The sequence below is a fragment of the Rhinatrema bivittatum genome, chromosome 9 (genome assembly GCF_901001135.1).
Source record: "Rhinatrema bivittatum chromosome 9, aRhiBiv1.1, whole genome shotgun sequence".
Classification (NCBI taxonomy): Eukaryota; Metazoa; Chordata; class Amphibia; order Gymnophiona; family Rhinatrematidae; genus Rhinatrema; species Rhinatrema bivittatum.
In genome coordinates, this window is record NC_042623.1 from 40213279 (window position 1) to 40697826 (window position 484548).

The 484548-nt window shown below is 43.3% G+C and overlaps 2 protein-coding genes across 5 annotated transcripts; both read right to left on the reverse strand.

The window, feature by feature from the left end:
• Positions 1-1346: 1346 nt before the first annotated feature.
• RSBN1L (round spermatid basic protein 1 like) lies at positions 1347-125415 on the reverse strand. Of its 3 annotated transcripts, none has more exons than XM_029615043.1 (8): positions 124538-125415; positions 68787-68903; positions 46393-47042; positions 39805-39942; positions 38454-38596; positions 26557-26724; positions 24882-24990; positions 1347-9364 (listed from the first exon to the last, which is right to left on the reverse strand). In XM_029615043.1, exons 1-8 carry the CDS (start codon positions 125211-125213, stop codon positions 8804-8806), a joined length of 2562 nt encoding a protein of 853 aa, XP_029470903.1. In that variant the 5' UTR covers positions 125214-125415; the 3' UTR covers positions 1347-8803. The 3 variants fall into 3 exon arrangements, with proteins under 3 accessions (XP_029470903.1, XP_029470905.1, XP_029470904.1); XM_029615045.1 differs by lacking the exon at positions 124538-125415 and adding an exon at positions 124232-124345; XM_029615044.1 differs by lacking the exon at positions 39805-39942.
• Positions 125416-159252: 33837 nt separating this feature from the next.
• Positions 159253-421989, reverse strand: PTPN12 (protein tyrosine phosphatase non-receptor type 12). Of its 2 annotated transcripts, XM_029615046.1 has the most exons (19): positions 421560-421989; positions 364510-364618; positions 349446-349522; positions 348328-348423; positions 345916-345954; positions 337685-337756; positions 321849-321908; positions 319493-319635; positions 319028-319094; positions 313188-313265; positions 312984-313082; positions 301962-302047; positions 263718-263750; positions 247419-248401; positions 193097-193174; positions 191842-191933; positions 177070-177100; positions 172797-172910; positions 159253-161798 (listed from the first exon to the last, which is right to left on the reverse strand). In XM_029615046.1, exons 1-19 carry the CDS (start codon positions 421656-421658, stop codon positions 161737-161739), a joined length of 2418 nt encoding a protein of 805 aa, XP_029470906.1. In that variant the 5' UTR covers positions 421659-421989; the 3' UTR covers positions 159253-161736. The 2 variants fall into 2 exon arrangements, with proteins under 2 accessions (XP_029470906.1, XP_029470907.1); XM_029615047.1 differs by lacking the exon at positions 263718-263750 and having other exon boundaries at positions 421560-421987.
• Between the last annotated feature and the right edge of the window lie 62559 nt (positions 421990-484548).

Genomic DNA, 484548 nt, shown 5'->3' on the forward strand with positions numbered 1-484548 from the left:
GGGCCCAAATGAAAATGTTGCCATTGGCCCTGGCCCAGGGGGATGTTTGAATAAGATCAGTTAAGATCATTTGTTGGAACATGTTTAAAGGGAAGTATCAGATGCAGGAGGGGTTTAAGGGTTGGATAAGCATGAAAGGTTTTGGAGGGAGGATGTAAAAGAGTAACTGGTGGGTGAGAGGTGGTAAAGCTGGAAGGTAATAAAGATGAGAGTGAGGAGGAAATGGAGGATAGGGTGAGAGGGAAAAGATGCCAGAGAATCACTTGGGGTCTATAAAGGAGCAGCTGGGGGATTCAAAAAGGGATGATGGAATGGAGGAATAGTGGGAGGGGTGGAGATTGAGGGGGAGCATCTGGATGGGGTAGATATTGAAAGGATAGACTAGAGAGGGTAGAGTGCAGTGATGAGGAGAGTGGAGTGATTGGTTGTGCACATATTAATTAATGAAGAAGGGCAAAGAGGTTCCCCTATTAGTATATAATAGCTTTTATTATTTTGCTGTTTTTAGCATTCTTTTAATATCACTTTTTTGATCTTGTGATTTAATGTTTTGTAGTTTGACTTTCATTATTTGCATTTTATGGATCTTTGTATTATGATTATGTACATTTTTTGTAAAATGCTTAGGATTGCAGATTGGCAGTATATAAATTTAATAAATACACTTATCACATAATATGAATTTCTATTTTGGAAGACTAGCAAGGGGATCAGCGGAATGTGCTAAAGTTTTTTGTTGTTGTTTGTTTTTGAGTGCTGTGCTGACTCCATATGGCTTTCAGCATAAGTTGAGATTTGCTTTAAGCATGGCTACCAACCTTCTTGATTTTCCTAATTTACATGCATACTTTTCCCACCAAAAATAGCAGTTCTCACATGAAACAAACAGGGATCTAAATTCCCAACTTAGGACCTGAACCAGGGGATGAATCACTGACTAACGGCCTGGTAAATGGCTTAATCAGTTCATCAAATTTAGTGATCATTTAACCATTAAAAAAAAAAAAAAAGAACCACCAACCTCCCCTGCTCCCATTTGGCTACCAAATTTTATCTACAGATGATCACATAAGCATCAAACTTCACAGGCAGTGTAGTGGATATTCAACATCATTTGAACACTATTTAAAAATTATGACGCTCACCTGTACTCACAGCTAGTGAAATGAGTCACCAAGCTTCCAAGGGCTTTTGCCACTCTGCTGTGAACCCTTGTGCCATCTAAATGTTTTCACGTAACATCTGAAGGAAGCACTTCAGTTTTTACCAACTTTGCATTTTTTATTACCAAAATGTAACATAATATTGAACAAAGGCAGGAAAAAAAATTCTCAAAAAAACCCAAGCAAGGTAATGCTATTTATTTTTAAAAAATTGTCAACATTGAATACAATACATATTCCAGTAATATTCATTATTAAATAGACGTGTAAAGTTTTGGACTAATCATGTTAGCATCTAGTGTAGATCCTGTCTGATTACGTTCCCATGACTTACATTCAATTTAAATTAGAGAAACATGCTCCTTTGCTATTATTTTCACTTATGTTGTAGATAATCTATTAGGAGTATTTTAGGTAATTTTTCTAACTCGCTATAACAATTTTGGTGGCCGAAATATTTTTTACACGGACAGATTTTGAACATGTAACTATCTTTGCAGATTATGGTGGAGGCGCTGACTGAAACTAGATTAATGCATTATTTGATTAAAATATGGAAGCAGGTCATGCATGAAGGATAATTACCTCTACACAAGAAATAAATCCTGAAAGTAGGTTTTATAAAAGACATTTTTGATGCATTCTGACAAGTAAATCCCCACCAGTGGGTTATGCACCTCTGCCAGCAGATGGAGATGGAGCAAAAGCTGATGTCACGGATATATATAGTCCCGCCCAGACAACAGCCAGTCAGTATTCTTCATCTTCATTCGAGGGATTGCCTGAGTAAAAAAAAAAAAAAGAAAGAAAAAGGAGACATAAGTAGATTATAGGGCACCTCTTGCCTCCTGAGGTGATACTGAGCAGTTCCTCCCTTAGTAAAGAGCCTTCAGTCCGGTAGCCTTGGGTAGCATGGACTTGGAAAATTAGCGGTTGCAGGCCAAGAGAGGCTCAGCGATGAAGGCTTTAGCCCTCTCCCCCTGTAGCCAGGACCTATTCCTGCATTCAGCCAAGGAGGGCCGAGCTCAGGTTAAAAGTTTTTACTTTATATGAAAAAAATAAAATAAAATAAAAAAACAGCAGGAGAGAGAAAAGAAGGAAATTGCTAGTGAGAAGTTTCCTACCGGGTCTGTTTCCCTCAGCATTTGGCCTTCCTGCTCACATCTCTGGGGAGTTTTGTGAGGTGTGGAGTTAGCTCAGGCACAGCAGGTTGAGCAGCCTTTTGGCTAGGCCCCATTCTCAGGCCTCTCCTTTTTGGTGCATGGTAGGCCGCAGCGGTTAGTTTGTGCGTTTTCATTGAGTGTCGGCACACACCTGCGTGTCTTATTGTGTCCACTGCCTTGGCTCCCTTTTGGGAGCGTGTGTGACTGGATGGTTCCTTGGATGCATATCCTGTGTCCAGGTTGGGCGTCCTTTCTGGACGTGCACCTTGGACATTCCTGGAAGCACGGTTTGTGCATCTAGTTTGGGATGGCCATGGTAGACATGTATATTATGACGCAAATTTTTTGGGCGCCCACTTTGGATGCGGTTGTTACATACAGGTTTCTGGCTGCACATTTTGTGGGTCCAGCTAGGTACATGCCTATAACCTGTCTGAGCGCATTATAACCATAGTGCCTGTGGCAAAGTTGTCTAAGTGTTTATCTATTTGTGCTGCATACCACATCAGGGCAATGCAGCCAAAGCCTTCTACAAGCCTGTGTCAGCACTGCCTAGATGATCGTGGGGATTTGACTCCTGATTTTGGCTGACTATGGCCCATCTCCTCTGTCTGAATTGAGTGGGACTGAGAATGATACGACACGGGTGTCCCCCTCCTTCGATTGATCCACTGGCCAAGTCCTCAGGGGAGACTCACTCTCAGGATGTCAGGTTCGGGCTTCTGAGGCCTACTGGACCTAGTCCTGTTGGCAACCTTCAATGCGAATGTTCCATGCTTTTTCAGTCGCAGGCAGGATCCTAAAGGGCTGGGTATCAATGCTCTTGTTCAGAAGTGGCCACGTGGCACTCTTGTAGAGTTTCCCCCCTGGTCTCTGGTAGGCAGAATTGTCCGGAAAATTCCAAGTCTAACCAACACCATCCTTTCACTTTGGGTTGAGTATGCCGATCTCCAGAGACAGCTGGGGGGGGGGGGGGGCAGTCCCCTCCAGCTACCATCTTGGAAGAATCTGTTACAGGAAGGATCCATTCTTCATGAGGATCCAGGTCCATCTTGTCTTATGGTTTGACTATTGAAAGGGCTTGGTTGTTGAGGCACGGTTATTCGCTTGCTGTGATTTACACCTTTGAGCCAGGAAATGTTTTCTACTCCTATGTTATTTTGGAGAGTTTTGAGGCCTGGTGTTTTGAGCAAGGCTTTCAACCTCTCAATATGGATATTCCTTTAATTTTGGAATTCTTACAGGATGGCTTGCATAAGGGGCAGGGGAAGAGATGGAAATGAGTATAGTCTTTTCCGTTTCTTGGACGTCAAACGACATTTCCTGTGTTTCTTGGAGGTGACTAAAATGTCCAGGAGTCGGATTGCCTGTTTATGCTCCATGGTGGCTGTGAAAAGGAAGCACCGGTGACCTGGGCAACGATAGCCCATTGGATTAAAGAAGTCATTACAGCCACCTAACCTATGTGGTGGAAGATGTTGCTCTGCAGAAACAGATTGGATCACATTCCATGGTGCCTCAAGCAGTATCGTGGGCGGAACTTAATTTGCCAAGCGGCAACGTGGTCATCTTTGCACACCTTTTCCAAGCATTACCACTTGAATGTTTGGGCTAGAGAGGATGCTGCATTCGCACGGGTGGTATTGACTGGACGGCTAGTAGCCTCCCTTCCTTTTTGGGATTAGCTTTGGTATATCCCACTGGTGGGGATTGACCTTCCAGAATGCAGAGGAAAGAGAAATTACTATTTACTTGATAATTTCCTTTCCTCTAATGAGGGCAGGTCAATCCCATGCCCGCGCTAGGCTGCCGAGGTTTACTGTTGGGTTAGCCTTTTTTCAAGGCAATATTGCAGAATATGATTCCTGCTCTTCGTTGATGACTGGCAAGTGGCTTCTTTAGCCCCTTAGTTTACTGCATGTGTTAATTCTTTTGTCTGAGCTCGGGGTTCCCATTGGTTTGGAACTATGAGTGGTTGATTTTTAATGATAATGTTAAAGTATAATCAGTTTGTCCACAGTTTGGCTTTTCCAGAGAATACTGGCTGGCTGATGTCTGGGCGGGACTGTATATCCGGGACGTCAGCTTTTACGCCGTTTCCATCTGCTGGCAGAGGTGCATAATCCACTGGTGGGGATTGACCTGCCCTCTTTAGAGGAAAGGAAATTATCAGGTAAGTAGTAATTTCTTCTTTTTGAAGTGAAAACCAGTGGCATGTCAGTGAGACTGGTCTTCATTGATGACACAGAGTTCCAATTTACCAAAAGCTTTTTCTGAGAAGATAAATTAAGGGCAAGATGTCATACAACTCTTCTAGCAAGCCACAAAGAATAAACCACCAGGTGTTTCAACATAATTTGGGGGGTTTTATTGTATGGCTAGTGCACAAAGGGTTTAATCATCATGAACCATTATTAAAAAGACATTCATAGTTGTAGACAAACTGCTAACTTTTGCTATTAACTTGTACTGTCCACTTTAGCATATACAGAAAGGTGAACATGTAATGCAGCTGAAGAATTGGGTCATATTCTCTTATATGACACTTCTCAAACAAAAATGTGAATTTACAATTGTATTGTACAGACTGATTCTATGCAGTACATTCTCTATTTAATGTCTGAATAGCAACTTCACTGTGAAAGACTCCTGATCAGGAATCAGTTGCAATGATCTTTCCTCCTAGCTGGGAGAGCATAGCACCAGCTACTCTTTCACCACGGTTAATAGCCACTGATGCTGAGAAGATCAGAAAAATTAAATCCTATTCAAATCAGTTATATGAATAAAGTTGTGTGATTGCTGTTTTAGTCCACTTAAGTGCAAAGAAATAAAGGTCAACAATTAAATATGGGAGGTGATTGGACTAACTTAATACACTTGTGTCCAGCACTATGCTTCCTTTACTATTTTGTTTTTTTGCACTGACAGGTATGACCCATAGCTTATGTTTGTTGATCTTTATTTCAATTACAATTGTGTGCAAAAGTTTAGGCACCCCTTTTCAATCTGTTAAAATCTGCATTAAAAATTGCTGAAAGATCTTATATTTAACTTTGTACCATGTAAAGGTTGTATCAGCTTCTGTTCATTTAGAAATTCATTGAAACACAGTTTGACCAGGGGTGCTTGAATTTTTTTGCACACAAAACCATATATGATATTAAATCAAGGTTCTACTAAAAAATATTTTACCAGAAACATCAGCGTAAAGAAGCTTTCTGCACAGAGGCATGCCTAATGCAGAAAAGTGTATTCAAGACAATACGCTCAAACCTCTACCATGCAATTTCAATGCGTCCACACCACCACCAATGCTAAGACACAGTACATGACTTGCATTATCCATTTAAAATCTCTTATTTTTGTAATTTGTCAGAATTAGCTTAATACAGAGTATGGGCATACCCTCATCGGTAACTTTAGAAGCAATTTCTTATTGATTGCAATCTTCATTTCTATTTCTTTTGATAAGAATCTACAACAGTAAGGAGTAGACAATTGTTTATCCAGGTTATTCTCAAAATGGCACAAACTTATTTTTGTTTCTTTATAATGGGATGGCTGGACATTTTAATTTAGAGACGTTAAGAAAGGATAATATAAAAGTCTTCAATGTATCCTCATTTGAGCCAGTGCTCATTAAAACACACATTATTAACAGCAATGCCCTCTGTACAATGCGCTGTGGAACGATCAGGCCATTGAAGGTGTAGGTCAGGACAATGGTTAGCACTCTGCACTGCAGGGCCCAGTCCTCAGTTCATTCCCTATTGCATAGGCTGGAAGTAGAGTTCAAAGTTTCTGGGGAAAGGAACAAGTATTGCACCCACAGAGACAATTTACTGAGCCATTACAGGACAGTACTGGAAGGATTGATCTCTGAAGAGCTGAATCCTGCTCAGTCACATGAAGCCTCTGTAGGACTCAGCAGAATACACATAGTACAGCATAGATATTAAACGGGGGGAAATCTTTGAGGACGGTTATAAGTCACCCCATAGAAAAGCTAAATTAAGACATGAAAAGAATTAAATTTATTGTTCCAATACTTTGCATTAAGACACCCAAGGAGAAAGCTGAGCACACCATATAGAAGATTTTTCTGACATTACCATCTCAGATGTACACATTGAATCCCTTTCTCCTGATCAGTAAAATGCAAAACCAATGACCAACCAGGGAAATGCACAGATCTCCAAACCTCTCTTGATATACAGCACTGAAACAATCTACTACTATTACACAAATTAAATGTATTTCTATTATAAACCATTGCTTTCAGCTGCTGAGGCACAATGCCTCTTTCCTTATGCAATGATAAAGCCCTTAGTAATGAAGTGCTGCCAGCTTGCAGATGGTAGAGTGTATGGGAGGTTACAACATACTGCGAGTAGGGGGAAAATGGAAATTTGATTAGAAAAAAAAAAAAATTAAAATCCTCAGGCTTTCAACTTTAGCATCCACAGACCTCATGTTCAATATCTCATTTGAAGGGATATTGACCTGAATGAGGACATGGAATTTCAGGCCCAGATGGTAACATGCTCCCAGCAGATGGCATTAAAAAAAACCCAAAACATGCATACTTAGCTAAGCAAGGGAAAACAGATCAGGTTAAAACACTATAGCCAGGAATTAATCTGAAACTCAAATGCAGCTGCATACCTCCCCATGTCCTGGATTTTTTTTTTTGCCTGTCCAACATACAAGGACTCAATTAAGTTTATGCCAAGACTGTTTTTAAAAATACATGTAAGCCGCACATAACAAGAGAAGACTTAGCAAATCATGTACCAACTTCTATAAGCCACCTGAGTTTGATGGCAGTTTGAGGAGCAGAAGAGTGAAGGGAATGATAGAGTGCCTAGGATTCCATGAAATGGAGTTTGCCGAAACATTGGTTGAGTGCTGGAGTTTTCTTCAGAACAAGATCCCTCTGAACGTGTAGCATCGGGAAGTTACTCACAATACATCTGCGCCTCAGACTTCAAACCTTAAATATAAACTTAAAGCACAAACCTTCGCAATATCAACTCGGTCTCACTCTTTTACTTAACTCAATATATTACTATTTCCTATCCTTTTACATTGTTCTAAAGTCCAGTTTGTGCACATATGCATTCATGCTTTGCAAGCACAGGATACCAATAATGCTTAACCCAGCAATCCCCCACCCCTTCACCTAATTTACTTAAGATTCATAAAAGCAGGAGTGAGCACTAGATAAGGACGAGCATTACAGCTTTCATACATCTTTCACAGGAATGAATTTAAACTAAACTGAATTTGGTGACACCTTAATTATTTGTGGCAATGGAAATTAGAGATGTGCGTTCATTTTTCACGAATTAGACAATTTCAACGAAACTGTCTAATTCGTCATGGTTCATGGGCACCGAAAAACGAACTGAATTTTTCAGAAATTTCGGAAAAATTCATAGTTCGTGTTAGTGCGCGCTAACTTTAAAACGTTAGTGCGCGCTATGGTTAGCACGCACTAACACTAAAATCGGGACCCATGAAAAAAAAAATGAACCGCAGGAAAAACGAATTTCCCGCAGGGCCCGAAAACGAAGCCCGAACTGATAGGGGTTAACAATGCACATCTCTAATGGAAATCTCATTTGAAACAAATAAAAGCCCTTGCTAGAACAGAAACTTGATGGCGAAATCTGTGAAAATGCTGCAACGCACCTCTTCAGTGCAAACTTGGCAAGAAAGCGTGGTCACCATATCCCAAATTCAAACATTTTCTCCTGCTTTATGCCTGTGTCAAAAATGGTCAGTGAATAAGGTTCACCTTGGGGGAGGGGAGGGAAACCAGACTTTTAGTTAATGCCCTGCTCTCCAAATCCCTTTTTCTAAAGCGAGGTACACCAGCACATGGTAACGGTCGAAGTTCAAAAGGTGAAACCACTACACTTGTTTTATTACTTTTTTTTTTTTTTTTTTTACACACACACCCAAAAAATAAAACAAATCTGTCGTTATGAACCTTTATTAAGCGGCTCATGTTTCAGTATAAATCACACTAAAAAGATTTAAAAAAGCTATTTACACTACAGCGCTGACACATTTAAAATGAAAAAATTGGTATAAATAAGCTCTATGGAAAAGCCTGGAATTGTCAAAAAAGAATTCTGGCTCATCTTACAAAAAATATATATATGTTAATGTCAGCTCTACTCTAAAACCTACAACTTAAAACTTCTTTCCAAGACTTCTTTCCGTTAAACCTGCACTGTTTACAGTGCAGCTGGCCCTAAGTGCTTTGATTCTTCACAGTTATGGACAGGCACTGAGGAATGTTACAAAGCTACATACACTCTTTTTTCTGTAACAGACGCAAAGACAAGACCTGCGCTTGTCCGGCAGAAATTTTTTATATGAATCTTTACATTAAATGTCCTTGCTCTGGGGAATTAAAAAAAAAAAAAAAAATCAAACAGGAATTTAAAACCATATGTACAAATTTTAGCACAAGAAGTCATCTCCATGTGCGTGCAGACTAGGTTGCCTTGTGTCCTCTTGATTTGTGAAACTTCTGGAGTAGGAGTTTGAGTTGTCACTTGAGCCTTCTTTGCTGCCAAGTTCAAATTCTGAGTCCGTCTCGGTCTTCAACATCGTCTCCTCCAAGTGTTCGGGCTTTCCTCTAATGTTCCGACACTCCGTTTTAAGCAATGTTGTCACATCAGGTAGAAAAAAATTCCTGGGCTCCTCCCCAGTTCTGAAAGGTGAAAGCGGTTCGTGTTTTATGGATGGCTGATTATCTGAAAATGTGGAGTCACTGGAGGTATTGTCGCTCATAGCGCCAATCATGTTGTCCCTTTCGGCGGATGTGCTTGCCGCCTCCGGGTGGTACATCTTGAGCCGGATATGCCAAGCTAGACTGCACACAGCTGAAACTGTCTTGAACTGGTGGACAACATTTCTTGGAATAAAATAAATATCATCATCATAGAGCTGAATTCTGGCATATCGAATGCCTTCTCTCCGCAGCTGGTTAAGTTTGGCATCGTCAACCCACTGGACGCACTATAAAAAACATAAGAAGAAACAGGTAATCAACAGAAAAAAAAAATCATTAAAAATCAAAATAAGTGAACTTTAATGTTACATTACACATGGAACAAAACAAGTAACAGTAAAGGTGTACCTTCCATTGACTGTACAATATTTCCAAAGTGCATAAAAGCAGCAGCAAAACACACTCCACCTACTTAATTCAAGTAAGATGTTATTTTGTTTTAATCTTGAAAACTGCTCCTATGTAATCCTCAGCTTCCCTAAGAGAAGCCTTTTTTCGGCTTCTGATATTTAATTGTTCGTTATTTTTTTTCTTTTTGTATCATGGTTTTTAAAATATTTGAATTGTAATCCACTTTGGGATGTTTTATGAGAATCAGAGTATCAAATTTGATATTAAAGTATAATGTTAAGTAAAATGTTTCTTCGTGGACAACCGTACCAAATTAGCTACTTAAGATGGGTGACATCATCCGACGGTGCCAAGTCCACCTCTATTCTCTCCTAGCCCAGAAACTTGCATGAGTCCATTCTGGGCATGAGTGGGTGTTTCCAAACTAGCATCACCACATGCCCTCCTTCAGTTTTATTTGGTCTGCTGCGCAAACGGTCATATTTTCTCTCCTCAAAACGTTAGCCACATTAAAAAAAAAATTTTATTTATTTATTTTTTTAAAGACAACAGAAAAGAAAAAACTCAAATGTTTCTATGTTCTGACAATATTGTCAGCAAGATATTCCTTGGAGGAGAAGAAAGGCAAAAGTCTATTGTGGGGAAAATGCCACCATAAGATGGCTTCAGTAGACCAGCACAACTGATGCTTTTGGTGTTTAGGCTTGGACCATGACGGCTCTTCTTGCGGCCCCTGTTGCAGAATGCCTTCAATGGCACGGATATATTACGATCTAAGCTCAAATATGAGCTTAAGGGCCTTTCAAAGAACATAAGGTCCAAACAGCATAGAAAAAGAGAATGGCCCCTTATCACTCTTCACTTCGAGTTCAAAAAAGTCTCAGCTCGTCTGCAGTGAGAAATCAAAGGGCTACATCACCTGTCCTGAGGAGCCTTGAAAAGCTTTTGGGCACTTCTGATAATGGCGCAGAATCATTGGCGCCAAAGAGTGTAGGCACAGAGGTGAAAAAGAATGGCAGAGAGTTAGTAGCGCATACAATCTTTAGTGCTGAGTACATCGGTGCAGTCAGCGCACAGCACTAAAAAAGAATGACACAGAAACATAGCCTCTGAAAAAATCTAAAACTCAGACATACTACAGAATCATCAGCATCTTTAAGCACTGTATCTTCACACCTCTGTGGGGCTCTCTTCATCGGGTCAAAGGAACCAAAGCTTCCTTTTCAATAGTTTTCAGTCTGTCATATATTTGTGCTTTGGACCGATTTCATTAAAACTCATATGAAGGAATTATCGAACAGTGAACCTTCATTCCGAAGACGTATTTTAGAATGTTTAAGAGAAGAATTACAATCAAAACTTCCTCCTCCTTTTGTAAAACTAGAAGATATATCAACAAAAGAAACCACTGAGATATCTTCAGAAGGGCTACAATCATGTTCACCATCATACTTTATATCAGATTCAGAATTTTCTCAAGATTCAGATGACTCCTTATAAAATATACCTAGAGGTCATTTGCCAGATCCTCCATCAGACCCATGACCAAAGAATTCCAACCCATCCATAATTTATATAGAAAATATCTGAAGCTATACCCTTCAATCTTCAAGGAGAAGGAAGAAGCTGTCACTGACTTGCAAGTTCTACAAACTTTACAACCGCCAAAGCAATTTAAGGCTATTCCTATGCATCAAGTGCTATAAGATATGCAATCAAAGATATGGAACATGCCTTATTCCATTACACCCGTGGCAAAGAAAATGGATATCAAGTTTAAAATTCAGAAATGCCTGGGATATAATAAGGTCTAACTACCACATGACTTGTTAATCATCTACTCAAAGATGAGAAAAGCAAAGCCATATTCCAAGTACCCTCTGGGAAAGGACAAACACGATCCTGGACACAACTGGCAAGAGAATCTTCCAGGAAGCAACAGTACAATCTAGAATTAAAGCTCACCAATTGCAGATGACCTTTTCAACAATCTTCAAAGGCTGAAAAGCAATGCAAATACACTACCTGAACAAGAACTTAAAAGATTTCACAGATGTCATGAAGGACACAGTAGACTATTCAAGACATATCAAATGTTCAATCTATGATTCTTTTGATCCATCCTCCAGAGTTTCAGCATTAGGAATAGTGGTGAGAAAATTAGTATGGCTGCATGTTTCTTGTCTCAGGTAAGACGTCCCCAAGAAATTGGCAAGCACCCAGAGGCCAATATATAAAGCTAGCTATCTGTGTAATTTAGCTAGATAAGACTTACCTGGCTAATTTCAACAGCATGAGTATATCCCACTGAATATACCCGGATAGGTTTTAAAGTTAGCCGGATAAGCTTAAACGGCTTGCTATGGCGCATGTCTTAATTTATCCAGTTATCACTACTTATGCAGCTAAGTTAACCTGATATGCAGCACCGCCTAGTTATGGTTAATGCCTGCCCACTTAATAGTCTGCTGTTTAACCAGATAAGTGACTTATCTGGCTAAGTGGAATAGCCAGATATTCAGTGGCAGCCATTTAGCTGGATAAGTCCGGCTAAATAGCATTTGAATATGGACCCTCCCCTCCATGTGCAGGAGTCAAGTTATTCGGGGATAGAATCAATCAAAAACCAGAGCACTGTTCTGCAGTCATTGTCTGTGTTGCAGATACATACTTTCTCACAGAGGAGATATCGTCCGGACCACTTTGAAAACACCCATTTATCAGCTTCATTCGAACATACAACTAAAATATTAACCCAAGAAATTTAGAAATCCAGCAGTTCCACCAAAAAGGAAAAGGATTTAAATATTTTTCTAAAGAAAGAAAAGTTCAAGATGAACTTCTCATTCCTTCGACAGCAACAAGACTGGTTGATTTTGCTAGACCTCAAGGATGTTTATACCAACATTCCCATCAACACAGAAAATGCCTAAGATTTGCCCTACAAGATCACCTTTACTAAAACAGAGAACTGCCCTCTGCCCTAGTGGCAGCAGTAGTCTAGTGTCTAGCAGTAGTACTTGCTCACATCAGGAAGCAGAATTTGTTTGTATTCCCTTATTTAACTGTTTAATTAATATAGAGCACATCTTATAAAACTCTATAAAAGATGTGAACCAACTAATAAACAATCTCGGGTTTGTAGTGAATTGCAAAAACATCCAGCTTGATACCAAGTCGGCAGAGAGAATTTATAGGGTCTTAGCTATAGATAGTCAGGATGAAATCTTAAGCAAAAGCAAAAGACAGGTGGAGCATTCAGAACAATACAATACCTAGAGTCAAACTGAAGAGAGAGATAACTGATATGTCCTTATAAAACATTCTATAAAGCATGTTAATCAAATCTAAAAATCGATATACATAGCAGGTAAGTCCCCGACACAGTGTTTTGTTGTGTAACTGCATCAGGAGCGACACTTCAAAATTACAATAAAAAAATTGGAGTATACATAAGTGACAGAACATATCAAAAGGCTATACAGCATAAATTACTCCTGTGCTACTGTGGCGCGCAGAATTTCACTTTTTGGCACAGAATTTGAAGAGAAGCACAGTGGATCGTGAGCGGAGCCTATCTCGCTCGCGACAAAGATTTCACAGGCCTGGTGGCTGCGAGCAGAGCGCATTGCACTCTGGGTAAAGATTTCACAGGCCCGGTAGCCACGAGTGGAGCCAGTCACGCTCACAGCGAAGATGAACGAGGCCCGGCGGTGGCGAAGATGAATGAAGTCCGGTGGCCGCGAGTAGACCCCATCCCACTCACGGCAAAGGTAACTGAGGCCCATTGGCTGCGAGCGGAGCCTATCGCGCTCGTGGCCAAGATGAGTGAGGCCCAGTGGCTGCGAGCGGAGCCTATCGCGCTCGTGGCGAAAATGAGTGAATTCTGGCGGCTGCGAGCGGAGTCCATCCCTGAAGAGCTGGTTTTGCCAAAAGAGTAGAAACAGCATAGGTATATGTGCAGAGAGGAGGCAAAGAAAGCATTTGGGGGAGGGGGTTTGGGGAAATGAGTGCAGAAAGATCTGATGAGAGAGAGAAAGAGCCCCTGTGAAGGTGCATGGGTGTGCATGCGAGAGAGAGGGAGCCTATATGGGTGTGTGTGAATGTGGAAAGACTGTGGGAACTGTGTATATGAATTACAGATTGGGTACTGGTGTGTGTGTATGAGGGAGTGAAGGTACATGTTTGTGACAGAAGAAGCCTATATCAGGGTGTGTGGGTGTATGTGCAAGAAGGAGAGGGAGCCTTTGTGCAGGGGTACATAAGAGAGAGAAAGGTAGTCTGACTGAAGGTGTGTGCGTGAAAGAGAGGAAGCCTGTGTGGGTGAGTGTGCAAGATAGAGAGGAAGCCTGTATGAAGGAGTGTGTGCAAATGAGAGGGAGCCTGTGTGTGGGTACGTGGGGGTGTGTGCAAGAGAGAGAGGGAGCCTCTATGGGGAGGTATATGAGAGAGGAAGGGATGGAGCCTGTGTGAGGAGCAGTATGAGAGAGGGGTCAAACTGTGGGAATGAAAGGCTGGGGAGTAAAGATAGAGTGAAAGGAGTTAAACCTAAAGGGGAAGGGGAGAGATAGTGGAAAGCGGTAGAGTTTGGGCTTGAGAGGGCAGAGTGAAAGAGGTCTGGCCAGGAGAGTAAAGAGAGAGGCGGAAGGGACACTTTTACAGTGTACGTCTAGGGAAATTCTTCTCAAAATATTTAAAACTCTACATCTTTGAGTAATAATTTAAAATGTAATACAAAAAAGTTAGTCAAACACTGTAATGTAAATTATGTTATTTTGACTAACAAAGTATGCAGAATTTTAAATTTGTGTGTGCAGAATTCGCCCTGGAGTAATAAATGCAGAGATCAAAAAACACAAAACAGCAAAAGACAAGATTCATACTTCAATGCCCTCATTCGATCGTGTACAAGACAATTCCCAAATAGCTTTGCATCACAGATATAGAAAAAGGGTAAAAATTTCAAAACTGTGCCAAAAAGGCCACATGGTATAAATTGTCCAATCACAAAATGACATCATAAAAGATCTTGTGATGGAGAAGAACCACTAGATGTACAGAAAATACTGAAGTATTCACCTGAAGCAGATTTCCACAATTTTTTATTTTTTATTTTTTAAATCATTGGCCGAGTTAGTTTTTCTCCACCGTCACTCAAGGTGACGTAAACCTCTTTTTAATTCTAATGATTGGTTTGTATACCAAAGAGCTGAGAACAGAAACCGGAGGAAGTCCTTAAACCCCTCCTGTCTTTGATTCAGGTAAAACCTTTTTTTTTTAAACCTTACTTGAGCTTAGCGCTTACCAGCTGAGTACAGAGATGGTCTCTGGCTGCGAGGGGAGAGGGCATCTGCCATCACTGCCGTGCTCGGCCTCCTGCACCTACTGCCTTTTCAGATGAACTAGTAACTAAGTCGACGCCAGGAAACCCAGCTACCAGATCAAGGCACACCTCTGAGGGACCACGGAAATCGCGGGAAGGACCTTTAGGTACCACTGCAGGAGAGCGGGGCTTTCTTTTCCTGAATTTAGAATTTCTCCTTTCAAGAAGCTCCATGCAGTCCCCATAGGGAGATGCACGTCCACCATCTGCTGGAGACGGAGAATACTGGCAGGCTGGGGTCACTGTAGGGTTATATATACTATGATGTCAGCTTGCTCAGTCTCCATCTGCTGGCAGGGGAGATAGAGCAAGGAAATTCCCATTTTACTTCTATCCTGAGGCCCTAAGACGGTCAATTTCATACCTTCTGTGGGAATGAATGGTGATTCCCACAGGCCTGGAGACTCCAGTCTTCTTAGAAACAGTAACCTTTATTATAACTTCACACACGCACATCCATAGACTGTCTTCTCCTTAGACAGTGAATATTCTTTACTTACAGTGGTTTGCTTTGTCTCAGCTCAAAGTTTGGACAGTGTTGCATGCAGGAGCTGCCTTCCTCCCGGAGACCTCAGGTCTGGTTATCCCCACCTGGATCTCAGCTCTTAGTCCCCAGTCTATGGTTACTCCCTCTGAGCCCCACCTGCTTCTCAGGATCCTGCCCATAGAGCATACTCTCCTTAAGGCATTTACAGTGGACCAAGCATCTAGCCTGATCATACACAGGTAAACAGGGGGAACACTAGGGGCAATGCCTCACAACTTCCCTCAGTATTGAATTCCATTTTCTAACCCAGTTTCCAGGTGTGTCTAGAGGATCTTTCCAGTTATGCTGAACTAAGCTGGTAACAATATCTACAAAGCTGGATGAGTCTATTTTTTTTAAATCTAGGTTTGAGCTTTTTATTGGTTTTCTTCCTCTGCTGCATGTAGTTACCATAATTAAATTGAAAATTACCTGGGAAATGATCTGACCATGGTAATTTTTCTGATCCATCAATCTTGGTTTCTAGCCTGTTCAGAACCAAATAGTAAATCCAGGGTGTGTCCTTTATCACAGATAGCACTAAAAACAATTTGATAAGAGTCCACTAGAGGCTAAAGGAGAGAGAAAGCTTGTAACTTGAGAGGAAACCACACTATCGGCGTGTAGATTAAAGTCCCCCATAACCAATTAAAAAAAAAATGTATTTCAATGATTGGCCTAGTATGGATTCTATGAATAAATCAGCTAAAACTTGAGAAACGCCAGGTGGAAAGAACCATAAGAAGATAGTGGTAAGTTCTTTAAAATTGAATAAAACCAAAAGGCTCTCACATCCTGCCACCTATCCAAACCTTTTTTTAAACTTAGCTAAATTACGAATCTTAACCACATTTTCTGGCAGAGAATTTCATAGTTTATGCATTGACTGAAAAAGAAAAAAAAACAAAAAACAAACACTTTCTAGAATTAGTTTTAAATCTGCTACTAGTTAGTGCCCAAGGAGAATGGTCTTAATTATTTAAAAAGACATGAAAAAAATTAGAATGGTTTTGGACCCAAAAGAAGAGAGAACAAGTGGAGCAAACAAAAATAGCCAAGTTTACATTCAGAGGAGACTAGGTAGGCCCTGTTATAAATTAAAAGGAAACAACCTATTTTTAATTGCAAAAGAACCTGATTGCAAGTACAGTTAGTCAGAAGACCTAGTGGAGCCGAATCTGCGGGCAGATTATTGCTCAGCGTATTGATCTGATTGCAACTATCTGGAAAGGCCATGGGGACCTAGGAGGCCATATGGCCAAGTAACAGTTGCTCTGATGCTGGTTGCTGTAGGATTACTGGGGGACCTTGTGCTTGAACATGGGAGGGGAGAAATGCTGGGTGTGAATTCAAAAGGGGATCTTGCAATCCCTGCTACAATGGAGGGCGATGACAAAACTGTCTGGTATAAGGAGTGATATCCTACAGGCAATCACGGTTTCTGGCAGGCAGCTAGGCTGTATTCTTGGCAGTGTAGACAGGAATAATTAGGCAGACCAAATAGAAATGTATGTTTTTCTGCCTTCATCTACTATGTTACTAAGCAACTGATAAATTTTATCCAACTACTTAATCAATAAAGCATGCAAATAAAAAAAAAAAAAAAAAGCTCAATCCTTCTGTTAAAATAGAAGAATTGCGTATTTAACCACAACAGTTCTGTCGAATGCATCATCTCGTACATCATGCTCCTTAAAGGAAAAATTGGTTCTTACATGCTAATTTTCATTCCTGTAGTACTATGGGGATCAGTCCAGACAGTGGGTTGAGTCTCTTGTCCAGCAGATGGAGACAGAGAAAAACTGAAAGAGTATCCTATATCAGGAGAGAGCACCCTAGCGTCCCTTCAGTATAAATGATATCAAAGCAGAGAAATTTAACAATAACCCATAAAAGATCAAGCAAGAAAACCGCAAACTATGAACTGGTAATTGGAAAAAAATTCAAAACATTGTGAGAAATAAATTGCTCTTATATAGATATCTAGCAGGGAGATACTTCCGGTGCCTGAAAATTCTGATAGAAAACCACGCGTTCAGTAGCTCTGTAGAGAACAAAAGGAAAAAACACTTCGAGCGGACATAGAAAACAGTAATGCAGCCAGGGTGGGAGTCTGGACTGATCCGTGGTTCTACAGGAACGAAAATTAGCAGGTAAGAACCAATTTTCCTTTCCCTGTACGTATCCGGATCAGTCCAGACAGTGGGATGTACCAAAGCTTCCCCCTAAATAGAGTGGGACCGAGACTGTCCCGCTCGAAGCACCTGCCTGCCGAAGGAGCCAAATACTGGTGCCTGGACATCGAGACGATAGTGGCGAGCAAAAGTGTGCAGCAACTTCCAGGTAGCAGCCCTGCAGATCTGCTGTGGAGACACCAACTGACTCTCCGCCCAAGAAGTAGCCTGCGAACGCAAAGAATGGGCCTTCAAGCCCTCCGGAACCAGTCGGCCCCGACAAATATAAGCCGAAGCAATCGCCTCCTTAAGCCAACAAGCAATAGTAGCCTTAGAAGCCTTATTGCCTTTATTAGGTCCGCTCCACAAGACAAAAAGATGATCCGAGACGCAGAACTCGTTCGTAACCAGGAGATACTGTAGTAGAACCCTCTTGACATCCAGCTTTCGAAGCTTGCCACCCAGAATGCTGGCAACATCTTCGGAAGAGAAAACTGGGAGCTCCACAGACTGATTCACGTGGAAAGAGGAAGCAACCTTCGGTAAGGAGGGGACCGTTTTAAGAGTAACCCCTGAATCATAAAAACACAGGAAAGGTTCCCTACAGGGTAAGGGCTTTATCTCGGACACTCTCCTGGCCGAGCAGATAGAGACAAGAAACACCACCTTGAGGGTCAGGTCCTTAAGGGTAGCCCGCCGGAGCGGCTCAAAGGGCGGCTCACAAAGTACACGAAGCACCAAATTAAAGCTCCACGATGGACAAGTAGCCCAGACGGGCGGGTTCAAATGCTTAGCACCCTTGAGAAAGCGAATAATGTCCGGATGGGCCGCCAAATAGCCATCGATCCGCCCGAGGAGGGAAGCAAGGGCCGAGACCTGCACCTGTAAGGAGCTAAGGGACAACCCCTTTGAAAGACCATTCTGAAGAAGAGAGAGATCATGAGACACCGGATGCAGAACACAAATTCTCAAAGACTCGCCAGAACCGGACATAAGAAAGGGAGGTAGAAGTCTTACGAGCCCGTAACAAGGTGAAAATCACCTCCTCCCTATAACCCTTCTTCCTCAGTTGCTGCTGCTCAAAAGTCAGGCCGCTAGACAGAAGTGATCCGCCTGATCTAAAAATACGGGTCCTTGGCACAGAAGGTTGGGAAGGTGACAGAGGTGCAGCAGACCCTGTGTGACAAGGTTCACGAGGTCCGTGAACCATGGTCTCCGCGGCCACTCCGGAGCCACCAGAATGACTGGGCCTTTGTGAAGTTCTATCCTTCAGAGAACCTTTCCCACCAGAGGCCAGGGTGGGAACACGTAGAGAAGAATGTTGCACGGCCAGGGCATCCACGCCTTCTGAGCGGTGCTCCCTTCTGTGACTGAAGAATCTGGGAGCCTTGGCATTTTCCATCGTGGCCATGAGATCCAAGTGGGGGGGCCCCCCCCCCACTGGCGCACGATCAGGCGCAGCGCGTCGTCAGACAGCTCCCACTCTCCGGGGTCTAGATGCTGGCGACTGAGAAAGTCTGCTTGAACATTGTCCTTCCCCGCAATGTGGGAAGCCACCAGTCAATCCAGATGATGCTCCGCCCAGAAAAGGAGCTTGCTGGCTTCCAAGGCCACCAGACGACTCCTGGTGCCTCCCTGGTGATTGATGTACGCTACTGTGGTGGCATTGTAGGAGAGAACTCGTACCACTTTGCAATAGATCAACAGAATAAAAGCCTTGAGCGTGAGACGGACCGCTCGGGTCTCCAGACGATTGATGTGCCACTGGGACTGCACTGGGGACCAGAGTCCCTGGGTAGACTGAGTCTGACACACCGCTCCCCAGCCCGAGAGGCTGGCATCCGTCATAACAATGATCCATTGAGGAGTCTTCAGGGGCATCCCCCTTCAGGAGGTGGGCGAGCGAGAGCCACCACTGCATGCTGGTTACGGCAGAGGTGGAGAGTGGTAGTGGAGCCCGAAACTCCACCGAGACCGGCTTCCAATGGGACAGCAAGCTTTCTGCAACGGACGCATATGTGCAAAAGCCCAAGGCACGAAATCGATAGTTGAAGCCATAGAGCCCAGTACCTGAAGGTAGTCCCAGGCCGAGGGGACGGAGAGGGACAGGAGATGACTTATCTGGATCCATGAGCTTGAGCACCCGGGTCTCTGGCAACAACACCTTGCCCACGCGGGTGTCGAAGCGAGCTCCCAGTAATTCCACGACCTGGGAGGTTTGAAGGCTGCTCTTGGAAAAGTTGAATATCCACCAGAGGGAGGTGAGGAATATCACGACTGTTGACCGCAATCGTGCAGAGTTTCTCCGATTTGGCACGAATGAGCCAGTTGTCCAGGTAAGGGTGGACTAGGACTCTGTCCCGGCGGAGGGAAGCCGCCACTACCACCAGGATCTTGGTAAATGCGCATGGTGCGGTGGCGAGACCGAACAGAAGCGCCCGAAACTGGAAGTGCTGACCCAGGATGTTGAAGCGGAGATACTTCTGATGGTCGTAGCGGATTGGAATGTGCAAGTACGGTCGAGAGATGAGAGATATTCGCCGGAGTGAACCGCCGCTATGACCGCCCTCAGGGCCTCCATCCGGAAATGGGGAACCTTGAGGGCCTGGTTGACTCTCTTGAGATCCAGGATGGGCCGGAAGGAGCCGTCCTTTTTCGGAATGATGAAGTAGATGGAGTACAGAAAATGTCATAATGCCTCTATATCGCTCCATGGTGAGACCGCACCTTGAATACTGTGTACAATTCTGGTCGCCGCAGCTCAAAAAAGATATAGTAGCAATGGAGAAGGTACAGAGAAGGGCAACCAAAATGATAAAGGGGATGGAACAGCTCCCCTATGAGGAAAGGCTGAAGAGGTTAGGGCTGTTCAGCCTGGAGAAGAGACGGCTGAGGGGGAATATGATAGAGGGCTTTAAGATCATGAGATGTCTTGAACGATTAGATGTGACTCGACTATTTACACTTTCGAATAATAGAAGGACTAGGGGGCATTCCATGAAGTTAGCAAGTAGCACATTTAAGACTAATTGGAGAAAATTATTTTTCACTCAATGCACAATAAAGCTCTGGAATTTGTTGCCAGAGGATGTGGTTAGTGCAGTTAGTGTAGCTGAGTTCAAAAAAGGTTTGGATAAGTTCTTGGAGGAGAAGTCCATTAACGGCTATTAATCAAGTTTACTTAAGGAATAGCCACTGCTATTAATTGCATCAGTAGCATGGGATCTTTTTAGTGTTTGGGTAATTGCCAGGTTCTTGTGGCCTGGTTTGGCCTCTGTTGGAAGCAGGATGCTGGGCTTAATGGACCCTTGGTCTGACCCAGCATGGCAATTTCTTATGTTCTTACTGGCTGGATCCCTGTTCCTACAGTGGCACAGGGACTATGGCTCCCAGCTCCTGCAACCTGGCCAGAGTCTGACACACCGCTGGATGCTTTCAGTTCTCGCAGGGAGAGACAAAGTAGCAGCCAGGAGTTCCCGAGCAAATTCTAATGCGTAGCCGTTTTCGATCACTTCGAGGACCCACTGATCCATTGTAATCTTGACCCATTCCCCGAGAAAGAGGGACAGATGACCACCTAAATTTGGAACGGAGGAATGGGCCGGCCTCATCTCACTGTGAGGACTTCGCAGAGGAACCTTGCAGGTTACCATCTCGGAAGGGCTGACAGCCACGAAAGGACTGAAACCACGGCTGGGATCTAGCGGGAGCACCTCTGTGGAAGGAGCCCCACGCTCTGTTATTATACCTGTGTTGACAGCGGAAGCGAAAGCGCGAAGGAAAGAAGGACTTAGTCTGTTTAGGACGGTCCTCAGGCAGCTTATGGATCTTGTTATCTCCCAAAGATTTAATAAGCTGTTCAAGCTCCTCACTAAAAAGCAACTTACCCTTGAAAGGAAGCGTGCCGAGCTGCAACTTGGAGGAGGGGTCTGCAGACCAATTGCGCAGCCAAAGAAGCCGTCTCGCCAAAACTGCTGACACCATGGCCCCATATGCCACCGCGGCTTCCAGCCGATCCGCCTGTTCTGCCTCTGCAGACAGGAGGTCCTGGGTGCTGAGTAATTGCTGAATCCATCTAAGACTTGCCCGCTGCATGAGACTGCTACAGACTGTCACCCGAACTCCCAGAGCAAGGACTTCAAAAATCCCCTTGAGATGCAGTTCCAGTTTGCGATTCTGAACATACTTGAGCGCCGTGGCATAGACTAGGGGGATGGTGGTCCGTTTGGTGACTGCGGAAATAGAAGCATCCACCTTGGGAACCTTAAGCATCTCCAGGCATTGGTCAGGGAGGGGATAGAGCTTGTCCACTGCCCTGCCCACCTGAAGACCGGCTTCGGGAGACTCCCATTCTTGTAGGAGGAGTTGCATGAGCATGGGGTGGAAAGGAAAAGTACATGGAGGAGCCCTGAGTCCCGCCAGGACCGGGTCCACATTCTCTGAGGCAGCTGCACTGGAGGAATCCTCAGGGGGTGTTTCGATCCCCAGCTCATCCAGAACAAAAGGAATGAGCAGATCCAGCTCTTCCCTCTGGAACAATCTCAAAACCCGCAAGTCGTCACCATCTATTGGGGATTGGTGATCAGATCTAGGTCTGTATCTGGATCGTTTGGGGGGGGGGGGGCTGGGGAGGGTCCGGGAAGGTCGGTGAGCCCGACACTGTCCTCACCCGGGCGGAACCCTGGGAATCTGGGACCCTAGGAGGCTGGGCAACGGAGACCCAAGGGATCTTTGCTGGAGGGGGTCCTGGGAGGGGTCCTCCTGTTCCTGGAGGCTGGCTAAATAAGATTTGTGCAGCAAAGAGGACAAAATCCGGAGAAAAAGGATGATGCTTGGCTTTCCCGGGTAGTTGGGGAGGAGGCACAGGGTCAGAGGAGTCAGGTACCCCCCCTCCCCCCCCCGGGCTGAGATCGGGTGGAGAAATTGTAAACCCCTCCCCCCTGAGGCACAGAGCCTGCAGCGATGTCTGAAACCAAAATGTCCGCCGTTCCCACGGCTTTTAGCGAAGCAGCCGGCCAGGGAACATGCCGGGGAGCCCGTCCTGGACCTCGCTGGAGCCCCGGAGAGTCCTTCACCCCCCCCCCCCCCCCCCCCCCCCCAGCAAGCAAGCAGAACATAGGCCATTGTGGGAGAGCCGCAAAGCAGGCTCCCCGCAGGCAAGACAGGCAGCCGATCGTGGCATGAGAAGAAAAAAGGTGCCGCGGAGAAATGAAAGCAAAAGAAAACAGCTGAGCCAGGCTGCCACGTGCAGCAAGAGCAGGAGAATGAACTATGCATTGTTCTGTCCTCTTTGTCCTGAGAGCAACTAAACGCGGGTGAGGCAGAAGTGCTCTGTCTGGCTTCCATGACACTTTTTTTTTTTTTTGTATCAGCAGCAAATTGGCAGTGCAATAGGACCCGAGGCAAAGCCTCCTGGGTCCGGGTGAAGAGGGGGAGTGACTGGACCACTAGTATCGCCCCAAGCCACTAAAGGTCACCTGGCAAGGAGTCCTAGGCTGAACCTTTAAGGGGCAAGCCCCCCTAGGATCCTATAAGAGCCAGGGGACAGAATTGTCCCCTGAGAAACAAAAGTTTTGAACTCAAACAAATATAACTTGTCTTTTTTTTTTTTTTTTTTTTTTGTATATAGGAATAAGGTTGTCAATACTTGTTTGATCCTGAAGAAAAACTGAGGAGAAAGAACCCCACAGAAAGAAGAAAACGCTAAAGAAGGGAGCCGTAGGTTCAACTGTCTGGATCTGCTGGAGACAAAGAAAATACTGGAGGGACGCTAGGGGGCTCTCTCCTGATATAGGATACTCTTTCAGTTTTTCTCTGTCTCCATCTGCTGGACAGGAGGCTCAACCCACTCTCTGGACTGATTCGGGTACGTACAGGGAATGACCTTTTGTAACCAGAACAAATTTTAAAAACAATTTGCGTTACAGCTGGGAACACTCGCGCCAAACAGAATTTGCTCTGAATATTTCACAACACCACGTTCCCAGCCGGCCTTCCTACCAAAGCCTATGAGCTTTGGAAAGACAATGGCGTTACTTGCTTACACCAGGTCATGCAGCGGGATCTTCCAATACCGTTTCCGGTACTTCAGGAGACTTACCATTTACCTTCCACGGAGTTTCTTCCTTATATGCAGCTCAGACACTTCCTGCTCTGCGCCCGGGCTAAAGGCCTCATATCACCATCTCGTTCCCTGTTTGAGGGATATTGTACCGCAAATCCAGTCGTGGGGGGCCTTATTTCCAAAATCTACAAACAGTTGTCTACTCGACCATTTGACAAATATCCTCACATGTTGGCGTGGGAGGCCGACCTTGGAAGGGCCTATTCTGAAGAGGAATGGTCTAATATATTCTCTAAGGTCTCCCGGGGAAATATTTCTACGCGGATCATAGAAGCCAACTATAAGACGCTTTTTCGGTTGCACCTCACACCTGTTAGACTACACCATTGCTATCCCCGCTTGGATCCACTTTGCTGGCGGAATTGCCATCACAAGGGCACTTTTTTACATATGTGGTGGGACTGCGTCTTTATACAATCGTTGTGGACCTATGTTTCCACTTTACTATCACAACTTTTGAAGACCCCCTGTACTCTTACGATGGACCAGGCGCTACTGTTTGCATCAAAGGACTCTTTAGATCCGCCAGGCCAAATATTGGTGCAACAGGTGTGCACGGCGACCAAAATGGAAATTGCATTCCGCTGGAAGAGACCCTTACCACCTACTCCGGAGGAACTACTACGACGTCTGGATAGAACTTGCACCCTGTATCGTCTTACGGCCCTGAAATATCAACGCTTGGCCAAGTTTCACGCAATTTGGCAGCCCTATATCACATGGAGACCTTTGACATTCACAAATCCCTGATTGGATGATCTAGTTTCTTACATACTGCCCAGAACCGTTCTAGAGTGTTGGAGGCGAGACCGGCGATTTGCCAACCAGTTTCATTTAGATTTTACATGACATGCGGGGGGGAGGGGGGGATGGGGATAAATGTTAAACACCTTGTTGCTTGTATGCTTTTATCCTGTTGAAATTCTCATACTGATATATGCTTCAGGTGGCTGTATTGGTTTATGCTGGTATTGTTTATGTACTTATGTTCATTACAGCGTTAATAAACCTTAAATTTAAAAAAAGAATTTGCTCTGAATACTGCTAGTTTGCACTGCTTCTTCACAGTGACTTTTTCATTCCTGTTCAGAGGACGGCGGGCAGCAAGTTATCAACCGAGGATGACTGGAGAGCCACCTTCTCCTGAAATAAAGGCAAATTATCCTTTCCTCCTGGTGCACTTTACCTGTGAAAGTGGCGGCTCGTGCAAGTCTAACTGCAGGCGCTGAACTACCTCCAAGAAATCTTCAGCATGAAAACAAATGACGTCTTTGGTTATACGCGGCTGTTCTGACCTAGAAGAAAGGAAGACAGAATTACATAATACACTCCAATCCTTCACTGTTTGCAAGCCCATTCTCAGCTAAAAGCAAAACTATAACATGCACTTTTAAGGCAGCATAGCTTTTGCAACTGTAAGACACAAAAGCCAGGTGTTTTAAGATGTTCAATATGAGCTTCCTATAATTTCTTTTTACAGCAAAACGTGCAACAGTTTCTTGCTAGTTTTGTACGCAGTCCTGTATTGTGCCCTACGTCAGCAAGGCTCTGCCGCTTTACTGAAATTATCCAGTCACGGATGCCGTTAAACTCCCAGCTCCCAGCCAGCGCTACCCAGCTTTCTCCCATGCTTCAGCGGGGCAAAGACGAGAAGAGCACTGAAAACCCGTGAGCAGAAGGGGAGGCCCAGAGAGCAACAACAAACCAGGCCGGCCACATCTCATGCTTTTTTCAATTTTATTTAAAAGCCCTTAAAATTTACGAAGAAAGGGGCACTGAACCCACAGGATAGCAGTAATTGTTGTACCAGCTGCTGGAGCTTTGCCAAGCACTGAAAAATAGCCTGGGACACTTCTTCTAGAGTATGTCCTTGAGAAAACAGCATTCTCCCCCCCAAACTAATAATTTAACCACAAAACCGTAGAAATAAAACAAGCTGTGCCACCTTTACGTTAGGCTGCCAGACATTTGTGACCAGGTTTCGAGAACCATGTGCTCAAAACTATGCGGAGAAACACGGCAGCCACGCTACGTTATTCAGTCACAAAACTGAATACGAAAAAGAACGTGCATGTTCAAAGGCCCAAAACGCGATCCTCTGTGTCTGACAGCAGGAATGTCTCTCTGAAATGATGCCTGGTAGCTTTCCAACACTAGAGGGTGACAGCAGACTTTATCATAATAAGCATTTGTGCAGTCCGGATTCTTCGCTGGAGGAAATGAACCTGCCACAATGTGTAACGAAGATCAGGGTGGAAAATCACAGGCATCAGGGTCACCACCAGGCACCCATCCACAAGCTCAGGTCCCAAGAGGAGCCTTTATGGGCCGTCCAGGATTGCACCCTGCCACTGGACTGCACACAAAGGAGGAGGGGGGGGGGGGGGGGAGAGAGAGCGAGCAAAGAACGGCCAAAAGAGCACAAATAAAGCAGAATAAGCATAAACCAGACAAAATGGAGCAAAACCACAAACTTTTTTTTAATTTTTTTTTTTTTTTAATATACCCAGATTCCTAAAAGTTTTGACTGGCACCTTAGATTCCAAAGTAGTTTTCCACCCCCTGAAGAAGATAATACAATACAAACATACAGGCAATAAAAGGTGGGCTCCCCAACTCTCCACGTGACCCATGGGGCTATGCAGGAAAAGCAGGGAGAATCCTCAAGGGCAGGCAGCCGCCCTCCGGAGAGGACCACAACCCTTCTCCCTGCTTCTGAATCCAAGCACGTCTCCCAGCTTAACCTGCTTCTGGCCACAAACCTGAATGCACCATGCCACCGATGGCAAAAAAAAAAAAAAAAAGGGTGTGAGCTGAATCTAACTAAATAACTACTGGATGCTAAAAACAAAGTCACTTACCACTGTCCACAGTGCACAGCCTTCAACACACCCACAGCAGCTGTGGTCTGTCGTTCAAAGCCTTGCCCTATGTGATCTGCATGAGCTCGTGTCCTGTCTTCAAACAACATTTCACGGGGCTCACTGGCTCGAGGTAGGTACTGCAGGTTTTTTATTTCATTGGTAGTTCTGTTTTAAAATCACAAGTGGCAAAAAAAAAAAAAAAAAGAAGAAAAGAAAAAACCACAATCATCTAAAGCTTCTTTAAAAAAAAAAAAAAATTAACTTTTTTTTTGTTACAATAACCAATGAAATGTGCTTTCACCCACTTCCTCCCCTCTCTCCCCCCCCCCCCCCCCGCCCCTGTGCAGAACAAAAACAAGCATGCATCACCAGTTTCTTTCACAGACAACCCGGGTTTTTGCTGAAATACCTGATGGAGCTTCCTTATGAGAGAATCTAAAGGGAGGGGGGTTTAACCTTGGCACTGCTAATCAGGACCATTACTGCGCCACAGGCAGCTGGGCAGTAGTTTATCTCCGATGATGCAGCTGGCCCAGGAGTGGGGAGGCAGTGGGAGAGAGGTGGGCAGCGGGTTGGGGTGGTCTGGGGGTCCATTGTGATGATGTGGCTGGCATGCTGCATGGAAGGGCTCCATGGGACTTACATCCACAACACTGGTCCGATACTGGGAGGGGAGGGTGGGGGCGGCATGATGCTCCCCCACTCTCCCCAGCATCTGTCTTACCTATCCCTTGCAATGCCTCTGCCAATTCAGACCTTCCTATTATAAGTCCCTTGTGCTATAATACCATAGCCTTTGTATCCCCTAAAATCCAACTTATCCCTTGGATTTCTTTTCATTAATAAAGGAATGCAAGGGTCCCAAAAGCCCAGTCCTATTGCTATGGAAGAGTAATGGGGGGCATAAGCTGTATTGTTCGTGATCCAACACGTCCACTACCAATCCCCTACGTAAACTAAAATTTAAACTCAGGTGGCACAGAGGAGCAGATCGTGGTCATAAGCATACAAAAATTCTTTACATGCATCCCATCATAAGCGGCAGCAAGGCAACACTTCGGTAATAAAAACACTGGCTTGGATTCACCAGCCTTAGCAGTCAGAGCCAAAAAAAAATAAAGGAAACCCAGCAGAGCCCACACACTAAAAGTGCGTGGGACCTCAGATGTTCACACCCCTTTGGCTTCTTGCACTGGTCTCTGCTTCTGCCGCTGTGTCTGGTGCTTCCTGTTGATTGTCAGGTGCACTATCAATTTATAAATCTAGCCCTAGTATTGTTGGGGGTTTTTTTTTGTTTGTTTGTCTATTAATAACCCAATGAATAAAACAGCATTTCCCAACTCGGTACTGGAGGCACACTTAACCAGTCAGGTTTTCAGGATATCCATAAAATTAAAAAAAAAAAAAGGTGCATAAGATAGATTTGCATACCCTTGGACTCCGATCTATGCAAATCTATCTCATGCATATTCATTGGGGCAATCCTGAAAACCCAACAGGATAGGTGTGCCCTCCGGGAGAGGGTGGGGGAAACACTGGAGGAAAGAAACATGCAAGGGAGGGTTCTGAAAGGGGATGGGCACAAAACGATCACCTCCAAACAGGATGCTAATAACTGACTCTGTGCAGGGGAAGTCGACGTCTGCCGTTCTGCTGATCTACTAGCACTAATTTTAGACTTCACCGGCAGAATGTTTAGACAGAAGGCTCCTCCCGACACTCTCTGGGTCCTACGCCCGCAGCGAAAGACAAAATTATGGCAACAAGCTCCTGCATGCTGAGCTGGACAGGGATAATTTCACTACACCATTAAATAATAATTTAGGAACTGGAAGAACTGAAACGACCACATACGGACAAGATATGAGCTCAGTCTGCTTAGGTTTATGGTCAGGTACTATATAATGTAACAAGCCGTTACGGCCCTTTCAAACGGTCGAGATTCCGTCGGTCAGAGCCGCTCTCTTCTCCACAACATCTTACCCTTCCCACTATCCTCTTTCCCTTTTCCTTCCATCCCCTCTCATCTTCCCTTTCCTTCGCCTCTCACCTCATCCACAACCCCTTCCCTCTCCCTCAGCCCTCCTCCACTCCCTGTTTTTCCTGCAAGCCCGTTCAAACGGGCGAGATTCCGTCGGTCCCTCCGGGCCGGCTCTACCCTGCCGAACCTGTGAGATGCAGAGGGCGAGGGGCGCCGCTACGGGGACCTGCCTCTCTCCCTGTGTACCGTGGCTTCTCACTGCTGTCCCTTTGCGTGACGGTCCGGCCGTCCCTCCCCCCCCCCCCCCTTCTCCGGCGGCGGAGGGATGGGCTCAGGCTGTGGGAAATACGCGACTATGTCGGAGGATCCGTTTCTCGGAGCGGCGGCTCTTGTGCCCTGTCCTGTAGTTGCCGTTAACGTGGGCTTCTCAGGGGGAGGGTCGGGGGGGTTGCGAGTTTGCTAACAACGGTGTCTATTGCTCGGGGCTTTCCTGGGACGGGGCAGGATAAAGGGCCCTTTCGTCGTGACGTGAGTCGGGAAGTGGGAGTGCCTGTGCTGCAGTGTGCGCGAGAGCTGCGCCATCTTTCTCAGCTGCTCTGAATCCGTTGTTGTTGGTCCGATCTCTGTGCCTTGGGGCGTAAAAGCAGCAAGTCGGTCAGAGCTCTCTCTTCCGCGCATGCGCGGGCCTCTCGGTCAGAGCTGCAGAGCCGCTCTCTACTGCGCGTTCGCGGCACGTCGGTCGGAGCTCCCTTCCAGGTATGATGGTGGAGCAAGAATGCTCTACTTCCATTTCAAGAGATTTATTAACTAGAGACAAACACAAGATGTATTCCAAAAAGACGTCTGGGTTTCATAACATTGTATTGCATTTATATGTTTACCTTAAGGCATTTATTTAGTTACTTGACAGCTTTATGTAGCGAAATCTGTGTCTTCCTGCCAGCAGCTTGTAAGCTCCCCATCACCATCCATCCCCCCCCCCCCCAGCTCAGACACTCCCTGCCTGGAACCGCCGGGCAGGGGAGCAGGCGGCCAGAGGAGAAGCTTGGAGCCCTGCTGGCAGCTGAGAAGCCATCAAAGCAGAAAAGACGCAAAAGATGCAACGGGGAGTCTAAGGCAGGAGGCGGACAGTGTTTGTCCAGTGTTTATCCGATAAACACTGATCTCAATTTTTCCCACTGGGGGTGTTTTATCCGTGTTTATCGATTAAAACCTAAAAGCAAAGCCCTAACCGTCTTACTTCTGGCTTCCCTTGTTTGGAGTGAAACTTTGGTTCCAATGACTGTATGACTTATTCCTGGAGGAGCTTCTACCTGAGTGCTTCCTATATTGTAATACGCCACTGAACTCGTTCACATCAGGCCTGGCCCATTCCTGCCCAGTGCTACCGTGGGTCATTCAGCAGTTTTTAAATTAGAACAGTTCTGATATATATTTTTCAGTAAGAGTTTTTTTTTGCATTTGGAATAGGCCCCCTTTCTTCTAAAGCTTCAAAAATGAATATTCCTCTGCCTACTGGAAAATGTTTTACATATCTGAAATGCGTGACAAGAAAATTGAGTTTTAGCTCGAAGCACCAAAATCTACAGTGTCTACAATGTCATATAATCATAATTTTAGGAATTTGAAAGGAAAACTAGAGATCCCCCCACAGAACATACGGAGCCTACTTTCTGGTACACGCCTACAATGGATTCAGGTAAAAACAGCCAAGTCCAGCCCCCCTTCCGAAATCTTCTGCAAATTTAGTGTGGATCAGATGCAAAACCAAAAACATTATTAGGCAACATAACTGCATGTTCACATTTGTGAAATACACCGATTCCCCCTAAAACAGAGCCCTCTTGTGTAGAATGGATGCAAAGCAAAAGTAATAAAGGGGCGACAATGGTGCCTGCGTCTTCAATGGAACACATGGATCTGGGTCCAATTCCTTTTGGATCCCTGACGTGGGCTGAAAATTTGGTGCTGATATGACATCAAATAGGAAAGTTAGTAGTGGAAGTTTGCTAAAACACAGACCAAAACTCAATGTTTCTGCACAGAATCGCAGCATTGATTTGGTCTGTATTTTTAATTTCATTCATTTCTTTGATCAGAAAGCTGAATTACGTTTGAGGGTGCTGTGCGACAACTCTTTGGTTTAGACACTTATTGCAGAAAAAACAAAAATAGAGGGAGGGAGAAAGCGAAGCTGCTTACCTGTAACAAGTGTTCTCCTAGGACAGCAGGATGTTAGTCTTCACATATGGATGACATCATCAGCACGGAAAACTTCTGCCCAGCATGCCACTATCCACGCATCCATGCGGGGTCTCTCTTCAGTCTCATAAGTAGATTACGAAAAAATAAAACCAACTAGGAGAACCCAACTCCGTGGGGTGGCGGGTGGGTTTCCTGAGGACTAACATCCTGCTGTCCTAGGAGAACATCTATTACAGGTAAGCAACTTCACTTTCTCCTAGGGCAAGCAGGATGGTAGTCCTCACATATGGGTGAATCTCTAGCTACAGACTGGACCCAAAAACCAATGAGACCAACAGACACCAAACTAGATGCCAACGGGCACAACGGAGGTGCTGGTGGTCACAGCAGGGACCATCTGAACCTAAAACATGGGCCTTAAGCAGGAAGAGTTGGGTTCACAGCTGAAAGAGATTCCTGAGGACAGACTGGCTGAACCTGCTATCCCAGCAACTGTCCCTGTCTAGACAATAATGAGCTGCGAAGGTGTGGAGAGAACCCCATGTTGCAACCTTGGAACTGCACACAGGTGAGCCACCGAAGTCAACATGGCTCTAACCGAAATGAGTTGTGACATGGCCCCCCAGCTGCAGTCCCACCTGGTCATAGCAGAAGGAGATGCAGTCCGCTAGCCAGGTGGAAAGAGTCTGCTTAGTCACAGCCACCCCCAGCCTGTTGTAGTCAAAAGAGACAAAGAGCGCCCTTTACCCTTGGTTGGAATGAGGCCTAGGAAAGAAAGTAGGCAGAACGATAGATTGCTTAAGATGGAAATATGTCACCACCTTTGGCAGGAACCTAGGGTGGGTACACAGAACCATCCTGTCATGGAAAAATCTCATGTAGGGTGGATAAGTCACCAAAGCGTGCAGCTCACTGACTCTGCGCGCTGATGTGATTGCCACCAAGAATATGACATTCAAGGTCAACTACTTTAGTGTCGAGGAGCGCAGCAGCTCAAACAGTGGTTTCATCAGGGGAGCCAGCACTACGTTAAGGTCCCAGGACACCGCTGGGATTCGTAGGGGAGGCCGCAGCTGAAGTAACCCACACATAAACTGCCCCACAATCAGCTGCACCGAAATGGGCGAACCATCCACTCCCTGGTGGTAAGCCTCTACGGCACTGAGATTCATCCAAACGGAGTTGGTTTTAAGCCCAGCTTCCGAGAGATGCAGCAGCTAAACCAGGAAGTCCCAGACTGGGCAGGAGAAGAGGGGTCGAGATTCTCCTGATCGCACCAGTCAGTAAACCTCCTCCATTTCAGTGTATAAGACTTCCTCATGGAAGGCTTTCTTGAAGCCACAAGGACTTGAGACAGCTCCTCTGACATGTCAAGAGGCTACAAGATCAATCGCTCAACATCCAGGTCATGAGGGACAGGGTCCAGAGGTTGGAGTGGCATAGCCTGCCCTGATCCTGTGTGAGGAGGTCCGGGGCAGTCCCAAGACAGATTGGACCTCGCTAGGAGAGCTCCTGCAGGAGTGGGAACCAAACCTGTCTCGGCCAATAGGGGGCTATGAGGATCATGGTTCCCTGGTCCTGGTGAAGCTTCAAGACCATTCTTCGCTACCAATGGAAGTGGAGGAAACACATATAGGAGGCCCATTCCCCATTGGAGGGCAAAGGGGTCCACAGCTGGCTGTCTGTCTGCCCTGGACAGGAAGCAGTACTGAGGAACCTTCCTGTTGCAGGGGGCAGCAAATAGATCCATGTCTGGGGTCCCCCAGAGACGAAGATTCGATCTGCCATCTCCTGCTTCAGGGACCACTCATGGAGGTTGGAAGGTGCAACTCAGCCTGTCTGCCAGGGTGTTCTTCGCCCCAGCCAAGTACACTGCTTAGAGCAACATCCCCTGAGCCAGAAACCAGGACCAGATCTGTACCGCCTCCTGACAGAGGAGGAAAGATCTGGTGCCACCTTACTTGACGATATACCACATGACAACCTGGTTGTCTGTCCAAATGAGGACCATGTGGTTGGCCAGAAGTTTTCCATGCCAGCTCCAAGAGGTTTATTTGAAACCAAGCCTCTTGGGCAGTCCAGAGACCCTGGGTGTGGAGGCTGTCTATTTGGATTCCCCAACCTAGGTGAGATGTATCCGTGGTAAGTATAATCTGGGTTGGGAGAACCTGAAATGGCATACCCCGTTCCAGACTTGATGGGGATCTCCACCAAGCCAGGGAATCCCTGAGAGTGGAGAAAATCTGGATACAGACCCAGAGATCTTGGGTGGCCTGCAGACAAGCGAACGGAGTGACATGGACAGTTGCGGCCATGTGCTCCAGAAGCTGCAACACGCGTCATACGACACTAGTTGGCTCTCCTGGATCACCCCCCGCCAGGGACTGCAACACACAGTCCCTGTCGTGTTGCAAAAAAGGCCTTCACCTGGGTCGCGTCCAACATGGCTCTTTTGAAATCCAGCTGTGACGATGGATGGAGATGGGATTTCAAGAAATTAATTAAAACCCCAGGTTTTGCGGATGATACAAAATTATTCAGAGTAGTTAAATCACAAGCAGATTGTGATACATTACAGGAGGACCTTGCAAGATTGGAAGATTGGGCATCCAAATGGCAGATGAAATTTAATGTGGACAAGTGAAAGGTGTTGCATATAGGGAAAAATAACCCTTGCTGTAGTTACACGATGTTAGGTTCCATTTTAGAGCTACCACCCAGGAAAAAAGATCTAGGCATCATAGTGGATAATACTTTAAAATAGTCAACTCAGTGTACTGCAGCAGTCAAAAAAGCAAACAGAATGTTAGGAATTATTAGGAAGGGAATGGTTAATAAAACGGAAAATGTCATAATGCCTATATAATCGCTCCATGGTGAGACCGCACCTTGAATACTATGTACAATTCTGGTCGCCGCATCTCAAAAAACATATAGTTGCGATGGAGAAGGTTCAGGGAAGGGCAACCAAAATGATAAAGAAACAGAGAAATGACGCAGAAGACGACCAAATGGCCCATCCAGTCTGCCCAGCAAGCTTTCATACTTATTTTTCTCATACTTATCTGTTACTCTGACCACTGAGGTCAGGGCCCTTATTGGTAACTTTTTGGTTCTAATTTCCTTCCACCCCCGCCAATTGATGTAGAGAGCACTGCTGAAGCTGCATCAATGTGAAGTATCAAGCCTAATTGGGTAGGGGTAGTAACCACCATAAGCAAGCTACTCCCACGCTTATTTGTTTGCCCAGCATGTGCAATTTAGTCCTTGTTGGTTGTTGTCTGAATTTAAATCCTCTTTTCTTCATTACCCCCCTGCCGTTGAAGCAGTGAGCTGCACTGTATATGTATTCAAAGTGAAGTATCAGGCTTGATTGGTTCGGGGTAGTAACCGCCGTAACAAGCAAGCTACACCCACGCTTATTTGTTTTTCGAGCTTGTGCAATTTAGTCCTTGTTGATTGTCGTCTGAATATAAATCCTCTTTTCTTCACCCCCTGCCATTGAAGCAGAGAGCTGCTTGGATATGCATTGAAAGTGAAGTATCAGGCTAATTTGGTTTGGGGTAGTAACCGCCATAACAAGCAAGCTACTCCCATGCTTATTTGTGAATGCAGATCCTTTTTCCCACATTTCCTCTTGCCGTTGAAGCATAGAGCAATGTTGGAGTCGCATTAACCGTGTGTATGTTTATTGAATACGGGTAGTAGCCGTCATTCCTGTAAGCCACTCCCCATGCCTCTTCTCCATTTCATTCACATCCTCAAGACTTTATGGATCCAGTGTTTATCCCACGCCCTTTTGAAATCCTTCACAGTTTTGGTCCTCACCACTTCTTCTGAAAGGGCGTTCCAGGCATCCACAACCCTCTCCGGGAAGAAATACTTCCTGATATTGGTTCTGAGTCTTCCTCCCTAGAGGGGATGGAATAGCTCCCCTATGAGGAAAAGCTGAAGAGGTTAGGGCTGCTCAGCTTGGAGAAGAGACGGCTGAGGGGGGATATGATAGAGATCTTTAAGATCATGAGAGGTCTTGAATAAGTAGATGTGAATAGTTCTTTTTACACTTTCGAATAATAGAAGGACTAGGGGGCATTCCATGAAGTTAGCAAGTAGCACATTCAAAACTAATCGGAGAAAATTATTTTTCACTCAACGCCCAATAAAGCTCTGGAATTTGTTGCCAAAGGATGTGGTTAGTGCAGTTAGTGTAGCTGGGTTCAAAAAAGGTTTGGATAAGTTCTTGGAGGAGAAGTCCATTAACTGCTATTAATGAAGTTTACTTAGGGAATAGCCACTGCTATTAATTGCATCAGTAACATGGGATCTTCTTAGTGTTTGGGTAATTGCCAGGTTCTTGTGGCCTGGTTTGGCCTCTGTTGGAAACAGGATGCTGGGCTTGATGGACCCTTGGTCTGACCCAGCATGGCAGTTTCTTATGTTCTTATGTTCCAATATCCAAATGGTCCAGCGTAGTGACTGCAATGCTCCTGGCTTGAGTGTCATTCTTGACCAGCCAGTTGTCCAGGTATGGAAAGACCTGGATCCCCAGCTGACGTAAATAGGCGCCCACCACGGCCAAGCACTTTGTGAAGACCCTTGGCACGGAGGCCAGACCAAACTGGAGTACGCGGTATTGAAAATGCTGGCGGCCCACCACAAAGCAGAGATACTTCCAGTGACTGGGAGATATCTTGATGTGGGTGTAAGCATCTTTGAGGTCGAGGGAGCAAGAGGGGGATCAGGGTGCCCAAGGATATTATCTTGAACTTTTCTCTTTTGAGAAACCTGTTCAAGGCTTGCAGATCGAGAATGGGACGAGGCCTCCTGTTTTCTTTGGAATCAAAAAATAACGGGAGTAAAACCCCCGCCCCTGTTGCTCCCTGGCCATTAGAAGGGCAGAGAGCTCCACTACGAGCAAGTCTGGATGCGAGGATGGGACCCTAAATTGGGCACGGGGAGAATCCGGTGGAACAGCCACAAGATTCAGCCTGTAGCCATGCCGGATGACGGACAGGATCCTCTGATCCGAAGCCATGGACGACCGCCGGTCCGCATAGAAGCGGAGCCGGCCCCTAAACGGTGGTTCTTCTGGCATTGGTCGATACCACTGGCTTATGCTCCCTCATAGCCAGTCAAAACCCGTAGCAGGGCTAGCCTGGAGCACTGGCTGGGGCCTGGGATCCCGTGGCTGACGAGATCTGCCCCTATCGCTTGTCTGCTGTGGTTGAGAGCAAGGGGCAGGAGGGTAGTACTTCCATTGCTGTAGAAAGGCCTCCTCTGCCCAGGCCAGGAAGACCTCTTGGAAGCCAGCAGAGTGGCCGAGACTATAGGAGGGTCTCATGGTGATCCTTCAGCTGTGCAACTGCATCCTCCATCTTGTCATTGAAAAGGTTATCCCTGGTGCAAGGCAAGTCAGCCAGCTGGTCCTGAACCTCAGAGCAAAGGTTCGAGGCACAGAGCCAAATGAGACGCCTCACTGAGATGCCAGCGGCAGCTATGCAGCCCGCCATCTCGAAGACATCGTAGACAGCATGCATTTCGTGCTTTCCTGGAGGACAACAGTCATAAGGGCTTCCTGAGGCTGCTAGGCAAGGCCATCTGCAACCTCCTAGACTTGCTCCAGAGGTTACAGGTATATTGGGTCATGTATAGCAGGTAGGTAGGTAGCAATATGGGCCACCAACATGGAGCCCTGGAACACTTTCCTACCCATGGCATCCCATGCCCTATTCTCCTTGCCAAGCAGGGCTGAGGCAGGAATCTTCAACCTCTGCTTTCTTCAGCGCAGACTCTTACCACTACAGATTGGTGGGGAAGCTGGCGCTTAAAGCCCACAGCCTACTGCACAAGATGCACGCTATCAGCCTTCCGGTTCACCAGGGCCAGGGAGAGGGGGTGTTTCCAAAGTCAAAGGAGCAGCTCCCGGAGAATCTCGTGGATGGGGACCACCACCACTTCCTTTGGGGCATCCACGAACTGGAGAATCTCCAACATTTTGTGGCAGGCATCCTCTTCCATCATACGTTGGAAGGGTATGACTTCAGCCATAGCCCATACAAACCCTGCGAAGGTCAGGTCCTCCGGTGGGGACAGACGCCACTCCTCCGAGGGAAAGGGGTCTGACTGAAGACCACTGGAATCCACCGATGAGGTATCGGAGGTATCCCTTCCCCAAGGCCGCCCGTGAGGGGGGGGGGGTGGTGATGGGGAGCACTGGCTACATCCTGGGGCGGAGGGCATAGAGGGACCCAGGGCAAAAGGGGGACCCAAGGGACCAGGCACCGGCCCTGGCAGCACGGGGCACGGCATGGGGAGTTCCAGTGGTGTAGAAGGCACAGATGGACCCTCGTGCCTGGAGGAATCCCCGACAAGGACTGGCTCAGATGCCTTACGCTTCGGTGTCTGATGGGCCACCGAGGAATCATGGGGCACCAGCAACAATTGTGTCAGGAGGATACCGAGGAGGACGTTGAAGCGGTCCTACAATTGCTCCAAGCCAGACACCACAGGCATCGGCACCAAAACGGGCAATGGTGTGGGCACCGGCACTGGAGGTGACCCCGGAGTCGGGGAAGGCACCAGCATCGGAAGCACCATCTCCCTGTCACGCAAAGTGTGTTCCACCACCAGGCGCACCTGATGTTTTAGCTCCTCCTCGAAAGCTTCTGTTGAAAGGGCAGGCTGAGAGGGGGAGAGGAGAGGCCAGCTCCTCCTCAGGATCAGTGTGGACTGCCTTGAGCCACGGACTCGATGGAGGATGGGGCCTTTTTCACTGGGGAAAGGCGGCAAACACCGTGGCCAGCCCAAGACTGGCACCATGTGAGAACAGAGACTGGTGGTGGTGTTTCCGAGACATCTCATGGTGCTCGGCCCAGTCTTTCCCTAGCACTGAAGATGAGGACGATGATCCAGAAGTCAGCTACTTCGAGGAGAGCAACACGAGTTGGGCCCCAGAGCCTCTCTCCCCCAAAGGTCTCGGGGAAGGCATTGCCACAGAACGGTTGATGAAGAAGGGTCCTCCCCGGTCCTTGGGCATCAATGCAGGGGGGGGAGGGGGGGGAGGTATTGGACTTACCCAAACCAAAATCTTTCTCCATCTTATGCAGCCTGGCCCGAAGGCCCTTTGTAGTCATTTGCGTGCACAGATCACAGCCCCGAACATCGTGCGATGTCCCCAGGCAAAGGATACACACTTCATGAGGATCCGTTAAGGACATAGTCCGGGGGCACTGATGGAAGCCCGATGCAGCCTTGAGGTGCACGGAAGACCGCAAGAGCATGACGACTGGCGGCCACGAAGGAGAAGAAAAACCGATGGGGAACCGGAGACCCAGCGCAGAGCAAAAGCACTTTATGGAACTTTTTCCACAAAAGAGAGCAGTAGCTCCATGGAAAAGAAGAGACTGAAGAGAGACTTGTGGATAGTGGCATACTGGGCATGCTCAGTGTGCCAATCAAAGTTTCTAGAAACTTTGACAGAAGTTTTCCATGCCAGGCTCCATCTGATGATGTCACCCATATTTGAGGACTACCATCCTGCTCATCCTAGAAGAAAAAAAAAATCTAAACCCATATGTATACCAGGACAAAAAAAAAAAAAAAGGTAAGGGACCCAAGAATAAGAACACAGGCAAGTAAGTAATCTCAGTGCTCTAGTTCTTGCTCCTGCTCTCATTTATCCACTTATTACATGAAAACATTACCCTACCTTTTCCTTTTAAAAGGTGACTTTGGCATGTCAGCCACAGGGATCATCTGTTCTCCAGGGCGTACCCACATGATCGGACCATCATCGCTGTCTTTCCGACTCTTCAGTTTTAGGCTAGACACAGTCCCCCATGGCAATGTACACTAATAATAAATATTTACAGTGAATTCAAATCTTAAAGCAAACAAAAAAAAGATTCAATAGCTTAAATTTTTGGCCATGCAATCAAAATTTAATAACCATTTCTAGCAAAGCGTGATTTAAAAAGATTTTCAACTGTGCAAAATCCCACAGTTGGTCACATAAAGCTCAATATTCAGAATGTCATCGAGCAATAAAGTTATCTGGGTAGTTACCTGATAATTTCAGCGAATATTCAGCTCAACTTATCTTCTGCTGACTGAACTCAGTTAAAGTTACCCAGATAAAATTACCCATTTTGTTTTGCCACTCACCAGCTTACTGAATATTTGAGGAAAAAAAAAATGTTGCAAGCTGAGCAGTTCGAGATGCTACCCTCTGCTCCCCCACCTGCCAAGTTTAAAAATATATATCACAGCCCAGTACCCCTTTCTCCACTTAAAAAAAGTTGGGCACCACCCCCCAACCTCCCCTCAAACCCCAGCAGGAAAAAAAGGCTCCTTCACAGACAGCTGAGTTCTGAACAGGGATTGGTCAGAAGTCAGCAAAGGAACCAATCCTGGCTCAAGTGAAATGAATACATGAATATCTAGGAGCTGGTACAGCTGATAACCACCAGCACTTACATACTCACCTCACAGTCTGAAGGTAAGAGGCTCTTCTCCTCCAGCTGGAGTACAGGGAGACTTAAGAGTTAAGGGAAATGATTCAGGCTATGAGCTGTGCATTTTTTTTTTTTTTTTAACTTGAAAGGCAGGAGGATCAGGCCACTTAGCCTGCAACATTTTCTAAATTATTTGGGAATGGATGGAAATTGGACCACTCAATCCATGTTACTTTTTACATTGTGGAAAAGCAAGGATAAGGCTCACTGCTAGCCTACAAGGGATTTTTCTTTTTTTTTTTTAAACCTTAGCAGGTTAACTTCAGGCCTGCGATTCTTTCAAACCGAGTTAGCTGGATAAATTCTGATCATGTCCTTGGAACACCCCGATTCTGTTTCTCTTTCTCTCTCCCTTTTTTTTTTTCCATCAATCCATTTAAGTTTAGCCTGGTAATAACTTACCCAGCTAAACTGTAGTCATTCAGTGGGGCAGGATATTTAAAAACCCCAGGTTTATCCGGCTAAGTCTCGAACATAAGCTGGAAACTCTCTGAATATCGACCTCATGAGCTTTAGGTAATTTGTTTAAATTGATCCTTCTCTTACTCTTAAAAACGGGGAATCTTCCAACATGTCCAGGAACTCCGAGAAGTAATCCCCTACTTCCTCATCCACTGCACCAACCAAGCTGATCTGCCGCATAGCGCCAGCTCTGTACGTACCATGGGAATAGGTTCTTTTCACCTGTGCACAGAACATATGTAATATGCTTGAGGTTTAAAGCAGATATATAGATGCCTTGAAGGATATGTTTAATGACACTAAAAGCTAAAAATAAATAAATAAATGTGTATGGTGTTAGGCTCTTTATTATATGCTTTGTCTAGATTTCTTGCACAAAGCAAAGAAACGTTACTAACAGACTCATTCCCCGCAATCTTGATTTTCAACTGTTGAGGGGGAATCCAGAGCTTTACTTCTGCAAAACCATAGGCCCGACATAGTGTCTTGTGCTTTCCTTTTTCTTAAGGGAATGGCCTCACTTTATGGATAGAACACTTGTGATAATCCCCTGCCCAACAGCTTTCGCATTTTATTAAAGCAAACAATTTTACAACTTATGCAATGTAGACAAAGCCCTACTGCGAATAATAAACCCAAATATCTACATAAATTGAAATGTTCCAGACCAGCACATACTGAAATGTCCAAAATTCCTTCATGCACCTGTAAACAGTGACTTAGAAAATTCAGCTACTTCTGAATCAAAAATCCCCTCATGGGGGTCACATATTGGCCTTTTAGACCTTTGTGATCTACATCAAAGATTCTCCGATCTCTTCCCCCCAAACTTCGAAATGGGGCTTAGGCTAGGAAGGGTATGAGATACTACAATACTGACACTCAGCCTCTGGCTTTGGCACCACATGGCTGTTTTGGGCCTTCGGTGTAGCTGGTCTGTACCAACCAACTTTTGAAATGGTCAAATACAGATAATTACTTAAATTTTATAAAGGTTTTATGCCTCTTCCTGACAACAAAATTCCATTTTTCTGAGAGACAGAAGAAAGGCCTCAGTATAATAAAATAATGACAGACACGTAACACTTTTTTTTTTTTTTTTTTAAAACCTCAGTTCCTGAAAAGTTAAGAATAAATAAAATGAATGGGTGGACCCACACGTTCCTCCTCCTTTCCTCCCTCCTACTACGTTTGTGAAGCAGGACCACAAACGCCCTTCTCCAGTCCTGTAGGACTACTCCTGTCTCCAAGGATCTATTGAACAGGTTGGAGCACCCTTAGTATCCTGGGCTGTATATCATCTGGACCCATGGCCTTGTCCATTTTTCAGTTTTCCTAGCTGCACCCAAACACTCTCTTCTGTAAATGGAGATGTATCTACCACACTCTCATCCATACTCTTGCCAACCAGCAACGATCCTTCTCCAATACATCACGTTGGGCCTAGTGTATGGGCAATCAAGACATTTGTAATAAACAATGTCTTCCTTAGTGAAAATTAAAATGAAGAATGTAATATTGTTGCTAGATCAGCATCTTTCTCCATACCTTGCTCCTTGTCTCCTTTCAATCTTATAATGCTACCTCGGGCCTCTCATTTCCCTCGCCCAGAGTTGGAAAATCCAATCGAAGGACCACTCATGGGGTCTGAAGGCATGGCTCAGTTTGTCCGCTGCCACGTTCTCCGTCCCGGCCAGGTACATGGCCTTGAGCACCATCCCAATGAACAGGGCCCATGACCAGATCTGGACCACTTCCTGAGACAGGAGGTATGAACCTCCCTGCTTGCTGACATACCACACAATCATGGAGGTTCTGCATGGCCTAGCATCAAGGTCCACTGGGCTCTGTGCATGTGTAATTGTGCCAAGGGAGTGACATGGACGGTTGCAGATATATGGCCTAACAGCCTCAACCTGTGCCAGGCTGACATCTGCTGGCATTGCTGAATCTGTGCCACGATGGTCATCAAACTGACGGTCCTTTGACGCAGCAGGAAGGCCTTGGCCCAAGCCATGTTTAGCAGGGCTCCTATAAAATCAAATTGAGGTGATGGGCAGAGATGGGATTTCAGGTAGTTGATGACGAACCCTAGCGACTAACACCGGACGGTCAAGCATATGGACCTCACGGCCCCTGCATGAGATATGCTCTTGACCAGTCAATCACCCAGATAAGGGAAAATATGCACCCCCACCCTGCGCAGGTGTGCCGCCATCATGGCCAGGCATTTTGTGAAGACTTGTGGAGCTGACACTAGCCCGAATGGCAACACCAGGTACTGGAAGTGCTGTTTTCCCACCAAAATCAGAGAGATTTCCTGTGACTGGGAAATATCTCGATGTGAGTGTAGTGTCCTTTAAATCAAGGGATCATAGCCAGCCCCTTTTTGCAAAAGGGGGAATCAAGGTGCCCAGGGAAACCATCTTGAACATTTTTTTTTTTTTTTAGAAATGTGTTCAAGGTCCTTAGGTTTAGGATGGGACGGAGTCCTCCTATACTCTTTGGAACCTGGAGTAGAATCCCTGCCCTCTTTGCCCTGGTGGGACAGGCTCGACCACTCTACATTTATATTTTACATTTATTAATCGCCTAATACTGGAACAGGTTTAAGCAATGTACAATCAGAACATGCATAAAATAGAGCAACAGAACATACATTAAAATAATAAAACGAGACCATGTATAAAATAAATAAAATACAGTAAAACTAAGTTAAATTACAAATGAGCTAATTTAAATAAGAAAGTTTTTAAAAGGCCTTTGAATGTTTTAATTCTGGCTATTAAAAGGGAAAAGAACTCCCTTAGCAGCAGTTCCTGATGCACTATCGGCCCCAAAACAGGCTCAGAGGGCAATTTGGTGGGACTCCCAATAGATTCAACTGGTACCCTTGATGGACAATGGAAAGAACCCACTGTACCAAAATTATACTGGGCCACTGGTTCCCAAAGAACCATTGCCTGCCCCCAACTGGAGGGTCCAATGTCCTGGGTACAGACGAGTGGCCTATGCTCCCTACGACCCAGTCAAAACCCATTCCTGGAGTTGATTGGGGTTTGGGGGCTCTGCTGCCTGGGATGTTCGTGGAAGCCCTGATGCTGTTGATGGGAGCAAGGGAGCGGAGGATAGTACTTCTTCCTGGCAAAAGAAAGACTTCCTCTATCCTGTTCTCACCGACCCCCTAGAAGAGGAGGGTGGGTCTGGAGAGCTGGTGGAGAGAGTTGGATGATTTAATGGTGGTCCTGGAGCTGGGCCATCGCATCCCTCACCATCTCCAAAGAGATTCTCCCTAGTACATGGCACGTCAGTGAGTCATTCTTGTATCTCTGGCCAGAGATCAGAGGCCCACAGCCATGCCATTCTGTGGGCACAGATTCCCACTGCAGAGACCCTTGATACTATTTCAGAAACATTGTAGGTTGCTCTGACCTCCTGTTTCTGTACTCTTGGCCCTTATACACCAACGACATGAGCGTGTTCTGCTGCTGTTGAGCAGCTGCTCAGCCACCTCCTGCACCTGCTTCTAGAAGTCCCGCGAGTACTGGCTCATGAAGAGCTGATAGGAAGCAATGAGCATGGCCCCCTGAAACACTTTCCTCCCAAGAGCATCCATCACTCTGTGGTCCTTCCCTGGGGGCACTGAGGAATGGGTCCGAGAATGCTTGGCTCTCTTGAGAGCGGATTCAACTACCGACTTAGTGAGGAAACTGACACTAATCAAATCCAGCAGCCTTCTGGACAAGGTAGACCCAGTCAGATTTCTTGTTAATGGGAGTTTCTGTGAAGGGGGTGTCCCCATTTCCTCAGCAGCAGTTCCTTAAGGATATCATGTACTGGGACCACCATGATCTCCTTAGAAGGCTCCCCAGCATTTTGTGCCTGGCATCCTTCTTCATCAGCAACTGAAATAGGATGGCTTCCTCATCACCCTCACAAACCCTGCAAAGGTTAAGTCCTTAGGCGGAGACTTCCTACACTCTTCTAAGAAGGGTCTGATGGGAGACCCTTTGAGCCCTTAGAGGACTCTGAGGTATTATCTCCCCAGGGATCATACAGATCCTCATCTTACTGTAAGCCACAGGGGATGGGGTCCTAGGTGCTCAGCCTTTCTCCAAAAGTGCAGGTACCGGCAAAACTGGATAGGGCGGGGCCTCAGCATCTCTGCTGGCCTCGGTGGAGCTTCCTCCTCGGAGGAACCGGCAACTACCACCGTATTTGGCAGGGGGAGGTCTTACTGCCACAATGGGCACAGATTATATCCCGGTAACTGATGCCAGCTGGGACAGTAACACAACGATGAGCACATTGAGCTTCTCCAGCAGTGGTTCTAGGACGAATGATACCAGCTCCAGTGCCTTCGGTGCCACAGGAGCAATGCCCTGCTGCACCCGTTTCACCATGAGCTGGACACTCTGCTCCAGCTCCTCCTCAATCGTTGCTGATGCCAACATCGACTGGGAGGAAGGAGGGGTGGCCAGATCCTCTTCGTGGACCCCCAGCATCGATGTAGGAAGGGCGCTTCTTGCCATAGGGTCACTTCGGGGGCATTACGATTGGAGCCCTTGCATCCCCATGCCGAGCACCATGCATCAACAGACCAGGGCAGATACTTCTTCGGCCTCCCTCTATGCTCGGCCCAGTCATTCCCCATGCAGAGGCCAATGATGAGGAACCAGATATCATCGGCCTGGAGGACATAGACTGTGGTCAGCTTCCAGTGCCCCTATCTGCCGACAGCAGCGATGGAACAGACTGCCCTGCTGATGTTGATGGCGTGGTGTCCCATCCATGCAGCTCTGAGGTCTATTGATGCTGATGCCTCTGTTTTCTTTAATCCAAAGAGCTGTTCCATCTTGTTGCGCCGAAGACGATGTCCTTCGGGGTCATTTGTGCACATGAGTGGCAACCCCAGACATCTTGTGATGCCCCAGGCAGAGGACACGAGGGTCCATAATGAAAATGGTCCTCGGGAATTGAGAACATCGTCAAAAACTGAAGTGTGACCATGACAGGACGAAATAAAAGGGACACAAAATAAAAAACTGATAGCAGCGGGCAAGGCCAGTGGGCACTGAGACACTGCCATTGTGGGAGAAATCGACCAGAAGCATCAAAAACCGTAACTATGAACACTAAGGGAAAGCACCAAGAGGGACCAGCATTGAACACCACAAAGAAAAAAACCGTGAAAATAGAGTAAAGAAGTTTTCCCAAAAGACCAAAAAGCCAAAGTGAACTCACTCACATTGCAATGCTTAAAGCTCTGTAGAAAGAGAGACTGGAGAGGGACCCCCCTCGTGGACATGTGGTATAGGGCATACTGGGCATGCTTAGTGTGCCAAGTCAAAGTTCTAGAAACTTTGACATAAGTTTTCCACGTCGGGGCTCCATCTGATGATGTCACCCAGGTGTAAGGACTTTGATTCTCCTGCTTGTCCTTGGAGAAATACACATACAAGAAATAGTAAAATATGGTATATCTAACTGTAAAGAATTTGGGATACATGCAGCTGGTGGGAGGGCAATACTACAAGTTGGCCTTCAGAACTGGGTAGATATATTTTTAAACCATCTCATTCCTTCGCCCCCAGATGAAACAAAAAAAAGCAAAACAAAAAACCTCAATTGGCTTCAAGGACAATTCTTTGCCATACAAAGTGGAATCAAGAGCAGAAATCTTTGTGTTTACTTAAAGCTTTACTGTTATCTTATCAAGAGAGTCATTCACATTCTTGCAAACAAATGAATGAGGTTTTGCCTTAGCTTTAATTAAAGCTTCAGCCAAGTACAAAACAGGCATAAAAGTCTTACTGGATAATAAACACCACATAAAATCTTTTTGATTAATTGTAATGAAAGGCAATTCATCAAATCAAATAAAATAAAAGTAAAGGATTCTGACCTATGTCCTGAATTACTTTAAGATAAAGCAAAAGTGCCTTCTGTACTTGGGAAGTGTGCTGACATCCTTTAGACATGTATTACCAGCCTATCAACCCGCTTTTTTCTTTTTTTGACCCAGTAGTTTCCTCCTGCTCATTCATTCATAACTATCCAGAGATTTATTTTATATTCCTTCCTAACTCACTTAGTGTCCAATAATCACAGTGACATACCTCAGCTGGGAACCATATACTAGGACGACTCCTGGAGCCCTGCAATCATGTATCCCATATCTGAGCACTAGGGGTCATCACTGTGGAATGACTCCTCCCTCTGTTACCAAGGACTGTGAAGGTTGTCTCAGCAGTATCCCCAGCCCATACCCTCTTCATGGCATTGCACTGCACTGACACTGGTCCACCACTCTCATCCCGTATTTTACATAGTTGTAAATGTAGATTCCATTGTATTAGTCTGAACTCTATTGTGGTAGGAAGGCACTAGTATTTTTCTGCATTGCTGTGGCCATGTCACCACTGGCTTATGACCCAGGGCCATTGTCAAGTGTTGGAGGATCGTGGCATAGTTACATTATGCTGATATAATAGCTGATTATTAAAATTCCTTACATTTCTTTAATCAAAACATAACTGTGGGACTTGCACCCAACTCTCATCTTCTGTGTTGTACATTTCTACACATGCACCTTCAATACTCTGCTCACAAAACACATTAGCATTTCTTTAGCAAGTAAACAGGAAAGTTGTGCACATGCATATCTCTTACCTGAGCATGAAAGTTTGACATAGTTGTTGTCTCTATATCTTTCTTTCCCAAAATCTCCATTTTCACTGGTGAATTTGGAAAATTAAAGGAAAAGTAGTCTAAGAAGTCAGGTAAGTAAGTAGCTGCCCCATGAACAATACCCATTACATAATAAGCCGCAGAGTTTTCATGTTCACTAAACGCCAGGTCCACAAACTCCTCGGCAAACCTCTCCATCTCCACAGGAGACAAGTGGGAGAGTTCATTGCTGTAGGCGTGGAGAACGGATGCACCTCCATTGGGCTGGTGCTCAATGTGAATGAGCCGTTTGAACTCCAACATCTCCAACCGCTTCAGTTTATTTTGAACCCGTGGCTCCTTTAACGAGACAAATGGAAACTCACTATTCTCTAGTACCTTGGTCTCAACATATTCGCTCTTCTTGGGATCTGCACCCTTTCCAAAGATATCTTTAAGATTATCAGCTGCAATCCCTTTGGCTTCTTGATCCTTTGTGTCAGAAACCAATCCTGAGCAGATAGTCTGAATACATTTGCTGTACATTTTTGGGTGCTTTCTTTTTTCACCTTCTTTGTGTTTCTTTTTCTTCTTTTTCTTCACTTTTTTAATCTGTAATTCTTCAGCATTTGCTTTTGGCTTTTCATTCCCACCTGATAAATAAAGAGAAGATTTTTGAATCCCCTAACTTTAAGTGCAGCTTAAAAAACAAACAAAAACCCTACAAACTTATGGGTATTGTTATGCTTAAACAGCTCGACAAATCTTGTGCACTGTACCACAGTAGAAGTCATTTCCAATGGATAAGTTGGGCCCCAATAGTGAGTTAGGAAAGATCTGGAAGTGGGTTAGGAGACCATAAACCACCATAATGATGCTTAAGAAGAAACATCACACTGCACAGCCACCAGCCCACAGGTAGCTATACCAAAGATCATGGCACACGCAGCATTAAAACTGGAAAATGATGAACTGAATGGATTTTTCTTTTGTGGCAAGGCCCTTGATTTTCTTAGCATGTCCATTCTGAACAGAGAAAACGCAACAGCAGTGATTATAAGGAAATTCTGAACCATGATTTATTTTTTTTTTTTGTCAGGGAGGCGAGGGTGATCAAGCACGAAGTAATCCTGGTATGCAACCTCAGATTCCCTCTACCGATGACAATGTGACTGAGTAAGTTATGCTCTCTTCCTGTGTCTCCATTTACTTATACATAATGGAACAGTTTTTGGTCCCCTCCCCAGCTCCACTCCATGGAGAACTATAAACACAGATTTGACCACTATTTTTCAGTTGTAGGTGGCCAAAACACACTAAAGACTCAAGCGGTTGTCTGCCACATGTCAAGTTAAAATGTGGAGCTATCCAGTTATCCTGCTCAGGTATTTTCAGGTCTAATATATGTTAAAACTTTAGGTTTTTCTTTCAAGTGCACCCGTCCACCTTTTAAGAGTTGCATTAGTGAAATGCAGGACTAAAATCGCTTTTACCATCTATTTTTTCCTGTAAACATACTCCAAATTCTCAAGCCACATACAAAACAACTTGTGAATCAATGCATGAGAAATCTGTTCAGACTATTGGCAAAGGGATGGCTGACCAAATGGATGCTCACATTTGACTAGCTAGGTTTGACAAGTAAATAAAAAAAAAACAATATTCTTAGAAAATAAAATAAATGCCAACTGCGCTTTGCTAAAGGCTGACAGGAGAGTTCACTCAATATTCATTGCAAGAAAGATAACAACCAGATAATTAAAACTCAAGAACAGCCTGCACAAATTGACCAAAATGAAAAGCGATATTCATATAATAGAGAGAGAGAGGGGGAGAGGGAGGGAGAGAGAGAGAGAGGGAGAGAGAATGAATGAATATATACAAAATTGTTTTAGCATTTTAAAAACTGGCATGCCACATTTCTAGATCTATTGCCTCATACTGCCCATCTTCTCTCAAGAGTGCTAAAATAAGACAAAAATACAAGCAGCCCCTCCAGATTCCACTCCAGAACCTGTCAGTGGCTAGAAATGGCTCCAACTTTACTGTTCAGCTTGGAGAAGAGACGGCTGAGGGGGATATGATAGAGGTGTTTAAAATCTAGAACAGGTAAATGTGAATCAGTTATTTACTCTTTCAGATAATAGAAGGACTAGGGGGCATCCATGAAGTTAGCAAGTAGCACATTTAAAACTAATCAGAGAAAATTCTTTTTCATTCAACGTACAATTAAGCTCTGGAACTTGCTGCCAGAGGATGTGGTTAGTACAGGTAGGGCCAGATTTTAAACCTACGCGCGTGAGGTACATTTGTGCGCGCTACCCGGCGGGCACAAATGTATGCACGATTATATAACATGTGCATGCAAGGGGATGCACACTAGTGCACCTTGCGCGCGCCAAGCCCTAGGAGAGCCCTCGGAGGGAACTTTCATTCCGCCCCCCAACCTTTGTTTAATAAGTTGCGCCTGCCTCTGGGCAGGCGTATGTTGCATGCACTGGACGAGTGCCGGCACGCAATCCCCTGTCACGGCCACTGTGCCGGAGGCCTTGATCCCGCCCTGCCCCTTTCACAAAGCCCTGGGACATACGCACGTCCCAGGGCTTGCACACGTTGCCGGGCCTATGCAAAATAGGCTCGGTGAGCGTAACCCTTTGAAAATGTGGCCCTTAGTGTAGCTAGGTTTAAAAAAGTTTGGATAAGTTCTTGGAGGAGAAGTCCATTAACTGCTATTAATCAAGTTGACATAGGGAACAGCCACTGCTATTACTGGCATCAGTAGCATGTATCTACTTAGTGTTTGAATACTTGCCAGGTACTTGTAGCCTGGATTTGCCACTGTTGGAAACAGGACTGATCCAAGGGCACATTCTTTCAGTGGGAGCATTGAGAGAAGAGGATCATCTTGCTGGTGGTTGAAGAGGATCAGTAAGTATTGCTTTGGGAAATTCTAGAACTTAAAAAGTTTTGAGGAGAGATTAACTATTGGGGTGGGTATGTGTGCATGTGATGTTATAAAAAGCAAGCCAAAAGGTAGGAATAAGCTTAGTTTGTGTGTTTGTTTAAAAAAAGATAGCCAAAACACATGTAAAGGCTTAGGGGTAGATTTTATAAATTTACGCAAGCGCGTACTTTTGTTCGCGCACCAGGCGCAAGGGGGTGCACATTTGTGCAACTTGCGTGCGCCGAGCCTGGCGCGCGCTGCCTGTTCCCTCCAAAGCCGCTCCGATTTCGGAGCGGCCTCGGAGGGAACTTTCTTTCCCCCTCCCTCCCCCGCACCTTCCCCTCCCTTCCCCTACCTAACCCACCCCCCCGGCCCTATCTAAAACCCCCCCTACCTTTGTTGGCAGAAAGCAGGCGTAAATCTGCACTGGCGCGCCATCACCCGACCCGGGGGCTGGTCCGGAGGCCTCGACCATGCCCCCGGGCCGGCGCCACGCCCCGGTCCCGCCCCCCTGACACGCCCCTCCCCCGCCCCTTTTACGAAGCCCCGGGACTTGCGCGCGCCGGCGGCCTATGCAAAATAGGCGCGCGAGTGCCCTGCGCACATAAATCCGGCCGGATTTACGCGCACAGGGCTTTTAAAATCCGGCCCTTAGAGTTTGTGTGTGTTTGTCATTACGTTCATCCTATTCCTCTCCCATCCACCCCTAACTCATCCTTGGATTTATAGGCAGGTGACACTTTCACATTAAAAATCAATCAGCCTTTAATCTAAAACATAGGATTGCCCCTGGTCTTATTAAGAGTTTAATTATCCCACCACAGATCAATACCAGATTAATAGTGAATATACCAATAAATTTAAAGGACTCTTATTTACACATTCCTACTCCCTTAGCAACCTAAACTCAACAAATTAAGATGAAGACAGCAATCCAACCGCAAGAGGGAGGCCTTCTAGTCTTCTGCATTGAATATCACATGTATTATTTTTTACCCACCAGTGAGAAGTTGTGTGTATGCATCCGATGCAAAGAGTTCCAGGCACTCAGAGAACGAGTGAACTCTGGAGGCTAGAGAGGCAGACCTGGAGGAGTTGAGGCAGGCAGAGAGGTTTGTAGATGAGACCTTTAGGGACATAGTAGTTAAGTCCTAACTCCAGTCTGGCAGCCCTGGTGGAGGAAGATCTCCTGGTTGGAAAGCATCAACCTGGAGCAGAAGGAAGTGATCCTGTAGCAAGGACCTGCTCTTCAGCTAATGCACTGTCCTATCGCACTGAGATTGTGTCTCCCAGGGCTACTACTCAGGAGGAAAGGGTTAAGCCTACCATCATAGCTGGTGATTCAATTATTAGGAATGAAGGTAGCTGGGTGGCTGGTGGGCATGAGGATCATGTGGTAACATGTCTTCCTGCTACAAAAGGTGATGAACGTCACGCGTCACTTAGATAAGATTTTAGACAGTGCTGGGGAGGAGCTGGCTGTTGTGGGCACCAACGACATAGTAAAAGTGGGAGGGAAGTTAGGTTCTTAGGAAAAAAAGCTGAAATCCAGAACCTCCAGGGTAACATTCACTGAAATGCTTCCTGTTCCACGTGCAGGTTCCCAGAGGCTGGTAGAGATCCAGAGTCTCAATACGTGGATGAGACGATGGTGGAAGGCAGAGGGATTCAGTTTTGTGAGGAACTGGGGAACCTTTTGGGGACGGGGGAGTCTTTATTGAAGGAACAGGCTCCACCTTAACCAGGGGGAACCAAGCTGCTGATGCAATCATTTAAAAAGGAGATAGAGCAGCATTTAAAAGGGGAATGATGACAGTAGCTCAGGAGAACATGGTTCAGAGGGAGATGTCTTTGAAGCATACTAATAAAGCAGGAGAGCTAGGGTATCCTAACAGAAGTTTCAATAAAAGCAAAAATAGTCCATGTGCCTATAGGTAAAGAATCCCCTGAGCTAAAAGATTACAAATTATCCCTCGCAACTAAAAAGCAGGCTGTTAATATAAACAAAACACACACTTTGAAATATCTGCATGCCAATGCCAGAAGTCTAAGAAGTAAAATGGGAGAGTTAAAAGTACATAGCAGTGAATGATGAGATAGACTTAACTGGCATCTCACAGACATGGCGGTAGGAGGATAACCAAAGGGATAGTATCATACTAGGGTTCAAATTATAATCGCAACTTGGTAGGGGCGGGGGGGGTGCTTTATTTCTGGGATGGCATACAGACCAACAGGATATGGATCCTGCAAGAGACTAAATGGATAGTTGAATTTTTATGGGTAAAAATCCCGAAGGAACCGGCAATGACAATCGTTTCGGTAGGGGGAAGCCTCGGTGTTCCACCGGGCACCGATGCCAGCTGGGTCAGTAGCTCACCGATCAGCACATTGAGCTTCTCCAGAAGTAGTACGAGGATGGGTGGCACTGGGTCCAATGCCATGGGACTGAAACCCTGCAGCGTCCAGTCCACTGTTAACTGGACTCGGTGCTCCAGCTCCTCCTCAAATGTTGCCAATGCCAACACCGACTGGGAGGAAGGAGGAGTGGCCAGATCCTCTTCAGACTCTTGAGATGGATTGGTGACTGGCATTAGGACCAGTGGAGACGGGACTCCTGGCATCGATGGAGGACTGGCACTTCTCGCCACAGGTCATGTCGGCAAAAGCTGGTGCATCCCCTTGCCTGGCAACGTGCATCGATGGGGGACTGGTGCCGATGCTTCTTCGGCTTCTCGCTATGCCCAGCCCGCTCTTTCCCCAGTGCTGAAGCAGATGACTAAGAACCAGACATCCTTGGCCTGGAGGAGATCGATGCTGGTTGTTCTCTGGCGCCCCTGACCACAGATGGCATCGACAAACCAACGCTCCCGCCAATGTCGATGGCTCAGTGTCCATTGGTGCCGATGCCGATAGCTCGGACTTCTTTGACCTGAAGAACTATTCCATCTTGTTGAGTTGAAGCTGATGTCCCCTTAGGGGTCATCTGGGCGCATAAGCAGCATCCCCAGACACCATGCGATGCCCCCAGGCAGAGGACACATATCTCATGTGAATCCGTGATGGAAATGGTCCTCGGGCACCGGGGGCATCACCGAAAACCAGACATAGCCATGTCGTACAAAAGAAAAGGGGCATGAACCGAAAACGGTGGCATGGCATTGATGCCCAGTGGGCACCAATGCACCGCTGCCACAGGGAATCAACTGGGAAAGGAAACATACCCGAATCACCAAAAACCCTAAATAGGAGACACTACAAGAGAGCACTGAGAGGGGCCCAGTGATAGGACGAAGAGGAAAACTCGCAAAAACCACAAGAAATTCCAATTTTCCACAAGGCCAAAAAACAGCCAGATGAGCTCACTCACACCGCAAGGCTTACAAAAGCTCCACAAAGGGAGAGACTGGAGAGGGAACCTGCATGGACGTGTGGTATACGGAATGCTGGATATGTTCGGTGTGCCTGGTCAAAGTTCTAGAAACTTTTGATATAAGTTTTCCGCATCGGGGCTCCATCTGATGAGGTTACCCATGCGTGAAGACTACTATACTGCTTGACGTCGGAGAACAAAACAGGGATAAACAGAGAAAACACTATTCCCTGCTCCAGCTCCTCCCTTCTGTCTCTGCAGCAACCAGCAGCACAGTTAGGTCAGGAGAGGGAGCAGATGCTGGGGCAGAATGGCTCTTTTCTGTTCTATTGTGTGTACTTCCTGCTCTGTCCTCTGCACTTCTACTCAGTTGCTATGTGACTAGCAGGACAAGAATCACATTTTTCACATGAAAGAGCCACAGGTTAGCCACCCCTGCCATATGCATTTACAGGTCTGCAATGAGGATCCCGCATGCTAGAAGATCAACAAGAATTCTGATGGGAAGAACAGCTAAAAGGATTCTAGAAGAAAGAAGGGGGGGTCATGGACACTTCCTAAGACGGACGTTGGTCTGCTGAAGTAACAGGTGACAATGTACACTACATGATAAACACTTGCACATAATCTTTTTTTTTTTGGTGACATCATTTTCTCTCTTTATAACTCTCATCCAATCGCAGTTCTCATGCAGCTTCCTTCCCTTTCTTTAACACTGAGAAAGGTTAACAACTTTCTCTGAAGCCAACATGGAACAATTAAAATAGCATACCTGCATTATTCCCCCTCCCCAGCAAGTCGGTGTCTAAAGATTTCTGTTTACACAGTAGAAACAAAGGCTTTTAACAAAATTAGAATCTGACCACATAGTGCTTATGTCAGGGATGGCCATCTGTGGTCCTCAAGAGCCAAACACAGGTCTGGTTTTCAGGATATTTATAATGAATATGCAGAAAATATATCAGCGGGGCTATAAATTTTGTAAATAATCTGCACATAATGGAAGCAGTGTATGCAAATCTATCTTGTGCACACTCATTCTAGATATCCTGAAACCAGACTAGTTTGTGGTTCTTGAGGACCAGAGTTGGCCACACCCTGGCTTATGCAGTCATGAAACAGAATCATTCTAAAATATTTTGGGGGGCGCACACCAGCTTCCTTCTGTTTCCTTGCACTTCCAGCTCAATGGGAACTGGGACTGGGATCTGGTGCCTTGAGCCTTCATTCATAATTAACTGGAGACCTCCTAACTCACTTAGCCCAGCCAGTCATTGCAGAGACAGTCCTTGGCGAGGGGCCATGCATCTTCCAAAGCCTTTATTTATTAATTTATGTGCCACTTAACATTTTTAAGCGATTTACAAAGACACATTCATAGATTAATTAACAAAAAGACTTCATAAATCAAAAATAAACAGTGCAAATAAAACATAAAACCATTGTCCAACTGGCTCCTAGTTATTACTGAGAGATTTGAGACCTACTAAGGACTATCTGTTAAATATATGTACTGAATGCCTTCACCAATTTTTTTTGTAAAGGTTGTTAATGGAGAAATTATTTACCTGATAATTTTGTTTTCCTTACTGTAGACAGATGGATTCAGGACCAGTGAGTTATGCTCCCCTGCCAGCAGATGAAGACTGAGCAAACTGACAAACTTTTTTTAAACCCAGTTACACTAACCTGCTGTAACCACATCCTCTGGCAATGAATTCCAGAGCTTAACTATGCGCGGAGTGAAAAATAATTTTTTTAAAATTTATATTTTACCATTTTTAAACATAATACAAACAAAACACTTTGTTCCAGAAATAGAGATATTACAAGAAATACATAGTAAGCATTCCATAATTCCATGAATATCCTCAGTAAATCTCTAACTTTTTTCACAAGAAATATGGGGGAGGAGTCAATGAAAAAGGAGCTATCATTTTCAAAAGCTTCATCAATATAAGAAGAAATAGATACATAGGAGCAGATCACACCCTTAATTCTGTATAAACCACTTAAAGATGTCCTAATAAAGGCCTACTTACTATACCTTCAGTTCAATCAGCCCGGCTAAACCAGGTGAGAGACAGAGCTCTCACATTGGCAGGACCAAAGTTATGGAACATACTCCCTGCAGATACCAGATTGGAGGCTAATTTCAAACAATTTAAAAAAGTACTGAAAACATGGCTTTTTAAGGAGGCTTATTCTAGCCAGTCTTAACACTGTTTTTAGGCCTTACTTTTACTGTTTTATGTATTTGTGTGTTGATCTTACTGTTTTAGGTATTTTTAGAGTCCTAACAGAAGCAGTGCATATTCTGGTGATAGGAGGAGGAGTGGGTACTAGTTTGACACATTTTATGACTGCTTTATGAAAATGTATTAGTTATTTTAGGCTTTTTTAGAATTGTTGAATTTTACTGAACTGATTTTCATTGTTTTTAATGTATATTATTTATTGTTGTAAACCGTTGTGATGGTTCCTGAATGACTGTATATAAAATCCAATAAATAAAATAAATAAATAAATCCAGTAAAGATCTTAATTGTACAGGTTCAAAGAACATATAATTCTTGTTTTGGTATCTTATTAAACATTCACAAGGGTATTTCAGCAAAACTTTTGCACCACAATTTATAGACTCTGTTCTCACTTCCAGGAACGTTTTCCTACTGTCTTGAGTAGATTTAATAATATCTGGAAATACCCAGACTTTATACCCATGAAATTGGGTTAACCTGTTCCTGAAAAAAAAAATTTCTTGTTCAAAGGTGAATGAGACTAGCAACGTCCCTCTAGCTGCTATTTTAGTTTCAAGAGATAGTTCCAGAATCTCTGATATATTCAGTGTACGCTGATCTTGTAATTCTATTTCACTAGAGTTTACTGGCTTCCTAGGCATAATTTCTTTAGGAATCTTAAGACATTCTGTTAAATAGGATTTAACAAGATCCAGCACAGAAGATTTAGGTACAATAGGAAAATTTAACATTCTCAAGTTCAAAAACCTTAGAAAGTTCTCAATTTTTTCAAACTTCTTCATTGATGTAGCTTCAAATTGAATTAAATTTGTTTGAATCTTCTCCATAGTGGCAGATTTTTTCTCAATACCATCCATTCTTTCTTGTTGCAAATTCGCCCCTTTTTTCAATGTCCAGACTCCGTTTGTTAGAATTCACAACCACTTGAGTAAATGCATTAATTGCCGATTCTATAGAAGCTAGAGCTCCCCACACAGCGTCCAAGGTAACAATAGCAGGTTTCTTCAATGAAAAAAACTTTTGCTGAACTTAATGTGATGGCATCTTCTAGGTTTATAACCTCGATGTTATCTCCTACCGGTACAATAAGTTTCGGGAGCACAGACTTCGATGTTCTGGGCCCTTTCGGGGCCTCCATGGACAATTCCACAGCCGACCCTGATCCCCTTTCTGCTCATGCGTGTAGTGAAGCCAGCTTTTCCACCTCTAAACCAGATGGCTTAGGGCTACCTCCAGGTTATTCGGCAGTTCAACTACACCTTCGGCCCGCAGGCCTTGCGGGGGAGGGGGGGGGTCTCCGGCGCTCCAGGACTAAGCGAGATCTCCTCAGCCAGTGAGAGGGATCTCTGCTCCTGATACTCGCTCACACCGGCCCTCGCTTCCAGCGTCAATGGTGTGGAGATATAAAAACTGCCTATTTTCTGTTGAGTCGTCTGCATGGAATCCGCTGAAAAGGTATTTTCTCTTAATTTTGCCTTTCGTTTCGTATGGGGCATTTTAAAAGCAATTTTACTTAGAAATAGTTATATAAAGGTATTGCAGTCAACAGGGCAGTCTTTCCTTGCTACCTACGTGTCGGCCATCTTGACTCCGCCCCAGACTCCTGAGTAAAAAAGAATTTATTTATTTTATTTATTTATTTTTATATACAGGTGTTCGATTTTACATATCACATCGGTTTACATTCCAACAAAAAAAATGCAGGAAATCAAGCTTTTCCTTTGTCGATACATTGAACAATAGTAAACATGGAAATTGTTAACAAGGGAGATAAAAACAAGGGAATGGTTAACACTAAGGGTTGCACGAAGGAGTGTGCCCTTTTGTCGCGCCCCTTCGGCATGCGACGCATGGCGCCTGCTGGCTTGGCGCCTTTCAACAGTCCGGCTCCAATTGCTATGACATCAGGGGAGGGGGCGGGTCTCACAATCATGGCTTTCCCCACAGTATTCTCTTCTCAGTTTCAAAGGCAGTTTTTTCAATTTTGTTTTTCTTTTCTACCTTGGATGTTAGATGTTACAAGGTGTTCAGCACTGGTGGGTAGCCCTCCCCTTCATGAGCACCTGCTGGCTTGGCACCTTTCAATGGTCCGGCTCCAATTGTTATGACGTCGGGAGAGGGGGCGGGTCTCACAATCGTGGCTTTCCCCACAGTATTCTCTTCTCAGTTTCAAAGGCAGTTTTTTCAATTTTTTTTTTCTTTCCTACCTTGGATGTTAGATGTTACAAGGTGTTCAGCATTGGTGGGTAGCCCTCCCCTTCATGAGCGCCATAATTTGTTTTAAATGAGCTACTTGCTAACTTCGTGGAGTGCCCCCTGGTCCTTTTATTATCTGAGAGAGTAAATAACTGATTTACATTAACTTGTTCAAGTCCTTTCATGTTTTTGTAGGCTTCTATCATATCCCTCCTCAGTCATCTCTTCTCCAAAGTGAACAGCCCTAACTTCTTTAGCCTTTCCTCATAAGGAAGCCATTCCATGCCTCTTATTTTAGTCACCCTTCTCTGCACTTTCTCCAGTGCAATTATATCTTGAGATGCAGTGACCAGAATTGCACACAGTATTCAAGATACGGTCTCACTATGGAGCGATACAGAGGCATTATGACATTTTCCGTTTTATTCACCATTCCCTTCCTAATAATTCCTAGCATTCTGTTTGCTTTTTTGACTGCTGCAGCACACTGAGCTGACTATTTCAATGTACTTTCCACTATGATACCTAGATCTCTTTCCTGGGAGGTAGCTCCTAATATGGAACCTAACATTGTCTATCTACAGCAAGGGTTATTTTTCTCTATACGCATCACTTTGCACTTGTCCATGTTAAATTTCATCTGCCATTTGGAAGCCCAATCTTCCAGTCTCGCAAGGTCCTCCTGCAATTCATCACAATCCGTTTGAGATTTAACTACTCTGCATAATTTTGTGTCATCTGTAAATTTGATCACCTCACTCTTCATACCCCTTTCCAGATCATTTATAAATATATTAAAAAGCACCAGTCCAAGAACAGATCTCTGAGGCACTCCACTATTTACCTTTTTCCGCTGGAAAACCATTTAATCCTACTCTCTGCTTCCTGTCTTTTAATCAGCTTGCAATCCACAAAAGGACATCGCCTCCTATCCCATGACTTTTTAGTTTTCTTAGAAGGCACTCATGTGGGACTTTGTCGAACGCCTTCTGAAAATGCAAATACAACACATCTACCGGTTCACTTTTGTCCACATATTTGCCCTTTCAAAAAAAATGTAAGCGATTTGTGAGGCAAGGCTTCCCGTAGGTAAATCCATGTTGGCTGTGTCCCATCAAACCATGTCTATCTAAATGTTTTGTGATTTTATTCTTTAACAGTTTCCACAATTTTTCCCGTCACTGAAGTCAGGTTCACCAGTCTACAGTTTCCAGGATCACTCCTGGATCCCTTTTTAAATATATGGGTTACTTTGGCCATCTTCCACTCTTCAGGTACATAGATAATTTTAATGACAGGTTACAAATTAATTGAAATAGGTCTGAAATTTCATTTTTTAGTTCTTTCAGAACCCTGGAGTGTATACTATCTGGTCTAGGTGATTTACTACTCTTCAGTTTGTCAATCAGGCCTACCACATCTTCCAGGCTCACCGTGATTTGGTTCAGTTAATCTGAATCATCACCCATAAAAACCTTCTCTGGAACGGTTAGCTCTCCAACATCCTCTTCAGTAAACACAGAAGCAAAGAAATCATTTAATCTTTCCACAATTGCCTTATCTTCTCTAAGTGCCCCTTTAACCCCTCGATCATCCAATGGTCCAACTGACTCCCTCGCAGGCTTTCTGCTTCAGATATATTTTTTAAAGTTTTTATTGTAAGTTTTTGTCTCTATGGCCAACTTCTTTTCAAATTCTCTCTTAGCCTGTCTTATCAATGTCTTAAATTTAACTTGCCAATGCTTATGCTTTATCCTATTTTCTTCTAATGGATCCCTCTTCCAATTTTTGAATGAAGATCTTTTGGCTAAAATAGCCTCTTTCACCTCAACTTTTAACCATGCCGGTAATCGTTTTGCCTTCCTTCCACCTTTCTTAATGCATGGAATACATCTGGACTGTGCTTCTAGGATGTTTTTTTTGGTTAGTTTTTTTTTTAAAACAAGGTCCATGCCTGTTGTACACTTTTTACCTTTTTAGCCGCACCTTTCAGTTTTTTCTATTTTTATTTTATAAAAGTTTCCCTTTTGAAAGTTTAGCGCTAGAGCCAATTTATTTACTGTCCCCCTTCCAGTCATTAATTGAAATTTGATATTATGATCACTATTGCCAAGTGGCCCCACCACCATTACCTCTCTCACCATATCCTGTGCTCCACTGAGAATTAAATCTAAAATTTCTCCGTTTCTTGTTTGTTCCTGAATCAATTGTTCCATAAAACTATCATTTATTCCATCCAGGAACTTTATCTATCTAGCACGTCCTGATGTTTCACTTACCCAGTCAATATTGGGATAATTGAAAATTCCCATTATTACTGTACTATCAGTTTGGTTAGCTTCTCTAATTTTTCTTAGCATTTCACTGTCCTCACTACACTCCTGCAGTGACCCCAGCCTGCCAGTATTCTCTTCAAAAGCAACTGTGGACAGACTAGTAAAAAACTTGATTAAAAACAGTTAACCATAACTGTACTCAACCAACAATAAACCCTGAACTCAAGTAAGAACATAGGTATTCCAAACTAGGGACTGGATAAGCACTTACCAGTAATCCCTTGGAATCCATATCTCCATAGGAGGACTATTGAATCAATCATTTGGCAGCTGAGGGCAAGAAGTTGAGCCCGTCTATCTACACTAAGGAAAACGAAATTATCAGGTAAGTAATTTCTCCATTTCCTAGCATGTAGACAAATGGACCCAGGACCAGTGGGATGTACCAAAGCTACTTCCAAACAGGGCGGGAGGCTGCTTGCGATCCAGTCAACACCATATGTGCAAAGGCTGCGTTCGCCCGCACATCCAGTCAACACCGCACGTGCAAAGGCTGCGTTCTCCCGCACATCGACAATAAAACCTGGAAAATGTGTGTAAGGAGGACCACGTCGTAGCTCGGCAAATGTCGACAGGAGACAACAACTTAACCTCCACCCATGATATTGCCTAAGTTCTAGTGGAATAAGCCCTATCCTGAGTAGGCAATGACTTTTCAGCATCCACATATGTGGCCGTGACCACCTCCTTAATCCAGCAAGCTATTGTAGCCCGCGAAGCTGGTTCACCCTGCTTCCTTCCACCAGGAAGGACAACAGATAATCCGACTTTCAGAAAGGTTCAGAAACCTCCAGATACAGCACGACAAGTCTTTTGACATCCAAGGAACCCAATAGGAGAGACTCCTCCGTGTTTCTGACCTTATCCAGGGACAGCAAAGAAATAGACTGATTCAAATGAAACTCAGAGACCTCCTTAGGCAAGAAGGATGGAACAGTATGCAACTGCAACGCCCCTGCAGTCACCTGAAGAAACTGCTCCTGGCAAAACAAGGCCTGCAACTTGGAAATATGACGCACAGAACATATAGCCACTAGGAACACTTTTCAGGAAAGGCTATGCAATGGTCGAAACATAGAGCCTGCTTACAAGGAAAGGCTTACAAGGAAAGGCTATGCAATGGTCGAAACATAGAGCCTGCTGAAAAATCCAGCACCAGGTTAAGACGCCACAAAGGAACCAGCAACTGTAAGAGAGACCGAAGGAGGCCACATCAGGATGGGATGATAGGGAGACCCCACTTACTGTGCCTCTGAAACATGTAAGAGCCGTAACCTGAACCTTCAAGAAATTAAGGGACAATCCTTTATTCAACCCATCCTGCAAAAATTCCAGAATAAGCAAGAAAGAACACCGCACTCCTTGCACCAGGCCTCGAACACTCTCCAAACCCGCACATATGCTAGAGAAGTGGATAATTTCTGAGCGCGGAGTAAGGTAGCAATCACTGCAGAAGAATCTCCTCGCTTCAACAGGTTAGCCCTCTCAAGGGCCAAACCATAAGACAGAACTGAGCTGGATCCTCGTGAAAAATCAGCCCTTGATCCATTTCTGGTGGAAGATAAAAGGGATCCGCCGCCAGGACTCTTCGCAAATTTGCATACCACGGACACCTGGGCCAATCCAGAGCCAACAGGAATACTAGCCCCCCCTGGATTTCGATTCTGCAAATGATCCTGTCCAGCAAGTGCCATGGAGGAAAGGCATAAAGTAACTTGTCTTCCAGCCAGACCTGAACGAAAACATCGATGGCCAGGGACTACGGATCTCTCCTGTGACTGAAGAATCGAGGAATCTTTGCATTGCGAGAAGTCACCAGCACGTTTAGGGATGGAAGGCCCCAGGAATCCACTATCTTGCTGAAACTCCTTGGCGCACCTTCTGGATCCCGAGAATTCACATTCTCGGGATCCAGACTTTCCCTACTGAGAAAGTCTGCTCGTATGTTGTCTTTTCCTGCAATGTGAGAGGCCGAGATCATCTGAAAATGTTTTTCCACCCATTCCATAAGTTGGTCTATTCCCTGCGACACTTGCAGGCTCTTGGTTCCTCCCTGGCAACTGATGTAGGTCACAGTCATCGCGTTGTCCGTGGCTGAACTGCAAACATGCCAACCTGACCGCCCAGGCTTCCAGGCGAGTGATGTTCCAGAGAGGGTCTTCAACCATCCAACAGCCCTGGGCCATCAGTTCCTGACAGTGAGCTCCCCAACCTGGAGACTCGCACCAACCAGTTCAGGGAGTGCAAGGAAACTTCCTTTCTCAAATGAGCTTCCTGCAACCACCATTGGAGGCAAGAGCAGATTTCCATCAGCAAGTGAAGCCAAACAGAATAGTCCTGAGACTATGAGTGCACAGCACCACTTCCAGGGTTGCTGCCATCAAACCGAGCACCTGTAGATAACTCCACACCGTCGGGCGGATAGTGTTCACCAAAGGCCTGTAAACCTTGAAAAACTCCACCCAAGAAAAAGCAGACACATCCAAACCAAGCCCAGAAGGTACTGGAGCTGGCCCAACTGAACTGCCATCTCCTGCAGAGAAGCCAGTCAAGAGAGTACCAAGATCTGGTGCATTTCCAGCCAAAATCGAACCCAGACCATCATCAGAATGAGAGGATCCAGGCTTAGCAAAATCCGAGGAAGACAACTCTCCCTGAACATTCGAACAGTGCTGACACATTGGAAGACAGGTCAGGCTGAGAAGCCCTAATATGAAGGGCAACACAAAGAGAAAGGCGCTTAAGGCTTCTTATTTACTGGCACTATGAGCTGATAACTGCATTAAAAAATGCACTGCTAGTGCATCCCGCTGAAGCATATCACCACACTCAAAAAAGTATATGTGCAAAAGTAGCACCTAGCATGGCGAGCACAACACATGTGCAGAGCCAACACACTGCGCACACCGACGTCCCATAGAGGGCAGTAAAGCATGCCCAAGAGCACACGAAAACGCCATTGTGGCCTACTACACTGTGCATAGAGAAAAGACTACCAAGGGGCATGCTCAACCCGCCAGGCTGCCCAGTTTCCCTAACCCCAACGGGAGCAGGAATGTCAGGACAGCGCACCGAGCACAGAGACTGAAGGAAGGCCTAAAAAACCCCTAACTGTCTCTGTAGGTAAAAATTCTTCGTTAAGTTTAAAAAAAAAAAAAAAAGTATCAGAGCTCAGTGTTTACCAGCTGAGTACAGAGACAGCCTCCAGCTACAGGGGGAGAGGGCATCTACTGCCACTGCCACTGCCACACTCAGCCTTCTGTACCTGCTGCCTTTCAGCTGTACAAGCAGCTAAGTCCATGCCAGGAACCTGCTACTGGACCAAGACACACCTCTAAGGAACCACGGAAATCACTTCAGGAATTCTCAACTGGGGGAGAGGGGGGAATCTTTAGGTCTCACCATAGGAGAGCGGGGCTTTTGTTTCTCAATTTAAAATTCTCCTTTCAAAATTCACAGCAATCCCTAAAGGGAGATGCATGTCCACAATCTGCTGGAGATGGAGAATACTGGCAGGCTGGGGTCACTGCAGCAGTATATATACTGTGACAGCTTGCTCCATCTCCATCTACTGGCAGGGGAGCATAACCCACTGGTCCTGAGTCCTGTCTACATACTAGGAAATTATGCTTTGCTCTTTATTTGAAGTGAGTGTTCCAGAGGCTTGGTCTCTGAGTGTAAGAATATAAGAAATTGGGTCAGACCAAGGGTCCATCAAGCCCAACATCCTGTTTCAAACAGAGGCCAAACCAGGCCACAAGAACCTGGCAATTATCCAAACACTAAGACGATCCCATGCTATTGATGCAATTAATAGCAGTGGCTATTCCCTAAGTAAACTTGATTAATAGCCGTTAATGGACTTCTCCTCCAAGAACTTATCCAAACCTTTTTTGAACCCAGCTACACTAACTGCACTAACCACATCCTCTGGCAACAAACTCCAGAGCCTCACCGTGCATAGAGTGAAAAAGAACCCCCCCCGACCAGTCCCAAATGTGCTACCTGCTAACTCCATGGAATGCCCCCCAGTCCCTCCACTATTCAAAAGTCAAACAACCGAGTCACATGCACTCGTTCAAGACCTCTCATGATCCTAAAGACCTCCATCACATCCCCCCTCAGCCGTCTCCTCTCCAAGCCGAACAGCCCCAACCCCTTCAGTCCCTCCCCATAGGGGAGCCGCTCCATCCCCCCCACCATTCCGGCCGCCCCTCTCCGCCGCAACTACATCTCTCCTGAGACGCGGCGACCAGAACCGCACACAGTACCCAAGGTGCGGTCCCACCACAGAGCGACACAGAGGCACCATGACATCCTCCATTCCACCAACCATCCCCTTCCCAACAATTCCCAACACTCTGCCTGCCTCCCCGACTGCCGCAGCACACCGAGCCGACGATTCCAAAGCACCATCCACCATGATGCCCAGACCCCCCTCCCGGATGGCAGCTCCCAAAATGGAACCCAACATCGCGCAACTACAGCAAGGGCCATTTCTCCCCACATGCAACACCCTGCACTCGTCCACATCAAACCTCATCCGCCATCCGGATGCCCAATCCTCCAGTCCCACAAGGCCCTCCTGCAATGTACCACAGCCCGCCCACAACTCAACTACTCCGAACAATCCCGTATCATCTGCAAATCTGATAACCCCACCCATCGCACTCCCCTCCAAACCATCCACACATATACCGAAAAGCACCGGTCCAAGTGCAGATCCCTGAGGCACCCCACCGTCCATGCTTCTCTTGACTCATCTAGGTGAGCTAGCTTAAATGAAGGGATATCTAAAAGCATTTGAGAAGCCGTTCGCAATGTTCGCACTGGGCAATATAGTTTTAAAGCTGCATTTATGTTATTCTTGAAGAAATGGATAAGAACATAAGAAATTGCCATGCTGGGTCAGAACAAGGGTCCATCAAGCCCAGCATCCTGTTTCCAACAGAGGCCAAACCAGGCCACAAGAACCGGGCAATTAGTCAAACACCAAGAAGATCTCATGCTACTGATATAATTAATAGCAGTGGCTATTCCCTAAGTAAACTTGATTAATAGCAGTTAACGGATTTCTCCTCCAAGAACTTATCCAAACCTTTTTATTTTTAACCCAGCTACACTAACTGCACTAACCACATCCTCTGGCAACAAATTCCAGAGCTTTATTGTGCGTTAAGTGAAAAAGAATTTTCTCAGAACATCCACTATGGCCAGACACTTGGGGGCAGATTTTAATAAAGTACGCCCGCACGAACAAGAGTACGCCGGATTTTAATAGACACGCGCGTATCCTTTAAAATCCGGGATCGGTGCGTGCAAGGCTGTGCAAAATTGGCAGCCTGCGTGCGCCGAGCCGCGTAGCCTGCCTCCTTTCCCTCCCCCTGCACCTTCCCCTACCTAACCCACCCCCCAGCCCTATCTAACCCCTCCTACCTTTGTTGGAAGTTATGCCTGCCTGAGGCAGACGTAACTGGCGCGCGCCGGCTGCACAATTCCCCCGGCCCGGGAGCAGTTTCGTGGTCTCAATCACACCCCCGAAACGGCCCCAGGCCAGAACCACGCCTGCAGCCCCGCTCCCCGGATGACACGCTTCCCGGGGCAGGCGCGCGCAGGGGGAGGTTGGGGCAGGTTTTCAGGTGGTAAGCGTGTATCTTACGCTCGTACCCCTTTGAAAATCTTCCCCTTGGTGAAGAACTGTGGGTTCGAGGCCAGCAACAGCAACACCCTGTACTGAAAGAGTCACTCGCCCACCACAAACTGGAGACTCTTCCTGTGGCCTTGGAAGATCTCGATGTGGGTGTAGGCATCTTTTAAGTTGAGGGAGCAAAACCAATCTCCTCTTTGTAGGAGGGGAATCAGGGCACCCAGCGAGACCATCTGGAACTTCTCTTTTTAGAAACTTGTTCAAGGCTCTCAAGTTGAGAAGAGAACGGAGTTCCCCTGTTCTCTTTGGAATCAGGAAATATTGGGAGTAGAACCCCTGCCTCTGTTGCTTCAGCAGAATGGGCTTGACAGCCCTGGTAGTTATGAGGATAGCGAACTCCACCAAAAGTATTTCCTGATGCAAGGACTGACCCCAAGAGGGGCACGGGAGAGAGTGTTAAGGAGAACACCCAGGAAGTTCAGTCGGTATCCTCGATGAACGAAACCCACCAGTCTGAAGTAACACTGGACCAACGGTCCAGGAAGAACCGTAACCGGCCTCTGACCAGAGGGCCATGCATCAAGGGTACTGGCAGTTGGCTTACGCTCCCTCGCAGCCAGTCAAAAGCCCATAGCGGGGCTTGTCTGGGGCGTTGGCTGAGGGGCCCGTTTCTGTCTAGGGCAGGCCCTAGAGCTCACCCGCTGGGACTGGGTGCGAGAAGCAAGAGGGTAGTATTTCTTCTGATGGTAGAAGGATCTCCTTGGGCCCTGATGTCTTTCTGGCCGAGGACAGCAGGTCCGACGTACTGGCCTAGAGATGCTGCAGGGTCTCACGATGATCCTTTAACTGAGCCACAGCATCCCTCACCTTGTCAAAGAGGTTCTTGCCAGTACACAGCAGGTCTGCAAGCTTCTCCTGCACCTCCGGGCGAAGATCCAAGGCCCGAAGCCAGGCCATCTAGCAGGCACCAATTCCATGGCCGCCACCAAAAACGGATTGGTGGAGCGCACCTCATGCTTGCCACATTTATGACCCTGCTGGACGACAGCTGAAAAAGCATCCTACTGCTGCTGGGGCACGTGATCGGTCAGGTCCTGGATCTGCTTCCAGAGGTTTTGAGAATATTGTGTCATATAAAGCTGGGAGGAGGCAATACAGGCAATCATCATGGCACCCTTAAACACTTTCCTATCCAGCGCATCCAGTACTGTGTGTTCCTGTCCCAGAGGGGCAGAGATATGGGTGCGAGAGCGCTTGGCCTTAAGGGTCAACTGGTGAGGGAGTGGACGCTTTTCAAACCCCGTGGCATGCTGAACCAAGTACATTACATCAGCCTTCCTGTTCACCGGAGGCATGGAGATTGGGTGTTCCCAAATTCTAAGGAGAAACTCCTTGAAAATCTCATGGATGGGAACAGCTACCACCTCCTTCAGGGCATCCACAAACTGGAGAACTTCCAGAATCTTGTGTCTGGCATCCTTCTCTGTAAGAAGTTGGAATGGGATGGCTCCAACCATTGCCTGCACAAAACCAGCAAAGGTTAAATCCTGAGGATGACTGCAAAAACGACATCCCCGAACGTCATGCGATGCCCCCAGGCAGAGGATACACACCTCATGCAGATCCATGAGGGACACAGTACGAAGGCACTGGGGGCACCGACAAAAACCCAACGATGCCATGACAAAAACAGCCAGCAAACAGTCAATGACTAGCGGACGCCGGAGGACACTGCTACTGGGAATTGACCGTACAGAAGGCAAAAACGTCCCGCACTGCAGACTAAACTAAAGCTGGGAAGAATGGAGAGGGACCCGGCACAGGAAAAACGTTTTCCAAAGGAAAAAAGAGCACAAGCTCCACAACCGCGAAACGATAGCTCCGCGGAAAAGAAGAGACTGAAGAAGGATCCTGCGTGGATAGTGGCATGCTGGGCATGCTCAGTGTGCCAGTCAAAGTTTCTAGAAAGTTTGACATAAAGTTTCTAGAAACTTTGACATAAATTTTCCGTGCCTGCCTCCATCTGATGATGTCATCAATGTGTGAGACTACCATCCTGTTTGTCCTAGGAGAAAAGAAGATTCCAGAAGCCAGGAAATGCAGATCATTATCTGTCTCTCTTTTGCAAGTATTAGCATTACTGAGTTACTAAGCTACCAGCACCAGATTCACTTCTGTACAGCCTTTTCTTCCCCAGTTCTTATGCAAAGCATTGGCACGGAAGGAGACATCTGTAAAGCTTGGTCATGCTTGCCTGGATCAGAATACACTCTTCCTGGACCATGCAATGCCTGTCCAGATATGTTATAATCAATTTCAACCTTCCCCTGGACATACCAGTCCTTATTTCACAGTCCTCCAAAGTCTAGGCAAGGAGTAGAGGACAGTAATTTTCTACGATACATACTTCCAAAATCTAATGGGCATGGAGGGAAAGAATGCCTATCTGATTAGCATAGCAGAGTCTTTTCCTGGAAATGGTTACAAGCAAGTTTCAAAGTACTCCATCACAAAAGAGACTGCTACAGTATTTGGCCAATGTCAGCAGGGGGTGAAAAAAGATGCCATAAGCTTGGAACAGCCTTCCTGAATAGATGCATCATGCCACCCATCTCCAAGCATATTCAAGTCCTATTTAAAAACCCACCTTTTCGAGGCTGCTTTTGCATCTTAAAACCTGGCTCTACATGATAATAGTCTTTGTGATAATACAAAAGCTTCCCAACACTCTGTCTTCTCTGTGCCTTTTGACTACATTGTAAACTCCAAGAAGCAGGGAAGAGATTTTTTTTTGTGGGGGGGGTAGAAAAGGAGGCTGCATTTCTGCATTTCTGTTTTTCTTCGTTTTCCCACTTCCTTCTGTTCTGTGTGGGCTGGCAGTAGGGGCCATAATGGCTTCTCCTGCTCTTTGTGGGCTGGTGGCAGGGACAGGCACCAACAATTAAATTTCGGTTCCCCAAGCAACCAGGATCTTTTTCAGTCCTGGTTATCAGATAAGCAATGCCTTCAAATCACACAGGACTGCATGATTTACAGATGGGAACGTATCATATGCAAAGGTGACTGTTCACATTCCTGAGAGTCAGTCTGGCAAGGTTACAAAAAAAAAAATAAATCATGAAGCCATTTACACTCGGCAACAGCATCATTTCAATTTCAATGATGCAGTTTTACTTCAGTGACTTTTCATTAGACCTTCTAAATTACCTCTGCATTTTACCATTTCCTTCTGGCCCTTCCCGTTTTGATTCTTCACCAATTACTTTATTCTTTGTTCGTCTCAAAATTGTAAGTAAAAAAAGTTTTAAATGACATCTCTTATACCATCAGATCTTTAGTCTTAGTGGCAATAAAACTGCACATCCAGTTTATCAATGCTTTTTAGATTTGGGAAGGGGCTGAACTGATGCCCCAACCATCGGTGCTACAGCTCTCACGGTTTCAGCTGTCGGCTAATCCCCCCCTTTCATACGTACGTCTATCCTGGTGCCATATTTGTAACGCATCCGCACATATCCTTCAGTGCCTTTCAGAAAACTCAAACAATTGGCACAGGTAGTGTAGAAAACAAAGACGTTGCTTTCCTGTATGAGCAGAATTTTTAAAAAATGCATTTGCATAAAACCCCGCTGTCAGTTACCTTTTTGTATCGCCTTCAGTTCTCCATTCTCCTTCTTGATTTCATTCATTGCTTTGTGTTTCCTTTTTTCCTTTTGCTTCTCCTTTCCTCTCTCTCTGACTCGGTCCGTGATAGGATCTGAAAAGAAGATTTAAAAAAAAAAAAAAAAAAGGAGATTTTTGGAATAAATGAAAAATCTTTGGCACAATCCTCATTACATCTGGCCAGTGGAATTAGACAAGGCAATGTTCTAACATTTTCAGTAGCCAATTGAAAACAAGTTGTTTTCTGCAGATTGCTTACATTGCTTGCATATGCATCAACACAGCTACTGGTTTATTCTTCCGAAATTACAGTTTAGAAGAAATGGAATATTAAGTCATCAGCTGCTGTCACTTTAGCATTTTGTTGGTTGGTATATGCTTAATTTTTATGTCTTTTTTTCATTGTTACCCACCTCGAACAGTGGATAAGATGGGATACAATATTTATTTAAACACATTTTAAGTGATGATCCTTGGGGGGGTGTGGGGGGAGGGAAGAGAAGGAGAATGGCAGGAGTCCAGTTTAGCTCTGATCCAACACAAGGCCCATTAGGCAGTTTTCCAGAAGCAAGGGGACTGAAAACATGGAAGATGGAAAGATTTTAGCAAGATCTGTGTACTACAGTGTGGTTTCTCAAGAAATAAAACATTAAATAAATAAAACTGTGACCACAGATCTGCTTAGCTTCAAATTGGAAAAGGCCAGCAGATTGCTAACTCCAGTGGGTATCCATATTCAAGAATCTACTGGAGCTTGGAGCAGATTCAAGAGAAGTGCTTGACCTTTTGCAATAAAAATAGAAGAAAATATACGGACCTTAGTAAAAACAGTGTATTTAAAAAAACAACAACCCCCAACTAATCCCAGCAGAAAGCCAAAAATCATTTGTTGCTCAGCTGTAAAAATGCACATGGGCCACTGGCAACCTAAAAAAAAACCCCCACCATAAAACAGAATGGCACACCACCAATTTTAGGTTCACAATTCAGATCTCAATGACCCGTCATACAAACGCTTCCAAGTCCTAAAGCTCAAGCTCCTACTACCTCGTTAAAATAAGGCAGAACACTGCTACCAGTTAAAAAAAAATGGCATGGATCAATTTAAATTCCCTATAGTAAGTAACATTCCTAGGAAAATCCAGCAATATTAAAGTTACAGGCTAGCAAAGATTATTAAAATGACTGCTAGAAAGCAGCATGAATGCCGCGCCATTCACCAAAAGCATCTTCAGCTGGTTGAAATCCCAACTAAAACCTGCCACCCAATAAATTGTACTAACCCTTAAGGACGCCACCCAAACAAGCTGCTTTTGCTACCATGCAGATAGTTTCTCTTTCCAACCCTCCCCACCACCCCCCCTCAAAAAACATCTGGCAGCTGATACTGAAAGCGCACGGTACATCTCTGGGCACCATCTCCGCTACTGCCTTAAACCCTGTGCAGTAAAAGCACTTTCATGTCTGGATTCTCCCTCCATAAGCTATTGCCTGCAAGCACAGCCATAAAGGCTTGCTCATGGTTTAGCAGGCTTGGCATAGAACTCTTGTAGACTGGACTCTACTGTTCGGTTTTACTACTTGTAATGCCTACCATGTAAAAATATTTCTGAATTTCATGACCTGGGATTTAACTTTTCAAATTTAAGTTATGAAAAATGTGCAAACCTTTGTTTTTGGCATGGTGTGTTAAGACACCAAAACACAGACAATTCCCCAGGGCTATTCTCAAATCAACAAAAAAAAAGGAACACACTGTCATCTCTCTCTTTGATTTCTATTTTTAATACTCGGTTCTCAATACCCTACACAAAAGCACTACTTAACCAAGAAAAAATAAATTAAGAAAATATTTGATTTAAAAAACAAAAAGGGAAAACCTCAAACAAAAGATTAAACTTCTTTTAATGCACGCAGTTGGCCTTTACAGAAAAAAAATTTCCTAGTCCACAATCAACTTTTTTTTTTTTTTTAGTACTCTTTAGTACAAATTTTTCAACAAGTCATTATAACAAGTCCAACTATTAAGTATCCGTTCTGAAACACTTCCCTGCGACTACACATCCTGCTATGAATTTTAGCAGTCACAGTGGATTACAAATGTTATTTTACCCCTAAGGAAGCTAGTTTCAGCGAAACACCGGCCGTGCTGTTGGGTTCGCTATTCACCAACACTTTGGACTGTTGTGGGAAGAGCGGGAGAGAGAGAGATTGACTCTTTATAAGGTTAGGCTAACAACTATGTAGACGTAGAAAGTGCATCAAGCTAGGGCAAGAGTACATTGCACAAATCTCACCTGTGTGTACCTTTCCTTACGCCAAATCACATCAAAGCTTCACTGGTGTGTACTGTGCTGTTGGTACCTCTGACTGTGCATGTGAAACTGCCCCCAAACCCTAGACCACCACCTACACCCCCAGAGGCTCTCGCTCTCCCCCTCCCCTGAAACAGGATTTGCGATAAATATCGCAAATCCCGATTCAAGCATATCGCGCACAGCATAACACCAGGAAAAAAGGTGTAGTTATTTCCAGCATTAAAACATGCGATAACGTGCGTTATGCTATCGCAAGCCATGTTAAACACCCCTCATTTTCATAAACTCTGTCCAAATTCCTTCCCTTGGACTAAATTTTCAAAATTTGCTTACACAACTTGCGATGCGAAAAATAACGTATTTTGATGAATGACTGTTTAGTTGTTACTATATTGGAGTTATTACTGCCAACCAGAACATGCCATACTGGGTCAGACCAAGGGTCAATCAAGCCCAACATCCTGTTTTAACAGAGGCCAAACCTGGCAAGTACCCAAAAACTAAGTCTATCCCATGTTACTGTGCCCGGAGGCAGGCGTAACTTCTGCATCAAAGGTCAGGATGGGGGTTTGGGTAGGGTTGAGAGGTGGGTTAGACAGGGGAAGGGAGGGGAAGGTGGGGGGGTGGCGGAAGGAACTGGGAAAGCCATCAGGGCTCGGCGCACGCAAGGTGCACAAGTGTGCACCCCCTCGCGCGCGCAGACCCCGGATTTTTTTTTTTTTTTTAAATCGGGTTGCGCCAACAAATCTACGCCCACGCGTATCTTTTAAGATCTGGTCCATATTGGAAAGCATGGGTCCCAATACAGATTCCCGAGGCACTCCACTACCCACTCCCCTCCACTGAGAAAATTGTCCATTTGTGGGTCATTCTTTATTTAGTCCCCTCTATACAGTGGTGTGTTTATCAACTCTTATGCGCACATCTTTACGACCAAGCTAAACAGCAAAATGCAGCAGTTCTGAATCAATGCTGACATAGCCACGCTGCACCGACAGGTTTAGCTCAGGGCCAAGGTCTGTGCGTAGGCCATAGCGACTTCCGTCTGCTAAGTGGTGATGGTGTGTTAGGAATCAGACATCAGTGTATGTTATATTTTGTTTAAATATCAATAAAATGTGATAACCTGCCTTTTACTTCGGGAGCATAATATGTCACATGTGACCTCTCTCTCATGCTATTTCAAAAGCACAAAACTGCAAAAACACCAGATGCTGTATTCCTCATACAGTGATATCCCCTTCTCACAAGAACTTGAGGGCACCACACTTAGGGATCAGCAAATTAGGCCCAGGTCCTACAGCAGCAGACTTGTTCTGCCTAGATATCCAGTTGTTCAAAGAGAAACATCATGTGTCTTCATATTTCAAAAAGAAAAAAGGATTTACAACAAGCTGTGTTCTTCCAGTTGGCTCACTGAAACATATGAGGGCAGATAAGAACTGTGAGATCCATCTAATCTGCACAATTTACCTTCCTAATGCAATGCCACAGACCCCAGTTGATCTCTGGCAAAGAAGTGAGGGGAAGGCACTAGGGATACTCAGCACTTATCCCAGTCTTTCCTGAATTTTGGTACTGCTTTTGTCTCCACCACCTGTCCTGGGAGTCCAAGCCACGCATCCAAAGTTTTCATGAAGAAATACTTCCTGAGGTTACTCCTGAGATGGGCCCCTTAGAGCCTCAAACTGTGATCGCCTGTCCTAGAGCATTCCTTCCTCTCAAAGTTTGCTTCTTGTGCATGAAAACCTCCAACCTATCTAAACATCTAGCATATCCTCTCCTCTAGAATAGACATAATTAGGCCTTATTTCATTTTAACGAGAGAGAGAGAGAGTGGATGAGGACTCGCTGCAGAATGCATAAACAAAGGCACTACTTTTACTTAAGTGACTTGTCCTGTAAAATCAAGCTCAGACTTGCAAAGTCCTTCCCTGAAGTTTCAAAGGGAAGACATTCCTTCCTTTAAACAGCAATGCTAGAGTAATCTTTTTTTTAAATATCAAATTGCTTGGGGATTTTTTTTTTTAGTAGCATTGCCAACTCAGAGTTTTGAAAAACCACTCGCCTGGCAAGACAGTTTAGGGCTCAGGAGCGAAAAGCCATCTTCGGCCCTGATCAGAAGCATCAGCTACAGGGAGCCAGGGAGGTGGCAGTGGCAGCATTAGCTCTTCAGCCTTGGAGCCCCCGAGGGGGGAGGCATTATTGTCGGCTCCCAATAGAGCCTTGGCGGCAGCAGCTTCAGAGAGATTGAAGAAAAAAAAAAAGAGGGCTGCACTGGGATGGAGACTGTGCACTTCCTAGGGAAGAAATGCACTCACACCACTTAACTCAGGCCAGGCTCACCTATAAAAAACATTTTTCAAAATGTTATTTTGTGGGTGAGAGAGCGCTTATTGAGTGCAACTAAGTCTGGGAGGAATTTTCAAATGATTTTGGGTCTTACTTTTAGATCTTTTTTTATCCCATTTTATATCTTTTGAAAATAAAATAATTGGTGTGTACATTTATCACTTCTATCTAGTCCCTAAGCGATATACAACACACATACCTAATTAAAAGTAAACAAACTTCCAAATAAGTTTGATTATGGCTCCAAAAATGTCCTATTTGACTCTATTCTTCAGCTGTTCATATTATACTTATACTTCATCTGCAACACTGTGATATCTGCAGAGAGTTCTGATCAGGATCTCCATCAAGTCACTTTACTTAACGGTGGTAATAGGTAAGCAGGACTGATTCTTAAAAAAAAACCAAACACAAACACACCACCACCACCACAAACATAAAATAAATCAGATCAGTAAAGCAGAGTCCTGTGGGCCCAACAGGGCAGCAGCAGTGAAGGTTCATTTCCTGGACCAGCAGGTGCTGGGGAGGCCGTGGAGAACATGCTAGTCGCTCCAGAGAAAATGACTCAGGTATCCCATAAGGGTAGTACCTACAAGCAGGATTTGGAGTAAACAGCCACCAGCTTCCAAAGGAGTTCATAGTCTGGAGCTCTCTACCGGAAGCCTGGTACTGCAATGCCCGGGTTAGAGAGAAGAGCATGGAGCAAAGCTGAGGAAAACATTCAAGAGCTGCAAATGAAGGCCTAGGGTGCCTCAATTCCAACTTCCCTGGCAGAGAGGGAGACAGGGAGGGTGAGTTTAAGCAGAATCCAGAGAATGGAAACTCAGGTGCAAAGGAAGGTGAATTAGGTTAAAGAGAGAAACCTTAACGATTTTCTTTTAAACTCTAACATAATAATTTCAAAGAAATCCCAATACTGCTCCTTTACCAGAGAAAACAATATAACTAAATAAAAGTTTTTTTGTTTTTTCATTTTTATAATTTGTTTGGCTCGAGTTTTATTTCATTTTTTTGTGAGTTTCTCTCTTCCCTCTAGTCTCTTCTACGTGCAGCATCTAAGAAGCATACAACTAATACTGCTCCTTCCGTATCAAATATTTTTACTTTCAAACCATCATATTTTTTTCAATTCTTGGTATTTTTTCCCCATAATTATCCTGCTCCTCTGGGGGTAGCCACATTAACAAAAAAGTGTTAAACTACCCCCCCACCCCATTCTGAAACCAACTGTACCACAAATGACACTGCTTACACTGGATGAGTCACATCCCATTCCTCAGGAACTCATTTCCCATTATGACATCAAAGAAACTGCAGGGGAATGGCAGAAAGACTAAAAAGCGACAAGTCAGCTTCAGCGATGGAAATTCCTGGGTGCCTAGAAACTGGCAGACCCAGGCCCAACAAAAAGCCATCTCCACTGCTGCCTGCAGGGAATCCAAGCAGAGCTGTCACTTACTGTACACACAGAAGAGGCTAGAGGGAGAGAACCCCCCCCCCTCCAAAAAAAAACAAACAAAAAAAAGACTTCAAGCCAAACAAAATTCTAAATATAAAAAAAAAAAAAAAAAGCAAAAATGAAATTAAAAATGTCTGATCTATAGACAAGAAAAAAAAAAACAGCAAAAAGTTCCAAAAACAAAGTATTAAAATAAAAGCAAAAACAGCATAAAAATAAGTTACAAGAAAAATACATTCTTGTCTTGGCACCTAAAATATTTTAGCTGGTACCAAAGTTTTCTAAATATATTCTCTCTCCTGCTTGGCTGTGCTTCAGTTGATACAGGGTTAATTTCCCTACACTGTGATGGTGGGGCTTTTGTTTTAAGTGTTTTTATTTTACTTGTCCTGGGCAATATTTGCTGTGTTATGTTATACGTGTTTTATGAGCATTCTTTCTACGCCACGTTTAACATAATTGGGTATCTGCAGAATATAAGAAATGCTAAAGAAATCAATTAATACTAGTTAGAGGCATTTTTGAAATACTGTACATTGAAATCCAAGCTCCTGTTAATTCAAAACAAGAAACAGCAAGAAAGCCCTAGCTGTTTTATTTTTCATTTATATTCCGCCTTTCGTGACTCGCCAGCCACTTCAAAGCAGATTACATTTGAGTACAGTAGGTATTTCCATAGCCCCAAAGGCCTTACATCTAAGGGCCTCATTTGCTAAGGCTTTTTCTGTGTTTATGTAAAAAAAAAAAAAAAAAATGTAGTGCATCAGGCCCTTAGATTCTGAGCCCCCCAGGGATAGGAAAATACCTACAATACCTGAATGTAATCTACTTTGAAGTGTCCTGAAAGGCAGAATATAAATAAAGTACTACTTTATATACAGAACAGCAATGCTTTCCTCTCATCTAGAGGGCTGACACTTCAGTTAGAGATAAGTGAACAATTTGAGGCCAAATTGAAAGGAGACAGGATGCAGCCTGACTCGAATTTGTTGAATTTTTTTTAAAAACGTCTTCAAGGTTCACTACAGAAACAAACCTGATGCAGCAGATCATTCCGCAGAATTGAGAAATGTTAGATTTCAAAACACAAATTTGGCCAACGTGAATCCACCACAGTCAGCGTTGCCCACTCTGAGAATGCATTAACAGACACAGCTCAACCTGCCTGGTCCCTGGTGCCTGTGTGCTGTGAAGGAAAAGAGGGAAGAGAATCTGCAGTTGGTGACTGAGCAGTGACCACAGGCCTCAGGGTTTAGTTTAGGCCAAATTCTGCTGTGCAGTCTCTGGTAATCTGTGTGTTGCACCATACACACACATGCCGAGTGGATCTGCTGGGGAGTCTTGTGTGCAAGACGCGGATGTTGTACAGTAACCCAGTGTGCATGATACCAATAATGTCTTAAGCTAAAACAATGTAATGCAGCTAATGGTTAAACCTGTGTGGTGTGCACTGACAGCTGCTATCAGATTGCACAAGTCCTCCCCTGCCTGATAACACTAATTGTGTGCTAGCGCCTGCTGCTGCTACTCCTGAGTCAACTAGAAGCTGACATGCTCCGACATGAAGTCAGTGCCACTGTGTTTTTGTGCCCGACCACCTGGCAACAGGAGGACAGGTGAGATCAGGAGGCTCTGCCACAATGTAGGTCTTATTCAATGGCCGGGGCGGAAATGCATCATAGTCCCATAGGCAGCTTATCTCAGCGCCGCACACAAAGTGCAGAATACCCCATTTCCCCTCCAGAGTCACTTCTTTAATACTGGGGTTCTGACTACGTGTGGCTGCGCATCTCCTCCTGGCCACGCTGGCACTTGCTACGGCAGATGACCCCGTACAGGCGACAGCCTGAGAAGGTCTGCTTCCACCGGCACCCGATGAATCTGGCAGTAGCTTAGGGAGCTGCCACCCCATATAGGCAATCCCATGGCTGACATCAAGAGAAGCAGATTGGGGTACAGCCACCTCCAGTTTACCAGTGACCTCTTACTATCTCTAGACTGTGGTCCAAGCCACATACAGGGAACACACAGAAGGTGGAAACAGAAGGTCACTCACACACAGATCCTTTCCCGGGTCATTGTCATTCTCTTTTGGTAGCCACTTCTAAAGGAATAATGGTCTTCTGAGCTATTACAACAGTAGCAGAATCAACTGACCCAAATCTCACCTCATCCTTAGACAGCCTATTAAGCAAAGCCGTCAACTTTATCAGGCCAGACCCAGTACTTTGTAATGAGCACCTCTGAAGCCGGATGTATTGGCAATACCTTGTTGTCCTACACCTCCAAGAAGCAGAGTCTCCCTAAAACTAGCAGTCTCCAGCTCTACAGTCTTCAAACTGAGGACCATGCAAGCTTTCTTTGTATAGCCAGCCTGGACTTCAAGGGAACCCACTATAAGCTAGCGCTGCTCCTTTCCCCAAAGGTATCAGGGCAGGAAGATGACGAAGGCTAGGAAAAGGGAGTGGGGAGAGAGAAAATTATTAAAAACTCTCCCCCCACCACAAAAAAAAAAAAAAAATCATTGGCTGGCACCTGAGCTTTCTAAATAAATACTTTGTCCACTCTGATCGGTCCATATAAATTAAGCTATCCCTGCAGGAAATCCAAGTCTAGATTTCATTAATCTAATGTCTTGAAGTTTGGCTTACAATGGTGGATAAACATAGTGTGGTGACTTCTGCATGTCAACAATGGAGAAAACTCTGAACACTAATAACTTCATCTACTAACACTCTTGGGGGGGGGGGGAAGAGAACAAAAAAACATAAGCTGATCACTCCCTGAAAAGGAGCAAAGTAAAATAAATATCAGCAGGTGATAAAGATGTTATGTTTTATGGTTTTAATGTATTGTTTTATTCTGTAATAGCTGTATGTGTGTCAATTTTGCAATCCATCCTGTACAACTGGGAGACAGTAGAATATAGGAATGTATAAATAGATGCAATAGATGCAAACAGACCAAACAAAAGCAACAAAAAATGAGAGAAATTACAGGGGGAAAAAAAAATACAGCTTTGTTTTCAATGCTGTTTGAAAAATGAAAGAAAAAACACGGTCATACTTATATTACATTTGTTAATGTTGCAAGGGAAGGAGGCCAACATACAGTGTAAATGCAATCCCCCACCTCCCTTAACAGACCACTTTGATCTGTCCATGTTCTTCTCATTTTAAAGTATCCATACACATACCAAATGCATATTAAACTTTAAAGCTTCTGAACGAGAATGCTCTTTCCCTGGAGGAAGCTAGTGAAGGTTGTCAGAGTGGACCTGATCAATTTGGAATTGTTTTTCTATGTTTCAATTCCCTGGATATTCTGTGGAGAAGGAAGTAGCAGGAGAACCCCTGGCCATGGTGATGCTGAGGAACAGGTCCTATCTCCTGCTATTTGAGGAGCAAAACCACTTCCAGGCGAAGTTGCATCAAGTGAGACCGATCTGGATCGAAGGCTGAGCAATGAGGCAGCACTGGAATCCGGGAGAAACACAAGCAGTACCAGGCTCCACAATCTTGAGCACCCAGCAATGCCTAGTAATTTTGAGCCATTCCGCCAGGAAGTGCTAGACTGTTGCTGGGTTTGGCGTGTGGTCAAGAACTTGGTCCAGCTTTGGGCTGGACTTGCTGAGCCGCTTTACGTTGACAGCATTCATGCTGTCTAGGGCATGCCAGAAGCTGCTGCTGTTGCAGAAGTAGATGCTGCATCTGGTATCTTTGAAATTGCTAGTAACTGCAAATAGTCTCTTAAAAGATTAGCAAGAGCACCTAGCAGAAGGTTGCTGTTCCGGTCCCAGTGACAGGGAATAGACCACCATGTTATTCCTTTTTTTGAACAATTGGTTTTACTGAGCTTTTAGCCGAAAAGATGATCACCTTGGCATGGAACATCCACCAGCTGGTCATGATCATCGTCATGGAGGTTGCTGGATCATAGCTAAGCCATGTGGTATGCTCCAATGAACACTTCAAGGTACATGCTGTGGTACAGAATGCCTCGTAAATGAAACGAATAAGATGATGTACACATTCTTCAGCATCTAGGAGTGGCTAAGAGTAGGTGACTTTGCCTTCACTGGGTAGAAGGAAAGGCTTCAGTTTCTGAATACAATCATGAAAGTACTGAATCAGATAGAACTGGTAGGCAGAAACCCATGCATTTAGCATGAAGCATTGGAATTCCTTCATACAAAAATTATCCAATAACTAGGGGTTCTTTCCCAATGGAGTATTTGAACATATTCTTGTTTCTTCACTCTTAATTGCTGATTCCAAAACAACTGATTGATAAGGTAACTGCACTCTCCCGAATCCTGGGGATTTTGGTATTCCATATCGAAGGTATAATTCTCTTGCAACTGTGTCACGGGAAATAAAATTTTCCCACATCCTTGTTTGCATTTCTTGTAGGATGTCATGGTCGGGGATAGCTGCTGTTCACCGAGCATCCAACATTTGGAGAAGACTGAAGACCTTTGTGCGAGGGATCTTAATCCTTGTGTACACCTACCCAGAGTTTTCCCCAACTTATCCAGAAACATAACATAGGAAAGGTCTTCTGGTGGCGATAAGTGCTTCCTCCCAGAGCTTCTGGGATTCCCGTTGACCACTCTTCAGTGTCTTCAGGTGAGGGAATACTAACCCAGGACACCAATGATGAAGTAGGTAATTGATGAGGGGTCCTTAGTAGTCTTGGAGAGTTATACTTCTAGCCTAGGCTCTTATCCGCATCATGAGGACTCTATCCAACTTGATGCCTTCATACCCCCCCCCCCCCTATTTAATTTCCCTGCTTTTCGCCCAAGTTATACAGTCCCAATTCTCTATACTTTCTGCACCCATTTTATGTTTTCCAGGTTATTCTACCCTGTTCATTGTTTTTATCCAGGTTATTCCACCCTGTTCATTGTAAAACAAGATTTTGTCTCTGTTATTTTTTTTTTGATGGTTGTAATGTAAACCGAAGTGATAATTAATCTTGTTAATTGAACCTCGGTATATAAAAGTTATAAATAAATAAATAATAGTGTACATCCTCAGATTGGCTGGACTCTGTTTCAAGTGTCTGCTATGGTCTAGAACAGTGGTTCTCAACCTTTTTCCAGCCGGGACACCAGAGAGATGGTTCTCACGTGCGTGACACACCGAACAAGGGGCTAAATGTAAACATACACTCTGCATCCACAGGAACCCCCTCGACCTCCAACAATGGGTGCGGAGCAGATCTAGGGCATTACCTGTAGAACTCACCATACAAAAAAAGATTTTGGTTCTTGTGACACTTCAGTAAAAGCAAAATTCCCTCTACTACCAAGCGGAATAGCCCTTCTTATGAAAAGACAGTAATTTACCACTAATGTATGTCCTATTGAGAAAACACAACAAATAAGACTGATACAAATGACTACATGTTAGTAAAATACCTCATCTCGTCACACACACAAAACCGATCTTCACCAAGTACAGAAAAACCACAAATTATAAATATAGAGACAAACTGGAATGGAAACTCAAAAGAGACTCTGCATGCAGTGCAAAACTAGTGAAATGGAAAGAGAAATATAGCACCTAGCATAGTATCAGTATCTGCAATAATGCACACAAACTAATCCAAAGTTACACCTGCATTATGGAACACACTCAAACAGTAACAACCCTACCTACAAAAAGGCAACACTACAAATATTAAACTAGGCCCTAAACACTAATACACCTCCTATTAGGAAAACAGATTAAGTCAAGCTGCTATAGATCCCCACACAGAAATTTGTAAAGTTGTACTAATAAATGTTACAAAACAGCTGATGAAAAGAACATCCAACAATGAAAAAGTCATAAAAATTGCAATAAAAAAAATCAACTTAAAGAGTCACCTTTACTTACCCTCTCCAACAATTCTTCTACCCCTTTTCCCTTGCAAGCCAAAAGCACATAGAAGCAGCAGTGGCTGCTGAAGCTCTGTCCTCACAGTCCTCTTCCTTAGGGCCCAAAACCAGTCACTCACATACCCCCCCAATTAGATTGCACAACCAATCACCTTCCCTGACCAGTCTCTCTTCCTCACACACACACACCAGTCACCTCCCTGACCAGTCTCTTCCTCACACACACCAGTCACCTCCCTGACCAGTCTCTTCCTCGCACACATGCTCTGTCACTTACAAACAAGCTCTCAATCACACACAAATGCTCTCTCTCCCTCTGGCTCGCTCTCAATCACAACCCCCCACCCCCCTCCCAGCACAAATGGTAGCTGCAACAGCCTCCTTCTTCAGCCCCTGTGGCCCGAGAACAAAGAATCCCATCAGCGTAGGGGCTAACTCAGTACTTTCTCCCATCGCTGATCACTGGATGAGCTTCATTTTGGTCCGGGCCCGCACTGCTGCCAGTATGTTATGCACATACTTGGGAACTTTTGAATTATAGTCATCCTGAGATATCAACCATTAGTTGGGGTAGAGGACAGGCTCAGAGGCATGCGCACAAGCTTTTTCTCTTATGCACTCTCACTCTTAACACACTCACATGTTGACTTTCTTGCTCATTTTCAGACCTGCTTGCTCACACTCCTCGCATTCTCCCACACGTACACTCCCTCTCCCTACCAGCGGCAGCAATCTCATTTGGGCTGCCCAGCAGCCATGAAAGTCCTCCTCCATTTTCTTCAGGCCATGCCCCCTTCTTCCTGCCCTACCAGCCAATCAGAGGCTTCCTCCCTTTTTTCTACTTCCACTGGCAGGAAGAAGGGAGGAAGCTTCCCATTGGCCCGCAGGGGCAGCAAAAAGGCAAGAGGCTTCCCATTGACCCGCAGGGACAGGAAAAAGGGAAGCATAACCAGGGCAGTGGAACCCTGGGAGCCATGACAAACCTGCTGATAACTTGGCAACACACTGGTGTGTGGCAAAACACCGGTTAAGAATCGTTGGACTAGAACCACTTGGCCGGAGTTCTGATGAAGAATTCACCCAAACCAGAAATACTGGGGCTCTTCTTCTTGGGAGTAGAACCGATACACTGGAAAGGAGAGGTTGGAAAGTACTCTCCTTTTCTTTAGCCGCCATAGAGGTAAAGAAATCGTTCATCCACTATGCTATTTGGTTAATGGGCTGATGAGCCCTTTGTCCTGGCATAGGTGGTAGAACATCCTCTTCTGATACAAGTATGGAATTCTGCACATCTTCTGGGAGTTATAAAATTTGAACAGGGGGCCAATTTGATGCAAAGGGTACCAGACAGCAAATGGGATCTGGAGTCTCCAGGTGTAGTCCTTATTCCATTAATTTTTTTGGCATTAAGAGCATTAGTAATTGATGGGGGATAGAGATATTGTATCCAGCGGGCTCCCTTTAAAATCTTTTGTAAGCTGGCATACAGCTGTATTGGAAGCACTGACATAACTTGATGGTGGAGATGTTGAGGATCAGTGCAATTCATTATCTGGGGTATAAAGCATAGAGTGCATCAAAGATTGTTTTTACATTAGACTTGTGTTTTTCTGGCGCTAAAGACTTATAGATAAATGGTACCAATGATGCCAATGTGTCAAGCCTTGACAATGCCACGCATCGATGGTGCCGATACACCAGAGACTCTGCTTTTTGCGCACCGGCTGCTCCGCAGAGTAGTGCCGCCTTTTTTTGATGCATAATTCTATACTCGACCCTGAGGATTTGGCCTGTTCCACTGATGGGGGACGTACTTTTGAAGAGCTCCTGCTACACTTAATTCCCATAGAGGCAAACAAGGCAGCACTTTGGGAGGAGGACCAACTGCAGCTTCTAAAAGACCTATGCAGTTCCTCCATTTTCTAGGCCCTGGATTTCTGAGCTTGAAGGAACATCCATCTGTAGTTGTAAAAACTGGCCTAGTCATGGCCAGTCCATGTCAGCTGCAGCAGAGATTGTGCCAATCAGTAATGGATATTCTCCTGCCAAACAGTCCTTGAATCTTCCGATTGTGGGTTTCTTCTTTCTGGACAGCATGAGGGGGAAAAAAGGTCTTTAAAAAAAAAAAAAAGGGCTGTTTGGAGACTCCTGAGGCAGAGACGCAACTTTTAAAAGGGAAAGGTTTTGAGTTTTTACGGAAAAATAGGAAGAAACAGAGGTACATATCCATCCTGGTGCTCGGACAAAAAAAAAAGACTGAGGGGGCAGATAAGGCAACACCGGCGTGGGAATTCCTACACATGCTCAGTAGAACAAAAGCTCTATTAGCTGAAAGACAGGCCCGTTCAGTGCCACTCAAATGTACTAATTCATCCTGATCATTATTGGAAAATAAAATTTTAGATTCTCAAGTAGCCTGGCTCTGGGGATTTTTTCAGTCCTGCTTAAAAGATATATGAATAGTTTTCCCCTGCCTGTACAGTATTTAAAATCAGTGCAAAAAATGCAGTTTATTTCTGCAGCTGCAGCATTTTTTTATTTTTTTTTTAAATGGCTCAGCAATTTTCTCTACAATAAAAAAAAATGGTATTTTTCCATAAAAATGCTATAAATGATTATGCTTAAGTAAATCCTGCTGAAATTGCAGAAGCCTGATAGCCTTCAACTCTGTAACAGTTAAGATCCTGTAGTCTCTCATCCCAGACAACCAGACTTCAGCCACTGTAGCTAACCCTCCAAATCACACTGACTTACATGTGCATGTCACACTTTACCTGGACCCTCTTGGCTTCATATGCATAAAGCCCATAATGTATTAATTACAAGAACCTAAACAATGACTTCTGTTCTTGGCTGTCCCTGGACTCCACCTTTTCTTTGGCGCCAGATAGCCGCTCTCCCCTGGACCAGCCTCTGCCCAATTCCAGCACAGAGGTTTTTTTCCAATGCTGCTGTGGAGATGCTGGCAGTATCTGTTCCCATACTGGCTGTGCTGTGGAGATGTCACAGCTAGAAGTTGTTGGAGACTGAGGAGCAGAGAGCGAGACTATAGCGAAGAAAGGTGTAGCCAGCGTGGACCACGGTAAATCTTTGCTGCCTTCACAAATTTCCCCTCAACAACTTGAGAACTTCACTTTGGTAAGACCCCTCTGTCATTACTTTGGATTCAATCAGGGACGATATTGCTGGCTTAATTACCCAATTGGGCCAGCATGCAGTGTCTCAATCTCGTTCTCCGTCACTGCAGACTTCACAAGGAGAGTTGGTGAAGGTCTCTAATCAAGTTTCAGATTTCCAGATTCAGATGTCCCCTTTGAAAGAGAATGTTCAGACCTTTATGAAAGGCCATATTGCAACTGTTTGAAAATGTGACTAGATCAAAAAAATATTAGGTTGGCTAATTTTCCAAGACAAAAATCAGTGCCCCCCAATGCAGATGTTGAGGAGATCTTCTTGGAGTCACTGAAAATTCCTGATAGCATTTTGCCACGGCCTATTTGCCTTTTGTTAAGAAAAATCTTTTGTTACATCCTATTAGTCAGCCTTCTTTGGATGTGTTAAATGTCACTAATTTGTGGAAGATCTCTGATTCTAGAGAGACCTCTGCATCTACTTTATAGGTTACATTTGTGGTGGACTCTGATCAGGACCTTGTGATGAAATTTCTCTTCTTTTGGAATAGAATTATCCCTTTTCTGAATCGACACCTTAACATCGTTAACATCTTTCGCGATGTAGTAAAATCAACCCAGCTTAGAAGGTAGAGATTTTTGTTACTAAGGCCAGCTGTTCTACAACATGGTGCATTATTCTGGCTAAATTTTTCTTGTAAATGTGTGGTTAAATTGCAAGGAGTCAAATATGTTTTTTTGACCCTCAACAATTTACCTTTGAACTCTGAAGTTGGTTAACATCAACCATTTCTCCAATTTCCTCTCCCCCCTTGATGTCTCTCCTCCATAAGTTTGGCTAGTTTGTTTAAATTGCTGAGCCACACTAATTTTGGTCATTATTTCCTAAACAAATTTTCTCCACTGTAATTCTGTATTCCCCTCCCCCCTATTTTGTGGGATAAGATGTTAACATATTTTCCTTAATCGCTGGAAATGTGTAATTTCTGATTTGTTTTCCTATTTCTGTAAAAGATTATTCTTGGAATTGTTACAAAATGCAATAAATTACATAATTAAAAAAAAGAATGACTTTTGTTCTGTCAATGTGTTGTTACAACATTTGAAAACATCCCGAAGAAACTTGTTATCCTGTAATTATTTGTTTGTTGCAATTTCTTTTAGGCTTACTGGGAGTTTATTCCATTTTTGTAATAAAAGGTTACAAAGTTCCTTGTGCCTCACTGCCATAGCGGATGTCGATTTACAATTGTGGTGCAGTGGCAGATATGCAAAATGGTGAACCAGGTCCTAAGTGCGAGGGGGGGGAAAAAAAAAAAAAAAAAAAGATCACACAGTAGCTGCACTTGCACTGATTCTTTAATGCAGGAAAGCAAAGCAAAAACAAAAATCTATATTTCTTGACTTAGGCTGCAGAGGGAATAAACAAACTGGACAAGGTATGGATTTCCTTACCCGGAGGTAGAGAGGGAGAGATCTGAACAGCTAGAAGTCCTTTGGATACTACATTAATTCAAAGTCTACTGCAAATGCTCAGGAAACATTGTGCCAGCAAGGGCACTTCCTTGTTGGCTACTATTTAAGCACAGCTGTGTAAGTGGAGAAGGTTTACTAACAGCTAATGGGAGTGTAGCTGGGCCTAACCCTGCCCACAGTACCTGGGGCAGCTACTGAACCCTTGCTTCTCCGATTTCTCATGAGCCAGCAGGGCCTCAGAACCACATCACACAAAGCCAGGGGTGCAAAGCCCCACCGCTCCTTACACTAATTAGTTGCAGTCCACTACCACTTTAAATTTTCATCCCTTGACTTTTGTACCCTGGGTTGTTTCATTGTCAGCGGTTCCTATTTTTCCAACCCCCCAGAATTGTTTCTTTAATACAGAATATTAACCTACGTTTTGCGACCTGTGAATGATTCAGAACCTGGCACTCCAAAAATGCACCGTTTAGTTTTAACTGGTTATCTACTACTCAAATACACTGTGTTACCCTTACTGACCAGTTACAACGATCCTTCAAGCCTTGGCCAGCGGCAGTCCTGCAATGCAGAGGGACCTGGCTTCACTCCGTGGCTCGGGTCTTCCGCTTCCCCCTAGCCAACCGAGGATGCTGCAAGGCAAGGGTCACCGAACTTTGTCCTCAAAGGCGGCAACCCATCTGGGTTTTCATGATTTCCACCACAAATATGCACGAGATCGATGTGCGTGCACTGCCTCCGTTGTACGCAAAAAAGATCTCATGCATATTCATTGCAGTAACTGTGAAAACCCAACTGGGTTGCAGCCCTCGAGGACCAAGCTTTTGGGGATCCCTACAGCAGAGTCAAGCGTTCGCAGCTTCTGGGCGAGAGTCGCAGTCATCACTGCAGAGACACCCCCCTCCCCCCCCCCCCCCCATGAGGCCTGTTGTTGCAATGACTGGATGAAAGCAAGCTGGGGGGGGGGAGGAAGGGGGAAGAAGATATAAAATAAGGGAGTCGAAATCCCTGGGTAATTAATTGCGAACAAAGATTCACAGCAACCAGATCCCAGCTCTGACCAAGTAAGAAGCCCAAAGGGAACAGGAGGAAACTGCCAGTCAAAAGGATCACTCAAACGCCAGCTGCGTTCTCCCTTCTCACGAGACAATCCCCCCAAGCCCATGGGTTTATTCCATCACCAACAAATGAAGACAGCTTGAACATACCAAGCCCTGAAGAGAGGAGGACAGAGTGAAGCAATGCGACTAACTGCATTAAAGGTAGGTTTCATTACTCTTTTTTTTATATGTATATAATTTACATGCCATTACTGGGGGCGAGAGGGAGGGGGGGTTGTTGTTGTAGAGTGCCCTGGATAAGGGGTGCCATATACAAGCTAAAAGAAATACAATTTATAATTTGGGTAGGCCGTACAGTTGCTGACTGCTGGCTCCTTATCAAGAGTGCAGATATCAGCAGAAAACATGACAAATTTTTGAAAGTAGATGATCATCCCTCCATAGTTTCTGTAATGTCAGGGGAACTCTGTCAATTATTAAAAAAAAAAAAAAAGTCAGTGTCGCATCCAAAATATTCAGTTCACAATTAGCCAGAAGAAACACAAATGTTATCAGACGAATTCTCCCCTGTCCACATTTAATTCATATCCCGTGTCGAATTAGAAAGTAAAAATATTATTATACAAACCTCACTGCCGATGATTCACATTTGAGCAGACAAGTCGGCAGCAGAAACATTTCCCAGCCCTGAGCATTTTGCATGGGTGGAAGCAATTTCTGTTTTAGGCAAATCCATGTGTTGGCATGTCATTTATAATCAGCTCTCGGCCTTCGCCTGCACTTTCAGCAGCATGGATGCCAACGGTTTATTTTATTTTTTTTTTTACAAAGCATTTTCACATCACGCGCGCACACACACGCCTTTCAGTTAAATATCTGTGCTGGAACAATCTGGATCGGGAAGACATGCCAATGTGCAATATCCTGGTAATCTGATCCGTTAATACTGAAACCTCCTCTCAGCAAATCCATCCAGTGCTAAAATATTCCCGCAAGGCGTAAAACCATGTACGCGGCCAGTCCTCTGCCGAGGCACAAATTCCTTTCCTATCAAAGGACATAAAACGAGCAGCAAGCCAGCGCTTTCTGTTTATCACATGGCCAGCAGTACTAAGATCGCCGAAACTCTATAAATATCTCCAGCTCCCAGCCACAAGCGCCATCTGCCTCGCTTTTAAACAAATTAACTCGGCAGAGCGGCTGCCGTCAGGGAGCAGCAGCACCTCTGAAAGCACTAGTCCTCGGGATTAAGCAAACCCTCTTCTCCAATTTCAGACCGTTTCTCCAGCCGTGGCAAACATCGACCCGGTGCACAACTTCTCCCGGTGATCCTTGGAGGAAACGTAACTCTCTCTCTCTCTCTCTGCTTGCAGGACTCTGTGATTTGTGCAGCGCACAACGAATGCCACGCAGCGCAGGGCGGAGATGTCCCCACGGGAAATTTTTCAAACGCCACTCGCACCGCTGCAGAGTCAGCGGGAGTCTTCTATCCACGGTCTTTCCACCAATTCGCAAAGTGAAAGTAGGCGATTCGCTCTCACTTTGAAAACCGGTCAAGAAAAAAAAAAAAAACCGCCCGCGAGGATTTAACCCCCCCCCTCCCCCTGTTCCCGCGGATCTATTTTCTGACTAAAACAAAGTGCGAAGCTTTGAAAATCCAAAAGAGGGGGGTGGAGGGTAAAATTTTCAAAAGTATTTACATGCACAAAAAGTAGCACGCATCGCAGCGATTTAAAAAAAACCCGTTTATGCTCTTAAATGAAGTGCATCATTCATTTAAGAGCATAAAATGTAGTGACAATTCAATAGCGTACATCGTGGCAATTTTCAAAAAAGCACATTTATGTGAAAAATCCCAGTTTGAAGCACGTAAATCCTCATGAAAATTACCCCCGTGCATGTTTTCTCCCCCCCCGAACGCTTCCACTACGATGAGAGTAAAAGTACACGTGTTGTGGAGCTCCAGAATGGGAGAGGGGTGGTCGGGGACAATTTTCAAACGAGCTCCTCTCTCCATGGTTTTACCCCCGGAAATGGCTTTGAAAGCTGCTCACAAGAACATAAATTGTGCCAGGCTGGGAGACACCAAAATGAGCCCGGGATCCCAGCTCCGACGACAGTGGCAACCCGGCAGATCCCAAAGAGTAGATTAGATCCCTTCCTTGTTGCACACTCCCAGGGAGAGGTAGTGGCATTCCCAAGTCTACACAGCTAACGAGTGCTCCTTAAGTCAAGACACGCATCGCAAAACAGTTAAGAGGGTTTGAGTTACAAGGACAAGCCTAGGCCCTGACCGAGAAGCCTGAAGGTAGGTAAGAACATAAGAGAACATAAGAAAATGCCATACTGGGTCAGACCAAGGGTCCATCAAGCCCAGCATCCTGTTTCCAACAGTGGCCAATCCAGGCCACAAGAACCTGGCAAGTACCCAAAAACTAAGTCTATTCCATGTAACCATTGCTAATGGCAGTGGCTATTCTCTAAGTGAACTTAATAGCAGGTAATGGACTTCTCCTCCAAGAACTTATCCAATCCTTTTTTAAACACAGCTATACTAACTGCACTAACCACATCCTCTGGCAAGAAATTCCAGAGTTTAATTGTGCGTTGAGTAAAAAAGAACTTTCTCCGATTAGTTTTAAATGTGCCCCATGCTAACTTCATGGAGTGCCCCCTAGTCTTTCTACTATCCGAAAGAGTAAATAACCGATTCACATCTACCCGTTCTAGACCTCTCATGATTTTAAACACCTCTATCATATCCCCCCTCAGCTGTCTCTTCTCCAAGCTGAAAAGTCCTAACCTCTTTAGTCTTTCCTCATAGGGGAGTTGTTCCATTCCCCTTATCACTTAGGTAGTTATCACTGCAGGTGAATAAAAGATTTAGATAGAGATCATCAAATGCAATGTTGGGGCTGTAATATTTAAGGAGATCTCTGGCCATGGGATATTGTTACTGATCAGTTTTCTAAGCAGGCGCAGAACATTTACCCCCGTCTGCTTATAAAACTGGCAAAATGTGCATGCTTGGCCCCAGCTAAGACAGCTAGGCCAGATTTGGTTACAAAAGGGAATCTAATCGGTTTTTTTTACATTTTACTGGGGCTTCTGCCCTGAAGACCTTTAGCTCCTGTGTGCCTTTACAATGCATCTGCCATTTCCCTTGCTGCATTTTGTTGTCCCCATTCAGTTTGTACGGTGAAAGGAGTCAAGTGGCAGAACTTACAAGTTAATAAATGAAATGTTCACAGCTCTGGTAAAGGCGCCCAAAATAAATAAATAAATAAATAAATAAATAAATAAATAAATAAAAAAGTGGTATGCACTCTGACCTTATTATTAAACCACCTGCCTGCCTCTTGCTAATTTTTCAGCCATGCAATAGTTCCTTGCCAAATAATCTTTATTACATGCCTTTCTACAGAAAAATACTCAAAAAATGTTACAACACAATATTAGTCATAATACCAGCTTGAGGCATACTTGGCCCACACATCCTGTGCCAATATGGCATGAAGCACCTATGTTCCAACCACAATACACAGGATTCTAAAAAAAAAACAAAACCAAAACCTCTTCAGCCCTTCAAAAAACAGCTGCAGAATCTCCAAATATACATGGATTAAACAAGAAGAATCAGCGTACACCCACAGTGTGCACACGGGAGAATGACATTTTTCTACTCCTAACCTTGTCCGTTTCCCACGGACACTCAGTGCTATATGGTTGCCTCGTTCAACTTGCGGCGCGCAATGTTACTGCTCTCTCTTGTGCTGTTCTGTTCGCAGCATGCACTTTGCCCTGTGCCCGCATCCCAGTAGCATTTCCCCCTCCGATGCAGAAGGGTCCTCTGCCGTTTTAATGTCACTGGTCTGGTCAGGGGGGGGGGGGGGACCCAGCACTGAGTGCCTTGGGCTGCCAGTCAGAACGCATAGCTCCAGTTTTCTAACTTTCCCTTCACAGCACTTACCCAACAGACGACTAGCAAAAGTCAGGATGTGGCAGTCCAACACCACTAAGGAGAAGACTCCAGGCGCCACAGTTTTGGCAGGGATGAGAGGTCACAGACGGATGGACAGACTTGGTGTACACACAAGGCGTTCCTTTGTTGCTTTTTAGAAAATAAGCAGTCGAGCTATGCAGGAGTCGTGTAATAGTTCAGATGGAGAATCTGCTTCTTCGCCTCAGGTGGTTGGAGTCTTCGGTTTGGAATAAAAAGGCTGAAAATTGAAACCTCGAGATGAACTGAAACTCAGTCTGCAGTGCTGCAAAGTGAATCATGCACGGCAAGACACGCTTCTATTCTTCAGTTTACTCTTATAAACAATCACCAAAAATAGTTTAGCGGCGTCACAACATGTCGCCAGCACTACTGGCTCCGCTAGCTCCAATTACCTCGTTCCCCAATCCTAGGTTAAGTCACAAACCTTCTTTATGCTCTGGTATAAACTCCCCCTTACGCAGTCCTTATCACTAAGGATGTGAACCATTCCATTAAACTATTACTCAAATGCTGTCAAATTGTTTTAATTAAAAAAAAAAAGCCAACACCACCACAGACGTGGCCATGTTTCAACTCGGCAATCATGATTGCATCAAGGCTGTAATAACTTTAGCCCCAGGATAAGCATCAAATCCTTTCCAGCCAGGTGCCCACGATTCTTAAGCCTCAATATCATAACACAGTTTTCTTCAAACAATTTCCCAACATACAATGGTGCCCATATTTTTTCTCACTGTCATTCCGCAGCAGGGATGGGGGGAAAAAAAAAAATCCCAAAACCAGACCAATGGGGCATCTACAATTTGGCATCAGTGCCTAAAATTCAGAAAAGGAAAAAAAATAAATCAAGGGGGGAAGAAAGCCTATACCAAAAACTAAATAAAATAAAGAATAAAATAAGAAAAAAACAAAAAAAGTTAAACAAAGCAAAAAGTGGGGAAAAAAAAAAAAAAGGAGAAAAAGAGTAAGGAAACTTTTCCCTGGCTTCTAAGAACATTTTGACAGGCATCTAAGTTTTCCATCCTTGTTACATATCAAAACCCCCAACATCAACTATTAAGATTTAGCAGGTACCAAAAAATGTGTTTAATCTCACAACTGGACATGCCAATATCCTAGGAAGATCATCATACATCATTAATGCTTTTAAAATCAGGACTGAAAACGTTATCGCAGCAATTCCACCTGCCCATCTCGTCTGCCCGGGAGGGGGGCGCCGGAATTTCTGCAGAGATTCACAGATCAGGTTCAAACTTGGCAGGAAGATGGTGAGCCAGCATAGCATCTACCTAATTGAAAATGACCTCGATCCGATAAAGGGCGAGGTTATTTCCAACAGGGCCAAAGTTAAAAAGAATCAGAAAGTCAAGCCCATGCAAAAAAGCATGGCTTTCACTTTCTCGCCTGGTTTCCTGTTCATTTCATGAAGTCTACTCACTAAATTACCAGTCCCAAAAATAGAACCAGAATATAAATCATAGCTTTTACCTGCGACATTCAAAACACCACACCCTATTTAAAAAAAAAAAAAAAACCACCTTCAAGTCCACTCTAGTACTGTTTGTTGTATTCATGCAGCATGAAACACACACACACATACATGTATTTATATATTTTAGAGAACCATTTCAAGAGATGCCTATTTCCTTCTCCTAGAAACAGCTAATCAACTTGTTCTCTGTGCATCACAACACTACAGAAAATTCACAGCCAGCCTGAATTCTGAGCAATTAGACAGCTGAGACAGTTTTACAGAGGGAACATGCTAGGAATAATCCCTTCTCTGCCTACCCACAACACCTGATTTTTTTTTCCAGTACTCATTCCAGGTACTTATCACAAGGCTATTGGCCCATCAAATTAATATATTCCAGCCCATTACTTCTGTGCAGGGTCCAACGTCAAAACGACTTATTTAAGATCTCATTTATAATCCATCATCATACAGGTGTCCAGAATGTTTGTGTGCATCGACATTTCTAAAATCAGAAGTCTAGAACTATCTGTGCCCATCTTATTCTTTTTAGCTCTCTTAAATACAGACAATGAATTTTAAATTGAAATTCTATTGATCCAAAAAGGCACTAGAAAAACCACAGTCCCTTGGTTCATATTGACGTTAACCAGACTGACAAGACATTTTGGGACCAAGCTATCAAAAATCTTCCTATGCTAGCATGAACCAGGACTTTCACTTGAATCTACTCAGACTGATAAGCCAGGCAAGACCTAAAAAATCTCAGAACTGTCAAAGTGAATTCTTCAGCCCCTTTGATCAATAAACGTTTTCTATTCTTGAATGCAAGAGCAAGGGAAAAAAAAGTGGGAACCACCGCAATTCCATTCATAGAGATGCATTTTTAAATCACTGTTTAAAGAATACTTCACTACCAATACAGGGACAGAGAGTTTTGGCACCAGATAGTATATTGGGAAATGTTCTACTCTTCTCAAGATCCACAGTTGAAAAAAAAGGTCCTGCTGCTCCTCTGATCCAGACTGAACATTAGGTCCCCGCAGTCATGCACTGGGACAAAGCTTTGAGGTGTACTTTCATAGCACGGCTACTTTTTGTGACAGATCGATGCAGCAGCTTTCCTAGGCCGACCAAACTTTTCCATTAAAAAAAAAAAAAAAAGGAGAAGCAGGGGGCCAGGGGAGTGAGAGCAATTTCCTCCTCCTCTCCTTTGGGTTTCCAGCTCAGTTGGAACCGGGGCTGGGATCCAGCACCATGAGCCTTCTTTTCGCAACTACCCCGGGGGGGGGGAGGGGGATTCTTCCCCTGTTTCAGTGCTTCTCAACCTCAGCAAAGTTTCTCCTGTACCGCAGTGCTCTGCTTCCTGCTCCAGTCCCTCCCCCTCCCATGCAGAGGGCAGGGAGCAGGATAGGAGGGGAGGGGCTGGAGCAGCCTGCCAGATACTGGGGAGATTGCAGCCCATCTGCCTGCCTCAGTGGTCAGAAGTCACCACAACCCTCCTGGAGCCTGAGCTGCTCCCACCCCACACCCCCTGAGCAGATAAGCCAGGTAACTGGGGAGGCTGCAGGCCTCTACTTCCTATGGCTCCATTACATTTTCTCATCTCAATGTAAACTGCAAAATACTAACCAACCCCAAATTAATCTTCCCCATTCCTTACATTTATCAGCTCACCTGCCATTCTGTCATCTGCACTGTCCACTGCTCTTGAACTTCAAAGCTTTCCCTGACAGCATCTCATCCTCCTTGCTGTTGTCACATCTCCATCTCTCTTCTCCACATTCTCCTCCTGCTGCTGCTCCTCCTTCTCTCAGCTGAGGATCTCAAACCCAAAACTGGCCCTCTGAGGCAACTTTCACCCCACTGGTGCATATCAAACTGCTACCCCCTCCAATCTTGTAACTATTTCCAGTCTCCCTCCCTCTTCTCTTCCCTTCTCATGCTCCCTGTGGAATTCACACTCTGTTTCCAAGAAGCTTGCCTATAATTCATTACTTCTTTCTGCATCATGCTCTTCATCTCCTTGCCTTGACTGAGACTTGACTTTCCCCTGAGGACTCTGCTTCAGTTGCTGCTCTCTGTCATGGTGGTTATCTTTTCTATACCAAAAAATGAGGTGTAAAGTACATCAAGTAAAGAAAAGGTCTGTATTAGATATGACCATGTGCTTAAAACCTGTAATCTAGTGCCTCACATCTATAGTGGCTAGATATAAGCACCCAGATGTCATTTACCTGATCCTTCAAATTTCTACAACTTTTATTTCAATTGCACATGAAAATGCTGCAAATTAAAATTGTCCTTAACTTGCGAAATGCCTAAACGACAATATCCAAAAATACTTTCAGAGATGCCCAACAAGGCCAGTGTTTTGACAGAATAAATTGTCTTCTTCAGGGGTCACCCATCAATTGTAAATATAAACGGCATAAAGCCTCTTCCAACTCAATCCCACTCTTTTTCTTCCTTTGAGGCCCACTCCATCTGCCCATTCACCCCTCTTTCCCTGATAAATCTCCCCCTCCTCCTCTCTCACCAACTTTGATTCCTGGCTTTCCTTCTTTTTTGATCCATCTTCCCCTTCCCTTATTCTTGGCAAATTTAACCTCCATGATGATGACCCTCTGTCTCTTATGCCTCAAACTCCTTTCTTTAACCTCATTTGATCTCAACTCTGCTCTACTACCCCTACTCACAAGCATAGCCACTGCCTTGACTTAGTCTTATCCTCCAACTGCTGTCTCTCAAGACTTCACCTCAGTTCTTATCTTAGACCATCATCTGATAACTTTCACACTAAACCATTCTCCTTCACAGCTTCATCTTGTCACCACCTACACCTTCAGGAATCTACAAGCATTAGACCCCTTATATCCTCTCCACTACTGTTTCATCTTTCTTTTCCTCCACTACATTGTCTAAGTCACTTAACGAAGCAGTTTCTTCTTACAACACTATACAACACTCTAATTTAGACACTCTTGTCCCTTCCCTTACCTGTCCTGTAAAGTGCACCAAACTCCAGCCTTAGCTCACCCTTAGAATCTGCTTTCTACGTTCCTGTGCTTGCTCTTAAAGAACGTCTCTGGCTGAAATCCCATGCAGACTTCATACATTTCAAATTCATGCTGACCTCCTACCAGTCTGCTATTGCCCTTGCCAAGAAAGGCTACCAAGTCCCTCCGACAAACTCTCCTGCCTTCTCTTTGCCACACGTGATTCTCTCCTCAAGCTTCCTTTACTTCCCCCTCTCCAGACTATGGCTGACTACTTCTATATCAAGATTCACAAAATTAGTCTTGAGTTTTCAATCGGGTCACCTCCATCTCCCTCTCTCCCACTTCTTTCCTCTATTTCCCCTGGCCTCTGCCATTCTCTCCTTTACTGATGTCACAGGGGAGGAAACTGCCCATTTTCTCTCTTCCTCCAAACTCACTACTTGTTCCTTTGATCCCATTCCTACCCAGCTCCTCAGCTCTGCCTCCAGTGCAATCATCCCTTCCATCTGTCACATCCTCTATCATTTTCCCCTACTACTATTCCTGCTGCCTTCAAACATGTGATCACACCACTCCTCAGAAACCCTCACTATACCCTACATGTCTTTCCAAACATTGTCCCATTTTCCTCCACCCTGGAGCACACAGACCAGAGAAAAGAACTGCCACTCTGCTCCCTAATCCAGTCTCTCCTCTCTCACCTGCTTCCAGAAGGGAGGGAGATAAAAGTGAATACTGAAGGTGGGGGCGGGGGGTGAATGCCTGTGAGAATGGTGCAAGGGGGTTAACATTAGGGAGTCCATACTGTTAATGGTAAGGAAAGGTAAAAGTTGTCTCTTCTCCATCTCTTTGACATCAGCCATGCAAATTTGTGCTGTTTGGCAATCTTTTCGTGCCTAAGGTCCACTTTCACACGTGTTCTGCAGAAGATGTGATAAGATCTGGGGCTATGGTACAGGATGCATGAGAATCACATGGGAGGGAGGGTTCCATGTTAGAATGTGGAGGGGGAGTTCAATAGCACAAGAGCTATGGTAGGATGAAGAAAGCCAGGGAGAGAGAGAGAGAGCTGGAAAGAGGTGATGGAAGAGGAACAGTTAGTGAAGGTGGAGAGAGGGACAGAGAACCAAAGATATGATGGGGAGGGAGTAGAGGGAGATGGTGGATGGTGTGGGGGCGGGGGGGGGGGGGGTAAAGGTTTGAGACAGACCACACACAGAGGGGTGATGGGATTAGGCTGGATATGTGAGAATCAGAAGGGTTGATTGGGAAGGTATAATGAGAGACAGAGAGGGAATTATACTGAGGTGATAATGAATCAGAGAGAAAGAGAGAGACACAGAGTGATTGAAGGAGCATGAGAGAAGGTAATTGAGATGAGGAAGATGGAAGAGTATAGTAGATGGTAAGTGAACTGAAATGGTTGAGAGAGGGTAAGAATCAGTGTAGGTTGATGTGGGGTGGTGAGAAAGGGGGTGGAGAGAGCCAGATAACAGGAGCTTGACAGAGAGCAACCTAATTGGGAGATGGAGAGCTAAGAGGGTCCAAGTGTTTGGACAGAGCGAACTGAAGGTGAAACCCCTCTGGTTACCACACAGGTAACCTCTAGGAACCAGGATCAGTAGCCTTCTCTACTAGAGGAACAATCACAAGAACTGTTGCTGAGCTCTACCAGCCAAAATGAATCCGAAGACTTTTACCCTGGGAGCAAACAAACCGTGAAGTCAGTTCTACCAGGAGAGACCCAGCACCCAAAACCTAGGAGGAAATATTCCTGCCACCATCTGCTGGAAAATATAGTGCTACAGTACTCCTTATAGCAGTAATGATGTCACTGAAAAAAGTTGTGGTTCTATCTCCATTGGCTGACACGATGGCATAAACTCGTGCATCTAGATTGATCTAGCCAGATGACAAGGGAGGGAGAGATTTATAAAAGGAAAATGTGATGCAAAGGAAATGATCAAGATTAGAGAGAAAGGGATAAGTGAGAAAGTGATGAAAGGCAAAAGAAGAAAAGTAAAATGGAAAGGAAAGCTGGAAATGGTCAAGAGAGATCAGAAGGAAAAAAAGAAGAGACCAGGACCAAGATGATTAGGAAAAAACCCACCCAGATAAAAAACAGAAAAAAGCATTTCATTTTCAATTTGGTGATGCAGTAATTAAGCATAGAGAAAAGCACCCGAGACGGGGGGATAGAGAGAGGCAACAGTAGGGGAATGGAAAGAGAGAGAAAAGCACCAATGGGAAGGAGAGGAAGTGTTGAAGGATGGGGGAGGCAGAGAAGCATGTGTGGGAGGGGTCAAGGGGCGGAGATGTGTCACAAGGATCAAACCAACTCCAAAGTACGGTATATCATGAAATTAGAAAGGTTGAGCAGTGCTGTCCTATTTATAACACCTCCAAAAACTCTCCCAGCCCATTCATCGCAGCAACAGTCCTCAGTTTAGGGGCCATGCGTTTGCCCCTTGAGTTAGACTCCTAACACTACAGGCTATCAGAGAATGTGACCCATGGCATTCATTTAAATATATGTGGGGCTGGTGTCTGTCAATACAAGAACAAATGAAACTTCTCTCTAAGAATTCATGAATAAAAGTTGGAAACGCTTGCTTTAAATCTTCACTTCTTTGATCAATTCAACACAAGGATCTGTGAATTCCTAGCGCTATACCATTTCCATTTATGGTTATTCACCACTAGCATATACCGCTTATCGTCTCCACTTCCTATTGCCTGTTTATTTATTTACAAACATCTTATATTCTGCTTTTTTTCCAGGAATGGTTTTCAAAGCGGATTACAATTAGTTTTAGCAGACTAGGAGATACAATATCAGAACAATAGCCATAGCATTATGTACCCTTATAAAGGCCCAGCAATCATAAGAACAAAAGAAATTGCCATGCTGGGTCAGACCAAAGGTCCATCAAGCCCAGCATCCAGTTTCCAACAGAGGCCAAACCAGGCCACAAGAACTTGGTAATTACCCAAACACAAAGAAGATCCCATGCTACTGATGCAATTAATAGCAGTGGCTATTCCCTAAGTAAACTTGATTAATAGCCGTTAATGGACTTTTCCTCCAAGAACTTATCCATACCTTTTTTAAACCCAGCTACACTAACTGCACTAACCACATCCTCTGGCAACAAATTCCAGAGCTTAATTGTGTGTTGAGTGAAAGAATTTTCTCCGATTAGTCTAAAATGTGCTACTTGCTAACTTCATGGAATGCCCCCTAGTCCTTCTATTATCCGAAAGTGTAAATAACCAATTCATATCTACTCGTGCAAGACCTCTCATGATCTTAAAGACCTCTATCATATCCCCACTCAGCCGTCTCTTCTCCAAGCTGAACAGCCCTAACCTCTTCAGCCTTTCCTCATAGGGGAGTTGTTCCATCCCCTTTATCATTTTGGTTGCCCTTCTCTGTATCTTCTCCATCGCAACTGGTTAGTTCATTCTTAACGAACAGACCGAAGCAAGACCTGGTTGAACAGCTATGACTTTGCTTTTTCTGAAAAGTGAGATAGCATGGTTCCAGGCGGATGGGGAGTGGAACCTCGTTCCAAATCTTGGGGACTCAGCAGCTGAAGGCCATCAGTCTTGTGCAGATCAGTTTCACAGAAGTCAGAGGGTGGGGGGGGGGGGGGGGGGGGAGAGTAAAGAATGGAGCTCTCTAGATGGGATGTAGGGGGCAAAGACCCAAGAAATATACTGGAGCTTGTTTGTTCATGCATTGAAGGCGAAGCAGAGGCTTTTGACTTTTACCCTGGTTTCAGCCGGGAGCCAGTGCAGTCTGTATATGATAGGCCAATGCTTTGGCCCCCATCAAGATTCTGGCTGCCGTTCTCTGCCCAAATTGTAGCCATTTCTAGCTGGTCAATGAAATACCATTCAGTAGGAAGAGTCTGGAAATATTCTTTGTCTCCTTTTTGTCCGTTTCCCAGTAAAACTTTCCCTTGAATCTAATCTTATGGAAAGAGATTTAAATGTGTTAAGTTTTCCACATGAGAAGATGGAACCTCCTATTTCAGAAACACTACAACAGATACAGAGTTGTCTGACAACTCAAAACTAGACTGAAGTTATAAATTGATGGATGTCAGGAAGCATTTGCAATTATGTTCAAGATAAAAAGTATAAGCACTTACTAAAAGCAATGAACATTTCCAAAAGAATGGTTTAGCTAACTTGTACTATAATTTTTTGCAAAACTAGCATTTAGTCTAATATTAAATGTTTCATATGTTCTGACTCGAGCACCTGCCAGAACAAATTGTAATTTAGGGCAGGCAGAGTTTCAAGAATTCTCTTCTTCCAAGCAAGCCTCAGACTCAGCAACATCTTATCAGGTGCTTTCCTAAGCTATGTGCCAAAAGAGCAGCTAAAACAGGTGACTATCAGGCTTAGGAATTTCGTCTGGACACCCAGTGTTTTTGACAATGATGTGGGCTCGCTGAAAGCATAAATGCGGCTCTTTGAACATTGACAGGTGTCAGAGGCAGCTGTAGACTCAGAGGGCCAAGTCAAGGGAGGACCTGGCATCATCGTCCCATGCAAGCCAAAAGCAGGAAGAGGCAGCAGCCCACATGGACAAAAGGGAAGAGGTGTCTTCCATCACTGGTCCAGCGGAGAGTTGCTACTGCTGCCGCCACCATCTGGTAAAGTGAAGCACAGCAACAGAGTCGAGGAATATGAAAGAGACAGCAAAACTACTGGGGGCTTGAGAGACTGGGTCATGGCTTTTGGGTTCTACAACTGCTAGACAGATATGAAAATATCAATGTTTTAAAAGACTTGCCACTAAGCCCACTACTTAATAGACATCAATAAGCCCCATGAGAGAAAAAAAGGTATGTTTTATGGTAGAGCTGCTGCTACTACCATTTTCCATCACTCAGAGGTACATGGCAAAGAAGCCCAACATCTACAATATTATTGTGAATTTACCCCAAATTCTGCACTTCAGTAGTACAGCACTGGAAAACTTTACATGCCACTGAGTATTTTGACTTGGACTTACAAATAATAGATGTGAAATCATCCAGGATTAATTCTGCAAACCTAGAGAATGCATCAAACTGATAAATTCTGAGTGCCATTTCTGGATCTCACTGATTTCCATACAGCTTTACAGACATTGCTATTCTCTAGTATAGATTAGGCAAGGCAATGAATAAAGAATTGCAGTAAATATACTCTCCGCCCATTACAGATTATCCAAAATTCTGCAGCTCGCTTACTGACCAGACACACCGGTTCGTGAGCACATTTACCCCAACTCCCCTGGTTACCAACAGCATTCAGAATTCACTATAAACTTGCCACAATCATACATTCTTTTATATATAAATTGTTCAATCACCACGGATAAACGCCATCCTGAAAATACATTCCCCGGCGAGATCCCTCCCATCAGCAAATCAGAATATTCTGGATATCCCCTCCCCTAAAACTGCGCATCTGGACGAAACTAGGGAAAGAGCACTTCAATAGCAGGTCTAACCTTTTGGAATTTGTTACCAAATGAACTGAGAAACATAAAAGATCCTAGGGTTTTTTTTTTTTAAAGACTTTATATTTAAACTCGCTTTTAACGTCTAAATTCAGGTGTATGATTGCTTGACCGCTTGCTGCTATGCAATTTTTATTGTGTGACTCTCTCGTTTTAAAAAAAATCTGTGAATGTGATACTGTAACCCGCCCCGAACGTAGGAAGGAAAGGCTATAAATGTTTTAAATAAATAAATTAAATAAATAAAATAAACAGACTTTGTGTTCTATTTTCCCAAATACATCACATAGCATTGAGAAAAAAATAAGTGAAAATTATGTTATGACCATATCCAAAACCTTCTCTGCTCAACATGTGGAAAAGTTCAAGACCCGAACACTGGCCAGGTCAAGGAGCAGTGTGCACATAAAAACCAGAATCTGACAGCGTGACTTCCATTTGGGGGTTTTCTGTGCACGACACAGCCATGGGAATCCAAAATCAAGACTCCGGGCAAACTGGATCCTCAAGATTCTACTCTTTCCGCAGTACAGAAGTAAAAAATATTACTTTTAACCGGAGACCCTTGGCTTCTGCTTAAAGCCACTGAAAATGCCTCTCCTGCAAAGGGTCTTAATAAAGCAGGTGAATCAGAAACTTGTCCAATTTCTAAGCTGGGGAAGGAAGTGTAATCTAATAGAGCTGGGGATTAGCAAGAAGAAACCCTTCCAAGTTTCAAAGCCAGTTCTGCCTCTCAGTCACCTTCCCAAGATGACATCAGTAACCAAGCTGTGCCTTAGTTTACCCAGCTGTAACTAAGTAAATTATTCCTTCTCCCAAACAAAACCCATTCGTTGTTGTCCCCCGACCTAACCATCAACTGTGCCAGCCATTTCACCCACAGCTTATATGTAATTTCAGCTTTCTATAAAAGCCAACAGTGGGACTGGATTGGACATCCAAATTGGATTTGGATTTAAATTACTCGCCTTTTCAAAGGTCAAGGCGAGTTATTCCCTGCCCTATGGAGCATACAATCCAAGGGCCCGATGTAATACAGTGCCCTCAGCAGAGCATTTTTAATCCATAGCTGTGCACACACTCCCAATGCTGCAAGGAGTTTTAAGAACAAAAAAAAAAAAAAAACTCTGCGTGCTGCGTAGTACCCACACATGAAAATCCCATGCTAATGAAGGCATTAGCTAGTACCTCTCCAATGCAGGCTTAGCTCTCGTTTTCTTAATGCTGGAAATTCTACTCCTGGTCAGAGGTCCCGTAAAGTTTCTGGCACCAGGGTGTTATTCATGGGCAGCAGCAGCAGGCAGGCGTTCTGGAGCAGGGACCTGTAGTCAGGATTTATATGCAGAAAACCTGCTTCACACACACACACAAAGCATGTTTTCTGCACATAAATCTCGTCTGAGAGACTTCCCCCATCACTGGAGTTCAAATGTGGGATCCGCCTGTGCTGAATGCACATTTTAAACGCTGGTTTGGACACCCATTTTTAGCTCCTGATGCATTAGCATATCGTTTGCTTACTGCATTGGAAGTTTTTTGTTTGTTTTTTTTTGTTTTTTTTTTTAATAGCACTTGTGTTAAGAAACTGCAGGCTGAATTTCAGCGTGCAGTCTTAATGCCGGGCTTATTACATCAGCCCCTAGCTCTGTACCCTGAAGGGAGGAGGGTCTGTGGGAAAAGTGAGATCTGAACTCTGGCCTTCCTGGTTTTCAGCCCACTGCTCTAACCACTCTTACTGAATAAAAAAGTTATTCCAGCACTGGGTATTTTAGCTACAACCATCTGCTGAAACGGTTTCTTGCTCTTTTCAACAAATTCAAGGCCTTGTGTGCTAAAGGTTTTCTCCCATGGGAAAAAAAATGCTTAGTAGTAGAACCCTTGGTTTGCTACAGTTCCGGTGAAGTGGATCAGAAAAACTCAAAAGTGCCAAATTAATCTTAGCAAAATGCTCATAATCCATAAAGGGCCCAATTTTAGAAAAGGCCTCCTCCTGTCCCCACAGCCCTTCGTTGGTGCCTGTGGAAGTAAACCTTTACTGAATATCGGTTCCCAGACACCACACACACTGCAGCTGCGTAACTAGGGCAGTGCAGTACTTAAACAGATTCTCCTCAGAAATTATTAGCCCTCAGGAAATCACAAACACCCAAGCTAAAAGGAGCCAGAAAACAGGACTGGCTAAGAGCAGAACTTCCTTCACATGAAATGAAACAGACCTGCTTCAGTTTGCCATCATGCTGCAGAAAATGAAAGTAAACATTAGGAATCCGAAAAAATAAATACCCACAGCACAGCGCTCTGTTTCAAAGCCCCTGCCTGAGCAGAAAAAAAAAAAAATAATGAACAGAAGACAGAGAGAGGGCGGCTAAGGGAAAATTAACTGACGCCCTTAAAAAAAGAAAAAAAAAAAGTAGTATGCTCCAAAGTTCAGTCCTCAAAACATGACTGCCACATAACAAATGAGAACAGTTCTAAAGCTTGAGCATTTCTTTCAATACTACTATAGGTCAAAACTGAACTTAGGGTGTAGGACGTTACTACTCCTCTAACAGCCAGAAAAGCTGGCATGTGCTAACCGATCTGCACGAGCAGTCTCAATGTGTGTGCACATTCAGCTTAAACCTGTGTGCGCCTTCATTTTATGGAATTTCTGCAGCAGAGTGTAATGAAGGTGCACAGCATGCCTGTGTTCAAGTTTCATTTGCATCTGAACTGGGAGAGAAAGGCCCAAGAGAAAGGGGAAAGCATGAAATGAGGAAGACGAAGATCAGAGCGGAGGAGAGATCAAAAGATCCAGCGGCAGGTCTCCAGTTACTCACCTCTGCAGCAAGAAACAAAGCTTCTCCAGGGTGCTCTCCCCCCCTAATACCACTGCCACCTCATTAAACCCCCCCCCCTCCACAGGCCTGCCCCATAGAACCTCTAGCTCTTTCAGATTCAGATACCTTTACTGGCATGACAGTTTTCTCTCGTCCTCTCTGTGGTACTGTAATCTTTACATAAACTCCTTTATTAGTGACAAAAAGGAAAGAAAAGCATTGCTGCTATTCTCTGCAGTTCAACACCACAAAGGTAGTATTACAACTTACAGTTTATTAGTGTGTTCATTCTCTAGGCTTCCTTCTCTCCCCTGGGTCTGGCTTAGTCATACACTCTCTCTGGGATCTCCACCCAGCCCAGGATTCCCTGCTGTCTTGAATTTAAGGTGGATCGGGCCAGATCTCTGGATACGGTCCTTTAAAGACAGTGTTTCACAATCTTTTCAATCCTAAAGGCACACCTACATTTACGAGAATGTTGTGTGGCATACCATCCTCCACGGGGCAGGCAGTGCAGTCATGGAAAGGATTCATACGGCCTAAAGAAAAGTTAGGAAAGCAGTGAAAGCCTCCACCAGTCTCTCTTCCTAATTTTAGAACAGAGGAAGAGGAGGAACCTGTCATGAAGGATCAGCTCCCCTGGCAGAATTTGTAAGATGTGTAGCATTTTAAGAAAACAAATGATCAGACAAAACACATCTTATTTTTACTGTGTTTCAAATTAAACTATTTTATGTATCACAGAAAAGCACACAATCATTAAATCAAAGCAATAAAGGAAATAATAAAATGTCCCTGTTCGAAAGTTTGCATACCCTTGAATGTTTGGGCTGATAAATATACACTCAAGTTGACACACAGGTTGAGATGGCAATGAAGGGTAGATATCCACACATGTGCCTTGCTTAATTGTAATTAGTGTCTGTGTATAAATAATCAATGAGTTTCTTAGCTCTTGAGAAACCCTTGTGCATTTCATTCAGGGCTTCACTAATTTTGGTGATTACTGAATCACTGGGAAAGCAAAAGAACTGTCAAAGGATCTGCAAGCAAAAGTAGTTCAACTTTATAAATCAGGAAAAGGATAAGAAAAGATATCCAGAGATTTGAAAATGCCAAATCAGTACTGTTCAAACTGAGCCAGAAGTGGAAAATTATGGGTTCGGTTAATACCAAGCCAGACCAAGAAAGATTTCAGACACCTGCCAGGAAAATTTGTCAATGCAAAAAAAAAAAAAAAAACCACCACACAAGCAACTTCTACTGAAATACAAGCTTCTCTGAAACAAAGTGCTGCAGGTGTTTCAGCATGCACAATAAGGAAATACTTGAACAAAAATGGGCTGCATGGTAAAGTTGCCAGAAAAAAAGCCATTGCTGCACCAATGCCACAAAACAAGCAAGTTTGCTTACCATAAGTTGTGTTTTCTGTAGACAGCAGGATGAATTAGTCATGCTGTCTGGGACATCCCTCCGAGGCAGCTGAGGCGGAACTTTCCAAAAATAACAGAGCTTTGCTCTGAGTGCTGTTGCAAGTCCTTTCCCGCCCGGCTCTATCTTTCTCCTCAGTCTATTTCAAAGCCTATCAGTGAAGCCTTAACTGGGCAGGTCAGCATGACTAATTCATCCTACCATAAAGAGAAAACACCGTTTACAGTAAGCAAGCGTGCTCCTCCGCCCCACTCTAGGATGCCTCCCGCTTCCCTGCATAACCTCCAGGAACCTGACCCTCCTTTGTTCCTACAGTACACTGCAACCTGAATGTCCATGTGGATCATGACGGATCGGCCCCGCAGGAATCTCTTGAACGTATGTATGGCATTACCAATTGCTCTGATTTCTAGGTTTATCTGCTGACTTCTCTCCCAGCTGGACCAAAGCCCCTGCGTTCGAACATGATCCAGGTAGGCCCCCACCCTTTGTTTGAGGCGTCTGTGTGAGGATTATTTGATAAGCTAGGGGGTGAAACAGCATTCCAACAGTAAGAACTGTGAGGAGCAACCAGTCTAACTCCGCATTCATGGCTTGAGACAGGCGCACTCATCTGTTCAGTGGTTGTGAGAACTGAGTCCATTGCACCTTCAGCCCTCACTATAGGTGTCGAATGTGCAGGCGAGTACACGGAACTTCGTAAATAGCTACTGCCATATGTCCCAGCATGGGCGAGATCCAGCGGGCCTAAGTATGAAGACTGTCCTGCAGTTGAATGGCCAGGGTGCGCAATGTCTGGGCCTTGTCCTCCCTTCCCAGTATGGTATTCACGTGGGCCCCAATGAACTACAGGTTTCATGAAGGTTGGAGGCAGGACATTAGCTGATAACGAATCAGAGGCCTTCCAGGCAGTGAATCGTTGTTTCCAAGCCGCACTGCAGATTATCCAGTTGTGGTGCCACTATCAACCAGTCATCCAGGTAGAGAAACAGTTGGATTCCCCGTCATCTAAGGTGGGCCCTACTACCAAACATTTCTTGAAAACTCTCGGAGCAGACGAGAGGCCAAAGGATAGAGCCTTGTATTGATAATGGCGCTCGTCGACTTGGAAACACAGGTAGCGCCAAGATGAGCGATGCAATGGGATGTTTGAGTATGCGTTTTGAGGTTCAGCGAACACATATCCAATCGCTGGGTTATAGAAAGGGAAGAATGGATTTAAGAGATGTCATCTTGAAATTTTCCTCAATATGCATTTGTTGAGAGCCCATAGGTCCAGGATTGGGCGGAACCCCCCTGATTTCTTGGGGATGAGGAAGTATTGAGAATAGAATCCTTGTTTCAGCTGACGTCCGCCTGTAGCAAGCGTTGGTTCTCCACAGTGAGCTAATGAGGTTGCACCAGGTTGCGAAGAACTGGAATGCTCCTGAAGTTCAGAGTACCCTTTTCTGATGATATTCAACACCCAACGATCAAAAGTGATTGCCGCCCAAGAGATCGCTGGTAGTAGGTCTTCCTAAATCCTGGATAGTATTTCTTGCTCGAGGACTGCTGGTCAGTGGGTGACACAGGTGACAGGACTGCTATATTTTGCTCCTTCAACTGAGCCACCATTTCCCACAACTTGTCGCTGAACAAGTTGTCAGGGAGACAGGGGTGGTCAGCCAATTTTTCAGGAACATCCTCCTGGATGCGCTGGCTCGGAGCCATGCCTTCCTCCGAGCCGCTATGGCTCCAGCAGTGTAGTCTGGGCAGACGTTTCAAAGGCCTCATATATCATCCTCAATAAGTGTCTCAGCCACTCCTCAAGGTCGTGGAACTGCTGCGAAAGGACTTCGTCCGGAGACCTCACTGCCAGGTGTAGTTTCAACAATTGCAGGCACTCGTATAGATATTGTGTTATGTAGAACTGGTGGTGCCGTATTTTTGCGTTTAGCATACCTGCCTGGAATGCTCACTTGCTGAAATAGAGATATTTGCAATCACGGCACAGAGGGGTATTGGAATGGAGTTGGGACTTTTTGGTTCTTTTCATGGCTGACTCAAAAAACATTGAGGCATGTGGAAGTTGGACCATGCTGAAATCAGACTGACAAATTCGAAACTTGAGGTCTGTTTTCCGTGAGGTCACTTGACTCAAAAAGGGGCATTCCCAAGTTTTTGTCATGACAGAGTCCAACAACGCATGTGATGGTAATGCGGTCAGCTCAGCCGGTGCCTCAAAGATCTTCAGGATCCCCATTACTTCAGCCCATAGGTCGGGCACCTTCCTGGTTTCAATATTAAGGTGAGTGCCCACCTTCTCCACAAATTTTGAATAAGAGGTCCTCTGGCGGGGAGGCAGGCTCCGGCTGTTCTTCTGGCAGGTCGGATGGGTATCCTGTCGACGAGCCTGGCAAAGTAGGCAGCGAATACTCCAGGGAAATGTCCGGTTGTGGAGAACGTTGCATGGGTTGGGCTGCTGGGACTACACTATAGACTACTGTCCTTTTGCTGAGATGAAGATGTGCCTCCCTGAGGCAAGACTTCGCGTGTGGTATGCAAGGTCGATTACCCCCTATAATTTATAATTTAAAGCCAGGCGGTCTGGGAGGCATTTCAAATGGTGTCCATCCCATCAAGGCCAATTTCTTGAGGAGAAAAAGCTCCGCATGCAGCCTGCAATGCAGAAAGAAAAGACTGAGGAGAAAGATGGAGCCACACGGGAAAGGACGCACGGCTGCACTCAGAGCAAAGCTCTGTTGTCTTTGGAAAGCTCCGCCTCAGCTGCCCCAGAGGGAAGTCCCAGACAGCATGGCTGATTCAGCCTGCCTGTTTGTGGGAAAAAGCCTGCTTACAATACTCCAAACAGCACCTAGAGAAGCCGCAAAACTTTAGGGACAAAATAATTTGGAGTGATGAGACCAAAATCGAACTTAATGGTCACAACCATAAATAAGTACAATGTTTGAGGAGGAGTCAGCACCATCCCTACCGTGAAGCATGGAGATGGATCTCTGCTATTTTTTTTTGGGGGGGGGGGGGGGGTTGTTTATGAGCTACAGCGGCATAGGATGTTTTATCAAAATTGATGGCAGGATGAATGCAGAATATTAGAAAATATTGGAGGAAAATTTGCATTCAGTCAGGAAGCTGCACTGGGACTTTCCAACATGACAATGATCTGAAACATAAGGCCAAGCTGGCTGCAGCAGAATAAAGTAAAAGCTCTGGAGTGGCCATTACAGTCTCCTGACCTCATCACTGAGTCACTCTGGGGAGAGCTCAAACATGCAGTTCATGCTAGACAACCCAAGAATTTACAGGATCTGGAGGCTTTTTGCCAACAGGAATAGGCAGCTTTACCACATGAGAAAATAAAGGGCCTCATTCACAACTATCACTGTCACTGATGCAAAAAGGAGGCAATACATGATATTAAGAACTAAGGATATGCAAACTTTTGAACAGGACCATTTTATTATTTCCCTTTTTGATATGGTTTGTTTAATGATTGTACTATTCTCTGATGATGCACAGGGGCATAGGGTGACTGTTTAAGTTGGTAATGCACCAGAAACGTTGCTGCTGACAAGCAAATGTAAACTGAAAACAAGAATTTTGAGATGCTCCAACAGAATTATGTAGCCCCTCTCTGGGTATAGCTGGAAGCTGGCAGCACAGTAGATACCAGGGCTTAATGACAACTTAATGCTACACTTCCTCCAGTGGGAAAAAATTCCTGAAGAGCCCAAGGTGTTTTAGTCAGGGGCATTGCTAGATCTGGGGCAAAGGTCCATAGCTGGGTTTAAAAAAAGGTTTGGACAAGTTCCTGGAGGAGAAGTCCATAAACTGCTATTAATCAATTTGACTTGGGGAATAGCCACTGCTTATTACCTGCATTAGTAGGATGGTATTTATTTAATGTTTGGGTACTTGCCAGGTTCTTATGGCCTGGATTGGCCACTGTTGGAAACATGATACTTGGGCTTGATGGACCCTTAGTCTGACCCAGGACAGCAACTTTTTATATTCTTATGTAGATAATGATGAGCCGATGGATAAAGTGTATTTGGATTTTCACTAGGCATTTAACAAAGTCTCCAATGAGATACTCCTGAGAAAAATAAAAGTCATGGGATAGGAAATGTCCTATTGTGGACTTCAAACGGGTTAAAAGACAGGAAACAGAGTAGGATTAAATGGTCAGTTTCTCAGTGGAGAAGGTAAACAATGGAGTGCCTCAAGGATCTGTACTGAGACAGGTGCTTTTTAATATATTTATAAATTATTGGGGAAAGGGTTCAATGAGTGAGGTGATCAAATCTACAGATGATACAAAATTATTCCGAATTGTTAAGTCACAAGTGGATCGTAAGAAATTGCAGAACCACCTTGTGACATTTGGAGACTGGGCATTGAAATAGCAGATACAATTTAATGTGGATAAGTACAAATTGATGCACATGGGGAAACTGTAATTACACAATGCTATATCCCATATTAGTAGTTAAGAACATAAGAAATTGCCATACTGGGACAGACCAAGGCTCCATCAAGCCCAGCATCCTGTTTCCAATAGTGGCCAATCCAGGCTACAAGTACTTGGCAAGTACCCAAAAACTAAGTATATCCCATGCTACTGATGCTAGTAATAGCAGTGGCTATTTTCTAAGTCAACTTGATTAATAGCAGGTAATGGACTTCTCCTCCAAGAACTTATCCAAACCTTTTTCAAACCCAGCTACACTAACTGCACTAACCACAACCTCTGGCAACAAATTCCAGAGTTTAATTGTGCATTGAGTAAAAAAGAACTTTCTCCAATTAGTTTTAAATTGCCACATGCTAACTTCATGGAGTGCACCCTAGTCCTATTATCCGAAAGAGTAAATAACCGATTCACATTTACCTGTTCAGGACCTCTCATATTCCCCCTCAACACCACATTTATTTTTGCTAGAGGAAGAGGTAATTTGCCTTTTAATAATCCCTGGAACCCTGGCTTCCCTGGTTCAGGGCCCATTGCTCTGACCACTAGGCTACTACTCCACTCCATCCAGAAAAAGGATCTGGGCTTCATCGTGGACAATACTTTGAAATCCTTGGCTCAGTGTGCAAAAGTGGTCAAAACAGCAAACAGACTTTTAGGAATTATTAGGAAAGGAATACAGAATAAAACAGAGAAGGTAAAAATACCTCTGTCACTCCATAGCGAGACTGCACCTAAATTGTGTGCAATTCTGGTCACCATGTCTCAAAACAGATATAGTTCAACTGGAAAAGGACAGAGAAGGGTGACCAAAATGACAGAGGGGATGAAATGGCCTCCCTATCAGGCCGGAGCGCACTGTTAACCCTTGATTGGACGCGTGTTACTCCTTATTCAGTAAGGGGGTCGAAAACGCGCATCCAACCCCCACCCCCCGAACCTAACAGTGTCCGCAACATGCAAATGCATGTTGATGGCCGTATTAGGTATTCCCGCGCGATTCAGAAAGGAAAATGTGCAGCCAAGCCGCACATTTTACTTTCAGAAATTAGCGCCTACCCAAAGATAAGCGCTAATTTCTCCGGGCACCGGGAAAGTGCACAGAAAAGCAGTAAAGACTGCTTTTCTGTGCACCCTCCGACTTAATATCATGGCGATATTAAGTTGGAGGTCCCGAAAGTTAAAAAAAGTAAAAAAAAAATAATTTTAAGTCGGCCCGCTGACAGCCGCTGCTCCTGTCCAAAAAGAGGCGCTAGGGACGCGCTAATGTCCCTAGCGCCTTTTTACACCACTGGGCCTAATTTGAATATTGAATCGCGTGCACAGGAGAGTGGCCTGTTCGCCCACTCTCCCGCGGACTTTACTGTATCGGCCCGTATGTGAGAAAAGGCTAAAGAGGTTAGGGACTCATTAACTTGGAGCTGAGGGGGATATGAGAGAGATTTAAAAAAAATCATGACTGGAATAGAAATGGTAAATGTGAATCAGTTATTTACTCTTTTGGATAATATAAGGACTAGAGGGCATTCCTTGAAGTTAGTAAGTAGCACTTCTAAAACAAATAGAAGAAAATTATTTTTCATTCAATGTAAATTAAGTTCTGGAATTCATTGCCCGAGGATGTGCTAAAGGCAATTAGAATAGCTTGGTTAGTTCATGAAGAAGTCCATAAACTATTAACCAACAGCATGGAATCTACCTACTGTTTGGGATCCTGCCAGCTATTTGTGACCTGGACTGGCCACAGTTGGAAACAGGATGCTGGGCTTGATAGACCATCAATCTGAACCAGTATGGCAATTTTTTATGTTCTTATATTCTTAAATTCAATTTCTACAAAAAAATAAAAATTGGAATGGTTTCCGGCAGGAAAAACAAAATTTCAGGAATTGGACCCACTTTCTGTAATAAATTTCCAGAAGCTTTGAGACAAGGATTTTTTTTTTGGTTTGTTTTTTTTTAAGACATTTCCATTTCCCTAGTTGCTGTGTTCTGTTAAAGCGGATCCTGGCTGAGGCTGGAACTCTGGCTTCTGTTTTAAGATTTGGAGATCAGGTTTTTAGTTGTTTGTTTTATTTGTATACCGCCTGCAGTGGATTTTTTTTATGTTGTAGCCTGCCCTGAGCGACTTTTTGAAAACTGGTATATAAAACATGCCAAATAAAAATTTTTTTTTTTTTTTTAAAGAAGAGCCGAGGCTCTGATAGCCCTGATGTGGTTGTTCAGCCACAGAAAATGGGTCTACAGCAGGAAGAAAATCAAGTGAAGAGCTGACACACGGCCTCAATAGATGCTAGAAACATTTCTGTTACCATTCACAAGACATGGCAAGCAGTCTCTGTGAAAAGGAAGGTACAAAAGAGCTGCAAAGAAGCGCGCTCAGAAAAAAAAAAAAAAAAAAAGAGCACACATAACGCAAAGCACCCGTGAGCAACTCTAAGGGAAAAGAGCCAAGGAGGGTGACCTGTTACTCAAATGAGCCCAGAGGTACTGAAGCCCGCCAGTGGAGGGGGGGGGGGGGTAGTTTAGAAATGAATGCTATGCTGCAACATAGCAAGCAGCAAGCACACCAGAGGACCCAGTTAATGGCAGATTTAAGGAATTGGATCAAGGACAGGTGCTGGGGGTGTGATTTATTTAGACTTCAGCAAAAGCTTCTGGTCCTGTCCCACAGAGGAGGAGGCTCAGGAATAAACTGAGCAGCCTTGGGGTTGGTTCCCAAGGTAGCAAACTGGATTAGAAACTGGTGGAGTGCCAGATAATTTAGGGTGTCAGTAAACAGAGAGAGAGCAGTGATTAGTGAAGTACCTCCGGGATTGGTATTGGAGCCAGCTCTACTCAATATTTTTTTGTGAGCAATATCGCGGAAGGGTTAGAAGGAAAAGGCTCGGGTTTTTGGCCGATGACAAAAACCCGAGCCAAAATCAGTGATCTAAGAAATAGTGAGGGATGGTCAAGTGCTTGGCAGTTCAATGCAAAAAAATTGCAAAGTCATGCATTTGAGATGTAAAAATACAAAGGAGTTGCATGTGAAATGGTGGGTGAAGCTGATGTGCACCGACCAGGAGAGAGACATGGGGGTAATAGTGTCTCATGGACTCAACATAGCAAGAGTGTGACAAGGCGGTGGCCAGAGCCAGAAAAATGCTGACATGCGTAGACACACATAATCAGCAAAATAAAGGAGGAAATAAATGCTCCTGTGGTGAGGCCTCACCTGGAATAAGTGGTGTAGTCATGGGGGAGCTTGGGTTGACCGTAGCCCACCCAATCAGGGTCATCTGACACTAGAAGAGGCCTAAGAATGGCCGCAGCAATCTCCTCACCGCGGCGGCTGAAGGAGGAAAAGACCTGGTGCAGATCCTATCAACACTGCAGAGAATGGGAGTCCGGGTGTGCTTGAGAGTGTGTGTGCGAGAGAGAGAGAGAGAGAGAAAATGGAGGCCGGGTGTGCGTGTGTGCGAGAGAGAGAAAATGGAGGCCGGGTGTGCGTGTGTGCGAGAGAGAGAAAATGGGAGGCCAGTTGTGCGTGAGTGTGCGCAAGAGAGAGAAAATGGGAGGCTAGTTGTGCGTGAGTGTGTGCGAGAGAGAGAAAATGGGAGGCCAGTTGTGCATGAGTGTGTGCGAGAGAGAAAATTGGAAGGCCAGTTGTGCATGAGTGTGTGCGAGAGAGAGAATTGGAAGGCCAGTTGTGCATGAGTGTGTGCGAGAGAGAGAATTGGAGGCTGAGGGGGTGCATGTGTATGAGAGAATATACAGCCTGAGAGAGAGAGAAAGAGTGAGAGCAAAATTGTGCATGTAAGAGAGCATGTGAGAATGACAGCTTATATATCTAGGAGAGAATGTAAGAGTGAGAACTTGTGTGTTTGAGGGAGAACATGTGAGACAGATTGAGAGCTTGAGCTTGTGTGTATAGAGAGCATGTGTGTGTGTGTGTGTATAGATATTAGGGATTTTTAATTATTGTTACGTTTAGTTGTTAAGTGATACTGATGTATTATTTTATTATATAAATTAATATATTGTTATACTGTTATATATTTAATGTTTTTAATTGTAAATGACTTTGGCTCTCATACTGGAAAGGAAGGCAATATATAAGCTGACATGGAAACGGAAAGTGCAAATTCATCTGCTACAGACACCATTTGCCCCCCGCCCCCCCCCCCCAAAAGGACAGGACTCAGAGACAGAAGAGAAACTGGAGGGAGAAAGAAGCTAGAGGGGGAAGAAAAGTGAATACAAAATAAAGCAAGCAATATAGTAATAAAAATAAAAAAAAAAACTAAAACAAATAAATAGGCCAAAAAATATTCAAAAATGAAAAAAAAGAGCTAAAATACAAAAAAGAGCAAAAAGAAAAAAAGAAATCTGAGCTATAGACAAAACAAGACTAGCAAAAAAATAAGTTTTTAACCAGGAAAACCATATTTTTGCCTCAGCTTCAAACAAAAAAAAACCAAACAAATATATATATATATATAAACAAAACACTGTGATTGCCTATCACCCACAAATTTTCAAGAATATTTTAGCATCCCGAGGAACACAGTACACCTGGATCAGGTGATGCTCCAAAGCAAAACTGCCAATATCTTTCCTAGTCACCAAGTGACAAAAAACAGGGGTCTAAAATGCATGACTTTGAAAGCCAGTTCTTAGCATGCCTCCACAGCAGCAAGCGAATGGGAAACCATCACCTTCTAGTCTAGTCTTACTGCCTAGTTGGTTCATGACATCCTCTAGACATGACCACTAGGCATGACAACGATGTCACAGAGAGAAGAAAAATGAATGACCCTCTCTATATCAGACACAAACATACATACAGCATGGTTCACCATCTTGAGGCTAGAATTAAAAGGAAGAATACATCTCATAACGCTTTAGAGTTGCAAATAGCAAGGAATTGGTTTTATTTTCCTGCTGGCAGTTTTTGGGTTTTTTTTTAAAGTTACTGCATTCCTAAACCTCAGGACCAGCATACTCGCAGCCATTTTGCCCCGTTTCTCTCCTTCGGTGATCACATACCGGTCAAGCTGCACCTCTCCAAGCAGTGCAACGTTCATCCGTGTTGGAGCACATCTTCATTTCTAATCGGGGCAATTCACAGGGAGTCTGGCAGAAGCAATCATTTCACAGTGCATTTTCCCAGCCACAGGGAAAAAAAAAAGTGTTAGAATCCATAGGCAGAACCGGCAAGGGCACTGAGCACAAACACTGTTATTGCTTTTACCCACAAAAGCTTTGCAACAGAAATCGAACATGAAAATTCACAGGGGGAAACACAGGAAACAGCTCCAGAGGCACTTTTGCTGCAGTAATTAGGAAATCAGAAATATGACAATTAAAAAGAGAAAAAAATCCAAGTCAAATCAACAAGATATAACCTATATTCATTTAAAAAATATTAATAGCATTCCTTTAAATCAGTAACCTTTTCCCAAGGCAATCTCGATTTAACTTTAGAATTAGGCTAGATTTTATTCACTTCAAATAGGCCTACAAAAGGAAAACAATGCCTTCATTACAGCTTTCAAACGATGATCTGTTCAATCCGTGCCACACTTACTCTGACCCTGAGGCCTGGGCATAGTAAGCTGCCTCACGCTTTCCATGCCCACGCTCAGCCACCCAACTCCCATATACAACATGGCTGCAGTGCAAGGCTGTAATTATACCTTATGGACCTAGTCCAAATCACTGGCGATCTAATCTTTGCACCAAACACAGCACTATTAATGGCAAAAAATTCCCCAGCCTTCTCCTTCCTCTCAACCTAATCCCAAATAATACACCTGCAGTCATCAGGGACTTTTACACTTTTTCTCTGTACCTGGAACAAATGTTAAAAGAAAAACAATTTTTTTTTGTTTGCCCAGGCAAGAAGTGACATTAACTAATCGCTAAGCTATAGAACAAAAAGATCTTTCACAACCTTGATAGCTGCTTGCTGGCACAGACACTGCTGATAGCGCTGTTGTAGTAACATACAGGAAGAAAGAAATCATGATTAAAAGAAAAACCTATCAATGGGAAAAACGCAAGCAGAAAAATGAATTTTTTGCCTTGATTTCTTATTTATCAGGAGAAACGGTCAAACTCTAATCAGCTTCACATATCCAAAAAGCGCTTTTTAGGCACCACATAATACCCCTGGATCAAGTCATTTAGCAAAGCTAAGGCCTAAATGTGTCACAGCTAAGAGAAGGTAATGACTAGCCCTTTCATGAATGTTTCTAGAATGAACCCTGCAAAAAAATCCTTGATCTACAATGATAATCAAAAGACGATGTAGTACATGGGCATTTTGAACCATGCTGGTTCCCTTCTTGAAACGTCACAGCTGATGCAAGGTCCTATACGGTTGGAAAAGGTCATGCACATCACTTTTTATTGCACCAAGATAAAAACGAATGTTATCACAACCTACATAGTATCAGTTTGCTCAAAGATCTATACACCTACAAGAAAAATCTGTCTCCTCGTTGTATGGCACTGGCCAACAGAAGTCAGAGCAAACCATTCACTTCAAGAAGACTTAACATTTGCTCCGATTCAAGAACTACTCATTATTGTAAATGAAATCACCCACAAGATACCTACTATTTTATCTCAAGAGTAAGCAGTGCAGTTGCCATGTTAGTCCAACTGAATAAAGTAGAAATAAAAGGCAATACTTTAATGAGGTGACGACCAGAGCAGTAGACACTGCCTATCTGGACTTCGATAAGGTTTCTGACACTGTTCGGCGTGGAAGACCGGTAAACAAACTGGACAGTCTACTCTAGGAGGACAACAAATTGGGAAACAGGATAAGAAGCTGGTTGAGTCCCAGCACTCAAGACAGTGGTCGAGGAAGTCTAATCTGATGAAGGCAGAGTAACCACTGGGGCACCCTGGGGGCTCTGTATTAGAACAGGGTCTTTTCACTATCTTTATTAGCATTTTTGCTGAGGAACCTAAGAGAACAAGATACTTCCTTGCAGATGACAGAAACCTATGCAACAGGGTAGGCATGCCGGAAGGGGTGAAACAAGTTTAAAGGATGTACTCCCACAGGGGGTACATTATGTGGGACTGACTGGCCTTGAGAAACGGACATCAGCTCTGCCGCTTGGCACAGACTCATTCAGCTGCCCCTGCACGAATAGGTTTTAACACGCACAACAGTGTGGTGCATGAAAAACCTGGTAACTGTGAGAAATGGTGGCTAAGCTCAGGCTAACATTCATCGTCGGACCCAAAAGAAAGTAAATCCTCCACAAAAAAAAACCAAAAAACAAACAAACAACAACACACACACACACACACACACACACAGTCTTAACCACCACATTCAACACTCCCAACTGCGAAATCCCGTATGGCACCTCAATCCCTTCAATGGCTTGTCTGCTGAAACAAATTCAAGATCTCCCCCCATATAAGGCCTTCGTTTCTCTACTTTATAAACAAAAGCTTAAAACAATGAAAGGGGATGTGAAAAAATAAAAACCGGTCAAGAGTTTTAGAAAACGAGCTGCAATGCTGAAAACAGGTAAGTTCATGCATTTGGGACACAAAAACCCATTAGCCGCATATCACTTAAAAGAACAAGAATGGGGAAACTTATCAAATAGGAAAAGATCAAGGAGCAAGCATCTTGAGATCCTCAGGCAGTCGGCCGATATGATGCAGCAACTGGGAAAGGTTACAGTATGCTCAGCTGCATAAAAAGAGCCATCATTAACAGGGAAAAGGAAGTAGAAAGGCCCTTTTGATAAATCAACAGCATGACTTAAGCTTGAGTACTGTGCTCAGTTCTGGAGACCCCCCCTTCATACAAAAACAGAGGCTACTAAAATGAGAGGTTGCACTCAGAACACACTCACTGCAGGAAAAAGGGGAAACATCCAAATATTTGACAGGTTTCTATTCAAGGTGGCAGAAGATGAGATTTTCCATAGAGAAGGAAATTCAAGGATAACAGGTCATGGGGTGGGAAGTAGCAGGAAAGAAGATGGAGAGGAAACAGGAGAAAATATGTACTGGGGGCGTTCAGGTGCTCAAAAACTGTTGAAACCTAAACCTTGACAGAATCCAAGCATGCATGGGAAAGCTATGAGAGACAACGACAGGTACAAAGCTAAGAGTTTGAAATATTACAAATAACCCCAATCTTCACTTTCTCTAAAGCTGAGGCAAGGGGATAAGAGGAAACAAAGGAAGGACAAAGGAAGCACAAGTTAGTGAAACCTCAGGCCACGGGTGGGCGCTGCCAAACTACAACCCACGGAAACCAACTGGGTTGATGCTGAAAGATTGGCAAGAGTCCAGTCCCGTGGCAAGGCCAGTAAGACTTGAGGAGTGGGAGGGTCTGCTTATGGGAACTTTTATGCTCATCTATCCAGGACTGTAGAAAACCAAAAAAAAAAGGAGACAAAACCAAATTTCGATCAGAAGTGATATCCTAGAAGCAGTCCAGCTTCTACAACTGGCAACTGGGATATATCCTTAGCAGCATCCATAAATTAAAAAAATAAATTATTTGATTTTATATTCCACTGTTCAGTACTTCAAAGCAGGTTACCTTCAGGTACTGTAGGTATTTCTGTAATCCCAGAGGGCTCCCAATCTTAGGGCTTGATTCACTAAAGCTTTTCTCCCATTCTGTGTCTATGGGAAAAGACTGATGAATGACTTACCCAAGGTCACAAGGAGCAGGAGTGGGATTTGAACCCTGGTTCGTAGCCCACTGCCCTAACCACTAGACTGCAAACCAGGAAAACCAGGGCTTAAATCCCCACTGCCACTCCTTGTGACCGTGGGCAAGTCACTTTACTCTCCATTGCCTCCAGGTACAAACTTAGGCCTGAATTCATCATTTTGCGAGAATAGCACCCGCGATAAAAAGAGAGGCATGATTAGGGTAATTTTCCAGGTACTGCATTGCATAGCTATTTTACCGCAACATGCGTCAAATTTATCGTGCCCGCAATATTTTCACATCAGAAGCTGAGAATTGCCCGGACAGGCTTTTATCGCATTGTGGACGAGAGTCTCTCATAAAATAGTTACCTATTTATACCACTGTTCTCTTACCCTAGCTTGAAGGGTACCATGTTATAAAGTCCATCAAGCTAGATTAAGAGAACATAGAACAAAATTTCATCTTTGTGAGACTTTCCTCACTCCTAATGATGTCAAATCTTCACCAAGGTGTACTGTGCTGTTCGTACGTCTCACTCTACATGCGAAACTGGTCCCTAAACCTTAAACTACCAACACCCCACCTCGACCTATCAGGGGCCCTCCTATAGAGATATAAATACTTCCCTACTATGAGGGCCTTGTAGACATTCATAGTCACTCTCTCTCTCCAGGATGTGAAAAATAGGGATTATCGCAGTGCGCGCTAAGTTTACCGCACTATGTGATAATACCTATGCGAAGCGGTAAATTTCCATACACATGCCCCTTTTTGATAACGCATACGTTGTTAACTTTGTTTTGATGAATGATGGGGTAAGTTAGGAAAGTAAATGTCAGAGAAAAAAAAAGAAAACGGTATGGTTTTTCCCAAAGAGGGGGCTGAAAAAGTATGGACAAAAAGATCAGCATTCAAAAAAGTATAAAGGATCTCAAAAAGAAAAGCTTAGGGGAAAATATCTGGTAACGCTGAAAGAAGCAGGGAAAACGGAACTGTGAAAGCGAAAGAAAGGATGGCTAGGGCAGTAAAACGAGGAAACAACTTTTTTTCAGCTCCGTCAGTAAAAGGAGGATGTGCAAAGGTGGGACTAGAATACGGGAGAAAACGAAAATTATGTGGAGGGCAACAGGAAAATGCAGAACGCTACATACTTTTGTTCAGGTCAGTAAAGTCCAAAACGGTCCATCTAGTCTGCCCAGCAAGTTTTCCAAGTTAGCAGTAGCTGCCGCTCCATGCAGTTTACCAAGCCTTCTGTTAAGGGTAGCAGTAGCTACCGCTCCGTGCAGTCTACCCGCAAGTAAAAATGTAAACACTGGGTATAATAGAAAAAAAAATGTTACCTCATTTTTTCATTTCTATTATCTAGCTAGCAGGGATTCTCTGTGTTTGTCCCATGCCCTTTTGAATTCCATTACTATTCTTCACCACCTCTTCCAGGAGGGAATCCGTGTGTAGCTGTCATTCTTTCCATGAAGCAATATTTCCCCGATATTGTTCCCGAGTCTTTCCCCTTGGAGTTTTATATCGCAATCCCTAATTTTACAGCTTTCTTTCCATCATAAAATGATTGATTTTTGTGCATCCTTTCAGGTATTTGAAAGTCTGTATCGTATCTCTCCTGTTTCTTCTCTCCTCCATGGTATACATATTAAAGTCCTTTAGTCTCATCTCATGTTGCTTTCTGTACAGGCTCCAGACCATCATGGTTGCCTCTCTCTAGACTTCTTCCATCCTGTCTTTATCCTTTCTTGAGATGAGGTCTCGAGAACTGAACGCAGTATTCCAAGTAAGGCCTCACCAAGAACCTGTACAGTGGCATTGCCACCTCCTTTTTCCTGGTTATTTGCCTCTCTATGCAACCCAGCAGCCCTATGGCCTTAGCTACCGCTCTGTCACTGAAGAAGGACTGAAGGAGGACCACCACTTGTTGGCAGGGGTATATACCACACCATTCATGAAAGCAGTTTCAAATACATAAATAATATCCCTAGGATATTATTTATGTATTTGAAATTTCTTCTATCCCGCAACTTCACAATATATGTCCAGTGCAGGTTACAAAAATATTACACCCATAAAGATTCAAAAATATAAACTTACAAGTATAACATGTCCTTAACCTAAAACAATAAAAGCTACAATAAAAACCACAGCCTATAAGTTAAAAGCTTCTTCAAAAAACATCTTTTTAATAAGTTTTCTAAACATTTTTAAATCTGCCTGCTCACGAACCCATGCTGGCAATTTATTCCATTCAATTGCCACTAGAGGAGAAAATTTATAACCTAGTTTGTACCCACTTATACTGGTTGGCCAAGGGGCTGGGCAACTGCAGCGTCACCTCTGATTTCATTGAACATTAAAGAACTCTATCGCCTCTCTCAAAACACAAGGGTAGTCACTCTTTAGCAGCTTGAAGACAATGGTCAACAGTCTAAACCTTGCCCTTCATCTAATCATAAGCCAGTGGAGATCTCTCAACACTGGAGAAACATGTTCTCTTTTTGATAGCCCAGTCAAAACGCAGGCAGTAGCATTTTGCACAAGCTGCAAGATCAAAGATTCTGGCAGGTCCGCTGAAAGATCTCTTCAATAGGTATTTGGAGATCGATTGGGGAAACGCTGCTCTGTTTGCAGTGGCTGCAATCTCATTTCCTGTTTCCCTCCTGGCCTGCAGGATGTTCTCCTGCCAGCAGGGGGTGTTGGAGAACAGCACGTATATCGGCAGCTGCTCTTGCTTTCCCCTCTGCAACTGTAGTCTCACCCCATGCAGTTCACACTGCAGAGGGAAGCTGGTAAAGGAGGAAGAAGCAATACTTGGTAAGCCTGCTCACAGGCTTCTTCTGTACAAGGATTGGGGTGAGGAAAGGGAAGCTGAATATGCCACTGGGTGTGGGGGAGAGTGAAGGGAAGGTGAGGATGCTTCACGGGAATGGGGAGGGAAAGGGAAGAAGATGGTGATGCCAGGGATTAAGATTGTGGGAAGGTGATGCCAGGGGATGAAGGGAAAGAGAAAAAAACGTGATGACAGGGGGTGAGGAAGATGGAAGGCATGATGATGGCAGGAGAGAGAAAGTGATGATGCCAGGGAGTGGGGGTACAGGAGTAGAGGGAAAGGAAAGGTGATGATAATGCTGGGGGAGAGGAAAACAGATGGAGAAAGAAGGTGATGAGGATTCGGGGGGGGGGGGGGGGGGAAGAAAGAGAAGGGAAGAGAAATGTGATGGTACCAAGGGGTGGGAGGAAAGGGAAGGTAATGATGATGCCAATGAAATGCAGAGAGAGAAGAGAAAGTGATGATGGGGAAGTGGTTAGTGGGCCACAATGAAGTGAATGAACCCTGTGCTAGGTTTGGTATGAAACAAAAAAATGTTGGGAGAACTGTGAGAGAACTGTGAGAGACTGAAAAAGGGTGGGGTGTTGTCCCTCTTCATGAAAGTGGTAACACAGAGGAAGCTGGAAACTACAGGCCAGAGTCCAAATCTTGGGGGCAGCAAAATTAGTGACAAGGCAGATGATATATAGTGAAGTACCTAAAATACAGCAAATTGCAGGATCTGAGGCAGCATGGCTTTTATCAAAGGGAGATTGTGTCAAATAAATGTAACCAGTTTTTTTGATTGAGTAAGTAGAGATTTGGATCAAAAGGGTGTGCTGGATGTGGTGTACCTGGATTTTGAAACTGTCCCGCAAAGAAGGCTCATAAATAATGTGAACAGCCTGGGGGTGGGCAACATGTTGGTGAACTGGATAGACAATGAAGGGTGGCAGTAAACAGAATTCACTGAGAAGAGAGGAAGGATTAATGGGAAGCTTAAGAACCCGGGGCCAGTTCTGCTCAATATCTTTACAATGGATATTGTGAAGGGATTAGAAGAAAAGGTTTGCCATTTTCTGAAAGAAACCAACATCAAGAGAGTGGACAGTCTTGATGGAGCAGATATAATCTATCATTTTGTCCAAAATCGATTGCTGTAATGCTCTCCTCCTTGGCCTCCCCTCCAACCACACCAAACCTTTACAGCTCTTACAGAACGCTGCTGCACGTACCCTTACTAACACTAGAAAAAGAGATCACATCACTCCTACACTCATTGAACTCCACTGGCTACCAGTCCAATCACGTATCCTGTTCAAAACTCTATCCCTCATTCACAAAAGTATCACTAATGAAAACTTCAATTGGCTCAGCCCCCCCCCCCCCCCCCCCGCTCCTCCACTAGATCCACACGTCCTGCCCTCCAAGGAACACTCCGCTCCCCCTCTAACAAACCCTACAAGCTAAAATATACAATGAATAGAGCCTTCTCCCTCGCCGCCCCCACTCTCTGGAACTCCCTCCCTCCAGATCTCTGCACAGAAACATCCACCCCAAAATTCAAAAAGAAACTAAAAACTTTGCTTTTTCAACAAGCCTACTTTCCCAATACTCCCTCCACTTGATATATGAAAGCCACTTGTCCATATCACTCTCGTCTCCATTGTAAATATATTGTACATTATTTCTCTATTATTAATTTGATTACTTTATCTGTTGTAATACCTGTTTAGCTTTTTAATTTTAGTTTCTGTTCCATGTAAAGGCTCCACCTGTTAGTTCTGAGTTAAATGTACACCGATACGATGTGCAAACGGCTGTCAGTATATAAAAAATGTTAAATAAATAAAATAAATAAATATAATGAAAGGTGATCATCGAAATCTCAAGGAGGGGCTGAATACTTGACATTTAATAATCCGTGCACAGAGTCATGCCCTTGTGGTACAGAAATCCACGGTGTGCCCTAGAGGAGAGGAAAGACAGAAGGGATATGATAGAGACATTCAAATACCTCAAAAAGATAAAATCAGGTTTCCAGAAGAAAGAATGCTCTAGAACAGAGGTGCTCAAATCAGACCTTGGGGCCCCCCGCCAGCCAATTTTTCAAGATCTCTCTGAATGAATATGCATATTTGCATGCACTACCTATGTATGTGAATTTTTTCATGCATATTCATTAGGGTTAACCTGAAAACCCAACTGGCTCAGGGGAAAGCAGAGGACTAGCTTGAGCACCCCTGCTCTAGAATAAGAAGACAGCATGAAGTTCCAGTGAGGCAAGCAATGAAAGGAGTAACATCAGAAAATAATTCTTCACCAAAAGCATGGACTTCCAGTGAAAGTTGTGGAGTCAAAAATGGTAATGGAATTTTACAAACCTGGGATAAGCATAGAGGATTCTTAGTGGCAAAGTTGTAAGAAGAAAGCCAGAGATCAACTGGGTCTGTGGCATTGCACCAGAATTGAAGCCTGGCAGACCTGATGGGTCTAATGGTCCTCATCTGTTATCCTGGTCTACACAGGTGACAGGAGCAGGCTTAAGAAGCTAAAGTATTGTAAACAGCCCACCCTTCATGCCCCTCAGAGGAATTTGTTGCCAGAGGATGTGGTGAAAGCAGTTAGCATAACTGGGTTCAAAGAGGGTTTAGACAATTCCTAGCGGAAAAGTCCATAAACCACTATTAAGCTATGTAACACTGCTCATCTCTGGTTATGATCAAGGCCTGGATCTATTCTTTGATATCCTGCAGAACATGTGTGACTTGGATTGGCCACTGGACTTGATGGACCTTTGGTCTGACCTGTATGGCATTTCTTATAAGACAAGACTACAGGGTTCTAGGAGGGCATATGTTTGGACAAAAGCAACATTAGTTTTGGTAGTTCTTTGGATTGTTATAAGACTTGGGGGCAGAACAAGAGAAGGGTAGTGGTTGGATTAAGAGATTTTGTATGATCTACCCAAATGACACAGAAACAAAGCTGCAAACAAAAAACAACTTGGGTAAATGGTAGTATCTTACAAGCAGTCAAACTTTCAGGCTGGCAGCTAGGATGTATCTTTGCAGTGCAAACAGGAATAACTGGGAAGACTGAATAGGCTAGTTGGTCTTTTTCTGTTGTCATCTTCTAAGCTATTACCAGCAGAAAAAGACCAATTGACCCAGTCAGTCTGCCCATTTATTTCTGTTCGCATTAGCCCTTTGCATGCCACAAAATCCAATACCTCAAGCGTTGTCAGCAATGTTCCACACACACCCCTTTTCAGAAGAACATAAGAACCAGATATAATGAAAACGTTAGTTGTGCAGATTTGGGTCACGTACACCCTTCTAACCATAGTCCAGGAGCTTCCAGGAAACAAAAGATAACTTTCCAACTAAACCACAGATGAAAAGCCGTGACTAAAATTAAACTCGTATCTACAACCCTGGGAGCAAAATTCAAGAAATGGCTCAACTATTGGGGATCTGAGGGGTATTTGTGACCCGGACTAACCACCGTCGGAGACAGAACGCTGAGTTGGGTGGACCTTGGTCTGCTCCAGCATGGCACTTGTGTTCTTATTTCCTGTGCGGGCAACCTAGAAACAAACCATCACATGCGCGCGCGCGCGCTCCTTCCCCACCCTCCTCTCCCGCCAGCAAGGCACCGCGCGCGCCACTCATGGCCCCTTTCCGCCCGCGCGCGTGGGAGATACAACACGCGCTTCCCCACCCCCTTCCTCCCAGTGAGCACATACCACGCGCGGTCACCCTCCACGCCTCTAATGCACTCTAGGCTCGGCTCGCAGAGGGGACTTACAGCGGGGCGCGGGCCGGAGCTCCGGGGACAGTCGCTCTCCTCTCTGAGGTGCTAACTTCAGCTCCCCGTTCTCCTCCATGTCCTCGCTGATTGCTCGGTGCCGCCTCTTCTTGTCCCGCTTCTCCTTGGGTTTCTTGGGCTTTGGGGAGCGGTAGGGCTGCCGTGGAAGTTCTCGCTGCGGGGGGGCTATCTGAAGCGAGGCGGCAGGGGCGAGGATACAACCACCGGTTCCGGGAGCAAAGCTCCATGTTGCAGCGCTGCCATAACTCTGCTGCTGCTGCTGCCGCCGCCTGCTGTTCCCGCCACCGATCCCGCGTTTCACTTTCAGCCCCTTTTCGCCCGTCTTCAGCTTTTTCAGTGGGTGCGAGAGCGGGTTGCGGGCGAGCTGCAGCCGGGCGTCCGGGGCTCTCTGACGCGGCCCTTGTTGTTGAGCTGGTGCGCCGCGGACGGGGCTCAGCGACTCCGCCATTTTGGGCTCCAGTGATGTATTTACTCTCCGCTCTAGCTCGGGCTGCCCGACGGAAAGGGGCGGGGCCGCGCGGCTTCGGCGAAGAGTGGGCGGACCGCGGAATGGCTCCGGATCCCACCAATCAGAGGCGGGCGGACAGGCGAGGGCCGCGCAGCCATTTTTGTGCCTCATCCGGAGCGGGGAAGAAAGGAAGCGGCTGCGGATCATGGCTGCTCAGCGGGAGGCAGAAAAACCCACAGTGTTTGTAGCGCTCGGTGGAGAGAGAGACTGCGGATGGGGGAGGAGCCACTGTGAGTACCGGGCTCCCGTTCCTCGGCTGTTGCACCGGGGGCAGTGTTTTAGCGCGCTTTAACGCCCTGTGCCTCGGCCCGGTGGAGGGCGGTGCTGAATGAGAGCCCCGCCCGGGGTGTGTGTTACGGCCTGGACTGGGACAACACTCGACGGTTTCTTTTAATGCGTTATTTTGAACGGAAACCGTTAGCGATGCGGTATTTTCTGGAGAGAACCTGTGCATTTAATGCAACCGCCTCAGGCTGTGGGCGGAATTAAAAGTGTAATTACGAAACTGTCCGGGGCCAGCTCCAGTGCAGACTTTTGCCCATAGGAAACGTGCTTTAGTATATCTCTGCTGTGAATAAAATGTCCCTGTTTTGGAAACGGACAGTTTTTGGTAAAGGAATAATGTATTTTGTCAATGTGCGGGGACGCTGCCTGCATTATTTAATGTGTTCACCTTTACCCAAACCACTTGATAGCGATACGTTTTGTCTGCTATATTTCCACATTCACTTCTCGCGTCACGCCTTTTTTATGCACTACACTCTCTTCCTAGAGAGTCTTAAGCCTTTGTATAATAAATCTGTTTTAATAAATCTAAAATGGTCTTGATGGTGTCTTTTTAGTTTTATTCTATTATAGGTGTTAGTTCCCATCGCAGTAAACACTTTCCATCTTCGTTTCGTTGACCTCTGTACGCGCTTGTAAGTGACCCACTGGAAGTGACTTTAAGCAGTTACGTCCCCGCCTGTGATCTGCTTTATTCGTGTGTATGTATGCGTGTAGGCTCTTCTGCTACAGAACGCCAGCTTCCAAGTAAAAAGTAACTTTTATTATTCCTGCACGGAAAGGACACTACATTCAGGGGTCGACCCTCCCGTGGAATGACGGTGGTTATTGAAGTAACTCGTCATATATTTTCCCACTGTATTTGTTCATTTATCACTTTTTCCTTATTTGCTCATACAAAGAGTACTTCAGTAGCTCTAAACTTTTTTTTTTTACAGGAATAGCTAAATAGAGGTCAAAATAAATCTTAATTGTAGCAGGTGACAAGATTTACAGCAAGCATTAAAAAAAAAAAAAAAGAGCCAAATACAGATTCTGTAGCACAGAACTAGAAAATGCACCACACCTCATTGGTGGGTTGTTTTGGAAACGACTAAGTTCAGCAGCAATAATATGCAAATTAAATTGAACTCGCCAAGATCTGAATGTTGCTCAAGTTGCATATAATTGTTGCTGCATTACAGAGGAAAATAGTAAAAACAAGCCAAGTAGAATATTTTACCTTTTCTTATGATTAGGTAAATACCTAATTTGCTTTTAGAGTGACTTGTATCACATTTTATAAGCTACTTTCAGTCCTATGGTGCAGCTGTAGGTGTTTACAAATTGGGCCACAATAATTGGCTCATCTTGCTTTACTCTGCTAACACTCAAAACTACAAATATTAGTGAATGCAGTGTGGCATATATGTTGTAATTTCTTTATAATTATTAAACAAAATCAGAACAGACTTGGAGCTTAAGGGCAGATGCAATAAGAACATAAAATATGCCATACTGGGTCAGACCAAGTGTCCATCAAACCCAGTATCCTGGCTAACATTTGCCAGTCCAAGTCGTAAGTACCCAAACATTAATTTCCTAGTGTGTAGACAGATTGACTCAGGACAAATGGGGTTATTGCTCCCCTGACAACAGATGGAGACTGAGGAAGCTGACATCATAGTATATATACTTCTGCAGTGACCTCAGCCTGACAGTGTTCTTCCTCTCCAGCAGATGGTGGAGTGCATCTCCATATGGGGATTGCTTCAGATTTGGAAGGAGAATTTTAGAACAAATACAAAAAGCCCTGCTCTCCTCTGGTGGTCCCTCCTCCAGTTGAGAATTCCTGAGGTGATTTCCATGGTCCCTCAGAGGTGTGCCTTGGACCAGTAGCTGGTTATGTCGGCATGGACTTAACTGATTGGACAGCTTAAAGGCAGTGGGTGCAGGAAGCCAAGTACGACGGAGATGGCAGGTGCCTTCTCTCCCTGCAGCTGGAGTTTGTCTCTGTACTCAGCCAGGCAAGGCTGAGCTCCAGTAACTTAAAAAGAAATTCAGGTAGAGACAGTATAGAGGGATTAGCAGGACTTCCTCCGTTCTGTTCTCGGCACACTGTCCCAATGTTCATTCCTGCTCCTGTGGGAATTAGGGGAACTGGGCAGCCTGGTGGGTTGAACAGCACAGGTGAGCTAGGCCCCACGGTTAAATTTTTCCCTGAAAGCCAAGGCATGTGCATGCTCGACTGCCCTCTGTTGGAATGTCTGTATGCACAGCTCTGCGTATGTGTTGTGCGCTCCGTTTTGGGTGTGTCTTTTGTATGCACATGTTTGTGTATCAGCAGTGTGCCCAGACTTTGCCACACATCTTCCCCAAAATGTTGTCCAGTTCCTACCAAATTTAAAACCCTCTTCCCTGCACCATTGTCTCATCCATGTATTGAAATGCCAGAGTTCTGCCTGCCTCTTGGTCTTGCATGTAGAACAGAGCATTTCAGGTAGTACCTCTGATATATTAAAATTGATACTGAAACTGGCAAATTTACCAAATTCTTGAAAAATTATAACATTTATATTAAGAGAGTCACAAAGATTAGCAGATTAACTGCACACAAGCAAATCTCTTTTTTTGCTTACTTCCAAACCTTTATTTAAGGATTCAGTCTCAATTGTAGAGCTAATAGTTCTACTATCAAGACAAATAGCAAAAGGGATAGTGAGCATCAAAGGAAAAGGTGACACTTGGCTATTAATTGTAAGCCTCACTTGATTAATATATAGCAATGGCAGCCATTGGACAAAAGATGCACCAAAAAAAAATACATCCCTCCAGTCCAAAACCTGAATTTCCATTGCACCTTATCAAAGGCTTTTTCCCCATCTAAACTAACAATCAGGCCCTGCATATGGATTGATTTAAGGACCTCGGACATAATGTCTACCTCTTACAAACCCCACCTGATCTGAGGAGACTAGATATGGGACTACTAAGCTGAATCTGGTATCTCAAGGAATAAAATAGCATTCCCTGTACATACCCGGATCAGTCCAGACAGTGGGTTGAACCTCCGAGGAAATTGTATTTTATAGAACTACCACCTAAATTATCTAAAGATTTGATAGTACTTCTTTTTCATAATGTCAGGAACTAGGGCAAAAGCTGTGAAGACAGCTTTAACATCTCCTAAATAACAGAGGGTGCTAGAATCTGTGCATACATACGGGCCAATACAGTACAGTGCGCTCCGGAGCACACTGTTAACCTGCCAAGGGGCTGAAAACGCGCGTCCAACCCGCCGAACCTAATAGCACCATCAACTTGCAAATGCATGTTGATGGCCCTGTTAGGTATTCCCGCGCGATTCAGTAAGAGAAATGTGCAACTGCTTTTCTGTGACCCTCTGACTTAATATCATGGTGATATTAAGTTGGAGGTCCCAAAGGGTAAAAAAAGTAAAAAAAAAAAAATATATATATATATTTGAAGTCTGCCGGTGGCTGTCGGGTCGAAAACCAGATGCTCAATTTTGCCTGCGTCCGGGTTCCGAGCCCGTGGCTGTCAGCGGGCTCGAGAACCGACGCCGGCAAAATTGAGCGTTGGCTGTCAAACCCGCTGACAGCCTCCACTCCGGGCCAAAAGGAGGTGCTAGGGATGCACTAGTGTCCCTAGCGCCTCCTTTTGCCCGTTTCTACCGCTGGGCCTCATTTAAATACTGAATCGTGCGCACAGGTGAGTGGCCTGTGTGTGCGCCGGGAGAGCGGGCTCTCCCGCGGACTTTACTGAATCGTCCCAATACTGAGGTCCAGGGGAAGCCAAATTATTTTTACTTAAAGCGTGCTGCTGCATAGACATGGCAGGTTACAATTAAACATACAAAGTAAAAACTCAACACATGTAAAATTATAACATTTCAAGCAAGCAAACAAACAGCAAAAGGACAAATATTAAAAGAAAAATATAGTATACATCAAATCATAAAATAGCCAACCGTAAAAATTTACAAAATTAACTAAACTGAAAACGCCAAGAACAACATGTGTTTCCAAAAGTTTGGTGAAACGCAGTAGGTCATTCTCTTTAAGAGCCACAGGAAGCTTGTTCTATAATTGAAAATTTGCTATACTGAATGGCAGGGTTGGGGAAGATGGTTTATAAAACAAAGGGAAAAGCCCAAGGACCTTGCAAATGAAAGCTGTTACTGAGTGAGCTGAAAGCTCATTGGAGGAGAAAACTGGGCCAAAAAAAAATCACAAACCATAAAATTAAAACATCAAGTACTAGAACCGAATGGCTGCGCTTACTGTTGAAGTCTGGTATATCCCTAAGGGAGTACTGCCCTTTCCCTCCCCCAACATAAGTACCTTCCTAAAGATGATTCAGTATTTAATAGTAATAAAAATGAATAGTTTCAGAATGCAGCTTTTAGGCTACAGCATTTGTGGATAATCCATGAGGTCTCAGGCTGCAGCTCTGCCCTCTTGCCTGCAGGGGCCCTCAGTGGGCCAAAGTCTGTGAGTTGTATAGACCTTTGCCTCGTAAACTCCCATGCTGCAGCATTGCTTTGCCTTTTTAAACCTGCCTCCCTGCAAGTAAGTTGGTTAACCCTGGAGTTCCCTTAATCCATGTTGTGGTGTGGGCTCTGATTCGCCTTACCTTCTCTGTGTGTTGGTCTCCTGTTCTGTGTTCGTTTTGCTTTGCCCTCTGTTCTGGCCCATTTGTGTGTGTCTTTTATCTGTGGCCTTGCTTGGTGGTTTTATCTTGCTTAATGGGCATCCTTTAATGCTATCCCAGTTCCAGCCCTTTTTTTTTATTTAGAACTATCTAGTTACTTGTGTGCTCCTTAAGTCCTGCCAGCCACCAGAACCCAAGGGCTCAACTGGAGGGAATGGTGGTCGGGCAGGCAGACGATCACCAGTGATAGACCAGTCCTGTCTCTAGGTCTCGAGTTGCTCCTGTGCTGGGGATTACCCCATAACAGGGCTGTAGGCTGTGACTGACTGTCTGTATACATGCATCAGTGAGTGCTGTAAGAGGCGCATGCATGGCTGTGTACCCTTACTCAGGCACCCAACCATGTTTCCTGTAATACACTGAAGGATGTGGGAGTCTGTGCTGTCACCCCTTGTGCTCCCAATTGCTGCTGACCCTTTGGAATGCTTTTGGGAGGGCAGAAGTGAGGGAAGGGACATGTGCCTTTGTACAATACTTTGAGTAGCAGCATTGCTATGACCCCATTATTTTCATCCTCACCCTGACAATTTCTGAAGTAACCCTGGTTATATTTTAGGCATTACTTTGTGTGCTCTGACAAAAGACCAGGGAGGGGAGTTAGAAATTTTTCAATAAATAGGAAAATATACTATATAGATTAGGTAAACTAGCAAGCTGTCTTGTAGTATGAGAAAAAAGCCTTGAACATTTCCCAAAAGATACCAAATCTCTTAAATTAGAATTTCCTGCCTCTCTGCCTTCTTGTCACAACTCAGTGATAAAGGATGCAGCATAATGCATTCAGGTAGGAGTGTGACAGGGCCCACATTGTGAATGTGCTTCTGCTATGGCTTTTGAAACTGAGAGCCCTCAGTGTTTTTAAGGGGGCAGGGCTAATGATGCAACTGAGAATGTGACAGCATGAGGGCACTGGATTGAGCCTGTATATAGTGAAGACAACCCCTTGTCCAGGCCTGGTTTTAAGAGGCCTGTGCCTAGGGCTGTAAAGTTCTCACCAGCCATGCGTGCTACCCCAGTTACTTAGCAATCTGAAATACAACCCCCCTTCCTCCACCTGGCCTTCTGGTTCTTTTCTGCACCGCTGACCAAAAGCTACACTGCCGGTATGGGGGCTTTCTTTCTGAAAAAGAAAGCATACACCATGTGCAGGGACCAAGTGAGGCTGTGGTTTAGCACTCACAGGAGCCTGGGGGTGGGAGTGGACATACTGCTTTTTCATTGAGTGCCAGACCGCAGCCTCACAGTCCCAGGCAGCCTTTGCCAGAGTCACAATTTAGAGGTTTGTGGGGCAGTGGGAGGGAAAGAAGATAAAGCCTGGTAGGAGGAGGGGGTTGGGGGGAAAAATAACAGATCTGCAAGGACAAAGGTCTGCTGGGAGGGGGGACAAGTAGTACCTAGGACCAGCAGAGGCCAAAAATCCATCTATGCCCACATTGCCAAAAGGGGAAGTCTCCCTAACTGCTCATCCGGTCACAGCCTTGGAGGAGGACCTGAAGTTTTGAAATATGCAGCAGTACCTCCGTTGCCAACTCACTTCACACAGGCCACTCTATCAACCTGAACTGCATTTAAATGAATGGCCTTGGGGGGATGATTACCTTGAGCCAGCTTGTGTGGTATATAAAGAGTGATTTCATTTTCAGCTTTTATTTTATTTTTCCTAGAAATTCCAATGCTATTACAAAAATCATTGGAAAAAAAGACTTTTCCACTGATTATTCTCTTGTATGGAATGTCATTTTTGCACAGTTTTTTTTTCTAATTTTGTATTTGTTATAATGAAATTCCCAAGAAAAATAAAAATTGAAAACAAAGGTACCTATGGATAAAATACATTAGGGACGTAAATTAGTACTGTCAACAGGATATGGTCATAGGTAGAAATAAAGGATAGAAAAGCAATAGTAAACAAAGGAAAGGCAATATGACTGAAAAGAGATGGAATCAAGCCAGCAGCAGGCAAGTTGATATTTAGAGTAATTTAGCTTTCACTGCAGCTTTAGAAGGAGAATCCTAATCATTGAGCTTTCTCCACTTCAGTGGTTTCCTTGACAGAAATGCCTTCCCCCGGCAGGCTTTAAGGCAGAGAAGGTGAAAGGAACCTGCTTCCTAAGCATTACCTCCGCCACCGCCTCCCCTGCTCCTCTGACATGGAGGAGGAGAGATGTCACCTGCTGGAGTTTCAGCTGTCAAGTGGGGGAATTCTCCTGTGAAGCCCCAGGACTGAGGTCTTCTGAGGTGTTCTGCTGCCTCCTTCCCATTCAGATCACATTGTGGGGGAGCCCGAGCCCCACTGTACAGGCAAGTCCACTTCCAAAGAGAAAAACGTAAAGAAGGTTGCCCTTTGCGAGGGAGCTGGGAATTGGGTCGTGGGTAGTTTGTTTTAGTAATTGCTTAGTAGAGTAGCTTTGTGTTAAAGGTAGTTTGAGCTGATTTTTTTCTTACTGTAGTGATTTACATTTAAATTCCAGTTCCTCTGTGAGAGAGTGGTTTCTGGAGCAAGTAGTATGAGTTTGTGGCTTTATGAGGGGGGTGGCTGTATATATATATTAATTCTCTAATTTCTCCCCCACTTCTCCCTTTCCCTTTTCCCCTCCCCCTCTGCTGGAATTTTTATAAGTCCCATGGCCCACAATATTGTTAGTAAATATTTTGTTTATGCTAGTATCTCCTCTAGCTATTTGTTAATTTTATGTATATTTTAAATTTAATTTTTTAATTTTGCTTGTTCTTATTTTTATTCCTGTAAACCGTTTTGACAAATGTTATTTTTATAAAACAGTATAAATAAAACGGTAAATAAATAAATGTGATGACATCAATATCATAAAGAGAAGTAATTTAACCTTTAATATACCATATTGAAAAAAGTTTATATTTATTACATAATCTCCAAACATTGGTTAATTATATGCAAAATATAAAATTGTCTAAATAATATTGAACAATCTTTATACAAAACCATTCATACCATTCACATCTATACAGCCCTTCACTGCTCGCTTACCATTTCATAAGACATTCATAGGAATTAAGACCATGATCATTTTCATCTTAAGATATTACACTTATTTAAAAAAAAAAAAAAAAAAAAAAAGTATGCCCCTTAGTCTCTTTCAAAGTACAATGCCTTGAGATAAACTTCAACCCAAACCATTTTGCAGTTGAAGGCATCCAACCTATCACATTAATCTTGAAGAGAACCCTATTAAAGGACTTTTTGTGGTCTACAGCTCCTTTGTTTGCTTACATCCTAAGGAATCCTGATGATGCCTACACAGACAAATCAGATTTTTGTCAAAGTGACCCAAAGCCACATAGGGAACTGTTTGGAGACATTACTGGGGTTCTTTGTATCCGTTTATAGTGTTAACTATAAAAATTAGGTTGAAGGTATGAAATATTGATGGAAAATGTGCATCAAAAGTCAATTATAATACATGGTTGGATTATGAGACATTGGAAAATAATATTGTGAGTCATAACATGGTCAATCATTTATATAAATAAGTAAATGTTGCATATTTTGGCTACAAATGTGACATTCAAATGAGAACATGTAACACGATATGTTTTATATGGATGAAAATAGCTAGAGTATGAATGGATGAAAGGGTGTTGAGTCACAGTGTGGTTGGTGCGTGGAAAATATTGGGTATGTAGAGAAGCAATTGCTATTAAGGATTTAATATGCTCTGATATGTTATTGGGTTAATGAATTTTGTAATAAAATTTTTGATTATGGTATATTGCAAATGTGATTATGATGGAGTTTTTATGCTAATGTATTTGATAAGCATTAAAAATACATAAACTGTAAACACAATTGCTTTGTTTATGTAAACACATGTTGCATAGGGGTTTATCCATAGAAAGACAAACCCCAAACAAACTAAACTTCAGAATTTCTGCACTTATCCATGTCCCTTGATGCCAGAAGCCCTAGGGTGACACCTTCTGGCACTATCAGCAAATTCCCACCTTGTTTTGTTTTTTTTGTTTGTTTGTTTTCCAGAAAGATGAGTTTGTAAAATACACCTGCAGTAGGGATAATTATTTCAGCTACAGGAGGATGGGATATCTTTTTCATGAGTCTTCCTGAAAAGTTCTATTCATCAGAGAGGCTTTCTAGCAGAACATGTCCCAAACTGTCAGATCTCTGTTTTTCCAACTCACCAGAATCATTAAAGATTTAGTTTTGTTAGGATTGCACCTTTCTATGGATAAACCCATACCAAATACATGCTACCATACATAAATGTAAAATACAGAGAAATTAGCAATTGCATCAGCATAAAAAAGACAGATCTCTTTCTATATATAGAATTTCCCACAAGTCCTCAAACTAACCAACCATTCCCCAGTCCCCATGGGATTGGAATATATACATTACTAAAAAAAAAATCCCAATTTACCAAAGCAATAAATACAACAACTCATCCATAATCCCTAAATTAGAAACCCTGGTTGCTTCCAAAAGGATTATCCCCCTTAGGTTCCATTGCTAAGATTGCAACTAGGCCAGAGCCCTTACAGGAAATAACTATGTTCCCTTGTACAGTACTAACAAGAATGTGAGTCTCACCTGACAGAATTTTTTTTTTTTTATTTCCTCAGCTTTTATTGCGCTGATCCACTAATCTCAGCACATGACAAGGTTCACAGATAGTACCAATAGCCATTGATTTTCTCTTCAGTATCTGTGTATTTCCCATTTTTCCAATCATGTAAGCCCCAAAACAGTCTTTCAAAGCCTCCCTCATCAACTATTTGAGCAGAACATTTCTATAAGTACTGAGATAAGTGATTTCTAGCATATATTGCTTAAAACTGTGCTGTGGCAAGAACCAAATGTACTAAAAGTATCAATGCAAATGTACTATAAAAATAAATGTAAGAGTGGTCACAGAATGCAAATATTTAAGAAAAAATCTATTTTCAGGGTTACCCAAGTGGAGATTGTGGTTGGATTCTTAAGCTGTAGCTTCTCCTTGGTTGGAAATTATAAGGAGGCATCTTTCACAGTCTCCTGGAGAGGTGGGGTGGGAGGGGAACATGTGTCTCGGTTCTGCTCTGATAGGTAGCTCTAAGTAAGAGAAATGTTAATAAGGAGTTTCCTTAAAGATTATTCTCTTTATCTTAGACTTATGTGACATGGTATTCTCTAACACATCAGCAGTCCTCAGAGTTGATGCATTATTTTGAGCTTAGTTATTTATTATGAGATCTGAGTAACTCAGATATTTAAAAAATGATTTTTATTTTACATGAGGAAAGTATTTAATTGATCAAGTCATGTCATAAATACAGAAATAATAAAAAATGAAAGATGGTTTCTTACCAAAAAGTTAAGTCTGCCAGGATCTCGGGCATGCTATACTCTGGATAGTATAGCAGCCCCAAGCTTCCACACTTCACTGTATATATACTCTTTTGACAATTCATAGACTCATGGCCCAAGAATTTAAGTACTAATTTTATTTCAATACAGGTCAAGTCACACTATCTCAGACACCTGGCCTTGTGTATTTTTATTTTTATTTTTTAATTTTCTATTTATCACATTTTTTAAATATCAAACAAAGAATACACTTTGCAATGAAATTATAAGAGATTAAACAAGAAATCTGTTATTTTGTTCAAAACAATTAATAATAGGTAATATTGTTCAATTCTCCTATATCCAATAGGCAACTATCAACTATAGAGGAGCCATAAACATTATAATTATCAATGAAAAAAGGCATACCCCTTAATTCACCGTATACTAGTTTAAACAATCCACTTGTTAAATAGTTGTTGTATTCTGTCCTCTTACATTCAGGAACACCCTTAACTGATCTGGGTTAAGAAAAACATATACATTTGCAGCTAATTTCACTATACATCTGCATGGATAGCGAAGTTGAAAATTAGCTCCTAGAGCCTCTACTTCTTGCCGCATAGATATAAAAACCTTGTGGCGCAGCTGCGTTGGTCTCACCAAATCTGGGAAAATCCGAACTTTTTCATCATAATATAGTACGTTCAGATTTTTGAATTAGGATCTCATTACTAAACTGAAATCATGCTCAGAAAAAAATGACACTAAGAGCACTGCTCTTTCTGTGATTTCTACGTTAGAGTTTTCAAGGTAATCTGTTAAATTTAATACATGATCTCTATTTGTAACTGAGCCTGAACTGTTACTGATCTCTGAGGTAAAAAGAGAATTTTCTTTTTTTTTTTTTGAAACTTTATTTATATATGAACAGTAACAACCATAACATCATAGATATCCTGATGAACAATATATTTTTTTTTTTCAAGAAAAGAAATACCCCCCTCCCCTCCTCCCACCTTCCCCGTTTGCCCAATGTCCGCGATTATGTCCAAGTCGGCATTAATAAACCGTTAAAAGTCCAAATTGCCTTCGTTCTTATGATGATCAGCTACCAGTATCCCCAGATGACAGAAGATGCGAAGTCTCATTCCAAGGATCACAGACAAGTCCAGTAGCAGGGGTTAGATAGGCTGTAAATCCCGCCCATATCTGAGAGGTACGTATCCGCTTATGTGAGACAGCTTGATCTAGCACAGAGTACTCTAAGGCGCACAGTCTTATCATTTTACTAAACCAATGTTCAAATGGGGGACTCTGAGAAGCCAACCAGTGTGTTAATATGATTTGTTTCCCCAGCACTCCGGCTTTTCTTATGAATAGGGTCTGGGACATAGATAAATGCAAGTGTGGCGAGGACTGAACCCCAAATAGCCACAGTCCCAGAAGCAATGATAATAATGACTGTCCTTTGACGCACATTTGGGGCAGGCTGCCGAGGCAGCAATCTTCATTTGAGCCGCTCGAGTAGGGGTAATATAATACTGCCAAAGAAACTTGTATTGGACTTCACGTAAGACAACATTCTCTGTGATAACATATAATTCTTTAAAGCACTGTGGGGCGGATTTTCAGAGCCCTGCTCGCGTAAATCCGCCCAAAACCGGGCGGATTTACGCGAGCAGGGCCCTGCGTGCCGGTAAGCCTATTTTACATAGGCCTACCGGCGCGCGCAGAGCCCCGGGACTCGTGTAAGTCCCGGGGTTTTCGGAGGGGGCGTGTCGGGGGGCGGTCCCGGTCGTCGCGGCGTTTTCGGGGCGTGTCGGCAGCGTTTTGGGGGCGGGTACGGGGGCGTGGCCGCGCCCTCCATACCCGCCCCCAGGTCGCGGCCCGGCGCACAGGAGGCCCGCTGGCGCGCGGGGATTTACGCCTCCCAGAGGGAGGCGTAAATCCCCCAACAAAGGTAAGGGGGGTATAGACAGGGCCGGGCGGGTGGGTTAGGTAGAGGAAGGGAGGGGAAGGTGAGGGGAGGGTGTTAGAGGATTCCTTCCGATTTCGGAGCGGCCTCGGAGGGAACGGGGGTAGGCTGCGCGGCTCGGCGCGCGCCGGCTATACAAAATCCATAGCCTTGCGCGCGCCGATCCAGGTTTTTTAGTAGATACGCGCGGCTCCGCGCGTATCTACTAAAATCCAGCGTACTTTTGTTTGCGCCTGAGCGCAAACAAAAGTAGGCCTATTCGCGCTCCTTTTAAAATCCGCCCCTGTGTGAATTCCGCTAGCGTTAATGAGAAAAGTGTCCAGGCAACCCATTTTGTGTATACAGGGAGCAATTGAGAAGTGGTATCCCAGGTCTGGATTTCTTTATAAAAAAAGGAAAGGGATGGCTTTCTCATGCCGCTAATGTGAACCATGTCGCGGATCTTCCGAGTATGCGGAGTGTCCTGCATTCTCGGTTTCATGGCCATTATAAAATGCACCAATTGGTGATATGCAAAGGAATCTGTATTTGGCAAATTATATCTTTGTTGTAGTGTGCCAAAAGAAAGAAGAGATCCCGTCGTGGCATCATACATATCATAAATATAATTAAGTCCAACTTTTTGCCATCTAAAAAAAACTGCTGTCTCCTGTTCCGGAGGGAACAAAGCGTGCCCAGTTATCTGGAGCAAGGACGTCAAACGAGTTGGCACGTGCCCTCTTCTACATATCATCAACCAGGTCTGCCTGCATGTGCGCAGGAATTCATGAACCTTAAGATGGATGGGTATTAGGTGGGTGTCTATTTGCAATAGGGGATTTAGCGAATGCACCCCATACCACTCTAAAAGGTGTGCAAGTGGTGTATAAGTGGATGTGGAGGAGAGCCAATCCCTCACATAGCGAGTGTTACACGCCAAGTTATACAATAACAAATTGGGGCATTTCACCCCCTCCCCCTCTTTCAGTTGAACTAGTTAGGGTCTCCATCATTAGCCGGGCCTTCTTACCACCCCACACAAACTTCTTGAGAGCTCTTTTAACCTGATGGTGATCAGACTTTGACAGATAGAGGTACCATTTGGAAAGTATACAGCCACTTGGGCAATAGGATCATTTTGAACAAATGGATGCGTCCAAACAAAGATAGCGGAAAGAGAATTTTCTTAATTGCTGGAACTTGTTCTGTAGGAATCTGTAATACCTCATGTAAATATCTTTGTAATTAAAGATAATTCCCCCAAGATTTTTGGAAAGTTCAGCAACCTCATGTTCAGATGTCTTAAAATGTTTTCCATAGATTCTAATCTTCTTGATGAATTAGCACAGTCCCGAATAGCTATCTTGGATACATCATGAACTTTTTTCACATCCCTTTGCAAGGATTGTATAGCTTGCGAGTGTTCATTTAACACCCACTGATGGTCTTCAGCTACAAAATCCACTTTGCAGGTAACAGCATCTAAACGACGCTTAATATCAGAGTATGCTGCTGTTTCGCCGAATTTTAGGGCTTCAACCCCCGTTGGTATGCCAGGGAGAGGAGACCTGACGTCCCCTGGGGAAATTTCATTGAGTCCTCCAGATCCATGGCAACCTTCCTTAGCTACTCCTTCAGGCACCGCTATTGGAGCTGAGGCGCGGGATGATGACATCACCAGGTAGCCTCAGTCGGCTGGGACTGCTGGCGTCAGTTAGAATGAGGATCTGCAACTTCCACTGGTCGGGCTGACCAAGGACCTAGAGGAGAGAGGTGCAGTCAGGGGAAGTGAATCTTCGATGGAAACGAAGGAAACTGACCTGAGACGAGACCAGAGAGAAAAAAGCTTGCAGATTCTGGAGTTGAAAAGACCGGAGGTTGTAACACTTGAATCACTCTGGGATATGATTGCAGGTATTTCTCTGTCATTTAAGGCCTTGTGTATTTTAATTTCTAAAGATTGCATATATGTCAGGTTACATGGCTAGGAGAATTTAGCTATAAAAATTCTTTGAGCTCAGATATAGTTTACATTTACATCATATGCACTTCGTCAAGCCATCAGGGTGCTTTTTTTTGCTTCTTCCACCATTAATCTATTTTATTGACAGCACCTGATTACATATTTCTAGCTCTAATGCATATGTAAAGAAATGTCAATTTCATAGGCATCTAGCATCTAAAACTCCTAATGACTAGATATGTGAAATACCTCTTGCAGTAGGCATATGTCTGTACTGATTTTAAAAGTCAAAAACTTTTTTTTTTTTTTTTTTTTTTTTTAAATCTAGAGTTTGGTGCCAATTAAGACCCAAGCTCTGGGAGTTTTGCCAGGCTAGAATACATCAATACTGAAGGTCATTCTCTGTTCCTTATCTTAAGGCACTGGCTATCTTCCCAGTTCTAACAGCTGCACGTGGTCCATGGAATAGATAAGGAAAGAGAAAAAAAAATTAAAATAGAAACTGCAGCATAGCACAAGTCATTTCAGAGGTTACTGATTGTCATACTTCTGGGGTTTTTGTTTTTTGTTTTTTTTGTAGAGGTACAGGGGACCTAGACACCATGTCACATCTAATGGCCAGAACTCTGCATGCATGCCAAGGGTCAGGTAGGAACTGTGGTCTCTATAAATGATGGTTAAAATTGGGCAAAGACCACAGGTCTTAAAGCAGAGATGGATACATATTTAGAAAGCTTAGGCACCAGTCAAAACATTTTAGAAAAACATTTTCCTTTTTTTTTTCACTTTTATACTTTTTTGTTGCTATTCTGGTGGGCTTTTTTTTTTTAACTTTATTCTTTTATTTTAGCTTTTTATTTTTTGCATTTCTGAATTTGAAGCATCACATCTGGTTCCCAGCATTTTTCCACCTCTGTCTTAAAATAATTCTAGTGATCATATTGCTCTTTTGGAAAATTAGATTCTTTGTGTTGTGATTCTGCCCTATAGGTAGCCTCTTCACCTCCTTTTCTTTGCTTCTTCAGCGGTCTGGAGGCCGCCAGCATTCCCTCTCGCGGTCTGGAGACCGTCAGCGTTGTCGTCATGCGGCAGGAGCTGCGCTGTGAGCCCCTACGCGGCCCGGAGGCCGCAGACGTGCTGCATTCGCAGCAGGAACCACGCTACTTCCTTCAAGCGGCCTGGAGGCCGCTGATACCGCCAGCTCGCGGCAGGAGCTGCTCGAGAGTTGCTATGCGGCCAGGAGGCCACCTACATTATTCTTATGTGGCTCAGAGGCCACCGTCGCCTACCTTGTCTCCTGCGGGGAAGGGGCCTACTATCCCCGGTCTTGCCTGGTGCCTGGTGCCCGGAGCCGTCCTTCTTCCTCCTTTAGTGGCAGGAGGCAGCCCGTGACACTGGGGCCTGCCCTGAGGTCTAGTTCCTCTTCTCCTGCACTCCGCATCGCTGCCATATCTGCCATTTGGATGCCCAATTTTCCAGTCTCACAAGGTCCTCCTGCAATTTATCACAATCTGCTTGTGATTCAACTACTCTGAATAATTTTGTACCATCTGCAAATTTGATTACCTCACTCATCGTATTCCTTTCCAGATCATTTATAAATATATTGAAAAGCATGGGTCCTAGTACAGATCCTTGAGGCACTTCACTGTTTACCCTTTTCCACTGTGAAAACTGACCATTTAATCTTACTCTGCTTCCTGTCTTTTAGCCAGTTTGTAATCCACAAAAGGACATCGCCAGCTATCCCATGACTTTTTACTTTTCTTAGAAGCCTCTCATGAGGAACTTTGTCAAATGCCTTCTGAAAATCCAAGTATACTACATCCACCGGTTCACCTATATCCACATGTTTATTAACTCCTTCAAAAAAGTGAAGTAGATTTGTTAGGCAAGACTTGCCTTGGGTAAAGCTATGCTACTTTGTTCCATCAATCACTTTGTTCAATTAATCATTAAATCATGTCTTTCTATATGTTCTATGATTTTGATCTTTAGAACACTTTCCACTGTTTTTCTTGGCACTGAAGTAAGGCTAACTGGTCTGTAGTTTCCCGGATCACCCCTGGAGCCCTTTTTAAATATTGGGGTTAATTAGCCATCCTCCATTTTTCTGGTACAATGGATGATTTTAATGATAGGTTACAAATTTTAACTAATAGATCTGAAATTTCATTTTTTAGTTCCTTCAGTAGTAAATTACCTGGACCGGATGAATACCATCCGGTCCAGGTGATTTACTACTCTTCAGTTTGTCAATCAGGCCTACCACATCTTCTAGGTTCACTGTGAACCTAGAAGATGTGCATACACATACTTAAGGGGTATTCAAATGGTCAAGTTAAAAGTAAGTTCATCTAAATCATTATCTGTTCCAGAGAAGGTTTTCATGGGTATCTCCCCAACATCCTCTTCAGTAAACACCGAAGAAAATAAATCATTTAATCTTTCCGCGATGGCCTTATCTTCTCTAAGTGCCCCTTTCACCCCTCGATCATCTAACGATCCAGCTGACTCCCTCACAGGCTTTCTGCTTCGGATATATTTTTTTAAAAGTTTTTACTGTGATTTTTTTTCCTCTACGGCCAACTTCTTTTCAAATTCTCTTTTAGCCTGTCTTATCAATGTCTTACATTTAACTTGCCAGCACTTATGCTTTTAACTTACTTTTAACTTGACCATTTGAAACTTTAGAGGCCTATTCTTCAGATGTTTATCAGTTTAGTTCTGAATAAGACTTATAGTACTTTAGCCCCAATAGAGTCTGGATCCAACTGAGCATGAAGCCCAAAATGCAGAACACTGCCAGTCCAAAAATAAAAGAAAAAATTTCCATTCAATACATTGCAAAATAGCTGTATAAATCATTGAATTATATGAGAACTATGTACTGCAAAAAGCCATTTTATTCAGTTGTAAATGTGCCAGTTGTCAGTGGGAAATACCTCTTAAGTATGTGTATGCTGACTCATTAATCAATGCTGAACAGTGTGCAGCCTAGGTCCTTGTTCTGCTTCCATTTCTTCACTGCATTTTCATTGTAATTCAGCAGGAGTTCCACAGTAACACTCACATGTGAGAAAAGAATTGATTATCCATTTTCTGCAAAAGTAAAGCTAAGGACGTGGATAACTTTTATAGCTAATTCATTCGTAGGAGATGCACTTACAATTACAATTATTTTTTCTACTACAAAAGAACATAGGTGTCAATTTTCAAAACCATGTGCACGCGGTTTCCGGCGCGTGCATGTTATAAAATCCAAAGTCCGTGCGTGCAGGGGTGGGGAATTTTTCAAATTACGCACAGTGATGCGATCGGCCTTTTTTTCAGTTCCCTCCCAGTCCGCTCCAATTAAAAAAACGGACTGGGAGGGAACTTCCCTACCCCCTGCCTAACCTTCCTTCCCTTTCCCCTCTCCACCCCGACCCCTAAACACTACTTAGCTACCCCAAACTTTTTTTATTTCACTACTTACTGCTCCTCTGGAGCAGAAGTATTTTCCATGTGCTGTCCCGGCCGCCTCCGTCCCGCCAGACCACACCCCCAGGCCTCCCCTTTTTTAGGGCCCGCACGTGGCCGGGCCCATTCTAAAATGCGTGCGGCGCACAGCCCTTTGAAAATGTACTTGCATATGATTACAGATTTTATTGCCCATTCTTGTTTTTAGCAGGGTTTAAAAATGTTATATAATGTAGACTCATCCAGAATGACGTCAATAACTATTTATTTTTCTAATTTTTCATCACAAACATGCAAAAAATCTTAACACCCGGATAATTTTTACTTTTTCATTTTAAAATATTTCTTAAATGACCTTCATAACGCCCTGCAGTGTCTATTGGGCATTACTGCTCCATTCACTGTACTGCTCAAGGGCCATTTTTAATCATCGGTCATATAGAACTCCAATTTTTTCTTTTCAGTCTTTTTTTCAAATTATGATAAAATTCAGTATTATATCGTAAGCCAATGCTTCTCAGATAATGTGATCATTCGGCGGTATTCGGTATTTCCCTATAGCTGACAGAGTTCCGTTTCACTCTGTTTGAATGAATCCTCGGGAAGATAGCAGCGCTCGGTCCCTCTCTGTTGTCAGATTGCTTCACCGGTACTCCGGGTTCCGAACAGGTTCTCGGTTTTTTGCCTGACAACACCCGCAAAGGAAAATAATATGAAATGAAAGTGTGAGGCAATTTTATCATAATTTAAAAAAGACTGAAAAGAAAAAAATGGAGTTCTATATGACCGATGATTAAAAATGGCCCTTGAGCAGTACAGTGAATGGAGCAGCAACGCCCAATAGACACTGCAGGGCGTTATGAAGGTCATTTAAGAAATATTTAAAAATGAAAAAGTAAAAATTATCCGGGTGTTAAGATTTTTTGCATGTTTGTGATGAAAAATTAGAAAAATAGTTATTGACGTCATTCTGGATGTTTCATTAGTGCAATCGTCAAAAACACCTTAACAAAGAGTATTTATTTTGTTATATAATGTAGACTGTCACAAGTTTACCCATGAGCCATGAAATAATGATTAAAAACTGCAAGATCTTTTCATGGAGTGCAGTAATCACTCAATGCAGGAAAAAATCAGTAGGCACTGGTATTGCCTATGAACCTTGATTTATCCTGTGAGCCGAGACCCATGTTCTTATTTATGTACAAAATAATTCCCTGAGCTATTTCCTTTACCCAAAAAATGTTGGTAAGTTTGAGCATAAGGAGAATAAATATCTTACTCAAAAGCAAATAGGATAGGGGAATCAAACTAAAAGAGTTACATTAACAGCAGTCTTATAGCAACAATACTGCTCTACAAATAAATCATATGCCAGTAGTCTATTTCACTCTTCAGAATAAAAGTGCTGTGCTATCTTTGGCTAATGTAGCATACTTTTGTGAGTTACAATTTAGATTAGTAGATAGGTCACTAATAGTGACTTAAATGTTTCTCTCACTTGTCTTTGAGAAAAATGTCCAGTACATGGGGGCCCATATAGACCAATGAAATATTTTATATTGTTTAAAAATTGGCAGAGCCTTCTATTTAAGGAGTAAATCTTTGTCTGACAGTTTGAAACCATCTTATGAAAAAGTTTGAAGACTGACATAAGATAAATTTTAGGTATTCAGGAAAAAAGTTTTACCATGTTCAGATTTTTTTTTCTATTAAAACTAGGTCTGGTCTGTTCCTGGTCCTCCAAACTAAAAGCACATATAGACTTGTGATGTGGTTTGCCTTAATGAGTGCATATACAACTAGAGAATCATCAATTTATGTTTCTGCTTTCAAAGTGTTATGTAAAACACTTCTGCTATAAGAGTAGTTTCTATACTGGAAGGTTGCAAAAAATATTAGTCAAATGTATATAAAAAAATTTAAATTTATAAAAATTGTTCATAGTCCTGCTTGATATATTTAGCAATCAAAAATACTTTATTATTTGACCCAATATAAATTAATCGCATAATGTGATTAATTTATATTGAGTCACAAAGGGGTAGATTTTATAAATTTGCGCGAGGGTGTACTTTTGTTCGCGCACCAGGCGCGAACAAAAGTACGCTGGATTTTATAAGATACGCGCGTATCTTATAAAATCTGGGGTCGGCACGCGCAAGAGGGTGCACATTTGTGCAACCTGCGCGCGCCGAGCCCGGCGCGCATTGCCTGTTCCCTCCGAGGCCACTCCAAAATCGGAGCGGCCTCGGAGGGAACTTTCCTTCGCCCTCCCCCCACCTAACCCCCCCCAACTTTGTTGCCAGATTTACGCCTGCTTTCAGCAGGCGTAAATCACGCGCCAGCGGGCTGCTGGCGTGCCATCGCCCGACCCGGGGTCTGGTCTGGAGGCCTCGACCACACCTCCGGACATGCCCCCTCCCCCGCCCCTTTTACGAAGCCCCGGGACTTACGCGCGCCGGCGGCCTATGCAAAATAGGTGCGCCGGCACGCGTAAATCCAACCGGATTTACGCACGCAGGGCATTTAAAATCCGGCCCAAAGTATTCTGAACACTGAAAGTAATCCCGCCAAAGCCCATGGAGGGTAAAACATTCTTTGTTGGGCATGACATCAAATATAATAGTGTGTTCAACAAGAGCATCGAGAATGATACTACATTTTATCAATTAATATAATTAGTGAAGAGTTTAAGATTGCAAACTATTGTTAACCATAGATAACAGTAGAGATAATATCTATTTAATATGTACCAGTTGGTCTTGTAACATACACATTATTGCTATGACTGCACAGAGATAGTGTTGATGTATTTTATTGATTTATTTTGAGATATTTGTATTTTTAGCAATTTATAGATGTTGTATTTTCTTTTTTTTGTTAGTATTTTTTATTAGCTTATTATGTGTCATTTCTTTATATATTGTGATAGTTTGTATTTTCAAAGTAGCTCATTTAAAAAAAAAAATTCTAATAAAGTGTATAAATGACTGGTCATAGTCCGGCTTGATATTTAGCAATTTTTGTAAATTATTTTTTTATATACATTTGACTATTGTCAGTATATAGGCCTCTCTCATTTTATATATAGATTCAGGTGAGAAACTTCACTTTACCTTCCAATATATTGCACAAAATACTTGCGAGATTGGAACACATTTTATTGTCAGTGTAATGGACAACTTGAGCTCGAATGTAATCAATTAATGAGGCTTGTGCGCACTTGCTAAAAATTGTATTACTACAAAAATTTAAGAGTAGTACCAATTTAACAAGGCGTTTTGCACACAAAAATGTGCATACACATTAGCACGCCTCCATGCAAATCCTATCTTAATGAAGGCATTAGCTGTTTTTTCCATTGATAAGCAGGCTTATTTAGCCATGCTGTCTGGGTGACATCACCCGTTTGTCACGAGGCGAAGCCTTCTCTCTAAGCTCAGTCTTTTAGTCTACAACTGTGCGGGTACTTCTCATGCGTATCCAGCGTTCTCCTCAGTTTCGTTTTTTTCCGCGCTCTGCACAGGCATGTAGAGCATGAGAAGAATATCAGTTAATGTCCAAATCAGGGTTTAAATTCTGTGAATGTGGAAAAATCATGTTGGTGACAGACAGGCACAAATACTGCTATTTGTGCCTCGGTCCTAATCATGATCAAGCACTCTGTGAGCAATGCGGGAGAATGACTCCCAGAGCTCAGCACCACAAAGCGGCAAAGATCCTTCGACTCTGAGAAGAAAAGTCGAGATCTGATGCTCAGTCTCCAGCAGATGGAAGAGCAACGCAGTCATCCCCAGGACCAAAGACCTCATGTCTTACCAATCAACTACAGAGTCCTTCACAAATCTTTATCATTAATACACAAATCCATCTACGATCTCCTTTATCTCGACCTTGAAATTCCATTAAAACTCCATACTTCTAATAGGCCAATGAGAGAAATATCCAAAGGAACACTACAAGCCCCTCCAACCAAAGCCACGCGACTCATTGCATCCAGGGACCGAGCATTTTCGACAGCAGGCCCAGCCATCTGGAACAACCTCCCTGCTGAACTCGGGCTGGAACCTTGCCTGCTAACTTTTAAGAAAAAACTCAAAACGTGGCTGTTCCGCCTAGCCTTCCCAGAACCCTGGGATACACATTAGACGTTATCTACTCACGATCAATTATACCTCCCCTCCTCTGATTACCTGGACAGCATGGATACCAACTCTAACATGTGGACTAACTAATCTGAACTATCTCTAGTCCGGAATTTGTTATTTCTTCTTTTAACTTAACTTTATCTTTTTTCTTCCAGCTACCTAAGCTTCCAAGTTCACGGTCCTCGTTTAATGTAACTTTGTTTCTTCCTTTACCTAGTTATTTTTACCCCTGTTCGATGTAAACCGTCCTGATATGGTATTTAACCATGAAGGTCGGTATAGAAAAATGTTAAATAAATAAATAAATAAATGTCCAGATCGAATGAGACTCTCTTCCTCGCTCTGATCTAAATCGAAAGTGCACAGTGCTGCCTCGATATGCACACAAAAAGCTCCATGCAACCCAATACCAACGCCCTCCAATCTCTTGCCTGTTCTCTACATCCTTTTCTCACTGACCCAAGCCAAAGCGATGGCCTGATTTATTGCTATTATTTCAAGAATCTGATTACATATTGCTTATTCTTTATCCTGTTCAAATAACCACAGTATAATAGCAGAGCCCCCAATTTCCTCGGGTAGATTCTGCAATATGAGCAAGAAAATTCTGCGGCAGAATTGACAATGTAAATTTGTTTCACATAATAGTTTTCCAAACTTGCTTGTTCTTTTGGGAGTTTTATGGGTGGGAGAGAGGAGATTTCAGGGATGGGGAGAGGAGGAGAGAGAATGGAGAGGGGGATGGGGTGAAGAAGCAGAGGACTTAGGAAGGAGGGATTCTAGAATCTGGGAGGTGGGGGAAAGGGGAAGGTGGTTTCTGGTTCTTGAAGGAGATGCTGGATGAGACAGAGGAAGGTGTCGTCCCCCCCCCCCTTCGCATCCCAAGTCAGGTCCTCTCTCCCCATTCCAGGTGCTAATATACCACTCCCCAGCTCCTCTTCACACACACACAGGACCACTAACCAATCTGCCCCCAGCTGCTCTCACCCACAACCCCATGCTCATCAGACCTGCAGGAGGAGGGAGAGCAGCAGTTTCCGCAGCATCTCTCCCTCTGTCATGAGGTCCAAACTGATGCACTGAATAGTTTGGCTAGAGCTCCTCCTGCTCTCCTCCTACTGCAGACCTCATTTACAAAAGGTGGGGGGGAAAAAAAATCAACTGATGACCAGGACAGGAGGACTTACAAATGTGTGCACTGGTTAGCCACCACATCTCTAAACTGGCTCTGCCACCAGTCTCCAAGTTTGGAGCAAAAGCTAGCTTTTGCAGCCTTGCTATGGCATCAACCGAGTCCAGGTGCTCTGCTTATAACAAAGTGAAACCAGGCACATAGACTTTATAAATTAGGTTACCATAAGAACATGAGAGATGCCAAGCTGCATCCTGTCTTTAGTAGTGGGCAATCCAGGTCTCTTGGAAGTACCCAGCAGATCCCAAATAGGAAAGTGCATGCCTACTTCTACCTGGAAGCAGGAGATGGAGACCAAGAAACTTATGTCTAGCCAGCTAAATAATGGTTAATGACTTGCCCTCTAGAAAGATATCTAATTTATTTATTTGTACAATTTTTATATACCGTTGCACAGAAACAAGTTCTATCTCTACGGTTTACAGTAATCACATTTTAAGAACATGAGAAAAAGGAAAAAGAGAATAACAATATATCTTAAAAATCAAAAATTAAAATTCAATCAAAAACTATTTAAAATAGAGCTAAAATGAACGTTAAGAAGATAAAAACAGACTAAAAGCAGAAAAAATAATCATATAAAAGGCCTGGATTAAGCTTCAGTGACCATTTCAAAAGTTTGTTTAAAAAGCCATGTTTTAAGATCGTTCCTAAATCTCTTCAAGTTATCCTGCAGTCGTAGCTCTTGAGGCAGTTTGTTCCAGAGGGACGGCCCAGCAATAGAAATTGCACGTGCCCTGACTTCGCTTAAATGTGCGGACCTTACTGTTGGAACTGTTAAGAGGGCTTTATTGGCAGACCTTAGATTGCATTGAGGGATATGTAGTTTTATAGTAGAATTTAACCAGGCAGACATATCACTATATAATATTTTATGAATAATGCATAAAGTTTTATAAGTTATTCTACTTTCTACTGGCAACCAATGTAAGTCCTTTAAAATTGGAGTGATATGGTCCTTTTTACTAGTATATAAAAGAATGCGAGCTGCAGTATTTTGAAGGACCTGTAAAGGGCGTAGTGTCGCTTTTGGAAGTCCTAGCGTTGTGGAGTTACAGTAATCAAGTCCGGTTAATAGCAAAGCTTGGAGTATTGTTCTAAAGTTTTTCCTTGAAAGGAATGGTTTCAACTGTTTTAGCATCATCAGTTTACTAAACCCTTCTTTAACTTTCTTAGAGATATGAGCTTTAAAATTTAATTCATAATCTATGATTATTCCCAGGTTCCTAGTTGTATCTACTAATTTGTAGCTGGTTACATCATTAAGCGTCACAGCTTTCTTTTCTGAGTTTTTTTTTCTCTAGGTTTAAAATCAATTTCATTTGTGTTAAGAGTTGTTTAATAATTTTAAGATACATGTCTACTAACCTTTTTTACTCAATTAAAATATTCGCCTTGACTACAGTCTCTGCCAGTACAAACAGGAAACTGTCCTGGAAGCACCTGGGATTCAGATGGAAAACTTGGAAATGGACAGTTCTATGAAGTACAGAAATTACTCCACCATGACTTGATCACATCAGTGGTTCGTTACAAGTTCTAAAAAAATATACATTTATATATTCTGTTCTGCAGCCGAGTTTCCTGCCTTTAGAATACAGTGGGCACAATTCTGTTAGCAATCATATCACATCTGATTAACTGTGGTATAGTGGAAAAAGAACAATCACACTTTGGCAGTGAAGATTTTCCCACAAAGAGCAATTTTATCCAAGGTCCCTCCTTGTTTCCAAATTTCTGTGGGTGGATTCCACAGACTGCAATGCATCCATACCAGCTGACAGCTGGTGACATTCACTAGAGGATGTTGTCACCCCCTTACCTCCATTCATGGGGTCAGATTTAGCTTTCACAGTTGCTTCCTCCTCTCTCTGGGCAGCCTGGGACACTGCCTTTGCCTCCTGGCTGCCAAATCCTATAGCCCAGGGCATTGCTCTACATGGCTACGGTCCTGTGGCCCTAGGCAACATTCTGCCTGCCTTTGCTCCAACAGCAAGTACATGCACATGATCTTGCTAGACATCTCAGCAATCTTTGATACAGTTAATCATAATATCCTCCTTGATATATTAAAAGAAATAGGCATTAAAGACTCCGCGCTCAAATGGTTTAGCTCTTACCTAAAAATAGAACCTTCAAAGTAAAACTTCTTGATAAAGAATCACATCCTATCGATCTCAACTTCAGAGTACCCCAGGGATCCTCTCTATCCTCTACACCAGGGGTCGGGAACCCATGGCTCGCGAGCCAGATATGGCTCTTTTGAGGGCTGCATCTGGCTCGCAGACAGTCGCCACACTTTCCCACTGACCCAGCTGCTCCCCGGTCCTCCTCCGCCCGGGCTTAAAATGCTGTCAGCCCGGGCGGAACGCGGCAGGAAAGCTGGAGTCAGCGGCACCGGCGTGCTCTCTTCGCCCCCCCCCCTCCCCCGCGGCCCGGAAGAGGAAGTGAAGAGTATCGGGTGCCTGCGCGGCAAGAAGAGGCCACGCTAGTGCGCTCGGCATCGGCCAGAAGAAAAGAAGACTGCAGCGCGGCTCGGAGGAAAATTTTATTTATTTATTTAGCATTTTTATATACCGACTTTCCAGTAATAAAATTACTGATCAATTCGGTTCACATTCTAAACAATAACATTGACAAGTAAATGTCTTACAATGAACAGGTTGAAATAACTTGGATTAAGATATATGGGGTTAATAATATAATTACAAGCTACGGTGCCTAATGTAGGCTAGATAGAAGTTGATAGGTATAAGGTTGGGTTTTAATATTAGACTGCAAAAGTTCATGTGATTTCGAGAGATGATCTAAATAGTTCTTTAGATGGTTACCATGGAAAGTATCATTGGCAGGGATAATCCGCAGTTTGATGTTATGGGAAAGCTTTGAAGAGGTTCAGCCGCGGCCGATGGGACTCCGCCTCCGCGAGGGCTGAAAATGAAGAGGTTAGCGTTGGGAGGAGGCTGCTGCTGCTGCTGCTGCCGCGAGTTCCCGGGGTGAGGGAGAGAGAGAGTGAATGAGCGAGCAAGCATGTATGCTTCTTGTTATGCGTTTTGGTCTCTTTATTCTATGTTAGGTGAGGGACAGCACGTGATTCAGGTGAGGTTTTCTGCTGGCGTGTAGTTTCTGTGTAGGACTCTATAGCAGCCTGACTTGGTCCGTTTTCCTAATAGGAGATGTATTGGTGTCTTAAGGCCTGGTGTAATGTTTTCAGAGACTTATTGTACTTTAAAAGTGTGATCTTACATAAAATGCACACATTTACTTATATTTAGTTTTAAACATATTGTATGGCTCTCATGGAATTACATTTTAAAATATGTGGCGTTTATGGCTCTCTCAGCCAAAAAGGTTCCTGACCCCTGCTCTACACTATTTAATATCTATATGCTCCCTTTATTCAGAATTCTATCAGGCCTCAGTCTAACAATTTTATCTATGCCGACGACGTTCAAATTTTAATACCGATCCAAAAATCTATTAACCAAACTCTTAAGCTCTGGGACATATACCAATCTGCCATTGAAAAGGTATTAACACAAATGAATCTTTCCCTAAATACTAAAAAAAAACTGAAATCCTATACATCTCAGCTAAATAAAGCAAGACAAAAGAACTTGAAATCCAAGAAGCGGCCAAAAACTACCCCATCTCCCTAGAAGTACGAGACCTAGGGATTCTTATAGATTGCGAATTCTCTATGAAATCCTGCGTTAAAAAAATCATAAGCGATATGAATCCCATTCATGAAGTCCGGTATAGAAATATATTAAATAAAATAAATAAGCGATGGTTATTCAAATTAAACATACTCAAAAGATTAAAACCCCTCCTATTCCCAAAAGACTTTAGAACTGTCTTACAGGCACTTGTTTTATCAAGATTAGACTACTGTAACTCCCTATTCTTAGGCCTTCCTGCAAATATCACAAGACCATTGCAACTTCTGCAGAACTCTGCAGCTCGACACTTGACAGGTACTAGAAGATCCAAACATATCACCCCAATATTAAAAGAACTTCATTGGCTGCCAATCAAATACAGGGCCCAGCATAAAATCTTCTCTCTAATTCACAAAACCCTCTACAATGAAAAAATTGAATGGCCTCGTAGTTCGGGACCTTGCTGGTGGAGGATAGTACTTCCTTGGACAGAAGAATGACTTCTTAGATTCCTTCCTAAAGGGCTGTCTTGAGGGGAAGTCGGAAGGTATTGATGAGAGCTGTTTAAGGGTCTCATGATGGTCCTTTAATTCAGCTACTATTTGCTGGATCTGTTCACCGAACAGATTGTCTCCTACACATGGTAGGTCAGATAGCCTGTCTTGTACTGCTGGCCGAAAGTCAGAAGATTTGAGCCAGGCCCATCGTCTTGCCGAAATGGCTGCTGCAGACACTCTAGTAGAGGTGTCGAAGATTCGTAAGCTGTTCTTATCTCATACTTTCCTGCCTCAAACCCTTTGTTGACAAGGATTTGAAGCTGTTGTTGGAATTGGTCAGGCAGGGTTTCAGAGAAGTCCTGTATCTGCTTGAAAATGACCCTATTGTATTGGGTCATATACAGCTGGTAAGCAGCAATTCTGGAGATGAGCATGGCCCCTTGGAACACTCGTCGACCAATATTGTCTAGGAACTTGTGTTCCTTAACAGGAGGGATAGATGAGTGAGGCTTCGTCCTTTTTGCTTTCTTTTGAGCCGATTCCACCACAACTGAGTGGTGGTCGAGCTGAGATTTTTGAAAGCTGAGGGCTGACTGTACTAAATTGGTAGTGTCAGCTTTTCTATGGACTGGGGCAATGGATCCTGGGTTTTCCCAGTTCTTTTTTAGGAGGTCAAGAAGAACTTGATGAACGAGAATAGAAGTGATCACTTTAGGGGCATCCAGGAATTGGAGGAGCTCCATCATCTGGTGCCTATCATCCTGCTCCGTCTGAAGCTGAAAAGGGACCAACTCTGACATGTCCTTCACAAAATTAATGAAAGAAAAGTCCTTTGGAGGAGAACGCTTTCTACTTTCAGTAGGAGAGGGAGGTGAAGGTAAGTCATCGATGCATGTGGAAGTATCATCACCCCAGGTGTCATAAGGATCAGCAGACTGACCTGTAGGACGAGAAGGGGGTTGGATACCCTAAGGCCCCGGCTGAGGTTCCGAGAAAATCGAAGGAATTGCCAGGGGCACCGTGGACAGCCTGGAAGGCATCGGTGCTGGTATCGAAGGTATCGATTGCGCCGATGTGCATATCGCCCCCGATGAATGAATCTGTGGCGAGGGACGAATTGGCATCGATGGCTGAGGCAATACTCCCAAAGGAGGAATGCGGAAAGGTGTTTCTCCTCCCGATGAAGCTGTCATCGGGGAGTGCACCGGAGCCATCGGAGACCAGGGAATCACCGGTGGAAGGGTGGTCATGAGCGCCTCCATCCGGGATAGTAGCGGTGCCAGCGCTGCTGTCATCGGGTTGGTGACCGGTTCCACTCTCAGTGCCGGTGTTTGAGGAACCTGGAGCCATTGCATCGCCTTGTCGATGGCCTCCTGGACCAGCCGGTCCAGTTCTTCCTGGAAACCTGGAGCAAGCAGCCCCGGCTCCGTGACGGAAGAGGGAGACGGAGGCACAGTCGGAGGGACCACCTTTACAGGCAGAATTGCGACTATCAAACCCCGATCGGGTGAGGGTGGCCTCGATGTCCTGGTCGCAGGAATGGTCGGTGCCAATTCTGGACGGGACTTCTTCGACGGTGGCTCGGACGGTGGCAAGGTCGATGATTTTGCTCCCTCAACAGTCTAAGACTTACGATGCCGATGGCTATGTTTCTCCCTACGATCTTGAGGGAGAGTAACGGGAGTTGATGGCTGTGAAGACGTCGATAGCGAACGGTCACCGGACGGTGGTTGATGCTGGTGCGACTTCGTCGGTGCTGGTTCTGATGACATTGATGCGATGGACGGCATTGGGGTGTGAGCACGGAAGAGGAGTCCCATCTTCTCCATTCTGGCTTTGCGACCTTTTGGTCATGAGGGCACATTTGGTGCAAGTCAGAACATCATGCTCACGGCCTAAACACATTACACAGACTCCATGAGGGTCTGGGCACTGACGAAACCTTGACGCCATGGCCATAGAAAAAAATCGAGCCGCGGTACGGTCGACGGCCAGTAGGCCGCAAGGGCCAAACTCGACGGTAATCGACAAAAGACTGTCAAAAAAACTTACTGGAGTACCGCGGCCTCAGAAAAGTTAGGAGGGACCCCTGTGGGGCAATTTAAGTTTAATTAACTATGTGAGGAAACTTCCTGTCAGGAATCTCTTCAGAGCTCCTAAACCACGAGGCTACTACTGCGCAGAAAAAAGAAGACTGAAGGAGGACCCACTATGACGCCTAGATTTCTTTCCTGGGTGGTAGCTCCTAATATGGAACCTAACATTGTGTAATTATAGCATGGGTTATTTTTCCCTATATGCATCACCTTGCACTTATCGACATTAAATTTCATCTGCCATTTGGATGCCCAATTTTCCACAAGGTCTTCCTGCACTTTATCACAATCTGCTTGTGATTTAACTACTCTGAACAATTTTGTATCATCTGCAAATCTGATTACCTCATTCATCATATTCCTTTCTAGATCATTTATAAATATATTGAAAAGCACAGGTCCCTGAGGCACGCCACTGCCCACCCCCCCTCCACTGAGAAAATTGACCATTTAATCTTACTCTGTTTCCTGTCTTTTAACCTGTTTGTAAGCCACGAAAGGACATCGCCACCTATCCCATGACTTTTTACATTTCCTAGAAGCGTCTCGAGGAACTTTGTCAAACACCTTCTGAAAATCCAAATACACTACATCAACCTGTTCACCTTTATCTACATGCTTATTAACCCCTTCCAAAAAGTGAAGCAGATTTGTGAGGCAAGACTTGCCTTGAGTAAAGCCATGCTTACTCTGTTCCATTAAACCATGTCTTTCTATAGGTTCTGTGATTTTGATGCTTAGAACACTTTCTACTATTTTTCCTGGCTGTGAAGTCAGGCTCACTGGTCTATAGGTTCCTGGATTGCCCTTGAGCCCTATTTATTTATTTATTTATTTGTAACCTTTATTTATGAATTTTCCATAACATGAAGCAAACAGAACATCAGTATAAAACAAGCAGGAACACCAAACTCCCCAAGTAGGTAAGTATGGGTGAAAATGTACCCAAAGATGGGTTCATAACAATATATGGGAAAAAGCAAACAGTCCTGTACATGACGGGTGCCCTTTTTATTTTTTATTTATATTTTTCAAGTGTAACAATATATGTTTATAAAGAAACATTGGTACATAATTCCTGCTGTGCAATTCTGAGGTCTTCAAATACGTAATTCATACATATTACACTTTTTGTTTTGTTGTCATCCCTCCATTTCCCCCTCCACTTCCCTCCCCCCTTACAGTCCATTGCTCATGAAGAATGGATGAGTGCTCTTGTTTGTTCCGCCAGGTTGTAAATCTATTCCATTGGTTCATATATTTTTTAATCTGTTGTCGTCTTAGGGCTGTCAGCTTACTAAGGTACCATACTTTTGTCTGTCTTTGAAGTACTCTGGTTGGAGGAGGTACTTCCCTCTGTTTCCATGAGCACACAATCTCAGCTCAAGCTGCCAAGATAACCTTTTGTATCAAATATACATTCTGCTCACACATTTCATGGGGATATATGTTTAGAAGAAAAACTGCAGGATCAGTAGGTACATGTTCATTCATTATTTCAAGTATAAGCCTGATTACCATGTCCCAGTACCCCCGCATAGCCTCACAGTCCCACCATATAAGCAGGAAAGTCCCCTTCCCCCCCCCCCCACACTCCCTCCCACAGGTATCTACACATGTTGAGTAATATCTATGCAATTTATCTGGCATAAGGTACCAACAGTATAACATTTTGTAATTTTGTTCCATTATTAAAACAGAACATTTCTTAGCCATAATAAAACAAGATAACCACTCTTGAGAATTCAGCTTGATGTTTAAATCTTTCTCCCACTGGAGAATGTGAGATGGTGGTAACTCCAAGTCTTTATTTAAGATATTGGAAATTGCTTTTTTTAATTTTTCCCACATGGTCACAATAACCCTCAAATAATGATTTACCCTTGTTTGTCAATTCTCACATCTGCTTGAGACAAATAGTGACTTAGTTGTATGTAAAAGAAGTTATCCATCAGTGGTAGCTGAAATTCCTTAGCTGTCTTTGCAAACTCCTTGAGTTTTCCCCTTTTCCACACATGTTCAAAACAAGTACAGCCCTTGTGAGCCCACCAGTTCGCTATACTCAATGAAGTTCCGGGCTCAAAATCTTTATTAAAAAATATGGGAGATTTCATAAATAAGGCTCTGTCTCCCTCTTCCATCGATCCCAAATTTTTAAGGTGAGGGCAATAGGGGGAGCTATGGTTTCTAGCTGTCTTCTAAGCTTATGTAAAAGCCACACCAAAGAATGCGGCCCAATTCCCACTAACAAGTCCTTTTCCAATTGCACCCAGCATGTGTTGCTGCCTACTAAATGCCAATCAAGAATTGAATGCTGATGTCTGCATTTTATGGCTATATAAGCAGCGTGAAAATCAAGTCAGACGTGGTTACAGAATTTCTTGGCAACTTCAGGGCTAAAAATTATAACCTTTTAGTTCAAAATTTGTTGATTGCTTTTCAAAGACTGGGAGCAAACATGAGTGTCAAATTGCATTTCCTTGATAGCCACTTGAGCTACTTCCCCTCAAATCTTGGAGCTATGAGTGAAGAACAAGGAGAACGCTTCCACCAAGACATCAAGACCATGGAACATAGATATCAAGGCAGATGGAGCACAAACATGATGGCAGACTACTGCTGGTGTTTACAGCATGACAACCCTGATCATAACTATTCCAGAGCATCCAAAAATAAAATTTCTCCCTAACAATTAAAATTTACACAAATATTGCTCTCTTGGTTAGACTCGTTTTTTGCATAAAACATATTACGTGCTATCGCTTCTTCAGAACTTATTACCCTTGATATTTGACTTTATAATCTTTAATCAAACATCTCATTTGTGAAAAAATTGATGTATTGCATATTTTTTTTAATTCATATTTGGAATCAACACCTTTCATTTGGGTAAAAATCAGCAAAAATAACTAGGTCAGCAGAAAACGTTTTTCCAAATGTAGACCAGTGTAATCTGGTCTACATTTGGAACAAGAGCCAGGAGCACTGTCTGAAACATATCCGACAGAATCAGAAATTTCAGACTTAAACATTTTCAATTTATAGAATGCAGCTTTAGCCAAATGCTTGACATGAGGCTTCATAGTAAGTTGGGAGTCCAGGAATATCCCCAGACTTTATTTTGGTTAAGATAGGTATAGACACTGCTTCATGCTGTATTGAAGTTACTTGCATTGCCCAATGGCTTTTATCCACCCAAAGTAGTCTGGCTTTAGAGACATTTAACACCAGACCATTAGCAGACAGCTTTTACTTCATGCCTATATTTTTGAAACATTATGCTAAGTGAGACTTCAGGTATCATGCTAGAACAAAATAGCTGAATATCATCAGCATATAAAAAGTATAAAATCCCAAGTTCCTGAAGGATGTTCTGATTTCTGCTAGGAAACTTTGTTTCAAATTGAAGAGGTTCTTGACTTGGTAGAGGGCCAGCCAGCTACATCCTTTCTTGCTTCAGTATCTATTCTGCCACTTGTCCTCAAGCCTTAGCACCGTTTCAGATAAAGTTCATCTCAATGCAATTGTAGCACATCAGCAGCAAGTACAAAGGGCTCCAATAGCTCCCTTTGGTATTAAAGTTCATGAAAAGACGGTGGCATTCCAAACTTACAGTGCCATAGGACCTCAACTCAAATTTTCTTTTCAAATCTCAAGTCGGTGGACTTGAAGTGTCTTACCTGGAAAGTGTTATTGCTCATGGCTGTCACTTTGGCATGAAAAGTACATAAGAACATAAGATATGCCATACTACATCAGACCAAGGGTCCATCAAGTGCAGTATCCTGTCTCCACCCATGGCCAATCCAAGTCACAAGTACCCAAACATTAACAGATCCTATGCTACCAATGCTGGCAACAAGCAGTGGCTATTCCCTATTGATTGATAATTTATGGACTTCTCCTCCAGGAACGTATCCAAACCTTTTTTAAACCCAGCTACACTAGTTGCCTTAACTACATCCTCTGGCAACAAACTCTAGAGCTTAATTGTACGTTGAGTGAAAAAAAAAATTCTCCAATTTGTTTTAAATGTGCTACTTGCTAACTTCATGGAATGCCCCCTAGTCCTTGTATTATCCAAAAGAGTAAAAAAAACCCCTCACATTTACCCATTCAAGTCCTTTCATAATTTTGCAGACCTCTATCGTATCTCCCCCCTCAGCTATCTCTTCTCCAAGTTAAACAGCCCTAACCTCTTTAGCCTCTCTTCATAGAGAAGCTATTTCATGCCTGTTATTTTGGTCACCCTTCTCTGTACTTTCTCCATTGCAACTATATATTTGAGGTACAACAACTACAGGCTTTGATATGATATTCACCATACTGTCAATCTTTTCATAAGGTAGTTCTACGAATTCACCCCAAGGTCCTTCCCAAAGTGGTATCTGTGTTCCGTTCCATTTTAATCAAGCTATTTGTCTACAAGATCATATGGGCACAAAGGATTACAGACTCTTCACCCTTTGGACTGGCATATTACCTAAAGAGAAATCAACCTCACCATCAAGGATCTCAACTATTCATGTTCTTTAATATCAGACTGGGAAGAGAAGTTGCCAAACAAATTCTGTCCAATTGGCTAGTGGACTGTATAGCACACTGTTACACACCAGCTGGCTTACAGATTCTGTCAAGGCTCATCATTATGTAACCATGAAACAGCTTGATCTTCACCTGGAACTGGAAAGAAGCAGTGATGTAAGTGCTGCGATCATTAGACCCGCCCCCCCATGAAGTCACTAACATCGGACAGTTAAGACAGCCTCAACACCAGGCATCGCGTGCCGAAGGGGCGCAACAAAGGGGCTCTCCCCTTTGTGTACACCTTTGTGTATATGTAAAAATTTATTTTTATGTTTCCTTTGTTAACTAAGCTGTTTCATTGTATTCGACTAAGGAATTTTTTCCTGCTTTTTCTGTTTCAATGTAAACCGGCATGATTTGCATTTAATGCAAGAATGTCGGTATATAAAAGTTAAAAATAAATAAATAACCATGGCCACTTCTATGGAAGACATTTGAAAAGCTGCTACTTGGTTGTCTGTTCATATCTTCATGTCCTACTACTGCCTGCGCATGTCCCAAGAGTAATTTTGGACAAACTACTGCACAACCTGTTCACCCTATAGTCCACTTACCACTCGCTGAGGCCAGGTTGTCTAAGTATGTGTTCTGCCATATGGCCCTCAGACTGGTAATCACTATCTGTTATAATAGCTAATTCATACGTGCTTGTCCATGGAGAAAGAAAGTTCACTTACATGTAAATGGGGTTCTCTGTAGATAGCCATAATAAATACCTATCCGCCTCTCTGGAGAATAGACTACTTTGCTAAAGCTTAAGCTCTGGAAAAGACTGAGGGGCTCATGAGGCAATGTGCATGCACAAGAATTCATGCACATGCTCAGTAAAGTCTTTACTGAAGTCTGAGAACTTGGTCCATGGTGGTGCCAATGGATGACATTACCCACATGTTATGGCTAATTTATTCTGCTATGGAGAACCCTGTTTACAGGAAAGCAAGCATGCTTTCTTTACAAGCTCAAGTTGAGACAGGCAATGAGTGCAAGATTAAGGACAACCTCATTTACCCCAGATATACCTTATGAGGAACCAGATGCACCTGCTAAAGCAGTTCAATCTTGATTTGGAATCTTCCATCCAAGTAGGACCCATTACACTTTCTGCAGGAGTGACTTTCCTTGGAGCTGTTGAACAGGAGCTGAGGCTCCTGCCAGGCTGTGATGTTCCAATCATCATTTCAGATTTGTGTGACAGAAAAAAGGCACCATGTTCTTTTGCGCTAAGAGTAGCAAACTCCTTAGAGTGATGGAAACCGGTTTTAAGAAAATGTTCTACCTAGTACTAGAGCACACAACAAAAAAAAAATCTCATGCTCAAGGTCCTCACAGTAAACTGCCTTCTGATAAGGGAATGGGAAAATCTGCCATCATGTTTGTTTGGGTGGAGGCTACTAATATCCTCTCTTTCATCCCCCCTGCACTTTGCACTAGCAAAACTTCAAAATGGTTTAGGAGCTATACCTCATACTCCTAAAGAATACAGGGAGATGTGTTTAACCCCAGCAGACCAGCAACACCACTGATGTTGGGGGAAGAAAGCTCTTAAGACAGGGCTTCCCTCAGCCAGTCAGGTTTTCAGGATATCCGCAATGATTATGCATAAAATAAATTTGCATAAATTGGAAATATGCAAATGTATCTCATGCATATTCATTGTGGATATCCTGAAAATTCCACCAACTGTAGGTTCCCCAGGATAGGTTTGGATAGCTGCAATAGCTAACTGTCACACCCCCAAAAGTGGCATTCTACCTATCTGGTATAGTCTGCAGTGAGATTTAGTAGAATGCAGTATACAAGTATTTCTATAAAACCGATGAAGGCTGACTATCTTATTAGTATGGCTAAACAAAGCCAATTTAATAGTCCTTGCAAGAATCCAGTCAGCAAGTAATAGTATTGTTTAAAATATCAAGCATACAAAAATGAAAACAGTATTTGTACGCAGAATTGCTTTTTTATACTGGCAGGTCAAAATACTAAAACATACAGATGTTTGATAGCCTTCTATTCCCAGATGAACTCAAACATTACAGTAACAGACATGCTGAGAGAATTCAATATTGTTCCAAGGCACTTATTGAATCTCTCATGACAAGATGAAAACCAAAACAAACTAGGATTGATAATTAACAGTATATAATATAAAAATAACCTTTTGCTTACAATTTACAAAATGTATTACAATCTTTATCTCTGCTAACCTGCAATATTGGTTGCACCTTTACAGCAATTTAACACAAAATTCAGAATAATTTTCTAAACCTTCAGGGCAAATAATTTACAAATAAGGTACATACAGATTTAGACCATGCAGAGATTTCTTACATCTTCTGTTAATATTTATGATTGCAACTTTGTCAAATTATATACTTACTTGCCCTGTACATATAAAAAACAATGCATACATAGTAATCAAAAATTAGCAAAAGGAGTAGTCCATAAACTGTATCATAAAAGTCTCACTATATTAACATGTCTACAAGCAGCGTGTAACAGGGTTAAGAGACATTAAGGCAATAATACTTTTAAGTTACAAAATAAACCATTTGTAATACTTTTTTCCTGTTATATAAGGCAGGTAAAATGGTCCCAGGAAAGAAACAGGATTTAGTAGTTGACTCCAATGTCTAAGGGTATATACGGGATATACAGTAAAAAGTGTACCATAATGTAATCACATTTACACTTTTCTGTTAGTCAAGAAAAATTAAAACATGGAATACTATTGTTTCAGTGGCACTTGACATTTCCAGTATAATTTAACATATGCTCTTCCGTTCCATCATGTCCATTCAGAAGGTGGATCTCTTGGCCCTCTTGGCTTTCTACAACGGCTACTGAAACCTACAGAGAAACAAAAATGGTTTTAAACTATATATATTATATTATAAACTATACAAAATGCTTCGGGGGTTATGTAAATTAGTTATTTGCTGCATTATCTGCCAGAGATTGTGGCTCTTGTCTTTTTAAAAAAAACATGTGGCAGAGCCCGCCTACCACACAAGCAGCCTAACTCACATACTGCACATGCTTCACCCCTTCCATTCATAACTTATCTGTACATTTTCACCTATACATCATACTACTTGTACCTACTCTTGACAATTGCTCCATACTCCTACAAGTGTATCATGCTCACACCCCAATAAACCTAGCAGACAAAGCACAGGCAACAGAATTTAAGGAAACTTTACAAATTTGACTAAAAATATTAGAAGTTGTGGCCCTTTCCAGCAAAGTGGGTGGGAGAGAGGCAGTGGCAATTTCTTTCTACATGAACACCAATATGCACTATCCTTACATTGTACTGAAACATTGCAAAATTAAACCTTTCTATCATATAGGTAGGGGTAGAAAAATCCTGGTCTTTGGAGTGACTGAAATTTCATTACCGGCACCTGCTCATACAACCCTTGCCAAGCTGTTTTGAGTAGGATGTGATGGTCTGTCAGAAGAGAACTGCATACTGATGAGGTGGCATGGGGCTGCCAAGAAAGAGCCACGTTGGTGCAGCCATCAGTGGGCCACCAGAGAAGAACAGCATGCCAGCACTACTGGGCTGCCTGGAGAGGCAAACATGCTGGCATGGGTTCACAGAGAGGCTTTCATACTAATCTTCCCCAGGCAGCTGGAGAAGGTTAGCATGCTAATGTGATCCCTCCCTTTTGGGTGGAGAGATGCCAGTATGTCTCCTGCTGAGTGGTTTCAGAGGAGAAAGACTGGGGAAGGGAAGGAGTGGAAGAAGGAAGTAACGAGAAGGAATCCCCCAACATGAAGATCAAACAAACAATATTTTGCCTGGTACCTATCTTTGCTTAATACTTTTTCACTCCCGCATTATAGTGAAGATTCCCAATATGAGTGGGCCATGGTCCTGGTAGGAGTGGTATATATGAAGGCTGAGCCTATACAAGGACATGAATGCTGGGACTGTCCGATGTGGGGACCTCCACAGGATAGGTGTGGCAGAGATGGGGCCGATAAGGCTCCATTTCTTAATATCCTGCGACAGTTGTCTGTGGGTTGCCTAGCATCAGGAGAGTCAAATCCAGGATGCTGATGGTAGATCTTCCAGCTATGCCAGTCACCTTCCCTTCGGGTTGAGCCCTCAGGTGCTGGTAGCTGGCTAGGCATGAGAAACAGGGGTAGCCCACCATACGAATAAGGAGCAAGAGGCTTGGAATGGAACAAGGAGTTGGGACAAATAGACGATAAAGTAGTCTTCTGGATACAGGATTGGAACAGAGTCGAAGATCAGAAGGTAGGACCAAGATCTGGCAACTGACTGATGAGACCTGCCACAGCATAAATGCAAATCTATACAGGAAACAAGATGGCAACCGGGGTGGGGGTGTGTATGAGAGCAAGGGGCACAGTGCTGGGAGAATTTGGCAACTGTTCCTTACAGACTTTCAAATACTGATTCAAGCATTTGTACCATCTATTGTAGATTTATTGCAATTCTTTGTTGGATTGCCAGTAGCTTTTCTTAGGGCACTTCAGGCTCTACAGAATTCTGCAGAGTGCCTCACTATAGGTTGCCAATGGTGGGAGCATATTTCTCCGTATCTTCAAGAATTGCACTGGTTAACTGAAGGACTAGGGGGCATTCCATGAAGTTAGCAAATAGCACATTTAAGACTAATCGGAGAAAATTCTTTCACTCAACGCACAATAAAGCTCTACAATTTGTTTCCAGGGGATGTGGTTAGTGGTTAGTGTAGCTGGGTTCAAAAAAGGTTTGGATAAGTTCTTGGAGGAGAAGTCCATTAATGGCTATTAATCAATTATACTTAGGGAACAGCCACTGCTATTAATTGCATCAGTAGCATGGGTTCTTCTTAGTGTTTGGGTAATTGCCAGGTTCTTGTGGCCTAGTTTTGGCCTCTGTTGGAAACAGGATGCTGGGCTTGATGGACCCTTGGTCTGACCCAGCATGGCAATTTATGTTCTTAAATACTGTATTGATTTTAATACCATTTTAGTTTTCAATGCATTGAAATCAGATGGACCACCCTATCTAACAAATTTACTGACGTATTACATATCCCTGCTCATTATATGCATGCCAGTGACAAGAAGCTATTGGTAATTCCAACAGCAAATGAAATAAGACTAAACATGATGCAATTGAGATGTTTTCTGTGATGGGGCCTAAGCTCTGGAATTTTTTGCTGGATAATCTGCACGCAATTGATATTTGTTTTTTTCAGAAAACATTTAAAAGCTTATTTAAACAGACTTAACCTGTAGTAAGTACATTGTCATTTGATGGCTTGCATGATACAAGGATTATTGTATGTGTTTTATCCTTCAATTTTAATTTGTTGTATTTTATGATTTTTTTGATATTTTATGATGTAACCTGCCTAGCACGATTGTTTTGCAATAAGTGAGCTATAATTATTATTAAATACTTCCTGGCGTCTACTGTTGTAAAATGTAAATTCAAATCCTTTTCCCAATGAAACTCCTTCTGACCTTAAACCACCATCTCCGGTTGCTTTGTGTACTGACTTGGGATTGTATGCTCTTTGAGGAAAGGACTCATACTTGTATTTAATCTGTTGCATAGTGACTGGTTTTGGATACTCTTATGTCAAAATAAAAAATACATATCAGTAAAAATAATGAAAGCTGTGCATAGGGTTGAATATTTAATGGTATATGTAAAGGAAAGATCTAATGGGAAGAATCAGATCTTAATCAATGATGTAGAAAAAAAAAAGACTGAAGAGATAAAAAGTGTTTTGTAATTTTTAAAAAACATAAGATATTCCAAGCCAAGTCAGACCAAAGGTGCATTGAGCCCAGCATCTTATCTCCGACAATGGCTAAACTGGGTCACCAGTACCTGGAAGAACCCAATAGATCCATTTCCTTATTGCTGACTCCAGGGATAAGCAATAGCTTTCCCAAATCAACCTTATTTAAAAATGTTTAAGCGCCAGTTTACAGCGACCCAGTCAGGTTAAGTGGATAACAATACATACATTTCACAACATTCACATTAATATACATACTCATAATATAATGTACATAAAACTAAAACAAAAAACTCATCTAACACAATGTGAGCATAATGCACTAACACCTGAAAGTCAAGGCTCAAACACTTCTTAGAATAGGTTAACCTGCTTACAGAATACTTTTATATCTTCTATTGAACATCAAGCTTGTGGGACCCACAGTACAGAAAAGCTGGGCTTTTTCTGTCTGGCTAATAATGGTTTATGGACTTTTCCTCCAAGAACTTGCCAAACGTCTTTTAAGCCCCATTATGCTAGATGCCTTGACCACATCCTCCAGCAACAAATGTCATAGCTCGAGGGTGCACTGAATGAAAAAAACTATTTTAAATCTGCTGTTAGTTTCATGGACAGTCCCTTAGTCTTAAAATTTGAAAGGGTAAATAACCATCCACTATTTTCATGTTGTACCCCCACTATTGATTTTAAGCCTTTATCATATCCCTTCTGTTGCTTCTTCTCCAAGCTGAAAAGCTCTACCCTGTTTAAGCTCCTTTATTATTGTTGCTTCTGTACAGAATTGTGCATAATACTCAAGTTACAGTCACACCATCACCTGATACAGCATTATGATAGTCTGCTTTATTTTCCATTCCTTTCCAAATCATTCCCAACATTTTATTTGCTTTACTGACCACCTACTCACACTGAGTCGAGAATTTCATTGTATGGTTCACAATGACTCCAAGATCCTTTTCCTGGGCGCTGACTTCTAACATGTGTACCTATAGTTTGGATATTTTCCTTCTATGTGCATCACTTTGCACTTATCCACGTTGAAATTTCATCTGCCATTTAATTGCCCAGTTCCTCAGTCTCTCAAAGTCCTTCTGCAATTCAGTCTGCCTGCGTTATAACTACTTTGAATATGTGTCATCTGCACATTTGATCACCCCACTCATTGCTGCTTTTTCCAGATCAGTTATGGAATATGTTAAATAGCACAGATCCCAATACCGATCCCAGAGGAATGCGATTATTTATCTTTCACCACTGGGAAAACTGGTCACTTAGTCCTACTTGGAGTCCTGTTTTTTTAGCCATTTACCAAGCCACAATAGAAACATAAGAAATGCCATATTTAATTTTTATATTCCACCTTTCAGGCACTTCAAAAATAGATTACATAAAGGTACTGTAAGTTTTTTCCTATCACCAGAGGGCAAGGGAGGCTGAAGTGACTTGCCTAATGTCACAAGGAGCACCAGTGGGATTTGAACACTGGCTTCCCTGGTTCACACCCCACTGCTCTAGCTCTGAGCTACCCCTTCCATTCCATATTGGGTCAGACCAAGGTCCATCAGCACAGCACTCAGACAGTGGCCAATCCGGGTTGCAGGTTCCCCACAGATCCCATGAGTAGACCTATTTTCTGATACTCCTTGGAATGGCAATATCTTTCTTTAGTCTACCTGGATAATTGTGTTTTATGGACTTTTCTTCCAGAAAAGTGACCAAACCTCTTTAACCCCCCATTATGCTAGCTGCCTTGACTACATCCTCTGGTAACAGATTCCACAGTTTTTGCACAGAGTTAAAAAAGTGCTTTCTAGGATTTGTTTTAAATCTTCTGGTGGTTGTCATGGTGAGATCCCTTGTTTTAGTATTATGTGAAAGGGGAAATAACCATCCTTTATCTACCTCTTACCCCATAACGGTTTCATTTCCTGAAGCGTCTTGTGCAGGACTTTAATAAATGCCTTTTGAAAATCCAAATATGCTATAATCAATCAGCTCACCTTTATATGTTTAACAACTTAAAAAAAATCCATGTTGGCTCCTCCTTAATATGCCATGTCTATCCATCTGACCATTAATTGTTTTTAAGAATGGCTTCTGCCATTTTACCCAGAACCTATGTCAGACTCGCCAGTCTATATTTTCCCAGTTCACCCCTGGAGCTGTTTTCAAAAACTGGCATATTTGACACTCCCAACTTCAGATTCTATGGTTGTTTTTAATGACAGATTTATATTAGGTTTGCAATTTCGTATTTTTCTTTCAGAACTCTGGGGTGAACATCCAGTCCTGGTCACTTGTTACTCTTGAGTTTGTCACTTCTCTATTACATCAGATTTTGCAGACATTTTATCAGTTTCTCTGAAACATTGCCATCCAAGAATGTATCTGGTGTGGGTATCTGCTCAAAATCCTTTTCAGTAAAGACTGAAGCAAAGAAATCATTTAATTTTTCTGCATTGACTTTGTCATTCCTGAGCACCTCTTTTATCCCTTGTCATCTAACGGTCTGACTCCCTCACAGGCTTCTTTGCTTCAAATGTGCTTGAAAAAGTTTATTAGATTGTCTCTATAGTAAGCTTCTTTTAAAATTGTCTACTAATCTGCCTTAATGTTTCGCATTTAAACTTGCCAATGCTTATGGTCTTTCCTATTTTTCAGTTTGATCAGCTTTCCGTTTTCTGAAAGATGTCCTTTTAGCGTTAAGTCTTTCACCTCCTCATTTAACTATGCGGGCAGTCATCTAGTCTTCCTTCTACCTTTTTTTAATGCATGGAATACACTGCATCTGAGCTTTCAAAATGGTATTGTTAAACAATTTCTATACCTCATGCAAACACAACCTGTGTAGCCTCTTCTTTTCCCCCTAATTTTATCATAATCTCCCTTTCTAAAATTAAAAGATTGTGCAGTAGATGTCCTTCCTTCCATGACTAGGTCAAATTTGACTGCAATATGATCGCTATTGCTAAGCAACCCCACCTTGCACCAGGACCTGTATTTTACTGAGGAGATTAGATCTAAAATAGCTCTCCCTTTTATCAGTTCCAGGACTAGCTGCTCCATGAAGCAGTCATTTATGGCCAGGGGCAATTCTATCACGAGGCAGGGTGAGGTGGCAGCCTCAGGCAGCAGAATGGTGGAGTGGCAAAAAAGTGCCTCACTCTGTCTCCAGAGACAAGAGCAGCAGCCGCCGGGGAGGGGACATCTGTGGGCAGGAAAATAAAGGACCGCAGTGGTGTGGTTTTAGTGACAGACCCACATGGATCCCACCCCCCACGGGCATAAGAAAAGAAAGGTGGCGGTGCAATCCTAGTGTCCTGCTTTCCATGCTCACTGTCCATAGGGCAGTGAGCATGGAAAGCATGGAAAGTGGTTTATCCTCCAACTGAATAAAGTTCAGTGTTGAGTACTTTATCTGCTACTCCTCTGGGAATCCTGATCCCGTATCCCCCCTCCCCCTCCCTTTTTGCATTCTCACTGATTTGACTTATGTCAGGCCTGGAGCAGGGGGGCACTCTCTCATTCCTCACCTCAGGCTGCAGATAGTCTTGAGCCACTCTTGTTTATGGCATCCAGAAACACTACACCTCCTTAGCATGCCTTAATGCAACATTTACCCAATCAATACACTGGAAACAGAAATCTCCCATTTTTATTCTGTTTCTAGTTTTGCTTTTCCAATGTGTTAGCATGTCACTGTGATTCTTAACCAGGACTATACTATGCTATACTCTCTACCTTCACACATGGAATTTCTAGCCATAAAATATTCTAGCTATTTTTGTTTCCTGCAGAACCTTTATCTTGCTTGATGATATCATCTTTGATATATATTGCCACCCCTCCACCAATTTGATCTGCCTTGTTGTTGTAATTTGTATCCTGGTATTACATTACCCCATTGATTATTTTTCCTTCCATAAGGTCTCCGAGAAACCATATCTAATTGCCATATAGTCTTAACTCTCCAATTTTATTTTTTTTTTAAGACTTCTGGCATTCATATACAATTTAAAATGTTTTTATTGTTAATTTTATTTACAACCTGCTAATTATCAGTTGATGCAGGTAATTTAGAATCCTTCATGTCTGCTCAGTAATTTCACCTGGTCCACTTTAGTCCGCATGCTGTCTGTCTGTCTGTCCATGCTAGCAGTTCTTCATGCTTTGTAACTTACTAAGCCCACTGCAGGTCTCTTTTGGTCTCTAAGGCAGCATTTTATTTTGCGTCTTAATGCTGGTTTTGTTTTTATTTAATCAGCATATCTTATGGCATGGGGAAAATGTTTGAAAACATTTTTAAATGAGGAAGGGTTGTAACAGATGTGGGCAAACTTTTGGCTTATTGTCCTTCAATCGTTCCAACGTCAATCTTAACATACTGCATGTGCTTGCTCCATTCAATTCCAGATGTTGCTAGCATCAGAGCAACTTTGTATGTCCTAATAGGAATAATCCTCATCCATATGCTAATGAAACATATTCCCATAATATTCGTGAATATTCTGCACTTGATGAAGTAGTCAGCTTTCACTTGATGAACTTTTACAGAGTCTGTGACTTTCAAGCCTACTAATGCAGCAGTATTGATTACACTCAACCAACTAGTTAGACAAAGTGTGTTTGGTGACTGCCACAGCTAGCCTGTTAGGCTTGTAAGGCACAACCAGCTGAGAGGTTTGGCAACACAGCTGCATGGTTTCTTGTAATAGACTTTTTTGCAGTGCCTTCATGTGCATGAGATCTTAGAAAGAAAGTAGGCAATACAAAGGATTGATTGATATAGAAAACAGAGACAACCTTCAGCAGAAACTTCAGGTGAATACAGAGGACTACCCTGCTGTGGAAGAGTTGCATGTATGGTGGATAGTGGACAAGAGCTTGGAGTACTCACTTACTGTATCGTCAGCACAAGAAACAATACTTTCCATGTCAAGAATATAAGGCACGGACCCCAAAAACAGCAAGGTAGGCGATCCAGTAGAACCGAAGGAAGACAACAAAAGGGATGCCACAAAGAAGCCTTTTTCAATTCTTTATTGGTGGAGACAAACAACTGCCCGACTCTGGCTGAGTTTCGCCACATAAAGTGGCTGCCTCAGGGGCTCAATAAGTGTCAGACGTGCTTAAAATTCTATTGGTTCCGTTCATCAACTGTACTATATACTTATAGCAACACACAGCACGGATCGTCTCCACTCTCATCGATTCAAACGCGTTTGAATCGACGAGAGTGGAGGCTTCTTTGTGGCATCCCTTTTGTTGTCTTCCTTCAAGAATATAAGGCAGCAACATTTGAGAAAGAGCATCATTCAAGTTCCATGGAACTAGAAGTTTTTGTACTGGAGGCTTGACATGCCATAGACCTTTAATGAATCTAGATATCAATAGAAATCTGTTTACTGTCCATCAAAGCATATTATGCTGCTATGGCACTGAGATGTGCTCACACCAAAGCGGTAGTGAGACCTGAATCAGTAAGGCAGAGCAAGCACTTCAGCAAATGTATGGGCTCGCAAGACAAAACAGGACCATCACATTCTGGTGGCACCACTTGGCATAATTTCTTCTAGTTGATGGCTTTCCAGACAAGACTAATTCGTCTACAATTTTTCTAGATAAACTGAAATCTGCGATTCCCGAGCACTCAACATCCAAACTGTTAGTTAGGTTAAGGGCTGAAAGATTGGGATGATAAAGAGGCCCCTCATCTAGAGTTAACATAGGATCTTATCCTTAGATATACAGGACTGAAGGAAAGCTGTACAAGATATGCAAACCATATCTGTCTGGGACAAGCTGGAGAAGCTTCTGCATTGTTCTGGCAGAAAAGTGTACATGGTGCTTGTTCCCCAGTTAAGGAAAGCAGCATCCTGATCTAGTCTAAGATCCCTGGGCAGAATTGAGCAAAACAGATTTAGTTTTCTGTTGAGGCAAAAAGGTCCATCGAGAATAGACCTTAAAGTTGTATAGTCTGTCAACCCCTGATTGCTGCAGAGGCCACTCGTGTGGACAAAATACTCTGCTGAGTCAATCTGCCAGCATACTGGAGATCCCCAAACACACGTGGTCTGCCTAGTTCCAAATCTTCAGTTCTTCCTGGCAGAGAGACCACGATCCTGTGCATTCCTGTTTGTTGACGTAAAACATGGTAACTTGGTTGTCAGTTTGGATCAAGATGTTTCTGCCCTGAAGAAGATGCGACCACAGAGCATATTTTATTGCCCATACTAGTGGAGTTATAGTAGGCTTTTGCAGATATTTATAAAATACTTTATTCCTCAAAGTTCCACAGGGATAATATAAAAAATGTAGTATTAACTTGATTTATATTTACATATATAATCAGAAGAGACGGTAATAATTCTCATAAAGCTGGTGCAGGCCAGTCAGCACTATCTTGCTGAAGGTCTCTGGTTTGATCCTGAATCAGCTGGGCTTTAGGATGCTGTAGAGTCCCAGAGGGAAAAAATCATGATCACTGCTCAGGGGTGACATCTACTGGATAGATCTAAACTCCATGAGTGCAGAGTTGTAGAAGGAACCCCAAACAGTTTGGGCATCGCAGCCCTAGACTGTCGCTGTGATGTCAGGGGGGGGCACGGGACAGGAAGGAATATTAAGTAGGGGGAAAATCCCCAGGTAGTTGCGAATAAAGGCTCAACAAAAATCCTCAACCAAAATATGCTTAAAATTAGTTTTGAGGGCACTGAGATACCATTATCGGAGGTAAGGAATTGGGATGATATTAGATTTACAGTTATCTGTGTGCCCACAAGTAAGGAATATGGTCAAGATTGCCTTTTACAAACTAAAAGTGGTAAAACCGCTCGCTTTGTTAGTTTTTGATATGTTGTACACCACACCAATCAGGGTTTCTCTGCATGAGGGGTCTATAAGAATGAATAAATAAATAAATCAATCCTGGATACCAGCTGAATTGTTCAGAACAGTGCTGCAGTGCTTAGTTTTGGGGCAATTAGATTACTGCAGCAATTTTATATGTGGGGTTGCCGGATAAGCTGCTGCATGTTCTACAATTGATTCAGCATGCAGCAGCATGGATACTTAAGGGATTACCAAAATATGAACACATTAGCTCGGTGATGAGAGAATTACTTTGGCTCCTAGTCAAATACAGGTCACAATTTAAATTGCTAGCAATCATGCATAAACGATTTTTTCTGGAGTACCCATGTATGTTAATCAAAATTATTCAGGAGGTATGCACCCCGCACGTTCATTGCGCTTTGAAGAGAAAATGTTCCAAAACACCTGAAACTAGGGAATTTAGATACCAACTTACTCTTCTTTCACCAGTAATGTGGTATGCCCTTCCATTGCAGCTACAGGAAGAAAGGGATGTTGAAGTGTTCAGAAAAGATGTCAAAGCAGATCTTTTCAAGGCAGCATTTGGATAAAGAAACTGACCAGGGTTTTACAACAGAGTATTGTTATGTATGCTATATATTTTTGTATTTTATAATATTGTATTATGTTTGTTTTATGAAATTGCATTGCTTTACTGTTTTATGTTTCGAATGCAATCTGCACTGAACGCAGAGAGTGCAAGGACATTGCGTAAAATACGATTTTTAATAAATAAATGGTGCCAGGATCCCAGTCCCGTTTCCAATTGAGCTGGAGGCCCAAAGAAGCAGGGTCAAAAAAACATAACTGGGTGGATGACTGCTGAACAGCCCTCTGATTCTCAGAGCCACAATCCCAGACTTGCTGTATCCTTTTCCTGTTTTTTTTTTTCTAGTGCTCAGCCTCCATGCCAGAGAAAGCAGGAGGAGGATGTGTTGATTCAGCAGGCTAAACAGGTTCAGTGCTTCCACTGAGGAGTCTCTTGCTGGCAGTCAGTTTTAATTTAAAAAAATTATGTAGTATACATTAGAACCACCAACTAAAACTAACTTTAATATGTGTCCTTTAGCCAGGGATCAAAAAAGTGGAACATTATTTATGAAATGCCTCTTTAGTAGCACCTAAATACATTTACATGTTAGCACCCAAGTACTTAAACTGTGCATTATAAAACCTTTTAAATAATTTAAACATTTACCAATATCAGAAATATCTAATGGACTTTCAGAGAGTTGATCTTTTGTATCCATGGAAGTGGCAAGGGAAAATTGAGGTATTGGATCACTTTTTCTGTCTCCTGCTCCCGGGTTATCTAAAATAAAAGTTGAGATGGTATTTTAGAGTTGGCTCCACTCAAATATGTGTAGCAATAAAGTACATTTGTTCATTCTTGAACCTTTCCTATTTTTTTTACATACATATGAATTTAAGCTTTGCTGTAAAATAGCAAGTTTGCCATCACCCATAGCACAGTTGTAAATTAATCTGCGCCTGGCTAACTTAGCAGTACCTACTGATATAGTTGAAGTTAAAATAAAAGTACAAATGGTGCACTCAGAGCAATGAACTCACTAGGAAAGCTCTCCATTTATTTCAGTTTGCTAAAAACAAATACACAACAAAAACCCAAGATACGAGGACCAGAACTAATCCAACAGATTTTTATGAACAATCTGTGAAAAGCCAGTAAGTATTAGTTTTGTGTAAACTCTTATATACAACTGCAGACCATTCAAACTGTTAAGGCACATCTTTCTCACAAATGGGAAAATTTCAAACTGCAAAAAGGTAACTGACAACTTGATGGGCAAATTCAGCTTTTTTCTCCTTGTAAGCAGCAGATGCATGCTAGCTTTAATCATCTTACCTTGGCCTCAAAAGCTTTGTCAAATTAATATACAAGTGCTGATTCTCTCGCCTGTCTCCAGTGTGCTGCTTCTACGGGCAATTAAGAAAGTATGTGGGTGGGACTCGTGCCTATTTTATCTATCTACTGTATATGGTCTGCACCAGGAAGGCTGATGTATTCTTATTTGACATGCACAATGGAGAATTATAGCATTAATGTCTTGGAAAAATATGCGCAACACCAACTGGACAATTTAGCCAAAGCAGAGGAAATCTGGTATCATCCTAAACGTACACAAAGCAAGAACGTATGCTTTCCAAACCAATCCAACTACTGTGTGCTAATCCACATACAAGATGTTTTCCAATTCATGGGCTAATGATCCTCTCTGCTATTTATATAACTGACATTTGGATTAAGTATTTTTCAACTTTGGTCAACTGAATGAAAAAAACAAATAGAAAACATAACCACTATATCAATACTTACAAATAAGATTTACACTACTAGGCCCTAACCCTACTGTGAAATTTGTTGCACTTTTGTTTAAACAAGTGAAAAAACACCACAGTCTGGACAACAGTATATCTTACAAGAATCAGACTCTCTCAGTACTAACCTAACACAAAATTCTCACAAAGGAGGAAGGTGTCAGAGAATGGACCAGCACATGCTGGTGAGGGCATTAAACATTTTTATGCCAGTCAACTTGTGTTTACCCACATAAAACTAGGGTTCAGTTATTGTCCCTATGCATGCACCTAAAACTATGCACAACAGAGGACAGCATGCGTACTTTTACCCACACTGAAAATGGGCAATGCTGAAAGCAGGACTGCAAATTATATGCGAGGCTTTCTCCAGGTAAGCACGCAGGTACAAATAATCTGCTTTCCCATGGCTACCCACATTTTCAAAGGGGAACTCAATTAGCTTGATTAGTTTTAAGTAGTTGTTCCTCACTTAAGGCATCCTGGTCTATAGTTGACTATAATGAATAAGTCAGTTTGAGGCCCATGGGTGTACATACCCCAAGGTATTTAACTGTCATATATAAATCAAATATATTGCTATATAAACTGCTAGACTATCCTCTTCAGTTTTTAAGGAAATACTTTGGCTGGACATACTCGTTCTCTTACATGTCTACTGTACTCCTTCTGCATTCAATTAAGTCAACCAAAACAAAATTACAAACTATTCCTGGGACATCAATACACGACACAAAAGTTGCTCAGAATAGTGTGGAAGACTGCCTGTCATCAGGGGTGGACTAGCCTATCGGGGAATCAGGCATTCCCCGGTGGGCTGGTTGCTCTGATCACGTGGTTCTTCCTGCCCTGAAGAGAAACCAGCGGAGCCACGGCAGAGCCCATCCTGCCGCGGCCCGATGAGAGGTCCTGCACGGCTGCAGTCCGACAAGAGGTCTTGCATGGCCGCGGCAGAGCCCATCCTGCCACGGCCTGAAGAGAGGCCTGCATGGCAGCAGTTGAGGCCCTCCCCCACTACCTTGCAGGAGCCGTGGGTAGCAGTGACCTTCTTGCACCTCCCTTCCAGCACTGAGGAGCAGTGCTGCCTGAAAGGTATGTGTGTGTATGAGAGAGCGCCTGCATGTATGTATGAAAGCCTGTGTGTGCAAGAGCCTACATGTGCAGGAAAGTGCAACAGAGCCTGTGTATGTATGAGACACTGCACATAAGAAATTGCCATATTGGGTCAGACCAAGGGTCCATCAAGCCCAACATCCTGTTTCCAACAGTGGCCAATCCAAGTCATAAGAACTGACAAGTACTCAAAACACTAAGAATATTCCATGCTACTAATGCCAGTAGTAACAGAGGCCATTCCCTAAGTCAACTTAATAGCAGTTAATGGACTTCTCCTTCAAGAGCTTATCCAAACCTTTTTTAAACCCAACTACACTAACTGCACTAACCACATCCTCTGACAACAAATTCCAGAGCTAAATTGTGCCTTGAGTGAAAAAGAATTCTCTGATTTGTTTTAAATGTGCTACTTGCTAACTTCATGGAGTGCCCCCTAGTCCACATCCTCTGACAACTAGGATCTATAATAGCTTGGCTTGATCTGGTATCCTAATATCAGGTGTATTGGTGTTTTAGGCCTGCTGTAACAGAGTAGGTAGGCCTGGGGAGCTATAAAAGTAGCAGACTCTGTAGCACTCAGTCAATGGGAATGCACTGGAATTATGGTGGGGGGTATGGACAAGGGGAGGCAAGCTCAGTCACAAAAAGGGATGGGGTGAGCCAAGAGGAAGTGCCTATGCAGTGTTGGGGAGGTTTCTATATGCTGGGCTTTCCTCCTGAAAGGCTCAACTGACTGTGGAAACAGTGAGTCTCCTGGAGTGAGGGTGGGAATGGGCAAAGGAGAGGGTGAGTGCATCTGCAGGGTGAGGAAGGGCTGGCAGCAAGCAAAAACCTTTAAAATAATCATATGCAGTAGTGGAGCGGGGGTATTCACTGTGTGAGCATATGAGCGGCAGCAGCACAGTGACAGAATTGTGTTTCAGAGTGTTTGCGCATGTTTGTGCGTAAAGGTGTGGTGTCTCTCTCCTTGACAGAGAAAGAAACCCATACACATACTTTCTCTTGCTTTATGGGATTAAAATATGTCCATTCACTTAATTTAAAACATGATAGTATAATTGAAAGGAGAGAGACTTGTATTTTTTGCCTGGAAGATGTCTTAGGTTCAGTGTCTCAAAATACAATCCACGATATGCCTAAACATATGAATGTATATATACCCTGTATAGTGCTTAAAGAACACTACTAAAGATATGACTACATATGTATAGAAGAATTTTGCTTTATAATGTTCGATAGACATGATATTAAAGTTGTGTTTAATTACAAACTTTGTGCCAATGGGTACCCTTTAAATACATTTATGCCAAAGTTCTATACAAACTAATGCTGCAAACTAATATTGCAATTAGTGAGTCAATATGTAATAAAAATGTTTAAAGAAAAAAGTGTCATGGTCAAAACGCAAACAAAAAAGGATTGTTCCAGCAGACACTGTAAAAACTGTCAACATGTAGTGCAATCAGGGTCTCGTATCATGTAGTCTTCACAGAGTGAGCATGGAGCTGAGGATCACCTCCTAGGAGGAGACAGAACAAGTGCAAGAGAAACTAGCCCTCCAACCCCAAAAACAATACTTCTGTGATTCTTTACAGCTTTCCACTTGTAACTTATTTAATGCCATTGTGTTAATACTACTGTTGCTTATTTCCATGATGTGCACGTCATTCATGGAACTGCCATGCATGAGCAGTGAAAGGCTTTTGCCTTGCCTTTTCCAGACAGTGCTGGAAAAAAAACAAAACTTCTGTCCACTCAATGATAGAGACATGTGGTCAATTTATGAGCTTGATGAACTGCTGTCTTTGAGAACACCTGTTACAGGTAAGCAACTTTGCCTTTTCTGCATATTTTAAAACCAGAATGCTTCATTCCTAGGGATGTTGGCCATTTTTGCAGGAAGAGTGGAAACAATGAGGCATGCTACAAACAATAGTACAAAGACTGTAAACTAGCGAGTTCACACAGTTATAAATCATGCTGGGCTATCACTCAAGTACAGGTTAATCACTTACCAAATTTTATACTCCCGCCTGTTTTCAAGCTCTGGAAAACAAAGTTATTTGTTAAATATTTGTAACAGGTTCACTACAGCATATCTAAAAACTGAAAACATCGTGGACAAAAATCTCAGTGAAGAAGCACATTAAGATCTCAAAAATATGCATGTGATGGTATTCAAATATGTATTTACTTAATATATGAAACAAACTACCAGATATATGGAGGAAAGAGTTTCTGTTAATCAGAAACTGAGAAATAATTTGATTTAGGAAGAGACTTTCAAAATCTAGCTCAGACCCAAGATGGATCACGTTTCTTTACTGTCTACGTATACATAAGTGAAATATAGTCCACAAGATTCCAGCATTTATTACATTTTATACATCTATACGGTTTATATCACAGATAAAGATACAATAATCCAGGGGTGACCAATTCCAGTCCTTGAGAGCCACAAACAGGCCACGTTTTCAGGATATTCACAATAAATATGCATGAGAAATTTGCATGCACTGGCTCCACTGTATGCAAATCATTCATGCATATTCACTGTGGATCCCCTGAAAACCTGGCCTGTTTGTGGTTCTTGAGGACCTGAGTTGGTCACCCCTGCAATAATCAATACAAAATGATCCATAATATACAAAATAGCCCATTTTCACTCTCACTTGAGAGATAAACCAACTATGTAATACAAAACTATGTTACAGCTTACTTCCTACAACCTCTTGTCAAAGGTATGCAACTTGTCTTAAAATAAAAAAATGTAAAACTAGAACCAATTTCTTTTAACAATTATATAAACAGCCTCTAAACAAAAGCAATACAGATGCCATCATGGAATAATAAAGATATGGCAGACTTAAGGTCCACAGATGAACTATTACTGTTATTGGACATTTTAATGCAAGAACTGTCTTGACATTTAAAAAATTACTCTACCATACATTGTTTTGTATTATCTCAGTTATGTTATATTGTAAAGCGCTATGCTGAATTAATGTTATATGTAAACCGAGGTGATGTTCTTTACGTGCCCCGGTATATAAAAAATCTTTAAATAAATAAATACCAACATGCACAGGAAAGGCCATGGGCCTCAAACATGGTTCATTCATATGCCAAACTATTTATGCAAATTCATGATCCTTCCACATTTTGAATGGAGAAATTACTGCTTACCTAATAATTTCCTTTCCTTTAATGAAGGATAGGAAGATCCCAATGAGTAGGTTATGCACCTCTGCCAGCAGATAGAGACGGAAGTCCCGCCCTGACATCAGCCTGCCAGTATTCTCTGGAAAAACCAAACTGTGGATAAACCTGATTAAATTCTGTCAGCAGCAACAGGCAACCATTCATGTTTCTCAACCAACAGCAACACCGAGCTCAGCCAAAAGAAGGAACATATCTAGCAAACTAAGGGCTACAGAAGTCATTTACCAGTTATCAATGAAGAGGTTTAAGGTTTATTTGGTTTTCTATACCGTCATATCAGTTGGGACCCTCATAACTGTTTACAAACATTTAGCAAGGAAAGTACAATAATGCTATAGGAGAGTACAATGATGATATAGTAAAGGAATGATAACCGCTATAGTATATATTAGAGGAGGGGCACTGGCAATAGCAGTTAAAATCTAAAATATTATAGGCTAATATATATAAATATCAGAAGACAATTACAAATCATGGGAGCGCAGATAAATAGCATACCTGTGAGATAAACAAAACAAATGCACAAGGTTGTGCATCAGTGGTGACAAATGATAAAGGGAATGAAAAAGCTCTTATGGAGAAAAGCTAAACAGATTAGGGCTCTTTAGCTTGGAAAAGAGATGACTGAGAAGGGATAGACAGATTTATAAAATCATGAGTGAGATAGAATTGGTAAATAAGGGTTATTTACCCATTCAAATAACACTAGGACTAATGAAACTAACTACTGGCAGATTTAAAACCAATCAGAGGAAGTATTTTTTTTTCATTTAGCACACAATAAAGCTATGGAATCTGTTGCCAGAGGATGTGGTCAAGGCAACTAACATAGGGCTCAAAAGTTCCTGAAGGAAAAGTCCATAACAATTAGTTATTGGCCAGGTAGACTTGGATTTGATTGACCTTGATCTGACCCAGCATGACACTTCTTATGATAACTCAGTAAGAGTTCACCTCACTGCAGTTGGTGTCTAACTCCCCCATGTGGAAGGTAGACCCATCTCTGTAAAGCCTTTGGTTGTCTGATTGATGCATAGCTTGTCACTTGAAGTCTTGCATTCTGCTTCCTGCTGTGTCTTGGTATTTCACTCTGGTACTGATCCAGAAGATGAAAGGATCTTTAGGCCTTCATGGTGGTTTACAGACATTTAGCAAGGAAAGTACAATAATACTATGGGAAAGTACAATAATGATATAGTAAAGGAATGATAACAGCTAGGGTATATATCAGAGGTAAAGCATTGGTAATAGAAGTTAAAATCTACAATATTGTTGACTAAAATATATAAATATCAGAAGACAATAACAAATCGTGGTAGCACAATTAGATAGTATACGTATGAGATAAACAAAAATAAATGCAAAAGGTTGATCACTGCTTTTCTAATACCGTCGCCCTAAGAAGGCTAACCACAAAATCCAACTTCAGCAGCTGAGGGTGGGTCTGGGATTGATCTGCCCTTCACTAAAGGAAAGGAAATTATCAGGAAAGTAGTAATTTCTCCTTTGTTAGCATGCTAGTCAATTCCAACGAGTGGGATGTATCAAAGTTAATCCCAAAAAGGGCAGGAGGCTACCAGGGGCCCAGTCAAAATCATGCAAAAGCAGCCTCCTCCCTAGCCCTAACATACAAGCAGTAATGCTTGGAGAAGGTGTGCAAAGATGACCAAGTCGCCGCTCTGCAAATTTCAGCAGGCAACAACAAACGAAGCTCCACCCATACCAGCTGAGCCCTCGTGGAAAGCGGTCTAATTTGCTTCAGTAAGACAACCTCAGCAGCTACACAGGCTGCCGTAATGACCTCCTTGACCCCAGGAACACAAAAGGCGGTACGCAGCTTCATCTCTGTCCCTGTCCAAGGCGGGAAGAGAAATGGACTGATTCAATTAAAAGTCAAAACCACTCTGGATGCGGTTCAACTTCGAACTGTGCCTTCCTTTTTGTCCAGAGTCACAAGGAGAAAAGGCTCACAGCAGGAAAGAGCCTGCAGCTCAGAGACCAGACATGCCGAACAGATTGTTACCAGAAAAACTGTCTTCAAAGCAAGTAGCCGCAAGGAAAGAGTACACAACTGTCGAAAAGTTGGACCTGCCAAGAACTCGAGGACCAAGTTAAGATCCCACAAAGGCACCGGAAGCCGCAATGAGGGGGGGGGGCCCCTCCAGAGATGTTTAACTCCTCGCAAGAAAAGGGTCACGTCCAGATGGGAAGAGAAAGGCCTTTCATTGACTCTTCCCCTGAAACAAGCTAGTGCCACAAGTTGGACCTTCAAGGTATTAAGGGCCAAAACCTTAAGCAAGCCATCCTGTAAAAATTCCAAAACCAAAATCCAAGGAATATACACCTTGAGTGGTTGAGTGCCTTGTTCAGAACACCATGTCTCAAAGACACTCTAACGTGAGCTAGAGAAGTAGAAAATTTCCAGGCCCGAAGAGGAGTGGAAATTACAGAAGGTGAATAACCACACTTCAATAGCGGAGTCCTTTCAATGGCCAAAACATACGACAGAACAAACCTGGATCCTCGTGCAGAATGGGCCCCTGACATAACAGATCCATCCAAGACGGTAGCCAGAGAGGACTGTCCAATGCAGCGGCTTAAAGATCCTTTCATCTTCTGGATCAGTACCACAGTGCAGTACCAAGACACAGCAGTAAACAGAATGCAAGACTTCAAGTGACAAGCTATGCATTAATCAGACAACCAAAGGCTTTACAGAGATGGGTCTACCTTCCACATGGGGGAGTTAGACACCAACTGCAGTGAGGTGAACTCTTACTGAGTTATCATAAGAAGTGTCATGCTGGGTCAGATCAAGGTCAATCAAATCCAAGTCTACCTGGCCAATAACTAATTGTTATGGACTTTTCCTTCAGGAACTTTTGAGCCCTATGTTAGTTGCCTTGACCACATCCTCTGGCAACAGATTCCATAGCTTTATTGTGTGCTAAATGAAAAAAAAAAAATACTTCCTCTGATTGGTTTTAAATCTGCCAGTAGTTAGTTTCATTAGTCCTAGTGTTATTTGAATGGGTAAATAACCCTTATTTACCAATTCTCTCTCACTCATGATTTTATAAATCTCAGTCTATCCCTTCTCAGTCATCTGTTTTCCAAGCTAAAGAGCCCTAATCTGTTTAGCTTTTCTCCATAAGAGCTTTTTCATTCCCTTTATCATTTGTCATTCTTCTCTGCATATTCTCTATGTCCACCATGTCTTTTTTGAGCTGGGGAAACTGGAACTACACACAATATTCAAGGGACGGTTGCACCATGGACCAATATAAAGGCATTTGATATTCTCAATTTTGTATTTTCTTCCCTTCCAAATAATTCCTAATATTCTATTTGCTTTTTTGAACGCCATCGCACACTGAGCCAAAGATTTCACGTTATTGTCCACATGGATTCCAAAATCCTTTTTCTAGATAGTGACTTAACACAAAGCCCAGCATCATGTACCTGTAGTTGGGATTATTTTTCCCTACATGCATTACTTTGCACTTGTCCACATTAAATTGCATCTGCCATTTATATGCTCAGTCTCCTAGTCTCACAAGGTCCTTCTGCAGTTCCTCACAATATGCTGTTTTAAATCAAAACAATTGTGTCATCTGTAAACATGGTCCCCTCTTCTCCTCAGATTATGAATATGCTAAATAGTATAGGTCCAAGTATAGACCCTGGGGCACTCCGCTTTTCTCCATTTGGAGAAACGACCAAATGGTCTTACTTTCTGTTTCCTGCCTTTTATCCACTTACCAGTCCACAATAGGACACTGCCTCCAATCCCATGACTTTTCAATTTCCTAAGGAGTCTCATGAGGAACTTTGTCAAATGCTTTCTAAAAATCCAAACACTATCAACTGGCTCACCTTTATCTGCAAGTTTATTTATACTTTCAAAAAATTCTGAAATGCTGCATGAAGGAAGCCTTATGCAATCAGTATGAATGTCAGTAATAGACATTTTCCAAACACACCGAGGACAAACCATGAAAGTCACTGGCTCTCTCTTCTGTGCCATACTGAGGAAAATCGCTGAATGAAATTCAAAGGACAAAATCCAGATCAAAGCCACCAAGGACTCACTGAAGCATGCAGCGTGTCATAAAAGGAAAGAAAACTTCAAAATGCAAAAAAACCTGACTAGAAGCAGTTAAGAGAGGAGCTGAATTTGACAGCTACCAAAAGGTCACAAAAATTTTTTTTTAGCACAGTGACACACTGAAATGCGTCCAAAAGGAACCGCAAATGAAAAAATACCTGAAGAGGTCCGTCAAAACATTCCATTAATGCTCAAGAGAGCATTCCAAACCTTTAAACAGCTTCTGGAAAAAAAAGTTTCCACCACAGGCTGCCTTCAACGTCATCACCCAATTGTGGGGACTGCAATTCTGTTTGCCCTCTGAGAATAAACCTAAGAGGTGATTAGCACAAATTCAGTTTAGGTTATACAAGAATCTCATTTTGTTTAAAAAAAATTAAAAGGAAGCTGAATTCTCTTTTGTAATGCACTGTATTTGTGCGTTTCAAATACTTTTAGTAATAGTACTTTCAGTCATCTTAAAATTAACTTGCAGAAGATGCAAATATGTTCAAGAGAATCACACCATCAATTTCATTACATTTAATTCTCTCTGATATCACAGAAATACCCTATGAAGTCAGTTGTAACAATCCCGAACATGGTTGCTCCCAGTTTTTCAGTAGAATTTCAGCCATAAAAGATTGTGTCTCCCCTTTTGACTTTTTACATAAAACTTGTAAATTAGTTTTCTTTCAACTGCTAGCATTGTTTCAGGCTGCTTTAGTTGAGTGCTTTATGTTATGTTAGAATATAGTGAATACTATATATCAAAAAATACCTCTTATTGTGAGAAAAACAATCAAAATCAAATCTATACTTATTTCTCACTGAAAACTATGGACTTGTGGTACTTTTACTGTATTCATTCAGCAACCATCATAGTGCACTAGGTTCCTGGATTGTGTACCGGGTAACCCATAAGAGCAAGAATGCTTCTATAGTGCAAAGGTTTTAATCACTGGTTGCTTAAAGATATTATTGTCTTGTTGTCAAACTACACATTTTCTTAGCTTGAAAAAAGTTAGTAAAGTACTTAACTTATGAGTGAAGTCAGAGTTAAAAACTCTGTTACGATCATTGCTGAGTGCCGCGTTGAACTGTAGTCAGAAAGGTCCCTTTCAGCTACTCGCTCTTATACCATTTAATAGCCGGGGCTATTAAATGGTCATCCTGTAAACGGGTTCCTTTCAGGTAGTCTTCGCCGCTCTTATAACCCCGGCCGGGGTATAAGAGCACGTACCTGAAAGGGACCTTTCAGACTACAGATCAATGCGGCACTCGGCAATGATCGTAACAGTTTTTAACTCTGACTTCACTCATAAGTTAAGTACTTTACTAACTTTTTTCAAGCTAAGAAAATGTGTAGTTTGACAACAAGACAATATCTTTAAGCAACCAATGATTAAAACCTTTGCACTATAGAAGCATTCTTGCTCTTATGGGTTACCCGGTACACAATCCAGGAACCTAGTGCACTATGATGGTTGCTGAATGAATACAGTAAAAGTACCACATAAGTCCATAGTTTTCAGTGAGAAATAAGTATAGATTAGACTATAGTGAAAGCAGCCAATGACTTTTTTTTAATCATTGCACAAGAAAAGGATTTTTACATGCTGGTTATGGCGGACCTCACGCGTCACCTAGATAGGATTTTAGACAGTGCTGGGGGAGGAGCCGGCTGTCGTGGTACATGTGAGCACCAACGACATAGGAAAATGTGGGAGGGAGGTTCTGGAAGCCAAATTTAGGCTTTTAGGTGGAAAACAAATCCAGAACCTCCAGGGTAGCATTCTCTGAAATGCTCCCTGTTCCACGTGCAGGTCACCAGAGGCAGGCAGAGCTCCGGAGTCTCAATGCGTGGATGAGACGATGGTGCAAGGAAGAGGGATTCAGTTTTGTTAGGAACTGGGGAACCTTTTGGGGAAGGAGGAGTCTCTTCCGAAGGGATGGGCTCCACCTTAACCAGGGTGGAACCAGACTGCTGGCGCTAACCTTTAAAAAGGAGATAGAGCAGCTTTTAAACTAGAACAAAGGGGAAAGCCGACAGTCGCTCAGCAGCGCATGGTTCGGAGGGAGGTATCTTCAAAGGATACTAATGATGCATTAGAATTAGGGCATCCCGACAGTGAGGTGCCAATAATTAGAAAAGTAGTCCAAGTGCCTGTAACTAAAAACTCACCTGAGCTAAAAAATTCTAACTTATCCCTATCAATTAAAAAGCAGAATGAAAATACAAACAAAAAACAAACTTTGAAATGTTTGTATGCTAATGCCAGAAGTCTAAGAAGATGGGAGAATTAGAATGTATAGCAGTGAATGATGACAGACTTAATTGGCATCTCAGAGACATGGTGGAAGGATGACAAGCAATGGGACAGTGCTATACCGGGGTACAAATTATATCACAATGACAGAGAAGAGCACCCGGGAGGCGGTGTGGTGCTTTATGTCCGGGATGGCATAGAGTCCAACAGGATAAACATCCTGCACGAGACTAAATGCACAATTGAATCTTTATGCGTAGAAATCCCTTGTGTGTCGGGGAAGACTATAGTGATAGGAGTATACTACCGTCCAACCTGGTCAAGATAGTGAGACTGACAGTGAAATGCTAAGAGAAATTAGGGAAGCTAACCAAATTGGTAGTGCGGTAATAATGGGAGACTTCAATTACCCCAATACAGACTGGGTAAATGTATCATCGGGACACGCTAGAGAGAAAGTTCCTGGATGGAATACATGATAGCTTTATGGAGCAATTGGTTCAGGAACCGATGAGAGAGGGAGCAATTTTAGATCTAATTCTCAGTGGAGAACAGGATTTGGTGAGAGGTAATGGTGGTGCGGCCGCTTGGCAATAGTGATCATAATATGATCAAATTTGATTTAATGACTGGAAGGGGGACAGTAAGCAAATCCACTGCTCTCGTGCTAAACTTTCAAAAGGGAAACTTTGATAAAATGAGAAAAATAGTTAGAAAAAAACTGAAAGGAGCAGCTACAAAAGTAAAGTGTGCAAGAGGCATGGTCATTGTTAAATACCATCCTAGAAGCACAATCCAGATGTATTCCACACATTAAGAATTGTGGAAAGAAGGCAAAACGATTACCGGCATGGTTAAAAGGGGAGGTGAAAGAAGCTATTTTAGCCAAAAGATCTTCATTCAAAAATTGGAAGAAGGATCCAACAGAAGAAAATAGGATAATGCATAAACGATGGCAAGTTAAACGTAAGACATTGATAAAGGCTAAGAGAGAATTTGAAAAGAAGTTGGCCGTAGAGGCAAAAACTCACAGTAAAATCTTTTTAAAATATATCCGAAGCAGAAAGCCTTGAGGGAGTCAGTTGGACAGTTAGATGATAGAGGGGTTAAAGGGGCACTTAGAGAAGATAAGGCCATCGCGGAAAGATTAAATGATTTCTTTTCTTTGGTGTTTACTGAAGAGGATGTTGGGGAGGTAGCCGTACTGGAGGTGGTTTTCATGGGTAATGATTCAGATGGACTGAACCAAATCACGGTGAACCTAGAAGATGTGGTAGACCTGATTGACAAACTGAAGAGTAGTAAATCACCTGGACCAGATGGTATACACCCCAGAGTTCTGAAGGAACTAAAAAATGAAATTTCAGACTTTTTAGTAAAAATTTGTAACCTATCATTAAAATCATCCATTGTACCTGAAGACTGGAGGATAGCTAATGTAACCCCCATATTTAAAAAGGCCTCCAGGGGCAATCTGGGAAACTACAGACCAGATAGCCTGACTTCAGTGCCAGGAAAAATAGTGGAAAGTATAAACATCAAAATCACAGAACATATAGAAAGACATGGTTTAATGGAACAAAGTCAGCATGGCTTTACCCAAGGCAAGTCTTGCCTCACAAATCTGCTTCACTTTTTTGAAGGAGTTAATAAACATGTGGATAAAGGTGAACCTGTAGATGTAGTGTACTTGGATTTTCAGAAGGCATTTGACAAAGTTCCTCATGAGAGGCTTCTAGGAAAAATAAAAAGTCATGGGATAGGTAGCTATGTCCTTTCGTGGATTACAAACTGGCTAAAAGACAGGAAACAGTAGGATTAAATGGACAATTTTCTCAGTGGAAGGGAGTGGACAGTGGAGTGCCTCAGGGATCTGTATTGGACCCTTACTTTTCAATATATTTATAAATGATCTGGAAAGAAATACGACAAGTGAGGTAATCAAATTTGCAGATGATACAAAATTGTACAGAATAGTTAAATCACAAGCAGACTGTGAAATTGCAGGAAGACCTTGTGAGGCTGGAAAATTGGGCATCAAAATGGCAGATGAAATTTAATGTGGACAAGTGCAAGGTGATGCATATAGGGAAAAATAACCCATGCTATAAGTTACACAATGTTAGGTTCCATATTAGGTGCTACTACCCAAAAAAGATCTAGGCGTCATAGTGGATGAAACATTGAAATAGTCGGTTCAGTGTGCTGCGGCAGTCAAAAAAGCAAACAGAATTTATTTATTTTTTATATACCGACATTTGATCTCAATCGAGATATCACACCGGTTTACATTCAGGTACTATAGGTATTTCTCTATCCCCAGAGGGCTTACAATCTAAATTTTTATACCTGAGGCAATGGAGGGTAAAGTGACTTGCCCAGGGTCACAAGGAGCAACAGCAGGAATCGAACCCTGGTCTCCTGGTTCATAGTCCACTGCTCTAACCACTAGGCTATTCCTCCTTAGAAAGGGAATGGTGAATAAAACTGAAAATGTCATAATGCCTCTGTATCGCTCCATGGTGAGACTGCACCTTGAATACTGTGTACAATTCTGGTCGACGCATCTCAAAAAAGATATAATTGCGATGGAGAAGGTACAGAGAAGGGCGACCAAAATGATAAAGGGAATGGAACAGCTCCCCTATGAGGAAAAACTAAAGAAGTTAGAACTTTTCAGCTTGGAGAAGAGACAGCTGAGGGGGGATATGATAGAGGTGTTTAAAATCATGAGAGGTCTAGAACGGGTAGATGTGAATCGGTTATTTACTCTTTCAGATAGTAGAAAGACTAGGGGGCACTCCATGACATTAGCATGTGGCACATTTAAAACTAATCACTCAATGCACAATTAAACTCTGGAATTTGTTGCCAGAAGATGTGGTTAGTGCAGTTAGTATAGCTGTGTTTAAAAAAGGATTGGATAAGTTCTTGGAGGAGCAGTCCATTACCTGCTATTAATTAAGCTGACTTAGAAAATAGCCACTGCTATTGCTAGCAACATTAACATGGAATAGACTTAGTTTTTGGGTACTTGCCAGGTTCTTATGGCCTGGATTGGCCACTGTTGGAAACAGGATGCTGGGCTTGATGGACCCTTGGTCTGACCCGGTATGGCATGTTCTTATAGTATAATTTAGATCAGTGGTTCCCAATCTTTTCCATGCTGCGGTGCACCTGGCACTTTGTTCAATTCTTTGTGGCACATCACCACCTTCCCTCCCCCTCAATCTCTTTCCCCACCTCTATCCAAATCATCTGTCCTCTCTTGGGATTGCCTCTGACCAGCAAGAGAAATCTGATAAGCAGTGATTCTTGCATGTGAAGTTAACTACATGAAGCTCTGGAGTCTTCTGAAACTCATTAGCCCTATGTGATTCAGACTTCAGAGGAGAGATGGCAGCATAGGGTAGGCAGCATCCTTGATGACTCCTCTTGCCAGCAGAAGGGGATTATGCAAGGGGGGAGGGGAGAGAAGAGAGGCCAGGACTGCCAAGGGTGGCAACAGCTGTGGCCCATTCCCTTCTTCTCTGTGGTAATGAGGAGAGACCTGTCTATAAACTTGGTGGTGTAGCCCCAATCACTGGTATATGGGGGATTTGGAAATTCATAGGTGATGACTGCTCTCTGAGCCAACTAAGAATGATACAAGTCACTTAGCATAGCTTGTCTAATATAAGCAGAATATTAAAAAACCCCACAACTTTCAAAATAACAGACCGTATTCAGTACCTCTGATGAGGATAGTCCCAGTCATAGCTCAACCCAGTGACTAGACTCAGGGATGACATTAGCCAGGTTTTGAAAGAGTCTCTGGCTAAAGACTCACTGATATATAAAATGGAATTAAAAATAAAAACATGCTGTTTGTGAATTAAGGATCACAGTGCCGTTTCCCATCAAATGCTAGTTCCAACTGAGCTGAAAGCCCAAAAAGAAGCAGGAGGAAAGTGACAGGCCATTTAAAAAAAAAAAAAAAAAAAAAAAAAAGGTTAAAAGCGAAGTCAAAAAGTTATGGAAACTTCTTCCTGTGTGTGAAACAGGATATTATTTATGTTGTTTATCCATGGATTGCATTTTGTTGAGAAAGATGTTAAAATTAAATCCAAATGTTGCTGTTTCGCTATTTTTATTTTAACTTTCCAAAAGGCAGTATCAATCACAAGTGACTGGCCAAGGACAAGACTCTTGCATCATTGCATTCCCATCCCACAGTACTGCTAAACTTTCTAAGACCAAGATGAAATCTATGTAATACTTCTTGGAAATATTGTAATTCTTCAATTAAGAGTTCAATACTGCGTAAACTGGGGAGCAGCAAAGCTACCTGGATTGAATGTTCAACAAACCTCATCTTCTGCTGTTAAAGTTACTTGCATAAAGTTCTCAGTAACTTTGCCATGCTCAGTATTGGTTAAAAATAAAGAAGCTCCCTCAAACAAAAAAAGAAAAAGAAAAAAAAAACCCACTGCATACAGGGCCAATCCCAACTCCCTTTCCTAATATTTAGGAAAATTCCCCTAAAAGCTTCCCCAATATAGAGGAGGAGGAGGCTTTTACCTCCTGCTCGCTTAATACCCGAATGTCACAAACTGACAGCTCCCAGACCTCATGCATTACTTCATTCACTTCACTTCCTTTGCTGACATCTGAAGGGCCAATCAGGGTAGAGGGAACATGACTAAGGTAATACACTGCTGACATTTGTTAATGCTCACGCTATGTATAATTCTGACTGCTGTACTAGGCCTTACTAAGCCTGTGCCAGCACATGGCAAATATGTGCTGTAAGGAAAGCAGCAAAGTGCAACTACAGGATGTGGGCCTAAGTCAGCGAGACGTGGAGGACATGTCGCAGGACATGTGTGCGTGGGCTTTATGAGAAGCAATTGCAAAGGAGATTACGGAGTGATAAGAAATGATCTAGGTCTTCCTATAAAGTATTGAGGGGAGATGAAAATAGCATGGAAAGTTGGACCCGAAAGAAAGGAGAGAGGAGATGTTGGGGTGCGGGTTAGGGTAAGGAAGCCGGGCCAGAATGACGTATTTAGAAATGATCAATACTTGGCAAAGGTAACTAGAAAAAAAAAGGTCTATAAGCCTTGTAAGATTGTAACATAGGCAAGGAGGGATCTTACGCATTCTTCCTTCCCAGACACACATACTGTAATTGGCAATCATTTACTCATCATAATAAACATTTTACTAAATTACTAAAATATCTGAGTCTCGCGTCTGGTATATGGGGGCTAAAACCATACAGCTACTTATCCTGCAACTTAAGTAAGGCAGTGGGAATCAACCCCACTCACAGTGTTAATTTTTATAAGATGGGGGAGGGGGAATCGTCCCGATATGCAGCACTAAATTTTTTAAGTGATCGGCGGGAGGGGAATCTAATGCTATGATCTTTAAATTATTTAACGTTTATTTTGGAGCAGCAGGAGGAGAAAGGAGAGGAGGGAATAAAGCTACTGATGGCCTTTGAGCTTGCTTTATTTATTTTTAAATCTTACATACATAGAAACATAGAAATGACGGCAGAAGACGACCAAACGGCCCATCCAGTCTGCCCAGCAAGCCTTCACACTTTTTTCCCCTCATACTTATCTGTTACTCTTGGCCCTTAGTAACCTTTTGGTTCTATTTCCCTTCCACCCCCACCATTGATGTAGAGAGCAGTGCTAGAGCTGGATCTAAGTGAAATATCTAGCTTAATTAGTTAGGGGTAGTAACTGCCTCAATAAGCAAGCTATACCCTTGCTTATTTGTTTACCCAAACTATGTAATTCAGTCCTTGTTGGTTGTCTGTATATAGATCCACTTTTCTTCATTCCCCCTGCCACTGAAGCAGAGAGCTATGCTGGATATGCATTGAAAGTGAAGTATCAGGCTTATTTGATTTGGGGTAGTAACAGCCTTAACAAGCAAGCTACTCCCTGCTTTTTTGTGAATGCAAATCCTTTTTTCCACATTTCCTCTTGCCGTTGAAGCTTGGAGCAATGTTGGAGTCACATTAACCGTGTGTATGTTTATTGAATAAGTATTATCTCCAGGTAGTAGCAGTCATTCCCGCGAGCCACCCACTCTTCATTCACATCCTCTAGACTTTGTGGATCCATCGTGTTTATCCCACGCCTCTTTGAAATCCTTCACAGTTCTGGTCTTCACCACCTCCTCTGGAAGGGCATTCCAGGCATCCACCACCCTCTCCTTGAAGAAATACTTCCTGACATTGGTTCAGAGTCTTCCTCGCTGGAGCTTCAAATCGTGACCCCTGGTTCTGCTGATTTTTTTCCAATGGAAAAGGTTTGTAGTTATCTTTGGATCATTAAAACCTTTCAAGTATCTGAAAGTCTGTATCATATCACCCCTGCTCCTCCTTTCCTCCAGGGTGTACACATATTTAGATTCTTCAATCTCTCCTCATAAGTCATTCGTTGAAGACCATCTACCTTTTTGGTTGCCCTTCTCTGGACCACCTCCATCCTGTCTGTCCCTTCGGAAATACGGTCTCCAGAACTGAGCACAGTACTCCAGGTGAGGCCTCACCAAGGACCTGTACAAGGGGATAATCACTTCCCTTTTCTTACTTGATATTCCTCTCTCTATGCAGCCCAGCATTCTTCTGGCTTTAGCTATCACCTTGTCACAGTGTCTAACCATCTGAAGTCGGCGAAACAATCACCCCAAGGTCTCTCTCCTGTTCCGTGCACATCAGCCCTTCACCCCCCATCGAATACAGACTATATGCTGATTAAAGCCGTTTAGGTTAAAACTTACCCGGGTAAACATAACCCGGATAACTTTAGACCTGGCTCTGCACCACAACTAGACTTACCAGGATAAATTTATCTGGGTAGCCTTGAATATTAGCACTACCCCGGCTAAGCCACACACTCAAAAGGCTTCTGCACCATTTTCTTTTGGCAAGTTTTATCCAGGTAATGGCTTAGGAGGAGCAGTAAATTCAAAACCCCAGTTTCACAACTCGCTGAATATTGACTTCTACATATTAGGCGATAGTGATTGAGGCCACATATCTGGTAAAAGTATAAATATACATGCATACACATTTCTGTTCACACACACAAGGCTGGACAGTTCGAAGAAGAAGAGTGTTCAGACCCATTTTAGAAAGACACATACACAAGTTATTCCACTTTGCATAAAAATGCATATTTACATAAAAGGTTTCTCAGACTTACTGCAGGTTGTGTCTGTTCAGATGAATTCTGAGCTTGCAACGATGACCATTCTGCAGTCCGTGCAGGTAAAACCGGTTTGGATGAAGGTGGGTCTACAGAAAATGAAACGTGAAGTCAATATTTAGTTTACTTTAGCTTTGTTGTGTACAGAGGAGTCTCTTGTAATCTATTTGAAAGGTGGCCTTTTGCTGTGAGCGGTATTAGAACACGTAAGTAAACAAGTATATGACGACTAGCTTTTTCAATCAGGTCGTTTTTCAGCAGTAATTTAAAGACTGGAAATGTACAGTCTATGAAGCAACATTTCCAAAGGCGGTGTTTACATGGACTGCAAATTTTCCAAAGTGTGTGATAGAGAATAAGACAAAGGAAGGCTGTGTGTTCGTGAGAGAGACTGTGCGAGAAAAAGGAGGTTGATTTTTTTGCATGTGTGGGGTGTGAGAGGAAAGACTTGTGGGTGGGTCTTTGTGACAGGGAGGGAGGCTGTGTGAGAGAATTTGAGGCCACTGCTCTCCCTCCTCCTCTTCAGTCACCCCATTGCCTACAACTCTCTCTCACTCAACTCCGTTTTCCCAGGGTGGTGAGGGTGGAGGGCAGCAGCAGTGGGGAAGGAGCCAGCGCCCACCTGTTTCCCTTGCTGCGAGTATTTCCATCTATGTCTTCAGTTTACACACGTAATTTTCCTGTCAAAGGAAAATTATGCACATAAGTTGAAAACAAGGACAGACAGAAATCACTGCCATAAGGACTACTTCACCTAATATAAAGAACTGATAAATTAGCATCTTTACTTCACCCAGCATTGATATAGTAAGCACACAGTGCAATATATTCCTAGGAAACCACCACAGTATTAATTTTTGTTCCACCAGATTTTTTTAAATTTTTTTTTTTGGAAGGTTATTTCTGTTCCTTTTTACATGCTGGTTTAAGTGCTCTCTCAGTTTTTTAAATAATGTTTGGCTGTTTAATTTGGTTCTAAATAGCCATGTTTTCCCAGCATTTTTCATTTTCCAAGTAAATACAGAAACATAGCTTTCTCCCTCTCCTAGGCTAATTGTTCTGCAGTCACCCCATCACCATAATCTAAAGATCTGAACAATTTTCAAAAACTCTCTAAAAAGGATCAAGTGTCCTGCCCTGGAATGTGAAGGGCTCGTGCCAAAGCACAGAGCTCTTGCATTGATAGCAAGTCACCCCAAAGACTGCCTTATCACTGTGATTCAGAAAATGTTAACAGGAAATTGACACTCACTTTGTTCAATTGCTAGTTCAAAAGATTCTGGTGTTCTCTCTGGCAGAGGTGGCGGCGAGTCCTCACTAACATCAAAATCTAAACCAAAGATGTATGATGTTAAGTCAATACAAAATGGAATTTAAGTCAGTGTATTCAGACACAATGGAAAACCTTAAGCCTTAAAAGAAACACTGTTCTGCAAATTCACTATTTCATGGTAGATATGTTAATTTTATTTACCATTAAAGGGTTTCTACTGATCCTAAATTCAAAAAATGTTAGCACTTTGTATGGCACTTCTCAATAATGCCAGTTCATATTTAACTCACGTTTGGTGTTGGTCAAAAGTCAGCATCATCTGAAACCTATTTATTACCCAGGTCCCAGTAGACATTATTGCCCCTTACAGAAGGGTGCTCTTATCTAAGCTGAAAGCTGAAGAACAATCGTGAAAATATATAATTCTGTCTCTTACAGAGCTCTACCACCATGTTGAGTATTTTCCAATGCTGTCCAATGCCTTGGAGTTCATTATTTTGTGTCTACACAGTTTTATATATTATATTTGACATAACTAAATAAATTATCAGACCCACTGTAGCTATCATTAGGACCTCAGTAAATAAGGTTAAGACCATACAACAGGATTGGGAAAAAAAAAGATACCATCTTAGAAGCACAGTCCAGATGTATTCATGCATTAAGGTGGAAGGAAGGCCAAACAATTGCTGGCATGGTTAAAAGGTGAGGTGAAAGGCTTATTTAGCTAAAAGATCTTCCTTCAAAAGTTGGAAGAAGGTTCCATCTGAACAAAATAGGAAAAAGCAAAGCACTGGCAAGTTACATGTAAAATACTGAAGACAGGCTAAGAGAATTTGAAAAGAAATAAGAACAAAAGAAATTGCCATACTGGGTCAGACCAGACCAAAGGTCCATCAAGTCCAGCATCCTGTTTCCAACAGTGACCAATCCAGGCTACAAGTATCCGGCAAGTACCCAAACACAAAGAAGACCCCATGCTACTGATGACAGTAATAGCAGTGGCTATTCCCTAGGTCAACTTGATCAATAGCAGTTAATGGACTTCTCTTCCAAGAACTTATCCAAATCTTTTTTAAATCCAGCCACACTAACTGCACTAACCACATCCTCTGACAACAAATTCCAGAGCTTAATTGTGCTTTGAGTGAAAAAGAATTTTCTCAGATTAGTTTTAAATGTGCTACTTGCTAACTTCATGGAGTGCCCCCTAGTAGTTCTATTATCCAAAAGTGTAAATAACCGATTCATATTTACCCGTTCTAGACCTCTCATGATTTTAAACACCTCTATCATATCCCCTCTCAGCCGCCTCTTCTCCTAGCTGAATGGCCCTAACTACTTTAGCCTTTCCTCATAGGGGAGCTGCTCCATCCTCTTTACCATTTTGGTCACTCTTCTCTGTACCTTCTCCAGTGCAACTATATCTTTTTTGAAATGCGGTAACTAGAATTGTACACAGTACTCAAGGTGCAGTCTCACCATGGAGTGATACAGAGGCATTATGATTTTGCATTTTATTCAACATTCCCTCCCTAATAATTCCTAACATTGTTTGCTTTTTTGATTGCCACAACACACTGAGCCGATGATTTCAATGTATTATCTACTATGATGCCTAGATCTTTTTCCAGGGTGGTAACTCCTAATATGGAACCTAACATTGTGTTACTACAGCAAGGGTTATTTTTCCCTATATGCAACACCTTGCACTTGTCCACATTAAATTTCTTCTGCCATTTAGATACCCAATCTTCCAGTCTCGCGAGGTCCTCCTGCAATTTATCACAATCCGTTTGTGATTTAACTACTCTGAATAATTCTGCAAATTTGATTATCTCACTCATATTCCTTTCCAGATCTTATATCTATCGATATCTCTCATATATATATCTATCTATCTCGAAAAGCACTGGTCCAAGTACAGATCCCTGTTTACCCTTTTCGACTGAGAAAACTGACCATTTAATCCTACTCTGTTTTGAATAGTCCACAAATTTGATAACCTCACTTGTCGTAGTCCCTTCTAGATCATATATATACTCTGTTTCCTGTCTTTTAACCAGCTTGTAATCCTTGAAAGGACATTGCCTCCCATCCCATGACTTTTTAGTTCTCTACCATATAGATTCTACTGAGCATTTAGTCTCTTATATGATCTTTATCCTGTTGGACTTTATACCTTCCTGAACATAAAGTGCCACACCCCCACCAAGATGATCCTCCCTATCATTGCAGTATAATTTGTACCCTGATATAGCATCTCAGAGACCTTGCACCAGGTCTCTGAGATGCTAATTATGACTATTTTATCACTTACTGCTATACACTAATTCTCCCATCTTATTTCTTAGACTTCTGGCACACAGACATTTCAAAGTGTGTTTTTTGTTTATATTAACCTGCTTTTCAGTTGATAAGGATACTTTGGAATTATTCAGCTCAGGTGATTCTTTACTTATAGGCACATGGATTAAGTTTACTTTGTTGGGATGCTGTAACTCCTGTTTCATTAGTATCCTTCAAAGATGCATTCTTCTGAACCATGCACTGCTGAGTGACTGTCTGCTTTCCCCCTTGTTCTAGTTTGAAAGCTGCTCTAATCTCCTTTTTAAAAGTTAGCACCAGCAGCCTGGTTCCACTCTGGTGAAAGTGGAGCCTATCCTTTTGGAAAAGTCTCCCCCTTCCCCAAGTTGGCCCAAGAGGCAAAAATGCATAATAAAAAGTTTATAAAATATATTCGAAGTAGGAAGCCTTGCAAGGGAGTCTGTTGGACCATTGCATGATCGAGGTGAGGGGCACTTAGGGAAGATAAGGCCATCATGGAAAGACTAAATTAATTCTTTGCTTCAGTGTTTACTGATGAGAATTTAGGAGAGATACCTGTTCCAGAGATGGTTTTTAAGGGTGATGACTCGAATGAACTGAACCAAATCACGGTGAACCTAGAAAATGTAGCAGGCCAGAATGACAAACTGAAGTGTAGCAAATCACCTAGACCAGATGGTGTAGACCTATTAAGTAATTTGTAACTTGTCATTAAAATCATCTGTTGCACCTGAAGACTGGAAGGTGGCAAATGTAACCCAGATATTTATAAAGGGTTCAGGGGTGATCCGGGAAACTACAGACCCTGTCTTCAGTGGTGGAAAAATCATGGAAACTATTCTAAAGAATAAAATCACAAAACATATCAATAGACATGATTTAATGGGACTCAGCTTGCCTCACAAATCTGCTACTATTTTGAAGGGGTTATTAAACGTGGCTAGAGGTGAACTGGTAGAGATGTGTGTATGGATTTTTCAGAAGGCTTTTGACAAAGTCCCTCATGAGAGGCTTCTAAGAAAACTAAAAAGTCATGGGTCAGGAGGCGATGTCCTTTTGTGGATTACAAACTGGTTAAAAAACAGGAAACAGTAGGATAAATGGTCAGTTTTCTCAGTGGAAGAAGGTAAACAGTGGAGTGCCTCAGAGATCTGTACTTGGACCAGTGATTTTTAATATATTTATAAACTATCTGGAAAAGGGTACAATGAGGGAGGTGATCAAATCTGCAGATGACAAAACTATTCAGAATAGTTAATCACCAAGCAGATTGCGCTAAACTGCAGGATGACCTTGCAAGGCTGGAAGATTGGGCATCCATAAGGCAGATGAAATTTAATATCAAGAAGTGCAAGTTAATGCATATAGGGGAAAAATAACTCTTGCTGTAGTTATCCGATGTTAGGTTCCATGTTAGGAGTTACCACCCAGGAAAAAGATCCAAGTGTCATAGTGGAAAATACACTGAAATTGGCTCAGTGTGTTATGGCGGTTAAAACAATGTTAGGAATCATTAGGAAGAGAATGGTAAAGTGAGAATGTCATAATGCCTCTATCACTCTATAGTGAGTCTGCACTTTGAAATCTGGCAGTTCTGGTCACCGTATCTCAAAAAAAAAAAAAAAAAAGATATAGTTGCACTGGAGAATGGAGAAATTATTTACCTGATAATTTCGTTACCTTAGTGTAGACAGATGGACTCAGGACCAATGGGTATAGTGTACTCCTGATAGCAGTTGGAGACGGATCAGATTTCAATCTGTCGTCAGCCCTACTACATATACCCCTGCAGGAAGTGCAGCTCTTCAGTGTTCTCCTCGAAAAGCATTGTGGATATATGTATGCCTGAATAATTTGAATAACTTGATTAACTTCATAACTTGGATAACTTGATCAATTTGAACTGGTTGAATTGGCTATAGCTGGAGACCACCAGTGCCCTTAGAGAAACGTTGACACCCGGTAGGATGGGTGTCCTAGATGAAGGAAAGCATGGCTTACCCGTGAATCACTCGCTCCCGGGGATGTCCCTCGAGAATTCCATGAGTAGTGGCAGCCATGGGTGAGATGCTGAGTCCATCTGTCTACACTAAGAAAAACGAAATTATCAGGCAAGTAATTTCTCCATTTCCTAGAATGTAGCAGATGGACTCAGGACCAATGGGATGTATAAAAGCTACTCCCGAACCGGGTGGGAGGCTGCCCGTGACCCACTTAGTACTGCCCTTGCAAATGCTGTGTCCCCCCGAGCCTGAACATCCAGGTGGTAAAACCTGGAGAAGGTGTGGATGGAGGACCATGTCGCCGCCCTGCAGATCTCGGCGGGTGACAGCATCTTGGTTTCCGCCCAGGACACTGCCTGGGCTCTAGTAGAATGGGCCTTGACTTGTAAAGGCGGTGGCTTGCCTGCTTCTACGTAGGCCGCCTTGATGACTTCTTTGATCCAGCGGGCTATGATTGCTCGCGAGGCTGCTTCCCCCTTGCTTCTTCCCACTGTGAAGGACGAATAGATGGTCTGTTTTTTGTACGGATTCTGACCTTTCCAGGTATCTGACTAGGAGTCTGCTGACATTGAGAGGGCGTAGACTTCGAGCCTCTTCTGAATTCTTATGCTCATCTGGCGATGGTTGCGAGATGGTTTGGTTGAGATGGAAGTGAGACCCCAGTTTGGGGAGGAACGACAGAACTGTGCGTAACTGGATGGGTTCCAGGGGTGAGTCTGAGGAACGGCTCTCAGCAGGACAGTGCTTGTAGCTCGGATATACGACGGGCTGAACTGACTGCCAGCAGGAAGGCTATCTTCAATGTTAATAGTCGGAGAGACAGGCCATTGAGAGGTCTGAAGGAGGTTCCTGCTAGGAAATCTAGGACCAGGTTGAGGTTCCAAAGAGGCACCGGCCACATTAGGAGTGGTCGGATGTGCTTGACTCCTTTCAGGAAGCGGGAGACATCCGGGTGAGAGGCTATGCTGCCGCTCTCGGTTCCGTAGCATGACAATGCGGCCACCTGTACCTTGATGTAGTTGAGGGACAATCCCTTCTGTAGGCAGTTCTGCAGGAATTCCAAAATCGCAGGAATTTTGACTGAGCGTGGTATTTTATTTATTTTATTTATTTAAAAGTCTTATATACCGCAACAATGGGTAGGTAAACTATCTGTCTAGGCGGTATGATGTCGTGGTCCTCGCACCAGGCTTCGAATACTCTCTAAATCCTTATGTATGTCAGGGATGTGGAGAACTTGCGTGCTCGGAGTAGGGTGTCAATTACTGCCCCCGAGTATCCGTTCTTCCTTAGGCGAGTCCTCTCAATGGCCAGACCATAAGAGAATCGAGCTGGATCCTCGTGGAGGATCGGTCCCTGTTGGAGCAGGTCTCTGTGTGGAGGTAGCGGCAGGAGGTTCCTTGTCAGTCTTTGCATGTCTGCGTACCACGGTCTTCTTGGCCAGTCCGGGGCCACTAGAAGTACTGGTCCCCTGTGGTGTTCTATCTTGTGGATGATCGTGCCCAAGAGGGGCCACGGCGGGAAGTCGTATAACAGAGTCTCCTGTGGCCAGGTCTGTACCAGGGTATCGATTCCCTGGGTCTAGAGTTCCCGCATGCAGCTGAAGAAACTGGGTACTTGGTCGTTGGACCGGTTTTCCAGGAGGTCCATGGTTGATGTTCCCCAATGGTTTACTATCAATTGGAATGCTGTGGTCGACAGCTTCCATTCTCCTGGATCAAGACTTTCTCTGCTGAGGTAGTCCACCACGACGTTGTATTTCCTGGCAATGTGGACGGCCGAGATCTCTTGAAGATTCACTTCCGCCCATGACATTAGGAGGTCTATTTCCAGAGACACCTGTTGGCTTCTGGTTCCTCCCTGACGGTTGATGTAGGCCACTGTTGTGGCGTTGTCTGACATTACTCTGACCGCTTTGTCTCTGAGTCTGTGACTGAACCTTAGGCAGGCTAGTCTGACTGCCTGGGCTTCTAGGCGATTGATGTTCCATCCAGACTCTTGTTCGTTCCATTGCCCTTGGGCAGTTAGCTCCTGGCAGTGTGCTCCCCATCCTCGTAGGCTGGCATCCGTGGTGAGTAGGATCCAGGTTGGTGAGGATGTTCTCGTTCCCTGGCTCAGATGGGCTTCTTGTAGCCACCATCTTAGTTGGGCCCGAACTCTGTCCGGGAACTGAAGCCGTACGGTGTAGTTCTGGGACAGTGGATTCCAATGTGATAGTAATGAGCGTTGTAGGGGTCTCATGTGAGCTCGTGTCCATGGGACTACTTCCAGTGTGGATGCCATGAGGCCGAGAACTTGTAGGTAATCCCATGTTGTGGGGTGAAATGCGCTCAACAGGATTCGTAACTGGGTCATCAGTTTTGATCTCCTTGTCGGTGTCAGGATGACCTTGTCTTGTTTGGTGTCGAACCGGACTCCCAAGTATTCTAGAGATTGGGAGGGCTGCAGGCAGCTCGTTTGTGTTGACTACCCACCCGAGGCTCTCCAGTAAAGTTTTGACTGTTGGTTGCCTAGTGACTTTCCTCTGGGAATTTCGCTCTGATCAGCCAATCGTCTATATAAGGGTGCACGCGGATTCCTTCCTTCCTCAATGTTGCTGCCACTACCACTATGATCTTGGTGAATGTCCGGGGTGCAGTGGCTAACCCGAAAGGTAGTGCCCGGAACTGGTAGTGACGGTCCAGGATCGAGAAGCATAGAAAATGCTGATGCTCTTGATGGATCGGAATGTGTAGGTAGGCTTCCGACAGATCCAGGGATGTAAGGAACTCTCCCAGTTGTATTGCTCTTATTACCGAGCGTAGGGTTTTCATGCGGAAGCGAGGAATCTTCAGGTGACGTTTGACCGCCTTGAGTATCCAGGATAGGTCTGAACGTTCCTTCTTTCTTGGGGACGATAAAATAGATGCAATAGGGGCCAGTATTTGTTGTGGAGGCACCGGTGTTATAGCCTCTAAGGCTAATAATCTGGTCAGTGTAGCTTCCACTGCCATTCTCTTGGAAGGGTCGTGGCAGGGAGATTCCACAAACTTGTCTGGAGGGAGGCGGTGGAAATGGGATGGCAAGCTCTTTTAAGCTGTGTGACCAGGTCTGGAAGCTCGTCCTTGATGAAGAAGCGTCTCATGGTTCGACGGGGTTCTGTCCCCAGAGGGAGTTCCCGTTCCTCCAGGGGTTCTGACTCCTCATCTGAGATGTCCGTGTCCCCGAAGGTGAGGCTTCTGGGCGGTGGGATCACTTCCCTGGGCATAGAGGGTCCCGGCATGTTGAGGTCCTCTGGTGGAGCCTGTGGCCGCATTATGGGAGGCCCCGGTTGCATGTGGACGAAGGTATGCAGATCTTTGAAGAATTCCACCCAGGAGATAGAAGCTGGGTCTAGACTAGGGGGCACCCTGTCCCTAGGGAGCCCCGTTTGAGGGGGGGTCCCGCTGTGTAATGCTAGGTCCGGCGTACTGCTCGAGAGACTGGGGTCCAGAACCGGCAGGGGAGGGCCATGAGTTGGCTCCCCCAAGGGCCTTTTCGCACTGTATACACAGGGCCGTGGCCTCCTCATGCTGTGCAGCTCTAATGTGGCATGCTGGGCAAAGGGCTTGAGCTTTGAGTTTATTTTCAGGTGGTGCCATGGCTTGTGCGCATACAATACAGTTATGTGGTTTGGTGTGCGCGTGCAGGGAGATACATGTGCTGTTGTGCGCAAAGTTCGAAATTATGCACCCGGCACAGTAAGCGCATGGCTATGTGCCGGTACTTGTGCATGCGACATTGTGTGTACAAGGTACGTGTGCGCACGGATCGCCTCTGTGCACACAGGGCAGCGAACAGAGCCAAAATGGTGACTGCGACCATGCGGACAATATGGCGACCACCTCAGAGGGTCTCCACGTAGGAGGGCCCTCGCATCTGACCGGGGTCTAGCCCTGCTAGGGCAGAGCAACCCGGCGGCCCTGGTCCCGGCTGGCGACCGGTGCGTCTCCTCGAGCTTCGGAGACCAGAGACTTTTAAATAGAATTGTACCTTACCTTGTCTCGGCGCTTCCTGGTCTCATTCCGGGTGGTCTCCGGCTGCAGGGGGGGGGGGGAGAGAGGAAAATACCTTAACTGCTGCGTTCAAGGTTGCACCCGCTGCCTCTCAGATTCACCTGATGTCGGGGGCTAGGTCCCTGCCGAGGGTCAGCCGCCGAACCAAGGCTTACCTCAGAGGGATTGGGGACATCACCTTGGGAAATCTCAACTGGGGGAGGGACCCAACGGGTGTCGCCGCAGGAGAGCGGGGCTCGTCTGTAGAGGTAAGATTTCTTCTTAATTTGATTTTCTTTGGTAAATTTACTCTACACTGTGCTAGCGTGCATTGAGTCTGCTATGGAGACGGAAAATAGAAGGGCTGACATCAGATTGAAATCTGATCCGTCTCCAACTGCTATCAGGAGTACACTATACCCATTGGTCCTGAGTCCATCTGCTACATGCTAGGAAAGGTACAGAGAAGAGCAAACAAAATGACAACGGACTTGGAACGGCTTCCCTATGACGAAAGGCTAAAGAGGTTAGGGCTGTTCAGCTTGGAGAAGAGATAGCTAGGGGGGGATACGATAGAGGTATACAAAATCATGAAAGGTTTTGAACGGGTTAATGTGAATTGGTTATTTACTCTCAGATAATACAAGGACTAGGGGACACTACATTGAATTTGCAAGTAGCACATTTAAAACAAAGTGAAGAAAATTCTCTCACTCAATGGACAATTAAGCTCTGGAATGCGTTGCCAGAGGATACGGTTAATACAGTTAATGTAGCTGGGTTTAAAAAAAGAACATTTGGATAAGTTCCTGGAGAATTATTAACATAAGAACATAAAATAAGAACATGCCATACTGGGTCAGACCAAGGGTCCATCAAGCCCAGCATCCTGTTTCCAACAGTGGCCAATCCAGGCCATAAGATCCTGGGCAAGTACCCAAAAACTAAGTCTATTTCATATTATTGTTGCTAGTAATAGCAGTGGCTATTTTCTAAGTCAACTTAATTAATAGCAGGTAATTGACTTCTCCTCCAAGAACTTATCCAATCCTTTTTTTAAACACAGCTATACTAACTGAACTAACCACGTCCTGTGGCAACAAATTCCAGAGTTTAATTGTGTGTTGAGTGAAGAAGAACTTTCTCCGATTAGTGTTAAATGTGCCACATGCTAACTTCATGGAGTGCCCCCTAGCCTATTATCTGAAAGACTAAATAACCGATTCAGATCTACCCATTCTAGACCTCTCATGATTTTAAACACCTCTATCATATCCCCCCTCAGCCGTCTTCTCCAAGCTGAAAAGTCCTAACCTCTTTAGTCTTTCCTCATAGGGGAACTGTTCCATTCCCCTTATTTTGGTTGCCCTTCTCTGTACCTTCTCCATCGCAATTATATCTTTTTTGAGATGCGGCGACCAGAATTGTACACAGTATTCAAGGTGCGGTCTCACCATGGAGCAATACAGAGGCATTATGACATTTTCCATTTTATTCACCATTCCCTTTCTAATAATTCCTAACATTGTTTGCTTTTTTGACTGCCGCAGCACACTGAACCGATTTCAATGTATAATCCACCTTGACGCCTAGATCTCTTTCTTGGGTTGTAGCACCTAATATGGAACCTAACATTATTTTTCCCTATATGCATCACCTTGCACTTATCCACATTAAATTTCATCTGCCATTTCGATGCCCAATTTTCCAGTCTTACAAGGTCTTCCTGCAATTTACCACAATCTGCTTGTGATTTAACTACTCTGAACAATTTTGTATCATCTGCAGATTTGATTACTTCACTTGTCTGATTTCTTTCCAGATCATTTATAAATATGTTGAAAAGTAAGGGTCCCAATACAGATCCCTGAGGCACTCTACTGCCCACTCCCTTCCATTGAGAAATTGTCCATTTAATCCTACTCTCTGTTTCCTGTCTTTTAGCCAGTTTGTAATCCACGAAAAGACATCGCCACCTATACCATGACTTTTTACTTTTCCTAGAAGCCTCTCATGAGGAACTTTGTCAAATGCCTTCTGAAAATGCAAGTATTCTACATCTACCGGTTCACCTTTATCCACATGTTTATTAACTCCTTCAAAAAAGTGAAGCAGATTTGTGAGGCAAGACTTGCCTTGGGTAAAGCCATGCTGACTTTGTTCCATTATACCATGTCTTTCTATAGGTTCTGTGATTTGATGCTTAGAACACTTTCCACTATTTTTCCTGGCACTGAAGTCAGGCTAACCGGTCTGTAGTTTCCCGGAACGCCCCTGGAGCCCTTTTTAAATATTGGGGTTACATTAGCTAACCAAGTTGGGGTTAGCTAATACTGGGGTTACATTAGCTAACTAAGTTGAATTAAGGAATAGCCACTGCTTGTTGCTGGCATTAGTAGCATGGGCTCTATTTAACGTTTGGATACTTGCCAGGTACTGTAACTTGGACTGGCCACTGTTGGAATTAGGATACTGGGTTTGAAGGAACCTTGGTCTGACCCAGTATGGCATATGTTATTTAAACTATACCCTAAAATAAATACATCTTCTAAACATTTTGTTCTGAATGTTTTTAGAAGAGATCACATGTGGGTATATAGATATATCAACATCTATATATAGCAACACACAATCACATTATTTACTGGAAAGCAATGCCGTCTATTATAATCATAATCAGGTGTTTTAATTCATATTTATAAAAGCATTTTTTAAAATGCTAATGTCCAAAACAAAAAAAGTGTACACAAATATCTATTACTCACAAATTTGTGCAGGAAGAAACATTTATGTATAATCCTGTCTAAAAACATTTAGTACAAATTGTGAATTTACTTTTGACTGTTTTATTTATGGACATTTGGAATATATCTGTGCTTTGAAACTGAAGAGAATGCTAAGTTTTATATCTACCATGAATTAACAGAAACTTTACAGTAAGGCTGTGCATTTCCAAAAATAGTGATGTTTATTTTTTTTTTTTCTCCAAAAGATTTACCAGTTTAGGGCCTGATTTACTAAGGCTTTTCTCCTATTGTGTCTTTAGGGAAAAAGCTTAGTAAATGAGGTCCTTAATTTGGAAGATAAAGTTATCAAGCAAGGAAACAGATGTGTAAATTCAATCAGATGGCAACATGAAGATCAAATGCAGAGGCCATAGCCTACAATGAGCCACCAGTATCTCACATCAAACTGTAATAAGAGTGGCAAGACTGATCTTTACTCTGAAAACAGAGTAAACATGAAAATAAGGGCCTAAAAATGAGTTCTGTTGTAAAGAGTGAAACAGAAAAAAAAAGAATTCCCCATAACAAAAAGCCCAGTATGTAGGTGAAAGGAAGAAGGGTGGGGCTGACGAGTTAGATCTTAATTGTGAATACATGTAGTTGGTTTTATCCAGATGGTATCTGGAATCCGGTAATGTCAATGTGGACATGAAATAATGCAATTTTGAATCCTGAATAATTTACCAGACTACTGTGGAAAAATGTTGCCAAAGGAAGAACTTAAAAAAAAAATCGCTACCAATATCTGTTGGAAAAGTTGTGGGGGTGGAAGGGAAGCAGCTTGTAAGAAAGGTCTTTTTAATAGGGAAAAAGTAATATTGTTGGCCTAGAGGGAAATTACACCACCTTTTTTGGCAGTGGATGAATTTATTGCACAGCATGATGCAAATGGAAAACCTAGTCAGTTCTGTTTTTAGCAACTTGGGATGTCTATTCAAGGACTTCCTCTGAGAAGTAACCTCATTACTACTGATTTTCAATCAGTAGTAATGAGGTTACTGCCACTAGCTAGGGCATTCAGTAACAGGAGGAATAATGAACATTTAACGACGAGCATTCCTATCTGCAATAGGCCACTGAAAGTAATTGAGGGGGTTTTGGGTCAGGAGTCGTTGAAGGGATAAATTGTGGGGTTATAGGAGGAATGGGGAGGTTGAGGGTGGGAAGAGATTCAGTTCAAAACATTTTTATTGAACAAAAAAGCATTAACAAAATCTCGTTACAATGGTTTCTCCCCCTCCCCCCAAGAACCTATGCATATCAAGACGTAAAATTTATAGAATTGCTTACTTACTCCAGTACCAGAAACTTTACCCAAGAAATCCCCAAGTTTCCCTCCCAACTCATTAAATATCAAAGTTGTACAATATCCACTGATCCCCCCGCCCCCCATGTCTAGTACCTTGACACCAGAAGGATCCCAAATAAGATCTGAAAACCTAAGCATTACATTTATCCTCCCTTAACCCCAACCCTCCCCTCTTTGCCAATAATTCCTACAAGTGATTCACTAGGAGAACAGGCCGCCATGAGACAGCCAAAGTTCCAAGTTGATGACTCCAGCTAATAACAATCAAGCTTCTAAGCTCATGGTGAAACACTGTAGGTATAGCTCCCAAATATTTATTTAGGTGTTTTATATACCGTCGTTCCAAGTAAGATCACAACGGTTTACAAAGTTCGTATTCATCATTCGTATTCTGGGTTAATACAAACAGCTAATACATGGTCTAGATATTAATGCATTAACTAGTTTCATGCATTATTTAGAGTCTTATAGTTATAGATGCCTATTCGAGGTCAACACAACAGCATCGAGTATGAGCTAATTAAGGTGCTATTTCATTCCATTATCCTGTAAGAACATAAGAATATGCCATACTGGGTCAGACCAAGGGTCCATCAAGCCCAGCATCCTGTTTCCAACAGAGGCCAAACCAGGCCACAAGAACCTGGCAAGTACCCAAAAACTAAGTCTATTCCATGTTACCATTGCTAATGGCAGTGGCTATTCTCTAAGTAAACTTAATAGCAGGTAATGGACTTCTCCTCCAAGAACTTATCCAATCCTTTTTTAAACACAGCTATACTAACTGTACTAACCACATCCTCTGGCAACAAATTCCAGAGTTTAATTGTGCGTTGAGTGAAGAAGAACTTTCTCCAATTAGTTTTAAATGTGCCACATGCTAACTTCATGGCGTGCCCCTTAGTCTTTCTATTATCTGAAAGACTAAATAACAGATTCACATCCACCCGTTCTAGACCTCTCATGATTTTGAACACCTATGTCATACTCAGAATGTAGTATTTACTTTACAAATTTTTGCTCAATTTAATACGATTGTCTAAAGATCTGATAATGACATCATCAGTTTATTGGCTATTACGTTAGATTGTAAGCTTTTCTAAGCCATGTTTTCAGGTCCCATTTGAAACTCTTTCTGTTAGACATAATGACTCTGGGAGAGTCATTATGTCTAACATGCTCTCTCTTATTTGCGTTAAGTGTGCTCTGTGTTGTAGGCATTTTTAGAAGTCCTTTATTTTGCGATCTTAGGGCTCTCTGCGTGTGTATGGTTGAAGAGTCACTCCTAATAGGCATGGGTTAATGTTGATATTAAAAATTAGAGCCAATACTTTATAATGAATTCTGGATTGTACAGGAAGCCAGTGCAGTGCTATCAGCGAGGGGATGTGGTCAAATTCCCTTGTCCCTAAGTAGTAGTCTGGTTGACGCGTTTTGTAGTAGTTGTAATGGTTTTATGAGTCCAGAGGGTAGGCCTAGTAATAGAGCATTGCAGTAATCTGTGTTGTAAAATATTAGTGTTTGTAGAATGGTGTGGAAGTCCTGTATTGTTAGTAAAGGTTTCAGTCGATGTATGTTGAGAAAGTGTTAAATACCAGCAATACTCCTCTTGGCTGCCAGGCTTTCCATTAGTGCCATATCATGTAGTGAATTCCTCCACTGCTAGTAAGAGGCAACAGACTCATTCCCTCCAGTGCTGTAATAGGGATTTCTTACCCAAAACAAAAGGTTTCCTTGCAAATAGTGCCGCCCCTTTAGAATGAAAACAAATTTTATGTATGATTCAAATAAAACAAGTTCTGGTGTATGTGGGAATGAGTAGCCAAAAATTTTCTCTAGGTAATTTGTTATTCTGGACCAAAATATTTGTATATTGGGGCAGGACCAAAACACATACAATAAAGACCCTATTGCTAAATGGCATTTCAGACACTGATCTGTATCTGTAAGCTTAGCTTTATAAGCTAAGGATGGAGTGAAATAGGCTCTTCTCAAAAGCTTATATTGCATTTCCCTTAAATATATGTTTGAGGATGTCTTTGAAGCATTTAAAACAAAGTCAAAACATTCTGAAATGGAAATAAGTCCTTCTTTTGTCCAACTAAGCACAAGAGACCACACAAAATTGGGCTTGTCCTTTTTTACTAATGACTTATACAATTTGGAGAGGGATAACCGGTACATCAATGCACAAAAAAATAATCAATATCGAGTGTTTAATAGTTTATCCCTCGATAGTGCTGCTATATGTTTCAATTGTAAATAAGAGAACCAATCAGTTTCCCTCAGAGCATATTGATTAACCAAATCAGGAAAAGGGCATATCACTCCATCCTCATCCAAGACGTGCTGCAACCGACATAAACCTCTTCATTCCCAAACTCAGAAGTTAACTCCTTGAGAACCTGGGATAAAATTGGTATTTCCTCTAATGGGTAGGTAGCGAGACATCTCAGGAGAAAACTCCACAACTTTGCTAGTTTTCTCCATGCCCACCTAATTGGTGAAATGAACATATCACCAGCTATGCCCCTTGGTAGGGAGGAAGTTGGTGCATGCAATAAATATTGCACATCCAGTGGAGCTGCTAGGTCCTTTTCTCCTTTTTGTAACACATATGTAGACTCACTATATAACCAATCGCTAACAATCCTTAAAGCACTGGCTAAATTATCTCTCTCCAAATCCGGAAGGGACACCCCCTCCCAGGGCCCACTCTCTTTTCAGCCAACACTTAGCAATTCTGGGTTTTCTCCTTTGCCAAATAAAACCTCAATAATTTGTCTAATAATCTGATATCCTTTTTCAGAATTCGAATAGGCATGGTCCGTAGTATGTATAACCACTTGGGGAAGATGACCATCTTAAAGATATTTATTCAACCAAGAAAGGAGAGAGGTAAATTAAACCAGATTTCCAATTTATCTTTCGTAATAGAGAATAATCTGGAAACATTAAGCTGATCGATCCGCCCCCAAGTCCATAAATATTTCCAGACCTAAATATTAAAAGGACCCATTAGCCCACTTCAGTGGGAATGGACCTTCCCACTGAGTTTGAACTGTGGCCACATATGCTAAGGCTTAGGATTTGTCAGTATTTAACCTAAATCCCGAGAACCCGCCAAACGCCCCAAAAAGATTCATAAGACCCGCTAGTGAGGTTTGGGTTTCGTCAATACTACCAGAACGTCTTCTGCAAATGCTGCATACTTAAGTTCCTTTTCTCTCAACTATACACCCCTGATATGGACGTCTCAGATTCTCATAAGCAACAGGAGCAGCATGGGGGAAGTAGAACTAGCTGAAGAGGTACGGAACCTCAGAATAATAATGGACCCAGAAATCAATCTAAAACAGCACATATCACTAAAAGTAAAAGGCGGCTATGCAAAACTCATGATTCTCAGGAAACTAAAGCCCTTACTAACACCTGCAGATTTTAAATCAGTGCTCCAGGCACTAATTTTCTCCAGCATGGACTACTGTAATGCACTTTTACTAGGACTCCTGAATACAACATTAAGACCACTTCAAATACTACAAAACACAGCAGCAAGAATACTAACTGGAAAAAGGAGGGACCATATAACAAACTCTAGCAGAATTACACTGGTCACCCATAGAACACAGAATAAAATACAAAGCCTTATGTACCATACATAAACTAATACATGATGAAAAGGCAGACTGACTGAACACAACACTATGGGTACACGTCCCACACAAACCTTCGATCAGCAAACAAAGCACTATTAACCATTCCTTCAGTCAAACAGCGAGACTAACCCAAGTGAGAGAAAGGGCTTTATCCTTAGCAGGTCCTACACGGTGGAACACAATGCCTCTATAGATCAGATTACAAAGAGACCTTTAAGAAAAGTTTAAAAACCTGGCTTTTTAATCAAGCCTTTTACAAAGAGACCGGAGAATAGAAAGTAAACAGGAATAGGCAGAAGAGCACCAGCACTATTCTCAAAATGTGCATGATAAAAGTTTAACAAGTTTACCTCACAGTTAACTTAATAGTAATTCACAGAGCATGTGAATTTTACCTGTGAATAAGTAACTTACAGGTATACATAGTCAAGATCTACATCACTAAGCAATTGAGAGTTTTTATGACAATGTAACAGAACCTTTTGGCACCTATTAGAATGTACTATAGTACACATTCACCTACTTTAATTTGTGCGCCTGCTTGTAAACCGTTGTGATGGTATAACTGAATGACGGTATAGAAAGGATTTTAAATAAATAAATAGCAAAATCGGAGGAATATTCCCCTTTTGCGGTAATTGCAGCTACCAGAATTTTGTAGAGAAGAGTAGTTTGATCACATTCAAGAACCACCCCTCTAATCCCATTTTTTTCCAGAATACAAAATAAATATGTCCATTCTACTCTACTGAACACTTTATCAGTGTCTAAGCTGAAAACTAGTAGAGGCTCCTCTCTCTTCTGGCATAAAGAAATTGCTGTCAGCAGTGCTTGCACATTCTTAAATGCACTTCTCCATTCAAAATCCACTTGTCCTTCAGCATCATAGTCTGGCATCTCCACCGCTAAATGATCAGCCATTATTTTTGCCAATAATTTATGATCAAAGTTTAGCAATGACATTGGGTGATTTGAGCCCAGCAGCAAAGGGTCTTTCCCTGGTTTAGGGAAAATTGAAATGCTTTTATTAGGTTCAAATTGAAATTCTCCTCTCTCTATTAGCGCAAAATATACTTCTCTAAGTGGGTCATAACCTGGTCAATCAAAATTTTATAAAATTCTGCAATCCGGTCCCGGTGCCTCCAGTAATTTTGCTTGTTGGATTCCCATCATAAATTCTTCATTGCTTACTGGTCTATTCAACCAAGCTAAGTGTTCTTTTTCAAATTTTAAATTAGACACCTAATTTAAAAGAGAAAGTGTTCTCTCTTTTAAATTAGACACCTCAAAAAATTTTAAACACTTGATGCAATCTGAGCCCTCCATAGAACAGAGATCTTTATAAAAGGTATCAAAAGTATGTAAAATCTCTATTAGTGCTAACTGTCCCCTCTGAGTATGTAGAGTTGAAATAAATTTGGAGCCAGATGATGTTTTAATTAAGTTGGACATTAGCTGCCTTGTCTTGTTTCCAAAAGTATATAATTTATATTTGTAATACAGAAGGCTCTTTGCTCTTTGATGTAAGAGTTTAGAGCCGCTTGTTTCTCCAAGTATTTAGCCTTGTTTACAGCTGTTTTGTGTTGAACCCATAAATTCCTATGATGTTTTAAGAGGCCCTCCAGATGTAACATCCTCCTACCGCTCTCTTCCTTTTGGCTACAAACGAGATTTCTCCCCTCAGGACCACCTTTTCTGTTTGCCAAAAAAAGAATTGGTTCCTCAGAATGTACTGCTTTATGTTGGCAGTATTCCTTCCACTTTAGCCTTAAAAATCCCTGAAATATACTATCCTTAACTAAAAAAATAGGGGAAACGCCAGGTAAAAATTGGTTGCTTACCCACCTCACATTCCCCAGTCACCCAAATTGGTGCATGATCTGATATCTTAATCATATCAATTTCTGCATCACCAACCTTTGAAAACGCATGCTTAGATGTAAGGATGTAATCTATCCGGGAAAATGTGGTATGTGCTCTCGATAGATGGGTAAATTCTCTAGATGAGGAATGTAAGGTACACCATAAATCAATAAGGTGTAAATTATCAATCAAAAACTGGATACCTCTTTATTCATTCACTCCCCCCCCCCCCCCCTTTTCGGGTGAAATTTGCCCCATGTACTATGTTGACATCTCCCCACAACCATCTCTATCCATAAAGGGTAACAAGTGTTTAATCAACCCTTGAAAAGACACATGGTCAATTGGTTTCCTATTCAATTGAGCTACCCGGATCACATATCTGCACAAAGGATCTACAATTTTTTTCTGGATTACAATAGGTATATCTTTCCATATAAAGATTGCTACACTGGCGGATCTATTGTCCGCGGATGTAAAATGTACTTCTCCCACCCACCCTCTTCTAAGTTTAGAATGGTCCAGAGCATTCAGATGGGTTTCCTCTAACAGTTATAAGCGCATTCCATTTATTAAAATCTTGGAGCACTTTATGGCCGAACAGATGCCATAAATATTCCAGGAAACTATTTTGACAGGGTTCCTACCCTTTCCCACCTACTGCCTGATCACATTCCCATATCCGTGTGAATGATCTGTGAGATGCCTCCCAAAGATCCCACAAGTAGCTCCACACTGCAACATTCTTCCTCGGCTTGATATTAATAAATGCAGAAAGAAATCCTGCTTCAGCCCCCCCATCCCAACCAACCATCTCCCTATTCATACCCATAACAAGGTAAAAATCACTTATCGACATAATAGGCTCTCCCGTCTCCCTGAATTCATATTCCAGTCATACAACCTTAACATAAATCAAACCGGGAAAACATAACCAAGCATCATAGATGAAATCCCATCTAAGCACACCTTCCCTTCATACTAACTTATTCCCTTCTCAATTAGGGTTTAAACTGCATAGACTATCAGTTTAACGAACTTGGCTGTCCTGCTCTGAATTAGGAAGTCCGCTATATATCCATGGTACTCTCAAACATTGAAAGCTAGCTTCCGAAGTCTCAGCTCAAAAATAATGTTGCATGCTATGATTTATAGGGCTCCATATCTCGTTGAAGCCTCAGATGCTCGATAACTGCAAGCCCTTAATCTTTTTTTTTTTTTTTTTTTGCTTCCAGGGCCTCCACAATTTTTTTTTAGCATCTATGATTGGCACCAAGTCACATCATCAGGCTGGGTAATTTGCAGCTTGGCAGGAAAAATAAGAGCAAATTTAACTCCCATGGCTTGTAAACAGGAACCAAAGGGAGCAAATTTGTGTCACTGAGCTGATAAGCGCGCCAAATAGTCTCAGCAAATCAGCACTGTGTTATTATAAGCAAATTTTTTCCCCTTCTGCACCTTCTGTAGGATTTCAGACTTGTGTACAGAATCCAGAATTTTCATAGTTATCACTCTTAATTTGTCCACCGTTCCCTTCCGTTGTCCCAGTCTGTGCGCCCGCTCAATTCACAATGGGCCACGAGTGCTAGACAGGCCTAGCTCCTGCGTCAGCCAGGATTCCAAAAAACATGGCAACGCTCTTTCTTCAATCACCTCCGGAAAGCCGACCAGCTTTCAATTATTTCTACGGGACCTATTTAAGGTCCTCAGGACTGTCCTCCTTGCTTAATTTGACACTGCATTTCCCCCACCTCTGTTTGCACAGAGACCAGAGTTTTGTTGATCCGAGATCCTTTGTTCCAGTTTCAAAACACTGCTTTGTAAGTATTGAGTGTGGTGTTAGCCTCTTCCAAGTTGTCTACAATTTTTTTTTAATTTGTGTTCGAGAGCTTCAACCACCGCAGATTTCAGCTCTATCATAGAAGCTTGAAGCAAGCTGCGTTCCGGGTTAGGCTTCGGGTCTGCCATTTTGAATTCAGCCGTCCGCACCTTCTGTCTTTTTCCTTATCCTTCTTGACCAAGCGAGCCAACATAGCCTGGTACTGATACAAGATAATTCCCAATGCAGTTACCTTTGACTGCTTGCAAAAATCAAAATTGAACTCTATGGAGGCAGATCAGGGATGAGGGAGTCACGAGCAAAGAAAGGCACGTCTTTCCTTGTTCACTACATCACGTAATCCGCGGGAAGAGATTTAAGAGGAGTTGGAAGATAGCACATATAAACTAGTGGTGTTCATTCAGATGTTTAGGGAGGAAAATATGCATGCGGTTTATGTATTATGGCTTGATTGATATATATTTGTGTTTTATATTCAAATGTTTTGGAATATTTTACTCAAAAGTTCAAGTATAAAAACTTTTTTCAGCTTTTGGGAGGTTAGTAGGAAACAAAATCTTCTCAAAACAGCATCCTCAATAAATTGAAATGTTATAAAAATTAGGAATTGTATTTCCTAGTTAAAAAGTCAGTACATAGGGAGATTCTCAGCTCCCAGTCATATGCTATTTAGGATTATCCCCTGCCAAAACATTTTCACAGAAACCCTCTCAGAACATAACAAAAAAATACCTCAAATGATGTAAAATTATAAGAGCCAAAAACCAATACCACTGAATTCTGCAAACAGTTCAAAATAAAAAGCAAAAATAAAGTTACCAAAAAACCCTTAAACAAACCAAAAGCAATTAGCACTAATAAAACAAAGATCAGCCTTGAAAACCCAACCTAGGGATCAAAGCTCAATCTGGTATAAGGCCAGGCTCTGACAAGTGTACAAAATCTTAAATAATCCATACACTGCCTAACCTCTAATAGGTTATTCAAATTACTGGCGAGACACCACTTACAGCTCTCATATGGGTTACAGAGAGGCAGGCAGCTAACAAAGAGCCTTCGGAGGAGTGTAAATGACACCTTGGGAAGATAATGCCAAAAACAGCCAAATCTTGCCCCTCCCTGCAATGCTTTATATATCAAGCAAGCTTCTTTAAAGATGATCTGGGGCATCTGGCAACCAATTTAAATTGCAGAGAATAGGTGACATATGATCTCTATCTCTTGCACCCAAGGTGATGAATGCAGCTGGAAACAGTATAACACTTCTTTGGTAAGCACTAACACTGGGCTAAGCTGTTTTAAGACCAAAAAAAAAAAAAAAAAGAGACTCATACTTTATCAGGAGTAACTGTCCTAGTGGTAGCATATAAACAAGTTTCTATTAAACACAATGACCGGGTTGGCACACTGGCACAGCACTGCCATGCAGAGGACCTACGTTCAATTCCTGGATCAGGTCTTCCACTCCCCAGGCTGAGTGGGGATGCTGCATTCACAGGGAGCGAGTCCCACTCACAAAATAGTGACACCTAATGGCTCAATTTAGGGCCCATGACTACAAGGTTCTTGAAGGAACTCCTAGTGCAGGGCTCCCAGGCAAAGAGCATCACTGCAGTGACTGAGTTAAGTGACTGGCAAGGGGATATAAAAAAAAGCAGGGGAAAAAAATCCCCAGGTAGTAGTGTACAAGTAGTCTAACAAAGGCTAGTTCAAAAGGAGCAGAACAAGGTAGTAGGCAAAAATCCCCCAACATGACAGACGTGATGGAAATAAAGTGCATGATTTTTTTTTTTTAATACAAGAATATTACTCAACTGTTTTCTGTTTTATATACATCTCCCACTGACCTTTGAGATTCCATATAACAAGTGAATTATCTTGTGCAATCTTTTCCCCAAGGAGTTTACAGTTGGAGACTTGCTCAAGGTCCCCCAGAGAGTGATGGTAGCAGAACTGGAGATTCTGGGATCACAGCTCTGTGCCCTTCTAGGTTACACTTGCAGCCTCATGCCCTCAACCACCACCAGGCTGATGCAATATCGTGCCCTGAGCCTAGCACACAGGTTAACGAGCACGTGGACACGGATTTTGTACGTGTGTCCATAACCCCTGATGCAAATAAAGGAATCAACACATCCAAAACAGGCATCCAAACTCACTCAGAGCTAATAGCGCTCATCACATGTAAATTCCATATAGATGAGGCTATTAGCTATTACCCCGTGATGCAAGAAATTCCTGTGCGCTCAAGGCACACTTTCAATTTAAAATTATTGAATGTCACAACAAAACATAGGCAAAATAAAAGCCTACAATACATTCAACTCCATTTGTCAAAAAGAAAAATTCCCTCTCCCTGCCCCTCCCCCTCTTCTCACAGCAATAAACCCCAAACATACATAGGACTAAAACAAACAGCACTTGTTGGCAAAATCTTTGTTGATATTTATCCAGGCCCCTGATCAGAATATGGAGCAAAACATGGCGGGCATCTAGCTCAACTTCCTCTCCCAAGACCTGTGAGGTCCAATCTGTGACCTGTTTCCCTAATACCAAGACAGATGTGCATTTCCACCAAATGTGAAAGAAACTGCCCACTTCCCCACACTTTCTCCAACAGATATCCTCCCCTGCAGGGTACACAGCATGCAATTTAGCTGGAGTCAGATACCAGCAATACAGCAGTTTATAGCAGTTCTCCTGCAGTGAGACCGAGATAGAGCATTTACTTGATACAAGGCGGCTAAATCCCATTCATCTGCATGCAGAGTTACCCCTAGATCCATCTCCCAGGCAAGTATATGTTTAAATGGTTCAGCAATGTCCTTATTAAGCAAGTCAAACTTTAGAGACCAGTCCCCACAACTTATCCACATTATCAAGGCAATGCTCAAACAAGAATTCGCCCCTCCCTAGCGCTGACGTCAAGTTCCGGGAAGATACAAAGTGCCGCACTTGGGCAAAGGCTAAGAAATGTGTAGTACTTAGGCTATATTTATCAGCCAAAATGCCCTGTGACATAAGACTGCCCTGGAAAAGGAGATGTTCGAGATGAGTAACACCACACAACTTCCACGTCTCAAAGGGGCCATCTAGCAAGCCCACGGGAAAAGTAACCCACCAATTTGGATTGCCATTGGGCCCATACCCTCACAGTGTTAGATAAAGTAAATGGATAACATGTCAGTGGCTGCCAGGTAGATTTAATTTGCCATGGGAGAGCAGATAGAGGCATTAGACCAACCATCGACTGCTCAATTGTCACTCATTGCTTTATAGAGTTCTTCCTATAGATGTCCAGCAATGCTCTAAGTTGGGAGGCAGCAAAGTACCAGTGTATGTTGGGGACCCCCAATCCACCATGCACCTTAGGTTGGAACATAACCTACCAAGACAAACTCGTCGCTTCCAGATAAAATCAAACACTTTTCTGCCAGGTGCGTAAGAGAGCAGCAGAGAGAAATATTGGGCGTTATGGAAAAATATAGCAAACGAGGAACTATATTCATTTTAATGATGGCTATACACCCCAGCCAAGAGAATCTCTCTATGCCACCTTTCCAAATCTCGATTTCCTTTAATAAGGGGCATGATTCAAGGAAAATAAATCTGTAATGCATGGCCCAATACAGACACCTAAGTATTTAAGGGAAGACCTGGCCCACTTAAAGGGAAATTGCAACCTCAGCAAATGTGCTTGTGGAACTGGCATATTAACATTTAAGATTTCAGACTTATAATTAACCTTGAAGCTAGAGACCGCACTAAACTGATCCAATTTGGCAACAATTCCAACTAGTGAATGACTAGGATTGGTTATAGTGAACATGATGTCATCAGCAAATAGTGATAGCTTATACTGCAAATCCCCTACTCCCACCCCTTCAATCTGGGAAGACAGATGCACTTTAGTGGCAAAGGTTTCAGGAAACAAGGCAAAAAGTAGTGGGGACAAAGGGCAGCCTTGCCTCATACCTCTTCTCACCTCAAAAATGTTCCCCGTAACCCCCATTTAGTTTCACACATGTCCTTGGGTTATCATAAAGACTCAATCCACTACAGGGAAAAAGGTCCAAAACCCACCTTTGCTAGTATCTTAAAAAGGAATGACTGATGCACCCTACTGAACGCTTTTTCAGCGTCGAGAGATAACAGAGAAAGAACATGCTCTCTATTGACCCAAAGTAGATCAACAATTTTGCGGACATTGTCTGCACCCATGTGGTACAGAATAAATCCAACCTGATCTGTGTGAACCAAATCGGGAAAAATCGCAATTCAATCGCTCGACCAGAACTCTGGCCAAAATCTTGAGATCCAGATTAATGATATTGGCCTACAGGAGCCACACAGATGGATCCCGGCCAGGCTTTGCAATGACTGATATGCTTGCGACATTGGAATCAGTTGGGATGGATCCCCCATCTCGTATATAATTAAACAACGCCATTAAGGGAACTACTAGGATGTGAGAAAACTTCTTGTAATAGCTATTGAAGAAGCCATCAAGGCCTGGTGATTTGCCCAATTTCAAAGTTTTAATAACCTGTAAAACCTCGGGGGTATTGATTGGGCTATCCAAAAATTGCTTTTGATCACAGGTAAGGTATGGCATAGACCGTTACTTATCCGCTGTTTCTTTATCAGCATCATCTATGCTCGCATCCCTTTCATATAAGGTGGCATAGAACTGAGAGAAACACTGTCTAATATCCTTGGTAGAGGTACACATTTCACCTTGGGAATTCTTAAGTTTAGCTATAGAGTTCTGAGCGCGCGCAAGGCCTTCAACTGCCTGGCTAAATATTGCCTAGCCTTATTGCCCCCTTCAAAATAAGCTTGGGCGAGATCAAGATGATGTACGATGAGATCATCCTCCAAGGACTGAAGCTCTGACCTCGCTAATGTCAGTTGCCTAAAGACAGATGTAGACAGTTTGCATATGCAAGCTCGATAATTCAGTAATTTTACCTAACAGAAGATTCTTCTGTTTCTCTTTCTCCCGCTTATAAAAGGAAGCACGAGATAAGTAGACGCCGCATAACAGCTTTGAAATAGTCCCAAATCATACCCCTCCGGAGTTGACAAAAATGAATTTAGATGAAAATATTCTTGCATCTGCTCTTGCAGAAAACTACAGAAGGAGTCGTCATCCAACAAGTTCTCTTTCAGATGCCAAAATCTTTGGCCATTGTCTTTGTCCTGGAGAAAAATATCGACCCAGACAGGGGCATGATCTGACCATGTAATATTGCAGGTCAGCACACACCACCCAATTGTGCAGTAACTTGTCAATTAAAAAATAGTCAATACGAGAATAAGAGTTACAAGGAGAGGAGAAAAAAAGTATAAGTGCGTGATTTTGGGCTGCGCAGTCTCCAAATGTCAACTAAGCTCCAGTGGGTCATCACAGATGAGAGCATGCTCCTTAACTTCTGCAAGAATCTAAAGGCCTGATAAGAGGCATCAGGTTTCAGATGCCTTGTGAAATTCAAATCCCTGCCAATCAGCAAGAACCCTTCTACATGAGTCAACAGAATGTCCCCCAAGGAACATAGGAAAAACAATTGATCACTATTGGGTGCATAAATAGTAACAATCGTAAATACATCTCTACCTATTCTCAATTTAATCAGTAAGAATCTGCAATGGGGGTCTGCCAGCTGTAACATAAGATCAAACAAGGTGGCATGAAATTAAGATGCCAACTCCCCTGTACCTTGCTCCACTAGTACATGCTGCTAAATACTGGTATGGGTAATCCTTAGAAAATAGTACCCGCTCATGGCTTTCTCAAATGTGTCTCTTGAAGTAATGCAATGGATACCTTATGATAAGAATTCCTGGTAAAGTAGCCTATGTTCTTGATGGGTGTTAAAGCCTTTAATATTAAGAGATAGGATTCAGGTAGCCATTCAGAAAGAAAGAAAAAGATTCATTCCCTACCATGTGCCCCACTATAAGGATTACAATAACTAAAAAGAAACCAGCAAAACCCTCCATGTACGTGGAAAAGATACAAAAACAGTAATCCCCATAGCTCCACGTCCCCCCCCCCCCCCCCCCACCAAGTTATGATCTATCATTCTCATTCACTAGATCCCTCCACCCACAGCTGGCTGAGACAAACAGGCAGAGATGAATATCCAGCTGTGCTCCCCTCAATAACTGCACGAAAAACAATTATAAAATACCATCATGGTAAATAAGGAAATAGAAACAGCAGAGAACACTGCTATAAAAGTATAAGAAATACAACAGATCAAAAAGACAGTGGAGTACAAACCCCAGCATCATTTTGTAAAAGAAAAAAAGACATAAGCAGTAACATAAGCAGTCTCAGCCTTGATCCGAAAGAGCCTATCGAGAGCCCTCTGAATGGCACCTCAGGCGTCTGCCACCCTTTCCAGCCCACCATCTTGGGAATGCATCGGTCTTGTGTGTGCAATTAGCTGGTTTGGGGGCTGCAAAATTCACAGGAAGATTGGTCTTTTTGAAAACTTCTACAGCCTCAGAGAGTTAAGCCAGTATGTGATGCCATTCAGTGCAAACAAACCCAAAAGGAAAGGTCCACCTGTAGCGCACATTCTCAGCTCATAGGGCTCTGGTCACTTCTTTAAGCTCGTAGTGTTTGCAAAGGGTTGTAGGGACTAGATCGTTAAAAACTGTGAGATTGTGGCCTTCCCAGCACCAGTCGGACTTCCTTTTCACTGCAGACAGAATTATATCCGGGTCTGATTATCAAGCTTGGGACCCAAAGCACGATGGGTGTGCTCAATATTATTCTGTGGATCTTGCTCGACTGTGCTGCCATCATCTGTAGCCAACTCACAGATCTTCATCGCCAATGCTTTGGTGTCTGCGTACTCTGGCCATTCTGGCACGCCGCTTATACACAGATTGCATCTCCTGGAGCAGTTCTCCAGGTCTTCCAGTTTATCTGCCAGGAAGGCATGCTTGGCTTGTAGGGCCTTCTGTTGCTCAGACAGGGTTTTTAAGGGCATGGGCATGGGCATTCAGGCAGGATTCTAACTCATCCACCCAGAAGCTAAGTGCAGCCATATGCTCCTGCACTTCCGAAATCAATGCAATTAAATTATTTTTGTGCTGTTCCATATCAGCATGCAGCTCCATAAACCAGCCAAGCAATTCATCCCTAGTGGGGAGCTCAGAAGACCCCAGCCCACAAATTAAAGAACACGGCTCCATGTCCAGCTCTTTACCGACAGGGCCTGCTGCGGCCTGTCCTCCATCTTCTCCCCATCCTCAGAGGTATGTTTAGTAAAGGAAAATTGCCTCAAGTCTGCTGTTTCCCTTTTTGCAGCCATCAAGAGAGATAGTAAAGCAATATAATTGCTGAGATGCCCCAAAAAAAAAAAATACACACACAGATAGCTAGGCTTAATGATGGATTCAGTGTAAGAGGAGCAGGAGCTTTGTAGTTAAGCTTCCATCTCAGTCAGTGACATCGTAACATCCCAAAGCGCACTTTTTAACCTGTCAAATTTTATGCCTGTCTGGAGCAGGTGTAAAGTTTTCCCGCCATCAAGGGCTCAACTTAAAAACAAGAAAACTGCTTTTCTGTGGTTCCTCCTATTTAGTATCATCGTGATACTAAGTAGGAAGAATCACAAAAAGCAGCACCACGCAAAAAAAAGTTTTGACGTAAAAAAAAAAATTGGGGGCACACAATATATACACTCAGGGCTGTGTATATTATGCGTATGTATTGTGCCACTAAATTAGCAGCTGCAGGATAAAACAGACACTCAAATTGAGCATCCATTTTTGTTACCTGCACACACAGGGCACTTAATATTAATTTATTCACTGCTTTACTGACTACAGATTGGTCCATTCACTGTCACATCAGTGAAAAGGACCAATTGGGAACAGCCCTGCCGAGGGGGGGGGGGTGAGGGGAGGAAGCTCTGGCCAGGCTACTGTGGACGCACAGCCACTTCTCCTGAGCACCCAATGCAGAGCACTAGGGACGCATACATCCATTGGGCGTCCCTTTTAGTGCAGCAGCTCATTTAAGTATTGCATCGAGCACCCAGGAGAAGTACATGAGCACGTGTACAAAACCGTGCGTCTACTTTGGATGCACGTTTTTTACGTGCATGATATTGCATCGGCCTGCACATGCAATCTAGAAACTACATCCTACCCCTTCTTTGGCTAGGTGGGTTACAAAATAAATCTTAGGGAGGCACTACATACATTATTAGGGTAACTTTCAAATGGACTGTTGCGGGTTAAGCTGTTTTAAGCTCAGAAATAGCCTTTAACAAAACTGTCCAGCAACATGTGGGTAAACATATTCGCGTGTCATGTTTAGTTTACCCAGAATTGACTGGAGACATCCCTGGGAGCAGGGATGGGTTTGAATTTACGCACATACTTTGGAGCTTTGAGAAAGTATGCGCATAATTTTGTTTGGAAAACATTCTGCACACATTTTCACAGCTGGTGCATGCGGATAGATCTGGTGGGATAATCTTCAAAGTGGACTTGTGTGTCCAAATACACTTTGGAAACTGATGTAACTTGTGCATGTATTTGTGGATTAACATATGTACAATGTTACAAAAATGCCCTCCTACGTGCATCAGATACTCTGAACAGCTCTTTTGCCTTCTAAATTAGCCACTAAGGACTCTAATTTGTAAGCACCTAATATTTAAAAGCACAAAAGAGGTGGAGAAAGTAACAGGGAATTCATTTCTTCTTTAACAAAAACTACAGGGGCATTCAATGAAACTATGGGTGTAAGATTTATCTCTCATAAGTAATGACTTTGCTACCCAACACATAGTTAAACCTGTGGAACTCTTTGCCACAGGCAAATACTGGGATTGAACACATTTATGGAAGATAATCATTCATAAGCTACTTAACGTAAGAGTAAGGACTGTCACCCTGGGCTCAATGCATCCTTAAAGCAGGAGTTTTAGAAATCGGAAGGCTCCAACAGGAGATGAACTGTTTTATGCATTTCCTTAAAAAACACAAATGTATATATTGGATATGTGGTAGCAGACACACAAAAGGACTCAATGAGCACAAGTTTGAAGTTTGTGAGCAGTAGCTCAGACTTTTGAAGAAATATTTTTGTGGTCTCAAAAGTTCATCTACATCTTTTATGTTGACCCATACTGTAGGTATAATTATATTTCTGTTACTTCAACCTGAAATATTGGGAGATAATCTTGAAATTAAATTAAAAGATATCAATCTATAAAGACTACTACAAAAATTCTATGCTTTTATACTATTATTTTTGAAGATGGGTGCACAAACTACCCCTATATTTCAAATGTGGCCTAACAAGGACCTTATAGAGTGATACAAAAAAGCATCTTTTACTCTGCTTCTACCCCCTATTTAACGCACATCAACATACCAAGCTTACTTTACACACCCTTAACTGATGATAAACCAGATAATATACTCAGCTTTTTCCACTTGGTTAGCTCGAGTATATAATACCCCCACCTGCTCAAATTTTTAACCGAGATGCATCACCCTGCACACCTCCACATTAAATCTCTTCTGCCACTTCTGTTCATTTGCATAAGGCATGTCTGTCTGTCTTTCTATAATATTGAAAAATTCACAATATGAGTTTGGTATCTGCCAAAAAAGGCAATACTGCTTATTCTTCCTCTGGATCATCCCCAAATATATTAAACAGTAGCCTAAAGCCAGTGGTTCTCAACCCTTTTCTGTGGGGACACAGCTGACAGATGATGCTCACACAGGCGTGACTCTGAATACATGACCATCATGGGGCTAAATGTAAACATACTTCGCATCCACAGGAACCTCCAACGGGTGCAAAGCAGAACTAGGATATTTCACCGTTCAAATTACCATACAAAAAACTATTCTGATTCTAGTGTTCTCAGTAACAGCAACACAAACTCCCTCTACTACCAGGCACATTGTACAATACAAAACCTGGAAATAAATAAATAAATAAATAAATCGGCATGTGTGGCAAACCTATCATACATACTATAGCAGCACTAACTCAGAGGACTCAAACAATAGCAGTGCACCACCAATGCATGTCTTGAGGAGACAAAAAGTGGAATGGAATCTCCCAAAAAGCCACTCTGCATGCAATGCAAAACTGGAGAACTAGAACAAATACATTTTCTCTTACACTAAGCAATGTACAAAAAAAGAACTGCACATTCCCAAAATTGATGCTGCACTGACTGCATCCAATCATTTCTCCTCCATGCCCCCAATTCCTCACTTCTCCCAGTTACCCTCTTAATCATCCCCTCACACTCACTTCCCTGCCCAGCATTCCCAACCCCCCACCTTCCTTGTTCTCCCTCTCCCTGCCCTCTTCCCCTCTTCTCCCCCTCCAGGTCTAACTATCCCTAACCCTGTTTCCCACCCCTTCCTGCTCTGCAGCCCCCACAGCCCCTTTTCTCTTCCACTACTCCCTATCCAGCATGCCCTACCTCCTTTCTCCCACAACCCATAAAGCAAAGAGCATCAGCATCACTTCCAAGCCCAGCAGGAGATGAACAAGTTGGTGTCCTGTCAGGACCAGAAGAGCAGGCATTGATGGTGTCTTATTCTGATTTAGGTGAAGGAAGAAACAGCCTCCCACTAGGGCAAAAAGAGAAAGTAGCGAAACGGCCTGATAAAGGAGAAGTTAACGAACTCCCACCCAGACCAAGGAGAAAAAGCAGTTTCTTGCTGGCCTTGTGACAACTTGCAGGACCTCGCACCACACCTGTTGAGAACCACTGGCACAAGCAATACCCCAATGCCTCCCCCCTACCACTGCATCCATTGCCTGACCAAACTATAGATTGCCAATTAAGCTGATAAACCACATACTGAAAATGGTGCTCACTAGGTCAACTTAAAAGGCTACTGCATGTTACTAATAACTCTGGGGCCATTGGTGGACATATGGTGCTGAGCTAGATGGACAATTGGTCTGACTCAGCTTGGCCATTATGTTCTTAAAATGCTATCACTAAGTTCCCTAGCCTTGTAATTCTCCTCAGTTGCATCTTGCCACTGACTAGTAACACAAACTAAAGGTCTGATCATCAAAATGAATGGGAATATACTCCTTTTTGACATGCATACTTTCATTTCAGAGGAGATGCCATTCTATGGTGCCACTTCACAGACCAGAAAACAATATATGATATGCAATATATTCTACAGCCCTGACAAACAAATTATAGCAGTATATTATCAACCTGTTATGCATTCACAGGAGGTAAAAACTCAAATTACAAGCTCCTTTCCTCTAATTTCATGGCCAGCATGTGCCAGCAATTGTAAATTTCCTCAGAGGCTCTGCGTGCCATATCAGATAGCTCACAATCAGCAAGCATCTCATTGACAGGACCAGCAAGGGGAAAGCTGAAGAGTAACTAAGTTATACTTGAAACTGGTCTGGAAATTACAGAGAAAAACTTAAATATAACTAGTGCAATGCACCCATCCCTAGCAACTCAACAGATTACTCTCAGGTTGACTATGTACACATGGTACTTTGAAGTTCTGAAACTATTGCAGTAAAAGTATTTCTATTAAAAAGACCTCAGTTATCACTTCTAGAAAGTATTTTGTTACAGATTAATGTACTGGCATATGGAAGAGGTAGAAGACCAAACCACCCCTGTCATAATCCCTTTACGGACCTAGAGACCAATAGGTGGACAGAGATTGGCTTTCCATTTATGTAGGAGCAATTTGCAGAAGTTGTACTCAGGTGCATAGTCACTGAAGATGCACAAAGACCTGAGGAAGATAAGGAGAAGACGAATCGAAGACAATCCTTGATGAGGTGAGCAGAAGGTTTTGAGGAAGACTTCTGGTGCCTGTTGAGGAATCGGGTAGATGTGAATCGTTTTTTTACTCTTTCGGATAATAGAAAGACTAGGGGGCACTCCATGAAGTTAGCATGTGGCACATTTAAAACTAATCGGAGAAAGTTCTTTTTCACTCCATGCACAATTAAACTCTGGAATTTGTTGCCAGAGGATGTGGTTAGTGCAGTTAGTACAGCTGTGTTTAAAAAAGGATTGGATAAATTCTTGGACAAGAAGTCCATTACCTGCTATTAAGTTGACTTAGATAATAACCACCGCTATTACTAGCAACGGTAACATGGAGTAGACTTAGTTTTTGGGTACTTGCCAGGTTCTTATGGCCTGGATTGGCCACTGTTGGAAACAGGATGCTGGGTTTGATGGACTCTTGGTCTGACCCAGTATGGCATGTTCTTATGTTATGTAATCTTTTCCATTTTCAAGCATAAGATCTCCTGGTTGATGGTCTTCTTGCAGAAATCAGGATATCCTCTACTTCCTTGGGTAGTGCCCACAGACAGATTAACAAATGCTCAATCTCCATGCCATCAGATTGAGATGAAGCAGGTTTGGATGCTGCAGCCAACCCTCCTCTTGAATTATAGAGCAACTGAAAGATTCCCAACAAAATTGGAGAATGTACCAAAAGTTGAACTAGGTAACAGATCCACATCTGTCTGTGCCAGAATGGCACAATGTGGATTATAGTAACATAGTAATGATAGCAGAAAAAGAACAGATGGCCCATCCCGTCTGCCCAGCAACCTTCTCATGGTAATATCTGCTGCACCATGCAGTTACCCCCAAGCCTTATGATAATGGTTAATATTTATAATCAAAACCAAGCAACTGTCAAACCCATAAATTACTGTTAGCAACATTTTTATTGGGTGAGGAGCCTTCATGGTAATTCAGATAATGCTGCTTGTCATCTTTGCTTTGGGACTTGGCTGTAGTAACAGTACTGTGCTTTTCACCTTATGCCTGTGTATCAATACCCCAGACCGTAAAAGTCCGGGCCCATATTGGCTACTGTCTGTATCCAGTTCCCTTTTTTTCTCCCCTCCCCCCACTGGCCACTCAAAGCAGGGAGCAATGATGCAGTTTCATCAAAAGCATCAAGGCTATTGAGGGCAGTAATCCCCATGCCTTTTGTTAAGGCTAGTAACTGCCATTCCATGCAGGTCACCCCCATACACCTTCATTTCCATCCTCTAGCCTTTAGGGATCCACCGTGTTTATCCCATGCCCCTCTGAATTTGTTGACTTTTCTTCTTTACCACCTCCTCTGGAAGGGCATTCCAAGCATCCACCACCCTTCTCCATGAAGAAATATTTCCTGACCTTGGTTCTGAGTCATCCCCCTCCCCGGAATTTAAATTCCTGACCCCTAGTTCTACTGTTTCCTTTCAGACAGAAAAGGTTTGAAGTTTGTGCATCACTGAAACCTTTCAGGTATCTGAAGGTCTCTCATATCTCCCTGCACCTCCTCTCTTCCAAGGTACACATTTAGAATTTTCAGCCTGTCCTCATAAGTCTTCCGATACAGACCCCAAACAAGTTTGGTCACCCTTTTTCTAGATCGCTTCCATCCTGTTTCTATCCTTTTTGAGATATGGTCTCCAGAACTGAACACAGTACTCCAGGTAAGGCCTCAACAAGGGCCTGTACAGGGCATCACCTCCTATTTCCTTCTGGTTATTCCTCGCTCTATGCAGCCCAGCATTCTTCTGGCTTTAGCTACTGCCCTGTCACATTGCTTCAGTTCGCCAGATACTATTACCCCCAAGGTCTCTCTTCTGGGCTGTGCATAGTGTTTCACTCCCCATCATATACAGCTCTTTCTTGACACTGAATCTCAGCTGCCAAATCTTTGACCACTCCAAGATTTCTTAAATCGCTTTTCATTCTCTCTACTCCTTCAGGAGTGTCCAACTCTGTTGCAGATTTTAGTTAAATTATATTCGTAAAAGTGGTATATAAGCAATTTTAAATAAATAAAATCATCCGAAAATAAACTTTAGCTTCTATCCCTTCCGCAATGTCACTCAAAGATATTGAACAGAAATAGTCCCAAAACAGATCCCTGTAGGATCCATTTACCATTACATGTGATCTATCAACCAGTTTGTAATCCATGCCACCACCTTGGCGCTCACTCCCAAACTTCTCATTTTATTCATAATCTTTCTATGCAGGACTATATCAATAGTTTTGCTGAAATCCAAGTAGATCACATCAAGCACTCTTCCTTGTTCAAATTCTCTAGTTGCCCAATCAAAAAAAAAGTCAATAAGATTGGTCTGACAGGACCTTCCCCTGGTGAAGCCATGCTGCCTCAGATCCAGCAAGCCATCTGATTTTAGATAGTTCACTATCCTTTCCTTCAGCAGTCTCCCCATTACTTTTCCCACCACCAAGGTGAGGCTAACCGGCCTGTAGTTTCCAGCCTCTTCTCTGCTATCACCTTTGTGAAGAAGGTCCACAACCACACAGCACCACTCCCATTTCCAGGGATCTATTAAACAGGTCTTTTGGCAGACCTGCCAACACATCTCTGGCTCCCTCAGTATCCTGGGATGTACCTCATCCGGCCCCATAGCCTTGCCAATTTCAGTTTACTTATTTCAACTCATACATTCTCTTCTGTAAACAGTGTTTCATCTACCCCATGCCCATCTATGGTCTTGTCAACCAGCAACGATTCTTCTCCAGGGTTTTCTTTAGTGAACACCGAACTGAAATATTTAATATTTCCACCATTTCTCTGTCTCTCCACACATTGCTCCTTGTCACCTTTCAGTTTCACCAGACTACTTCAGGACTTCCTTCTTTCTCTGATATATCTGAAAAATGTTTTGTCACCTCACTTTAACCTCTTTGGCAATCCCTTCTTCTGCTTGATCTCTTTCATCTCCCTCAGCTTTATCAGCTTTTCTTCTGTTTTCCTCTTTGTGGTATCCTTTATACTTCTTGAACGCTGTTCTTTCTGCCTTTATTTTGTCATCCACCTCCTTTGAGAACCAGATTGGTTTGTTTTTCTCTTATTTTTGTTTACTTTTCTAATCCAGAACATCTCCACTCAATCCTGAATTACCTTTTGAATTGTTCTGGCTACAAAATGTAGCAGTGGAAAAGCGTACAGAAGACATCTCATCTGAGCAGAAAAGCATCCGGCACAAATCTGAACTTGCTTGGAAGAATGGAACAAACTCTCCACTTTTCAGTTTATCTCTAACTCAAACAGATCCATGGTTGGCCACCCTCACAGGGTGGATAGGCTGTTTGGCACCTCTTGGTCCAATGACCACTCTTGTGGTTGAAAAATGCAACTGAGGTGGTCCCACAAAGTGTTGGCCATCCCAAGAGGTATGTCACCTGAAGGTGAGACCTGTGACAGATAGCCCATGTACACATTTTTTGCATCCAGGAACCTGTTCCGATTAGCTTAACATAAAAAATTGCCACTCAATTATCTTAGAATCCACTTGCCCTGCAAACAGGTGAGTAAACACCCATAGTGTATAATGAATTGCTCAGAGTTCCAGGAGGTTTGACAGTGGTACTACCTCAAAGGCTATGTTCCTTGTGTTTTATGGGACCCCATGTGTGTCCCCAGTCAATGGTAGAAATGTCCGTAGCCAATGTTAGCTGATGCAGGAGGATTCTGGGACCCTACAGTGAGGGTTTCTGGCCTTAACCAGCACTGAAAGGACAATTTCACCCCTCATGGTAGCTCAACAGGACATGAATGAAAGGGCCCACTGAAGAGGTCTCAACTTCTCCATTAGCTCACCCTCTTGATGTAATTCTCATGCCCACTTCTCTTTCTTTCCCTCCCCTCCAGCCACCACCATAGAATTAACTCTGTATTCATCAGGGAAGATGGGGCCCTCTCAGATCCTTTTTAACAGCACACTTTATTTAGACAATTCTGTTGCGACCAGTTCTATAGTTCTACAGTTCTACATGTTATCAGTTTAAAAATCTTTAACTTTTTTTAATCATTTCATATTTATAACCCTAAATCCCAGTTGATGTAATACCTGTTCTATGTAATGGTATTACAAAATAGTTATTTCACTGAAAACCGATGTGATATGTATTCGTACATGATTGTTGGTATAGAAAAGTTCTAAATAAATAAATAAAATATGGAGCAGAGTGAATTGTACAACAGAGGAAGACTAGCGCCAACTGAGCTGTCGATCAATTCTGGTGTATGAAGCTTTGCACTAGGGTAGATAGACTGGTTGCCCTGTCCTCTGAAAGGAATGCCTTCTCTTTAACCAGGTCTATCCGGGCCCCTGTAAACTGAATTATCTGGGACGGAACTGGATTTAATTTGCTGAAGTTGATGTCAAATTCCCAAAGACTAAATAAGCTGTATTGTTTTACCTAACAATGTCAGGACTCCAATCCTGGAGGGGCCTAATCAGTCATCCATGTAGGGAAAAACCAATATGCCCTGTCAAAGGTAGGCTGCTATTACTGCCAGGCACTTTATGAACACTCTTGGAGATCTAGACAGGGCAAAGGGTAAAATCTTGTACTGTTAATTCTAATAGTCTACTCAGAAACTGAGGTATTGCCTGTGGAATGGGTGAATTGGAATGTACCTAAGCTTCCTTCAGGTCCAGAATGAATATCTATGTCTTCACCCAGATAAGAAAGATAATGTGGAGGGAGTTCATTCGAATCTCTCTCTCTTCAGGTGAAATTCAATTGTCAAAAATCCAGGATAGGTCTCCGATTCCTCCCCACCCTGATCTCTAGGGAATAAGGAACATTTAGGAGTAAAAAAACCAAAAAGAACACCCCCAAACACAACAATACCACGTGCTCTGAAGGGGAGGAGGACTAATTCTGTAGTCCATTGGTGAAGCAGTGTGTCCACCTTGGAATGAAGTTGGGTCAAGTGAGATGGATCTGGACTGAATGAGCAACAGGGTTGTCCTGGAAGATGGGAGAAAAACAAGCAGTATTCACACTCCACAATCCTGAGTATCCAGCTATCCCTTGTGATTATCTTCCTCTCTTGAAGCAACAATTGAAACCAGTCTCCCACCAAGAGAGACTGGGACTGGGGCTTCAGCCAGGTTAAAAACTGGATGGCTGCTGCACTCGACGAACCCGATAGTGCTGGTAGCAGGATTGCCCCTTCTGCATCTATGTGCTCATTTGAACAAGTACAGGCATTGCGTTGATAGTGGCTGAAGACCACATGCTGTTCCTTAATTTGCGACAGTGTCTCCCTGACCTTTTCACAAAAAAGGTTGCCTCCCGAAAAACAAATAGAAAGCAACAAGAGTGGTACACACAAAAAAAAAAAATTTAAAATGTGTGATGTTATTACAAATGTAATATCCATAAAGGCATACTTACAATAAAATCAAACAAAATTAGCATAATGATGGATCACACCTGACATGGCCATGTTTCGTCAAGATGTCTGCTTCAGGGGTGATTATATTTTTGATCGTCCTTATTCCCTCCTAGCTAAGAGAAGAGGATGACCATAAATGAGCTTAAAAATCACACTAAAAATAGCTGTAAAAAATCCATCTGTAATATTGATTCAATCTATGATGAAATGCTGCAGACAGTCTACCGTGAACTGTCATTTCTGTTTGCAAATAAGGAAGAATTTTCAATTTGCCATTTCCGGTGCCTAAGGTGCCTTGGAATTTTTACAGCTATTTTTAGGTTTATGACTTTTAAGCTCATTTATGGTCCAGCAGTCCGCCTCTTCTCCTCTTGTCGAAATATGGACATGTGTGTATTGGATCCATCATTATGCTAATTTTGTGTTTGATTTTATTGTAAATATGCCTTTATGGATATTAAATTTATAATATCTTACTCATTTTAAATATTTTTTACCACCACTTGTTGCTTTCATATTTGTGTGGTTCTTCTACCTCTATTTGTTTTTTCCAAGAAAGGAATATCTGCCTTCATCAAGGACATCCTCCTGTAACCCACTCACAGCTATGCCATTTGTCAGGCCCCAATAAGCATGACTGAACCCCTAGCCACTAAATCAAAAGTCTCAGACCAAGCAAATCAAGTGACATTCACATTCTTCCGCTTCCAGGAACACCTGACAAGCCTCATGCTGGGGAAACTATCTTCTTGTTTGGCAACAGAAATTGGAGAAATTACTTACCTGATAATTTTGTTTTCCTTAGTGTAGACAGATGGACTCAGGACCAATGGGTATAGTGTATTCCTGCTAGCAGTTGGAGACTGATCAGATTTCAATCTGACGTCAGCCCCTAGTACATATACCCCTGCAGGAAGTGCAGCTCTTCAGTATTCTCGAAAAGCATTGTGGATATATGTGTGACTGACTGATTAACTTAATAATTTGGTTAACTTGGATAACTTCATAACTTGGTTAAACGTTAAAACTTGATTAACTTGATTAATTTGAACTGGTTGATTGACTATAGCTGGAGACCACCAGTGTACTCAACCGCAAAGCGTCGACACCCGGCAGGGTGGATGCCCTAGGTAAATGAAAACATGGCTTACCCTTGAATCATTTGAAAGACCATGCGAGACGGCAGCCAAGGGTGGGATGCTGAGTCCATCTGTCTACACTAAGGAAAACAAAATTATCAGGCAAGTAATTTCTCCATTTCCTAGTGTGTAGCAGATGGACTCAGGACCAATGGGATGTATAAAAGCTACTCCTGAACTGGGTGGGAGGCTGCCCATGACCCACTTAGTATTGCCCTTGCAAATGCAGTGTCCACCCGAGCCTGAACGTCCAGACGGTAGAATCTGGAGAAGGTATGGATGGAGGACCATATATTTATTTATTTTTATTTTAACATTTTTTATATACCGACAACCGTTTGCACATTGTATCGGTTTACATAAAACAGACAGAGTCATCATAACAGGCGTAGCCTTTACAGGGAACATAAAACTGTAGCAAGAGGCTAAATATAGCCGCCCTGCAGATCTCGGCAGGTGACAGCATTCTAATTTCTGCCCAGGATACTGCCTGGGCTCTGGTAGAATGGGCCTTGACCTGTAGAGGTGGTGGCTTGCCAGCTTCTACGTAGGCCGCCTTGATGACTTCCTTGATCCAGCGGGCGATGGTTGCCCGCAAGGTCACTTCCCCTTGTCTCTTTCCACTGTGAAGGACGAAAAGGTGGTCCGTTTTTCGTACAGGTTTGGACATTTCCAGGTATCTGGATAGGAGTCTGCCGATGTTGAGGTGGCGTAGACTACGGAGTTCTTCCGAATTCTTCAAGCCATCCGTCATTGATAGTGAGATGGTCTGGTTAAGATGGAAGTGTGAGATCACTTTGGGGAGGAAGGAGGGAACAGTGCGTAGTTGGATGGACTCCAGGGTGAGCCTGAGGAACGGTTCACGGCAAGACAGTGCTTGTGGTTCCAATATGCGGCAGGCTGATCACACCGCCAGCAAAAACACAGTCTTTAAGAGTAACAGGCGGAGGGACAGGCTTCGGAGGGGTCTGAAGGCGGTTCCCGCTAGGAAGTCCAAAATGAGATTGAGGTTCCACAGAGGTACCGGCCACTTTAGTGGTGGGCGAATGTGTTTGACTCCTTTCAGGAAGCGTGACATGTCCGGGTGAGAAGCTATGCTGTCACCCTCGCTCTTGGAGCCGTAGCATGACAATGTGGCCACTTGTACCTTGATGGAGTTGAGGGACAGACCCTTCTGTAGTCCATTCTGTAAGAATTCCAGGATCACGGGAAATTTAATTGAGCGTGGCTTGATGTTGTGGTCTTCGCACCAGGCTTCAAATACTCTCCAGATCCTTATGTACGTTAACGATGTGGAGAACTTGCGTGCTCTGAGAGTGTCGATTACCGCCCCCGAGTATCCGCTCTCTCAGGCGGGCCCTCAATGGCCAGACCGTAAGAGAAAATTGAGCTGGGTCCTCGTGGAGGATCGGACCTTGTTGTAGCAGGTCCCTGTGTGGGGGCAGGGGAAGAGGGTTCCCTGCCAGCAGTCTTCTCATGTCTGTGTACCAGGGTCTTCTTGGCCAATCCGGAGCCACCAGAAGAACTAGTCCCTTGTGTAGTTGTATCTTGTGAATGATCGCGCCCAATAGGGGCCATGGCGGGAAGGCGTATAGTAGAGTCCCCGGTGGCCAGGTCTGTACCAGGGCATCGATCCCTTGGGACTGCGGTTCCTGTCTGCGGCTGAAGTATCTGGATACTTGGGCGTTGGATCTGTTTGCCAGAAGGTCCATGTCCTGTGTCCCCCACCGATTCACTATCAATTGGAAGGCTGCGGACAACCACCTCCATTCTCCTGGATCTAGACTTTCCCTGCTGAGGAAGTCTGCCATGATGTTGTCTTTCCCGGTGATGTGGATGGCAGAGATCTCCTGGAGGTTTGCTTCCGCCCACGCCATCAGGGGGTCTATTTCTAGGGACACCTGTTGGCTTTTGGTTCCCCCCTGCCGGTTGATGTAGGCCACTGTCGTGGCGTTGTCCGACATTACTCTGACCACTTTGTTTCGAAGTCTGTGAGCGAACCGCAGGCAGGCTAGTCTGACTGCCCACGCTTCTAGGCGGTTGATGTTCCATCCCGCCTCTTCTGCGTTCCACTGCCCTTGGGCGGTTAGCTCCTCGCAATGTGCTCCCCATCTTCGTAGACTGGCATCTGTGGTGAGTAGGGTCCAGGTTGGGGAGGATAGTCTTGATCCCCGGCTCATGTGGCTGGCCTGCAACCACCACCGTAGCTGGGTCCAAACTCTGCCTGGGAGTGATAGACGTATGGTGTAGTTCTGGGACCGTGGGCTCCACCGTGATAGGAGTGAGCGCTGTAAGGGCCTCATGTGGGCTCGCGCCCTTGGCACAACTTCCAGTGTGAATGCCATCAGCCCGAGGACTTGCAGGTAATCCCATGATGTGGGATGAGGATCGTTCAAGCAAGGTTTGCAGCCAGTTCCACAATTTTGATCTCCTTGTGGGGGTCAGGCTGACCTTGTCCTCTTTGGTGTTGAATCGGACTCCTAGGTATTCCAGCGACTGTGAGGGCTGTAGGGAACATTTGTTTGTGTTGACTACCCATCCTAGGCTTTCCAGTAGAGTTATGACTCTGCTGGTTGCTTGGCGGTTTTTCTCCGGTGACTTTGCTCTTGATCAGCCAATCGTCCAGGTAAGGGTGAACGAGGATTCCTTCCTTCCTCAGGGTTGCCACCACCACTATTACCTTGGTGAACTTCCGGGGGGGCTGTGGCTAACTCGAAGGGTAGTGCCCAGAACTGGTAGTGACAGTTCAGGACTTTGAAGCATAGGTAGCGCTGATGTTCCTGATGAATGGGGATGTGCAGGTAGGCCTCCGCAAGATCCAGGGATGTGAGAAACTCTCCTGGTTGTATCGCCCTTATAACGGATCGTAGGGTTTCCATGTGGAAGCGAGGGATCCTGAGGTGGCGGTTGACCGACTTGAGGTCCAGGATAGGCGTGAATGTTCCCTCTTTCTTGGGAACAATAAAATAAATGGAATAATGGCCAGCATTTAATTCCTGTGGAGGCAATGGGGTTATGTCCTCGAGGGCCAGTAGTCTGGACAGTGTAGCTTCCACTGCCGCCCTCATGGAGGGGTCATGGCAGGGGGACTCCACAAACTTGTCCGGAGGAGTTCGTAGGAAATCCAGGTAGTACCCCTCCTGAATGATGGCTAGGACCCAGTTGTCCGAGGTTATTTCGACCCATCTGCGGTAAAATAGGGCTAGTCTGCCCCCTATGGCTTCTTCCCTTGGATGGGTCGGCTGAATCTCATTGTGGGGTGTGGCTGGGGCCCATACCAGAGCTGGCTCCCCTCTTGTTGTACTTGGTCCGAAAGGACTGGTTCCTGCCCGTAGGGCAGGGCGCTTGATAGTTGCTCCTGTAAGGATTGAAGCACTGCGAATTTCTGCCCCTGGAGGACCTGGGGAAGGGACGCTGGTTTCTCTTAGTCTTATCTTCCGGTAGTCGCAGCAATGGGGACTCACCCCATTTGTCAGCCAGTTTCTCTAGTTCGCTGCCGAACAGGAGGGGATCCTTTGAAGGGCATCCTTGTGAGGCACGTTTTGGAAAATGCGTCGGCCAACCACCTTTGGAGCCAGAGTTGCCTCCTGGCAGCCACCGCAGATGACACTCCTCTGGCCGCTGTGCGCACTAGGTCGGAGGTAGCGTCCGCTAGGAATGATACTGCTGGTTCCATGTCTTCTCCCGGGGTGTTGTTCCTGGTTTGTGATGAGCACGCACGTGTCACCACGGTGCAGCAGGCCGCAATTTGTAGAGACATAGCGGCAACGTCAAATGACTGAGGATGGACTCCAGACGTCAGTCATGTGCATCCTTGAGCTCAGCTCCTCCCTCCACTGGGATAGTGGTGCGCTTAGAGACTGCACAGATCATGGCATCCACTCTTGGGCATGCAAGATGATCTTTTGTTGCTGGGTCCAGGGCTGCCAAGGCTCGCCCCCCTTTGAATGTGGACTCCGGAGAATTCCATTCCAGGTCAATCAGCTGTTGTGCTGCTTGCAACAGAGGGAAGTGGTGAGAAGTCTGTCAAAGACCCTCCAGCAGGGGTTTCGGTTTAGGTTCCCCCGAAGTACCTGGGCCCGGGATAGCGAGCTCCGTCAGACATTGATTGACCAGGTCCGGGAGCTCGTCCTTTGTGAAGAAGTGTCTCATGGTTTGGTGAGGCTCTGTCCCCGGGGGGAGCTCCCCCTCTTCTAGGGGTTCGGCTTCCTCCTCAGAGATGTCCGAGTCCCCATAGGTGGGGCTTCTGGGTAATGGGAGCCTGTGCCTAGGTCTTGAAGGGCCTGGGGGGCATGTGAGTCCTCCGGTGGAGCATGTGGCTGGTCAGCCAGAGGTTCAGTTTGCATTTGAACAAAGGCGTGAACCCTCTTGAAGAACTCCATCCATGATAACGCTGGATCAAAGCCGAGGGGCGCTGGTTCCTTGGGGTTCCCCGTCTGTGGGGGGGTCCCCCGGGCTAGGTCCAGGGTGCCCCCTGAGGAGCTAGAACTCGGCCCTGGGTGGGACTGGCCCTGAGCTGGATCTCCCAGGGCCTCCTCGCACTGCACGCACAGGGCGTCGGCCTCCTCGCTTTGTGCGGCTCTGATGTGGCATGCTGGGCAGAGGCCTTGCGCTTTAATTTCTGTTCCTGGGAGTGCCATGGCTGTTGGCGCGTAAATCTTATTCGCTCCGGTGCGCTTAAAATGAGCGTGTAATTTGTGCGCGCGGCTGTGCCGTAGATATGCGCTCGGCTCTGTGTGTGCAAGTTATGCGCACAAGGATTTATGCGCACGTAAGTCTATGCGCACAAGTGCTTTGTGCGCCTGACTCGAAGATGTGCGCTCTGAGGCGAACGGCGCAGCGAGTAGGCCAAGATGGCGATGGCGAGCAATATGGCGACCCCCTCGGAGAGTCTCCACGTGGGCAGACTCTTGGAATAGCCGGGGCCTGGCCCTGCGAGGGAGGATCAACCCGGTGGCACTGGTCCCGGTCGGTGATCTGTGCTCCTCCTTGACCCTCGGAGACCGGATTCAAGTAGAAGATTTCTACCTTACCTTGTCTTCGGCGCTTCCCGGTTTCGTCCCGGGCGGTCTCCAGCTGCGGGGGGGGGGGGGGGGAAGAGGGCAAATACCTTCACCGCCGCGCTCGAGGGTGCACCCGCTGCCTCTCAGCCGTGCCCGAAGGATCAGGGGGCTAGGTCCTCGCCGCGATTCGGCCGCCGAACCGAGGCTCACCTCCGAGGGACCACGGAAATCACCTCTGGAATCTCAACTGGGGGAGGGACCCGAGGGTATCACCGCTGGAGAGCGGGGCTCGTCTTCAGGTAGGTTTTCTTCTTTGAATTTGATCTAACGCTTGAGAGCGTGCAGATAGTCCCTAACTGCTATGGAGATGGAAAATACTGAAGAGCTGCACTTCCTGCAGGGGTTTATGTACTAGGAGCTGACGTCAGATTGAAATCTGATCCATCTCCAACTGCTAGGAGTACACTATACCCATTGGTCCTGAGTCCATCTGCTACACGCTAGGAAAACCAGGTTTGGTGGTGTCAAATGAAACAAAAAGCTAAGTGCCTTTTCTATGAACTTCACTCTGTTCCAGGTAGAAACCAAGGTTCTTTTGCTGTCCAAACTGTACTGTGTATTCACCTTGGTGGACATGTGGCCCAGGGAAAAAATAGTTGGAAGGACAACTTAATGTGTGTACGCAAGCATCCTATCAAGAAAAACTTGGTATAACGTGGATAAGTCACTAGAGCCTGGAGCTCATGGACTCTGCATGCCAAAGTCACTGCCACCAAAAATACGACCTTGCAGGTCAGGTACTTCAGCAGCTTAAAGACAGCTTTTATCACCTGGATCAATACTGTACTGAGGTCCCTAAGATAGCAGGAGATTTAATGAGAGGCTTCAAGTGAAGTAAGTCCCACATGAACCAAGACAACCAAATGTTGTACAGAGATGGGGCTTACCTTCTACATGGTAGAGAACGGCACCAATTGCACTGAGATGAATTGAATTAAAAGAGGTGCCATGTGGGGTCAAACTAAGGTCCATCAAGTCTAGCATCCTGTCTCCAACATTGGCCAGTCCTAAGTACCCAGCAAATCCTGGAGTAGCCACCTAGTAGTTAGATCAGCAAGCTACAGAGCCAAGGAAGCCAAGATTTAAATCCCATTGTTGACTTCTTGCGCAACAATGGGATTTAAACCTTGGGTAAATAACTTCACCCACCATTGCCTTAGGTACAAAAACAGACTATGAGCCCCCTCAGGACAGGAAAATACCTGAATGTAATCCACTTTGAAGTGGTTGAAAGGCCGAATACAAATCTAAAGAAAGAAAATAGATATTTACTGTATCTCACTCCCAGGGATAAGCACTGGCTAATAATTGTTTATGGAGTTTTCCTTCAGGAACGTGTCCAACCCTCTTTTGAACCCCACTATTTAGCTGCATTGCCCACATACTCTGGCAACAGATTCCATAACTTGTGTGCCAAGTGAAAAAACAAATACTTCCTACGATTTGTTTTAAATCTGCCAGTTTCATGGAGTGCCTCCTACTCCTAGTGTTATATGAAAGTGTTAATAAGTATTCCCTATTTACTCATTCTACCCGACTTATCATTTTATTGCCCTGTTTTATTGTAACTTCATTGCTTCTTTTCACTTGTTCAATGTTCAATGCTATTACACCCCCTGTTATCTGTAAACCAGCATGATGTGATTGTATCATGAACGCCGGTATAGAAAAACTCTAAATAAATAAATTTTATAAATCTCGATCATATCCTTTTGCAGTCTTTAAGCTAAAGAGCCCTAATCGTTTAGCTTTTCTCCATAAGGGAGCTTGTTCATCCCCTCTATCATTTGTCACCTTTTTCTTTTTCTAAACTCTATTTAGAACACCAAAAGCACATCTGGTGAAATACAGGTTCATAAAATAGAATGAAGATCACCACATCCAAACATTATAACCAATAGGTACGGCCAATGTTAATCATGTAGAAACTGAATTAAAAAATGTTCAGTATGGGTCCCAAATATTTTCATACAGCGTAATATCTCTCAACATAAAGGTCAATTTCTCAATTAGTACAATGATGTGGAACTGCCCTTGCCAGTGTTCAAAGCGGATGCACATTTCCATCTAGTAGCAAATTTTTGTCACCTTTCTCTGTCCACTATATCTATTTTGAGATGAACTGCATAAAATACTCAAGGTACGGTCACACCATAGATTTTTATAAAGGCATTCTCAGTTTTCTTCTTTATTCCTTTCCAAATAATTCCTAAAATTCTATTTGCCTTTTTGACTACTGCTGGACCCCGAGCAGAGATTAAGATATTGTCCACAAGGACTCAGAGGTCCTTTTCCTGGGTGGTGTCTGAACAAGAAGCCCTGCATTATGTACATATAGATGGGATTAATTTTCCTTACGTGCAATTCTTTGTACTTGTCCATATTAAATTGCATCTGCTATTTAGTTGCTCACTGTCTCATAAGGTCCTTCTGCAGTTTCTCACAATCCACTGCTGTTTTAACTAGAAACAACTGTGTCATCTGCAGATTGGTCACTTCACTCTTTCCTTTCTCCAGATCATTTATGAATATGCAAAGTAGCACAGGTCCCAGTATAGACCTTTCATCAGGAAAACTAACCCTTTAGTCTTACCCTATGTTTCCTGTCTCTTATCCAGTTACGAAGCCACAATAGGACATCTTGTCTGATCCCATGTCCTCCCATTTTCTGAATTATCTTTCATGACAGACTGTCAAATGCCTTCTGAAAATCAAAATACACAGGTCCTCTTCACAACTTTATGTATTCAAAACACTTCCCTCTCTCTTCTGCAAATTGTTTGGCCTCCAAACTGCTTTTGGCAGGCCACACACACAAACTTTTTCGAGACTGTTTTTTCTTTCTATGCAATGCTTTAGAAAAATCCCTTGCAAGACACCATATGTGGGTCCGAGCAGTGATCCCCCAGGCCTGAAGACAAACTGGTCTGACTCCAGCCTTTTAAAACACTTATCTTTATTACAGCTTCAATCATATACTGTTTAGTAAACTGTCTTCCCTTCAGAATAGTATACTCAATTACAGTTCAGCTTCGGCACAGCTCAGTGCTTGGACAGCATTACTCCACAGGAGCTGCCTTCCTCCTGGAGACCAGGGCCTGGTCTGACTAACCCGCCTGGGTCCCAGCTCCTATTCTTCCCCTCTTGGGCCCTGCCTACAGAGCTTGCTTTCACAAGGAGAATTAAAGGGGACCAGGTATCTAGCCTGGTCCTGCACTGGTTTAAGGAGAAACATAGGGGCACTTCCTCACAAGGTGATCTGGGAGACTATAGACAGATGAGCCTGATGTTTGTGCCAGGCAGAATGGTAGAAGCTATTCTTAAAAGCAGAATTACTGACCACAGGCCACTGCTTGTTGCTGGTATTAGTAGCATGGGATCTATTTAATGTTTGGGTACTTGCCAGGTACTTGTGACTTGGATTGTCCACTGTTGGAGACAGGATACTGAGCTTGATGGACCCTTGGTCTGACCCAGTATGGCATATATTACATAAACATGGATTAATGGGGGAAGTCCATACAGTTTTGCAAAGGGAAGTCTTGCCGTATCAATTTAGTAAGTTTTTTGAAGGTGTAAATAAACATGTATAAAGGTGGCTCTAAAACTAAGTACAGAGGGCAGGAGTGCACAGAGGCTTGTGAAAGGTTATGGCTCAGAAGCTGCACTAAAGAAAAAAGTTTCAGGTAGAGAGGAAACTGAGTGGGCCTGGTTGCAAGGAGAACAGGATTTAATAAGCAACTTTTTTTTTCCTTTGAAAAGAAAAGGGAGTGAACCACTGGTGCAGCAATACTGTGCTGAGCAGGATGTGGCCCTGGAAAAGCTGCCAGAGTGGGCTGTGAGTGTGGTGAATAGGAACAAGGCAGGGCCCTGTTCCAGCAAACAAGCTACTCTGCAGTTTGATGAGTGCAGCCATGAGAAAACCTAGAGCGGAGCAGCCAGGGCACTGCAGCACCAGAATGCAGCAGTCAGAGCATGACTGGCAAACATTATTCATAGTGCCTTGGAATGGCAGAAGTTACAGGAGAGCCTCATGAAGTACAATCTTAAAATAGTGAAGGGAAAAAAGAACCTGAAAGCAACCCAGGCTCTTATTGATTTCTATTTGGAGAGGAACTTGCGTAGCCTGGGAGCTGAGGAAGCCACTGCAGAGAATTCAATGGAGCCCAGCAGCTGAGTGGCTCTACAGGAGGTCCTGAGGAAGATCCTGTAGGGTGACTAAACACTAGCAGAAGTCTAGAAACAGCTCCCATGAGAAGCTCGGAGAAGGGGGCAGTGACGAACCCTGAGAAAAGGGGTCAGAGAGAGCCCTAGGAAGGGCAACAGACTTCCTAGGAAGCAGCAGTATTGAGTGGCCAGAAGGCTGTAGCATCGATCAGTCAGAAGGTGGCGCTACAGGAGGTCCATATGAAGACCCTATAGGGTACCCAAACACTGCCAGGAGTCCAGTAACAGCTCCCATAAGAAGCCCAGAGAGAGAGAGCACGAAAAGACCAGCGAGAGAGGAGATGACGTGCCAAGTGAGAGGCACCATGAAGACCCCAGCAAATGAGACTGTGTAGGAGAACCCAGAGGAAGGAACCATGAAGAATCCAGAAGGTGGTGCTGTGGAGACCCCAGCAAGTGAGGCTGTGGAGGAGCCAGCGACTGCCATGGGCGAGTGGCCAGAGAGTGCTAGGGGGATACCAGAGGAATCACTTAAGGAGGCACCCACAGCCAGTCAAGTTCTGCTGGGGTGGAATTTGAACCCAGAGCCAGCAAGAGACTTATTTAAAGGACTTGGGGTGCATGCTGTACATTGAGTGGTGGTTATAGGGCAGCCTAGGGAAATCCTGGGAGGTGGGGGATGAGGCTCGATCCTAGAGCCCTTACCCCAAGCCTATCTGGTGGGAGGCCAGATAAGAGGGGCTGGGAGGAGAGGCACTCCCCTGAATGGGACCCAGGGGGAGTGAAACGTTCGGACCAATGGGTCCACACTGGGGGGGGGGGGGGTTAATGTGAGGCAGTGCCCCCTATGTTCCTCCTTAAACCAGTGCAGGACCAGGCTAGGTGCCTGGTCCCCTTTAATTCCCCTTGTGAGTTGTGTGGGTGGGGCACAAAAGAGGAGAAATAAGAGCTGGGTCCCAGATGGGTCAGACCAGGCCTGGGTAGTGAGGTGCTGCAGAGTGAATGCATTTATAGGTGAGAAAAAGGAGCTTGAACTGTATATGCAGGAGTGGATAGGGAGCCAATACAGTGGTCTTCAGAAGAGGCATAGCAACTTTGGCTTAAGGGGCTGGTGATGCTGGCGTGTAATCCCAGAATCAGATAGATATCTATGAGGCACAAACTTAAATATAAAATTACTGTGATGGGATGGACTTGGGTACCTTTCTAGGGCTGCTAGTCTGGATGGCTATTGATATTAATGTTATTTGTTTTAAAATTTAGATTTTTTTGTATGATTCTGCTGCTATACGGGTACATAGCTTTGGAAATATTGAAAAATTAGAAAGTGATAAATTTTACCAATAAATAAGTCGCACAGCTGAATACAGGGCATATTGCAGAGGCGAGAGATGGCTTGCCGGGAAACCTGTAAGGAGCAAGTTCTGAAGGGAAGACATTCTACTAAACTGTACATGATTGAAGTGTTTTAAAAGGCTGGAGTCAGACTAGTTTATGTCTCCAGGCCTGGGGGGATCACTGCTCGGTCCCACCCCCCAAAGCCCTTTTTAAAAACTGGCACACTGCCCACACTCAGTCTTCTAGTACTACGGCCGTTTTAAATGATAGGCTGCAAATCAACAGAATCAGATCTGAAATTTCATGTTTGAGTTTCTTCAGAACTCTGGGGGTGAATACCATTCAGTACCAGTGATTTTTTTATTCTTTAGTCTGTCACTCTGATTTATTACATTCTCCACTTTTACAATGATTTTGTTGCTTAGCAAATTCACCATTAAAAAATGTTTCAAGTGTGGGTATGACCCGACCCCCCCCCCCCCCACCCCCCCACCAGACATCGACCTCGGTAAAGACAGAGGCAAAGAAAGTTTTCCTGCTGTTTCTTTGTCCTCCCTGAGAACTCCCCTTTTACCTATCTGTCATTTAGCAGCCCAACTGACTCCCTCACAGGCTTTTTGCTTCAAATGTACTTGAAAACATTTTTTACTATTTGTTTTTACCTCTGTGGCAAGTTTCTTTTCAAATTCTCAGCATTTTTCTCTCTATATAGATATAGATAGAACAAAACCAATGGCAAAAAATGTGAAACAGAACCAATAAAAAATATAGAATAAATGTTTTATTGGTTGTTCTATAATATTGTTTCATTAGTGTTCGTTTACTGCTATTTTATCTCTCTATATATATCTAAATCGCCAGTCCATATTTTCCTCATGTGGGTCTGCTTTCCATTTTTTTTAAATGATGCCCTTATAGCTTTGATTGCCTCACTTCCCTATTAAACTACACTGCCAGTCGTTTTGTTTTCCTTCAAACCTTTTTTTTTAAAACAAGGAGGACTTTTGTCTGAGCTCAGGTACAGTAGTTTTAAATAATGTCCACACCTCCTGCAAGTTTTAAACCATTACGCCTTTTAGTGTTTTTCTAAGAATTTTCCTCACTTTATCATAGTAATTTTCCTTAGTATTCCACCTTCAGCGATTATGTCACATTTAATTACATAATGATCCTTGTTGCCAAGCAGATCCACCACCTTTACCTCTTGCTCCAGGTCCAGCATTTCACTGTGACTCAACTCCAAGAGATGCAGTTGGTAATCAGTTTTTATGTTCAGCAGAAGAAAGGGCCTATTGCCTTTTGCTCACACAAAGCAAACCATCTCCATTTTTAGTCCACAGGACTTGCTCCTGGAGTCCTTTCTTGAAGCCAGGAGAACATGGGACACAGAGAGATCCAGAGGTTGCAGGTTACCCTCTTAACATCCAGGCTGTGAGAGCTAGGGACCTGGTGCTGGGATGGTGCAACTGCTTTCAATCCTAAATAATGAGAGTTTGGGGAATATCCCCAGTCTGACTAGATTCCTGATTGACATCTCCCTCCGGAGTAGAAGCCAAATTTGACTGCCAAAAAGGGGGCTATGACAATCATGGTCCCTTGGTCTCCTCTGAGCTTCAGTTTTCAGGCAGCAGAATCAAAGGATATACATATAGCAGGCTCTCATTCCAATCATGGGAAAAGGCATCTAATGCTAAATGTGTCTCGTCCCTTTCCTGGAACAGAAAAGCAGGACCTTCCAAGTTCAGGGACACAATCTATCATGGGACTGCCTCACTTGTAGAGTATCTGGTTTCCACCCCCCCCCCCCCCCCCAATCAAGGACCAGTCACGGGGTTCCAGGTCTCGACTTGTCTACAAGACCATTCACCTCACGTGCCAGATATGTGGGTGTGAGGACCATCTTTTGAGAGATGTTCCAGTTCTACATCTGGGCTCTCTCCTGACAAAGAAGGTACGATCCAGTTCCTCCCTGCTTGTTGATGAAAAACATTGCTACATGATTGTATATTTGGACTAGAATTACTTTGTTGCCAACCGATCTCTGAAAGCTTTAAGAGCATACCGAATTGCCTTTAGCCCCAGGAAGTTTATCTGACGAAACTTTTCCTAAGCAGACCAAAAGTCAAATGCAAAGTCTATCTGTGTTCCCCATCCAAGGCTGGGCACATCTGTGGTCAGGACAATTTGAACTGGAGGAATTTTAAAAGATATAGCCAGGTCAGAATTGATTTGCCACCAGGATAGAGAGTCCTTAAGCAAATCTGATGCGGATGCCATCTTGGAGATCCTGGATGGCCTGAAGTCACTTGGATCTTGAGGTTGTCCATTGGGCTATCCTCATGCCAAGGGAGTAACATACCATAGACACCATGAGGCCTGAAAACCTCAACATGTCCCATGCTGATGCCTGCTGACTCACTTGAATCCTTTCTACTGCAGATATTAACATAACAGCCCTCTTAAGGAAGGAAGGCTCTTGCCTGAGTAGTGTACCAATAAACTCCAATTGAGATGACAGGCTTAAGTAAGATATGGGGTAATTGATGAGAAACCCTAAACTCCTAACACCAGATTGTTCTGCACATTGATTCTGTGACATCTGCCTGAGATGTCACAGCCAATTGTCCAGGTAGGAGAGTACATGCACCTCTAATTTGCACAAATGTGCTGCCACCACAGCCATTTTGTGAAGACACATAGGGCTGACACCAGGCCAAAAGGCAGAATGCAATACTGGAGGTGGCAATCCCCCATGAACCTAATATTTTAGTGATCTGGAATTATTTCTATGGGTATTTAAGCATCCTTCAGATTAAAACATAGCCAAGTCCCATTTTATAAAAAATTAAGGCACCCAGGGAATCTTGAACTTTTCTCTTTTCAGAAATGTGTTTAAGGCCCTCATGTCTAGGATGGAACAGAAGAGTCCTGTTTCATATTGAATCAGGACCCACTTTGAGTAAAATTCCTGCTCTTTTCCCTCCTGGTTGGTCTAAGAAAGAAGAGAGGTTTTTCTGAAGCAATTCTTATTGCTAAGAGACTTACCCATCCAGGGTCCAGAGACCAATTTGGAGAGACATCCAATAGATGATATCTCTACCGCTTTCTTATTATTCTTAGACCCATCTGTCTGAAGTTACACTGGGTAAACAGTTTCATATAAAACTTCAGGTTGCCTCCAACAGGAAGGTCCTCTGGTACAGGTACTGGGATCCTGGCTATGCTCTCAGCGATCCAGTCAAAAATCACATCCCAGGTTTGACTTGGGTACTGGCTGTGGCTTCAGGACCCGGGACCAAGGGAATGGAGGCAAACATCTCACCTCCTCGGCCTCATACTCTGGTATCTTCTAGCTAAGGATGGTGGTTCTGGACCGGTTGTGGAAAGTTACTTAAGCATCACTCAATGTTCCTTGACCCCCTGCCACAATTTCCTTTATCCTGTTTGAGGAGTCTGTCTCCAGTTCATGGTCTTTCCTGGACCTCAGAGTGGAAGACTGAGGCTTACAGCCAGACCAGGTCGTGAGTACCAATCCTCTGCCGTTTTAAAAACATCAAAGGCTGACCTGATCAAATGTTTCCTGCACTCTTTATACTTGTCTATCAGTGACTGGAAGTTGTCATGCTGCTTCTCACATCTGCTTCAGCAAGTCCCACATGTATTGGCCCATGAAGAGCTGGTAAGAAGCTTTTTTTTTTTCAAAGGTAAAATTCCCTAAATAAATTTCCTCCCAAGAGTGTCCAATATTCTGGAATCCTACTTGGGGGCACTGAGGAGTTCTAGAAACTTTGAGATAAGTTCCAGGCCAGGCTCCATCTGATGCACTCACTGGCGAAGACTGCCATCCTGCTTGGCCTCAGAGGAAATACAGGAACAGAATTACTAATAGAAGTGTCAGTACCAAATGTTGGTTTGTTTTATGGTCTTAATGTTAATTATGTTACCCGACTAGAACTGGAGAAAGTGGGGAAAAACCAAACTTTTAAATAAGTGATTATTCTGTATTATGTATGGAAAGAAATCATCATCAAGTACTAAGAGATGCACTCAAAGACCAAGAAAATGTGTCAGATAAGATACAGAAATAGTCCCAATTGTATTAACACTGGCTTGATTACAAAGCACGTTTAAGGGCATCCTGATATGTTGCCTGTACATACTATAACCCAGGAGCTCCAGAAGGAAGCTCGTTGGCACAATTCAAGTATTAAGGGTATTAGAAGTAAATCTGAGTGATTCACATCATATCCTGAGGCTTACAAGTGAGGATCATTCCTGTCATGGTATGGGCAGAATAAAACCATTTGGAGACAGTATCCTGTGGCTCAGGACACTGATATTCTGAACTAGGCTCCTTGCTGCTGGTGTGACCCATTTTGTACTAATGTAAGGTACCACCAGTTTAGGAATGGTGCAGATCTAATATATTCTTCACTCCAGTAAATACTTTTGCCAGACTAGAGACTTTACCTTTGAACAAAAGGGCAACCATTCAACCCTCATTCCTAGCACTACCTTTTGACTGGTCTTTAGAAGTTACTAGTGTGCAGCTGGGTTCTGCCAACAACAACTTCTCAGAAAGATAATACTTGGGGACTAAGAGCTCTAAGGGGTCCAAGCTATGGTAGCTCACTAGCAGCACTGTGTATCACCTTTCAGCTTTGCTCGTATTCTAGAAGTACTCTTACTAGTGAATTTTAAAAGCACTATGCGTGCCAAAGCCAGAAGATACACGCGTGCATCGGCCGAGATTTTAAGAGGTGACCAGGTACGCAAGTAAACTTTTTTTTTCATAAAAAGGGATGGGGTATGGGCATTCCAGGATATATGAATGAAACCAGCACGTATTTACACGCACCAGAGGCCCTATCCGCATAACTTCTGCTCTGGATGGCGTGTAAATCCTGAAGAAAAAAAACAAACTCAGCAGGATTTGAAGGTTTGGGGCTAATAGCTTAAAAGGGAAGCAAGTTAGCTAGGGGGTTTAGGAAGTCCTCTCCTTTACTAGGTTGAACTGGGGAAACAGGTAATTGCATTGGTATGCATATATTCTAAAATCCAACCCCCACACACACTTAAACGACTGAAGTGGCATTTGTGCGCACGTGCACACATGTACGCGTGTATACCCAATTTTATACCAGGCGTGCATATATGCACGTATGCTATAAAATTGCCTCGTCCATGTGCGCAAGCCGGCAAACGCATTCACATGTGCTCCCGTGCGCAGGTCTTAAAATTCACCTTTTACTGTGCAAGGTTGACCTTGCTCTGTGCATCACATCCTCTGGCACAACAAATACAGCCACTGGCAGAAGAAACAACTCAGTGTAAGGTTTTTTTGTTTGTTTTTTTGATCCATTCTAGCTTTATTAGGTCCTCCTTATTCACAATCTGCTCATGAAATATAAAAATGAAAAGTGCAAACATAACCACTATGATACAAAAAATATTTAGAATCAAAAGGCAGAAGCTGAATTGAAACTGCATAAATAAAAGACTGCCCCACAGTAGTTTTAAAGATAATAAATAAATAAATAAAATCATACCTTTCTCAGCTTCTAGATGCACTCTGACTGGTACGTCATGTTTAGCAATGGACATCGGTAATACTTTTCTTGTAGTAGGGATTTCATTTGTACTGGCAGCAGAAACAGTGGCACTTGCGGTCGAAATGTTAGACACATTTTTGGTCATGACTCCATCAGAGTTTCTTTCATCAGCGTCTGAGTCGTCAGAGTGTAGAGGGTTAGTAAAACTGAGGGGTGCCCTAATTACAGGTGTACTGGTGTGATGATCAACAATATCAATGGATGTAGGCGGCATCTGGGAGGTTAGATCTGGCGCCAAAGAGACAGTTTTAGAATCAGGGCACATTGCATCCAAAGACTTCTCAGCAGTGCAAGATACATTGTGTGCAGGTAGTGCATTTTCAGAACCTGATGAAGACCACACGACAGGTCTCCTCTCTTTAAGGGGCAGATGGTCTGGTCTTGTAGGAGTATCAGAACTCGGACTAGAAACGTCTTCCAGTGAAGTTCCTAAGGCTTTTTGATGTTGTACACTGCTGCATTCACCACAAGAGTTTTGAAAAGTCTCTGCAACTGAATCCACAGAAATTGACTCTTGTGTTTTAGAAGTCTTATCCATTATGCAAGGGGGAAATGATTTCACTTTAATTGCTAGTCCTCTGTTCAAAAGAGGGTTACCATCAAAACTTTTTGGTCCCTCTTGAAGAGGTACCTTCTTTATCTCAATACTTAGCTTACGTTCCAGTTTCTTTTCTGCTCGCTCAGTGGATTCATTCTTCCCTGATGTTTCTGTTAATTTACTGTAGTTTTCATTGAGGTCTGCTGGCTGTCCTGATGAAAGTGTATGCAGAACTGGCTTTGGGTGGTATCTGTCATTATCCTGCCACACAGTGGTGACTGTCGGATACGCAGAAGGGGGAGATGGCGTCAAGATTGGTGGCACTGGATGACGTTCTGGAGGTTGCAAGATTTCTTCTTTAATATCTCCTTCTACGAGGCAGCTGCAACAGTTTTATAACAATGTAATTCTCAGTACTTTCAAAAGTAAATTTTGAGATGTAGAACATTGCATATTTATACAAAATCACCTGTTATGAATACTGAAATATACTGATGCCAACTTTTTTTTTTCCCCACACGCTTACTGAGATAAGGTCTCAATTTTAAACCTGAACAATAGAAAGGAAGTACCCAGCTGTCCAAGCAAATGCAGAGTAAGAAGTTATAAAATGACATCAATAGGTTAAATTATTTTACTTATATACTTCGAAAACAACATGTTCAAGGACCTCTTCCCTATGCTAGATCTTCCACTGCTAGATCTATCTACAGAGCACATAATCTTGGAGCTATACTCAAATGCCCAAAGAACTTGCACTTAGCTACAAAATATAGAGCTAAGTACCTTTAAAAAATGAGATTTTTACTTCCTAGTATGTGTCACAGTAAACTAGTATACACTCAAAAGGCACATGAACACAGCTGACCTTTTCAGATAGTCCTGTTGATGCACTAGTTTAAAAATCTTACTGCAAAAAGTTCTACAGTGACCTGTGAATACGGATAAAGGTATCTCATCATGTAACTGGATTAGCAGCATAAGTGCCTTTAAAGAATTTCTGAACAAATGATGATCATAAATTAAGAATTTGATTGCTCAGCCTCCATTTTTTTTTATTTCTATGAAGCATTCAATTAAAAATACATTTTAGAACTCTGAAATCACTGTGTTCTAGAAAGGATGGTTTAAAATAAAAAATTTAAAAAAATAGTCATCTGTGGATCCAGCTTTTGTGATTTTTGACTACTCAAAAGAAAATAAAATATATATATATATATATTTAATGGTTTTAGCCTGTCTCAGCCATAATCAGGGTCTCTCAAATTAAGTGAAAATGAAGTCTATCTGGCAGAAGTTTTAGTCAGTGGCCTCTGCAAAAATGGCAAACTAATTCAGGCCCATCTATAAAGTTATGAAACATTTAGAAAGTCCTTGATGTATTCTCAAGGGCAAGTAAGTTTGCACCATAGTAACTAACAGTAATGACAGCAGAAAAAAAGACCAAATGGTTCATCCAGTCTGCCCAGAAAGTTTCTTATGGTAGTAACTGCCGCTCCGTGTAGGTTACCCCCAAGCCTTATGTTAAGGGTAGTAATATTTATAATCAAAACCAAGCAACTGTCAAACCCCTAACAATATTACTGCTAGCAATATTTTTACAGGGCAAGCAGACTTCTTGATAATTTGGACAATGCTGCTTGAATGTGCTTTCCTTTTGGACTTGGCAGAAGCAGACCTGTACTTTTTCCCTAGTGTGCGCATATCAGTACCCCAGACCGAAAATGTCAGGGCCCAGTGTTGGCAGTCTGAATCCAATTCCCCTTTTTTCCTCTGCAGTCAAAGAAGAAAGCAATGTAGATGTGTCAACAGCATCAAGGCTAATTAAGGGTATGTATGGAAATCAACATGGAAACATCAAGACAAAATATAAAATTTCAAATCAGTATTGGATGTTAAAAGGCTCACAATACTAATCTGAAGTTTCATAGTAAGACTGTTACAGAAATTAACAAAAAATTAAAGTCTTTGAGAGCTATGTACTAAATTGCAGAAAACTCTGCAAATGGCACTTTGCATGTGAATACCCAAAACAGACAGGCTGATGCAATATAATGCGCTCAACCCAGCACACAGCCTTACGTGCAGTTGAATGCACTATAATAACTCCCAATGAAATAATGGGATTAGCATTTCTGAAACATTCAAAGTGCCTAGCTAATAGTGTTCATCACATGTAAATTCCACGTGTCAAGACAGGCTATTACCTATTACCCTGCAATGCAAGAAGGCACGCTAAGCAAAAAGAAGGCCTAGCTCAGAGGCAGGTGTTAAACTTCACATGGCTAGCCTGACAAAAGCTCCCCCACCCCCAAGGACGGGCCCGATGAGCCAAGTGCTCCAGGTCAGATCCAGGGGTCCTGTACCTTAAATGGTGGATTCTGAGGTCCATTCAGTAAAACAGCCCTGTGCCAAACCCCAAATCCCCTTCTCAGACCAGGAACACCTGCCAGACAGCCTCCCTGGCAGGGCTGCTCCTAATTGGTCCTTAAGGCACTTAATATTAATTTATACACTTCTTCACTTACTGCCGATTGGTCGGTTCACTGTCACATGTCAAGGAAAGGACAATCCCCTTTCAGAAGGCTATCCTGAAGGCAGACTACTCCTTTCACTGACAAGTACATTGTCCAATCACGTTCAAGAAAAGACTCAAGACTTTGCTCTTCTCCCAAGCTTTTCCATAACACCACATCCCCTCCACAGCTCCACGGTCTGTCCCCACCTAGGGCCTTCCGCTTAGTTTCCATCTCGTGTTTTTAAATAAAGCTTTAGTAACACTTTTCCCTCTACCCTCATTTTAGTCAACCGTCCCTCTCCTGTCGGCTTGAAACCCCTCAAGCCCGCCTCCTACTTTTCTTTACATGCTGTTTCTTCCAAGTTAAGTTTATCCAAGTTGTTTCGCAACCCTGTTCGATGTAAGACAATTCTTTGTCATTGTTTGCTTGCTTGTTGGAATGTAAACCGAAGTGATAAGTAACTCTGTTACCTGAACCTCGGTATATAAAAGTTATAAATAATAAATAAGTAAGTATCAGTGAAAATGACCAATCAGGAACAGCGCTGCCGGGGGAAAGTTCCAGCAGCTGTTCCTGGTCTGGAGAAGGGACTTGGGGGTCTGGCAAGGGCTATTTTACCAAATGTACCTCTGACAGCTTGGTCCATCAGTCACTGGTGCTGGTCTGGGTGCACAGCCATCTCTCCTGGGCACCCAATGTTTTTGAACACTAATGATGCACAATTCATCTTTAGCACATCCCTTTTACCACACATCCATTTTACCACACCAGGCCATTTAAATATTGCATCAGGTGCCCAGGAGAGGTAGCTATGCCCTCATTAGGAAAAACACAAGAAATATTGCATGAGCCCCAGAATGCATTATTTGCAGCAACACATTCTATTTGCCATTTCAGCACTCAAAAAGCCATTTATAAAGTTTTGGGCCTTCACAAGGAACATTTTGCTAATAGTTTTCTGCAAAATTTTATTCAAATCAGTAAGTTGTGGTGGAGCAAAATCATGTAAAGCAGCTCAGTTATTATTGCATAGTTAAAAGAGGTTAAACAGAGCTAATTGTAAAAAGAAAACAAAACTATACCTCACTGATATGCAAGTTGTTTTTGGTGAAATCTTGCATGCTATTTTTCTATCTAGATCATCTGCATGCATAGAAAAATAGTGCATGAAAATCGCAATAGTGTGCACAAAATAGCACAATTTAGTGGATGACAAATAGAAAAAAAAATCTACTCTTCCAATATGGAGGATGTGAATTTTTTTTTTTTTTTTTAACAGCATGATTTTAATGAAAATGACAAAGCAACAAATTGAGACATGAAAAAGCATGCAGGTTCACCTGCATATGTTCTCTTTCACAACAAAGTTCTTTTTACATCTGGAATTATCAATGCCAGGTCAAGTGGCAAACACATGTCACTTTAGCTCCTAAATTGATTTAGCTCTAAATACATTGATTACAATCAAAATGGTATATGATGACACAAGGAAGATAGACAAATAGTGTCCTAAGCAGGGATCCATTAAAAAAAAAGCCATTTTGAAAAAGTCTGACCAAATTGTAACTATTTGTCTTGTTAAATACTGGTAGTTAAGTAAAAAAAAAAACCAAAACCAAACACCAGAGGCTCAGCAGGTTCAATCCTATTTTGCTTTATAGTTATCTTTATACAGTAAACTAGAAGGCAGCAAGAAAAATAGTGTGCGCATCTGTAACGAAGCACCTGCACAGGTAAAAAAATTCTGAATCGTACTAGCATATTTCCCTAGAGCTCAATTGCATAGTCATACCCACTCGCTTTTTTCCTAAGGCATCCTGTATAATTTTGCTTTGACAAACAGTAGGTCTCCAACTTCAGTTTAAATCACCATGTTAAATAAGCTTGTCTGCAGAGGTATGTGCAACCACATAGCAAAATGATCACTAAATTAATCTTACGGCATAATATTTATTGCCTGAGCTACCAGAGAGCAGGTTCACAGCATTTCAGCCTCCCTCCATATCCACTATAGAACCTGAAGAGGTCAGCAGCAATCTGGCAGTGTTGTGAGCTCTGTGTTTTGTTAAAGATTTTAAAACAAACAGGTTCCTTGTAACGATTTAACAGCAAATGTTTGTCGTTACAGGTGCACACTCAGAAAACCTAAGCCTATTCTGACCACATACAGACAGACCATCACACAAAGCAACAAATACCACAGTTATAAGTTTTTAAGAGAAAGAGGTTAAACTACTGTGCTGCAGCCCGGCTCAAACAAGATCCTCAAAGAGTATGTCCCCGGGCCACGTCACAGCTAGCCATGTGTGCCACCTTTGCCTTACGGCTATCAGACATTCAACAAGTTCTCCCTCCAGAGGAATGGTTGGCTCAATGGGTTAAGCATTATACTTCTGGTATTTATTTATTACTTGTAAAGGCTTTAAACCAAATGCTCAGCACAGTCGCTTTTCTGTCCTCTATTCACTCCGGCATAACTCCTCCCCTCCTGTTTCCTGCAGGCTGCTGTCAGGAATAGGAAGCAGGGGGGGGGTGTTTCTCAGATAATTGGCATGGGCCATTCCTCATGCATGCCAGATGAGGCTTTTACTGTAGAAAGGGGGGGGGGGGAGAATGTATTAAAAAAAGTCTCGATACTAGATACTTCAGCTTTCTGGTTGGTTCAATGCCAGATAACGGGGCCTTTACTGTATTTCTATTCTGTGCCTAAGAGTGGACAGTACTGCCAAGCAGCATGTTATTCCTATTTAGAAAACTGAAAACGCTGATCAATCAGCTCTGAGATCCAGTGAATTTTATCACATAATGCAAGTCCTCTCAAATGTATAGCTAAAAATGCACAACAGTGCTTTATTTAAGTAGTGTTTTCTGAACTCTCCAGCAGTGAGCTTTACTAAGATTACTACACAGGTAACTACTCATCAATACTACACAGTAAACTATTATTGAAATTAGCTCTCCTTCCGAAACAGCCTTATTAGTTTAAATAAAGCAGGGGATTAAGTGGCTCAGTGTGAACAGCCTGGCAGAGAGTCCCTAGTTCAATTCCCAAGTCAGGTCATCCTCAACTGCAGCGAGGTTTTTTTTTTTTTCCTTTTTAAGTATTAATTTAACTCTGCAACATTCCAAGTCACTTGCTTGCAAGATGCTAGAAGGAGCAAGATCTCCTGACCAATCACATCCACCAAATTCTAAGGCCATTTTCCTCTAGGTTCTTATGGAAAACAATACCTCAGAATATCAAGGGGCCAACTCGTCAGTGCATCACAGCTTTTCTAGTAGTTTGTACGCAAACCACCAAAACATACTAGAAATACCACACACTTATTTTTTGAAACTACCTCTTCCAGGCTATGTCAGAGTCTTCAGCTTGTTTAAAAATGCCAAAGGGAGTCAATTTGGAGGTAGGGGTCTTAATAGCAATACACAACACAAAGCTCCTTTCCCCTCTAGAATAACTGACCAAGTAAAGAGTAGAAATTATTCCGTTAGCTGCAAGTTCTGTGAGAATTAACAGGTTATGTCTAACATGCTGTATGTAGCTCTTTTTTAATACCTGCTAGTGTGATTCAACTGGCAACACTCAGTATACCAGCAAGAATTCTGTTTAGAGTGAAAATCTGAATCTCATCGCCTAATATTCCTGAACTCCTTTACTATCTTGGCTGATCTGTTTTTTGAAATGAGGACATGTCCGCATCTTAATATTTATTATTTATTAAAGCAGCAGCATTATCCAGGTTACTCATAATAGTTAAGTAAATGACAGCAGATGACAACCAACTGAGATTCCTCCAGTTTGGGCAAACGCACATATGAATTCCCATATGCAGCCTAGCACCAGCTCCACATCCCATCTTGGCTCTTACCTGACCTCTCAAACCTCTACCCACTGCTGCCATCCATATCTGTGCCAAATGCCACTAAAAGTGCTGCCCTACTTTGGCAGACAGGCCATTTCAGGCCTTGCCATCTTCAAACTGTTTAAGCCAACACCCAGGTCTCCCTTTTATATCTTGTTGCCAAGTTTGTAATAATTTGCGCAGCCAACACCAAGGTCAGAAAGACTGCTGTAAAGATGCCAGCTTCCCCATGCTCACTGAAGTCTGGGTTTCAACCATGGTTCCTCCATGCAGATCAACCCAGCATTCTTGGAAGCTTAATGCCGTTGCACCACCACCGTTTATGGCCGTAACCAGCTCTCCGTGCAGGTAGCTCTAATGTTTTCTTGGAAGCCAGATGCAATCAAACCATTGCTGTTCAGGGCTGTAACTACTGCTACATGTAGGTTACCCCAGTGCTTCATCACCATCCTTTTGCTGTTAGGAATCCTTTATCGCCTTTTTTTTTTTTTTTAGTTCATTACCATTTTGGTCTCCACCACCTCCTCTGGGAAGCATTCCAGGTATCCACCACCCTTTCTATGAAAGTATTTCCTTATGTTGCTCTTGAAGTCTACCCCTCTTGGAGCCTCATTCTCATATCATGACCCTTGGCTCGGCAACTTCCTTTCCACTGAAAAATGTGTTGTGCATTAGTACCTTTCAGGTATTTTTATGTATCTTATGCTGCCCATCTTTCATCTCATCTAGGGTACACATATTTAAGTCCTTAAGACTCATCTCATATGGCTTTTGGTTGCCTCTTGCCTTTCTCTGCCTTTGAGATATGGCCTGCAGAACTAAACCCAGTTTCAACTTCACTGCTTCTCAGTACGATTATTTTTCCAGTAATTGTTTCTAGATAAAATGCTCAGGATTTTTTACATTTATACTTTAAAAAGTGTAGGTGCCTTTTAGTACAACCACATCCCTTATTACTAAAACTCCAGGGTCCATTTTCCTTTTGTCCTATATTCATGCTTTACCAATAGTTTACTCTCCTGATCTCTGCATGTGATTCCAAAAAAGATCAGCACAGGAGAGCCCAGACTTCAGCAGATTTATAAGTATGGAAATAGAGAAGATTTAAAGATTTTTAAGCAATATCATCCAGCCCAAAAATGGGCAATATTAATGAGTATTTTATCTGTCAAATATTTGAGTAATGCTTCTTTAAATATTTGGTTTGCATTGACTGTAAGTCACCTATCTTGCATACAGCTGAAGATTATAAATTTAGTATCTGTGCAGCCAACACTTTAAAAAAACATTACATATTAAGCTCATAGGGTAAAAAAGTATGCATTTACAGCCTCTTTCTAAAACCATGTCTACCTCCCTCTCTTCACACATCACACAGTAACAGTACATGACAGCAGAAAGACAAACATGGCCCGTCCAGGTAATCAGCTTCTCTGCTGAATTCACGAGGTCATGCGTCAGTGATCCGGTTCCAAGCTTCCATCTCCCCTTGCAATTACAGTCCATTAGAGGAAACTTCTCTGCATTTTAAATCCTAACAGGATAGTGCTAACCTCAACTTAAAAAGAAAACCTCACTTTTCTGATTAACTTTATTAAAAGTAGCTTACCATTTAAATCTGTCATGTAATTTTAGTTCAAGTAGGGAAAATGCTTGTTGCACTTGGGAGTACACAATCTCCAGTCATGCTCTACTGAACAGTGACAAATGACAAAGCTACCATATATGCCAAATAGAAATGTACTAAAGAATAAAAGGACAAATTGTAGCTCAGAGTGAAATGAATCCTGGCTAGAACCCAAATTAAAACTCTCAAGAAATCCATGGTTACACCATGCAACAGTGTAGGGGTCTATTATCAGATGAAAGAGCATGGTTGCCAGGAACATGGAATGCAGCTGCTATGATCAACCAAAAATAGCCCAACATTCTTCCACATAATTAAATAAGGAACATTAAACCCTTGATAACTAGGTTCAGACTACACACCAGCATTACTATGCTTGACTTACATATTCTTCAGATCTTATTCAGATGATAGTTAAATTGCTTTTTTTTTTCTTGCCTATTAGAAGCAGAATTAAGAAAAAATTATTCAAAGTGAACATAAAATAGTTTTTAGATCAGTAAAAATATAACATCTATTGGTATGAAGAATCAAAAATGAGAAATTACTACTTACTTGATAATTTCTTTTGCTCTAGGCCAGATGAATCCAGAACACCAGTGAGTTATGCACCTCTACCAGCAGATGGAGACTGAGCAAACTGACATCACAGTATATATACTCCTGCAGTGACATCAGCCTGCCAGTATTCTCTTCAAAAGCAACTGTGGATGGACTAGCAAAAAAGTGGAATAAAAACAGACAAGAAATACTGTACTCAAATAAGAAACATTGAGCTCAAAGAATGCATTAACACTAGTCTAGGGACTGGATTAACACTTACCAGTAAATCCCTGGAAACTTGTAGCCATGCAGGAGGACCATAGTGCAATCATTCAGCAGCCAAGGGCAGGAAGCTGGATTCATCTGTCTGTCCTAAAGAAAAGGAAATTATCAGGTAAGTAGTAATTTCTCATTTCTTACCATCCAGACAGATGAATCCAGAACCAGTGGGATGTACCCAAGCTACTCCTGAACAGGGCAGGAGGATGCCCATGGTCCAATCAAAACCGCACAAAGCCTGCATAACCAGACGATAATGCCTGGAAAAGGAGTGTAAGGAGGCCCATGTCATAGCTCAGCAAATATCGACGGGAAACGACAAACTAACCTCTGCCAATGATACTGAGCCCTAATCTGAATGGGCAACGGCTTTTTAGCTACCACACACACATGGCCGTGACCATCTCCTTAATCCAGCAAGCTATTATAGCCCACGAAGCTGGATCACCCCATTTTCCTCCACCATGAAGGACCAACAGGTGATCTATCTTTCAGAAAGGTTTAGAAACATCCAAATATCTCACGACATGTCTCTTGACATCCAAGGGATCCAACAAGCAGTATTCCTCCGCATCTCTTTCCTTATCCAAGGATGGTAAGGAACTGGACTGATTCAAGAGAAAATATAGACCACTTTAGGAAAGAAGGAAGGAATAGTATGCAGCTGTAACGCTTCTGGAGTCACCCGAAGGAAGGCTCCCGGCAAGACAAGACTAGCAGCTCGGATTTCGTCACACAGATCACCATTTTCAAGGACAGTAACTGCAAAGAAAAGCTACGCAGCGGTCAAAACGTAGGACCCACCAAGAACTCCAACACCAGGCTAAAACTCTACAAAGGAACCGGTAACTGCAAAGGACGACGAAGATCTCACTTCCCTCAAGAAACGGGCCACATCACGATGAAATAAGGATTCATCATTCATGTGGTCCCTGAAACAAGTAAGAGCCGCTACCTGTACCTTCAAGGAATTAAGGGCCAACCTTTTATTTAACCCATCCTGCAAGAAATCCAAGATGAGCAGGATCTTAACTAAATGAGGAAGTACACCTTGATCTTCACACCAAGCTTCCAACACTCGCCAAACCTGCACATAGGCTAAGGAAGTGGAAAATGTATGTGCTCGGAGCAAGGAGGCAATCACCGCAGTAGAAATCCACACTTCAATAAGTTAGCCCTCTGAAGGGCCATACCAGAAGACAAAACAGAGTCGGATCTTCGTGAAGGACAGGCCCCTGCTGCAACATGCTCCTGTGTTGCGAAAGACATGGGGGGCTTTCTACCAGGAGTCTTCACAGATCTGCATATCATGGTCTTCTGGGCCAATCTGGTGCCACCAGTAGCACCGCCCCACTGTGGCCTTCAATTCTTCGAACCATTCTTCCCAACATGGGCCACAGGGGGGGGGAAGGCATACAGCAGCTTGCCTTCTGGCCAGACCCACCTGATAGCATCAATCCCCAAGGCTTTGGATCTCTCCAACGATTGAAGAATCGAGGAGCCTTCACATTGCAAGAAACCGCCAACAAGTCTAGAAATGGAAGGCCCTAGCGATCCACTATTAGCTGTAATGCCTTGTCTGACAATACCCATTCTCCTGGGTCCAGACTCTCCCTGCTGAGAAAGTCTGCTCTTACATCGTCTCTTCCTGCAATGTGCAAGTCTGAGATCTCCTGAAGATGCACCTCCGCCCATTCCATAAATTGGTCTCTCCCCTGCGACACTTGCTGACTCTTGGTTCCTCCCTGCCGATTGATGTAAGCCACCATTGCTGCATTGTCTGACATTATTCAGACTGCTCCACCCTGCAAGCATGCTAACCAGACCGTCCGGGCTTCCAGCACTGTTAGTTCCTGACAATGTGGCTCTCATCTGTTGCGAGTACCAACTAGTCTGTTGATGTCAGGGTGACTCCCTTTCTCTGATAATCCGCTTGCAACCACCACAGGAGGAGAGAACAGACTTCCATTGGCAGGTGGAGCCAAATCGAATAATCCCGAGACTGCAGGTACCATTGAGACAGCAGGGAACGCTGAAGTGGACACATATGCGCCCTCATCCACAGTACTACTTCCAGGGTTGTCGCCATCAACCCTATCACCTGTAGATAGGATCACGCTGTCGGGCGTATAGTGTTAACCAAGAGACGCAAATAAATAAATAAATAAATCTGGGCCTCAACTTTTGCTTTGTGTCAAACCACATCCCTAGATACTCCAACAACAGAGATGGCTGAAGACTGCTTTTGGCTAGCTTCACCATCCAACTGAGCTCCTGTAACAAAATCACCACCTTGGGGGTCACCAGAAACTTGGCCCAAATCAACCAGTCTAAATACAGGTGTACAAGGATTCCATCCTCTCTCAGTTCTGCCGCTACCACCACCATAACAACCTTGGAAAAGGTTCTGGGAGCGGTGGAAGTGTCCAAAACAGATAATGGCACCCCAGCACAGCAGAACACAGAAAACGTTGGTGCTCCAATCTGTTAGGAATATGAAGGTACACCTCAGACAAATCCAAGGAAGTCAAATTCCCTCGGCTGTACGGCCATCACTGAGCGCAATGTTTCCAAAAGAAAATCAGTCACCCACTAACAACAACTGACCCCGTTCAGGTTCAAGATAGGGCAAGGAGCCTTCCTTCTTGGGCACAATGAAATAGATGGCATATCGACCCATATTTTCTTGATACGTGGGAAATGGAACCACAGCCCTCAAAACTCAGGAGCCTCAACAGTGTACACTCCACCACCTGCTTCTTCTGCAGGGAGACACCATAAACACATCCCGAGGAACACCGCGAAACTCCAGCGCACATCCTTCTCGTATCACATCCAGGACCCACTGATCCGATGTGATCTCGACCAACCTCTGATAAGAGACATCCCCCTCTGCGTCCTCTGAAAAATCATTCTTCTGTAGGGACAAAAATGCTTGGATCCTCTGAGATGACACCTCATGCCAAAAGGGTGCAGCAACTGCTTATCCTCTGGCAACCAGGGAACTGGAGATTCACCCCAATTACTGGCCAGCCTCTCCAACTCGCTCCCAAACAGGAGTGAACCTTTAAAGTGAATAGTATTGTTTGAAACAAATGAGGAAAGAACTCTATATGAAAAAAGCCTTTAATGAAAAAGATCTTGATGAAAAACATTGCAGTTGGTAGGAAAAGGAAATTGTTTAAAAGGGTATGCAAAGAATATATGCAAATTGTTATTTACATATGTGAGGTGTAAAACACATATGCTTTATATGATTGTAACATTTACAGAACATATGTATTGATTATTGTTAACACATTGTATAGGTATTTTTCCATATGCATGGTTGATTTTAAGGTATGAATGAGGTGTGAATGTGTGTTGAGGAATTGTGTAAGTTAATAAATGAAGATTTATATTGTGTAAATTATATAAGAGACTCATTCTGAAAAAGGAACCACAAATATCCAATCAAATGAGTCACGAATAACTCCACCCATATTTCCTTAACCAGAGCATCATCAGGCTGGAGGACCCAGACTAAGTAAAATCAAATGAAGACAATTCCCCCTGAGCCTCTAAGCAGCACAGGCATAAGTTAGAGGACACTCCAGGCTGAGATGCCCGAATATGAGAGGCAGCACGGAGGGAAAGGCGCTTAGGTTTCTTAGCCACCGACGCCATTAATCAGTCAATATGCTTAACAAGCGATGAACCATGTAAGCACCCCATGTTTTGTGCACCAAAAAGCTAAGCACACTGTCACCGCACCAAATCCTGGTGCACAACAGATGTGCGGGAATGTGCGCACAGGCCGTGCGGAAAATTCAGATGCACTTGTGTGCACAGACTGTCCTACAGAGGGCAGCCAAACACGCAGAAAAAAAGGGCATGAAAATGCTGCGGCAGCCTTCCATGCAGCGCACAAAAAAAGAAATCTAACAGCAGGGCTTAGCCCACCTAGGCTGCTCAACCCACCAGGCTGCCCAGTTCCCCTAACCTCGTTGGGAGCGGGAAAGAACGTCGGGATGGCGCACCTAGCATGGAGACCGGAAGAAGTCTTAAACTAACCCCTCCACTTTTTTTTTTTTTTTTTTTTTTTTTTTAAACATGCCTGGGTCTCAGCCTTCCTGGATGAGTTCAGAGATGGTCTCTGGCTGTGGGGGAGGGGGAAGAGGTCATATACAGTCACCATGCTCGACTTCCTGCACCCGCTGTCTTTCAGCTGCTTACTTCAACTAAGTCCATGCCAGCCTATAATCAGCTAACAGACCAAGGCACTCATCTGAAGGACCATGAAAATGACCTCAGGAATTCTCTACTAGGGGAGGGACCATTAGGTATCCCTGCTGTCCTGCAGGGCAATCTAAATCTCCAATTAATTCTCCGCTAAATCTGAAGCAATCCCCAGTAAGGAAATACATGCCCACATCTGCTGGAGACTGAGAATACTGGCAGGCTGATGTCACTGCAGGAGTATATATACTTTGACATCAGTTTGCTCTGTCCCCATCTGCTGGTAGAGGTGCATAACCCATTGGTTTTGGATTCATCTGCATGGACACTAAGAAAGGACCAATGCACTAATTACTCTGGAATGCAGAGCACTGATGGATCAGATGCTGTAACAGACCAAACAGCTGTGTCAGCTGAATTGAGGCCTGAGGCATCAGGTGCAATGGGCTTGATCTGAACCTCAACTTCAGCAGCGCTGATTGCACACTGGATCCAAGGCATGGCACTTTTTTTGTGTGTGTGTTAACATGCCCCACAGATGCTTGTTTGTGGCGCATTTGTAACTTGCTCAACCCAGGTGGAGCAGTGGATCCGGAAACCAGCACCACAGAAGGGGGAGCTCTGCGAGGAGAGCATTTCAGCTTTTTACTGACCTCCAAAGTTCTTTCATCTTACAGGCCTTGTTTTTCTAGAACATCAGTGACATTCAGTCACAGTCATAGCTGTTTGCTGTGTCGTGGTCTGGCCCCAGATATTTCTAACAAATATCATGGCCATCTACAATGGACATCTTTTGGCCACAATGCACTGCTTGAAGCACTGGAAGTAGCACTTTTCACTGCTTATATTTTTAGCAGTGAAAAGTGCTGTTGTGGGGCCACCGAAGTAGGGAGGCAACGCAAAGCTAATTTAAAGAAAAGAAAATATAAATTTCCAAACAAATTAGAGGGGGTACACGTTCATGCAAAAGTTCAGAAAAAAAAATATAAGACTCAAAGGCTCAAGAGAGCTCTTATGCATGCTCAGTAGAGCAAAAACTCTGAGCTAGGAAAGAAAGGTCCATTTGGCACCACTGGATGTTGTCGCCCATGTGTCATAGCTAATTAAGCCCTGCTGACAGAGAACCAATATTAGAAAGGTAATGGGCTTTATAATACTTTTTGCATGCAATGTACCACTTCTTACTATTAGCAAGACTTGCTTATCTGAAAGGAGTTTCACTCATTTTCATACCATTTTCCCTCTCACTCACACTCCCTTCTCCTATGGGCTTTTGTCGCCTTTACTGCCTTCTTTAAATTAGTTTCAAATTTTGCTCTGAACACTGATAAAATCCTACTTATTTTAGTGTGTGATCTAAAAAGTTATTCTATTACAGCGGCTCCCTACCCTGTACTGGAAGCACAATTGGTCTAGTTTTCAGGGTATCTATAATGAATATGCATGAGGTATTTATATAAACTGGAAACTCCATGTATACAAACCTCTTATGCATATTCATTGTGGCTATCTAGGACTGGGTTAGAAAACGATGTTCAGTTAGAATGTACAGAAATATCAAATACTAAAACAAGAATTTCTAAAATTCAAGGTGTAATTTAAAATAATCTATATGTGTATTAGAAAAGTATGAACTGATGTATTAATATGTATTATTTCTAATTTAGTGTGCATTTTGCTACTAGGACTTATATGCAAATAATGCTGGTAGCAAACTATATAGTTTTTTTTTTAATGAACATTTTCACAAAAACCTTAATTACAACTTAACAGATGTAAATTTTTTTTTTTGCAAGATAGCATTTTCAATTGATTTTTCATGTGTAGTTTAGCTACCATATTTTTCGCTCCATAAGACGCACTTTTCCCCCCAAAAGTGTGTGGTGGGGAGTGTGCATCTTATGGAGCGAATATATAAAAAAAATCTAAAAATCTAACTATAACCCCCCCCCCCACCCTCCTGACCCCTCCCAAGACCTGCCAAAAGTCCCTGGTGGTCCAGCGGGGGTCAGGAGGGTGGGGGGTTGTTAATTCATTTAAAGGGTTGGAATGGGATTGTTTTTTTTGGGGGGGGGGTTCCCACAGAAAGTGAAAGATAAAAGTTTTCTGGGGAGTAGACCGAAATGGCCCTCCCCAGACCCGAAAACAAAATGGGGGACAAAAAAAAATGTTATGCACTCCTCTAATTTGCTCCATAAGACGCACAGACGCCCGGGGACAGAGCCGGTTTAGCACACTTTTTTTTTTTTTTTCCATTTTCCCCCTCTGAATCCTAGGTGCGTCTTATGGTCAGGAGCATCTTATGGAGCGAAAAATACGGTATATGTTCAGTTAAGGAACTGCTTTGCATAATTTTGCATTGCCACTCACCTATGAATTTAAATACAATTTTTCAAGCATAAAACTACATGCAAAAAATTGCTATTTACATGCTAAAAAAGGACAAATAGTGCATGCTATCCCACTTAGCATGCACTATTAGTGATCTGTGTGTGCAAAGTGGCTGTTTGTGAATTTGGCCACATATTAGTACTTCAGCCTCAAGGATTAAGTTCTGCTCATTATGTCAGCTTCAACCATGACATCCCCAAGTTCAAATCCATCATGCCCTCTCAATCACTCATCCTTGCAAGGAAGCAAAATATGTACCTGTCTGTAATTGGTACTGATTGCTCAATGTGCCTGCAAAACACAACAAATAGAAAGGATGTACAAGAACAAGCAAACATTGCTGCTACAAAACATTATACAATTCCCAATTCATGCCAGATTAAAAATGAAGCCACAGGGTTACAGAATCTGACGGACTGTTTTTTTCTCTCAAAATAGTAAAAATTCACACAAAATGCAATTTATGAAAATCCTTTATGTAGCAAATTGAAAGTTGTAAATCAAATTCAAGTTAAATACAGAACATTTACTGTACAATCACCCAGTTTTGAGATACACAAGAAATGCCATATTGGTCAGACCAAGAGTTCATCGAGCCCAGCATCTCTAGCTCCAAAAGTGATCAATCCAGATCATTTACTAAAAATAACCAACATCTTTATGGGTACTGTTCATTCCCAACAGTAAGAGGTAATACTCCCAAAGTCCACCAAGCTAATTGCTAATGAACTTGTCCAATCCTTTTTTCAAAACCAGCTATACTACTGGCCTTGACCACATCCTCCAGCAACAAATTCCACCGCTTAATTGTGCATGAACAGAAAAACATTTGTTTTTAAAATCTGCTACCAGCTAATTTCATCGAAGTGCCTGCAGTTCTAATACTGTTTGAAAGAATAAATATCCGTTTCCATATATCAAAAATATCCCCTTTTGGAAAAGGTATATAGATGATCTGTTCTGGATATGGTCAGGAAGTTGTGAACTTATGCAGTTTAGGGAATGGATTCCTTCTTTGGATATGAATTTGGAATTTATTATCCAGGGCAGTGAAAGTCATCTTGCATTTCTTGACATGCTTGTTTGTAAGTTTGGGGATAAACTAGTAGCTATGGTACATTCTAAACCCAAGGATAGAAACTATTTTGCATTTCAAAAGTTTTCATCCTAGGAAATTGAAGGAAAGTATCCCGATTGGGCAATTTCTGAGATACCACAGAATTTGCACCTCAGTTGATGAATATAAGATCAAGGCTCAGAATCTAATACAGAAATTCATTTCATGGGAGCATTCTAGAAAATGTATCAATTGGGCGTACAAGAGGGCCCTGTATACCAATAGAGAATCTTTTGTTAACTTTGCTTCATCCACAAATTAAGAGATTGGTGTGTTGTATTCCGTATTACTCTACATCAACTTCTTCGCTATGAAGGGAAAAATTTGAGGAACATTGTCTCAGGGGAATCCAATTGGTAACAATGTTGGTGTACAAGGACAATTTAGGTGTTCTGGTTGCAGCGTATGTAACAATGTATTGGTTACAGATGTGTTTGAGAATAATCATTTGAAACATCCTTTTGCAATCAATGGATGTTATACTTATCGATCCGAATGTGTTATTCATGCTATTGTATGCCCGTGTAATATGGTATACACTGGGCACATTAAACGAGAAATACAGTAGAGAATCATTGAACATAAAAGTAATTTGAGGACTGTGAGAGATGGTGCTCCTTTAGTGGCCCATTGGAGAACATCTGTACATCAGAGGACATTGAGTTTTTTTGTTATCCAACTGATGCTTGGCAATGGTGGGGATATCCCTAGAGTATTATGGCAGAAGGATCAGAAATGTATACATTGGTGGAATACTATGGAACTTAATGGTTTGAACAAAGGTGTTGAGTGGAGGCATTCTATTAAATAGTAGGGCTTCAGATCGTGGGGATTCTTATGAACATGGAGAATGGTTGTTATAACCATGGATTGGAGGTATCAGATTTGATTGGTGGAAAGGAGGTCAGGAAGTGAATTTTGATTGGTTTAAGTTTTTAAAGATGGCATGGAAAGGTGGGGGGTTTTTTTGGGAGTACTTCATGTTTGTCAAGGGATTGTGGATATGGTAGCTGATAGGTGGGGAAGTGATCAGATATGTTTTGATTGGTTGGTTGCAATTTTAAAGATGGTGCGGGAATTTCTAGTGCATAAGCGATGGCGTTTGAGATGTGTTATATCGGGACATGAATTGTCAGTGCTTGAGATGAGTTATATCGGGATGTGTATTGCTGGTATTTTTGTGCAATAAGGACATATACTGGATTTAATGGTAGGTTATCAACACGATCATTTTTGTGTGTGATAGAATTTAATAAGGAATTGAAGTTTGATATTTATTATAATACACAGGAATTTTTTCAAGGGTCAGGCTACTGGCTGGCAGTGCGGGCGATTATTTAGAGAAGGAAAGAAGGCATTGGTGGTGTTTGGACGTTTAATTTGGATGGTGGGCAGTAATGCAGTCGAATGAATGAAAAAACAGATATCAACTCTTTGTAGGTTAAAAGGAAATGTGTGTGGATAATTAAATTGGTCTATTTGTATGTTTTTATGTTCTTTAGATACTGAATTCTTGAAGGTTTGAGTTGAATTACTTCAATATGCTATGAAGACTGTCTATAATGAACCTCTAAAGATCGGGTTATTGCAGCCATTAGCAGAAGGCACTGGCTGCCTGAAAACAGTCATTCCGTCATCAGTATAGAAGAATTATTTTGCCAGCATTCAAGATATTGATTTGGTGGTGATAATTTTAGTGGGTAACTGGTTCCCCTACACTTTAGAAGATTTCCCCTGAAGAAGCCTGACAGGGTGAAACAAAGGACTTTATTGGGCAGTACAGATGGTGTGGGATTTTCATTGTGTATATAGATTTTGTGTGTGGGATATGTATGTGATTGAATGATTGGATGGATTAAATTTGTGTGTTTATAGTAGGTGGGTATATTTAATGGAATGTAGGTAAACTGTTACATTTGTAAAATTATGTGTCATGATATTGGTGTAAAAGAATTGTTTTCATATTCAATAAAGACAACTTTTATAGGACATTAAATATGTTTTGTAATGTTATCTACCCCAGTTATCTGTTTAACTAGCTGATAATTGTTCAGTGGGTGGTTTCACTTTCTTTTTTTTCACCTTGAAAGAATAAATAACCATTCCCTATTAACTTGTTCATTACCATTCATGATTTTATAAACTATCCTATCACCTTTCAGTCCAAGTTGGAGCTGTAAACAGTCAAGCCTTTCTTCATAAGAAAGCTACTCCATATTCTTTTTTTTTTTTTTTGCCTCTGTACCTTTTCTAGTTCTGCTGTACTTTGAAACAGTGATGAGCAGAGCTTGACAAAATATTTAAGGTGTAATTGCACCATGGATTTATATATTCTATATTCAGTTTTCTCTTTGTTCCTTTGCAAATTATTCCTACATTCTATTTGTTTTTTCTGATCACTTTTGAAGATCCCAAAACATTGTCCGTAACAATTCTAATGTCCTTTTGAATGGTAATGCCTAATTGTGTACACATAGCTGGGATTACTTTTCCCTATGTGCATCACTTGCACTTGCCACATTAAAATTTCATCTTTCATCTAAATGTCCAGTTGTCCAATCTCACAAGGGCCTCACTAAGTAGATAACTGACGTTTATAAAATGTACACAGTCAAATTAATTTTTCTTTCAGCTCAAGAACGCCTCTTCTGGAATTTCAACATAAGCCTTCATCTGCAAGTTTTCATGGAATTATTTTCAGTCTGACCAATGTAGGAACTGTCCAGAACTGCACAGGGCTCCTTCCAGAAACTTGCATCATTGGCTCTAATCCAGCTCCAAGTATCACCCTTAACAATGACCAGGACTCCCATCTTCATGCCCCTTGGGGGCTGTGAATGCTGCCTCTGACATCCCCAGCTGACCTGGGGTACACAGGACCTTATCCAGGAACTGAATGGAGGACCCACCACATGACAGTATGCAGTAGGGATGTGAATCGTTTTAGGACGATTAAAATTATCGTCCGATAATTTTAATATCGTCTTAAACCGTTATGGAACACAATACAATAGAGATTCTAACGATTTATCGTTATAAATCGTTAGAATCGTGAGCCGGCACACTAAAACCCCCTAAAACCCACCCCCGACCCTTTAAATTAAATCCCCCACCCTCCCGAACCCCCCCCCAAATGACTTAAATAACCTGGGGGTCCAGCGGCGGTCCGGAACGGCAGCGGTCCGGAACGGGCTCCTGCTACTGAATCTTGTTGTCTTCAGCCGGCGCCATTTTCCAAAATGGCGCCGAAAAATGGCGGCGGCCATAGACGAACACGATTGGACGGCAGGAGGTCCTTCCGGACCCCCGCTGGACTTTTGGCAAGTCTTGTGGGGGTCAGGAGGCCCCCCCCAAGCTGGCCAAAAGTTCCTGGAGGTCCAGCGGGGGTCAGGGAGCGATTTCCCGCCGCAAATCGTTTTCCGTACGGAAAATGGCGCCGGCAGGAGATCGACTGCAGGAGGTCGTTCAGCGAGGGTTCAGCTTGGGGGGGGCCTCCTGACCCCCACAAGACTTGCCAAAAGTCCAGCGGGGGTCCGGAAGGACCTCCTGCCGTCCAATCGTGTTAGTCTATGGCCGCCGCCATTTTTCGGCGCCATTTTGGAAAATGGCGCCGGCTGAAGACAACAAGATTCAGTAGCAGGAGCCTGTTCCGGACCGCCGCTGGACCCCCAGGTTATTTAAGTCATTTGGGGGGGGGGTTCGGGAGGGTGGGGGATTTAATTTAAAGGGTCGGGGGTGGGTTTTAGGGGGTTTTAATGTGCCGGTTTTGCGATTTTACGATTTTTCACGATATTTTACCCCCCCAAACGGCAACAATACGATTCCCTCCCCCTCCCAGCCGAAATCGATCGTTAAGACGATCGAGGACACGATTCACATCTCTAGTATGCAGCGCTGCCAATGAGTCAGCAGGCCAGCCTCTTTCCAAATAATTCTATTAGATCAGTAAGGCACAATTATGTTTTTGCTAAATCCATGCTAGCTCTTCCTCATTAAGCCTTATTTATCCATACATTGAGTAATTTTAATCTTAACTACTGTTTCCACCATTTTGCCCAGCACCATCAGGCTTACTGGTATACTTTCCAGGATCATCCTGTTTAAAAATGGTCATTACAAGTAGCAAATTATAAATGGTAAGTTAGAGTTTCAGTAGTATGAATGCAATTTCATATTGGAACTCCTTCAGTACTCTTGGGTGAATACTACCTGGCCCAAGCGATATGCTATTTAAATTGACAAATTTGTTCTAGGACCTCTTCCAGATTCACAAAATTAGTCTAGCATTCTCAATCAGGTCACCTCCATTCCTCTCTCCTTCTGGCCCCTGCCACCCTCTCTTCCTTTTCTGAAATCACATCTCTCCTCCTTCAAATTCAATACTTGTTCCTCTGAGCCCATTCCCACCCAGCTCCTCAGCTCTATTTCCCCCCGAGACAAACCTTCCATCTAGCACATCCTCAATATTTCAATTTCTACTGCAACTATTTCCCACTTTCTTCAAACATATGATCACACAACTCAAAAAAACCTTACTGAATCCTACCTACCCTGCTAACCATCATTCCATCTCCCTCCTTTTTGCCTTCATACTACTTGAACGTGCTATTCACCTCAAGACAATCTCTATCCACTCCAGTCTGGTTTTTGCCCTCTACATTCCACAGAAACTGCTCTTGCCAAAGCCTCTTCAAGGTCAAGGCCTTTATTCGGATCCTCCTCCACCTCCTTGATTTATCCATTGCTTTGGTTTTGTTGATCACCACCTACTCCGTAATACTCTATCCTCATTTGGATTTCAGAACTCCATCCTGTCTTGGTTTTCTTCTTACCTCTCCCCTATTGCACTTTTAGTTTAGTTTATTGATTTATTACATCAGCCTTCCAAATCAATTACAAATTATAAGAAGTCCAAATAATACCTATCTAAAAATGAGAAAACTTTCTAAAATTATAATAAAATTGGAGACTTACAAAAGATATGTAACTCATTAAAATCATGGATAATACTAAAGGACATTGTTCCTGAGTTGTCATGATTTATAATCTAAAACTAATGTACAAAGCTACATAATCATGGCATAATTCTAAAAATAAAATAACCTAAAAGCTCCTCAAAAGATCCATTATAGATAAAATCTATATCTTAGTGCAGCATTTTCAATATATTTTCCATGTCATGGAATTCCGTTGCTAGATATAGGGCTTAAAGTTTTTATAAACTTCCTAAATTTCAAACAGTTGAACTCCTTGCGAGCTTCTACTGGAAGACCCTCCTTTACTGCCATCCCACTATCAACTGGTGTACCTCAGCTTAGATCCTGTGGCCTAGGACAGTCTTGGAATTCAAGAGGATAGGAAAAACAAAAGAACCTTAATGTCTAAAGGATAGAAATAAAGAAAACAGATAACCTGTGTTAACTGGGGTAACTTGCATGCAGCAGCAGTTTCTACCTTTAACAGAAGGCACAGGGGAGGGGGAGAAGCCTGTATGGCGCAGTAATTTCTGCCCAAAAGAAAAACCCACCTTGCTGGACAGAGTAGGTTTTTTTTTCTGTCATTTACTATGTTCTCTTCTCCCTTTACTAATTCCCTTGGTGCTCTGATCTGTCTTCATGGCTTTCAATATGCTACACCAGAAATGTCATCATGAATTCAGTCCCAAATCTTAACATGCTTGTCTGATATTGCTGCCTAAATCTCACCACCATCTTATATTCAATATGGCCAAAACAGAATCCTTTTACTCATCTCCTCCTCCTCCCCTTCCTTCAAACCTTCCCTCTCTAGTTTTGTGGATAACATGGTCATCCTCCCAGTTCACTCAGCTCATAACCTCATATCCAGAACACTGCTGAAATATGTCATTGCTTGCTCTCTCTCCAAACTCGGCCTGTTTCTTTCAGCACACAGTATCAGAACCATTATCCACTCTCACCACCTCTTGGCCAGACTACTGCAACCTGCTCCTCACAGGTCTCTCAGATAACCAATTCTCTCCACTGCGCTCTAGCCAAAATTCAGTTGCACAACTTATTTTTCATCAAGACACTACAGGCATATAACATCTGTTCTCAAGTCACTATATTGACTCCCTATCCATTTTTGCACACAGTTAAAAGTGCCTCTTACTCAGCTAGAAAAGCCTTCACTTCGCAGTTCCTCACTATCTCTTTATTTCTCTCTGCATCCCTCCTCAGAAACTCCACTTATCGGGCAAGTCATTCATCTATGCCGTTCTCCCATGCTAACTCCCAACTCTGCTTTCCACCTTGCTGTACCATATTCTTAGAATAGTTTCCTGAGTTGGTGTCTCATCTCCCTCTGATGTTATTCAATCCAGTCTAAAAACCCACCCTTTGAGGCTACTGAAAAATTTTAACCCTGATTATTCTACTCACAGCCTTACTGTTTTTAACAATTTTCTTAAAATAAAATTCGCAAAGTCTTTTGCCTTTTATCCTGAGTGCCCCCTTTATCCCCTGATCATCTACTAGGTCCAGCTGACTCTTTCACAGGCTTCTTGCACTGGATGCACTTGAAAACTTTTTCATTATTAATTTTTATATCTTTGGAAAGTCTCTCCTCAAATGTTTTTAGCCTACCTAGTTTTATATCCTGTCAGCACTTGTGCTCATTCCTATTTTCCTCATTGGAACTTGCTTTCCTTATTATTATAGGACACCATTTTGGATCTACTACCCTATTTACAGCACCATTTAGCATGCTGTTTGTCTCGTCTTTCTATATTTTTTTTTAATTTATGGAAAACATTTTATCTGGGCTTCCAAGACAGTATTTAAAAACTCTGTGCTTCATTTAGACTTAGTCCTCAACTGCTCCTTCTAATATTCTTATTTTATCACAATCTCCCTTTTTAAAGCTGATTGCTACTATAGTAGTTTTATTTAGTATTCTTTCTCTGGTAATAATGTCAAAGTTGATTGGTTATGATCATTATTGGAAAGCAGTTCCATCACTATTACCCATTGTATCAGGTTTTGTTTTCCAATGAGAACCATATTTAGTTGGCACTGCTACCCAACACATGCACAGCTGAAAAGCAGTTTAAAAAAAAATTTGAGTATGCCAGTTGCAGCCATATGGAAAAATTGACATGAAAGACTGGTTTGCAAGATTGTGGGATATATCAATGAAGAAACTAACGTGGCTAAAAAATGAGAAAAGTAATTGTTATTGGAAAGTGTTGTGAGTCCGGAAGTGGACCCCTGTTCAGAGGTAAGGTTAGCACTGCCAAAGAGGGAGTTAACCTTCTCTGGTCTCTACTGTCGGAGGGCAAGGCTTGAAGGTTCACCAGTCAAGTACAAGACTTCGCCCTGGAAGCTCATGGTTCCCCCAGAAGGAGCCTGTAGGAACCCGGCCACTGGGACTTAGACTCCCTCAGGACTGAAGATTGGTCTGGATGCAGGCACCTCCTGCAGGTCATTGATTCCAGACGGCTGGCGCCTCCAGCAGGTCGAGTCAGTCCAGGAGTCGAAGCCAAAGAGTAGTCGAAAGCCGTTCTGAGGGTCGAAGCCAGGAGAAGGGTCCGCAGCCAGTCCAAGGTCAAGCCAAACGAAGAACGACAGCCAGTCCAGGGGTCAGAAGCCAAGAATCAGTCCAACAAGGAAGGAGAACAGAAGACCAGGAACACCAGCACAGAATCTGGAACCAGAAGCCACAATACCAAGGCAAGGTCTGAGAAGCAGACCTTGCCTTAAATACCTAAAATGAGGGAGGAGTCTCAGAAGGGAGCCACGACCATTTCCTGTCGTGGCCCCTTTAAATCTTATCTTCAGCTGCAGCGTGGCTCTAAGGCACCAGGAAGGGGGAGGAGTCAGCTCAGCCCCGCTGGGCTCCGCGGCCGGCCTGGGCAGCAGCCAAGGCCGCGGCAAGAACGCCGGAGGAGGCTCCCTGCTCCTGCAAGAGCCTCCGGGACCACCTAACGCCACGGGTAAGTACCTGGTCCCGGCCGCGGCCAGCGACCATTACAGGAAAGTATGGAAACCATTCTTGGATTTTGTAGGTAAGAAAATATAAGAATGGAAAATCTTTAATTCTCTTCCCTCTCTTCCCCATATTCACCCATTCCACTGACCGTTTTCTGTATAAACTCCTAGGAGGCCTCATTCCTTACAACTTTAATCAAACTTTCTCTTTTCTGAAATAATCCCACCTAGTTCAGTTCTTCCCAATCATGGCCTCATTCCTTTAACTCAAAGCTTCTCATTTGTTTTTGCCTTGTCTAGATTATTATTTTATTTTATTTTTTTATACCAACATTCAATAAGAACAATCACATCGGTTTACATGGTAGCTTGTGGGATAATTTGACAACGAGTCAAATTATCTTTACATTGTAACAGCGTCATATTATTCTAACAGTATAGCGGATTCGTGAGATACTTTGACAACAGGTCATAATATCTTTCATTGTATCGGCGGCAAGGTAACTTGTGGGGATATTTGACAGCGGGTCAAATTATTTTTACATCGTAACAGCAATAACATCCTATTGTTAGTTCCAAGGAGCAAGGATTGTCTCTTAAGCATCTCTGTATAGCATTGCATACATTTGTTATACATATACAAATTTCCATTGATTTCGTGAGGAAAAAATAGTTGGCAAAGAAGGAATCTCAAATACAATAATTGTAATTACTACTCCAAATAATTTCTGCACAAATGTATATCCTTCATTAGATGTAACTTTCTAATTGGCTGCCTTCTGTCGTACAAAAGTAGCTAATGGCTAAGTGGTAGGGCATGCATGAGGTTCAATTCACAAGCCGGCCTGTCTTCTACTTCTTAGGTCAGCTGCAGCTAAGGAGACAGCATTCACAGGTCCTAAGAGATGGAACCTCAGTCATAGCCCAAATGTGACACCCAGTGGCCAGACTCAAGGTACACACATCCTAATTTATAAGGAGGAGCCATGGTCTATGGCCCCCAGCGAAGGAATGTCACAGTAAAAGCTGGATAGGGCATTTAAAAAAAAAAAAAAAAAAGCGGGGAACCCCAAGCAGTTGCAAATGAAAGCTCATGGCTCTGAAGCCTGGCAGAGCTCAATTTTGATTTAACTGGAAGCCCAAAGCAACAGGAAGAAAATGCCACACACAAAAAACTATTTGGTTCATATTAATGTCTATTTACTAAAGTAAGACAATTGCCTTTAGAATGCAGTCTTCTGCTCTAGCTATTGAACTACAGTTGTCAATAGTTACAAGGCAACAAATCCCTTTCTGATGAGGATTATTACTTCACTATTTTTCAAGCAGGGGCCACTGACAAAAAAAACTTCAATGTGAGCCAGCACTACCACCAGACAAAGAAGTCCACACCCTGGGCAAAGGGGGCTGGGTGATCCTCCTCTATTGATGCAGTCAACCCAGGGCTGGGGGAGGGAATTCACCTCTGATAATGCAGGCAGTCTGGCTGCTCAAGCACACTCAGAGCTGCTTGTGTAACTAAAACAAACTTTACTCTCTCCTACCCTCTCTCTCTCCCCCATTCCCACACACACACTCTCCTACACCATCGCAGCTAATCTCAACCCCTATCTGACTCATTCAGCTTCCCCCCCCCCCCCCCCCCAAGGCGGTTCTTCTCCCAGTTTTAGTCTTACATTCACTTTCTCCAAGGACTTGCTGCTGGGAATGACCTCTAGACCAGCTGTTCTATTTTTTTCACCCAGCATCGCACGGTTTTCAGTGAGTTTTAGCCAGGCAATGCCCAAACTCTCATAGCCTTGAGAGAACTGCCTGGGAGTTTGGGCACCACACAGCTCAAACTCACTGAGAAATGCAGTGTGCCAGAAGAAAACAAGCTTCTGGAGAAGGTGAGGGAAGTGTGCATACTGGGGGATGAGAGTCAAGCAGGATCAGTGGGAGCCACCATTGGCTCCCAGGCTGTACAGTGAAGAACACTGGCAGAGAAAAGGTTAGGTGTATATAGTGCATCACTAAGTAACATATCTGAACTGAAAAGCCAATCCACAAAGTATGATAAAGCTTGTCTCACACACTGCACCTGCCCATCCCCAATCTAGAAACAGATGCCAACAGAAAAGAATCACTCACCTGATCTGCACATTGTTGTCAAGTCTTATTCAATCTGTTGTTCTCCCCCCTCCTCCTTACCCCAAAGGAGGCATTTGACTATACACAGTTACTCTGCACCTCTTAGATCCACTATATTCTTGACAAGGTTTCTTGAACAATTTATTTAAAGTCAGTCCTTCAGAAGCATATGTCCCCAGTTCTAATACATTCTGGTTCTGATCCAGTGCTTATACTGAACCATGGAGTATGGTAATCACTGGACTCCATGTTGTTCCCTATCATAGACTTAGTGACAATGTCTCCGCTTGTCAATACCAGTTCAGTATCACCTCACCACAGACAGACTCCTCAGTTGCTAAAGAAACACCTCTTACAATGATTCGAGTATCCTGCAGCTGGAACACTCAATACGTGGTAGATTTAAATCCCCTATAAACAGCTCCTCTGCTTTACATGCTATCCTTTGGAGGAGAACTACACCTCTTCCCTTTGTGATGTGGCCTATAGATTAGGCCTATATTGATATTAGCCCTTTGTGTGTTGTCTTGACTAAACCTAAACTCAGCTGCTTGCTCACTTTGTATCTCAACGGCTTTTAACATGTAAAGCTACTCTTTCCACGTTTACTTATTCTGTCCTTTGAAGGAGTATGTTCAGTATGGTTATCTCCCATCTTGATTACTGAACAATGATTCAATGACCTCAACTACATTCATTTCTTTCAATGTCTTCTTCCACTACGGTGGCTTCCAGATCAATGATTGTGATAAGACTATGAGCATTTGCACACACAAAAAAAAAACCACCCAGAAAATTCATACAAATACTACTTTCCTTGAAATACTGATTAAAGAAATATTTTCATCAGAAATAATGCCTGGTCTCTTGATTAATGTTCACAAATTTTGCACAAGGAGACCATGGAAATAGTTTATTCTGATGTCATTTTATTCTTTTAAAATCATTCTTTCCATGCAGGTCAATCCTGGCTTTTCCAATATATAAAGTGGCATTTTAACCGAATGCTCTGTGGGGGTTAAGGCTAAACTAGTGCACTATATATATTCTTAAGAAAACATTTTAAATGTGTCCCTAGGTCCAGGGATTTCACTTTAGAGCCACACACTAAGCTGCCATCTAAACCTTTGCTGTACATAATCCATAACTACTGCAGGAGCATGGGTATCTCAAACTAATTCAGCAGGCAAGTGAAGCACAAACAGGAAAGCCACTGGCAATTCTATGCCAAGTCCCAAATTACAGACAAAACATGTGTTATTTTCTCCTACAGTGCTACACTGTTGTGCTATTTCACCCAGCCAAATTCTGGATCCACTAGTTTCAAGAGCTGCTTTAAACATAGAAGCACAGAATATGATGGCAGCTAAAGACTACCAGGCCCATCGAGACTGCTCATTATCCCTTCCTGTGGCAAAACCACAAAGTCTATTTGATACCTGGTTTTTCTTCATTTTCTCTCAATGATTCTTTATGCTTATCCTATACTTTAAAAATTCTGTTACTGTTTTTGCCTCCAGTACCATCACTGGGGGACTAGTCTATGTATCTATGAAGAATTTCCTTAAGTTATTCCTAAGTCTACCACTCTTTCAGCCTCAGATCATGTCCTATTGTTCTAGAACATTTCTACTGAAAAATGTTCCCTTCCTGTGCATTTAAAATATCTGAATACACCCTTATCCCTGGTCTCCTCTTGAGTATACATATTTAGATCCTTTTTATAGGGTATATGATATAATAGCCCTTTTCTGGGGTTTACACTGGTTCTTTAATATAATTTTAAAATGCATGGGAAGGGCCTAGAATGCAGAAGCAGGAATCTTGCAATCACTGGCCCAACTCCCAATATTCCAATTATCTCACTTGAAAGGACATCTGAAGCTTCAAAATGTTTACTGTGATAGTATTTTACATTAATACGACTTGTTTAGATTTATATTACTTCATTTTTCCTAGAAGGGAATAATACTATTAACATCTAATGCTGGCAATTCATGGTGTTAATAGCTCAGCAACTCCCATGTCATCACAGAATACCAGGTAAACCCCTGGTTTTACCAGGTAAAACCCAAAGTCATTTGGGTTTTTGTGACTATAAAAGATTAATTTCCTGGAAAAGCTTGAACCAGATTAGATACTCTGCTCAAAAATCACACTTTTTTTAGTATTTTAACTGACCACCTAAATTTTTAAAGGTATATAGCACTCCATACCCCAGAAGGAAAAAAAAAAATCTTTCATGAAAGATGGTGCATGGCACATGCCAAAAATATTTCTAACAGCTCTCTACACCCCACAAGTGAAGCCATGTGCTCCATTTGGGCCTTCCTCAAGTTCATGAGTCGTGACGAAGCAGTTCCAAAGCAGTTTCTTTGTCAAGCCTAATGTCCACATGGGAACCAAGTTCCAAAATACATATTAGGCCTATATAATATGCCCACCAAGTTCCTTAAATTGGAATATCACTATATCTGAACATAAATCAAGAGCATTACCAACAGTAATCTGTCTAAATTATGTAAGAAATGAATGGAAACAACCTAATGCTGCCTATTTTCTCTACATAACATTTTGCAGATGTTGGATAATGCATTACACATGATTCCACTGCAGTTATCTATATTGCTTTTGTGAACAATACTTCTAATTACTAAGTACAACAGAAGAGACCCATATTGCAAGTAAAATAATTTGCATAGAACAGAGTCCTATATAAATTCAGTCATTCGAACTGCTACTCATGAGCTCTAATCACTAGACTGCTTCACTTATCACATAAAAGATAATTAAAATAGACATAGAAGGGGTATTTTTCTCATACACAGGAGGTTATATTTACTGATATAAAACGGTTCAAATGGTATTTAATGTTGCCAAAGCTAAGTACTTTTTTTTAATGAGTTATATGCAGCACCCTTTCTGGAAACAGAATATGAATATTAAACCATTCTATCACAAACCATCATGGCTAGTTTAGAATATGGTGTTTGAAACGAAGCAGGATGCTGACTGATGTAATGGAGTTTTTATCATATTCATTTTAACTCTTACTGAACAGGGCCCTTGAGTTGTCCCATGATTTCCCGCTTGGATAACATGTTTAAATAAGCGGGATATTAAGAACAATAAACATGAAAAAATTGTCAGTACCTAAAGTGCAGCCAAAGAGAGCCAGCAGCTTTATAATAAGCAGATTCCAATGCTTCCCTATGGACAGGTTGGAAGGAGAAGAAAATGCTTCCAGGACAGCAAGGGAAAGTGTTTTTAAGATAAGATACACAGTAATTTTGCACAAAGTGAATCAAAATAAACTGTATACCAAAGGCTTTACTGTATTACGACTTTTCAGATAAAACTATAACTCTCAAAAGTTAATTGGATTCCCACCAGATAGATCACAGTGCACTTCTACCAGAATTTTAACTGGGGGTCTTGAAGGGATGTTTCCTCTTCACAGAAAGCCTGCAATCACTTTTGCAAATCATAGCTTTTTTTAACATTAATTGGAATCACAAAAATGTAGATCTAGAAAGTGCAGTAATTTTAAACTTTCTCCTTACAATGGCATCTGAGTAACTCATCCCTGGTTAATTCAAACCATGAATCAACTCTAGTCCTGAAGAGTCCCAAACATGCTTAAGATAGGGGGCCTCAAGCCACGAACATGTCTCACGAGACAAATTTGCATACAATGGAGGCAGCACATGCAACTCTCTCTCTCATGCATATTCATTATGGATATCCTAAAACTAGGCAAGTGCATGGCTTGAGGACCCCTATCTTAAGCATTCCTTCACCATATAGTTCCTTAATACTTTTACCACCCATTTGATAAATATTTTCAGCCAATTCATCTAGAGATTAGACTAGTATCTCTCACAAGTTACCATGTTCTTTCACTAGGTCTGAAATCTCCTAATTCAGATATTTAATGAAACCTTTCCACTTATCCATTAAGTACTTAATCACCATATAGGGCCTATTTAATAAGCTGTGCTAATTCACTTACTGTGCAGTAAAATATAGGCATAACAAAAATGGAAACTTGGAATTTGCAAGTTTCACATGTTATTTCCAAGGGCAATGCAGTTATGCTAGTTTGCTGCATCACATGTAAATGAATGCAAAGCACAGTGCGGCATGTGAAAAACCAAGAAGTGTAGCTAACTTTCTCCTGAGAGCACTGGCAGGATAATGTGCCTTTCCACGCTCCTGGGGCTTTTCCTCATAAGGGCTGAATGGCCCAGTCATAGTCCTCCAAACCCCAGGAGCCAAATGCCTAGTGGCACCCCCCCCCCCCCAACCCACCATTTAAAAAAACAAAAACAAACCCTCCTTGTAGACAGGCCCCACCCCTATTCTTGAAGCTCCCCTCATGTAACAAAGTATAAAAAAGAGCCCTCTCCCTCCTGAACTCTTCTCAGGCTTACCATAAAATCCCCGAAGGTCGTGAGGCTTTTTTTTTTTTTTTAAATATTTATGGCCCAGCAGGGGGGTTTGTCCATGGCATTTTACTACAGCTTAGTAAATGAGGGTCAATATTCTATTAGTAGTAGAGATTACAGGAAAAGCTTACCTTTTGGGAGTTTCCAAATTGGGATTGCCCAATTGTGGAAACTAGCTGCTCTCTAGGTATGTGCTCTTTGTGCAATACAAATATAGGACGAAGTGTGCACACAAATCCTCCTCTCTATCAGTCCAAGGGGCTTAGGCATGTAAGACTATGCCGACTGACGCAGGTGTGGAGAAGCCAATTCATGAACGAAAGCCAAAATTCCAGGTTGAGGCTGGAAAGGAGAACCTAGAGGCCAGAAAACACATTGAACCCTTCTCTGTACTCCCAATGGGAGTACATCTCAAACTTGTTAGTTTCTCTCTTCAGCTGGGTATTTCAAGAAACAGATTATTTTCTCTTTCAATAGCCACTAAATAGTTACTGATCCTTATTCTATATAGAAAACCTGCCAGATTTATGTCGGTGGAGAAGATGATTTTGTAACCTTACTAAATTTATGACATTAGCCCTTTAAAATAGTGACCGTCCCATTGGATGGTCTGCCACCACATAGAGTTTGGACTTTAAGAAACCTGTAGACAACTTGAACTTTAAAAATACCCTCAGAGTACAGAGTCCTAACACACCTCTCTCTTCCCTCAGAAACAGCTTCTCCAGCCTGAAAACTAGCAGGAGTCTACTAACTGTGCTCCAACTATGGGGAAGCATTAGAAAGAGTAAAAAAACCTAATTTTGGGGGTGTTATATATAAAGCTGACCAGAGAAAGGAGGTTCACACGCCCATGGGATGTTAATCAAAGAACTTTAGCACCTTTTACTGGCTGAGAATCCATTTAGGGAGACCTGAATTCCTTTATAATCTAGTGAGCTGAGGTAGAATAGTTCCATTAATATGTCCTGGTGTTCTCCTAGTAGTTAAGGAAGGATTATAGAGTAGCAGCAGGGTACAGTGACCCAGAATAAAATTTAATATTCTTTGTTGACTCGAAAAGTGGCGGACCTCACGCGTCACCTAGATAGGATTTTAGACAGTGCTGGGGAGGAGCCGGCTGTCGTGGTACACGTGGGCACCAACGACATAGGAAAATGTGGGAGGGAGGTTCTGGAAGCCAAATTTAGGCTCTTAGATAGAAAGATTAAATCCAGAACCTCCAGGGTAGCATTCTCTGAAATGCTCCCTGTTCCACGCGCAGGTCACCAGAGGCAGGCAGAACTCCGGAGTCTCAATGCGTGGATGAGACGATGGTGCAAGGAAGAGGGATTCAGTTTTGTTAGGAACTGGGGAACCTTTTGGGGAAGGGGGAGTCTCTTCCGAAGGGATGGGCTCCACCTTAACCAGGGTGGAACCAGACTGCTGGCGCTAACCTTTAAAAAGGAGATAGAGCAGCTTTTAAACTAGAACAAAGGGGAAAGCCGACAGTCGCTCAGCAGCGCATGGTTCAGAGAGATGTATCTTTAAAGGATACTAATGATGCATTAGAATTAGGGCATCCCGACAGTGAGGTGCCAATAATTAGAAAAGTAGTCCAAGTGCCTGTAACTAAAAACTCACCTGAGCTAAAAAATTCTAACTTATCCCTATCAATTAAAAAGCAGAATAAAAATACAAACAAAAAACAAACTTTGAAATGTTTGTATGCTAATGCCAGAAGTCTAAGAAGTAAGATGGAAGAATTAGAATGTATAGCAGTAAATGATGACATAGACTTAATTGGCATCTCAGAGACATGGTGGAAAGAGGATAACCAATGGGACAGTGCTATACCGGGGTACAAATTATATCGCAATGACAGAGAGGAGCAGTCGGGAGGAGGTGTGGCGCTTTATGTCCGGGATGGCATAGAGTCCAACAGGATAAACATCCTGCATGAGACTAAATACAAAATTGAATCTTTATGGGTAGAAATCCCTTCTGTATCAGGGAAGACTACAGTGATAGGGGTATACTACCGTCCACCTGGTCAAGATGGTGAGATGGACAGTGAAATGCTAAGAGAAATTAGGGAAGCTAACCAAATTGGTAGTGCAGTAATAATGGGAGACTTCAATTACCCCAATATAGACTGGGTAAATGTATCATCGGGTCACGCTAGAGAGATAACATTCCTGGATGGAATAAATGATAGCTTTATGGAGCAATTGGTTCAGGAACCGACGAGAGAGGGAGCAATTTTAGATCTAATTCTCAGTGGAGCACAGGACTTGGTGAGAGAGGTAACGGTGGTGGGGCCGCTTGGCAATAGTGATCATAATATGATCAAATTTGATTTAATGACTGGAAAAGGAACAGTGTGCAAATCCAAGGCTCTCGTGCTAAACTTTCAAAAGGGAAACTTTGATAAAATGAGAAAATTGTTAGAAAAAAACTGAAAGGAGCAGCTACAAAAGTAAAAAATGTCCAAGAGGCGTGGTCATTGTTAAAAAATACCATTCTAGAAGCACAGTCCAGATGTATTCCACACATTAAGAAAGGTGGAAAGAAGGCAAAACGATTACCGGCATGGTTAAAAGGGGAGGTGAAAGAAGCTATTTTAGCCAAAAGATCTTCATTCAAAAATTGGAAGAAGGATCCAACAGAAGAAAATAGGATAAAGCATAAACATTGGCAAGTTAAATGTAAGACATTGATAAGACAGGCTAAGAGAGAATTTGAAAAGAAGTTGGCTGTAGAGGCAAAAACTCACAGTAAAAACTTTTTTAAATATATCCGAAGCAGAAAGCCTGTGAGGGAGTCAGTTGGACCGTTAGATGATCGAGGGGTTAAAGGGGCACTTAGAGAAGATAAGGCCATCGCGGAAAGATTAAATTATTTCTTTGCTTCGGTGTTTACTGAAGAGGATATTGGGGAGGTACCCGTAATGGAGAAGGTTTTCATGGGTAATGATTCAGATGGACTGAATCAAATCACTGTGAACCTAGAAGATGTGGTAGGCCTGATTGACAAACTGAAGAGTAGTAAATCACCTGGACCGGATGGTATACACCCGAGTTCTGAAGGAACTAAAAAATGAAATTTCAGACCTATTAGTAAAAATTTGTAACTTATCATTAAAATCATCCATTGTACCTGAAGACTGGAGGATAGCAAATGTAACCCCAATATTTAAAAAGGGCTCCAGGGGCGATCCGGGAAACTACAGACCGGTTAGCCTGACTTCAGTGCCAGGAAAAATAGTGGAAAGTGTTCTAAACATCAAAATCACAGAACATATAGAAAGACATGGTTTAATGGAACAAAGTCAGCATGGCTTTACCCAGGGCAAGTCTTGCCTCACAAATCTGCTTCACTTTTTTTGAAGGAGTTAATAAACATGTGGATAAAGGTGAACCGGTAGGTATAGTATACTTGGATTTTCAGAAGGCGTTTGACAAAGTTCCTCATGAGAGGCTTCTAGGAAAAGTAAAAAGTCATGGGATAGGTGGCGAGGTCCTTTCGTGGATTGCAAACTGGCTAAAAGACAGGAAACAGAGAGTAGGATTAAATGGGCAATTTTCTCAGTGGAAGGGAGTGGACAGTGGAGTGCCTCAGGGATCTGTATTGGGACCCTTACTGTTCAATATATTTATAAATGATCTGGAAAGAAATACGACGAGTGAGATAATCAAATTTGCAGATGACACAAAATTGTTCAGAGTAGTTAAATCACAAGCAGATTGTGATAAATTCCAGGAAGACCTTGTGAGACTGGAAAATTGGGCATCCAAATGGCAGATGAAATTTAATGTGGATAAGTGCAAGGTGATGCATATAGGGAAAAATAACCCATGCTATAATTACATGATGTTGGGTTCCATATTAGGTGCTACAACCCAAGAAAGAGATCTAGGTGTCATAGTGGATAACACATTGAAATCGTCGGTTCAGTGTGCTGCGGCAGTCAAAAAAGCAAACAATGTTGGGAATTATTAGAAAAGGAATGATGAATAAAACGGAAAATGTCATAATGCCTCTGTATCGCTCCATGGTGAGACCGCACCTTGAATACTGTGTACAATTCTGGTCGCCGCATCTCAAAAAAGATATAATTGCGATGGAGAAGGTACAGAGAAGGGCTACCAAAATGATAAGGGGAATGGAACAACTCCCCTATGAGGAAAGACTAAAGAGGTTAGGACTTTTCAGCTTGGAGAAGAGACGACTGAGGGGGGATATGATAGAGGTGTTTAAAATCATGAGAGGTCTAGAACGGGTAGATGTGAATCAGTTATTTACTCTTTCGGATAGTAGAAAGACTAGGGGACACTCCATGAAGTTAGCATGGGGCACATTCTTTTTTACTCAACGCACAATTAAACTCTGGAATTTGTTGCCAGAGAATGTGGTTCGTGCAGTTAGTATAGCTGTGTTTAAAAAAGGATTGGATAAGTTCTTGGAGGAGAAGTCCATTACCTGCTATTAAGTTCACTTAGAGAATAGCCACTGCCATTAGCAATGGTTACATGGAATAGACTTAGTTTTTGGGTACTTGCCAGGTTCTTATGGCCTGGATTGGCCACTGTTGGAAACAGGATGCTGGGCTTGATGGACCCTTGGTCTGACCCAGTATGGCATTTTCTTATGTTCTTATGTTCTTAAAAGGAAAGTGGTTAAGGCCACTCAACCTGTGCCACCACTAATGGATTCTGCTGCCTAAGAATATAAAATGAAAAATAGCCAAATACAGGGCACTTGCTGAAAGTTTTCAAATGCTCCCCCTGGTGTGTCAAATTCCGCTAGCACACATCATAGAAAATTTTAGTGTAATTACAAAATGGCCTGCCACACATTTTGCATGTTTCCTTTTCAAATCAAGAAAAGTCAACCCAAAACATTTTTACTGTTTGTCCACCTTTCCCCAGTTATAAACTCTGATACTAGAGATCACAGTGATATCTTTGAGCATTGTTAAAAAGGATTTTACTGCTGCTTGATGCTGTGCAATGAAGGATTTCAACACCTATCCACAAGAGGCTCACAAATCCCAGTGCTTCATTATTCTCAATAAAAACTCTTGATGCTAGAGCACACTATGACAACATGAAGCTCCAAGGGGGAATATTCTGGAACAGCATCACAGAGAGTAGGGGATACTTAGAATGCCCTCCCAGAGGAGATTATGGAGACAAATAGTAACATAATTCAAAACAAGGAAGAGAAACACACAAAGGAATCCTAGTGGCAAAAGAATGGTAATGAACCCTGGGATAACCTGCATAAGGTGGTAGTTATAATCCTGAGAGAAAGGCAAAAGGGAGTGGATATCAGGTTCCATGTGGGAGTTTGTGTATGGATCTTATGTCATTTACTGTGTTACTATGTTAATTATTTTATAATACAAGAATAAATACTGCATAATAGGAGATAGTAAAGTTAAATAAATGGTTAAGTTTCACGCATTCTTGTGATTCAACCCTCCAACTTGTAAATATTCAGATCATCTCCAAATGCTGTGACCCACCACCAACAGATGGTACAGCACTACCTACTGATGTGATTTCATCATTTTGAGGATTTAAGTCAAGTCTATGTTACTTGCTTCAGGACCCTCACTGGGCATCATGACACCTTGATTAATGGTTGCTATCAGAACCCTCCCCTGCAGCACTTAACTATGGCTGCCCAAATGTTGGGGCATGCTGGGCTGTTAATGGCCAGCCTAACATGCAAAGAGGCATGTTTGGGGGGAGGAAGGCGAAAAAAAAAAAGGAGTATAAGTAAGAGGGCCAGAAAGTGCATGGCTAAACCCTCTTGCCTGTCTTCCTCCATCCTCCCTCCCCCAACATGGTGCCCTGGGCAGGCACCATCTTGGCCACCTGCAGCAACATCACCAACTTTCTTCCTAGTCTTGCTGTTGATGAAAAACAACTTTGTGCTCCTCTTGAGCATGTGCTTTTTCTACTGGGCAAGCTTTCCGAGTCACTGCAGTGGCCATCCTAATATTTTCCACATTGCGGGATTTTTCCTGCCTAAGCTCCACGTCTTTACTTGGGCATATTGGGCATGTTTAGTAAGGACTTTCTAGACCCCCTCCCACTCACACCAAGGTCCTAGGTCTTGGCAGGATGCTTCTTGTCCCACTCAAGTGATTTCTTGTGGACCCCTGTAGGAGTTCTACTGGGCAGTGGTTGCCCACCCACAGCCCTTCCTGCCCCTCCCAAGTAAGGAATCATCCAGTCAAATGCAGGTCCGATGGCAGAAGTTGCCTATGCCGAGACCTGCTTCATAGCTCTGAAGCCAAATTCTTCTGCAAAAGGTTTGACCAGTTAAATTCAGGAGGCTCTCATTTCAGACCCCCAAGCAGGCAGAGAGGTTGCTCCTGATATAATCTAGCTCCCCTCTAGAGTCAGAGGTGAGGCCATAGCCTTAACAGACCATCTTGTCTGGCTCAAATACAGCTTTAGAGCAAATCCATGATTAAGAGTTCCCTTGTCTGCAGCTTTCCAGGAGTCCAAGAAAAATACTAAGTAATTTAAAACAGGCATTTTGCATCCCTTCTCGCTACCTAGGGAGGAATCCCCTTTGCAGTAGGATGCAAACATCCTTTTGGTATGTTGCATCTCTACTGCACTCTAGAGAAAGGGATCCCACAAGAGCCCTCCAAACATGATTTTTCCAGCATTTTGTGGCCCTACCACCATCATCGGCAAGGATGACCACCAATGTCCCTCAGTCAAACCTCTAAAGGAGTTTCACTGCCCTACCTCCCCATCTAAGAAGTCCCCCCAAAGACTATTGAGCACTTCTGGCATCAAAACCTTGTTTCCTTTTCAAAGATGAATCTCCACCTTCATCACTGTATTGTGGAAAGGTGGGATATAAGCATAATAAACTCACTCTGCAGAAGATTTGGAATCTTAATTCCAGCAGTGTGGTGACTCTTTAAAACCCAGATTCTTTGACAAGTCTGAAACAGGTATGCTCACAAAGCGACCTTAATTTTCAAGCCAGAGGCAACTGAGCTTCAAAATAATGTGAGGGGCAGACCTCACCCTGGGATCCCCTACAGAGGAATAAAAGATCTTTTCATGTTTACCCTATGTCAGAAGGGACTGTAAGCAAAGAATGGGACTACCCTGACAAGATGTGACCCACTCCGAGTCCCCTTAGAGCTCATCAGGTTCCACAAAGAAAGGAAATAGTTATGGAGTTTGGGCCCCTCCAAAGTAGACAGCTATCCCAGTAGAATATTCTTCCTCACTACAAGATGGCTCAGAAAGGAAGATGGATGCTGCTCTTATATGCTATCAAGTGGATAATTCCTTCTATAGATGGCAGCACACTTTGCGTAAGTGTCACAAGAGCACCTCCCTTCTCTGAATTCTAGATCCCCTTCAGCCCTGATCTCACAGCAACATCCATAGCATGCAGAGGTCTCAGTCAACAGAGAAGTGTGGAGGAGACCGGGACAGCTGATTTCTATTTCAAGATATACCTACTGGGGCATCACTTCCCCAGTTTGGAGAAAACCTGGAACAGATTGTGAAAGATCATATTTAAGCCAAAAAGATCATGATCATTCAATAAAGTCCTTTGTCAAAATGGGCACTTGTAAGGGTACCATCTCATGAGCTCTTTTCATGTCCCAGAGGTCAATGGGACCTGATCCAAATGCTTCAATCAGTAGAGTGAAGGTTGTAGACTAGCTGCAGATTGGACGTGATGAAATTTGTGTGTGTGTGTGTGGGGGGGGGGGGGGGGGGGGGGGGGGAGAACGGGGACAGAAGTGCAGATTTTCCCAGGTTTTTTTCAGTCTAATTGCTACAGCACACAGGAGCAAAAATCAGTGGAAGAATCAGTTTTCCCACTGATTTCTTTTTGTTCTAACATTGAAATTCCCAGGCAAACTAAAATTAAAACTGAAAATGAACGTCACCACCCACATATTAGGGCACCCCCATTTCAGAAAGAAATGGAGATCTTACAGACCAGCAGGTGGGTCATCAACTTGCAGGTCTTGTCCCAACCCCCTCGTAGGATCTCTGTTGCATTAGGAGCAAGATTCCAGACAGACAGTGTCTGAACTGCTCAGGTTCTCAGAGAAGAAACCAGCACTGACTGAGTAATTTGGGTGCTTAGTGCTTCAGGAAAGGCAGACAATAGAAAAATGCCTCCAACTCCTAGGAATTTAAGGGGGTGACCATACAGGATGGTTCCCCTGTACGAAGGTTCACATATGGGACTGCAACATTAACTGCTTACATAATGGAAACTAGCCAGAAAGGGTTTATTGCAGAGTATCCAGTTTCCACAGGAAATTAGGAACTCCTTTCCTGATGCCTTTGCCAAAAAAGGAAAAAGCAGATCTGACAAAATGATTTTGGATTTTGCCGCCATGTAATTTTTCTCTGTCGAAGGAATGTGTCTCAATTCTAAAGTTTTTAATTGGCCCCAAAAACCTCATACAACTTTTTTTTTTTTTTTTTTTTTTTTTTTTTTTAACATGAAACCACTACAGTAAGACCAAAACACTCAATTCATTGTAACATGGCAACAAGACAAGAAACATGACATGCATATTACCTAACAGGCTCTGCAACTGTACCATTTAAAAAAAAAATTACAGTCAGAGCACAGAAGGGATTAGGCTAGAAATGGAGCAATTAGAGCAGCAAGCTGAGAGCCAGGGAAGCCAGAGTTCAGATCCAGCTGATGTTCCTTGCGACCTTGGGCAAGACACTGCACTACAGTTACAAACAGAGAAGCCCTCTGGGACAGGGAAATACCTGCTGTACCTGAATGTAACCCTGCCATGAGCTACCAATGAAAACATGAGCTAAATGTAAGTTTTAAAAAAAGTACTGGTTAACACTTCTGCTTTTTCCTCGTTTCTCTTCACGCATTACTCCTAGTCTCCTCTCGATCTTACAATTGCACTTCTGGCCTTCCTCCTTTCATTGGCATACTTAAAAGCTTTCGTCATGCCATTCTACCTCTTCAGCCGTCTTCTTCTGCTTTTGCCATCTCTATTTCTTTCAGCTTTACCAGATATTCCTCACTGTGTTTGTTTTGGGGGGTTTTTGCGACCCTTTGTACCTTTTGAATGCTACTCTTTTGGCCATTACTTTTATGACAACTTTGGAGAATCACACTAGCTTCATTTTCCTCTTATTTTCTTTCCTGACAAAAATTTGTTGCTATATCTTCTCCCATCTTGACATTGGTACAATGGGGAAATATCTTAAGGGGAAGGCAATGTCAGGGCTTTTGAAACCCTGGATTTTGAGTTTTGCACAACTCCTCTAGGCCTTGGAAGTTCTATCATAGCATTTCCAAAACAGTGTGCCATGGAAAAAAAGTCCACTACCTGATGCTCAAATCCACACCAGCACCTGGGCTCTGCTCTCAACACCCCACAGCAACAAGTCACCAGTGGTAGTAGTTATACAAAAAGGAAATTTCTGAAAATTGTTTTTTATTTCGCTTTTCATGATACTTCAAAGCAGATTACATTCTCGTACTGCAGGTATTTCCCTATCCCCAGGCGGCTTACAACCCAGCAAACCAATGCAATATAGTGTGCTCAGACTAGAGCACCGGGTAACACACGTCCAAATCAAGCGCATAGCTAATAGCGCTCATCACATGCAAATTCCATGTAGATGAGGATATTAGCCATTACCCCACGATGCCAAAACTTGCAGCGTGGACAAGGCACCCATTTTAATTCAACAAATTTAATGCCTGCCCGGGAACCTGCGTTAAAGCATACTGTCTCAAGGGCACACACAAAAAAGTTCCTGCTTTCTGTGATTCCTCCTATTAGTATGGTCACAATACTTAGTAGGAGGAACCACAGAAAGCAGCATTCCCAAGGTCTGGCCCAATGGGAACCCCTGCTGGCAGTAAGTGAAGGAGTGAATAAATTGTCGGGCACTTATTAATTTATTCACTCTCACTTACTGCAGATTGGTCCATTCATTGTCACATGTCTATGAAAGGACCAATCCCTTTTCAGAAGGCTGATAGTGAATAGGAACAAATCAAGAACATCCCTGCCAGGGGTGGGGAAGGAGTTCTGGCCAGGCTGTTGTGGGTGCACAGCCATGTCTCCTGGGCACCTGGTGCAGAGCGCTAGAGACAAACAACTCATTGCACATCCTTTTCAGTGCAGCAGCTTATTTTTCCTATGGCATCGAGCATCCAGGCGAGGTGGATGTACAGACATTTCTTTTACACAATATTGCATCAGCCTGTACGTTTGTAACTGAGGCAATGGAGGGTGAAATAACTTACCCAAGGCCACAAGCAGCATCAGTGGGATTTGAACCCTGGCTTTCCCTGTTCGCAGCCTGCTACTTTAACCACTAGGCTACTCCTCAACTCAAGCACAATCATGCATGCCTCTTCTTCCTAGCTACAACATGAACCCCAGAGTGTGGTAACTAATGAGCAGCATTCGGGACACAGCTGGCTTTGCAGCATATGCATTTCACATGGTACCTCATTCCCCCTCCGGGGTCCTTTTAGCCCCTTGCTTATCCTCAGCCTGAGTGAAACGAGGAGAGCATACACTGAGCATGCAATGCGACCCCAAGTATTGGGAGCAGCAGTAGTGAAGGAACTCTGGTAGCCACAAGTAGCATCCAAGGGAATTAATTGTGCCCATCTGCCCGGATCACACAACCTGCTCCCTTCTGCACTTATATATGGAGGGAGCTGGTCTATTGTAATGAGTTCATATGTATCTCTACCCCGTTTTCTCCTTTTGTTATAAAATTTGGAAGAGTGAGGGGGTTTCCAGTGTTTCCCTAGCTCTTCTTTTGGCCAAAGAAGTCTTCTCCATGTCTGCACTGCCTGCTCCATGGAATGTGGTGTGCCACACAACACTTTTTAAATTAAGTAGTGTTTTGGGTTTGAAAAGGTTTGGAGAACTGGTTTATCAAACCATATCGTCCGATGCTCATTGGTGCTCAGGTGGACTCTGACCTGGACATTACATATGCTGTCTCCATTCATACATACTGGACCAAGTATTGCCCCTTCCCTCATGAGTTCCGCCATTTATTCAAGAAAAAAAATTCTTGAAGGAAGCCCACTATTTCTCTACTTCTGAAGCCACAGAAGGGCTACTCCCATCCAGATATGGCATGTTAAAATCTCCCACCTTTTTGGATGTCTTTGACCAGATCTCTGTCCAGTTTCTCCATCTGAGCCAGAGGTCTGAAAAATACAACAGTATAAATGAAAGTACTATCGCCCCTAAGATGGCCTGCATAACCTCATTCCACCTTACCCCCAGCATTTCAATCACTTTCTTTTTCACATAAAGAAGCACTCCTCCCTCTTTTCCTTCCTAAAAAATTATAGCCCTGTTCATATCCCATTTATGAGACTCAATGAACCATGACAGCAACAATATCTACTGTATATACTCGTGTACAAGTCGAGAAATTTATGCCACCGAAGTCATTGGCCAGCCTCTGTCACATAGTAGGAGCAATGGATGGCCCTTACCATGTGACAGGGGCTGGCCAATGGCACCAGTAGCCCCTGCCACATAGTAAGGACAAAGGGCTGCTGGCGCCATTTTGGTTACTGACAGACGGCCTGGGAGCAGGACATCACTCCCAGGCCCCCCCCACCCCGGACCAGCAGAGACTTCGATGGGTCTGGGGGGGGCGTGTTTGGGAGAGAGAGAGAGAGGGTGGTGGGCATTGATAGGTTGGAGCTGGTTTTGTTTTTTGACAAGGGGGAGGGAGGGAAGTATTGAAACAGGGAGGGCAGCCATTTGAATAAAAGTGATTTTGAGTTATTGGTTTGTTTCTTAGTGTGATTTCACAATTTCATAAGCCCCCTAGGTTTTACCTTCGACTTATCCACAGGAGACATAAATCTTGATTTTGGAGCCCAAAAAATACCCTCAACTGATACATGATATCGACTTATACCATGAGTATATACGGTGAGTCTGCTTCCATCATTGGGGCTTGCAGAGTTGGAAGTTTATTACCTTGACTATGAACATTTGTGCTCATAGATTCGGTCTGTTCATTCCAGCCCAGGCTACAAATGCTTTTCCCCAACCCAGACTGCAGCTGTTCTTCCCCTTCTCAGCACTGAATACTTTTTTTTGGCACTTTCCTTTCCAGGAGGCACCAGCTGACAACTTTTAGGTGCCAGGAAAACTTGGTGTCCTGATTTTCCCTGATTTCTACTTCATTGCAAAATTGACAATACCTTCAATTCTTAAATAGTCTTTTCTCAGAAGAAAGTCTAACAAGCAAAGAAATATAGAATATGACAGCACATAAAGACCTCAAAGCATTCAATCCTGCAACTTTGCCTCTGTTGGAAAAGCCCAAATAGACCAAGTCATTAAAAAAATATTTGTATGAGCTCTTATGGATTTTTGAAAACAGAACAAAAACCACCTCCTACTATATATTTTATAGAATCAAAGCATTCTTTTCTATTTAAACAATCAGAAATCTGAATGAAGCTTTAAGGAAAAAAAATTTTGAGTCTAGCATAACTACTTCTCTATTTATAGGGCTATAATTTTGAAAAGCATTTACACCAGCATTTCCCATCCTTCACAAGCCCAAGGCACACCATCAACAAAAATGTTGGGTGGCATACCAAACTTCATTGAGCAGACACTGTGGACACAGAGGATTCATATGGCTGAAAGAGCTAGGGAAACACTGAAAACTCCACCAGTCTCTTCCAATTTTTAAAACAAAAGGAGAGAAGAGGCAGACATACATAATGGACCATCTCCTTTTATTCTAAGTGTGGGAAAAGGGAATAAGCAGTGTGGTGTGGACAGCTAACTCAGTTTGTTCCCGTGGATGCCCATGTAGCTGCCAGAGCTCTTTCACTGCTGCTGTAGGTGGCACTCAAGTGAATCACATCTAGTGCTCAAGTCGGGCCGATACAGTAAAGTCCGCGGGAGAGCGGGCGATCCCGGCGCATGCACAGGCCACTCTCCTGGGCACGCAATTCTCTATTCAAATGAGGCCCGGCGGTAAAAACAGGCAAAAGGAGGCGCTAGGGACACTAGCGCGTCCCTAGCGCCTCCTTTTGGACTGGAGCAGCGGCTGTCAGCGGGTTTGTCAGCAGACGCTCAATTTTGCCGGAGTCTGTTCTCGAGCCTGCTGACAGCCATGGGGTTGGAAATCGGACGCCGGCAAAATTGAGCATCCGGTTTTCGACCCGACAGCCGCGGGCCTACTTCATTTTTTTTTTTTTTTTTTTTTGCTTTTGGAAACTTTCGGGGCCTCTGACTTAATATCGCCATGATATTAAGTCGGAGGGTGCACAGAAAAGCAGTTTTTACTGCTTTTCTGTGCACTTTCCCGGTGCCTGAAGAAATTAGCGCCTACCCAAAGGTAGGCGCTAATTTCTGAAAGCAAAATGTGCTGCTTGGCTGCACATTTTGTTTTCTGAATCGCACGGGAATACCTAATAGGGCCATCAACATGCATTTGCATGTTGCGGGCGCGATTAGGTTCGGGGATGTTGGACACGTGTTTTCGGCCCCTTACTGAATAAGGGGTAATGCTAGCGCATCGAAAACGCGTGTCCAATGGCGGGTTAACAGTGCGCTCCGTCGGATGTGACTCAGCCTGGGGATAACAGAGGATGGGAGGAGGACTCAAAATGAGCTGGATCAGAAGGGGAAAAATGCAGTGGTGTGTGAAGTGTGTGTGTTGCATGCACAGGGACCCAGCTATCCATGCCACATTCTAGGGCTCATGCTGTAGCTAGGTAGAAAAGGCATGCATGATTACATACAGCAGAGGCATACCTAGTGGTCAGAGCAGCGGGCTATGAACCAGGTTAGAGTGGCTCCTTGTGACCTTGGGCAAGTCACTTTACCCTCCATTGCTTCAGGTACAAAGACTGCGAGTCTTCTGGGGATAGGAAAATACCTACACAGTACCTGAACGTAATGTACTTTGAAGTGCCAAGAGGCAGAATACAAAAATTGAATAAATAAATCAGGTATGTTCTCAGACATACATGTTTATGAACCACTGCTGATTCTTGTTGCTATGTGGTACTAAGAACAGAGTTCAGGTGCTGGCTTGGAAGACAGACAGTGATGACTTTTCCATGACACGCCTGATCATCAGAAAGCACACTGGTTGGGAAACACCAGTTTACACAAAGAAAACCTTTTTGTGTGTGCATAAAATCTGCTTTTAAAAATTGTCCAGCTGATGTGCAAGTAAATATATGTATGGGAGGATTTTATGCGCACTGTAAAAAGGTACTCTGGGGAGGAGCAGAGATGGGGGCAGAGACACCATTTATGTGCATACATTTGATTTTCAGAAGTATGTGTGTACATGTACTCCTATACATTTACACTTTCACCCCAGCATATCTGCTAATGTTCAAAATGGACTCACCAGCATAAGTTTGCTTTGAAAAGTTGGGCTGTATTTTCTACAAGCAGACTTTAACCCTAAGTGGGCTGTTAAATTATCCTCATAGAAGAGGGGACAACCCAGTCATATGCCTGAATTTGGCTTTTTTCTCCCCAGCTTTGACCTATTCAGAATGACTTCCCCTCATTAGATCAAAGTTATGCTCAACAGGGTATATCTGAGGGCAATGGTCCTCCTCCTGCTCTCCAAATTTGGTTCTCTGGCAAACAAGTTACCATGCTTCTGTTTAGATGGATTTAATCAGCCCATCAACACATGCATTATTCAGAGAAGGCTACTAAATTGCTCTCCAGCCCTATACTGCAGTTGTACTGTAAAAGAAAACATTTCACACAAGCAAACCTTTAAAATATCAAGATTTTTTTGACTCAGTATTTAATTAATTACTTCATAGTTATCCAGGACTGACATATACAGTAATCATATAATTGCAACACCACAGAGAAAACCAGTAACAGATTTTGTAGTAGTAACATTATATCGCCCCCCCCCCCCCTCCGTTACCAAGCAAATGTAATATAAGTAGTCCAGGGTATTTCAAATATATATCAAGTCCATTATGCATTCAACAGGCTACAAAAGGTTTTCATATCTTCTCAAATTTATCCAAAGTCTCATGTTTGCAAGTAAGCTTCTGCATAAAGACGACCTTCTCAAGTCTCTAACAGCCTGAAGAGTTGGGATGGATGCCTTCTTCCAACAGGACACAAGCTTGCACCGAGCTGCCAATAGCTGATCCCAAATGTTAACACCAGGAAACAGAAACCCCAAAAGGAAAACCTTAGGGGGTCTTACTTTTGCTTACTGTAAATGTTTTTTTCCATAGATAGCAGGATGAATTAGCTATTACATGTGGGTGGGTGATGTCATCCAGCAGAACTGAATGGACTTCTTGTCATGCTGTAGAGGTGATGCCTCATAGGCCTCCTCAGTTAACACAGCAAAATGTAGTGTAGTCAACTCTCCAGGGAGATGGGCATTCCATGGTTAATTCATCTTGTTATCTATGGAAAACTCTGTTTATGGTAAGCAAACATGCTTTTTCCATCAATAAACAGGCTGAATTAGCCATTACATGTAGAGTCCCAAGCTGAGAATTGCAGTGGAGCAATTCCTTTTTAAGCAACCCAGACTCCACAACGGAGAGTGAACTACAGCAAGAACAGATTTTGCATAACTACTTGTCCAAATCTGTCAGTCTTTGAATTATCATCAAGAAGGTAATAGGGCATAAATGTGTGGACCTAAGTCCATTTCTCAACTCTGCAGATATCTTCGAAGGGTACTTTCTCAGTAATGAACAGAGGAAGCCATGGCTTGTACTTGAGTCTTAACTGAATCTGCTAGTTGAAGTCCTAAGGCATAGCAATGATGGATAAAATCAGCTATCCAACTGGATAAAGTCCACTTGACAACTGCTATTCCTAGGCAGTTTGGGTCATATGAGATGAAATGCCAGTTAGTTTGATGAGACTGAGTACATCTTTTGTAATATACCAAGGCCCGCTTGCAATCTAGAGCAGTGGTTCTCAACCAGTGTGTTAGGACACATTGGTGTGTCACCAAAAATTTGACACAGCGAGCCTATGATTTCTAACACAGCCACATGTGCCTGCTGCTTGAGGAGAGTGCAGAGTAAGGAGCTGGTAATTAAAATTCCTCATCACCACTTCCTGTTACTGCTTTTCCCTCAACCCTGGCAATCACTGCCACCATCAATCCAAGCCAGAAATGTTGCAGACATGCTGTATCCTGCCCCGCCATCTCGTCACACCTCCCCCCTCTCGCTTCTAGGAGTTTCAGTTTTTCTCTGTATGCTTGTTTATAATGTATGGTCTTTTATTCTATATTCAATAAGAGTCAGTCTGCATTCTGCATGTTTGACAGAGATGAGGGTTTCTGCTAACTAGGATTTAGATTCTGTGTAGGAATCTAGAGCAGTCTGGCTTTCTTTGTTTTTCCAATAGTAAATGTACTGTGTTCTATATTTGCAGTCTTGCTTTTTCATAGGTAAGGTTGTTGCTGTTCAGGCGTGGGCACCTAGTACTCTTATGGTATGGCTGGTGTGCTATATAATTTCTAAATGTCTTTTTAGCTGTTTTTCATGTTATTTCACAAAGTGGCTGGCAGGGAAGAGATTTTGAAGGACTATTACTGAGGGGATACTAGAATTTGAATATATTTTTTGTATGTTGAGTTGAAAGGGGAAAATTTTCTAACTCTGCTCTGTATAAACTCCAGAAGAGATCAGAACTTTCTGATATTGACAGTGAAAAGCATGAGAGTTTGTCTATATCAAAAAACTGTGTGCTGCATATGCATATCGGTCCCAGATTTCTCACTGATGTAATATGCAAAGATCAAAATGTTTGTGAAAAATATAACCTTTAATGATATTTTATAAGCAGTTATTTAAATTAAAGAATATGTTTTTTCTCCTGTATCATTTTCAACAATAAAATATCTAGGATTTTTTTTTTTTTTTTTAGTATAGCTGTTAAATGTAGTGTGCAATGTGTCACGCACTGAGCATCATCTGTCAGGTGTGTCAGGATAGAAAAAAGGTTGAGAACCACTGATCTAGAGTATGGAGGGCTCTCTCACCCTCAGGCATACAGCACCTTGGAAAGAAAAGTAGGAAGAATGACAGATTGATTGATATGAAAAGCTGAAATTACTTTCAATAGGAATTTCAGGAGGATTCTGAGAAACACCGATAGAACTGCAGATACAGAGGGTAGTGGATGAGAGCTTGGAGTTTGCTAACTCTTCTAGCCAAGGTAAATGCAGCAAGGAAAAGAACTTTCCAAGTCAAAAACTTTAAAGGAGCAGATTCCAAGGGTACAAAAGGAAGCTTCAATTGAGAGAATCATATTTAGATCCCATGAAACAGCAGGTTTCTGAATCAGGGGTTTGAAATGTCAGAGACCTTTCATGAAATGAGATACGAGTGGATGCATGGAGATTGGTTTGCTATCCAACAAGGTGTGGCAAACAGCTATGGCGCTTTGATGTACCCTCACTGAGGCAGTGTTGAGGCCTGACCTAGAGAAGTGAAGAAAAAGTATCTTAAAAGCTATGAAGATTCACATGAAAAGGGCTCAGTATCATGTTGATGACACCAAATGGCAAACCTTTTCTATTTGAAGGCATAGTTTTTCCTGGTTGAAGGTTTTCTGGACAAAATCAATATATCTTCAATCTCTGATAGTAAATGGAGATTTGTTATTACTGAGCACTCACCATCCAAGCTGAGGTTGAGGTCTAAAAAGCTGGGATGAAAGAGTATCCCATCTTGAGTCAGAAGAGCAGGGTCAGATCTAGAGATATGGGAGGACTGCTGGAAAGCTTGACTAGCTATGCATACCAAACTTGAAGGCCTGTACTGTTTTGGGTATCAGAGGTAACAGTGGAAAAGCGTTCATGAGACTTTGGCTCCATTTGAAGAAGAAAAGCAGCCTCTGTCTGCGATTGCTTGGCAGAATGGAGCAAAATTTAGTTTTGCATTTTGCTGTGATGCAAACAGGTTCACTGACAGTAGAGCCCAGAAGTCAAACAATCTGTTTGCTGATTGCTGCAGAGACCACAATGAGGTTGAAATTCTGCTGAGATCTGATAACATATTGGAGACACCTGGCAGATAAGTCACCTGCAGAGTTGTTTGATGATGTTGCGCCCAGTTCTAGACCTTCAGTGCTTCTCAGCAGAAAAGCCACAATCCTGTTCCACCTTGTTGGTTGTCACAGAACACGGCAAGGTAGTTTAGATCAGGATGCTTGAACATGGTACGAGTGTGCCATTTTGCTCTGAGCTCCAGGAGATTGATTTGGAAGAGAGATTCATGTGAGGACCAAAGACCCTGGGTAGAAAGGACAGTGGAAATCCCAGTCACTGGTTTAGGCATCTGTTGCAAAGACAAGTTGATGGAGACACAACCGGATCAGAGCACCTTCCTGGAGTATGTGAGAACACAATCACCATTGCAATTCCCATGCATTTAGTGGTATTATCCACACTACTGAAGACAGGGGTTGAGTGAGCTGATTCCGCTGAGATCTGAGAAGGTGGGTTAAAGGAACTACATCGATGGCTGCCACCATATAACAAGGTATTACTAGGAGCTGCCTGGCAGTGGACCTCAGATTAGCATGCTGCGCATGGATGAGCGAGAGCATGATTGCTCTCTGATCACTGGGCAGGAATACTTTCTGAAGCAAGGAGTCTATTGAAGCACCTCTGAACTGTAAAGTCTGAGTGGGCACCCAATTCGATTTTATGAAGTTGAGAAACCCTAAGCTTTGAAGACAACATATGTTCAGGCCTAGAAAGTGGAGAACATGCAGTGATCCTCCAGTCATCCAGGTATGGAAAAACATAAATTCCCTTGCAACAAAGGTGCGCTGCCCTACTGTGAGACATTTGGTAAATACTCTGGGTGCAATGAAGAGGCCAAACAGAAGCCTGGGATGAATCCACTTGGAAAAGCAAGCAACTTCAATAGACCAGGTGGACTGGAATGAGAGTATAAGCATCCTTGAGATCCAGGGTACACAACCAGTTGTCCTGTTGAATGAATGGGAGAATTATGCTGAAAGAGTTCATTTTGAATTTCTCCCATAAGATATTAGTTGAGAAGCTGGGGATGAAGTATCTGGAAACTCTGTTCATGTTGTGATGCAGGAAGCATTTACACTGCCTGATGCTTGAGTAGAGACTGTACCCCAAACAGATCTGTGGGAGCCCAAATAGATCTCTGGGCTCCAGATGGGGCAGCAAATAGTGCAGAAGGGATAAGGCTAGAAGAAACAAACCAGTATCCACCTTGCACAATGCTGATTTGACGCCACTGGTCCAGAAAATGCTGAATTCAACCCACTACTGGAAAATACACTACTTTATCAAACTGGGCCCTAGCTGAGACTGGGCCTGTTTTGCATTTTTTGACTGATGGTATTCCCTTTGTTTAGGTCTAGCTGGAAGTTGCTGTTGATACTGCCAGAACAGGCAGAAACCAGTATTGCTGAAAAGGGCAATATGTCCTTTCCTTCATAGAAGGACATATGTCGGATTGAGCAGGTGGCTCTGGAACTAGGGAGAGGGATTTATCTGCAAGACCGTTTCTCAAAGCTGCTCTCTGAAAAAGCTGTCACCCTAAGCATGGAGGTCCTCTAGTTTTTCATGGACATCCCCTCAGATGGAACTGGGAACTGGCTCTTACCCTACTCACTTCAATAAATGGGGAATTTTGTCAGTCAGCAACAGTACAAGCCTTGTAACCCTCATGTTCTAAATGCACGCACAAAAACAACTTGCACAAAAAATATTACAGTTCCAATTTTCATGCAAACCTTTGATACATATATACCTGAAAAAAAAGTCTGAAGCCTCAAAAGTTCATGTAGAAATTTTTTTTTTTTTTTTTTTTTTGCTGGTCATTTAAAAGATCACAATCCTACAAAGACTGCAGTTTTCACCAGGACCAATACAGTTAATAGAATTCTACATTACATGTATATATACATATATACACACACATATAGGGCTAGATTTTAAAAGCCCTGCGTGTATAAATCCTCCCAGATTTACGCGCGCAAAGCCCCGGGACGGGCAAAAATCCCAGGGCTTCGTAAAAGGGGCGGGTCCGTGCGCATGGCAACGGTTCGGGGGTAGGCTGGGAGGGCGGTCCCGAGTCCCGGCACTGCGGCCTGTGCCGGGGGATGCGAGGCGGCAGGCGTAACTTGCCCAACAAAGGTAGGGGGGGATGGGTTATGTAGGCGAAGGGAGGGGAAGGTGGGGGGGACACGGAAGGAAAGTTCCCTCCGTGCGTATCTTATAAAATCCAGCGTACTTTTTAAAGATCTACCGCATAATGTAGAATTCTGTGTATATATATATATTCTGCGTTCAATCATTGAAGAAACAATGAAACTAGCCAATATGTATCTTGAAATAATCAAACAGCTCCTAAACCAGATGGAACTGGTAATAAACCAACAAAACTGAATTCTTACACCTTGAACGAAAAAACATACACCCTATACAACCTACAATCACAATCAAAAATAATCAAGCCGTGGAGTTAGCAATAAAAGTATGGAATCTAGGGGTAATTGACCCTGAGCTAAACATGAAACAGCACATCTCACAGAAATTAAAAGAAGGATACGTTAAACTAATGAACCTGAGAAGACAAACTTCTGCTAACGCTAAACAATTTTCACACAGTTCTACAGGCAATGATATTCGCAAGCACAGACCACTGTAACTCCTTGCTATTAGGGCTACCGCAATCTACAATTAGGCCACTGCAAATATTGCAAAATTCCACTGCTAGAATTTTGACTGGCAAAAAAAAAAAAGTGACCACATTACAGGAACACTTGCCGAACTACACTGGCTTCCAATTGAACAAAGAATACAATATAGGGCACTATGTATAATTCATAAACTAATCCACGATGAAAAAGCAGACTGGCTTAACACAGCACTGCACGTACATGTCCCGCACAGAAACCAGAGATCTGCTAATAAGGCTCTACTAACTGTCCCCTCTGTTAAATCAGCACACCTCACTCGTGTAAGGGAAAGAGCACTGTCACTGGCTGGTCCTGTGCTATGGAACACCATGCCTCTCGAAATAAGGCTGCAGAGAAATTTGAAAATATTCAAAACTAACCTGAAAACCTGGCTCTTTAAACAAGCTTTTTATAAAGATAAAGAGAAAAACAGTTGATTGATAAGGATGCACCAAGAAAGCAGTTGTTTTTAACCTACAAATGCATATTAATGTTAAATTTGAACTGCTTAACAATTTCCTAACAGATACGCTTAACTTAAACACAGTTTATCGTACTAAAATGTTACCGTACTATGATGGCACATGTTTAATTTGTAATCTATACCACTCATAATTTTCTTTGTGCCTTTCTGTAAACCGTTGTGATGGTTATCTAACTTAAGGACGGTATAGAACAGTTTTTAAATAAATAAATATATAAAAGTGCATTTTAAAAAGTATAGCCTTACTGGTTGTGTTTTGCTGACTTATGGAAAAGAAAAACGGTCTGCTTCAGTTGCTCTCTCAAAGCTTGCCCTCTTTATCCTTCAGCTCAAACATAACTAAGTCCTAGATCCAGAGCTTGCCATTTCTGGTCAGTCAAAAATGACTGACACTGCCAATCCTTTTCGAAAAACTGGAAGAAACTCACCGAAATGGAAGCCCTATGATACTCACAGAACAGGACACAGCTCTCTTCAGAATCTATTCAATGTTGGCTTTGAAATCAGATAGCTCTACAATAAGTATACTTTCTCTCCAGTGATTCCAAGTCCTGACCAGCCCAAGATGTAAAAAAATAAACTTGAGTATTAAAGAGATTGACCACAACCTAGCACTGCCACTCATAATGAGAAACGCTGTTACCAAACAAAATGCAAAATAATCCTCAGATAATGCTGTATTTTCAAGCAAGCAAAAAAAATCGATGCAAAAATATTGTCAATATAGCTAAAACTTAAACAGTTACTTCTTAAAATCAAACTTTATAAGCATTTTATCAAGACTTAAAGCTTAAGGCATGAATTTTCATTCTTAAATACTACTCTGGATTTGAATGATATGAACCACATTAGAAAGGTGAGATGAATAGCCAATATGCTGACTTTCTCTCTGACAGATATCATGGGGGTCATCTTTTCTGGACATCACACAATTCCTGGTGATTTGTAAATAAACAGCCACAGCAGTTGGGAGCCAACTGAAGGTCTTTTGGGGAGTTTTTGAGCCCCATAGTTTCCTCCTGCCTTTGGCTCCATTTGAAATGGAAAGCCCGTCTCCACTGGGCAATGTTGCCATAAGCCTTCTTGCACACAGTTACCCAGGCTTTTCCCCCCCCATATTTCACATTCCCTTTCCAACTCAGCCCAGTAAATGAGACGTTCTCAAGCCAGGGACCTCTCCAGAACGCTGCAATCACTGGCCCTAAATATGGCCTTTAGGTGCTGCTGATGCATGATGAATGGGACCACCTCCCCCAGGGGCTGTGAAGGCCGTCTCAATATCTCCCATCCTGGCTAGCATAAGGACTGAAGCCAGGTCCTCTGAACGGCAATGAATAGCACTGCTGCTGCATCAGCCCAGTTTGTTTTATTTTTGAAGAGGACACTGTTTTCCAAATTCCAAATACGCACTCCCTGGGTCATTCTCTTCCTCCATCGACTTTAAAGCAGTTTGTCAATTTTTAGAACACAGTACTGAATTAAATTGCTACTTCTGAATCTGTGAACTGAATAAATATTAATTTCACTTGAATGCCAGTCAAGCAAACATACATGAAACCAGTTTTAACAAAAAGTCAATTCTTAACAAGTGGGAGTTTTTCAGCCCACAGAGAAAATTTCAATACCACCACCTGCGAATCCGGGGCGGCTTTGGTGGAGGAGTGCCTGGTTTCTCAGTTTCTGTAGGGCTGACAGCATTCTCTGAGCTAATTTCATCCTGCCAGGAAGAGAGAATCAAATAATTAATGAGAAACAAAGTATGCTACATGTTCTCACACATTCTTTTAAAGCCATTCTACAGTTGTTATATCAAAACCCTACACTTCAGGCAGATGAAGTCATTTCCATAAAAAGAATGTGAGGTTAACAGCCTAGAAAAAGCAAGGAAATACCAGGTACACGAAATGAATCGAGAAACTACAGTTAGATTGCCTCAAACCTGGAAATATGTTGGGGGGGGGAAAAAAAAAAAAAGATTCATCTTGTATGGGGAAAGGATGTAAGGAACATTGTATCTTAAAGCCATTTTCAGAAAGGCTAGGAGCCAATAAATCAAGAAACTGCAAACTGTGTAACAAGGTAATTTCATCAGGATTCTGATGACCCTGATAAAGCCCTTTGAGCTTTGCTATGAGGAATTTCTAATATCCTAATAACCAATTTGATAAGAATAAAAACCTTATTTACAGCTGCCAAGATACTATACAATCAACATTTAAAAGACCAAATTTGAAAGGAGACTTAGGAAATGAAAAATAAACATAGAATGGTAAAATTGGGAGAGATGGCTGGAAATCAACAGGCTGCAATTCCTCAAAAACCAACCAGGTTGATGGTGGCCAGGTACCATCTAGCAAAGCCAAAGAAGCTAGTCAGCCAGATATTTTGATAACAGCCTTACTAGTTCTGGTAGCTGTTTGGATTATTACAAAGTGTGGTAGGTAGACACAAGGAGGATAGGTGTTTGATTAAATATGACAAATTGTGTGCTCATCAGGACAGCAGAAAACCAAAGAGACAAGCTGACTTGAATAGGGAACAATCCCATACAAGCAGTCAAGTTTTAACAGCTGGCAGAACAGATCAGAAATGACTAGGGCAATTAGTCTAGTCTATCTACTATGTTACTACCACGTAATGTTTATTCCTACCTCGGACATGAACATAAATGTCCATCTTCAAGCTTAATATGAAACAATGCCTCCATACACAATTTCAGATAAACCAAGCTATAGCCAAATTTCTCCAAAAGATTAAGCACATCTAAATACCAATGGGTTCTAACAAATTCCATGTGCCTGATGAGAAGGAACATCTTGCAAGTTTGATAATACTAGTTATACATCTAGGTGATGTTCCAGTGGCCAAGATAGTCAATCACTCTGTTTCTCCTTTTGCTGCTCGACTTACAAAGTGATTAATAATTTTGATCTGTTTGCTTTTTGATTTAGAATTCCTTAATCTCATACCATAATAGTAGCATGTGGGAGAGAGAAAAAGGGAAAAAAAATGGATAAAGTGTGTAGCTTGCTGGGCAGACTTGATGGGCCATTTGGTATTCTTCTGCCGTCATTTCTATGTTTCTATGTATGTTTCCTATACAAACAAAATCTTGAGCCAAATCTCAGAACTATTTAGAGATTTGGAAATTGCTAACTGCTTTCCCTTTTTGCAACTGTTCATGGATTGCTTTTGAAAAACTTTTGATCTGTCCCTGTTCAAATGTTAAATAAAGTGTATTAGAAAAGAATGCAGCTTTCATATGGTACCTGTTTAGTGGAAAACTAAAAGGTATTAAGTCTCCTTGCACTTTCTTGTAAAAAGAAAAAAAAAAGGATTTAAAGTGCCCCAGACAATTAAAAGCCCTCCCCACCCACCCCTGGTATAGTGCGAGTGTTCTTTAATCTTTTCTAATGTATAGGTCTTCACACAAAATTTCTACAATTCAATGCAACAATTGTTGTGGCTTAGTTTTCAGACAGACCATATGGAAGCAGTTCATGCAAATTCTCATGCATCTTCATTGTGGACACAGTATGTGGAAAACCAGCCCTATTTGTGGCTCTGAAAGACAGGAGTTGGCAACTCCTGGCTTAGTCTGAATCGTATAAGCAAATAAAAATTCCAAAGTCCTTTGGCCTTTTGTTTTAATTTGTGAATGTGTTTTTATGAATGTTATTTTGGTTTATTTTTTGAATTTTCAATAGCATATTAAAAATTAATTGCAGACATTTTGATTTTTATTCATACTCTAAGACCCAAATGGGTGTGATCAGCAAGAAGCACCTCACGTCTGGATGGTTTGGCATCTCAAACTCAAGGCAGAACAGCTCAGCTTAGCTTTCCATATTCCTGAAAATGCTGCTCTTACATATGCTTCCCTATAGCCCATAAGCAGCTAGGCCATTCACTAAAATGTGAGAATCTCAGTAGAACCACATTTTATTGTAAACTACCAAAGCAATGATCAAGCTTTGCAATTAATTTTTATAAAACTGTTCGTATGAACAAACCTAAAACAGTCAATTCACAGAGAAAAAAGCAGTTTAAGATTTATATTATTTCAGTATCAATGTACTCGATATAGAAAAAACAAACTACATGAACAGCTACAAACCTATACTTACATAATTTAATTACTGTGCCATGTTACAAGCAGATTTTTATAATTTCAGAGCAGCTACAACAGTGAAAGAAACCTTGTTTTTACATTAAGCAAGTATTACCATGTGCAAAAGGGCTACTGTTCTCTGCTTGAGAACTGCTCCTTTAAATCTGGAAGTATTTCTTACTACCACAGGGCACAATGCATAAACCGAGAACACTGTAGTAACCCTCTCAAAGCTCTCCCTGGGAAGAGAGGAAGAATTTTCCTTTTCTGCAATGTGGTTTTCCTCCCTCTGTGATCAATTTCTTTTTCTAAACACTCCATCTAATGGATCAGATGAAAAGAGCTCTCTATTACAGCTGTCAACGTGTTCTGTTTCCAGCGAACTAAAAGAAGTCACGCCATTTCCTATGTCCAGTCAAATCTGATTCAAATATAATAAGGCCAAAAGGTAAGCCGACAAGCAGAAAAGTTAATTGGCTAAAGTTAGCCTAATAACTTATCCCAGATATTCAGCCCCATGAATTTCCCCAATTAAAGTTGTCTTTACCTGCATAACTTTAAACCTAACTGGCTCTCTTTTGAATATCACTGAATATATATATATTGCCTTTATGTCATCTTTGAGCTGGACTAGGTCTTACGCACTTTTTATATGCAGACGATATTCAAATTTTGATCTCGATACATAACACAATTGAAGAGACCTACAAACTAACAATCAGGCCGAGCACACTGTTAGCCGGCATTTGGACGCGCTAGCTTTATCCTTTATTCAGTAAGGGGTAATAGCGCGTCCAAAATGCGCGTCCAACCCCCCCGAACCTAACAGCGCACGCAACATGCAAATGCATGTTGATGGCCCTATTAGGTATTCCCGCGCGATTCAGAAAGCAGTAAAAACTGCTTTTCTGTGCACCCTCCGACTTAAATATCATGGCGATATTAAGTCAGAGGTCCCAAAAGTTTAAAAAAGTAAAAATTAAAAATGGGCCAGCGGCTGGCAGGTCTAAAACCAGAAACTCAATTTTGCCGGCGTCCGGTTTCTGAACCCATGGCTGTCAGCGGGCTCGAGAACAGACGCTGGCAAAATTGAGTGTCGGCTGTCAAACCCGCTGACAGCCGCTGCTTCTGTCAAAAAAGAGGAGCTAGGGATGCGCTAGTGTCCCTAGTACCTCTTTTTACCGCCGGGCCTAATTTAAATAAATTAAAATACTGTATCGCGCACACAGGATTGTGGCCTGTGCATGCGCCGGGAGAGCAGGCGCTTGCCCGCGATTTTACTGTATCGGTCCATTAGTATCTAACTGTAATTAAACAACTGCTAACACACATGAAATTGGTGTTAAACATTGATAAAATTGAAATTATATTGTTAGAAAGAAAACCCACAAATGTAAGACAAATAAATCTGTTACTCCAAGACAATATCACAATTAAACCAACTGACAGCACTAGAGACCTAGGAATAATTGAGACTGAACTTACTTTCAAAAAGCACATATCAAACAAATTGAGAGGGATACAGCAAACTTTTGAATCAGACAATAGCTACTACTAACTCAGTGACTTTAGAACAGTCAGGACATAACTGATTACTGGTGCATCTGCTTACTTGTATCCCAATGCTTAAATTCCCCCTATTTTTACCTATGAGAAACAGAAAAAAAAAAGACTGCCTAGCCTTTTTTTTTTTTTTTTTTTTTTTTTTTTTTTTTTTTTTAAATCAAGCCTTCCCAAAGGCCAGGCCTTAAGACAAAAACTAAGCCAAACATTTGAAAAGACCCAGGACCTGAAGACGCAGCTCTCTACGATGCAGAACTCAATGGCATCCTGTGAACAAAATGCCTGAGATCTACACACCTCAGCCAGATTGGAGCCACAAAATTCACCAGGCTTAGATGCCTCGATTTAAAATTCCAAATTAAGGCATTGAGCCCCAATGAGCATATTTCCTGTATTCTGGCTGCAAATTCTCCAATAAGCGGAAAACAAGCTATCAGATCACACACAGTCGGAGCGCACTGTAAACCTGCCCTTGGACGCGCGTTTTCCCTTACCCCTTATTCAGTAAGGGGAGGAAAACGCGCGTCCAACCCGCGGCACCTAATAGCGCCTTCAACATGCAAATGCATGTTGATGGCCCTATTAGGTATGCCCGCGCGATACAGTAAGTAAAATGTGCAGCCAAGCCACACATTTTACTTTAAGAAATTAGCGCCTACCCAAAAGATAGGCGCTAGTTTCTGCTGGCACCGGGAAGTGCACAGAAAAGCAGTAAAAACTGCTTTTCTGTGCACCCTCCAACTTAATATCATGGCGATATTAAGTTGGAGGTCCCGAAGAGTAAAAAAAGAAAAAAAATTTTTTTAAATGGGCTGGCGGCTGTCGGGCCGAAAACCGGACGCTCAATTTTGCCGGCATCTGGTTTCCAAGTCGTGGCTGTCAGCAGGCTTGAGAACTGATGCCGGCAAAATTGAGCGTCGGCTGTCAAACCCGCTGACAGCCGCCGTTCCGGGTCAAAAGGAGGCGCTAGGGACGCGCTAGTGTCCCTAGCGCCTCCTTTTGCCCGTTTCTACCGCACCACCTAATTTACATACTGTATCGCGCGCATAGGCGAGTGGCCTGTGCGCGCGCCAGGAGAGCGGGCGTTCGTCCACTCTCCCGCAGACTTTACTGAATCAGCCCGTAAGTGATCAAATGCTACCTTAGAAAGGGAAAACAATTCCCCAAGTTTGAGAACACTGTGACCAAGAAGTTAATTTGAACATCTTCCACACCCTAAAGATGCAAAGCCACAGCTACCTTCAGATTCTTTCCAGCCCACTGGAGCAGCAAATCCAGCACTTGAAACATCTAAGGACAGGTGTGACAGTTACTACCCTTAACCAATAAGCCTTCATACTCAATACAACTCCATTATTGCTCTCTGCTTTAACAGCAGGGGGAAGAGAGGATAAGGGGAAATAGATTCAGATAGCAACCAACAAGGACATCAATTTTTACAGTCTGGGAAAACAAATAAGCAGGGGGTAACTTGCTTATGTGGCTGTTACTACCCTTAACCAATAAGACATACTTTTGATGCAACTCCAACTTTGCTCTCTGTTTCAATGGCATAAGGTAAAGGGGACTCAGACAGCAACAAGAGCCCTGACTGACGGTTTGGGAAACTATGCTACCTGCCCTAGACAACATGCTTTCCAGCCTACCAGCTGGCCTCTGCCACTGCTATTCAAGCCAGGGGATCAAGATCCATGCCTACAATCAATTTTTGGAATTTAACCACTGTTTGCAACTTAGCCTAGCTCTGGCATCAGCAGTCGTATTTAGAAATTAGTTACTGTGAATTCCATTCATATGGTAAAACCCTCTTGAAGAAAGTCATGTGCACCCTTAACCAAGGTACCAGCGCCAATACCACTGCCATGGAACTAATGAGCCTCATTTGATCCGTCAGATCAAATGGTCTTATCCATGCAACGAACAGGAGTCTCAGCTACTCCAGGGTCTGAGAGGAGAAGACTGTACACTGTCTCTCAAAAAAGTTGACTATCCAACTCAACTTCTAAAACCACTTAACCACCCAGTGGGTGGTTCCTTCACTTTTCTGTGCTGATTCCAAACACTCAGAAAGATTAAAAAAAAATAAAAAAACCCTTTCCTTACACAGTGTTGCCATCACAACTACCACCACTTTTGAAAAAGGTACTTATAGCAGAGCAAACCCAAAGAGCAGGGCTGAAAGAGGCAGAGTCTCCCCAGCACCACAAAATTAAAAAGGGCTGACAGTATCTCCTTACTGGGCTGAAAGAATAAGCCCTTGGGAGATCTAAACAGAATCAGAGACTTTCTCCCCATCCTACTGTCAAAAAGACCTCTCATACAATTTCATGCAGAACTGTATGAACTTAACATGCCTTAGATCCGGAAAGGGGTGAAAGGATTCTCTCTTTATGGGAATCACAAGGAAAAAATACCAGCCTGGCCCCCTTTGGGTTACTGAAGCTGGCACCTCTGCTTTCAAACACAAGTTACTTTTTTTTGGCAGCCTCTCACCTCTTGGCAGAGCAACAAGGGGAACCATAAAGTTATTTGGAATCAGACAGCAGATCCCCAGAGCATAACCATCACACGACACCTAAGACCAACCGATCCAATACAATTTAGATCGAAGTCCGATAAGTTGTGAAAGTCATTGCGTATCACCGGGACCTGATAATAGTTCTCCTAAATAAACTCGCTGCCCCCAGAGTTACTTCACCATAAGTATCCCTCCATTCGTCCTTCCTATGTAGAGGCCCTGCTCAACTAGGGAGCGAGAACTAGTCTCTCTAAGGAGCTGTCAGCTTTTTTTTGTAGAAGGAAGCCCATTATCTGAACCCCCCACAACGGAATAGAGAATAAAACAGAAAATATCATAATGCCTCTGTATCGCTCCACGGTGAGACCATCTTGAGTACTGGATGGAGTTCTGGTTATATCTCAAAAAAAGATAGCAGAATTAGAAAAGGTACAGAGAAGGGTGACCAAAATAAAGGAAATTGAACAATTCTGTGAGGAAAGGCTAAAAAGGTTAGGACTCTTCAGCTTTAGAAGAGAAGGCTGAGGGGAGATAGGACAGAGGTTGTTAAAATAATGAATGGAACAAATAAATGTTAATCAGTTGTTTACTCTTTCAACAAGTACAAAGACTAAGGGACACAATGAAGTTATTAGGTGATACATTTAAAATTAAGAAAACTTTTTTTTTTTACTAAATGCATAATTAAGCTCTGAAATTCATTGCTAGAGGATATAGTGAACGCTATTTATAGCTGCATTTAAAAAAGGTTTGGACAAGTTCCTGGAGGAAAGCCCATAAACCAATAAGTTGAAGTTGCAGAAATCCATATAAATCTTTAAAGTTATTTTATACCCGATGTGATGTGCAAACGAATGACCGTATAAAAAAGTTTCAAATAAATAAATTTCTTATCCCTGAGATAAACAGCATGGAATCTAATCCTTGGGATCCTGCCAGGTACTTGTGACCTGGATCAGCCACAGTTGGAAACAGGATAGTGGACTTGATGGACCTTTAGTCCGACCCAGAATGGCAAATCTTCTGCACTTACGTAATATTCCATGCATGCAGGGAAAAAAAAATTAAGGTTGCAAACTCTTCCTTAAGTGTGCTAGGGCCAGAGTCTAGCAGAGACACGGCTTGCAAAACAGAACAAGTTTGCAGATAAAATAATCTTGCAAGCACCGCAGTAAGTGCAAATCCTATCCAGCGCTATATACACCATATAGCACTATAGAAGGGTTAAACAGTAGAAGTAGCAGCAGCAAGACTCCTGCAAGCCTCCATCTTACATGCCATACTAGCAATAGGCAATTCTCGCTTAAGACTGGCTCAGTCACCCAGCCCCACAATTCCTTGGCATGCTACATCCTTCCCATGGAAATGGCAGCCTGCTCAGTCACTGAGCCCAGTAGATCCCACTTAGTGAATTCCATATGAATCACTTGATAAAACCAGAAGATAGCCCAGATACAGGCTCCCACAACATGACTTCTGGAGAACCAGAAAGCTTGAAGCTGTATGAACAGATAAAAGGACCCAAAACCATTAACTGCCGAAACCTTCGCAGCGCTGGGAAAGATAAGGACAGAAGAGAACTTGTAGGAAGCAGGACCACCAGAGCAGCACAGCAATATGTAAGCCGTGCTCCCATTCCGAAGAATAAGTTTCCTCTGAACAAAAACACTTCAGAGCCAAAAAATTCCGGGAGTGGATTCCAGAACCAGAGCCAACTCCACATCCTAAAGTATCATTGGTCTTGAACTGGGGAATGCCTGACTTGGAGCTTGCAATTTATGCATGGAGCCACTTGTTCTGGGCCCTTGACTAGCCCCTATGCACTTCCCCATAGAGGAATAAAATGTGGAGCATATGAGATCAAACTCTAGCCCTAGAAAGGCTTCAAGCATGCACCAGATAACACTTTTTTAAAAATTTCCATACCTGCTACCACAAGCTGACAGGCTAAACTCCTGCTCTGCAGACTGAAAGGAGAAACTCTGGTTCCTTAGTCTCCTGTGCTCAAAAAAATAGCTGCCACTTCCACTGCAGGGCTCCTCTCTTCAGAGAGAACCAAGGCTGAGCAACTCACCAAAGCAGACCCCCCCCCCCCCCCCCCCCAGCTCTGAATCCATTGCTCTGCAGACTTTTCTCCCCCCAAAAAAAGCTCAGCAGAGCTTACAAGCTCCTCCTCTTGCTGCCTCAGAGCTCTCTGGGACTGCAGAGCACAAACATCTTCCCACGCTCTGCATAGGAAGCCTCGAGTCTCCCGTGGCGCTAAAAGCAAACCACCACAGCTGGGACTTATGGAAAATACCTCAAGCTCCCTTGTCCATGCTTGCAGCCCTGATGGTCCCGATGTCTCAGCCACTTCTACTGAGCACTTTAAAGTTAAAAAAAAAGTAATCGTACAGCACCAGAAAAACAAATAAGGGAATTGCTTTTCTTTTTATAAAGGAGGCCAGCTATAGGGAGAGAAGGGCAGAACCCAGCCCTAGCCCCCTCTTAGTCCCCCAGGCCCTACTCAACTGAGGGAGGAGCCTAGGTTTTCACTTCAGGAGCTTCCTAATTTTAATCGATTAGATCCAGGACTCTGTTGTACAGAGGGAGGGAGAACGAGTTTCACCTCAGGAACTGCTCGCTAACCTTATTTTCCTGTTCACCCAGCCTAACCAGTCTGTAGACCACAGCACAGTATGCTTGCCCAACATCTGCTGGAGACAAAATACTGGCAGGCTGAGGAACGCATGGATGCATATGGGGGGGGGGGGGGGTGGGTGATGTCCGTGAACCTGTTAATCTGTCTCCATCATCTGGTCTGGTCTAACTGGATGAAAAAGGAAACTTATCTTGAGAGAAAAAGACAGACATGTCCATGCAATAGCTTTGATGAAAAAAAAAGACTGGAGGAGATCTCGAAGAAGTGTGCGTATTCAGGAACTCCTGCACATGCTTAGTAATCTCTAAGAGCTGGGTTTAAATCGGCACCGTTGGATGTTGTCAGCCATGTGTTATGGCTAATTCATGCCTGCTTGTCGACACGCATTGTACTAACATGCTGTAAGATAGTTACAATACCTAACAAATCGAGCCTGCACTTTACTAAAACTGCAATTATGCTTGCCATCAACAGAAACCCATGCACATATCACACAGACACATGCAAAACATGAATACATCATTAACTTCTGAAAAATTAATTTAGTCAAGATTGATTGATTGTTTGGAACAAAAACATATGGCTGTAACGAAAAATAAATACAATTTTACTCCAAGGCTATATAAAAGTATCAGGGCACCAAACAGGAAACAGCTTTGGTAAATGGCATGCAAATGTTTTGAGGACACTAAGTAGAACTATTATTGTAATTTAAAAAATCCACTTACTTCAACCAAGTCATTAGCTTTTTTTTTCTGGAATATATAATAGTCCACTTAGGTAATTTTTAAACTTCAAAGGGAAACCACACGAGTACTTTCCCTTTGGAAACAGATGAAGTACGCACACTGAATACACCAGCATAGTTTGCACCTGCTCTTTTTTTCACACAGCTAAAAAGGGGAAAATAATAATTTCCTCCCCAAGACCTAAACATGCCCAAAGGATGGCCCCCTTTTAATGTAGCTGAAAGTAAAGGCATTGTGAACTCTGAATACTTTTTAGCTGCTTGGAGGGAAATCTTTTGAAACAGGCCAATGTACCTGGGTAAATCCGTATTTAAATGCTTAAATGGCTTGGAAGACTGCCACTACATTTAAATGCTGCTTTACCCTTGGTTTCGAGAAATGCAAACTATAACATACCTTCATTGCTTTCATGAGCAATACTAGAAAGTGTTACGAGCCCTGTATCTGTTGATCACAACCCAAAAAATCCACCTGCCACCACCTAAGTTTGTTTTTTTTCTGCTGGAGACCAAAATAAGTAACAAAAAAACCACACACAAGTTTTCAGCAGGTTATCGGAATCCACCACAGTCATACAGCAGCCTGGTTGTGCATTTTCCCTGGAAACACAATGGAAGCCGATCCACTTTTGCAATGTAGCAACCAAGACTAGACAGATCGGTGAAAAAGATTCTGTCACAGTATGTAGACCCGACTCTGGCCGAATGGAAAGGCATGCGCATTTGTGATGATTGAATGCTTTTTTCTGGCATGGTGAGGAGATTAATTAATTTGCAATTCTGTGCGTGATTCAAAGACATGCGGACACATGGACATAGAGGAACCATTCCCGCAGATAAAGAATTTTAAAGAGAAAAGGTTTTGAACTCACGAATATTTTGAAAGTATTCGAATAAGCTCCACAGCAGTCCCAGAGGCAGCTCTAAGAACAGAGTGAAACTCAGCCAGAGTCAGGTCTACATACTGTGACAAATGAAGAATCTTGTGCATTTTCCCCTGACACACACACGTCTAAAACCGTGCTAGTTCCAAAGAAACGACAAACAATGCATAGAATGAGAGCACACATACCATCCCGTCTGCGATCTTTCTATTCACAAGGCTTTCATATTTTTCTAGCTGTTTTTCAAAAAGCTGAGCAATTGCTCGATGAACAAGTTCATACTGCTCCTGTAGAAAGGATGTTAGAGGAAATGATTATCGGTAAAGATTCTGGAGGAGAACTGCAGCACGTTAACCCTACCAACACACACACCCTTACAAGCAACACTTTACCTTAGTCTGTACTGCAGAATGCCTTTGCGTCCTCATATCTTGTATTAAATTATATATGTTGAATTCTTCTGGTATTTTCTAAAACGACATGGATGAGAACATGGAAGATGAATCAAACTAAGGAAGGGTGATCTCTGTGTTTACCAAACAAAAATTACTTTACTCCTTAAAAGGTTACAGCAGGTCCAAAGAAAGGGAAATTAAATGCCTCCTAAGGGATGGCAATCTCTGCAGAAGAAAAAAAAAAAGTCTGGAAACGGCAGATTTATAAGCATGAGATTGACACTGCATATTAATAACAAATCATTTCTCAGAAACAGCAGCATCCTTATGCAGCATAAAAAAGTATGACTTAGGATTCCAATACGCTGTCCCCTTGCTGGAGTAACAGAAAAACTCCAAAGGCAAAATGGGATTGAAGATATTTCTGAATATTTGGGAACCACTTGTCACCAATAGGTTTTTACATAAGCTCCTGCAATATCAGAATCAACAAAAGTTAATTTATGAATCAATCATGAACAGCAGTGCAAAACATTATATATTCTACAAAGGTTGCATCATAAAAAGTGTTATGTCCTCTTTGCTTTCTTCTTGTCCCAGACTACATTGTCATGCAGGGATATAGAAATTTAGAGAACCTGGGCTTCGGGAACAGGGAATTTTCCTCTATTTTTGATTTGCTCATTTGTCTTTCCTTTTTTTGTTTTGTCCTTTGGAGGCTTTTTTTTTTTTTTTTTTTTTTTTTTAACGTCTCATGCTTTTGACTCTTAGCTGTCCCCCATTCCTCCTGATTTTCCCTCCCTCAAGTCTCTGAACTGCTGCCATCGTGGCTCTCCTCGGGCCCAAACCCATTGGTGTGGGGGTGGAGGGATGGCAGGCAGGGTGGTGGCAGTGGCTCCCCCTAAGGATCCAAGCCCAGTGGCAGCAGTGGTGACTAAGCCAAGAGTGCATGGGGGTAACTTGCTGATGTGGCAGTTGCTACCCTTAACCAATAAGCCTTGAAACTGTTAATGCAACTCCATCATTGCTCTCTGCTTCAATGACAGGGGGAAAAGGGAAATTCAAAACAGCATCCAATGAGGGCCCTGATTTTTATAGTCTGGGAAGCTGATAAGCATGGGGGTAACCTGCACAGTGCAGCAGATACTAGAATAAGTTTGCTGGGCAGACTGGGTGGATTATTTGGTCCTTTTCTGCCATCATTTCTGTTTCTATGTTTCAGCTTTCCTCAGGACCATCAAGGGCAGATTCAGTTCTCCCCAGACTCCAGGGCACCCAATTTCAGGAACCTGGCAACCGGGATTTGGTCCAGTCTTGTCATCCTGTGTTTTAGATTTTGTTATAGGCTGAAAAAAACTCAAATTTTAAAAGAAAAGTGCACTAAAAAAATGTAAAAACTACACACATATAGTTCCCTCAAAATGATTTTTATGAACACAAATCCACAGATCCTGAAAATATATCCAGAGTTCATCAAGCTAATTATATAGCAAGTTCTCTTTCCATGCTTTACTGAAGAGTGCTATCAAGCAGGAACACTTCGATAGGACACTAATGCATGAGAAACTCTGGTGGTAACAGGACCGTCGTTGCAGCTACAAGCAGTTTCATTCTGAAGTGCTACAAAGGATGGGACTACTCTGAGAAAAATAAATTGAACATTCACTAGAAAGGGGTATAGTTCAGTCCATCAAATGATCATATTGTAGGCTACAGTCATACAAATTCATACTACCCTTCCAAAAATAAATAAATAAAGGAACTGGGTGGGGGGAGAAAAAGGCAAAAATAACTGCTGAGAGCCAGTATTTCTATGGCAGTAGTGTCTTCCAAACCACAAAAAGTTTATTCTTGCATATCAAACATGATCTCTATCTCACAAATGCTCCCTCTGCCTGGGCCAGAAAGTTGAAAACAGTGTTTGCTGCATAATCCAGCTTCTTTCCAGCCCTCAAGCCATTAACATACTTGTGGCATAATACCATCTTATTTTCAGTAGTCTTAAACCTCTTAAAATTACCCAACACCGACTACACCCATCTATGGGAATAGAAATCAACTTGTTTCGCTGTAAAGGTCAACTACATTTCCAACATCTCTCCAGTTTTATGATTTCTGACCCCAGATGATATTTATGAAACATGGAACACAATATAAACAGAAGCAAACCTATGGTAAAGAAAATCATACAGGAAATGTGCCAGATTAATGCAAGTAGGGTTTTCATATTAAGGACAGCTAGAAAACAAGAAAGCATGTTTGCTCCCTGTAAACAGGCGAATCAGCCATCACACATGGGTGATGTCATCTGACAGCACCAAATTGGACCCTTCTATCCTAGTTCATAGAGCTTTAGCTTTGAGCATGTACAGAGTTCCCATGTGAGCACTGCCTCATAAGCCTAAGAAGTTGCCATTCTGGATCAGACAGAGGGTCCATCAAGCCCAGCATCCTGTTTCCAACAGTGGCCAATCCAGGCTACAAGTACCTGGCAAGAACCCAAGCATTAAACAGATCCCATGCTACTAAAGACAGTAATAATCAGTGGCTATTCCTTAAGTCAACATGAATAATACCAGTTTATGAACTCCTCCAAGAATTTATCCAAACCTTTTTCAAACTCAGCTACACTAACTGCCTTAACCACATCCTCTGGCAATGAATTCCAGAAGTAATTGTGCATTGAATAAAAATAAATTTTCTCCGATTTGTTTTAATGTGCTACTTGCTAACTTCATAGAGTGGCTCCCCTAGTCCTTGTATTATCTGAAATAGTAAATAACCATTCAAGTCTTTTCACGTTTTTATAGACTTCCATCATATCCTCCCCTCAGCCATCTCTTCTCCAAGCTGAACAGCCCTAACCTCTTTAGCCTTTCCTCATGGGGAGGCTGTTCCATCCCCTATCATTTTGATCACCCTTTTCTGTATCTTCTCCAGTACAATTATCTTTTTTGAGATGCAGCAACCAGAACTGAACACACTATTCAATGTGCAGACTCACAATGGAACAATACAGAGGCTTTATGACATTCTCAGTTTTATTTACCATTCATTTCCCTAAAGATTCATAATATTGTTTACATTTTTTGACCGCCACAGCACACTGAACAGACTATTTTCCACTATGACACCCAGATCATTTTCCTGGGTTGTAACTCCTAACATGGAACTTAACATCGTGTAACTATTACAGCACGGGTTAATTTTCCCAATATGCCAATCCTAATTTTCACAATCACCTTGTACTTGTCCACATTAAATTTCATCTGCCATCTGGATGCCCAATCTTCCAGTCTTGCAAGGTCCTCTGCAATTTATTGCAATCTGCTTGTGTTTTAATTACTCTGAATAATTGAGTTATCTACAAATTTGATCAACTTGTCATCCCCTTTTCCCAATCATTTGTAAAATATTTTAAAATGCATCAGTCCAAACACAGATTGAGGGACTCCATTTTTTACCTCCTTCCACTGAGAAAACTGACCATTTAATCCTATTGTTTCCTGTTTTTTTTTAGCCAGTTTGCAATCCACAAGAGGACATCACATCCTATCCATTGACTTTTTAGTTTTCTTAAAAGCCTCAAATGAGGGAATTTGTCAAACACCATCTGAAAATCCAGGTACACCACATGTTTATTAACCCCTTAAAAAAAAAAAATAAATAAAGTAGCAGATTTGTGAGGTAAGACTTCTCTTGAGTAAATCCATGTTGGCTGTGTCCCATTCAACCATGTCTATCTATATGTTCTGTGATTTTGTTCTTTAGAATAGTTTCCATGATTTTTCCCAGCACTAAAGTCAGGCTCACTGGTCTATAGTTTCCCAGATCACCCCTGGATACGTCTTCAAATATCAGGGTTACATAATGGACAAATGTCTTCGGTCTGTTTCCCCCTTCATTAATTCAATCTCCACCCCAAGCAGCAGAAGAAACCCTTATTGGTCCTGAAAGCTGGAAGGATGTCTCTCAGTGTTGCACTATAATCAGCCAGGGCTGCTACAATAGCAGCAGCTATCTCCCTCTCCTACCCCAGACTCAAGCACATCACATACATAAATATGCATGAGCCCAGCTGATCCCAGACCATTTGCTGCACCAAACCAGGTAGCACTATGATCTACGTCTCAGGGCTAGTCCATCTTTTGAACTATGTTTCTCTCAAAATTGAGACTACTACCGGTACATTAAAGAGAAGCTTAATAAAGCAAAAGTTTTACCCATAACAGGTATTCTCCAAAGACCATAGCATAACCAGTCACCCTGGATTCATAGCCTGAACAAATTTCAATGATCTTTGAGATGTCAGGATCAAATGATGCTGGCCTACTGGGAAGGACTTTGCTCCCCGAAGCTGTTTTCACTTTGATTCTGTGCAGGTGGCACCAATGTTGAGTCTTTGTCAAGACACCAGTGTCAGTGTCCATCCACTTTGTGCTGAAGTACAGGTCTTAACAACCAGTTCAGTTAGCATCACAGAGCGAGCTGAGACGCTCGGTGCAGGCATCTGTACTTGCCTGAGGTGCTGAGTGAGGGCCTTGAGGATCCTTTTGTCAAACTCCCTCTAAGATTGCTGTATCCAACACTGGAACAGCTTCAGTTTGAGAAAAATAATCTCCTACATAACCAGCGAAAAGTACCAATAGCAACAGAATGGACCCCTGGAAACTGACAACTGAACCTATAGATGGAAGGTAAGTAAATTCCCTAACAAAGCCACAATCTCCCTTCTCTTCAAGACCTACACTTATCAAGAATAGTGCTAAGGCTTCAATGCAGAGCTTCTTGAGATCCAAGCTCAAGCCCGAGGAACCCCTCGAGTGCTGAGCAGTAAGAGCAGGAATGTTTCATGCTTCTGAGCCCATGCTGCAATTCTGAAACAGAGGACGATTAAGGCTCTCTTAGCATAATTCATTGGTAAAGCTCCTGGGTCCTCTGATGTCAATGCTGTTGGTGCTGGTGTTGTACTGAACTTTGGTTTGACAATTTGAGTCTCCAAAGCTGGTTGAGATCTCTAAGCATAACCAGGATCACACTGCTATAGCCCAAGACAGCACATGGACATTTTATGATGGTCAGTAATAGGAATCTTGAAACTGCAGCAAGAGCAATGCAAGAAATAAGCAGATTTCTTTTTGGACATTGAGAGAAAAATTGAAGCATAATCACTCAAAATATATCCAAACATAAAAGGGACTATCTGAGGCTGTCAAGGCAGCATCACAGAGGAAGGACAAAGTTCAGAGCAAAGAAACTACACCAAAACTTAGAAAGTGCCAAAAAGAAAAATCTAAGGATATTACCAGGATCAGAGAAGATTAGATACCCCAATCAAAAAAATAGAAAAATCTCACATTGTGGTACCACATGGGAGAAATGCATCCAACTATTACAGCAGACAAAAAGGACAGAGGGGATATGTAAATGAGAAATCATGCAGATGCCCAGAAAAGCCTTTCCAGGCTTCTCCAGAATACAGATATCATTGCATCAGGATTACTAGATGATGTAACCCATGTGTTTGACTGATTCATCGCAATTGTCCTTGAATATTTATAGTTCATGTTAAGAAAGTGACATAACTGCTCACAAATAATCATTTAGATAAGATAGCAATATATAAAGACAAGTAACATAACTGTCTCTGCAGATAAACAGCTCAGGTATTCTATAAACACTACAACTTACATAGAAACAAACAATGGCAGAAAAAAAAATTATACAGCCTATCTAATCTGCCCATTCACAAACTGAAAATTGTAATGGTAATTTCAGCCATTTATATGAAACAATGCCTCATACCATAGTATTTTATTTCAACAAATCCTTCTTACCCCAGCTTTCAGCAAGTTCCAGGTATAATCGATGGCACAAATGGCTCCCGTTCTTCCACATCCTGCACTATGGACAACAAAAAAGTTAGAAAGTGAAATCTGTTTTGTTTAAAATAAGTTTATACCATCAGCATTTTTCAACACTAACAGAGCATCATAATTTGACTCCATCTAATATTAGATCCTTGTTTAGAAAGAGCTAATGTCTCTTCATCTCATTAATACATCACTGATGTAACTAAAGTTTTAATTGAGCCCAGTGGTCATGCAGGCTGCCTGTTGTACATGTAAAGCTTTCTTGATATCTCTTGATTTGACAAAAGCATAGGGGTGCAGTCACATGACTCATATTTATAGGTCCTTGGAAGAAGCTTATCCTCAAAACTTTAGAACTGATTTGAAAGTAAACTTGAAAAAATGAGCTAGAACTATAACATTTTCAGAAAGGTAGGAAATATTTAGTACCTGCAATGTATACAAATTGGAACATCCTCATGCTCCTGGTAATTTCGCATCAAACTGATCATGTCCAGAATAGAATCAAAAGATGAAGGAACATCATGATCAGGCCAGTTCACATAATGAAACTGATGAGTTCTACGAGATTCCTGAGAAAAATAGGACTATGGTGAGTATTTCTTAAAGAAAAATGTTTCTACCGAAAGTGGAAAATCATTTATTGCAGCCTTTGTCTAAGTGGAAGGCCTTCTTTCAGGTCCTCAAAACAGCTTCTCCCTGAATCAGCAACAAAAAGCTAAACAATTAGTCTTCTTCATGGATCTCTGTTCTCCAGGAACCCACTCAACCTTTTAAGCATGTCCATTAAAAAAAAAAAAAAAAAAAAAAATCTTCCAGATAAGGTAATAAAAATGATCATTTTAGTCTCATAAAGACACCTTCCTGTCCTTTCATTTGCTCTAGGAGTAAACACTTGTACTGCAAGATCCTCTAGGATCATTTAATCTTTTTATACAACGTAGTCAACATGTCCTCTCCACCTTTTTACCTTATTATAGAACAAAGGCCTTATTTAATAAGATTTTCTACCTTTATCCCTTCGAACTTAGCACCCCTTTCCAATGCCTTTTCTAGCTCCTACACTTTATGTGAACTGGGTAACTTCTCACTTCAAAGCTGCTGCCTCGTCCAAGCTTTAGAAAGAAAACTTTCTGGAGTCTTTATCCCTTCCAAAGAGATAAACACAAATATCCAGAAAATAATTTTCAAATTTGTTACTTACTTAAAAGTGGTACCTTGAAGCACCGAGTACTCAATAGATATATTTTTAATATCAAAATGGAATTTAATAGGAGATACAGACGATGCCACAGCAGTCACTGCTTTTCCCCTCTTCAAATGACATGCTTGAGTAGTTAAAGTTCCATCTCTGGTGGGCATACAGCACACTCACTAGCCAGCTGGAGACGCTACAGTAGTCACCATCTTTGTCTCCCTCCCCAAGCCTAGGCCAACCACCCTCCATGGCACATCCAGACTGAATCCAGATCCCCTACATAATGCTATGGCAGAAATCACAGAGCAAGTACCAAAATGGAGCTGAACTCAAAACAATAAGAAATAAAGAAAAGAAAAAGAAGTTATATAATTCCCTTATCCAGAGGAAAAACACTTAAGTCTACAAAAATAGTATAGGCATCAGAAAATCAAGCTCTCCAGTTTTTGCAAAAAACCATATAGTATTTTGATCAACTAGATCAGCAGTTCTCAACCTGTGGATCGTGACCCCTTTGGGGGTCGAATGACGATTTGCTAGGGGTCGCCTAAGAGACCATCGGAAATATGGGTTTTTTGTCGCTCCTCTAGTCACTCCCTCCCCTCACTGGATGCAGTAAAAAAGTTCATCCTGCGCTCCCTCACTCCCTGATTGGCCGGTGCTGGGCAAAAGGGGCTTGCCGAAGCAAGCCCCTTTTGCCCAGCACCGGCCAATCGGGCAGCACGCCCTCACTCGAGTCACTCCCTCCTACTGTAAATGTTGGAATGCGTTGGAAGAGGGGTCGTCTTATACGGCGAGTATATCCCAAACTCTATATTTTAACTGTAAAAGTTGGGGGTTGTCTTATACGCCGGAAAATACGATATATACAGTACAGTTACTTAGGCCTATGAACAAAAATAATTTTACGGTTGGGGTCGCCACATAGTGGGGAATTGTATTAAAAGGGTCGCAGAACTATAAAGGCTGAGAACCGCTGAACTAGATCTTCAGGACCCAGCTAGCAAGTCAGCTTTTCAGGATATTTCTAATGAGTATGTAGGAGATGTATTTATATATATATATAATATATAATGTTAATAGTTAAAATTTCCCTTTTCCTATGCTCTCCTTTAGAGTTATTTATTTAACCATCTCTCCTCTCGAGTTATTTAACCATTCCTCTCAAGCTGATTTAGTTATCTGTCTCGTTACTATACCTTAAATTATTGTAAAGCTTGTTGCTATGTTACGTTACATTGTGAACCGAGGTGATGTTTCTAACGTGCCCCGGTATATAAAAAAAATCTTTAAATAAATAAATAAATAAATATGTTGGAAGTAGTACATGCAAATATATCTTATGCCCAATAATTGGGGATATCCTGAAAACCTGAGTGGCTAGGAGGGCCCACCCTCTCCCGACAGGATTAGGTTACTTGATTCATGTTTGCATCTGGAACTAGCATGCTAGGTGAATCAACCTAGTAGGGAAAAATCAGAGCAGCTTGTAGGGTTTACAAATGCCGTGGGGAAGAAAGGAGTCATAAAACTAGCATTACCACTTGTCTTAGAAAAATGCAAACCTACATTATTTTAGCTACTTACATTCTGAAACTCAAGTAATAGCTTTCTAATAAAGTAGTCCGTTCTTGCTTCTTCAGCCTCCTAAATAAAGGAGACATTTGTTTCAAGATATAAACATCATAACACTATTGCTGTGTATAAAGAAATTCAGTTATTAGTGATTTTTCTGATGGTAGGCAGTTTCCTCTTATTCCTTTGGGTTTCCAGCTCAGTCAGAACTGGCCTCTATAGTACTCTGGAGATGGAACAGCCTTATAGTTAGAGTAATGAGCTCGAGACCAAAGGCAAGAGGACAAATCCTGCTTCTTGTCCTGATGCTCAATTTGACCTTGGGCTAATCATTTTCTCTCCTATTGCCTCAGGAACCCATTAAGACAGGATGCTCTTTAGGACAGGACTAGTTATGAAGTTTGTGCTATATAAAGCAAAGGAATTTTCATTTGAAACTACCCAGAATATTTATTTTTAATTCTCTTACATACCATTTAGTTCAACCACTGCAGTCCTTAGGCAGGGGCCACAAATCACAGCTCTCTAGTACATGGAATGTGTGCACCCCACATGAATCCCCAGAAATGCATCTTAAGGCAACTTACTGGAGATGACTCCAAATTTGTCCTATTGTAGGAGGGCCTTCTTTCATTCAGTCACTCCCCAAACTAATTTGCACTTTCAAAAAGGATTTCAAACTCTTTCTTACAAGTGTTCATATTCCAGCTTGCCAGCTCCAAATCCCTCTTAGCAGCTGCTCTACAGGCCAAACCTAGTGTTGCCAGACTGGGCTATTTCCCTTTTCCCCCCATTGTGCAGCAAAACGTTATGTGGTTGGGCTAGTTTTGGGCCGGGCAAATGGGCACCTGAGTGCTAGCAAGCCTCTTTCTTGCTGGTTATCTTTTCTTCTTGGCTGCGGGCAGCCGATGATTTCACTGGCAGCAGCCAGAGGCTGCAGGAGCAGCAGAAGGCGACTGGTTGCTGCAGCTGGCAGAGCTCAGAAGGCAGAAGAAGCGTGCAGACAGAGGAAGAGAGCTCTTACACCACCATGGTCATACAAAACAAATTACAGATTTAAATGAAACTCAAACCTGGATGGTAACTAGTTTCTTTCCATCTAGTTCTTGTGCTGGTATCACTAACATTTTCTAGCAAGGAACAGCACTAAACACAACTAACTCCAGTCAGGAGGTTCTACAGAGAGAACACTGTGAAAAGGAAGCTGGCAACAAGTCAATCCGAATAGCAGAAGCTTCCCCATCCTGAATACAGCCATCATTATGCGGTCTCATTTCTCGTTTTAGCACGAGGGATATTGAGTCACAAGAGACTTCTCTCAAAGCTTACAATTTTACGTGCCTACAGAAACCTGAGATTTGTTCTTGTACTTCCTGTAATTTGACTTTACTTATTTTGCAACTTGTTCCTTTATTTTCTTGTGGCAACACAAGTAAAGCTGTCATACCAATAAAGTTATCTGAATCTGATCACTGCCTGACTGATGCTGCTTGTAAGAAAACAGCGCAGCCTGCTAGCAAGGCCCAATCTCTCTGCCCATACTCCCAAACCTGCTGAAGTTATCATTACTACCACTGAACCCTTCCTCCATCTTGGTGCTAAACCCAAAGCTGCTAACCTCCCCCTCTTCACCCTGCTAAAGTCTCATAACCTGGCTGCTGCCTGGGAACCAGAGACCAAAGATTTTACCACAACAGGAGGTAAGAGGCAAGACTAGGGGAAGAGATAGCACAAAAATAAATAAAACGGTGGTGACTGAGGTTTAGCATCCTGGGGTAATTGGGAGACAAAGTAGCATTATTGGATAGGTGGGGGAACGAGGAGGAGGGGAGAAAGGGGATGTTGAGTGCCATAGGAAAGGGCAAAGAGAGGGGTTGGTTGGCAGGAATAAGACTATTCTGTAGAGGGTGGTGCAGGAGGCAGAGGGGGATGGGGCAGGAGAAGAGATGAGAGCAACCGAGAAAGAGGGTGAGAAACAGGGGAAGAGAGATAGGTCGGGGACAGTATGGTGTGAAAGTGGGAGGAGGAGGAGAAGAGCGTGGAATGCTCAGATGAAGGATCAAAGCTGGTGACAGAGGAGTGAAGTGCAAGAGCCAAAGCTGCTGTTAAGTCTCTTGACAGCAAGTTTTCAACAGGACACAGGCTTTTTAGCTTGTGCAATCCCAGCTAATTTTCAAGCACAAGATACTTGTGTGCAGCGTGTTTGAATATCAGCTTGTGATGCGGGTAAAAGCACGTGCATACCTTAAAGTGTTGATTGATGGCATATAATGCACACTTTAGTGGTGGTCCATTATATGCATCCATTTTTTTTTTAAACAAATATACTGCAAGGTTTGCAAACATGCCTCTCAATGCAGACAAACTTACACGTTATGAAAATATGTTATGTACACTCAGGTGTTTCAATATGCATGTATGGAGATTCAGCCAGTATACTGGTGTAAGTCCTCATTTTACACATGTAAATCCCAAGTGAGCATTTGAAAATGTAACATTTTATATGCTCTTGAGTTATTAAAGAAATACCAAATCTGTTAAAAACTCATGCAAGCGGCAGAGTTCTCTCTCAATTTAATCTTCATCTTTGGAGCAATGCTACTGAATTATGAAGGTGTCGACTGAGTTTTGAATATAAAATCCAGATTAAACAGGCAGACAGTAGCACTGGGGGATTGGTGTTGAGGACAAGGGGGAGAAGAAAAATAGGATGTTGAGTACCACAGGAATGGGGTAAGGTTTTGTGAACACTGAATTTTGTAATTAGAAAATCCTTAATTTCTTTTGGATTTTGCTTGATGCAGTTTTGTACATCCACCTGTTGCCATACTATAAATACACTGCAAGTTTATGTTTTAATGCCTCAGAATAAAATGATTATTGAAAATACCATTTATCTTAGCCTTTGATTGGTCTTTTGAAGATTGGGCTACGAACCACCCTTTCCCTGGATTATTTGGGCTAGTTTTGGGCTACATTGCATCTTACTTTGGGCTACAAACCCAGTGTAAAATCTGGCAACACTGGCCGTAGCTGTGTAGGGAGGAAATCACAGACCACACCTGCAATGCCCCCATAGAAAGGATGGGATTAGGCTTGCTATAGCCACCCCAAGTTTACTAATGGCTTCCTGTATGTTCCGATAGCATTTAGATCATGGCTCTAGTCACACAAATCCAGGTGGCATGCTTTAGAGTGGCAGCCCCCTATTGAAAGCCTTTTTGAAACACACAAAATAGGAGCTGGTAGTACAGCATGAGGAGTACACAGTTATGATCCTACACATACACATTTAATTCTCTTATTCACCACTCCATGTCTGACCTCAAACACTGAGGGCCAGATTCAAAGTTGGCAAGAGAAAGGCAAAAGGTGCATAAAGCCTGAAATTTTGAAATACAGGAGAGTTGCTTACCTGTAACAGGTGTTCTCCCAGGACAGCAGAATGTTAGTCCTTACATATGGGTGACATCAGGATGGAACCCAATCACGGAACACTTTTGTCAAAGTTTCTAGAACTTTAACTGGCACACTGAGCATGCCCAGCATGCCACCAACTCTGCATCCAACAGGTGTCCCCCTTCAGTCTCGTTTGTAGCAAAAAGTTCGAGAAAAAAATAAAAATATAAAACGAAAGCGAACTCAGCTCCGCGGGGTTGCGGGTGGGTTTCGTGAGGACTACCATCCTGCTGTCCTGGGAGAACACCTGTTACAGGTAAGCAACTCTGCTTTCTCCCAGAACAAGCAAGATGGTAGTCCTCACATATGGGTGAACAGCGAGCTACAGGATGCCTGAATAAGTGAACCAAAAGCACCCAAAGACGTGCAACGGGCACAGAGGTGGTTTTGGGTATGAGGGCAGCCTGAGTTTCACAGTGGGTCGCAGAAAGGAAGTTTGGTTATTAAACTGGAAACAAATTACACAGGACAGACTGGCCAAAGATGGAATCCTGTCTGCCAGCCTTGTCAAGACAATAATGAGCTGCAAAGTTGTGGAGAGAGCTCCATGTGGCAGCTCTGCAGATGTCAGCAAGACGTACAGAACGGAGGTGCGCTACTGATTTTGCCATAGCTCTTACTGAATGCGCTTTCATGCGTCCCTGTAGCAGAAGGCCTGCTTGCTGGTAGCAGAAGGTAATACAGTCTCTGCCAGCCAGGTGGACAGGGTCTGCCTGCTCACCAGAACTCCCAGTTTGGTTTTATCAAAGGAGACAACTAGCTGGGTGGACTTCCTATGGGCTGGAGTGCGGTCCAAATAAAAGGAGAGTGCAGTCCAGGGAATGCAGGGCCCGCTCACCTGGATGTGAGTGAGGATTCGGAAAAAATGTGGGTAGTATTACGGATTGATTTAAGTGGAAATCAGACACTACCTTTGGCAAAAATTTAAGGTGAGTGCGGAGCACCACACGATTGTAGAGAAATTTTGTGTAAGGTGAGTACGTTACCAGTGCCTGTAGCTCACTGACTCTGCGAGCTGATGTCACAGCAAGTAGAAAGAGCACTTTCCAAGTGAGATGACTTAGCTCGCAGGAATGCAGAGGCTCAAACGGAGGTCGCATGAGCTGTGCTAGTACCATATTTGAGGTTCCATGCCGGAACCGGAGGACGCAGTGGAGGCTCCAGTTGGAGCAAGCTTCTCATAAAGTGCCCTACAAGGGGTTGCGCTGAGATCGGGGCATCTCCTATACCTTTGTGGTAAGTGGCTATGGAGCCGACATGTACTCTGATGGAGGAAGTTCGTAGGCCAGACTCCGAGAAGTACCAGAGGTAGTCCAGGAATCTTGTTGTGGGGCAGGAAAAGGGATCTATTTCCTTAGTCGCATACCACAAGGAGAATCTTTTCCACTTGGAACGATAAGATTTCCTAGTAGAAGGCTTCCGTGAAGCTACGAGGACCTGGGATACACTGTCAGAAAGGTTAACCTTTCAACATCCATGCCATCAGAGACAGGGAGTGGAGGTTCTGATGACGCAACAGTCCGTTGTTCTGAGTTATTAGAGTTGGATCTGTGCCTAGGCGAATTGGTTGTACTGAGAGGTTGTGCAGGATGGGAAACCAAACCTGTTGTGGCCAGTGAGGGGCTATGAGGATCATTGTGCCCTGGTCCTGCCGTAACTTCACGAGAGTCTTGCTGATGAGTGGAAGTGGAGAGTAGGCATTAGAAGACCCCTTGACCACAAGTGGGCAAAGGCATCCCTTGGTGGTGTCTTGTGGCTGCGGTGTAGAGAGTAGAGATTTCCACTTTGCGATTGTGAATTGACGCAAATAGGTCTATGTGTGGGCAGCCCCACTGATGAAGATTCGGTTCGCTACAGTGGGATCTAGGGACTATTCGTGGGGATGAAAAATCCGGCTGAGATTGTCCGCCATCACATTGTCAATGCCCGCCAAGTATGTTGCTCTCAGTAACATGGAATGGGAGAGAGCCCAGGCCCAGATCTGCGCTGCCTCCTGGCACAGCAGGTAAGAGCCTGTGCCGCTTTGCTTGAAGTACCACATGGCTACCTGGTTGTCTGTTTGAATTAGGATTACCTTGTTGGATAGGCAATCCTGGAAAGCAAGTAGGGCGTACCGTATTGCTCAGCTCCAGAAAATTTATCTGGTGCTTTGATTCCGCTGTGGTCCAGGTTCCCTGGGTTTGCAGGTTGACGACATGGGCTCCCCAACAGAGGTTGGAGGCATCTGTTGTCAGTGTAATTTGAGGTTATGGAGATTGAAAGGGTAGTCCTATCAGAAGATTGGACTCCTGTATCCACCAAGCTAGTGAGAGACCAAAGCTGGCTGGTGACATGGACAATGTGGGACATATGTTGATATGATTGGGACCACTGGGACTTTAAAGCCCATTGTGTTATTCTCATGGCTAGACGAGCCATTGGGGTAAGGTGAACAATGGACGCCATATGACCTAGTAAGGTTAGTAGATGAGCTGTTGTGGTTCGGCGAGTCTGCACTGCTTTGGCCAAGGTTGATAATGTGCTCGCTCGGTTCCTTGGGAGGAACGCTTTGGCTCGTATGGTGTTTAAAACCACTCCGATGAAGAGATATTTGATGGAGTCAGATTTGACTTGGGATAGTTTATGAGAAATCCCAAAGAGTGTAGTAGCTGTAGAGTGAGATGCAGGGAGTGAAGTACTACCTCCTTGGATGGTCCTCTGAGTAACCAATCGTCTAGATACGGATAGACGTGTATGCTTTGTTATCTCAGGTAAGCCGCTACTACTGCCAGGCATTTCATGAACACACGTGGTGCTGATGCTAGGCCGAATGGTAGCACTCTGTATTGGAAATACCGGTGACAGACTAAGAATTTGAGGTATTTTTGATGGTAAGGTGTTATTGCTATATGAGCTATGCCTCCTGAAGATCTAGAGAGCAAAGCCAATCTTCCTTTTGGAGTAGAGGGAGCATGGAGCCCAAGGTTCCTTCCTGAACCTTTCCTTGTGAAGATGTTTGTTTAGGGCACGAAGATCCAATACAGGACGAATGCTGCCTGACTTTTTTGGGATTAGAAAATAATCGGGAGTAGAACCCTTTTCCCACGCTGCAAACGGGGAACTGGTTCTATGGCATTGGACTGGAGGAGGGTTGAAAGTTCCTCGAGAAGTGGAGAATGGTCGGTTAAACTCCACACAGGACGAGGTGGAGAGTCCGGTTGTAGCATGAGGAAGTTTAGATGGTAACCTTGGACAACCACGGAAAGGACCCATTGGTCCGTTGTGATTGTATGCCATATGTTTGCAAAGTGGAACAGGCGGCCTCCTACAGGAAATGTTGCTGGAGGTTAGGGTTGACTGTTGCTCTCTAGAAGAGAGTCAAAATCCTGATGCAGGACCCATCTACGGAGCTGGCTGGGTTTTTGGAGGCCTGTGCTGACGAGGTTGACCTTTTTGATAGGGCCTGGTTGTATGAGTCCGGGACAGAGGAAGGTAATACCTACGGGTTTTATAGGTTAGCCTCCTGGGATCCATTCTGAACTACCTTTTGGTAGTGGACGAAAAGTCAGAGGGAAGAGCAGATAGTTGGCGCAATGTCTCATGATGGTCTGAGTTGCGCAACTGTTTCTGGAATTTTCTCTCCAAATTGACTCCTGTGCAGGGAAGGTCTGCCAACCTATCTTGGACTTCTTGATGCAAGTCTGAAGATTTTAACCATGCCAATAGTCTGGCACTTATGCCTGCTGCTGACACTCTGGAGGCAGTCTCAAATATGTCATAGGTAGCTCTGAACTCGTGTTTTCCAGCATCAAGGCCCTTCTGGAGGATGGAATTCAGTCCTTTTGAAACTCTTCTGGCAGGGATTCGGAGAAATCTTGCACCTGCTTCCAAAGGTTTCTGGAGTACTGAGTCATGTATAGCTGGTAGGCTGCTATACCAGCCATCAACATAGACCCCTGGAACACCCAGTGTCCAAAGGCATCCAAAGATTTCTGCTCTTTGCCAGAAGGGAAAGAAGAATGAGGATGGGACCCCTTTGCCTTCTGAGTGGATTCAACCACCACAGAGTGGTGAGGGAGCTGGTTTTCTGAAATCCTGGAGCTGATTGAACCAGGTAGGTAGCATCAGTTTTCCTGTTCACCGATGGGCCTGTACCTGGGTGCTCTCCTTTATAAAGCTTGCAATGAGAGGTCCTCTGAGGGGAGCGTAGTCTTTCCTCTGGGGGTGAAGGCTCCGATGGGATGTCCTCAGAATCCTGTGAGTCAGAGGAATCATCACTCCAGGGATTGTATGGCTGGTCTCCTGCACCTTGTGGTTCATCTCATGGAGGGAGAAGCCCTAATCCAGCCGGATCAGGAGGTGGCATCGATGGAATCTGTGGAGGCGGCAGAGGCACCGATGGTATCTGTGTTTTCGATGAGCGTCGGGGTGGCAATATACCCGAAGGCCCTGGAATCTGGTCAGGCATAGATGGGTCATGGTCTTCATCTTCTGATAGAGGAATTGGAGTCAATGGCGGTGGAGGAATCTGCGGCCTTGGAGGCATCAGTGGTCCGGGAGGCATGGACACAGTTGGAAGTGCGCCAATGAGGGCGTCCAGTCTTTCCAGTAGCGGAGCCAGCATCGTAGGCACCGGGTCAGGCCTCGGCATGGGAGTCTGTGCCGATGGTGACTGAAAACCTCGAAGTGCTTGGAGAACTGCCTCTTGAACCATCCGGTCCAATTCCTCCCGGAAGGCTGGTGTTGGTAACAGCTTCCGGGGTTGGAGGCTCCATAGGCGTTGGAGGGTCCACAGGGATATGTGAAGTCTCGGCTCCCGGTACCGGTGCAGGTGGTGTCCTGGGTCCAGAGGAGGATGGGGGCTCCTCTCCGAGACTTTGTTGATGGTTCAATCGATGCCTATGTCAATGCTGTCACCGGAGGAAGTCTCTCTTCAATGTCGATGCTTTTCTCGGTGCTCGGCCCAGTCCTTCTCCGGCGCACTGGATGAGAAGTTCGATGCTTTTGAACGCGAAGATCCCGGTGACTGGTGGTCACCGGTGTCTCGATGCTGAGACGTCGATAGAGACGGGGGTCAATAATGAATGCTGCTTTCAAGTCGGTGCACTCTTACCTGGAGTAGACTGGGTCGAGCGCTTAGATTTGAACAGGTATTCCGCTTTTTCTAAGCAGGCCCCGCGGCCTTTCGGAGTCATTTGGGCCCAACTGGTACACAGTTGGATGTCATGGGAAGGCCCCAAGCTTAAAACGCGGCGTGGGTCGGTGGTCGTTGGGCACCGATGAGAGTACCATCTGGTACTGACCGCAAAACGAGGTAAAAAAAATTACCAACGCTAGAGGAGGTCGGTCAATGGGGAGACCCCAGGATGGGGAAAAAGTTTTGAAAAGTTCTGTGAGGAAAAGTCTCACAGAGCTCCTGAGAACCACAAGGCAACTGCTGCGTGGAAAAAAAAAAAAAAAAAAGAGACTGAAGGGCGACCCCTGCTGGATGCAGGGTTGGTGGCATGCTGGGCTCAGTGTGACAGTCAGAGTTCCAGAAACTTTGACAAAAGTGTTCCGTGATTGGGCTCCATCCTGATGTCGTCACCCATATGTGAGGACTACCATCCTGCTTGTCCTGGGAGAATGCAAATTTTTCCCCCAAAGATTTTAATATACTGCCATTTTTTTCCCTCACAAACAAGTTTTTATTGATGGATGCACAACAAATTACAAAAGAACAATACCGCAATAGCCCAAAGATCATCATTTTCTGTACAAGAAATCCCCTCCCTTCCCCCAACCCCCGTGGTCTAAACAGTTCTTCTGCTGTCAGTCAAACCATGATCATAATTAACCTGACCATTTATTGAGTCTCAGATAACCCAGGTTACAGTCTCGTCCTAGAGCCATCAGAAGTAAGTTGCGTGTAGCTGTTTGTAGAAGGAAACATTAGTGAGTGCATCGGGCCGGTAGCGGACACATCAAATCCATTTGGCCAGTTTAGTTTTTCATGTCATGAGGGCCTGGCGTCGACTGGCCCTTGTTGATCAATGGGCGCCACACCTTTCTGAAAGTCTCAAGGAGGCTATGTTTATAGGCATGAATTTCAAGCATGCAATAAAGGAATAGTAGTCTGGCCAATACTGGAGCATCGCCACACTTCCACCGTAAGGCTGTCTCTAGCCTGGTGGCTAGACATACCTGTTGGCAAAACTTCTATTGAAACTTGTCCAGTTGTGGTGAAGGCAAATTTAGCAACATTAGTCCCGCATCCTTTAACCCTGATATCAATAGCGTAGATTCTAACCAGCTTGTCACTTGATCCCAGAAGGAGGATATGACTGGGCAACCCCACCACATGTGGATGAAAGATCCCACAGCTCCACAATCCCGCCAGCACAGGTTACTAATAGAGGGGTACATGCAATGTAACCTGTTTGGGCCCAAATACGACAGATATAGCATTTTATAGCACTGTTCCTGGAGCTGTGCAAAAACTGAACATTTGCTAGCGGACAGATATACCTGATCCCATGTTTCAGGCTCAAATGTTATGCCTAGATCTGTTTCCCAAGCTTGTATGTGTTTAGGTTTTTCCAATTATTCTTTAATAATGAGTTCCCATTATTAAAGAATATATTTTGGTTATCACCCCTCATGTCTTGATTGATTTGGTACAAAGATGCTCAAATAAAGTTTTTCCCAGGGCTAGGGAAGAGGATACTACAGGAGTTCCCAAAAAACGTCGGGCCTGAGAGTAAGCTAAGAAGGCCACCTTCTCTAACTGGAAGGCAGCCATTAAGGCATCCCTACTTAAAATAGAGGTGCCTTGTATTAAGATGCTCAAAACGATATATTTCTTTTCCTTGCCACACACGGAATGCACGATTTTGGCTACCAGCTGGGACGTGTCTATTATAGAATAAATGGGAAGAATAAAAATAAACCCTCTTGCCCACTAATCGATGTTTCCAGCACGACCATAAACGATATGTAGTAAGCAGGGACAGAGGGAGGGCTCTGAAAGGTCCCCAGGTGCATCTGGGTTGCCAGAACATAGCCGATATGGGCATTGGGCCGGTGAGGTAATGTTCTAGGCATATCCATTGTTTAACAGGGGCTGCTCTATGGATATCTGGAATTGCCCTCAGCTAAGCCGCTGCATAATACCAAGCTAGGTTTGGTACCCCAAGCCCTCCTCGAGCCCTTGTGGTGGCGAGCAATCCTCGGTGGGCTCCTATTCCATATAAAATCATAAACCTTTTCTGCCATAATTTTAGCACTGAAGCCGTGATAAAAATGGGGAGGGTAATAAAGAGATATTTATATCTCGGTAGAATACTCATTTTAGTAATCGCTATCCACCCCAGCCATGAGAATTGTTCGCTTTCCCATCTGCGCATGTCCGAGTCGAGTTTAACCAGCAGTGTATAATTCAAATGAAATAAATCATTGACATTTGCACCAATATGAATGCCCAAATATTTAATCGAGCCCTTTGCCCATTTAAAGGGGAAGAGAGCCTTAAGTATGTTCACCTCATCCTTTGCCACTAATATTTAGTATTTCAGACTTGACTAGGTTCACACGAAACCCCAATACTGTACTAAAAGAGTATCTCTTCGGAAACAGCTTGTAAAGATTGCGTGGGGGAAGATAGGGTGAAGATGTCATCTGCAAAAAGTGATAATTTGGAGTGTATGTTCCCTAACTGTGCCCCTACTATTTGGTTTCAGGCCCTTACTCGTGTGGCAAAAGGCTCGAGAAACAGAGCAAACAAGCGGTGATAGAGGGCAGCCCTGCCAGGTGCTCCTGCCTACTGGGATGGGTTGGCCATATTTGCAATTCACTTTCACACTTGCTTGGGGGTTGCAGTATAACATCCCAATCCAAGTCAAACCCGGGGCCAAACCCCATTTTAGTGAGTGTTTGGAATAGAAAAGGCCAGTGGACCAAATCAAACGCCTTTTCGGCATGGAAAGCAATAGGAAGGGGAAAAGTGTTTGTTTTTTTTTGTTTTTTTTGAGGCCCACCATAAAATGTCTGTTACTTTCCGCACATTGTCGGCAGCCATCCTTTGTGGAATGAATCCCACTTGGTCAGAGTGGACTAAAGCAGGGATTCTCATTCAAGTGGGTTGCTAATATGCTCGAGAGGAGTTTAAGATCTACATTGATGAGTGATATATAGTGATAGGAACTACAGAGAATGTGATCTCTACCTGGCTTAGCTATTATTGTGATCCCTGCTGAGTTGGAGTGAGGGGACAGAGTAGCCCCACCTCTAAGACTATTAAAATATTCCACTACGGTTTCAGCAAAGCGCTTATAATAATGGCTGGAAAACCCATCCATGCTGGGTGCCTTCCCCAATTTAAGATGTTTGATTGTCTGGAAAACTTCCAATTCGGTGATTGGGGCGTCTAGGAATTCCCACTGTTCCTCTGAGATCAAAGGGAGGCTAATAGAATCCAGGTACCTTATAATATCTTCTAGTTTAATGGTGAGGTCCCCAGTATACAGAGCGGTATAAAAAGCAGAAAAGCAATCCCTAACATCCACAGAGGTGGTTACCATTTGTCCTATGGGATTTTTTTTATCTTAGCAATCATATGTTGGGATATAGCAGTCTTTAGTTTTGTGGGCTAAGAATCTACTAGCCTTATTATTCCCCTCATAGTATTGCTGTTTAGTAAGTTCTAATTTATGCGCTATAGATGCTGACTCAAGGGTATCTAGCTCCTGGCGCACCTGTTGTAGTTGTTGGTAAATAGATCCAGTTGGAGTCTGGGAATGTAGCTGGCTGAGGGCATTTATTTTAGCAATCTAGGAGGTAAAACAGCTGGTGGGTTAACTGAGATGACATAATTCTGACCACGGGTATACCCATATATATCCCATCCCTAAACCCATTCCCCTGGCTCCTTCCACTCCTCCCCAGTAGTGGAGCACAAAACCTAAGTGGGGGAGTAACACCATCTGGGAGCCCCTTCCCGTTCTCCCAGTCCCATACCTCCTCTTTGCACTGAGCTGTAGTTACCTGCGAAGCACAGTTACAAATACAGAATGAAATTCCAACCCCTCCAGAAAAATAGAGAAACATCAGACTATTATGCCATAGAGTTCAGGTAATCAGCTTGGACTGCGTAGCTTGTTTTTCAAGTCGACGACAGTTCCCCACTCTTTGCTAACGTGGTGTAGAGGGTATTTGCGGACACTCTTCCCCCATCTTTGGTGTTGAAAAATTCACAGGCAGTTTCAATTGTTTAAAGGCCTGCTCAACCTTGTGCAATGATTTAATTCGGTATGTTATGTCCTGAGCTGTAAATAACAGGCCAAATGGAAAGGTCCACTTGTAGCGAATATTTGCACTGCGCAATGCTTCGGTGACTGGGTGTATTTTGAGTCTTTTCTTTAATGTAATAGGTGCTAAATCTTGGTAAATAGACAATGTATGACCTTCCCATGACCAGTTGCCATTTAGCCACGCCACGGCTGCTATCTGCTCCTTAACGGTGAAGTCCCAGAGACAAACTACAATGTCCCTTGGGCGGTTACCTGTTTTGGGGCCTAAAGATCTGTGAGTTCTATCTATATTTATTGCAACCTCCTGTTGCCCAGCAGAGTCTCTATTGGGCATAGCCGCAACTAAGAGCTTGTAATATTTTTTCTGATACCGCCTTACATTCAAGATACTCAGGCGCCTCCGGAACATCTGATATGCAAGTTGTGGCGACAAGACAGATTTTCAAGGTCCTCTATCTTTTCGAATAGTTGATCCCGTTCCAATTGTGCCAGCTTCTGCTGGTCAGCCATTTTTCTCAGCACCTCTTCCTGTCATTCGAGTCTGAGATCCAAGACGTCTACTTGGGATCCAATTGCCACCAAATCCTCTTTAATCTCTGTGATGGAAGCCAATAAATCAAATTTGAGCTGTTTCATATCAGCTCTCATATCCATAAACCAAGTTCTCAACTCTGAGCGCGTCGGTATGTCTGAAAAACTTGTGGCCTGATCGGTGTCATCGGCATGGTCTTCCGCCGCCATTGCAGCCTGCTCTTCTATGTCGTCAGAGGCATCTAAAGCCAGTTTAGTGTAGGAATATTGCTTAAGATTGCCACTAAGAGGAAAACAGCCAATCCCTAAAGGTTAACATCACGTTCTGTAACTGGAGGGGGTTGATTTAAAGCTCAGATGCATGTGATTCACGAAGATTTGAGGGATGGATCAGGAGCTCACAGTTCAGGCCTCCATTCAGCACGGTGACGTCACATGTCCCTGATATATGCTGCCATTTTTAAAAGTGGAAAAAGCCACAGAAAAAGATAGCCACAGTGAAAACTTGCCCAAAAAGCTCTGTGGATCTTTTCCCCTTATTAAATTTAGCACTTTGGGAGCAAAAGCCTCAGTAAACTTTTATACAGGTTTTGCTTGCATAATTTTTCCCTTTCTAAAAGCTGAAGGAAACAAAATGCTTGCTTAAAATAACATCTATTGTCTAAATCTGACTTTCAAACCTATCTGCACTTTATTTACCCAAAACTTACATATAACCCTTCACCCCTCTGTGATTATATCCTCCCAGTTAAGACTTCAAGAGAAAAAAACATCTGAAATTCTTAGTTGCAGGGAAGCAAGGGGAAAAAAATACTCCAGAGATTTAGGGTCTACAGTGTTGCAATGGGAAGAAAACAATGGGTAGACTAGACAGTTTTATGACTATCTACAATTGTATTCTATTTTTCTACTACACTGATCATGTAAATGTTCTTGTCTAGCAATGCCAATTACATACGGGCCGATGCAGTAACGTGCGCTCAGGTTGAGCGCAATGTTAGCCCCCGTTTGGCCGTGCGTTTGACTCGCTATTTTTACCCCTTATAAATAAGGGGTAATAGCGTGTGGAAAACGCACTGCCAACCCCCCCCCCCCCCAAAACTAATAGCGCCCGCAACATGCAAATGCATGTTGATGGGCCCATTAGTTATTCCCACACGATTCAGAAAGTAAAATGTGCAGCCACAGGACTTTGCATATAGAGCATATCAGCGAAAAGTACCCAGCATTATTTGGGTTGCCTGGCTCACAACATATGTAAATTTTAAAAACCGAACAAAAGTAGAAGATAAATATTCTTTTCATGTATTTAAATAAGAAAAGACCCTGTGCATGTGTGTCAGAGATAGGATTTTGCACAGTGCCACTTGGTGTCCACAAAACATGACAGTTTGACTACCCGACTGACAAAAGCCTTTTAGAGATGGAGAAGTGTGTGTGTCTGTCTCTAGATATTGAGATATAGCTATAGATCTCTCAATCTCACTCAGTTTCTCTTGATCATGTAATAATTAGAGAGATATAGATAGGTAAGTATTATGATATATTCAGGATGCCAATATCACAAATTGGAATAAAAGTGCCTGGGTTTCTCTAATGGCAAGAAATTCAGTCTCCTGGTGTGCACTAAAGTATTTTCCTACAAACTAAAGAAATTTAAAATCATCATTAGCATTCACGATAGGGTTAATTCAAACTTTTGTTTGCCTGCATGCAGCACAAACATTTTCAATCAGCCTTCATATTTTGTTTTGGTTAGTTCTGATTTGGATTTCCAGATGTACAACACAAAACCACAAGAGCGCCAATTAAATGTGATTGTTTCAAATGGCAGAGCCCAATATTAATGGATAAATACAAGAACACACTTAATTCCTAGGAAAACATGCAAATGATGTACCAAACTAAGATGATCTTGCAGAAGGTCAATCAAAACAAACATCATAACGATTGCATTACTGATGCGTTATCAGCACGAGTACAGATCTGTCACTGCCGTATTTTCCACAGATATGTCCCACTCTTCCCTCACTTTTGTTGTGGATCCCTTGTTCAAATCTCCAAAATACTTTTAAATTGTTTAGCCGATTGGTTACTTTCCTTTTATTAAATTTCACCTGATTAAAACTGTTCATATTCAATCTGTATTCCATCAGATAATGGGCTGGATTGCTGAACCGCATCACCTCAGCAATTCATTCCTTCATTTAAAAATGGATTCATGCAGCAAAACAGATCAAATAGGTCCTGTCGTCATGGTAGTCTCAAACAGGCAATTATCATACTGACTTACCACCAGGGAGCCAGTATAAAACAAAAAGCTGTTTTATCTTCAACCTGAGAACTAGACATACATTTTATAAATTTCAGTTCTCTTGACAAATCCACCAGAACAGTGATTAAGGAGCCCCATGATAATATACTGTAAAGTTTTGCAGAACCCCACCCTCTCCTCTTTACATCCAACAATATATATATATAAAATTGTGCAGAACCCTTTAGGGATGCTTAAGCAACATTTACCAGTGAAGGTGGTAAATATAACAGTTACTAGCCAGTTGTAGGACTACACACACGAAGCAGATTACTCACACAAGAAATTCGAAATGGTCCAAACGACAATGGTTCTTCTCCATATGATGGGTAGTAGCGTTCACATTTTTTCTAACATCAAAAACAAGGATTAATTATTTTTATTTCCTAATTGTTTTTTTTTTCTTTTAGAACCCTGCATACAATGGTGAATAAGGCAAATGAAAATTAGTTCTTACCTGATAATTTTCATTCCTGTAGTACCACGGATCGAGCCACCCTTCCAGCAGGTGGAGACAGACCAAAGTTCTAAGGGTAGCCTATATAAGGACGGAACCCACCCTGGAACCCTCAGTATAACCATTGTCAAAACAGAAAGTACAAGATCAAGCAACAGGATAACTAGTAATTTAAAAATTTGTAACTTATCATTAAAATCATCCATTGTACCTGAAGACTGGAGGATAGCAAATGTAACACCAATATTTAAAAAGGGCTCCAGGGGCGATCCGGGAAACTACAGACCGGTTAGCCTGACTTCAGTGCCAGGAAAAATAGTGGAAAGTGTTCTAAACATCAAAATCACAGAACATATAGAAAGACATGGTTTAATGGAACAAAGTCAGCATGGCTTTACCCAGGGCAAGTCTTGCCTCACAAATCTGCTTCACTTTTTTGAAGGAGTTAATAAACATGTGGATAAAGGTGAACCGGTAGATATAGTATACTTGGATTTTCAGAAGGCGTTTGACAAAGTTCCTCATGAGAGGCTTCTAGGAAAAGTAAAAAGTCATGGGATAGGTGGCGATGTCCTTTCATGGATTGCAAACTGGCTAAAAGACAGGAAACAGAGAGTAGGATTAAATGGGCAATTTTCTCAGTGGAAGGGAGTGGACAGTGGAGTGCCTCAGGGATCTGTATTGGGACCCTAACTGTTCAATATATTTATAAATGATCTGGAAAGAAATACGAGTGAGATAATCAAATTTGCAGATGACACAAAATTGTTCAGAGTAGTTAAATCACAAGCAGATTGTGATAAATTGCAGGAAGACCTTGTGAGACTGGAAAATTGGGCATCCAAATGGCAGATGAAATTTAATGTGGATAAGTGCAAGGTGATGCATATAGGGAAAAATAACCCATGCTATAATTACACAATGTTGGGTTCCATATTAGGTGCTACAACGCAAGAAAGAGATCTAGGTGTCATAGTGGATAACACATTGAAATCGGTGTTGCAGTGTGCTGCGGCAGTCAAAAAAGCAAACAGAATGTTGGGAATTATTAGAAAAGGAATGATGAATAAAACGGAAAATGTCATAATGCCTCTGTATCGTACCATGGTGAGACCGCACCTTGAATACTGTGTACAATTCTGGTCGCCGCATCTCAAAAAAGATATAATTGCGATGGAGAAGGTACAGAGAAGGGCTACCAAAATGATAAGGGGAATGGAACAACTCCCCTATGAGGAAAGACTAAAGAGATTAGGACTTTTCAGCTTGGAGAAGACGACGACTGAGGGGGGATATGATAGAGGTGTTTAAAATCATGAGAGGTCTAGAACGGGTAGATGTGAATCGGTTATTTACTCTTTCGGATAGTAGAAAGACTAGGGGGCACTCCATGAAGTTAGCATGGGGCACATTTAAAACTAATCGGAGAAAGTTCTTTTTTACTCAACGCACAATTAAACTCTGGAATTTGTTGCCAGAGAATGTGGTTAGTGCAGTTAGTATAGCTGTGTTTAAAAAAGGATTGGATAAGTTCTTGGAGGAGAAGTCCATTACCTGCTATTAAGTTCACTTAGAGAATAGCCACTGCCATTAGCAATGGTTACATGGAATAGACTTAGTTTTTGGGTACTTGCCAGATTCTTATGGCCTGGATTGGCCACTGTTGGAAACAGGATGCTGGGCTTGATGGACCCTTGGTCTGACCCAGTATGGCATTTTCTTATGTTCTTAATTTAAACCAACAAAATAACAGTACAATTGAATGAACTGTGTAACTAAACGCTCTTGTATATGTACCCCTGATCATCGTAATGATGCTTCCGGTGCCTATCAAATTCCAGGAAGACTATGCAGAGAAAGAAAAAGAAAATCCTATAAGAAGGAAAAAGAATTCGAGCGGACAGAAGAAAACGGGCGGGCATCTGGACTGATCCGTGGTACTACAGGAACGAAAATTATCAGGTAAGAACTAATTTTCCTTTCCCTGTACATACCTGGATCAGTCCAGACCATGGGATGTCCCAAAGCTTGCCTGCAAAGGGTGGGGACCCAGACAGTCCCGCTCGAAGCACCTGCCAACCAAAGGAACCAAAGACTGGAGCCTGAACATCAAGTTGGTAGTGACGAGCAAAGGCATGAAGTGATTTCCATGTAGCCGCCTGCTTGAGAATGTAAAGAATGAGCTTTTAGACCTTCAGGAACTGCTCAGCCCTTGCAAATGTAGGCAGAAGAAATCGCATCCTTCAACCAGCGAGCGATCGTAGCCTTAGAAGCTTGCTTCCCCCTGTTGGGTCCATTCCACAGGACAAAGATGATCGGAGACCCGAAAATCATTAGTGACCTCAAGATAACGCAATAAGACTAGCTTGACATTGAGACGACGAAGATCACTACCAGATGCCACGATATCCTCTGGCGAAAAAGCAGGAAGTTCCACCGACTGGTTAATATGAAAATACGAAACCACCTTAGTTAAGAAAGAAGGTACGTCTTGAGAGACACGCCCAAGTCCGAGAAACGTAAGAAAGGGTCTCTACAGGATAGAGCTTGGAGCTCAGACACTCTCCTGGCTGAACAAATAGCGACCAAGAAGACAGTCTTGAGAGTCAAGTCCTTGAGAGTGGCACGACGGAGAGGCTCGAACAGCGCCGTACAAAGAGCTCGAAGTACAAAATTTAAACTTCACAAATGACAAAGAGCGGACAGGCTGTTTCAGGTGCTTAGCGCCCCTGAGAAAACGTACAACATCCGGATGAGAGGCGACCGCCTGACCTTCAATGGTGCCCAGGAGGGAACCAAGAGCCGAAACCTGAACACGCAGGGAGCTGACCGAAAGACCCTTGGAGAGACCACGCTGAAGAAGAGTGAGTATCACCGCAATGGAAGGCGAACGTGCAGAAACACCCAACTCCTCGCAGACGTTTTCAAAAACCTTCCAGACTCTGAAATAGGTAAGCGATGTTGACTGTTTGCGAGCCCTAAGGAGGGTGGCAATAACTTCTTCCTTATATCCTCTGCGTCTCAAATGTCTCCGTTCAAAAGCCATGCCGCTAGACAAATATGGTCGAAAAATACGGGACCGGTGACAAACGAAGAGGTCCATCCGCAGTGAGATTCACCAGGTCCGTGAACCACGGCCGTCGGGGCCATTCGCGGGCCACGAGAATGACCGGTCCGCGAAGGAGCTCTATTCTCCGTAGAACCTTTCCCACTAACGGCCACAGTGGGAACACGTAAAGTAGCACATCGGAGGGCCAGGGAAGAACCAGCGCATCCACCCCCTCCGAACAATGCTCCCTCCACCGGCTGAAGAACTGGAGAGCCTTGGCATTGGATAGCGTCGCCATGAGGTCCAGGTGAGGGGGACCCCACCTGTGCACAATTAGATCCATCGCTACATCTGACAACTCCCACTCGCCGGGATCGAGAAGTTGTCGACTGAGAAAATCAGCTTGAACATTCTCCTTGCCCGCTATGTGGGAGGCCGCCAGGCAATCCAAGTGCCTCTCTGCCCAGCGAAAGAGCTTGCTGGCCTCTAGCGCCATTAGACGACTTCGAGTCCCCCCTTGTTGATTTATGTAAGCCACCGTGGTGGAATTGTCCGATAGCACCCAGACCGCTTTGTGGCGAATCAGAGGAAGAAAAAGTTTGAGGGCCATGCGAACCGCTCGGGCTTCTAGACTATTGATGTGCCACTGAGACTGGGACAGGGACCAGAAACCTTGAGTCATTTGAGATTGGCAGACAGCCCCCCAACTGGAGAGGCTAGCATCTGTCGTCACTATGACCCAAGAGGGAGTCAAAACAGGCATCCCCTTGAGAAGGTGTGCCGGGGAGAACCACCATTGTATATTGGCAATAGTAGAGTCAGAGAGAGGAAGAATCTCTGGTACTGTTTGGACATCGGCTTCCAACGGGATAACAAAGCTCTCTGTAAAGGATGCATATGAGCAAACGCCCAGGGGATGAGATCGATCGTGGAAGCCATGGTCCCTAGAATCTGCAGGTAATCCCACGCCATGGGAAGCGGTAGAGAGATGAAAGTGTTCAACTGATCGATCAGACTGAGTGTCCACGAGTCCGAAAGAAAAAAAAACTTTCCCAACCCGAGTGTTGAAAAGAGCGCCCAGGAATTCTAGCTCTTGTGAGGGCCGAAGATTGCTTTTGGAGTAGTTGATTATCCATCTGAGAGATGTGAGTAGGGCTAAAACTCTGTTTACCGCGTGCGCGCAAAGAGCGGTGGACTTGGCCCTTACCAGTCTAGATAAGGATGGACTAATATTCCTTCCCGGAGAGTTGCCGCAATGACTACTATGATCTTGGTGAAGGTGCGGGGAGCGGTGGTGAGACCAGAGGGGAGGGCCCGAAACTAAGTGCTGGCCTAGGATCTGAAAATGATGTTCCTGATGGATGTTCCCGATGGATGGGGATGTGAAAATAAGCCTCTGTCAGATCGAGGGAAGCGAGGAACTCGCCGGGACGAACCGCTGCAATCACTGCACGCAGGGTTTCCATCTTGAAACTGAGAACTTTGAGGGCCCGATTGACCCTTTTGAGATCCAGAATGGGGCGAAAGGAATCATCCTTTTTGAGAACAACGAAGTAAATTGAATACTGGCTGGCACCAGGGGGGGGGGGGGTGTCGCCCCCAATTCCTGAAGTCTCAACAGGGTGCCACTTGGAATGGCCGCAAGGGGACACAATATATAGATCCGGCAGGTCCCTGGCAAACTAACACGTAGCTGTGTTCTATCACCTCAAGCACCCAGAGATCGGATGTGATTTTGGCCCACTCAGAGAAACAGAGAAAGACACCCACCTAAGTTTCGTGCGGAGGAATGGACCAGCCGAATCTCACTGGGGAGCTGACTTAGTGGTCGTGAGTTGCTGATGGCCATCTCTGAAACCTCAATGGCCACAAAAGGAATGGGACCAAGACTGGGACCTGGACACACCTGCCCTGGGGAAGAAGCCACGGGCCCTATTGCCGTAATGGCAGTTCCCCCTGAAGAAAGTGCGAGTCGGGAAAAAAGATTTAGACTCTTTGGGACGGTTCTCTGGCAGCTGGTGGACCTTGTTCTCACCCAAGGACTTAATAAGCTGCTCCAGGTCCTCACCAAAAAGCAACTTGCCCTTGAAAGGAAGAGTGCCCAACTGCGCCTTAGAAGAAGCATCAGCGGACCAATTACGTAACCAGAGAAGACGTCTGGCCGAGACCGCAGAAACCATAGCTTTCGCATGGACCCGAAGTCAAAGGGCATCCGCACCATAGGCTATAGTGCCCTCCAAACGTTCAGCTTGCTCAGCCTCTGCAGACGGGAGGTTCTGGGTGCTGAGTAACTGTTGCATCCACCTAAGGCTTGCCTGCTGAATGAGACTGCTGCAAATTGTTGCCTGGACTCCAAGAACTAAAACCTCAAAAATGCATTTCAAATAAAATTCAAGCTTAAGGTCCTGCACATCCTGTAATGCTGTGGCGCCCACCACCGGAATGGTGGTACGTTGTGACCGTGGTGACAAGAATCTACCTTTGGAATCTAACATGTCCAGGCAGTCCTCAGGAAGTGGGTAGAGCTTTTCCATAGCCCTACCAACTCGAAGACCCGTCTCTGGGGACTCCCATTCCCCGATGAGGACCAAGCGGTGCATTGGATGAAACGGGAAAGTATGCGGTAATGCCCTGAGTCCCGCCAGGACCGGGTCCGCGTTTGGTGTCATCGCCGCTGCCACAGAATCATCTGGTGGGGCATCAATTCCCAGTTCTTGGAGAACAAAGGGAATAAGAGGCTCCAGTTCCTCCCGCTAAAATAAATGCAGGACACGGGGATAGTCACCCTCTAGCGGGGGGGGATTGAGCCATGGTATCATTATCCCCTTCATCAAACGGGTCTAAAGGAGGCTGGGGGGGGGAGGGGGGGGGGGGAGTTCCCGGGACTACCCGAACCCTAACTGAGCCCTGAGGGTCCAGAACAATATCGGGTGGACAGCACAGGCAAAAAAGGAGGTTTCAGGGGAGGGGGAACAATTGGAGGGGGGTCCACTTCCCTTTGTAAGCTATCCAAGTAAGACCCATGTAACAAAAGAACAAAATCTGAGGAAAAACGGGTCCGAGCCGAATTTGACACAGGGGAGGGGGAGGGGGCGGGTGAGGTGAGGGGGGGTCCTGAGCCACCACCCCGAGAGCGAACCGGGCTCAAATCGGGGGGAAAGTGGAGAAATCGGATTCCCTGCCCCCGGAGAAGCAGGAAGTGTTTTGTCAGAAATACCTAAAATGGCTGCCATTCCCGGGACAGGAACGGCTTGGCAGCATATCAGGGTGCCCCTCCTCGAGGTCGAATAGTTGGCGGTTTGAAAGAGGAGCCTCCCCCCTCTGAAAGGCACCTGGAGCATACCCCTTCATGGGAGAGTCGAGAGGCCAACTCTCCACATGCTATACAGGAAAGTGGCCGCAGCATGAGCAGGAAAAAAATAGCCGCGATGTCAATTAAAAACAGCTGACCCTGAGGAGCTGGGTGGGAGATTGAACCCCGCTCCATCCTCACAAAAAGCTGCTGCCTCACTATATTTATTTATTTATTTTTTAAACAAAAAGTGAATGGTCCTCTGAAAAAACAATTTTATTTTTTTATTCACAGAAACAGGGGAAAAGACATCCCTGACAGCCCAAGCGAGGAATATGCATCTCGGGGGACGGCAGCAGTGAACATGGGGAGAGGGACTGGCACCACCAGTATCACCCACACTAGGTCACCGGGAAAGGAATCTAGGCTGATAAAAATCAAGAGGCAAAGCCCCCCTAGGAACCTCAAGAGCGAGGGAGACAAAATTGTCTACCCTAACAGTCAGAGAAAAATTTCTGTAAAATTATTATTTTTTTTTTTTAAATATGTAAGAAAGGCAAACTAAAACATGTACTTGCGTGAGCTTGCCCCAGAAAGAAAGAAGGAAACACCAAAGACAAGAGGGCAAGCTAACAGGGAAGCACAGGGTGAGCTGTTCCACCTGCTGGAGACAGACAAATACTGAATGTTCCAGGGTGGGTTCTGTCCTTATATAGGCTACCCTTAGAACTTTGGTCTGTCTCCACCTGCTGGACATGGTCTGGACTGATCCGGGTACGTACAGGGAACACGCAATTGTGTCACAGAATCACATAACCATGTATTAAAAAACAGTTTAACATGCCAAGAGGCACTGATAATCGATAAAGAGGTTTAACAGTGATCGAGGACATCAGTCTGCCCTAAATTTAACATTTTTAATGAATCAGTTGGGGGGGGGGGGGGGGGGGGGGGGGGGGGGGGGGGAATTGTGCAAAGGCTGAAGAGAAACAAAACGATATTTCAGTTCTAAAAGCAAAACCATCAAGGATTTCATGTTGAAAGATTTTATAACTGCAATAATTCAGGACTTTGTCCACATTAAAGGAACTAGACGCCAGCAAAGACACTTGCCTGAATTTTGTGCACCAAAATCTTTAACTCCATATACTTTGGAGTTATTGCTTACTTGTATATAAAGTAGTGCCTACAAGTTCTAACAGTGATTTATTCAACTTCTCTGTCACAGGACACCTCGGTTATATGAAATCTTTCTATTTCCATAACCATTTGTCTTATGTCTGCAGAAGGGGCTCTAAAACACCACCACTACTACCATAGTTGCTCCAAGTTAGGCCCCAGCTGGAAGTTCATTGTATGTTAGCACCCCACCAGTAATATATGGGACATAAAAGCACAGGGCACAGATGCTACCTGGAAAGGGGCCTGAGGTAACTAGAACACATCAGAAAAGAAAGAATTCTGTGCTCACAAACAGGAATATTATGTCAAGACATAGGTAAAAAGGGCAGGCCACATAAAAAGCATTTAGCTATTACAATCAGTACAGCTTACTTTCTAGCAGAAAGCTATATAATCTAATCTATTTTTTTTCCATTTCAGAGGTAATGCCAATAAGCAAATATTATGGTAGGATAATGATGCAACAAGATACAGAAATTCTAAACCAGCAACGTCTATTTACTTCTAATATTTAGACTTTCATACATACCCTTCCCATTTCAAATTCACGACAAGCCATTACAATTATCTGAAGAGAAAAAAAAAATCATCAAGTTACACATTATATTCAATCCACATATCTTTTCTGCCTTTAATGTCATTTAACTTGTTCTTTCAGACAGACATAAAAGATGAACTGTTATCAGCATAGCATTACTTAATGTTGAAGTCTAAGTCGCCTGTAGACATCTGCAGGGCACATTTCAAACCCCTACAAGAGGGCTTCGCAAACTTACCCTAAGCACTCCCCTCCCAGCCAGTTGGGTTTCCATAACATGCAAAATCTCATGTATAATTATTGTGGATATTGTAAAAACCCAACTGGCTGTGGGGAGCTCTAGGACAGGTTTAGGAAGACCTGCACTAAAACACAGCATTGGACACATAGAAGGAAGGAAAGAAAAAAAAAGGCTCCATAATTCTAGATGTTTGTTGGCAAGCGTTTGGAGAAGAGAATGAGCATATTTTTAACTGGACTGCAATGGTTATCGCTGGAATTTATTGAACCTTTTATTATTGTGTTTATGTTTTAGATTTTATTTTATATGTTTTAAGAGGTTATTTATTTTATGCCAAAGGTGTATTCTCATTGATGTATTTTATGCCGTAAACCGATGTGATTGATCCAGAACACCAGTATATAAAACCAAATAAATACAATATCTTCTTTCAAACTGGGTATTTACTATTTTTAAGTACAGAAAACAGTGCAGTATACAGAAATAGTGCAGAACTGACACTGAAGTATACAAAACAATGCTGTATACAGTCATATGAGGATACCCAGACTGTGAAAAATAAAGTACATCAATTCTCATCTTGCATTTATACTGGGGCTTCTCAAATACTGTTACCAGCACTCAAGCAATACGCTGTACCAGAATGTAATGTAGGATAAATTTTTTAAAAGGCAATAAAGTTGAGAGAAAGATGGGCTTGAGGGCAATAGCATGCTCTTTAATGAGACATGGCAAAGCTTATGAAACGGCATGCTGCATTAAAGAGCTCGCCATTACCAAGATCTAGCAGATTTTGACACAGCAGTCAGACAGCTCATGGGATTTACACAGATTCCCCATTTCCCCACCACACGGTACCTAATCCAAATAAATTTTGTATTAATTTTGAATCCAGAGTATCTAACAAACTCTGTGCTTAAACAGGTTATGCTAGGAAGCTACAAAACAAGGCAAAGGATCTGATGAAACTGAATTAGCTCACAGCTTAATGCAAGATTTAGAAAAGGTTGAACAAAATTGTGAGCAGGCTAGTTTAATTGTTAGTTGTATCTAAAGCAAATAAGAGCAGTTTTTTTTTTGGGGGGGGGGGGGGTTTAAGAAAGAATTCATTATTTTTAAGGATGAAAGTTGGGATATTTCCAGATGTTGGTGGATCCATTCAATAGACAAGAATAAAATTTATGAAGTTAAAACAAGAGATTCTCAAGCCAGATTTATTCACTGTCATTATAAATGAAGCACCTAACATACAATTTAACAGTGTACTCTATGAACCTCTTCAGATAGATCTGTTCTTAAAGAGTAAGATGCCCGAAGAAGAGCATGGCAAGGGAGTCAGCCTTATTCAGAACAGTTTGTCAGAGCTTTAACTAATTTGGTCCTAGAGATTTTTAGTGATATGTGCTCCTTCAGCGTGTCATGTCAAAGGAGAATCTTTATTGTGGAATTGTTATCCTTTTTGTGTATTGCATCTTGCTCCCCCTGGCAATTTTATGTATATATTAGTTATATTGCTTGGTTGTTCTGATTTTGAGACAGATACTATCTGAAGGCATACTATGATTCAAGAAGGCTTTAATAAGCAGAAAATATAAAAGGAGAGATTTAACACTATGCGATAGTGATCATGAGGGTTGACGATAGTTTCATTACTGAACTGGTGCTCTCCTTTTATTTTTAACACACATTAAACAGTAAATCTAAATGAGAATTACAAATGCAGTTTCATCTCATCACTAGATAATTATTCTGCTTTTCAGTTGAGTTCAACATTTAATGACTTCCAATTGCACTTGAAACCAAATTCTCTATTTTGCCTATTGAAAATGTTCAAGCAATGATGTAGCTATTTGTGAAACATAAGCACTTCTCAGCAAATTATGTGCCATATTACTGTAATTTTATTTCAGTACAGTTTTCACTCAATTCATATTACAAATGAGGGGGCTTTGATCTAAGTAGTTTCAGTTGCTCTCAGGAAGTTTAGTAATTTTTTAGAGCAGAGGTTCTCTTTTTTTTTTTTTTTTTACATATATTCTTAAAGCTAGCCCTTTTACTTTTTTCCTCAAATAAATCATGCACAGGGCATTCCTCACAGGAGGGAGGTCACATTATACAGTAAAGCTTTCTAAAAACAGAGCACATCAAATTAGATTACTTACCACAACATTGTATTCCCATATCATCCTCCAGAAATCGATTACTGTGTTTGCTAGTGGTCCCTGGGTGGCAATATATGCTCTTGGCCCATGCACTCCCTAAAATTGAAAAGTTTCATTAGCAATTCATATGTATTCACTCTTGGCTATGTACCATGATTTGATATAAACTGGTTCACTAGATGCCTTTTGCAAAATAAAAAAAAAAAGTATGAACACATTTCCATTCATTTAGAGCAAGTTACCCTTAATATTTATTTTCAAATCTAGAAAAAATAAAGTACATTCCGAAAAAAAAAAAATCTTGTAATTGTTCACAAGTTCACAACGGAAATGTCAACCAATCCCGCATAAACACTATTTTCCTCTTGCATTTTTGATCCTACTTTTCTCAACCATCTAAGAAGGATCCTATGGGAGCCTGTTTTCACTTATCTTTTATTCTGGGAAATTATTATAGGTCTCCTCACTAAGTATGATCAGACACTGCACGTGGCGTGAAGTCCAATCTAGACAAAGAAACCCAGAACCTGACCAGAAATTCTATTTTACAATCATGTTCATTTTTGCAGCCTCAAGACTGGACTAAAAGAAAAACCCAGGTGTGAGGAGATAAAGCTGGTACAGCTGGAAAAAGGCCCCATCACCACAAAAAATTTATTTAGAAAAAGAACTTAAAAAGTAGTTACATAATTGCAAGGTTGAAAGTTTCAGACTTGTTTCACTCTGCCTGACCAAAGATGGGTTAAAACAAAAACAAAAAACAAACATTTTTCCATCACTTGTTTATATTTCAGAGAAGTGGCTGATGCTAGAGCAGGCAGCCAAATGTATCAGTAAACGTCATTTTAAAAACCTTGGTTTATTTTTACCCTTGAGCTAACTACTCTCAGGCATAGCTTCCCATGTGCTTGGGAGCACGACACAGCAGATACCCCACAGCATATGCCAAATCTGGTTACACAATTCAGTTTTATTGCCTACAGAAAAAAGAAAAACTATGCCAATGTTTACTTTAAAAAAAAATAATAATAATTTCACATTTGGATTCCATGTCATCTGAAAACTTGTGTGGCTTTAGCAAAAAATAAAAGATTCAATTTGTAGAAATACAACCATACCTTAATAAAATTTGCATTGATGTAGTCTGAATCTTGTGGGGGAGTTTTTAATGTCAGTTTAACCCGGCTGTGATCAACTGTAAGAAAAACAGTTTGTGTATAATTCACGGTTCTCCCCAGCACAATGAAGCATATCAGGTGCAAACTTCCCAATATGGCTACTCCCAGTTACAAGAAATTGGAAAATAAATCCTTTCAAAAAACATTAAGCATTTTTTTTTAAACCACTGCCTTGTCAGTTAATAGCTGATGTTTTAACAGAAGTTTCATTTTGTGAAAACTTTCCAAACTGGATTATATTCCAAAGCAATTTAGTGAGAACAGCTCTCCCACTTGTCTCATGCAAAAATATCTCACAGGTTTCATTATAAACGGTGGAAGGAAATCCTGGAACTAACAGGCACATACATACTCATCTATATTATTTCAAAAATAATTTTGAAGCTTCCTAAACATGTAGGCAAAACATCAATAGTCAAAGATTTGGGGGATATACTAGGACACCATTTCTTTCACATTAATTTGTATATAAGCCTTAATCCTCCCTATACAAGTTACACATTTCATTGTTAAAAAAAGTTTAACATGCTAGTGTTTTAAACAGCTGCATGAAAAATTCTAATGAAAATTCTGTACATGTCTTGTGAACTGCCACCAAGTACGAACTACATGGGTTTCCAGCTCAGTAGAAAATATTACAAGCATAAAATTAGTGCAAATATTGTAAATGCTTTCCCGTTGTCAAACATTTCACTGCGTCAACCTGTTTCTCAGTGGACAAGGGCATTAAAGCAGCAATATCTGGTTTTCAAAACCTCAACTTTCCTGTTTCTGAACTTTAATGCTTCCTGTTTTGCTCTCAATCTCAGGTCTTCTCTCTTTTCATAACTTAAGTTTTAATAATTGTTGGGGAATAAATATTACAGCATCACATTTTCAATTATTTCCTCACGATTCACTGTTTGGCTGTTTATTCTGTGTACATTTTACAGGTAACCACCAGGGACATGCATTTGTTTAAAATGAAAATGCAGAACGTGACAAAAGGCTAATTCATTTCATTCAGGGGACTCTGAACTGAATCGGGGGGGCCCCCCCTGACTGAAACAAACATTCGTTCATTTAGTTTTAAACCAATACATTAGGCCTAGGTCGGAAGCCGAGGCCTCGCCTAGGGCACAGGCTGAGGCCCAAAAGGAGGGCCATGGCCTAGGACCAAGCACAACCCCTGAAAATCCAACAAAGACCAGGTCCCAACACTAACCGACTCGGCGGCCAGGTTCTCATGCCACAACCCGATCCGGAGGCAGAATCCCGATGCCGGGACCTAGACCCAGGCCTCGAAGCTCTTTGGTCCTTTTCTCTCTCTGGCTGCTTGAAAGCCAAATGACACTGTCACAGCTGGGGTTGCACCTAAGTTAACTTTGGCACATTTACCACAGCAGACGTCCCATTTTGAGCCGTAGATCAGAATGGTGATGTCCGCCAGGATGAATGTACTGGAGTTAACTCTGGCGTGACCCCAGCGGACATCATTTGGCTTTCAAGCAGCCAAAGAAAGAGGACCAAACAGCAGCTCCCAGGTCTGGGCTCCGAGGCCCAGGCATTAAGACCCAACCTCCTAGCCAAAGCCCCGGCATGGGGCCTGGATCTGGGCCTAGGCCCCGGACGTCAGGACCCAGCCACCGGGTTGAGTCCCGGCATCAGGACTGGGTCCAGGCCGAGGCTCTGGCGTTGGAACCTGACCTCCAGGTTGGGTCACGGCATCAGGCTCCAGCGACGTTACCCAGCCTCTGGGTTGGATAAGAACATGCCATACTGGGTCAGACCAAGGGTCCATCAAGCCCAGCATCCTGTTTCCAACAGTGGCCAATCCAGGCCATAAGAACCTGGCAAGTACCCAAAAACTAAGTCTATTCCATGTTACCATTGCTAGTAATAGCAGTGGCTATTTTCTAAATCAACTTAAGTAATAGCAGGTAATGGACTTCTCCAAGAACTTATCCAATCCTTTTTTAAACACAGCTATACAAACTGCACTAACCACATCCTCTGGCAACAAATTCCAGAGTTTAATTGTGCGTTGAGTAAAAAAGAACTTTCTCCGATTAGTTTTAAATGTGCCCCATGCTAACTTCATGGAGTGCCCCCTAGTCTTTCTACTATCCGAAAGAGTAAATAACCGATTCACAACTACCCGTTGTAGACCTCTCATGATTTTAAACACCTCTATCATATCCCCCCTCAGCCATCTCTTCTCCAAGCTGAGAAGTCCTAACCTCTTTAGTCTTTCCTCATAGGGGAGCTGTTCCATTCCCCTTATTTTGGTAGCCCTTCTCTGTACCTTCTCCATCGCAATTATATCTTTTTTGAGATGTGGCGACCAGAATTGTACACAGTATTCAAGGTGCAGTCTCACCATGGAGCGATACAGAGGCATTATGACATTTTCCGTTTTATTCACCATTCCATTTCTAATAATTCCCAACATTGTTTGCTTTTTTGACTGCCGCAGCACACTGAGCCAACAATTTCAATGTGTTATCCACTATGACGCCTAGATCTCTTTCTTGGGTTGTAGCACATAATATGGAACCTAACATGGCTTCAAGCCTGGGTCTGGGCTCTAGCATTGGAACTCATCTCTAGGTCGGGTTGTGGTATTGGGTCTTGGCCTCCAGATCGCATCTTGGCATTGGGCCTGGGCCCAGGACCAGGTTGGGTCCCGGTGTTGGGCCTCAGGGTCCAGGCATTGGACCCAGCCTCCAGGTTGGGTCATGGCATTGAGCCTGGGCCCAGGACACTGCCTAGGCTGAGGCCCCAGCAGTGGGCCTAGGACTAGGCAGAAGCCTTGGCTTGCATAGGCTGAGGCCGTGGTGATCTACTGCACCTCAGCCTAAGCAAGTCTGAGGCTTCAGCCTAGTCCTAACCAGCGGTTCCCCACCAGACTGGTTAAGTGGGGGCCAGGGTGAGGGATCCTGGCACCAACATTTTTCCAGGAGAACGGGAGGGAGCTGTAGTTTTCATTTTTTGGACTTTTTTTTTTTAGTTGCTTGAATTTTTTTCCCACATAAATGAAACGAATCAAGCCAGCCATGAACCAAACTTTGTAGGTAAAAACTCCCAAAAACGAACAGAATATTTTTCCCCTGCACATCCTTAGTTACACTGCAATGCCTGGAGGACAGTAGTAGGCAATTATAGTCCAAGAGCCACAAACAGGTCTGGTTTTCTTGATATCCACAATGAATATGCATTTATTTATTTATTTATATACCGCCGTTTATCAAGATATCACGTCAGTGTACAGAGAACATAATAACATACGCCTAAGTGTTATACATAAAACAAGATAGTAAGGTTTAACTATAAGCCTAAACATTATACATTAAACAAGTTAATAATGGTAAAACTATTATAAAGAACATCTCAAATTTGGGGAGGCAAACATTGGTTAAGCTAGTTAAATATGTGTAGCAAAGTGTAATTAATAGGAACAACAACTAAGGATATTACTTAAGAGTAGCTTAAATGTTTACATTGGAGAAAATACTTTAGTAAGAAGGGGAAAGATAGGGAGTGGAAAGGTAGGGGGAAAGGGTAGAGAACTGGGAGAAAAGGGCTGAATCAGGCTTTATATGTAGGGGGGTAGCATGATATATTTGCTAACAATGGAGGCAGTACATACAAATATATCTCTTGCAATTTCATTGTGGATATCCTGAAAACCAGAACCCCAGAAGTTGTCTATCCCTGCTATAGGTGGTTCTGATTAAGATCATTTACAACACCACTTACAAAAAATTACACACATTGTGTATTAGTTTTTGGCCCACATACAAATAGAAAATATTTCTCTATTTGCCTCAGAGACATTTGGAAAAAATAAAATAAAAAGGGACCTATAATGCCCCGAAAGCTAAAATATACAAATGTATAAAAACTCTGTTGGTCAGATACAAATTCCAAACTCCAAATGAAATATTCATGATCTTAGTAAGAGTCTAGCACATACAGCTTTCACCTTGCCATTTAAAGTGTGAATTTATACTAGGGGTAATTGCCCCTCTACCATGTAATGAGGCTACCATGCTCCACACAGACTTTCATTGCACTCATTTTAACACAAAGATGTACTTCAATTTATCTGATTCACAAACCATGACAAGACTGAAATACTCTAACAGAGAAATAGAGAACTGGATAGCAAATAACCATTTGGTCTGCCCAATTTATTTCTTAAATACTATAAACCCCAGTTAATCTCTGGCTTTCCCTTTACAACTAAGCATCATTGGGGCTATCCCATGCTTTCTTGAATTCTGTTACTGAGATACGTTCTCTTTAATGGATTTTTTGTTTGATTATGAAGAGAAGTTACATATTTTAATTGCAAAAGAAAATATAAAAAATAAGAAACATAATACAGGATGAACAGTGAACGATAAATGACCAATGATTATAAGGCAGAGTTGTAAGTATGACAGCACAAATCGATGACGCCTAGTATGAAGGTTATTTTACAATGTCTATTGTGACTATAGTTTTTTTGAAACTGAGGGAAGGCTCATCATCTTATTGTGTCACAAAGCACTTCCAGCTGCAGATGACTAGTGGAAAGTAGCCCATTTTACTCATTGTACTTTAAGTGTCTTCTTAATTTAATTCTCAACATTCTAATAATTAAGCCTTTAATATCCCAAGCTGGATTTCTCAACAGTAACCTGTTAGTCATAAGAGGAAGGGGAAAGGTCCAAGATAGCTACTCTGTTAGACTCTTTCAGAGGAATCTCTGATTCTTGCGGTAATCATTGTAGCCAAGCTTTGTACTTTTAGTATGAGGAAGAGAAAAGGGAAACAAAAAAACGTCTCAAGACTTCTTCCCCTGGTAGCAATTTTTCAATACCTTATTAGGCAGACCTTGCACAGCCCACCATTTACCAGCCTACAGAATTCTGAATCCCTACATTCACCAACATGCAGCAGGTGGGATCAAAAATGTTCAGCCCAGAATTTTTTCAGTCATCAAAAATTTCCAAATCTTCTGGGAGCGATCACCCCATGGTGTGGCTATGACTCCCTCGTCCTTTGAGGTTGCCAGATAGTAGGGATGTGCAGACCAAAAGTTTATGTTCATAAGTCCATAAGTCGAAAGGGGGGGGGGGGGGGTCAATTTCGGTCAATATGGACATATGGAGAATTCCATAAGTTGAGTCTATGTCCATACGTGCAAATAAAAATTTAAACCCCTCACCCTCCTTAATCCCCCCCCCCCCCCAAGACTTACCAAAACTCCCTGGTGGTCCAGCGGGGAGTCAGGACGCCATTTCTGAACTCCTTTGCGAGGAGCACGTGACGTCGGCGTCACGTGATTCCCCGCGCGTTCGCTCCGGGACCCTCATTGCACCCAAAAGGAACTTTTGGGTGCAACGAGGGGGGGCCTCCTGACCCCCCCAAGCTGGCCAAAAGTTCCTTTTGGGTGCAACGAGGGTCCCGGAGCGAACACGCGGGGAATCACGTGACGCCGCGTCACTCCGACGTGACGCCGACGTCACGTGCTCCTCGCAAAGGAGTTCAGAAATGGCGTCCTGACTCCCTGCTGGACCACCAGGGAGTTTTGGTAAGTCTTGGGGGGGGGGGGGGGGGGGGATTAAGGGGGGTGAGGGGTTTAAATTTTTATTTAGGATCAACAATCGCGATTTCCAACGTATTCAACATAGCTATGTTGAATAAGTTGGAAATCCGATTGTTTTCGCCTCATCACTTTTTTAAGTTAAAAAAAAAATAAATAAATTGCGTTTTACATTTAAGTTCAAAACGAATGCACACCCCTACCAGATAGGCAGTGGAGGCCAACCCAATGGTGACAAAGGTGTTTTCCGAGAATTCAGGGAATATCATGCTGCCCAATAACCAGATGAAAGGCAGGATGTTGGAATCAAATTGTGACACCACCTTGACAGGTATTTATCACATATTGAGGAAAAATGGTTTAAAGATAAGCCTCAAAACTAACTTGGCATCCTCCAATTACTATGCTGAATGGACTAGGCCTTTCAAGTGCCAATTCTAACATTTTAACAGTTATACAAGATGATCCTTTCCCTACTGTAATGATTGTAAAAAAAATGGTGTGAAAGAAAATGGTATAAATGGAACCTTGAAAAAGTGAAATGTAATCTTTCCAATCTCCTTTCCTTGAAACCTGCCAGACCAATCCCAATTTGTGGGTTATAACCTCCTACCAGTAGATTTATTTATTTAAAATCTTTTCTATACCGTCGTTAAGCGGGTGCCATCACAACGGTTCACAATAAGGCATAAAAACTATGTTGCATAAAGTGTCTGGAATTCTAACTCTTAAACAGGTGCCATCAAAAATACTGTAACATTATATCATAATAAGTACTATATGGTGAGTGTTATAAGTTATGTCTAGTTTTTCTAACTCTGCTAAAAGTTTGGTGTTACTTAACTTTAGTTCTTTGAAGTTTAAGATAAGGTGGAGATTAGAATATAGGAGAGAAGACACACTTTAAGAAGGAAGTGTGTTTGTGTGGGCGTTTGTTTGACCGCAACTAACAGTTCCCTGGGTTCTACTCTTGATTCTCTTTGTGGTATGCTTGCTTAAATAGCCATGTTTTTAAATTTTTTCTGAATGTTTTGATGTCTCTTTCCAATCTGATTTCTACCGGCATGGTGTTCCATATTATCGGTTCTGCTAGGGATAGGGCCCTGCCCCTTACTTGTGTTAATCTGGCTGTTTTGACTGACAATATAGTTAGCAGTGCTTTGTTTGCTGACCTTAGGTTTCTGTGTGGGGTATGTAAGCGGAGGGCTGTGTTCAACCACTCTGCTTTTTCGTCGTGTATCAGTTTATGAATGGTGCATAAAGTTTTGTATTGTATTCTTTGTTCAATGGGTAACCAGTGTAATTCTATTAAGGTTTCAGTGATATGTTCTCTTTTACTTTTCCCAGTTAGAATTCTAGCCGCTGAGTTTTGTAAAATCTTTAATGGTCTTATCGTGGTATATGGCTGTCCCAGTAGGAGGGCACTGCAATAGTCGGTACTGGAAAAGATTAAGGCTTGTAAGACTGATCGGAAGCTGGTGGGCGTTAGTAGTGGTTTTAATCTTCTGAGAGTCATAAGTTTGGTGTATCCTTCTTTTACTTTTTGAGATATATGTTGTTTCATACTTAGTTCTGGGTCGATTATAACTCCCAGGTTTCTTACTTTCTCAGCTAGATAGAGAGAACCAACTGTTTGCAAACATCCTTAGAATAATCATTGGTGCAGACTACCTATCCAGTATGCGTCATGTCAAAGCAACACTGTTTAGAAAGAAAGCCTTAATACAATTAACTACATTTGCCAACTGGCCAGTCCACACATACTCCTCTATTCTCCCCTCTGTAGGAACCAACTGGGTCAAAAGAGAAAATCCATACAGGAAAAAAAAAAAAAAAAAAAAAAGGGCAACTCAAACCCTGCAAGACCAACCAAATAATCCTAAGGGCAAACACTGGAGAAGACCTCAACAGAAAGAGGCCAAGGATGCTCCCAAGACTCCTGCGCCAAAAGTAGCATAGCTTCTTGACTGCACACCCAACCTGTAGTGCTTAGAGAAAGAAAGCAAGGAGAACTTGCAAATCTTTTCTAGATTTTCCGCTTGACCTTCTGCCCTGGTGGAATGAATTCAGGGCCTCTGGCACCAAAACATCCTTACAGTTATATATACTGAAGTCACTATTTCCTCAATCCTACAAGCAATGGAAGAATTTGCAGCAGTATCTCCCTTCTGTGGGCCACTGAATAATACAAGCCTTCTGAAGGTCTGTGAAGCTCCAGAGACCTCTCCAGCCAACTTCTTCCTCTTTGCAGAAGGACCAGGGTCCCAGGACCAAAGTGATTCACCCCCCGCCCCCTCCCCCAAGAGAAAGCATGCTCAGATCAGTCCCAGAACTGATATGCATCAGAATAGCCTAATGCATTAATAAAATTAACTCAGGAGAAAACGAGAACAGGGGGACCTCCACAACAGTTAGAGGTCCCCCTGCCCCAGAAACCAGAACAGTGTTCCCCTATAAGAAGACCCTAAATGGTCCCAAAGAGCTCCACCCAATGGTCCACAATCATTCCTGGCCTGAACCAAAATGGTGGCCACCACAAAGTCAACCTGTGGTTCGTGCAGTTAGTATAGCTGTGTTTAAAAAAGGATTGGATAAGTTCTTGGAGGAGAAGTCCATTACCTGCTATTAAGTTCACCTAGAGAATAGCCACTATCATTAGCAATGGTAACATGGAATAGACTTAGTTTTTGGGTACTTGCCAGGTTCTTGTGGCCTGGATTGGCCACTGTTGGAAGCAGGATGCTGGACTTGATGGAGCCTTGGTCTGACCCAGTATGGCATTTTCTTATGTTCTTAACCTGCCTGGACCGCCTCACCAAATTCCAGGGCGACCTGCCCACTCACAGAGACCCCACAGAAGTCAACCCAGTACATCCCCAAGCCTGCCCCATTGCATAACAAGCAGGAGGAGCCAGCAGCGCTGCTCTGCCACCAGCTCTCTCTTAAGCAGCACGTCTGCCTCATTCCACCATGCCATGGATCCTGCCAAATCATGTGTGCTTCGGGCCCGAACCTCACTACCTGCGCTCTTGATCGCTGAGCTTTCAGCAGATTTGTATTTTATTTAAAAAAAAAAAAAAAAGACAGGCCAGTAAAATCTGATCCCCCACGCAAAAAGAAAAAAAAAAACAAACAAAAAACAAACTCACTGAACAAAGAGGAGAGGGGGAAACATAAGAAATAAGTCAGAAAATGAGGCCATAGGCAAATATAGCCCCCCAAAGGGAGAACAGCCAACAGACAGCCAGTAAGAACCTTAAGTTGTTAAGCCTAACTCGACTAGCAGCAAAATGGGCTAACCCACTCCTGAGGGCCCACCGTCCAGAAAGCACTAGCCACAGACTGCTGGGAACAGAGTAATACTGGATAGGCAGTCTGCTGTATAACTGGCAATGATCTGGGTTTGCCAGCTCCAGTAGTCTAGCTCCAGCTCCATAGCCAAGAGACTCTCTCCAGCTCCAGGAACCCCTGAACTCCAGAGCAGCTCCAAACTGCTGAGCCAGCTCTGGCCGCTTTTACCAGTCTCCATTTCCAGAGCCACAAGGGGATAAAAAGGTCTGGTACTGTGACAAGCTTAACATTTTCTAATGTTACAGAATAATAAATATTCCAAAATAATTATGCACTTGACATTTTCAAACTCTCCGACAAAGATGCAATTCAAAAAAAAAAAAAAAACTCAGCTGTTTTTCCTTGCTCCTTTAGTTTTTTTTTGTTTTTTTTAATATTTGAGTAATTTCTTTCTAGGTGTATTTTCTGATTGAAAGACTTATCAATCAGCTTCTCATGGCAGTCTGCACTATGCTTTACCCTGATGTAAACTTTCATGATAGCTAGTAACATCCATAATAGTCGTCCTGGGGGGAATTCTGAATCATTCACGGTGAAGATGAAGGCCCCCGCATGCTCTGGGACGTGCTCCACTCGTGGCAAAGGCGGCGGCCCTGGTGAGAGTGAATGTGTGTGTTAGAAGAAGGGAAGGAGGGGGGGGGTGAGAGAGACTAGGAAAGGTGGGGAGGGGGGGGTGAGAGTGCTTGAGTGTGGGTGCCAGAGAGAGGGAGCCTATTTGAGGAGATTGTGAAGGAGTGTGCATGTTTGAGAGATTGGGAGCTGGTGTGTATGAAAAAGGGATTGTGTGTATGTGAGGGTGCTAGCCTGTATATGTGTGAGAGCCTGTGTGAAGGAGTGCGTGAGAGAGAAAGGGAGCTTGTGTGGTTGTGTACGCAAGAGAGGGATGCTGTATGAGAGGGATGCTGTATGAGGGGATGTATGTGTGCGAGAGAGTGAGGGAGCCTTATGAGGGTATATGTGTACTAGAGAAGAGGTAGCATGAGTGTGAGAGAGATGGATAGAGGGAGCCTGTGTGAGGAGCAGTACTGAGAACGGGGTCAAACTCCAGGAGTGACGAAAGAGTGGAAGGGTTTGAGCCTAGAGGTGGCTGGGATAGATACTGGCAGGTGGAGGAATTGGGGACTGAGAGGGCAAAGTGGCCAGGTGAGTGGAAGGGACACTTTCAGTGAATTTCTAGGGAAATTCTGCTCAAAATATTTAATATTCTGCATCTTTAGGTAATAACTTTTCTTTATTAATTTAAAATGTAATTACTTAAAGACTCATGTAAACTGTTATTTTGACCAATATAAATCTTGCAGAATTTTCAGTTTGTGTGTGAATTTAAAAACGTTTTGCTCAGTTCCTCCAGGAGTAATATAGCTTTCTTCATTTTGCTGTTCCTGTGCCTTAGCCATAATGTTAAACTACAGATAAGTACAGACTCAATCCCACCAAGAAGTGTCTACTCTAGACAAAATGAAACTAATCTTATGCCTCTAGTGCAGCGGTTCTCAACCTGGGGGTCGCGACCCCGGCGGGGGTCGAACGACCACAACACAGGGGTCACCTAAACCCCAACCACCGGTACCGGGCCGTTGGGGTTTTTTGCCGGTCCGCGGCTATTTTTTCTGCCAGTCGCGTTTTTTTGGGCTTGTTGGGCGGGACTTGTGCTCTGAATCAGGGCGGACTGTAACAGAGCACAAGTTGGGCGGGACTTGTGCTCTGTTACAGTGATTGGCTGCTGCGATGAAGCCTGTCCATAGCAGGCGCACCCTATCCCTATATTGCAGCAGTAAGCCAATCAGAGCAGGAGCTGCAAGCCTTGTTGATGCATACGTCAGGAGCACATTTTGTGGGCAGACCCAGCCAGCACAGCATCGCACGTGGGCGGAACGGGAAGACCAGCAGCACAGCGTTGGAGAAAAACAGCAAAGGAATCCAGAGTGTGCAGCTACAGCCAGGTATCAGGAGGGAAGGAGTTAGTATGTTGGGAGAGGGTAATGAGTGTGTGGGGGCCGGGGATGTACTGGGGGGAATGAGAGTGTGGGGGCCAGAAATGTGCTCGGAGAGGGTTAGGGAAGTGGGAATGAGTGTGTGGGGCCAGAGATGTGCTGGAGGGGGGGGGGAATGAGAGTGTGGGGGGCCAGAGATGTGCTGGGAGGGGGGGGGAATGAGAGTGTGGGGGGCCAGAGATGTGCTGGGAGGGGGCTGGGGAGAGGGGTATGAGTATGTGAGGGCATTAACTGCTATAAAAAAATAAAATGTTTCAATCTCATGTGTTTTGGGCTTGTTTTTTTGGAAAAAAGTGCTTGTTCGTTCATGAAAACCTGGCAGCACTGCCGGAGCCGCACGGGCAGGAAGGAGGAGGCGCTTCAGCTGCGTGCAGAAGAGGAGCAGCGGGCCGGGAAGACTAGGGCCGCTGCAGAGCCCATCCTGTGGCAACCCGTAAAGAAGAGGCCCAGAGGTAAGAGAGAGGTGTGTGCGAGTATGAGATGAGTTGAGAGACTGTGTGTGTTTGCAGAGTCAGCATGTGAGAGCCTCTGTGTGTGTGAAAGAGACAGCATGTAAGAGTGAGAGCCTGTGCTTGAGCAAGGCAGCATGTGGGGGTGTGAGAGAGCCTGTGTGTGAGACTCAGCCTGTGCCAGTGAGAGCCTGTGTATGTGTGTGTGAGAGAGAAATGCATGTGAGAATGAGAACCTGACTGTGTGTTTGAGGGAAGAAGACAGGTGGAGAGAAAAGAAATAGAAAAAAAGGCAATATTAAAGGAAATGGCAAAAAATTAGAAAGGGAAGCAGATGTAAAAAAAATAAATTATTTTTTTATAGCAGTTAATGCCCTCACCCCCCTACAAGCAAATCTCTGGCCCCCACACTCTTTCCCTCCTCCCTAACCCCTCCTAGCACATCTCTGGTCCCCACACTCTCATTCCCCCCCCCCTCTGTAACCCCTCCGAGCACATCTATGGCTCCACACACACTGATTCCCCCCTCCCTAACCCCTCCTAGCACATCTCTGGCCCCCACATATTCATTCCTCTCTCCTCAGCCCCCTCCAAGCACATCTCTGGCCCCTCACACACATTCCCACCTCTCTAACCCCTCCGAGCACATCTCTGGCCCCCCACACGCTGATTCCCTCCTCCCAGCACATCTCTGGTCACCACACTCTCATTCCCCCCCTCCGTAACCCCTCCGAGCACATCTCTGGCCCCCCACACTCATTCCCACTTCCCTAACCCCTCCGAGCACATCTCTGGCCCCCCCCACACTCATTCCCCCCCTCCAAGCACATCTCTGGCCCCCCACACACTCATTCCCCAGCCCCCTCCCAGCACATCTCTGGCCCCCACACTCATTCCCACCTCTCTAACCCCTCCAAGCACATCTCTGGCCCCCCACACACTCATTCCCCCTCCCTACATCCTAATTCCTCCCCTCCTGCTACCTGGCTGTAGCTGCACACTCTGGATTCCTTTGCTGTTGCGCTCCAATGCAGTGCTGCTCTTCCCGTTCCACCCACGTGAGATGCTGTGCAGTGCTGGCTAGGTCTGCCCACAAAATGTGCTCCTGACGTGTGCATCAACAAGGCTTGCAGCTCCTGCTCTGATTGGCTTACTGCTGCAATATAGGGATAGGGTGCGCCTGCTATGGACAGGCTTCATCGCAGCAGCCAATCACTGTAACATGATTCAGAGCACAAGTCCCGCCCAACAAGCCCAAAAAAACACGACTGGCAGAAAAAATAGCCCAATTAAAAGCAACCCGCGAATCGGAAAAAAAACCCGCGAATGACTACAAAAAGAAGCCCAATCTCGCGGTAAATAAGCGAGGTTGGCAACACTGGTGCCAATAGCAGCAATCAGCGCCTCCCCAATAGCCACGTGGCAGCAGTGGCAGTAATTAAATTGTTTGACTCAGCTGGAGGTGACAAAGTATGAAGTGGGATGTGAAATCAGCTTGATCTGGTGGAGAATTAGGATTGCTGTTACACATGAACTGTATTTGGCAAACATTATTAAAGGGAGTCAGGATAATCAATTGAAGGCTGCAGCTGAGGACTGATTCATTATGACTCATGTAGAAATTAGTGCATTTTCCAGATTAGTCTGCATAACACAATTCTCAACATTCAGCATTATTTCTGCTGCATAGACTTTTATCTGAGAGGCTCTGAGGTTGTGAGGGAGCCAGTAAGAGTGAGAGCATGAGTGTGTATGAGAAAATCCAGGGGAGTAAGAGTGTGTGTGAGTGGGGGGGGGGGGGGGGGGGGAAGAGTGTCTTACACCCTGAGAGTGTATCAGTGTCTGTGAGAGCGAGAGGTTATGGTGGGTATAAGAGCATGAATGTGTAGTTATGACAGTGTATGTGTGAGAGAGAATGGACATGTGAGAGTATGTGTGAGAGAGAGAGGATAACCTCCTAATCCTCGACAATATCAGGGTGACTGGAAATCAAGAGCTCCCATGTATGGACAGCAGGGGCTTTTAAAAATCCTTATTAGTTTTAATTATTGTGTGTCATTTGATATATGTGCTGTTTTGAAATATTATTGGTGTTTGGGAAATTATAAAAATGTATATGATTTTAATTAATAGAAATTGTACTTATCAGTAATTTTAAAATATTTTTATTAGTATGGTTTTACTATTATAACTGATGCTTTATGTTTCTTAATTTTATTGTTTTATGAGGAATGGTGGTTCTGTTTATAAATGTCATAATAAATAAATATGCACTAAAATCCAACCCCATCCATAACCCCGCCCCCATATGACCAAAGCCCCACCCTCACCCCGTGAGGGCGGGGCGAGGGGTCACCGCAACATGAGGAACTGTATTTCGGGGTCACGGCATTAGAAAGGTTGAGAACCACTGCTCTAGTGCATCCCCACTGCACCCCCCCCCCTTTCACCTGGCCTCCCAATCCCAACAGTTCAGCAATTCAGATTATATAATCAACTCTAGATCCAAGAAAAGGAAGGCATCAAGAGATTACATTCATAAAAATGTTCTCTCAAATAGTTGGAATGAGGTTCAATTGTTTTACTCTTATGAAATGATTTATTGAATTTTGCTACTTTCAGTAAACATTATCAGTAATTTAAAATAGCAGATAATGGAATATCTCCAGAACCTCTGTTCCAGTCCAAGGTCCAGAGCCTGCTCCATTCTGACTCTAGCTCTGCTCCAGAGCACAGCTAATAAACTGACCAGTTCCGCTTTGGCTCGAGGTCCAGGAGCTGGCTCAGAGCTGGAGCCCCAGCCATTCCTAATCTGCTGCACCAACTCTTATGCTAGGGATGATGGCAACAGAGTTGGTTCTCATCCCCATCTGCTGAATGGAGGGGGTATTTGTGATTATAGTGATATGTAATTAGTGTGGTTATTGTGATATGTAATATACTAGTCATGGGCTGTCTGAATTGATTTTTATTATGTATGTATCCTCTCTTACCCACTGAGGATTGTGGATCAGCAGGCTACAAACTGTTTAAAGAAAAACCCACATAGCAGGACTGGTCTGGCAGGATAAAGAAGTCTGTTACTCAGGATGACTTAACCCTTGCAATTAAATCTGAACAAAAAAAAAAAACAACTTCTACAGAAAAACTAGAATACAAGATTTAGAAAGTAAATCCTAAGACTGCAATCCATTTCCAATACTTTAATTAAAATTGTTTCACTAAAATAAAGTCTAGGAATTTAAGGATAATTTTTGTAAAAAACAGTTTCCTCATTGGAATTATTTTGCTACTATATATGCTAGAAACTATTGTTACAGAAATAATGATTTATTCTGAAAGCTATTTGCCTAGGTCTTTATTGAACAAAGCTAGGTGGAAGAATTTAGTAGCAGAATTGAATCCTTTCATTTCAAATCCTAGGGAGTTAAAGTTTCAGACTTAAAGAATCTTGAGAATTGCTAGTTAACAGCTAGTCCAGTGGCCCTGTGGCAGTGAAAGGAAGATCCCCAGTTTGTTGCCTACCCCCTCCCCCCCACTCCGGAAATTCACTGTAGGGAGTGATATCCAACCCACTATAGGAATCTTGGTTTTTAAATGCAATAGAAATGTCTATTACAGAGCATGTTTAGACTTACATGGTAATATGTCCTTATATCTGTTCTTTTTAACATTTTCTTCTTTTTCTCCAGTAATGGTTGGGTAAATTTTTTCTGTTCTATACTTAGTTGATAATCTTCTTAAACGCTGAAACAAAAAAAAAGTCAGTCAAGTTTAGAAGACAGTAAAACATCTGATTATGATTTCTGAACACATTTTGAAAATTTATATAGGCTAATATATAGATTCAGCAATACAAGTTTCTAAAATTAAATTCTTGACATGGTAAACAAACATATTAAACGACAGTAGATAAAGACCAATTGGCCCATCCAGCCTGCTGAATAGAAATTCTTCCTCTTGATTTGCTACTGCTCAGGTTAGATAATGTAATGTAATATAAGAATTTATACAATTATCAATTTCTATGCCACCCTTCAAGAATGGCCCAGGGTGGCTTACAAAGTATCAGCAAAAATGCAACATATTGAAACACAAAATACAATAATTATCCCCTACTCCACCCCCCCCCCCCCCCCCCACCCAAATAAGGCAGAGACAACTAAACCCAATACCATTCTCTCCCATCAGCCCCCAGAAAAACTCCAACCCTCTAGATTAACCCTTCTAGGAAGCATCTGCCCCTACAGCGGGCCAGTTCTTATAATTGGCATGCAATATAATAGGAGAGGGGATCCAATTCAAAACAAGCCGGAAGAGCCGAAGGCATAGCAGAAACAGAAAGAGCCAAGGCAATAAATATATCAAACGCCAGAGAAAGGGAAACTGGTAGCAAAAAAATCTCATTCCTGCTACATGTGCCATTAACTTCAAAACCATATGCGCACACACCAACTCTCCCCTACCTAAACGATTTATCTGACTTCTCTTTTCCTACCACTACCCTCCATATCTATCCTAAGCACATCCAAAATCTGGTACCATGTGGACATCTACCACCTCTGCTGGTAGGCCATTTCAGATTTTGCCTCTCTCCAGTTCTTACAAAACCAATATTTAATCAGACATCCAAAGCCCCGTCCATATTGTATTAGGAAACAATCCACAGAGCAGCCAAAATCAGTGAGGCTTTTATCCTAAATTTCCAGCCATGCACTTTGAGGTTTGGGTTTTAACCATGGTCATTCCATTCAAGTCACCCCAGCCTTCTTAGAACCCCAATGCAGTCATCCTGGCTAGATGAGAGAAAGATTTTGCTGGCAGCTGGAGAGGATTGGTAAGTATTGCTACCTGGGTAATACTGGGACTTAAGTTTGGGGAGAGATGAAATTGTGGGGTAAACTAACTTCAAGTGTGTGTGCCTTGACTAAAGGCCAGGAAAAGTAATTTTAGGGTGTGTGCGCCTAATTTAAAAAGAGACCGGGAAGAGCCTGAGGAGATTCAAGATGGCACCAACATGCGAGGAAGCAGAGTTTGGAGCTCCCGTGATTGAGTTTTTTAAAATGTTACCTTACCGCTGCATTGCGGAGCGAACGATATGCCTCATTCAAAAAGAAAAGGCAGGATAAGAGAGGTTTCCTCTGGTACCTCAAATCCTCCCTTGGTGCAAACTATGATCACAGGGTTCTATCCTCCGGTAGAAAGAACTCCAGAGAATCCTGAGCTGGCGATGCCCGGAGAGCAGACTGCATCGTTTATGGGAGAAACAACGTTAAGCCCTGGAGTGCCACTGACACCCTCCCCCCCAGCAAAGGCAGTAGCAGCAAACCCAGAACCACTCCTGCAACTAACTGCATTGATCGGTGAGAGCATGCCCGAGGTGGGTTTAGCTGGGGATATCGAAGGCCTTGCTATGGAGAAGGGGAACGAGGATGACTACCCCGATGAGGGGAGGATTACCCTCCGAAAGCGATAGAGCTGAAAAAGGGGAAGGGATTGCCCCAAAAATTCTATCGGAGGTATCTAGAGCCCCTGAAGATTTAAATATAATGATGCAACAGATATCTTTTCCCTCATTGAAGCCTCTGGAAAAGCATAAGAATATAACATTAGAAACCTTATGGTTTGCCATCTCAACTTTGCAGAACTCTAATGACTATAACAGATGCATTAAAAGGCACACAGGATTAGTTTAATAATTTAAAATCAGCAGTGACTTTGCATTCGGAAAAAATGGTACAAATGGAACAATTAAACTCTAATCAAAATGGTATCATAAAAGGTGAAATGGTACCAAGCAGAAGAGTTGAAATTCTAGAAAATGAATTCAGAGCTTGTAATATCAGTACTACATTTCCCAAAATGTAAATTGATCTCGGCAAAGGAGCAGTTTAAACACTACCTGAAGGAAGTGTTAATGATTCCTATGGAAGAACAGACATTGAGTAAAGCATATTTTGGATCTGGATTTAAAGAAGGAAGTGAAAATCAAATGGAACATAAGAAATTGCCATGCTGGGACAGACCAAGGGTCCATCAAGCCCAGCATCCTGTTTCCAACAGAGGCCAAAAAACCAGGCCACAAGAACCTGGCAATTACCCAAACACTAAGAAGAACCCATGCTACTGATGCAATTAATAGCAGTGGCTATTCCCTAAGTATAATTGATTAATAGCCATTAATGGACTTCTCCAAGAACTTATCCAAACCTTTTTTGAACCCAGCTATACTAACTGCACTAACTACCTTCTCTGGCAACAAATTCCAGAGTTTTATTGTGCATTGAGTGAAAAAGAATTTTCTCCGATTAGTCTTAAATGTGTTACTTGCTAACTTCATGGAATGCCCCCTAGTCCTTCTATTATTCGAAAGTGTAAATAACAGAGTCACATCTACTCGTTCAAGACCTCTCATGATCTTAAAGACCTCTATCATATCCCCCCTCAGCCGTCTCTTCTCCAAGCTGAACAGCCCTAACCTCTTCAGCCTTTCCTCATAGGGGAGCTGTTCCATCCCCTTTATCATTTTGGTTGCCCTTCTCTGTACCTTCTCCATCGCAACTATATCTTTTTTGAGATGCGGCGACCAGAATTGTACACAGTACTCAAGGTGCGGTCTCACCATGGAGCGATACAGAGGCATTATGACATTTTCCGTTCTAGTAACCATTCCCTTCCTAATAATTCCTAACATTCTATTTGCTTTTTTGACTGCTGCAGCACACTGAGCCGACGATTTTAAAGTATTATCCACTATGATGCCTAGATCTTTTTCCTGGGTGGTAGCTCCTAATATGGAACCTAACATCGTGTAACTACAGCAAGGGTTATTTTTCCCTATGTGCAACACCTTGCACTTGTCCACATTAAATTTCATCTGCCATTTGGATGCCCAATCTTCCAGTCTTGCAAGGTCCTCCTGTAATGTATCACAGTCTGCCTGTGATTTAACTACTCTGAATAATTTTGTATCATCCACAAATTTGATAACCTCACTCGTCAGAATTTCAGGAAACTTCACAAGATACACAAGTGGAAGGAAGAGGAACGTTACTTGTTAAATTTTTGTTACCTCTGGACAGAGATAACATTATTAAAACATTTCTTCAGAAGCTAAGTGTCCTCTACCTTAACCAGAAGATCTGGATATATCCGGACATTTCCAAAGAAACACAAAGAAAAAGGAAGACATTTTTGAGTTTGGTACCACAAGTTAAAACATGGAGCTCAAATAATACTGTGGTTTCTGTGTAAATGCGTTATGAGAGTTGAAGGAAATAGATGTTTATGATCCAATACAACTGTAAAACTTCATACAGTCACATCAATGGACTCTAGATATAGGATAAAATAAACAGCGGCTTAAAATGTTAAACTGCCTTACTCTGATATTTTGGTAATAGTTGAATTGATATAGCTCTAAGTTAAATCTTATATCTCCTCCGCTGGTATATAAGTAAATATATAGGCAGTATATTTTTTTTGGATGTTAAATAAATTAGTTTAGTGAGATGTGTGTAATCACTGAACCTATATTTTCAATGGCATTTGTCTAAAATTTGAAAATTGAGAAAAAAAGACCAGGGGGTTAGGTATTCTTTTCTAGTGTCTCCTATGGTAGCATTGAGAGAAAAAGATCATTTTGCTGCTGGCTGAAGAGGATCAGTAAGTATTACTTTGGGAAATTTTAGGTCTTACGTTTGGGGAGAAGTGAGATAGTGGGGTATATTTGTTAGCATGTGAGAGCCTAAGGTAGGTAATTCAATCTTCTGCCTTTCCCTCCCACCCCTTACTCATCCTTTGATTTATAAGCAAGAGACATTCACATTAAAAATCAATTGGGCTTTTATGTAAAATACAGGATTGCCCCAGCCTTATCAAGAGTTTAATTATCCCCTTGCAGGTCACTACCAGATTAATAGAGAATACACCAATAAACTGAAAGGACTAATTTACACATTCGTACTCCCTTAGCAACTTTAAGAACTCAATAAAATTAAGATGAAGGCAGAGGTCCAGCAGCAAGGCAGAGTCTTCCTCTCTTTTGCATTGAGTGCCACATAACATAAGAACATAAGAAAATGCCATACTGGGTCAGACCAAGGGTCCATCAAGCCCAGCATCCTGTTTCCAACAGTGGCCAATCCAGGCCATAAGAACCTGGCAAGTACCCAAAAACTAAGTCTATTCCATGTAACCATTGCTAATGGCAGTGGCTATTCTCTAAGTGAACTTAATAGCAGGTAATGGACTTCTCCTCCAAGAACTTATCCAATCCTTTTTTAAACACAGCTATACTAACTGCACGAACCACATTCTCTGGCAACAAATATCCATTGGTGAGAAATTGTATGTGTGCACCCAGTGCAAAGAGTTCTGGGCCCTCAGAGAATGCGAGATCTCTGGAGATCACACCTGTAGGAGCTAAGGCTACCTTTAGGGACATAATAGCCAAGTCCCGACACCAGTCTGACAGCTCTGGTGCTGCTTTGGAGAAGGGTGGTCACCTGGTTGGACAGCATCATCCTAGTGTAGCAGGAAGTGATCTTGTAGCAAGAACACACTCACCAGGTGACGCACTGTCCTCTCACACAGATAAAGTCTCCCAGGGCTACTGCCCAGGAGGGAAGGGTTAGGTCAGCTGTCATAGTTGGTGATTCAGTTATTAGGAATATAGATAGCTGGGTGACTGGTGGATGTAAAGATCACCCAAATAACTTGCCTGCCTGGTGAGAAAGTAGTAGACCTCATACGTCAACTAGATAGGATTTTAGACCATGCTGGGGAGGAGCTGGCTGTCATAATACATGTGGGCACCAACATAGGATGGTGTGGGAAGGAAGTTCTGGAAGCCAAATTTAGGATTTTAGGTAGAAAGCTGAAATCCAGAACCTCCAGGGTAGCATTCTCTGAAATGCTCCCTGTTCCACACGCAGTTCCCCAGAGCAGGCAGAGCTCTAGAGTCTCAATGTGTTGATGACACAATGGTGCAAGGAGTGAAGGGAGAGCAGGTAGCTGCCCTGCAGATTTCCTCCAGGATCATCCTTGATATCTTTGTCCATGACTTTGCTTGGGCTCTAGTGGAGTGGGCTTGTAGGCCTGGTAGTACTTTTTTGCCTCTCAGTATGTAGACTGAATCTATTGCCTCCTTAATCCACCTACGGGCAGATACAGTACAGTGTTAACCTGCCATTGGACGTGCGTTTGACGCGTTAAGCGTTACCCCTTATTCAGTAAGGGGCCGAAAACCGCGTCCAATCCCCCGAACCTAATAGTGCCCGCAACATGCAAATGCATGTTGATGGCCCTATTAGGTATTCCTGCGCGATTCAGAAAACAAAATGTGCAGCCAAGCCGCACATTTTGCTTTCAGAAATTAGCGCCTACCCAAAGGTAGGCGCTAATTTCTTCAGGCACCGGGAAAGTGCACAGAAAAGCAGTAAAAACTCATGGCGATATTAAGTCGGAGGTCCTGAAGGGTAAAAAAAAAAAGTAAAAAAAAAATTTGAAGTCAGCCTGCGGCTGTCGGGTCGAAAACCGGATGCTCAATTTTGCCGGGGTCTGGTTTCCGAGCCCATGGCTGTCAGCGGGCTCGAGAACAGACGCCGGCAAAATTGAGCGTAGGCTGTTAAACGCGCTGACAGTCGCCGCTTTTGCCTGTTTTTACCTCCAGGCCTCATTTAAATACAGAATCGCGCGCACAGGAGAGCGTTTGCCCGCTCTCCCACGTTTTTACTGTATCAGCCCGCTAGTTAGTATTGATTTGGAAGCTGCTTCCCCCTTACCTTTATTTATTCATAGGCTTTTGTATACCGTTGTTTGGTGCTGGCCTTCACAACGGTTTACAGGTATAACAATGATAACCACACAGGTTTACAATTTGTAACAAGCAAACATAACAGATTATAGAGATAACTGTACAACATGATATAGGAAAGTTACAGGCGGTAGAACAAACAATAAACATCAGTGCTCTAATATTAACATGTCAGGTTGTAAATAAATGAATAGGTTAGGTATGAGTATATAATGGAAAGTAGTGTAATACAAATACTCTGCTCCCATAGGGAGTTATGAGTACAGGGTCCAAGCATCATGGGCACAGATATAATAAAACTATGTCTGGTTTTCCTGAATCAGTTTGTAACCTTTAGGTATCTCCGCAGGGTCTGCCTGACATCCAGGTGGTACAAATCTGTGTCCACCTTGTCTGCCTTGACCTTCTTGAAGGCTGGAAGGGTAATCCATTTGGTTAAGTTGAAATGATGACAGCACCATGGGCAAAAAGGAGGGACTGGGCAAAAAGGTAACCGCTCTTCCAAGAAAACTAGATATGAGTTCCCTACAGGAAAGGGCTTCAACTTTTTTTTTTTTTTTTTATAAATGTTTTAAGTACACACACATCCAAAAACATTGAACGAGGATCCAAAACATCCATCAAGGCAAGAAGCAAAATATGTCATCCATAAACATCATTGAAAACATATGTACTACCACTATATTCTTAATAAATACAACTTCCATCCCAAACAGACAAACAGCAAGAAGACCCCCCCCCAGACACACTACCAAGCCACTGCCCCCCCCCCCCCCGAGCCTCAACTTCTGAGACTCACAATGCCAAGCAGATGCTTGCCAAGATAAATCACCTTCAAGGACAAAATAGGCAAATAGGCTCGGCGCGCGCAGGGGGCGGGAGTTTGGGGTAGTTTTTTGGGGGTACGCATGTATCTTACGCGCGTACCCCTTAGTGTAGATGGGTTAAAAGAAAAAAAAAAAAAAAAGGATTTGGACAAATTCCTGGAGGAGAATTCAATGAACTGCTACTAGTTAAGCTGACTTAGGGAATAGTCACTGCTTATTACCGGCATTAGTAGCATGGGATCTGTTTAATACTTGGGTACTTGCCAGGTACTTGTATCCTGGGTTGGCCACTGTTTGAAATAGGATGCTGGGGGCTTGATGAACCCTCAGTCTGACCCAGTATGGCAATTTATGTTCTTAATCCAACATTCAGCACCCTTTCCCATATGTTTTACCAACAAGTTTTGAAATAATCTAAACAGCATCCAGCACTAGCAAGACTTTTGACCAATGATCAGTCTCCAAGATCCCTGGCAAACTTACTGGACAGTACCCAGGTCACCACAAACCTGCCAGCATAGACAGTTGGTTAATGGAGAGTTGTAACCTGCTGGTAACAGTTCTGCTACCCCATGGCCTGCAGTCACTTGATTTTCTTCCATTCTCTGCCACTTTATTTTATCCATATTGCCTTTCCCCTTGCCTCTGTTGGGGGTAGAGCCAGTGCAAGAGTATTAGGCACTCTAGGCAAACCTTGCATCCTTGTGCTCCCCCCCCATAAAAAAATAAAAAATTAAGCATTTACAATAACAAATTTTACATGAAAGGATATTCTGAGGTAAAAATAGCACTTGCAATACATTTTTTACATCCACTATGGTACAAAAAAAAAAGAATTGAAACCAATACAGAATTAGGCCTATTTTAACATGTGCTGAGTGTGGGCTTGCCCCTCAGAAAACCATTACAATATAGTAAGCCTCCCACACCAAAACACCAACTGCAAGCATTAAAACAGGAACAACCTATACCCATGAAAAGGCAATACTGCAAATATTACACCAGGCCCTAAAATATCAACACATCTCCTATTAAGAAAACAGAACAAGTCAGGCTACTATAGATCTCTAAACAAACTATACACTAGCAGAATACCTCGCCTTTGTCACACATGCAGAACTCAGACCCCTCACCAAATACAGAATAAAATAAAATAAGCAAATGTGCAGACAAAAACTGAACTGGAAAGCACAAGAAACCAGCCTCTGTATGCACTGCAACAATGAAAAAACAGAACTATTACCATTCCTCATAAAACAAACAAAATTAAGAAATATCATAATAGTGAAGCCATAATTACAAGTCCTTAAAAAACTTAAACCTCTTCTACACTTCTATGATTTCCGTTTGGTTCTCCAATCAATCTTACTCACTAAAATTGATTACTGTAACTCTTTGTTGTTCGGTCTCCCTGCTGTAACTATAAAGCCATTACAGATGTTACAGAACTCAGCTGCCAGGGTTTTGACAAATTCAAAAAAGAGGGATCACATCACTCCAATCCTTTACAACCTCCACTGGCTCCCCATCAAATATAGAATCATCTACAAAGTGCTTACCATCACACAAAAACCTACACAATCTTGCCCCACTAGATCTTACTTTCCAAATTCGCCCTAACTATTCCACCAGACCCTTGAGAAAAGCATACCTAGGGACACTCTTCATCCCTCAAGCTAAAACATCTCTAAGAAAAAGGGCCTTTTCTACTGCAGGTCCTTCTAACTGGAACACTCTCCCTCCAGACCTCCGACAAGAGACTTGCCCAATCTCATTTAAGAAAAAACTTAAAACTTGGTTATTCAAGCTTGCTTTTCCAGAACCCTCTTGTTAGTTTATAGCATTCCCTCCTTCTCTCGCTACACCTCTCTGTTTATTTCTCTCACCTATTTGGTTTGATATGTTTTTAGTCTCACATTTACTCAGGTTCCCTTTTGAAGAGTCCCTCAGTCACTTTTTTGACTTTTCCTTTATTTTATTTTTATTATTTTTATTATTTATTCATTTATTTATTTCTATTTATCTTCTTTCCTTATCCCTAACTAAGCTTAACATAAGGACAACAAATGTTTACCGTGATTACTATGTAATTCAAATTGTATACTTGGGTTTTTTTTCTTCTCTTGACAATGTTATTTAAAGTTGCATAAATGTTCATTGTTTCATGTAATGCCATCAGGCAAGTTTTTTTGTTCTATGTAAACTGGTTTGATTTGCATCTAATGTAGGAAGATCGGTATATAAAAACTAAAAATAAAATAAATAAATAAAAAGTAATTTTTTCAAAATGGCTGACAAACATACAATTAAAAATGGATAGAAAATTTTTAAAATTTCCAAAATTTCCAAAACACCAGTAAAGTATTTTAAGGTTGCAGATACAACACCCATCCAATAATTAAAACTAATAAGGATAAAAAATCCCTTACGCTCCATACCTAGGAACTTTTGATTTGCAGTCACCCTGATACTGTCATGAATTATTGGGGGGAAGAGAAAGCTAAAAACTTCTCTCATATGTACACATACCAACTCATACAAGTGCTCACTCATGCTCATTCTTCTCTCCCTCCAGAATGAGCAGCAAGCACCTCCTCCTCGAGCACCCTCTGCTGTTAGGATACTTCTCTCCCCTTCAGGGGGCAGACATTGTTCCTTCCTTCAGTAATGCGGCCCAGCTGGTGCTGCTTGTTCCTTCAAGCTATGCGGCCTTGTGGACACCCTCTCCCCTCCTATTTTCTTCCAACCCTGCAGGGCCAAGCCAATGCTTCTGCTGCTTCTTCAGGCCATTAAGGTTGCTCCTTCTTGAAAGTCCTTTTTTTTCCCAGCCCAGCAGGTTCAGCTAATGCTGCTTCTTCGGTTGCGTGACAGCTGATGCAACTGCTTCTGTTCCTTTGGGTCGTGCTAGCTGGGCCTCTGCTGCCCTGCCTCCAGTCGTCCTTTTTTCCAGCCCCGTGAGGTTGAGACAATTCAGGGCCAAAGGAAGCACTAAGTGGCAGCCCTAAAACCTGAGATGCTCTAGGCAATGGCCTAGTTTGCCTAGCACTTCCACCGGTGCTGGTTGAGGGAATAAAGGATGGATTATTTGAAACACTGCACCTCCCAACCCTGTTCCTAGCACTGCCATAAAATAGGAAAACAAACAAGGACTATTAAATGCAGCCAGTCTGCATGACTCCAGACACGATGCCATAGACTCCAGCTATTTTCTGCTTTTCCTTCACCTCTTTGCCGCCACTAGAAATCCTCTGTGCTTTTCCCATGTTATCTTAGAGTTCTGTTAACATTTGTGTCTCCATAAACTACTGAAATTGTATTCCATGCATCCAAAATACTTTGTGAAAAAATATTTTCTAATGTTGCTCCTGAGTCTATCTCCCCAGGGCTTCATACTGTGCCCACTTGTTCAACAGCATTCTTTTCTCTGAAAAGGGTTTGCTATTTGTGCCCAATTTATATCTTTAAGGTACCTGAATGTCTCATCCTTCCTCAAACCCTATTTCTTTTCCTCTAGAACAGAGATTCTCCAACCAGTCAGGTTTTCAGGATATCACAACCTGTGGGGATAAGGAAATACCTCCAGTACCTGAATGTAATCCGCTTTCAAGCGCTGAAAAAAAAAAAAAAGTGCGAAAAGCGGAATATAAATCTAAATAAAATGAAATAAGGATGAGATGGATTTGCATACAATGTAGGCAGTGCATGCAAGTCTCTCATGCATATTAATTGCAGATATCCTGAAAATCTGACAGGCTAAATGTTTCCCAAGGTCTGGGTTGAGAACGCCCGCTTCTAGGGTATTCATATTTAGGTCCTTAATTTTTATGAAACAGCAAGTCTTCCACCAAGGCCCACACTAAGTAATTTAAAGCACCTAGGTACCTGGCGCCCAGAGTTCTTCCAGCCCTGGAATATTCCTTATCTAAGAAAATTACTCAGTCTGTATGACAAACACCAAAGCAGTCTGATGTAGGACATTTATTTTCATTTATATATGCCACACTGTCTCATTCTAAATGGCTCACAATGCTACACCCATAATCAAATACAAAATATGTTTTATGATAAACAATGCAGATAAAAGTAAAATAAACTTACTCAAAATTAAGAAAAAAAAACAGTAATAACCAAATAAAATCAAACTGGCCATAGAATAGCAGTCATGGATTTGAAAAATAAGCTAGTACATCATATGTACGATGTGCATACGGCTATCGGTATATAAAAATGTTAAATAAATAAAATATCCTTAGCTGTTTTTGTGCCTGCAAATTATATCTTAAGTGGACAAATTAAAAGCCTTCATAAAACTGTATTAAGAAGCTTCTGAAAAATTAAGACTGTTCCAGACACAGAGTTTCCAATAATGGATTTCAAAGAGCAAGTCCAACCTGCCAGATACAACACAACCCATGTTCACTGCTTAAGTGTACATATATTTAAAAGCCTTCATTAAAATGAGTCTTAAGGTTTTAAGACACTATTCCAATTGTAAAGTTTCAGGAAGCTGGTTGCAAAGAACATGTCCCAAATTTAACAAATTGTTACTTGATCTCCATGTGAAAAAACTTTGGGTTTTCCCGAATTAGCATAAATGACATGAACTATTTCTATTCCAGGTCTTAAGATGTTGTTGCCATACATAACATTGAGGGGATACCAAAACCCTAGTATAGATGTGAGAAAGCAATTTTTACAGTTTAGCCTAGAGTATATATATCCCAGTCATATAGGTTTAGCCAAAGCTATTTCTCATTTCCTAATAGTATAAGATTCAAATTCATTTAGCCAGTCTAAGAATTGCCATATAGGAAAGAGGACCATTTTAAAAAGATTAACTCAGTCCATAAAAAAAAAAAAAAAAAAAAGCAGTAAGGATTACTGTTTTCATTTTACTGCTGGAATAAGAAGGGTACCTATATTAAATTTATATAAATTGCTCAGATTACCATAAAGCATAATATCCCTAGCTATTTAAGACTCATTGGCCTACTTCATTTGGAAAGCTGTAACCCAATATCGCTGAACTTCCATAGGGAATGCTAAAGCTTTTGGCTTATCAAGATTCAATTTGAAACCTGAAAATTCTCCAAATTTTCTTACTAATTCCATAAGTGCCTGTAAAGATTCTCGTGGGCAAGTAAGAAAACAACAAAATGTCATCTAATAGCACTATGGAAACAGACAAAATAGGAATATAGGTAAAACGGCTTTAAATAGTGCTTTAGACACTGGAATTCCAGAGGCTACTATTCTACATTGCCCAGTGAGAGAACTGGATGTGATTCCTCACTTGACAGCTACAGTCGTCCTCCTCCAGTGGTCCAAGGGTGGGAAAGTTGAACAGTTCCAGAGTCAAGCAGTAGGGTTGAACCACCTAGCACTCATGCCTTGTCACAATATATACTGTTAAGAGAAAACTAAAGCAACAAAAAGTTGCTTGCTGTTCAACTCCTGAATTTCTATTTTCTCCAAAACAGGAAATAACATGCAGCTTGAAAAGCATAAGGTCAAATGAGGAACTGCACAATACAATTACCTAGAAATTGTTCCCTAACTATATGTGTAATACATTTATTCAGAACAGTGCATATCTGCTAGCAAAAACAGAAACAAAATTTTAAAGTAGTTTTTGAAAACTGCAGCCGGCTTCCAGTCAGAAGACTGTAACCCTGTACTTGACCTGTACAAAGTGTAGAGGGCGTAGAGAAATAAATGGGCAAATACAAGAGGCTGCGATAGGTCATCAATGAGGATAGGAGAAAGAATGCAACACCCTTCCCAAAGAGAGTCTGATCACACACAAACCATTTTGGCTTTTTCTGCCTACCAGTTTCTTCTTTGAATTAATGTCATGAAAGGGAAAGAGAGTCACGAAAATTTCCAAATTAGAATAAAGGTGGTCAGTAAGCTCTATAATGAGGCCTGCCCGGCTAGGATTCTTCAGGATTGTCCATTCTCTACTTCCACTTACGTAAACTTCAATATGGAATCTGTGATATCCACCCCACTGGTCGGTCTTTTTTTTTTTACTATATGTGTATGAGGATGCAGAAGTGCATGTTCTGGTGTTTATTGTCAGGGATCATTTACAAGAGATGAGAGCCAATGCTTTGGTCTGAGACAGAGGCACTACTGGTTGCTTAGCCATACTTACCTGGATCAGTTAATCTTTCCCAACAGACTTTTTTTTTGGATAACGTTTTTTGTCAATCAAATGTTATGGAACTTTCTTTGCTCTCTACGCTGGAAATGCAGATGCATTGACTACGGAGGACAAACTAAAAGCTTATGACTTTCATTTTATTTTTTCTCTAGAACTTTATTTTCTTGCTTCTGAGTAGTGATGATAACTGATTGCATTTGGAATGTTCTTCTCATGGGATTCGTAAAGGCTGAAGGCTGCTAAATCTTTGAGCAGTTGGCCTACATTTTATTTTGCATTTGCAAAAACTCTCCTTTCTCTGCCTATGAAGCAATGTGGCATAGTACTTTGTGAGCAATGGTCAAAGGAAAATGTTTTTACAGGTTATAGTGGTGTGATGTGTCTGGAGGTCTTGGGTCGCCCTAGAAAGGAACAAGATGGAGTGGTCCAAAGAACTTTGAGTTGGTTTGGGGTTTTGGTTTCTTTTCTGATATTTCTTCATGGGTTGAATCTCAGTTGAGAGGGATTTGGGGAATTTCTCTGGAATGTATGTGGTTACGATGTGGGTGTGGATGGATGTGTGTATGTGGTATGAGTAGTGATTGAATATTTGAAGTGCAGATTTCAGCTTATAAGTATAGACCTTTGACTACATGGGTACGTACTTTCCCTTGCTCTAATTATCATGACTATGTAGTGGGTGACCAAGGCCGGGCGATCACTTCCCCCCCCCCAAAAAAAAAAAAGTTATGAAGTGTTGAGATTCATTGATTTATGGAGTATGTTTAATGGCTGATTTAAATATAGTTTCCCTTAATGTAGATAGCATCCATTCCCCTGTGAAGTGAAAAAAGAATGTTTGTAAAAAAAAAAAAAGAGAAAACGCATATTGCATTCCTTCAAGGAAGCTCACTTAGATGACAAGGAACACTGAAAACTCAAGCAGGAACGGGTGGGCCAAAGCTATTATGCATCATTTTCTAAGAGGCAAAGGGGAGAAGCCCATTTTATTTCATAAATCTCGTCCCTTTGCTTTGGAACATAAGATTGTAGACTATGCAGGGAGATATCTTATTCTAGTAGGCAAAATTGTGAATGAACCCCTGGCCTTTTGTAATGTCTTTGCGCCTAACGTGTTTGACCAATCTTTTCTCTCTAAATTAGTGATTCTTTGGAGTCAATATCCTTCTCACAAAATAGTGATGGGGTGATTGTAATCTAACTATTTCCCTACAGCTCGATACCCAACCTGTAAGAGCTAAAAAGCCACATTAGTCCTCAGAAGGGGTTCACTTTTTGATGAAGAGGTTGCAGCTGATGGATATTTGGCAGTCTTTATATCCTTCAGAGGAAGACTATACATTTTATTCATCAGTTCATGACTCCTATTCTAGGATAGATTTTTTTTTTTTTTATATCTTCAACACTGTTCTCCAAGGTTGGATTTACAAGCACTGGAGCATTCACGCTATCAGATCATGCACCCAATCATTTGGGACTGAATTTTACCAATACATGGCCTTTCCCCCTTTGCCTGGAGGTTGCAACCATTCTTGTAATTATTTGAAAAAACACTGGGATGAATATGTAGTGTTGAATGTTTCTTCCGATGGAAGTGCTGAGACCTTCTGGAATGCTGGAAAGTTGGTAATTAGAGGGCAAGTTATAACATATGTGATGCATAAAAACAAACAGAAATATTATATATGGGTGAACAATTGCAAACTCTCAAAAACAGCATATAGCCACTATGCAGCCAGAAGTGCTGCAGCACATGAATAGCATTCGAAGATCACGAACGCCTTGCTCTCTCAGCATGAAGTGCAACATATTTTGTGCTATAAGTCAGTTTTGTTCCGCCAAGAAAATAAAACTAGTAAGCTCATGGTACGTTTGGTACGCAATAAACCGAAGCAATATATTACTGGTCTATATGATGACCAGGGGAAGCTAACTACCATTACGGCGGATATAACGAGTATTATGCTACAATTTTACAAGGTGCTGTATGCCCTGAAACCGGCGACTATCTCCCAATGTGAGGAGTTCCCCTTACATCAAATATCGGTGTTGCAGGAACAGATACTTCAAAAACCTATTACGGTCCCTGAAATACGAGCTGTTATTCGTTTGCCCTTAGCAAAAGCTCCAGGAATGGATGGTTTTGGTGCAGAGTTTTATAAAATTATTGCAGGATGTTATATCAGAACCAATATTACACATGTATCAAGATTGTTTGCAGCGTGGATCCTTCCCACAAGTCATGATTACAGCCCAAATCCTGGTCTTTCCTAAGCCGGGAAATAATTTAACATCGCCAGGCTCATACATACAGATATCTCTGATAAATATAGACCTTAAGATTTTAGCAGTCCTTCTAGCAGCTCGTTTAAATAGGGTTGTCCCTAGTATAGTGGCAGATGATCAAACTAGATTTGTACAAGGGAGACATTGAGTCACAAATGTTCCAATCTCTTCTAAAAGTTTGCGACCAGGAGAACAGCGAAATCCCCAGGGATTTCGCTGTTTTTAGATGCAAAGATAATGTGCCATGGGAATATGTGTTTTGGCTTTTGCCTAAGTATGGATACCTGACTCCTTTAAGTGGATTAGATTACTTTATACCTCTCCTGCTGGACAATTTGTGTTATCCAACTATTTTTGTGTTAAGGGGCATCCTTGGCGTGTGCCCCCCTGGTCACCCTTATAATACATTCTTACCATTGAACCCCTGGTACAAAAGATAAGACTAGACTTTCCCAAAACAAAGCCAGGAATGAAGCAAAGCGAATATAAAGTATGCTTATTTGCAGATGATATGCTCTTATTTCTGCATGACCCATCCCTTTCTTTGGGGCAAACTTTGTATTTGAATAAGCAGTTTAAGGCTTTTGCAGGTTTGAAGATCAATTTCTCCAAATCTGAGGCCTTACCAATCCAGGACACAGTTTGACAGATTTGGTCAGGGGATTTTCCACTGGCACCTTGAAATACCTAGGGGTCTGGATCTCTCGGAATCTAAACTTTTTGTATTCTTTGAATATTTGTAAACTGATAGAATCCATAGATGAACAAATGCGTCTCTGGAAAGATTTTCCATTTCATTTTTGGGGAGATGTGCCCTGTTTAACGTGTTCTTGCTGCCCAAGTTGTTATATACATTACAGATGCTCCCTATTTGATTGAAATCTAAGGATATTGCTCATTTGCAGTCTTCAGTCACACAATTTATTTGGAGGGGGAAAGTAGCAAAGATAAGCTATAAGACTCTTATGCAGTCTAAAGCTTATGGGGGGGGGGGTCTTCAGCTCCCTCACTTTCACTTCTACAATGTTGCATGCCAATTATGGTTTAGTTGGGAATGGTATAAGCAATGTTTTAACATTGAGGTACCTAAATTAGTCAATGAAATCCTTTAAGCGTTGAATGTTCAATGTTCTCCATTTAGCTGTTAGAGATATGGATGTTAAGATTTCTCGGCCTTTCTAAGACCAGAGATACTAGCTTGGAGATTTATTATAAATGGGAGGAGGGGGGCGCCAACAATCCCTATGCAACAGATTTAAAAGTTTGTGGGGAACCCTGCTTTTATACCTGGCATACAGAATCACTTATTTCACGCATGGTAAAGGAATGGAGTAATGTACTTGGGATACCTTTACCACCTGTTGCTCAGCAGAGTAGTGTCATTTGTGCAACTACAACGTTGCTGTATTCCCCACTCACAGTTCTATATCTACTTACAAGCAAGGCACTACTTTCAAAAGGGTCAGGCCAAGATAGCCTGGCACCCCATGGAATTTTCTTTTTTTTTTTTATGTAAAAAAAAAAGTGACCAGATCCTCCAACACACTTGTATTTTGGCATAATTGCCACTTAGAGGATAGTCTAGGGAAGTGCTCTCTTCACTTGCACATAAATGATCACCGGAATAAGGGGAAAATGTGTCAGTAGAGACATTTGGTAAATATTTTGCATTAGCTCATACAATTGAGGCTAAGCTGCAAGAACTGCAGTTTAAGGTATTGCAAAAGCTCGAGCATAAAATGCAGGTGGTGAATTCTGACTTGTGATAAGTGTAAAATTCACAGAAGTACCTTTAGACATCAGCTAGTAATATGCCCTGCTTTGTTTTCTTTTTAGGGGGTGGTATTATCCTCTCGAGAATATTCTATGCCAAAAAACCACCATTTCCGAGCTCCTTTGCAGCGCTAGGTTTGGTGTCATGGTTACATGACATCTCTAAATATAGAGTTAAATATGTTCAAATTGTGGTTCTGCTGGCTAAAGCCACTACTCTTGCTCATTGGATTCAAAATAAGAATCCTAGTGTGGCTGAGTGGTATTACAAAGTAGCGGATTGGATGCAAGTACAGGGTGGCCCATGGAAAAGTAGACTGCCTCCAATGCACTGGTATTGGAGGTAGGCTATTACCAACTGGGGTTGATTGTGCAGAGGAAGAAGTCCTGTATGTTTGTTTGGGTATGAATGTTCGGTATGAGTGTGAATGAAGTGCTGCGAATGCATTGGTGCGTATGATGCATTTTTTTGGCGGGGGGGGGGGGGGTTTTAAATATAACTTATGGAGGACATATGGGGTGGTGTAAGGTCATTGTTCTGGGATTAATTCCCTTGGTATAATGTCGGAGTACTGTGATCAATGTAACTTTTCTTTTTTATATTGTACTGAGTTGTAGATTATCTGCTTTGGATATATCCTTGTGAAAATTATTATTGTATGGTGATTAGATGTTACATTGTTAGAAATTACTTACCTGATAATTTCGTTTCCCTTAGTGTAGACAGATGGACTCAGGACCAATGGTATAGTGTGCTCCAGATAGCAGTTGGGAGACTGGGCAGAAACCAAGATGCTGTCACCCGCCGAGATCTGTCAGGCGGCGACGTGGTCCTCCATACATACCTTCGAGGTTCTGTCGCCTGGATGTCCAGGCCTGGGAGGACACATTTGCAAGGGCAGTACTAAGCGGGCCACGGGCAGCCTCCCACCTGGTTTGGGAGTAGCTTTTGTACATCCCATTGGTCCTGAGTCCATCTGTCTACACTAAGGAAAATGAAATTATCAGTAAGTAATTTCTCCACTTCCTAGCGGGTAGCAGATGGACTCAGGACCAATGGGATGTACACAAGCTACTCCCAAACCAGGTGGGAGGCTGTCCGTGGCCCACTTAGTACTGCCCTTGCAAATGTGTCCTCCCAGGCCTGGACATCCAGGCGACAGAACCTCGAGAAGGTATGTATGGAGGACCACGTCGCCGCCTGACAGATCTCGGCGGGTGACAGCATCTTGGTTTCTGCCTAGGACACTGCCTGAGCCCTTGTGGAATGGGTCTTGACCTGTAGAGGTGGAGGTTTCCCTGTCTCTACGTAGGCTGTCTTGATAACTTCTTTGATCCAGCGGGCTATGGTTGCCCGTGAGGCCGATTCCCCATTTCTTCCCACTGTGAAGGACGAACAGGTGGTTCCGTCTTTTGTACAGATTCCAATCTTTCCAAGTATCTGACTAGGAGTCTGCTGACATTTAGATGGGGAAGAAGGCATGAGTCTTCAGAGTCCTTATGTTCGTCTGGAGATGGCAGCGAGATGGTTTGGTTTAGATAGAAATGAGAGACCACCTTCGGAAGGAAAGAGGGAACAGTGCGAAGCTGTATGGATCCCGGTGTGAACCTGAGGAACAGTTCCAGACAGGATAGCGCTTGAAGCTCGGAAATGCGATGGGCTGAGCATATTGCCACTAGGAATGCAGTCTATAAAGTCAGGAGCCGTAGTGACAGACCGTATGTAGGTCTGAAGGAAGCTCCCGCTAGGAAGTCTACTACTAGATTGAGATTCCATAGGGGCACCAGCCACTTTAGTGGTGGTCATTTTTGCTTGACCCCTCTCAGGAAGCGGGAGACGTTTGGATGGGATGATAGACTGATGCCGTCCACTTTGGCTCTGAAGCAGGCCAGTGCAGCCACCTGAACCTTGAGGGAGTTGAGAGACAACCCCTTCATGTCGATCTGAAGAAATTCCAGGATTATGGGAATTTTGACTGTCCGGTCTTCACACCAGGCTTCGAATATTTTCCATATTCTTATGCAAGTCAGAGACTTGGAAAACTTGCGTGCTCAGAGCAAGGTGTCAATCACTGCTTTAGAATATCCGCTCTTTGTCAGGTGAGTCCTCTCAATGACCAGACCATAAGCGAGAATAGAGATGGGTCTTCATGGAGGATCAATCCTTGCTGGAGGAGATTCCTGTGTGGAGATAGACACAGAGGGTTCCCCGCAAGACGTCTTCGCATGTCTGTGTACCATGGCCTTCTTGGCTAGTCCGAGGCCACCTGAAGTACTAGCCCCCCTGAGATGTTCTATCTTGTGGATGATCCTGCCCAGTAGTGGCCATGGAGGAAAGGCATACAGCAGGTCTTCCTGTGGCCAGGTCTGGACGAGGGCATCGATTCCCTGGGATTGTGGTTCTCGTCTGCGGCTGAAGAACTTGGGAGCTTGGGCATTGGACCGCGTTGCCAGATCCATGGCTGGGGTTCCCCAGTTTACTATCAACTGGAAGGCTGTGGCCGACAGCATCCACTCCCCTGGGTCCAGACTCTCTTTGCTGAGGTAGTCCTCAGTGACATTGTCTTTTCCCACGATGTGGGAGGCTGATGTCCCTTGCAGGTTTGTTTCCGCCCACACCATTAGGGGGTCTATTTCCAGGGAGACCTGTTTGCTTCTGATTCTTCCCTGGCGGTTGATGTAGGCAACTGTTGTGGCATTGTCCGACATGACTGACAGATTCGCCTCGGAGTCTGTGACTGAACCGTAGGCAGACTAGTCTGACCGCTCAAGCTTCCAGCCGGTTTATGTTCCATCTGGATTCTTCCTTGTCCCATTGCCCCTGGGCAATCAGTTCCTGGCAGTGAGCTCCCCACCCTCGCAGGCTCGCATCCGTGGTGAGCAGGATCCAGATTGGAGATGATAGTCTTACTCCCTTGCTCAGATGGTCTTCCTGTAGCCACCATTGGAGGTGAGTCCGGACATCTGCTGGAAGCTGGAGGCAGAGTAGCTCTGGGACATTGGGTTCCATCATGACAGTAGGAACGTTGTAGTGGGCGCATGTGGGCCCTTGGCCCATGGTACGACTTCTAGGGTCGATGTCATGAGACAGAGGACTTGGAGGTAGTCCCATACCTTGGGGCGAGCATAGCTCAGTTTTCACAACTAGTCCATCAATTTCCTTCTCCTTGTAGAGGGAAGAACAACCTTGTCCTGTTTGGTGTCAAACCAGACACCCAGGTACTCTAGTGATTGGGAGGGCTGCAGGTAGCTCTTGGTTGTGTTGAAGACCCACCTGAGATTCTGTAGTAGAATCTTGACTCTGGTGGTTGCCTGGTGACTTTCCTCTGGAGATTTTGCTCTGATCAGCCAATCGTCCAGATACGGGTGTATGAGGATTCCTTCTTTCCTCAGTGTCACCGCCACTACCACCATAATCTTGGTGAACGTCTGAGGGGCTGCAGCTAGTCCGAAGGGTAGTGAGAATTGCTGGAGAGGGTAAGTAAAGGTGGCTTTAAGTTTTTCACTCTTGATTGACTGCCATTTTAGTTATTGGGTATTATGTGATATGTCTGCTTTTGGAAAAAAATTTTTATTGGTGTTTAATAACTTTGTAAGTTTTTAATGATTGGATGTTATTCTATTCATCAGTTTTGAAACATTTATTATTCTAGTTTTAGAATTATTTTATATTACTTAAGAAATGTATAAATAGAAATGTGGAGACAAAAACTGAACTGGAAAGAGCAAGTAGCCAGACTGAGCATATGTAGTGCAACAATGGAAAAACAAAAACATTAACTTAATGGTCACCATTCTGTATTTGGTAAGGGTCTGACTGTTCTGCATGTGTGACCCAGGTAAGGGTATTCTGCAAGCGTGTAGTTTCTGTGTAGGGATCTATAGCAGCTTGGCTTGTTCTGGTTTCCCACTAGGAGGTGCATTTGGTGTTTAGGGCCTGGTTAAATATTTGTAGCATTGCCTTTTCATAAGTAGGGTTGTTACCATTCCAGTTTCTGTCTCCATATTTGTAATTTGCAGTCTTTCTGTAATTGGAGAAAGTTGATTCTATGTGCGTGACCGAGGTGAGGTATTTTACTAGCACTAGACATCCATCAAGAATAAAGCTATAACCAGGGTTGACCAATTTTTAATTCAAGGTGATTTAAATCACCAAGAGAAAACCATGATTTGACTCAAGAGTCTGATACTAAATATTTCTTAATCAATGATGAAACCAAACATTAAGAAAGGAGGAAAGAAGGCAAAACGATTACCGGTATGATTAAAAGGGGAGGTGAAAGAAGCTATTTTAGCCAAAAGATCTTCAGTCAAAAATTGGAAGAAGAATCCAACAGAAGAAAATAGGATAATATATAAACGTTGGCAAGTTAAATGTAAGACATTGATAAGACAGGCTAAGAGAGAATTTGAAAAGAAGTTGGCCGTAGAGGCAAAAACTCACAGTAAAAACTTTTAAAAATATATCCGAAGCAGAAAGCCTGTGAGGGAGTCAGTTGGACAGTTAGATGATCGAGGGATTAAGGGGCACTTAGAGAAGATAAGGCCATTGCGGAAAGATTAAATGATTTCTTTGCTTCGGTGTTTACTGAAGAGGATGTTGGGGAGGTACCCGTACTGGAGAAGGTTTTCATGGATAATGATTCAGATGGACTGAACCAAATCATGGTGAACCTAGAAGATGTGGTAGGCCTGATTGACAAACTGAAGAGTAGTAAATCACCTGGACTGGATGGTATACACTCCAGAGTTCTGAAGGAACTCAAATGAAATTTCAGACCTATTAGTAAAAATTTGTAACCTATCATTAAAATCATCCATTGTGATTCAAGAAGCATCTGGAGTTTCCGGTCAAGATGGCGGCACAAGCTGGACACTTAAGATCATTACGAGAGAATTTCTTGTTTTTTTTTCCTAAAGAATAAGTATGCCGCCGAAACGCAAAGAAAAGGTGAGGGTATACCAGATGGAACCTATACCCTCACCAATTCAACAAGAAATCACTCGTTATTTGTCCACACCAACCAAAAATCCAGGAGCCGAGGACCCCATTGGGCAGAGCGGAGTGGGAGAGCCTCTTATGCCCCAGGATGAGGCGTTGCTGAGTCCAGACCTTAGGAAGCCACCGGCACAGAGAGGTGACGGAGAGGACTCAGGAGCCTTCCCGGGAAATGTTTGTGCTTCCGGGGTCGTCCTTGAATCTGAGGAGTGTGCCGACCAGGGGACGCCACAATTCTTAACGCCTCCGACAGTAAACCTCTCAGCAGAGCTTGCAGAGGAGTGAAGCGCAGAGGTTGGTACTTCGTATCAGAGGGAGCCCTATCAACCCTATTCCTGAGTGTGTACCAGGTTTGGGGGAAGAGTGGTGCAGCGGGCGGCCCTGGCGGTGACACACACCCCCCCCCCCCCCTGTCCCACTGTGGTGACTCTAGACGGCTTCTGGGATTTGGTGGTAGGTTTTAGAGCTGAAATGAAAATTGCTTGTGAAAACTTTGAGCCAGTCAAATGCTAAACATCAAGATATATCTGCCCTGGAAAGAAAATTAACTGAGACAAACAGCAGGGTGCAGACCCTGGAGAAAAAAAGATGAAAAGAATCAAGAATTTAAAGCTTTGGTTGCTAAAGACCGGGTTAGGCTGGACAGACGAATGGAGACTCTTGAAAATAATGCTAAAAGTTTGAATTTACGTTTTTTAAATTTTCCTCGTTTTGTCACGTAGAAAACATTTTCTGAGATTCTTGCATTTTCTAAAACAGATATGCCTATAGTTAATACCTGCTATTTCCTTCCAAGTGCAATAGAGAATCTATGCTCCATTTCAAGGCAATCTGACCAATTTTTTGGAAAATTCTGAATTGCTGGTTATAGATAAGGGAACATTATTGATATCTCTTGTGACAAATTTCGAAGTGAATAAAATAATGAAAGTCTACTTCAGGAAATATCCTATAAAATTTCATGATTCAAATATTAAAATATTTCCTGATTTGGCCTTAGCAACCCAGCAGAGACGGAAGAGTTTCTTGAATCTACGTCAAGAAGTTATTGCATTAGGTTATTCTTTTTTATTATGTTTTCCTTGTAAATGTTTAGTTAAAAAGCGAGATGAATGCAACATCTTTACCCCAGAGCAATTAGCAGGGTTCATAGAATTAAAGAAACAACCTACATCATCACCAGAGCCTATAGGTTAAAGAAGTAGGTTTGTCTTGTGCCGCTTTATCTTTGGTTTATCCTTAAATATAATAGGAAACAAGTTATTCCCTTAATTTTCTTTCAGCCTTGTTCTAGAATCACTGAAGTTAAGATGTCATATTTTGTAATTTGTTTAGTGTGAAATTGATCAAGTATGATTTATTTATTTAAAATTCTTTTGATATACCAATACTCAAGACTAGTGTCTTATCGTACTGGTTTACATTGAAACAAGGGGTAACCAATTAACTAAGAAGATACCTGTTTCTGTTATGAACTAACAAGCCGTTAAGCCCGTCACAACGGGCTACATTACATTTTTGTTTTCGGTCCATTTTCGAAAACAGCACCCTCCTACACTTTTTCTCCCTCATTCCCCCTTCCCCCTCAGTCACTCACCCCCTTCCCACCCCTCAGTCTTACTCACTCTCTGTCTCCCACTGCCTCCTTCCCCTCACTCTCACCTCCCTCCCCTTCCCTCAGTCACTCCCACCTCTCTCCCCTTCCCTCAGTCACTCCCCACCCTGTCTCAATCCCATCTCCCTCAGTCCTCCTCCACTCCCTTTTTCTCTGCTCCACAACTTCTAACCCTTCCACTTACTCACATCCCTGTCTCTCACCTCTCCCTCATTCTCACTCTTCCCCACCCCCTACCTCCCTCCCACTCAGTCCCTCCCCCTCAGTCCCTCCCTCCCCCTACCTCCCTCCCTCCCCCTACCTCCCTCCCAGTCCCTCCCTCCCCCTCACTCAGTCCCTCCCTCCCTCAGTTCGTCCCTCCCTCGCTACTGGCCGCCGCTGCCGCCGCTCCTCGTCGTCATTCGCCGCCACCGGACGCCGCCGCCCCCCGACACCGCCGCCGCCACTGCCCCCCGACACCGCCGCCGCGTTTTTTTTTTTTTTTTTACGCTGGCTAAGACAGACGTCCTTGCCCGCACATGCGCAGTAGAGCTGCGCTCTACTGCGCATTTGCGGGCCTTCGGTCATGGCCCATTTATAAGGTAGATATTTTGGTTTGTAAACTTATAAAAAGCTATAAAGAATTTTAAAAAAATTCATCCATTCTACCTGAAGACTGGAAGACAGCAAATGTAACCCCAATATTTAAAAAGGGCTCCAGGGGCCATCTGGGAAACTACAGACCAGTTAGCCTGACTTCAGTGCCAGGAAAAATAGTGGAAAGTGTTCTAAACAAACATAGAAAGACATGGTTTAATGGAACAAAGTCAGCATGGTTTTACCCAAGGCAAGTCTTGCCTCAAATCTGCTTCACTTTTTTGAAGGAGTTAAACATGTGGATAAAGGTGGACCAGCAGATGTAGTATACTTGGATTTTCAGAAGGCGTTTGACAAAGTTCCTCATGAGAGGCTTCTAGGAAAAGTAAAAAGTCATCGGATAGGTGGCAATGCCCTTTCGTGGATTGCAAACTGGCTGAAAGACAGGAAACAGTAGGATTAAATGGACAATTTTCTCAGTGGAAGTGGGCAGTGGAGTGCCTCAGGGATCTGTATTGGGACCCTTACTTTTCAATATTTATTTATTCATTTTTATATACCATCATTCGGTTCAGCCATCATAACGGTTTACAAAGTCAAACAAAACCAGATAAATTATACATAGTTACAAAGTAGTAACCATGGGGGGGAGGGGAATGGAAGGAAGGAGAAGATGGTGGGGTGAAAAAGGGAGGAAAAGGGAAAAAGGGAAGTAATAGTATTAATTTATCATAAAGGAGGGATTCTATCATTACTTCTTATAAGTTCCAAATTGTAATGAATATGGTTGATGCTAGTTGTAGATACTTTTTCTTTCGTACCTGGTTTGGTTGGTTGAGTTGATTGTAGATGGATTGTTGATATAGATGATCATTAATGTAGGGAAGAGGGATAGCCTAGTGGTTAGAGCAGTGGACTATGAACCAGGAGACCCAGGTTCAAGTCCCACTGTTGCTCCTTGTGACCTTGTGACTTTACCCTACATTGCCTCAGGTACAAAAACTTAGATTGTAAGCCCTCTGGGGATAGAGAAATACCTACAGTACCTGAATGTAAACCGGTGTGATCTCAATTGAGATGAATGTTGGTATATAAAAAAAAATAGTGTAAATAGTGTAGACTGTATGAAAAGGAAAGTTTTTAGATCTTTTTTGAATTTTGATATTGGTTTGAGTTCTCAAATAAAGTGGTAGAGTTCCATTTTTTTGGACAAACAATGGAGAAAGCTCTATTTCTAGTGAATTTGTGAATGATGGTCAGGATGGTCAGGATCTTATAATCAATTCGAGATTTAATAGGAAGCCAGTGAAGCGACACTAGTACTGGGGTGATGTGATCATATTTTTTTCTTCCAGCTAAAATTCTAGCTGCTGCATTCTGAAGAATCTGCAGATGCTAATGAATGGAAGACCAATCAGAAGGGAATTACAATAGTCTATTGTTGAGAAAATTAAGAGTTGTAAGACAGTTCTGAAATCCTATGAATTTAGGAAAGGTTTTAAACGTCTGAGAACTAGGAGCTTGTGATATCCTTCTTTGATTTTAGTAGTTATGTGCATAATGTAGGAAAGGTTTATATTTATAAATATATTTATAAATGATCTGGGAAGAAATAAGACGCGTGAGTAAATCAAATTTGCAGATGATACAAAATTGTTCAGAGTAGTTAAATCACAAGCAGATTGTGATAAATTGCAGGAAGACCTTGTGAGACTGGAAAATTGGGCATCCAAATGGCAGATGAAATTTAATGTGGATTAACCCATGCTATAGTTACACAATGTTCGGTTGTAGCACCTAATATGGAACCTAAGAAAGATCTAGGCGTCATAGTGGATAACACTTTGAAATCGGTTCAGTGTGCTGCGGCAGTCCAAAAAGCAAACAATGTTGGGAATTAGAAAGGGAATGGTGATTAAAACTGAAAATGTCATAATGCCTCTGTACTGCTCCATGGTGAGACTGCACCTTGAATACTGTGTACAATTCTGGTCGCCGCATCTCAAAAAAGATGTAATTGCGATGGAGAAGGTACAGAGAAGGGCTACCAAAATAAGGGGAATGGAACAGCTCCCCTATGAGGAAAGACTAAAGAGGTTAGGACTTTTCAGCTTGGAGAAGAGATGGCTGAGGGGGGATATGATAGAGGTGTTTTAAAATCAGGAGATGTCTAGAATGGGTAGATGTAAATTGGTTATTTACTCTTTCGGATAAGAGAAAGACTAGGGGGTAACTCCATGAAGTTAGCATGTGGCACATTTAAAACTAATTAGAGGAAGTTCTTTTTTACTCAACGCCCAATTAGGCTCTGGAATTTGTTGCCAGAGGATGTGGTTAGTGCAGTTAGTATAGCTGGGTTTAAAAAAGGATTGGATAAGTTCTTGGAGGAGAAGTCCATTACCTGCTATTAAGTTGACTTAGAAAATAGCCACTGCTATTACTAGCAACGGTAACATGGAATAGACAGTTTTTGGGTTCTTGCCAGGTTCTTATGGCCTGGATTGGCCACTGTTGGAAACAGGATGCTGGGCTTGAGGGACCCTTGGTCTGACCCAGTATGGCATGTTCTTATGTTCATACCATGCCTGATGCCCCAGGGTTCATCAATGCCAGTGCCCCCACAGCCCTCAGTGCCTTTGGGACCCAGGCCTAGCACCCCTCCCGGTTCCTGCCCTCTGTGTCCGGACCGTAGTGAGGAGGGCGGCCTCTATGACCCGTGGGGCGATGACTCCTCGGACGTGTCTGAGTTCTCAGACAACCCCCTCTTGGAGCCTTCCCCTCTTGGAGGAGTGGCATCGATCTCCGCCCGAAGACCTGTCATTTGCCAGCCAGGACCATGGCTGAGGCCATCCCTTTCCAGCTCCTGTCAGAGGATACCCATCACAAGATGCTGAGGTCCTCCAGTTCGACGCTCCAAAAGAGATCATGGCGGTGCCAGTCCACAACATCTTTAAGGAGCTCCTCCTCCCTATGTGGGAACACCTGGTGTCAGTTGCTCCGGTGAACAGGAAAGTGATGCGACTTATCTGGTTCAACAGGCCGTGGGCTTTGAACGGCTGGTCTTACCCCACCAGTCTGCGGTGGTGGAATCCGCATTTAAGGCCAGATGCTCCTGGACACATGCTTCTGCCTCTCCGGGGAGCAAACACAGGGAGCTCGATTGTACAGGGAGGAAAATGTTCCAGAGGGCTATGCTGGTGGCCCCGTATTGCGGCCTACCAGCTGTACATGACCCAATATGACCGCAACTTATGGAAGCAGGTCCAAGAGTTTGAGGAGGGCCTTCCCCAGCACAGAGCAGTAATTACTACCCTTAACCAATAAGCCTTGATGCTTTGACGCAAATGCAACATCATTCTCTGCTTCAAAGGGGGGGGGGGGGAGGGAATTGGGTTCAGATGACAATCATCAAGGTTCCTGACTTTTATAGTCTGGAGTACTGATATGTTGTTATAAGGGAAAAAGAACAGGTCTGCTTCTATGGCCAAGTCCATAAGCAAAGCACATCAAGCAACACCAAATTTTCAAGACGACTCATCACCCACTAGCAATGTTGCTAGCAATAATTTTTTTATGAGTTAATATAAAATTTGGGATAACTACCCTTAAGAAAAACATAGGTAACCTGCATGAAGCAACAGTACTAACATAAGAAGCTTGCTGGACAGGCTGGATGGACCATTTGGTCCTTTTCTGCCATCATTACTATATTCAAGGTATCAATGCACAGGAGGTCATGGGATCAGGATGAAAGAGGACAGACTCAGGGGTAACCTAAGGAAGTATTTCTTTATACATCTACCACTTTTTATATTATCTTCCAGTGGAGGTGGTAAAGAAAAGGACAGTCTGAATTTAAGAATGCATGGAATAAGCACAGAGGATGTCTGATGGAGTGGCAGGGATTGTAGAGCTGAGTAGTTGGTGTGGCTAGAAAGACAAACAGGATGACAGAAAAGTCCGTATGGCCTATGCTTTACAATCACCTATTTGCTTTCTGTGTCACTCTAGATAGCCACCTACAATCATTATCTTATGTATTTTTATAGCACAATCTTTGAAATTAACAGCTTTGAAACTGCTCTCATTTAATTTTGATTTATTCCTACCCAAGACTTCTGCAGACCAACTCCTTTGATCTAAGCTGCTCAGTTGAGTGCATATGAAAAAATTACTGATTGTGATGGTTTAGGGAAATTCCTTGATGTACGTTTTCCTTATTTGATTTATCATGGCTGACAAATAAAACGTGTCTGAAGTCTGATGCTCTGATGTTGTATTCTAATACACTATACAAGGTATTTTCTGAGTAGGAGTCTGCATACTTTTGGATACTCGAGTAATCTGTAGATGGGCAGACTAGATAAAAATGTCAGCAGAAAAAGACCATATGGCCTATGTTTCATTTAACAGCCATTCATGATTCTCTAAAAAAAAAAAAAAAAAAAAAAAAAAAAAAACACAAACACAAAAACCTGCCAACTGCACTCTGTATGAAATCCTCTGATTTAACCATTCATCTAGATATTGAATTATATCTATGCCTTCCTAAATTCTGTTACTAAAACTACCTTCAACTTCTCAAATGTTCTTGGTGCAGATGCTAAACCAAACTGTACTCTGTATACTGAAAACGGTAGTTTTGTATAAAAAAAGCTCATCAACAAACGAAGACATGGAAATATGCATCCTTAAGTCCATTTTTTTTTTTTAAATCAAACTGGACCTCTCATTTAGACAAATGCAACTTTACTTCTTTTACAGGTCTTCCAGTGACATTTCTCTACTGCAAGCTTTCCAAAAATCAGTTGCAAAGCTTTTTGCCAAATGTGCTACACTCATAACTCCTCTTCTCAACTCACCACATTGGCTCCCTATCCATTTCCATATCCAATTCAAACTCCTCTTCCTCACCTACAAAAGCATTCAGACTGCAGCATCTCATTCCCTTCCAATACCCTCTTCTTGGGAACTCTGCTCATCTATGACCTGCGCTGCTCAACTCCCGTGTTTCCACTTTGCTGCACCATATTATGCTTGGAATCATCTTCAGGTTGATATGTCATGCTCCCTCTCTGACCTTGTTCAAATCCAGTCTAGAAACCCACCTTTTTGAGGCTGCTTCTAATTCTTAAACCTCTGATTATCCCGGCTTTATTGATTTTAACAACTTTTTTTAATAAATGAAATTCCCAGTCTTGTGTGTACAATGCTGCATACATCACGTACCCTATAGAAATTAGTATTTTTCCTGTTAATGCTATTACTGATTTTAATGTTTATTCTGAAATGATTTTTTTTTTGACTTGGCAGTTTTCTCCTACTCTTGAGCTTCCAGCCCAATTACAGCACCAGTACTGGCATCACAGCAGAATTAGCCTTCATTTGCAACTATTTGGGGGGGGGGGGGGAATCCTGTATTTTATTAACCCTCTCTTAAACATATCTAGTCTGGTGACTGCACCAACAGTGCTCAGCCAGGGGCCATGCAGCAGAGTACCCTCTGGAACCCAGTAATCATAGACCCTTAATTCAGCCACTTAGTATTACCTTTGAGCAGCTATATAACCCTCCCCCCCCCCCTCCTTCCTGGGGCTGTGAACACTCCTACATCATCTCCAGCCAGCCAAGGGAGCAGAAGACATGGCATGGGGATCAAACTGGGGACCTTACTCATGCAAGCAGACAGCACTGCCCTGAAGCCACCAGGCTGGCCAAAATAAATTCTTAGAACAAGTTAATTTAGACAAGATTCAGGATTGCTCTATATTCTCCTAAAACTCTGAGAACAAAGAACAGACTAGGGTAAATTTTTGCTCTTTCCTGTTGTGGAACTGAAGCAGTTCCTCCCAGGCTAAATTCAGTAAATCCAAAAAGTTTTCCTTGCCCACTGTGATAGAGGCAGCAGAAAACATCTTTCTGGAATATTTTCCTGTTGATACACATCTTGATGAATTAAAAAAAAAAAATAAATTAGCAAGCCCCAAAAAGGGAGCCTTACCCAGGATTTTTATTTGAAAAAGGAACCTGCTCAGCTACACTTTTCAAGACCACAGCTTAAGCTTATGAGAAAAAAAAAAAATTAGAAATGAGACCACAGAGGTCTCACAGCATTTTCAATTCTCTATCTGGAGAAATTGGTCTCTTGAGGGTGAGAAAGAATTAGCAGAGACCAGAAATGTCCATCTTCCAGGTTATTCAATTACAATATTTTTGGAAAGAATGGATCCAATGAAGGACAAACAGGTATTAGAGATTAAAAAGTAGTATATGCCATCAAATTTATTTTTTTCCTTTAATGGGAACCTTTAATGAATGGGCCTTTGAGGAGGAAACTACTGTCCACTTAAGCACAATGTTAACCACTGTAGCAGCAGTGGCCATATGCAGTCCTGAAGAGGCACAAATAGATCTGGTTTTCAGGATATCCACAATGAATATGTACGAGATAGAGCTGCATATAATGGAGGCAATGCATGCGCATGTATCTCATGCATATTCTTTGTGGATATTCTGAAAACCAAACCTGTTTGTGGCTCCCTTGTACTATAGCAGCTGCAGTCAATCTTACAAGTTGGGAAAATGTGTTGCGTTCCTTATATAAAAAGGTAGCAACTGATGCTAGAACACATCTTCAAGCTACATGTGTCTGTACTTGCATTAGAGTACATTTAATCAATTTTAGTGCTCTGGAAACGATTTCAAGACAGAAACATTTACAGACATTTCCGAAGATTCAAATGCTCTCCTTAAAGCAGGGCTTCCCAAACCCATCCTGGTGACTCCATGGCCAGTCCAGTTTTCAGGGTATCCACAATAAATATGCATATGAGAAATTTTCATATATTGTGTCTCCAATGTATGCAGATTTATCTGATGCATAAATTTAAGATTGTAAACCCTCTGGGGACAAGGAAATACCTATGGTATCTGAATGTAATCCACTTTGAAGTGGCTGACTAGTTTTCACTCAACGCACAATAAAGCTCTGGAATTTGTTGCCAGAGGATTTGGTTAGTGTAGCTGGGTTCAAAAAAGGTTTGGATAAGTTCTTGGAGGATAAGTCCATTAACGGCTATTAATCAAATTTACTTAGGGAATAGCCACTGCTATTAATTGCATCAGTAGCATGGGATCTTCTTAGTGTTTGGGTAATTGCCAGGTTCTTGTGGCCTGGTTTGGTCTCTGTTGGAAACAGAATGCTGGGCTTGATGGACCCTTGGTCTGACCCAGCATGGAAATTTCTTATGTTCTAATGCAAATCAAATAAAATTTTGGATATCCTGAAAACCTGACTGGCTGTCGAGTTACCAAGACAGGTTTGAGAAGCCCTGCTTTAAAACATTCCATTTTTTCTACAACAGTCAGTTTCAACTGGAACTGTACATTTTTCATTCATTTTAGAAGCTGCAGCATTGATCAAAAGAAGATTTTTTTCTTTTTAACCACACTACTGCATTTTTACTATTATAACAGTCAGGACCTTCTGTTCATCCCATAAATAGCTTCTGGTTTGCCCCATACAGAATAAATCACTTCCTTCCCAGATTCAACCACCACAAATGTTTGTTGTATTTTTTTATGCATTTGTACATTTGATGAATGTTGTATTTTCATGTTTTGTGAACTGCTTTGGGTTGGGAGGGATTTGTGGGCGACCAGGGTTGTGGTGGAGGGGTTTTTTCGCCATCTATGGATCCCAAACGAGATGAAATTTAGGTAGATGGTGATATTTCATCGCTGTCAAATGGTAAGGGTGCATACCCTATCCAGGTGTCCCAAGATTTCAGCCAACGTTGGTGGGTGGACCCGCTTCCAAGAAGCAACGATTTCCATATTGGTGGATATGCATACCATTTGTATAAAGTTTTGAGTAGATGAGAATGGAGTAGGGCCTGTTCTTTAGTGAGATGAATGGTACAATCAAGAATCTCAGACAGGACCTCAGACATAGTGCCAAACCGGTTGTATATAGATGCAGTCCTACCACATGTGGAGATATGTACCCAGTTGATGGTACTGTTGCCAGCAGAGTGGATCATTAGTGGAAACCTTCTCACATTCTTTTTGCGACTACTATAGTTATGAACTGGCTTCACTCTATCAATGTAGCATGATGGGGGGTGGGGGTGGGGGAGGGAGGGAAACCATGCATTATGATGTATGCACTAAGTACTGAGAATTCTGAGTTACATGTTAGAATGTATACTGCTGTTTATCTACTATTTTATGTCAATATTGTTTATCAATGTTCATGATTGACAGCAATAAAAAAAAAAAAGGTAGTATCAGGCTTTTTGATTAAGGGTAGTAACCACCGCATCAAGAAGTTACCCCCGTGATTATTTGTTTCCCCAGTCGGTACAGTTCAATGTCCTTGTCGGTTGTTGTCCGAATCCAATTCCTCTTTTCCCCCTGCTATTGAAGCAGCAAGCGATGATGGAGTTGCATCAACAGCATGAAGGCATATTTGTTAAGGGTAGTATCCGCCACACCAGCAAGTTACCCCCCATGCCTCTTATTTCATTCCCCTCACCTTTAGGGATCCCCAGTGTTTATCCCATGCCCTTTTGAAACCTTGCACCATTTTTTTCTTCACCACCTCCTCTGGAAGGGCATTCCAGGCATCCGCCACCCTCTCTATGAAGAAATTTCCTGACATTGATTCAGAGTCATCCTCCCCAGAGTTTCATTTCGTGACCCCTAGTTCTACTGGTTTCTTTCCAGTGGAAAAGGTTTGTTGTTGATCGTGCATCATTTTGTGTATGATCCCAACATACCAGCACCTTTGGTCATGATGGTGGCCTCAAATAAACAAACAGCAAGGACAGCAGTTGAAAAAGCAATTTTTTAAATTTTGTTATAGAAGCCCTACATAGGACATTGATCTTAACTAGCAGTTGAACTCCCAGTACCAGCACAGCAAAACTTCAGGGGCAGTATACAAGGCTTTTTTTTTTTTTTTATTAAACATTTCCTCCAGTGGTCTCATACAGTAGAACTTAAGCAGAGAAAGTTGGCAGATCATAAAATCTCACAGACCCAACAGGAGCTGTTTACAGTCTCAACTGAAAGAGAAGATAGTTTTTAAATGTTTCCTAACCCCGATACCCTGAGCTTAGTGTTTTTGGTAATCACACACCTGAGTTAGAGATCTGTTAAAAGTGTGGGTCTGTTAAAAGTGTGGGAACTGCACATCCAACTTACAAAAGCTCTCTCCCTCAGAGATGGAGACTGAACTGGAACTCAAGCAGAAAGAGCAGAGAAAGGGTCACCTGCTTGAGTTAAATTTCTGCCTCCACCGGCTGGCAGGAAGATTAAGTCCCACTAGTCTGCGATATGAGGTAGAATATCTGAGAAAGAAGGGTAAACAGACTGACACATTATTTGGCGTTCACATATATATGTTTTAAGACACATAGTAACAATTGGGACTGGTGCTTTTCAATATATATATATATATATAAATGATCTGGAAAGGAATACGAGTGAGGTTATCAAATTTGCGGATGATACAAAATTATTCAGAGTAGTTAAATCACAGGCAGACTGTGATACATTACAGGAGGACCTTGCAAGACTGGAAGATTGGGCATCCAAATTTAATGTGGACAAGTGCAAGGTGTTGCACATAGGGAAAAATAACCCTTGCTGTAGTTACACGATGTTAGGTTCCATATTAGGAGCTACCACCCAGGAAAAAGATCTAGGCATCATAGTGGATAATACTTTAAAATAGTCGGCTCAGTGTGCTGCAGCAGTCAAAAAAGCAAATAGAATGTTAGGAATTATTAGGAAGGGAATGGTTAATAGAACGGAAAATGTCATAATGCCTCCGTATCGCTCCATGGTGAGACCGCACCTTGAATACTGTGTACAATTCTGGTCGCCACATCTCAAAAAAGATATGGTTGCGATGGAGAAGGTACAGAGAAGGGCAACCAAAATGATAAAGGGGATGGAACAGCTCCCCTATGAGGAAAGGCTGAAGAGGTTAGGGCTGTTCAGCTTGGAGAAGAGACAGCTGAGGGGGATATGATAGAGGTCTTTAAGATCATGAGAGGTCTTGAACGAGTAGATGTGACTCTGTTATTTACACTTTCGAATAATAGAAGGACATGGGGGGCATTCCATGAAGTTAGCAAGCAACACATTTAAGACTAATTGGAGAAAATTCTTTTTCACTCAATGCACAATAAAACTCTGGAATTTGTTGCCAGAGAAGGTAGTTAGTGCAGTTAGTGTAGCTGGGTTCAAAAAAGGTTTGGATAAGTTCTTGGAGGAGAAGTCCATTAATGGCTATTAATCAATTATACTTAGGGAATAGCCACTGCTATTAATTGCATCAGTAGCATGGGTTCTTCTTAGTGTTTGGGTAATTGCCAGGTTCTTGTGGCCTGGTTTTTGGCCTCTGTTGGAAACAGGATGCTGGGCTTGATGGACCCTTGGTCTGTCCCAGCATGGCAATTTCTTATGTTCTTAATATTTTAAAAATATTTAGCCAACATTAATCATAGTTCTCAGTGACATACAGAACATCCATAATTAAAACAAAACAATAGCACACATTAAGAGGTTCCCTAACTGGTGAGGATAAAGAAATCCTGAAGTTACAAATTGCCAGTTTGAACTACTATAATCAATGGCTGTTGTCCCTGATAGAACTTGAATGGGTCAAGCCAGTCCATCATTGCTTACTGGTTTTGTTACATATCTTCAGTCCGGATTTTCTGGAACAAGCTCCAAGCCATCATAGCTTTTAACTTGAAAGGTCAAACATTTGAGATTCTCCAAATACGTGTTCAAACAGCAATAGTTTTAACTGTTTCCTGAAAGTGCACATACAAGCTTTAGCACAAAGTTCTTCTGGGAAGAAATTCCAAAGCAGTAGTCCATCCACTGCAAAGGTTCTTTCACTTTTCAGCCAAGGGCACATCCAATAGGCTGCCAGCAATCTAAATACCCAAAGTGTTCTACAAATTCTTAATACTGTGTTAACCTAAGTCAGTACATCACTACTCAAGACCTTAGGAACTTAAATTTTATTCTTCACTGGATAGGTAACCGATGCAGGGACTGCAGATGCCCATTAATATTCATGCAGTTGATTTCTGTACAGCTTGCAGGACCTTCCGAGTAGATGCTGGTCAAGGCTAGTTAAGACTAGTGTTTGCAACATGGAATAGAAGTCATTGAAACTCAGATAGGGCTTCAATTCAACTGTAACATGGAACAGACTTAGTTTTTGGGGTACTTCCCAGGTTCTTATGGCCTGGATTGGCCACTGTTGGAAACAGAATGCTGGGCTTGATGGACCCTTGGTCTGACCCAGTATGGCATGTTCCTATGTAAGAGTCACAGCTTAAAAAAATGTGCCCTTTACCATTGCTTTCACTTGTACACATAAAGGAAGATCAGAGTAACATACGAGTTCTAAATTTCTTATGTCGACACAGAAGTCATCCATTCCTAAATAGAAAGGAGAGGATATCATTGGAAGCAAACCTACTGAGATTTATTAGCTCCATGTTTTCAATTTTCAGTGTTAATCTATTGTTAAAACATCTAATGCCCTATTGCAGCTAAACAATTTGAGACCCAACATCAGTGTTGATGTTATTGAGAGAAAAACATTTGCATATAACCTATAACTCACTCCCATACCCACCAATAGTTTACAAATTAGACCAAGATGGATAATTAACTAGGGTAGCTAATAAGGCAGAATCCTTGAGAATACCCATCTCCATAGGATACCAAATCAAGACTGGATACGATGCCTTCACTGAGATGTAAACCATTTTAATATTGCTGATATACCCAAATTACCATCTGAGACAGAATGTGATGGCTTAGCATATCAAAGGCTGCCAATATATCTAGGAGCACAAGAATGTATTTAGAGACAACAGCAAAGCCTCGTTTAAATACATCTAGACTTGACAGAATCAGAGTCTCTGTGCTGTATGTTTGGGGAAATTCAAACTGATAATTGTCTATTATGCTCACTAGCAGCCCCTGCAGCTGGTTCAGCACTGTTGCTTCAATTATCTTTGTCAAAAATGGGAGAGAAGGGGAATCACGTGATGCGGTGAGCTCAGACGTGTGCCATGAAAGCTCCAGGTGCCGTCCCTGCTCTAATCCATTTTTCTTGACCCTTTTTCAACATCCGGTTTCCTTTTTTCTGTGAATATTCTGCATTGACCTATGAGCAAGCCAGAGGTGAATTCTCCCCAGCTAAGATAATCTCACACAGCCCACAAAGAGAAGAAAAAGTATAGGCCGGCAAAACGACAAAATGGTGGCTAACAAAGGCAATACTGTTTGCAGAACAGATGACTATCACCGAAGTGGTAGTTGCAGCATTGGGACATCTTCATGGTGATCAACAAAAATATCTGAGAACTTACGTCTACAATGAAGCCGCATATCTGCTGCAGAGGGCAGAATTTTATTGCTGAAGATGATGCACTTACGTTGCAGAGAAAAGTAGTTCCTTACAGAAACAAACGAAAGATTTTAGCAACAAGACAGATGACCTGGAAAACAGGTCATGTCGGAACAAGATTTGTGGAGGTCAGTGAACCAGTACAGGATACAGAGTTACCAGACTTATTATAACAATGGCTCCCCAGAGAATGCGACCTCTCTGAACTGATTTTGTACTCTCAATCTAAGTGTGCCAGAGTGGGAGTCAAAAAGTGTGACCAGACCTTGACTGATTATAGCAAAAATCTAAAAAAATATATCTCCATAAGTTTCAGATCTTACAGGCTTACCGCAAGCACCAAAAATCTCTCAAGGCAAAAGGCTACTTATTTTTCAAGATTTCTCTGCAAAAGTAGTGGCTAAATGCAAAGAATTTCATGCAGTGTGTTCCGAACTGGTTAAAAAAAATATCAATTTCACACTTCAATACCCAGCTCGTTTGATTTGGAATGCTGGTAAGATGAAGCTATTTGAGACTGCAACTGGTGCCAAAAGACATGTGGAAGCCCTGTCTGGCTTGGCCTTGGCCCCTAGATGAAGCAGCTGAGCTTATTCTTTCATTTCTCTCAACAGGCCTTAGGGGCCATCTTGGATGCCTGGATTTGTACCATAGGCAATTAGATGTGGTGCAGATGATTCTTCTTTTCCCTTCACAGAGGTCCATCAGGCAAATGCTTTTTATTCTTTTAATTTTCTTTAACGGTGCCAGATGGTCTATAGTGTATTTCTGGGACACTGAATGGATCAACCATGTCTGCTTAGTGCAGGGGTGGGCAATTCCGGTCCTCGAGGGCCACAATCCAGTCTGGTTTTCAGGATATCCCTAATGAACATGCATGAGAGAGATTTGCATGCACTCTGCCTCAGTTATATGCAAATCTATGTCATGCATATTCATTAGGATATCCTAAAACCGACAGGTTTGTGGCCCTCGAGGACTGGAATTGCCCACCCCTGGCTTAGTGGGTACTTTACACATTTTTACTTTTTTTTTTTACCCAGATAACGAAATAAGATGGAGTAACCAGTATGTATCTCTTTTACACATGACTTTCAAGGATTTGTGTTTGTCTAGCACACTGTGAATATTCCCAATGTGTGCTTACATCTATAGTACGAGGATCAGAGGAAGTTACTTGCCCTCATTTTTCAGTACTTTATGATCCAGCATGGGGATTTTGTTCTAAGATATTCTAAGTTGAGATATCTCACTATTTTTGCAGCACTTTGCTGACTTTAAGGATTGCCATAATGTATTTGCTTTCACTAGCAGGGCCAGCACCTGTACATGTCATTATGATTCTGTGCTCAGAGGTTTCTAAGCCACAAAGCTTTTGTTGGTAGAAGTTGAAGATGGGGAATTGAAGGGTATAGGGGGAGGGAAGCAGGGATTGGGCAGTTTACTACAGAGGAAATATGACAGATTGGGGATTTATTTTTATGCAGATAGACTGCGTGCACTAATAATGGGGCAAATTTCATTTTACATATGCATTTCTCTTTTTTCCATAAGAGAATCAATCATTGCTTGATATGGGACAAATGGTTCTGTTAGGAAATACCAGTTTACTTATCAATTTTATCCCTATTCTACTATTCAAATGTTACATATTACCATATGGAATGTATCAGGCCTAGGCAACCCCATAAAACGTGAAAAGGTTCTTAGTCATTTGAAACGTCTCAAAATTAACATCTACCTATTGCAGGAAACAGATGTCCACAAAAGAACATCAGAAGCTTAGGAGACACCAGGTTCCACAGGTCTTTTCCATGGCAAGTACCACAAAAAATAGAGGTAGCCATTTTAATCCATAAAAATACCTCATTTAGAGATATGACAGAGGAAGGAGAGCTCAGCGGTCTAACCAGGGGTGCAGCAGTCAGTCGGCCCCGACAGAACACCAGCTGAGCCTAATCATCTGATGTCACTGCTGTGGGAGGAACGGGGCTTTGAAAACAGCCCCTAGCGCAGCTGCCGCCGGAGCGCTGCCTAAACTGCGCGCAGCTTTTTCAGCTTTCGTCAGTTCGCCATTCTAAGAGTTATTGAACTATTCTCAAACATAATTGGATGTGAAAATAAAAAGGAACTCTTCTTCCAATCTTCTACCTCCAAGTTGAGTTGGATTCAAGGTAAAATTTGCTAATCAGTACTGTGCAATGGACTTCAGCACAGAAGAGAAAGGCACAGGAGCGCCAGGCCCAGACGCAATCGAAGCAGTCTCCTGCTTCGATTGCGTCTGGTCCTATGGATGTGCATGTACGGCATGGGATGCATATAGGGAGAGTGTGTTCGCTGAGCACTAGGGGGGGGGGGGGGGGGGGGGAGTGAGCCCTCCTATTCTCTTGAACTGTTAACATCACTATCCCCATGAGAGAGATCCCCTCCAGCTAACCCAGTTGAGAAATTCCAGTGAACCACAGGAGACTTGAGTCCAACCAAAGGGGTTGGGGGAACAGTCTCCCTCGAGGCAAGGTGGCCAGCAGGAAGAAACCCCAGCACATGAAGACATCTTGGGAGCTGGTCAAACCTTCTCTGGAACTGCAGAAGTGGGACTTAGAAAAACCCACTTCTTAGCCCATCGTACAATTTAAACCTTTAACTAAACCTCTTACATTTACTTTGGAATTAATATGGGGTGCTATAAATGATGTAAATAAAAATGTAGGGGAGCAATTTCAAATATTGTTGGTGTAACCAAGAAGAATGTAGAATTGTTGGAGTTTGAAAATAAAAGTATGAAAAGAGCTGATAAATTTAAATGAGGAAATGGGGAAGTTCAAAATTTAATGAAGGAAAATTCTATTCTTCAGGCTAAAATAGAAAAATTGGAAAATACAGCCAGAATTAGAAACATACGTTGTATAAATTTCACCAAGATGCTTACTATCACTCCAGTGCAATTATGGAGGAAATATTTAATGGAAAACTTAAATATACCGGAGGCTACTTTGCCTATTTCAAAGATATTTTACCTTCCTCCATTAAAAAAAAAACCAGTAGAAGTAAGAGATGGGAAGCTTACAAGTATCTGAATTACAGAAAAAAAAACTGTCCAAGAGAAATCTTTAAATGTTACAGAACTTCTAGAACAGTCAGATTTAGACAAGGTTCAGTCCTCTATATTAAGGGGTACATTTTAAAAAACAGCGCGTGCGTACTTTTGTTCGCGCACCAGGCGAGAACAAAAGTACGCCGGGGTCGGCGCGCGCAAGGGGGTGCACATTTGTGCAACTAGAGCACCGAGCCCAACGCGCGCTGCCCGTTCCCTCCAAGGCAGTTGTAACTTACGTGTGCCAGCTGTCTGCTGTCCGGGCACTCGGCCACGCCCCCCAAGCCGACACCACGCCCCCGACTGCCCCTTTTTGCAAGCCCCAGGACTTACGCGCGCCGCCAAGCCTATGCAAAATAGGCTCGGCGCGCGGGCATAACTTATGCGCGTAACCCTTTTAAAATCTGGCCCTAATTGTTAGACTGCAAAAAATGTTTTAAAAATCCAAACAGAATAAAAGAGTTTGCATCTCTTAAAGTTCAGCTTTTCCCCAATCTAGCACCATCATGTCAAAAACATAGGCAGTAATTTATCCTACAAAAAACCCCAAATCCTCTAAATGGGTATGTATTTTATATTGAAATACCTTCATTTTTTATCAAACATTTAAAGGGTAATACCTATGTATTCTTACAACCAGACCAACTAACTCAGTTTATTGAGTACAGAATGAAACCCAATAGCTCTATCCCAAAACCCACATAAATGCATCTCTTAGGTTGAGAAGTAATCTTAAAATATTTTTGTATCATCATCCCTGGATTAGCAGAGAAGTAAATATTGATTATTAGGTATGATGGAATTGTGTACTTTGGATCCAATTAGTGGGCTAAATATACAGGTATACTGCATAGTTCTATGTATATTGAAAACAAATAATTTGGGTTAAGTATTGTGATTGTTCTTTGAAAATTTTATGGGAAAAAATTGCAAGTGTTTAAATAAAAGAATGGAATTTCCTTTACATAGAGAAATTCTTAGAGAGCAAGTAGTAACAAACAGATGTAGTTCCCAAATGTTTTTGAAAATGGAAGAGTTAGAAATCGGAACTTAAGGTTCATAAATTTTCCAAAAAGTCCTCTGATCACTCCAAAGGATATGTTAAAAAAAATATATTTCCTGGAAGCATTTTATGTGCTGGGCATGAGAAGAGGCTCGGTTATACCTTTACAACAAGAGCCTGCTTTAGAAATAGACAATTTGTCAGCCATTTTATGTCTTTTCTTCAGGCATAAATCTAAGTCTTTCTTAAACCTACAAGTGAGAGTTTTTCCTGATGTTGCAAAGCAGACTCAAAGACGCTGTCAGCAATTCCTGATATTGAAACCCAGGGTCTTACAAATTGGGAGAATTTTATTTTTTTTTAGTTTCAGGGAGCTTCATTTGTCTTTTTAGCCTTCTCAACTATTTCTAGCAGATAAATTACTATTTGGATAATATGCCTTAACTTCCATAATTGTAGCCACAGCGCAAGAATCCAAATAGATACTCTCGTTCGTTAATCTGGTATCCTTTTTCCTTGTGTATTGTACATTGTTACATTTACTTGAAGTTAGGTAATCTTCCCCAGACTGGGAACTTGATCCATAAGAGTTTATTGTATACATGTATTGTTTCTTATTGATATTGTATTTTGTATCCTTATTTTGGATTTTCCAACATAAGAATTGTCTTGTTTATATTGAAATTCAATAAAATATATTTTAAAAGTAGTTGCTTACTAATTCCAAGGAAGATCAGGTGAACTTCTCTTCCTAAGTCTCTAAAGATAATAGTGTACTATGGGCAAATATCTGGTTTTAAAGCTTAATTTAGACAAAACTGAGGCTATTTGAGACACTGATTTTGAGCTGTCTGCTTTTCCCCCTCCAATGGAAAAGGGTACCCTTAGATATTTAGGTATGCATATACATAGAGATCCTCACTTCTAGTATTCTTCCAATATTCCTCCATTGCTTAAACAATTGAAGCAATGTGTTGCTAGTTGGATTTTTTTCCCCCACTTTCTTTAAAGGGCCAGATAGCACCAAAAAAGGTTGAGCCTGTCCATTACCATTTCCCTTTTACTACCTTTGGGTAATCCTGGTTTTAACTCCAGTATGGGCGGACCCTTCAAGGTTGGGGATGGAAGATGCCACAGCTCTTTTAGGTGGGTTTTTAAATAAATACATTACAGATATATGACTTTGCAAATATTCAACAGACCTGGGTTTTATGACTTATTTACAAATTCATAGCTATACTACATCCAAATGAGAGAGAGAGGAACTACTTGTGGTGTCACCTGCCTTTAATGCATATGTGTGGATGTATTATAGACAGACATTCTTTACCTGCATTATACATATATCTACACAATTTGGATGATTTTATGCTAGACACATTAACAGCAGTTAGGCAAAATGATTTAAAGATTGAATTAGATGGAGGGAACATGGGGACCTGCATTTCTACTATTTATAATTCTACAGAAAATGTGTTACTGCAAGAAATACATAGAATAATTTCACTGGTATGGATGAAATGTATGCATATTCCTGAATCGGATGAATGTAGAAAATGTTCCATGAAGGCTGCCACTGATTGTTTGTGGGACTGTCTGCAGATCCAGATGTTTTGGAACGTCATTACCGACTAACTGGCTGGACTAAAAAAAACAATTTCTTTGGCTTATGGCTTTGCAATATTACATCATGTATCTCATCGACAGACTGGGACATATTCAGAAGTATTTGCTCATCAAGACCTGTTAGCTAAACAATGCATTCTTCTCATATTAGATTCGCATCCTCCTGATCTTGAGATGGGTGATCTCAACTGTGATTTGATGATTATGAAATATAAAACAGGGGAACTGAAACAAAAAAAAAAAACACAAACCTTGTGGCAACATGGAAACCTTTTCTACTATCCTTAGACCCCAAAGTGTGACATATATAGTTTTCTGTGAACCTCATTTCTGTTATTTGATTTTTTTTTTTTTATATGAGGGAATCTGGCATTTCCTTATTTTGCTTTTTCTTTTTGTCCTCATCTTGCAATCTATAGAGGTAATTAGGGAAAGATGGATAGGGGGTGGTATCAGTAACTTGGAAATAATTGAAAACTTTGCCTGAAATGCTTATGAATGTATATTTGCGCACTGCTAATACATTCTAAAAAAATGGTTGCGAAAATATTGGACTCGCCAGATCAGTATTGTCTGAATCTGACTTTTTAAAATGGGTACAAGTGACTCGTTTAACCTGAAATGATAAAGACCAATTGGCCCATCCAGTCTGACCAGTTATTTATCCCAGCTGCCAACTATAAAAGCTTGATTGCTTATACAATATCCAAATGTATTTTATGCTGCAGTTTCTTCCCATTAATGCATGTATTTCAAACAAACACTTAGAACAATTAATTTTTACCTGCACTTTAGGATGCAACTTTTCATTTGCTTTGCACAACTTACCTGTTCTATTAAAAGATGCAGCTATAGAACCATGGTAAACATGATAGTTTTAACAGATCTAGTAAAGATTTATTCTCCCTTTAAAAAATAAATTTAGTAGCAAACTTGCAACTACAGATTTTCATAATTTATTTTTGCCATGCTTTTTATTTAAAGCATGCTTTCAAAACTCTTATCTCAGAGTGTTAAGTATTTAACTTGGGGGTGGAATCATTTGGAAAACCAGATAAAGTGTTTTACATTTTTGCCCTTTCATTGTTGCTGCTGTTTTGCTTATTTTGTTTTTTGGTTTTTTTTTTAATTTTGCTAAGTTTCCTTTGAATTTTGAGCATGCTGCCTCCCAGGAATTTGCCATCCCCAATTTAAATTGTACGTTAGCTACAAAATAGCCACAAAACTAGTCTAGCTTTGTGCAGCACAATCCAATGAGGAACCAAAATGTTCAAGAAATGCCCTCCATTTTCTCATAAGAAATATTTTTAAATTAAGCTTTACTGGGTTAAAAAAAAAAACACAGCCCTTACTCTCCTAAACCCCTCTACCTATGAAATTATGTAGCAAGAAGGTGGCACTGCCAATTTCACAAAATGCATCAAGACTAAAAAGAAAGAAAATCTAAGAAGGAGATCAAAAAGTAACAGAGCCAAGAAACAGGCACTACCTCTGCTTAAATTCAACAGCTTAGACTCTGGTTTGCTAATGCAACTGGACTGTATGTAAAATACAATAAAAAGTAATGTTGCATTTTATGATGTTTGAAGAAAAACACAAAAGACTTATTAAAAACCACATACCACTGCTGGGTAGCTATTGAAATCCAACTGCTGTTTTGTTAGGCAACATTATCTTGACTAAGCCTTCTGTTACTCTAAGCTCTGCTTAACCACTTGATGTCTGAAAGAGCATTTCCTTTTATGTTTATTACTGACATTAATGGAGCATGCCTAAAAAGAATGCCAACAAGGGGTTAATGAGAAAAACTGCTATAGAAGTAATTTTGGCTATAGATATCCAGGCAATCCATGCAAATTTTAAGTATACTTAGCGTCCAACATCTACAGTAACCACTGTTATGGGATGTAGTTCTCAGTAAATGCAGATGTAACTTCATAGAGAATTCCTTATGATCACAACAGATCAACTTGTATTAAGAAAATGGATAAAACCAGATGGAAGTAAGCACTGAAAGCAGCTTGGAGCCCCAATTTTTGGATCTTATTTATATCCAGTGAAGCTGAAATAATTGAAAGATAAAGTGAATGCAGTTAGTGAATAGGCATCCCCCAAGGTTAAATTAAATACCAGACAAGACTCAGGCAGTCTGTACAGGCACTGCAGAACAGGCTGATTGAAACACTTCCCGACTGCCACTCCTATGGCTGGGCAATGGGAGATAGGAAGGGGACTCAAATAGTGGAAAACTAGTAGTTAAGAATGAAGACTCATGGCACCTTAGCTCAGTTACAGCAGGTTCGGTCTGAGCTGGTTAGGAAAAGGGAAGAGCTTAAGGATTTTAAATTTAAAAAAAAAAAAAAAAAAAAAAGTCTCCAACCTCCTCATCCCCCCCAAACAAGGCAGCAACTTCAGAAAACTGAAGACCTTTATATTAATGGACCCAAAAAGCAAAGCGGAAGCCGATCCAGTTGGCTGTGTAGCAGTGAAGAAAACGAGAATCGGATGTATGCAAATGCACTTCACTGTTTACATTTTTAAGAATATTGTTTATCATTTATTTTTTATTCTATATCATTATATACCATTTTTGATGTCTAACACATAAATGTTTTGCTTTATTGTATGTCTTGAGTTTGTACACCTATACATGTAGCATATTGTTTTTAATTTTCTAATTATTTAATTGTGTTCAATTTCTATGTTCATATATTTGTTTCTAGTTGCCCTGAGGCAGCTCTATGTAAGGAGCGAAACTCGGCCAGAGTCGGGCATTTTTTAATAAAGGGCTTCTTTCATCATCCGATTCTCGTTTTCTTCACGACCTTTATATTAAGTAAGTACTATAGATAGGGATGGATAAATATTTAAGAAAAAAAACAAACAGGCACCAGCCAAAATACTATTTTCACCTTTTAATTTACACTATTTTTCTTTTAAATTTTTCCTTGTTTGCACTATTTTTTGGTGATTTCACTTTTTATTTGCATTTTAAATTCAAAATCAAGTACAACTTGGCAAAGCAAAGAAACAATGATAGTTACATTATCCAAAATAAAATCAAAGTCACCAGCAGCTTCTAAAGAGATCCACAAAAAGAAAGGAAGTCAATGGAAAAACACTCAGGAACAAGGTTATTTAGATCAACAATAAAATAAAGTAATCTGTTCACAAAAGAGCTGAAGACATCATTAGGCTTATCATGACAACAGTACCAGAATTAGGCCTGTCCTGCTTATCAAGAACTACCTCAATTGATAAGAATAAAAAACTATGTATCCTAACACCATAACAGAATACATTTACAAGGAAATCAAGTAATGACTGCACCTAAGGCAACAGCTTCCAGGCAGATACCCAAATCTTCTTTGTTACTCTCTGCTCAAGTCTATAAAAATCCATACCTTAGAACTCATGAACAAAACCTGCAATTTCCAAAATAGACACAGAGTCCCCAGCCTAGAGGATGACGAAGGAAAATTATAGCTCTAGTTATTTCTTCCACTTTAGATAGTTCAAGAAAATTAGTCAAACCAAGACTTATTGCATCCTCAAAGCCTCCTACTGCAGCTTCATCTTCAGTCTTTTTCTGAGCAGGGTAGGAATCTTAATTTTTTTTTCTACAAGTTGAATTCCTTCCTCAGGAATTCTCAAAAATTCCTTCAACTATTTTTAAGCCATTCTCTTGGCAGATAAAGACGACTTAAGGAAGTTCATTTTAAAATACTAGTTTTAGTGTTTCTATGCCTTCAAAGAGGTATACCTGGGTGCTCCTCAGACCTATTAATACCTTACATTCCTTCACAGTTTTTGTTCCTCATAGCTTGAGTTACTTGCAGTATCTTCATCAACTAATGGGAGACTATTCTCCAATAATTCTTATACAGCCCCTTTTCTAACAAGTTACCTTTGTAATTAAAGCAGGAGTCAAATTAAGGAAAGATCTGAAGGCGTTGGTTTTTGCTCAAGTTTTTAATGGAGTTTGGACATAACTCATTTTCTCTGCTGTAATAAAATATAATGAAACAAAATTGTATTTCATTATGTAATATGTATTTGTCTAGTGTAGTTTTATTTTATACATTTGCTTATATTATGATAGTTTTAGCTGGAAACCACTTTGATATAATAATTTATGGAAAAGCTGTATATTAAGTTTATAAACATATTCCAAGGTTTAAAAGCTTAGCATAATTTTCCAAAATGTTACAGACATTTGTTATGTTAATTTTATCCTGTATCTAACTCATCTGCACAGATGTTATCTGTGGAGTGATTTGCTCCAGTTTTTCGAGCCTTTCCACCTGCTAGCTCACACTAGATTTCTGAAACTGCATTCTAGAACAAACATCTATGGCAAGGGCAGGCAACTCCAGTCTGAGTGCCAAAAACAGGTCTGGTTTTCAGGTCACCCAAAATGAATTTGCAGGAGATGTATTTGCATGCAATGGTGGCAGTGCATGTAAATATACCACATGCATATTCTGAAAATCAAACCTGTTCATGGCACTCGAAGACTGGAGTTGCCTATCCAAGCCTAAGGTAGGGGTTGTGGAGGAAAAAAAAAAAAGCTATATAGTTTGTGCAACAGGATCAAGGATCTTTCATATGCTGTCTAAAGGGATAGTATCTGGTTTCACTAAAGAAGTCCAAGATGATAGTCCAGTGACTGCCATAATTCTAGAGGAATGTTACCTTTTACTCCATAACCATTCAGTAGCCCTCCAAGTTCTCACAGCTGTCACAGCAAGTGGAGTTGCAATGTCACATCCTCCACTTCCTGTCTGTTGCTGCAGCTGCTCCACAATGGCCCACTTCCTCTTGCAAAGCTTGAGATCAGAGCTTCCTCAGACACCACCTCAGACCCTCCCTATGGAGAGAAACAAGGCTAGATCCTGCAGCTGAAACACCATCAAAATCCAGTGGTTGCAATAAAATTCCACTATCTGGGCTAAGAGAAACCTTCAAATCCAATTAGCAATTCAGACACTCAATCCGGCAGTGGAGACATCCAATAGAGTAACTGGTATAGTGGCTATAAACTCCAGGTTATGGCTCCACTGTCAAGGGTGGGAAAAGTCTTATTTGCTCAGGGTTCTAAACTTTCATTCTTTGCTTTTCCTGACAGCTGGGCGATGGTGAGGTGGTGACACCACTGTGGCCTGGTGGAATCTCAGCTGCCAGACCACGAGAGGTGGTGATACTACTGTGGTCTGGCTGGTGAGTTTAGGTGGAAATGGAAGCAAGGTTGGGTGAGGGCAAACCAAGAAACTGAAGGGAGGGTGGGAGAAGGCAGAAAAGGAAGTTTGTTGGGATGGGGAAAAGAAGCACAAAGCAGAAAGAAAAAAAAATGATCCCAAAACCTAAAGAGGAACCCCTCCTTCCAAACTGGAAAAAAGAAAGAGCGCAAAACAGGAAGGGGCCAAAATAATGGCATAAAGGAGAAATGCTGTTTTGTGAGGATTCTGTCTTTGATTATTTCCCGTGCTTTGTTGCTTTCATGAGTAAATGCAAGGGCTTTGACTAGGAGGCAATCCTCAGAACCTTAATGTTTGCTCAATTTCGACAAGCATCTAACTTCTATTTCTTAGCCAAAGTTTGCTATAAAGATGCTATTTTTGTTAGCAAGCATCTCAGTTCAAATCAGGTTTTTGGAGAATAAAAATGAAATATTAAAATAGGACAAACAGCAATAGTAACAGTAAGTTTGTTTTTCTGAGTAATGCAAAATGCACCTTCACACAAACTCCACAGCAATTTGCTATGTTAAAATGTTCACTTTGACAGAGAATAAAAAAAAACAAAAAACTGACCACCAAAATTAAGAACTTGGATGCTTAAAAGCACTTAGGGGCTGATGCAATAAACCAGCGCAGAAAACAGGCGTTCAGTGTTGAGTGCCCACTTTCCTAACGCGTGCCTAGCACCTCTCCTGGGCACGTGATCAAATATTTAAATGAGAGGTCAGCCTGCCAAGGAGCTGCTAGGGACAAATGTGCACCCCTAGTGCCTCCTTGGCAGCAGGTGCAGAGGAGAGGTGGCTGTCAGCAGGTTAGGAAAATGGACGCTCAATTTTATGAGCATCCCTTTTCCTAACCTGACCACCAACACTTATTTTTATTTTTTTTAATTTTTGGTCGGAGGAAGTACAGAAAAGCATCATTTTCTGTACTTTTCTGTACATTTTGGGCGTAAAAATGTGCAGATCTGGTGCACTTTTTTTTTGATCTGGGGAGATTTGCTAATAGCCTCATCAACATGCATTTGCATGTAATGAGCGCTATTAGTTTCACGAGGTGTTGGACATGCTAATCCCCTTAAAGAACAAGGGGTTGTGGACCTGTCCAAAACCCATATCCAACCACGAGTTAAACAGTGGGCTCGGCTGAGTACACTATATTGCATCAACCCCTTACTGTGCAAGGAAAACTTAAGAAACCCTTTACTGTAGCTAAACCTAATTTCAACCCCAAATGTTAGTTGCCCATAATAAAAAATATATATATTGCAACTATTAATAAAATTCACACTTCCCCATCGTGCTCTGATCTCTCTTGCTGGAAAAGCATGTATAACAATTATGATGAACTTCACTATACCACTCTGAGTGGGCTCCATTTACCATTACACATTGTTTCCTATTAGTAATCGACTCCACCACCTTGGTGCTCACATCCAAGTTTCTCATTTTATTCACAAGCCTCCTTCACCAAGGGAAGGTCCTGCCTGACAAATCTGACTGACTTTTTGACTGGGTGACAAAAGAACTGGATCAAGGAAGAGCGCTCAGTGCAATTTACTTTGATTTCAGTAAAGCTTTCGATATGGCCCCTCATAGGAGGCTCATAAATAAAATGAGAAGCTTGGGTGTGGGCGCCAAGGTGGTGAAGTGGATTATTAACTGGATGACCAACAGGAAAAAATGTGGCTGGGTAAATGGAACCCGATCTGATGAGAGAATGATGTTAAGTGGAGTGCCTCAAGGATCAGTTTTGGGACCAGTTCTATTCAATATCTTCGTGAGCGACACTGCAGAGGGGTTAAGGAGGAAACGTTTGCCTTTTTGCGGATGAAACTAAGATCTGCAACAGAGTGAACACACCTGAAAGAAAGAGAATGAAAAAAATGATTTAAGAAAAATTGAAGAGTGGTTGAAGATTTGGCAGCTGCGATTCAACGCTAAAATATGCAGTCATGCACCTGGGTGTGGAAATCCAAAAGAGCTGTGTGTAATGGGGGGTTAAAGACTATCATGCATGGACCAGGAGAGGGACTTTGGGGTGATTGTGTCTGGTGATCTGAAGGTTGCAAAGCAATGTGACAAGAGGGTAGCTAAAGCCAGAAAGATGCTGGACTGCACAGAGAGGGGTATAACTAGCAGGAGACAAGAAGTGATAATGTCCTCGTATAGATCCTTGGTGAGGCCTCACCTGGAGTACTGTGTTCAGATCTGGAGACCGCATCTCAAAAAGGATAGACAGGATGACACTGTCCAGAAGGTGGCAACCAAAATGGTGTGGAGTCTATTTCAGAAAACCTATGAGAGGCTGAAGGATCTAATTATGTATACCCTGGAGGAGAGGAGGTGCAGGGGAAGATTTGATACAGACCCTTTGGATATATATCCAACGTATATCAACTATGCACAAACTTCAAACCTCTCCCACTGGAAAGGGTAGAACTAGGGGTCATGATATGAAACTCGGGGGGGGGGGGGGGGGGGAGACAACTAAGAACCAATATCAGGAATTATTTCTTCACAGAGAGGGTGGTGGATACCTGAAATGCCCTCCTACAAGAAGTGAAGACAGTTAATGAATTCAAAAGAACATGGGACCAACACTGCAGACCCCTAAAGACAAAGAAAGGGATGGTATAACATTTTTTCATGGGGGTAACCTGCATGGAGCAGCAGTTACTATCATAAGTAAATTGCTGGGCAGACTAGATGAACCATTTGGTCTTTTTCTGCCATCATTTCTATGTTTCTTAGCACTCTTGTAATTCCTAGAAATGAAACATTATTAAAAACTGGGATATCATAGAAAACAAGTTCTTAAAAAAAAAAAAACCAAACTGCTAAAGTGTGTATAAAAAAAAAAAAAAAGAGAAAGAAAATCATAACCTTGGTTGGGAGACAACTGTTGACAGAAATGGACAGCAAATTTTGTCCTAAAACCACAAGATCAAATATGCATGTCTCATCTGCTCTTCTTCCACCTTTACCAAAAAAGGATACACCACACATAAAGTGCTGGCAGAAGTGTGAAGAAAGCATAAAAAAAAAAAAAAAGATTTTACAGATGCTTAATCAGCACTCAGCCTTCTCTTTACTACTTTGTGCTAGCCTATTTTTAAATGAAATTATAGGTTACTAGATCAAATGCCCATGACGACAGAATTTAACAGTCCAAATGCACCTCTACAGCATCAGAAGGACGGATGGAAAAGTTTCAGGCATCGCAGCTACTTACTTCCCCAACCCCCACCCCTGCTCTGACCCTATTGCTGCCAACCAACAGAAGTCGGGATGGCTGTTTCAATGCCCCTGAGCAGCAGTGTCCACTTAGCCTTGACAGGAGGCGGTAGCAGGTAAAAAGAAGCACTGCTGACAATGCAAGGGGAAAAGAAAATCACTATTGCTCTTCATAAGCTGTTGCTGAGCTTCTCAGGGCTTTCTGATCAACAATACAATAAACCAGTGGTCCCCAACCCTGTCCTGGGGGCCCACCAGCCAGTCGGGTTTTCAGGACATCCACAATGAATATGCATGAGAGAAAATTTGCATGCACTGCCTCCATAACATGCAAATTTTCTCTCATGCATATTCATTGCGGATATCCTGAAAACCGGACTGGCTGGTGGGCCCCCAGGACAGGGTTGGGGACCACTGCAATAAACCATCTCCATCACCAGTCAGTGACTCAAGGGGCATTATGCTCCTTTTTTGGGAGTGTGACAAACTGAAACCCAGTGCTATTATATGATTCCTGATTTTTATATAATTGAGAAAAAGTATATCACCAACAAGCTCTCCCTACTGACAGGGGAGAAACAGCACCAAGGAGCTGGGAGATTCAGTTTGAATATATGTAGGGCAATATTAGGAGATTCTCTTTTCTAAATAGAGAATAAAAGGAAAAAAAAGCAACCAGAAACTCCAACTCCGCAAGTCTGAAGGAATACCAGACAGCATGGTATGAAGAGAATCCTTCTTAAAGTGTCCCATACCAAGCCATATCACTAGAGTAGGATTCATTCTCTTCCAATACCACCAGAAAATTCTTGCTGTTGGCAAAGACAGAAGATGGATTCTTAGCTGTGAAGTAGTGACAGGGAAATTTCACAATGAATATGCATGACAACATTTGCATGCACTGCCTCCATGACATGCAAATTCTCTCATGCATATTCATTGTGGCTATCCTAAAAACCCGAATGGCTGGTGGGCCCCCAGGACAGGGTTGGAGACCACTGCTCTAAAGGGGTAGATTTTAAGACCTACGCGCGCACGTGTCCATGTGCATGCACTACCCGGAGCGCACACATGGACAGGCGATTTTATAACATGCGTGCACCAGTGTGCACGTTATAAAATCTGAGGTCTGCACGCAAGGGAATGCACATTAGTGCAACTTGTGTGGGCAGACACCCGCGGCCTTTCGGAGCGGCCTGGGAAGGAACTTCCCAACCCCCTAAACTAACCTCCCTGCCCCCTAGCCCTAACCTAGACCCCCCCTTGTCGTACCTGTTGCACCTGCCAGCATGCAATCCTCAGACACAGCAGCAAATGACCACTTTGGCCCCGGGACTTATGCGCGTCCCGGGGCTTTATCCACATGGCCAGGCCTTTTTAAAATAGGCCCGGCACACGTAAGGCGATTTACGTGCCTAGGGCTTTTAAAATCCAGGCCTTAATTAAAATGAGTGATTTGAATAGCAACTGGTATCAAGTTGTCTATTAAATGTTTCAGTGCTAAGTTGCATTCTCATTTACAAAATGTGACTTAGAAACATAGAAACATAGAAATGACGGCAGAAGAAGACTTTTTTCATGTTACTTAAATGGAAGAGTTTGAAAGTGAATTTACTTGTGCCAAACTAAATTTCCAGTGGACCTTACTGTTATATGAGAGTATTAACAGATAGGGAGGCAGGAGTTCATTTGCAATGTTATATTTGTGTACAGAAAATGTGGCTGTTCACTTCAATTAAAAAAAAAAAACAAAAAAAAACGACAAGACTCCATCAAGGCACACCAAGTGTTGGGCATCAAAGTTATGGCCATGCTACATGTTGCAACGAAACTCTGAGGCTCTAATAAGTAAGTATCAATACACCAGTGCCTTGATATACTTAAACTCACTGGACAGCAAGGCCGATTAAAAGCAGCTTAGAAAAGCATTAACATAGCAATATCTCCTCAGGAAGGAAATAAACATCACAAAACAGGCTCTAAATGATCTTATTTTAACTTCCAAATGAATTATGTTAAAACTGTTTTAATGCATCACTGGTGATTCTGATAGCTTCTATTCTAAATACAGAAAGCTTTATGACAGTAAGTTTCAAGCACTCATGTATCAGAATGTGGCACTGTGTAATTAGTATGGGAATGCCAGCCTAGCACAAAACTGTGAACACCACAATTCAAAATGGAAAATGAAGTCACCTGTGGAACATCACTGCTACTGAATACCACATATCTGACAAGACTGGAGAAATACAGTGGCTTCCATGCATCTCTTTACCAGAAGTATAAAACATGGTATTCACAATGAATACATTTTTTAATTCATTTCCAGTAGCATATTAAGTGAACTGACATGTGATATCATTGCAATTGCGCACACTAACATGCTTATTGAGCTTACATGCTCTAGTAAGAGACTTGACCTAACCAGCAGTAGTCTGCTAAAAACTGACCACCTACCTTTTTACTGTTATATCAATTTCCATATAATTATCAAATTCAAGATAAAGACTCTTCCATACTAAAAGAACATATTTTACTTTAATAGTGCTGATATAACCAAAGTCTCAAAACACATACAGGATCCTCATTGATCATGAATGTATGTTAGTGGAGTGTCGAGGGGTGATGACTAGAAGCAAATGAAAAATAAAAATTAAATCTAAGTACTGAAATAAAATAATCCAACCAAAAGCATTAAAGAATTTTCCAAGATACCAACAATATGTTGAAAGAGGTTCAAAGACAGCAAAAGTATATTTAACATGTATAAAAGCAAGTCATTTACCATTCCTCTTAGTGAGTTGTGTCAATAATTTCTGAAATCAAGCACTGTCCAAATATTTGCTTACTACTATTCAGTTACCTACATTTTTTTTAAGTGATGTGACTGTATTTTTGTGAGGTCAAGGTCAAAGTCAAGGGTTAACAGCTCTGTCTACTTTTATGCTCCATGATCTTTTTTTATTTCAAGAAAATTTGCCATACTTCACTCTGTACAACCTTATTCCTATCTTTCACTGGTTGACTATATTTTGGTTCCAGGTGTCAGAAAAATATAATACTCATGGGGTAGTATTTCTAAATGGGTTCATTTTGCATACACCTCGACAGGAAAATCTTACTCATAGGCCAGTGTATATAGAGTTTGATCTCAGTCTCTCAAATTTACTGCTAATACAATTCTCAATACTTGCATTGTGTGAAAGAGCTTCTTTCGGGAGTTCATAGGGTGTTCTATGCACAGCAACATGTCTAGATGTGCCTGGAAGTTCTTTTTAATCAGGACAGTGGCTGTATCTTTCTGCCACATTTTCTTGATCTCTAATAGCATCAAGTGATACTTTATATTCTCTCTTCTCCACACAATCCACAGCATGGTGGCTTGGTACTGATACTTTGTGACTGTGTAGTGAGACATGTTCTCTAATCACAAGGTCTAATATACTATGAGTACAAAATTGACTAGTTGACAAAATATATTGGTCAAAATTTGTCAGATAATGTGATGAAAAAGTGTCTCATTTTAGAAATGATATCAAAGAAAATGGTTTGCTTTTTCATCTTTTCATAAAAAGTTATTAAATTTTGGTGAAGGGAAGACTTCAGTTTTGGCACAAAATCTGATGATTCAGAAATTTACCAGCCAATTGTTGCAATCACCATCTTATCCCTTTCTTTAACTAAAATGTTCTGTAGAAAGATAATTGCTATAAATAATTGTAGGAGAGCAATTCGGTTATTTCTTTGATGTGAGTTTTTTCAAAAAACCAGCTCTCTCAAGAGACAGTTAATACAAGTAATGGTGGAGGAACAGTTCAATTGTAACTTTCTATTTGAAATAAGTTCACTCACAGTGTCACATTCAACTCCAGAATCCTTGTGATCTGGAGAATCCTTATGATCACATCAAAGAAATAACCGAATTGCTCTCCTACAATTATTTATAGCAATTATCTTTCGACAGAACATTTTAGTTAAAGAAAGAGATAAGACCGATGATTGCAACAATTGGCTGGTAAATTTCTTCCCTTCACCAAAATTTAATGACTTTTTATGAAAAGATAAAAAGCAAAACATTTTCTTGACTGTTAAAGTATCATTTTAGCAATTATATTTCATCACATTATCTGACAAATTTTGACCAATATATTTTATCAACTAGTCAATTTTGTAATCATTTAGAAACTAGCTGCTCCCCGCTTCATTGATTCGCTAATATGCTATGAGTACAGTTAGCTGTGGGTGACGTCTACAAATGGGTTTGTTTTGCCCACCATGATATGAATGAACCTTGCTCATAAACCAGGTTATGTTGGATGATCTCAAGTCTCTCAAAATTTAATTTAGCGCATTCACTTCAGCACTTGCAGCCTTGGTATTATGCAAACTTCTTGTAACAACTATGTGCTGCTTTTTTTCTTATATTCTGCTTTTCAGCACGTCAAAGTGGATTACAGTCAGGTACTACAGGTATTTTCAATATAGACTATGGAAGCATTAGCTAATAAGACAGTTAATTTGCAGCCTGAGGAGTTCAGTTCAATGTTTGGCTGCAAATAAAATGTGCATTTTCAAGGTTCAGACAGTATTTTTCAGTATATAACTTCACTTTAATTTTCATTTAAAATCTAATATACTTCCTAGATATTTCAATTTTCAGTATTTGTGTTGAACTATTCTGTAACAAATATATATATAATAAATTAGAACCTGGGCTGCAGTAATCTTGTTTTCTAATTGGACTTTTAAAGCACAGATAAGTAGAAGTCAAATGGCAGGGATGTTACCCAATATACACTTCACTACACCCATTATCTGGCAACCCTAAACTACAAAGTTAGGTGAATGTGTTATTACAAGGAAGGAATTTTAGCCAAAAAAAGTGTGAAGAAACATTTTATTTGTTTTTTTTGTACCAGGGATCTATCCCATCGTTGCTGCGACAAGCCACCTTACAAAACTATCCAGCTGTGAACACAGCTGTCCGTGCCTATTAGCAGTAAATAAAAAAAAAAGTAGTGCTGCTGCCATGTTGTCCACTTAAATACGTAGAAATAAAATCACCAAACAAGTTTGGAGGCAGTACATTTTTAATACAAGGCCTCTTTCCCTTACAATAATCATGAAGAAACAAAACCGATATTTTCAAAAACGACTTCCCAAACTCCGTGGATTGCTCAGGGTTGCGATATTTGGGCGACCTGACCTGCACCATACATGCATATAGATATATACACCCACACCTTAAGGACCTAATGTACTTCCCAAAGTCCACTTCCTCTTCATCGCCAGACCTGCAACTCGTCCAACGCCCCGGAGTCTCTTGCGCAATATCCGCAAACTCCTCGCAGTCTGCATCCCACCATATCCCAGGCTGCCCGGGAGATTCCCAGCAGCTCCCCGACACTTACAGCAATGCTGGATCCAGCATCACCAACCTCTGTCCCCCTCCCCCATTCAAACAAACCAACAACAACAAAAGATATTTAACACAAACAGGAAAAGAATAGCGTTAAGCACAGATCGAGCCCCACCAATCCCCCAAACTGGCCACAAATCCCACTGCTCTGCCATTTTTAGCACAGAAACAGCCTGGAATAACATGGCCATCCATCCGCCTGGCCAGGACTATTGTTCCGAGATGCACACATTAGGGCATAAACATCACCGAAGGAAAAAAAAAAAGGGATGCAGAGAGGGCTCGCCATAGCCGCCGGCAAAGCCCCGACCTCCATCCCTTTCCACCAGAGGAGGAAGCGGGCGGCGGCCGCTCCCGCAAGGAGCGCTCAGGAAGGGAAAAGGAAGGGAGGGGGAGGGGAGGGTAGCAGGACAAGTCCCTTCCCGAACACCGGCGGCTCATGCCTCAGAATCTCCCAAGATACCGGACACCGCGCCTCCAGTCCCCAAACTTACCCCGAGGGGCAGGAGTCCCCAGGCGTCCCCCCCGCCCCGGCAGGGTCCCTCTCCCCAGCTTCTACTCACCATGAAGTCGCAGGCGAAGTTGTCCTCGCCGTTGGTGTCCTTGTCTTTCATGGCCTGCACTTTCTGGACGAACTTCCTCAGGATCTCCGCTTGCTCCATCCTAGCCGCCAGTGACTCTACGCGCGCCCCCTCCTTCTCCAGGGGGGGGGGGGGGACAAGCAAGACCGGCTGCAGAGGAAAACCAACCAACGCCTCTCTCCTGCCGCTCTCAGCTCCAGCGGGTGCTTTCACTCTGCCTCGGCCATCCCCGAGCTCCGTTCATTCCCTTCGCGGGGGGGAACGAGACGGCCCTGTCTGCAGCGCTGCGCAAGGTTACAGAGTCCCTCACACGAGCATCCACTCAGCGCGCAGAAACACTCTCCCCCGCCTGCCTGGGAAGAACCGGAACTCGCCGCCCAGGCGCAGAGGCCTGGCAGGGGCCACGCCTCACCCACGTCGTCAGGCTGACTCTGATTGGCCGGCGTCCGGCACCATGCGAAACCCAATTGGGCGACATCCCCGTCCTTCAGAGAGGGGACCGTCACACCTTCTCCCGCAGCCTTCAATAGAATCAACGCCTCTTTCTTCCCTCCCCCTTCCAGTGGCTTTTACTGAGGACACAGGAGGGTGGGGAGGCGCGTAAAGTGAGTACCACACCCACACCCCCGCCTCTGCGTTTTATGAGCACTTCGTTGCCCCTCCTTTAAAGCTGGTCCGTCGACAACTTGCACCGGACGTTCCCAAGGGAAGGAACAGCCTCGGGCATGTCCAGTTTTACGGGCTCATATGTTGCCCTGTCATGACCCTACCGGTGAAAGTCCCGCCCTTGGTGTGATCTCTCCTTCCTCCCCCCCCCCCCCTGACTCTGATTGGCTGGTGCCGGATGCCTGCCCTGGGGGCCCAGCTATGGGAATCCCTCTTCTGTCGGGCGGCGCTGTTGTGTGGGATCGCGGTGGGCATGCGAAGTTTCTTTTTTGCCCGGGATTAATGTTTAGCAAACGACAGTGAGCGAAGGGACACTTCATAATAATAATAATATAAATAGTAATACTGGGCAATCCACTGGGATCATGGACCTACTAATGTAAAGGAAACATCCTGATTTCAAATGGGTTGGGCCAATATGTATGTGAAAACCCTTAGGCAGTTTTCTTCATTAAAATAAAGGAATAACGAAGGGTTGTGCAACACACTTTAAAAACAATGGGAGAGCCGGAGAGGTGTGGAGGAACCTGGATCGGATTTCCAGGTCGGGTCTTCCACTTCCCAGGTCGATGGTGGCCGTGGAGGCAGCATTCCCAGCCCCTGGAGAAAGGTGAAGTCTCAATAATCTTGCAACCGTGATACTTAATGGCTGGACTCCGAAAGGAGCCATGGCTGTGGTCCTCGCTGATGACCGTCTCTGCAATGACTGGGCTAAGAGAAGGTTAGAAGGGGAAATAGGGAGTGCACGGAGCGGCAGCTTCTACCCTTAGGAGAAAAATTGGGGTAACCTGCACGGCACGGCAGATACTACTATGGGAAAGTTGCTGGTCAGACGGAGCATTTGGTCCTTTTGTGCCTGTCATTACTATGTTACTATGATGCCACACCCAATGACCTGAAAGCCCAAAAGCACAGGAGGAAACTATCAAGTCAAAAAAGAAATAAATGATATAAGGGTACCTTCATACTGTCAATGCTATGTAGAGGAACAAAAAGTGAAGAATACTGGGCCTTGAAAAGTAACGATTTTTCTGTCTTCTTGGAGAATTAACTGCGGGCTAACGGTGCCATATTGCAACTACAATGCAAACTGAAGTCTGGCAGCTCTCCAGTGTCACCCAAACACCATTATCCAGTGCTGCCCAAAATCACACATCTCTCCAGTGTACCTCAGCCTTCTTTAGAGAGATCGTTATTAAGTAACCCCATTTCCTAGTGGTAGTTAAACACCTATAGGGGCCATAAAATAATTTATATATGTGGGGCTAATTTCAACTCCAAACTCTCTCACACAGTCTATGACCATAGGGCTGGGTTCTTTTACTGGTAGGGGGAAGGTGTTTCTCCTCCAAAGCAGCAGGGCAGCAGGGGGTGAACTAGTTCTCAAATCTGGGGAGGTATCAGTCTTTCTTTTTCCTCCGAGGATGTGAGTGCCAATAATTACACAGGAGACTCTGGATGAGTATTCAAAGTAAATTTTTACTGACAATGTTCTTTGATGAGAAAATGGTACAGTTCACATCAGTTATAGACTCAGCAGATGACATTCACATTTCACAGTCTGTCCTCTTGTGTCTGTAGACCCTTGGGCTGAGGCGAGATTGGCTCTATCTGCAGGGAGGGGTCCTGCAGGTTCTCACCCTCAGCAGGCAGGTGAGGCAGAGACCAGTCAGAACTTTCACCTATACCAGCCCATGTTACCCTCGAGTTGAGCCTTTGGGTGCCGGAGCTGGCAGGCCTTAGGTATGCTGATGACTGGAAAGGTGATCCAAGGCCAGGCTAAGGTCGAAGGCAGGCAGCAGTCAGATGAGTTGAGAGTCCAGGCAAAGTTAAGAAGTAGGCAGCGGTCAGGCATATCCAGAGTCAAGGCAAAGGTCAGAGGCAGGCAGTGGTCAGGCGTATCCAGAGGCCAGGCAAAGGTCGGGGCAGGCAGCAGTCAGGTGAATCCAGAGTTCAGACAAAGGTCAAACCGAGCATCCACGGAAAGAGAAAAGGGACAGATAGGGCTGAGGCAGACAAGGATTGGAACAAGCGGGGCAATGAAGACTGGAACAGGCTGGGACAAGACTGGAATGGTGAGGAAGCAACACGCACTACTCTCAGTAGTTGGACCTGTTGCTGAGGCAAGTTGCATCTGGGAAGCTGCCCTTATATATAGGGTAGTGGTGCTAACGTCATCAATAGGGGCAGTGGGGACTTTCCCACCATGGTCCCTTTAAAGGTGAAGAGGTTGTGTGCATGCGCACCTAGAGATAGGCATGGTGTGTTGTATCGTCAGCGTCCCACCACGTGGCATTGGGTAATGTGCTGGTGGTGTTTCGCCACGCCAAGGAGTCACATGACCAGCCTGATCCCTGAGATAAGGGCGGCAGTTTGCGGGGATGGCCTGCGGACCACCGAACACAACACCTCTTATCTATGAAAGGGTGTCTCTACTGAAGCAAGTGAAATACCCTCCAGGGCTTGAATAAGTAAGGTTCCCAGGTTGTCAGGGATATTCTTGTTTGGGCAGGAAAAAACCCTCCAAAACCAGTAGGAAAAATGGAAAACACAGTCTTTGCATAGAGTCCAAACTACTACTTCCCCAGAGCGAAGACTCCTGATGGGGGTCCTCAAAGTTCCTCATATTTAGTCTTACAGTTCTCCAGCAGGTCTCTCTCTCTCTCTCTCTCTCTTTCTGTCTGTGGATCCCTAAATGGGAAGAGGATCCAACCAGTTCTCTCGATGTTCCTCCTTCAGGTTATGAAGGGGGTAGCAAAACTTTCCTCCCAGGTCTTCTAAACCAAAAATCTTCTTTCCCGACAACTGATTTTGAACACAACTTGTAGCAGATCACCACCATACCTCCATCTTCAAGGAGGGTGCAAAGCCTGGGCTCCCCCCCCCCCCCCCCCCAAGGAGAGACTTCCCCACATCTCTCTCCAGGCCAAGAACCAGGGTTCTCGCAAGGCTTCTTACAACAAAAAAAACTGGAAAGTCCCAAAAGCAACCCAGAAGATAGATTGAACCAGCCAAGGAATGAACTGGAAAGGCAGCTTCCCAGCCTTTTCCCAAGATTGCAAGCAGATGTTGCCTGAGTCCAAGATAGGCTCCAAATCCTGCACTTTTCTCAAACTCCAAAAATCAAGCTACACTGCCCCATGCTCTAAGGGAGAAAACTGCTCTTATAACAAGGGGAATGGCCATCCCAGCACCCTCAAGGGGAGGGGCTGTACCGAATGGTGCCTCCCCTAATTACTAACCTGTCTGTCCTAGCTTAAGGGGTTACTAGGGTCATACTGGTAAGGAACCAAAGGGTCATTACAATTATATAGCACTCTTCCCCCGCTGGTTTACAACCTAAGAAGATACCCGAGATAATGGAAAATTGAATGACTTGTCCAAGGGCACTCATTGGAGTGTCGGTGACAGAACTGGAATGTAGACTCCAGTCTCCAAGTTCCCAGTTCACTACTCTAACCACTAGATCAGAATTTCCTAAACAAATCCTTAGGGACCCCACAGCCACTCAGGCTTTTCAGACTATCCACAGTGAAAATGTGGATGAAATACGTTTATACATACATTGGAGATCTGGTATATATACAAATGCACCTCATGCATATTCCTCGTGGAAATCCCCAGGACAGGCTTCGGAAGCCCTGCCCTAGCTCAACCATGGCCAGATATACAGTAGATACTGAGACTATGATCATTTTTATATCCAAAGTGAAGGAATATTGGCATAAATGTGTGGGTTATTAATGGCAGGAACTCCTGTCATTGAGCGCCACACTGAAATTACTAACAGGCCGATTCAGTAAAGTTCGCGGGAGAGCGGACGAACGCCCACTCTCCCGGCACGCGATTCTCTATTTAAATGAGGCCTGGCGGTAGAAACGGGCAAAAGGAGGCGCTAGGCACACTAGCGCGTCCCTAGCGCCTCACTTTAGCCCGGAGCGGCGGCTGTCAGCGGGTTTGACAGCTGACGCTCAATTTTGCCGGCGTCAGTTCTCAAGCCCGCTGACAACCACAGGCTCGGAAACCGGACGCCGGCAAAATTGAGCGTCCGGTTTTCGACCCGATAGCCGCCGGCCCATTTTAAAATTTATTTTTTTTTTTTTACTTTTTTTACCCTTCGGGACCTCCGACTTAATATCGCCATGATATTAAGTCGGAGGGTGCACAGAAAAGCAGTTTTTACTGCTTTTCTGTGCACTTTCCCGATGCCGGCAGAAACTAGCGCCTACTTTTGGGTAGGCGCTAATTTCTTAAAGTAAGATGGGCGGCGTGGCTGCACATTTTACTTTCTGTATCGCACGGGCATACCTAATAGGGCCATCAACATGCATTTGCATGTTGAGGGCGCTATTAGGTGCCGCGGGTTGGATGCGCGTTTTCCGCCCCTTACTGAATAAGGGGTAAGGGAAAACGCGCGTCCAAGGGCAGGTTAACAGTGCGCTCCGTCGAAGTGCACTGTACTGTATCGGCCTGTAAGTGTAGTTCCCCTATCCTGCCTCCGTACAATTAGCCTGAGAAGGGTCCTAGGAGGATCCCAGGTCTGGGAAGACAAAAATAAAAAGGATGTTGTGGCAGTCCTTAGGTGGTGTCTCTGGAGTTCCCAGTTAATATAGTGTCATGAAAATTAGCACAAAAATCTAACATCAAATTAGAACTACAACATTTATTGAGGTTACAAATTACATACAGTCCAGTTGGCAGGTCATAAACCACCAGAAAGCACTGTAGAATGGTGTATCACACAGAGGGGGTAATGTGCTCCAGTAGGAGGCAATAGGGCATAAATAGGCTGCCCCATCAGTTCTCCCAGGGTGGGGAGTTCATTCTACAGCCAGTAAGACTAGAAATCACAAGTAAATTAACACAAGCCTTCCTAACTCATTTTGAAGGACACACAATAGTTAAATGCTTTCCAGAATCCTCAGCTAGCAGTAACTTGAACCAGATTGTCAGTGCAATCAAAGAAGAAAGTAAGGACTGTAAAATCAATGTTATCATCCATCTGGGGACAAATGACCTTGCTAGAAGCAACATTCAAGCAGTACAAAGAGATTTACAGGTTCTGAGGAAGCAGTTTGGGCACATGGTGCAGACCATTACCTTTTCAGAGGTGTTACCTGTTCACAGAAAAGGGCCAGGAAAGACTAAACCATATAGACAACTTTAATATATGGCTCAAAACATGAGGTAAAGGAGGTTTTAGATATATAGGGCATTTAGCCAATGAATGGAACAGTAAAAGGCTGTTACGCCCTTCGGTCGCAGACAGCAGCAACCACTACTGCTCACCTCCTTTGCCTCCCTGACTCCATGGGGTAGATTGGCAGCCTCCACTAGCTACCGACGACTTGCCTACGGCTCCCAGACCTCCCAGGTCGGCACAGACGCCACCGACCGCCATCTTGCCATCAGGTCTCTCTAGGTGCGTGCGCTTTGCGCACACGGGCCAGTCTTACCCATGACATGGTGGGAACCCCGGGGGCGTCCCCTCCAGATGATGTCATTCCCTTTGGATATTTAAACCTGCTGGCCCTGCTCTAAGATGATTTGGCAAAGAGTCTCATCCTTGCTAAATCCACCTCGCTTCCTGAGGACCCTGCATTCCAGTTCCTGTTCCGATGTGGACGTCTCAGGTACCCACTCCTCAGGGGCCTCTCTCTCGTCCTGGCTATCTGCTCCTCGGAGGGCCTGACGCCTGGAACTCTGCCTGCCCTGTTCCCCGGGGCTTCCCTGGAACCAACACTGCTCTTTCATGAGTATTCCGCCCTGCGGATCACTTTCTGCCTTACCAAGTGTCTCTCTGGTGTACCCTGCGCTGCGGGTCATTGCCATCTCTACAGAGGACTCCTTCAGAGGTACCCGCTCTATGGACCGTTACCACGCTATCGAGTACCTCACAGGCGCACCCGGCCTTGCGGGCCGCTACCAGCTCTACTGAGGACCCTCACCGGTGTACCTCACTCTGCGGGCCATTGCCACCTCCATCTAGGGCCTCGACTGTGCACTTCGCTCTGCGGACTGCTGTCATCTCTACAGAGGACCCCACTAGCATACCCTGCTCTGCGGGTTATTATCATCTCTACCGAGGACACTATTGGCGTACCCCGCCCTGCGGGCCACTACCATCTCTACCAAGACCTCTTCGGTGTACCCGCTCCACGGATCTCTACCAACGCTACGGAGGTATTCTATCGACTCTGTGTCTCTGGGTCTGTGTGATCTCCTCTCTGGCACCCCCCTCTCCACGGGGAGTGCTTCTATCTCTTTAATAAAGACTCTATATTGCTTCCATGTCTATCCCCAGCTGAGACCTAGCCTTCCGACAGTGAGGCTCACGGGGCTCCTCCCCGTGGGTGGTACCACCTCTCACTTCGGCCCAGGGTTCACATACCAACTGATATTTACAGAATCCTAACAAAGGCTAGATGCTAAAAATGGTCTACATCTGTCCATGGCAAGAAAAGGATCCTAAGTGAGAAATTCAGGTCAAATGTCATCAGGAATTTAAACTAGAAGACTAGAGTGACAGAAGGAAGACAATGGAATTGGAATGCTGCCCCAGACGAATACAGGAAGTGGGTTTAGAAATTAGCAAACTTAATCAGCTCAATAGCCCACTCCTGAGCAAAAGGGCCAAAAACGAAGCCAAGAAAAGCAAAACGCTAAGTAGGAATAGCTGGAAAGCTATGAGCACAATTGCTCATAGTCTGGGTAATAAAATTCCAGATCTGCAGGCCCTAATGATGGAGAAAGACTTGAATATTGTTGCTATTACAGAGATATGGTTCAGTTTGTTTCATGATTGAGATACAGCCATGCCAGGCTATAACCTATTGGGGATGGATAGAGATGACAGAAAAGGGAGTGGAGTAGCTCTCTGTTGGGCCGATACAGTAAAATTCACGGGAGAGCTGGCGCTCCGAGGCAAGCGCCCGCTCTCCCAACGCACGCTGAGGCCATTCTCCTGGGCACTTGATCCAGTATGCAAATGAGGGCCCTAGCGCCTCCTTTTTGACAGGAGTGGCGGCTGTCAGCGGGTTTGACAGCCAACGCTCAATTTTACCAGCGTCAGTTCTTGAACCCGCTGACAGCCACTGGTTCGGAAAATGGACGCCGGCATAATTGAGCATCCGTCTTTCAACCCGCGGGCCACTGGCCGATTTAAAAGTATTTTTTTTTTCATTTTTTTTTTTTTTACATTTTGGGGCCTCCGACTTAATAATAAGTGTACAGAAAAGCATTTTTTTCTGCATTTCTGTACACTTATTTATTTATTTATTTATTTAAACGTTTTTATATACCGGTATTCGTCGAAACATCATATCGGTTTACATGGAACAGAACATAGAACGTACACAAAACAAGGGTGAATGGAACTGGGAGGAGTAACTTGAAACGCATTAATAGATATACACTATATATAAGAGATTCATATATACAGTGCCAGCAGAAATTAACACCAGCCTTTGGCTTGGCTGCACATTTTACTTTCTGTATCATGCAGAAATAACTAATAGGGCCATCAACATTAGTTTCGGGGGGGTTGGCCGCGCGTTTTCGACGCGCTATTACCCCTTACTGTATAAGGGGTAAAATAGCGTGTCGAAAAAGCGCGGCCAAACGCAGGCTAACAGTGCGCTCCACCGGAGCGCACTGTACTGTATCGGCCTGTATGTCAAGAGCAATATCCAAGCATTTGAAATACAGGAAAAAGAAGAAAGCACTATAGGCTGTATTAAAAAGAGTTGATGGCACATCTTTCTACACTGGTGTTGTCTCAGGCCTCTGACTCAAAAGATCTGGCCAAAGACATACAAAATAAAAGGTGGGAAGGAAAGGCAAGATGTTGCTTGTCGGTGATTTTAATGTGCCTTATATGGACTGGAGTATGCCTTCTGTAGGATCTGAGAAATTGTGGAGGCATTTCAAGGGACTCTGCTTGGCAAATGGTGATGGAACCCACTAGAGGAGAGACAATACTGGATCTGGTACTCAAAGTTTTTGCTATCCTGATTTCTTTCCTCACCTTTTTCATTTTCTCCAGATATTCTTCAGGTTTCCGCTTTTTGAATACTGATCTTTTAGCATTTAGCATCAGCGATCATCAGACAGTATGATTTGATATAACAGCTAAGATAGAGAGAAGAGTGGAAGAGTAGCCTAGTGGTTAAAGCACAAATCACAAACCAGGGAAACCAGGGTTCAAATTGTTATGATCCTGCACTTACCTCCGCAGTGCAGGAGCCGTGGACTTTAATCTTCACCGCGGCGTGGAGCCACGCCTATCGGGACCCTCTTATGGCAGGGAGTGCCGCCAACGCTCTCTTCAGCTTCACGGCCTGGAGGTTGCAGTCCCCAGGCTTTCCTGGCGGCTGGAGCTGTCCTCGGTGCTCCCAGCAGCGGCGGGAGCCGCTGCTGACATCGGGACCTGTGTAGAGGCCCAGCTTCTCCCTGCACTGCTCCTGCAGCATGGCTGCTGGCCATGGTTCTGCATTCTTCCTGCTTTCTGTCTCCTAGGGCACGGCTGCGCCTCCTTCAGAGATTTAAAGGGCCAGCCTCCTGGCCCCACCTGGATTCCTCCCAGGGCATTTCCTGATCTTCAGCCCTATATAAGGGCCCAGCTTCCAGTCCTTAGTTGCCTTCGCAAGGAGTTAGTTCATCTCAAGGACTTCTCGTCTTCATGCCTGCTGGTATTTCCTGTTCTTCGTGGGATCCCTCATCGTTCTTCTTGTTCCTGATCTCTTCCTGATGTTTCGTGGTTTTCCTGATGTCTCGTGGTCTTCCTGTGATGTTCCAGCTCCTCAAGTCCTCCAGATGTCCATCCTGAGGGTAAATCCTTTTCATCTGGTTCATGATCTCGGACATTGGAGCCTCGTTCAGTTGGGTTCCTTCCTGATGCATCCTCTCTGTTTCTGCTTCCTGGACCCTTGGTTCCTCATCACTACCTTCTCTCTGGCGTGTCATGTCGTGTCTCGTCACCTCATGGCATGGGCCAGCCTTCTCGTCTCGCAGCACTAGTCTCCAGAGGGTCATCTTCACTTTGAAGCCAAGTCTTGTCTTGGTCCCATGTTTCATGCCTTAAGCCAAGTCTCGCCTTGGCCCCCTTCCCTTGCTGGAAGCCAAGTCTCGTCTTGGTCTCTTACCCTGGAATTTGTCTCGGCCCTCGGATGTTCTGATGGCTGCACCGTCCATGCCTAAGACTCTGATTGAACCTGTGCCATTCCAGCGTGGTCCACGGGTGGCTGTGTAGGGCGCGCCTTGGTACAGGCTTCTACTGAATCTTCGCCATGTTCCGGCTTCAACTACCATGTATTCGTCTGGAGACTGCTCTGCACTCTAGCCTGGTCCGCGACCAGTCCATGGGCTGTGGGCTGTATAGAGCACGCTGAGCACACCCCTCAGGCTGACCAAGCCCTTCTTTCTGTCTTGCACCACACCCACATTGCAGCCCTATTTAGTCCTGTCTCTCCCATGCCTCTTTGCTTAGGCCGCGGGCCGAATTCAAATTTTTATTTTTTTTTAAACTTTCGGGACCTCCGACTTAATATTGCCATGATATTAAGTCGGAGGGTGCACAGAAAAGCAGTTTTTACTGCTTTTCTGTGCACTTTCCAGGTGCCCGGAGAAATTAGCGCCTACCTTTGGGTAGGCGATAATTTCTGAAAGTAAAAAAATGCTGCACATTTTACTTACTGAATCGCGCGGGAATACCTAATAGGGCCATCAACATGCATTTGCATGTTGCGAGCGCTATTAGGTTCGGGGGGGGGGGGGTTGGACACGTGTTTTGGATGCGCTATTACCCCTTACTGAATAAGGGTAAAGCTAGCACGTCCAAAATGTGCGTCCAAATGCCGGCTAACTGTGCGCTCCATCGGAGCGCACTGTACTGTATCCGCCTGCCAGTTAGCTAGTACCAACAGATTATAAAATGCCACTGCAAAATCAGCTCTGTCCAGAAAACTCTCACCCCACCCCCGAGTTAGCGAGATAACGTTTTAGTCAGATAAAGAGTTATCTGGCTATCTCAGGGCCAGTTCAAAGTTAGCCAGACAAGTGGCACTTGAGTCTGGACCTCTCTGTGTGTTATGCAAATGAGCATGCAACTCATGAGTTCAATTACTTTTAATTGGGACCCTTTAGCCAATGTAAGCACATGGACGGGCGGGCGTGACGTCACAGCGTGCGTCACGCACACCCGTCCATGTGCTTTCATTGGCTTGAGCGCCCAAATTGACGGGCGCTCAAGCCAATGAAAGTACGCTTCGCTTCGCTCCGCTCGCGCCGTGACTGGAGAGGGCACAGAACAGTGGGCTCTTACCTGTCTTTACAATCTTCCTTAAGCAGATGAGGGCTGAGCCAGGAGAACCGGGACCTGCGCGGGGGGGACCGCTGCAAGTCGCTTTCGCCGCCAGCTGCCCCCTCCGGAGGACGGCAGAGAAGGGAAGGGGCTGAAAGCAACAAAAAGTAAGTTGGTAACATGTCGAGTCGCTTTGGGAGGAGGGGATTTTAGGTTTTTAGGTTTCCTTTTGGGGGAAAGTTTGCCGTCTACCCTTACCCCTGCCTCTAACGCAGGGGTAGGGGTAGGCGGTAAATTAGCAGGTTAAACACGCGGCAAAACTGCAGGTTAAGAAAGCGATAGTCGGGGCGCGCGTTACTGTATGGGAGGGAATAGCTAATTCGATCGTTTACATCTAATATACATGCCGCGGACGGAAGGGGTTACCTGGTGATTTAGAGGCGGTAAGAATGGGTTAAAGGGGATAGTGAATCGCGGGTTGGACTAACGCGGCCAAAAAGTGAGTAGAAAGCGGGTTAGAAGCAGGGTAACCGCGGCCGCACTTTACTGTATTGACCTGAATGTCACTGAGAGGGAGTGTATAGGAAACTCCCTCAGAACACCTTAAGGGGCTGGCCACAGCTATCTGGCGTGGTCCTTCTTAAGAACCAGCCAAGCAAGGAATTATGGGTGAAGGAGGCTTTCCTCACCACAGTATAAGGAGTCAGTGCCCAGAAGGGTTAGAGAGGCCCCAGGGGGCAGGCAGGAAGGAAGCATACAGACTGACAACTTATGATTAAATGCTTCGGAAATACATTGAAGGACTGCTGAGGTAAGCAGCTTTTAGACTGTGTTTATTGATCGTTTTGTAAATAAACTGTTGTTTGTAAACCAGATGGAATCTGCCTCCTTCTATTTTCCTGGCTGGTTCCCAAGCTGTGTCTGCTCCCAGCTACCACAGTCACTCTGTATAAGATCCCAAGGAAACTCTGCTGCTCTGTTTCCTCAAAATCCTGTGGCTGCTGTGAAGTAAGACTTATTTTTATTTTCTCATAGGACAGTGTTTCCCAGCCTTTTCAAATCCAAGGCACACCTACATTAACCAAACTGTTGGGTGGCACATCAACTTTCAGGGATCAAGCAGTGCAGACATGGATAGGACTCGTATGGCAAAAAGAAGAGCTAGAGAAGCCATGAAAGCCCCACCAGACTCTCTTACGAATTTTAAAACAAAGGGATAGAGGGAGCAAAGACAATGGACCATCTCTGTCTATATACAAGTGCAGAAGGGAAAAATCGGTGTGTGGTGATGGGCCGTTACCGCAAGCGATAATACCCTAACACATCATGACGTTAAGATTTAAATGATGGAACGAGGAGGGGTTTGGGCAGGGTTAATAAAATTTTGAATCCAGTGGACATCATCGCCGGCAATAGCACCAAAAATAACACCTTTTGCTGTGGCGCTATAGGGGGCGATAGTGGGCAGTGCGGCCGCAACCACAGCGGGAGAAAACACACCGCCGCGATTCAACCGCCGGCTCAGTATCACCTCCCTGCAGGGCCGGCGGAAGCACTAGGCGAACTAGGCGGTCGCCTAGGGCGCCAGCTTCCCGGGGGCGGCACTGCCCCGGTAAAATTAAGAGAGCCGCGCTCAGCCGCTGCCCCGGTAAAATGAAAAGAGCTGCATTAAGCCGCCGCCCCCCCGATAAAAATAAAAGAGCCGCTGCCGGCAGCCTGCCCCAAAAGACCCATCTGACCTCCCCCAGCGGTTCGCGTGCTCCCGGTCTCTCCCGCTGCTCTCCCTGCTGCCGTTGCCGCCGGGCTATCAGCACGTTCAAGCCCAGCGGGAACGGCAGCAGTGCAAAAAAAAAAAAAAAGCCGTGGCATCCGCGGCTGCCCTTTTCTTCCTCCCGCCCCCCCCTGACCCGGAACAGGAAGTGATGCGCGGGAAGGAGAAAGAGCCGTGCCGCATGAAAAAAATAGCGGCGACAGCAGCATCGGCCCCCGAGCAATTGAAGCAGCCGGGAATCGGGAAAGGAGTCAGCAGCACGAGCCTCCCGCGGCCGATGGGATTCTTCCTTCTTGGCCTGTGGGGGCTGGAGGAGGAGGCTGTTGCAGCTACCATTTGTGCTGGGGGGGAGGAAGTGAGTGAGAGAAAGAGAGAGAAGCAGCCAGCCTGCCTGTGTGTGATTGAGAGAATGTGTGTGTGATTGAGAGCCTGTGTGTAAGTGAGAGAATGTATTTGATCGAGAGCATGTGTGTGTGATTGAGAGAAACTGGTCAGAGAGCTGATGTATGTGTATATGTGAGAGACAATGAAAGTGACTGCTCAAGGAGATGACTGATGTGTGAGAGTGTGAGACAGTCAGGGATGTGACTGATGTGTGTGTGTGTGTGTGTGTGTGTGTGTGAAAGAGAGAAAAAGCATGGAAGTGAGAACTCTGGGTATGTGAGAAAGCATGGGAGTAAGAAGCCTGGTGTTGTGGGGGTGTATGTGAAAGAAAGCATTGGAGTGAGAAGCCTGATTATGTGAGAGAGAGCATGGGAGTGGGAAGCCTGTGTGTGTGTGCATGTATGAGAGAGAGACTGGTTGGTAAGGTGACGGTGTGACTGTGAGAGAGAGAATGTGATTCAGGGAATGAGAAGCCTGTGCACCTGGAGAGCGAGCATGGAAATGAGAGAGAGACTGGTGTATGTGTGTGTGTGTAACAGAGAGAAAGTGATTATGGGAATGAGAAGTCTGTGCATGTGAAGAGAGTGAGCATGGGAGTGAGAACCTGGGTGTGTGTGAGACACAGCATGGGAGGGAGAAGCCTGTATATGTAAGACAGAACAGGTGACTGGTGTGTGTTTGTGTGTATGTGAGAGAGAGAAAGAAAGTGATTATGGGAATGAGAAGCCTGTGCATGTGAAGAGTGAGCATGGGAGTGAAAAAGCTGGGAGTGTGTGAGATACAGCATGGGAGTGAGAAGCCTGTATATCTGAAAGAGAACATGGGAGTGGGAAGCCTGTGTGTGTGTATGCATGAGAGAGATCAGGTGACTGGTGTGTGTGTTTGTGTATGTGTGTGAGAAAAAGAAAGTGATTATGGGAATGAGAAGCCTGTGCATGTGGAGAGAACAAGCATGAGAGTGAGAGACTGGTGAGTGTGTGTGAGAAAGAGAAAGTGATTATGAGAGTGAGAAGCCCATATATGTAAGTGGAACACGGGAGTGGGAAGCCTGTGTGTGTGTATGGCATGAGAGAAACTGTTCAGGAAGGTGACTGGTGTGTTTATCAAAGATTGTTTGGGAGATGATTGGTGTGTGAGAGACAGAAACTGGTCATGGGGGCATGACTGGTATGGTGTGTGTGTGAGAGACATGGGCCTTAAGGAAGAGGACCATGAGTATAGAGCTTAGCCACTACTACTGCTTCTGGTGTGTACTACAGCCTGCATGGAAGAGGAGTAAGAGAGCTGCTGGAGGGGGTAAGTAAAGATGGCTTTTTAAGTTTATTTTTCTTGATTGACTGCCATTTTAATTATTTAATATTATGTGATGTGTCTGCTTTTTTTGTTTGAGCAACAAGTATAGCTTTGGTTTATGTTTATTTTATATATTTTTATTTATTTATTTATAAAAGAGTTTCTATACCGTCGATAAGACAAATCATCTCAATGGTTTACATGGCATAAAAATGTCAAATAAGTGTTCTGTTATAAATACAGACTTCGTTATTTTCATTAATGCACAATGTAAGTTAATTGTGTGTGGAGGTGGGGGGGGGGGGGGGGGGCGGCATAGCTGACGTTTCGCCTAGGGCGCCTAATACCCTTGCACCAGCCCTGCCTCCCTGCCCCTTATTTTTCGCGACTCATCATTCCGCTTTGATTATAGCGGACCAATAAATCCCGGGGTAAGTTAGTTTCCTTGGCTACTGCATGTGGCTGCCAGAGCTCCTTCACTATTGCTACTCACAGCGCTTAGAGTGAGTCATACCCGTCGGCTCAGTGTACACTGTCCCCATCTCAATCAGCCTGGGAGGCTGGAAGGGCTCAAAAGGAAGAGGCCGAGGAGGGGAAAGAGAAGGAGGTGCTGTGTGCAGCACAAAGCAGAGCCCGGGTATCTGCATGCTGCTCATTAATTACCACACTCTGGGACTCAAGCTGTGGTAAGGAAGAAGAGGAATGCATAATTACACATTCTCAGAAAGGAGCTCCTACACATTTAAGAGCCACTACTGATGTCTCTTGTTATTGTGAAGTTCTGTGAGCAGAGCCCAGATGCTGGCCTGGAGCCGAGCATCAGGCAGCAGTGGTGACATTTCCGTGGTACGCCTGGTCAGTTCTGAAGTCACACCAGAGTTCCATGGCACATGTGACAGCTATTGTCCATGAATTGCTCCAGAAATGAGCAGCCTAATACCAGGAGAGTCAAATCCAGGCCAACAACAGTAGAGGGACATTCAGGTTGAGCCCTCTGGTGCTGGTGAGGCATAGGAAACAGGGGGAAACCCCAATACCAACAAGGAGCAAGAGGCCAGGAACAGAATGAGGAATGGGTACAAAGCAGGAACCCGGGAAGGATAACAAGCAAGAGTGTTAAAAGTAGAATCTGAAAATGAAGTCTTCCAATTGTAGGAACAAAGCCAGAGTACAAGGACCAGAGGTAGGACCAAGCGCTGGCAACTGACTGAACAACCTACCTCACTATAAATACAAGTCCAAAGAGGAAACAAGATGGCTGCTAAAGGGAAGCAAGGGGTGCAGAGTTGGATGACTGGACATGTAGTCCAGCTCACAGTGCCACCTGCAGGTTGGAGGGCAATCCAGCAACAGATCCTTTTAGCACACTGGTTGGGAATCACTGCCCTAGGGACCCATTTCATTCTGAGGCTGCTGCTGAGGTCCCCTGCAGTTTCCTGCAAAAAGCTAGAGCTGCTGAATCATAGCCACCAGGACTGCTGCAACTTTAAGTGTTCCCTTAAAGGGACAGTACACAGCCAATCTTTTTCATGGCAAAGTACAAACAGAAACTTCTTTTTTTCTTTGAATATGTTAGCTGTTGTTAACCTCTGATTACAATATGATAGCAGATAAGGACTGTAAGATAAGGATGATTCTATGCTCACTGAATTTACACTGACCCATGTGAGTATTCCACACTCAGTACTATCTTGCGTAGTAGTCCCCAGTCCTGAGCATTTCAACTTAATCTTTTGAGATGATTTTTTTTGCAAAACTGAATCTATAACCCCGAGGATATCCCTATTATTTTAGTCTAGTTGTTCATTTCCTTCCTTTTATTAATTCTCCTATTCAAGACCGTAAAAAATTAAATAGATGCTTTCAAAAAAAGGAAACAGGAAGTAAATATGAAAGGATGTTTGTTGAATTAAGTTGTGTGGAAGTTATCTTAAGCCACATGGAAATATAGAAAGATACAGTCTTTTCATTGGAGTACTTTAAAGTTGCTGTCCTCCAATTCCTTTGACAGCAGTCTTCTCACATCACTGCCTCTCTAGCATTATGCATGATCCACCAAACTAATTTATTTTTAATACTGTTGTACAGCAACTAAACAATCCACAGGGCTTTTCACGTTGTCAATCATAGCTAGAGCTAGGAAAAGGGAAGTTGATGTGAGACACTGCAAGCCATGACCAGCTGCAGCTATGACCAGTGCCCAGACAGGCTAAGGTTGCCACTTTTACCACAGATAATAACTGGACCACCACCTACCTCTCTGCTCGATCTGCAGAACTTTCCTCACTTCCTGGGCTTAAAGATCATCATTGCTTTCCCATACAGACACAGACTGTCATATATTCCAGCAACTAAACTACAAATATTTTTGTCTACTTTTCTTGTGTGAGTTTTTTTTTCCAATTGTATACTTCTGCCTTCTTTGTTTTTATTTCGTCTGTCTCCTCCTAGCCCTTTTACAGTTTCTGTCTTCTACCCTCCATGTCTATCTTTCTCACCCCTCCAGCTGCCTATCTCTCACTCCAGCTGGCCCTTCATTTCCCCTTCTCTGGCTTCTTCTTTCAATTTTCCATCTCTCTCTCCATCTTCTTTCCCCCACTTATAATTATCCCTTATCTCTACCCTTACCCCTTTGCTTTCCCTCTCTATGACTTTCCCTTCTCACTGCTCTGGCTTCTCCACTTCTGTGTCCGGTCCCCCCCCTCACCTCTTTTAGATGTCCATCCTCCTTGTCTCTGGTTCCCCTGCCTGGCCATCTCTCTTCAGTTCTCATTCCCCTCTCTGGCTCCCATACCACTTTCAGCTCTCCATCCTTCTCCCCACTAACCTTTCAACACTTCTTTGCTTCCCTCATCCCGCTACTTGCTAATGGTAGGGCGAGATCAGGGGCCACCATCAGAGCTGCATGAGCTGTCCCCATGTCAGCTCCTCTCCCTCTCCCGACATGCGCTGTCACATGATGGCCCTGTCTCTGCCTCCTCCCACAGACTATATGCTTCCTTCTTAACTAGGAAGCACGCTCCACCAAGAGAAAGAGGCAAGGCTGCCTTCTGACAGTGTGCTAGGAGAGAAGAAGAGGTGCTGGCACAGTAATACTATGGGCAAATCTTATGCCATTCTCCACACATTTTATCCCTGGCTGCTCCATTTCCAGGTTCTGCCCTATCTCTGCCTGCAGCAACGGAGAGCTCCTTGCCCCATAGTTCCTCCTGTGGTCAGAGATCTTCCTGTTTCTCTTATAGCACTGGTGGCCACAGTCCTTGCGGGGGCACGCAGATCTGACAAGCTCAGCTGAATTGGATGTTTACAGTGTACAGTTTCTGCTATAACCAGACACTGTGCAAATTGTTCAAAAAACAGGCTTTCTGGCTCAAAACTGGATAATTGGCATCCCAAATTGTCATGGTCAGGCAGACTGGGATCAGGGATTACCACTACAGGAGCAGCCTAGGACTGCAGGATAGGACTGGAGATGGTCTTCTGCCTGGACTAGCCACCTCCCCCTTGGGTTGAGCCTTCAGGTTCTAGTGGCTCAACCCAAGGGGGAGGTGGCTGGAATAGGAGATACGATGGGAGATACGAATCTCCTATTCCAGGTGGCTGGAATGGGAGATACGTATCTCCTATTCCAGGTGGCTGGAATGGGAGATACGTATCTCCTATTCCAGGTGGCTGGAATAGGAGATACGATGGGTCTTGGAAGCAGGCATGGAGACATGGGCTGCAACCAAGGGCAAGGCATAAGATTAGAGACAGGGCTGGTACTGAAGGCAATGCAAATAAGGGCTTGACTGGGCCGGACAGGATGAGGACTGGACTGAGCAGGATAGGACAGGAAAAGAACAGGACTAGATCAAGCAAACAATAAACAAGAAGGCCCAATCCGGCCACAAGGCTGGGCTAGGCGAACCCGAAGGCCACAAGATTTTATTTATTTATTTATTTTAAAGGCTTTTATATACCGGAGTTCATGTACTAGTACATACCACTTCGGTTTACACAGAACCAATATTGGAAAATTACATCAAACAAGTGGGTATAAAATAACAAGGCTAACTTTGTAGGAACTTAGAACTTGAGGTAAAGGAGAGAACAGGACCAAGTGGTCACAGATCAATGTAAATAGCTAAATAATAAATACAAATGCTTACAGATTACAGTCTTCAAAATCTAAGTTTACATCTTCAGAATAATGTTTAAATCTACAAGAACTAACGGTTACATCTTCAAGGTTTGTAGACTTCAAAGCTGAGGTTACATCTGACTTAAAAGGTATTGGTGTAAGATGGGACAGGAAGGCCCAGGATGCCACTGAATAAGGTAGGAAGGCCGGGAAGGCCATAGAGCAAGGCGGGAAGGACACAGGGCAAGGAGTAGCAAGTCAAGGAAGGCCAATGCAAAGAGTCAGAGTGACTCAATGAAGAGGCAGGGAGAGCATGGAGAGGCTGTGCTAAATAGATGTGGAACTGCCGTAAGATGTGATCAGCAAGGAGGCAACTAGAGCAGCTGGAAGCGAGGCTTGCTGGAGGCTGCATAGCAGGCAGAATCATGACACTTATGATGACCCCTATGGAACTTGTAGTTGTTTCACAGCAAACTTCTTGGACAAAACCAGCTTTTAGGAATTTGTATAAGGTATTACTGTGCAGCTCCCAACTGTATAGAGTGATAAGTTATATAAAGACTTCCAACTGCTGAATAGATTGAGCCAAGATGTATTATTAGAAAAAATAAGAATAGAAAGATATAATCCACAGATTACCCAAAATTTCAATAAGCATTCTTTAGAATGAGCACAAATTTCCAAAATATGTATTTGTATGAGACATGGGAAGGGTGTATGAGTATCAGGCCAATACAGAAAGAAGCGCGGGAGAGCCGGCGAGCGCCCACTCTCCCAACGAGCACAGAGGCCAGTGTCCTGGGTGCGCGCCACAGTATTGGCCCGCATGCAAATGAGGGCCTGCGGTAAAAGGAGGCGCCTCCTTTTTGACAGGAGCGGCGGCTGTCAGCGGGTTTGACAGCCGACGCTCAATTTTTACCGGCGTCGGTTCTTGAACCCGCTGACAGCCACGGGTTCGGAAAACGGACGCCGACAAAATTGAGCGTCTGTCTTCCAACCCACGGGCCGCGGGCAGATTTTTAATTTTTTTTTATTTTTGGAGCCTCTGACTTAATATCGCTATGATATTAAGTCGGAGGGTGTACAGAAAAGCAGTTTTTTCTGCTTTCTGTACACTTTCCCGGTGCCGGCCGAAATTAACGGCTTCACTGCACATTTTGCTTTCTGTATTGCGTGGGAATGACTAATAGGCCCACAACATGCATTTGCATGTTGTGGGCGCTATTAGTTTTGGGGGGGTTGGCCACGCGTTTTCGACGCGCTATTACCCCTTACTGTATAAGGGGTAAAAATAGCGCGTCGAAAACACGCGGGCTAACAGAGCGCACTTTACTGTATCGGTTTGTATGTGAGTGAGACTGTTTGTGTGTGTGTGTGTGTTTGTATGTGTCTATCAGAAAGAAATTTGGTCAATTATGTGTATGTGTGTAACTGACAGAGAGAGCAAGAGTTGTGGGCATTCCTGGGAACTCTCCGGATTTCGCCCGGAGTCTCCGGAATTCTAAAAGAATTACTGGGTCTCCAGGCCCATACCAGAAATCTCCGGGTGCTGCAGAAAAAGCAATCTGCTTGGACCTGGAAAGAAGAAAGGAATGCTATTGGTCTTGCACGGTTGAAAACAGAAGATACATCAAATAACATTCTATAATTACAACTAATAAGGATTTTAAAATTTCCTGCTTTCCATGTCTGTGAACTTTTGATTTCCAGAAGCCCTGAGATTGTTGCAGACTAGCAGGGTGAGGGGAGGGGATTGTTGCATGCAAGCTTTCTCCTCTCTCTCTCTAACACACACACATGCTCAATCACTCTCTCACATGATGAATCACACACACAAATCCAAATCATGTTCTCTCTCACACATTCTGTCATACATACTCAAACATGCTCATTTGATTTCTCGCTATCTCTTATGCTCAATTGTACACACACACATGCTTATTCACTCTCTCTCACACATGCTCAGTCATACAACATACGCTCATTCTCTCTCACATGCTCAATTACACGCACACGTGCTCATTCACTCTCATATGCTCAATCATACACACACAAGCTCATTATCTCTCACATGTTCAATCATATACACACACACACACTCATTTGCATTCTCTCTCACACATGCTCATCCACAAATACAGGCTCGTTTGCTCTCTCTCACACATGCACAGTCACACACACTCGTTCATTCTGTCACATGCTCATATACACACAAACACACTCCTTTGCTCTCACAAATACATTCTCTATCATATGCACATACATATTCACTCCTTTGCTCTCTCTCTCACACATATGCTGAATCATATAAACTCACACATTTTCTCCCTTGCTCTCTCTCACAAATACATTCTCAGTCAAATATATACTCACACACACACACACATCTGTGCTCCTCTGCTCTCTCTCACACACACACAGAGCTATGCACAATCATATGCACATACATGACGGTGCACGGGCTCTCTCTTTTTCTCTCTTTGAGCTGTGCTCCTCCTGACTGGTGGGGGGAGGGAGAGTAGGAACCAATGTTTTTTTCTTTCAGCTCCCCCCCCCCACCCCCGGGCTATGTTCTTCCTAATGCCGGGGGTGGGGTGGGGTGGAGGCAGGGGCTGTAGGAGGCCAATGCTGCATCGCAGATCGCGCTCTTCTTGACTTCTGGGTGTAGAGGCCGTGTTTTTAACTGCCCTGGCAGAGTGGGAGGGCGTTTGCTGCTTCTTTTGGAATCACAGGCTGTTCTGATCTTAGCTGCAGGCAGAAGGGGAGGGCGGCAGCATTGGTGATCCTTTTGCCCCGATTTGGGCCACCGCCCCCAAATGACAGTCCTGAGGGTACGTGGGACACCAGGAGCAGGCGCAGCAGCTCTTCTTCCCGCTGGCAGCTCAGCTCTTGAGACCCCCAAAGTTGTATCGGGTGAGAGAGATGGCACCCCTGCTGGATTGCACCTATGGCCATAGGTTAGCTATAGCTTTGCCTATTCTTTAGGGGCTGGCAGGGAGGGGAGCACTGGAAGGCTGGATTTTTGGGCAACAGCCTCACTAGTTTTGGCAGCTCTTTGGATTCTCGCAGGGTTGGTGGGGGGGCATGGGGTGGGTGATGGGAGCAGAGGCTGCTGGGTGTTGGCTTAATAATGAGATCTTGTATTGTCATCTACCCAGGATGGTAGAGAGCCAGCGAGGAAGCAAACAAAGACTGCCTTGGATAAGAAGTGATATCTTACAAGTGGTCAGGCTTCTGTGGCTGGAAGCTGGGGTATATCCTTGCACTGTAGACAGCAAGAACTGGGCAGGCTGGATCATCCAATTTTTTTTTCTCCTGTCATCTGCCACAGTTCTGTGTTACACTGCAGAGGTAGCAATCACAGCCCTTGGGAGGGAGGGAGGCCCAACCATTGCCTGGTACCTTCACCAACTGGCAAGTGAGAAGGTGCATGCATACAGGGTTTTGAAAGGAGCCATGGTCTGCAGCCCATGGTCACAGGGCTTTAATTATATTGGGTGCTTTTTTTTGGGGGGTGGGGCGGATAATGTATAAAAATAGCAACAAAAAATTATAATATTTAGTCCTGTTATGATTAGAGCTTGGGTGGAGAATTACATATCAGACTAGTGACAGGAAGTTAGAATAAGCTCCTGAAGAATGCAACATTTGTCTCTAAGAAGCCTCTCATATGAACATTTTTATTTTTGGCCTACCATATAAGCCTCTTAGAATACATGGAATAATGGACATTTAAACTCAAACAGTTTAAGTTTCTGCATGGGCATGCTATGGATAATAAGGGACATTTAAAAACGATGGACGTTTTAACACATACAATAACCAGGGAAACTGGGCCTAGAGACCTTTTCCAGCATTTGGGTTTTTGCTGAAAGAAATATTTTGCAACATTTAAAATTAAGAGCTGTAACTAACAGTTAGTTGCAGGACAAGTAGACCCTGCACTAGCAAGGCAAACAGCAGACTTTTTGGAACTTGGCAAGTATCAACGAGAATGAAGACATGATTGGACGTGAGCCCAAAAGGCTCAGCTTGCCAGATATTGATCGACTGATGAGAGTTGCAGAATAAGAAGTAACATGAAAGCATCATATGTATTTTGAGAGAAGAAACAACCAATGAATAAAGGCCTCATATTCAGAAACTTCTTCCACCCCTGATCATATGGGAGAAGAGGTAAACAGCATGTGATGTTGTGATGAACCATTTTGGTCTCTTTTGACCCAAATAACCAAGACGCCATGACATTTAAGGGGGTGTAAGTTTGTTTTCAGGCACCAACCAATGAAAGAAGACACACATACTCCTTGTTGTTCGTTGCATGAAAGACATGCAATCAGACCCAACCAATGAGATGAAAGACATGCAATCATGCTCTTTGATTGCATAAATCAGTACCATAAAAGAGTTAGACCGGAGGCCTGACTGTTTGGCAAAACGCCCAGCCCCAACCTCTCCGGGGCCAAAACTCCCAGCCCAATGCAGACAACTTGGGCAGATGACCAGGCCTTGGGTGTATGACCAGACAGCCAGATCCAGCCCAAAGCAGATATGAGCAGCCCAGCCGCAGATGTGACCAGAAGGAGACACCAAACCATGCTGAGCTGGGCCTAAGACCAGAAGGAGACATGCAGAGCCGATATGGACTCCTGTCTGTGTTACAAGACACTTCACTTCAGGGAGCGGTAAGAAAAGGGAGGACACTGGGTAGTTAGAAGCACTATTTGAATATCATATAGCATGGGGAATTGAAAACTGAACAATTAAACATTGAAATATAAATTTACCTATACATATTTACCATCAATAAATTACACTATATACATTATTAGTCTTAGAATCTGTGCCAGAATAAGAACATGCCATATTAGGTCAGACCAAGGGTCCATCAAGCCCAGCATCCTGTTTCCAACAGTGGCCAATCCAGGCCATAAGAACCTGGCAAGTACCCAAAAACTAAGTCTATTCCATGTTACTGTTGCTAGTAATAGCAGTGGCTATTTTCTAAGTCAATTTAATTAATAGCAGGTAATGGACTTCTCCTCCAAGAACTTATCCAATCCTTTTTAAATCACAGCTATACTAACTGCACTAACCACATCCTCTGGCAACAAATTCCAGAGTTTAATTGTGCGTTGAGTGAAAAAGAACTTTCTCCGATTAGTTATAAATGTGCCACGTGCTAACTTCATGGAATGCCCCCTAGTCTTTCTATTATCTGAAAGAGTAAATAACCGATTTACATCTACCCGTTCTAGACCTCTCATGATTTTAAACACCTCTATCATATCCCCTCTCAGCCGTCTCTTCTCCAAGCTGAAAAGTCCTAACCTCGTTAGTCTTTCCTCATAGGGGAGCTGTTTCATTCCCCTTATCATTTTGGTCGCCCTTCGCTGTACTTTCTCCATCGCAACTATATCTTTTTTGAGATGCGGCAACCAGAATTGTACACAGTATTCAAGGTGCGGTCTCACCATGGAGCGATACAAAGGCATTATGACATTTTCCGTTTTATTCACCATTCCCTTTCTAATAATTCCCAACATTCTGTTTGCTTTTTTAACTGCCGCAGTACACAGAACCGATGATTTCAATGTGTTATCCACTATGACGCCTAGATCTCTTTCTTGGGTTGTAGCACCTTAAATGAACCTAACACTGTGTAACTATAGCATGGGTTATTTTTCCTTATATGCATCACCTTGCACTTATCCACATTAAATTTCATCTGCCATTTCGATGCCCAATTTTCCAGTCTCAGAAGGTCTTCCTGCAATTTATCACAATCTGCTTGTGATTTAACTACTCTGAACAATTTTGTATCATTTGCAAATTTGATTACCTCACTCGTCATATTTCTTTCTAGATCATTTATAAATATATTGAAAAGTAAGGGTCCCAATACAGATCCCTGAGGCACTCCACTGTCCACTCCCTTCCACTGAGTGACAGAACGGTTATATGTGGCATGGTTGCTCCTATACATCCCCCTTCATACCATTCTCCAATTGGGCTCAAATCACACAGGTACATGTGTGGTACATGATATTATGTACCCAAATATTCCATCATTAAAAACTTACTTAACAGTCCCAGATAAAAGTAAAAATAGCAATATATTAGTTAACTTAATGGACTGTAACCTAAAACATGTCTAAGATGAAGTTTAAAAGATATTCATTACCTACAGTATTCAATCTTGTTTACTTGTTCAGTAATAACTCCTTGTGAATGATTGGAATTTCATACCTCAAGGGAGCCAAAGTCATGTGACCTCTGGTATTCTCTTAAGGAAGTCTCTGGCACAGACCGCAGAGAGGAATTATGTACTGTAGGGCAGAGATAGTGCAGAGCATTTTGTGAACTGCAGGCTTCGGTTTTCAGTGAAAATATTATCTAATATGTTCTTAAAGCCCTCTTACATATATTATTTCTAATAATGGCTTAGGAACCTAACATGCTGTTTTGTTTTGTATTTTTTTTTTTTTTTACAGGTGGAGAATATCTGGGATTTATGCTTGACACCAAATGAGCTGATCAAGCATAGACCAACAAAGACATTTCCAGCAAGCAAGCAACCCATGTATTACAGGGTGGAGTTTATCAGGAGTTCTGCACTGCAAAGGCTCAAGTCAGAACATGAAATATGAAGTAAACATGTTCTCCAGAAACAGAAATAATATTTTATGTTTTTAACTGCTTTGTTCGTGCTTGTGCAGCATGAGTAGGAGTTCTATGAATATTGCAATTCTGCATTCTATTGGGGCTTTTTTCTCCATGTTTTCCTGCTCTCTACTAAGGAGTTACCATGAAACTCAACCTTATCAAATCAGTACAATTGCCCAGTTTTGGCTGAACTTAAATGATATTGCAGAGCACACGGAGTGTCACTGCCCGGTTTCTTCTTCTAGGTTTTCATTGCCCTCAACTCAGATTGTAATCATGCGCGCTGTGAGGGGCAATAACAGCACAGTGCCACAGTCAAACAAAAAATGTTTTCCATGTTAGGAGATTTTGTTGTTGGACCTCATTATAAGCTAAACCGAATGATCAGTTTGATTCAAGCAATTCGATTCGCCGGAAACTAATGTCCCGGGAAAGTGTTAACATATTTGCTAGTGTGCTGTATTTTGGGTATGTATTTCCTGTTTGATGTTATGCACAGTACTCTCCCCTTGAGCTTTTGGGGAGGGGACTAGCAATTATCCCCTTTGGAAAGAGCATTTACTGTCAGTTAATAGCCCAGACTTCATCATAGGCCTTCGACTTCAGGTGGGACATTTGCTGCAAGCCAGTCTCTTGCCTTTTTGGGATTATTGTGTAGGCACAGAACCGAACGGACAAGGAAAGAATAATGTTGTCTATAAATGATAACTCACGTTGCATCTCACGTCATTGAAAGTCTGCAGAAATAGCAGCATATCTTGCTGTCATAATTACATATCTTACACTCTTATTTGTAGATTAAAAGAAGCAGCATGGGTGGGAATAAAAAAGTAGAAAGTTGCCATTTCAAGGGGCTTACATACTTGATTAACCCTCTCACTTTTATGAAACTTATTTTTTAGGTTTTTATCAGTCTGTAGTTTTCCACATTTATTTACATATTCTGGGTGCCCAGAGTGCAACATCATCTATGCTTTACCCATGGACCCATGCACAGAACCAGTGTACAGGCTGTGTATGCCATTCAGATAAGAGTGGATTTGATGTGTCTGGCTTACTTCTCTGTTAGGGAGGAGCTGGGTTTATTGCTTGTGATGTGGTGCAAGAGAACAGGCTTGAATGTGGTAGCGGGACCCTAGGGTGAGTGGGCGAGATGACAGAGGCAGTTCTCTGCTTCTGATTTCCTGCCAACAAAAATCCGCTGGCTGTGGAAGTTGTAAATAATTGTTTCTCAAACTTTTTAAGTTGTTCCCCACTTTTTCTTCTCTATAATACTTTTAGCCCTCCCCCCCCCTCCACAAAAAATGTTTTTAGACATGTTTGGTAATATATGAAAGCATCTATAAGTTTCTGTATTTTGTTTGCAAGTATATATATGACACTGTCTGCTTCAGCGGATTTGCATTAGTTATTGTAAGATAAAGTATTAGGGAAGTGGGATCCAAAATGAGACAATTCATATTCAGAAACTGTATCCAAAATGCTAATTACCATTCTTTTTATATTTCTAGAGAACCACTGTAGGTGCTATTTGAGCTTATTGGAAGATCAGTACAAAAGAGAAAGAGAGAAAGAGAGACTATCTACAAGGCCCTCATAGTAGTTAAGTATTTAAATCTCTATAGGAGGGCTGCCTAATAGTTCGAGATTAGGTGTTAGTGATGGTTTTGGGTTTAGGGGCCAGTTTCGCATGTAGAGTGAGATGTACGGACAGCACAGTACACCTTGGTGAAGATCTGACATCATTTGGAGTGAGGAAAGTCTCACAAAGATGAAATTTTGTACTATGTTCTCTCACCCTAGCTTGATGGACACGATGCGATGCGATGCGTCCTCTAATTTAACTAATTCCCACTTAAAACTCCTCCCCAATCCCACCCCCCCAAAAAAAACTTGCATTTGCGCTGTGTGCTACTGCATTCATCGCATTCATTATGGCGTTAAAGCATTAATGCTCGCGTTAACACCATAACACATTTTGAAGAATGATGCGGATTGAAATACGTCAACTTTTTTTACGCCAGAAGTGTAACACAATTTAACTTGTTTAAATTTCATGTCAAACCAAACATTTCGCATTCACCCCTTTTCCTCCCAAGAATCTACCTCACTTAGGCAAAGCCACCCCTTTCTCCCTGCCAAGTTTGAGAACCACTGATGTAAACTAGTAGTATGGCATAGAGCACAGGGAAGGGCAAACAACGAAGCACAGCAGGCTGTTTAGTGAATTCAGTCTGAGACTGGCAGGCAGGTGACATAGGGGTGGTTCTACAATGAGGCAGGGTGACGTGGCCATGTCAGGTGGCAAGATTTTGAGGTGGCAAAATTGCCCCCTGAAACCTTCCTGCCACAGCTGCCTCACCTTTCATTCAGGCAAACTCTGGCAGCAGGAAAACCTGCAGTGCTGGCGGCATAGAGCAGCAACATGCTGGCGGGGTTTCCACTCCCCACCAGCACAAGAAAGGTCCCACGGTGGCACAGAATTGTGCCGTGCTGACAGGGTTCCCACTCCCTGCCAGCAAAAAAAGGTCCTGCAGCATCGTGGAATTGTGACATGCTGGCAGGATTCCCACTCCCTGCCAGCAAAAGGAAGGTCCCAGCAGTGTGGAACTGCGATGTGTTGGTGGAATTCCCACACCCTGCCACAAAAGGATGATCCAGAGGCCAAAGAAGAATCACTGCAGTGCCGCCAGCATTTTCCTCGCAGCAGGCGGCAGGAAAGGGCCTATGGTGCTGCCAGTGTTTCCCCCACAGCCAACGGCAGGAAAGGGTCTGAGGTGCTGCCAGTTTTTTCCCTGCAGCCGGCGGCGGAAGAGGCTTTACTGTGCAGCCAGAGAAAAGGTCCAAATGTGTGTGTGAAAGAGACTTGCCCTGTGAGAGTGTGTGCCAGTGTGTGTTAGAGAGACTTTGTGAGTGTGTATGAGAGGGTGTGTGTATGCATATGAGAGGGTGGGGGGGTATGTGCATATAAAGGGTGTGTATGAAAGGGAGGGTATGTGTATCTGTATGAGAGGGTGTGTGGGGGTGACTGTGTGTGTGTGTATGTGTGTATGAGAGGGTGGTGGGGGTAGTGTGTGTATGAGAAGATAGTAGGGGTAGTATATGTGTATGAGAGGATGGTGGGGTGTGTATGTGTTTATATGAGAGGGCAGTGGGGGTGGTGTGTATGTATGAGAGGTTGGTGTGTGTGTGTATTTGAGGATGTGTGTGTGTATGTGTATATATGAGATGGGTGTTTGTGTGTGTGTATGTATATATATGTGTGTGTATGTGTATATATGAGAGGGTTTTTGTGTATGTATGTGTGTGTCTATGAGGGAGAGTGCCTGTGCACATGTATGTGCGTGTGTGAGAGTACCTGTATATATGTGTGTGAGAGAGGTTAAAGATTGTGCACCCTCCAATCTTTGATAATCTCAGAAGGACTGGAAATCTAAAGTTCCCAGGTATGGAGAGTGGGAGATTTTATTTTTTTTTAATCTTTATTAGTTTTAATTATTGGATGTCACGTATCTGATGTTTTGAAATATTTTATTAGTGTTTGGTAATATTTTAAACATTTTTATATGTGTTTTTAATTGGCTGAATTTATCAGCGTATTTGACATTCTTGTTATTGATATGTTTAATGTTTTATATTTCTTGATTGTGTTTGCATTGCTTACAGAGTTTGGCTTCTTGTGGTTTCCAGTTCAGTTTTTGTCTGCACGTTTCAATTTATATATTATGATCTCTTTATTTTGTATTTGGTGAGACTCTATGGGGCGGATTTTAAAACCCCTGCGCCGGCGCGCCTATTTTGCATAGGCCGCCGGCGCGCATAAAGCCCCGGGACGCGCGTAAGTCCCGGGGCTTTCGAAAAGGGGAGGGAGGGGGCGTGTCCGGGGGCGTTCCCGAAACGACGCGGCATTTCGGGGGCGTGCCACGGCGTTTCAGGGGCGTTTCGGGGGTGGGCCCGGGGCGCGTGACGCCGGCCCGGGGGCATGGTCAAGGCCTCCGGACCAGCCCACAGGACCGGAGGACGGAGCGGGGCTTTATTTAGGTACCATTTTGGAGTGTTTGCAAAACTGAGAGTTAGTTTTTTGATTTTCAAATTGAAAAATTTGAGAAACGAAACTGCAGACAGATTATTAGGAATTTGCGAATTCAAGGGAGTGAGATTGGTGAGATGTTTGACAATATTAAATAGAGTTTTAGGGTCATAGCTGATCTCATTGATGAGGTTTGAGTAGTTTTGGTTTTTTTTTTTTTGCTTCTAAAATAGAAATTTGGTAAGTTTTGAGGGATGCTCTAAAAGCCTTAGCAAGAGTGAAAGATGGATGTTTGCGCCATGCATGTTTGGATTTTCTCAAGATTTGATGAGTAGTTTTAACCTCAACAGTTAACCATGGCTGGATTTGAATTGTTTAGATGACATGCATTTAAGAGGGGCAAGTTTATTGAAAGTTGTGAGAAGAATCTCTTCCCATTGAGTGACTGTTATGCATGCCAGCCGTGGCAGACCTGCGGCTCGGCCCCCTCACCTCTCTCAGAGTAATCCAATGCCTGGTTCCTCGTCCCTGGCAGTGGTGGGTTGCTGGCTCCATCCTCGGGCCGCCCCCGGTGCCCCTGGCTCAGTTGCTGATCCCTGTGCTCTGCGTCGGGCCTCTGCGCATGGCCCACAGAGAGACGCCGCCGTCCAGCACCGCACGCATCCTCCAGCCTTATGAAGGGCCTGCGGTGGAAACTTGGCCGCAGCCCCGGATGTTGCGTCCGTCGGTCTTCGACGGCTTCGCCCCGCCTACCTCTCTCTCTACTTGCGGCTCCTCCCGCTCACCTTGGACTGATGGCTGCTGCGGCGTCTGTTTGCCGACCTCTCCGGTGTCCCCGGACCAGCTTTGGTGCTGCCTCCCACCATGCTCCTCCAAGGTACCTCTAAGGCACGCGCACGCCGCCCTCATCTTTATTTCCATGTTAGCGTGAACCTCAGGGGTGTCCCCCTGTTCTGATGTCACAACTCCAGGGTATATCTGCCTACTACATTTGCTAGCTCGTTGAGTTAGCTACGGAACTCGTACGGATGGGATTCGCTCTCCATTCCTAAGCTACTCTGCCACTCCAGCTCTAACTGGAACTCTTACTACCCTTCGGGGTCACTAACGAGGTACCCGCTCCTCGGGGGCCTCTCTGCTTCTTTCAGGTGCTATCAGGAAACCGGTACTCGCTCTTCGAGGGCCCATGTTCCCTGTGTCGCTGCCTGCAACTTCTACCTTCTATTTGGAAGAACTAACTACAGTCACCATCTGTGAGTACAGAAACATCTCTCTCTCTACAGTCCCACTTCACCGGAATCAGGTACTCGCTCCTCGAGGGCCTGCCCTCTGCTCCGGTGCCAGATCTCTCGTCTAGTGGAATCTCTGCTACTGCTAGTGAGTACAACACTACCGAGTCTCTCTGCTCTAAGGGATCAGGTACTCGCTCCTCGAGGGCCTGCTCTCCCTGTCTTGGAGCTCTCCTATTCTACTTGGGACTCTGAATGCTAATTCTACTGTGTGCTCATAACTCTCAGTCTCTTTCCACTACAGTACTACTTACAGAGGATCCGTTTCCAGCATTCTGTGAGAGACGTGCCCAGCTGGGCTCTACAACCACTACTCACTACTGCCACCTCTGGTGGTTCCATATACTGTTTAATAAAAGATTCAAATCTGTGTTTGTCTGTCCAGAGTTTAGCCTGACACTGTGGTCCCTCACGGGACTGCCCCCCGTGGGCGTGGTCAGCTGCCACAGTGTCCAAGGATCCACCCAAACACCAATAACCATAACAGATTGCTAACTCCATGGATCTGGCTCAGCTCAACGCTTTGCAGGCCATTCCAGGCCTGGCCTTGCGTGTTGCTGAACAACAAGACGCATTGGAGAAATTAACTACTGAGTTTCATCAGCTGCACGCACTGAAGAATCAAGGTTCCATATCCAGTAATGAAGGTCAGTACCTGAAGTAACTATAAAGACTATAGTGCCTCTTGCTGCTCCAGTACGTTTTTCTGGAGAGATTCACAGAACAAGAGGCTTCTTAAACCAGTATTGTATGCATTTGCATTGCAACCTACTCATTTCCCCACAGCCTATGCCAAGACTACTTATATTCTATCCTACCTGGATGGAAGGGCTCTGACTTGGGCTTCCGTGCTGTGGGAATGCAAGGACCCTATACTTCAGGATACTGACAGATTTATGGACTTGTTTAAATCCGTTTTTGATGATCCTGCCCGGTATACTGTTGCTGGTTCTACATTGGTGGACCTGAAGCAAGGCAACCGACCTCTGGCTGATTTCGCTATAGAGTTCAAGACTCTTGTGATGGAATTACATTGAGACCTTAGATGCCTGAAAACTCTCTTCTTCAAAGGTTTGGATTCCCGCTTGAAGGACGAGCTGGCTGCTCATGAAACACCTGATTCGCTGGATGAGCTAGTGGCCTTGGCTACTAGAATTGATCACCGGCTTCATGATAAGGTGCTAGAGCTCAAGCCTTGTAAAGGACCTGTTCAGAAGGAAGTTCATGCTAAGCCTGCACTCAGGATGGTTCCATTGACTCCTGTTGCCAGTAAGGAAGAACCGATGCAACTTGGTCATGGTCACCTGACATCCAAAGAGAGAAGACTTCGGAAGAGGAATGGATTGTGCATGTACTGTGGACAAGCTGGTCATGCAGTCCAAACATGCCCGATATGTCCGGGAAACAAACAGGCCTAAGTCCTGCGGGAGGACTCTTCTTAGGCCTCACTACGCCCTCTCCTCCGCTCTCTCTCCCTGTCTCTCTGATCTGCGGACCATTGGAGTTTCAGACTCTTGCCCTGGTGGACTCAGGGGCAGGACGTAATTTTATTCTTCAACGTTTAGTGGAACACTTGAGGATTCCCCTCACCACTATGAAGACTCCACTACTCTTATCATGTATACATGGGGAGCCTTTACCGGGTGCTGTTACCCGTTGTACTGAACCGGTATCTCTCCGCACTGGTGCTCTCCATACCGAACAGATTTCCTTCTTTATGTTGGAGAAGGCCATGCACCCTATCGTTCTGGGGTTACCCTGGTTGCAGCTGCATATGCCGCAAATCAATTGGGTCACGTTGGAACTCTCCCGTTGGGGCCCAGAATGTCATGGCAAATGTCTAAAGGAGGTTACTCCTATTCTCTGTATGCCTACTACTCCAGTGATGCCAGGACTGCCACCTCAGTATGCATCATTTCATGATGTGTTCTCCAAAGAAGCTGCTGACATCCTTCCGCCACATAGAACCTATGACTGCGCCATAAGACTGAAACCTAATGCTGAACCTCCTAAAGGACATGTCTACCCCCTGTTGGTGGTGGAGAATAAAGCCATGTCAGAGTATATTGAGGAGAATTTGCAAAAGGGATTCATTAGACCATCTAAGTCTCCTGCGGGCACAGGCTTCTTCTTCGTGGGGAAGAAGGACAGTACACTGCGTCCTTGTATTGATTAAAGACCGATACCCTTACCTCTGATCTCGGAGCTGTTTGATCGACTGCAAGGGGCCAAGATATTCTCAAAACTTGATCTGAAGGGATGGCGACGAGTGGAAAACAGCTTTCAACACTCAAGACGACCATTTTGAATATTTGGTGATGCCTTTCGGCCTGTGCAACGTCCCCTCAGTGTTTCAGAACATGATGAACGACACCTTGCGGGACCTTCTGTACAAATGTGTCGTTGTCTACCTAGATGACATCTTGATCTTTTCACAAGATATGCCTACTCATCAAGCAGATGTCAAACAAGTATTACTGAGATTTCGAGAACACCGTCTCTACGCCATATTGTCGAAATGTGAGTTTCACAAGGAATCTGTGCCTTTTCTTGGCTACATTGTATCGAAATATGGCTTCCAGATGGATCCCCTAAAATTAGAGAGTATCAAGAATTGGTCTCAGCCTACCAGTCTGAAGGCCCTGAGAATATTTTTGGGGTTTACAAACTACTATAGAAGCTTTATAAAGAACTATTCGTCTTTAACAGTGCCCTTAACTGCGATGACACGGAAAGGGGCCAATGCTTCAAAGTGGTCTGCGGAGGCCATTTCCGCGGTCGAGAAATTAAAGACTGCCTTTTCCACCGAGCCATGTCTGCGTCACCCGGACCCCAACAGACCCTTCATCGTGGAGGTTGACGCTTCAGATGTTGGAGTAGGGGCCATGTTGAGCCAAACTGGAGATTCTAAAGCCTTACATCCCTGCTCCTTTTTATCACGGCGCTTTTCTCCTGCAGAGAAGAACTATGGGATCGGAGATAAAGAGCTCCTGGCTATTAAGATGGCATTCGAGGAATGGCGGCCTTGGCTCAAAGGCGTCCAACATCAAATTATCGTATTCTCGGACCATAAGCATCTAGAGTATCTCCGTCATGCGCAACGTCTTAACCATAGACAAGCCAGATGGTCCTTGTTTTTTAATCGTTTTGACTATGTGCTCAAATACCATCCCGGAGACAAGAATACCAGAGCAGATGCCCTGTCTCGCACTTTCTTCTCTGAGGATGTTCCTGAAGAACCACAGCATATCATTGACCCGAAGAAAGTTATCTTGGTGGCTACCCATTCTGTGCCTGCCGGTAAAATGATTGTACCAAAGAATCTCAGAAGGAAACTATTACACTGGGCTCATGATTCCAAGCTGGCTGGCCATCCTGGTCAACGCTGTACCCTGCTGAAATTACAGAAGTACTATTGGTGGCCTACCATCAAGGAGGACACGTACTCCTATGTAGCGTCATGCTCCAACTGTGCCAAACATAAGCCTACTTCTGGTCAGCCTTGGGGATTGCTGCAACCGCTGCCAGTTCTGGAGGAGCCATGGACTCACATCGCTACAGACTTTGTAGTTGATCTGCCTCCTTCTGGAGGAATGAACACTATCTGGGTGACGGTTGACCGTTTCAGTAAGATGGCCCATTTTGTGGCGCTGCCTGGCTTATCCTCAGCCTTGGAGCTTGCTAAGCTCTTCATTGTCCACATCTTTCGCCTACATGGCCTACCGAAGCACATCATCTCGGATAGAAGATCACAATTCACGGCAAAATTCTGGAAGGCTTTGTGCAAGCTATTTGACATCTCTCTGGAATATACATCTGTCTATCATCCCCAATCAAATGGCCAAACTGAGAGGATGAATAGGACCCTAAAACAGTTCATTCATGCCTATGTGAGTTGCCGTCAGAATAACTGGGCCGAACTGTTGTCATGGGCAGAATTCGCCATTAACTCACATCCAGCATCATCCACTGGATCAACACCATTCGAAGTGGTTTATGGACGACTACCTTCACCACCACTTCCACTGACTCTCTCAGTGTCGTTCCCAGCAGCTCAATCCACTGCTGATGATATACATCAATTATGGATTCAGACTAAAGACATGCTAACCAAAGCGTGTGAACGAGCAAAGAAATCATATGACGCTCACCATTCTAAAGTGCCTGTATTTTTACCTGGTGACAGTCTGGCTGTCAACTAAGCACTTGAGATTAAAGTTACCTTCCACTCGATTTGCTCCAAGCTACGTTGGACCATTTCCAATTCTCTGACAGCTTGGCAACATTACGTACAGTCTGAAGCTACCACCTGGATTGAAAATCCACAACGCATTCCACGTTTCACTTTTGAAACCTCTCATTCTCAGTAAGTTCTCATCCAAGTCTACAGAACCAACTTCTATTACCACAGAAGAAGACCTTGAATATAAGGTTGAAGCTATTCTGGATGTAAGAAGACGTGGCAAAACTTGGGAATACCTTCTATCTTGGGAAGGTTACGGCCCCGAGGAAAATTCGTGGGAGTCTATGGCAAATATCCTGGACAAAGAGATGCTTCTTCAATTTCATCAGATGCATCCACACAAACCTAACCCTGGTAAAAGGGCTGGAAGCTGTCCTTTGAAGGGGGTACTGTTGCGTCCGTCGGTCTTCGACGGCTTCGCCCCGCCTACCTCTCTCTACTTGCGACTCCTCCCGCTCACCTTGGACTGATGGCCGCAGCAGCGTCTGTTTGCCGACCTCTCCGGTGTCCCCGGACAGGCTTTGGTGCTGCCTCCCGCCATGCTCCTTCAAGGTACCTCTAGGGCGCGTCTAGTGGAATCTCTGCTACTGCTAGTGAGTACAACGCTACCGAGTCTCTCTACTCTAAGGGATCAGGTACTCGCTCCTCGAGGGCCTGCTCTCCCTGTCTCAGAGCTCTCCTATTCTACTTGGGACTCTGAATGCTAATTCAACTGTGTGCTCATAACTCTCAGTCTCTTTCCACTACAGCACTACTTACAGAGGATCCGTTTCCAGGGTTCTGTGAGAGACGCACCCAGTCGGGCTCTACAACCACTACTCACTACTGCCACCTCTGGTGGTTCCAAGTACTGTTTAATAAAAGATTCAAATCTGTGTTTGTCTGTCTGGAGTTTAGCCTAAAACTGTGGTCCCTCACGGGACTGCCCCCCCCCCATGGGCGTGGTCAGCTGCCACAGTGTCCAAGGATCCACCCAAACACCAATAACCATAACACCGGATGATGATGTCAGCGGAGCTCCGGTACGTAAGGCCAGGCTCCGCTTCTAAGGATTGCCTTTGCAACATGTCTCCACACTGGTCGTGTACTTGTTGCTTCCTGGTGATTCCTCTACGTTCCTGGTTCCTGTTCCTCGTTGTCTCCTGTTCCGGTTCTCCTTGTTCCCGCATTCCTGATTCCTATCTACCCTTGGACTGCCTTCTCGGACACGACCTCTGCATTGCCTGACCACACTCCTGACTCTCTCAAGCCCGGACCTCTGCTTTGTGTGACCACGTCATTGACTCTCTCCAGCCCGGACCTCTGCTTTGCGTGACCACATTGTTGACTCTCTCCAGCCCGGACCTCTGCTTTGCTCGACCACATCGTTGACTCTCTCCAAGCTCAGACCTCTGCATTGCCTGACTATGTCTTTGACCCTCTTTTCATCCAGACCTCATCCTGTCTTGCCACTACTTACTGATTTCCGCCTGCCCCAACTCCAGCTTGCCTCACGACGCTCCTTCTGTCTATGTCCTGGACTTGGCCTACTCAGGTTTTGGCCTGTTCTTGCTCGGGCGCCCCCTGTCTGACTTTGGTTCTATTGGCGCCCGGGTCTCCGGGACCCCGCCTCATCCAGTACAGACTTCTCCATCTTATTGTTGCTGCCTCTGGGCTGACCTCATGATCCTTCCATCGACGACGACATACGGAGGCCCACCTAAGCCCAGCTGGCCCCGGTACCCAACGGTTCAACCTGCAGGGAACGAGGGCTGGTATTGATGAAGCGCCAGCCGGCCTCCGTCCTTCAGCCCACTCTGCCTGCCGATGGTGGGGACCCATAGGACCCTTCCTACGGGTAGCGTCAACCCCAGCTCTGCCGGAGGGTCCACCTCCGGTGCAACGGTGACAGCATTTGATATGTTCTAAAAGGAGATAATTGATGTGGCTGAAGTGATGTTAGAAGAGAAAACATCTGAATCAATCTTACTGTGTTTGGAAAGATTAACAGAGTCAGGAGAAGTGTTAGTATCTATGTAATGAAGACAAAATTGAATCCAACTGTGGTCAGACCAGGGAACTTGATTGACAGTCATAGATGAAACTGCAGATTGGAAAATGGACTTATTAATAAAAACCAGGTCCAGGGTGTATCCTAAAATGTGCGTTGGTTGAGAAATGAATTGATGCCATCCAAATGAGTCTATTATGTCAAGAAACACAGAGCAGTATGTAATAATTGAGAGATATCAATATGAAGATTAAAGTCACCAAGGATGATCATATTATTAAGATTGGTTTTGGAGAGCATTAGTAGTTAAAAGAAAATGGTGAAACATTAGACAGACATGATCAGCATGAATTGAATGGCTTCATATTAGTACAAGTTTGTGCACATAGGGGCAGATTTTTAATATTACGCGCGTGGCGTAAATTTGTGCGCGCTACCCGGTGCGCACAAATGTACACCCTTGGAGGGAATTTTTTTTTTTGGTCCCCCCAACTTTCCCTTCCTTCCCCTATCTAACCCACCTCCCAGCCCTACCTAAATCCCCCCTACCTTATTTTGTTGAGTTACGCCTGCCTCTGGCATGTGCCGGCTCGCCATCCCCTGGCACAGGCCGCTGTGCAGGAGGATTCTGGCCCGCCCCTTGCCCGCCCATTTTTTAAAGCCCCGGGACATACGCACGTCCCAGGGCTTGCGCGCACCGCCGAGCCTATGCAAAATAGGCTCGGCGCATGCAGGGGTAGGTTTTCGGGGGTTACGCGCGTATCTTACGTGCGTAACCCTTTGAAAATCTACCCCATAAGGTTTAATAGTGCTGCAACAATAATTGGAAAAAGCTTATTCCACATAGCCATGTTTTTAAGTTTTTCTTGAAGGTTTTGGTATCAAGCATTAATGGAAGAAGTCCAGTCACCGAAATTGTGCGTTCACGTACCTCACTTAGATGAGCTTGATGTATAGTTGGGACAGCAACTAAGCCCTTATACAGAAGTCTCAAAGTTCTTTGGGGGTGTATACCTGGAGAGCTGCTACTAGCCATGTAGTATTATTGCTTGAAATGATTTTGTGAATAATTGTTAATATTTTATATTGAATTCTGAAATGGTTTGGGAGCCAATGTAGTGCAGATAGAGTGGGGATAATATGATTGTATTTTGAACAACCAGTTAAGACGTGAGCTGCAGAGTTTTGTAACAAGGTCTTATAGTAAAGTATGGTAAACCTAGAATGAGGGAATTGCAGTAGTCAAAACTGGAAAATATTAATTGCTGTAGCAGCATTCTAAAGTCAGAGGATTCCAAAAGTGGTTTTAATCTGCGTACCATTCTTAGGGCCTGATTCATTAACGCTTTTTTCCCATTTTGTGTCTATGGGAAAAAACATTAGTGAATCAGGTACTTAGTATGTATTAACCGGTCTTTATTCCGTTATGAATATGTGTTCTCATTTTGAGATTAATATCTAACAGCACCCCCAGGTTACATACGTGGGAGGAAGTGGTAATAGTGTGATTACCAATCATGAACATTGATAGATCTTTGGAATTGGAATGCCATGTTAGGTAAATTATTTCTGTCTTTGAAATGTTGAGCATGAGACGATTATGAAATAGCCATTTTTCTGTGGTCACAAGATAGATTTTCAAATATTGGAGAGCATTATTGATAGAATTTATGACTGAAAAAAAGAACTGAATATCATCTGCATATATGTGAAAATGTAATCCCCAGCCACTGAGTTATTTACACAAAGGTGATAGGTATATATTGAATAGGGATGTGGAAAATGTCAACTCCTGGGGACTCCAGTTTTAATAGGTGTCCATCGAGATGCTGTTTTGTCATTTTGAATTTGTTGTGTACGACCAGATAAAAATGAAACAAACCAATTTAAAACCGTGCCAGATATGCCAAGTTCTGTAAGGCGGGTTGCCAGTATACTATGGTCAATGATGTCAAACGCGGCTGATATACACACATATGTTTCAGTACATGTGGGTATTTCCAATGCAAAGAAAAATGTACTTTTCTCTTCCCATTTCTAGGCATATGTGTGTATATTTTATGTGCAAAATTATTGTGATAGTGCATGAATAAACACCCAGAATTAAATACGAACACAGGTGTTCAATTTTTAAAAGGCTAACTTCAGCCCCAAAATCCCCTCTGCTAATTATCCCAAAATGAAAGGATTAGTTAGCATAGGGGGATTCTCTCTTCCCTGAATGCATTGAGACGGCTGAGTGGGGATAATATAGAGGTCTTTAAGATCATGAGAGGTCTTGAACAAGTATTTATTTATTTATTTAGAATTTTTATATACCGACATTCTTGATACAATATCAAATCAAATCGGTTTCCAATATAACAAAAACAGTCGCTGTTGAGGCGTTACATTGAACAAGGTATCAATGTAGATGATGTTTCATCTACATTGAACAAGATATCAATGTATCAATGTAGATGAACAAGTAGATGTGACTCGGTTATTTACACTTTCGAATAATAGAAGGACTAGGGGGCATACCATGAAGTTAGCAAGTAGCACATTTAAGACTAATCGGAGAAAATTCTTTTTCACTCAACGCACAATAAAGCTCTGGAATTTGTTGCCAGAGGATGTGGTTAGTGCAGTTAGTGTAGCTGGGTTCAAAAAGCGTTTGGATAAGTTCTTGGAGGAGAAGTCCATTAATGGCTATTAATCAATTATACTTAGGGAATAGCCACTGCTATTAATTGCATCAGTAGCATGGGATCTTCTTAGTGTTTGGGTAATTGCCAGGTTTTGTCCTCTGTTGGAAACAGGATGCTGGGCTTGATGGACCCTTGGTCTGACCCTTGGTCTGACCCAGCATGGCAATTTCTTATGTTCTTATGTTCTTATGAATTGAAAATGGGCCTTCCCCATCGAGCACCATCCCTCTGATGCAGCATAGTAGGAACTCCCCCACGCTCTAGAGAGGCATTTCCTCCCCACAGAGGCATCCTCCACTGAGAGGCATTCCCCCGTGGAGCAGCATGGTTTCAACAGAGGTAGGTAGACCAATTTATTTGACTAGATGACAAGGGAGCTGAGTCAGGGGAGAGTGTTAGATGTAGTGTAGTTGGATTTCAGTAAGACTTTTTACACTGTTATGCATAGGTGACTTATACATAAACTTAGCATTCTTGGTATGAGCTCCAAAGTGACTGACTGGGTGAGAAACTGGTTGAGAGGGAGGTGGCAAAGGGTTGTGATAAATGGAGGTCAGTCTAAGGAGAGGGGCATTGCTAGTGCTGTGCCACAGGGATTGGTTCTTGGACCAATTATTTTTCAACATTTTCATGAGCGACATAGTGGATGGATTGTCATGAAAGTTTTTGGGTTTTTTTGCAGATTATACCAAAATCTGCAACAGGGTAGACATCCAGGAAGGTGTGGAAAACAAGAAGCAGGATCTAATGAAGAAACTAAGATTTATTTATTTATTTATTTATTTTTATTTGTACGTTTTTATATACCGAAGTTTAGCTAGAGGCCTTCACTCCGGTTTACTTTTAAAACAACAAATTATATGTGCAGAAACCATTGGTAAAACATAACAGTAAACTGGTATAACCATGAGTTACATATAACAAGATAACTGGTATAACTTAACAGGATAAACAACAGATGAGGACAGGTTATAACAGCGGTTATGACAACGGATGCGAATGGGTTCAGGTCAGCAGATTTAATACTAAAAACTGCATGGTCAAGCATTTGGACTGTAAAAACCCAAGGAAGCAGCACAGAATAAAGGATAACATGATAACATAGTAAATGTCAGCAGAAAAAGGCACATGCACAAATCAAGAGCAAGATCTGGGAGTGATCATATCTGATGATCTCAAGGTGGCTAAATGGGTGAAGAAGGCGATAGCAAAAATCAGAAAGATGCTTGGGTGCATAGGGAGAGGAATGGTCAGCAGTAAAAAGCAGGTGATATTGGCCTATATAATTTTCTGGTGAGACTTCATTTGTGTACGATTCTAGAGACTGAACCTTCAAAAGGATATAAACCAGTCTGGAGGGTGGCAACTAAAATGGTCAGTGGTCTTCACTGTAAAGTGTATGGGGACAGTCTTAAAGATTTAAATATGTATACCGTAGAGGAAAGGTGGGATAGGGAGATATGATAGAGACATTTAAATGTCTCAAAGATATCAATGGAAAGGAGACTTTGGAATGAGGAGGTCATGGGACGATGGTGAAAGGGGGTAGATTCAGGAGAAATCTAAGGAAATATCTATTTACAGAAAGGGTGATGGATGAATGGAACAACCTCCCAGTAGAAGTGGTGGAGACAAGGACAGTGTCTGAATTCAAGAAAGCATGGGACAAGTGCAAGGGATCTCTGAGCGAGTGATACGGATTGTAGAGATGAGCAGGCTAGATAGGCGCTATGGACTTTTTCTGGCCTTATGTTTCTATAGCAACAACCCCACCACCTCACTGAGATGATTCCCCTCCCAGAAGCATCTCCTCATAGTAGTTACCCCCACCCCTCATGAGCCAGGCCTTTACCAGTCTGGAGATGCAGGAAAGATATCAGAGCCCTCCTGTTTGCACCACGGCTGCTGCCGAATGACACTGCCCTGGTGAAGCGCCTCTTAGTGGCATCATTCGGCGACAGCTGCAGCACAGACAGGAGGGTCTGAAGTCCCTCCTGCTTATAAAGATCCTGTCCTTTCAGACTGGTGAGGGCCTGGCTCCAGAGAGCTGAGTTGGGGGTCCTGCTATGTGGGAGGGAAGATGACTCTGGGGGAGGGAATGAGGGAGAGAACGCTTCTCCTAGGCGGATTGGCTGCTGCTTTGCCAGGAGGAATGTGGTTAACTGGGGTGGAGTTTCACCAGGTGAAACACTTTCGGTTTAGTGGATTCACGGCGAGAGGGAATCCTCCTTGCTAACCTGACTTTTCAAGTTGGCACAGTTAGCAAAGGGGATTTCTTTTTTTTTTAAATTTATATAAGCATGTGACATACAGCAAACAAAAAAAAAAAAAAGAACGATATAAGAAACATCTCATTTATAAGAGTATTTCAGAATGCATTTGTTTTACAACAAAATAACAGTGCAAGAACGCTGTGTGAAAGCTGCTGAAGCAACCCTCCAGGACATGTCATTCATACATCATTCGCTCACAGTCAAACAAACACACACTCCAACAAGCATTCCATTAGAGCGTAAATAACACCAACACCTTAAAACATTATATCCAGTCTGCACAGAGGATTTCAACAGGTAGCTAGCATGCATGGTGTAATTTGGTTACCATGCGTGTTTCTACCATGGCCACCCTAGTGTAGTAAAAATGTCTGTTCATTGCATATCATGTTAATTGGTGTTATATCATTCATATTAAATTTTTATACAAGTATTATTGCATAGGACCTATTAATAAATAAATAAATATGTGCACCAGATAGTGCTTCTTAGTGTTTGGGAACTTGCCAGGTTCTTGTGGCCTGGTTTGGCCTCTGCTGGAAACAGGATGCCGGGCTTGATGGATCCTTGGTCTGACCCAGCATGGTAATTTCTTATGTTCTTATACAATGGCACCTCCAGCAAATTTATTTCCTCCATGATCTCAGGATACAAGTAAGTGCATAGATCTTCATTGCTGCACTAATATATAATGAATTGTGGTATTCAAGGCTTTAAAAATTGACATAAGGATCTTAAACTTGACTTGGAGAAATGGAAAGAGAAATATAGCACCTAACATAGTCCCAGGATCTGCAATAATGCACAGAAACTAATCTGCACAACGTTACACCTGTATTATGGAACACACTCAAACAGTAACAACCCTATCTATGAAAAGGCAACACTACAAATATTTAACCAGGCCCTAAACACTAATACACCTCCTATTAGGAAAACAGAACAAGCCAAGCTGCTATAGATCCCCCACACAGAAATAATTGTAGAACCGTATTAATAAATGTTACAAAAACAGCTGATGAACAGAATAACATCCACCAATTAAAAACTCATAAAAAGTATTAAAAATTGTCCAAATATCAATAAAATATTTCAAAACAGCAGACACATCACACAATACCCAATAATTAAAATGGCAATCAATCAAGAAAAATAAACATAAAAAGCCACCTTTACTTACCCTCTCCAGCAACTCTCCTACTCCTTTCCCATGCAGGCCAATAGCACTCACCAGAAGCAGCAACAGCTGCTGAAACTCTGTCCTCACGATCCTCTTCCTTAGGGCCCACAACTCATACACAGTCTGTCTCACACAGACCAGTAACCTCCTTAACCAGTCTCTGTCTCACACAGACCAGTAACCTCCCTAACCAGTCTCAGTCTCTCACATGCACACACCAGTCACCTCCTTGACCAGCTCTGTCTCACACACACACACAGATACCAGTCACCTCGCTGACCAGTCTGACTCATGTCTAAATCTCACACACACACACACACACCAGTCACCTCCCTGACCAGTTGTTGTAATCTACTCCTCAAGAAGGGAGGAGTTAGCAATCTGTTGTAGACCTGTTGCTGGATACTCCTGTTGGAGGAGGAGTTAGCAATCTGTTAGAGATTTGCTCCTGTGGAAGGAGGAGTTAGCAATCTGTATGCTCAGCTCCTGGAGAGGGAGTAGTTAACAATCTGTTAGAGGTTAGATTGCAGAGCTAGCAATCTGTTATGAATCTGTTGCTGAAGATTCCTCATGGAGAAGGAGTAGCAATCTGTTACCAGCAGAGTGCTTGGAGAGGGCACTCAGCTGTAGAGGAATGTAGATAGGTGGATCCTTGGGCTGATAGCAGATGACTGCGCCCCAAGGAGGATATCCTGAGAGGGGCCACCGGCTAGGCTTGGGTATGGAGACAGACACAGACAATTCTTTTATTAGACAGGTTAGTAGAACCACCAGAGCTGGCAGTAGTGAGCTGATATGCCCAGCAGGGCTGAAGTCCCTCTGGTACTGGAACAGCGATCCTAGGGTTGCTGAGCTGTAGAGAAACTATAGATAGTGAGTAGACAGGGTATGCTATGTTCATAGCCAGAACTAGATGACAAAACTCACATAAGGTCTTAAGGAAGCTCAGTAGCTGGAAAGGGTTAGGACCTTGAGGAGCGAGTACCTGGTTCCAGGGAAAGCTCTGAGAGAGCGATGGTAACTCACAAATGTCTGTATCTGCGATAGCTTCCAGGCAGTAGAGAATCTTCAGTGTGTCCAGGAACATAGGCCCTTGAGGAGTGAGTACCGGTTCCTATCTGCAATCTGAAATAAAGAAGAGAGTGAGGCCCCCAAGGAGCGGGTACCCCTGGTAAGTCCGAGGAGGAAGAGTAGCGTAGAGAGACAAGTGAGTCCAAATCATCCCGCTATCAATCCTTGCTTGAAGCGAAGACTTTCTCCTTGCTAACTCGATTCGTTAGCGAATACTGAGACCTTTTATATTGGAAGCGGATGACGTCATCTCAGGGGGACGCCCCCGAGGTTCGTGCCCTTGCTGGTACATCAATCGGAGTGCACGCGCGCCCTACATCATCAGGCAACATGGCAGATCCGCACCGTCGTGCCGGTCCGGGGACGCCGGAGGGAGACAGCAAGAAGACGCCGCGGCATCAAACCATCCATCAGACCCGGAGGGTGTCGCCACAGAGGTAAAGAGGGCGGGGTGAGGGCGTCGAACAGCGACGGATGCAACACCAGTCTCTGTCTCTCTCACACAGCCACCAGTCACCTCGCTGACCAGTCTGATTCACACACACCAGTCACCTCCCTGACTAGTCTGTCTCTCACACACACAGACACCAGTCACATCGCTGACCAGTCTGACTCACACACACCAGTCACCTCCCTGACTAGTCTGTCTCTCACACACAGACACCAGTCACATCGCTGACCAGTCTGACTCACACACACCAGTCACCTCCCTGACTAGTCTGTCTCTCACACACAGTCACCTCACTGACCAGACTCTGTCTCACATAGACACACACCAGTCACGTCCCTGACCAATCTGTCTCTCACACACAGCCACAAGTCACCTCGCTGACCAGTCTGACACACACACACCAGTCACCTCCCTGACTAGTCTGTCTCTCACACACAGACACCAGTCACATCGCTGACCAGTCTCTGTCTCACATAGACACACACCAGTCACGTCCCTGACCAGTCTCTGTCTCACAAAGACACACACCAGTCACGTCCCTGACCAGTCTGTCTCTCACACACAGCCACCAGTCACCTCGCTGACCAGTCTGACTCACACACACCAGTCACATCCCTGACCAGTCTCTGTCTCACACACACCAGTCACCTCCCTGACCAGTCTGTCTCTCACACATGGACACCAGTCACCTCCCTGACCAGTCTCTGTCTCACACACACACACACACACACCAGTCACCTCCCTGACCAGTCTCTGTCTCACATACACACACCAATCACCACCCTGACCAGTCTCTGTCTCATACACACACCCACACCAGTCACCACCCTGACAGTCTGTCTCTCACACACAGACACCAGTCACCTCTCTGATCAGTCTCTGTCTCACATACATACACCCAGTCACCTCCCTGACCAGTCTCTGTCTAACATACACACACACCAGTCACCTCCCTGACCAGTCTTTCTCACACACACACACCAGTCATCTTCCTGACCAGTCTGTCTCTCACACATGGACACCAGTCACCTCCCTGACCAGTCTCTGTCTCACACACACACACACACACACACACACACACACCAGTCACCTCCCTGACCAGTCTCTGTCTCACATACACACACCAATCACCACCCTGACCAGTCTCTGTCTCATACACACACCCACACCAGTCACCACCCTGACAGTCTGTCTCTCACACACAGACACCAGTCACCTCTCTGATCAGTCTCTGTCTCACATACATACACCCAGTCACCTCCCTGACCAGTCTCTGTCTAACATACACACACACCAGTCACCTCCCTGACCAGTCTTTCTCACACACACACACCAGTCATCTTCCTGACCAGTCTGTCTCTCTCTCACAGAAACAAATCACCTCCGACCATGGTCTCTCTCAATCACACACATGCTCTCTCACTTACATTCAAGCTCTTAATCACACACAAATGCTCTTGCTCCCATTCTACCACTCACCCACAAAGCTGCCACTCACTTACTCAGGCACCCATTCTATCACACACACACACACACACACACACAAAGCTGCGACTCACGCATCCAGACACTCATTCTACCACACACACACACAAAGCTGCCACTCATACACTCAGGCACCCATTCTACCACACACACACACACACACAAAGCTGCAACTCATGCACTCAGGCACCCATTCTACCACACACACACACACACACACAAAGCTGCCACTCATGCACTCAGGCACCCATTCTACCACACACACACACACACACACACACACACACACACACACAAAGCTGCCACTAACGCATCCAGGCACTCATTCTATCACACACACACATACAAAGCTGCCACTCACACACTTAGGCACTCATTCTAACACACACACACAAAGCTGCCACTCACACTCTCAGGCACCCATTCTACCACACACACAAACACAAAGCTGCCACTTACGCATCCAGGCATTCATTCTACCGCACACACAAAGCTGCCACTCACGCATGCAGGCACTCATTCTACCATAAATGCACAAAGCTGCCACTCAGGTACCCATTCTACCACACACCCACACACATACACACACACAAGCTCTCACTCACGCACCCAGGCACCCATTCTACCACAGGCACACAAAGCTGCCACTCACACACACACACAAACACACATACTCTCACTTGGCTCCTCTTCTTATTGCTTGGCCCAATAATCCTGGCCTCCACTCTTCAGCTGCCACCGGCCTGGCCTCCTACAGCGGCGCTCAATGTCTCTCTGCACTTCAGCTGCTGCCAGCCCGGCCTCCGGCGGTGGCTCGCAGCATCTCTCTGCACTTCAGCCGCTGCCGGCCTGTCCTCTGACGGTGGCGCTCAGCGTCTCTCTGCTCTTTGGCCCACTGGCCCGGCCTCTGACGGCAGCGCTCAGAGTCTCTCTGCTCTTTGGCTCGCCAGCCCGGCTTCCAGTGGCAGCGTGCAAGGTCTCTCCGCTCTTCGGCCCTGCCGGCCCGGCCTCCGGCGGTGGCACTCCCCTATCAACTGCATTGGCCAGTCCACCCCTGGGGAGAAGGGAAGCACAAATGGGGCAGTGGGACACCGGGAGCAGCGACACACCGGTTAAGAATCGCTGGGTTAGACAATATCAGAGATGGACTGAGACATTTTGTTGCCCAGGGCAGGTTAGTAATTTGGCTCCCCCCTAGTAATTTGTGCCATGGGATGTGAATCCTAAGGCTGTGGCACAGTTGATGCAGCCCAGCAAGTGAACCAACTGGGCCCACATTGACAGCAGGCAGACACGCTCAAGCTAGAACTAGGTCTGAGTTTCATCTATACCAACCCCTTTCGCCACAGGTTGAACCCTTGGGTTCTGGGGCCAGCAGAACTTAGGCGATGGTCCTTAGAGCAATCCAGTGGAGTTAATAGGCAGGCCAAGGTCAGGGCAGGTAGAAGGCAAACAGCATCAGTATCCAGGCAGTGGTCGTGGCAGGTGGAGATCAGACAGTGTCAGTATCCAGGCAGAGGTCGGGGCAGGCGGACATTAAGTAGCATTGATATCCAGGCAAAGGTCAAATCCATGAGACAGTCAGAGAGAGGGGGAGAGACAGCTGAAAGAAGAGCACGGACTAGGTCAAGGGACAAGACAAGGAGTAAAGGCAAGGAACTGGAGTAAAGGCAAGGCAAGGATGAGGGCAGAAGAGCAATATGCACTGCAGGCAAAGCACAGCAGGGGACCAGTTGTGAAAGCACCGGCTGGGTGCGCAGTGGGGGTTAAAATATCCCACTACACTGACATCATCTCTAGGTGCCACTCCACTCTTTCCTGCCGTGGGGCCTTCTTAGGGTAGTGGCAGCATGCATGCGCACCTTGCAGCAGCACCATGACTGTATTGGAGGGATGGCATTGGCAGCGTCCTGATTCTGGTGTGAGGAGCATCGGCATCCTAGGGTGAATGTAGCCTATCATGGGGGTCATCCCTCAGTCGGCTAAACATTCCAGTTAGGTTTCAGCACCCTATTGGTTGGTGCCCCAGGTGATTGTCCAGTTGGCCTACCCCTTAGTCTGGCCCTGGCCAATATATACAGAGTTACAATAATCAAGGCCCGAAATTACCAATGCCTGAAGCACTGATCAAAAATCCTCAGATTATGAAAAGGATTTCAGTCTACCAGAGTGACCTCAATCAGGCATTCCTCTGGTCCATCCCTCTCAACATGAGAAGGGACTTTCAATTACATTCTATGGATGGTCTTACTCCTCAGTCTGATTAAATAAAATCTAAATGTGTTAATAATTTGTACATAAAGATATTCTCACACATAGGGGCTGATGTACTCAAGTGTGCTAACATCATCCATCAACACGCATAAATTTGGTGTTTATTGCAAACACTTATGGCTGATGTTAATGAGATGCACATGAAGCATGCATTACTGCAGATGCTAAAGTGTGCCTGTGCAAGTATAGGTGTACATGTGGATAGTATTGCAAAACCTTAATACATCTCCCAGTGTTGAACAATGGTGTATAGTGCACAATTAGTAGCATGACTACTACATGTGTACACTTAAGCGGTGTTGAATGATGGCATATAGTATGCATATTAGCAATATGCCTACTAGGTATGTACACTTAAGCAGTGTTGAATAACGGTGTCAAGCATGTGTATCAGTGGATAGTTACTACGTGCATACAATTCAGCAATCTTGAACGATGGAGTTAAGTACACATTAACGGCATGCTTACTATGCATGTACATTTTTTCAATGGAAATGTACATGCATGGTTTCTAACCATGTCCCTAAAATGCTGCTTTTTAATGCAGCTAAAAATACAGGCATTGTAAAAGTACCTGCATGCTTTCAGGCAACTCAAACTACATTTATGTGCATTCAACCAACCTACATGCGTGGATCCTGCTTAAGCCTTTGAAAATTTACCTCATAATTTCTTTAGCTGCAAATTGTTTTTGGGTTTTTTTGCACTTTTGTTCCAGCAAGGGTGTGGTTGAAAACTATGCATGTATATTTAGTTTTCAATAATGGACATGTATAGTAGGCATACCACTAATGCATGTACTTTATACCCGCTTTCAACACCACTTTGGTGTATGCACGGGCTTTTGGACACACAACAAGCTGACTGTCAAAGGCAATGTCCCCAGGCACCGCGTGTTTGAAAATCGTTTGGCTTCCTGTTGGCCGAAAAGTACGCACACGCTTTTGAAGTCAGGCACTCTATTGAAAATGTATTCCACGTTAACTTTACATGCTGAATGACATGCTATAAATTTAGCTATTACATTGATTTCTAAAATGATTTTTTCTTGATTTAAACAGGACAGGTTAAGAAAATTGGAAGCTAGAGGAACAACCTTATTTTGGGCCCTCCAAAAGAAGACTAATTTTACTATAAAATAAAGCACAGAACTCCTTAACTACCTCGTTAATGAGCTGACCCATCAACCTTAACTAATTTGTGTCATCCTGCTGCTTAGTCTCCAGTATCCCAAGCGTTTTTCCGCGTCAAACAGCAGTCGATATTCAATCATGATGGAAGCTGCGATAAAACAGTGACATCATTTCCTGACTGATTTGAGGTTAAAGACTTTACTAGACAGGACTGCAACCTTACAATAACAAGTTCATTGGTCAGTTAAAACTGATAAAATCAGCAAGGTAGCCCCGTTTTAGTTGTCTTTATTTTCTTTAGTCTAAAGAACTTCATTTCTGCCCATTTGTTTTGTCTTTTATGCTTCAGATTCTGCTGCACTGCTGTTCAGAATAATAGGTCTGCAGGTATGAAAACATGCAAGGCCACAAATAAAAGATTTATTTGTCAATTGAGTTAAAAAAGAAAAAAAGAAAGAAATCTGTGCATCTCTGGCTACTTTACCATCCTTGCTTGCATGCCAGCTCAGCCAGGGGTGTCACAGGGAGCCCATTCTAAAAGTTCCACCAAATTACTATCTGAGAGTTACTCATACCTCATAAAGGTTTACAGGGAGTTCAACGCTAAATTAAGATGCCACTTTGATTAATGGTCACATATTGCCCGAGTGTGTCAGCCATTTGACTAATGGTCACAAGCATTTCCCTCTTAATTTAATTCAGCAGGCCCTCTGCTTCCTTCTTTTTTTTTTTTTATTGTGGTTGGTATCTCTGCACTTTGTCAATGCTCTTCTCTTCCATCTCTGCCATACTGCACTGCTTTCTGGGTTTTTCTTATCTACTTTCTTCTATTGCCACTTCTCTTTCTTATAGTGCCTGCCAGTTCCTCTCATCATTCTTTGCATTTTCTCCTCAGCTCTGTGTAGTGGTCGTGTGTGTTGCTTCCCCAATTTTGTGCTCATGTGCATCTTATCCCCAGTGCTATGTGTCTCTAGTCCAAAAGTCTGTCCCTCATATTTGTCTCCAGTTCTGTCTTCTTTCTCAAGCCGTCTGTTCTCTTTTCCTCCCATTGGTTTTTGTTTTAATTGCTTCTCCCATTATCTCATTCCTGCTTGTCTCTAAGAAAGGGGGCAAGGACCCATATGGTCTTGTCACAATGGAGCAGCAGTCCAGTGACTTTTGAAATTTAATAGATGCATCTCTCCTCTCTTTCTTTTACCTTTCTGTCCTCTCTCATCCCTCCAAACTTCTATTCTTTCTTAGCTGCTCAAACGTTGCGGCAGCCCAGGACTAAGTAACTAGCGTTCAGGAGCTGCCTGCAGTACAAGAGTGTGGAGGTTACATGCATGTTGCAGGCATGAGAGTCTATGCCGCTCTGCAGTGATCACATTGCAGCAAAGGAAAAGGACAAGATTTCCCGGAGCATAACCAGGAAAAAGATAGGGAGGGAATGGAGGGTTAAAGGGATGCAGCTATGGCTGCGGCTGCGGCTCGGGGTGTGGAGGGAGAAAGACAGGCAGATGGCTGGGGCTGCGGGTGGGAAACAAAAGGATTACTTGGACTGTGGGAGAGGGTGAGAGAAGAGAGAGGGTTTGCTGGGGCTGTGAAGGAGAAGAGAGGAGACTGGTAGAGCTGGAGGGTAGAATGAGAGATACAGGTTCCTGGGGCTGGGGAGGAGAAGAGAGAGGGGGCTGCTAGGGCTAGGGAGTAGGAAAAAGGGAGGGATTGCTGGGACTGGGGTGATGGGAAGGGAGATAGAGGTTGATGGGACTGAGGGGGGAGATGGGCTGCTGAGGCTGAGGAGGGGAAGAGAGAAAGGCGGCTGCTGGGCTTGGGGGGGGGGGGGGGGGGGGGAGAGAGAGATTGCTGGGGTTGTGGGGTTGAAAAGAAGGAGAAGGGCTCTGTTTGGGCTGGGGGTAGTAGAGGTAAAGATCTGCTAGGGCTCCAAGGCAGTGGGAAAGAGAGAAGAGTTACTGGGGGGTGGGAAAGAGAGAGGGGGCTGCTCGGGGTAGGAAGAAAAGGAAGGGTTCTCTTGGGTTGGAGGCAGTAGAAGGGGGCTGCCTGTGCTGTGGGTTGGGGGAAAGGAAGAGGTTGCTGGGGCTAGGGGCTTGGATAAAGGGAGGGATTCCTGGGACTGGGGTGGTGGGAATAGAGATGGAGGTTGATGGGGCTGAAGGGGAAGGTGGGAATGCTGAAGATGGAGAGGGGAAGAGGGAAAGGTGGCTGCTGGGCTTGGGTGTGTGTGTGTGTGGGGGGGGGGGGGTAAAGATTGCAGAGGCCAGGGGGTTGGAAAGAAAGAGAAAGATTCTGTTGGGGGTTGAGGGAGTAGAAGACTGCTGCAGCTGGGGGGGGGGGGGGGGTGGCTGAGCATGGGGTGGAGGGAAAAGAGAGAAAGGCTGCTGCGGCTTAAAGATGGAAAGAGAGAGAGAGAGAGAGAGAATGAGGAGGGCTGCTGGGGCTCAGGGTTAGAAAGAGGGAAGGGGATACAGTGGAGGGAAGGTCAGAGAAGTATCTGGATGCTGGGGACGGGAAGAAAGAGAGAGGATGAGGTTACTGCAGGCAGGGAGGGAGGGGGGAGCGCAAAGGATGCTCTGAGATGGAGCCGACACCCCCAGCGCAGACGGTGATGTGCCGGGAAGTGCCAGAACTACTGCCTGGCTCTTCAGTAAACTTTCAGGTGTGTGTGTGTGACGGGGGCTATGCCCGTCGCTAATTCAATCCCCTGAATCTTTCCAGCTATGGGCAGTGGGAGTGAGTTTGCATTTTTTTAATCCTCCCCTTGCTTTATCCCCACCTTTTTGTGGGTTGTGGCTCTGTGGTGTATAAACTGCCCTGTGAGCAGGCTTAAGAGTCAGAGGGCAGGCGACAGTGGAAGAGAAGAGGCTGTGGGGTTTTGCTGGAGATCCCTGCCTTAGGCACCTCAGGCCTGGAGAAGAGAGGGAAGGAGAGAGGTGAAGAAGGCAGGCAGAGGAAGAAGAGATAAGAGTTAGAGATCCCCTCAAGATCTCAAGCCCGTTCTTCAGAAGTAACAAGCAATTAGAGAGAGAGAGAGAAGTTGGAATGGACTTGGGTATGGTCATAGCCTCACTCTTTGGGGTTTTGATCAGAAGAGGAGTCTGTGTTGGATTTGAAGAAGATTTTTGGATTTACAATTAAGCAGTCTGGAAGGAAGGGCTCCCCCACTGTATCCAGAAGGTCAGAGGCACTGATCTTTCATCCCAAGCTGCAATGCAAAGGCAAGGGTGAAGAGATTTAGAGAGACTAACAGGCCGATACAGTAAAAATCGCAGGAGAGCGGGCGAGTGTAGAAGCACTGAGCCAGGCCCCAAGGAGCAGGAAGCACCAAGACAGGATCCCAGATGAGAAACACTGAGCCAGGCCCCATGGAACGGGAAGCGCAGTGACAGGATACCAGTGAGTAGAGCAGAGATCCATAGAGCAGGAAAAACAGGTCCGGAGTATTGGAGCAAGCACCAGCTAGGAACCAGGGAACTCGTTGCCAAGTCGGTTAGTGGTGGATGGAGGTAGTCCTTGAGTATCCCGGGTCAGTGATGTCATCAGCCGGGGATGAGCCTGAAGTTCCCGCCATTGGCCCTTTAAAGGGAGAACAGATGGCATGCACGAGCGCCTAGGGAGGACCAGAGTTGGAACGCTGGTCGGCGGTGTCCCAGCCATCACGTGAAGCACAGGGAGCCAGGAGGAATGCGGCGGCAGTGACTGGCTAAGGCCACGAGTGTACCGGGAGTAGAGGCCCAAGCATGACATGAAATGAGTTGAGCCGGTTGCGGGTGGCTGTGGCCGGCGGGTGAAACATATACAACACATTTTCCAAAGCAACTGAACTCACAAAATAGATACAGGGCAAATGAACCTGTTCATCTAGGGTGTGCAATGCTTAATTGTTTATGGGGAGGATGGAAGCATTTGGAGGCTCCTGGGTGGGATGGGAGGCGGTTGGGTTTGAAAGATTCCAGTAGGGTTTAAACCCAAACTGTGGGCAGGGGCATGGGAGGAGGTCAGGGGATACTCTGAGACTCTGTCCTGTCTTGGTTCTCTTCTTACCTCTCCCATTGCACTTTCAGTGTTTCCTCTATCCATGCCACTATCAATTGGTGTGCCTCAGGGCTCCGTCCTGGGCCCTCTTCTCTTCTTACTACATTCTAACTCCCATAGTGCTCTGATTTCCTCTCGTGGCTTTCAATACCATTTTTAGACTGATGACTCCCAGATCTACCTATGTACACCAGAAAGTTCACCTGAAATCCAATCCCGGACCTTGGCCCTGCCTGTCTGACATTGCTGCCTGGATGTCCCGCCGCCACTTAAACTCAACCTGGCCAAGACGGAGCTCCTTATCTTTCCCCCCAAGCACACCTCCTCTCTTCCTCCTTTCTCTATTTCTATGGATAACACGGTTGTCATCCCAGTCTCATCAGCCTCCTCTTCGCCTCCTCTCTCTCCTCCTTATGCATATCCAAAACACTGCTAAAATGCCTTCACCCTGCAGCACCTCACTACCTCTCCTCTCATATCTCTACACCCCTCCTCATGCACTCCGCTCCTCGGATAAGTCACGCCCATCTGTGCCCTTCTCCTCTACCTCCAGTTCCAGACTCCGTGCTTTCCACTTGATTGCACCGTGTGCTTGGAATAGTCTTCCTGAATTGGTGCATCCTGCTCCCTCTCTTGCCATGTTTAAATCCCATCTAAAGACCCACTTTTAAATCTTATGCCTGATAGTCTGCTTTTAGTCTTAACTAGCTTTCTTTTCTTTTAACTAAGTCTGTTATCCTGTATGTTTGTCCTGTTAGATTGTAAGCTCTATTGAGAAGGGACTGTCTTTTTGTGTGTTTGTACAGCGCTGCATATTTCGTGTAGTGCTAGAGAAATGTTAAGTAGTAATAGGATGCTGGCACTGGGGTGGAGGAGATTTATTTTGTTTTTATTTAAAGACAACTGGGGATGCAGTGCGGGAGACAGGCATGGTTGCCGGGGTTGCATGAGACACTGTTTTTAAATTAATTATCAGGCAGAAGGGAGGAAGGATCACCTGGGCTATGAGGGACACACTTAATATTAAATATTGGGTGGTGACTGGATGCTGGTGGGGATGGGGGTTAGCTTTAAGCTTCTGAGGAGGGGGATTGCTTTTTTGCTTTCTAATCTACAGCCTACATTTAGTTGTGCCACTCCCATGACTAGAGTTAAGCAACTAAACTTATCCGGTTCACTCTGAAATTCATGGCTAACTGGTTCAATCGCAAGCCTGCCCCTTGAATACCCCCTGGAGCTGCACCTTTTTTTGGACCTGCAAAATGTGTGCACTTTGCAATTATAGGTGGACATTTTTAGCTGATCGGAGGAGGACTTTTTTTTTTAACAACTGAATCTGCTCACTACTGATGTCGGCCTTTTAAACCTCTTTAAAAATCCGCCCTTTTGTGCATTATAAATGCACAAGCTTGTAGATATTTTCCTTGTCAAGGTCAATGCAATTTCAGGCAGACAGTGCAGCTTTCCTGGAGCTGCCATCCTTAGTCTTTAATAGGCCCGGGCTTGTTCCTCCACATTCATGCCATCACACGACTGTAAGCAGAGACCCACAAAAGTGGTCAGGAAAGAATTCTGCAGCAGGTGTGTTATCACTGCCTCCTTAACTACTTTGTCTACACAATTAAAAACACACACACACACAAAGAGACAGATCTTCTGTCTCAGCGCCTGAGTGAGTCCTGTAAAGTTAACGTGGCCAGAGCCAGAGGAAGGCACAGTGCAGTGACCTCTCCAGGGGAAAAGATGGACGTGCTGACTCAACGGCTTCTGGTCTGGCAGAACACCTCACTCAGCTCCTGTCTCGGGCATGACGCAGGGCTAGGAACTTACCAGCTGCTGCGGGAACAAGGAATTTGCTCTCTTATCCATATTAGGCATAGGGGAGGGGGAAAACATACACCACCACGTTATTTTCTTTTCTTCAGGTTTTTAGGCAGGTTAGACATGAACTCATATGAACAGATTGTGCTGTGCCAGCGAGGATCGGGTGCTGAGTGAACCTCTTTGAGAATCAGCTGCTCTGCACCAGCAGCGTGCACTTTCTCCTGACTTTTCTTCCGAAGAGATTGAGCTTATTTCAACCCTGTGCCATGTAGCCAGGAAACCAAGGGAAGGGGGAGCTAGGTTGGCAACGTGAATGAGTTCCGATGTAAAGTCTTCAGTATGTTACATTGGTACAAAGTTGAGCTGAAAACAAGATATCCACTGAGTCCAATTTTTTTTTTCCAAAATTTACCCTTTGGGGCGGATTTTCAGAGCCCTGCTCACCTAAATCCGCCTAAATCCGGGCGGATTTAGGCAAGCAGGGGCCCTGCGCGCCGGTGCGCCTATGTCAATAGGCCTACCGGCACACGCAGACCCCGGGACTCGCGTAAGTCCCGGGGTTCTCCGAGGGGGGCGTGTCGGGGGCGGGCCCGGTCGGCGCGGCGTTTTGGGGGCGTGTCGGCAGCGTTTGGGGGCGGGGCCGGGGGCATGGTTACGGCCCGGGGCGGTCCGGGGGGCATGGCCGCGCCCTCCGTACCCGCCCCCAGGTTGCGTCCCGGCGCGCTAGCGGCCCCGCTGGCGCGCGGGGATTTAAGTCTCCCTCCGGGAGGCGTAAATCCCCCAACAAAGGTAAGGGGGGGGTTTAGACAGGGTCCGGGCGGGATGGGTTTAGGTTAGGGGAAGGGAGGGGAAGGTGAGGGGAGGGCAAAGAAAGTTCCCTCCGAGGCCGCTCCGATTTCGGAGCGGCCTCGGAGGGAATGGGGGTAGGCTGCGACGGCTCGGCGCGCGCCGGCTATACAGAATCGATAGCTTGTGCGCGCCGATCAGGATTTTAGCGGATACGCGCGGCTACGCGCGTATCTACTAAAATCCCCGCGTACTTTTTGCTGGCGCCTGATGCGCCAGCAAAAGTACGCCAATTCACGCGGTTTGAAAATCTACCCCTTTATGTTTTGCTACTCGTACAGAAAACTCATAAATGTGGAATTTATTCATAAGAACATAAGAACATGCCATACTGGGTCAGACCAAGGGTCCATCAAGCCCAGCATCCTGTTTCCAACAGTGGCCAATCCAGGCCATAAGAACTTGGCAAGTACCCAAAAACTAAGACTATTCCATGTTACCGTTGCTAGTAATAGCAGTGGCTATTTTCTAAGTCAACTTAATTAATACCAGGTAATGGACTTCTCCTCCAAGAACTTATCCAATCCTTTTTAAATCACAGCTATACTAATTGCACTAACCACATCCTCTGGCAACAAATTCCAGAGTTTAATTGTGCGTTGAGTAAAAAAGAACTTTCTCTGATTAGTTTTAAATGTGCCACATGCTAACGTCATGGAGTGCCCCCTAGTCTTTCTATTATCCGAAAGAGTAAATAACCGATTCACATCTACCCATTCTAGACCTCTCATGATTTTAAACATCTCTATCATATCCCCCCTCAGCCGTCTCTTCTCCAAGCTGAAAAGTTCTAACTTCTTTAGTCTTTCCTCATAGGGGAGCTGTTCCATTCCCTTTATCATTTTGGTCGCCCTTCTCTATACCTTCTCCATTGCAATTACATCTTTTTTGAGATGCGGCGACCAGAATTGTACACATTATTCAAGGTGCGGTCTCATCATGGAGCGATACAGAGGCATTATGACATTTTCCGTTTTATTCACCATTCCCTTTCTAATAATTCCCAACATTCTGTTTGCTTTTTTGACTGCTGCAGCACACTGAACCGACGATTTCAATGTGTTATCCACTATGACGCCTAGATCTCTTTCTTGGATTGTAGCACCTAATATGGAACCTAACATTGTGTAACTATAGCATGGGTTATTTTTCCCTATATGTATCACCTTGCACTTATCCACATTAAATTTCATCTGCCATTTTGATGCCCAATTTTCCAGTCTCACAAGGTCTTCCTGCAATTTATCACAATCTGCTTGTGATTTAACTACTCTGAACAATTTTGTATCATCTGCAAATCTGATTATCTCACTCGTGGTATTTCTTTCCAGATCATTTATAAATATATTGAAAAGTAAGGGTCCCAATACAGATCCTGAGGCACTCCACTGCCCACTCCCTTCCACTGAGAAAATTGCCCATTTAATCCTACTCTCTGTTTCCTGTCTTTTAGCCAGTTTGCAATCCACAAAAGGTCATCGCCACCTATACCATGACTTTTATTTTTCCTAGAAGCCTCTCATGAGGAACTTTGTCAAACGCCTTCTGAAAATCCAAGTATACTACATCTACCGGTTCACCTTTATCCACATATTTATTAACTCCTTCAAAAAGTGAAGCAGATTTGTGAGGCAAGACTTGCCCTGGGTAAAGCCATGCTGACTTTGTTCCATTAAACCATGTCTTTCTATATGTTCTGTGATTTGTTGTTTAGAACACTTTCCACTATTTTTCCTGGCACTGAAGTCAGGCTAACCTGTCTGTAGTTTCCCGGATCGCCCCTGGAGCCCTTTTTAAATATTGGGGATCAGTGCTTCTACATCTGGGACCCTGCCTCAGCACGTCCCGCTCCTCAGGACCTGGCTCAGCGCTTCTACATCTGGGACTCTGTCTCTGTGCTCCCGCTCCTCGGAGTTGTCAGAGCGCTGCCACATCATGAAACCCTGTCTCGGCGCTTCTGCCCCTCGGTGGCAGGGTCAGAGCTTCTACGTCACAAGACGCTGTCTCTACACTTCTGCTCCAGACCTGTCTCAGTGCTTCTACATTACGGGACTGTGTCGCGCTCCCTGAGGCACCTCTCAGCGTTTCTACATCACCGGTCCCTGTTACTGCACTGCTGTCCCTCTGGCAGTCCCTCTGCGCTTCTCCTCTACTCGAACCTGCTACAGCGGATTCCCCGCTCTAGCCCTGCTTCTGCATACCACTATCCAAGTCTCTGCTCCTGCACTTCCTCTCCTCGGGGCCAGTCCCACGTGGTCCTGCTCTACTGCCTTCGGAACTGTTGCGCACCTCACCCTTTGAGGCCTTCTCTCTCTCTCTCTCTTGAGAGTACCTTGGTCTTGGACTGTACCTAAACCTCTCTGACACTCTCTGCTTCCAGCCACCTGCTCCCTCCGGGACCAGCCACACAGAGGTGTACCTAAGACCAGCCAGCCCCAGCACCCAAGGGCTCAACCTGCAGGGAACGAGGGCCGGTACTGGCGAAGTTCCTGTCTGCCTTTGCTCCCGGCCAGCCTCGCCTTCTGACAGTGGGGACCTGCAGGGCTCAACCCCGCAGGGTAATGCCATCCCCACCTCAGGGCAAGGCTCCACAGTTCCTAACAGTTTATTTGATCCTGTACTTAAAGGCAATAGCTAAATCACAAATGTCCAATACTCGAAAAGGTCAATTTAAACAAAATAATGGAGTCACGAGATGTGGCGAGCCTGGGCAGACTTATTAGTTCAGGCTCCAGGCACCATCCCCCTTTTCTCAATCAATATCGCAGGCATCCATGACTCTTTGCTAAATATTCATAGCTTGGTGGACTGGACCTAGGTCCATAGACAAATATATGCAAAAAACCACCTGGTATTATGCTCTTGAAAGAGGGAAAAAAGGAGAAAGAGAAAGCAAAGGATATCGCTGACAAGATGGCTGCCACGGCAGGGAAACCTTCTTCTCCTTCCTTCAACAGCGACACAATAGCTGACCTTACACTGCAAGTAACAAATGCAGTGGTTTCAACTTTGGACATTAGATTTAAAGATTTATCAACGCAGTTTTTAGATCTTAAAGTGCTATTTCTGAATCGCACCCGCGAATGGAAAATGCTGAAGGTTGAATATCAAGTCTAGAGGATGATTCCTTAACAAGTACAAATAAAATTGCAGTGCTCGAAAAGACTCTGGGCGTTCAGGCAGACAAAATAGATGACTTAGAAAATAGATTGCAGTGCAGCAATACAAGGATAGTGGGCTTGCCAGAGTCCATAGAAGATAAGAATCTGGAATCCTATTTAGAAAAATGGCTGCCCGAAGCCCTAGCCCTGACGGAACTTACCGGGGTACTGCGAACTGAGAGAGCCCATTGCCTGGGGAGCAGATGGGAGGGAAATAATTGGCCTCGTATTATCATAGCTAAGGTCTTAAACTGGCTCCATAAACAGCTGATGGAAGTGTTTCGGAAACAGCAGGAGTTAACCTACCAGGCGGTTTCAATTAAATTATTTCAAGATTTTTCCTTATAAGTCATGCAGTGCCGCAAACTGTTTACTCTAATCTGCACTAAGCTCAACCAAAAGCAGATGAAATTCCAACTGCAATACCTGGCTAAGCTCAGAATATGGCATGCTGGTAAAGAACTTGCATTTGTGGAAGCAGCGGATACGAAGGCGTTTGTGGATAGCTTACTGTGAGCTGCAGTTTACTGCTATGTTTTCTTATTGTTGTTTATTCTAAGTTTGCAAAATGGCCACTGAGCCAGTGTTTCTTGTTCCCTTTCAACCATGTTAATAAAGTTGTTTGACCTGCTTCAGGCACACACAAGGGGCTTCAGATGACAACTTGATGTGCCCTCAGCCAAGAGGACATCATTCCTCCGCAGCGAACTGAAAAGATTTATCAAGTCTCAGTGATCTTAGATGCACAGAGGAAGCTGCTAGCACACAATCTCCACAGCTATGAGCGCGGATCTTAGTGCCTGGACAAGCGAGGGGTCGCGTCGGCAGTGGCTTTCCTCTACGAGCTTATGGAGACTATTATCGCTGGGAATCCTATCAACACAAACAAAGTTAGATTGTAAGCCCTCTGGGCATAGGGAAATACCTATAGTACCTGAATGTAATCCACTTTGAAGTGCTGAAAAAAAGTGTGAAAAGTGGAATATAAATCTAAATAAAATAAATAAATAAAGTGTTGGTGCGATATTTCTATTGTTCCTGGTGGGTATGCGGGGTCAGCCAGAGAGAGGAACAGAGAGACAGAATATGCCGTGGAATACGAAAAGTCTGTTCTCTGTCCCCGCTGGGCAACGCTAAAAATGTTTGTTGGTCCCCTTGTGGCCTATCTGCGGGCCCACCTTTGGTGCTGGAACTCACTTCGGATTTGAGTGGGGTCACGCTGGAGGCTGCTCCCTCCTGTGAGTACTCTGAGGATGTACTCGCTCTGGACTGTTGGATTAAGTTATGGTGCAGTGAGGTGTTTTAGTAGTCTTTGTTGCATCCGCAAGAGCTCATTACTGTTGGGCGATACCTTAAGTTGTACTATAATGAAGGACGGGTCATCAATTGTATCCCATTCCATGTCTAATTCTGGTGTATTTCTTTTTTCTCCTACTAGTCAGCTACTACTATGTAACCATTTTTTTTTTTGCAGAGGGAAGGGTTCTTTCTGTCCCTCTCTGACTCACTTGTTCTTCTTTCTTTACTGTTGGCACTTTCATGGGGAGATGGTGCCTGTTCACATTTAAATTGTGCTCCATGCTCCTTTTCAAGGAGACTTTGACTGTGGGAGTAGGAGAAAGGGGGGGGGGGGGGCAGGGTGATGGGGGGGAAGAGGGAAGGGGTTACAAAGGAGTTTATACATTCTTAAGGGTATCAAATGGATGGAGGGCAGAGAAGAGACAAATAGTAGAGTAAAAGACAGTTTCTTTTCCCATTACAAGCGTGAAGATGATCTTGGACATGCTGTAGACACAGGCTGGGGGGGGCCATAACATGCAAATAGAGGTTCCTGGATCATTGCTCAGATATATGACTTATGGGTGATAGTATCCGTTTGGCATTTTTAAATGTCAATGCCCTGAGTAGCCCTGTCAAACACACCAAAGTATTGCAAGCACTTAAAAGGTCCAAAGTAGATATAGCTTGCATTCAAGAGACCCACTTAACAGATGCAGAGAGTAAAAATTAAGGCCTGAGTGGGTAAGTGTTGCGTCCGTCGGTCTCAGACAGCTTCGACCCTTGTGCCTCACCTTTTTCTCTGCTCTCCCCGCTAGCCTTGGGTACCCACTCCTCGGGGCCCCTTTGCTTTCTTTCAGGTGCCTTACTGGGATCAGGTACTCGCTCCTCGAGGGCCTGCTCTCCCTGCCTCGGTGCCTGTTACCATTTACTTCTGCCTGGTGGAATCATCAACCTTACAGCTACCATCTAGTGAGTAATCTAATTCTCAGTCTGTCTCATCTACAGCTCTGCCGTGCTGGGAAACCTATACCTGGATATCCCTATACCATCTTGGTGAGACAGGTTCTCTCTGCCAAGGGTCCCTGGACTGCTACCTCTGGATCAACTCACTACTGCCACCTCTGGTGTTATACATCAGCTGTACAGTAAAAGACAAAACTCTGTGTTTGTGTGTCCTGAGTCTAGCCCAGTACTGTGGCTCCCCATGGGGCTCCTCCCCGTGGGCATGGTCATCTCCCACAGTACCCAAGAATCCACTCAAACACCTCGAAATCATAACAGTAAGATCTATACATTACGCCCCCGCTGTAGGGAAAAAAGCTGGTGAAGCAATATTGTTCCATAGGAACCTGTCCTTCCAATTAGTAAAGGAATTTCTGGATCCGGAGAACAGATATATGGTCCTTGTGGGAAAGCTAAAAGGTAAAGACATCACATTATGCAACTTATATGGTCCTAATGTTTATAGTCTTTAATTTTTTCAGGAACTGGTGAAGGCGTTGGTTAATTGTTGCAGGCAACTTTAACTGTGTCCATAACTGCTCAGTTGATAGAGCTCCATGCTTGCTTAGGAGTAGAGGTATTGATCTACAAAAGGGTATAGCCTTCATATGTTGAAATTTGCAATTATTGGATTTTTGGAAAGTATTGCATCTGGATGAAAAAGATTACACTCATGTCTCTAGGGCCCACAATACTTTATCATGGATTGAGTACATTTTAGGTTCACAAGAGCTTTTCCCTCGAGTTACTACTGCAACAGTCAGGACGGCCAGTGACTCTGATCATGCCCCTATATGGCTAGTTATTAAAATTGAAGACAATGCAAAGGGAGAACGATTGTGAAAATTCCCATCCTTTGTGAGATAGGATAAAGACTTTCAGTCATTTCTACAATCCAAATGGGCGTAGTTTGCTTCTCATAACTTCCATGTTTCTGCCCCAAGTTTCTTCTGGGAAACTAGTAAGGCTGTGCTCAGGGGAGAAATAATCTCATATTTGAAAAGTAGAAATAAACACCTGAATGGAACTATTCTCCATTTAGAATCCAAATTAAGATTGGCTAAAGAAAACATGATTTGGTGTTGGCTTACTGGTTGAGGCCACGATCCATCCCGGTCATCCTTGCCAGCTGCCCAACATACCGGCTCTCTTCCAGCGCAACCCGCACCTCCCAGGCCCCCTCCGACGCGGGCGGCAGGCCTTCCACGCTGCGGGGCCATCCTGGGCCTCCCTGCCGCAGGACGCCGTCAACTCCGCCCCTCACTGGCTTCCTCCTAGGCACGCGTGCGCGCGCCACCTAGGAGTCTTAAAGGCCCGCGGCAGGAAAATGCCATCGGCCCCCTCCAGATGACGTCAGACCTCAGCAGGTATTTAAACCTGCCCAAATCCATCTGCAGGTGACTTGGCTACAGGTCTCTTCCTCCCAGCGTTCCTGCTTCAGGTTTCCTGATCCAGCATACCTTGTTCCTGTTCCAGCGTGCCTTGTTCCTCACCCAGCATCCCATTCCTGTTC

What these genes read in the sequence shown, in the direction of transcription:
- RSBN1L (XM_029615043.1), bottom strand. Translation starts at nt 125,213, where the DNA reads ATGATCCGCAGCCGCTTCCTTTCTTCCCCGCTCCGGATGAGGCACAAA. An exon ending in GCTCCGGCCCGCGCCCCGCT is followed by an intron (nt 68,904 to 124,537) that starts GTAAGTCCCCTC and finishes TCTTCTTTTCAG; the next exon opens with ATCCTATCACGGACCGAGTC. An exon ending in GCTGTGCACTGTGGACAGTG is followed by an intron (nt 24,991 to 26,556) that starts GTAAGTGACTTT and finishes CCTTTCTTCTAG; the next exon opens with GTCAGAACAGCCGCGTATAA.
- PTPN12 (XM_029615046.1), bottom strand. Translation starts at nt 421,658, where the DNA reads ATGGAGCAAGCGGAGATCCTGAGGAAGTTCGTCCAGAAAGTGCAGGCC. An exon ending in ATTCTGCAGTACAGACTAAG is followed by an intron (nt 313,083 to 313,187) that starts GTAAAGTGTTGC and finishes TCCTTTCTACAG; the next exon opens with GAGCAGTATGAACTTGTTCA. An exon ending in ATTAGATATTTCTGATATTG is followed by an intron (nt 161,799 to 172,796) that starts GTAAATGTTTAA and finishes GTTTCTCTGTAG; the next exon opens with GTTTCAGTAGCCGTTGTAGA.